General features: G+C 40.1%; 9 protein-coding genes, 4 long non-coding RNA genes, 2 other non-coding genes and 1 pseudogene across 78 annotated transcripts; 11 read left to right on the top strand and 5 right to left on the bottom strand.

Moving 5' to 3' along the window:
- The first annotated feature begins 15,218 nt into the window (after positions 1-15,218).
- LOC123849174 (small nucleolar RNA SNORA3/SNORA45 family) lies at positions 15,219-15,350 on the top strand. The gene has a single exon (XR_006792000.1). It is a non-coding gene; the product is annotated as a small nucleolar RNA SNORA3/SNORA45 family (small nucleolar RNA).
- Positions 15,351-104,166: 88,816 nt separating this feature from the next.
- Positions 104,167-231,885, top strand: CCDC158 (coiled-coil domain containing 158). 41 transcript variants are annotated; one of them, XR_010409437.1, is made up of 26 exons: positions 104,872-105,106; positions 110,083-110,125; positions 119,049-119,188; positions 123,566-123,783; positions 128,133-128,242; positions 128,356-128,683; positions 129,269-129,345; positions 130,158-130,268; positions 131,536-131,650; positions 137,678-137,797; positions 139,571-139,768; positions 140,865-141,347; positions 144,221-144,410; positions 146,387-146,539; positions 148,630-148,742; positions 150,721-150,879; positions 151,836-151,928; positions 152,752-152,877; positions 190,496-190,656; positions 193,140-193,199; positions 197,063-197,130; positions 198,781-198,939; positions 210,874-210,970; positions 211,187-211,654; positions 226,925-227,034; positions 231,813-231,885. XR_010409437.1 is itself a non-coding variant. In XM_064584611.1 (25 exons), exons 4-25 carry the CDS (start codon positions 119,122-119,124, stop codon positions 203,491-203,493), a joined length of 3,330 nt encoding a protein of 1,109 aa, XP_064440681.1. In that variant the 5' UTR covers positions 104,168-104,374; positions 109,184-109,341; positions 110,083-110,125; positions 119,049-119,121; the 3' UTR covers positions 203,494-204,361. The 41 variants fall into 41 exon arrangements, 32 of the variants coding, with proteins under 32 accessions (XP_064440700.1, XP_064440706.1, XP_064440707.1 ...); XR_010409436.1 differs by lacking the exon at positions 231,813-231,885 and adding an exon at positions 227,922-228,306; XR_010409441.1 differs by lacking the exon at positions 231,813-231,885 and having other exon boundaries at positions 211,187-211,495; positions 211,569-211,654; positions 226,925-227,442.
- LOC123849141 (U6 spliceosomal RNA) lies at positions 147,197-147,300 on the top strand. Its single transcript, XR_006791972.1, has one exon. It is a non-coding gene; the product is annotated as a U6 spliceosomal RNA (small nuclear RNA).
- On the bottom strand, positions 205,801-210,272 carry STBD1 (starch binding domain 1). Its single transcript, XM_045880968.3, has 2 exons — positions 209,629-210,272; positions 205,801-207,708 (listed from the first exon to the last, which is right to left on the bottom strand). Exons 1-2 carry the CDS (start codon positions 209,831-209,833, stop codon positions 206,849-206,851), a joined length of 1,065 nt encoding a protein of 354 aa, XP_045736924.1. The 5' UTR covers positions 209,834-210,272; the 3' UTR covers positions 205,801-206,848.
- FAM47E (family with sequence similarity 47 member E) lies at positions 221,789-253,343 on the bottom strand. 8 transcript variants are annotated; one of them, XM_045880963.3, is made up of 9 exons: positions 253,123-253,343; positions 248,455-248,824; positions 246,378-246,517; positions 240,505-240,655; positions 238,400-238,600; positions 232,306-232,461; positions 227,424-227,644; positions 224,353-224,430; positions 221,789-223,206 (listed from the first exon to the last, which is right to left on the bottom strand). In XM_045880963.3, exons 1-8 carry the CDS (start codon positions 253,194-253,196, stop codon positions 224,376-224,378), a joined length of 1,368 nt encoding a protein of 455 aa, XP_045736919.1. In that variant the 5' UTR covers positions 253,197-253,343; the 3' UTR covers positions 221,789-223,206; positions 224,353-224,375. The 8 variants fall into 8 exon arrangements, 7 of the variants coding, with proteins under 7 accessions (XP_045736919.1, XP_045736918.1, XP_045736921.1 ...); XM_045880962.3 differs by having other exon boundaries at positions 221,789-221,968; XR_010409443.1 differs by lacking the exon at positions 221,789-223,206 and adding an exon at positions 226,147-226,334 and having other exon boundaries at positions 224,355-224,430.
- Positions 252,470-269,644, top strand: LOC135363605 (uncharacterized). Of its 2 annotated transcripts, XR_010409446.1 has the most exons (4): positions 252,470-252,581; positions 256,744-256,799; positions 268,493-268,671; positions 269,549-269,624. It is a non-coding gene; the product is annotated as an uncharacterized LOC135363605 (long non-coding RNA). The 2 variants fall into 2 exon arrangements; XR_010409445.1 differs by lacking the exon at positions 268,493-268,671 and having other exon boundaries at positions 269,549-269,644.
- LOC123848485 (centrosomal protein 15-like) lies at positions 266,683-267,326 on the top strand (annotated as a pseudogene).
- LOC135363606 (uncharacterized) lies at positions 268,689-282,315 on the bottom strand. The gene is made up of 3 exons (XR_010409447.1): positions 281,884-282,315; positions 280,962-281,397; positions 268,689-270,945 (listed from the first exon to the last, which is right to left on the bottom strand). It is a non-coding gene; the product is annotated as an uncharacterized LOC135363606 (long non-coding RNA).
- Positions 282,316-282,357: 42 nt separating this feature from the next.
- SCARB2 (scavenger receptor class B member 2) lies at positions 282,358-363,000 on the top strand. 2 transcript variants are annotated; one of them, XM_045880970.3, is made up of 12 exons: positions 282,358-282,758; positions 304,177-304,334; positions 317,812-317,959; positions 319,513-319,701; positions 327,672-327,763; positions 336,937-337,056; positions 340,356-340,525; positions 351,274-351,392; positions 352,730-352,803; positions 355,361-355,412; positions 358,606-358,764; positions 360,251-363,000. In XM_045880970.3, exons 1-12 carry the CDS (start codon positions 282,642-282,644, stop codon positions 360,287-360,289), a joined length of 1,437 nt encoding a protein of 478 aa, XP_045736926.1. In that variant the 5' UTR covers positions 282,358-282,641; the 3' UTR covers positions 360,290-363,000. The 2 variants fall into 2 exon arrangements, with proteins under 2 accessions (XP_045736926.1, XP_064440712.1); XM_064584642.1 differs by having other exon boundaries at positions 360,245-363,000.
- LOC135363604 (uncharacterized) lies at positions 282,768-289,525 on the top strand. Its single transcript, XR_010409444.1, has 3 exons — positions 282,768-285,807; positions 286,337-286,421; positions 287,015-289,525. It is a non-coding gene; the product is annotated as an uncharacterized LOC135363604 (long non-coding RNA).
- A 3,441-nt stretch (positions 363,001-366,441) lies between the features above and the next one.
- On the top strand, positions 366,442-398,089 carry NUP54 (nucleoporin 54). 3 transcript variants are annotated; one of them, XM_045880971.3, is made up of 12 exons: positions 366,447-366,637; positions 370,424-370,507; positions 370,600-370,743; positions 376,704-376,930; positions 378,890-379,077; positions 380,028-380,224; positions 381,754-381,808; positions 382,274-382,367; positions 389,752-389,859; positions 394,457-394,576; positions 395,267-395,377; positions 397,424-398,089. In XM_045880971.3, exons 1-12 carry the CDS (start codon positions 366,571-366,573, stop codon positions 397,550-397,552), a joined length of 1,524 nt encoding a protein of 507 aa, XP_045736927.1. In that variant the 5' UTR covers positions 366,447-366,570; the 3' UTR covers positions 397,553-398,089. The 3 variants fall into 3 exon arrangements, with proteins under 3 accessions (XP_064440711.1, XP_045736928.1, XP_045736927.1); XM_064584641.1 differs by lacking the exon at positions 394,457-394,576 and having other exon boundaries at positions 366,442-366,637; XM_045880972.3 differs by lacking the exon at positions 389,752-389,859 and having other exon boundaries at positions 366,444-366,637.
- Positions 371,330-405,943, bottom strand: LOC129045989 (uncharacterized). The gene is made up of 2 exons (XR_008506588.2): positions 403,675-405,943; positions 371,330-372,590 (listed from the first exon to the last, which is right to left on the bottom strand). It is a non-coding gene; the product is annotated as an uncharacterized LOC129045989 (long non-coding RNA).
- Positions 405,944-415,543: 9,600 nt separating this feature from the next.
- Positions 415,544-561,430, bottom strand: ART3 (ADP-ribosyltransferase 3 (inactive)). Of its 13 annotated transcripts, none has more exons than XM_064584645.1 (12): positions 561,275-561,430; positions 446,584-446,661; positions 439,189-439,900; positions 427,396-427,428; positions 426,453-426,485; positions 425,131-425,178; positions 422,855-422,887; positions 421,846-421,878; positions 421,232-421,264; positions 419,701-419,733; positions 418,382-418,414; positions 415,544-415,946 (listed from the first exon to the last, which is right to left on the bottom strand). In XM_064584645.1, exons 2-12 carry the CDS (start codon positions 446,650-446,652, stop codon positions 415,807-415,809), a joined length of 1,200 nt encoding a protein of 399 aa, XP_064440715.1. In that variant the 5' UTR covers positions 446,653-446,661; positions 561,275-561,430; the 3' UTR covers positions 415,544-415,806. The 13 variants fall into 13 exon arrangements, with proteins under 13 accessions (XP_064440715.1, XP_064440714.1, XP_064440717.1 ...); XM_064584644.1 differs by lacking the exon at positions 561,275-561,430 and adding an exon at positions 560,120-560,146; XM_064584647.1 differs by lacking the exon at positions 561,275-561,430 and adding an exon at positions 495,012-495,161.
- CXCL11 (C-X-C motif chemokine ligand 11) lies at positions 502,744-504,433 on the top strand. Its single transcript, XM_045879425.3, has 4 exons — positions 502,744-502,949; positions 503,521-503,647; positions 503,762-503,834; positions 504,062-504,433. Exons 1-4 carry the CDS (start codon positions 502,793-502,795, stop codon positions 504,101-504,103), a joined length of 399 nt encoding a protein of 132 aa, XP_045735381.1. The 5' UTR covers positions 502,744-502,792; the 3' UTR covers positions 504,104-504,433.
- On the top strand, positions 533,788-536,114 carry CXCL10 (C-X-C motif chemokine ligand 10). The gene is made up of 4 exons (XM_045880975.2): positions 533,788-533,939; positions 534,461-534,587; positions 534,814-534,903; positions 535,324-536,114. The coding sequence occupies exons 1-4, from the start codon at positions 533,879-533,881 to the stop codon at positions 535,340-535,342; spliced, it is 297 nt and encodes a 98-aa protein (XP_045736931.1). The 5' UTR covers positions 533,788-533,878; the 3' UTR covers positions 535,343-536,114.
- Positions 561,431-566,156: 4,726 nt separating the features above from the next.
- Positions 566,157-573,799, top strand: CXCL9 (C-X-C motif chemokine ligand 9). Its single transcript, XM_045879426.3, has 4 exons — positions 566,157-566,292; positions 567,877-568,003; positions 569,973-570,057; positions 571,090-573,799. The coding sequence occupies exons 1-4, from the start codon at positions 566,157-566,159 to the stop codon at positions 571,192-571,194; spliced, it is 453 nt and encodes a 150-aa protein (XP_045735382.2). The 3' UTR covers positions 571,195-573,799.
- Positions 573,800-576,716: the final 2,917 nt, after the last annotated feature.

Genomic DNA, 576,716 nt, shown 5'->3' with positions numbered 1-576,716 from the left:
ATACATCAGACCTCAGCTTTATCACTGTATTCGTTTTCTATTACTGCTTAGTGGCTTAAAGCAACACAAATTCTTATCTGGCAGTTCCGGAGGTCAGAAGTCCAAAATGGGTCTCACTGGGATAGTACCTGGTGTTATCAGAGCTATGTTCTGTCTGGAGACTCTGCGGGAGAATCCATTTTCTTGCCTTTTCCAGCTCCTAGAGGCCACTCCCAGTCCTTGGCTCATGACCCCTCTCTTCCATCTTCGAAGCCAGCAATGGCCGGGTAAGTCTTTCTCACAGTGCATCACTCTGCCACTGACCCTCCTGCCTCCCTCTTTCATTTCTGAGATACTCTGGTGATTACATTGGGCCCACCCAGATAGTCTAGGAGAATCTCTTCAATCTCAATGTCAGCTGATTAGGAACCTTAATTCCATCTGCAACCTTAACTCACCTGCGCCACGTGGTATAATCCCAGGTTCCAAGGATCAGGCTGTAGACATCTGGGTGGGGTGCGGTGTGTTATTCTACCTAACATAACTTCCTAGTAACTTACTAGCTGTGTGACCTTATGCAACTTATTCCTTCCTCTAGGACTCAGTTTACTTTTCTGAAAAACAGGCAAGGTGACAATAATAGCCCCTACACCTGAGAATTATGGAGACAATGGGAGTAAATTATGATAATAGATGGAAAGCTTATCACAATTCCTGACACAGAGTAAGGGATCAACAAATGTTAGCTTTAATCAATATCATCATCATCATCATCATCATTTATAGGGGGAAGTAGGTAAAGAGGTTCTACACACTCAGTCCTCCACCCCTTGTTGCATGCAGTAGAATGAGCACCATCATAGAGACCCCCCTGTCTTTCTCCCACTTCTTCCTTTGCCCAACCCCTATTTCAAGACACTGAAGGAGGAACAAGTTCAGCAGACACCATGAACAGACAAGGGAGAACTACACTCCAAGTTAAGTCCTTTGAGCTTCTGGTATTTGAACTCTGTAAGTCAGCTACTGGGCTCTCCTGTCTTAGAAAGAGGCTTGTGAGGTCGCTCTAGGCCCAAACCAGTTTCTCAGAGTCCCCTAAATGTGTGAAGCTCTGGGAATCCCTTGGCTGTGACAAGGGCAAAACTCTCCAGTTCCTGGGGTTTGGGTCTGTGCGCATGGGTGTGCCCACATGTGTGAATCTTTGCCTCCTCAGAATGTGTACTGGGATTGCTTTCCCTCTCATTGAATTCCTGAGCCCCCCGCAGTCATATGCCCCATCCCAGTGAACTCCACTGAACTTCAAAGAGAAATTCTCTCAGGGAACAAGAGGCCAAGGCTACCTGGATCCCAGGGGGGGCCTCAGTTCCCTCCTTCTGCTCCATTGAGATTGAAGACTTGAGCATTTCTTTAAATGTAAAGGCATTTATTTATATTTTACTCCATTCCTCAAATAATTTCAGGCCTCTTAGTTAGCATGGTTATTCCGTGTTCCTAAGAAAGACCCTTTGCCTCATTTGTTTCTGTTCAAGTCATAATGTTTTCATTTATTCGACTGATTCTGCTGTATTTATTCATGAAAAGACAGTATATTATGTACAATATGCATATATGTATAGAACATATATTAAAATGTACATATACGGAGAATATATATGTATATATAAACCATTTTACAAATAGGAGAAAGAGAACATCTTCGAATTATTTTTTTTAAGATTTTGTTTATTTATTTTAGAGAGGGAGAGAGAGTATGAGTGGGGGGAGGATTAGAGAGACAAGCAGACTCCCCACTGAGTGAGGAGCCCAACTAGGGACTCGATTCCAAGACCCTGATATCATGAGCTGAGCTGAAGTCAGATGCTTAACCGACTGAGCCACTCAGGTGCCCCACTTCTTTGAATTATTAACCACATCAAAGGAGAGCTCAGATCTTTGGAAAATAAATAAAATTTATAAATTATATATGTATCTCATGTATTTCATAAATATACAGAGTAAGTCCACTTATTATCAAATAGAAATAGGAATCATGGGACAATAGTTAAATGTATACAAATGCACATACTTGTAAAATGTATATATACTGGATCTCATTTTAGATAACAATTTCCAACTCTTCCTTCATCAAATTTACATCAAAGTTTCTGACATACTAAAATGATCAGGCTTTAGTTTTATCTTATCTTTTTTTTCTCCATTCCTGGTTTGGGACAAATTCTAGCGCTCAAAAACTAGAATCAGTGGCAGCAAGAAGAAAAATGACAAATCTCTAGCTGTTTTGAATATTTGCTCATCCACTCCTAAGAACACCCACCTTACCTATCAGCCCTCTAGCACTTTGTCCTGTTATTCTGAGATGAGTTTCATGAATGCCTAATGGCCCGTCATAGACCAAATATTCTTCTGCTTCCCAAGGAAAAGTCTGCTGGGGCCAGAGAATCATTAGGAGGTTCATTGAACTTAATGAACTATTTGTTTCCCAACGTTTTCCAAAGTTTCCCCTAGGTTTTTAGATTTATAATATTGAGAAAACTTTTGGTTTCAATAGGCAGAACCATAATATGATAAGGGTGGCTATTCTTCTTGGTATTATCTTAGACGGACTGACTTCTTTGTCTCTACAAAAGAATTCTCAGGGGTAGCTGAGCTAGGAGGAAGCCAGGTAATAAAACTCACCCAGGGTCCCCTCCTGTATAAGATAACAATAGTATTCTATGAGTCACCCTTGTGAACTACCGACATTTTCAAGCTGCATGACATTCCAGAGGCCAGCAAGATACCTGAGCTGTAACCGGCAAGAGGATTTCTTCACTCAGGAGTTCTAAACCATGATTTGTTTACTTACCTTCTATCAAAGCCATATAGTGTTTAAGCTTTGGGACCAGACTGCCCAGGTTCAAATCCTGCCCCCATGCTTAGAAGCTATGTGACCTTCAACAAGTTATTTGACCTCTCTGTGCCTGTTTTCCTTTCTGTAAGATAAGCTTAATAATACCCCTTTTAGGATTACTGTGAGGATTAAGTAAGTCAATGCACATAAAGTGTTTAGAAAAATGTCATTTAGTAAATACCCGGTAAATGTCAGTTACTCTCAGTACCCTATATTCTCTTCCATCAGTTAGGAACACTAATACCTCTTGTACATACCTCACAGGTTATTTTAAAGGTTAAAATGAGAAAACATTTTTAAAATAAGAAGACTAGAAAAAGGCTTCTGAAGAGAAGCCGGATGTTGGAATGGCAGGAAGCTAGAAATCAAACAGTAGAAGCAACGTCAGCATTAAGGCAACGGAAGGAAAGAGGGGGAGAGAACAGGACATTTGTGCTCACGCCTACTGTCTATGAGGGGTCTGACAGGCATGATGTCCCTTAATTCTCCCCAATGCTTACAAAGTAGCTATTTTGTCAACAACAAAACTTAAGTCTCAGTGAGCTTAAGTAAATTGCTCAAGGTTATACATAGCAGAGCCCCAACCCAAACCCAGATCCCTCCAAACCCAAAGCCTGTCACTCATTCTCCCACCCAACTATGCAACAGGCAGCACACCCCCCTCCTTCAAGAAGACAAAGCCATTCATTGTGTCTGTGACTGCCAGTATGATGGCAGTGATCAAAGAATGGTTACATACTACTCAGTATAGCCTTCTACTCCGTGAGCGGGCAGTTGGGTTCTGGGGAAGCTCATTGAAAGGAGATCATCATAGAGTAGCAGGGACACCACAGCCATCCTGAGTCAGCTCTACCATGCTTGGCTACATCCACAGAGATGGCCAAATGAGTAGGTAAGGTACCAGAAAAAGAATAAATAGGTGTTGCATGAACGAATAAGTGAAGGAAGGAAAAAGTACGGTCAGTGCTTAATACTTCAGGATATTTTAAGTCCTTCAAAAATACCCAAATTCTAGAATGTTCCCTCTAACCCCATCCCAGCTTTGAACTGCCTGCTATCAGATTTCCACTAGCTCTGATCCTTCTTTGTGGTAGTCCCTTGCAAACCCTCAGGTCATCCTCTTCATTCCTTGAAGATCCTTCCCCACCCCCTTTACTGTCAGATGCCCCCCCCCAACATTATTCCTGCCACCACACTTGATGCCCATGACCTCATGGATGCTAGAAGAGTCTTCCTGCCTCCCTCCGCTAAGTCATCCCAGCTACCAGCTTCCCTGGTCAGACCCTAGCTCCTGTCATTACCAATGTGCAAAACTCCCATAAGACCAGTTTCAACCATCCCATTCTCTGACCGCCTCCTCCTTTTTTTTTTTTTTTTGGTAACAGGTTTATTGTGATATAATTCATATGCCATAAAATTCACCCCTTTAAAGTATACAGTTCAATAGTTTTACTGTATTCACAGAGTTGTACAACGATTACCACAATGGACTTTTATTTTCGTCATCTCCCCTCCCACCGCCAAAAATATCTACCATACCTATTACCCTTCACCTCTCAGTTCTCCCATTGCTCCAGTCCTAGGCAACCACCAGGCTACTTTCTGTCTCTCTATATTTGTCTATTCTGAATATTTCACATTATACAATGCGTGGCCTTTTGTGACTGGTTTCTTTCACTTAGCATGTTTTCAAGATTCATCCAAACTATAGCATGTATCAGAACTTCATTCCTTTTTATTGCCAAGTAATATTGTATCATATGGATGTATTTTATTTATCTGTTCATCAGTTGATGGACATTTGGGTGGTTTCCCCTTTGGGGTTATTATGAATAATACTGCCATAAACACTTGTATACATCTTTTTATGTGATGTATGCTTTTATTCTCTGGGGTCTCCACCTAGGAGTGGGATTGCTGGGTCATATGGTAATTCTATATTTAACATGTTGAGGAACTACCAGATTGTTTTGCAGTCACTGTACCATTTTGTAATCCCACCAGCTCTGAATGAGTATTCCAATTTCTCTACATCATCCTCAACACTTGTTATCTCTTTTATTACAGTCATCCTGGTAGGTATGAATACAATGATATCTCATCGTGGTTTTTGATTTGCATTTCCCCCTCTTTTCAGTTCATTTGTTCTAATATTCTGACTCCAACCATTTTTCGATCCCATAGAGACCTGTCATTCATTGGTCCTCTGGCTCTTTCACTGCTTCTTGCTCATTTCATGAGCTCTCTTCCTTCCTTACCCAACTTAGTGTCCACCAGCTATCATTATAATTAGTTATTTGCATAAACCCTCAGCTCTTTTGCCCTTCTTTCCCTTCCTCATAGTCAATTGGCAAAACCCCAATCTCGCTTAAATTGAGCTCTCCATCTTCTCTATACTTTTAGCTGCACAGATGAAAGTGGCCGTTCTCAGTTTAAATCCATGACCTTCAACCTCAAGTCAGCTCTTAATGCTACTTGGCAATTCTAAATGCATTCGCTTGGCAACCCCAAATCCATTCATTATTCCACTCCCCTGTTCAATCATGGCTTTGTTGCTCTCCTGAAACCTTCCACCCTTCACCACCATCCTCACACTGACTTTGCTTTCTATTTCACCAAGAAAATACATGTGGTCGGAAGACAACCCCTCAAAATCATACCACCATGTGGATCTTCCTATCTACATATACTTTCTGTTACTAGGGATGGGCCGTCTACAGCAATGTTCTCCTTTGTGCATGAGATCCCCTCCTTTGTCACCTATTTAAATACACCATTCCAGCGACTGTCCCCTCTCAGGTATTGTCACATTTTTCCATTCTATTGAATTATTCTCATCACTGGAAAACATTCTATTATTTCTCCCATCTTAAAATAAAGTAAAATAAAATAAAATAAAATAAACTCCCAATCCTACATTCCTACCCAGCTATAACCCCTTTTCTCTATGTATAGCCTATATCTAATCTGAACTCCAGACTCAGATATTCAATTGCTTGCTGATGGATGTTTATTTGGCATCTCAGATTTTACAAGGATAAAATTAACCTCCTGGTGCTCTTCCTGAACCTTTTCTTTTTATGGCAAATAGCATCACTATCTTCCAATTTCTTGGATCAAAAACCTTAAAGAAGTCTCTCTCACATTACACATTGAATCTGTCAGCAAAGCCTCAATTGCTGCCTTCTAAATATGTTCACAGTCTGACTACTTCTCACCACCCACACTGCGACTGATCTGCTCTGGCCTGCCCTCATCTCTCACCTGGATACTTAGTGGGATCCGAACTAATGTGCTGCTTCTGCCCGTATGTTCCTTCTACTCATTCCATATCCCTACCCCACAGTGTGTATTTTCTCTTTCTTTTTATTTTTTTCCAGATTTATTGAGATACGATTGACATATAACATATGTAAGTTTAAGGGGTACAACATGATGGTTTCACACATGTCCCATAATGCATTTTCAGCACTGTAACCAGAGTGATCCTTTTAAAACAAAGTCCAACACATCATTCTTCAGCTTACAATCCTCTAATGGCTTCCCAACCCGCTTTGGGTAAAAGCTCAAGTCCTCTTCTTTTTTTTTTTTAAAGATTTTATTTATTTATTTGAGAGAGAGAGAATGAGAGAGAGCACATGAGAGGGGGGAGGGTCAGAGGGAGAAGCAGACTCCCCGCTGAGCAGGGACCCCGATGCGGGGACTCGATCCCGGGACTCCAGGATCATGACCTGAGCCGAAGGCAGTCACTTAACCGACTGAGCCACCTAGGCGCCCCAGCTCAAGTCCTCTTAATGGCCTTCAAGGTCCTACAGGATCACACAATCTGCCCCTCTATATCTCCTCGACCTTTTCTCCTGTCACTGTCCCTTGTGGTTACTCTATTTCAGCCACCCTGGCTTCCCTGAGATTCCCTGAACTGTCCAAGGACACATCTACTGTGTGCTCTTTGCACTTGATGGATATTTGTATTTGGAGCAGTTTCTTCCAGGTAGCCATAGGACCCAATACCCCTCCTCCTTCGGGTCTCCTACACTCACAAGTTTAGCAAAGACTGTCCCAAATTAGAAAATTGCTGGGGTGGGGTTGGGGTTGGGAAGAGTTTGGAATAAGAGAGAGAAGAGAAAAGAAAAAGGATATTTAAACTTTGAGTTTCTCCTAAGGCCAGGGTCTAGTTGCTTTACTATTTGGTTGAATCCTCAGAAGCTATGAGATGAGGATGACAATATGTCCATTTTACAGATGATATAACAGAGGCACAGAGGGATTAGGTCATAATCTCTAATAAATGTCTAGCAAATGGTTGAGCTAGGTGTCCAGGCAAAAACCTAACCTCAAAACCTATCCTTGGTCGCTACATCATAGATTTCCAGTTTCCTATTTAGTTGAGAGCAAGCTGGGATGCCTATTACAAAATTCAAATATTTACAAAAGTAAAGAGATCAATATGGCTTATTTTTCTAAGTTCTTCACCTTGACTCTACCCTAAAACTAAACTTGCGTGTGCTCAACTGAAGGGTAGATTCCAGAGATTCCTGGCCATCTTTCAACTAATCATCTGGGATCATTTTTGCATGATAAAAATTCCATCCAGTGGCCCACTACACACGGATGCTTGTCAGCAAATTTACTCCTTCCAGTTGCTGCTAAGGGAGACATAAACAGAAGGTCCTGCCAGTGAAGGAAATGAAAGGAAAGTAATTTGTTAATGGCTCTACTCAACAGTGCCATTTCCCAAAATTCCATGCTGGGTGGCCCAACTGTTTAGAAATCCATGCTCCATAGACCTTTCTTTAAGAGGAGCTGTAACGCTGGTCCTTGCGCAGATGCCTGAGAAAGCTTGGGGGTGTCTGGATCCCCCTGTTATTATGCTGCTGTGACCCACCCCCACACCCATTATCTTTCAATCATCAGCTCAGCATTTCTTCCTCCCCCTCTGGCCTATTCTTCTCTCCTGACCTCTGACTTACGTATTTGCTTTTCCCCTTCTGGAATCCTGGCCCGAACTGGCTTCAATCACTCAAAACTCTGTGCTGCAAGGAGGGTGAAGGACATGGGGGAGCAGTGACAACCAAGTGACTCGAATGGAATTGTTTGCCGCCTGCCTCCCCGCCAACCTCTCTCCGCCTTATTTAAGGTGATGGGTTAGTGATTAAATGACCATGAACCATCAGTGAGAGGCTGGTTTCTATTGTAGATTGGTTTCCTATGAACAGTAAATTAGCCCAATAAATAGCTAAATGTAAAACGTCTTATCAAATCTGATTTCTACTTTCTCCGGTTAAAGTTTGGGAACGAAGTGGTGGTCAGGGTGTTATGGAATGGTCCCCTACATCTTACTAATTGCCATCAGGATAACTGTAACTTCCAGTTGGAAATGTTTCCCAGGTGCTAATTAATCTAAAGTTCATCAACTTAATCCAAATAACAATCCTGAGAGGTCAACTGGTATCGTACCTGTTTTACAAAGGGGGGAATGTGAAGTGACTTGCCCCAGAGCCCAATGTTAGATAGTCTTTGCTTACATGTCCATCTCCTCAATCAGACTAAGCTCCTCCAGGAGCAAGGAATTGGAATTCAAACTCAGCGTAATTCCAAAGTCCGTTAGGCAACACACCTCCTGATGGCCAGCAATATCCAATGGGAATATTAATTTTTTTCTTCATGTACTGGTTTATTTTAAAAAACCCAATATATTGAGCACCTACTGTGTGCTGGGCTTGGAAGTTATAAAAACATTTGGTTTTTACTCCCTTATAACCTAGTTGAAAATGAAAGGCATATAAAAAGGAAAGGTAGCATTTCCTAGTGTCAAACAGGAATTCGAAAGAGGAAATGCTGTGTGCACTCTGGTTCAGACCAGAGAGTAACCAGTGAGGCCCGGCAGGACCAGGATGGTCTTTTAGAGGGAACCGCTATTGACCTGGACTCAGTTAGCTCTTGGGCCATTTGCTATAGGGGCCCTTGAATTATATAAAACATGAGCTGGAGAGTAAATCCTTTCTATCGTCCCCAAGGAAGAAATTGAAACAAGGACAATGAAGCATGCCTTATTAAGGGCCAATTTCTCCTTTTAGGAAAAAAAAATGCTAATGGGTCATGGTCAGTGCGTACAAAGCACAGACTTTAAAATAACCGTCTTAAAGTTTAGATATTATTCATTATTTATCTGAAATTCAGATTTAATATCCAGTATTTTTATTCACTACATCTGGCAACCCTACTCTCACCACCATATCCCATTCAGAACTCCCTTGTTTGAATATCTTTTACTGACTTTGAAAAGAAAAACCTTTAGAAAGAGGAAGGAGACAGGTCAACCTTGCAGACTGGGAGCTTGATTTGGTCCCTGCAGCCAGAGGTGAATTCAGGGGCAAACCTCACATGAACCAAACTATTAGGAGACTGACACACGGATCCAAACCAACCAGACTTACAGTGTTCCAAACCACCATGTTTTTGGCCAGTGCCTGGAATGCTCTTCCATCCTTCATCATTTGCTTGTAAACTCATTCATTCATTTATTCATTTAGTCGATTCATTCATCGAGTCAGCTAGTCTCTGTTGAGCACCTACTGTATACCAGGTACTGTATTAGGAGCTGAACACCTAGACTTCGCTTGCTGTTCCAGCAACAATAATCATGATAATAGCTAATATTTTTTAGGGCTTGCCATGAGCTAGGCACTGTATTAAATGCTTTATATCTATTAAGTCATTTAATCTTTACATAACACTATGATATCATTACTATTTTTATTCACATTTGACCAATAAGGACATTGAGATATAAGTCTTTTTAAAAACCAACTAACAAAAAACCCCACTTGTTTTCAGTCATACAGCTAATAAATTTTGGAGGCAGGATTTGAATCCAGCCATTTCCAGAGTCTGTGTAGTGTCTAAATACTATATTAAGTGACCAGCTTTTTAAAACCCTTTCCTCCTGACTCGCCCCTCCCCCAAGTTAGTCATTTCTGTCTCCAGGCGCACATAGCATTGTAAACTTAATAAACTTCATGAATAGTTCGTTTTACTGCATCACAGATTCTTTGCTTACATGTCCATCTCCTCAATCAGACTAAGCTCCTCCAGGGCAAAGATAACACCTAATTCATTTTTGTATCTTCCGTGCCTAGCACAGTTTATGTCCTAAAATAAGTGGTCAATATATGTTGCTGTATTAATTTCTTGCTAGCCATGGTAAGCTAGAGTGGTACGCGTATCATTCAGGGTTGATCCAGGAAAACAGAAATTATTCTAAGTATTTAAAACACAGGGACTGTGACAGAGGGGATTCATTATATACATAGTGGACGAGCTCACAAGCCACTGTGAAGCCACCCGCACCCCCACCCCCAGGAGGCTGGAGATCTGCCTGGCAGAGACATGGCAGGCAGGATCTAGCGCACTAGAAAAGACAAAACCACCATCACGCGGTCTGAGATCAAGAGACAGGAGAAACAGCCTGGCTCTGCCTAACCCCCTCCCTCCCTCCAGTCATTCACCTCCCATTGGCCAAACCCTGCCAGAAGCCAGTTGACGAGGGACACTGAGAAGTACAGCCTGCGTGGGTTAGCCCCCTTGGAGAGGAGCCAGACTGGCTTTAAGGGCAGGAAGACCCAGGACAAGGGGCAGAGCACCTGTCAGAAATCGCACCTCTCTTGTGAGCCACATGAGAAGCTGCAGGATAATGAAGCTGACCACCGCCGCAGTGATGGGAGCTGGCCCTTCTGTGTTTCATCGTTTGTCCAGGACCTATGAGGATACCACCTTTCTGCTAACTTACTATGTGTTGGCCAAGTCTAAGTTCACATGGATTGGGCTACTTCTTTATGTTTCAATTGACATCGACAACAACTACTTACTGAGCTTCTGCTTTGCATCAGACATCGTGCTAGGTCCAGGGGAAATAGAGCTCAAAAAGTGAGAGGACCTGTACATCAAGGCATTCTCGGTCAAGGGGAAACAGACAACAAATATCTGCCACATGGTAAGGGATAGGACATATGTTTGAACTTGGGGGGCTCTGATGAGGGTCACGCCCCCCCCATAGGTTGGAAATGCAGGGATAAGATTGTCTTATGAGTCTTTAATCTGCAAAATCAATGCAAATGGGTCAGAGCGGAGATAAGCAAAGATAAATGAAAGATAGGTAATAAGCCCTAAGACTCCACCCAGCTCTGAAATCCTGGGACTCTGCGCTCTACACACACACCAGAATGCCACCTTATAGTGTACGTACTGTATACCACGCACGCGGCCAGGTCTTTCCATGCAAAATCTCCTTTACCGGACCCCTGACTCTCTGAAGTTCACTCCATAAATGCTTGAACTTCATAAACAAAAATTTTACAAATGGAGAATGATGCGAGATTTTCTTTGTCCTGCTCGGGGTCATAGAGCTAAGAAGTTGCAGAGCAGGCATTAGAAACCCCGCCTCCAGATCCTCATTTCTGCTCTGAGACACTAACTACCCCAGACACAGCAGTGTGTTCGACCGTTGCAAAAATAAAACTTGGCTAAAGGAAGACCCCCTTAATTTCCACTTAGTTGACTGCTTCCCACACTGAGTGCCAACTCCTATTTTTAAAAAAAATTAAGTACATGTAATATTTGGTTATTATTTTTCACATTCAAACAGCTGACTGGGTCAATAAGAGAGGGTGGTGGTTTTCTATCCTTATCATTTTGTTCTTTTTTAATACAAAACTTTTGCAAGGTATGTTGCTTTTTAAATGTTCTGCACCAGATGGGAGCTCATTCTTGGCTTTTCCACAACAGTGTTCTCTAAGATGAGACAGAGACTCTTCACCTCTGTCTTCTGTCCCCTGTCATCTAAATGTGGAGCTTGTGGAGCGGCCGGCTCCTTGAAGACAAATGGGAACAGCCTGGGAGCAGGCTTTAAAGTGATGAGGACAATGGGTTTTGACTCCATTGGGTTTCTCTGGGAAATCGCTAAACCTCCCATAGGTTTTTAAGTGCTTATTTCAATTTGAGTATGCTTCTGCCTTGTATAGTCTTACCATTTCTCTGACCCTAAAAAAATGTCCCTACAGTAAACACAGAACAGGTGAAGTCAACTATTATAAGGTGTCCATGAGTAAAATGAAACAAAACAATAGCTCATCAAGATCTGCTATTTAAGAAGAAAGAAATCCCAGCCTTGATTCTTCCTGTGTATTCCTGCAGCTGGCTCTAAAATTTGAGGAAGTTATTTTATTCCCAGTGGAACAAGAGACTGGAGTGTTTATGCCTTTCAGCTACTCATCGTAAAAGAAGGAAGACTTCAGGAGTGAGTGGACAGAGAGAGCTGGGGTTGGTTCCAATGGCCATCATCGTTGGCATTCCTGGAAAGGAGCTATTTGATGGCTCTGCTCATGGCTTTCAGGATTCTCTTTGTGCCATGGAGTGGGAGGTAATTGTCTGTTCGACATTTTCCAAACGCTAGCTGAACTGGACGGCTGGCGAGGAACCGTGTGCTTGGGGCAGGCTGTCATTCGGTAATCACTGACTAAGGGCCGTACTAAATGCTTTGCGGGGGGACCTGCATTTCATCTTTAAACCAACACCATGAGGAAAATACAGTTATGATTTTTTTTTTAAAGATTTTATTTATTCATTTGAGACACAGAGATACAGAGAGCGAGAGCATGAGCAGGGAGAGAGGCAGAGGGAGAAGGAGAAGCAGGTTCCCTGCTGAGCCAGGAGCCAGATGTGGGGCTCGATCCCAGGACCCTGGGATCACGACCCAAGCCGAAGGCAGATGCTCAACCATCTGAGCCATCCAGGCGCCCCTACAGTTATGATTGATAGATGCAGAAGTTCAGATGATGGTGATACTTCCAATCTTTTTCCCATCACAGCACCTCCAGGGCTGAGAGGACAAATCTCATGACACATGTGTATGCCATCGGCAGTGTGCTGGAGGGAAGGCTCAAATTTGGACAGGGTGAAAGTATCCTGCAGGGTTAAGAAAGTGGCTGAGCTGAAATTTAAACCCAAGGCCATGACTCTGAAACCTGTGCTCTTCATCACTGATTTATACTGCGGTGTACCATCGAATTATTCGTGTGGTGTTGTAAAATTCTCACAAACATCTCCAAGGGGTGAATTATATGTCTTTATTTGAAGGCTGAATATAGCTGAGCCCCTTATGGTGCTGGTGTTGGGACACAGGCTAAACCCTCACTTGACTATTGGACTGTACTTCCAATCATCGGTGCTTTTTAGAGTCACCGTTTGACTAATGCTTTCATGGAAATCCTGTCATCTCACCAGCTACACTGTAAAAAGATTCTATTCTACGTACACTCTGAGTGGGAGGGTGTTGGAAGTCGGAATTGCAAAGTCAAGCAAACAGTAGAGCTATTACTACAGTAGGAAGAGTGGGAGTCCCTGTTTCTGGTGAATTTAATATATCTGACTGCAATCTGGGAAAGCAAGTACAGTCCTTCGCAATTCTTCCTTTTTATACTCTTCAGTCCACTGAGAAGCTACTTAGGAGGATATTCCTTCCAAGACCAGCTAGTCAGTGTCCAGCCTCCCCGGTGTGACCCTCTCTGTCCACAGGATACAGACGCAAAAAGGGAGCAGGGCTTGCTCATCTGTGTGTGGCTTGTTCATCGGGTCCTCCCTGCTCCACGTTCACTTTATTGGAAGCCTGTTTGGGTGTGAGAATTAAAGATTGCATGTGCTGTGTTCCTCTCCCCGGAGACAAAACCTCTCCCTGGGCTTTTCTTCCTCAAAGTCATGTGTTTCACCGCGTGAGTGTTTATTGCTTATTTGCCTAGAATGTTCAATTCAACGTCCACCAAGAAAAGAGGACAAGTGCCTAAATATACTAAATATACCAGAACTATACACAAGTTTTAATCCTCAGTAAGCTCTTCCCTGTCTCAGTGGTATTTACTCTCGGTTAAGCCCTGAAGGAACCGAGAGGTGTGTCTCTATTACCAAGACCCGGGGGGAGGGAGAGTCGCGCCGTGGCTGGGAGCTGGCATGGCAGCTGAGCTAAGCCTTGTTCCGGGAACCCAGAAACTGAAGGTGGCCTTTCATGAAGCAGATCCCCCACAGAAGACGGCAAATGAACATGAACCTGCACACCACACACCCAAGTTTTCAACTTTCTGTGATGTTTATTGAACACTTTGTTAATCTGTGCCTTACAAAACCAGCTCACTACTGACGCAGCAGAGACAGTTGTCATTTACCCCTAAATGCCTTCCCATTTGCCTTGTAAGCAATGACTTTTTCAGACAAGACCTTGTTTTTTCACTGTTAAAAATGAGAGTCTCTGAGGAAAAAAGTAGATATTAGATCTTTAGTATATGTGCTGCCGAAGTGAGCACAATAGATATTAGATCTTTAGATAGCACCACTCACCTCACGAGACCTGGGCCAGGAACCTCAGCAAAGGGGGAAATTGTGCTAAATGTGTTTAGAGGAATAAAACCAAGAAATAAAGCTTGGGTACACTATACCATTCATTTTGTAAGAAAGTTCTACTGTATTGCTAAAGCTGAGAAAATACTTCCAAATCACATGACTGCAGTCAACATCCAGACCTAGAGCAAAACTACTAAGCAGTAGGATTTGTGCCATAACAAAGATTTTCAAAAGAAAGAAAATTATGTAAACCTCCCCTCCTCCCTCCCTCCAAGCTAGACGGAGAGGTAATTAAAAAAAAGAAAAGAAAAAGAAAGAAAGAAAATCTTTGCTGGGCTGGAAGAAAAGCAAGAAAGAGAGTAAGTCCTTGGTCAGAGTGGCCGACAGAAAGTAGGGGTGATAGAGACCCTCAGATGGCTTTGAGGATCTTGGAGCACGTGACTCATGACTCCACGCCCCACCAAGAATCCTGCAAGGAAATATTCTCACGGAGAGCCAATGCCAACACAAGGGGCTATAGTAGAGCAGGACAAGTTGAGCCAAGAGACAATCTAAGATAAACCCACCACCACCAAGTCCATGCTTCCTGTCATGTCAGAGCAAGACAGAAGAGCAGCCAAAACTTTCCCATGGCTTCCCTCACACCCTCCCCCCATGAGACTGGGCAAGAGCGGCTGAGAGAAAGCCAGTGGACTGGGAATGCTCTTATCACTGTGTGTGTCGAGAAGCCAAAGGGCGGGGGCAGACTATGGACGTCGGCAGTGGATGGCAGTGAAGACAGATGCCAACAGCCACAAGGAGGACTTGGCAGTTAGCTGCCCACTCTTTAAATGTCCAGATCATATGTGACAATGCCAGGAACCAAGATCGTCTTATCCTTAGGGGGAAGGTTAAGAAAATAAAAAAAGAGTGGGAGGAGGAGAAGAATCTTGAAGTAAGAATTTACTCAAGAAGGACTGGGTTTCCCAAGACTAGAGTCGCATCCTGACATAGTTCTTGTCCTGCTGTGCTGGAGTTCTCGGAGAGAATTTGCTGGTCTTTTTTTTTTTTTTTTTTAAGATTTTATTTATTTGAGAGAGAGACAGAGAGGGCATGAATGGGGGAAGAAGCAGAGGGAGAGGGAGAAGCAGACACCCTGCTGAGCAGGGAGCCCAACACAGGGCTCGATCCCAGGACCTTGAGATCATGACCTGAGCCGAAGGCAGATGCTTAACCGACTGAGCCACCCAGGTGCCCCGAGAATCTGCTGGTCTTGATTGACTGGCAAGGGCAGGCAGCACCCCCAGGAGTGGCCACGACAGAAACATGCTCCCACTGGCTCTTAGATGGAGTAGCTTGGCAGACATCATCCCTCATACCCATCAGGGAGCTGGTACCTGCCACGGTGTGTTATAAACCCTTTCCCTGTTCTTCTAGGACTACTATGAAGCTCTGGGGAAGGAAAACCTCCCAAAGCAGACAATCGTGGTAAAGGTCAAATTCTTCAGCAGAAGAGCTAAAGAGAAGATTAAGGGTAAAAGGGGGGTAGGGTGGGAACAGGGGGCTGTGTCCTGGTGTTTTGAAGTCACATGGAGGAAGGGCCATTAAATGCTAACCAGTGCTTTTCAAAAAAAGGACTGGGTTTTACATGAGAAGTAATTGAATTTCCTTTGAATTAGAAAGATTTCGTTTTCTATTATCAAGAAGAAACTGGGGCTCATGAGTTAATTTAATTCAATTATGGAGAAATAAAATTACTTCTTAGCTCACTTGAGATTGACAACAGCAAAAAATTTACTCCCTTGACACATTTTAGTGTAAATACACTGTTACTGTTTCAATTGTATCTCAAGTTTCAGAATGAGAGGCTTGAGGCCCTCTTAAAGGAGTTTTACCCCTCAGTGCAGGAATTAGAAGGAGCTTTTTTTAGGAGATGTAGTGAGGAGGGGGTGAGCATTGGGGTTGTCGCCCAGGATCCACGGCCCCCTTCCTTCAGCGAAGCAGCCTTGGTGACCTCACCCCCTCTCCTGTTGGGAAAGCCCAGCCTCGGCCAATCGGCACATGACCTTCCCCCGAGGGGGTTCGTCATGGGTGAGCAGCCACCACCGAGGACAGGCCTCCTCTCTCCCGAGATGAACACCGACACACGGCACCAGGCTTAGTTTGAAATGGACACCACAGAAGGTAAAGAAAAGATGTCTGGCAAAGCGCTAAATCAAATCCACCCTGAGACCCCTGCTTCTGAACTTTCCAGGACTGAGTCCCTCGGTCACTTACTGCTGAACCCCGTGTGAGTTGGGCTTTGTGTTATGTGCAACCGAAAGAACCTGAAATGTCATGGTTCGAGAAAGGGACTTTCTCAGCCGCTAAATCTCAATGTCTGAGTAAAGTAGGGCCTCACAGTCGTTACCTCATACTTTAATGCCTTTTTTTTTCCTACAAGGGTATTCAATGAGAAAAACCCACAAAGAAGTAAAACCGAATTCTATGGAGTGAAAAACCCAGGGTATCCTTTTTCCCCCCCATATTTCACATTTATCTTCCCTTCAACCTGTGACATCATTCTCCTGGTGACCTGTGCACGATGGATCTCTCTTTCTTTTCCTTCCTCCCTCTTCTTTCCTGCCTTAAAGACAGGAGGGGAGGGGCACCTGGGTGACTCAGTCGTTAAGCGTCTGCCTTCGGCTCAGGTCATGGTCCCAGGGTCCTGGGATCGAGCCCCACATCAGACTCCCTGCTCAGTGGGAAGCCTGCTTCTCCCTCTCCCACACCCCCTGCTTGTGCTCTCTCTCTCTCTCTCTCTCTCTCTCTCTCTCGCTGCGTCTCTGTCAAATAAATAAAATCTTTAAAAAAAAAAAAAAAGACAGGAGGGGAGGACGAGGGGCAGGAGCAAGAGAGAGAAGACAGGCAGGCTGGCAGGCAACCTGCTTCTGATTGGGTGGAAGGAACATTCCTTCTTAGCTCTTACATAAAACTACGAATGTGTGCTCCCATTGTTCAACGAGAGAACAATCCATTCCACAAATTCCACTGACAGCTCATGAGCAGGTGATGCAAGCAGTGGGACACAATGCATGGGGATTGTTTGCTCTGTCATGGCTCTCAAGCCTGGCTGCTACAGGATTCTTATATTTCACTCACTCAGTTTCTCTCTCACAAACCACTCCTAGGCTCTTAGGGTGACCTCCCAGGCCAGAGTTTAGAACAAGCCACTGGACAGGACACTTATCAAAGTGCAAACATTGACTTTACAATGTGGCAGGTAAAAATAACCTGCCCGAGCGAGACTCCAAGTGCGTCAGGGGAGGCCAGTGTCCTGGGTGGTATACAGTGTACCCAAGACTTCCTCCTGGAGGCCTTCTCTCCCACGTTCTTTTCTTTCCTTCCCGTGGCTGCAAACTGACCACGGTCAAAGGAGGCCGCTGTCTTTACGATGTTAGATTTTTAAGTTTCTGCCCTTTCTGATCTATTCTTTGCCTTTTGGGAAAACAGACAAATTCCAAATTGACTGCTGCATACAATAGCAGTGCAAAGGAGCCCGCTAGCATTGATTGGTTACTTCATTCATTCATTCATTCATTCATCTGGCATCCAGAGCATGCGAATCCAGGAAGAGAGGTACAATTCCCAAGGCTTGGTTTCAGCTCACAAAACCAATGATGAGGTTGGGAGGGAATCTGAGGCTAAAGTCCAGACTACTCCGGAGGTAACACGTGGGTATGGCTCAGGGCCTGGCCAGGGAAGAGCAGAGGATAGGGCAAAATATTTTCAGATGTGATGCAGGTGGGGAAATGCCCCTGCTAAATAATAATAATTGGATCCTTGCATCCATGCTGAAGCAAGGGTGAGTTTAGAGTCAACATCCTGCTAGTTAGAGCTAAATCACATTAGGTTCTGTGCTTGGAAGAGTGAGACTGAAAAACTCTACTGGAAGAACTCTCAAAACTCTACATTAAACAATCCAATTGGAAAATGAGCAAAAGACATGAAGAGACACTCAAACCAAGAGGATATATGGTGACACATGAAAAGGTGTTCAACAGGACTAACCATGAGAGGAATGCAAATTAAAACCACATTGAGATATCATTAAATACCTGTTAAAGTAACTAAAATAAAAAATAGTAATAATGACAAATGCTGGCAAACATATGGAGAAACTTGATCTCTCACACAATGATGGTAGGAACGTAAAATGCCACAGCCATTCTGGAAAAGTTTGGTAGCTGCTTTAAAAACTAAACATACATTTACCTATGACCCAGCAACTGCACTCCTGGGCATTTATCCCAGAGAAATGAAAACTTATGTTCCACATAAGTATACGACTGATCACAGCAGCTTTATTTGTAATAGCCCATAACTGGAAACAACAAAAATATCCCTCAGTAGGTGAGTGGTTAAACAACCTGTGGTATATCCATACCATGGAATACTACTCAACAATAAAAAGGAATAGTATTTATATAACATTACCAAAGTGACAAAATTAGAAATGGAAAACAGATTAGTGGTTGCCAGGGGTTAGGGACTGTGTAGGAATAACATGTGGGGGGATGAAATAGTCCTATATTTTGATTACACTGGTGATTACATGAATTTATATATGTGATAAAATGGCATGGAACTATACACATGCATTGTACCAATGTCAAATTCCTGGACTCGATATTGTACTACAATTATGTAAGATGTAACCATTCGGGGCAATTGGGTAAAGGATTCACCAGAACTCTTTCGTACCATTTTTTGCAACTTTCTGTGAATTTATTATTATTTTAAAAAAATTTTTCTGGGGGTGGGGCACCTGGATGGCTCAGTCAGTTAAGGGTCTCCCTTTGGCTCAGGTCATGATCCCGGAATCCCATGATCAGTCCTGCATCGCCCCCCTCCCCAACTCAGTGGTGAGTCTGCTTCTCCCTCTGACCCCCCCCCCAACTCTCATGCATTCTCTCTTTTACTCTCTCTCAAATAAATAAATAAAATCTTAAAAAAAATTTTTTTTGACCTTACCAAGAGTTTCTGGACCTAAGCCAGATGCTGTGACTTCTGTGGTTTGCGCTCTCCAGCATCCATTTAGCAGTGGTCTCCTGTTCACTGTACCCAAATTTCCTCAGTGGGACCCCCTCTTAGCCACTCTCTGCCCAGATAGTTCCAGTGAAAACACATGACCTGGGCCTAGGCGGTCAGCATATCATGTTCCCCTGAGCCAGTCTAGACTGGATTTTGCTGGAGCTGGAATGGAAATAATTGCTCTTTTGCACTGGACTCAGATCTGGAAGGATAGAGGTCTGGGAACCACATAAGGGGCCGGGAATGACACTGTTGCCAGGGAAACGTTAAGTGAGAAAAAGAGAAAGAAATTCCTTTCCGAGGAAATCGTGTGAGTTTTGCGTCCAGTCATGCCTACCTTCGGACTGTTCTGTTTGTGAGCCAACACATCTCATAAATCCCGGAACAGGCGGCCCTCTGCTGGTTACCATAACACCTGGATATTTAGCAGTTAATGTAATCCAGGGAGAGAAAACCGCCTACCCTTCCAGAAACAAAACTGCAAAGAGCTCTCAAGGTTGCCCACGAACCCATCTCCTTGGATCAGTGGTACTAATGGAAACCTGTTCTCTGGGACTCGTGGCCACAAATCCACTGCATCTACCCTCCTAAGAGTTGATGCTGAAACCTAACACCTGCCATGGGGGGCGTGACGGGTAGGGCAGGAAGGAGTCACGTTTCATTAAATAAGGAGGAATACTGATCCTCTGAGCAGATAATATTTAGGACCCTGTCTCTCCCTCCAACTCCACATGTCATTCTGATTTTTCATTTTCTCATTTTATTTTGCTTACCATTTTGCTTCCAAATGCCTTCATGTATAGCCCAGTTTTTGTCTCCTTTCTCTTGTTTGCCCCAGTCACAAGATCCATGGTTCTGACCCGGCCTAGTCTCTGTCCTCCTCTCTCTTGTCCCTCATGAGGCCCCGAGGAGGTCTGAGGCCCACACCTTCCCTCTCCTCTAGCCCCCGCCTCCCCGTCTTGGTGAAAACGGGGTTCTTTCCACCTGTGCTCTGGGTCCCAGATCCTCAGGATTCCTTCTGCTCGCCCTTATACACATGCCCAAATTTCTCTCCTCATGTGAAAACAAACACTGGCCCTCACCCTTTGCCTCCTGCTAATGATTGCCCTATCTCTCTGAGCTTCTCAGGCAAGTTTCTGGAAAGAACATTCTCCCTTGATAGGCTCTGCGCTTCCTTACCTTTTATTAAATGCCTAGTCCTTGGCCATCTGGCCTCTGCCTTATTGAAACTGCTCTCTGAGACCTCCCAGTTGCAACATGGAAAGGACTGGTGTGAGTCTCAGTGTTTGCAGCCCCTGTGCGCTGCCTGAAGTTGTTGCCCGCTCCCTCCCCACAAACGCCCTCTCTTGGACTTCCCTGATGCCATGCTCCTGGTTTTCTTCCCACCTCTCTGTCCACTTCTCCGCAGTCTCCTTGGCGGGACCTTCTTGTTTTGCCCTGCTTCTCAGAGATTCATGCTTGGCTTTCTGTGTGTCATTACATTCTTATCGTCACCACACTCTACCTGGGAAATCTCCTCACAATCTGTGACTTCACTTAACACCATTACAAGTTGCCAAGTCCATTTCCTGGGCTCCAGGTCACCTCACTTGAGGCCCTCCACCAGGGTCTTCAAGTTCCCCCTGTCCAAATGGAGCACAGCCTCTGTCTCCTTCTCTGCAGCACTCCCTCTCTTCCTCCTGCAACCCTTGCAGGGAAGGGCGGCACCAACCACCCAGGCCCCCAAGCCCCCCTTCCTCCCTCCGTGTGGTCAGCAGCTCAGCCCTCTGGGTTTTAGCTCATTCCCAGCCTCTGACGCTCCTGATTTCTTACCAGCTTATCCCACCTGGCTCATCTCCAGGTTTCCCCACACACCTAGCCCCCAAACAAAAATGTGGTTAGGTTCCACCTTGCTTCGAGCCCTGCCTTGGCTGCTCCTGGTCTTCCTGGTGAAGGCTTCTCTCGATGCCGCACCCTCAATGACAGGCTTCCTGCCTTTCCTCCTGACACTTCCCCAAGTGCACCCTCACCCCCGCAGCTGACTCCTACACTGACCTTCCAAACGGTTCAGCTGTGTGTCACTTCTCATGGAAACCCTTCTAATGTGCCCAAGCTGGCTCTGTTCCTTCCCATGTGCACAGAGACTGTCACAGTACGTGTCCCTATACCGTGTCCTCCATAACAGCAAGATAGCCTCATGGGCAAGGGAAGGGTTTCTTTTTTTTTTTCTTTTCTTTTGTATAGCACATTTTTTTCCCCAAATTTTGAATTTGAAGATTGAATAGTGCCCCCCCTTCCCCCCCCCGCCCAGGATTCTGCCTACACAGTACCTATGAATATGACCTTATTTGGAAATAGGGTCTTTGCAGATACAATCAAGATGCGGTCATATGAGATTAGGATGGGCCCTAATTGAATGACTGGTTCCTTATAAGAAGAGGGAAATCTGGACAAACACACAGTACAGAATATCACATGAAGAGAGAGGTGAAGATCGGAGTGATGTCTGAAAGAGGCAAGGAAGGATCCTCCCCTACAGGCTTCAGAGGGAGCGTGGCCCTGCCACCACCCTGATTTCAGACATCTGGCCTCCCAAGCAATGAGAATGTGAATTTCTCTTGCTTTCAGCTACCCAGTTTGTGGTACTTTCTTATGGCAGCCCTAAAAAACTAATAAAATTATCTTATACAGAGAGAAACACAACAATATGCAGTTGACCCTTGAACAATGTGGGGGTTAGGAGCACTAACCCCCTGCATCATTGAAAATCCACTTCTAACTTTTTTTAAGTTTTTTCCCAAAAATCCACTTATAACTTTTTATAAGTTTTCCCAAAAACTTTACTAATAGCTGGAAACTGTACCAGTAACATAAGCAGTCTATTAACACACATATTTATGTTTTATGTATTATATACTGTATTCTTACAATAAAATAAGCTAGAGAAAAGAAAATGTTAAGAAAATCATAAGGAAGAGAAGATACATTTAGTACTGTACTATATTTATCAAAAAAAAATTTATATAAATAGGCCCGCACAGCTCAAACCTATGTTGTTCAAGGTTTAACTATAGATTAATATACCTATTAATATAAAATATAAAATCAAGTGTAACATAAAATATAAAATAGATAATATATTTATTAATATAGATATAAATTTTTTAAAAGATTTTATTTATTCATTTATTTGAGAGAATGAGAGAGAGAGAGAGAGAGCACATGAGAAGGGGGAAGGTCAGAGGGAGAAGCAGACTCCCTGCTGAGCAGGGAGCCTGATGCGGGACTCCATCCGGGACTTCAGGATCATGACCTGAGACGAAGGCAGTCGCTTAACCAACTGAGCCACCCAGGCGCCCTAGATATAAATTTTTTTTACTGAATCATTTGAAAATTTTAGAGATCATGACATTTATCTCTCAATACTTTAGTATGTATCTAAGAGTAAAGACGTTCTTGTATAATTACAATATCATCATACTCTGAAAATGTAACCTTAATACAATAATATAGATTATATATAATACATAATATATAACATAATATTTATTTGAACTTCCCAATGGTCATAACAACTTTATAGCTTTAAAAAAAAGTTCAGAATTCAATCAAGATTCAGTTACTGTATTTAATTATTGTTTCTATAACCTCCTTATAGAGCAACCGTTCTTTGTCTTTATTTTTTTCTTCTCTTAACATTGACATTTTTAAAGAGTCTAGGCCAGTTTTGTACATTGCCCCCAAATTTGGATTTGTCTGATTGTTTCTTCATGATTAGATTCAGGTTAAACCAGTTTGGCAAAGAGCTACAAGGGTGACATTGTGTCTTTCTCAGTACATCACTTCGGGAAGCACCTTATGACATTGATTTTGTTTGCTTTGTTTTGTCTTAATTTTTTATTTGAGTATAGGTGACACGATGTTACATTCATTTCAGGTGTAGGACACAGTGATTTGACAAGGTTATATGTTATGCTATGCTCACCACAAGTGTAGCTACCATCTGCCCGTATGACACCTGATTTGATTACCAATACTCATTACTGGCAACGGTAAGTTTGATCACATGGTTAAGGTAGAGGATTGTGTCTTACTGTATTCCCAGTATTTATCAATAGGCCTGTGACCCAGGAATTGTTCATTGAATGAATCAATAAATGACCCTTCTGAAGTCCAGTAGTCTACACTGAAACTAAAAAATTTGAAACCTTAGCAACATGTGCAACTTCATACCAATCATCTACATCACCTCCTATTAATCCTGGACATCACTGGGCCACAGTGACTTTGTCATCCCCGCTTCTACCATGTTAATGCTCCACACTATGATGTGAAATCTGTTGTGCAGAGTGGTATTGGCTTATAGAGAGTTGTACTGTGAGCTTAGGAGCTGTGGAACATAGCTATCAGGATGGCTGGCTGTAACACTCAAAAATGAAACAAACTGACTCCAATGTCACTGTTTTCTTCCAAGATATTTTATTTAGGTCCCAGCAATTTAGGCCAGTCGCCAGAGTTAGCTAATATGTTTGTAACAGCCAATTATAAAATGTTAATTTTGAAAATTATCTGTTTATCTTTCAACACACAGCCTTCAGATCACCTAAAACCCCAGGGCTTACTGTCTGTAATTGGTTTCTGTCCACCATATTTAATCACTGGTCAATATTTTTACAAAGATACTCAATTTTGATTACAAAGGGAATGTTAGAGATGAGATCATGAATGATTAAAAAAAAAATAAAAGGCTTTTATTATGGAGCCAAATACTAGTGAAGCCATACGATTTAGCTCCCGAAAGCTACCTCAGATCCAAAGATGGAAATACCGGACCTTGATCACTATAACAAGAGTTGTTGTTTCTCACAAACAGTGAGAATTCTCTTCTACAATATGTGGTCCCTAGTTCTAGCTGCCCAAATATTGGCAGAAAGCTGTGGGGAGTGTTCTAATTGGCTTAGTCTGAGCTAACTTCACACACTGCAGGAAGCACTGGCATAACCACTCTGGTAAAAAAAGAAAAAGTTGATGAGCTCCCTTGGCTTCAGTGTTTATGAAGTACACCCAAGCAAACTTGGGTGGCCTTCACAGAAATTTAGTAAGGACAAAAATGCAGTCCTTGGTGCCTGTAGTACCGTATCCACTGCTGGATGTCATTCTAACAGAGAAGGGGCGATCTAGATCTCATCAGAGGAGTGTCATCAAGCAATGGTGTTAAGAGGGAAGTCCTGGGAGCCAAACCACCTGAGTTCAAAGTTAAGCCCTGTGACTTACTAGCTGTAGAACTTTGGGCACATTGCCTAACCTCTCTGTGCCTCAGTTTCCTCATCTGTAAAATGGGGATAGGACTCACCTCAGGGTTAAGGGAGTTATATGAACTAATATATATGAACTGCTGAGGATGACACCTGGCACATAATACGTAGTCAGGAAATGTTGCTTATTATTACTGTGCCGTCATCACCACCACCATTATCTCCTGGAACAACTGGTGAAAATAAAGCAGGGAAAATAAAAAGGAGACTTGGAGGGATATGACTGGTCTCTTCAAAGGCTTGAAATGCTGCCAACAGGAAGAGGGATTAGGTGATTTCCGTGGGACCTGGGAGCACATCTAATATCAAAGGGTATAAATTACAGGAATTCAGAATTGAGCTCACTATGTAGGGTACATTGTCTTAATGATCAGAGTTATCTGAAGATTAGAGGCTTGCTCTGAATGAGAGATGTCCCGGGTTACTGGGGTGTTCAATCCCACCCTGGATGATCCTGTGGGATTTAATAATTAGCTGGAAGACTGAATTAGGTGATCCAAAAGAAGATAGCCTTGTGAGTCTATAATCAAATACACCCATTAAAGCATCAAGCACAGTGTTAAAGAATGATTAAAATATAAGAAGCTCTACACAAATCAAAACCCCTATATTGCAATACTGCCACACCTCACACCTCCCAAATCTACTCATGAGTCATCCTGATTTCCACCTGATACCCACATAAACAGGAAAGAGATGCAGTAAAGAGATATCACCTGAATAACACACTCAGGGACACCTGGGTGGCTCAGTTGGTTAAGCGCAGACTCTGGATTTCAGCTCAGGTCAGGCTCTCAGGGTCCTGAGATGGAGCCTCAAGTCGGGCTCTGCACTCGTCACAGAGTCTGCTTCTCCCTCTCCCTCCGCCCCTCCCCCCTTCTTGTGCACGCTCACTCTCTCTCTCTCCAAAATAAATAAATCTTTAAAAACAAAATACACTCAGACGCATATACAAAAACATAGGAAGCACCTTATACTATAGGAGTTTAAGTTCTAACATCAGTCAGCGTATATGGTAAGAATCACCTACAGTCAAAGTTGCCCTGAAAAATCTAGAAAGGCACCACCTTAGCAACTGTTTCTTTGTAAGCTGAGCACAGTTTCCCCCGTGTTGTGAATGGTCTCTGCTTCTCTGGTTCAGCACTAAATAAAGGAGTCGGCTTGAATTTAAGTGCCAAGTTCTATGAAAAACATATATGTTTAGACAGTACACTCTGTCAGGGGGAAAAGAGATTTGTTCCCTAGCGAGATGAGACTAAATGAGACCAATGAGATTCATGTCACCCACTCGTTCTCACTTCAGGACACATACTCAGTGAGTAGAACAGCAAATTAAATTGATTTTCCTATTTTGTCTATTTCTTTTCTTTTTCCTAATTATCCAAGGGCACAGAGTTGAAGTCACTGAAGTTAAATGCACTGCTCTGAATTTCAGAGCAAACCAGGGCTTCTAGTCGGCAATCGCTATCTTTCAGTCTCTGGTTTCTATGACTACTCCCTGGCCCCTGGAGATGCACTTGATTGTTTATCCAGTGCCCTCCTTTCTTCTGGAAAAGGCACCCCCTTCACCGGGGGAACTGCCCCTTCCCGGCTGTGGTCTGTGATTCCAGGGTACCACCCACTGGAATGCCTCGGTGGCCATGCAGCAGGCATGTGACCCAAACGGGGCCAATCAGGAGCCTCCCCTGGGATTTCTGCACCCGCTGAGAGTAGTTCTCAGTCTATGGGCTGAAGGAACACAACAAGCAGAGAGCACAGCGTCCAGAGGTGGAGGAGGGGTTCCTGGCTCCACTCCTGTCCTGGTTCCAGTAATCTCGAGGGTCCAACAGGCTCTTGCCCTTCCTGTGGTGATCCAATAAATAGCTTCTTTTTGCTTAATTGGGCTTAGGTCACTTCCAATAAAAGGAATTTTAATACAGTCCTCAAGGGTTTGAGTCCCTGACCTGTACCAATCTCAATATTCTCCAGGCAAATGAGAGAGTACACAGAGATAAGCTTGGATACCTGGTGCCAAACTTGTTACAGTGCATGTTTGGAAAGGCGTTCATTTTCCAGCAGGTTCCATGGAGCCCTACGAGATGTGAAGAGCCATTTAAATCCTTGCAAATCATTCAGATTATGTAACACACACACACACACACACACACGAAAGGGAAGGAGGGAAGAAGAAGAGTCAAAATGAAAGAAAACCCTGTGCTTTAATGAGAATTCCCTCTACCTTTGCCTCTGTCTTTCAAAGTTATCCGATCAAGGCTCTCATTTAACCACAGCAAACATTTCCTGCGTGCCTGGTATGTGCCAGAGGGGGAGATAGGTTGGAGGAGACTACACAAATGAATATATGCGGTCCCTGTCCTCAGGTGGCTCAGCACCTGAAAGATTCTCAAGGTTTGAGTCTCCTCAAAATACCTCCAACAGATTCATTGATTCTTTGTTCCCCTATTTATCAGAAGTTGAGATAATTTGGTATTTGATATGACTAGTAAGAGTCTAGCTCTCACTCTTCACTAGGAACACACACAGACACACACACACAGCATCAAAATGACAATCTTAACAATTTCTGAGAATTATTTGAGTAGACATTTTCTTATAACAAATAAATCTCTCGTTTTGAAATATGTCCTTCTGGATTTTTTTTTTTTTTTTTAAGATTTTATTTATTTATTTGAGAGAGAGAGAATGAGAGAGAGCAAGCACATGAGAGGGGGGAGGGTCAGAGGGAGAAGCAGACTCCCTGCCGAGCAGGGAGCCCGATGCGGGACTCGATCTAGGGACTCCAGGATCATGACCTGAGCCGAAGGCAGTCGCTTAACCAACTGAGCCACCCAGGCGCCCGTTCTGGATTTTTTAAAAAAGATTTTATTCATTTATTTGACCACAGAGGGAGAGTGCACGCATGCACAAGCAGGGGGAGTGGGAGAGGGAGAAGCAGGCTCCCCCCTGAGCAGGGAGCCTGATGCGGGGCTCGATCCCGGGATCCCGGGATCATGACCTGAGCCGAAGGCAGTCGCTTAACCAACTGAGCCACCCAGGCGCCCCTCCTTCTGTATTTTTATAGAGAGAAGCTGAATTAAGGAAATTTACCACAAATAATTCAGCATTTCGTTGGAAGGAAAAAAGATTCATGTCCCCTTCCTAACACGAGCCATTGTTCTGTTGAAGCCACAGTGTCACAGGGAGTGGCTAGTAGATCATTCGACCCACATCCTTTTACAGGTGGTACACCTAGGAGGCCTTGGCTCAAGGAGCAGTCCAAGGCCACACAGTGGCAAGCTCTGGCCCAGGGTCCTACTCTGCAAACACCTGGCTCTTTCCTCCCTCTGCTAGCATGCTTAGGCCTCACTGACCTGGGAATTAGCAGAATAGATCTCAGGATGCTGAAGAAATTTCGAAAATGACCTCAGCCACCGACTGAAGCCTTAATGTCCAAAAAGAAAAAGAAAAAGAAAAAGCCCTAAGATTTCCCTAGGAAGTCAACACTCAACCAAGAGAAATTCTTTAAATTTCATTTCAGAGGACAAGAATCCCAAATCTTATCTATCTAGCACATCGTCTGAAAAATGACAAGTTAGTCAGATAGGAATTCTGAGAAGCCACCCAGTCAGAGCTTAGATTAGCAGAGCTGAGAATAGTCTGCTGGGCGTGCAGGGTTAGGAATATAATGTACTTGGGATGCATGCAGCTTTACTGCTGGGAATGGGAAAGGGAAGGGAGTGGGCCTCTCTGGACATTCTGTCTTTAATAGTCCAGGTAATTTGCCTACAGCCATGCAATGCCCCCTGCGAATAAACCAGGGTGACTCATCATTTCCTGGACAATGAGGGTGTGATCCAGGATGGGCAAATATGTGATCTCTTCCCCCCTTGCACCCAAGGCAAGCATTTTCCACTTATCAAAGTTCAGACTCTTTACAACAGAGCAGACCAGGCAATTGTCACTTAGAAAAAAACATTGCTACCCTTGCAGTGGTCCTTTGAGCACTAAGTATCTAATCCCTTTGCACGACTAGGGGTGAGAAAGTCACCCAATCCGTAACCCTAGGGAACGTATTTGAAGACAGTTTTAATGATAATGAAATGAACAGAAGTTTCACAGAGTGAAATTTCCTCAAGTGAGAACATAACACATCACTGAATTCTGGATATGATGAAAGTTTAGCTGGAAACAAAACTCCCCACATGGGCTCGCTCAAAGCAGGTTCCCAGGCCTCCCTTGTAATACTTTTTTTCCCCCCCATAAATTTTCCCTTGTGTTTGTGGACTGGGGTTGGAATTGGAGGTAGGAGCTGTAACTCAGGAAAGGGACCCAGGACCAGAAACTTGGAGAACCAGGACTGGAGACAGAACTCAAGTGCACTGATTGATTGGACTTTCCCCAGGGATTGGCCCTGGGACTTTGCATTTCTGTCAAGTACTTAACGGCATTATATCTATTAGCTGATGACTTTGGTTTCCTTTTTTAAAAATCATACTCCTTTTCTCATAAATTGTGACCAAAGTGCTATTACTAGAGTGTCAGCTGACTAAGGCCGTTCAGTGCAGGGATTTCTCAAGGTTTCTAGGTAGGGACTCAAGTAAGGTCAAGTCTGATGGCCTTGCAAGGGAACCCCGTCCTTCACACCATGAGCAGCTCTGCTTAGAGCTTCATCTACTCTCAACACAGGGGAACTAATGGGGCAGGGAAATAGGATGACTTGAACTTTAGAAATATTTTCATAATGTGAAGGGTGGATTTTAGGGAGGGCAAGATTAGAGACTAGAAAATTGGTAACAACACTATTGCAATTGACCAAGAGAGATGAAGAAAGATGGAGAGAAAAGATGGAGAAAAAAGAACAAGTTTGAGTAGGAGTAGTAGGTAAAATGAGCAGCCTTGGTGACTGATTGACCATAGAGAGTGAAGGAGAGGGAAGACTCTGGGTGGACCAGAGGAGGAGGACCAGACCCCCATTCCCTCTTAGTCTACTGCTAGCTTCCACAATTTTCCACTAACCTGACTTTCCCAACCTCTCTCATTGTCTTTGTTTCATTATGAACTATCATTTCTGATTATTAGAAGTGACTCACCTGTAATGGTATTCCATGTCAGCCCCTATGTCAATAAGCTGAGCTTTCTAGCCATCTGGTGTTTGGTCAAGACAAATTCATGTCCAAAACCTTGAATTAATTATTCACTCATAAAATTGTTAACAGTTGGGTGAGAATGATAAGTCATCTATCCTAGGTCAGAAGAAAGACTTCTCAATATGACTCAATACGGGGCTTCTCAGTATGACTGTAAATAATGGAATTAAATTTGGCAATGGAGAACATTTATCCAAACAAGTTTCAGCTTGAGTTTAAATGGTTTTTAAATGGGGAGCACCTGGGTGGCTCAGTCGGTTAAGCATCTGCCTTCGGGTCAAGTCATGATCTCAGGGTGCTGGGATGGAGCCCCGCATCAGGCTCCCTGCTCAGCGGGGAGCCTGCTTCTCCCTCTCCCTCTGCCTGCCACTCCCCCTGCCCAAGCGCTCTCAATCTCTCTCTCAAAGAAATAAATAAAAATCTTCAAAAAAAATAATAAATGGTTTTTAAATGTAATATTCAACTCTAGTTAATGACTGATGCTGCAAAGCAAGACAAATTTCACATCCTCAGTTCATGAATTCCATTGAAATAAAAACCAAGCCATTGAAGCATTTAAGGGCAAAGGGCAATTAGAAGACTGGAAACAGTGGTCAATTTATTCATTAGAAGCTCAAAAGGCAATAATAAATAGGTAAGAACAATTTGAAGACCACAGCCCAAATGACCCTCAGAGAACGAGAGAAATTTTCTATTTTGTCAAAAATCATGGAATCACCCTCCCTTTTTCTTCTTGTATTCTTATTTTCTTTCTTGTGCTAAACATTTTCTTTGTTTATTTATTATCTTTTTCTCCTTCCCCACACTTCATTTCTAATTATAATTGGGTTATATTTCAACTAGTATATATATATTTTAAAGATTTTATTTATTTATTTTTTAGAGAGCGAGCGAGAGAGAAACAGCACGAGAGGGAAGAGGGTCAGAGGGAGAAGCAGGCTCCCCGCTGAGCCGGGAGCCCGATGTGGGACTCCATCCCAGGACCCTGGGATCATGACCTGAGCTGAAGGCAGACGCTTAACCATCTGAGCCACCCAGGCGCCCTCAACTAGTATATTTTTTAAATAAAGTTTCACGTGTCATGTTTTATTGTGATATAATTTACATGCCATAAAATTAAGTTCACATATCATAATATTCACCCTTGCTAACCATATAATTCAGTAGTTTTTAGTATATTCACATTGTCGTGTGGCCATCACCACCATCTAATTTCAGGACATTTTCATCACCCCAAAAGAGGCCCTCGTATCCATTAGCAGTTACTCCCCACTCTCCCCCACATGCAGCCTCTGGCAACTACTAATCTACTTCCCATCTTTACGGATTTGCCTATTCTGGACATTTCATATAAATGAAGTCATACAATATTTGGCCTTTCATGATCTTCCACCCAGCATCATGTTTTCAAGGTTCTTCTATGTTGTAGCATATATCAGTGCTTTGATCCTTTTTATGGCTGAATAATATTTCACAATATGGATATATCACATTTAGTTTATCCATCATCAGTTAATGGCCATCTGGGTTTCCCTCATTTATGGAGTATTATGAATAGTGCTATTGTGAACATTCTTATGAACACTTGTGACATTTGTGTGGATATATGCTTTTACTTCTCTTGGGTATATATCTAAGAGTGGAATTCCTGATCATATGGTAACTCTATGTTTAACTTTTTAAAATTTATTTTAATTTTATTTATTTTTATTTATTTATGATAGAGAGAGAGCACAGAGGGAGAGGGAGAAGCTTCCACTGAGCAGGGAGCCCGACGCAGGGCTCAATCCCAGGACCCTGGAATCATGACCCAAGCCAAAGGCAGACACTTAACCGACTGAGTCACCCAGGCACCCCTATGTTTAACTTTTTGTGAAAATTCCAAACTGTTTTCCAAAGTGGCTACCAAATGTTACTATGCTTCATATTTTTCACTTAAATATTTAGGCTTTTAGAAATTTTTAAAAAATCAATTAAGTTGCCTCTTGCTTATTAACAGCCCAAATTGAGTTTTAGTGTGGGTCATTGGTCCTCAATACACTCAAGGATTTTAACCCTAGTCCAGAAACTGTAGCACCCAAACATTATAATGATCTGCTAATGACTACCCAGTAGTATATCACTTTTTAAAGATCAAAAATGTCTAACCCAGATAAGAAAAAGCAAAGTCCCAAGTCCTCTAAGTCTCCCCCTTATCCTCAGCATTTTCTCTATGCCTACCAAGTTGAGGACAGAGATTTGTCTCTGTGTTCGCTAATGACAATGAAACCATTTTTTTTTAAAGGCTTTACTTCAGGGGCGCCCGGGTGGCTCAGTCGGTTAAGTGTCTGCCTTCGGCTCAGGGTCCTGGGATCAAGCCCCGCATCGGGCTCCTTGCTCTTCGGGGAGCCTGCTTCTCCCTCTGTCTGCTGCTTCCCCTGCTTGTGCTCTCTCTCTCTGACAAATAAATAAAATCTTTAAAAATAAATAAATAAATAAATAAAGGCTTTACTTCAGCAATTACCTGGCTCTCCTTTCACTCTTGAAGTAACTACCTGTAAATGTGATCAAACAGATGGAAGTACTGTTTTTCCCCAAATTTTAGAAATGGAATCAGCAACCAGCTCTCCCTTTTCCCGTAGTCAATTTGAACAGTTTTTTCTAGTATTTACCTGAGGTTCTCTCCCTTTCAGAAGCTAAAGCATACATGCAAATGTCTATTAGGGAGTCACGAAAGGCCCAACAGTACAACAGCTCCGTGGAGGGTCCTCTGAAGTCAAGGGAAATCCAGGACGAGTCTTTGACACAGAATCGACCACCTACCTGCCCTAGCCCCGCAGCGGGCAGCTTAACACCAGGCTAGCCTGAGGCCAGTGGCACGCTGCAAAGCACTGAAGCGTCCTAGAGGACTTGTTTGTGCAGATGTGGGCATGCTCCACGGTTTGGGGACTTTTATGAAATTGCCAAGGAAATCAGTTATGATCCAAGGCTCAGTTATGCTTCTTTCTTCCCTATATTTTAGCAAACTATTAACCATTTTCCACCTGAGCTCCTCCATAAAGCTCTCTCTTCAGTTAGTAATACTTCAGGTCTATGATATGGTCTTTGCTGGAGTTTTTGCTAATTCTCCCTCCGTGGGAACACCTCATCCAACTGTAAGAGAAATGTGTAATTCAAGTCTGCTGCATTACTCCCCTCACCCCAAGCCCTCACCCCTTAGGGCCATGTTAGATTTTCTTTACCCACCCCAACCGCCCTCACTTTGGAGGTAATTTGGGTAACGGCTCCCAAAAAGGCCACCAAATTTGAAGATGAAGAATTTCCCCTCTTTGTGCCTTGATCCCCAAACACCCTGCAAAGGGCATAACATCTAAAGCAGGCACATGAAGGTGAGAAGCAAAGGAATTTTGAGGGAATGGTCAGCATTCCAAATCTACCAGTTTCCTGCTGCAGTTCTCCTTCATTATTCTGTTCTTACCACTTAGCAGGGGAAAAAGGAAAGAAGGAAGAGAATTTTCTCTGAAAATCAAGACTCAGTTCATAGACTAACAGTAACATGGCCTTCCTTTCTGTCTTCTGGAGATGTCCTCCCCACAGAGATCGAGAGCGTCCCAAGAATCTGTTCAAGATCACAGCCAATCATTCTTTATAATCACGGGAGCAAATCTCAGGAATGAGCTGAATGCCTTTGAGGGGAGTTATAAACACAGTTTCAGGTTGCTCAAGTCACACGGCATACATTTAAACCATTCAACAACTTCTTCCCAATATTATGTGTCAATTTCCTTCTAGTCTATACGCCAAACCTTTAACCGGACACTTGACACTATCTGTTCAGCATTTCCATTCTAATTCCACCTGCATGCTTAGGCTGACTTCTGTCTTGAAGTCCTTAGTCCTTGTAGAAAGGCGATCTATTTTGTTCTCATGCCCACTCCCTTAAGGCCTCAGGTTGAAATTCCTTTCCTAAAGATCACCTGGCCTGGACCTGAACCAGGACCCTGGCCTCTGCCCCTAGAGATCCTCAGGAGCACCTTCTCTAGCTTCTACATTCTGCAACAGCTTTGCCTATCTCACTTCTTGGTCAGCCTCCTGCCTTTTCCCTACCCCTTCCCAGCCTACCTGGCCAACGGTCAGCAACCAACCAAGGATCACAGTGTCCCAACCCACAGCTCTGCATCTCCCTCCACAGTTTGTAACTGGGACACATTTGAATGGAATGATAACACAAGGGTGTTTTATTTGAAATTTATTTCCCTGGGTAAGCACTATCAGGCACCCATGTTTTGGAAGAAAGAATCCTCCCAGATTTTAGAAGAAAGAAATTTTTATTTTGCAATGCACACAGTTGCCACCCTGCCATGGAGCCCCCAGCTTATCACAGGTAAGAATTTGGCAGGTATTTTTCTGAAAAGTGGTAGCCATGATGAAAAGGGCCTTGGGGAAGGGTGTGTGTGTGTGTGTGACAGGTGCTGAGTAGTGACTCCATACCTTCTATGGATATACTGGAAGAACAGGAAAATCCTGATTATAGTGATAGAAGCATCATTCTAGGGACTTTAAACTTTAGCCCCATAGAAGCCACTAAGAGCAGGCTGTCATCTTAAGTAATTTGCATTTTTTTCACTCGCATTTTTATCACACCCAGTAAGTTGGGGAATATTAGTTTATCCTACTGGCAAATGGTAGCCAAGAGTCTTGTCTTCTGCTGCCACCTTGTGTTTAAGAGGAGAAAGTCCAAATTCATAAAGTTGATCTGGCAATGAGAAATGTGCATTTCAGAGCTGGAGACATCTAAGAAATTCCCTAGCTCAACTTCCTTCAGTTAACAGATAAGGAAACCAAGACCCAGACTGAAACCAAGAGCCCCTTGCTCCTTCCTCTGCACCACACCACTTCTCTGGACAATTACATTCATAGCATATACACTTGGGTCAAGTCCACAACAACTCAGACCATCAATGTACCTGGCAGCAAAACCCAGTGTGTCCAAATATGTGTATGTCTCAACTATTAAAAGCATTTACAAGGGATTGCAGTCATATGTGACAGGGCCCAGGAACCAATGATGAGAGCTAACATTATAGAGCTCTCACTATGGATCAGACACTGTTAATTACTGGGTCTGTTATCTCCAATTCTTTGAGTCACCTTATGAAGCAACAACTATTATCCTCAACTTACACTTCAGGAAACTGAGGCTTAGAGAGGTTAAATAACTTGCCAAAAATCACAGAGCTCCTTCTGACAGAGAGAGAATTCAAACTTGCATCTGTGCAGTACCAAGTCTGGGCTCTTAACTCTTTATCATTACGCATCACAGTGACTTTACGCCAACCAGCTTCACTTCATAAGAAAGGTTCAAATGGAGATCCCTTAAGGGCCCATTCACTTAGTACCCTTCTTCGTCTACATCCTATGATTTCGCTTCCTTTTGCTCTCCTGTACCGTGATCCTCAGACCAGCAGCTTCCCCATCACTCACAAACTTCAGAAATGCAAATTCTTGGCCTGAACCCCAGACCTACTGAATCAGGATTTCTAGTGGTTGGGCCTGCCAATCTGAGTTTAACAAGCCCTCGGGGTATCCTGATGGCGATCAGGTTTGTGGTTCACTGCTGTAAATATATAGGTACTTCAACAATAGTTTGAAATTAAAGAATGAGTGGACACAGTATTTTAGGTATCTGTCTAAAAACAGAAAACAGAGAGAATGTATTTCATTTAGGAGAGGCCAAACTCCAATCTTATTTAGCTAGAGGGAAAAGACTCCTGGAATATTTACAGTTTCTTCCAAATCCCACTCGACCCCTTCCCTATTGGCCTTAGAGTTATTTTCTACTTAGCAAGAGAAGCCAAAAGGGAAGAACTGCACAGATGGGCGCAGGTGTTGAGGAGACACATCTCCATCCCCAGGCCGGCACTCAGCAACACCATCATAATGTTCCTATCTGGAGGGGACGCTGGTTAAATGCTTTACCAGTAAAACTCCCCGGCCTTTTGGACATTGTTCTAAAGTTCTCTAAACCACTTTTTTTAATAATATATTTTTCTGGTGATAAAAGCAATACACATTAATAATCCTAAAACTTTAGAAAAATAGGGAAACTATAAAGGCAGTTAAAATAATCTCTTCTCCAGTTCCTCAAAGAGAACATTATTAACAGTTTGTTATATTCCCTGCCAGCCTTTTTCTATGCAGAGATAAGTATTTTTTATGACACATACAAATTGATGTCAACGTTTTCATACCAGAAAATCATATAGATGAAGACTCCATATATAAATCTTTATCTGAATATTAGAATTTTTATGATAGATTTACAGGAGGAGAATTAGAGGGTTAAGAGTTACAACCTTTATCTTTTGTTATTGGCAAACTGACTTTCAAGAGCCTGAACCATTTTACAGTTCCATCAACGGTACCTGAAAGCACCCATCTAAACCCTTCCTCAATCAACATTGAAAGTGTTCAGATTTTCTCAACTTTGCTGAGAGTAACCTGAATTTTGGCATTATTCAAGGATTTGGGAGATGAGAACAACATGTATCCCATCATCCTTCTCTACCTGAGAATTCCAGACCTAGGGTAACCCAAATGATCACATAAGAACAAGTTCACTTTGGGATATATTAAACTCTACATAGAAAAAATTATTAGGTAAATGTCCAAAACTTCCTAATGGAGTAAAGAGTATAAGAAGTACCTGCTAATTACCCTTACTAATCCATATACGTACAAAGAACTTTTTAAATGCTTTAACTCAGGGGCGCCTGGGTGGCTCAGTTGGTTAAGCGACTGTCTTCAGCTCAGGTCATGATCCTGGAGTCCCAGGATCGAGTCCCGCATCGGGCTCCCTGCTCGGCAGGGAGTCTGTTTCTCCCTCTGACCCTCCCCCTCTCGTGCTCTCTCTCTCTCTCAAATAAATAAATAAAATCTTTAAAATAAATAAATAAATAAAATAAAATAAATGCTTTAACTCAGGATTCAAAAATTCAGATGTTTTCAGGAGTCAGGCAGATAAATAAATTAGCAAAACAAACCAGGGAAATAAAATAGGCAGCAGTTTGCAGCAAATGTAGACTGTACACCAGAAGAAAGGCATTCAAATTTGTGTTTAAAAAATGATCTATATATTCTTGCAATGAGCAATCTGAAAATGAAGTTTAAACATAACTCCATTTATAAAGACGAAAATAGAAATACTTAGGAATAAATTTAACAAAAGAAGAAAATACTTAGGAATAAATTTAACAAAAGAAGTGCAAAACATGCTCTGAAAACTACAAAACATGGTCAAAAAAAAATTAAAGAAGACCTAAGTAAGTAGCAGGACATCCTATGTTCATGGATCAGAAGACTTAATAATATTAAGATGGCAATATTCCCCCAAATTGATCTACAGATTCAGTGCAATCCCTATCAAAATCCCATTTGGCCTCTTTGTAGAAATTGACAAGCTGATTCTAAAATTCATATGTAAACTCAAGAAACCTAAAATACCCAATAATGATTTTGAAAAAGAAGCATAAAGTTGGAAGACTAACACTTTCTGATTTAAAATTTATCATAAAGTCACTAATACAGTATGGTACTGGAAGAAGGACAGACATAAATAGAATGGAATAGAATTAAGAGTCCAGAAATAAACCCTCATATTTATGGTCAATTGATTTGCAACAAGAGCATCAAGATAATTAAGTGGGGGAAAGAATAATCATTTCAACAAATGGTGCTGAGGCAACTGGATATCCATGGACAAAAGAAGAAGCTGGATCCTTATCTCAGAACGTAGTAAAAAATTGACTCAACATATCAAAGGCTTAAATGTAAGAGCCAAAACTATAAAGCTTTTACAAGAAAACATAGGCATAAATCTTCGTGACCCTGAATTAGACAATGGTTTCTTGAATATGATAGTAAAAGCACAAGTAACAAGAGAAAAAAATCAATAAATTAGACATTATCAAAATTTGAAACTTTTGTGTTTCAAATGACACCAGCAAGAAAGTGCAAAGACAATACTCAGAATGGGAGAATATTTTTGTAATTCATATATTTGATAAGGGTTTGCACCTAGAATACATGAAGACTCTTAGAACTCAGTAATAAAAACAAATAACTCAATTTTTTAAGTGGACAAAGGATTTACATAGACATTTCTCTAAATAAGATGTACAAATGCCTAATAAGCACATGAAAAGCTTCATAACATCATTGACCACCAGAAAATGCATATCAAAACCACAATGACACATCACTTCACACCCACTAGGGTTTCTATAATCAAAAGATGGCTAACAAGTGTTGGTGAGGATATGGAGAAACCAGAGCCCTCACACCCTTCTGTTGGGAAGGTGAAATGTTCTAGCCACTTTAGAAAACAGTTTTGGTAACCTAATATAAGGCAAATTTTTGTGTATGTTACTCATACTTGGTCACATGAGTTTATCTGGAAGGATATTTGGGTTTATCTTCAGGACATTATTCAGATTTTCCACATCTTTCTTAGTTTTCCTCTGTTGGATCAGATACAGATTAACAGAGGTGACTAAAATCTTCTAGTTTTATTCTTTCTGACCATTGTTGCATAAAGTTATATAAAAAGGCTACTGTCCTTGTAAATTGTATTTTTTATTATAAATTTTATCTCTTTGCCCCATTTACAACTCAAGTCCAGCGCTGGGTTTCTTTCATTAGTATTCACATTTTTATGCCTTTGCCCATCCTTTTGGTTATTGTGGAGAGGGCCAAATATATAATTAAATTATCTTTATATAAACGGGATCATAAATGGGGAAGATTTGTTAGTATGGGGAGAGAACTATAAGAGCACTAAATTTTCATCTTACATAATAGAAAGTCAATAGATAGTACTGACATCTGACAAGAATCAAGAAAAATCCATATAGGCATGTTATTAAAAATATGGTTGCAAATATTTTTAAAAATAGTTAAGTGTTGAGTGGTTGCCTTAGAGAATCAGGAATGAAGTAGGATGGCATTGGGGGAGGGGAGGATACTTGAACCTTTAGCCAAGTTGTTTTAGGACACATATTCTATGTACCTTTCTCTGCCCTCTGGGTTTACTGTTAAGAATATTGATAATATATAGATATGATTTATTGAGAACCTACTATATATGGGCTAAGTATTATACATATATAAAATGGAAGTAAAGCCAGACCCTGGAAAAGCCCTACAACATTGGGTCCTAGAGTCAAAACAGAGTAGATATCTTAAAAGATCCCAAAATAAAAAGCATTTGATAAAATTCAACACATATTCATGTTTCAAACAAAATCTTAGGAAAGTAGGAATGGAAGGACATTTCCTTAAACCTCCTTTAATTTTATCGAAAACTTTAGTAAGGTGAGTGCTATTATTATTGCCATTTATCAGATAAGAGATCAGATAAGGGCTTGTAAGTGGCAACCCTCTGCCTGGCTGCATGACTTGAGGTCTTTCAACCATCAGAGTCACCTTAGGTTAATGGGACACAAGTACACAAGTAGTTCTCAGGGGCACCCGGGTGGGTCAGTTGGTTAAGTGTCTGACTTCAGGTCATGATCTCAGGGTCCTGGGCCTGAGCTGCTCAGCAGAGAGACTGCTTGGCCCTCTCCCTCTGCCCTACCGCTCCCCCTGCTCATGCTCTCTCTCTCAAATAAATAACTAAAATCTTTTCTTTTCTTTTTTTTTTTTTTTAGAGAATGCAAGAGCATGAGCAGGGGGAGGAAGAGAGAGAGGGAGAAGGAGAAGCAGGCTCCCCACTGAGCAGGGAGCCCAAGGCGGGGCTCGATCCCAGACCCTGGGACCATGACCTGAGACAAAGGCAGACGCTCAACCGACTGAGCCACCCAGGCGCCCCAATAAATAAAATCTTAAAAAAAAAAAAGGACACAAAGTAGTTCGCAGAATGAAAACTCAAAGCTATACTCTATACCATTGTCTCGTGTCCACAAGAGGGCACCGGGGCTCACTTAAACCCAAGTCTAATGTTGAGAGAATGATGTAATCGTATAGTATCAAACTGTGATAGTAAATTTGGAAACCCGCAAGTGTGCATTTTTCAGGGTCCATCTGCAACTTGGGCCAGAATTGACAGCTCTTCCCTTCTCAGTAATAAAACCTACTGCAAATTAGAGTCTTCATATGCTTCTCTCTACCCCAACCATCAGGGAACACTCAGGCCATATTAAGGATCAACTGCATAACCAGCTGATCAGCACTTCCTCAATGTAGTGGTGATGTATGGAGGCTATTTCTGTGACTTCCAATTAGGCATAGTGAGGGAGAGTATTCTTTCTAGGGAGGATGTTTCAAACTTGGGGAAAGGAGGAATATTGTGTGTATGATTTGAAAAAATGTAATCAAAATTAAATTTTACATTTGGGAAATTATTTATTGTTTCTACATTACAAATATTAAACAAAAGTGCAAGGGATTTTTATGTTTATCAAAAAGGCAGGAGTTTTAAAAATTAAGACGTTTGGTTCTAGTTGATTTGTTATTTTTTATTTTTTTAAATAAACTCCACACCCAGTGTGGAGCCCAATGCAGGGCCTGAACTCATGACCCTGAGATCAAGACCTGGGCGAAGATCAAGAGTCGGACACTTAAGCAACTGAGCCCTCCAGGCACTCCTGGTTCTAGCTCATTTAAACCCATTTAGGGCTGTACAAAACATTTTCTATTACAAAGCATCAAGATCTCTCACATTCATCTCCTCCTCCCATGGTTAACAGCCACTTCCATGGTTCAAGTCCGTATTTATCCACTTTCTATTTCTAGAGTTTTATAAATAGGGGCACAGCCAAATTCGGGGAAAAGGCTATATTATCAGGTTCTAGAGCTGAGTCAAAACAGAAGAGGACATCTTGAGAGATGCAGAAAAAGCATTTTATAAAAGTTTGCATCCACTCATGGTTTTAAACAAAATCTTAGGAAATTAGGAACAGAAGGGTATTTTCTTAAATTAGTAAATTAAAACCACAATGAGATACCATTTTGTACTCACTAGAATGGCTAAAATAAAAAAGAGAGAAAATACCACGAGTTGACAAGGGGGTGAAGCAACTAGAACGCTCATACACTACCAGTAGGAGTATAAATTGGTATAACCACTTTTCACAAAGATAGGGACAGAGTTAAAACAACAACAAGGGATGGTGAAGCACGTTGGGGCCAGCGACAACTCCCTAGGGACAAGGACAAGGAGAGGGAATGGTTCTGAAACTCGAGACCTGTCACTGTAGGAAACGCCGGCCAGCAGGAGCCTCTCTTTTGAGAGAGCAATGCAGCCCCAGTAAACGTAAGGCCCACTCTCCAGTCTCCCTTCCATTATTCCAACTGGAAACTAGAGGGCAAGAGGTCAGGCTGATGGAGTCCATACAGCCCAGCTTCCTGGGGCCCAGAGCAGGGTGGAGGCAAGAACATGGATCTGGGGGCACAGAAAGAGAAAGTCAAAATTTGTTTTAAAATGACAAAACACTTGTCAGAAATGTCAAAACCAGAGCGCGGGCTCTGGAGTCAGGTGACATGGATCCAAGGGTGGCTCTGCCACAGACCAGCCATGAGGCCTTTAGGCTACACACTGAACCTCTCTAGGGCTCAGTTTCCTCATCTGTAAAAAGAGGGTAATAATAATAACCATCTACCTCATAGAGTTGTGTAATAAGCAAAAGAATGGATATAGGAGAAGAATTTAGCACGTAACAGGTGTTTCATGAGTGATGGCTACTATTTTTAAATTTAAGCATTCCCCTTTTCATATTCTATTCTCATTTATACAGTTTATTAAATCTAAATATGTCCTATATTTTGCCTATGCTTAAGAAGCTCCTCTCAATAGAAATGCTCCCGAGTCTCCTCTACAAACCCTCTAAGAAGTCAAATGTGACTTTCTCCACGAAGACTTCCCTGAGCCCCTCATCCAGAAGAAGCATTTTCCGTGCATCTAGAGGCCACGGTCCACTCCTCTCTAATGGCACTTAGCACAGTCCTCACTGAAATACAGCCCAGTGTACACACATCTACTCCCATTTCCTTAAAACCAGGGACTGTGTCTCGTTCTTATTTATCTTTGAGCTGACTGCAGCGCCTAACACAACACGTGATATACAAATGCTTGTCACCCTGACTTCAGTTGGAATTTTGGTGAATCAAACATTGCTTGAAGCAAATTTACTACTGGTTGACATTTTTAAATCCTCTAGTTCTACTCAGTATTTGTTGAGAGGGTTTCTATTCTGTATCATCGCTGGCGGCAAAAAGGAGCTAATCACTATGCTATTTACTGAGCACCTATTTACCCTGTGCCAGGGTTTTCTTTACATATTATGCCATGTAACTTTCACAACCAGCCCTTGAGGTAGGAGCAGATAAGCGAAGTAGGCCCAAGGAGAGAATATGACTTGCCCAAGGCCACAGCAACTAGTACGTGGTAGAGCTTTTATTCCCACCCAGACCTCCACAAAGCCTGTATTAAGCCATGTGGCTTCGCACAATTAGTGTAGACTGATGGCAGGTGTAAACAGGCTCTTCTGGGCCTTACTTTCTTCATTTGTACAATGAGAGAGAACCGGATGCTCTCTTAGATTGCTTCCTGTTCTCCATTTTAGAAGCTTTGTGTGTTCATATCATGTGCCCGTGTTGATTACTGTGGGGACATTTCTTTCTTCATCAAGGCGGTTAGAAAATACAGGCGTTCTTAGTTTCCATCATAAGTGCAAGAGGCAGGTTTGGTGAAACTGCTTTCTATGGGACTCAAATTCCCCTGTCTTCAGTTTCATGGGTTACGGTGAAGTCAACAAGAGTGTAATTTGTATTTGCATAAAACCAGAACACAAAAGAAAAGATTCAGGCATTACTGAGTATTCCCATACTGAAAGGGCAAAGTTCACTTCTGTTAGCTACTCTCTCTATTCAGCAAATATGCCTCTTATCTGCTGGTAATATCCCAAATCTCTCTAGCTTTCTCACTATCTTTGGGAGATAAGCAGAAACCCAGACTATTTTGTTAAACTAAAATATATTTGATGATTAAGGGGGTGGAATCCAGGTAGCATTAATTAACCATGCAACTTCTGAACTCCATGTTTGTGATTCATAAGGAAAGAAAAAGTCAACCAGTCTTCCTTATACACTGCTGAAAAGAGAAAGATCCCTCCTTCATCCTCTCCCTCCCTACAATCTACCCACCCATCTATCCTCCTTGAGCTATCTATCCATCTGAGCCCCAGTCCAGCTCAGGGAAGTTAGGCATACAGCATTCACATTGCAAGTAGGACAAAGAGGTTACCCCTCTCTGTATGAACGAACTCTTTGGGAACCAAAAGTATAAACTCTCAATCTGTAAACATGAAATAAAAAGCTGCCCAAAGCAGCATCCTATCTCTGATCATATAAAATTAGATTTTTCTATCTCACAACCAGAAAACACAAACCTGCATGACTAGAGTCAAGAGAACAAACTAGCGTTCCCATAAAGGGAAAGGACTGAAGACTTCGAATCACACACTACCTGGCTCTAAACCCTCCCGTGATTCCCCATCACACTCAGGAAAAGCCAAAGTCCTCATGCTGGCCAAGAGTCCAAACCTGACCTGGCTGCCCACTACCGTCCTCCTTGCTCGCTCTGCTCTAGCCCCACAGGGCCTCTTTCCAGATCTTCAGAAGTGTTTGGCATGTCTTGCTATAGGACCCTTGGACTAGCAGTACCCTCTGCCTTGGACTGTCTTTCCTCAAACATCCCCATGGTCCACTGCCTTACCTCCTTCTTATTCTATTTCTATTTCATTGAGTTTTCACTCTATTCTCCATTATTACCTTTCCTACTGACTTTGAGATAGTAAATTATTATTTGAGCCACTAAATGTGGGAATTATTTGTTACTTAGCAATAGATTACTGAAACACCAAGGAAAATAATTTCTCTACAAATGAGCTACTTTAAGAAGTTCTGAGAGAACAGTTTAGGAGGCCCAGACCTACTGTTGAGGTTCAGCATTGTTAAGGTGTTTGGCTGATATGCTGTGAGATCAGAACTCATACAACGTTAAAATGAGTAAAAATGTATTTTGGCTCAGAGAGCTGAAATGACTTGTCCAAGATCACACAGCCAAGTAGGAACAGATCTAGGAGTAGAACAGGGGTTCTCTTAACTCTGTTCACTATACATTCATTTACTTGTTCTACAAATATTTATTGAGCACATTCTTTACATAAGACACAATGCCAGGAGCCAGGGATATTGAGATGGTCCTTGTCCTTACAGAGATTACATTTCATCAGATGAGATAGACCTTAAGCAATGAGTTACTTAATTTTTTGTTTGTTTAATTACAACTATGATAAGAATCACAAGGGGGAATAGGGTGCTTTGAGAGTATATGATGGGGGAGGGGATCCTGAAATAACTTGGGGAGAGCAGAAAGAGACAGTTAAGCTAAATCCAAAGGATGAATAAGAATCAACTGAATGAAGAAGGGAGTGGGGAACATTCCAGGCAGAAATAAAACCACGTATCTTTTCCACAACAGCAACTACTTCTCAAATAATATGGTGTCCTTTATTCTTCAATGCTGGGGTCAGCAAGATAATTAGGAGATAATAGCAAGTGGAAATATACAAAATTAAGAGAGAGAGAGAGATCAATAAGAGTGAAGCTCTCTTGACTGAGAGACCTAACAAGGAAGTCACTAGTCCAGGAGAACCTGTAACACCATGAAAACCGAAAGACGGGAATGTTTAAGCTGTTTGGTTTATGTACCACCAAAAAAAAGATCTCACTAGAAAATCCTGTACCTCAATAATTTGTCTTTGCCCACTGCTTTCATTAGGGACACCTACCGTGCAAAGGCTCAGATACACAAAATGAGGGCATCTCTGAGGCTGGGGACAGGTTAGAGCTACATGTTCTGTGTGAATTTCTCAGGTCACAACCACTTCGCAGTGCTGACAGTGTCTGTGAAGATGGCCCATCCAACTCCCTAAAACCGTAGTGCTCTGACCTCCTCACCCCAGAAACTTCCCCTCCACCTGATTCAGACACCTGTGCCCATGACATATCCTAGACCTATTATTAGGCAGAAATGCTCTAACCCTCAAATCTGAAATTCTTACGCTCCAAACTTTGAACAAACCTTCCCAGCCTCCTCATCTTGCCACATGTTCTCTGTGTTGTGCTCACCCCACATATTCTTCCATCTTGACAAATATGTGGTCCATTGGCACCTCCATTTCCTCCCAAACTATATGTTCTTTTCTACCTCGAAGTCCTTTCGATGGGATTGCCCAGGTCCCCTTGGTTGACTGGTGTCCCACCCCTGAGCTGTTGTATTGGCTGCTAAGGCTCTCAGCTGCACTCTTTCATGAAAATTGCCCTCTTCAGAAAGGAGAAGAAAATGCCTACAGGTTACATACCATCCCCTGGGGGTGGCCTATAGCCAATGACTGATAAGAGTGTACGAAAATCTGTCCTCTTGCCTCAAAGTGGATAACTCTGTGCTGCTTTTCATGCTTTATGGATCCTTTGGAATCAGGCTGAGGACAGACTTCAGCTGGAACCATATCTTAACTTCTGCGCCATGCTGCCTTCCTCACTTCCATACATAGGTTTGGACCTATATATAGGTGCAGTGGACCCTATACCAACAGCAGCTCTTACAGCATCCAAGCCCACAACCTCACATCAACAGTCTCCCTCTCATTGCTGATTCCTCAGTATCTCCCACCCTGCAACAAGCTACTACCCCGACGGGAATGATCACTGCAACGCTCGTTGTGCTGTACTTTGGCCATCAGCTCACTTTTTCTCTAAGCTCCCACACAGTGGGGGCCATTCATTCTTCTCAGGATCCCTGGTGCCTAGCACACAGAAGAAAGTTGATCCAAATAAATATTTTGGACTCAGAATGGTTCTAGAAGCAGGAATTTCCAGTCAGTTAGGTAAGAGTTTCTCTCTCTCACTCTCTTTAAGATTTTATTTATCTGAGAGAGTGAGCGAGAGAGGGAGAGCAAGCAAAAGTGGGGAGGAGTAGAGGGAGAGGGAGAAGCGGACTCCCCACTTAGCAGGGAGCCTGATGCAGGGCTGGATCTCAGGACCCTGGGATCATGACCTGAGCAGAAGGCAGACACTTAACCAACTGAGCCACCCAGGCACGCTAGGTAAGAGTTTCTCAAAAAGAGAAGAGCCTTTCACCCTTTGAATCAGATTGCAGAGGTGACAAGCTTAAGCAGCCCCTTTAGAACTGGCTTTGACCAATGACCTCCATTTGCTAAATTCCACATATGGCCTGTTTGAGTATCAAAGGCAACACAACAACCACAGAGAGCGCCACACAGAGGGCACCACAGAGCCCTCCTGCTACTCATCTCAGGATGAACAACCAAAAAGCCAGGGTATGTGGGTGCTCTCAAGTTGCCAGTGTTGGGGAGCATCCCTTATCATTAGGCACCTACCTTAGCCATTCCTCATGCCATGCATGCGTCACCATCAGCACATTCTTTTCCCGGTTCATCCTCTCACTGCTTTCAGCAGAAGGGCCTTGTGCCCTGAAATGTTCACCAGCTGAGAGACTTCTCCCCCATTTCTCCAGCTCTACAGTCCTCTCCCTTTGTGGGAAAGTACAGTTGCCCAATCCAAAGGTGTTGGGTGATCCTGTTTGACAAACAGGAACAAACCAGCAGTGCACAATGTTGATTCAGCCTGGGAAGGGCCACAGGCAGCTAGCTACATACCAAGGTGAAAACGCAAGTACCATGTTGTCCCTCCATTTCTTGTAAAGACTCATGCTTCTTACTTCCTTAAAGACATGCCATGTGGGTAAAGAGTGTACAACTGAACATGACAACAGAATGATGAGCATAAATAAAATCTGGAAAGGCCTGGAAATTTAGGAAAGAGTTTGAGAAATTTGGCAATCATGTTTCTGTTGAGAAATAGCTGGTCCATGGGGGGTGGGGATCAATCTGGGGCACACACCAGGAGAAATCAATTTAATTAGGGAGGGGGCAGTGAGCACGGAGAATGAGAAAAATAAACAAGGGCCAACCCACTCATTTCAAAATTCAGAACAAAGACCATAAAATGGATATCATAACTACAGCATATAATAAAAAGTTAATATTTTTATTTTTGTTAACACCAGTTAAAGGTAAAAGAGGGAAAGGGGCAGAAGAGAAGTTCAAGGGTGAGTAGAGACTAAGAAAGAAGGGGGGGCTCTCTTCTCCTCCAGTTTTGGACTTGCACCTCAGTCTTCACTCCCTCACCTCCAGCTGAAGCCACTCAACCCCCTGATGAGACATGAGATCTATCAAACCTACAGAATCCTCCAGTAGCTTTTCCTTTACCCTTTCTTGAGCAACTGAGGCGAATACCATTACCAGCAATTATTCCCCCCAGAATTAGGGTTGCCTGATTTAGCAAATACAAATATAGAACTCCGAGTTAAATTCGAATTTCAAATAGATAATGAATAATTTTTTAGTATACGTATGGCCCATGCAGTATTTGAGACCTATTTATACTAAAAATAAATAAATAAATAAATAAATAAATAAATAAATAAATAAATAAATAAAATACTTGTTTACCTGAAATGTGAACTTAATTAGGTATCCTGGATTTTATCCAGCATCTCCACCCAGAATGCCACTATCAGAACCGAATTATGTTGAAATTATACCTCTAGCAAGATTTGTATTTGTTTCTGGCATGTTCTCTGAGAGGAATGTAGGGACAACCCACACCCTGCAGCAGCCACCCCAGAGAACATGGGAATCTGTGCCTAAACTCTAAGGTCATGTGGACAGGATTGTACACATGGTTTAGTCAAATATGGAAAAGTTGAAAAAAAGGAAACAATTTCCCCTGGGCGGCAGTTATTAATGCAGAGTTAGGACGAGACTCGATGTAACATGTTTCTTTTTTTTCTCTTCCCCTCTTACCAGAATTTTCTTATCAAAAACTTCATACACAACACACAAACCTTCAGGAACCACACCGAATTCTAAAATAATTTTGGAAACTTAGAAAGTATAAAATGAGTAAAGAGTATAGTAAAGTAAGTGTTGACTTTTGTGAAATCAAACTTTGTAATGTACCTCTGGAATCTCAGTTTTAAATTCTACAATCAATTACTTTTCAATCAACCGGTCATTCAGACCTTCAGAATGCATGCTTGCTCCAATGGAAAAGCTCTGCAAAGCAGGCTAATTCTCATTAGCACATCCATCACTGGGCTAAAACGTGCCTCCCTGCCAATAGACACCAGCAAAGGCAAGGAAGGTGGGAAGAAGCAAATGAAAAGGGCAGCAAGCAGAAAATGCTTCCTTCTGCCTAGTGTGTATCTAAGGGCTATGGAAATGCTTCAAATTTACTAATGAGCCCTGTTGCCATTTGAGAAGCACATTGCAACCCTAGAGCCTAACAGAGACTCTCACCTAGCAGCAAACTGGGTCTAAGATCTGGGCGAGGATGTTTGACCCTTAGAGACTTTTGTTAAAAAGCCTGCATTTTCTAGAAATGGTATCCAAAGAGGATTTTCCTTTTTAGGAACTCCTATTCTTTTGCCAGCTTCAGTGAACAATTCTGATGATCACTCTCCATGGGAAGTTTTTCCAAATTTAATGTCTGTATCAGTTTGGATATTCTGGCTACAAATAACAGAATACCCATCTAAAAATGGCTTGGACAATGGGGGGGGTTGTTTTTTCACATGACAAGTCAAGAGATGGATGGTCCCAGTGTTGCTCAGGAGCTCCCCGATGTCAGTGATCTGAGTCAACTTCCCACCTGTTTTCTTGGCCTATGCCTCAAGACTACAAGATGGCTGCAGCAGCTCCCTGGATGATACATGTGCATTTGAAACCCAAAGCGGAAAGAGATTTTACTTACTAGACTTTTTAGCATCAGAGAAAAATTTCTTCCTAGAAACCCCAGCAGGTATCCACTTGTGTCTCATGACCTGAGCTGACTCATGTGCAAGGGAATCTAGGAAAGCAAGAATCCAGAATTTCTAGCTTCTATGTTGTAAAATGAAGGCTCTGATAGCAAGGAGAGAACTGCCAGGCTGCTCACTAACTGGTACACATTGCACGATAGTGCCCTACCATCACCACATGCCCAAACCATCACCATAGGCCTAAAAGCCTTTCCAACTGGCTTTATCTCTTGATTTCCCTATTTCTACTCATGACGCCAGCAATCTTTCTGTCATTACTCTGGAGACCTCAGACTACTCTTAGACTTCTTCCCTTCCCTAATTCCCATAACCAACCAGTCTCCATGTCTCAGGATCATCCATCCCGTCTCAAAGGACCTTCTCTCTCTCCTCTCCTTTTGGTTTTAATCTAGCACATTAATTTGTACCCTTATCAATTCAAAGCCAGACTAAAGTGCAAAAGCCACCAAACCATTCTGCCCTCATCCCAGATATCACTTTCTCATGTTTCCCATCCAGAAAACTTTCAAAGATTCCCCCATTAACCACAGAAGATATTTAAAACCCTTTAGCCTAGGGGCACATGGGTGGCTCAGTCAGCTGAGCGTCTACCTTCAGCTCGGGTCACGATCCCAGGGTTCTGGGATCGAGTCCCGTGTCGTGTCGGGCTCCCTGCTCAGTGGGGAGCCTGCTTCTCCCTTTCCCTCTCTTTCCTCTGCTCACACTCTTTCTCTCTCTCTCAAATAAATAAATAAAATCTTCTAAAAAATAAAAAAATAAAACCCGTAAGCCTGATCCTGAAGATCAGCCACCATGGGCTGCCATGGCTGAGAAAGCAGACTTTGTGGTTAAATGACTTGTATGATATTTGGCAACTAACTTAACTCTCCAAGACTCAGTTCATTCATTCATGAAGTGAAGGTGATAATAAACCAGAGCACACATGGTAAGTGTCAGTAAAGGTAATTGTTGTTTCCGCTGCCGTCCTTGTTATGAGGTCGCAGGCACCCTACTATGAATTGGGGGCTGTAGGTGGCTAATGCCTACACGCCGCCTGCCCGGGGTGAGCTGATTGCAACTGCTGAAATGCAGTCCAGCTAGTCCATCGGCTGAATGCACCTCTAATCTACCACTGAGTACCCATTTTATAAACTGATTCTTTGTCTTTCTCTCCTTGATTAAGGTGAGTCCCAAGGGCAGTACCATTTTGGGCTATGCTTACTCTTCAAGAAAGCTTCCTTCAAAATCCTAAAACTTCGGGTGCCTGGGTGGCTCAGTTGGTTAAGTGACTGCCTTCGGCTCAGGTCATGATCCTGGAGTCCCTGGATCGAGTCCCTGGATCGAGTCCGCATCGGGCTCCCTGCTCGGCAGGGAGTCTGCTTCTCCCTCTGACCCTCCCCCCTCTCATGTGCTCTCTCTCTCTCAGTCTCTCTCTCTCAAATAAATAAATAAAATCTTAAAAAAAAAAAAAAGAAAAGAAAAATCCTAAAACTTCATTTTGTCTTCAAGAAGACCTTCATTCCCTCTGAGGTCCTAAACCCTGGCTCATGTCTTGACTCAGTCTTTCAAAGAATACTATGCTGCCAGAAGCTGTTAACAGCATTTATTTATCTTCATTTGACATCCTTGCCACTTCAAAACGCAGAAACGAAGACGTGGTGCTTCTTTGTTTCTTGATGCCACAGTTAGACTGTTTCTGTACATTTTCAGTACTGGAGATTAAAGGCCACACCAGGAATTAAAGAGATGCACGAATTACATTCTTCTCACTTGGCCATGGTCTTGTGAGTTTGCTTTTTCATCCTCAAATGTTTACTCCTCTTAATTTGACTCTTTTGCCAGTTTCCGCAAGCCAGCCATAATAAAAGACAATATTGTATACTAGAGCATCCGTTCTCTGTTTAAAAAACAATAATAAAAGGTATATCTTAAAGATAAGCCAGATCTGTACCCTGCTAATCCTTTCCAGCCACAGAAGAATTCCACGTAATTAATGCTTCTTTTGCCCTCTGAAATTATCCAAGCAATGAAAGGCCGGGACAATGCCTCAGTTCCCCAGTTCATTTTGGCAAAGTGCTGGCAGGGGGCTGAGCCCTGCACTCCCTCCTTCTTCCAGAGCTCTGGCCAGAGGCAGACATAAGAGTGTCCCCCATGTTTCCAGTCTGCATAGGAACACTTAGGGGTATTGACCCTGGAAATAGGTTCAAATCATGGCTGTGTGACCGTGAGCAAGATCCTTAACTTATCTATGCCCGAGCTCCCTCATCTACATTGAGGATACAGATGGACTGGCCTCATTGGATTGCTGTGAGAATCATGTGAGTTAATACATGTAACGTGCTTAGGGCACTGCCTGACATATGATTAAGAGCTATGTAAGTGTGAGCTCTTGTTGTTACTAATACTCTTTCCTTTGGCTTGGCCACCTGTCAACAGTCTTGACGGCTTACTGGAATACTTCCTAAACATTCCTCCAAAGCTCTCTATTCAAAACCTCAGGCCGGCCCATGAATCAACCAATTTCATTCTGTGGAAAAGAGTCCAAGAAGAATAAATGGGGAATGCTGTATACGGTGGAGCTAATGCTTTATCGGCTTCTTAAGAAATCTGGCCAGGCTAGTGCTTTATCAGGTTCTTAAGAAATCTGGACAATAGAAATGCAAACTGCCTTGCTTAAAGGGGAGTCCATATTTTATTCCTCGCCAATGAAACAATGTTCTCCTTAAAAGTCAAACAGCATCCCTCTCACTGCCTAGTCTTTATAAGCTCCTACTCAAATATACATGCCACAAGAAAACTGTTAATGTCTGCACACTTCAAATAGCTTTGGCTCATTAAAAATAAGACTCTTGACAAGTCCATTAATCCTAGGATCTCAACTCTAAGGTCATGTTCACTTTACAAAATCATAACCAGAGCACCTATGTATAAAGTTACTCTTACGATAAAAATGTGTCTAAGATTTTAAAAATCTTTCTAGTGGTCCTTCTTCTCACTTAGCAACTTCTTTTTTAAAAAAAATAAATGCTATAATTTATACACTTAAATGATTTGTCTCCCATACTGTGCTTTTTTTTTTTTTAACCATCTTCAATAATACCTCTAACTGCACAGTACTAGAAACTAAGATAGGTTGAAAGAAGTCGATTGCAACTTCTTCCTAGTTTCAGGATAAACACAATTTACAGGGCACATAAAAACCATGATGACACACATAGTAAAAGGTCTTTTCACCAAAAGACTATATAAATACTTTGAATTATCTGTGCTTCAGGTCTCTTAGCTCAGTAAGTGACACTAATGAAAAGCAAAAAGGCCAAAAGAAAGAAGGATGGCAAAGAACTAAGAAAGCAAAGGCCCTAGAATAATCTGAAATTGGCTCCATCCATCCTTTGAGAGTTGACTAATGGAAACAGGGAACCTCTGTTTCCACTCTATAGTTCCAAATTCTTAGTGAATACTGTCTGTGTTCCAAGTGCAGTAGCAAAATAATAAATCAGAGTGGATTCAAAGTAAGTATGACCTTGTTCGAAGAGACTAAACATTTAGTACAATTCGATTTTCTGTGGTTCACCTACTAGTTCCCAGCATGGGTTGGGGTAGAAGGTTGGTACAGGACCAAGAAGTAACAGCCAAGCCAGATACACACGATTAATAAGATGACTTTTAACATGATAGTTAATAAGAGAGATATTTCTAAATTTAAAATTACCTTTCTCGGGGGAGGGCAGGGAGATTGGTAAATAGGTGATGGGGATTAAGGAATGCACTTGTTTTTTTTCCTTTTTTAAAAAATAAATATTTTATTTATTTATTTATTTGTCAGAGAGAGAGAGAGCACTCACAAGTAGGGGGAGTGGCAGAGGGAGACGCAGTCTCCCCACTGAGCAAGGAAGCCTGAAGCGGGGCTCGATCCCAGGACCCTGGGATTGTTACAGGATTTTTTCTCCATGGGTGCCCGCAGTTCTTGGTCACACCAATTCGAAGAATGAAGAGGTAGACCATACAGAGTGGTGGGCAGCAAAGAAAAGTTTTTGAGCGATAGCAAAGTGATAGTACAAAGCTCCCGAGAAGGAGGGAACCTGAGAGGTTGTCCAAGAAGTGCACTTATGATGAGCACTGAGTGATGAAAAGAATTGTTGAATCACTATATTATACACCTGAAACTAATATAACACTGCATGTTAACTAACCGGAATTCAAATAAAAACTTTAAAAAAATTACCTTTCTCCCCAGCAATCCTACTCCTGGGTACATATCAAAGGGAACTGAAAATATATGTCCACCCAAACACTCTGTACATGAATGTTCGTAACAGCATTATTCATAATAGTCAAAGGTGGAAATAACTCAGATATCCATTAACTGATGAACAGATAACTAAAATGTGGTATATCCATATAATGGAATATAATTTGGCAACAAAAAGAAATGAACTACTGATTCATGCTAAAATATGGATAAATCAGGCACCTGGGTGGCTCAGTCGGCTAGGTGTCTGCTTTTGGCTCAGGTCATGATCCCAGGGTCCTGGGATCAAGCCCCACATCAGGCTCCCTGCTCAGTGGGGAGTCTGCTTCTCCCTCTGCCCCTCGTCCCCAATTGTACTCTCTCTCTCTCTCTCGCACGCACGTGCAAAAATAAAATCTTTAAAAAAATAAAAAATAAATAAAATATGGATAAACCTTGAAAATATTATGTTAAGAGGCCAATCACAAAAGGCCACACAATGTACAATTCCATTTACATAAAATGTCCAGAGTAGGCAAATCGACAGGGACAGAAAGTAGATTAGTGCCTGCCAGCAGCTGGGTAAGGAGAGAACAGGGAATGGGTATGGGGTTTTGGGGGGACAGTGATAAAATGTTTTAAAATTGATGTGGTGATAGTTGCACTATTCCATAAATATACTAAAAATCACTGTACAGTTTAAATGGGTGAGTTTTAAGATACATGAATTATATTTCAATAAAGCTTTTTTTTTTAAACTTTCTTTTCTCTCATTCTTCACCAAATAAATATTTATTAAGTAGTTGCTCAGTACAAGTTACAGGGCTAATAGCAAAGTATTTAAGACACACAGTAGACCTTTGTCTTTCACAAAGGATACTTCTGGAAACATTTCCAAATTGTCAAATAAATGATTACCACTAGGGCTGAGACATTGCACAACTATAGGGGTGTCATTCATTTGGGGATCTATGTGAATGATGTCCCTCGGTGCTGCACAGAGCAAAATCTCATGGCCATACGGGGTGGTCCTGGCTACCAATAAAAGCCTAGCTTGCAGCTTTCCTTCCTGGAACTCCCCCTCCCCATCACCACCAAAGAACCAGTTCTTTCTCTTTTTCCTTTTTTTTTTTTTTTGAACTTTACAAGAATTGAATATGTGCCAATGGATTGGGATATGGATAGTTGCTCAGCCAAGTGATATGCTTTATTGCCAGCACTCAATGCAGATCTACAAGGAAAAGTTCCATGCTCATCTTATTTATAGCCAAATAATCTTTTGCTGCATATTTGAAATGTCCTTTTCAAAATATACTAATTGCCATCCTCTGTCTTCTCTGGGCTTTTTGAACTGCCAGTTAAATACACAACTTTCTGAGCTTTTGAAATAAATATAGTCAGTAATGCAAATACGTATGCTTTCTTGATCAAACTCATTTGTGTTCACTTGTACCCCAACCAGCAGAGATGGAAGCTGTTGATCTTTAAGCAAATGGCAATGCACACATATTCTCTTCTGTATGTCAGAGAGGATGGAAAGCAACTAGTCACATCCATAAAATTCCTCTTGTCTTTGCTTAAGGGATAGGAAAGCAGAAAAAATAGAAATGACCAAACTGAGATCATATTAATATCTATGTAAATGAATCATATGACCATGTAGGACTGATTTCCCAAAACCATACATTTATTTGGTTTTGGTTTTTGGTTTTTTTTAAACATTTAACCAGGAGTGCCTGGGTGGTTCAGTCAGTTAAGCATCTGCCTTTGGCTCAGGTTATGATCCCGGGGTCCTGGGATCGAGCCCCGCATCGGGCGCCCTGCTCAGCGGGAAGCCTGCTTCTCCCTCTCCCTCTGCCTGCCGCTCCCCCTGCTCGTGCTCTCTCTTTCTGCCCAATAAATAAAGTCTTGCAAAAATAAAAATAAAAAACAGTTAATTATTTTGATATATTTCAGATATATAAGATATAAAAAATAGTAAATATCCCTATGTCCACTACCACCATACATAAGCAATAAATATAATTGGAGCCCTGATCATATTATTCTCTTTTCTATTTATTTTCAAATGGCTTGGGCAAGGACAAAAAAGTGATACACAATGCCTTTTCAGGAACTGCAGAACAAAACAGGGGTCACAGCCAAGCCAACATTCTGTAAAGGTGCTGCCTTGTATAGTCCAATATAAAGGGATTACCTGACCACAGCTAACTCCACTCCCCCAGACCCATTCTGCCACAATGTCTCAAACACTCATTACTAAAGCATCAAGGCCCCTCTACAGAGGTGAACGAACATACTTGATCCATTTATAGTGGGCAGGTGGGTCCATGAAAATACCATAAATGGCTGCATCTTTAAATATTTATTTCTGGAACAAAATCTCCCAAGCAAGTAAACATATAACTCTTCCCTCATAAATGTTCTATCAGTTTTTCTATTTGTATAAGGAAAGAAAAAATACTCAATTAGGAGTTTATCTGCTTTCCAATCCTTCTTACCAACTCTAGCCAGGGAAGTTTAAATCCTCCTTTTCACCTGGAAATTAAAAAAATAAAAAAGCCCAGAGCCCAGGCTATTTGCAGGCAGCTGGTACCAGTAAGAGGCAGGAAGTGGGGGACATAGGTAGGGGGACTAAGAGATGGTTGACTCCCAATTTGACATCTCAACTCCTGAATCCAGAGAACACAGGGCAATGAAACAATATGGAAAGATGACTAGAATAGGTTTCCTATGCGATGCGAGAAGGGAATGAGTTCTTCGGTTATCTAATATTTACCGTCGATGTGTTTACTGCATTGGATTCCACCCTCTAACAGAGACCCGAGTGAACAGACACAGGAAGGTTATATTCTGGCTGGTAGAGCAGAGGAAGGTCGGCGGCTTCACGTGCTCTCCCTTCGACAAGCCTGGCTGGGCAGCGTGAGGACTTGGGTCTGAGAGAGGGCAGTGGGAGAGGAGGGGAGGGAGAGAAAGGGCGGCTGGCCCTGGCCATTTTCTCAGATGGCAGGCCCACCACCCAGGCTCTGAAACTTAGATTGTAATCACAGCCCTCCTACTTTCTGCTAACAGATGTTGAGTCTCTGAGTCACTACATCTCAACCGCATTTTTGCAATCTGAGTAAAATCCCCAGTATTAGAAAGGAAAATTGAAAGACTATTCCTGCTGACCCATAATCAACCCTCTCAAGACCTATTTTTTAATTTGCTTTTTGTTTTGTGTCCTCTTTCTATATTCCCTGTTCATAATGACTTCAGTCCTCCCTTGATATAAAAGAAAATGTTAACTAAAAATTATGGATGGAAAAAGAACCATCCTGAACACCTCATGTGTTCTTTAGCAAGTATTTACATCTCACTTTTTTCTAAAAACAATCATAGATGACTTTATGGGAGAAATTGTGTATATATATGTATATGTATATATATATATACATATATATACATATACATACACTCACATATATCAATCATACAAGCTATATATACACATATATGATAAATTAGGAAGAAAAAATCAGGACAATGATTTAAAAATTTAAAAATTAATACAGTCACTGTAACTGAGCATTAAGAATGGTTTTGAGCCTCCAGACAATTCAGGCAAAAACAGAAAAAGGACATATTATGCGTAGTCTTGCTGCAAGGGGCAATTGTCTGAGATTCCCTAAGGATGTGGGGCTGTCCTTTTCTCTTTCCACACATCAAGTTAAATCAAATGTTATTTAGTTTAAGAAATGTTGCTCCCAGTCTCTCCGACTTTTTTCGGTCATATGAATTAGATACATTTCATGAACATTCTCTGATATTTTTAAACCTTACTTATTTTTCCAAATTCATAGGAACTGCAGACTCACAGAAATTGTAGCTGAACTTATGCTAGCTCACTCCAGACTCACACACATTGTAGAAACCCATAGCACATTCCCAGAAGCATTATCTTAATGCAGTAGGTTATACATGGAAGATTAAGAGATGAAAGGAGAGGTTACATCTCCTAATTCTTAATCTTCTGCTATTTCTGCTTAAGAGAAAGAAATACATTTCAGTGTGCCAGAGGAAAATAAATTAACACACGGCAAATATCCCAGACGGGGACAAAAGATTATATGTTCAGATCTTTTGAAAGTGAGTAAAGTTGATAACCAAATAGGCCCATGGACTTACTTGCAGCTCTTCTTTAACCAAGAAACAGAAAAATGGAAGGACTCAGCTAAAAAATCCAATGTCTAGAGATGAATTGGATTTTGTTGCCCCTAAGCTGGTTTACAAGAAATGCAGTAATCTGACACTTGAAGGCCAAGTCTCTTTAATAATGGACGGATCAGCATTTAGAAAACTATAGAAAACAGATCCTTCAGTGTTTAGTGGAGGTCATCCAATTGAAGCAAATGGTTTTGGGAGTCTAGGAAAAGAGTAGAGAGATCATCTCTCCTTATGTATGAAACACACATGCCTCTCTAACCTGATTAGGTAACTGATTCTTTCAAAACAAAGAGTTTTCAAATTACTCTAAAAAACGGCTGCCTCCAGATTCAGATCCCAGAGTCCCCCCTGAAGTCTCATTTCCCCCATATGCCAGTCCTCAGCATACTGCCTGATTTGTAGAAATATTCTGCAGGCATATTGCTGCTCTAAGATTGTTTGTATGCTCGTGTAGTTCATTAGCTTTAAATAAAATAAAATATATGGTAATATAGGCAAGATTGTTTCATGTGATTTCTCTAATGTGGAGATTTAAAAAAAAAACCAGTATGGTTTTGTGCTGATTAAATCATATGGAACTGGGGGGATATTGCAGAAAATACTAGGAGAATTCACTACTGAATGTTTTTTCATTCCCCGTAATTTTTTCCCCAGCTGGGAATATTGTATTAAAGAAGGCTGGTGTGGGGGCGCCTGGGTGGTTCAGTCGTTAAGCGTCTGCCTTCGGCTCAGGTCATGATCCCAGGGTCCTGGGATGGAGCCCCGCATCAGGCTCCCTGCTCAGCGGAAAGCCTGCTTCTCCCTCTCCCACTCCTCCTGCTTGTGTTCCCTCTCTCTCTGTCTCTCTATCTGTCAGATAAATAAATAAAAATCTTTTAAAAAAAACTTTCTGTTCAAAAAAAAAAAAAAGAAGGCTGGTGTGAAGAATGAATTTGCATTTAACACATTTTGGTCTATCCTTCCTTCTGAAGAACTGCATTAAGAAAGTTAAATGCTATATACAGGGGCACCTAGCTGGCCCAGTCAGAAGAGCATGTGACTCTTTATCTCAAGGTCATGAGTTCAAGCCCCACATTGGGTGTAGGGATTACTTAAATCAAACTTAAAAAAAAAAAAAAGTTAAATACTGTGTATAAATTCAAGTGATTTTCTTTGGATTCCTTAAAATTCTATTTTAGCTTATAGTTTTTAACCCAAAAAGCCAACATTGCTTTATAAGCTTTTAAAATGTCCAGTCAGCGTATACTCAAAAAGCAATGTGGGATACAGATTTTATACATCTTCTGCAATCAATATTTGATTTTACACTACATTTATTAGAGCTTCCAAATGCTAATTTGATATCTCTAAAAATTCTGTAAATAGTTAACTCTTCGAGTTAACTATCGAGATGTGGACTAATACACTCATGTTTTCCCTTTCCTATTTTCAAAATCAGGGATGTGCATTAGTGAACATGACAAAAATCTCACCCTCATCTTCTATCACTTCTTTCCTACGAAAAGAAGTCGTGCCTATATATATCGATAATGCTTTACATTTTTATCAAGGTTTATATAATTCAGTTCGCCAGGCTAATCGGGTCAAGTCTTTTGGGGGAAAATTTCTAAATCACATATATTCCTTAACACAAAACTAAACTGCCAAGTACAAAATCACTTGTAGTCTCTGAAAGAAAGCCAAAGGAAGATGCAGAGAGAATGATAAAAATGATGTGACACTAAATTTGCTGAACCATATTCTAATCACATGAATTACTTTCTCGATAACCTTTAATGGTCCTCCACAGCCAAGTGTCCAGCCACTCCTTTATAATATGATACCAATTTATATTTTCAAATTTATTTCCTATTACTTTCTTCATACACTGTAAATTGTAATTTAATCAAATACAACCATTCAAAGCATGAAACTATCCCATACTTCACATTTTATTTTATTGAGATATAATGCACCTACCATGATATTCACCTCATTAGACTAGACAAACCAGTGGTTTCAGTATATTCACGGAGTTTTTCAACCATTACCACTACCTAATTCCGTAACATTTTTGTCACTCCAAAAAGAAATTCTGTACTTCTTGGTAGTGACTCTCTAAGCACCCCTCCCCTTGTCCCCGCCACCCCCCCTCCCCCGGCCACGCTCGAGTTTCCACAGCCGCTGACAACCTTGCTGTTTCCATGGATTTGCATGTTCTGGACATTGCATACAACTGGAATCATGCAACGTGTGGTCTTTTGTGACTGGCTTCTTTCACTTCACATAATGTTTTCAAGCTTTATCGGTGATATAGCAGGAATCAGTACTTCACTGGAATAACATACCATTGTATGAATATAGCATATTTTGTTTATCCATCAGTTGATGAACATTTAGGTTTTCTCCCCCCACTCCCTAACTATGCTGAATAGTGCTGCTATAAACATTCATGTATTTCATGTACAAGATTTTATGTGGACATATGTGTTCATTCTCCTGGGTATATACCTAGGAATGGAATTTCTGGGTCGTGTAGTAACTCTATGTTTAACTTTTCGAGGAACTACCCAATTGTTTTCCAAAGTGGCTATACCATTTTACATTCCCACCAGCAATGCAGGAGGGTTTCAGTTTCTCCATATCCTTGCCAACCCTTGCTATTGTCTGTCTTTTTCATTGCAGCCATCCTAGTGGGTGTGAAGTCGCACCTCATTGTGGTTTATAATTTTGATTAGCATTTCTCTGACGACAAAGGATGTTGTGTGTTTTTGGGGGGGGGGTCATTTGCATACCATTTCTGGGGAAATGTCTATTGAAATCTCGTGCTCATTTTTAATGGGGTTGTCTCTTTTCATTGTTGAGTTTTAACAGCTGTTTGTCTTCTTTAACTTTATTATTTTAGCTTTATTGAGGTATAATTGACAAATACAATAGTTATTTATATATTCTAGATAATAGACCTTATCAAATACATGATTTGCAAATATTTCTCCCATTCTGTGGGTCATCTTTTCACTTTCTTGAAAGTGTCCTCAGAAGTAAATTTTTGGTTTTGATAAAGCCATTTATTTAATTCTTTTTCCCCTTTGGTTGCTTGTGTTTTACATGCCCTAGCTAAGAAACCATTCCCTAATCCAATGTCAGGAATATCCCATAATTTTTTAAATTGTGATATAGTTCACATACCATTCTTAAAAACTTTTTTACTATAACACATACACCAAAAAGTACACACAACCTAAATGCATAACTTAATTATTCTAGAACTATCATCTAGGTCAAGAAACAGAACGTTGCCAGATCCTAAGAAGACATCCTCCAGTGTCCCATCGCTGCTTCCCAATCATAATACCTTCTCATCTCCATGACAAGATTGTGGTTTTTGAAAGCAAATCCCAAATTAGATCCACTTTTTATTGGAACAGCGTTTATTACAGTACTTGATAGCAAATATTGTTGAATGAATTAACAAAGAATGGAAATTCAGTCAATTTTACTATTTAATAGTATCTCCTATAATTTTTGACTGGTGAAAAAGTTTAAAGTATCGCACAAAACTGTGTTTCTCCATCTGTTTTTGGTTTTTGCTTGTTTTGGCCCAATCTGTCTTAGCTACATGACACATTTTGATCAGTTAATGACTTACTCTAGATAAAGGAAAGAAAATAATAGTGTTCATGACAAAACAGCTGATAGTTATTTATTGCATGCCTACTCTATGCCTGAAGCTCTGCCAAGCATTGTGTCAATCTTCACAATGCTCTTAATGAGATGTCTATTTTTAGCTCTTCCCTTATCTGCTCTCCACTGACCCCCATTCTTTAATTTTTACCAACAGAAGTACTAAGGCTTACCAAGGCTATAAGTAATGTATCCCAGATCACACAAGTAACAAACAGCAGAGACAGGATGCAAAACCTGGCAATCTGACTCCAGAGCCTATATGATACAACCCTCAACTCTTCCCAGGTAAGTCTGATGCCCAAAGTACATTAGAGGGGCCCTTAAATCTGTTTAGGAAAAAAGATGCTCACTAGATCCCTGGTGTCTTTCTCAGATGTCCTTTCAGAGGTACAGACCCTTGAAACAGGAAGTATTCAATAAATGCTGCTTATTACAACACATTTTCTTATTGTTGGATGTTGGACGCATTCTTGATGCATTCCTGTATCACTTTCTGACCAGGAAACAGGCACTATGGGTGTTAAGACTGAATAAGACCCCTCCTTGGGTAAATTCCAACTGTTCCTGCTTTTATTTATTTATTTTAAAGGACTCAAGAACATGTTCAATCTTTTATTTAAAAACTATAAACAGGGTGCCTGGGTGGCTCAGTTGGTTAAGTGTCTATCTTCAGCTCAGGTCATGACCCCAGAGTCCTGGGATCGAGTCCCGCATTGGGCTCCCTACTCAGCGGGAAGCCTGCTTTCCCTCTGCCTCTGTTTCTCTCTCTCTCTCTCTCTGTCTCTCATGAATAAATAAATAAAATATTTTTTAAAAATATACATAAATAAATACTATAAATAGTCACCAAAGTAAATAAAGCCATTCTATAACATAAACTGTTAGCTCTATATTTTTTACTGCACATCTTAAGGACCCAGCAGAAATGGTGATTGGGAGGCCTTCCACATTTTTGGATGCTAATAGAACAGGTAATAGGCAGTTGTAAATGGATACATTTCACACTGGGGGAAAAAGACAATTTAAGGAAGTGAGCAGTTTCTGAGTAGGAATGCGGTACAGTATGTTCCTGCTTTTAGATTTGCAATATAAGGGAAAGTATGTGGTCACAAAGAAGGAACTAGTACCAATAAAAGGTAACTATCTGCAGGTAACCATAGAGCTGTGTGATTCCATAAAAAAAATACCCATAGCAGATTAAGGGTCACTCAGAGGTGCTTTCTTCGGTCAAGACCTTAACGATTCTTTTTCAGTATGAAGATAAGTGACATTTCATAATAAAAATGGAGCTGGATATTATAAAGTAGTGCATACATGCATGCGCCGACCATACACACACAGCTTTAACCTCTTCCCTTTAAAAACGCACAGACATAGCACAAGATAGGAACTTGATATTCTTGGCAATTTTTTTTTTTTTAAAGAAGGGGAAGGAGGGGCCAAGAGAGAGGATGACAGAGAATCTTAAGCAGGTTCCACGCCCAGTACAGAACCCTATGTGGGGCTCGATCTCACGACCCTGTGATCATGACCTGAGTGAAAATCAAGAGTCAGACACTTAACCGACTGAACCACCCAGGTGACCCTCCTTGGCAAATTTTGGAACCAGTTTAATGAGAATATAACCAAGACTGAACTGAAGAACTCTCCATTAACATCACTACTTTCTGTTTAGGGCATTACTGAGAGGCTATCACCTGACCATGGGGTATTTGTCTCATTTACAGCACACAGAAGTGAATATATTAGATGAATTAAATTCTGCTTGAAATGCGGCATGCTAAATTGCCCATAGCTTGGTGGCAGCACGCTAACAAAATAATGAATTCAGTCTGGGCCTAGAGAACACAACCTTGGCAAAGGCATTCTTGGCATTTTTAGCCTGTTCATTAAGTGGCAATACATTTTCCAAGAGCTTCATTAGCAGTTGAAGGTGGGAAGAATCTATTAGGCCATGCAATTATCCCTTTACGGACAGGTCAATCCTGTTCCAGCGTCCGTTCTACACAATGTAGCAATGCAATCTCCGTTTTCGGCTCTGTGAAAAACTCTCAATCCCAAGAAAGGCTATTTTTTTTATTACACCTTACCTTTGTACATCATTTTTTTCCTTTTTATCCTTATGTTTTTCTTCATACTTATTTCGCCATCCAAAAGTATTTTATCTGCAGCTAATTTTATTTTAGCTTCAACAGTAACTTATTTTCCAAGTACTGTATTAAAAGGAGTGTTCCAGGGTGCCTTGGTGCCTTCAGCTCAGGTCATGATCCCAGGGTCCTGGGATCGAGCCCCACGTCAGGCTCCCCGCTCCGCGGGAAGCTTGCTTCTCCCTCTCCCACTCCCCTTGCTTGTGTTCCCTCTCTCGCTGTGTTTCTCTCTGTCAAATAAATAAATAGAATCTTTAAAAAAAAAAAAAAAAAAAAAGGAGTGTTCCGCAGAGTAGAGTGAATAACATTTTCTATCTCTTGAGAACTGGCCTTCAAGTATATAGTGCTTTGTGGTCTCAAAGCATTTTCACACACAAAAATTCACTTGATTCTCACAGAAACGCTATGGGGTAGACAGAGAGATGCAGCGTAGTTAGTGGCTCTGAGTCTGGGGTCAAAGGACAGTCTTCACGTCTCTTTCTTTGGCTGCAAAGTGGGGTTTATGAAAGAACCTACTTCATAAGTGTGTTGTAAAGAAGAAATGAATTAATGCATACAGAGCATTAAATTTGGGCACACATTAAATACTAATTGAGAGGTAGCTATAATTTTTAAAAATGTTGTTAAACCTTGTATGTCAATGACAAATAAAGCTTTAAATGAAGAGAACTTTTCAGAATTTTACCAGACCAGATAGGACTTCACTGACCCATTCTTGATATTTTTCACCTTAAACCTCAAGCTTCCTTTCTCTAAACCTCCATATCTTCACCTGGCCATTATCTTGTCTTAGTTTCAGGTATACAGCACAGTGATTCAACAAGTTTATACGTTATGCTGTGTTCACCACCAATGTAGCTAACATCTGTCACCACATGACCCTATTACAATACTATTGACTATATTCCCTATGTTGTGCCTTTTATTCCTGTGACTTATTCATTCCATAAATGGAAGCCTGTACTTCCTATCCCCCTTCACCCATTTTGCCCATCCCTCCACCCTCCTCCCCTTTGGCAACCATCTCTTTGTTCTCTGAATTTATAGCTCTGTTTCAGTTTTTTGTTTATTTTGTTTCTTAGATTCCACACATAACTGAAATCACATAGTATCTCTCTTTCTTGTCTGATTTATTTCACTTAGCATAATACCTTCTAGGTTCATCCATGTTGTCTCAAATTGCATGATCTCATTCTTTTTTATGGTTGAGTAATATTCCATTGTGATAATGTACCACATCTTCTTTGTCCATTCATCTATAAATGGGCACCTGGGGTTGTTTCCATAACTTGGCTGTTGTAGATAATGTTGCTATAAACACTGGGGTGCATATTTTTTAATTGGTATTTTTGTTTTCTTGGTGTAAATACCCAGTACTGGAATTACTGGATCATATGGTAGCTCTATTTTTAATTTTTTGAGGAACTTCCACAATGCTTTCCTCTGTGGTTGCACCAACTTATATTCACACCAACATTTGTTATTTTTTGTCTCTTTGAGTCTAGTCATTTGGCCGGTGTAAAGTGATATCTCATTGTGGTTTTGATTTGCTTTTCCCCGATGATGAGTGATATTGAACATCTTTTCATGTGCCTGGTTAACATCTGTATATGTCCTTTTTGGAAAAATGTCTATTCAGGTCCTCTGCCTACTTTTTAAAATTGGATTACTAGAGGTTTTTTGGTGTTGAGTTGCATAACTTCTTTATATATTTTGAATATTAATCCCTTATTGGATATATCATTTGCAAATATATTCCCCACTCAGTAGGTTGACTTTCTGTTTTATTGATGGGTTTGTTTTTTTTTTAAGATTTTATTTATTTATCTGACAGAGAGAGAGAGATAGCTAGAGAGGGAATACAAGCAGGGGGAGTGTGAGAGGGAGAAGCAGGCTTCCCGCTGAGCAGGGAGCCCGATGCAGGACTCAATCTCAGGACCCTGGGATCGTGACCTGAACTGAAGGCAGAGGTTTAATGACTGAGCCACTCAGGTGCCCCTATTGATGGTTTTTTTCACTGTATAAAAGCTTTTTATTTGGTGTAGTTCCGAGAGTTTTTTACTTTTGTATCCCTTGCCTTAAGAGACATATCTAGAAAAATGTTGCTACAGTTGATGTCAAAGAAATTACTGTCTATGCTCTCTTCTTGGAGTTTTAGGATTTCAGGTCTTATATTTAGGTCTTTAATCCATCCTGAATTTATTTTTGTGTATGGTGTGAAAAAGAGGTCCAGTTTCATTCTTTTGCATGTAGCTGTCCAATTTTCCCAACACCACTTATTGAAAAGAAAAGTCTTTTCCAGCTTTGTTGTGCTTTTTCAAGATTGCTTTGCTATTCAGAGTCTTTTGTGGTTCCATACATATTTTAGTATTATTTGTTCTAGTTCTGTGAAAATTGCCATTGGTATTTTAATAGGGATTGCATTGAACCTGTAGATTGCTTTGGGCAGTATGGTCATTTTAATGATATTTGTTCTTCCAATCCATGAGCATAGAATATCATTCCATTTGTCTGCATTGTCTTCAATTTCTTTCATCAGTGTTTTATAGTTTTCAGAGTACAGGTCTTTCATCTCCTTAATTAAGTTTATTCCTACGTATTTTAATCCTCTTGGTGCAACTGTAAATGGAATTGTTTTTTAAATTCTTTTTTTCTGGTACATTGTTATTAGTGTATAGAAATGCCACCAATTTCTGTGTATTCATTTTGTATCCTGCAACTTTACTGAATTCATTTATTACTTATAATGATTTTTTTGGTGGAGACTTTAAGGTTTTCTATGTATAGTATCATGTCATCTGCAAATTGTGACCATTTAACTTCTTTCTTACCAATATGGATGCCTTTTATTTCTTTTTTTGTCTGATTGCTATGGGTAGGACTACGTACTATGTTGAATAAAAGTGAGTGGACATCTTTGTCTCATTCCAGATCTTAGAGGAAAAGTTCTCCATTTTTCACCATTGAGTATGGTGTTAGCTGTGGGTTTTTCATAATTGTCTTTATTATGTTGATGTATGCTCCCTCTAAACCCACTTTGTTGAAAGTTTTTATCAGGAATGGATGTTGAATTTTGTCAAATGCTTTTTATCTATTGCAATCATCATGTGATTTTTATTCTTCATTTTGTTGATGTGATATATCACATTGATTGATCCTTGCATCCCCATAATAAATTCAACACAATTGTGGTGAATGATCTTTTTAAATGTATTCTTAGATTTGGTATGCAATATTTTGTCAAGGATTTTTGAATCTATATTCATCAGGGATATTGGCCTGGAGTTTTCTTTTTTTATAGTGTCTTTGTCTGGTTTTGGTATCAGGGTAATGTTGGCCTTGTAGAATATATTAGGAAGCTTTCCTTTTCGATTTTTAATAATTTGGAGAGAATAGGTATTAACTCCTTGTTAAGTGTTTGGTAGAATTTAGCTGTGAATCCGTCTGGTCCTGGACTTTTGTTTGTTGGGAGTTTTTTGATTAAAGATTCAATTTTGTTACTAGTAATTGGTCTGTTCAGATTTTCTATTTCTCCTTGATTCTGTTTTGGAATATTGTATGCTTCTAGGAATTTTTCCAGTTCTTCTAGGTTGTCCAATTTGTTGGCATATAAATTTTCTTTTTCTTTTTAATTTATATAATTATTTGAGAGAGAGAAAGAGTATGTGTGGAGGGGAGGGACAGGGGAAGATGAAGGGAGAGAGTCTCAAGCAGACTCCCTGCTGAGTGCAGAGCCTGACGTGGGGCTCCATCTCACGACCCTGAGATCATGACCCAAGCCAAAATCAGAAGCTGGACACTCGGGGCACCTGGGTGGCTCAGTCAGTTAAACATCTGCCTTTGGCTCAGGTCATGATCCCAGGGTTCTGGGATGGAGCCCCAAGTTGGGCTCCCTGCTGAGCAGGGAGCCCACTTCTCCCTCTTCTCCCTGCTCATGCTCTCTTTCACTATTTCTCTCTCCAATATATAAATAAAATCTTAAAAAAAAAGAGCCGGACACTCAAATGACTAAGCTACCAAGGTGCCACATGTCATATAAATTTTAATAGTGGTCTCTTATAATCCTTTGTATTTCTGTGGTGTTGGTTGTTACTTCTCTTTCATTTCTGACTTTGTTTTCTCTTTTTTTTTTTCTTGACAAGTCTAGTTAAAAGTTTATCAATTTTGAGAAAAAGAAGGTATATCAATTTTTTTTTTATCTTTTCATAGAACCAGCTCTTGGTTTCATTGATCTTTTCTATTTATTTATTTATTTATTTATTTTTTAGTCTTCATTTCACTTATTTGTGCTTTGATCTTTATTATTTCCTTCCCTCTACTCACGTTGGGCTTTGTTCTTCTTTTTCTAGTTCCTTTAGATGTAAGTTATATTGTTTACTTGAGATTTTTCTTATTTCTTGAGGTAGGCCTGTATCACTATAAATTTCCCTCTTAGAATTGCTTTTGCTGTGTCCCCCAAATTTTGGACTGTTGTATTTTCATTTTCATTCATCTCCATGTATTTTTTTTTTATTTCTTCTTTGATTTTTTGTTGACTCATTGGTTATCTAGTAGCATGTCATTAGCTTCTATGTGTTTGTGGTTTTTTTCAGTGTTTTTCTTGTGATTGATTTCTAGTTTCATACTGTTATGGTTATAAAAGATGTGACCAAAAGGATATGATTATAAGCTTCTAAATTTATTGAGACTTGTTTGGTGGCCTAACATGTGATCTATCCCAGAGAATGTTACATGTGCACTTGAAAAGAATGTATATTCTGTTGTTTTCGGATGGAATGTTCTATATATGCTAGATACATCTGGTCTAATGTGTCATTTAAATAAAGATACTATTTTCTTATTGATTTTCTGCCTGGATGATCTATCCATTGATGTAAGTGGCTGTTAAAGTCCCCTACAATTTTTGTATTACCATCATTTCTCCCTTTAGGTCTGTTAATATTTGCTCTATGTACTTAGGTGCTCCAATATTAGGTGCATAGATATTTACAATTGTTATAGCCTCTTGTTGGATTGGTTTATTGTATCCATTTTCAAAATTAATTATTGGAAAGTAGGATGCACTCCTTGGAAGTCAACCTTATAACCAAGTCATTTCTCTAAGTTCAAGACAGTGCAAATGAAGTTTTGGCATGCAAAGGTCACCAGAATTCTTCAAATTATGACTAGGTTTATGAAAGTTGGAACTATATATCTTCATCTTGAGCTTTCTATGCTTTCCCTTTTTCCTCACTTCATTCCTTAAAGATCGCCAGTTGAAGTTTGTGCCTTCATTTGTAAGGTCTAGGAGACCCTCGTTAGGATTAGCAATGTGTATAGATCACCGAGAGCCTTGACTTTTGTTTGCTCTAGACTGGAACTCATTACTTAGCTGCTTAAGGCATTAGCTTCTCTTACCAGTATTTGCTCTATACTTTATAGTTCCATGACCATTCACCTTCATCCATATTTTAAAGTCAGACAGGCCTGGGTTTGAATCCCAGAGGGACTACAAAGAGGCCATGTGATTTGGGGTTGATTTAACTTCTCAAAGCCTCAGTTTACTCATCAATAAAATGGAGGTAGCATGCTTTCTTTTCTGTGTTCTGGGGAGGACCAAGGTTATATGTATAAAAATCATCCAGCACAAGGGTTGGCATAAAGCACAAATGCAACAAATAATTTCCTATTATTCTCTTCACAGAGAAGCAAAATACTATTTTAGCAGTATTCTGCTCTCTCTTAATCCCATATTGTCATTGTATCTTCAGCCCATACCCAAGCATAGTCCTTCCTTGTCTGTTATTGTTGCTAAAATGTAAAATTTAACAAACAAACAAAAGAGATTTTGCATTGCCCTTAGAACTTGGCTTTTGGTGTTCTTAGTTATGTTTAGTTTATTTTTTGCAAGGCTTCTGCTGACTCTAGACTTGGACTTACTGTTACTAGTACGAGGTGAAGGTTTTAGATTCTTCCATGAAAAATGAATCATCATCACTGACTGAAAGGCCAAATAAAGCATCCAGGAAACAGCAGGACCCCTCTTGTTGCACTTGGTAAAGAAAATACTACAGACGAGGCCATGCCTCAGTGGCTGAGGCTTCCTGTCACTCCTCTTAGTTACGGAGGGAGTCTGTATACAGGGCAGAAGACACAGATTCATACAACTGTTTCTGTACAAAACCTCTATCCCACCATCAACACCAAATTGTACTGTCTTGAGAATTCACAAGGCAAGTTGGACGAGAACATAAAAGAGGAAGAACATGAAGGAGCAGACGCCGTGGGAGAAGAGAAAAACAATTTTGCTTTCAGTCTATCTGATTAGGCTGTGATAATGCTTTCCACAGAACTGTCCATCACCACCTCACTCAGGTCAGACAAGAGTCTGACCCGAATGCCTAGGCAACAAAGGGCAAACAATGCCAAATTCAATTTTAACTGATCCTTGAAAGAAAGAAAAAATATTCTTCAAGGGGCCTGTTGAGAGCACCACACAAACCCCACATTTTTCATTTTTGACATCTTAGTTTATGTTAACACTTTATGATATAAAATGGAAACCAAAATAGAGTAAGATAAAGAGCAGAGACAGACAAATGTGTAAATGCTGCCCAAGATCTCCGTTTCTGCTCCCCAGACCAGAAATTTTGTCTCTTTCCTACATCCACTTTAAAATTTTATTTTCAAAAGTGACACTTTCTCACTTAAAGCAATGATGTTTTTCCAGGGAGAAAAAAAACCCAGCTCTGTTCAACCTTTTATGTATGGCAACTTTAATTTTTCAAGAAACTTCCCATTATTAGAAATACATAAAAGTGTTCCCCAAAGCCTAGCAATCTTATATTTGCCAACAGTCTAATATTCAATGGACTTCAGTTTTGTACTTAAGGTGATTTCAATGTCCACTCAGGTCCTCGGAGAAACAAATACCAAAGTGGAACTTGACATGCAAGATGTGTACTTGGGGAAACACCTGAGGAAGATACAGGGGAGATGGGTTGGGAATAAGAGGTGAGAGCCTTCTGACCCCTGTCGAGTCTGACACATGTGAAAGGAGAGCAGGAAGGAAGGAGGACTGAGTAGGGGGAGCTTCAGCCTGGCTGCAATCCTGAGAAAGTCTTGGCCAGGTTGAACCTAGCGCAGACTGCCTAGCATAGCAGGCATCGGTCAGGAATGACCCAGCCTTCATCCCTCACCTGCTCAGCCATCCACCTGCAGCAGAATGGGGAGCATGGCCTTGGCATGAACACTGCAGCAGATAAAAGGTGTTGACAGTTGGAGGCTGTCTGACCATTATCTTCCCTGCAGCAGTTTCTTCTGAAGGAAGATCTGAGCAGTGCCCCTCCTTGGCTACTGCAACTTCTTAGACTAGTGGCTACTTGAAATTATTTTTGGAATAAGATAGGTATCCATCCATACATACATACACATGCATATATATAGCTCTTTGGATAAACAAGTGATATGGATCAACTTTGCTAATAGGATTCAGGTGCCGTCTTGACCTTTTTACTGAGGGAAATTAAAGAATCTATAGATCTTTGAAAATTTCTTGATATTGGTTCTAAATGATTGCGAATTCCTGGGGACCCAAATCACCATTGCAGGCCAGTAGTCAAAGAGAAGACTTAATTGTGCTCAGAGGATCAATGAAGTTTGGGCTCAAGTTTACTTTCCAGGACTCACCCTATGGTTATTTCCTTAGTTCTTCAATGTATAATTGGTGGAAATGGGCATAATCTCTACACTGGAATGTTGCAAAAAAGCTAGTACTGTAGAAGGGCCAACTGAAAGCCACCCTGTCCTAGGCAATAAACTAAAAGCAATACTACATCCCTAGGATAATTGCCAAGATAAATGTCACCACTGAAGACTTAAAAGATGCAGGTATGGTGATTCCTAGCCTTCCAATTTAACTTGCCTATTTGGTCTGTGCAGAAGATGTATTCATCTTGGACAATGATCATGGGTTATTACAAACTTAATCAAGTCCCGCCAATTGTAGCTGCTATTCCAGATGTGGTTACTTGAGCAAATGAACGTAAGTATCTGGCATCTGGTACACAGCAGTTGATCTAATTTGCTGCCCATCAAACAATTCTCAAGTATCATTACAAGGCTTGTGCTTTCAACTAACAAGAGACAACAGTACACCCCTCCAGTCTGTTACCCCAGTCTGTTTCTGCTCTCTGTCATAGGCTAGTCCACACAGATTGTGATCATCTTGACATCCACCAAACATCACATGTATCCACTTCATTGATGATATCATGCTACATTACTCCTCATAAGCAGGTCATAGTAAATATCTTTATGCTTAGTCCTTATTTTAAATTTCCTCTGCTAAAATAACTAGTGTAGTTTCTGTTTTCCTATCTTCTACTTTCTAAACTCTTTATGGACTAAGCCAAAAACTATTGTCAAACGTCTATTATTTTTCCATGGAAGTCTGAGTTGCTCCATAAAAGTCAGCTATCCTTCTTATGATTAAAATAAGTACCACATGAGATATTCAAACAAATTTTTCTACTGGACTCATAATTGCCTTTGACTCCTTTCCATGATACTGGAGTAAATTCTGGCCCTTTAGTTAATTTCTCATTATCTGTGGGGCAAAAAGCATTTATAGCCAGTTATGGGCTGACTTATATCCCCTCATCCCCTGCCAATTCATATGTTGAAACCCTAGCCCCAGTACCTCAGAATATGATTGCATTTGAAAATAGGGTGTTTAAAGATACAGTTAAGTTAAAACATGGCTATTAGAGTCATATGACCTTAACCCAGTATGACTGGTGTCTTGTAAGAAGAGGGAATTTGGACACAGAGGAAACATCAGGGATGTGCACACACAGAGGAAAGACCATGTGGGGACGCAGTGAGAAGGTATCATCTGCAAACCAAGGAGAAAGGCCTCAGAAGAAACCAAACCTGCCTACCTCCTTGATCTTGGACCTTTAGCTTCCAGAACTGCGAGAAAAATTTCCATTGTTTATGCCTCCCAGTGTGTGTGTGTGTGGTATTTTGTTATGGCAGCCCTAGCAAATGAATACATAGCCTATGATGTAAAGATGTAATATGGCTTTTAAAACCTTCAGTGGTAAGAAACATAAAGGTCATAAAGACAAGGGTGAAAGCATCTCTGTCTTGGTGTCTGTTTCGGTGTGTTTGTGCATCTGTGTCTCCATCAGGATCTCTACTTTCCCCAATGTCTTAACCTCTCTTGACAACTCTTTCCTGTTTTGTTTTGTTTTGTTTTGTTTGGGCAGGGAGGAGAGTTTTATTTGACCCTCTCTTTCTCCTTCTTTCCCCAAAACTCTCTTTCAATTAACTAGATAATACTAATGATACTTACTGTGTATTAGCCACTGTTCTGGGAGCTTTACTTCTATTAACTCATTAAAACCTCACATGATCTTATGAAGTAATTATGACCTGTTATCCCAGTTTTAAAAATGAGAAAAACAGAGGTTGAATAATTTTCCAAAGGTACACTGGTGACTGAATTTCAATTTGAGCCCAAAAATTCTGGCTCTAGAGCTTGCGCTTAGTTACTATGCTATGCCAGCTTTTACATTAAAGGGAAGGATGCCTGTGAATATGTCCATTCACAAATATGCTATTTTTGCTAAATTGAAGGCAAACTGAAAGACCATTTTTATCTTACATATAAGTTTGGTTTTTTTTTTTTAAAGGTTTTATTTATTTGACAGAGAGAGACACAGCGATAGAGGGAACACAAGCAGGGGGAGTTGGAGAGGGAGAAGTAGGCTTCCCACTGAGCAGGGAGCCTGATGCGGGGCTCGATCCCAGGATCCTGAGATCATGACCTGAGCCGAAGGCAGACGCTTAACGACTGAGCCACCCAGGCGCCCCTATCTTACATATAAGTTTAAAAGAGCCTTTAACTTATGTCATAACTTATATAACATAAGTTATATAACTTATGTCATAACTTATATAAGTTACATAACTTATGTCATAACTTATATAACATAAGTTACGTAACTTATGTCATAACTTATATAAGTTATAGCCCTTAACACTTTTCCTTGGGTAATATTAAAAAGTTACCTCTTCTGGTAATGGCGAAAGTCCACACATGCATAATCCAGAAGAATCATATACACACAACTTCTAAATTCAAATATAAAAATTCTAGTGATGATGAATAAGAAGTATGCCCTGATACTGTAACAAACATATGAGTTGATCCTATTTGAGCCTCACAAGAACTTTGTGAATTAGAAGGAGCAGGTACATTAGGGTTGCTTTCCAGACGAGGTAGAGGCTAGGAGAGACTGACAATGAGCAGGGGTGTAAGGCCACAGCTACCTTTGGTATCAACCACAGGTCCCCCAGTTCTTCCACGCAACTCTTGCCACTTCTCAGAGAAGTCAAGTAAATTGCAATACTAATGCAATACATGTGCTCAACTGTCCTGACGTGACTTTAGCCAAAGCACCGAGAATACACGATGCAGTTAGAATGAGGATTTTACCGTTTTCTGTGCCTTAGCCTAGACTTCATGACTCAGCATCAATGAAAGGAAAAGTGGCTCCATGGCACTCTATCTGGCTGTGTGGGATTTTCCTCCATTGATTTTTTTTTTCTCCATATACTGCTCCAACTTGATCCTGTTTAGTGAATGAGGCCTGACGGCAAATCGAAGGCTGAATAAAAAGCTCCCCGCTGAAGCGCTGTCACAGCCACTCAACCTAGGCTCCCAGGAACTTTGGCAGGCGGAAGAATCCTTTGTCTTCAGTCTATGACAAGAGTGGAAAAAAATCTCAACTATTCGGCTGTGTAGCATCATTCAAGCATGCCTTAATGGGGAAGGTCTAATGAGGAATGTGGTCTTTGAAAAATCTCGCTTTAAAAACTCCCAAAGCATTCTCAACTGTACAAGTCCACACAATTATAATTAATAGGATTCAAACTATAAACCAGAGATTATGTTACTATTTTACCCAGTTTGATGGCCACGGATGCTTCTTTTCTTTACTGGTTCTGTTCAAAGAGATCTTGGCCTGTTATTATAATCAAATGTGTAGGAGAAAACATCCCTATTCTTCGTGGATTCTATGGAGGTAGCAGGAATAAGAGAATAAAAGAAAAGCCAATTTTAAACTACCAAATGAACCGCAGCTGCCCTTGGCCCTTTCCAATCCCCCTGCTTCCTCTCCTGCTGTTGACCTATTAATGGATTCCTGCTCTTGGGTTTAACTCAACTTTCGGAGGGGAGCTGGTTCCAGTTTGAACAGTTGGAACTGTCTTTGAAGGTAACCAGAGCTCCTTCCCAAAAACAGGACACAGGTTTCTAGCAGGTAAAATTCACTTAAAATTATTCTTCTATCGTCATTCCTAAAGAAATTCAAGAACATTCATCCTAACATTGTACTTCATGCACGATTACAATATTTCCAATTTAATAAAAAAAAGACAAAGAGGGCTAAAATACTTCAAAAGTGTGTGTGTGATATAGTATGTGAATTATTTCTCAATAAAATTGTTATTTTTAAAGTATGTGTGTAGTTGAGAAGGGGAAAGGATGAATAAAGATGACTAAAGATAGAATTTTTCTGATTTTAACAAGTCATCACTAGAGGAGGGGGTGATGGGAACTTACTGCTTAATCAGTACAGAGTTGTAGTTTGGAACAATGAAAAAGTTCTGAAGATGGATAGTGGTGATGGTTGCACAACAATATGAACGTACCAAAAATTGCTGAATTGTACACTTAAAAAATGGTTAAAATGGTAAATATTACATGTGTATATTTTAGAATTTAAAAAAAAGTCATCACTGTTATTTTAATTAACAAAACCATGACTACAACAAGACTACATGCTTGTTCTAGAAGCCTTAGAAAAAGAAATGAAAAAAGAGGAAAATATAAATCACTTAAAATCCCACTATCCAAACATAATCTTAATACTTTCCTATCTATAGTCTCCTAAATTTTATCAAAAACATGTAAGTAAATTAAACTGGAGTTGTACTAGCAATATTATTTACCAATGTATTTTTCACTAAAAATACATAAACACAAATATATATATCTTTCCATACCTATATAAAGATACACCTATATACATGTGTATATACATTATACATTACATCAGCATCAGCATTTTTAGTGGCCCTGTGGTTTTGGACATTCAGATTTTTTTTCCAGCTTTTTGCTCTTTTAGATAACATATCAGTGAACATCCTTGTATATACATCTTGCATGATTTTTTTTTTTTTTAGGGTAAACCCAGAGTTATAAAATTGTTGAGTATGCATATTTTTTTAGAGTTAATACATGGTGCCCTCCAGTAAGGATTCAACCAGTTTGTATTCCCATGGAAAATGTATGAAATTACTACTACCAACTGCATGTTATCACTCTTCCTGATCTTTGTCAGTCTTACAGGTTTAAAAAAAGGTTTAAAATTTTTTAAAATTAAAAATTCCATCTCACTTCAATTTTTATTTCTTCAATTACAGAGGATGATAAAACGCTTTTCCTCGACTCCTTGCTATTCTTTCCTCGTGAATTGCATGTTCATGTCCTTTGCCAATTTAGCTTTTATGTATAGCTTTTTCCTTTTAGTTTTATGTAAGAGCTCTCTTATATTAAGGACCTTATGCTATTTATCATATAATTTTATTTTATGGAGCTTTTGCCATATAGATATTTTCAATTTTTTTAACATAATCAAACCTATCACCCTTTTCTTTCCCATAGAATTTTTGCCTTTATCATGTTTTGCTTCCTCCAAATAACAAATGTTTATCTATATTTTATTTTAGCACTTTTTTAGATTTTTTAAAAGTGTGACATAATAGAGATCATATATGAAAAACTCACAACTAACATACATACTCAGTGGTGAAAGACTGAAACTTTAACTTGAAGAATACAAATAAGAGAAAGATGCTCACTCTCACCACTACTGTACAACATAATATTAGCCAGAGCGATTAAGCAAGAAAAAGAAATATAAAAGGCATCCAAACTGGAACGGAAGAAGTAAGATCACCTGTTTGTAAATGACTTAGTCTTCTATACGGAATGCCACACACACACACACAAAACCTGTTAGAACTAATAAATGGATTCATCAAGGCTGCAGGATACAATATCAACATATAACAATTACTGTTTCTGTGCACTAACAATGAAGATTCTGAAAAGGAAATTAAGAAAACAACTCTACTTACAAAAACATCAAAAGGAAAGCTATCTACAAATTCAGTGCAATCCCTATCAAAATTCCAATGACGTTTTTTGCAGAACTGGAAAACTCTATCCTAAAATTCATATAGAATCTTAAGGGACCCCAAATAGCCAAAAAAAAATATTTAAAAAGAAGGACACAATGGTAGGTCTCATACTTCTTGATTTCAAAACTTATGGTGTTGAACCCAATGCAGATAAACATATAGACCAATGGAAGAGAAGAGGGAGCCCAGAAATAAACTCTCACATATATGGCCAAAGGATTTTAATTTGACCATTTAATATTGAAAAGACAGTCTTTTTAATATATAATGTTAAGAAAACTAGATATTTACATGTAAAAGAATGAAGTTTAATCCTTGCTTTATGCTATATACAAAAATTAATTCAAAATGGATCAAAGACCTAAAGTAAAAACTGAACTATGAAACTCTTAAAAGAAGACACAAAGAAAAAGCTTCATGACATTGACTTCAGTAATGATTTCTTAGATACGACACCAGAAGCACAGGCAAAACAAAAAAACAGTGTGCTTCATCAAAATTAAAAACTTTTGTGTGTCACAGGACACTAGCAACAGAGTGAAAAGGCAAGCCATAGAAAGAGAGAAAAAGAATTGAAGCATATATCGGATAAGGGATTAATATCCAGAATATATATATTTAAAACCACAGCAACAAAAACCAAACAATCCAATTAAAAATTGGGTGGAAGGACTTGAATAGACATTGCCCCCCCATTATTTCTTCTTATTATTATTTGCTTTTTCATAGGGGAGATCCTGGCTTTTTAAAAAATTATCTTATATCCAGTCACCTCACTGAATTATTTTTCTAGTTATTCTCCTATAAACTTTTTCCTTTTTTCCTTTTTTTTTTTTTTTTTAGAATTCTTCAAAGATTTAGGATTTCTGGTTGTGAAACTGCTGCTACCTTGCAAAGCAAACATTCCCGGGCTTAGTACTATGAACTATTTTAAATATTTGCTTTGTAGAGGAATTTTTTTCCCAGAAGAAAATGGCAAAAAAACTGTATTTTTCTAAAGCCTCACTAGATTGCTTTCTAGTCTTTCTTTCATTATCACACTTCCTTATAACCAGTGATTTCCCCTACCAACAGCCCCAACCACCATCTCTTTTCTTCTGTGTCACTTATAAGCTTTAGAAAAATCAAAAGTAAACTGTCAACAGGAAAATGTGATTTATACCATTCAAGAACACCCTTCTGAATTAAGTCTAGTACATGGGAGAGCTAGAAACCATAACAGAAAAAAAATAGATAGTTATTGATTTGTTAATTGCACAAGAAATATCCATCATCTGTTTCCACAAAGACAGAGCCACTACACTTCAGCAATTATACATGTATGCATTCACTACAGATCCCTTGGATCTGAGAAAGGCTTGATCAGCAGGTACTAGAATGGAGGATGGCAGGGGATTTTGTAGACTTTTGAGAGACTCTTCCTTCCCCACCCCCACCTCTTCTCCCCCATGTCAAGCGTCCCCATTAGAAGTCAGAGTGGACAGCCAAGGCAGATACCGCAGGTCAGGGGGCACAACTGGGCATCATGGGTGATCAAGAAGCTCCTGCCCTCAGGTGGCCCATGCCCCCCCTGTGACTTCACAACGTGTAAGATGGCCCTTGTGAAATGCTTTTTCACCCCTCACCCTGAAATGCTTCTTTGCCTTCTTCATAATCTTACTAGTTTAGCAGCTTACTCACCTTTATAACCCTAATGGGGTAAGATTTCCCTAAATTTCCATAGTCTCAATGAATAAGAATTTCTCAAGCTTGAATTGCCAGCACACCTTACCCTTCTGTAACATAACATTTTTTTTGGTCACAATGTTAAATGCTTGTGTGTCCTCAAACTCCACTGAAGAATGAAATTCTATCCTCAGTAATTTAGCAAAAATTTTCATATTTTACATTATTTTGCTTTCCCAGGACACTGCAACTTCATTCCTCCAAAGACATGCAGCACACAAAACATGGGCAAAAAATTTTTTTAAAGATTTTATTTATTTATTTGCCAGAGAGAGAGAGCACAAGCAGGGGGAGCAGCAGGCAGAACAGGCAGAGGGAGAAGCAGGCTCCCCACTGAGCAAGGAGCCCGAAGTGGGACTCGATCTCAGGACCCTGGGATCATGACCTGAACCGAAGGCAGACACTTAACCGACGGAGCCCCCCAGGAGTCCCAAAACATGGGTAAAATTAAACATAGAGATTTAAGATCTTGATAATGAGAAAGGCGTTCTTAATTCTTCCTTCAGAGAAAATCCTAGAATCCACTGCCTAGGTCTTCTGAACGTGGCATATCCTCTCTCATTCCCTAAATTGACTTATGAACAACTTTTTAGATTTTCCTGTTTCTTTAAGTAATTAGGACTCTGCTATGCTTTTTAGACCTTTGTTTTGGTCATCTTCCTCTACTATAAATTTCAGTTAATTAAATCAATACATGATGAGTAATAATCTACTTTGTGATTCTTACTTACTTTCTATCTCTGTTTTTTTGTTCCTTTTCATTTTTTTTTAAGATTTTATTTATTCATTTGAGAGAGAGCGCACAAGCAGGGGGAAGGGGCAGAGGGCGGAGGTCAATGTGGGACTTGATTTCAGGACCCTGGGATCATGACCTGAGCCAAAGGCAGACCCTTAACCAACTGAGCCACCTAAGTGCCCTGTTCCTTCTCATTTCTTATTACCAGAATAAAAGTGGCTTTTTCTTTACCATTCAATGTTTTTTAATATAAAGAGTTGTGGAATCCTCACTGTGATCTACTTCAGAACATTTCCATGACCTCAGAAAGAAACTTTGTACACACAGTCACTCTCTATTCCCACCATTAGCCTCACACACAAAGAAATTTACTTTCTGTCTCTATAGATTTGCCTCTTTTGAATATCTCATATAAGTTGAATTGCATAATATATGTATTTGTGTGTGTGTGTCTGGCTTCTTTAACTGAGCATAATATTTTTGAGATTAATCAATATTGTAACATTTTTCAGTATTCAGTTCCTTTTTTTTCTCAAATAGTATTCCATTATATAGTGATACCATATTTTATTTATCCAGTTGATGGACATTTGGATTTTTTTCACTTTGTGACTATTGTAAATAGTGAGGGCACAAACAATTGAATATGTCTTTTTACAGACATGTTTTCATTTCTCCTGGTTATATACTTAGAAGTGTAATTGTTGGGTGATAGGGTAACTCTGTTTTTAACATTTTAACATTTTAAAATAAAAAAAAAACCACCATATGTTTTTCCAAAGTGGCTGCACCATTGTACATTCTCACTAGCAATGTATAGCAAGGTATATTTTTAACCTTCATGAAATGACAGCATAAATAGGACAAACCAAGGAAATTTGACTAAGAAGAATTTTCGCCCTGCCTGAGAGATGGGAAGATGGAGGATAATTTCCTTCTATACCACTTTCTGAATCTATTTTCTATTCCACAGGCTCCCTGCAGTTTGAGGAGGCATAAATGTGTTCCACAATCAACACCATGAAGTTAAAATGAACACTGACTTGCCAAGACCTCCCTCATTATAATGAAATGCCCCTCCCTGTGCTCACATACACACAAACATGATTTTTAAAATTCCTAGTTAATTCCTACTCGTACAAAGAGGCAAATACCTTCCTCACTTGCTCTTTTTTAATAGAGTATAAGTTTATTGCTTTATTATTTAGAGCTGAACTCTGAATAAATTGAAAAAAGGAATAATGCCTTTTGCATTGTTATATTCAAATATGAATTGAGAAAAGAGAGGACTGGAAGCATATTTCTTCTCTTGAGCGGCCAATTTCAGATAGCTGACAACATGAATTATATTACATAAAATCTATTCATTATTCTAGCCATTCAAGATCAAGCTGAAGTTTAAGGCGGACTAATGGCTGTCACATGAAGCTACAGTTTGTCAGTCTTCAGTGAACTCAAGCAAAAAACAAGGAAACTGGGAAAGGACAACATAGTGAATCAAAGAATATTCATATTGAGGGGAAACAGCTTCAAAAGAAGCTTCTTGTATTGAATTTGGCAGTGGTACAAGTTACTTTAAAACACTGTATTTTAGTGTTGAAAAGTTACTGTGTTATTCTGAGGTTGGGGTGGATTAGAAATTGTGTTATAATTTATTGCTTGCTTAGGTGCCAAACCTCATTCCACTGCCACGGTATAATGTCAAATATGCTGGACTGAAAAACAATATGTTGTCCACTTTCTTCTTGTGCTATGTTTATCGTATGAATTGAGAAAGAAGAGAAGCAACATAAATAAAATTCTAGAAAAGAAACTATGCTCAGAGAGCTCCAAAAGAATCAGATATTTTTTCTTTCTGGCTATTCTGCTCAGGGGAGCACATTTTCCTTAACCAGTAACCTGTAGAGCCTAGAGAAGAAAGGAATCTACAGAACAAAAGAGACACTGGATTGTCCTCTCAGAGGGGAGGAGAAATTTTCTGGTGCTTGATTCATACTGAAAAAAGAAGTGATGATTAAACCAGTGTGACTTCTCAACCCATTCAGTGGAGAAAGAGAAAGGCAGTCCTGGGAAGGGGTAGAAGATGAAAGAGATAATTTTAAAACATGCTATCCAAGAATGAATTTCTCCTTTTCTTAGCACCCAAAGAAACATAGGTCTACGATACATCTGGAGCCCTCTGACTTGAATTTTATGGCAGCATGGAAAGACCATAGACTTTGGAATCAGATCTACATTAGGCTTTCGGATCTAGCTCTTACTTAGTAGGCATTCCCCTAATGGTGGTCATCTTGGTTTGGGTTTCCCCAGAAGCAGACTCTGAGACGAGAAGTCAAACTCAAGTGAAGAAAACTGGAAACACTGGAAAATGAAGCGCACTGAGAGGGAAGTGATAAGGGAAGCAAGGGACGGAAGGCAGTCCACAGAGATGTGTTTTCAAGCAGCTACAACCATGAACCAGTGAGGCTTACTTCTGCCAGGGCAACTCTAGGAGCTCGTGGAAACCACTCAGCTCAGAGTTCCCCATCCAAGGGATGAGAGAGCTGGGCCATATATCAACTCAACTCAGTCATAGGTTGAGTGTTGCTCCCAGAGTCCTTAAGCAGGTGGCAAAGGGGAAGCAAAATAAAGTCCTTACACCAAGAAATGTGGATGCTGACAGTTGGCAGTCAAGCCAACACACCCAGAAGTGAAAGGTGAGGGAATATGGTGTGGCAGTGACTGGGTCAGCTTCAAGGAGTAGAAAAAGAAACAGAGAACACGTGCCCTTTGGGTGCAGAGACTTCGTTTGCTGTTGTTTCCCCAATGCTGTCCTATTTTAGGCATTCGATAAATAATGTGTGGACCGAATATGTCAGTGAACGCATGAAATAACTTAGCTTTAAATCTGGGCTCCAGCATTTATAAAAAATCTCTTTTTTCACATGTCAAATCAGATCTCATTCTATAAAATCACAAATAAAAGAACTTACCAGAGTATTAATTAACCCACAGCAGAAAATGAGTAAATAGTAAATATTGTTACTATGTGTCCATTTCCTTCTTTCCACTTTGTGGTCCTCCCCGCTTTATTTTGCCTTCTTTTATAAAGAGGAAAGGTAACTGCAGTACTTCAGCGCCTGGCTTCAGAAACTCGCACTGCACCCAGCACACTGGAAGGGTCCACACCACACTTTCTTCATAAAGGTCAAATGCATCTACTTACATATGTTTGGAAAGCTGTGATCGTCATTCTTTCAAGATACTGCCAGGAACTCATGTAATTGTAAATGGCGAGTCGAGAGCACCAGGATGCAACTGTAATGCAATCCTAAAGAACAAGACTAACTAACTTTCCTGCAGCTCATACTTAGGTTGGCGGCTGTGTGGTTTTTGATCTGCTGCTCAAAAGTGAAAATATGAAAAACCCCCTGCCCCCCAAAAAATCAAGGAATAAGAGGAGAGTGTCCAGTATTTTCTACAAATTCATTTCCCAAAATATACTCACTGTCCTATTCCTTTACTATCCTATCTCAACCCGCAGCGTGTGTATTTATTGGTGGAACCCAGCCAGATCCTGTGTCTGAATTCCAGCAGCTCATCTCACAGTTTCCCTGAGACGAGGCCTTAAAAAAATTGTGAACTTCTCAGAGGACTACACACAAGATGATAAAAGCTTAAATTATGCCTATACAACTTCTTCCATTAAAAGTTTCAACTTTTTTGGGTGCCTGGGTGGCTCAGTTGGTTAAGCGACTGCCTTCGGCTCAGGTCATGATCCCGGGGTCCTGGGTTTGAGTCCCACATCGGGCTCCCGGCTCAGTGGGGAGCCTGCTTCTCCCTCTGACCCTCTCCTCTCTCATGCTGTTTCTCTCTCGCTCGCTCTCTAATAAATAAATAAATAAAATCTTTAAAAAAAAAAGTTTCAACTTTTTTAAAGGAAAGGAATATGACAATTACTTCTAGAAGTTTAACCTTTCTTCCCATCTTCTAGCAAATGTGTGGTTTAGGATATAACTTAATCCCCAAAGGGCTAGGTACTTAGTCCAGCTAACCTGAAGAATGCTTATTCCATTTAAATTGTCTGTATGTTAATTCCAAATTCACGTCATAGTTACCTTTAATCTTGGAATCTTTAGAATTCTCGGATCTGTCTGAACTGTTACCAGGAGCTAAGAATGGGTGAGGGATGAGACCAGTTGAGCAAGGACACTATTAGGCAGCAATGGCTTGTGTGTGGAGGTCCCAGGATTATGCCAAGTGAATGTACTATTAGGAGAGCTAGAAAGTATGCCTTTCAGGGAAGGTGGGTACTAATGAGAGTCATGGAACACGAGCAGACAGGTTAAGCATGGAGAGAGTCAGCTAAGCAGGAGACCAAACTGGAAGAGCACTAGAGATTATGGAGTGATATGCAAATAATCAGTAGTTTATTTATATTATAAGGTAAGCAAGAGCTAGAAAGGGACGAACAAGATAAAGTTTGGTACAATGGACACTCCTCCATGGAAGACCATCTGTTGTGGTGCTGATCTCTTCACCATGTTGGAAGGCATGAACTTGAAGTACCCCAAAAAATCAGCATCAACCTCAAGCTTAATTCCCTGGACTAACTGGATCCAGCTCCTGTTAGCTTTAGATTGTTTCACGTTCATCGAGTCAGTTAGTATTTCTCCTTGGGTAACTGCCCTGATTTTAGAGTTAAGGTTTTATTTATCATGCCTATCCAGATGATGGAATATATCCAGCCCAAGAGATAAGCCCAGGGTTCAGGCTGATGGGGAGCAGGAGTTTCAGTCAACTGAGGAGACAAGAGCAGGAGAGAGAAACAAAGGCACTGTTGATGACTGTATGTTAAGATGGAATACAGCAAGATCCCAGCTGAAAAACAACAATCAGAGGGGTGAACTGAGACCAAGGTTAGAACCTTGCAGACGTAAAAGGCAGGAAGCAGGGTCTGAGAAGATGTGGGGAGTCCAATTTAATTGTCGAGGTTGACGTCTCAGATATGTTCCTCATTTCCTGGTACAAGCTGCCTTCAAGATGCCATTGGGCTACCTGACTCTTTCCCACAGCTCACACATCCCAGTCCTTCTACCTGATGATCCTGCCTTGGGATGAAGTCGATGGAGGTGCTCTTTGGAACTATAAAATGACAATGAGGCCTTTACTTTCAAAGGTAATTTTCAGGCTTACATTTTAAAAAGTCTTAGATTAGCACCTAACTAGTTTTATGACCTTCTGCTAGCTTCCTGTTTATCTATAAAATGGAAATAATAATGGCCCTCTACCTCACAGAGTTTTGTGAAGCTTATATGAGATAGCATGCCAGTTACAGAGCAGGACCTCAGTAAAGTTAGTCATATGACTATGACAAAAGCAACCCCAGTAGATCTTGTTGGCTTGAGGTGATAAACAACCCAAGAGATCAACAGTTATGGGATAGAGGAAGATAAACGTCTCCCAACTAATCAAAAAAAGAATATTTGCCATTTATTTGTATATCACTCCATAAATTATAATAAATTCTTACTGTTGACTTTTGGAAGGCCCTGTCCTGTTGTAGACTCAAGAAGGACCTTAGAAATTCATACGAAGGAGAAAAGACAAGGCGGCTTTAAGAGCCAGCACTACAAATCTCCCAGAGTTTAAATACATGCCAACAGTCCCTCTCACCATAAATAGAGGAAGAATCGTGATGTGATGTACTCTCACACCCTGTACTGAAACCCAGTCCAAGGTCCTTCCACAACCTACGAGGTCCGATATGATCTGACCCCTGACTGCCTTTCCATTTTCATTTCATACCACTCACTCTCTTGCTTACTTCTATAGACTGATTATGTGCCCTCCTTCATATGTTGAAACCCATTGCCCCAATGTGATGATATCTGGAAGTTGGGGCCTTTGGAGATGACTAAGTCATGAGGGTGGAGCCTTCATGAGTGAGACATGTGCTCTTATAACAGACCCCAGAGCGCGCCCACACCCCATCAGGCATTTGAGGACACAAGAAGACAGCCATCTGTGGACCAGGAAGCAGGCCCTCCCCAGACCCCGAATCTACAGGCACCTTGATCTTGGACTTCCCAGTCTCCAGAACTGCAAGAAATAACTTTCTGTTGTTTATAAAGCACCCTGACTATGCTACTCTGTTACAGCGTCTGAACAGACTGAAACACTTACTATGGTCCAACAACACTGACTTTATTTTTGTTTTGAACATTCCAAGACTCTCCGGCCTAGCCCAACTTACAAACCTCTTTGCATGTCTGATTTCATGTTTCTCATCCATCAGGTCTTAGCTCAGATATGATCTTATCAGAAAACTCTACTCTGGTTCCCTCTTTAAAGTGACCCCTGCTTCTCATACCTCTACCCCACAAATACTATCACTCTGGAACCCGTCATATTGTTTGTTTGGTTTTTAATAATACTTACCAATCCTGAAATTATCATAGATGAACATATTTATTGCCACTCTCTTTCCCCTGGAACGTAAGCTCCATGAGGGCAGAGAATTATCTGCTCAGCGGTTCAGTGTGAGGTAGTGAGTGCAGCCAGGATACAGAAGTCAGTCAAATATCATCTTGGTTATGTGGGTTGCTAGCTCCTGTTCGATACCTACTATTCTCCCACTGGTCCATGTCATCATAACTAAATTCTGGATTGTGTTTTGTCATTTCCAAGCACTGTTGTTTAGCTTAACTCATTGGATACTTATAATAATTGCATTAGGTAGAATGTTTCATTTTGAAAGATGAGGAGACTGAGGTCCAACAAAGCTAAGTTACTCCCCACAGTCACAAAGCCAACAGAGACTATGGTAGAAATGAAATGTTCATTTTCACTCCAAGCCCTACATTGTCTGGATTGTGTATTGTGCTACACTGGACAGGCTTGCCTAAAATGGAAAAAAAAGAAAAAGAAAAAGAAAAGATAACAGAAATACAACCCTAAATCAATACAAACATACCAAAGTGCATTGAAAAATAAACACTCTAGATAAATACCATAAATCTCTAAGATAAAATGCAGTTCAAAATGGAGAAGGATATAGTAGATGGCTGAGGAATGAAAAAATGCAATTGACGTAAGAGCAAATTCAGGCTTAGATGCCCAGGACTGAGTGTTCGGCACATCCGTCTGTCAAGTTAGAAAAGCCTCCTCTAAAGGCAGGAAAGAACTGTCCCTTCCATTCAGTGGATCGAGATACACAAGTTATCTTTTGTGGGGAAAGTCATTAGAAGATGGGGGAAAACAGTGCTTAGACTGGGCAGAGAAACTTGGCCTCACTTCCTCTCATTGAGAAGGGGCTGGGATGTCAGAGCATGAGAGATGGATGGACCAGGGATAACACCAATTCTGCGGCTCTTTGGATCAAGATATTCACTGCTTGGAAGTACATCAAAGTGAGAGATGTGGAAAAATCGGTCTACGGGTTAGTTAAGACCCAGAATGTTCTTTAGGGTTTTGTTTTTTTCAAAGATGGAGAGGAAGTCTCTCATTATGTGTCTCCAGTCACATCGTGGGTTCATTAAAATGAGACAGACCAATATTCCTTAAGTTGTGTTCCCTGCATAGGAGGCAATGCCTTGAGAATCTATTAGCTTTGAAAGAAAGCAGAATTCTTACCAATGCTAATATCCATTTGGCACACCACCTCGGCATGCTACTTGAATACGGTTATTTCCAACAACATGGATGGGATTATGAGCTTAGTTTGTGACCAAAAAAAGGACACAACACTTTAAGCAATGTCTAAATTGGGTAATTTCTTAAAGTTAAATAAAACCATAAATTTTTGTTTTTTCCAATCTAATTCAACTCAACAAACATTTACCAAACACTAAGTATGTGCAAGACCTCATTAAATGAAGAACCAAACTCAACCTACTTGCCTCATTTTTTAAAGAGGTTTTTCTAGTATCTCATTTGCACATCTTTCTAACAAAAACTTTTTTTAAAAGATCCTCTTTAGTATTCATTCATCTTCCTCTTCATTCATTAATATATTTTCATTGTCATCATTGTTGTACATAGTTTAAGCACTGTGGATAACAGAAAGAAAAGAAGGAAGGAAGGGAAGAGGGAGGGAGGAGGGGAAGGAGGGAGAAACATTATTAGCTTCTAGAAGTTAATAGCCTAACAGGAGCTAGGATTCATTTAAAAGTATAAATGGCACAACCAGAAAGCACTTATTCCCTCACTGGCCGAGCTTTACACACACACATGCATGCACTCACACACACGCACGCACACACACAATTTTTTGCTAAGGCAGTAACCATCTTGGCAAATAAACGAACTTTAGTGAGTCTCAGTTTTCTCTCTGTGTAATGAGGAAGTTGGATTGAATGATTGTTGAGATTCTTTATAACTCTAAAATCCTATAAATAATTTCACATTTATTAAGCATTCATTCTGTGTGAAATGGGAAGTACTTTCCTAGGAAAAGCAGGACACACAGCATGAAGTAGACCTCATTTGGCTTTAAAGAGATTATAATTTATTGGCAAGATGCCAAATGCAAACAACTACCTGTATCAGGTAATGGTGTAAATAAAGGTGTTGGAAAGATGAGAGCAAGGAGGAATTTGTGCAAATGTACGACAGGGGTGGATTTAAGGGAACAAACACACGGTTTCAGGGCAGCAGAGAGAGGAGACTCCCCTGGCAGGAAGGGCAAAGAATGCTAAAGGAAAAAGCAGGAACAGTAAGAAGAGAAACTCAGAAAGAATTGGTTGTGTTAAAAGGTCAATAACAAGCTGACCTAGCTTGATACTTGGGAGGAAATGGAAAAGATGACTTTGGGGTGAACTAAATCAACCAGCCCAAGGTCTTGGGGAACTGCTTAGAAATCTATTTCAAATTGAACTTGGGGACCATGGCTGAAGAACTAGTAAAAACTGTTTTAGTGCAGAAGAAATGGGCCAAGGGAGATGGTATGGCTGATGCTGGTGTGTTGAAACTGAGGGGCACTAAGGAAGCTAGAAGGTTGGGAAGTGCTGAATCCAGACAGATGGATATAGAAAATCCAGAAATAAGAAAATCTCAACATGATCATCCAGACAATTATATTCTAAATGAGTAATTTCCTAACCTAGGGACTATTGATATTTCTAAGATTTCTCGCAGTGCACTAAAGCAGTTCATATCACTTTAAAGATTTATTTATTTATTTTAGGGGGTAGGAGCAGAAGGAGAAGGAGAGAGAATCTCAAGCAGACTCCATGCTGAGCATGAAGCCCGACGTAGGACTCGATCTCAAGACCCCAAGATCACCACCTGAGCCGAAACCAAGAGTCAGACGCTTAATCAACTGCACCACCCAGGCACCCCTAGTTCATTTCACTTTAAAATGGCAGGTCAATTGGGATGTTTTGGATGATTCTCTCAAGAGAAGGAATAATAAAGAGGACTCATGGATTAGATCAAATCACTAAGGCTAGAAGAATCCATTTAAAAATCGGAATAGTGTCAGCCAACAGGAAGCCTGGAGACCTATGTTTGAGGACACCTCTGACTTCACCTACAGAGAAAGAATGCGAAGATGGGGAAGGGATAGGGTTAGTGAGCTGAGCCTCGGTAGACAAGGCTAGAGGAAGGCTATGATTTAGACTGACAGCAAGAAGATGATGGCGTCATATGCAGAAAGAGGAGTTTCAGAAAAGGCGATGGTGTGAAAGATGGAACCACAGGATTTATACACAAAGAGAGTCCAGCTAAAGCAAAGACGCCTCCCAGGGGAGCAGGAATCAGGAACATGTGCTCTGAGTGTTGATGACCTTATAAGAGCCTGGAGCAATGGCTTCTTCAGAAGGCCATGTTTGAAATGCACCAAAAGGTGCCTCTCCAAATGAAGACACCACCAATATACTTACTAAGAACTGTTAAGTGCTCCTCCTTCTATGGGTCTTGGACTACTTTAAAAGTGTTGCTTGAACAGTAGTCATACCTATTTTATGGTACCTTATAGGACTAAGTTGTGTTGTTTTTTCTAAAGATTGTTTTCCTCTAATAAATTTTGAAACATATATAATAAAAGATTAACCCCATATTTTACCCAAATAACAGCTCTAGAATCTAGACAGAGCCAAATATTTGGCAGGCAATGATGACTGAATGGCATAGTGTGTTAAGTGCATAGACCCCGGGAAACCAGAATGCCTGGATTCAAATTCCAATTCTATCACTCTCTAGCTGTGAGAGCTGCAGAAAATTACTCAAATACTGGGTCTCAGTTTCTTATGGCTAAATTTGCAAACTCCATTGCCTTCCTCATGGAGCTGTGGAAATTAAATGAGTTAACACATATGAATGCCTTGGAATAGAGCGTGGCAGGTAGTAAGAGCTCAGTAAGTGTCAGTTGTTGTTGTTGGGTATTATTATTACACTTGTTACTTGATTTCTGAACCCTGGAGCAGGTGCATCCCTACCACAGGTGGAACCGTTTTTCTCAGCCACAATGCGGAGTGAGTCATAATAAAATCATGCTGCCAACTTCCTGAACTATTGAATTACTTGAGCTTCCACATACAATCACTACTAAAAAATAATAATAATAAAGTTGCCCTTTCTTTTTGAAGTTCACAAATGACAGAGGCTTTTTCCTCAACCTCACCTTTCCTTTTCAAGGACATTAAACCTCAAAGAAAAAGACTTGAAAATGATTTCTTTTAAAGCCACCCTTTTGTAGTTCCTTTCCCCATTCATTCTCCTAAAGAAAAAAATACTTCATTCATTTTATTGTCATCCATACCTGGCAGCTTCTAACTGCTTTTGTATAAGTGTATGTGCCTTTCCTATGTATGATTCAATGTGTACTATCCTTTCCCTTCCCCGACAATGGAGGTCACCCTACCTTGAGGGAATAGTGGACATCTGGCTACCAATGTATGAGCTGGTGGGAACTTTTCTCATTGTCCTAGAAAGAAGATCTGGGATATGCATGATCAGCCATTAAATTTCACTTTAGTCTCAACTCTTGGAGAGATGATATGGTCTTACTTACATGGACTTTCATCGGTGCTCAAATGCTTGGTGGCAGGCAAAATCAAACCCTCTCCCTGCAAAGACATCCACGTTCTAATCCCTGGAAACCATGATTATGTTAGATTATACGGCAATGGGGAATGAAGTTTCCAGATGGAATTAAGGTTGTTAGTCAGCTGATCTTAAAATAGGGAGATTATCTTGGTGGGCCCAATGTGTTCCCAAGGGTCCTTAAAATTGAAGGAGGGAGGCAGAAGTAAGAGATCAGAGCAATGCAATGTGAGAGGGACTTAATCTGCCGTTGCTGGCTTTGCAGATGGAGGAAGGGGATTGTGTGCCAGGGAATGTGGGTGGCCTCTAGAAGCTGGAAAGTGCAAGGACGCAGTTTCTCCCCTCGAGCCTCCAGAAGGAACACAGGCTTGCTGACACCTTGATCTTAGCCCAGCGAGACCTATGCTAACTTCTGACCTATGGTTTAAGCCACTAAGTTTGTGGTGATTTTTTTTTTTTTTAAGATTTTATTTATTTATTTGACAGAGAGAGAGAGCACAAGCAGGGGAGCGGCAGGCAGAGGGAGAGGGAGAAGCAGAGTCCCCGCTGAGCAGGGAGCCTGACGCAGGGCTCAATCCCAGGACCCTGGGATCATGATCTGAGCCAAAGGCAGACGCTTAACTGACTGAGCTACCCAGGTGCCCCAGTTTGTGGTAATTTTTATAGCAGCAGTGGGAAACTAATACATGCTCCATCTCTGAAGACCTGCCAGGCATCTTCATCTCATGGGACTCTACCTCCCACCTCCCCCTGCCTCCTGCTCTGTTTCTTCTATGCTTATTAATGCAGTAGAAGTTACTGAGCACATACTCTGTGCCAGGCACTTCACTGGATCCTGCAAATGCAAGATGAAATAAGACATAGCCCATATCCTCTTGTTTACTCAACAAATATTTGTGTCCCAGGCTACTCGTGTTAGATGTGGCAAAAATGAAAACAGTCCCTGCCCTAAAGAAGCTCTTCCACTTCTGAGAAGAGGACCAACATAACTAAAAAATTATGATTTCACATAATAAGTGCAGGTTATAAGAGTATAGAAGAGAGACCCCCTAACGCAGCTTGATGAAATCAAGAAAACTTCGGAGAGAGGAAGAAATGGAGCTTGGATGAATCAGTTTGCCAGACAGACAAGAGCTTTGAAGAACCGTGACACTTGAAATGTGGCTAGTATGCATGAGGAAGAGAATTTTACATTTTGTTTCATTTTACTTTTCATTGAAATGGAAATAGCTAGATGGGGCTGGTGGCTACCATACTGGACAGAGCAGACTGCACCAGATTATGCCCTCAAAAGGAAAGAGATTGCCTTGTCTAACTCCTTTTTCCACTTTTTCCTCACTGGAAAGCAGATATTGTGGCAAGTCACCTTTGACCATGCAGACGGGGCATCCCCTCTAGGACAGATGTAAGAAAAGTAGAAGGAACTTGGGTCTCTGACATCACGCAGCCAGCTTTCAGTTTGGCTTATGCTCAGATTGTTATGTGAGAGTGATAGAAACCCCGGTATTGTTTAAGCACTTTGTTATTTTGGATCTTTGTACAGCAGACAAATCTGTATCCTAATACAAATGTCCCCTAGAATAATAAAAAGCAATAACCATAATCTTTGCTGAGATCTCTTTGAGCGCCTTTGTGTGCCAGGCACTAGGCTAACTGCTCTACATGCATGGTCTCCTTTAATCCCCATACATTCCAATAAGGGAGATAATGTACCCCCTCATTCTGCAGATTAAATGGAGCCTTAGAGGGGTGGCTCATTAGCAGTAGCATTCGGCCTATCCTACAGCAAACTGTAGTCCAATGTACAGACACATAATATCTTACCACATAAGGCCAGGCAATTTGGGTATACAACCAGAATTCTAAAATGCAGATATGATATTTATATTTGTGGCAAACATTCTCAGTCGTCCACCTAGCACCCATTTCCTCCTTCCTCTTGAAAAGAGAACCCCAATTTATTCAAACAGTGGGCAGAGATTCCTTGACATCAGGAAAGGTAGGTTCCAGGAAAGAAATCCTGCCTGGTCTAAACTAGTCATGATAATCTCATGCCCGTTGGCCAGTAATTGGCCTGAGGAGAGGTATGTGGCACAGTTCTGGTTAATGAGATGTAAGCAAAGGTCTGTTAGGGAGGGTGTCTCTTTCCAAACAATAAGCCAAAACCCTGCCCAGAATAAAGATGCAACACTGGAGGCCTGGCATCCATCATGTAACCATGAAGACAAAAGCCTGGATCATAGGGCTGGCAGAGTGGAGAGATCATCAAAGTCCATGTTGATATGACTGAGCTGTGGCTCCTTGCATGGACAGCCTACCTCCAGACTTGTTGCAGTATGAGAAAAACAAACCCTAATTTACTTAGGCCACTATAAGTCAGGTTTTCAGTTACTTATAGCTGAACACCTTCCTAACTGATACATACATGTATACATCGATCTTTTGTTTTCTTAGAAAAGGCAAGGAAAAGTTACAAACCTTACAGTGGTATCCTGCACACTCTGGGCTGACTGCTGGAAACCAATTATTCACAGTAAGAATCCATTTCCATCTCTCTCAAAACACACGTTTTTGGGGCTATGAAAACTAACCTAAATAGGTAAGCTTGGGCAAAATGCGTATTTATCCCTTTCCCACCCTCAAACTAAAACAATTTTCTCCTCAAATACAAATGTTTCTTAAGTAATGCATATGTGTAAAAAGCATTTATGTTCTACTGTTTTAGACAGTTAATATTCTGAAATTTTAAAAGAAATTTCTGTAATCTCTGTTAATCTCTGTAGTCGAAGAGAAAAACAGAAATACTAAGCCTAATACATAAAAAGGATTCCTTCAGTGGGTATATCTAACCATACCAAAGAAAAAGAACTGAGGCATGTTATGGATGACTAAGGTTTAAAAACTGGTTTAAATACACAGATATAGAAAAGAGGCAGAAATGGTGTCTTGCGTTTGATTAATACTGAAAGTTGATTCACTTCTCCTTTCTGAGTGTGCAAAAAGCAATAAATAATATTTATGTAATCAATTATCCCAGAATTATAAAGAAATTCTAAAATATTCTGTAGGGCTAGCTATTTTCATTGGATGGGAGAAAGAGCAGATATTTTTCTAGTCATATGCTAAATAAAGGTACACATTCATAAACATATACCATGCCACTCCCTTCACCGTGTTGTTAATCTTTAATCTGATTTATAACTGAAAAGATCATGTGGTAGCTGCTTTTACACTATTTCATTCACAAAAAGAGATTATCCATTGAGCAAGCACATTTTTCCCCAGGATTTCATAGACTAACTGAGCTAGACACATTTTTTTTTCTTTCAAATGCCAAGCCATACAAAATATTTCCAGATATAATCTGAAAGGTATGCAGCAGCAAATTAAGCAATATTCAGGTAATCCCCGGCCTTATGGTTGCATTTTTGACAGACCTGACAGAAGTTTTAAAGTTGAAAAAGCAACGTGAACAAAGACAAGGTTACAAAAAGAAACCTACCTTAGAGATGATTAATGGTTCCCCGTGCTCCAGGCCACCTTTCAAAGTAAAGCCCCAAGGAGCTCCTCCCTGCAGGAACGCTTCCAGATAAATGTACCTGCCCTTGGGGGTCCTGTTAGGGTTTAGTGTGGCAGCAGTCTCCTCGAAGTTCTCTGTGGTCCTCATCGTGCCCAACACATGATCCCTCGAGTTAAATTTTAAATGCCTGAAGCTGATTCAGAGCAGGGCTTCTATTCATAGCACCTTATCCCATCCTTCAAGATACTCGCCGGCCAAAAAAGAGAGGTTTTGAGAAGGGAATTCTTTCAGATGTAAAAAGTTCTTCTGAGCTTAACTCCAAGATGCTGAACCAGGAGGATTCTTCACTTCGACATTTCTGAATGTAAATTCTCCTCCTGGGATTCCGGGATCTCACTGAAGCCCCGCGGTGCTATATATCTCCCCACTCCGTTTGAAAAAAAAAAAACAAAAAAACTTCTTTCTATGTCACTCTCAAGACCGCTTTTATTTCGGGCGCACACACATGCCCCAAAACTTTTTTTCTGTATATTTCACAGGGAAAATTAAAATAGTCTTACAATATAGCAAGAGAACTGCAAAAAAACTCAAACGAATACCTAATTTCTAATTGATTATCAACCCTTTCTTCCTCTCCAAGTGAAATTTACCATTACAATAGCCTCCCCTCTCCCCAGAAGTAGCTTTAAAAGAAAGAAAGCACTTACTATGCCTCTGCTAGCTTCAGAATTTTCTAACTTGTCCCAAAGAGACAGAGCCTCTGTGCTAAAACTTTTTGCTTATGTTTTTCAGCAATAAGTTCACGGTGTGTTTCTTGCCCAAGGAAAAAAAAAGTTTTTGCAGGATGGAGAGAAAAATGAAAAAAAAAAAAAAAAAGCAGCATGGTAAATTAATCCTCAGTGGAACAAAAATATCCAGGAGGCAGCTGAGTTCTTTCTTTGGTATTTTCAGCGATGATCAGCGACCACTGCAGCCACTTGCCTCTTCGGAGAGAAAAAGCAAGGAAGTGAGAGGAAAATGGATTAAGGCAAATACAGGCACCGCAACCTTTCTGCACAGTAAGCACTGCTATGCAGAATTCAGTTCAGCACAAAAACTCGCCCAATCCACACAGTCTTACAGCTGGTGAAACGTAGAAAGTTAAAAATACCATACGGATGGCTAATTACCAAGGAGTAATTAGATAGAATAGCCCCCATCTTGTACCAATTAAAGCAGAATCCCTGGCGGTGAGACACAGGCATTGGTATTTTTTAAAACTCTGGGCAATCCCGCTGTGTTGCCACGCTGGAAGAGCAGTGTCTTAAGCACTTTCAGTAAACAGTTAAGGGACGCGGTGGTGGCACAAGGGCTTTACTTTTTGTTGTTAGAAGAAAATACCAAGTGTCATATAGGACCAGCTTCTCATCTTGAAATTTGACTCCCCATCAAATTTCTGCTTGTCTGACTCAAAACAAACAGGAAGCAGGCTTTCTTCTATATTTTAATTGTTACCTACTCCAAGACTGTTATCTAGTCCTTAAATGAAAAGAAATATACTTAATGCCTGGCAAGTAATAGGTCCTCACAGCTGAATGTTATTCTAAGTTTAGGTTATCAATAGAATTTTGGATTGTTATATGACCTTTAACATTACTACTTTTTATTAAAAATGTGAACAGTGCAAGATAACTATACATTTTACAAAGAGGTTCAGCCATTAAGTTATGGGAACAATTTAGAATTATTTCCAAGGGATATGTTTGCTAAAACTCTTACTGTTTAAAAGTATGTAGTAATGTGAATTATGTTGGAAATTTAGGTTAAAAATTACTGTGGGTTTTGATATCAATTTAATTTGAATGTTTGGACTTATAATTAGTGAAAATATAATAGAGAAGCAGACATAGTATGCAAATAAGTCCAGATGATATTTAATGTACAACACACTTCATCTGAAGGGCTCAACAACAAAAAAGGTACAATCTCATTTTTATGTAATGATAGTATTTTAGTGGAAAGATAAAGTGTGCCAAATGAAAGTATATGGCAAATATTGTCTGACTCTTAATAGTAATTGATGCAATTTTTATTGCTGCTTCCTTTTGCAGCTTAATTTATAAATTAAGAATAAAAGGAGAAACATTGACTTTTCTTTCACTTGATTATTCAAAGTGCGTGCGTGTGTGTGTATACAGTTAGTGTCCTAAGTAGATGAATAATTTTTTTCTGAAAATTATTTTTGTGGCACTTATGATCTTACTTCTAACTCATTTTGTAAAAAATGACATTTTACAGAATCAACATTTAATATTAAAAGTAATGAAGCCAAAAACAAAAGGTAAGGGAAAAAAAAGGCAAGCAATGAAGAATACAACTAGCTGCTTATAGACTGATAAAACCTCTATTTTATATTATCATCAAATATATTTAGGACCTAAATATTTGATGAAAATTGATATATAATCTGAAAAAAAAAGTCAAAATTCCTTTGGTAGATATGTATAGCAACTGAGAGATCAGAGTTAGAATACTTTTTTCTCCCATCTTCCATTGCTCAGAGTCAACGAATACATCCTTGTTTTTGGAGGTAAACACATAGAGGCCATGACAAGGTTAAATGATCTGATGGGAGTCATCCTGCAAACAGCATGAGTGGGCATAAAATTAAAATCTTCAGACACTTAGGAAAGGAATCGCAGCTTAAGGTAGGTCTTTTGCATAATTTATAGCAAAAAGACAACTTTCTATATGGCCAGCATTGCTAATTCATAGGAAGAACTTCTGCTAGGGCATGTGATTTGGACCCATACTCTAATTAGAGAATAAAATTAGACTCCCCACTCCTTCTCAGGGAGAGAGAAATAGCCCTAGTGTCTCAAGAGGCTGACAGTGGGAGGGACAGGATTCTAACAGAGACCAGGGTAGTTTTCTTTCTAAATCTTTGGCTTCAGATTCAGGCTTTCTGAAGAAGGATTTGTTTTTTGTCTGCTCAGTATCTCTCTGGGGAGCCACTCCTTCACCTATCCTGTGGTACTGGTGGGCTGACCCTGCTCCTGGGCTCCAGGGTTGGACATATGATCCAGGCATCAACTGCCCTTTGGCTCAAATGACTGGCATATGGAGGGGCATGTGACTCCATCTTGGCCAATGTAATAACTAGAAATTTTACTAGAGCTATTAAAAAGGGACATTCTCTCCTATGGGATTGCTAACCTGGTAGGGACAATGCTGGAGTTGCTGGAGGTCATCTCTGCCATCACAAGCCTGAGAAGGAGGAAGACAACACCTAGGAAATCAGTTCAAGGTATGGAAACAGTGTTTTGGTGATACCATTTGAGGTCTGGGCCCAACTATACCTCATTTAAGCCAGTAATTCTTGAACCTCCTGGTTTCAGGACCACTTTACACTCTTAAAAATTATTGAGGACTCCAAAGAAACTTTGTTTATGTGTGTTAAAGCTATCGGTATTTACTATATGAGAAAATTAAAACAGAAAAGAACAGTTAATATATTTATTAATCACTTAACAATAGAAAAGCCATCATATGTTAAACAGACTAACATATTTTACTGAAAATAACTATATTTTCTCAAGCAAAAAAAAAATCACCGAGAAGCATGAATTTGTTCTACATATTTGCAAATCTCCTTAATGGCCAGTTTAGTAGAAGACAGTTGGATTCGACTATCCACTTCTGCATTCTATCTGTTTGATATCACAAGTCAGGTAGCCTCTGGAAAGCTCTATTACACACTTGTGAAAGGACAAGCAGACAAAGGCCAACAGTGTCTTAGTTATTATGAAAATGATTTTGACCTTATGAGCTCCGAAGCGTCTCAGGGACTCCTTGAGGCCCCCACAGCACACTTTGAGAATTGCTGCCTTCACCAGATGCAGTCATCCCTAAAGGCACCACACTCCTAGTTATAGGAGATCATAAATACCTGTTTATTTGTCCTTTAAACAGCTGGAGTTGGGGTTCTGCCACTTGCAGCCGAAAGAGTTCTAAGCAAGGCACAACGAAATCCTTTGTGGTTCTTCCTAGTTTGGAAGAAAGTTTAGGGAAGCTTAGTGCAATCTAAAAGTCTCTCCATCTTATTTTCTCTCTTTCTACTGCTTCCCTTCTTTCTTCGTCCTCTAACTTAGATTTATTCCTTTTTTAAAAATCGAATTGGCCTTCTTCAACAACTCATGAATGGGGCAGCAACCCATCTAGCGAGTAGAACCCCCAGAACTACTCCTATTCTCTTTGCCATGAAGAAATCCTTTCATAACAGCTCACAACTTCACTTTCTGTCTCCACATGAAAAATTCCCACTGCTGGTAACTGAGTGTATGTTGCTCTCTTACTGTGAGCACGGCCCCAGGGGAAAAATAGTTCCATCATATTGATTCTCCCATTTGCCTGGCATCCCTATACTAAACAGTTTTAAATGTCATTTGCCTAAATCATTGTGTTGACTCAGAACCATGCATCACTCTATTTGTTAACATCACTTAAAGAGAAACTAATTTATTCGTTTCAAAATTCTCATATCTTGATTTTAATTTTTCACAGTAATGTTTAATGTTTTTATCTTTATCTTTGCTAGCATTTTAAATATGACATTTAACTTACTGGATTTTTTTAATGCCTCTAAATTTAATATTTCTAAGATTGAAAAAGCTACTAGATTATCTCTGAAAATAAAGTAGGAGTGACATCTAGTGGCTCTTCAGGCTCATAAGTAATCATTGAAGTAACTGTAGATAATAAATTAGAGGTTTGGAAGGTTATTTAGTCTTTCTTAGAAAGGGCATCTCAGAATTATCCCAAATAGACAAAACCCAGCCTTGTTTTAGAGTTTGCAACCTTTCAGAGGCAAAAAGAATCCTCTCTTTGTGTGGCTCCTTCTTAAAATTAAGGACGACTTTCCCAGCAGACCTCCCCTCACCTCTAAATGCCAAGAAACCTCCCCTGAAAACAGTCACTTGGAAGAGAAATAAAGCCCAAAGATGAGTATAAAATAACCTGGGATCCCTCTGCTAGAACGTCCCTTGATGAAGCATTGTAGCTTTGGAGAATGTTGTGTTGGATACCCAAACACAACTGAGATTCTCCGAGAAAGGAGCAAGGAGAGATGGATGTTATGCATGCGACTTATAGCGTCTACTTCATAGACTATCCTAACAGTTGTTGCAAAACTATCAAAACAATCAATTTAAATCTTTTGGGAATGATCAAAATGTTCTGTGCCTCAACTGAGGTAATAGTTTCACAGGTGTGTACCTCTGTCAAAACAGCGACTGGTACACTTTCAATGGATACAATTTATTAAATGGAAATTATACCTCAATAAAGTAGTTTTTAAAAAACTCAAGGACTTGGGGCGCCTGGGTGGCTCAGTTGGTTAAGCGACTGCCTTCGGCTCAGGTCATGATCCTGGAGTCCCGGGATCGAGTCCCGCATCGGGCTCCCTGCTCGGCGGGGAGTCTGCTTCTCCCTCTGACCCTCTTCCCTCTCGTGCTCTCTGTCTCTCATTCTCTCTCTCTCAAATAAATAAATAAAATCTTAAAAAAAAAAAAAAACTCAAGGACTCAGTCAACAGAAGGACAAACAAAATGTGGCGTATACATACAATGGAATATTATCCAGCCTCAAAATAGGAGGCAATTCTGACACATGCTACTAGGTGGAGGGACCTGGGGGACATTATGTTAAGGGAAATAAGACAGACACAGGACAAATACTATAAAACTCCATGTATTCGAGGTGCCTAGACTAGTCAAATTCACAGACAAAAAGTAGAATGGTGGTTGCCAGGGCCTGGAGAAAGGGGAATGGGCTGTTAGTGTTTAATGGGTATGGAGTTCCATTTGGGAAGATGAAAGAGTTCTGGAGAGGGATGTTGGTGATGGTTGTAAACAATGTGAATATACTTAACACAACCGAACTGGGTACTTAAACATGGTTAAAGTGGGGGCACCTGGGTGTCTCAGTCAGTTGAGCATCTGACTCTTGGTCTCAGTTAAGGTCTTGATCTCAGGGTCATGAGTTTGAGCCCCGTGTTGGGCTCCACATGTGAAGTCTACTTTTTTTTTTAAGGTTTTATTTATTTAGTTGACAGAGAGAGAGAGCACAAGCAGGTGGAGCAGCAGGCAAAGGGAGAAGCAGGCTCCCCGCTGAGCAGGGAGCCTGATGTGGGAATTGATCCCAGGACCCTGGGATCATGGCCTGAGATGAAGGCAGATGCTTAACCCACTGAGCCATGCGGGTGCCCCGTGTGGAGCCTACTTTTAAAAAAATGGCTAAAGTGGTAAATTTTATGTTATGTGCATTTTACCACAATAACAAATGTTTTTTTTAAAGTATTTATAAAAAGTAAAGAAACATTGTTAAATATGATACTATAGATAATCAGTTCATTATTCATCACTTACCCTTCCTGAACAAGGTTGTGGGTAGATGCCACAAAATTGCCAGATGCATAAAGAACCAGAAAAGACCTGATAGCATATACTAAATATTAGACATCTGACAGAAGTTATAACTGATACAGGAATTATTATGGTAGGTTATTATTTAAAAGCTAGTAGAGGGGTGCCTGAGTGGCTCAGTCGGTTAAGCACCCAACTCTTGATATCAGCTCAGGTCTTGATCTTGGGGTCATGGGTTTGAGCCCTGCACTTAAAAAGTAAATAATAAATAAATACATAAATAAAAGCTGGTAAAAGTATATCCATACACTTGTTTTATTTCTTAGATAAGAAGTAAAAGATCTTCATATACTCAGCAGTCACATTGGATGGTTACAAGAAAGGGTATAGTTTTTCTTTCCTTTGGAAAAAACAAAGACAACTTCAAAGACACTGGTAATGATGGTGATTGACCTCAATGGCAGAAACGTCGGCTAGAGGAGAAAAGACGATCTGCCTTTATTTTACTTCCTATTTGACCTCTATCTCCTACTTCTATCCCTCTTTTTCAATCTTCTGTAAAATAAATTGTCCTGAAAACAAACGAACTCAAGAACTTGTATTTTTTTAAAAAACTCATTTCAGCATTGAAAAAGAGAGTGACTGGGGCATCTGGGTGGCTCAGTTGGTTAAGCATCTGACTCTTGATTTCAGCTCTGTTCATGATCTCAGGGTCCTGGGATCGAGCCCCACATCAGGCTCCACACTCAGTGGGGAATCTGCTTGGGATTCTCTCTCTCCCTCTTCCTCTGCCCCTACCCCCACTCATTTTATCTCTCTGTGTCACTCAAATAAATAAAATCTTTTTTTGTTGTTTTTTAAAGAGTGACCACAAATTAACCTTCTAGGTAGGTGGAAATAGTCTACATTTGATTGGAGAGCTTGATACTAGGTGTATACATTTCTCAAAAGTCATTAATCTGTATATTTAAAATGAATGAATTTCATTGTACATGATGTATACCTCAATAAAGTTGATTTTTAAAAAAAAATTATTTGAGAGAAAGAAAGAGAGAGAAATTGGGTGTGGGGAGGAGGTGATGCAGAGGGAAAAGGAGAGAGGGAATCCCAAGCAGACTCCTCAATGAGTGCAGAGCCTGACACAGGGCTCAATCCCAGGACCCTGAGATCATGACCAGAGCTGAAATTGAGAGTCAGACGCTTAACCACCTGAGCCAGCCAGGTGCCCCTCAATAAAGTTGATTTTAACAACCTCAATCAACTCTAAAGAGTAGAAACTTCCGTGCACTAGGATAGTATATGAAAGTCTTCTTTTACAGCTAGTTTCAAAAGAAACCCCAAATTAGAAACTGTTCATCTTCTTAGTCCACCCTGCTGGGAAATGTTCCTAGAAATCTACTCACATCTATTCCTGGGAAGCAGGTGGGTCTTCCCGCCTCTATTTAAATTTCCATCCATCCCACACACCCTCTTGCTTGCTTCCACAGCACTTAACCCCTTCTAATATGTTAACTAGGTCATCATGATTATTTATGACCTGTCTCTTGCAACTAGAATGTTAAGTTCCATGCGGGCAGGGTTTGGTCTGTTTTGTTCACTGATGTTCCTGATATAGAGTTGGTGTTTAATAAATATTTGTTGAATGAATTCAGGCTTTCTTATTAAATATATTTCTTATGTTCTGAAGAATGTCAGAACATTAACTATATGGTCTTTAATATTCTATACTCTATCAACTTGCAAAAATTACTGGAGATGATTTGCCATTTATTTTCTCTCCACTGTATATTGAGTCACTTCGATGTGTCCACATCGTACCAGGCATTGGGGAAATATGGCTGTCGGATAAGAGTTAACATAGAAAATCTTAAACCATAATCAGAAAGGGAAAATATCTATACTAAAAATCCAAGCTACTCTGTCACTCCGGTCTAACACTGCATTTAGTTTTGAAGATATTTCACAAAGATCTTTTAAGTTCAAAGTCATAAAGGACCACAATGGTTTAAAAAAATTAGATAATCTACACTACATATTTTTAACTATCACCTATTTACAAAACTGATTGTGTTTTAGGAAACAAGATCTTTTTTTAAACTAAGCAAATCATGAATTAAATTTTAAGTGACCTACATATATATCATGATTATGATGTATGAAGTGCTTTTCTGGTACAATTTTAATAAATGCTTTTATACTAAGATAAAGTTCTTTGATTTTATAGAATCATAGTTCTTTTTTTTTTAGTTAGAAAAATGTCTTGCAATAATTTCTACATCTAATATTTGGCAGGTGAAAATACTAATGCTCTAAAAGGTTAAATGGCTTGCCTAAGATTATTTAGTTAGTGTCAAAGTTCAGACCAGATCTGGGTTCCTTATTCCTGAACCATCCTTGAATCAACCCACCCTTCTTAATTGTACCTCATAAAGGCCAGCAGCCATTTGGATTGACAACAATAAGAAGGGTACTGTCTCCTTGAAGGCAGAAACTGGAGCTTTGTAATAAACCAACACCCCCACCCCCCACCCCAATGCCTAGCACAGAGTCTGGTCCAGAGTAGGAACCCAGTGAAGGGAGACAAATAACAACCCTTGTCCCAGACATGGACTCTTACTAAAGAACTCTTGGTGACTTGGGCCCTATGTGACTAGAACTCCAGCCTTCTCCTGTTGGTGCCCTCTGCTCAGGCCTCACTGGCCTCTTGGTTAATTCTCACATACACCAAGCATGTGCTTGGGAAGTTCTGTCTACAGTATACATCTGGCTCCAGCCCTATACGTCTCTGCTCAGTGTCACTTTATCAATGAGGTGCTCTTAGAGCACACTATGAAATGGCGCCTGATAAAATGTTCAACTTTTCATGTTTGTGGGCCCTGCTCCTGGGCTCCCAGGGAAGCTATACTTTAACATTACCAAGGTGAAAATGACTCGGCAAAACCTCAAAGCATGGGCTTTTTTCTGCCCCACACCACACACTGTACTTCTGTTTTGTTAAAAATATAACCATAAAGGAGCATTTCAAACCTAAAGATAAGAAAAAGAAAAAAGACTTCCTGGTTCCTGTGAGATTAAAGTCATACAGCCTTGCACATACTAAAAACATAACATAAAGCCTGTAACTTTCTGGAATGTCCTTCATCATGATGATTTGCAACTCTTTATGTGAAAAAAAAAAAAATCCATATATAACTCTGTACCAAGTGTTCTTTTCCTGGAGCACTCTCTTCTTTGTGAAGATGGTGCATCCCAGGCAGATGTCTTAACTTGAGCTCGAATAAAATTCTTTTCCTTTCTCTTTCTAATTTTAAAAAAGACTTGTTCATTTTGCGTTGACATACCCCACACTCCCTAATTTCCTTACCCTGTCTCCATAACACTTATCATTGTCAGACATATTTGAACTTGTCCCTTTGTGCATTGTTCATCTTCCTCTACAAAAATGTAAACTTCATGAGGATAGGGACTTTATCTGGTTCATGGCAATATTTTCAACACCTTTGCATGGCATGTGACAAGTACTTTATGAATATATGTGAAATGTCTGAGTGAATGTTAAAGGAAATCTGGACAACTTCATCTTTAAATTCTCTATTTTAAAAACTAAGAAACTTTTTAATTCAGTATAAAAAATATTGAGAAGTAAAACTTCAAGACACTTCAAAATGCAGAGAATTGTATAAGAAAATTCAGTGCACATAATCTCATACATATATGTGGTTTTATTTTTTTTATTTTTTAAAGATTTTATTTATTTATTTGAGAGAGAGAGAGAATGAGAGACAGAGAGCATGAGAGGGAGGAGGGTCAGAGGGAGAAGCAGACTCGCTGCCGAGCAGGGAGCCCGATGCGGGACTCGATCCCGGGACTCCAGGATCATGACCTGAGCCGAAGGCAGTCGTTTAACCAACTGAGCCACCCAGGCACCCTATATGTGGTTTTAAATAGTTTTTTTTTTTAAGTTTATTTATTGTTCTTAGTAATCTCTAGACCCAACGTGAGGCTTGAACTCAGGACCTTGAGACCAAGAGTCACATCCTCCTCTGACTGAGCCAGCCAGGAGCCCCTAAACTGTTCTATACAGTTCTAATTAACACATGTTAATTAAGGACTTCAAATAGAAAAGAAAAAGGAACTTAGTTCTTAGGGTCCGACATACAAATATAAACATAAAACTCCAATGGAAATCCTATATTAGTAACTAAAATATTTCCTTGCCATAAGAACTCATGCTTCGATGGAGTAAGGATTAAAACAAAAAAAATTAAAATTGCTTTCCGTTTAGCTACAAAACTTAAAGCATTTACCTTTCCACTTAATACGGCTTCGTTCTCTATTAAACTACTTAATTCTACAGGCAATCTTAAATCTCTCTGGGTCAATAAATAATTTAAATTCCAGGTGTGATCAAAAGCAATCTTTAGCGGCACTTGATACTATTTTATTAAAATCCATAATTACATTAAGTAGTGTAGGATTTATTATTTCCAATCAGTTTAGACAGGAAAAGTTATTCGCCGTAGGTGTGTGTAATGTGACTGCTAACAGTATTACAAGCCGGGTTGTGTCCGTCACACCGGGCCCTTCCGGAGTCCTTCCGTCTGAGCACTCATTTGGGCAGCACTGAGAGGCCTGAGAGTGCGCTCCTTTGATCCGATAAATTCTATGTTAGAGATGACGACAGAGAGCAACCGAAACACAGCGGGGGAAACAACTCTCCGTGGGCCAGAGGGTCAGCTCTCCCGAGAACACACTTGAACCTCGAAAGCCGCTCCAGACAGAGGATCAGCAGACGCAGAGGCAGAGCGGCGAAATGTGAATTGCGTTAACTTGAAACGGCCGAATGCGAAACGAAGGGCGGGAGTGGAGAAAGGGTCAGAAGCTGAGGAAGGGTGAGGGTGAGGCAGGGTGAAGGCCTGACGGGCCACACGCCACGGCTGGGCTTGACCCTGAGCGATTACGCAGACGTAGGATTTGTGTGGGTCTGTAAGAATTTGAGAAGATTTGCGGGACAACTGCGCGAATGGTCTGGGGGCGTTGGGGTGCACGTGTTGCGGGGGGAACAAGAGGGGGACGGGGAGACGGGTTACGGGGCTGAAAAAAAAAGGGAGAGGCCTTGAGTGACGGAGAGTACAGGCGCAGCCCCGAATCCAGGGTCGATCGGGGCAGGGCTGGCCGGGTTCGACGTACGCAGCCCCCTCAGTCAGGGCTCCGGGTGGAGGCGGCCCGGGTGGGGGAGGGGGCGACGGCGCTCGGTTGCCCCGGCGACGGCGCCTGGGGGGCGGAGTCGGGGGCGGGAGGTGCCCAACGGTCGCCCGCGCGGCTTGCGTGGAGCCGGCGGAGGCCAGAGCCCGAGCGCCGCGAGGGGCGGGCGCGGAGGTGGGGCGGCAGAGCGCCCCGCGCCGCCGCCCTCGCCGCCGCCGCCGCCGACGAGGAGGAGCCGCCGCCGCCACCGCAGCCGCCGGGTCGACGCAGGTGCGGCCGCCGCGCCGCCGGCGCCCCCCGCGAGGATGCGGCCGGTCTCTTAAGATGAGGTGTTGGTTGCAGGTAGGGGGGCGGAGCACGGGGCGGGGACGGGCGAGGGGTGGGTCGTGCTCCAGAGGACCCGGAGCAGCGCATCTTCATTTCTGGAACCTTCCAGGCCTTGTGTTTGTTTCGCACATGGCAGATGCCCAATAAATTGTTTCTTGAACGGAAGGGACTGCTGTTGTTTTCGGGGATCGCAAGACCTCCGGGGACATTGGCTGTAACTCTGGGACCAGAGGGCCTTGTGCAAAAAGTATTCCACCCTTGGGGGTAATAACCGTGGATCCTGTCCCAACATTACCCGCTAACTCTTGTTCCTACTCCGCTTCCCATAGACAGGGGGAATGGGTTGGAGAAGACGTGGAGATAAAGAGGAATGTCTAGCCTTGGACGGGGACCAACCTGGCATCCACAGTGGGATTGTAATAAATGTTGTGTAAGGGCTCTGTCAGCTGGAGCCCTCCCTGTAAGTGACATTAAGAATTTGGCTCTGCCCCATTATCAGCATCGGTCAGAAACGCTGAGTTTGCAAATGAGTCCAGCCTTTTCCACAAAACTCTGTCCCAGATCAGCACTCAAGCTGTTCCAGGATTTGTTCCTGCATCTTGGTGTACCTTAAGGTCAAGGGAAAGTAGAAGAAAAATGAGGTCTGCCACTATTTCTCAGGGTTTTTTGACTTGGCAACCACTTCTTGCTTTCTCTATCAGCTGATGATTCAGGAAAGAAAGGGCCAGTGCCCACCATGCATCGCAGAGACTAGCTAGGCAGGACTGTTTCTGTGTGTAAAGTAATGGGGTGGGGGTCCTGGTCCCTGGTCCTCCCACCTCCTACCACACTTACTGTTTTTAATCTTACACAGTTATCTATTTGTGTTGTGGGTAAAAGGTTTTTTATGCCATAGAGATATTATTATACTCCAAATAAATTGAGGGCAGAAATGGACAATTTATTTGGTATGTGCAAAGTCTTTACTATTGTGTTTTACAAAGAAGACTCGGTGTTGTCTAGTATGTTAGAATCATGCACTTTAAAACTGCACAATTTATTAAATCGGGCCTCTGTGAACCACATATTCCCAAACCAGGTGACCCCGATCATATGGTATAGTAGGTTGGGTAAGAGCCACTCAAAAATACCAGGTCCTAATCCCAGGAACCTGTAAACGCTCTAAGGAGAAAAGGGTCTTTACATATAATGAAGTCATATAATGAAGTCAAAGATCTTGAAATGGGGAAATTATCCTGGATTATCTGGGTGCGCTTTAAATGCAAACACAAGTGTCCTCACAAGAGAAGCACAGGGGAGATTTGATACAGACAGAAGAGGAGACTAGAGTACCACCACAAAGTTAGAGATCAGAGTGGTGAGACCATAAGTCAATTTGTAATGCCAGCATCCAACAGAAGCTCAAAGAGGCAAGGAATAGATTCTTTCCTAGAGCCTCCGGGGAGAGCACAGCCCTGCCAACAACCCTTAATTTCAGTCCTGTGAGACTGCTTTTGGACTTCTGGCCTCCAGAACTGTGAGAGAACAAATGGCTATTATTATAGCCACCAAGCTTGTGGCAGTTTGTTACAGCAACTACAGGAAACTAATCTATATGTTAATTGTTATAAATCACATAAAACCAATCCTGTATTGATGGGTATTTTAAAGCTCTGCAGCTGGGGTAATGACAGGTGTAGTAGTGGAGACTACCAAATATTTTCCGGAACCCTGTAACTCTCAAGGAAAAGGCTTGAATAAGGAATTTGGCTAGAAGTGAAAATAAATTAGGTGCATAGGAAAGAACTAGTCTAACACTTAAAGCAATTTTTGGACTCTCATTTGTATTCCTATTAATATATCACTGTATTTGCTCTGGTTAAGAGAATAAAGGTAACTTAAGCTTGGTTCTTAGCTAATACATTATTGGATATCCATCTTATGTATATTAAATTACAGTTGCAGACACCTGGGGATTGAGGCCCAAGCCTAGGGAAAGTAGGCAATACAGACGTGCTTCCATAGGTGGGGATGTTAAAATCTGGCTAAAAGCAACTTCTGGTCATCTTGAAATTAACACACTTTGAAGTTTTCATGGTGTAGGAAAAAACCAGTGTTGAGGTTTAATTGATTGACTTCCAGGACCCAGGCAGCTAATATGCACCCCCACTCTTAATCCACAAAACATAACGACAGTGAACATACAACGAGTAGCCAATCTGCTTTCTTTCTGAACTGCTTTTCTGAAGTGTAATTTATATACCCTAGCATTCACTAATTGTAATTGTAATAGCATTCTCAAACCCGGCACCAACCCACTTTTGACCACTGGCGCACTCTATAGAGTTAGGTTTTAGTCCTTCTGCTGGGCTACTCCAATGGCCTCCTAACGGGCCTCTACTTCCACTCAGTGTATTTTTCACTCGACTGCTGGATGATCATATGCCCCTGATTAAAATCCTCCAGTGGCTTTCCACTGCAATTAAAATAAACCCCAGTGTCCTTTTCAAGACACCGTGAGCTCTGCCCCCCACCAAACTCACCAACACCTTCTCGGGATAATTTAGGAAAGAAACTGATAATAAGTGCTCCTTCGGGCACGATACACAATTGGCTGTCCATAAGCAGGCCTCTCACCCCCCTTGTCTACATGGTAGCCTCACTGCTTCCTTTCTGTCAGTCAGCAAACACTAAGCCCTTTTCATCTCAAGGCCTTTGCATGTGGTATTTCCTCTTAGGAGCTTCCCCAGTCCCCTGTGGGGGTGACTCCTTTTTGACATTCAGCTCAAATACCACCTCCTCAGAAAGGCCTTCCCTGACCTACCTTAACTAAAATAGCCTCAACTCTGTATACCACTCCCTGTGCTATTTTCCTCATTGCACTGAATCCCTCTCCAAAATTATATTTTTGATTTGTTTCTTTAGTGTCTCTCTTTCCCCACTCTAATATAAGATCTGTGAGGGAAGAAATTTGATTGGTCTTGATCTCAGCTTCATCTCTAGTATTTACAAAAGCACTATTCATAGCAGCAGTACATTTTTAAGCTATCAGAATGCCAGCAATGGTAAGTAATAATTATTGAGTGCTTCCTATGCGCCAGGCCCTGTGCTGAGTGCTTTGTATGCATGAATAATTTAAGTGAAGCTTATTACTTTACTATAGTAAATTATTGTTTTCAGAGGCATTAGGCAGTTTTCTTTACCTTATTATTGAACACTGATTTTAGGGACTGGATCAATGTACATTGCTACCAGCAATATAGTTTTGAACTTCCTCTCCCACAACCTTAAAAACTGAAGTGGAGGTTTTTGCTAAGAAGGAGAGAAAGAGCTAAGAGAGGATTGAACAGAGAATTGTGAACATATACAAATGATATAGGTAGACTCTAGTGGGGGCACATTATGTGTCAGGGGAAAGGCAGGAGATGAAGCTGGGTGGTTGGTTAGGCCAGATCCTAAAGGGCTTTGGGTGCTGGTTTTAGTTCAGACTTTAGTCTTTGAGTAAGATATGGTAAAAGGATCTGATTTTAAAGGAAATTCTTAAAGATTGTAAGAAAGTGACACTAGAAAGATCCCTTTGAAGTATTTTGTAGTAGGTCTGGCAAGAGCTGATTAAAGCATGAAAGAATATAAGAGTAAAATTAACTAAATTTCATATTTGAGCACTCCTTCCTTGTGACTGAAGGACCACACTTAAGTTGTCTTTGCTGAGTTAAAAGGTATTACAGAGATAGATTCAACAGAATGTGGTAACTGATTGGATGTGGAGTTTGAATAGATGAAGAATAAAGACATGAAAATGTCTTAACTTGGGAAGTTGGGTTTATGGTGTCTTGATCTGACAACACCCTTGAAAGCAGATTTGGTGGGAATATGAAGAGACAGATGTGGGATAAGATGAATTTAAGATGACCGTAAAAATATATGCAGAGGTGGTAAGGAACAGATATTCATTAAAATTTATCCAGAGCCCCCATTTTTTTTTTTTTTTTTTTACAAAGTTGCATGAAACGTGCTGACAGGATTGCCCCCATCTGGCTCTGCTGTTGACTAAAATTACTTGTGAGAAATCATTATATTTTTGGTCCTTTTTCTGCTGAATCTTTTGCATAGGAATGCATAGAATGTCCAAGTTGGAGAAGATTTTAGAGATCTTCTAATCCAACACTCTGCCCTTGAGAGGGCACCCAGTGTCAGTTGTCATCCCAACAAATACTCATCCCCTCTCAGCTTGAACACGCACAAGGAAGTTCTCCACATACACATTCAAGGTACTGTAGCTTTTAGAAAGTCCATCTCCACCCTGTACTAGAACCTATCTCCCTATGTTCATTAGTCCTAATTCTGCACAGAGGATATTGTCATTTATTTTTCTAACATAGCAACTGTTCACTTAGTTTCCCCTGAGATATGCCAAAAATCCTGGTTGGTTGTCATCTCAGCTCCACTGCTTAAAATTTATAGACCTATTACTGACTCACCAGATAGGAATTCTGCCTAGCAACTTTTCTAATCAAACGCAAGAGCTGTTGCCTGATTAAAGCATCTCCAAGCACTGAAAAGCAATTTAAATGGTCAGAAGATATTCAGGTGGTCAATTTTAGTCAGTTCGGACTATACCTAGAAAGGTCTGGTCTGGCAAGGTCTGGGCAGGGGTTTTACTTGGTGTGTTATCTTGAATGCCAGTGAGATCTGTACCATCAAAATTAGCATTGGACCAATAGGGAGCATGTACTTGCACGGGTTCTGTTGTACAAGCATAGCCTAGGTAAGTGCCATAGGCTATTAATTCAAATATACTTTCATATACAAAATAAGCCCAAAGGAAAAAGAACTTAAAGGCTTTTGTGGTGGTGGTGGTTATATATGTGTATATGTATGTGTTAGGTATTGTCAGGATCTCAGGTGATGAAAATGAACTTGTGAATTGAACTTTAAAAAAATAATACATTTTAGATAATGAAGTATGGTTATATGTTAATACACAGATTTTGAAATATTTTCTTTTGCAGGTGTTAATAGGATAAGTGAAAATAAGAATACCCATATATTAAGGTATCTCTTGTTTTACTTTGAATTATATTTAAGAATTGTGAACGTATACAAATGATATACTAATTTATTATATCTATGTCTATATCTAATTTATTTTGGAGCCTGAAGCCTTGAGCTTGATGAATGCCTTGGCTGGAATATCTAAGATAATAAAGCTACAAGGGCTTTCTCTCTGTGGTTTTCAAACTCTTTTCAGCACTTTTTCATGTGTCTGTTGGCCATTTGGATGTCTTCTTTGGAAAAATGTCTGTTCATGGCTTCTGCCCATTTCTTGATTGGATCATTTGTTCTTTGGGTGTTGAGTTTGATAAGTTCTTTATAGATTTTGGATACTAGCCCTTTATCTGATAGGTCATTTGCAAATATCTTCTCCCATTCTGTTGGTTGTCTTTTGGTTTTGTTGACTGTTTCCTTTGCTGTGCAAAAGCTTTTTATCTTGATGAAGTCCCAATAGTTTATTTTTGCCCTTGCTTCCCTTGCCTTTGGCGATGTTTCTAGGAAGAAGTTGCTGCAGCTGAGGTCGAAGAGGTTGCTGCCTGTGTTCTCCTTTAGGATTTTGATGGAATCCTGTTTCACATTGAGGTCTTTCACCCATTTGGAGTCTATTTTTGTGTGTGGTGTAAGGAAATGGTCCAGTTTCATTCTTCTTCATGTGGCTGTCCCATTTTCCCAACACCATTTGTTGAAGAGACTGTCTTTTTCCCATTGGATATTCTTTCCTGCTTTGTCGAAGATTAGTTGACCATAGAGTTGAGGGTCCACTTCTGGGCTCTCTATTCTGTTCCACTGATCTATGTGTCTGTTTTCGTGCCGGTACCATACTGTCTTGATGATGACAGCTTTGTAATAGAGCTGGAAGTCCAGAATTGTGATGCCGCCAGCTTTGCTTTTCTTTTTCAACATTCCTCTGGCTATGCGGGGTCTTTTCTGGTTCCGTACAAATTTTAGGATTATTTGTTCCATTTCTTTGAAAAAAGTGGATGGTATTTTGATGGGGATTGCATTGAATGTGTAGATTGCTCTAGGTAGCATTGACATCTTCACAATATTTGTTCTTCCAATCCATGAGCATGGAACGTTTTTCCATTTCTTTGTGTCTTCTTGAGTATTTTATAGTTTTCTGAGTACAGATCCTTTGCCTCTTTGGTTAGATTTATTCCTAGGTATCTTATGGTTTTGGGTGCAATTGTAAATGGGATCAACTCCTTAATTTCTCTTTCTTCTGTCTTGTTGTTGGTGTATAGGAATGTCACTGACTTCTGTGCATTGATTTTATATCCTGCCACTTTACTGAATTCCTGTATGAGTTCTAGCAGTTTTGGGGTGGAGTCTTTGGGGTTTTTCCACATAAAGTATCATATCATCTGCAAAGAGTGAGAAGCCATGTTCTGCATGGAGCACTGGGTGTTATGCACAAACAATGAATCATGGAACACTACATCTAAAACCAATGATGTAATGTATGGGGATTAACATAACAATAAAAAATTTTTTTAAAAAAATAAGAAGGAAAAAAAAAAAAAAACTCTTTTCAGCAGAGCATCTGCATTCCATAAAGGTGTCTCTGGGGCAGAGAGGAGGGTGTGTAGTTGGGGCTCTGATAATTTAAAGAAAGGCTTCCTCTGCTTCAAAAAAGTTTGGAAAACAACTGTATTCTCATTTAGTAATGGTGGAAATTGAGGCTTAGAGATATGAGAAGATTTGCCCCTGCTCTCACAGGTAACCAGTGACAGAATTAAGTTTCCCAATTTTAAATCCTGTCCTTCTTTCATACTGCCTCTTTACAAGACAGTATTATGTACTGGTGAGGTATATCTTAAATAGTTTACTTCTGTATTAGATGATAATAGTACCTGTGTTTACTCAAAGCAGTTTAAACCCACTTTCTTTGATGTTAGTGGACCTGTATGAAACTTAGTATCTTCTTTCTAGATGAATAGGAAGATATAGCCATTTATTATGGGAAAGTGAGTTAGTATACACTGCCTAAATTATAAAGACAGTATTGTTCACGTTTTACTATCCTGTTATGTGATACTATATGCATACGGATTGAGGCAAGTACTATATAGTAAGGCTGCACATGAGTTATCTTTTCCTGTTCTTTTCAGGTGCACACTCTTTATTTCCATCTTATATTCTTATAGGTTAAATACTGTTCTTACAGTCACAAAGCCAATAGATCACAGAGCTAGGATTTGAACCCTGATAGTCAAGGAACAACATCTAGAGAGAAAGAATGTGATTGAGAGAGCAGACATTAAGAGCCATGTGAAGTTAATTGAGCACTTCACAGTAACTAGAGCAGGGAAGGCAGTATTCAGCATCAACTGTACTCCTCATTGCATTTCTGAGATTGCACCAGCTTACGTATGTTGTATTCAGGTCAATGTGGGGGTGCCTTAGAACTTCCTAAGGAAAACATATCTTCAGACTTGTTCTTTCAGAGTATGGACCAATTTTATAAAATCCCCAGTCTCAGGCTTCTGTGGAAAGTAGGATGGTTCAGCAGCTTAGGGGCTTGAGTCATTAGTTGAGAAATCTAGGAATCCTCCACAAAAGTCTTTTTGTGGTCTGTGGTTTCTAAGGCCTTTTCTGCAACACTCCAATCAAATAACCAGAGTAGAATCTTTTTTTTTTTTAAAGATTTTATTTATTTATTCATGAGAGACAGAGAGAGAGACAGAGGCAGAGGGAGAAGCAGGCTCCCCGTGGAGCAGGGAGCCCGATGCGGGACTCGATCCCAGGACCCTGGGATCATGACCTGAGCCGAAGGCAGACGCTTAACCGACTGAGCCACCCAGGCGTCCCACCAGAGTAGAATCTTTACCTAGCTGTTACTTGTCAGAAATTCAAGGCTCTTTTCAGTGTGAATCTATTCATAATTTTAAATCCAGCAGAATTGTTGATAGTAAGTGTTGGGCATACCCAAAGAGGCCAAGATCTCAGCTTTGTACTTAGAGATTTAATCAAACACACGTTAAGTTATGTGTTATGACCCCCAAATCAACAAAATGCAGCATTTTAACAATTTTATGTCTTATTGTGGCCAAAAAAGCTTTCTTTTGCCAGAAATCCTTAATAATTTAATAAGCTTTATGCCCAAAAATAGGAAAAACGTTTCAATTCTTAGTGTCATGAAAGTAGAGAAACACTGAGTGATTTGACCAAATTGAGGATATGGTCAGTCTAAAATTGTAAAAATGTGAATTGCAAATGCCTTTTTAAAGACAGATTTCATTAACCAGCAGCACTGGCAAATTGAAATACTAAACATCTTTAAAAATAAATGTTCAGGGCGCCTGGGTGGCTCAGTTGGTTAAGCGACTGCCTTCGGCTCAGGTCATGATCCTGGAGTCCCGGGATCGAGTCCCACATCAGGCTCCCTGCTCAGCAGGGAGTCTGCTTCTCCCTCTGACCCTCCTCCCTCTCATGCTCTCTGTCTCTCATTCTCTCTCTCGCAAATAAATAAAAATCTTAAAAAAAAAAAAAAAAAAATTTTAAAATAAATGTTCATTTAAAAATCCTTGCTTAAGTAAATAAACCTATGCTGTCTTATTTAAACTATTAATTTTCTTTTCTTTTTTTAAACTGTTAATTTTCTAAGAAAAAAAATTTCCCCTGAAGGGCTGCCACTCTTCAATGGCCTAAAACCTATCAGGGGATACTGAATTAATGAGTTTATTACATTCATCATCTTATCCAAAATAAACAAATGGTTTTTTGTTTTTTTAAGGATTTATCACACAAGTTATTTAATAGGAGGTCTTTGAATTTAGGGAGCGAGAAAGCACAAGTTGGGGGAGGGACAGAGGGAGAGAATCTTCAAGCAGGCTCCCCACTGAGCGCAGAGCCCACATGGAGTTGATCCCGCGACTCATGAGATCATGACCTGAGCCAAAACTAAGAGTCAGATGCTTAACTGACTGAGCCACCCAAGTGCCCCCATACTTGATTTTTTATATCAGGTTATTCTAAAGTCAAATCTCCTCCTCTCTTCTCTTATCTATTCTCCAACTTTTAGTTTCAGTTCTGCTTACCTTACTCATAGGTTCTGTTTCCCAGAAACTTTGGTATCTAGCAGAGCGAATCAGTGTATGACTCCCAACACTTGGCTGTGATTCTCCCGGCCCTGCTCATTCCTTCATGTTTTTGATCTATCTGTATTTTATAATATTAACATTACTCAGTAATTTGAATTTTCTAAGTGTCTTTCATCATCCTGAAGAATCCCCAAATGCCATTTTAGTGTGTAAGTTATACAGCAAACATTCGTGATAAAACTTGCTTAAATGAGAGCTTCCCCCCAACACACACACCATAGCAATCTCTTCTATTTAGAACATTTGAATTGCCTAGCAATCTTGACTAACATTCTAATTCTTTATGGAATGTCTCCCTACCTATTACTTATTTCCTAAAAATGATAGTATGAAACACATTAAGGTACAATTTATCTAACTGTAGTTTTGACAGATGGCATCTCAGTAATCAAAAGGGAGAAACTGTGAGTGAAATAAAAAGGAATTCTGTTCAATAAAAATTCTCTTTAGGTCACAGAGTTTAAAAAAAATGTTTACCACTATGCATGAATTACTATAAAAATGATAAGCAATATGTCATATGTGACCTTTCTCTTTCCATCACGTTGATGGTCCTTGCCTATATCTCTTTGGTTTTTTTAAAAAGAACCAGGATTCTGATTCATTACTTTGATTTATTGTTTTTCTGTTTTCTACCTCATCAATTTGTCTGTATCTTTATTATTTCCTACCATGTGCTTTCTTTTGTTTTACTTTTTTTCTTTTTGTGTTAGAAATTTAGTTCACTTATCGTCATTCTCTCATTTTTATTGAAACAGGCGTTTAAGGCCGGGGGTTTTCCTTTTTTCACTGCTTTACTGCCTCTCAGATGCTTATGTATTGTGTTCATTGTCATTATTTTTTGGAAGTTCTTTAATTTCCCTTATATTCTCTTTATCACACAAGTTATTTAATAGGAGGTCTTTGAATTTCCAGGTGAAAAGACCTTTTTGCTTTAGGGTTTTCATTTCAAAAATGAAAAATGGGGTTTTCATTTCTAGTTTTATGACTTTGTGACCAGAAAATGTTTGTAACATTTTTACTTTATGAACCTGCTGATCTTTTTTTTTTTTTTAAGATTTATTTATTTGAGAGAAAAAGTGCATGCGTGCGGGGGCGTGGAGGCAGAGGGAGAGGGAGAGAGAGAATCTCAAGCAGACTCTGCGCTGAGCACTGAGCGCAGAGCCTGGTGCCAGGCTCTATCTCACCACCCTGAGATCATGACCTGAGCCGAAACCAAGAGTCCCATGCTCAACTGAATGAGCCACCCAAGCGTCTGTGGAACCTGCTGATCTTTTATTTGTGCCCTAGAATATCTTTGGTTTTTGGCAATGTTCCTTCCATGTGTGCTTGAGAGGAAGGTATATTCTCTATTATCAAAGTGTTGTGTTTGATGTATATTGAGAAGTCTACCTTAGTGATGATTTCATCTAAATCTTTTATATCCTTACTTACTTTTTGTCAGCATGACTTATCTCACACTGAGCAGCCTGTTAAAGTCTCCTCATCACTGTGTTTCTAGTCCTTATTGCACCTCCTGTAATGTATGTTTTATCTAAGGGGGGTGGTGTGTTAAATGGTACATAGAGTCAGTTGTACCTTTATTGTGGATTGTGGCTTTTAACTTTAAGCGCTCTTTGTCTTATTTAATACTCTGCCTTGAAGACTACCTGGTCTGGTATCAGGATTTTAACTGGTGCTTTCTTACTGTTTTCATTCTCCTGGCAACTCTTTGTCCATCACTTTATTTGCAGTCTTTTTGAATCAGTGTCTTTAAGTGCCCTCTTGTATAGAGACAGAGTTGAAATTTTTTAAGAGCCAATTTGAAAATCCTTTTTTTTGAATAGGCAAGTTAAGTCCTGTGATGTTTATTGATATGACTTTTATGTTTGGTCTAAATTTTGTCACATTATTCTTACATTATCTTCTGGTGATAAAATTACTATATATTATATTTACTGTGGTTTTGTTTTTTTTTTTTTTTGATGTTTCTCCTTTTTCTTTAAAAGAATTTTTTTGTTGGGGCACCTTGGTGGCACTTAGGGTTGTGAGATCAAGCTCCCAGTCAGGCTCCACATGGAGCCTGCCTAAGACTCTCTCTCTCTCTCTCCCCTTCCTCCCTGATCTCTCTCTCTCAAAAAAAAAAAATTTTTTTTTGTCACTTGAGAAGGTTTGTGTTTTTATTCTAGTGGTTGTCTTCACATTAATACTTTTTGTAATACACCTATAGACAGACCCCCTTTCCTTTTACTTAATTCTTTGCTTTCTGTCAGTTGTAAATGATGTTTTTTGACAACCAGTGGTCTTCTACTTTTCCCCTTTTTATCACTTATCTTCCCATTTTGAGTTACATTTGTTCTTTTTCACACATGTAATATTTATATATTATTCTTCCATGTCATCGCTCTACCCATGTTTTAGTCGCAACTTTACAACTGAATAGGTAACGTTCGCCATCAGACCTTTTGCACACTTTCCCCATTTTTTTTTTTTAAGATTTAATTTATTTATTTGTCAGAAAGAGAGCACACAAGCAGGCGGAACAGCAGGAAAGGGAGAAGCAGACTCCCTGCTGAGCAAGGAGCCCAGTACAGGACTCGATGGCAGGACCCCGGGACCATGACGTGGGCCGAAGGCAGACACTAAACCTACTAAGCCACCCAGCCGTCCCATGTTTTGTTTGTTTGTTTGTTTTTAATGCTCACGTTCATCTTTTTTTCCAAATTTTATTTTAGAAAATTTAAAGCCTACAAAAAAAACAAGATTTTCACCAGTTGATCACACTTTGCCATATTTACCAGTCATCTTCTGGTTGGATGAAGCCCACCTCCTCTTGCAGATTCCTCAGAAGGGGCACATGTATACAGTGTTCTGGCACATTCTAAACAGTTTTTCTATGGCTTTGACTCTTTCAAAAATCTTAGCAGGATATAGGTGGTTTGTACTTTCTTTCCTTGTGTTTCTTTAAAATACTGGCTACTATTGCCTTGCTTTGTATGTTATTTTTGAATAATATGATGCCATCCTGATCCTCTTGCCTTTGTAAATTATTTCATCTTTTTTGCCTGAAGGCCCTAAGGATTTTTTCATCTTTAAATTCTAAATATGGTTTTATTAGGATATGTTTCAGAGTTGATCATTCTTGGTCGCTATTCCCTATTGTGAAAAATGTGTAGTAGATTCAGGGCTTCCTTTATTTCTAGGAAAGTTTCTTGGGTTATAGTTTTAAATAATAGTTCCGTTTCAGGGTTTTGACTTTTTTTTCTTCAGGGACACCAATGATGTCGTCTCCTTTGCCTGTCTCCCATCTCATTCACTTTCTTTCTCAGCCTTTTCACTTGTTTTCCTCAGTTTTCATCTTCTGTTCTCCTGATTTTCTTCAGGGCCTTTATTAAGTTTTCATTACAGTCTGTCCTCCCCTGGCTTCCTCTGTAATTTGGGCTTCCTTTCTGATACAATATTGTTGTTTTCTTCTCTTTCTTTCCTGACCTCAGCCAACTCTCATTTCATTCCTTCCTGTTTGCTTGCTTGCTTGTTTTACGTGTTTCTTGGTTTTACATTTCTGATTCGAGGGTGATTTTTCATATGCTCAAATGCTTGTTTGAGAATATCTGGTTTGGTTTGCAGTGTTGTGTTACAGTTTTCTTCACCTCATGTTTGTCAGTGCAGTGGGAGGGGGATACTTTTTATCAGCAAAAAAGATTTTATTCACATTTTCTGATATTTTGTAATAGTTTTGTGTGGGTGTGGCCTGCTTGTATCTATTCCTGTTCATCTTGTGGACAGGATTTAGTTTGAGAGTGCCCTCTTCTGGGCAGTTTCTGTCATGCGTGGTGGTGGAGGAGTGGGAGGGGTAGAAAGAGGGTTGGCATATCTTGCTGCTTTTTGTTTCTGCTGGTGCCTGAATGGTTCCTACTCCCTCCTTTGTGGCCATGTTTGCTGGGGAGATCATCTCTTCTCCAGAAACACTGCTTCTCTGAGGCTGCTACTTCTGGTCCCCCTCACTTTCAAGCCGTTACCGGGTAGCCAGGGCTGTGGACTCTACCTAGTTGCAACCGGAGCCTAACATCTTGGCTTCTCCTGCTCACTTTCTGGGGTGCATATGTCTGTGCTGCCTCCAGCCCTCTGCTCCCCCTGCTCCTTTTCAGTTTTCCAGTGTCTCCTCTCCCATTCTGCATACCTACATGCCCACAGGGCTGGCGGGTGAACGGTGGGAGCAACTTGGGAAAACATTTTCCCTCTGCTAACAGATAATTTGAAGGTTGTAGTAATCTCTGTCATCTAGGGATGCTGAAGGCATAGAGCCCATGTGCTTTTATGCGTTTGTTCTCCTTGTTGATTTTATAGCTGTTTTCAGAGGATGAGGGGGAGATTTGGAATCAGGCCACCACCATTTTTCTCCAAACCCAGAAGTCTTCTTGGCCTAATCTAAAATTATGAGCACTGTTTGATATTAAAGAAGTTTTTTAGCTTTTATTAATGATTTCCGATTTGCTGGTTTGTGAATTTTTTTTAACTAATTTGTGACTTTTCACTAAGGAGATATTTTCTACCATTATTCGACCATGTAACCAGAGTGCTAATCATCATCGTAATTAAAGTATTAGTTTTTGATTTTCAGGTTGTCCTTAATAAGCTACTTAGATATTAAAAGCAACAATTTCTACAGTAAGAGTCTATTCACTCATTAATTTTATGTAGTGATAAAATATTTCTGTATAAATATTTTCCTGGTAAAAAGTTATTACTAAATTTGAAATATGAACAAAGTCAGTTCCTCTTCTATGAATTTTGTTCTCATAGTACCTTATTAATAAAGATCAAATCCCTGTCTTTTATAGATAAGAACTAAAAGAACCAAACAGGGAAGCACTCATATTTCAAGATCTCTAAGAAGAGGTAGCAATATTTAATATGGAACAAAAAGCTGGTGAATCAAATAATGATCTTTTATCAAGTAGTGGTGTCACATCCAATGGAGGTGCGTATTCTTTATCAAACAAAATGGGAAAATTGGAATTAAGCAGCCCTCAGAATATTCATTCAGGCTGCTGTTTTTTAGTATGTTTTGGTTTTAACTGCAGGGCACAGACCGTGGTAATGAATGTTTATTGTTGGAAATTCTACTTTTTGAGGAAGAAACTGTTTAGTCTTTTAAAAATAGTATATCAATTTTTTTTAGCAAATGTTTACATTACTTTTTTGGTTTAAAAATTGTTTCCGTGTTGAGGGACTACAACGTGTTCCATGTTTCCCTAACACCTTCTCTTCCCTGGTTCACTCGAAGCCAGATTCCTGTGTCATTTTGATTCCTTTTCCCCTGCCCACCCCATCCAGTCAGGCATGCTCCTTCTGGTGTAGGCAGTGGCTCTCGAATCCATTCTTCCCTCTCCATCTCTACTGACCTACTTCCGGCCCCCTCCCCTCTGCCCAAACCGATCTCAGTCCAAGGATAGCCAGCAGGAAAATGGTAACAGGTGGGATAAATCGGCAGAACAGTGCAGGGAATTGGCAAGGAGTTGGTGTCGAAAGATCTGAGAAGCCTCACAGGGGAAGAGGCAACCCAGGGAGGCGCAGCCTGGGGCTGGAAGGACAATGAGAAGAGGAAGTGTTCTGAGGGCAGGAAAGCGAGAGCTCACACCTCCAAGAGGGCTGCCCGGAGGGAGCGGAAACCACCACTCAGGGCCAGAAGCTCAGCTGAGGCAGGTGAGCGGAGTCAGAGTTGTGCCAGGCGCAGCTTCTCTTCTCCTCGGCCGGCCTCCGGGTCTTCCCAGCACCTCCCATGGTGACCTCCCAGGAGACAAGGTGGGAAGGGAGCCTGGGAAAAGTAGTTCTCTGCAACACACCGCAGAATAGGGGAGAGCTAGGGAATGGACTTTCTGGCCGTTAGGCAGGTAGCCTGCACGGTCCCTGACTGCTTTCCCTGCCTGTCTCTCTCATCTAAAAGAATGCACCCAAAGTTTATTCGCAATTACAGATCTGTTGTTTTACTGGTCTGCTTAAACACCTTTATTTCAGCACAAATACTTTGAGAAATCTTCTGCTTTTTAGGATGCTTATGCCATCCTGAGATGCCTCTGTCCCTCCACCTTGCTGTACCCGTCTCCCCTGCCCACTCCACTCACCCACCTCCCCACACACTCTGTCCCTCGTACTCATTGGGGCACCAGCACTTAGCTCCTGGGTTGTCTCTCCCTCCTCAGGCACATCATCATCCCAGGATATCATTGTCCTCATGCATGACCCATCTGAGATCTTAAAGCTTCTTGACCTTTTTAGTTCTTCTCATCTCGATCTTGACTCTAGCCACCCCACTTCTCTTACTTGGATCTTATTACCAAGAACTGTTAGACTTCTGAAATCCAACCTCTTGTCTTCCAACTCTCTCAATCCCTTATTCCTAGAGCACCTATTCTGCCTCATGAAAGGAGTGATTCTCAACCATAGCTCCATGTCAGAATCACTTTTTGAGATTTTAAACATTTATATGGCTTAGATCCACACCTAGAGATTCTGATTCAGTAGGTCTGGAATGGGGCTTAGGTACCACTGGATTTTTTTTTAGACTCCCCAGGTGATACTGATTTCCAGTAAGGGTTGAGAACAACTGCTCTAGTTCCGCCATTTTCTCCTAAAGTAATACTGCTTCTTATCCTCACTTTCTCTTATCATTCATTTTTTCAGCCAACCACTTGCCAATCTCTTTAACTTTTTCTCGTATTCTTCTGTTGCACTCTTACAGGAAAACCTCCATCTTTATCAGGCTGACTGCCTTCTCCATTTTTGTACTGGGCTTCTGGAAGATTCTCCTAGAGAAAATACACAAATTGTGGATTTTCCATCAGTTTGTCACCTCACAGTCGTAGTCTCCTATCTCATCTGTGTCCTTGATAATGCTAGAGGAGCATTCAGTGGATAAAGTTTCAAAATAGATTTTTTTGATCATAAATTCACATGGATAACTCAAATTCAAATCCAGAACCGTGGAGTTCTTCCTCATTTTCTCTCATTCCATATCTGCATCTCCCCTACAGTGAAATTCTAGTTTCTAAAACCTTCACCATATTTGTTCATTTTCTCTCTTGCATGGTCCATACAAAAGCGTTTCAGAATTATAACCATGCTACCACCGTGAACAACTTCCCAGCTAAGTGAGGCTCACGAAGACCACAGAGTACTGTGTTCTAAAGTTATTTTAAGGAACTATTTTCTTTGTGACATTATGTTACAAACTTTCTATACCCTTAGGTTTATTTCTGTTAGTATTCAACTTCATTTTATTTTTTGAATATGTATAACATGTACATGGCTCAAAAGTAAAAACTTAATGAAAACGTATATTCAGTAGAGTTTTGCTGCCATCCCTCTCCCTTCCACTCTATTTCTACCCATCCCTATACCCCTATAGCTAACCATTTTCATGAGTTTCTGTTTTTATTCTTCCAGGGTTTCTTTTTGCAAAAGTAAGTAATTGCTTCCCCTCTCCCCTGACATACATGTGCACATGCTTAACACATTCACTCTTATTTCTCCTTTCTTACAAAGAGGAGGGAAATTAACCTCTACCTATTAAAGGGAGGACCATCAAAGAATTTATGAACATACTTTCAGAGCACCACAGTTTGCCCACCTCTGGTCACAAATTATTTACATTTCTCTCACCTACAAAGTACATTCACTCTCTCCCGAGAAGGCCTTTAACAGTCTCATCCCATTACAGCATCCATCCATTCAAAGGCCAGAATCTCTTTTTTGAAATTAGATTCAGGTATGGATGAAGCTCCTCAGTTGTAAGTCCTTAAGTACGGCTCCCTGAGTTGAGTTCCTCTTCATCTGAAGACCTGTGACAGCCAACGTACAGTGGCAGGGCCACATGTATCAAAACTACCGTTCCAAATGGGGAAAACAGGAGGCACACGGTCCATCACGATTCTGAAATCTAGCTGAGCACAGGTTTCCCGTTCCCTGATTAGGACTCAGGCTTGGGAATAATTCCTCATGGTTCTTGGAGCCATTCTCTGGACTCTTGGGTCTAACTTTGAGACCTTTTTTTTTTTTTAAGATTTTATTTATGTAATTGAAAGAGAGAGAGAGGGAGCGTGTACCCAAGCACGAGCAGGGGGAGGATGAGGGGCAAAAGGAGAAGGAGAAGCAGGCTCCCCACTGAGCAGGGAACCAGATGTGGGGCTCCTTCCCGATCCCAGGACTCTAGGATCTTGACCTGAGCCGAAGGCAGATACTTAACCAACTGAGCCACCTGGGTGCCCCATGAGACCTCCTTCCTTTATATGAAAGATAGCGTATGTTTTCAGCTAAGGGGTTTCTGCTTATTGGAAGGTCTCTTTTCATCTCACACTGTCTCTGTCCCTCAGTCCAAACCAGTGGTGTTTCTTGAATATAATTCTCTAATATCTCTGTGGCTCTTCTGTGAATCTTCCTGGGTTTTACTTCCTTATCTTCCCTTTAAATATTGGTATTTCTTCAGAGTACTCTTCTTGGTCCTCTTTTTTCATTCTATACTACTGTCTCTGGATGATCCCATTGACTTCAGGGATTCACTAGAATTCAAATGCTGATGATTCCCAAATCCTTATCTCTGAAGCAACACATACTCCTGAACACACAAATCAAACAGCATTACTTGGATGTTGAAGCTCAAAACCCAGTAGAGATCTTTGACACCCCCCTGTCTTTTACTTACCACATATATTTCTCAAGTCCACACCCTTTCTGTCTGTCAACCACTGTCTGCTTTAGGGTAGACGCTTGCCATTTCTTGCCTGCATCGTTGAAAGCCTTCTCCGACTCCATTCTCTACTTCAGTTTTATCCCCATCCAGTGCATTCTCCACACTGAAGCCAGACAGCTTTTTCAAACCACAAACCTAGTTAACTACTCTCTTACTCTCAAATCCACTAATGACTTCCCGAAGCTTTCAAGATGAAATTCAAGCTCCTTGGCATGACCACAAGGTCCTTCAAGATCTGGCTTATATCTTCATTCTCATATCTGGCTACTTCTTTCCTGTCACCCGGAATATCTGTGCTGATTCAAGCCTCCTCACCAATAATTGTGGTGCTCCCACTGCCTGCAATGCCCTTCCTCTTCTCCTTAATATACTTCAAGGTTCATTCAGCTCAGGTATCACTTGATTACTATCAAGTAAAACTCACTCCTCTTCCCTAATCTCCTTTTTACGTAGTGTTCGTCTCTCTCAGAGCTCTTACCAATCTTTTACTCGTCTATTTTCCCCAAGACCTTGAGCATCTTCAGGGTTCATTAAGGAAATCACCTAGGATAATGTTTACCACAAAATTATTTTATTAGTAAGTTGATTGATTAATTCTTTAATATTTAGGTTCTTCAAGTCCATTTTTTATGTCATCTATTCGTGGTACAATAATTGAAAACACATCTTCAGCTGGGACATTGACACAAATTCCTTTTTTCCCCAAATATGAAGTGGAACTTGATTCTCCTAGAAAAGTCATCCCATACCCTGGAAAGGAACACATTGAACGTGTTTTGGAAGAATATTCACATCAAGTCAAAGATCTGCAGAGAAGACTAAATGAAGTGAGTTGCGTTCTTTTCTTCTAGTACTTTATGCCATTTGGGAATGACAATGAGGCACGTTGCCTTGGAACAGAACCTAAACTTACTAAAAGAAACACTTAATGATGGATTTATTGGTTAAACTTGTTAATTTGGCTTATGCCTTCTATTTCAGTATTAAAAATTGGGCACATGAAGTTTATATACCTATTTTTCTCTTAATAGTCAGAATGCCCTGGTTTCATTGTTAATTTTAATTAAACTTGAATAGCTCAAAATGTTATAATTAACGATGTTTATCTGTAATTATAATAATTGGTTCGGGCCTGCTGTCCTGCTCTCATGATACATTGTTTTTCTTTTCTTTTTTAAAAAAAATTTTTAAATTATTTATTTATTTATTTATTTGAGAGAGAGAGCAAGAGAGTGCACAAGAAGGGGGGAAAGTCAGAGGGAGAAGCAGACTCCTTGCCAAGCAGGGAGCCCAACATGGGACTCAATCCCAGGACCCCCAGACCATGACCCGAGCTGAAGGCAGATGCTTAACTGAGCCACCCAGGGGCCCTGATACCTTGTTTTTCTTTACAAAGCAGTTGTGGGGATAGGTTTTTAGATGTATGTGTATATATGATAACTAAATAGTATATAGAAGTTATTTGCTAAAATTTTATTTTTATATTTGCTAAAAATTTTTAAGTAGATCTTATGTAGAATGAAGCCAGCTTTAGCCAGCTTTACAGTTGTAAACTGTGTCCCAGTAGTCTGTAGTCTTCTAAAAGTGAAACTTACCATTGTACCCAAAGCCTCTCATGATATAACCCCTCTCTGTATATTTTAACTTCATCTACTATCTGTTCCCCAAATGTACCCTCCATTCCAGCAATATTTAGCTATTTGCTGTTCCCTAGAGATAGCATGCTCTTCTAAAGCTTCATGCTTTTGCCCAGGCCATTTCCTCTTCTTTACCTTGTCTGCCTGGCAAATTCTTATTATCCATCAAGACTCAGCTCAAGCATTTCCTTTTCTGAATCCTTTGCTCTAAACAGGACTAGGTATATTCTCCTCTGTATGGCTGTTGCCCTATGTGCACATGTCTGTTGTAGTATTTAGTTCGTGTTACCGTATTCATTAACACCTTGTTCTACCTCATTCAGACTGTGTAAGCACATTTAGGGAAAAAACTACAACTTCATTAAGTGCTAAAAATCATGTACTATTGTATTATGTACAGGGATACAGAGATGAATAAGGTAGGACTCATAAGGGGTTCATAGACTTGAAGAGGATCTGGTATATAAACAAATAGTCATAATACCTTATGATAAGTTCACTAATAAAGAGGATAGGTGGGTTGGGTGGATGATGGATGGATGGATGGATGGATGGATGGATGGATGGATGGAGCGAGCACAGAGATACCAGTGAGGGAAAGAAACAGTGTCTTAATTCATTTTCCCTGTCCATCCTCTGGCAGAGTATCTGACACTTGATTGGCTCCCAGTAAATATGTGTTAAATCTCTAAATAAATAACAGGACTATTTGGATACTTGTAATATTTAGCATGAACCTCTATGTAACACATGTGCTAGGTACTGGATATATAAAGCTGGAAAAGATGCGGCCCTTTCTATGTACACATTTACAGTCTGTGGCTGAGATTATTTATTTATTTATTTTTTAATATTTATTTTTTATTTTTTATTTTTATTTTATTATTTATTTGACAGAGACACAGCGAGAGAGGGAACAGAAGCAGGGGGAGTGGGAGAGGGAGAAGCAGGCTTCCTGCTGAGCAGGGAGCCCGATGTGGGGCTCGATCTCAGGACCCGGGGATCATGACCTGAGCCGAAGGCAGAAACTTAAAGACTGAGCCACCCAGGTGCCCCTTTATTTATTTATTTTTTAAGATTTTATATATTTGACAGAGAGAGACAGTGAGAGAAGGAATACAAGCAGGGGGAGTGGGAGAGGGAGAAGCAGTCTTCCCACCAAGCAGGGAGCCCGATGTGAAGCTCAATCCCAGGACCCTGGGATCATGACCTGAGCCAAAAATCAAGAGTCAGATGCTAAACTGAGCCACCCAGGTCCCCCAAACCTCATTTGTTCTTGATACCTCTTCCCTGGTGTCACTTTATCACCATGTCCATCCATTGTACCTCATATATATTTCTCAGATCTGTTTCCATTTCCACTGTTGCCATCCGAAGTTCAGATTATTCTGTAGTCATTCACCTGAACTATAAGAGGAAAAGATAGAGGGCCTTAACCTTATATTGGCTATATAAACATTGTCAATTGCAGAACCAGCTAGTATCCTATCACACTTCCTTTCCTGTGTAGTGTTTTTTCTGGTGGTTATTTTTTTTCTTAAGATTTTATTTATTTATTTGAGAGAGAATGAACGAGAGAGAGAGCATGAACTGGGTGGGGGAAAGTCAGAGGGAGAGGGAGAAGCAGACTCTTATGTTGGAGGGAGCCCGATGTGGGACTTGATCCCAGAACCCTGGGATCATGACCTGAGGTGAAGGCAGACGCTTAACCAACTGAGCCACCCAGGCGCCCCTTTCCTGATGGTTATTCTTGCCTTTCTTTTTCCTAATGCTGTGTGCCTTTATCATATGATCTTTTTTTTTTTTTTTTTTTTTAAAGAACCGCCATGTAGGTTTTCTCTCAAATCCTCCTTTGATCCCGGACTCTTCAGGAGTCTTCTGTCCTATTTTTCCAGTCTAGGTGAGTTTCTTAGGTCTGTCTATAACTGTTTTCTTCTTTGCATTGCTTTCCTGATTAGATCCATGATTTCCAGAATTCACTGTTTTCTGTCTTCCTTTCTCTTGATCTACTTCTTCATTTAGTCAAAGCACATCTTTAGAAACTTAAAGGGTATATGTGCATACATTTTATGGATCTTTGCATTCTGAGAATGACTTTAGCTGGGTAAAGTTGAAAGTCATTTTCTCTCAGTCCTTTGAAAATATTGTGTCCTTGCATTTCGTATTGCTACTGAGAAGTAGATGTCTGTCTGATACTTGCTTCTTTGCGGATGATATGCTTTTACTTAATTTAGCTGGATAAAGTTGAAAGTCATTTTCTTTCAGTCCTTCGAAAATATTGTGTCCTTGCGTTTCATATTGCTACTGAGAAGTAGATGTCTGTCTGAAACTTGCTCCTTTTTGGATGATATGCTTTTACTTAATTGAGGTTTGTCTTTGGAAGCTTTAGAGTCTTCTGTCTCTGAAAATCCACCATAATGTGCTTAGGTGTGGATTTTAGTTTTTTCATTCATTGTGCTGGGGATTCAGTGGATCCTTTGGTCCACAGATTTGTACTTTTCAGCTTTGATTTGTTTTTTCTTTGATAGTTTCATTCCCTCTGTTTTCTCAGTTCTCTCATTCTGTGGCTCCTATTGGTCATATGTTATCTCCTAGGTTATACCTCTAAATCTCTTACCTTTACTTTCAAAAGTTTTACCTACTTTCCTACTTTGGGGGGACATTTCTTGACTTCTAACATTTCTATTGCAGCTTTTTAGTGTGCAAGCATAGTTTTAATTTCCAAGAACTCAGTTCTCACTTGGTCACTTCCTTGGCATTGTATTTTGTTCTTACTTTACAGCTGTGATGTCTCTCAAATTTCTCTGCAAATACAAGTTTCCGGAAGTGTTCTTCTGTTGCTGCATTACTTTGTTTCTTTGGATCCTTTTTTTCTCGTGTTTGCTTCTTTGTTTAACCTTGGTCTCCGTTTTTTATTTTATAACCTTTCTTCAGGTGTACAGTGGTGTTGGTTGGTTGGTTGGTTTTTGTTCATACTCAAGGATGAACAATAAAAAAGCTGATGGCAAGTTGTCTAGCAATAGGCTTTGCTTTGGGATGATTACATTGTATCAATTTTTATGCTGGGAGGTCTTGCAGTGCCTGATTTTAGAGATCTTAGTGAATTTCTCTGTGGTAGAACACCTTGACTTTTGGGGGGTGGTTGTCTGCTGTCAAGTTTTTAAGTGGTTTGGAAGTGGGGATTGACTTTTCTGTATACAGAATTTTAACCAGTTTTCCTGTTTTCAAAAATAAAACTTATTTCTATATCTTGAGGTAGAAGTCTGATTTGTTTTAGAAATAGTGTTTTGGTTATTAAGTAAAGAATAGATTTTGAAAGGGGCCAAGCTTGAGACAGTGATACAAGTTAAGATAGTTCAGTAATCTAGGTAAGAAATGATTAATTAGGCCCTGCAATATGGTAAAAGGAGAAGGAAGTACACATAAAAATAAATTAGTAATCTGTGGATTTTTGGAAATTATTAGGAATTTCCTAATAATTTAAGGAAATATGTTCCTCTGGTAAAGGCTGATTTGCATGGCATTTTTTTTTTTTTCAGAGCAATGAATTGCATGAGAAACAAAAGTTTTACTTAAGGCAGTCAGTCATTGATTTGCAAACAAAACTTCAAGAGATGCAAATGGAGAGAGATGCCATGGCTGACATCAGGTTGGGCATCGTTACCTAAAATTATTTTAAAGTTTTACTCTTTGTAGTATAAAGCTACTTGTGTGAATATGAATTTTATCAATATTGTTTCTTCTCTTTCATTTATTTCATAGACGAAGGGAGAGTCAGTCCCAGGAGGATTTAAGAAATCAGCTTCAAAATACAGTTCATGAACTTGAAGCTGCCAAATGCCTTAAGGAGGACATGCTGAAAGATAGCAACGCACAGATAGAGCAGCTGAGAAAGATGATGCTTGGCCATGAGGGAGTACTTCAAGAAATCCGATCAGTCCTAGCTGACTTTGAAGAAGCCGCGGGCAAGAAAATATACGAACACGAGAGCGTGTCTACTCTCCACTTCCGCAACATGGGCTCGGCTATTAGTAAAGTCCTGAGAGAATTAGACACAGAGATTTCTTACCTTAAAGGGAGGATATTTCCAGTAAGTGGTGAGAACACTATTCAATTTTATATTAAAATTCATTAAGAGAATAGTATTAGGTATATAATTTTTTAAGTTCTTAAAAGTAAGCCAAGTTCTCATTTTTGTTCTCTAAAATAACAGTTATTTCTACAATGATGTCTCAGTACTTTAAGGGAACTAGCTTGATTTACCTGTATGGCTTCATGAGAGTATAACCAACCAAAGTAAACAATCTAATAAAATGCAGTGATAGAGTGTATTCGGTTTCTGTATTACTTTTATTTGCTTCTTTCTAAAGTGTTCCTCTAGGGATGCCTGGATGGCTTAGTCGGTTGAGCGTCTGCCTTTGGCTCATGTCATGATCCCAGGGTCCTGGGATCGAGTCCCCCACTGGGCTCCCTGCTCAGCAGGGAGTCTGCTTCGCCATCTGCCCCTACCCGCCACTTGTGCACACAGGGGTTCTCTCTCTCTCTCTCTCTCTCTGACAAGTAAATAAATAACATCTTTAAAAACAATAAAGTGGTCCTTTGGTTGGAAAATCTCCAACGTTTCCAAGATGTAGATTTACCAGTCCCTAAATCAGCATCTCTTTTTTGTAACTAGGTAGAGGATCAGCTTGAAGCACTGAAGTCTGAATCACAGAATAAAATAGAATTGCTTCTTCAACAACATCAAGATAGGTGGGTTTCTGACTGAAGTATAGAAAGTCATAGTGAACTAAACCATAGGTTTACAGTCCCTCATCAGCAATTCCAAAATCGAAAATGTTCTGAAACAAAAGTTTTCTTCGTTGGTTTGTGGCAAGTTCATGTGAAAGGGAAAATTTTTCTGACACTTGTTTAAAAGGTTCAGGAAGACTTTATTCAAGGCTTTTGCAATAGGGATTCTGTGTTAGGGGAAAGAGATGAGACTCAGCTCTCCCAATACAACCAAGGAAGTAGGAATTTACAGCCAAGGAGCAGGTGAGTGGGACAGTGGAGACATCAAGGGTGGGGGGATTCTCACTAAACTGATTTAGCAAGATTCTTACTAAGCCTGGACAGGCCAGGGCGGTTGGGGGAAGGGTTGATGGGTGCCAAGGTCAAGGCCTACAAGATGACTCAGAGGAGCCTGACTAAAGTTTGGTCAAAGAGAGAGTCTTTTGTCATTCATTTGTTGACAAAACCTGACTTGAGCTTAATGTAAAGCTTTATGATATAAAGTCTTTATGATTTAGTGTAAATATTTAAAAACCTGTTGTTGTATTTGTAATATGTTTGGCTTATAGGAACTTCCCTATGTGTGTCATATAGTATATAGTAGTTGTAACTTATTACCATTGTAAAATTTAAAAAAAAAAAAATCCGAATTCCAAAACTTAAAATGAGCACCATGTTCAAAGTCAAAGCAAAATACTCAATTTGTGAGTGTTGAAAACCATTAATTTTTGGAATAATTCATAATCAAGGAAAATCTTATGTATCAAATAACAAACACCACATTCTTTTTATAGGATTGAGCAGTTAATAAGTGAACATGAAATCGAAATAACAGGACTTACTGAGAAAGCTAGCAGTGCTCGAAGTCAAGCCAATAGCATCCAGAGTCAACTGGAAATCATTCAGTATGTGTGTCCTCTGGTTTGAAATTGGTATCATTTATCTTCATTTTAGAGATACTGTTTTCATTAATGTTCTGTCCTAAGATCTTTTAAAATTGGCTTTAAAATCTCACAAGAAAGTAAAACTTCTCTCACATTCAAATGAATGGAAAAGATTACTTAAAGATAATATTATATGACCATATAAGAAGTATTATTGGCGTAAGTGAGAAGGTATTTGTACCCCTCCACCTGTCCAGTTTGTTGCGGGGGCTGTTTAGGGTGACAAGGTTGGCAGCAGGACAGGGCTCCAGGCGTGACTCAGGCCCACCCTAGAGGCCAGCCAAGCCCGCGGCTGAGGGCTGAGGCCCGTTGTGATGGGGGAACAGGAGCAGGGGGTATTTCCTTCGAGAGTAGGAAATAGGAGAGCGACTAGAAGTTCTTTCTTTAGGCTTTTCTCCTCCTTTATGCAACAGTACTTTACACAGCAACTAAAGGGATGTCACTGTGGCGCCTTGTCCACATCTGTCTCCCCCATTGGTGCACTGAGTATGTTGTGACTGCCTTTCTAAAGGCCCCAGTCACTAGGAGTAGCACGTCCTGTTGGCCCATAAGCAATGAACTGTGTGAGAGGACCGGGCACGGGCATGGTGGGCTCAGTCTTCCCTGATCCTTCGCAGGCAGCGGGCGCAGTGCGCACCTTGTGCTCAAGAACAGTGTGACCAGAGGCCGGTACCGTCTGCACGCCAGGGGTTAGACACGTATTCCCTGTAAGGCTGTCCTCGCTGACCAGGGGGTGGACAGGAGTGCTGCATGTGGAGCCAAGGCCTGGGGCAGTGGCCGCCACCCCTGCACCCTGTATTCTCCCTTAGGGGGAAAAAAAAAGTATTGCAAGTATTTAGGCCTCTTGAAATTGGATGTTTTAAATATTGTTCATATTACAACTGATAGGATCAAAAACACGTGTATGTGTAAATATATATAAACAAAACGTATATGTATACATATAAATAATTTTGTAATTTGAGCTTATATGTATTGAAACCTTTTATTGGGACATTTTCAATCATATACAAAAGTAGAGAGAAAATAGTACAAATGAACTCCAATATATACTATCTAGTTTCAGCACTTAACAACATGGTTGAACTGAAGCTTTTAAGAAGAAATTTTGGAAAATAAAAGACTTTTCACCTAGTTAATGCCATATAAAAGAACTAGTGGCAGTATCTAAATCACACTTATTCTTAGTTTGCTGTTTGCTTTTATTCCCCTTTTAAACTCTTCTTAGAGAACAAGCAAGAAACCAAAATTCAATGTATATGCGCCAACTCAGTGATCTGGAATCTACTGTTTCTCAGCTACGTTCTGAGTTAAGAGAAGCCAAAAGGATGTATGAAGACAAGGTGAGGTTAGATTTGGCTGCTCTGCCTCCCCACACTATTATACACAGATTTAATTACAAATTTTTTAATTATTTGAAAATGAGGAATCAAAGTAATGTCAAATTAAAAGCAGTTTTTAAGATGGAGTAGGAGGGTGCCAAATAGTTTTATGTTAAATTATAAAAAATTTTTAAAGGGGGCACGTGATGTAATGAGCACTGGGTGTTAGATGCAACTGATGAATTATTGAACACATCTGAAAAAAATTATAAATAATTTTAATTTAAATGGTTTATCCAGATTAATTGTTAATTGTTCAAGTTTCTAAAAAAATAAGTTAAAAATAAGAGCACTTAAATTTTTTTTTACAGGCTTAGCTCTAACACAGATTTGGAACCAGGCAGTCTCCCCCTACCACTCAGTACTTGAGGGGCCTACCTCTTAGGTTTTACTTCAACTCCCAGTTATTAATCACTGTGTGGCTAGCAAACCGAATTAATAAGATTAGTCTAAATAAAAAATAATTAGGAAGATAAATCTTCATCTTTCATCACACAATTCCTCTTAAACCCAGATACTCATATTTGATATTCTGTAGTTTTTATTCTCTCACTTTCCATAGCTAAAGAGGAGCTGTTCACTATCAACCATTTATCCAGAGCTTATGTTTTCATTAATCGCAAGCATTTGTAAAACAGTAGAGACCCTAAAAAACCAGCAGAGGGCTCCCATTCAGAGGAGCTCAGTTTCTTCATTCCCTGTGAGAAGGGGGGCCCACCATCCATGCCTGTTTGCGGCAGTCCAGTTTATACCTGCTATCCCCGTGTCTGTTTTGTGAACACTACCTTTCATCTCCAAATTGACTCAGTTTGGAAGACAAACTCTAATAAGTCATCCTACCTATAAGAGAACCTCCCGTTTTAACCATCGCTTTTAGCCAACTTCTCACACTTTAGCTGATTGGGAAGAAATAGAATATAAGGAAGTTGCCAGATTTCCTCTAAAAAATAGCCCAATTCTACAGGGTGGTAACAGTACAAGGAAAAAAAAAAACTTCACATGGGAAGAAGCAGTTAAATACTGCAGCTCTAATTCTTCCAGACATTTGCCCTCCTTCAGGCAGTCCCTCATTTAGTTACCCCGTCACCCCTGTGTTGGCCACAGGAGGGGGCTGTTCCCCCTTGGTTCTCGAGTTCAAGGGCAGAATGTAAAATTACCTCGACCTTAATTCCCTGTGGCACAGCTAAAATAAGAATAGAAAATTTAGACATGGCTTTACTAAAGTCTAAACAATAAAGAGTAATGTGAAACTACATAATCTCAGTTATGAGATTTGGATCCCCTACCATAGTGGCTTTCAAACATTTTTCATCACTACCCACAGTAAGAAATAGCTTACCTTCCTATCTGCTATACACATATGACTGAAACGAGTTTCACGGAACAGTATTTACCAATATAGTAACCGATATTCATCACTATTCAACCTATTTTAAAAAAATTAAATATTCGTTGTTTATTGACAAACCCTTTGAAAAGCTATGAAGTCCTAAGCAAAACTCAACTCACTTGTGTCTTCTTACATAATTTGAAAGTGCTCTAGCTTTCCATTGTAATGTTGCTTGGAAAAATGACCCCTCCATAAGCTATCACCCATTGTTTGCTAATTCATATACAGTCTAGATACAGCACCATGCTGCTCAACTCTAAATTTGAGCATGGTGGGAAATTTTAATGAATACTGAATACAGTAAAGAATACAAAGAATACAAAAACTGCTTTTGAGTTTTTATAAATATTTATCTCTTTGGCATTGTAGAAGCATAAGCATCCAGATGAATGACTGCAGACTTTTTCGTATGAATGTTCTGAGGCCGTATGGATATATAATGATACAAATAGATATGATGTTAGAATCATTATCTTATTTTGCCCTAATGTAAATAGTGGATCACCAATAATTTTGTCAGTCTTAAAAGGTCAACATTTAATAAAAATAAGGGGGACATACTACCTTAGCTAATTTTAATCTAGATCAATGAGATTCATAACAACATATTGAAAATACGGAGTTGGCACCAAGATGGTGGTTAACTAGGCTCTCTTATTAGTAACTCCCTTTAGTCAGGGAACACTGAGAGCTGATTATCTTGTCATGTTAATATAGAGTTGAATGTACTTTGGCCTGAAATGTCATCATGGTGACATTTTCACATGGTGAAAAATCAAGCTAGTTAACAAAAGGATTTCATTTGGGGGTCATGAAATATTCTATTGTTATGAAATGTTTTTGTTGTTGAATATAAAATCTAAAAACCACAAACCCTTGCTTTATTTCTTTCATTTTCATATACCTTGACTTTACATTGCTAAAGCCTATGAAAACTTTAAAATCAATTTTATTTTCTACTGTTTTTATGAGCATATTAGTGTATACTATCCAAATAACACTAAGGGAAAAAAATCAAAGAAAATAATACATAAAAGCTATGATTAAAAGTGAGATTTTTTGTGAGAAGAAACTTTAAATGAGTGTGTAGATACTACACATCAGCATAGTTTATGAGAAACAGTATTGTATTTTCACCTGCAGTCAGACTCCTTCAGAAAAAAGTCTTTATTATTTAAAAAATTGGATGACATGATAGGTCTGAAAAAAACTTTTCCAACTAGAAAGCATAAATTGTCCTTTAGGAGGACAGTGTGTGTCTTCAGATTAACAAAATATTTTCATACTGATGGAAATAGAAACTGTGTTTCAAAGAAAATTGTAGATGTAGCTTTTGTAGCTTACAAAAGTGTTCTACTGTAATGCTTTTTTCTATTCTTCTCTTTCCATTTTAGGAGAACCTCCAGAATTCCCCTTTACGAATTTGGACCAGTAGAAGCTGTCATTATTGGCTCTGTAGATTTGGCTTTACTCTTAACTTTCGCTTTTTGACAACAAAAATATCTCATGATCTTGATTCTAAGTTTACTTTTCCTACTTTGAAAGCATTTGGGGCTGAATTTCATACTCAAAAAGTAAAGATTTAGTAGCACTGGCTGGAGCTATATCCTGTGTGGGAAGAATCTGTGCAAACCTATTTGTGCAGTTCTGCCAATGCACCCCTGTGCTGACCCACAGCACCTCTCAGTATCCAATGTCTGTGTCATCTTTCGGAGCACAGAAAACAAAAGAGAATTCGGCTTGATTGGGAACGTCTCTAAAATCATTGTAAAGATTCGAATGAGATCCAAGTACTTATTTGTCCAGTGATCCAAAACAGAAAGTAGATTCATAGATGGTGAAAGGGAAAACCAGTGCTGCTATTGGAAAAGAAAAGAAAAAGAAAAAACCTTTGATATACCTCTCGGATGTCAGTATTTATTCTGGACATTTCAGAAGGCTTTGTAGTGTTTTGTACAGCTGTTTGTTCAGCTCAGCTGCTACTTCAGTGGTTTTCCCTTTCACTCTCCATTTCTCTTCTTGATTGATTAAGTAACAGAAATATTTTTCCTCTAAAAAGTGAAAGGTAAAAGCAGAGCTATAGCAGTTGAGTCAGTACTGACAACTACAAAACCAATGTTCCTGCAGGGGTCTGGAGGAACTTCTGATGCTTGATAAACCTAGAGGGAAAGAGGAGACTTGGCTCTCTTCTTTTTCTGTGTTCTTTTCTTTCTTTTCTTTTTTAAATTTTGGTCTCCTGAAGTTTACCATCCAGTTTGATGTTATCAAAGAGTGATCCAGGATATTTTAAAAAAATGAAAACGGACAAAATAGCAGGTCTTAATTTAAGCTTTTAAAGCACATGGACAAATACTTTGCTCAAAGAGAAAATAGTTTATGCCAAGCTTGGACTAGAAAATGTTTTAGTCATATGAGTAACTCTTCACTTTGAAAGTGTTCTTACTAAATTTATAGCTCAGAATGTTGTTTCTTTGACCATATTTTGTTTCCAAAAACAAGTGGAAATTATAGAATTTCAGCTTTATTAATACTGTTCTTCTCATGTGAGAAAGTATTAGACACAGAATTGAAAGGACTTCAAAAGATTATCTAGAATATTCTTTTCAAATTTTGGGTTAAAAAAAAATTGAGAATCAGAGAGGTCATGTGACAGAACTGGACCAGAACCTAAAGTGTTTGACTCTTAGCCTGATCATGTTCCCTCTCTGATTACATTTGTCCACCCACAGTAAAAGTCTGTGGGCTTTCTCCTAAGTATTCCTGATGTCATTACTAAGTGTGTGCTGATTTGGTCTTTCCCAATAATAATAGAGCTGAAAGGATTATATCAGCTGATACCATTCCTCCACTTTCCTTAGGAAGCTACTCATGCCACGGAGGTTGAGTTGTTGTATGGCTTTTTTCTATATATGCCCCCAAAGGAGCACAAGAGTGCAAGAATTTCTTTATAGGATTATTAGAATCTTTTAACGTTTCTATTGGTAGCCTAATGTTTTATATACATTTAATTCTTATGAAATACTTGCTGATATCTAACATACAGTCAAATATAAAGTCATTTTTAAAATATGTCCAATGTAAATATTAAAATGTGTATTCCAATCCCTGTAGGCTATGATTCTACTCTGTAGGTAAATGTGAAACTGTTTGATGATCCTATATAAGTACTTTTTAAAAGTCATATATATGTATGTGTAGTTAAAGGTATATAAATTCTATGTATTCATACTTAGCATTTATCAAAGAGGTAGTTGCATATATGTGTGTTTATATAACTAATAAATATGTGCTGAATTAATAAACGAAGGTCTTAAATGAACGTGGTCCAGAAAAAAATAGAGTCATCAAGAAAAAATTAATCTTGCTCATATATTTTCTAAGAAATTTTCATCACGGTTTGTCCTCCAAACCAATCAATAGGTTTTATTCTTGACATAGTAAATCTGGAAGCCTGTTGAAGTAAGAAGGAAATGTAGCATTTATGTAGATATGAAGGATTTCTTATTACTGGTTGATGAAATAGTATTTTAGTGATTACACTAAGTATCAACATGTTCTCATTATTTTAATATGTCTGTATCTAAATTATGAATTTGTGGGGCGCCTGGGTGGCTCAGTCATTAACCGTCTGCCTTCGGCTCAGGTCATGATCCCAGAACCCTGGGGATCGAGCCCCGCATCCGGCTCCCTGCTCAGCGGGAGGCCTGCTTCTCCCTCTCCCCCTCCCCCTGCTTGTGTTCCTTCTCTCGCCGTGTTTCTCTCTGTCAAATAAATAAATAAAATCTTTTAAAAAAATAAATTACGAATTTGTGTGGCTCAGCTAAAATCCAAACCTGGGGTCTCCATCATCTGAGATCTTAACCTCTCCGCCTACCTTGCATCTACAGGTCAAGAGCTGTAGGGATGCTATGAACAGTGATGGGCCTTCTGGCGTATTGACATACGGACACGCATAGTCACACAGATCAAACAGCTGCCCTGTCTATGAGAGAAAAATGCACCTATACCAGTCCTTTGAGATTGGTATTCACCCATTTTATAGTTGAAGGAAATGAGGATTGGAACACATAATATGTATATAAGTATTTTAAATTAATATATTTAATTTAAAATAATTTTAAATTAATATATTTATGTACATATAAGTTCATTCATCCTTTCCAAATTGACTAATAATGACAATAATGAAAAACTTATTACCATTCATTCTTTTATATTCAATGCCTTTTGTTATTGAAACTCTGATAGTCTTAAAATAGCTCTTCTACATATAGTACAGGTCGTTTGTGGGGGCTGTGCAGAATGTTATTTATGCCTCATCAAGCTTCCTTAAATACTGAATGACAACACATTCATAGAAGGTAAATCTTGAATAGTGTGAAAAAGATTACAGACAATGTCCATATCTAACGGTATCAAATATTTCATTTTGGCTAATTTCCCTGGCTAAATTAAATTCTATATAGATCCTAAGTTTAGAAAACTTTGCAAAACATAATCTTTTATTTTTGCCCCCCAAATAATACCATTTGTTTCCCAGAGACTGTATTTTATACTCCCCACTAACATAGTCAGATTGATTTGTGCTTTCCTTTTAGATAGAAGAGCTTGAAAAGCAGTTAGTCCTTGCCAACTCAGAGCTAACCGAGGCACGGACAGAACGTGACCAGTTCAGTCAGGAATCTGGAAATTTGGATGATCAGCTTCAAAAGCTGTTGGTAAGACTATGCTCTAAATATGAATACGATTAATTCTGGGAAGTTCCTCACCAAAATATTTCACAAACTCGTTTTATTTATAAGATTACGAATTTTACATAATACTTGTGTATACATACACAATAGACTGTCTTGACATTATTCAAGTTTTGCGTATAAATAATATTCTAAACTTTACCTTTTTTTTTTTTTCCTTAAGCAGTGATAGCTTGTAAGTTAGGTGAAGCTAGTCTTCAAACGGCCCGTCTTTCAATTAGGTAAATGTGTTCGACTAAATTGAGGTAGTACTGTTTATTTTAAAGCCAAATAACATTTGAAACACAATTTGAAAGGAAGTTTAAGTAAAAAATTTTTTTTTAAAAAGGAAAGAAGATTCCATAATAGTGAAGCAGCCTGTGCCCTGTTAGAGGTACTAGAGGCTAAGAAATTTAGGAAAGGAAACTCTTGGCCCTCCTTTGTGTGATATTAGCGGTAGACTAGAATAAATTTCTCTTACCCCCAGCCCCTCCGCAGGGTGTAGCGTCCTCTGCTGGTGGAGCCGTCCTTCATAGGCTGTTGGGGCGTTTGAGGGGAAAGGGCTAAAGATAGAGCTGGCGACTGCGTGTGACAAGCTCCAAACCTTGGGATAATCCTTCACTTCTTTCCCTCCCACTGGGTGTTTCCTTGAGTCCTCAGATTGAATCTGAAAATCTTGCAGATTGTCTGAAAGACCCTGAAAGCCCCCCTCTCTTTTTCATCTTTACCGCCACTACTCCTCTATCCAAGCCCCTCATTAGACCTGGAGCAGGGCAGTGTCTCCTTACAAGGGTTCCTACCTCCAGTCTTTCCCCTCTTCAGTCTGGCCCATAAAGTGCTGTCATGCTCATCTTTCTAAAATATCACTCTGATTATGTCACTGTAATTCAAAAATTACATTCCCCGTAAAAGACTCCCTACCTTTCAACACTCTTCATGATCCAGCCCCAGTTTACTGTTCCAGTCCTTTCTCTCTACATATGCCCAACTAAACCACACAAACCCCTTTCCAGTCCCTTCTTACAGATCTCTGCACCTCCCAGCTGTTCGCGAAGGCCACTCAAATGCCTTCTCGAAGTATTTTGATCTCCTTAGTGATTTCTCTCTGCTGTTGCTTAGCTCTGTCTCTTTAATGAAAAATCACTTCCCGTTCTTTGTGTCTGTGTCCTACCTTTCCCTTTGGGTGATAGGTCCTTTGCAGATCTGTGTGTCTTTGTTTCTCCTACTCTATTTAGTTTTTGCTAACAGTAAACACTCACTATGTTTTTTTGTTTTGTTTTTTTTTTTTAGCTACTAAAGAGGGAGGTAATTCAATTCACAGCCAACCACTACTCCCCTCCCAATACCAAACACTATTCTGTCATTTCTGAAGCAGTTAACCACATTACTATTGCTATTCTTTCAAGCTTTTGAGCATTTCTTTATTACAGGAGCACACTTGATGCAAGGCATAATACCTTTGCTAGAAAGTCCAAAATTTAAAAACAGGATGACTTTAAAAATCTATTGTGTTTTTCTTTTCATTTTATTGTTTGGGGTCTAGTCCATTGAGATGTACTTGTAATGCAAGAAATTATAAGTAAGCAAAATGTTAACTTATTTATCTAGTAAATAATTGTTTTTAAGCCATTAAAAAGTAAGATTCCAAAGTCAGAGGCTTCTCAAATCACATAAAACCTCCAAAAATGATATAAGGAAAATAAGAGTTTTACTTTAATTATTTAATACAAGTTGGGGAACATACCTCACTTCTTCTAGGCTGATCTACATAAAAGAGAGAAGGAGCTGAGTCTGGAGAAGGAGCAGAATAAGCGTCTGTGGGACCGGGACACGGGCAACAGCATCACCATTGACCACCTGCGGCGGGAGCTGGACGACAGGAACATGGAGGTGCAGCGCCTGGAAGCCCTCCTCAAGGCCATGAAGAGCGAGTGTCAGGGCCAGATGGAACGGCAGGTCAGGCAGGACATGGACGGTTTCTCCCAATAGTGTCTTTAGAGGAAAAATGTATTTTATATGTTATTGGTAGAGTTTTTTTTTGAACATGTATGGGCCTAAAAATAACTTTGAGCAAGTTATAAAAACCTGTTATTTATTTCTATATTTTTGACCACTGATTAAATAAAATGTTCAGCTTCATCTCATTTTTGTTCATTGTTGAGTGATGAAATTGCCATCCAATTGCCTTTTGGTTTTCACCTAGAAATTGGTAACCTAATAGTCGCTTATTTCAGAAAAGCATCAAGCCATAGGAGATCTGAGGAACAGCAAGGTAGAAGGTTTCCAACAGATGTTTTTTTTGGTTTTGGTTTTCCCCCAAACTAATTGAGACTGATAGGAACACAAAATGGATGCAGTCCATTTTAGTGCACCAGTGGCAAAATGTGGAATGCTTTATTAACAGCCCTGAACCTTAAGTACGGAAAGGACACAGGTCCGATGCTAGGTATTGCCACAGAGACATAAACAGCATTCCACAAAAGAGTAAGCTTCCCAAAATGTGAAAGCAAACCAGAGGGACCAGTCTTGACTTAGAATCCAGGCAAACCACTTTGCTACTCTTCAGCCCAACCTGGGCAAGAAGAAAGGTGAGAGGAGCAACTGGGAGTTAGATTCTTACTCTTTTCTGGAAAAGGACCTGAGAATGTGAGTGTGTGTTGGATAAAAGCCATTACTCACTTTTCTCTCAGAGGTAGAATTAAGGGGCAAGTTGGACGGAAATAGGAAGAGCAGCTTCTTCAGTCTTGTCATACTTCTCCCTATCCTAATTTAAGTTGGTACAGAAAACACCCTCAGAGGAAACTTCCCAAGCTCCCACACTAGAACGCCATTCTAGAGGAGTATTATTATTTAATTAATGTCTCTCCACCTTGGTCTAATTAACTTAAGTGGGTCTGTGGTCTGTACAGATACCTGACAGCAAAACGATTTGAGTTAGTCTAAGTGATACCAGATTCATGATTTCATGTTTGTGAGCTACCTTGTTAAACTCTTGAGGTTGCCTCTACCTATCTGCCCAAATCCATGAAATTTTCTTTTCTTCAACACTCAGATGGCAGCAATTCAGGGAAAGAATGAAAGTCTAGAAAAAGTGTCCTCCTTGACTGCTCAGCTTGAATCCACCAAAGAGATGCTCCGCAAAGTGGTGGAAGAGTTGACCGCCAAGAAGATGACCCTGGAGAGCTCAGAGAGGACTGTATCGGACCTGACCGCTTCGCTCCAGGAAAAAGAGAGAGCCATTGAGGCTACCAATTCAGAGATCACAAAGCTGCGCTCCCGGGTGGACTTGAAATTGCAGGAGCTACAGCACTTGAAAACAGAGGGAGATCACCTCAGAAACGTGCAGACCGAGTGTGAGGCCCTCAGGCTACAGATGGCAGAGAAGGACAAGGTGATCGAGATTTTGCGACAGCAGATTGAAAACATGACACAGCTGGTTGGCCAGCATGGACGAACTGCTGGCGCCATGCAAGTAGAAAAGGCTCAGCTCGAGAAGGAGATCAATGATAGGAGACTGGAGCTACAGGAATTCAAGGTCTGTAGAGGGTTTTTTTGGCAGCTTAGCTTCTGCAATATCTTTCCCCTCAGGAGGAAGTTGACTTAAGTCACTGAAGATGGGCTCTGTGAAGATGGTCTGTGGACCCCAGAGATTGAAAGTATCTGTGCATCTGTGTGTTTTTGTGAGAAAGGATCCCTACTTTTGTTAGATTCTGAAAGGAGTGGGTGGCCCCAAAATGGTTCAGGACTACTGATACGAAAGAGAAAAAATCAGAAAATCCAGTTTCCCCAGAAGTCATTTCTGATCCCACAGTTTGAAGTATTTTCTCCCTCTCTGGACAGACCTCTCATTGAATCCCATCTCTCACCACTCAGTGACTGTAAAACACTGCATTGTTGGCTCAGTCTTGGCTTCCATATCTGTGGAAAAAAAGAACAGTTAACATAGTCATATTAGTTGCAGGTGTACAAGATAGCGATTCCACACTTCCATACAACACCGACTTGGACTTGGACACATAGCATAGAGAAGACGCCCATCTTCAACAGGTGTTGGCAAGGAAGTGGAGAAAAAGGAACACTCAGGGTCCCTGGGTGGCTCAATCAGTTAAACATCTGACTGTAGATTTTGGCTCAGGTCTTGGTCTCACGTCGTGAGTTCAGGCCCTGCATTGGGCTCTATGCTGGGTATGGAGCCTACTTTTTTAAAAAAAAAAAAAGGAATACTTATGCACTGTTGGTGGGAGTGCAGCCACTGCAAGAGCACTCTTACCTTCACCCCCACCACTGTTTATGCTTCACACAGGAGCCAGAGTTATATTTTAAAGTGTTACATTTTATCACTCCCATATTCAAAACTCTCCAGTGGCTTCCTATCTCACTCAGGATGAACTTTCACATCCTTACATTGCCTCTGAGGCCAGTCTTGCCCATGGCTCCCTCCCTGATTTCATCTCTGACTACTTCCTCCCCATTCTCAGTCCACTCCAATGTAGAGGAGGAGAAATCCTTCTTCCTCTGTCTTTCTAAATTCTCAGTAACCAAGACATCAACAAGAGAAGAGCAAAGAAGTTTATTAATATATCTCATAGGGGGGTGCATGGGTGGCTCAGTTGGTTAAGCGTCTGCTTTGGCTCAGGTCCTGATCCCGGAGTCCCAGGATTGAGCCCCACTTCAGGCTTTCTGCTCGGTGGGGAGTCTGCTTCTCCCTCTGATTCTCCCATCTCTATATATCTCTCTCAAATAAATCAATCTTAAAATCAATCAATCTCATATATACAAGGGAGAAACCCAGGGAAATGAGTAACTCAGGTGGCTTAGAAGTCAGGCTTAAATACCATCTTTAGCTGAAAGGAGGATGTGGAGAGGCAAGTCATGGAAGGTGACCAGGAAAACTATGGATAAAGGAATGAGGTTTGTTTTGCAGATTTAAGCCATGCTTTCCCCATTGATAAGTTTCTCTCATAATTTAGAGTCATCCTTCCTTTCCTGGTCAGAGAGGGAGACATCCTTATAAATGGAGACTTCCTTTATAAGTATAAGTACCCCTTAAAGGGTACCTTCTGTTTTCAGACCTTCTCCTCTGTCTGCTATTTCTCAAAATAATCAGCTCAAAATAATCCTAATGCCAAAGAGGCATGTTTGGGGTAGCATATTCTGATTTCCACCAGCCATTCTGATGGACTTGCTCTTCCCTGAACACATTACCTGTGCCTAGGGCTGTCCCCGAGCCTGTCACGTGGCTTGCTCCTTTACCTCCCTCTTTGAGGTTTCTGCTCAGCAGAGAGGGTCAGGGTCCCCAGGACTACCCACAGGTTCAGCCATTTGCTAGGACGACTCAGAACTCAGCATATAGTTATGCTCACGGGTACAATTTATTACAGTGAAATAATGTAAAGCAAAATCAGCAAAGGGAAAAGGTACATGGAGGAAGCTAGGCACAGGCTTCCAAAAGTCCTCTCCTGCAGAGTCGTGCAGGATATACTTCACTCGCCCAGCAACAATCTATGACAGTACATGTCACATGTTCCTGACCAGGAAGCTCATTAGAGACTCAGTCCCCACGGTTTTTATACTGGAGACTGGTCACACCGATACCCATTGCCTGACAACTATTCCAGACTTACAGAAGGAAAGCAGGTGCTCGGCATAAATCATTTTGACTGCAGAACTGGTTTAGGTACAGTGAGCTACTCTTATCAGTTGGAGTGGTGGGAACCCTCCCAAATCCAAGTTCCCAGAAACCAGCCAAGGGCCAACCTCTTTGCAGGCTTTAATAAGAATAGCAGTTGGGCTCTTTTCTACATACCAACTGACCTCTTACATGCAGAGCCCCTCCCCTGCATTCATCCTCCACCCCCCACCTTCTTTTATTCTTTGTTTTGGTCACTTATTATTACCTATTAAATATTTGTTGTTGTCTGTGTCCTCTCACTGGAATGTAAGCCCCCTGGGGACAATGACCGAGCTTCCTGCTACTCATGCCTGGGACAGGGTAAGGTTAGTGAGGCACCTAGGACTCAGAGCTCAGGGAGGCGCTCACCTGGGGCCTCACTTGCCTCACCCCAGTCCCTGCCCTGCTGCTCTATCCCAAAATGTAAAATAGTGCCGGGCACAGAGTAGGTGCTCAGTACCTTTCTCTTTGAAATGAAAAAAAAAAAGAATAGGAATAATGAGTTATTGCAAACAATACTGGAAATTGACATCTAAGGTTAAAGAAAGGTAAAGTATTCCATTTGCTTTCCCATTTACTCTTGAGGCTTTATAATAAAATAGAAATTTAATATTCTAGGAAATAGTGAAAAGATATTAAATACAAAGAGGATACTAATACAATGTCCACTATAAGTATTTGTACATATTTTTTTTTTTACTTCTTACTCTGTCCTTTGTATTTATCCCTATATCTAGATTTTAAAAGATAAAAAAGATGCAAAGATACGGGAGCTTGAGGCCCGAGTGAGTGACCTGGAGCTGGAAAAGGTGAAGCTGGTTAATGCAGGCTCTGAGAGGCTCCGTGCAGTGAAGGACATCAAACAGGAGAGAGATCAGTTATTAAATGAGGTGAAAACTAGTAGGAGTGAGTTAAACAGTCTTACAGGTATGTTACTTCAGTTCAAATTCTGCTGACAACTCAGAGCACTGCCAGTGAAGTCCAGCATGGATGCTAGGACTGTTGCAAAAAATGGCCACTCATCCCACATCATAAACAGGGAGAATTATGCTGCCCCAAAATCCTGCTTCTGCTTAGAGAGCTCCCATATCTTACACTCATTAACTGTTAATTTTAGTCAACCCTCAGAGTCCATGAAATTCTTTACTGAGTTGTTTTTTTTTTTTTTAAGATTTATTTATTTATTTTAGAGAGAGAGTGCAAGCTTGTGTGTGTGTGTGTGTGTGTGTGTTTAGGGGGAGAGGCACAGGGAGAGAAGTAGACTCCCCGCTGAGCACAGAGCCCACCAGGTGGCTCCAGTCTCACAACCCCAAGATCATGACCTGAGCTCAAACCAAGAGTCAGACGCTTAACTGACGGAGCCACCTGGGCACCCCTTTTTATTGAGTTTTCAAGAAACGGGTGAAGGAAGTGGACACCTTGGGTCCTTTGGGTCAGTTAGCTTGATTAGAGGTTTCATAATGAAGCAACATGTATAAACAGACTTGTGTAGATTTCTTGAAAAATCAGTTAAGATCAATTAAGATCTTAGATTTAAAAACAAGTTCTAGTTCACGATTGGTGTGGTGCGGGTATCATTTACTACACACACACACACACACACACGCACGCACGCACGCACGCACATACACACTGTCAAGGATTCCTGAGCATTTACTAGGCCAGATACTGCGATAGGCCCTAGAAACACAACAGTGAGGTTCCCGGCTAGCGGGGAGCCAGACCTCTATAGAACAGGTCACAGGAAGTGGGTTGAGGCACAGTGTGCTGGGTGCAATTGGAGGAGAGTGTAGACAATCAGTCTCCTATAGGATTCACACCTCCTCTGCTAACTTTGAAGAAAGAAAGGGATTTGGCAGGTAAAAAAGAGGTGGAAGGGCAACCCAGGCAGAGAGAACATTATGGGCAAAAGCACAAGGCATGAAATAACAATGTAAGCTCAGAAGTATGTGAGTAAAAGTGCAAAGGAACAAGGGCCAAGAAATGAGGCAGAGTAGATAGGCAGAGCCAGACAGTGCGGAGCCAGCAAAGACATTAAGTAGGAGATTATTGTCATCAAATTTACATTTTGAAAGGACAGTGTCGGCAGGTAAATAGAGAAAGGCAAGACTATAGGGCCAGAGGCCAGCCAGTTAAAGAGGGTGTTGCAATGGCCCCAGGGAGCCATGAAAACTTGAACAAAGGCAGTGGCAGTGAGAATGAGAGAAAAAATTAAGAGTATTTTGATGATTGAACAACAGTACTTTGTGATTGGAGGAGTTGTGTGTGGCCTTCAGGTTTTAGGTCTGTGGTATTGGGAGAACAGTGGTCACCAACGACTGAGAGAGGGAAACCATTAGGAGGGGCAGGCTTGAGGGCGGGAGGGTAAGATATAGCCAGTATGAGATGGTTGGTGTGGGTGGTTCACATGGAAATGTCTGGGTAGACAGTTACATCTCAGCAAAGAGGTCTTGGCTCTGTTTGTTCCCTTTGTATATATAAATCTATCATATATATAAATATATAAAAAGGTAAGTAGGTGTGTGTGTGTTTTTGTATAGAATGATGAATACACGCCAAGTATTTTAATAATTACTAGAAATAAAAAGAACACATGGCAACCTCAGGTTATCATGTCTTGGAGCTTCACCTACCTACAGATGGTGGTGAGATCTGTTGTGGTACATATGACCACCCAAGAAAGATGCAGTTCATGTGAGCCAATTACACTGGCTGGAAAAAATCAGTGAAGAGTAAAAGGAGAGTAAAATGTGACTGTACATCTAATTTCTATAACAGATGATGATGTAGATAAATGAAGTCTCTTCCAGCTCTGAAATTCTGTGATCATTAATTACAAATAAAATACACTTCATACAACGAGATAGACAAAAGTAACCATCTATTATTATCACATGGTACAGAGGACTATGAAGTCTTAAAAAGGAATTTTCGAAACAAAACTGAAGAAATGGAAGCTACTACAAATAAACTGAAAATGCAATTAAAATCTGCACAGTCTGAACTTGAACAAACAAGAAATACATTAAAGTCAATGGAAGGATCCGATGGTCATGGTATGCTTTGCTGGATTTTATTCTTCTGTTTTTAATTCCATTGGTCTAGACTTATTAAAACATAAACCTGGATACATCGCCTGCCACCTCTCTCAGGTGCCACCCGATGTGAGAGATACACAGTGACAGGCACCAATGATGGGTGTTAGATAGCAGTCGTTCTACTCAGGGTTTTTTAGGGAAAATGCCATGTGCTTAATATAATCCCTAAAGTATCTGAGTTTTTCCTGTGGCTGTTTCAGTAATTTCTAACAGATCTCAATGTCTGTAAGTGCCAATTAATTATTCTTAAGGAAGTGTTGATAAAAATACAAATTACCAATGATTTTCCCTTATTTTTCACATGTTCGTTATCCACACAAACTATAAATTTGTGGTTAATTGTCAGTTCCTGACTCTTTCTCTGCAATAAAAATGGGATGAAGCCCTGGGAATTCAACTGCCAGGATGAGTGGTCCCTTGTCACCACTTAGACCTGTTCCCTTTGTCCCTTGCTGCCCATATTAATTCTAACAGAGAAGGTTATCTGCTGTTTTATATTATTCATATTGTTGTTGGTATGGCTATATTAGCTGGCTATAAGAATAAATATTAATCTAAGTAAAGTCTATATTTTTTTATTTCTCAATATTTTTTAATGTCAAAAGATTTATTTCTGTGCCTGCTTCAGCAGCACATATACTAAAATTGGAACCATTCAGAGAAGATTGTGGCCCCTGTCCAAAGGCCACACACAGATTCTTGAAGCATTCTGTATTTTGTGCAGTTCTTGCAGGTTCAGCTCTTTCTTTGCTGGTTAACACCAAGAAAATGGTGGGGTTTGGAGAGGTCACTCAGGAGGCCCATTTGGGGTCTGTTCCCTCCCCCCACCACCAGAGAGAGTCCTTTCCTCAGTGCCCTCCAGGCATTCCGACCACAGCCCCAGTCACATTACAGTGATTAAATTAACTAGGTAAACCTGTGTTTGCATTCAAATGCTTATTTTTATTAATTAAAATTATCTTAAAATAAGAGAGATTTAAGAAATAAGCTTTGAAGGCCAGCCATGATGCACTTAATGAGACCAGAGTTCTTCTGAGTGCTTGAATGAGGTGACTGATGAGCGAATGATGTCAGACTGTCGCTCTGTTAATAAAGCCCTGTGCTCTGCCTAATCAGCCCTGTTTTGACAGCTAGAGGAACTGAATCTTGTTAGCAAGAAGTCAGACCTTTCATCCTCTCTGATAGTTTGTTTCTAAAGAATAGTACATTTTCTCTTTTTAACCTCTAAGCGCTATTTGGATCTGACTCAAAGCCATGGCATTTTCAAATCTCTTTCCTCAGCTACCTGTGGGAAACAACACTGGGTCTCTGGCTTTGAATTTCCAAGCAAGGGTGAGCTTCATAGATCTTTTCAATGACCTGCCATGTCTGAAGTATTCGGTGCCTCCTACCTGCTTTGAACATTCTCATTCCATCACTAGTTTTACTAAAATAATTCCATATATATGCTTATGCTGCCAAAAATGACTGTTGAAATAGTAGTGAGTGCCAAACACATGCAATAACCATGGGAATAAAAACTGAATGGTTTGTGGTATCACTGGAATCTTTAAAAAGATCACTTAATAATAGATGTCTTACACAGTCACTTATGACATGTTTATAGGATATATAAACAAATAAGAGATGTCTTTGGTATTTTAAATATGAATTTCTAGAAAATTATTTTAGTAAAAATATTACATATGTTTGTCATTATATGACTATGTTTATGTATATGTTTTCTATATGGGTAGGTATGAATTTGATCAGTATTCTATAACCATGGGAGATAGGGCAAATTATGATAGTCAATGAAATTAATACCAATAGGAAGGAAATCAAAACATCAATCTCAGCTCAACATCTCTGAGTAATTGCTGAAAATTGTTATATCCCAATACTGTGAAATCTGAAGACCTTTCTCCATGATCACTCTCTTGAAACTGTCCAAGTGCCTTGGAGAATCTTGTCGCCTTCTCATAATGTTTAACCATCAATTTATAGTAGCCTCTCAAAATTTAGAAATCTTAAAAACTAAGGCAGTTTACTTCCTTTTTTTCCCCCAGCTATGAAAGTGGCAATGGGGATGCAAAAGCAAATCACAGCTAAAAGAGGTCAAATAGATGCTCTTCAGAGCAAGATACAGTTTTTGGAAGAGGCAATGACAAATGCAAATAAGGTAAGTACCTGTCCTCAGAGTGGAGGAAGCCAATCTGTTCACTCTTTAATAGGAGAAGACAGAGGAGTTACAAAGTACAACAGAGACATGAGGTTATTTCTAACCAAGAGAATGAGGGAAAAGCTCCTGAAGGAACATTTGAGTAGGATCTTGAAAGAGCTAGTATTTTAAATGCAGAAAATGGGCAAAAGGACGTTCCTGGTAAAGACAGGAAATGATTTTATGTGACGTATGTGTTCTTAAAGTCACTGTGCTCTGCCAAACTGTGCAGTACAAGCCCCGGGGGTGCTGAGAACAGTGGGATTAGGAGCACCCCACTAACAGATTTCATCAGTGACATAAAAAAATAGGAACGGAATGAAAATGGTAGCAGTTTTACACATGTCAATGTTAAATGATGAAGAATACATAAATACTACAATAAATATGGTCCTTTAACTTGAAAAAGACCTGAAGTTTGCTTGTGGAAGTGTGCATCAGAGGGTTGCGGCTTGTGAGGTATTATAAGGGGGCAAGAGGGGGGTTTTCTGTAACACCAGATGTGCGTGGATGTGAATCCTAAAACAAGGTAAACTGAGGTAGCGGTAGATGGGTGTTTGAAGAGTGTGCATGTATGCTTTTTGTGTATTCCTACACAGCTCTGTTTAGCTGGGCGCAGTTTTGTGTTGACTTAGTATAAATGAAACTGTACATAACAAGTGTGAAATCGGTTTTGTGCTCAGACGTTCTCTGATACATCAGTCACTTTGGAACAATTTTCAAAAGAAGTTACATCAGAACTGACTGTACGGAGGTGAAGCAGTAACGAGCTTGCGTAGAAGACAGGTGCAGCTCAAGTTAACTGCTTTCCCCATGCCCCACAGGAGCTGCTGACAGCCTTTAGAGTGAGGCTAAACAGTCCCGATATGGACAAACGCATGTGTTTGGGCAGACCCCTCGTCATAGGGACTTAGTTATTTCCGTTTTAGGGTTCTTTCCTATTTTTTTCTTCCCTCCTTTTCTCTTATCCTAAATTTGTTTTTTTCTTTTTCTTCTCCCATTATTTGCCCATTTGGGACGTAAAGCAGTGCTTATCCTCATCCTCCCTGGGGAATCTTAGGGCATAAGAGGTCACTGCCTGCTGTCATCACAGGTGCCTGTCCCCACCCAGAGGAAGGGATTCATCAAAACCCATGGACATCCCCTTCAAACAGAAAGGAGACAACTTGTAAAATTAATCTTTCTTTCTGAAGCCTTTTCTGTCTAACTAATCAGAAAAAACAATTATTTCCATCCAAAAGGTTTATTACAGTGGCAATACCATCTACCTTTTTTACATTAAACATTTTCTTGAAGAAAGAAATATATAAAGAAATACAGACTCAGTAAGTTGAGGTAACTTGACTACTGTGCATTTCTTTTTGTCTCCCTATCTCATGATGCTTTTTTAAAGGAACGTGCACAAATTTTAATGAAATTTTGTTGAATACCGAAGGCTCTCCAGAAGTATATCAATAAGCTCATTCTTATCACTGGGCCTTGAGGGCAGGAACTGTGTGTCCCATCTTTTTAGGGTCTGCAGTAGGCATTTATGAAATGAATATTCAACCTTAAAATAGAAGCCCACAAAGCTTTCAAATAAAACATCTTCTTTAAATCTCTTTTGTCATTTTAAACAAATTACAATAAAATTTAGTGTATGATTACTCAATCTCAATTCACCATAATGCCGTGTCTTTTTATGCAGCATAGTTATTACATGTTTTGTAGGTTTTATCAAAGATTTAATAAGCCTAAGAAGAAGTAATAATACCAGTAGTGATAAAAATAAAAGAGTACATGGTAACAATTCTAATAGCTCCCAGCTCCAACTCAAATGCAATTAAATGGCATATGAATTAAACTATAGTTCAGGTCTTTATAAAGTTTCATATTTCCATCACATCTGAGCATCTATGTCAGCATATTATTTCTGATATTTTTTCCTCTGTAATTATAGGAAAAGCATTTTCTAAAAGAAGAAAAGAATAAATTGAGCCAGGAACTGAGTACAGTTGCAACAGAAAAAAACAAGATGGCTGGAGAGCTGGAGGTCCTGAGATCCCAGGAACGCCGTTTGAAAGAAAAGGTTGCTAATATGGAAGTAGCTCTTGATAAGGTAGTTATTAACCAAACGTGTAATTATCAGCTAAATAGCTATGAAGTAGACTTGTTCTGAATAAAAGCTCCATGTTGATAGGAACCAAATCTCTATTACATCACAATCACCTGGCACAAGGAAAAACCGCATCCTATGGAGAAGGCTCTTCTAAGCTTTAAAACATAGTTATAATGCATACATTTTACAAAATTCTCTTTTTCAGGCTAATACAGTCACAGGAGCGGTAAGATATGAGATGTAAGATGCTCCTGATGTCCTTAGTGGACTGAATAAATTAAAATGTCTCCAGTCTAACTTACTGCCACAGAATGACTTGGACACTAGGTAGAATACAGTCTGTTAATGATATCAATAAAATGATAGCATAATTCTACTGTCTGACATTTGTTGGGGTCCAGAAAATGCAGGCAGAAAACACAGCTTAAAGAATGAGAAGGATTAATGACCCTGGATTTGTAATTGCCATTTATCATAGAGGAATAAATCTTTCTTGTCACCTGAGAACTCTGGAAGGCTAAAAATGTACCCAGACTAGTCCTTGATTCTTAAGAAATCAGAGCCTTTATGGTTAGGTAGAATGACCTGTGATCCCTCCTATGTCAACTTTGATTTTAAAACATGAGATATTGATTCAATGAATTTCAGTTGTTATTTCTCTGTATATTTTTCTTATATTGCTAAAGCTGTTTGCTCATTTCATCCTTAGCTTCTTCATTCTCTTGAATGCCTTTCATGTACTAAATGCTGTGTAGATGCTGGGGACACAGAGAATAAAGATGGCCTCCAATCGTTCTAAGTTTACTGAATAAAATAAATTAATAGACAAATGCAAGTTAGTGTGCTAAGAGTGGGGGAAGTTCCCTTGAAGAGATGGCAACTTGGTATTTATAGATTATTAAAATAAAATTGTATAGAGAATGGAGGATAAACCACATGTGGTTGCTTGATCGTAGGCATCTTTGCAGTTTGCAGAATGTCAAGATATCATACAGCGTCAGGAACAAGAATCTGTGCGCCTAAAACTTCAACACACTTTGGATGTAAAAGTGAGGTCTTTTTTTTTTTTCATCATAGTTTAAGCAAAAAATAATGCCATTCTTTAATATACTTATATATTTCCTTCCTGTGCCTTAGATACATTCAAGTGTACTTTCAACATTATCTGATACTAGCAATTACAGAATCTGTATAAACATCCTTACATGCTATACCTATCCTTTTCCTACGGTAACAAATTGAAGCACCATACTCCGAATTAAGTTTATAATAAGAGAGGCAAACACCTTCTTCAGGAATGCCTTGAGGCTACCTGAAAGAAGAACTTTATATACAGAAGTGGGTCAAGCAAGTGCAAAGCCCCGACATGCAAGCGTGTGTAGCTTGTTTGGAGAATAGCAAAAATGATTTAATCTGCAAGACAGAAACATGTGTTCTTTAAAAATGGTACATTTTCCATTGAAATATATGTCTATGTTGCAAATATATTTTAAAGCTTCAGACATTCATTAAAGTCTTAGTAATAGATACTTTCACAGGCTAGAGCACTCATAGTTGTAGAGGATTTTTCTCAGTAGTTAGCCAGAACTGCCGTGGAGTCTGGCAAAAACTAGGAACCAGTTTACTGGCCCACCATCCAAGGTGTTTTCATGCCTCAAATGCTTTTTACAGTTAGCAGTGTGAAGGCATCTCCCTAAGCATATGCTTCGTCTTCAAAGAGTAACTTAGAAGCATCTCGCTTGATACCTAGGTTTCTGACCTTGTAGATGTTCAGCACCTGAGACTGAGATTATTTTTGCAAAATACACTTGATTTCACAATTCTAGGTGTAGGTCAACAATTGCTTTTGCTTCCATCTGTATTGCTTTCTAGGAACTTCAGGGCCCTGGATACACCTCAAATACTTCTGTGAAACCTCGCGTTCTACAGCCATCCTCAGCTGTGCGTTCTCATTCTAACGTACCGTCATCCCAGTCCACAGCCAGCTTCCTGTCTCATGTAAGCAACTAGTCTCATAATCCCTGAGGCAAATGACCTAATATGCAAATAATTTTAAATTGAGAAGAACTTCATTGAAAAAGACATCTGTAGTTATGACATTTTCAATTACTAGATTTTAGATTTATACAGACCAGATGAGTGAAAATGTTTACTTCACTATTTGGTGTTTCCTCTGGGGAAGACAGATGAAATAGTCAGTGGGATTAATGTTAACAATAATTGGGGGTTTTTAAGTTTTCATTTTAATTCCAGTGTGTTAACATACAGTGTTCTATTAGTTTCAGGTGACAATATAGTGATTCAGCACTTCCATACATCACCTGGTGCTCATCACAAGTGACCTCCTTAATCTCCATCACCTATTTAACCCATCTCCACCCCCCCACCCTGGTAGCCACCAGTTTGTTCTCTATAGTTAAGGGTTTGTTTCTTGATTTGTCTGTCTCTCTTTTTTTCCCTTTGCACATTTATTTTGTTTCTTAAATTGCACATAGGAAATCATATGGTATTTGTCTTTCTCTGACTGATTTTCACTTAGCATTATAGTCTAGCTCCATCCATATTGTTGCAAATGGCAAGATTTCATTCTTTTTGTGGCTGTGTCATATCCCATTGTGTGTGTGTGTGTGTGTGTGCATTGATTTTTGTATCCTGAAAATTTACTGAATTTGCTTGTCAATATATATATATAAAACTTCTTTATCCATACATCAATTGATGGCCATCTGGGCTGCTTCCATTTCTTGGCTATTGTAAATAATGCTGCTATAAACATAGGGGTGCATGTATCCCTTTGAATTAGTGCTCTTGTATTCTTTAGGTAAATACCTAATAGTGCAATTGCTGGATAATAAGGTAGTTCTATTTTTAACTTTTTGAGGAACCTCCATGCTGTTTTCCACAGTGGCTGCAGCAGTTTGCATTCCTACCAGCTGTGTATAAGTGTTCCTTTTTCTCCATATCCTCACCAACACCTGTTGTTTCTTGTGTTGATTGATTTTAGCCATTCTGACAGGTGTGAGGTGATATCTCGTCGTTTTGATTTATATTTCCCTGATGATGAGTGATGTTAGGCATTTTTTCATGTGTCTGTTGGCCATTTGGATGTCTTCTTTGGAGAAATATCTGTTCATGTCCTCTGCCTGTTTTTTCATTGGATTATTTGGTTTTGGGGTGTTGAGTTGTATAAGTTCTTTATATATTTTGGACACTAACCCTTTATTAGATATGTCATTTGCAAATATCTTCTCCCACTCAGTAGGTTGCCTTTTAGTTTTGTTGATTGTTTCCTTCGCTGTTCAGAAGCTTTTTATTTTGATGTAGTCCTGATAATTTATCTTTGCTTTTGTTTCCCTTGCCTCAGGAGACATATCTAGAAAAAAGTTGCTTTGGCTGATGTTAAAGAAGTTACTGCCTATGTTCTCTTCTAGGATTTTTATGGCTTCAGCTCTCACATTTAGGTCTTTAATCCATTTTGTGTTTATTTTTGTGTGTGGTGTAAGAAAGTGGTCCAGTTTCTTTCTTTTGTATGCTGCTGTTCAGTTTTCCCAACACCACTGGTTGAAGAGACTGTCTTTTTCCCACTGGATATTCTTTCCTGCTTTGTCGAAGATTAATTGACCATATAGTTGTGGGTTTATTTCTGGGCTTTCTGTTCTGTTCCATTGATCTATGTGCCTATTTTTGTCCCAATACCATACTGTTTTGATCACAACAGCTTTGTAATATAACATGAATGCCAGAATTACGATGCCTCCAGCTTTTCTTTTTCAAGATTGCTTTGACTATTTGGGGTTTTGTGGTTCCATACAAATTTTAGGATTGTTCGTTCTAGTTCTGTGAAAAAAATGCTGTTGGTATTTTGAAAGGGATTGCATTAAATGTGTAGACTGCTTTGGGTAGTACAGATATTTTAATAGTATTTGTTCTCCCAATCATGAGCATGGAATTTCTTTCTATTTCTTTGTGTTGTCTTCAATTTCTTTCATCAGTATTTTATAGTTTTCAGAGCAAAAGTTCCTTTCACCTCTTTGGTTAGGTTTATTCCTAGGTATCTTATTATTTTTGGTGCAACTGTATATGAGATTGTTTTCTTAATTTCATTTTCTGCAGCTTCATTATTGGTGTTTAGAAATGCAACAGATTTCTGAGCATTGATTTTTGTATCCTGAAAATTTACTGAATTCGCTTGTCAATTCTAGCAGTCTTTTGGTGGAATCTTTCAGGTTTTCTCTATATAGTATCATATCTGCAAATGGTCAAAGTTGTACTTCCTTCTTACTGATTTGGAGGCCTTTTATTTCTTTTTGCTGTCTGGTTGCTGTGGAAGTCAAAGACTTCCAATACTATGTTGAATAAAAGTGGTGAGAGTAGATATCCTTGTCTTGTTCCTAACCATAGAAGAAAAGCACTCAGTTTTTCCCCATTAAGGATGATGTTAATTCTGGGTCTTTCATCTACAGCCTTTATTATGTTGAGGTATGTTCCCTCTAAATCTACTGTATTGAGGGTTTTTATCATGAAGGCATATTGTACTTTGTCAAATGCTTTTCTTACATTTTTTAAATGATTGTATGGTTCTCATCCTTTCTCTTATTGATATGATGTATTGTGGTTATTGATTTGTGAATGTTGAACTACCCTGGCAACCCAGGAATAAATCCTACTTGATCATGGTGAATGATTTTTTTAATGTATTGTTGGATTTGGTTTGCTAGTATTTTGTTGAGGATTTTTGCATCTATGTTCCTCAGGGATATTGGCCTGTAGTTCTCTTTTTTAGTGATGTATTTATCTGGCTTTGGTATCAGGGTAATGCTGGCCTCATAGAGTGAATTTGGAAGTTTTCCTTTTCTATTTTTTGGAGTAGTTTGAGAAGAAGTAGTTAATCAAAAAAGTTTGATTAACTTTTCTTTAAATGTTTGGTAGAATTCACCTGTGAAGCATCTGGTCCTGGGCTTTTATTTGTTGGGAGTTTTTTGATTACTGATTTAATTTCTTTGCTGGTTATCAGTTTGTTCAAATTTTCTATTTCTTCCTCTTACAGTTCTGGTAGATTATATATTTCTAGGGATTTATCCATTTCTTCTATGTTGTCCAATTTTTTGGCATATAGTTTTTCATAATATTCTCATAATTGTTTGTATTTCCGTGGTGTTGGTTGTTATTTCTCCTCTCTCATTTGTGATTTAATTATTTGAGTCCTTTCTCTTTTTTTCTTGGTAAGTCTGGCTAGAGGTTTTTCAGTTTTAATCTTTTTTTTTTTTCAAAGAACCAGCTCCTGGTTTCATTGATCTGCTCTATTGTTTTTTTAGTTTCTATATCATTTGTTTCTGCTCTAATCTTTATTTTTTTCCTTCTTTCTGGCTTTAGGCTTTGTTTGTTGTTCTTTTTCTAGCTCCTCTAGGTGTAAAATGAAGTTGTTTGTTTGAATTTTTCTTGCTCCTTGTGGTAGGCCTGTATTGCTATAAACTTCCCTCTTAGAACTGCTTTTGCTGCATCCCCAAAGGGTTTTGGACCATTGTGTTTTCATTTTCATTTTGTTTCCATATACTTCTTTATTTCTTCTTTATTTTTTTAATTTTTATTTTTTTAAAGATTTTATTTATTTATTTGAGAGAGGGAATGAGATAGAGAGAGCATGAGAGGGGGGAGGGTCAGAGGGAGAAGCAGACTCCCCGCTGAGCAGGGAGCCCGATGCGGGACTCGATCCCGGGACTCCAGGATCATGACCTGAGCCAAAGGCAGTCGCTTAACCAACTGAGCCACCCAGGCACCCTCTTTATTTCTTCTTTGATTTCCTGGTTGACCCAGTCATTGTTTAGTAGCATGTTATTTAACCTCCATGTGTTTGTGGTCTTTCCAGATTTTTTCTTGTGGTTGACTTCTAGTTTCATAGTGTTGTGGTCAGAAAATGTGCATGGTATGACTTCAGTCTTCTTGAATTTGTTGAGGCTTGTTTTGAGGCCTAATATGTAATCTATTCTGAAGAATGTTCCATGTGCCCTTGAAAAGAATGTGTATTCTGCTATTTTAGGATGGAATGTTCTGAATATATCTGTTAAATCCATCTGTTCCAGTGTGTCATTCAAAACCATTGTTTCCTTGTTGATTTCTGTTTGAATGATCTGTCTATTGATGTAAATGGGGTGTTAAAGTCCTCTACTAATCGGTTAGGTCCTTTATGTTTGTTATTAACTGTTTTATGTATTTGGCTGCTTCTATGTTGGGTGCATAAATATTTACAATTGTTAAATCTTCTTGTTGAATTGTCCCCTTTATTATTATATAGTGTCCTTTGTCTCTTGTTATAGTCTTTGTTTTAAAATCCATTTTTTCCAGGGCGCCTGGGTGGCTCAGACAGTTGAGTGTCTGACTCTTGATTTCAGCTTGGGTCATGATCTCAGGGTCATGGGGTTGGGCCCCACATCATACTCCATGCTGGGCATGGAGCCTGCTTGGGATTCTCTCTCTCCTTTTCCCTCTGCCCCTCCCCCCCATTCATGCTTGCTTTCTCTCTTTCTCTCAAATGAATCAATGAATGAATGAATGAATGAATGAATGAATGAATGAAATTTGTTTTGTCTGGTAATAAGTATTGCTACTCTAGCTTTCTTTTGACATCCACTTGCATGATAGGTATTTCTCCATACCCTCATTTTTCAATCTGCGGGTGTCTTTAGGTCTAAAATGAGTCTCTTGTAGGCAGCATATAGATAGGTCTTGTTTTTTTAATCCATTCTGTCACCTTGTCTTTTGTTTGGAGCACTTAGTCCATTTACATTCAAAGTAATTATTGGTAGATATGTATTTATTATCATTTTATTATTTGTTTTGTGGTTGTTCCTGAAGATTTTCTCTGATTCTTTCTTGTCTTTCTTTCATGGTTTGCTGGTTTTGGATTTGTTTCTCTTTATTCTTTGCATATTTATTAGTATTTATTGGTACACAGTTACTATCAGGTTTGTATATAACCTCTTCTGCATATAGCAGTCTATATTAAGTTGATGGTTGTTTAAGTTTGAACCCATTCTTTATTCCCCTCCTCCCCATATTTTAGGTGTATGTTTTTATATTTTACATCCTTTTATTTTGTGAGTCCTACGAATGGTTTTCTACAGAAATACTCATTTTTACTGCTTTTGTGTTTCCTACCATTATACTGTTATTTTTGGTCTCTTCTTCCCACTCAAAGAGCCCCCTTTAATATTTCTTGCAAGACTAGTTTGCTGCTCATGAACTCCTTTCGTTTTTGTGTGGCTGGGAAACTCTTTATCTCTCCTCTATTCTGAATGATAGCCTTGCTGGATAGAGTATTCTTGGCTCCACATTTTTCCCATTCAGCACTTTGAATATATCATGCCACTCCCTTCTGGCTTGCCAAGTTTCTGTTGAGAAATGTCCAGCTAGCTTTACGGGTTTTCCCTCGTAAGTTAAGGACTACTTTTGTCTTGCTGCTTTTAAGATTTTTCTTTTTATTACTGTATTGCCAGTTTAATTACAGTATGTCTTGGTGTGGATCTGCTTTCGTTAATTTTTATGGGAGTTCTCTGTGCCTCCTGGCTCTGGATATCTCTTTCCCAAGATTAGGGAAGTTTTCAGCTATTATTTCTTCAAATAAATTTTCTGTCCCCTTTTCTCTGTCTCCTTCTTCTAGGACTCCTATAATATGAATGTTACTACATTTGATGCAGTTGCTGAGTTCCCTAAGTCTATTCTCATTTTACATAATTATTTTTTCTCTCTTTTTTGTTCAACTTGATTACTTTCCATTACTCTGTCTTCTGGGTCACTTATTCTTTCCTTTGCTTCTTCCACCCTGCTGTTCATTCCATTAAGGGTGTTTCTCATTTTGTTTATTATACCTTTTATCTCTGGTGTGATATTCCTTATCTCTGGGTTAAGAGTCTCACTCACGTCTTCCACTCTTGTCTCAAGTCCAGTGAGTATCCTTATGATCATTGCTTTAACTACTCCATCAGGCATGAGACGTATCTGTTTCACTTAGATCTTTGGATAAGTCTTGTCCTGTTCTTTCATTTGGGATAAATTTGTCTGTCTTCTTATTTTGTCTAAGTCTCTGTGCCTATTTCTGTACATTAGGAAAGTCAGCTATGTCTCATGTTCTTGAGGGTAATGGCCTTATGAAGAAGAGGTCCCTGTAGTGCCCTGCCTTGTAGTATCCCCACTCCCCCAGGTCCTGGTGCTTCCCAAAGTATCTTCAGTGTGTGCTGTGTGTGCTCTGCTGTTTGTCCCGGCCACTTTATCCTTCAGGCCAGTCATCTGCAGAGGTTCTTTTTTCCTATTGTGGATAATGTTTGGTCTAATGTGAATGTGGCGAGTTTTAACTAGGTGTGCTCTGGTCTGTTTGTGAAATGAGACCTGTTGCCAGAACCAAGGCTCCACAAAACTCCCATGTTGGGAGACACTGTGTGAGTAGTGTTTTGGGCTGGTCTTCTGGGGGAGGTTTCCCACCACACTGGAATTGACGCAAGCGTGACTAGGAGAGGTGGTTACACTGGAATGTGGAGGGGAGGGTGATAGGGCTTGGTGTAAGCAAGTTAGGTAGCAAGTGTTGGTGCTGAGCTGGTTCCCACAGGTGGAACCACAGCTGGTTCCCACAGGTTCCCACAGGTGCTTATGTTGAGGGGTAGGGAAAGGAAATGGCACCAACCAGTTCCTTTGTTCCCAGAGGGTCCTCTCTGTGAATGCTGTCTCTGGGACACACTCTAAGATGAGCAGATGACATTCCCACTGTGTGGCCCAGGTGTTCTTCAGACCACTGTTTCCATTCTGTGTGTCCACAGGTGGTTCGCCTGCCTTCTCTCCAAGAGCAGTGCAGTGCCCTCTGGTCTCTAGCCCAGCCAAGCCCACTGATCTTTAAAACTCCAGACTTTAAGCCCCACTAGTTGCTAGAAGTCACAAAATTCTGCTCCTTTTGCTTTCCAAGCCAATTGCTATGGGGATTCATTTTACCTGTGCACTCCCCTTTGTGTTAGTCTATCTCTCACCCTTTTCCCTCCCTCCTGCTGTGGCCAGGATCCATTTGTCTCTTAAACCATGTCTCTAGATTTTCTGCTTTTTTCAATGTGGCCTCTTCTCTACCTTTAGTTGTGGAATTTGTTCTGCCAGTCTTCAGGTCAATTTCTGGGGTATTTAGGATGATTTGATAGTTATCTTGTATTTGTGGGATGAGGCAAGCCTAGGATCCTCCTACTCCACCGCCATCTTCCAACCCACCAATAATAATTGTAAAGTACATTATTTAATAGTCTTATATTCAGTGCTTTCCATCACAAGCACTTCCAGATTACAAAGCGAATGTTGAGATGGCTAAAATAAGCATCACTTCAAATGCCAAAGGCAAATTAGTGGTATATTTAATATTCTACCAAGATGAAAATGATTTGCTGTATATTGTTTCTTCATGAATGTGAATTTATTTATAATCATAAAATTTTAGTAATCATAACATGTTTTTATTCCCTTTAGTTAAAACTTTAGAGCCTTTGGGAAATTTTAGTTTTAATTTTTTATACTTTAAAGCTCAGGGGAAAACATGCGCAATGAAAAATTCAGGCTTTGTCTCCTCTGAAGATATATATTTATGGAACCACTAATACCCTGCAACCAATATTCAGCCCCAACTCCAAAGAAATAAAATTTACTCCATAAATAACATAAAAATCAATTTCATTAGTTAACAGTATATCAAGAGGTTCACCAGTGATCTGTGGTTATCCCACCTGTGCTTTTAAATGAAGGCATGTACTGTGAAATGACTAAGAGGGGAAAGGACTTCTCTCACACACTTCAGATATGTGCACTGAACAAGCTGTCACACAATAAATAATAAAACATCCGATCAAACAAGAGAATGATAATATTAGACATAGTTCTTTCTGGAGACTGGTACTTGGAGGTGGGCAGAGAAAGAGCAAGAGACTGCTGCTTTTTGGTTTTAAGTGTTATACAATTATCTTTAAAATTATGCACATATTACATTGATAAAAATTAAATTAAACCACCCTCCCAAAATAATCAGAAGTCATTGGTGTGTCTCTCACTACTTTTGTGACCTTGGAAAGCCAAATATATTGTGCCTTGCTCTTTTCATTCTAATGAAGAGTCTGGACTAGATGACATCTAGGGTCATCTAGAAACATCAGCTCTAAAATTACACGACTTGTTATTACCCAAAAGCCAACCTAGGAGATCTGTCTAATTGTGCAAAAATAAACTCTACTTGATTATAAAGAATCTCATTCATCATTGAAAAAGTACCAGTCATGTCTATTGAATCAAAATTTTAAATAATTCTAACAGCAAAAATGAACTATATTTCCTAAACAGACTGTCAAGCATGCTTTGTACAATTTCTTCTCTTAAAAATGTTTACGATATCATTTTATACAATAAAAGTAACATACATTCTTCGTTTTGTTCATTGATGTCATCCCAAAGTACCTACAACAGTGTCTAGCATACAGTAGATACTCAATAAATATTTGTCTAACGAGTGAATGAATTGAATTCATTGTAGAACATTGTATTCTGGATTCTATTGTTTCTACTGGTAAGTCAGTTTTAAGTCTTCCTGTTGCTCTTTTGGAGGTAATTTTTTCTCTGACCACTTTTTTTTTTTTTAAGATTTTGCTTATTTATATGAGAGAGAGAGAGTGCAAGCAGGGGGAGGAGCAGAGGGTGAGGGACAAGCAGACTCAGCACTGAGCTTGTAGCAAGACCTGGGGCTCGATCCCACAACCCTGAGATCATGACCTGAGCCAAAATCAAGAGTCAGACACTTAACCAACTGAGCCATACAGGCATCCCTCTCTGACCACTTTTAAGACTTTCTCATTGTTTCAGTTTATAGCAATTTGACTGTGATGTGCCTAGGTGTGGTCTTTGTATTTATCTTTCTTGAGGTTCACTGATCTTAGTAGGTGTCTGGATTGATATCTTTCATTAATTTTAGAAAATTTTTATCCCTTACCTTCTCAATTATTATTTCTGTCCCATTCTCTTATTTCCTTCTGGTACAATTAAAACATTATTCTTTTTTAATTGGTATGTGTAACTCCATTATCTGAATTCCCTATGGGCCTGTGACCATTGTTTCTCTCAGTTTTCAGTCACGTTGTCCAGTCTTTTTGCTTTCTTTTTTTTCCCATACTTTTTTTTTTTAGAATAGTTCTAGGTTGACAACAAAATTGAGAGAAAGGTACAGAGAGATGTCCCCACTTGTGTACAGCCTCCGCATTATCAACATCTCTCACTGGAATGGTGTTTGCTACCAAGGATGGATCTACACTGACATGATATCATTACTCAAAGTCCATGTTTTATGTTGAGGTTCACTCATGGTGTTGTGTATTTTATGGATTTGGACAAATGTATAATGACATAATATCCATTGTTATACGAAGTATTTTTACTGCCCTCAAAACCCAACCTCTTCTTATTTATCCCTCCCACGCACCTCCACACCGGCAACCACTGATCTTTTTACTGTCTCCACAGTTTTGCCTTTTCCAGAATGTCATATAGTTGGAATCATACAGTATGAAGCTCTTTAAGATTGACTTCTTTCACTCAATAATATGCACTGAAGTTTCCTCCATGTCTTTCCATGGCTTGATAGCTCATCTTAATGCTGAGTAATATTCCATTGTCTGGATGTACCACAGTTTGTTTACTCATTCACTTACTGAAGGGCATCTTGGTTGCTTCCAAGTTTTTGTAATTATGAATAAAGCTCCTATAGACATTCATGTGCAGATTTTTGTGTGGACCTATGTTTTCAGCTCCTTTGGGTATCAAGGAGCATGATTACTGGTCATATGATAATAGTATGTTTAGTTTTGTAAGAAACTGCTGAACTGTATTCCACAGTGGCTGTGCCATTTTGCATTTCCACCAGCAATAAATGAGAGTTCCTGATGCTCCACATCCTGGCCAGTATTTGGTGTTGTCTGTGTTCTGGATTTGGGCCATTCTAATAGGAGCATAATAGTATCTTGTTTTGATTGACATTTTTCTAATGGCATATGCTCTGGAACATCTTTTTATATGCTTATTTGACATCTATATATCTTCTTTGGTTGAAGTGCCTGTTAAGGTCTTTAGCCCACTTTTTGTTTGCTTCCTTTCTAAATAATTGAGTTCTGGACATTGACTATGAAAAATTAGATAATTTTGGTTTCTAGGTGACATTATTTTTCCTTCACAGAGGATTTACATTAGCTTCTGGCTGGTAGCTAAAGTAAAAGCACTAACAATCCCACATCACCTTAATTCATTTGAGGATTGAGATGATTCAGTCTAAGGCTCTTATCGCGAAGCCTGAGGTTTAGCAGTTGCTTTATCTTCCACCTCTTGGCTAGAGTTCCAGTTTTTATCCCTCTAGCGTCTTGATTCTGCCAAAAGCTGATCTCATCTTCCCAGCCTCTCAGCTAGTTCTTTTAGAATTGATGAATACTTCTAGAGAAAATGGCTTTAAATGCCTCCCTTGTCTGGATTCTTTTGTTCCAGACTTTGGCCCATATTCTTTACTATGTTGATAGGTCTCTAATGTCAGGCAGACTTAGAAATTTTATGTGTATACTCTTCTACTGAATTTCTAAACAGAAGGGTTGTTCTACCATTACTGGAAAAAGAATTCTTCTACTGTTACTCTTTGCCCATACAGTTTTAGATATTAACTATAAATCTATACTATAGAATATAAAAATTTACCTCTGTTTTAACCACACATACATGCACACATATACACCTTTCTTTTCACTGCATATTCCCCCTTATATAATCATATCATACATTTGGTTAAGTTGCATTGTTCAGATTACTGACAATGTAAATATTGTTCTCTAACTGAACTACAGTGAACTGTGACTATATTTCCTTTTGCCCTTAAATTTAATAATTATCTTGTTTTATTTTGGTTTGTTTTCTAGATATCTAGAACTAATTATCCCTCAAACATTCTCTGAAAAATGACTGTAAAATTCCTTTAGTATGAGCAGAGTAAACAGATATTTTATCAATTCCTTGTTCATATATTCATGTGTTATGCATCATCCTTTTAGAGACCTCCGTGTTCCTGTTCTGATCTGGAATGTTCGCTCTCTAGGCTTGCCACGTAGTTGCCTTTTTGGATTTACCTTCTGTCACAATCCAGAGAATTCCCTTCACCTTTTTTCTGTTTTTTAGTTTTAATTTCCTTTCTTGGTTTCTTTCTTCTGGTGGAGCATATGATGCAGAGGCTAACTATGAAAGGGTGTATTTCATCCTTTAAGTGTTTTAAAACTTTGCATGTCTGAAAATACCATGTGCTTGATACTCAAAATTTTGTTGCTGTAGTGTCATTTTGACTCCGGGGTCTTTGCCTGTGACTTGTTTTTGTTTTTCTTAAAGTTTGTAGGGTCTTTTCTTTATCCCTCATAGATTCATTTCAAGATGATCCCTGCTGGAGGTCTTTTTCTTTTCATTGTGCTGGTACTTAGCAGGCTCTTGCATTCTTTTGTTCTCAGAAATTTTCTTGTATCATTTATTTGATCATTTTCTCCCTCCATTTTTCTCAGTTCTCTCTTTTTCGAATTCCTGTTAGTCACCTAACTAGAGAGTTGGACCTCTCTGGTTATCTTGAATTCTGACTTCCGTGTTCATCTCCTCATCTTTTATTCCCACCTTTTAGGAAATTTCCTCAACTCTGTCTTCTAAACATCAGTTGAAAATTTTTTCTGATATCATATATATATATATATATATTTTTTTAATTTCCAGGAGCCCTTTTCTCTTTATATAGTTTTATGTTCTTTTGTGATAACAATACTTTCTCATTTCTGTTTAAAGATAATAACTTCAGTTTTTCCTGTCACCTGAATCATTGATATTTTTTCAAATTCATTTTTTCTCTTTGTTTTGATATCTGTCATTCATGTTAAAGATTTTCCTTCAATGTTTAGTGGTCAGTGGCTCTTCATTCATATTTAAGATTGAGGCCCTAAAAAGCTGCTTAAAAGGTCTTTGTAAGGTTGACAGGATTTGTCAACTGGTAGATGGTTAGTTATTGTTTGAGGTACCCAAAAATTACTTGGAGGTCTTTTTTCTTGGTCCTGTGAGTTCTCCTAAAGAAGGATTCTCTTGGGCGCCTGGGTGGCTCAGTTGGTTAAGCGACTGCCTTCGGCTCAGGTCATGATCCTGGAGTCCCGGGATCGAGTCCTGCATCGGGCTCCCTGCTCGGCAGAGAGTCTGCTTCTCCCTCTGGCCCTCCCCCCTCTCATGCTCTCTCTATCTCTCTCTCTCTCTCAAATAAATAAATAAATAAAATCTTTAAAAAAAAAAAAAAAAGGATTCTCTTATTACTGACTTATAGGTGTAATTCACCTGCCAGTATTCTGAGAAGTGAGTTGGGTGGGGAGTCTGGGGTGCCTGTCTAGCTATACAATCTCACTTAATGCTCATGTTTCCAGTTCGCAGCCTTACTCTTGCTATGCCACATATCCCTTTGGAGCCTAAAGTCCTGTGGTTCAACCTCATGCAGAAATTAAGCCTTTAAATTCATCTAGGGAAAAAGAATGAGTGATTACCTGTCTATGTGGGGAGAGCATCTGGGTTTCTAACAGCTTCTCCCATAGACTTTTAGCCAATCCTCCCATTTTGCCACTCTTTCTCCTATCTTGGCCTTCATAAATACAGGAAGCCTCCAATTCCTGAGCCTTTTTGGAATGCTCTCATGCAGAGCAGCTCGCTTCTTGTTGGCTGCTTCTGTGCAGCTACTTTTCAGCTTTCTTTGTTCTGCTTAATCAGTTACAAATTATGCATTTGCTTTCCATCTCCTAAAATTTCATTATCCTTACTCATCTAATGTTATCTCTTTTTTCCTCTTTATCTTTATTAATTCCTTTAGTGTCCTTTCAGTTGGATAGAGTAGATAGAGTAGAAATAAATCGAAGTATCATGTTCAGAAGTGGAATATTACCATTTGCATTGTTCTGCATTGGCCTTTCATTTATCTTGCTAAATTCTAGTCTGCCTGTTCAGTAATTCTAATGATAGCTGTTATATACTGAACACCAGGTACTGTTCAAAGTACTTTCTGTAGATTATCTGATTTATTCCTCACAACTTCCACATAAAGTAAGTGCTGTTACCATACATATTTTACAGATGAAGAAACTGAGGCTTGGAAAAGCTAAGTGACTTACATAGAGTTCACATGCCAAAAACACAGTTATGCCAAGATTTAACCAAGGCAGCCTACGTCTAGATCCTGTGTTCTTAACCATTATTCTGTACTGCTTCTCTACAATACACTGCTGAATGCTGTTTATAAAAAAAATTTAAATAGTTGATGATGTAAATAGATTATCTGCCTGAATTAATACTGCATTTCATACATGCATATATACGTACACACATACATACAAAAACACACATGCATTTGGTATCTTTACATAAGACTTTTAATGTTTCAGATAAAGGCCATTTTGCATATAAAAATAAAATATTTTGAGGATAATATTTGTTTTATTTATATATCAGAATCCATGCACATGTACTATATGTAATGTGTATTAGCTATGCTTGATCTTTGCCAACAAAGTATCCACAATGTGGGCAAGATTTTTAGCAACACTTTATGTTTGTCTTGTTCCCTACTCACCCATTCTCAGTATACAATGTAAATAATATATTTATATTCTAAGTAGTATATTCATATTCCACTTTTATTATAGTCTTCTAACAGAAATACAAGTATAAGAGATAGACTTGGTCAGACATTCTCAAAATAGAACAGTCTAATTCAAACTGAATGAGATCAAGCTTTTATTTTTAGCTTTTCCATTTATCTTCTATCTTTGGAGAATGGAGATAGGACCAGTTGAGAAGCACATAGTCTCCTTAGACATTACTTATCTTACATCATAACTCATACATTTGCCTGTAATGGACTCAAGGCCATTAGAGAGAACCATATTTGGAGAAGATGGAGGTGCATTAGAGATATAATTTAGGAGTCATTTTGGCAACAGGTCTAACTTAAAGTGATTTCAGAGTCAAAATGTAATAGGAAACTAACCCAATCACAAAATAAACCTTAAGTTTAACTGAAGAGTATAAACTTATATTCTTCCCTTGAAACCAAAAGCTTGTGGAAGTTTCAACCTGAAAATGTATATCCTCTAGAAATAGCCTTAATGTGTATCCTAAAGGTCAAAAGATTGGAGTGGGGGGAGAGCACGATTCTTTAGTGGGGTCCGGTAACTTCAGGAGGCACTAAGTTTAGTTATTTCTTTACCAGCCAGAAAAGAGTCATACATACACAATGTTCCCAGCTATTTTCTAATTTTAAGAAGTACTTCACTCACATTGTAAATCAAAATATTTCCATATGAATTAAATAGTAGTATATTAAAAATGAATCAATATAAGTATGACAAGATGTACAAAAGATTGATAATTTTGACTAAATAAAACTAATACTGACTATGACTTACAAAAATCACAAACCACCATAAAACTAAAAGGAAATCACAAACTAAAAAATATTTTGAATAGATAAAAGGCTACTATCTATCATATAAAGAGTTTTTACATATTTGGAAGAAAACAATATATACTCTAAAAGAAAAGTATACTGAAGATACAAATTTTGTAGATACAAAATTCATAAATAAAGAAATGCCAGTATCCAATAAACATGAAAAAATGTGCAAATTCATTTATAAACAAATAATAATGACATATAAAAGCAAAAACAAACTACCAATTTTGCATATAAAATGGTAAAGTGGAGTAATGGGAAGGTTGTGGCATAATAGCCACTCTTGTATCATACCCTGCTGATAAATGTATGAATTGACACAATTTTTTGTTGTTTTTGCTTCCAAAGCCCACATCTCTTTTTTCTTTTTAAATGAATGGATTCGATATTTCTAAAGTAGTTTTAGATTTACAGAAAAATTGAGCAGAAGCTATAGAGAGCTTCCATAGACTCCCTTTGCCCCCACCCTACAGTTTCCCATACCGTTAACATCTTTCATTACTATGGTACATTTATTACAAAGGATGAGCCAATATTGATACATTATTATTAACTAAAGTCTATAGTTTACATTGTAGTTTACCCCTTGTGTTGTACATTCTATGGGTTGTGACAAATGTATAATCACATGTATCCACCATTACAGTATCATGAAGAGTAGTTTTACCACCCTAAATTGCCTTGTTTTTCACCTAATCATGACACCCTCTGCACCCCTGGCAACCAGTGATCTTTTTACTTCCTCCATAGTTTTGCCTTTTCCAGAATGTCGCATAATAAGAATCATTTAAGATTGTAGTCTTTTCAGATTGGCTTCTATCACTTAGTATTATGCTTGCAAAATTCCATGTCTTGTCATGAATTAATAGCTACTTTCTTTTTGTCACTGAGTAATATTTCATAGTACGGATGCACCACAGTTTGTTTATCCATACACCTATTAAAGGACATCTTGATTGCTTCTAAGATTTGGCAGTTATGAATAAAGCTCCCATATGCATCCAGATGTAAGGTCTGCATCTACATTCATTTTTTTTGCATGTGGATGTCCAGTTGTCGCACTATTTGTTGAAAATACCGCCACCATCTGTTGAAAATACCATCCTTTCTCCATTGAGTTGCCTTTGCTCTTTTGTTAAAGATCAGTTGACTATATTTGTATGTGACTATTTCTGGCTCTTTATCCTGTTCCATTGATTATTTGTTTATTCTTTCACCAGTGCCACTCTTATCATGGTAAGATCTGACATATCTTGACATACAGTTTTGCATGGTGTTGTCAGTTCTCCAACTTTGTTCTCCATCAATATTGTGTTTGCTATTCTGGGTTCTTTGACTTTCCATATAAACTTTAGAATCAACTTGTCAGTATCCACAAAATTTAAAAATTACTAGAATTTTGATTGGGATTGCTTTAAATTCATAAATCTGATTGGGAAGAACTGACATCTTAACATAGTGAGTCTTCTTATCCATGAATATGGAATCTCTCTCCATTTATTTAGATCCTCTTTGATTTCTTATGTCTGAATTTTATAGTGTTGCTCATATAAATCTTGTACATATTTTGTTAGGTTTATACCTAAGTATTTTATATTTTGGGTACTAATGTAAATGGTATTGTGTTTTTAATTTTTAAATTCCAGTTGTTCATTGCTGATATGTAGGAAAGCAATTGACTTTTGTATGTTAATCTTGTATACTGCCATCTTGCAATCATCTCTTATTTGTTTTAGGAGTTTTGTTGTTATTGTTGATTCTTTGAGATTTTCTACATAAAGAATCATGTCATTTGTGAAGAAAGACAGTTTTAATTCTTCCTTTGCAAATCTGTGCACCTTTTTTTTTTTTCTTTTTGAATAGCTATGACTTCTGGGATGATTATTTTTTAAAGATTTTATTTATTTGAGAGAGAGAGAGGGCACACAAGCGGGAGAGGGGGGGCAGAGGGAGAGGGAGAATCAGATTCCCTGCTGAGCAAGGAGCTGGACATGGGGCTGGATCCCAGGACTCTGGGATCATGTCCTGAGCCTAAGGCAGACGCTCAACCAACTGAGCCACCCAGGTGACCCTGGGATGATTTTGAATATAAGTGGTGAGAGGGGACATTCTTGCCTTGTTTTTGATCTCAGCAGGAAAGCATCTAGTTTCTTACCATTAAGTATGATGTGGGGCACCTAAGGGGCTCAGTCGGTTAAGCATCTGACTCTTGATATCAGCTTTCGTCTTGATCTCAGGGTCATGAGTTCAGGTCCTGCATTGGGCTCCATGCTGGTTGTGGAACCTACTTTTTTTAAAAAAAAAAGAAAAAGTATGATGTTAGCTATAGGTTTTTTGTGGATACTCTTTACCAATGAGGAAGTTCCTCCTCTATTCCTAGTTTGCTGAGAATTTTTATGATAAATTGGTGTTGGATTTCATCAAATGCTTTTTCTGCATTTATTGATAGGATCATGTGATTTTTTTTTTCTTTAGCCTGTGTTATAAGGCGCTTTAAGCATCTGTGTGCATGTTTTTATGTGGTTATAAGTTTTCAATATAATCTTATAATTAACTAATTTTTGAATGTTGAACTAGCTTTGATTACTTGGGATAAATCCTCCTTGATTTTATGTAACTTTTTAAATAAATTGTTGAATTGTATATGCTAATTTTTTGTTGAGTATTTTTCTATATATGTTCATGAGAGATATTGGTCTTTAGTTTTCTTTTCTTGTAATGTTATTGGTTTTGGTCATGGGGTACTAGCTTCACAGAATGAGCAAGTAAGTATTCCCTGTACAGCTATTTTCTAGAAGAGATTGTAGAGAATTGGTATAATTTCTTCCTTAAATGTTTGGTAGAGTTTACCAGTGAACTCATTTGGGCCTGGTTCTTTCTGTTTTGAAAGGTTATTAATTATTGATTTAGTTTCTTTAATAGATTTAAGTATATTCAGATTGTCTGTTTCTTCTTATGGAATTGGTCTGTTTCATCTATGTTATCAAATTCATGGGCATAGAATTGTTAATAATATTACTTTTTTTTCTTTCTTGAGGCAGAGTCCGATTAGAATTTTTTTATACTTACTTAAAACTCATATCTAACACAATAGGGACAGTTGTATTCTGTGTCTGCCTATTTAAAATTTAATCTAAGAACAGGCTCCTTAACAGATTTACTTGGAGATCAATCAGATTTGAAAACATGATCTAAGAGATAGATTGTTAAATCTAACCTAAGAGAGGTGTTCTTAGAACCATTTTGGGAAGGAGACAACGTTTTCTTGTGAACATTCTATCTAGGAGGAATTAAGCAAAGAGTGAGTGGTTTAACATATTTCAATTTTTACAGTCTGCTTTAAAACTTTTATGTTAAAAATAAAAGAAGATAAAAGCATGACATCAGGGGCACGTGGGTGGCTCCATGGTTAAGTGTCTGCCTTTGGCTTGGGTCATGATCCTGGGGTTCTGGGAGTGAGCCCCACATTGGGCTCCCTGCTCAGTGGGGAACCTGCTTCCCCCTCTCCCACTTCCCCTGCTTGTGCTCTCTCTCTCTCTCTGCCAAATAAATAAAATCTTAAAAAAAAAAAAAAAAAAGCATGACATCACTTCCAAGCTTCTCTCTACACACACTCAAGCACTTACTCATTTTGTGTGTCTGGCAGGATGGAGTTTGGTTGTGGTCAGTCTCTGCCTTTTCCAACACCCCTGGCACAGAGTGAGGATAAATTAGTCAGTGAAAGGCCACCCCACCCGTGCTGCACTCTTCCAGAATGAAAAAAGACTAGAGATGTGACCACTACATGCAACATATGATCCTAGATTAGCTCCTATAAAGAAATACTAGTCTTTATCTTTTTAATATTCTTGGGATTTGCAGTGATGTCCCCTCTTTCATTTTTGATATTAGTAATTTGTATATTCTCTCTTTTTTTCTAAGTTAGCCTGGTACGAGGTTTATTGATTTTACTGATCTTTTCAAAGAATTATCTTTTGGGTTATTGATTTTCTCTGTTGATTTCCTATTTTTAATTCCATTGATTTCTGCTCTAATTTTTATCACTTATTTTATTTGCTTACTTTGGATTTAATTTGCTCTTCTTTGCAAGAAGAGAATTTGCAAGACATTTGGATTATTAGTTTTAGATCTTTTTTTCTAATATGTGCATTCAATGTTATAAATTCCCTTCTAAGCACTACTTTTGCTACATACCACAAATTTTGGTAAGTTGTATTTTCATTTTCATTATGTCAAATATTTTTAAATTACTCTTGAGATTTCTTCTTTGGTCCATGTGTTATTTAGGAGTGTGCTGTTTTATCTCCAATTATTTAGGAATTTTCCAACTATCTTTTTGTTGTTTCAGGTTCAATTCTACTGTATTCCTAGAGTATATATTATATGATTTTTATTCTTTAAAAATTGTTAATATGTACTTATGGCCCAAAATGTGGTCTATCTTGAGGAATGTTCCATATAAACTTAAGAATATGTGTTCAGCTGTTTTTAGATGAAGTAGTCTATAGATGTCAATTATTCCAATTGATTGAGAGTGTTGTTAAGTTCGGCTATGTCCTTACTGATTTTCTGCCTGCTGAATTTGTCCATTGTTGATAGAGAGTTATTGAAGTGTCTTCAGCTATAATTGTGGGTTCATCTTTTTCTCCTTGCGGTTTTTTAAAATTTTCTTTTATTATGTTTTGTTAGTCACCATACATTACATCATTAGTTTTTGATGTAGAGTTCCATGATTCATTGTTTGTCTATAACACCCAGTGCTCCATTCAATACGTGCCCTTCTTAATACCCATCACCGGGCTAACCCATCCCCCACCCCCTCCCCTCTAAAACCCTCGTTTGTTTCTCAGAGTCCATAGTCTCTCATGGTTCATCTCCCTCTCTGATTTGCCCCCCTTCATTTTTCCCTTCTTTCTTCTTCTTCTTTTTTTTTTTTTTTAAACATACAATGTATTATTTGTTTCAGGGGTACAGGTCTGTGATTCATCAGTCTTACACCATTCACAGCGCTGACCATAGCACATAACCTCCCCAATGTCTATCACCCAGTCACCCCATCCCTCCCAACCCCCACCCCTCTAGCAACCCTCAGTTTGTTTCCTGAGATTAAGAATTCTTCATATCAGTGAGATCATATGATACTTGTATTTCTCTGATTGACTTATTTCGCTTAGCATAATACCCTCTAGTTCCATCCACGTCATTGCAAATGGTAAGATTTCATGGTTTTTTTTTTTTTTGATGGCTGCATAATATTCCATTGAGTGTATGTATGTATATATAGGTATATATATATACCACATCTTCTTTATCCATTCATCTGTTGAAGGACTTCTTGTCTCTTTCCATAGTCTGGCTATTGTGAACATTGCTGCTATAAACATTGGGGTGCACGTAACCCTTCGGATCACTACATTTGTACCTTTGGGGTAAATACCCACTAGTGCAATTGCTGGGTCGTACAGTAGCTCTATTTTCAACTTTTTGAGGAACCTCCATACTGTTTTCCAGAATGGCTGCACCAGCTTGCATTCCCACCAACAGTGTAGGAGAGTTCCCCTTTCTCCACATCCTCGCCAACATCTGTCGTTTCCTGACTTGTTAATTTTAGCCATTCTGACTGGTGTGAGGTGGTATCTCATTGAGGTTTTGATTTGGATTTCCCTGATGCCGAGTGATGTTGAGCACTTTTTCATGTATCTGATGGCCATTTGGATGTCTTCTTTGCAGAAATGTCTGTTCATGTCTTCTGCCTATTTCTTGATTGGATTCTTTGTTCTTTGGGTGTTGAGTTTGATAAGTTCTTTATAGATTTTGGATACTAGCCCTTTATCTGATATGTCATTTGCAAATATCTTCTCCCATTCTGTTGGTTGTCTTTTGGTTTTGTTGACTGTTTCCTTTGCTGTGCAAAAGCTTTTTATCTTGATGAAGTCCCAGTAGTTCATTTTTGTCCTTGCTTCCCTTGCCTTTGGCGATGTGCCTAAGAGGAAGTAGCTGCAGCTGAGGTCAAAGAGGTTGCTGCCTGTGTTCCCCTCTAGGATTTTGATGGATTCCTGTCTCACATTTAGGTCTTTCATCCATTTTGAGTCTATTTTTGTGTGTAGTGTAAGGAAATGGTCCAGTTTCATTCTTCTGCATGTGGCTGTCCAATTTTCCCAACACCATTTGTTGAAGAGACTGTCTTTTTTCCATTGGACATTCTTTCCTGCTTTGTCGAAGATTAGTTGACCGTAGAGTTGAGGGTCCATTTCTGGGCTCTCTATTCTGTTCCACTGATCTATGTGTCTGGTTTTGTGCCAGTACCATACTGTCTTGATGATGACAGCTTTGTAATAGAGCTTGAACTCCGGAATTGTGATGCCACTAGCTTTGCTTTTCTTTTTCAACATTCCTCTGGCTATTCGGGGTGTTTTCTGGTTCCATACAAATTTTAGAATTATTTGTTCCATTTCTTAAAAAAGTGGATGGTATTTTGATGGGGATTGTGTTGAATGTGTAGATTGCTCTAGGTAGCATTGACATCTTCACAGTATTTGTTCTTCCAATCCATGAGCATGGAACGTTTTTCCATTTCTTTGTGTCTTCCTCAATTTCTTTCATGAGTATTTTATAGTTTTCTGAGTACAGATTCTTTGCCTCTTTGGTTAGATTTATGCCTAGGTATCTTATGGTTTTGGGTGCAATTGTAAATGGGATCGACTCCTTTATTTCTCTTTCATCTGTCTTGTTGGTGTATAGAAATGCCACTGATTTCTGTGCATTGATTTTATATCCTGCCACTTTACTGAATTCCTGTATGAGTTCTAGCAGTTTTGGGGTGGAGTCTTTGGAGTTTTCCACATAAAGTATCATATCATCTGCAAAGAGTGAGAGTTTGACTTCTTCTTTGCCGATTTGGATGCCTTTGATTTCTTTTTGTTGTCTGATTGCTGTGGCTAGGACTTCTAGTACTGTGTTGAACAGCAGTGGTGATAGTGGACATCCCTGCCATGTTCCTGACCTTAGGGAAAAAGCTCTCAGTTTTTCCCCATTGAGAATGATATTTGCTGTGGGTTTTTCATAGATGGCTTTTATGATATTGAGGTGTGTACCCTCTATCCCTACACTCTGAAGAGTTTTAATCAAGAAAGGATGCTGTACTTTGTCAAATGCTTTTTCTGCATTTATTGAGAGGACCATATGGTTCTTGTTCTTTCTTTTATTAATGTATTGTATCACATTGATTGATTTGCGGATGTTGAACCGACCTTGCAGCCCAGGAATAAATCCCACTTGTTCGTGGTGAATAATCCTTTTAATGTACTGTTGGATCCTATTGGCTAGTATTTTGGTGAGAATTTTTGCATCCATGTTCATCAGGGATATTAGTCTGTAGTTCTCCTTTTTGATGGGGTCTTTGTCTGATTTTGGGATCCAGGTAATGCTGGCCTCATAAAATGAGTTTGGAAGTTTTCCTTCCATTTCTATTTTTTGGAACAGTTTCAGAAGAATAGGTATTAATTCTTCTTGAAATGTTTGGTAGAATTCCCCTGGGAAGCCATCTGGCCCTGGGCTCTTGTTTGTTGGGAGATTTTTGATGACTGCTTCAATTTCCTTAATGGTTATGGGTCTGTTCAGGTTTTCTATTTCTTCCTGGTTCAGTTTTGGTAGTTGATACATCTCTAGGAATGCATCCATTTCTTCCAGATTATCTAATTTGCTGGCATATATAGTTTTGCTCATAATATGTTCTTATAATTGTTTGTATTTCTTTGCTGTTGGTTGTGCTCTCTCTTCTTTCATTCATGATTTTATTTATTTGGGTCGTTTCTCTTTTCTTTTTGATAAGTCTGGCCAGGGGTTTATCAATCTTATTAATTCTTTCAAAAAACCAGCTCCTAGTTTTGTTGATCTGTTCTACTGTTCTTTTGGTTTCTATTTCATTGATTTCTGCTCTGATCTTTATTATTTCTCTTCTCCTGCTGGGTTTAGGCTTTATTTGCTGTTCTTTCTCCAGCTCCTTTAGGTGTAGGGTTAGGTTGTGTATTTGAGATCTTTCTTGTTTCTTGAGAAAGGCTTGTATTGCTATACACTTTCCTCTTAGGACTGCCTTTGATCCCAAAGATTTTGAACAGTTTTGTTTTCATTTTCATTGGTTTCCATGAATTTTTTAAATTCTGCTTTAATTTCCTGGTTGACCCATTCATTCTTTAGTAGGATGCTCTTTAGCCTCCATGTATTTGAGTTCTTTCCGACTTTCCTCTTGTGACTGAGTTCTAGTTTCAAAGCACTGTGGTCCGAAAATATGCAGGGAATGATCCCAATCTTTTGGTACCGGTTGAGACCTGATTTGTGACCTGGGATGTGATCTATTCTGGAATGTTCCATGGGCACTAGAGAAGAATGTGTATTCTGTTGCTTTGGGATGGAATGTTCTGAATATATCTGTGAAGTCCATTTGGTCCAGTGTGTCATTTAAAGCCTTTATTTCCTTGTTGATTTTTGCTTAGATGATCTGTCCATTTCAGTGAGGGGGGTGTTAAAGTCCCCTATTATTGTATTGTTGTCGGTGTGTTTCTTTGATTTTGTTATTAATTGGCTACTCCCATGTTAGGGGCATAGATACTTACAACTGTTAGATCATCTTGTTGGGTACACCCTTTAAGTATGATATAGTGTCCTTCTTCATCTCTTATTATAGTCTTTGGTTTAAAATCTAATTTGTCTGATAGAAGGATTGCCACCCAGCTTTCTTTTGATGTCCATTAGCATGGTAAATGGTTTTCCACCCCCTCACTTTCAATCTGGAGGTGTCTTTGGATCTAAAATGAGTCTCTTGCAGGCAGCATATCAATGGGTCTTGTTTTTTTATCCAATCTGATACCCTGTGTCTTTTGATTGGGGCCTTTAGCCCGTTTACATTCAGGGTAACTATTGAAAGATATGAATTTAGTGCCACTGTATTGCCTGTAAGGTGACTGTTACTGTATATTGTCTGTGTTCCTTTCTGGTCTATGTTACTTTTAGGCTCTCTCTTTGCTTAGAGGACCCCTTTCAATATTTCTTGTAGGGCTGGTTTGGTGTTCGCAAATTCTTTTAGTTTTTGTTTGTCCTGGAAGCTTTTTATCTCTCCTTCTATTTTCAATGACAGCCTAGCTGGATATAGCATTCTTGGCTTCATGTTTTTCTCGTTCAGTGCTCTGAATATATCATGCCAGTCCTTTCTGGCCTGCCGGGTCTCTGGTTAGGTCTGCTGCCAATCTAATGTTTCTACCATTGTAGGTTACAGACCTCTTGTCCCGAGCTGCTTTCAGGATTTTCTCTTTGTCTCTGAGACTTGTAAGTTTTACTATTAGATGTCGGGGTGTTGACCTATTTTTATTGATTTTGAGGAGGGTTCTCTGGATTTTGATGCCTGTTTCCGGAAGTTCTCTGCTATAATTTGCTCCAATATACCTTCTGCCCCTCTCTCTCTTTCTTCTTCTTCTTCTGGGATCCGAATTATTCTAATATTGCTTCGTCTTATGGTATCACTTATCTCTCGAATTCTGCTCTCATGATCCAGTACTTGTTTGTCTCTCTTTTTCTCAGCTTCTTTATTCTCCATCATTTAGTCTTCTATATCACTAATTCTCTCTTCTGCCTCATTTATTCTAGCAGTTAGAGCCTCCATTTTTGATTGTACCTCATTAACAGCCTTTTTGATTTCGACTTGATTAGATTTTAGTTCTTTTATTTCTCCAGAAAGGGTTTCTCTAGTATCTTCCATGCTTTTTTCAAGCCCAGCTAGTATCTTTATAATCGTCATTCTGAACTCTAGTTCTGAAATCTTGCTAATGTCAGTATTGATTAGGTCCCTGGCAGTCGGTACCGCCTCTTGTTCTTTTTTTGAGGTGAGTTTTTCCATCTTGTCATTTTGTCCAGAGGGGAATAGATGAAAGAGAGAACAAAATGCTAACAGGATAGCAATGACCCCCGAAAAATATACACTAAACAAATCAGAAGAGACCTGAAACCAGGGGGGAAAGAAAGGGAAAGAAAGAAAAGAAAAAAAAAGAAAAAGAATATGATCAGGCTGGTGAAGAGATCAGTGCCACACACTAGATTTTGGGCATATTTTGGTCTGTTAGAAGAAACTGCCTCCCAAAATTTTAAAGAAAGAAAAACTTACATATGTAAAAAAAAATAAGGGTAAATACGATGAAGGGATGGAATATGACTGTAAAGATGAAAATTATAAAAGATTTTATAAAAGGAATTGATAAGAAGTTGGTTGAAAAAAGAAAGAAGAGAAATTTAAAAAAGAAAAACAAAAAGGGAGAGAATGTGGTCAGGCAGGAGACTAGAACAAAGCCATACACTAGAGATCTAGGGTATATTTTGGTTTGTTACAAGAAACTGTATCCCAAAATTTTAAAGAGAGAGTAACTTATATATATACAAAAGATAAGGCTAACTACAATGAAGGGACAGAACATGACTCTAAAAATGAAAAATAAAAAAGATTTTTAAAAAAGGGATTGATAAGATGTTGGTTGAAAAAGGGAAAAAGAAAAATTTTTTAAAAAGTAGAAAAAGAAAATTTAAAAAATTAACTTTGACAGACTAAAGAATCATGGGAAAAAAGCCATGAATTCTATGTGCAGTATTCCCCTAGCTCTGGAGTTCTGCCATTCTCATTGATCGGTAAACTTGGTCTTGGCTGGCTGTTCTCGCTGATCTTCTGGGGGAGGGGCCTGTTGCCGTGGTTCCCAAATGTCTTTGCCGGAGGCGGAATTGCCCCGCCCTTGCCGGGTCTGGGCTAAGTAATCTGCTCGGGTTTGCTCTCGGGAGCTTTTGTTCCCTGCAAGCTTTCGGTACAGCTTTGGAGGAGGAGAGTGAAAATGGCGGCCTCCTAATCTCCGCCCCGGAGGAGCCGAGAACTTGGGGCCCCACTCCTCAGTGCACCCCCAGAGAAAAGCAGTCAATCACTCCCGTCTCCCCGGTCTCCTGCCGCACTCTGTGCTCACCCGGCCGGTGACCAAGGGTTTCTCTCTCTGGCACCTGACCCCATGTGGAGTCTCCAAACCCAGCAGATCCCTGTGGTGCGCTCCCGCGCCACTCCTCCCGGGGGGAGAAAGGGGATTCTCCCCGGATCTGCCACTTGTTGGGTCCCTGCTGGAAGAGCAGTGGCCCGACTGTGCCATGAATCACGGTTTATGGCAACCCCGAGCTGAGAGCCTGCTCCTCGGCTCCATCTCTGCAGCCGGCTTCCCTGCTCCGATACCTGGGAGCTCTGCCGCACTCTGGCACCCCCCGTCTTCCTGTGACCCCGAGGGTCCTGAGAACCCACTGTCCCAGCGAGGGTTCCACCCCCTACTTAGCCACTGGAGCGACATCCCTCAGCGGAGCCGACTTCTGAAAGTTCTGATTTTGTGCTTTGCGGCTCTATCACTTGCCAGAAGTGGCCGACGGAGGCCCCCTCCCCCACCATCTATCTTCCCGAATATCACCTCGGGTTCACTTCTCCGCACGTCCTACCTTCCAGAAAGTGGTCGTTTTTCTGTTCAGAGTTGTTGCTATTCTTTTCTTCAATCTCCTGTTGAGTTCGTGGGTGCTCAGAATGGTTTGATCCCTATCTAGCTGATTTCCTGGGACCAGACAAAATCCAGGTCTCCTACTCCTCTGCCATCTTGCTCATCCCCCTCTCCTTGCAGTTGTTTTTTTTTTTAAGATTTTATTTATTTATTTGAGAGAGAGAATGAGATAGAGAGCATGATAGGGGGAGGGTCAGAGGGAGAAGCAGACTCCCTGCTGAGCAAGGAGCCCGATGCAGGACTTGATCCCGGGACTCCAGGATCATGATCTGAGCCAAAGGCAGTGCTTAACCAACTGAGCCACCCAGGCACCCCTCTCCTTGCAGTTTTATCAGTTTTTGCCTCACATATTTTTGATGCCCTGCTACTAAGTGCATACACATTAAGGATGGTTATATCTTCTTAGAGAATTGATCCCTTTATCATTATGTAATGCCCCTCTTTTCCTTGCTCTGAAGTTTGCTCTGTCTGAAATTAATGTTAGCTACTCCAGCTTTCTTTTTATTAGTATTAGCATGATATTCTTTCTCCATCTCCTTACTTTAATCTATATGTGTCTTTATATTTAAAGTAGGTTTCTTGTAGGCAACATATAGTCTGTCTTGTGTTTTTGTTGCATCCTGATAATCTCTCTTTTAATTGGTATATTTGGAGCATCAATATTTAAATTCATTATTCATATAGCTAGATTAATATTATGTTTGTTACTGTTTTCTTGTCATTGCTTTTGTTTTTATTCCTATTTTTGTATTTTACTCTTTTTCTGTCTTTTGTGGTTTTAATTGAGGAATTAAAAATATATTCTCTCCTTTGTTAACATATAAATTATATTTCCTTTTTTCCTTTTTTTAGTGGTTGTCCTAGAGTTTGCAGTATGCATTTACAACTAATCCAAGTCCACTTTGAAATGACACTATACCATGTCATGGGTAGTACAAGGACCTTATAATAACAAAATAGTCATATTTCCTCCTTCTTGTCCCTTGTATCATTGTGGTCATTCATTTCACTTATCCCTAAGCATGTATATATGCACATATATTTTGTGTATTTTATTATTATACTATGTATACATAACTGGATGCATTATTCCTATTATTATTTGAATAAACTGTTAGAGCAATTAAAAGAAAGTTCTTTATTATCCTCTGCCTTGTTTCTCAAATTCCACATATCAGTGAGATCATATGATAATTGTTTTTCTCTGATTGACTTATCTCGCTTAGCATAATACCTTCTAGGGAAGGAAGGGAAAAATGAAACAAGATGAAACTAGAGAGGGAAACAAACAGTAAGAGACTCTTAATCTAAGGAAACACATTGAGGGTTGCTGGAGTGGAGGAGGGTGGGAGGGATGGGGTGGCTGATTGATGGACATTGGGGAAGTTATGTGCTATGGTGAGCGCTGTGAATTGTGTAAGACTGATGAATCACAGACCTGTACCCCTGAAACCGTTGTACCCCTGAAAAAAACAATACATTATATGTTATAAAAATAAATAAATAGAACCATTTAACATTGCACATTTAAAAAAAAAAAAGAAAGTTCTTTATTTTACCTTCCCTTATTCCTTCTCTAAGGATCTTCCTTTCTTTATGTAAATCTGAGGTTCTGACCTATATCGTTTTCTTCCCCTTGGAAGAACTTCTTTTCATATTTCTTGCAAGGCAGGTCTACTAATAACAAATTCCCTCAATTTTTGTTTGTCTAAGAGTCTTATTTTTCCTCATTTCTGAAGGATAATTTTGCAGAGTATAGTTCTAGATTGGTGGGGGGTTTTATCTCAGTATTTTAAATATTTCACTTGAGTCTCTTTTTGCTTGTGTGGTTTCTGAAGAGAAATCTGATGTAATACTCATCCTTGCTACTCTGTGTTTTTTCCCCTCTGGCTTCTTTGAAAACTTTTTTTCTTTGATTTTCTGCAGTTTGAATATGATATGCCTATGGGAAGATTTTTTTAGTGTCTGTATTGTTTGATGTTTCATAATGTTCCTGGATATGTGTCTTGGTTCTGTCATTAATCTTGGAAAATTCTAGGCCATTATTATGTCTGTCTTTCTTTTGTTTCTTTCTCTTTCTCTTTTCCTTATGGTACCCCCATTATGTGTATGTTACACCTCTTACAGTGGTCCCACCGTTCTTAGACATTCTCGTCCATCTTCTTCATTTCTTTTTCTCTTTGCATTTCAGTTTTAGAAGTTTCCATTAACATTTCTTCAAGCTGAGGCACCTGGGTGGCTCAGTCACTTGAGCGTCCAACTCTTGGTTTCTTGGTTTCAGCTCTGGTCATGATCTCATGATTGTGGGATTGAGCCCCATGTCAGGCTCTGTGCTCAGTGAAGAGTCTGTTGCAGATTCTTTCTACCTCTCCCTTACCCTCTGCCTCTCCCTGCTCACCTGCTCTCTTGTGCACTCTCTCTCACTCTCTTTCTCACCCTCTCTAAAATGAACAAATAAAACCTTAAAAAAGTAAAACACATTTCTTCAAGCTCACTGATTACTTTCTTGGTCATGTCCAGTCTATTGATAAGCCTATCGAAGGCCTTCTTCATTTCTTTATAATTTTTTTCTAGAATTTCCTTTTGATTCCGCCTTAGAATTTCAGTTTTTCTGCTTACATTATCTGTTTTTGCATGTTGTCCACTTTTTCCATTAGAACTCTTAGCATATTAATCATAATGAAATTCCTAGTCTAATATTCCAAAATCTCTGTCATATCTGAGTCTGGTTCTGATGCTGGCTCTGTCTCTTCAACTGCATTTTTTTTGTCCTTTTAGTATGAGTTTAATTTTTTGTTGAAAGCTGAACATGATGTACTGTGTAAAAAGAACTGAAATAAATAGAACTTTAGTGTGAGGGTTTTGTGTTTATTTGGCTAGGGGTTAAACTATGTGTGCTGCTTGCTGTAGCTATAGGCATCAAAGGCTAAAATGTCCTCTGATGTCCTTGTTTTCTCTCCCCTTTTGTCTTTGGGTTTCCCTAGAGACTTCTTAAATAAGGTCTTTGACATGCATTTTTTTCTGTTGTAATCTCATTATTCTACAGAAGCCTTATTGAAGTCATGCGTCATAAAGGTGTGGGGAGAGGTGAAGCATTCTATATAGTCCTGTGATTAGGTCTCAGTCTTTTAGTGAGCCTGTGCCACTGGGCTGAGGCCCTCCCAAGTTCTCAGTTTTGTTACCTCCCACCCCTACCCCCCCCCACCACCTTTAGGTGAGACAGGAAGGAACTGAGTTGGGTATTTCCCTTCCCACTTGGTCAGATTCTGGTATGACCCAAGCTGTTAGGGGCTCTGGTTTAATAGTGTCCCTTGAGGGCTGGATTTAAGAACAGAATGCTCTGGGGGCGCCTGGGTGGCTCAGACGGTTAAGCGTCTGCCTTCGGCTCTGGTCATGATCCCAGGGTCCTGGGATCGAGCCCCACATCGGGCTCCCCACTCAGCGGGGAGCTTGCTTCTTCCTCTCCCTGTGCCTGCTGCTTCCCATGCTTGTGCTCTCTCTCTCTCTGTCAAAAATAAATAAAATGTTTAAAAAAAAAAAAAACAACAGAATGCTCTGAACATATTTCAGAATACTTTTCCCCTATTCTGCCAGAAACACGGGGGATTTTTTCTCCACCCTTCACCTTAAGAACCTGTTGGGCTCCTGGAAGTAAAACTCACAGAAGTATGTGGCCTCAACCTGGAGTTTTTAACTCTTACATTTGTCCACACTGAGCCTCCAGCAGTTCATCAATTAAAATTTTTCTCCCCATTACTGGCTTAAATGAAGGGTTTCTGCTCCTGGACTTCTGCTCCAGTAAGCTATGATTCTACCATTGACCTCACTTCTCAGATGAACATAAGAAGAGTTGTTGATCGTTAGTTTGTTCAGCTCTTTTCGTGTTGTGAGGACAGAGGCAACAACTAACAAGCTCCTCACATACTGCATTGGACTGTTAGGACTTCTCTAGAAGATAGTTATCAGAAGTCCTAAAAATGCCTTTGGATTCACTAAGATCATTTCTATAAACTGGTCTTCAGAAAATAATCAGAGATAGGTACAAAGGTAAATACATGAAGATATTCACTGAACATTATTTATAATAGCAAAAATTGGAAATAATACAACTGACAATAGGGCATTGATTTAAAAATTATGAAACATCAGTGTAGCCATTAACAGTTATGGTTTTAACTAATGTTTAGTGGGGAAAACGTTCATGGTACGTCAAATGACTAAAAATCCAATGAAAAAGTAGTGTATACATATACAGATGGCCTGTCTCTCCATTTTGCCTGAGGCCCCAAAGCCAGGAATAAGACATAGACACCCTAAAGCAAGGTACTAGACCACTTATGCAGCACCAGCTAAAAGATTGTGAAACCAGTTGTAACTACTTTTAGCTAGTCAGTTCAGGGCTTTACAAGGAAGGCCAGGAGTTGACGAGGCCTACAGAGAAGTGTTTAGAAGAGACTTGCTACAGTTTGGCTATTGTGGACATTGCTGCCATGAACATTGGGGTGCATATGGCCCTTCTTTTCACTACATCTGTGTCTTTGGGGTAAATACCCAGTAGTGCAATTGCTGGGTCATAGGGTAGCTCTATTTTTAAATTTTTGAGGAACCTCCACACTGTTTTCCAAAGTGGCTGTACCAACTTGCATTCCCACCAACAGTGTAAGAGGGTTCCCCTTTCTCCACAACCTCTCCAACATTTGTTGTTTCTTTCCCTGTCCATTTTTGCCATTCTAACTGGTGTAAGGTGGTATCTCAGTGTGGTTTTGATTTGGATTTCCCTGATGGCTAATGATGATGAACATTTTTTCATGTGTCTGTTAGCCATTTGTATGTCTTCTTCCTAGAAGTGTCTTTTCGTATCTTCTGCCCACTTTTTGACTTATTTGTTTTTTGGGTGTTGAGTTTGAGAAGTTCTTTATAGATTTTGGATACCAGCCCTTTATCTGTAGATGCCCTTCAATAGATGAATGGATAAAGAAGATGTGGCCCATATATACAATGGAGTATTACTCAGCCATCAGAAAAGATGAATACCCAACTTTTACATCAACATGGATGGGACTGGAGGAGATTATGCTAAGTGAAATAAGTCAAGCAGAGAAAGTCAATTATCATATGGTTTCACTTATTTGTAGAACATAAGGAATAGCATGGAGGACATTAGGAGAAGGAAGGGAAAAATGGGGGGGGGGAATTGGAGGGAGAGATGAACCATGAGAGACTATGGACCTGAGAAACAAACAGGGTTTTAGAGGGGAGGGGGGAGGGGGGATTGGTTAGCCCAGTGATGGGTATTAAGGAGGGCATGTACTGCATAGAGCACTGGGTGTTACACGAAAACAATGGATCGTGGATCACCACATCAAAAACCAGTGATGTATTGTATGGTGACTAACATAACATAATAAAATTAAAAAAAAAAAAAAAGAAGAGACTTGCCAGTATGCTCTGGTCCCCCCACTCTCCCCCACCTCAAGTGGAGATGGAGGAGCTTCAGGGAATACTCCTCCAGGGCTGGGCAAGTGTCCCCTGGGGTTTGATTTTGAGTCTTTTTAAGAAAAATTCATAGTCAAGTGCCTCTCTATAATCGGCAAAGTAGAAAAGAGGACAGCCTTGGTGGCACATGGCACTCCACTGGTGGAGGGCAAAGGTAAGGCGTATGCTTTCTATGGCCCACTTATAGGCCCTAGAGGAAGGGCCATTTTTAAAAGGGACCTCACATGATCTTCATCAAGGTATGAACTGCTGGAAGACCAGGGCTGGGCAGGGCTCATAAACCAGCTCACCTGCTAGTGAAGTCCCCAGACAGCACCCCAGGGACCACTCAAGGGGGGCCTCACCTCCCTCCTCTGCCTTCCTCACCTTTTGTCCCCAACCCTGGAGGGGCCCAAAGCAGCAGCGTAAGGCAAAAAAAGAAAAAGACTTACTCCTCTTCACTGAAGTCTTTCAAGCCTGAAACAGTCCTCTCCACTCATTCTGTAATTTTATACATTGCAAAAAGACAAGAGAGAAACACCTCAAAATGTTAAAGTGTAAACAGGGTTTATCTTCTGGCACACAGGATTTTTTTCATCATGGTTTTTTTTTAATTTTTAAGTGAAAATTTAATACCTATATAATCAGAACAAAACATGTATATATATTCAGAAAATGTAAGTGGTTTTTTATAATGACCCTTCAAGAATTAATTTGTTGTCTATAAAATATATATATTAAGCAGTTAATTCCTCAGAAATATGTTCTTGTATGGTATAATCTCATATGAGGCCTTGTCCTCTAGAAGAAATCTTTTATAATTTGCCAAGTTGGGAATTTAAAATTGTATTATTTTTCATCAAAGTAGTTGCTCTCTTGATTAAAAAATAATTATTGATTTAATACTGACAATAGGCCATTTGCCTTACGTACATTATTTCTAATCCTCACACTAATCCAGCAGGATAGATTGTATTGTCCCCATTTTTAAAATGAGGAATAGGACACTTTAGAGAGGTAAAGTTGCCCAGGGTCCCACAGCTAGTACACAGAGGATCCAGGATTAGTACTCAAGTCTGTTTATGCCATGCTGTTCAGAGTTCCCAGATAATGTATATGTCCTTTCTCTGTCCTCTTCTATGTTTGTATTAAAGAAAACTTCTGGTTCACACACTGAACTTGTACAGAATTGGTCCATAGAATTGAATTAGTCATAATCTTTGGTTGTATGACACAGTCTTGTGGTTGATCCCTACATGGCTTTATTTATTTGACTGTTTAAAATAACAATGAACACAACTGAACACATTGCCCAGCCCAAGAATTAGCTTACCAAGGTGCTCCTCCCCATTCCACCCCCAAGAAGTAACCACTCTCTATAATTTTGATACAGTAGTAATATATAAATAAATCTTCAATGTAAAAGTAGCTAAATACATGTAGAGATTTTTAAAATAAATGAACTCATACCATACATATTGGTTTACAACTTGGTTTTTTTATACTTAATATTTCTTGGAGGTTTTTCTCTACAAGATATCCCTAAGGAACCAAATTCTCTAAAGTTTATTGATAAATGAGGAGTATCTGCTTTGGTTCCACAACCTCTAGGGGATCTTTGCCACAGCCTTCAGATTCCTTGGTTTGAGCCTAAATGTATGTAATATCTGGAGGTAGTTGTGACACCTCCGCATGTAGCAAAATCCTCTACATATTGCAGGACGTATGTATGCACACTGCCCATCCCCCCACACACCCCCCCACACACACACAGCTCAACAAATATCATTTGTTAAATGGTTAGCATTTGTTATAATTGTGTCAAGTTCACCTTTCCTTTAGTTAAAAGTAACAGTGTAACAATGTTTGCATAGAAAAGTAATTATACTTTTTAAATAATAAACTTCATGCTTTATTTGAACACATAGTTATAACAAAAAATATTTTCTTTAAGTGGTAGTTATAAAATTTACTGAGATGTAACTTTCAGACTCTGCACTTTTACCCCAATTTATTAGCTATTTATTTTGCTTATTGCATAAATATTTAATTTTCTGGGATTTAATTTGGTCTCTAGAATCCCGTTTATCCTGTTCCTAATATTTCCTTCCATGGCTCACTTATACTAACCTTACTGGGAAGACTCAAGAGAGAAAGAATTATCTTCTTCCAGGCTTACAGTAGGTTCAATTCTGGAGCCACCATATTACCTTTTTTTGAATGTCAATGTTGAAGGTATTAATGTAAAACCACGAAGGTAAATGCTTTCCTCCCTATATGGGTTCTAGAAAAAAAGGTAAGCTGTTGAACATGCCCCCCCCCCACCGCCCACTTACAAGAAGCTGTTCAAAAAACTATTTGAAAACAAAAAGGAGATAAGTTTCTGACTGTGACCATATAACTTTCCCCCTGCAACTTGAAAGAATGATAATATCTCTACTTATATCAAGGGGAGCATAGTAGCTAGAATGCACAGCTAACCCTGATAACTTCTTAGTAGTGGCTCTACCCAGCTACTTAATTGCTGCACTATAAGTTATAGTACCTTTCTGGTGATTCTAGATCAGCAAATATAGAGCATATAAAATAGGTTTCTATAAATTTCTATACTAAGGGGAGAGTGAGGGGGGAAACAGCCTTTCTTGGTACTTACTGTGCACACATTAAGTAATCTTGTTTCTTATACCCTCCTTGTAAAGTAAGAGGTATTTTCCTCCTTTTTACAGATAAGGAAATGGAGATTAAAGTAAGCGTTCCTCTTGTTATGAAATTATCTGTTCATCATGCATTTCCCTCCCATAATGATCTGTATGGTCTCCACAGGCAGGGACCAGATATATTTGTCACTTTACTTCAGTTTCTAATGGAGTGTCTGGCACATAGTAGGTGTCCTGCAAAGTTTCTTGAAGTGTGAAAGGTAACTTGCTCAGGATCCCATGGTGAAAGAGTTGGGGGTGCAGAAGCTTGTGCCCTTTTCCACTGTACCACCTGCCTCTCCCCTCCCGGAGGGTTTAGGGAATGTGCCTGGCATTGGTGTTCTTATCTCTTTAGTGGTTTTAAAGATTCCCAAGGTGCATTTGACTTATAAATCAATCCTTGTTGAAGGCTTCTGAGTTTAGGATAATTGCCCTCATGTGATTTGTGAATTACTTTCAGTAATAACCCGACTATAATTATGTTGAGGCCAGTTGCTCAACTATATTATTTAATCTTTCCCCATATTCTGTAATTTTGTGATCTTAAATTTGGATACTTCATAGCATGCCGATCACATTTCCTAATGAATTTATCCAGTGAGAATCAGTCACTGTACCACAGTGGAAAGATCATGGGCTCTCAAGTCAGACAAATGATCATCTTTATTCCAGTTTTGCCATTTACTCCTTGCATAATTTTGACCAAATTATTTAACCTCTCTGTGCCTTGGTTTTCTCTTTTCTAAAATGGAAGCCATTATTTCTACCTTATTGGCTGGTTTGAAAATTAAAGTTCAGATGAGATAATATGTAGAGTGCCTGATGCATGGCAAGCACAGATAAATGGTGCTTCTGTTTGTTCGGAATGATGAGCCAAGTCTATGAAGAGAAAGTTTGGTTAGAATAAATGTTGTCTAGAACTTGGTACTAAATACACAAAAATACAAAGTGCAGCATATGGGAGATGTGGCTTATCAATAAGGGCCTAGGGAGCCTCAGGTGACTGCCTGCTCGGTCTGAGTCAGCAGTATTATGCGGCAGCCGAAAAAGGTTTTAAAAGATAGCATCCAGATCCAAGAGGGGGACAGTTCTCCACACTGCTCTGGTCAGATTCTCCCTGAACTTTGTGTTTCAATGTCTAGGCAGGGAGAATCACTGATTAAGCAGTCTGTCAAAAGAGACACTACCAGAGTGGTGAGAAATGGTGGGCCCATGCCACATGAAAAGAGTAGATGGCTTGAGGAGATTTAGCCTGCAGTGTGTGTTACAAAATGGAGGTAGGGGAGTGGAGGGTGAAGGGATAAAATAAGTATCTGTTTCTAAAGGGTTATGTTCCACTTGTTCCCTATGACTCTAGAGGGTAAAAGATGACCAGGGATGTAAGTTGTATGGAGGAGATTCAGTTTAATAAGTCTTTCTCTCAAAAGATTAAAGGTGTATAAAAATTAAACTGCCTTCCTTGGTTTTTGGTGATCATGCAAAGGCCAGATAAGTCTATTGTGAGGGTGCCATAGAGGAGATTTATCATCACTTCCGTTTGAAGATTAGACTAGAACCAAATGATCTTCAAGACCCCTCCAACCTTGATGTTTTTGTGATTTCATACCCAAGCCAAGTGTAGCTTATTTGTAAAGGAGTATAAAAAGAGTGATAATCAAATCAAGTCCTTGCCTCTATAATGCAGCTTACATTTTAATTGGAGGAGCAACACACATTCCAACAGTTCTTAAAAGTATTAGGATGAAGTCATAATATGAGAATGTCATAGGGCTGATTATGATTATTTGCTAAGTGAATGTTGGAATTCAATGCTTTTCAACCTTTTTTTATTATTTCAAATTTTTATTTAAATTCTAGTTAGTTAACATACAGTGTAATCTCAGTTTCAGGAGTAGAATTTAGTGATTCATCACTTACCTATAACACCCAGTGCTCATCACAAGTGGCCTCTTTAATACTCATCACCCATCTAGCCCATCCCCCGCCCACCTCCTTCCAGCAAGTCCCCGTTTGTTCTCTATCATTAAGAGTCTCTTATCGTTGGGGCACCTGGGTGGCTCAGTCGTTAAGCAGCTGCCTTCGGCTCAGGTCATGATCCCAGGGTCCTGGGATCGAGCCCCGCATTGAGCCCCACATCAGGCTCCCTGCTCTGTGGGAAGCCTGCTTCTCCCTCTCCCACTCCCCCTACTTGTGTTCCCTCTCTCGCTGTCTCTCTCTGTCAAATAAATAAATAATATCTTTAAAAAAAATCAAAATAAATTTTAAAAAATGAAGTCTATTAAAAAATTGTTCATGTCTTTATTTTAAATTACTGGAGCCAAACTTAATAATTAAATGGAGTCTAACTTATGAAACTCTGAACTCTTGGCAATTTCCATCAATAAACTGTAAAGACCATACATACTTAACCACACATTCAGTCAGTCAGAACTCTTGACATCTTCAGCTGAATGTTATCTGTGGTTTGTCCACAGGGTTAGGAAGGGAAGGGGAATGTGAGGATTATATCAATAACATCAACACTTGTTTGGCATAGACCCTAGAAAAGCAAAACCAATGTTCATTCAACAACCAATGTATATGGCAGGTTTAACTCTACATTGGGACAGACACCTCCAGCTAAAATAGCTTGATGATGATTGATGACTTTCTAGCCGTGAGTGTCCTCCAACTAAGACCACCTGCTCACCAGAGCAACTGCTAACTATCAGTTGGTTTCCCCTTTTGAGGTGCCTATTGGGAACATCTATAATTTTTATTATAAATATTCTTCAGGGAATACTTATATATCTGAAAATCATTTAAAATTATTCTCAAATACCAACTAACCCAGTTTGAAAATACTGAGGGTCTCTTTCCTCATAAGTAAAATGGGGAGTAAATTAATTCATCTCTAAAGAGTTCCTTACTTCTAAAGTTCTGTAGCTTTATAAAATTCAGCCCTTAAAAAGTACTGGAATTATTTTGCCTGGACATAGTTGTAAATATTTAATGACATAGTACACTATTCATACTCCATCATTAAAATTTTTTTTTCAAATGATTTAAGAATAGATATGTTTTGTTTGATCCTATGAGTGTATCCTCTAATTTATAAATATGGATATATAAAGAAGTATACACACATTTATAAATTAGATACAGCACTGTGTTGATTATTGATTGGTTGTTATTGATTATCCCTGAGATTAGTAAGATTATAGGTGATTTTTGTTTTTTCTTCTTTCTCCTCCATAATTTCTATTTACCAGCTGAATTAATTTTACAATAGGAAATAGCATACAAATCTAAAAAAAAAAAAGACTAAGGTGTTTGTTTTGTAAATTGTTTTAATACAGCACTCTATGAAACCTAACATATTGAAGGAAGATCCAACAAGGGACTTGAAACAGCTTCTCCAAGAGTTGAGAAGTGTGATCAACGAGGAACCAGCTGTGCCTCTGGGCAAGCCCGAAGAGGAAGGGAGAACACCATCCGTGGGGGTCTCCTACGTGGCTGTGTGAGCCTGGGTGTACTGCGGGATGGGAGAGCTTCTCTCAGCGTGGTTCCCTGTGTGAGGGGGAGGTTTAACTAACTTCGGAGACGACCTGACCTTACCAGGGAAAACAGTATGAAAGTGGAGGAACTAAGCAAAAGTCAAACAACTTGATATCAAGAGCAAATAATACAGTTATTCTGTTCAGAAAGAAATCGTCAAAGCAAGGTGTTACCCAAAGTTACATTCGTAATTTATAGGTCCCGACAGATTTTACATCCATAATCTTATTTGATTATCGTAACAACTGTTTGAAACAAGACAGGGCAGGATTTATTTAGCCCATCTTAAAAATGAGAAAAACATAAGTTTCAAAAGGCTGACTTGCCTGCAGCCACACAGTTCAGTGGTGGAGCTAAACTAGAACCGTGAGAATTACATGACTCTCCAGATATAATCTAGTAGGAGAGTCCTTGGTTCTCTAGGTATTCATGCCAATGACATATACCAAATTAATAAAAGATCACACCCAAAAAAGATTCAGTCAGTTCACCAGCCCTTCCCTGTATATACCTGCAGAAATTAATGAGATTCTCATATTCTTCTCAAATACGGTTTTAAAATTTTATTGTGTGTTATTATTAAATTAACAAAGCATTTTAATACAATACACACTATATTTTTAGTATTATAATTCTAATTATATACTAGCTGTTAGTATTACAACAACCTGTTGTAATATTCATTTTCTGGTTATATGACAAATACCTAAAAGTAATACTCTCCGAAATACTTATATATAAACAATCTTCAGTTTTTAAGATGTTCAGTTAGTATATGTTAACCTGAAGTGGCTAAATATTAGCTGAATTTATTTAATGTTTATTAATAATATTAATAGTAATAGCAAAATTGTAAGTGCAGCCCAGTTACATAGCATAACATTGCATTGTCTGAATCACATGTCGGAAACATTCCATTGGCCACCCCAGTGAGGAATGCATATATGTGCAAAGAACTTTTGTTTTTATGGGAACTCTATAATAGGCCTTCTAAGCCAGGGCAGTATTGATTATTAAGGTCATTTGACAGATGAGTAAATTTAGGCATAGATTGATTTGCCTTCTCCTATAAAGCAAAGAGGCAAAGCCAAAAGTAAAAGTTAGAGCCCCTGGCTCCCAGCACTAATCATTCCACAAAGATTACTATGATTTCTCTGGTGAGATGATTTCCATCACTTTAGCCACTAATCGTGGGCTTAAATTATATTGGACTGTATTGAACATGAACATATTTGGTCCCTGCCTTTAAAGAATGTATGTTACTTTGCTATAATCCTACAAATGACCTTGTCACCAAAGCCTAAACTCGGCCTAAAGATTTTAAGGGTCTATGAAAGCATTTCTGAGTTGATGAATTCCAGGGGCAGCCTTCTACAAAATTTGCTTGGAGGCCTAAAATCTACTGTTGTGCTTTAAAGAGCAATGGATTATTCTAAAAATACGTGGAATCTAGAAATTGTTCTTTGTATAAGTAACTGAGAGTTATATTTATCTACATAGAGATGATGGAGTAAGAGGTTGCATTACTGAATCAAGCCTGAGGTTAGAGAGATGCCTTAGGTAAGAAGAATCTGAGATTCTGATCTAATTAATTGTCCAAGAATTTTTTGTGTTTCCCGGTAATTTGGGAAGTCTGGACAGTTCACATGGGAATCAATGGGCATTTGGGCATTGAAGGAAAGCTGTTGCATTAACTAAAACTAAAGCGGATTTCAGTGTAATGTATTTTCTAGAAATCAACAGGAATCTTTTTGGCTTATTTTCAGTTTTGCTGCTGTTTACCCATAGGAAGATATTTACATGGTATGCCATACAAAAATGGAAGACTTTTTCTACATTTCACACTCATTTACAATGGCTTACCTAACTTTTGAGAGGAAGGTAGTCCAGAAGGAAAGTCTAACAACCTCAATACAGGATTATAAGAACCCCACAGAGAACAATCCCATTTTCCTCAGTAATTGAAGAGCTAAGTTTTTAAATGAAGTCCTAAAAAGAGCATAAAGAAATGAAATCCATAACCCCTCAACAAAGACAACCTCTTTTATTTTTAGCCAAGAAGGGAAAGTTAATATTAACCTGTTATCCATGTAAGACCCACAGGACATTGCTCTCAGGCCTTCATCAGCTCCTCACTGTCTGCTGTGTTAGTGACCTGGTCTCTCAGTCTGAAGTTGAGGGAGCTCCCTAACTTGTCACCAGCCCGCTTTACTCCCATAGTATGCTCTAACCAAAACAGACTACTCCTGGTTCCCAAAAGGAGTCAATTCCTTTCGTCTTCAAGCTGTTCTTCACATTGTTTCTCCACCTGGAAGAGCCAGTGCCCCAGTCTCACTCTTTGAATCAGCGTTGGTGTAAAAGCAGTGTTCAGAGGAACAGGTACTTTTATCATTAAGTAAAAATAACACTGTGTACTCTTTGTTTCTCCCACCCTTCTGCCAACAGAAGCAACAACTCATTAAGGGATTCCACTGAAGGTAGCAAATCCAGTGATACTCTCAGCAGGTGAGAAATGATCTTACCAGTCCCTGACTGTATGAGTCCCCATTTCTACTCTTTACTCATTAATTCAGTAGATGGTTAGCTGCCCATTACATGCCACACTCCACGCTAGGTCTGTAGAATGTAACAGTGGGCAAGACAGACATGGGCTTATAGTTTTAACATCTGTTTATTGACTGACTGCCTGGAAAAAAAAACCTTACTTTTATCTTTTCTATTTTCACCACCTAAAAAAAAAAATAGAGATATCAGAGCCTTTCTTATATCCTAAGACTATGAAAATGAATTCTGTTTAAATCCTGTTAGGTGGAGGCTAATTCATTGCTGTATATTCAGCACCAGAGTAGTCATTCAGTAAACATTTGTTTAGTGAATGAATTAAGACAGTATTATAAATATTTTCTTACTGTCTCCACTGCTTGATCAATATATACAATGAACTTGAATCTTTATAAAATATATCTTTCTTTTAAATGAGTTTTGATTTTCTTCTCCCCTAGGTGTGTGACACTACATAGAACCTATTAATAATATCTATAGCTATCTACGGCATATTTTTATTTTTACATTTTCTGGATGCTTTAGACTTATTTAGTCTATCTAACTTAATCTTTGATTTAGGCAATGTTATGTCCATATATGAATTAGAAATGAAGACTCAGATTGCTTAAGCAACTTGCCAGAGTCATACAGCTTGTAAACAGTGGAGTCAGATTTGAACTCAGGTCTTGCTGGCCCCTGAGCTCAGGTGTGTGAGCACATCTGTGTACCTAGACCGAGCTCCCTGGGAAAGAGCCCAATCCTAGGCATGGAGCACAGAGGGGCTACTCCCCTAAAATATGTAACGCTCTGCTCTAGTTTTTCTATGACCAGAAAAACCTGTTTTTTTCAGCAATGATGTGTTTGTGAAGAGAGAGATTGGGGAGGAAAAGCTGGACCTGGCCCCTTCCTGTGTTCAAATGGGAAGAAGAGGTTTTCTTTCTTTCTTTTTTTTTTTTTTTAAGATTTTATTTATTTGAAAGAGAGCATGCACGTATGGGAGCAGGGTGGGGGATAGGGAGAGAGAATTTGAAGCAGACTCCCTGCTGATAGTGGAGCCTGAGGCGGGAGTCGATCTCATGACCCTGAGATAATGACCTGAGCCCAAACCAAGAGTCGGACGTTTCACTGACTGAGCTGTCCAGGCGCCCTGGGAAGAAGAGGTTTTCAGATATTTTATAGAAGCTCTGAAAAGTATGAATCATACTAGAAAATTAAGGAAGCACTTGAATGCTCTCTACTGTGGCCAATTGGTCATTTTTAAAACTCACACCTAAAAAAATGAGAAAGGATACCACCGTTGCTGTTTTACTACAACATTTCACTGTCATTGCGGCATCTTTGCTTCACTCAATATCTTATGGCAACATTTCTTCATTTAGAAACTTCTGCAACCTTTTAAGTTAAATCAATATAGTCCGTATACCTGGAACAGAATAAAAAATTAAAGACATGAGCACTTCTGTATGTGGATTTGTGCTTGAATTACTCTGAGAGCCACATCTCTCAGAAGTTTTGTAGAGAATTGACTTTTCTTATTTTGTTATGTTATTATAACAATGGGCAACATTATGCCCTAAGGGAGGTTTCCAATAAAGGCTTCAAAACATCTAGCTCCCTTTTACACATCTCTATATGGATATTTCAGGAGCTGAAACATACTGACCCTGAAGATCATAATGACCAAGACGAAGCAAAGGCCATCATTCCACGAAACCATCCCCCCATCTCATCTTCTGTTTCTGTAAATGGCACCCTGATTTTCAGGGCACCTCTGCTTAAACTCTTAACATTATCCTTGATTCTTCTTTCTCCTTTGTCTCGTTTCTCTAGTCACTAAATCTTATTAATTTTGACTCTAAAGCAGTTCTCAAATCCATTTTCTTCTTTGTACATCCTCTCAAACCCCTCTGTATTAATTCCCTATGGCTACTGTAACAAAATTAGTGGCTTAAAACAACACAAATTACATTTCCAAGGAGGCCCAAAGTCCTCAGTCAGTTCCATTGGGACAAGTCACAATGTTGGCAGAGCCACACTCCCTCCAGAAGCTCTTGGGGTTAATCCATCTCCTTACCTTTTTCCAGCTTCTAGAGCTTCATTCCTTGCACTCTGGCTCATGGCTTCTCCCTTCATCTGCAGAGAGCAGCATAGCATAGCATCTTCAAATCTCTCTGCTGAGATTGCCACATTGTCTTCTCGCTTCCGAATGAAATCTCCCCCTTCCTCCCCTTATAGACGCTTGGGATAACCTCCCGGATAACCCAGGATAATCTCCCCATCTCAAGACCCTTGATTTCATCACATATGCAAAATCTCTGTAACACTCGTAGGTTCTGGGTATTCAGAAGCAGATATACATGGCAGCCATGATTCAGCCTACCACACTGCTTTAGGCCTCACTCCCTTTCTCATTAGGCTCTTGTGGTGGCCTTGACAGTGTTTAGCGTGGATGTTTTGAAATCTCCAGTCTCTTGCACGTTCCAGTCACTTCTGTATATCATTTTCAAATTGATCTGCCTAAAGCACACATCAGACTATGTCTGTTTCCCAGCCCCAAAACCTTCAAAGGCACCCCACTGCCTACTGCAGCAGAAACAATCTGCCCTGAGAATTAAGGCTATGCATAATATAGCCACGGCCTTCCTTTCCACAGCTTTTCTCCTAATACAGCTATCCTCAAACTTTTTGGTCTCAGGCCGCCTTTGTAGTCACAAATATTGAAGATTCCTAAGAACTTTTGTTTGTGTAGGTCATTTCTATTGCTATTCTAAGTATTGGAAAATAAGTTTTTATATTAAGCATTTTAAAAATTTAAAACATTGTGATATACATTTAGAAATAACTAAGTTGGGCGCCTGGGTGGCTCAGACATTAAGCGTCTGCCTTCGGCTCAGGTCATGATCCCAAGGTCCTGAGATCGAGCCCCACATCGGGCTCCCTGCTCGGTGGGAAGCCTGCTTCTCCCTCTCCCACTCCCCCTGCTTGTGTTCCCTCTCTCGCTGTGTCTCTCTCTGTCAAATAAATAAATAAAATCTTTAAAAAAAAAAAAAAAAGAAATAACTAAGTTTATTACATGTTAACATAATGGCACTTTATTATAAAAAATAACTTTGTCCAAACAAAAAATTTTGGGGAAGGCATTGTTTTACAACTTAACGTGTGGCTTAATAAAAGACAGTTGGATTCTCATATCTGCATCTGCATGTAATCTGTTGTGACATCAGATACCGTGGAGCCTCTGGGAAACTCCACTGTATACTTGTGAGGGACTGAACATTAAAAAGCAGATAATATCTTAGTAGTATTATAATGAAAACAGTGTTGACATCACAAACCCCCTTCAAGGGAACCACTACCATCCTATTCTTACACCATTACCCAGACCACAGAGAACAGTGTGGTTGATTTCAACTTGTTGATTTAAATAAGTCTGATAGTTTTGTAAAGTGATGCTACTGTTGCCAAGAGAGGTTCCTTTTTTTGTCCTTTTTTTTTTTTTTAATAAGTTACTAGGATTGTGTCTCTTGGAATCCATGAGAGAAATATTTGGGTTTTATAGCTATTACAAAAAATGAATCTTCTAACCAATATTATTACATTTCTGTTCTGCAAAATGTTCATGGGTACTGAAGGCATAAAGATAATGTAACTTTGGATCTCCCTCTTAGGGTATTTTAGGATTTCTGCACTTTAGGATCATAACTGCCATCTTTAGTTTATATTTTAAGTTATCACTTTTATGTGTGTTAGTTTGCTTCTGTCCATAAATCTTAACACTGTGTTTGTGGAATGGAATGTTTGCATGACCATCCTTATGCTTCCAGAGAACCCGTCACATTACACACAGGAGACTTGGAAGATCCATCTAGTTGCTTTACATTCCCATCCACAGGTGAGTATTCACTGAAAGTACAGAAATTGGGCCTGTCTAAAATTCCAGTGGCTCCTCATTTTCATGAGAGTAGAAGGCAGGTATTACAGTAGCCTATAAGTCCCCATTAACTCTCCAGACTCGCTTCTTCCTCCTCCTCTCCACCCCCCACCCTCATCACTCTGCTTCATCCTCCCGTGAATTGTTCCTTGAACATGCCAGGCAGCTTCTATACTAAGGCTTTTACACCACTGTTCCTTGCATGTTGCTTAATCCCTCAGCTCCGTTAAAGCCATTGCTTAGGTGTCACTTACCCAGTGAGACTACTCTTACCACCTTATGTAAAAATTGTAACTCTGCCATCCTCCCAGTCACCCTGTTTCTTTTTTAAAATCACACTTAGTATATTTTTAATATGTAAATTACTAATTTATGTTGTTCATAAAGATGACTGTGTCACCTCCTGCTAGACAAAAGCTGCACGAGGGCAAATGTCTTTAATTGTTTGGTTTCCTGATATATCCCAAGCACATAGCAGGTGCTCAGTAAATATTTATTGAATGGATGAAAAGAGAAAAAAGAATGGAGACAGATGGTTCTTTTCATGATTTCCAAAGGCGTATAATCCTGTCTATAAAATAGGGAGATCAAGGAAGAAAATGGAAGATACCAGAATCTGTTGAAAAACAAAATGGCATAACAGACTAGAAATGGAAAAGAATAATAAAGTCATTACAGGGGAAAGCCCTAGGGAAAATATAAATAGGATAGGCATGACTGAAATCACATAAACTTGATGGACTTCCTAGAGAAAATTACACGAAAGATGAAAAATAATTACAGAGAGTATATTAGATTTGGAAGTTATAATTGGTCTTCCTATAGAAGAGAATAAAATGAATGGGGGAAAGAATGAAACTGAAAATGATAGTTATTCAACAGAAGTGTAGCTATAAATCTGGACAATAATAATGTAAATAGGGAAAAATGAGGTGTGAAGTAAAAGAGATAGGAGAAAGATAAGTTTCCGTGGTTTCTTGTTTTTAATGGAAGATTGTCAATCTATATCTAAAATCAAAACAATAATTTTAAATAAAATAAATGCAAATTCTTAATTTTTAAATAATCTTTAACTTGTGAGAAATCTTTACAAACTAGTATTTTGAAGAAAAAGAGCATTTATTTGAAGTTAATGCTTTTTACTTCACTTACATGTTTTTACTGTGGTTTTAATAATTACAAGAGACTACAACATATATCCTTGCCTTATTAGATTAAATGAGTGCTTTTTCTTTTTTGCCTGCGTTGGGAGTACTTTAGAGCATGTTAATTCCATTCACTATCCTTTCAAATTACATACAATTGTTGTCACATATGTATTTTAATTATAAAGGTGAATACCACAGTGGATAATTTGCATTGTTTTTATAGTTAATATCCATTTAGATATACCCACATATTTATACTTTACTTTCTGTCTGGTATCATTTTACTCTTATGCCTTGAATTTTTCCTTTAATGGAAGTCTGCTGGTGATACATTCTCTCAGTTCCTGTTTTTCTGCAGGAACTGTTTGGGAACATTTTCTCATGAAAGTTTGACTTTTTAAGAGGTGCAATATACTATTTTTAGTTAATTCTGTCCTTTACTTTTGTTCTTGCCAAATTTTAGCAAGTCCATCTGTGAAAAATTCAGCTTCTCGTTCATTCCATTCTTCTCCTAAGAAGTCTCCAGTTCACTCACTCCTAACTAGTTCAGTTGAAGATTCAGTGGGTTCCACATCACAATATAGATCCACCAAACCTGTTCATTCACCTGATCCTGTTAAAGGTAAGAATGATTTGGTATCACTGATGAGATTAATTGATTTCCTGCTCTGGTGAATTGAAAGTTCTTTTCCATAATCAGAATTAATAAGATTTTACATGATGTTCTTATGTGCAAGCTCTAACTGATGCTCTTTAACTTAAGTGAGTCTTATTTAAATAAAACAGCTATTGTGTGTGCACGCGTGCACACACACACACACACTCACACACTCCTTAATAAATATGCAGAAATATTATATGTGAATATTTTCTCTTTCTTTCTCTGACATGAGTAATTAACTCCCCCCCCATTTTACTATAATTTGGGTCTTTTTTTATAAATGCTGTGACTTACCTTATTTACGTTCTTTAAAACCATGGCTCTCTTCAGTCTCAGCCTTCGTAAGTGCAAGTATCAATCATACAAACTTGTCAAAATGTTCTCATTTTTAAATTTTTAAGTTCATTTGTTATTTGCTCAGACAGATGAGAAAAATGGTTTGAGTTAGATTTAAGTGGACGTTAGGTATGTGTACGTAGATGTTGAATTGAATGTGAAATGTTTTTCCGTCTATGACAGCAGCGCAGGCAACCCCAGTGCTCTCAGGCAGCGTCCCCTTTGACGAAGGGTAAACTGGGCAAATTGTTGCATCACTGCTCAGGCAGCTTTTAGTCTTTAGGAATTCTCTGCCTCACACATTTCTAGATTCCCTCCAAAATACGAAAATCACAACCTAATCACAGATGTTAATACATTTTCTTTTTTACCATCTTTTTTCTGCATTTTGCCTCCTTCGTCCCTTACGTTTCTAAGTTATCCTTTAGTATTTTTAAAAACTTTAGAGCAGCAAATTCTTTAACTATTAGAGCAGGGACTTGCAGGAGTAGAACAATACTTCTGGTCACCTCATTATTAATTTGTGATTACCTAATAGCATGGCATTTTTTTCTATTGTCAGATACTCATCAAACACCATATATTATTTATGTGAAAACTATCTCGGGAACTGTTTTTCATCCTCTTGAACTAGAATAATTCTTAGATGATTGCCTTTAATACTAATATCTGCACAGAAAAGGGGCTTTTTTTTGATAGGAAAATGAGCCACCAAAAAATATTTTCAAGATTATACAGCAAGTCAGGGACTAAGATCAAAATTAAAACTTCAAGATTGCCAATCAATCTTTTTAGAGATTGGCAAAACTGAGCACACTTATTAGAGTTTAGCTGACATGCTTCTAGCCCCCTTCACCTGCCACTGCCACGTTCATTCTAGGCTCACTGCGGCCATGTCAGCGTCCGCACCCTTGCCCCCACCATGTAACACTGTCCTCACTCAGGGCACAGCCACCAACACGGGCACTTGGTCTCATGCACATTCAAAACTGTTGCCAGTGGCAGTATTAAATCTTGCTCTTCCAAACCCTAAGTTAACGGAGCTACTCAGGTTTGGTATGGAAAGCTGTCATTTATAATGCAGAACATATCATTAAATTTAAAGTATTCCTCTCACTCATCCCATTTAATGCTATGTAGTTAAATAACAATAAATCAGATTGGTTTGAAACAAATAAGCTAGTATTGCAATATTTAGATAAAACACTTTTTTATTTTTAAATAGTGTTTTAAAGTTTCCATTATTTTAAAGGGAAGGTTGTTTAACCTGTAATTGGAAGATTTCTAAAATACCGAACAGACTTTTAATATCACATCTAAGCAATTTTCTAATAGCTTCACAGTCTCAGCCAATAGAAACAACAGGAAAAACATGCAGGAAGCTTCAGAACAGACTGGAAAGCTTGCAAACTCTGGTAGAAGATTTACAGATGAAGAACCAAGGTACTGTGCACATTTCAGAGAGATCTTCCTTGCTCAAAGGAGTACTCACCTTCCCTTCAGGTTAAGCCTCCTATCTATAGAACCGCTGAAGAGGATATGGAATAAGCAATTCAGAAATCTTAGTCAAAATATGAAGGTCTTAGCCATGAGTAATCCCTGAATTAATTATTAATTAAGTAAGTAAGTAAGTACAACCCCGGGCAGGTCACCTAAGCCCCACTCTACTCTGTCATCTAATAGGGACGAGAACACTGCTCATCAACCCTCGGTAGCACACGTTTCAAGCAGTTTTTCACATGAGACTTTCCCACACACTGTCTTTCTTGTCCCTGTGAGGTCTGTACCAAGCATTTGTATGACAGTAGTCAGGATAAGATTGCAGTTGATAGTTAGAAGACAAAATAACCCTATTTCACCTTTACACAGGATTTAAATTAGCATAGGCTAGAAGAGACTGTGCCACCCAGTGAATCACTAAATAAAAAAGAGAAACTACTTTTAAATGTACTAAAGCTGTTGGATTGAGAAACTATCGTACTCTGCAGATGGGAGGCAACTTTTGGGGCATAAGTTCTAAGTGGGTGTTCCCATGGATGTGGGAGGTTATGGATATGTTCCATGGATTTGGGAGGGCTATCATGTTTTATGCTTTTCTGGTATAAATTCATGAATCCAGGAGCCTTTGTCAGAGAGAAATAATTTTGGAGTATACTTGTTATTCTTAGTCCATCTTTCCGTCCCTAGGGAATATAAGTTGCTAGATGAAGGATAATAAATATTTTTCTAAGAACAATTCCTTCTCAAGTAAATTTAACCTTACTAATAATAACAGAAATAACAGCTGCTATTAGTATTTACTGAGCACTTACCAGCTATGTGCCAGGCGCTGTACTCTGTGCTTGACTTACATTTTCTTTATGTGAGCCTCACAACAACACAGGGAGGTGGGTACTAATATCAGGTCATTTGAAAAGGAGGAAACTGAAGATCACATCACAGTCAGTCAGTAAGTTCTAGGTCACACAATGAGTAGTAGAGCTGGGACTTGATCTCTGCGATTGCTGATTCCAAAGCCCACTTTTTTTTTTTTTAATATGTTAAGGCTATACCAAATTGTTATTAGGGAAAACTCCAAATCCCTTCCGATAATCCCAGATCCCTATGTATATACATCAAGAAAAACATTTGATTTTAAGTTTATTGTGATTTTTTTAAAGGATGCATTATCTTATTGGCCCCGTTTTTATTCACATTTTGACTTCATTTCTGAGTATATATCTGAGTATACACTCAATATAATAATGTAATAACCTAAGTGGGAGACGTATCTGTTTAAAAAATAAAAAGACCTTTTTATTTGATGCATTGTCTGGATGGAATGTCTCTTGGAAATTATGAAACAGATATTTTGGAGAGAATTTTGGTAGCATTGATCAAAATTTAAATTGCACATATGTTTTGACCCAGAAATTCCACTTATAGCAATTAATTCAAGAGAAAATTGTACAAACACATAAAAGCCTGTTTACAAATAGCATTGTTTATGAAAATAAGAAAGCAACTTTTTAATTTAAATCCAATTAGCCAACATATAGTACATTATTAGTTTCTGATGTAGTGTGCAACAGTCCATCAGTTGCATATAACACCCAGTGCTCTTCTATCTTAATGCCCATCACCCAGTTACCTCATCCCCCCACCCCCCTCCCCAGCTTGTTTCCTAGAGTTCAGAGTCTCTTATGGTTTGTCTCCCTCTCTGATTTCTTCCCAGTCAGCTTTCCCTCCCTTCCCCTATGATCCTCTGCACTGAGAAAGTAGCTTTTTCTACTGAAGTGTAGTTGACAATGTTACATTAGTTTTGGGTGTAGGACATAGAGATTCAACTTCTCTGTACTTTATGCTGTGCTCACCACAAGTGTGGCTACCACCTGTCACCCACCATACAACGCAATTACTATACCACTGACAATACTATTCCCTTTGCTGTACCTGTCATTCCCATGACTGTTTCATTCCATAATCAGAAGCACGAGAAAGCCACTTTTTAAAATTTTATTTACTAACATGTTGGTACATTCATATAATGGAATACTGTGCAGTCATAACAAAACATGAGCTGAACTGGAAAAATGTTGACTTCTTTTAGGTGAATAAAGCAAGCTACAGAACAGCTCATACCACATATTTCCATTTGTGTAAAGCAAAGTGTGTGTGTGTGCGCGTGCGTGTGTGCGTGCACACGAATATATTCACCAAACTGTTTTCCGTGATGGCCTCTGAGGGGGGTTCAGCAGATTGGGGGAGCAGAGACAAATACTGACCTTCACCTTCGTCTCTCTTTGTGCCCTTCTGAGGGGTTCAAATTATTTACAGTTAGTATGTCTTACCTCTATAATAATTATGTTCATTTAAAACAACTGAAAGAGTAAAGATTTACCCTTAGCTATTTAATATCAGTCTTTTCAAAAATATGCTACTTTGAAATGTTTAAGAACTTCCTGAGCTCAGAACGTATCTATTCTATAGTAGCAAGCTGACCTTTTAAGAAGCACATTATAGAATTTAAAGCCAGAGCAGATGTTGCTAATCTAACTTTGTTTTATCAACATTTTCAGCAATGTCTTCAATGATCAGAAATCAAGAAAAGAGGATACAGAAAGTGAAAGACCAGGAAAAAATGTTACTAAAATGATACATTGCTTGCCTCTTCTTTACAGAAGGATGAGGCCCAATTAATTGTGGTGGTGCTTATAGATAGTGCCCTGTGTACTTTTTTTCTTTTTATGTGAAAATTGAATAAAAGATACCCTGTCCTGTAAACTCTATTTTGAAATAAACTATTCTTGAATGCTCTCACAGTAAAACTTTAAACTGTTCTAGCTAGATGTGAAAGAAATGCATACCTTATAAGGTATTAATTGGTGCTAAGACTAGTGTGCTGGAATAATTATGTGTTTTTTATTATCTTTACTGGTGCTTAAGCAATACTCTTTTCTGCTTTAAAAACAAAAACAAAAACTTCACATGCAAGTAAAATATGTGGTATAATGCCCAGAACAAAAGGACAAACTCCAACGTATTACAGGGATTCCTTTTGTGACCCTGAACTCACTGTTCCGTCTTTATCAATGAATGTCATCAGATAACAGAACATTGGGGCCCCTAATTAAAACTTTTGGAAAGGTTTCTCTATTACAGATTAATAACTACAAAGAAAGAAAGGAAAAAAATGTGTTCTTCAGCCAGTGGGTAACTTCTAGATTGAATGGATAAAATCTGCCTTGATTAGATTTTCTTAGATTAGGGGGGTTTTGTATGTGGAGTGTTTTCTAACACCAATAACCAATTCTCTGTGGACACCAGCTAGGTGTCCTAGGAGTCAATTCAATTCTAACACTAACTACCTGGCGTTATTATCAGAATTTCCAGGTTTAAGGATTCAGTCCCAAAAGACTTTATGCCCCCACTTCAGATGCAATTGCACGTCCTGGGCCACCCATACTTCTAACTGACCGGCTATGAATTGGAGTTCCCCCCAACCCCTCCTCAGTGTCACTAATTTGCTCGAACAGATCACAGAACTCAGGAAAGTGCTTTACTTACTATTACCAACTTATTTTCAAGGAAACAGCTCAGGAACAGCCACATGTAAGAGATGCACAGGGCAAAGTAGGACATTCTGGTACATGAAGGTTTCATGCCTCTCAGGGCGCGTCACCCTCCCAGGACCTAGATGTGTTTGCCAACCTGGAAGCTCATCCAGTCTTCTTCTGTGGAGCTTAATCTGCTGCCCCCCGCCCCCTTCTGAGATCGGTGGGTGGGGCTGAAAGTTCTAACCCTCTCATCTGTCTCTCTGGTCTTCGTGCCCAAGACAGCGGGACGATGTGGCAGGACAGCTGGCCAGAAAAGCCCGTACTCCTGTTGCACAGTACGGATGCCACTGGGGCACGGCTGCCCAGCTCGAGGCTCTCTCCCAGCCCTGCCTCCCCTCACATCTCCTGACCGGCTCTCCCTAGACTTGCCGATGGAGCAATATGCGGCACTTCCTGGCCGGAAGAATAGTAAGCGTTGGTGTCCTTCCTTACGTAATTTCCTCTTCCGTGAGCTGGGCACGGTGGACAGTGAGGTCCTGGGGGTGGCAGAGCCCCAGGACAGAAGCAGCCTGGGAGACAGTCTGCGAGGAGAGCCGCCCTTGTGCCAGGAACAGCCACTGCGGGCATTTAGTGAGCACGAAATAGGCTTCTGGTGCAGCCTTCTCAACACGTATGGTGTCTGTCTGTGAGAGCAGATGGCCTTAGGCCCAGCAGCGCTGATAGTCCGCTAAGGCCTCCGGTTTCTCCTCCGAAGGGCAGCGTTACACTCTAAGCCTGTCCAGTTTTATAACACTCTTTTAAAACACGAAGTTTGATATTATATGTATCTCTTACATCAATAGGTTTTACTGAAAGATTAATTTTTATTTCATCAGGTAATGATAAAATTGCTAGTGAAAGAACTCTAAAGATACTTTTATTGTAAACTGTTTTCCCTTTAATTTTACCTAATAGAAATGTTGGGCATTCTGTGAAGTAACAGTAAATGCCCTATGAAGACCTTACTGGTAGAATGTGAAATTCATTCTGGAGAATATAAAAAGTATATGTGAGTTTAACATACAAGTGCTACATGAGCCAAAAACTGTCCTGTTCTTTTAAGCACTTCCTAATACCATTTTCCATTGGGTTTATGCTCTTTTCAGCAAAGACCACCTGTAACTAGGATTAAATGCTGTGTTTCGCCAAAAGATGTTATACTTACTACAAGTTGTGTTAACATAAAAATTCAAGTACAGGCATGCATAATGTCCTTCCAAACAAAGGTAAAGTTTTTTTTTTTTTAATCTAAAACGTTTTCTCCAAAGAGAGGAGAAAAATGGACTCCTCTTGCCTCTGATGTTTGCTTTTTTTCTGCATGTCTGTTATTAGTGGAGGAAAATATTGCTATTTTATTTTACATCTAAGCTATTATGGTACTAAGGTTTAGACAAGTAATTCAGAGACTCAATAAAGATATTAAAACTCAGATTTTATTTGTTCAGTTATAATAAAGTTTAAATATTTTATTTCTTCTCAGAACAAAGATGTACTTCTGTATCACTGTCCTGTTATAATTTTGTTACCCAAGATAGCTACTGGTCTGAAAGGAGAGGGCAGGAGAAATGACTGCTATGGACCAGTCTATCTGTCAGTCCAGACCCGTGAGAGAGGAGGGGCAAGGGGAGAGACAGTCCTACAAAGGCCCTAGAGGTAAATGACGGCTGTGTCCCCCCCTGCAGTCAGGCTGTACCTGGACCTCCCAGGCCTCTAGGAGCATCATGCAGGACACCTCACTCAGCCTACACCTTAATGGCATTCCTGTTCCCTCTCCTCGTGGGCTCCTCCCAGTGACCCACTCTGACTAGGCCCCTTGTTTCTACACCAGTTTGCCATCATTAAGACAACAACTTACTTGCTACCTTCAAACCACAGCTAGCAGGTAAAATCAAGCAAAAAAAAACAAAACAAAAACACTGGGAAGTCTTCACATCCTTGCTAGTCATATTTGCGACCAGATATCTCTGATCACAGTTGCATATGGCATTAATTATTTTTAAATATAAAGTGTGCATGTAGTAAAGAGAGAGTTTCTCCAGTTGTACCAACAGGAAAGCAGCTCTTTTCGAATGAGGCTTGCTTCACTCCTGGGCTTAAGGATCAGCCAGAGGCTCAAGCTTGAACCCTGTGCAGCTGGGTGGTGTGTGTGTGTCCTGGCCAATCCACACCTGAGGCGTGGCCAAGTCATGCCCCAAGAGGACCAAGCCCTGAAGTGTAATGATGGATCAGCAAAAATCCACCCATCAATGCCATGGGGGAAAAAAGGCCACGCTCACTGAAAGCATTACCTACATATATATATTTCTGCACATTAGACAAAAACCACTGGCAAATTTGAAACAACGCTGATGGCTAAATTTGGAGTTCTACTTCCTTTATTTAAAATTATTCAATGTGCTCCACAAACTTAGCTTTTTCCAGATTCTGCAACAGCCTCTCTGGTACTTTGAAACACTGAATCAGTGAATCCCCCACCACTTCTGAACCACTTTATCCTCGTGGCCAGTGTCGAGGAACCTGTTGCTGCATTCTTCCCAGCGGGTAATCTCCCCATTGTCTACCACTACAAACTTCCATTCCACCACCGTATCTGTGGGCAGGGGCACAGAACGAAACCAGAACCCATCCTTGCTACGCTGGAGTGTGATGTAGGCCTTCCACCTCCCAAGACTCTCGTGGTCTCCAGTTATTGCAACGAATTGCGTCCCAGTGCTTGTGATATAATGCACCTGGAACTGGACACTGACTCGCTGAGACCCTGAAGACACCACTGCTATCTTTTTTCGGCTCACATCCACTTCCTGACCTCTTGGTTCCATAATAGTGCTTCTGTCACAGTCCATTCCCTGGTTTGGGCTTAACACTGGAGCCTCAAGACTGCCACCCAAACCGACATCTCCCCAAGATGAGTGCCTGGACACCACTTCCCAGTCCTCACTGTCGGCCCGGTCCTGACTGCTCAACTGTGCAAGGCTCACTTCTTTGGCTCTGTCAATGACCAGGTTGCTAGAATACAACTTTTCTGCAAAACAGGAAGCTACTTTAGCAAGTGCCTCTTGTCCTTTCTGGAATCCCCATCCTCCTATAGGAGATTCAAGGCTTTCATTTCTTGAAACTTCAGAGTAACCCCGAGAGTTACCAGTCTCCGATGTAGCTAGAGATTCTGTGTCTGGAAACTGTCCAGAAGGAACATGCTCTCTTGAACTGTCACAATCACTGTCTTTTCCAGAAGGACTCTGCAGTCTCCATGCTGCATCCTGTAAGTTACCATGGCCTTTGGTCTCTGAAACCAAACATCCATTGCTTTCTTGAAGATGCTCTAAAAAACCAAAGGGAAAATATTAATAGTGTTAGGCAGTTCTTGTGAGAAAAAAGGCTGAGAAAATAGGTTTAGTTATTGAAGACTTCACCACTAATCTACCTGCAGCTCACAAAATCCATCTTGATTCAAAATAAGTACTTAATTACGGAGTTCAGACACTAACTGAACCAACAGTGTACTCTAAGAATATGCATGCATATCCAGCAATAAAAGGCACATCAGGGTGCCCACACAAGAGTGTAAATGAAGTGGCAAGTTGTAGAGGCAGCCTTGTAACCCTGTCCTGGTCCCTGATCTCCGCAGTCCAGGCCACGGTGGCATGCAGCCATGTTGTTCAGCTTCTATCATCAAAAACTGCTGTTCCACCTTCGGGGCAAAGATCCTCGTGGCTACCCCACAGACCCTAAGAGTACACTTGTACTCCTAGGAACTGCATGCAGACCGAGGATCAGCTCTCACAGATGTGGGCAGATCCCCAGCTGCTGTTGCTCTGGGCAGATACAAAGGACGGCAGTGAATTGCTGGGCAAGAATTGGGGGTGATGGTGGGGAGAGAGGGCTGGTTTCTCCTTGCCAACCCCATATGCAGCAGGAACCTCTTCAACAAAAGGTAGGCTTTTTACATCCCCTCCCATTTTATACTTAAAAAAGAAAAAAAATGTTCTTGACACTGCACAATCCAAGCTCCCTAAAGGGTCAGTTTCCTTCTTGGCCACCTTACCGACATTCCGAATAGCTCCCTACAAGATCGAAATCTCCAAAGTCATACAATCAGCACAAGATGGGGCTTTTCTCTTGGGGTTGGGGGTTGGCCTTGTTTAATATATTACCTCTTTTTAATGGTGGAGTTGTGAGACATAAATATTACCCTGAATTCCCAGTCTTCCAACCTAAAACATGAGGCTGGCTTTCAGAAGAAGATAAATGAGCTCTTTGCTCATCCCAAACCAATCCCAGGAAAAGCACAGAGGCAGATTTTCAAATGGTTACACGTGAACACATACTCCACTAAAAATAAAGTTCCCAGACGTCATTTTCACCGTTCGGCTGGAGTCCAGGCATGGGCAGCTGGCCAAGGGAGGGCACTGAAAGCTAAGGGTTTCTGCCAGTGCTCTTACTTTGGCTAGTACACAGTTGCTAACATGTACACACACAAACCTGGATGTCAATTCTACTCATCGGTGTTGGGTCCTCTATTACGTAGGTCCCTTCCCGGGGTATTAGACAACCCTGTGCTGTCGGGGCCCATAGCTCTGAAATGGGTGGCCAGCATGCAGCCTTAAGGCTTCAGCTGAGGCTGTCACGACCAGAGTCCAACCTGAACTTTGCCTTCCTGACAGAAGCGTCCAGATAGCGGGAGGTGCTCACAGCCTGGGTGTTCCCAAACCCGGCTCTTCCAAGGGGTGAGGGATGGGAGGACGTGAAGTTATGGGATTGGGACTGAGAAAGTGTCCCTGCTCGGTCGGAGATTGAAGAGGGTTGTAGGATCCCCCTGAACCTAAGCACTCCTTTTGTAAGGCCCAGAAGGGGCGCCGCCGCTGCAGCCGCCCGCACTGCGCCAAGCGCCGCCAAGCGCAGGAGCCCGTTCCGCACCCCCGCCCCCGCCCCGCCTGCCCCGCCCCGGCCGGAGGGGCCAGACAGGTCCTCCCGGGCGGGCGCCGGGCGCAGAGACTCTGCCGGGCGCTGCCCTCGGACGATGGGTAAGGGAACCTCCGGGGCCTCCGCGAGGCGAAAAACCTGCCCGGCGCGTGCGCACCGGGGAAAATGCGAGGCGTGGGGAGGGTCGTGCCCCGGGCAGAGGAGGCTAGTCCGCGGAGAGGGGCCGCGAGAAAAACTCCAGGTGGGTTTTTTTTCCTCCCTCGGCGAACTTCAAAAGCTCCCTGGCAGATCTGCCCTCGAGACGTGGGAGGAAGAGTACCTGGTTTGGTGACCAGCTCCCGCCTGGAAGGTCCAGGGCTCAGTCCCCCGGCGCCATCCTGATCGCCTCCCGGAGCCGCAGCGTCCCCAGGAGGGGCGTCCTTCTGCTCCGCGTCGCTCTCCTTCCCCGTGTCCCTCAGCAGCCACACGAAAATCGCCCCGGCCAGGCCCCCTCCGACCAGCAGGGCGGACCAGACGGCGCCCATGGCTGAGAGGCTGCAGCTGCGGGAGGCAACGGCAACCGGGACCGGGGCTCGGGTCACGCAGGCAGAGCCACACCTACCCCGCCCGCGCCAGCCTTCTACGGTCCCGGCGGCCGGCGCTCCTGCGCGGAGCCCAGCCCTCGGCGACTAATACTCAACTTTCGCAGCCCCGCCCCACTGCCCGCCCCGGGGCTGCAGCCCCAGGCTCCGGCCGGGCGGAGACTCGACCGCCTCCTTTTCCAGCGTGTTCATTCCCGACCCCGCCCGTGGCTGGCGGGTGCATGGGTGCCCCGTTCCCCGTGTGGCCCGCGCGCGGAGAGAGCCCAAGTGCGCCCCGCTGCCGCGCGCCAGCCGGGCCCTGCCCCGCCGCCCTTCCTTCTCGCTCCAGCTGCCGGGGAGGCCGGCTCCGGCTTCGGCCTGCGCCGGGCACCTCGGCGCCTCCTCCGCGTGGCCTGTCAGCCGCGGCGCGGGCAGCCACGGACCGGGGCTTCCGGGAACTTAGACGCTGGAGAGGCCGACGTGCGTCGGGGAGGCGCGGGCTTGGGCTCTGGCTGGAGGGGTAGCGGGCCGGGTCGGGTGGGGCAGGCGGGGAGCACAGCGGCCGGCGGGCGGGGAAAGCCCTTTCGGCCGCCGGTTAGCTGCGCCGAGCTTCCCCCCAGCCTCCGCCACCCCCTGGTAAAATGAAAGGATTGGCCTGAGACCCAGCCATCTATCCCGGCCAGTCATCTCAACCACATCCAGCCGTTGCTTCTTCCTCGACCTCTGTGGGGGGGGGGGGGGGGGTGCAAAACGCGTACCCCCTTGTCTGGACTGGATGTTGCCCAGGGACAAACTCCTACAAATGGGTTTATTAATAAAAAACAGCAACCCTCTCTGTTAAGCGCTGTGTGCCAGGTAATGTATGTGTTTCATTTGATCCTCACAAGCCACCCACCATGGGAGCTAAGTAAGAATTAGACACACTGTCTTCTCAATTCACTCTGTTGATCTGACAGCTTTACACACAGGCTTCGAGCTGCTAATTCCCACGTTTGTGTCTGCAGCCGGAGCCTTTCGCTGGAAGCGCATTTCTACACCCGGCTGCTAAGGCCACAGCTGGCTAATACCGCCTGGGAATAACCAGTAAAATGGCTCCCTCTGGTAAGGCGAATCGTTCCAGTGTGCCCCATGTTCAGGCACACAGCAGCCCCTGACCCGGTTCCTGGAGGGCTGGTGCGAGCCTCCCTCGGGTCACAACTCCTACGGTCCTAAGGGAGGGGGGAGGGCGACGGTGGGGGACGGCACTGGGCCTCTCTTCCTGGACGCTAACAGCTCAACCCCAGCTCCCTGGGGTCTGACTCCCTGTCTTCTCCCCAGGCCCGCTGCTTGCCCCGCCTCCCTCATCTCGGAAGGAGTGGCGACCACATCCTTCCCCAGGGCTGGCACACCAACAACTTGGAGTCGTCCTCCGCTCTCTTTTCTTCCCCTCTCCCAGTAGGCAGAAAGTAGCAAACTGCCACTCTTTCTTCAAACTACGGTATGAAGAATTCTACTTCTCTGCTGTGACACCCTGGTCTGCCACCAGCATCTCTCACTTGGATTACTGCCGTCACCTCCGTCTGCGCTCCCTGCTTCCACCCTGGAGACCCTACAGGCTACTCGCCAAAGCAGCAGTCGGGATCATTGGTAAAACATCCCCTGAGCCTCTGCCCAGGACCGTCCAATTGCTCTGTAGCTCATGACAAAAAGACCTTGTTAGTTTGCAGCTTCCTCAGGAGCTTCTCACGTGTGATCTGAAGCCGGCGCTAGTGTGGTTTGGAGACCCAGGCAAACCACTCCAGATTGGTAGGTGGCGATTTCAGTAAGCAGGGGAATTGGGGGGCTTGTCCTGGGCCCGGAAAGATGAGTGGATGAGTCTGCAGACATGCATCCAGACAGCTATCCTTTCTCACTCACCCTCTGCAGGTGTTTGCACAAGGCTCATCTGCCCTGTGAGCCCTTCCCTGATAATCCCAATTTAATTACAACCCCCTCCTCCTTATAACCTTATTTGCTTTATTTCTCTCCATAGCATTTAGGGCATCACTTCTTTTTTTTTTTTTTTTTAAGATTTGATCTTCTTTTTTTTTAAGATTTTATTTATTTATTTGACAGAGAGATAGAGGGCACAAGTAGGCAGAGTGGCAGGCAGAGGGAGAGGGAGAAGCAGGCTCTCTGCTGAGCAGGGAGCCGGACGTGGGGCTCAATCCCAGGACCCCAGGATCATGACCTGAGCCGAAGGCAGCCACTTAACCGACTGAGCCACCCAGGCACCCCATAAGATTTGATCTATTTATTTGAGAGGGAATGTGAGCTAGAGAGAGCACAAGTGGGGGGAGGGGCAGAGGGAGAAGCAGAATTGGATCCGATCATGACCAGAGCTGAAGGCAGATGCTTAACCGACTGAGCCACCCAGGCGCCCTAGGGCATCACTTCTAATACACTGTAATATCCATGATTTGTTCTGGTTGATTTCTTTCTTTATCCTCAGATAAACTACCTGAAAGGAGGGTTTATTGTCCTTTGTCTTCTGCTAAATTCCTGGCACCTAGAGCATTCCCAGAGTGGTCCCTCAAAAAGTACAGATTGAGTGAATGGATTAAAAGCTCCATGTATACTCAGCCATCAGAAAGGATGAATACCCAACTTTTACATCAACATGGACGGGACTGGAGGAGATTATGCTAAGTGAAATAAGTCAAGCAGAGAAAGTCAATTATCATATGGTTTCACTTATTTGTGGAACATAGGGAATAGCACGAAGGACATTAGGAGAAGGAAGGGAAAAATGGGGAGGGGGGAATTGGAGGGAGAGATGAACCATGAGAGACTATGGACCTGAGAAACAAACAGGGTTTTAGAGGGGAGGGGGGAGGGGGGATTTGTTAGCCCTGTGATGAGTATTAAGGAGGGCACGTACTGCATGGAGCACTGGGTGTTATATGAAAACAATGGATTGTGGATCACCACATCAAAAACCAGTGATGTATTGTATGGTGACTAACATAACAATAAAATAAAAATTAATTAATTAATTAATTAATTAAAAAGCTCCATGTATTCCCAGGCTAGAGCTTAATGCCATCTTCTTCATATAGGTTCTATTTGCATTTTTTAGCACAATGTAGACACTACTTTTTTTCTGTCAAGTAGGTTTCATGTCTTAAACTATTTAGAAGTCAATGATGAACTTTTTAAGACCTCTAAAATTTAAAACCACTAGCAACCACCCATTCATCTCAATCCAGGCAGCTTTAAGATAAAAAAAAAAAAATCTTGCAGTAAGTTGAAAATAATAAAAAGTGATATCAAAGGTATATTTTTAAGAAAATGAATGTCTTACTAATTCATTCGTAAGTCATAAGACTATTATAGATCTATTTTTTAATAGAATTTTGTAGAAAATTTTAGAATTATTCTATCTCCTTTTGTCAAAGTAAAACTTGATGTCATAGGACATAGGACAAGGACATAGGATGTCCTTGAATTTTACAAATTCTAAAGCCAATAGAGTGGTTTTATGAATAGTATGAAAATTCTTGAACATTTTCTTTTTATTTCCTCACTGATAACTTTATGAGCTGCTCATTGGTCAAAGTTTCTTTTTTTTTTTTTTTTTAAAGATTTATTTATTTATTTGACAGAGACAGAGACAGCGAGAGCAGGAACACAAGCAGGGGGAGTGGGAGAGGGAGAAGCAGGCTTCCTGCTGAGCCAGGAGCCCGATGTGGGACTCGATCCCAGGACCCTGGGATCATGACCTGAGCCGAAGGCAGTCGCTTAACCAACTGAGCCACCCAGGCGCCCCTCAAAGTTTCTTTATCAATGTGCTCACAAATGAAGTCCCAGAGGATCTGTAAAATCATAGAAGGCAAGCCCCACTATCCATTTCTAATAACTAGAAGGTTCTTAGTAAAGATTTACTGTTGTCATCAATTGCTGTTTATTAACATATAACCAATAAATGATACAGTTCTTTCCACCCATCAGAATTCTTTTTACTTTGTATCAGCTTTCTCATGCAACATTTTAAAAGAACATTATTTATTTGGCCTTCCTTTTGGCTTTTCTAAACTTAAATGTTGACTCATTGATTTCTGTGTTGCTCCTTTAAAAAGAAAAAAAAAAGCAATACTCCACTCACTACCATATTTCTTGGAAGTTTGTGGCTACATAATCTAAAAACATGCTTCCCACACTAACGGTACCATGTTTATCACTATATGGGTGCAAATAGTGTTGCCTTTATGTGGAAGTCTTTGAGCCTAGGGAGATGGAAACAGAAAAGGAAAGCAGATTCAGTAGAAGCGGGAGGAAGATGACGCATTCTGCTGGGATGTGTTAAACTTGAGCCAAGAGCAGGCAGCTGGAACTGGGGGCATGTTGTTTAATGAGAAATTGGAAATTCCTCACAGAGAGGGGACAGTGAAATCTGTGGTAGAGATTAACGTTACAAAGGGAAATCAACGTGCTTCAGCCATAGGCATAATTTCAAGAAAACAGATTGGAAAGCTGCCTCCCTATGGCTACTTACGTTGCTATTATGTCTTTATATTACATTTTAGGGGTCATAATAGATATAGATATGGGTGGATATTTTAAGGTTTTATATGTGTCATATATATATATATCTCATATATATGTAACTTAAAAATGCCCAATATGCATATTAGGGAGTCAATGATGGACTTCTAAAGGCCAGTTATATTTATTTTTACTTATATATGTTAATATATCTATATGTATGTGTATACTTTTATGTAACATTATTTTTTTTCTTTAACTTCATGCAAGAAAAGATTTCTCCCTCCTGTGTGTGGAAGGATGAAGACAAAACAATTAAAAGCAGCTTTGTTTGCAAGGCCAGGGGATTAAATAGGATGGGACGGAAGAGTTAGGGAAGAGAGAGAATAGGGAGACTTGTTTCCAAAGTCCGTGCAAGAAGGTGGTGGGGAGGGGAGAACAGGGGTGTCGCTCAGCAGAATTTAAGAGGATAGAGGACTAAAAAGAAATGGGTGGATTTGACCTATACGAGGTCTTCGGTGACTTCAGTATTTGTGAGGGTATGCACTCTGTTTTGGAAGGCTGAGGTATAAATGGGGGGAAGGCTATGAAGTCCAACTTTCATAGGTTAGCCTTCTCTCAGGAAATCTGGAGGCAAGGGGTAGGAGAGAAATAGAAGTGTCCCTTAAGACCAGAACAAGGTCCAAAGGAAGTTCTCTCAGACCAAGAAAGACCTACCTGGGCATGATTGTAAGGAGGAAAGAGCCAGTGAAGACTGAAAATTAATAAAAGGAAACCTCCTTTAAAATGGAGTCGGGAGGAGAGAAGCGGGAGCTCTCTCAGCCTACCACCTGTAGTCAGCTGGTGACGCAACAGGAAGAGAAGGACCCAGCGGTGATTCTATTTGAGCGCCTACGGCACTAGCCCAGCAGGAGGAAGAAATGTTTCTCCTTCCGCGGCAAGAGTCCCGCCAATGAGACTGTCACAACTCAGCCAAGGAAAAGCCATTATGCTTCCACTTCCCAGTTTCCTCCAATGGACTTTTTGTTATTAATAGACCTCCCAGCTGCCCCCCTTTCCTCTATGAAAGGGTGTTCCTCTTCTTTGTTCTTCAGACTAGCCTCTGGTTTTGCTGGCTTTGATTGTTTCACATTGCAATTCTCTACTATTCCGGAACAAACCCATTTTGCTGGTAAAGTAACTGGCAGTGTTGGTTTTAAGGCTAAGACCACACCTGAAGATGTGAGGACAAGCTTCACGGCAATCCCATAAGGGAAGAGGAAGGTGGCTCCGAAACACCAGGGGAAGGGTTGGCCTGCGATGAATGAAGGAGAGGAAACAGGCATGCAAAGAGGAAAGAATGAACAGAAGAAACAGTTGAGGTACAAAGGAGGCAGGGAGTGAGGACGTTATCAGCTGAGTGAGAGAAAGGAGGTCCAGCTGAGGTTTGAAGGAAAGCAGAGGAAATCGCCACTGAGAGAAGAGATCACCTGTTGGGAGACCTGTCCTTCCTGGATCATGTTGAGTCTTCAGTCCTGGGCCTCTGCTGTGCTCCGAGCTTCCCTGACCTTCCAGGGCCCTCACCCCCACTCAGACCCCACCTAACTGTCCAGCCGACCAGACAACCACTTCCCAGTTCCTGTCTACACCTCCCTCCCCTCTGGCTGTGATCCACTCTGCAACCACTCCAGACTTAATCCTCCTACAGAGCAGCTCCCCACAGGGCATCTCCTGGGTCTACCAGATTAACTTCAACCCCACTGTAGCCTTCAAGGTCTCTATGACACAGTCCCAAGGACCACTCCAGGCCATTCTCTTACCATTGATCTGCACTCCAGCCAAACTGGGACTCTCCCGCTGGAACCTTCACTCATTAGTCTAGAGATTTCCTAGAAGCCACTTAACTTCCATGAAACCTCACCCCAGTCCACAGTCCCATTCCCCAGCCCCCAGCCCTCAAACTGATATGTTGGCAGACTTCGAAGAAAAGAATTACATATTGTAACTGTCTTAGAAATAAAATAGGTTTTCTGTGTTGGTATAATTATTTTCGTAGTTTATCTCATCCCCATACTAGATCATACATTCCTTGAGGGCCAGAGTTCATTTATTCTTTGTGTTCCCTGGAATACAAAGTCTATTATCTAAGAGGCCTTTTAACTCTCCTTTTTTCATTGAATACCCCGTGTATACTGGCACTAGGCTAAGTGCTTTATAAGGATGATCTCATGTAATGCCCCGAGAGATGTAAGCTACTCAAGGTCAAAAAGCTGCTGGGTGACTGAGCTGGGCTTTGAACCCAGTATTTGACCTCCCAGGACCCAGGCTCTGAAACTCTAGCTATGCTGAATCCTCACGGCTGACTACTAAACCATGTCCAAATTTCAAAGCATACATTTTAGAGGTGAAGGTGCAAATGTGGATGTGTGACACCAGAGAATGCCTCTGGGTGGTATTCCAACATTTACAATGAATTTCAGCCTTGTTCCTAATTTATAATCACTCTCTCCGCAAGCCATCGCCTCCTCAGGGAGCTGTACTCACCACCACCAGCACCTGTCTGCTGCTGTCAAGCCTCCGGCTTCTGCTCCTCCCCAGAACATGAACCACAAGCCAAACCTTTCTGCAAAGCAGTCACATGGGAGCTGCCCAGTTTCAGATTTCACAGGGACATTTTCTAACTGCAAATGTTTGCAAACCTCTGACTCATCTTAGTTCCAGAATAGACTCAATGCGGAGATCTCTTCTGTGAAATGATGAAGCCTTTAGAGAAAAGGGAAATCTGTGTTGGGAAATCCAGCTCACTGTATTGAAAGAAAGTTAGATTACAACTTGGTGGACTCCTGATGGAATAAAGCACTACCTGTAAATGGTAAAACTACTACAGAACTACAAAAACCACTAATAGCTAATTGAACAAAATCCAGGAGACTATCACTGTGATATTGCATAATATAGGAGGCCAAAATATTTCTTGACCTTATCAATATAAGGCTAATCATTGAAGGATGCCATAGACAAAGTTAGCAGACAGATCCAGATGGGGAGATTTTTGTGTTATTAAAACTGACAAGGGAATAATATGTGGATCTATGGGGACGCCTGGGTGTCTCAGTGGGTTAAGCGTCTGCCTTCGGCTCAGGTCATGATCCCAGAGTCCTGGGATCGAGTCCCACATCGGGCTCCTTGCTCAGCAGGGAGCCTGCTTCTCCCTCTGCCTGCCGCTCCCCCTGCTTGTGCTCTCTCTCTCTCTCTGACAAATAAAAAAATTTTTTTAAAAAAGTGTGGATCTATAATGAACTCCGACAGATTGCCAAAAATTGAAAACAAAAACATATGGGGCGCCTGGGTGGCTCAGTCGGTTGAGCAACTGCCTTCGGCTCAGGTCATGATCCTGGAGTCCCGGGATCGAGTCCCGCATCGGGCTCCCTACTCGGCAGGGAGTCTGCTTCTCCCTCTGACCCTCCCCCCTCTCATGTGCTCTCTCTCTCATTCTCTCTCTCTCAAATAAATAAATAAAAAATCTTAAAAAAAAAACCCATAAACTCCAATGTAAAATGTATAGGGGATGCTTTTCCCTGGGGTCTAGAACAGTGCCTGGAACATAAAAGGCATGTACAGTAATTTTTAGTTAAATAAATGAATGGCTAGCAAAAAGGTGCAGGAATACTGGTAAACAGATAAATGCAAATTAAAACGATGATATTATACCATTTTACATCCAAATATTAGAAAGAAGATGTGATGTTGCCAATGAGAGTAAACAGGTAGAAACAATCTGGAGAATAATCTGGAAGAATTTTGTGAAATTTAAGTATTCATATACCCCATGACACAGTAATCCCACTCCTGAACATGTTCGGCCCAGGGAAAATTTTGCACAAGACACACAGTGTTATTTGGGGCAACAGTAAGTTTAAGGTCACCTAGCTGCCCATCATGGGGAAATAGCTAAGTAAAACATGGTGGATGCCTATGAAATACTACGCAGTAGGGCACCTGGGTGGCTCAGATGGTTGAGCGTCTGCCTTCGGCTCAGGTCATGATCCCAGGGTCCTGGGATCGAGTCCCACATCGGGCTCCCTGCTCCTTGGGAGCCTGCTCCTCCCTCTGCCTCTCTCTCTCTCTCTGTCATGAATAAATAAATAAAATCTTTAAAAAAAAAAAAAAAGAAATACTACGCAGTAGACAGACCAATGAACTAGAGCTACACATTGCAACATAATTAAGTCTTAAATACATGAGGGTGACAAAAGGTAAGAAACAATAAGATTTCTAGCACAATAACATTTATGTAAGTTGAAAATACTCAACACTACAGAGTTTCAAAAACACATGCATATTTAAGGTCAAGTATTTAAACAGATTAAAGAGAGTAACTGGTGGGCAGGAGGAGGGTTGGGGTAGCCAATTCTCTTCATTCTTCACCCCTAACATCTTTCCTAGCCTTGAATCTTGCCATCAGTAATGTGCTAGAGACAGTCTGTACCAGATCACAAAAGTCAATTGAGAAATTTTCAGGAATTTCGTGAGCTGGTTGGTAAACACAGTCATTATTAAAACTTAAATATCCTTATAAATAAATTACATTAACAACAAAGGTAATAAAAACTCAAAAACTTATCACGCTGTAGTTATTAACAACATTTTATTAGTATCTATGGTCTTGAAGTTACTTACATCTCCTATCTGGGCGTTGGAAATAATATATAATGGTACGCTACCTGCGCTTCTCTTTGGAGTTTGAAGCCAGATTTAGATGTGCTGTTTCAGCTCATTTCTTCGGTCAGCTCAGAGGTAACAGCTTTGAGGGCAGCTTGAAGCAAGAGAAGGCTTGTAGCCGGTCCAGGAAGCTCTGCCCTCTGATCCAGTGAATCCAGTGTACTTGAAACGCTTGTGGCAGATAGGGCTGCCGCATGGCGCTTTGGCACGTCCAGGAAGGCAAAGCGGAGCACAGGCCCCCAGGGGTTTGCAGCCCAGCCGTGAACTCTGTGGCATATAACTGTTCTCCTTTTGAGAGGCCAATCTTGGTTTGTTGCTTGGCACCAATAAATACAGCAGCCTGTTCATGAGCCATTAGGTAACCAAGCGACTGATGCCCATTATAAACTCGGGGTCATCTGATCCACCAAGACATCAAGTCAGCTAACATTTAGTGTGTCTGTACTGTGTGCCAGGCACTGTTCCATGCACTTTACTTGTAACATTTCCTTTCATCTTCACAATTCTGGGAGGCAGTTCTGTTATTATTGCTATTATCCCTGCTTCAGCTGAGAAAACTGATACAGAGAGAGGAGAAGTGATTTGCCACCTAGTCATATAGCTCATAAGTAGCAGAGCTTGGTTTGCACCCAGACCCTCTGGACCCAAAGTCCACATGTTTAATTACCAACTTATATGGCTTCTCACGATCAAGTGGAAGTTCTCTGTGTAGGACTGCGCTTGAGCAGAAATGGAAGACACGACAGATTGCATGCATGGCGTGCTCAGTCCTACCATACTGCTGCTCTTCCTCTGCCTACACATCTGACCCAGGGATGCTCGCGAAGCCCAGGGGACTGAACAAACAACCTGCCCAAGACGATGGCAGTGCCACAACGCTCTAGTCCAACTCAAGGCTGGCCCTGAAGAACAACTGAGGAGAATTTTCCAGTAGGCAGAATTTTTAGCATTTCATCCCGTTGACCACTTTGTCTGAAAGGAGACATGGCCTGGGGTGCATATATCGCCTGTACTGGACAGAAACTGATGGTGTAGCTGGGTAGCCGGACTGGGAAGGTCATGAATGCAAGGCTGATGGTAACAAAGATGTCTGGGGAAGAGGCGTTCAGGGGATCTCTCAGAACGGATCCTCTAGAGTATGAGGATATTTGGTTCTTCATGAACACCTGCTGAAGGTCTCCGCTGTAAAGGAAGCGCTCAGTAATCACGTAAAAAGGCTAACCTAGCCTTAGCATGTCAGCCTACGTCTTTCCCCAGGCACTCCAACGGTGCCTGGTGATCTCGTGAACAAAGTGGGCATGTGCGATGCGTTGAAAATACCAAGGAATTCTGAGAAAAGTGGCTTTACTGGAATAGCTACTTTTTCTGGATTTGGATTTGTGTTCCTGTTGAACAAACCTCTGCCCACACCAACATTCATAGATTTACTGAATGCTTATTCACCACCATGGTATTCCACCCCACATTGGCTCTCACTAAGTAACTAATTTTACAGGAATGGGCTGACACTATGGGGTTCATGCTTCTGTCATGTACTCCATCACCGTAAAGTGACCTCACAGAGGGCATGGCAAAGACTCGTTCACAGCACAATTGCTATGTAGTCAGTCCAGCAGATTACTGAGATGAAATTGTGACAGACCCAGAGGATGAAAGGTCATCACCCAGAGATTTTGTATTTGAAGACGATGCAGTCACTCACAAAACTTTGGGACTCAGTATTCTTTTAATAAATTCCCTTTTTGATTAAATTTTACAGAGTGGGTTTCATAGAGAAAGATCTCGAAGGATATATTCCAGTGAGTGAAGAGTGGTTATTTCTGACTTTGTAGGAATTAGTCATAATTTCTATATTCTGTTAGTTTATATTTTCTGATTTTCCTAACATGAGCATTAACCTTTTTAACAAGAAATCATTTTTGGAAAATTAATTTTAAAATATATATCATCTTGAATTTCCGTTAAACTTTATGACTTATGACCTTATCTTTAGGTACACATTTATTATCAAGACTAACATGCCTAAAAAGGGAAAAAACTTGAGTAAGCTTTATTCAAAATTAAAGAAAATAATATTCGAAAGAAAGAATAAAGGTGGTGTTCACTCAAGACCAGGGAAAATAATACTATGGGGAAGTGCAATAGGGTAATTCTGCCTTTTTTTTTTTTAAGATTTTATTTTTAAGTAATCTCTATACCCAACGGGGGGCTCGAACATGCAACTCTGAGGTCAAGAGTCCCATGCTCCACCGATAGAGTCAGTCAGGTGCCCCAGAGTAATTCTGCTTTTATTTATGGTTTTATTTATTTTTTACAAATAGTTAATATAACTATGTAATATTGACAATGCTACAAAAGTGTGAGAAGACTATGTGTGACTATTGATCTCACCACTGATAGGATATGTAAGATATTGATTAACAGAAGCAGACAGCCATTGTGAAATGTTTTTTTTTTTTTAAAGATTTTATTTATTTATTTGACAGAGACAGAGACAGCGGGAGCAGGAACACAAGCAGGGGGAGTGGGAGAGGGAGAAGCAGGCTTCCCGCTGAGCAGGGAGCCCGATGTGGGGCTCGATCCCAGGACCCTGGGATCATGACCTGAGCCGAAGGCAGTCGCTTAACCAACTGAGCCACCCAGGTGCCCCAGTTGTGAAATGTTTTTAAGTATTAAGTATGAACTTTATGGATGTTGCCAAGTCAAAGATGTATATCCATGGGACACTCATAAATTTTATTTAAGGTTTAAAATGAGACAGAGAAATAACCAAGTATGTAGTAAATACAATTGGTCTAATCATCTTTCCAAGATTCTTCTATGCTTGAGTTATTTTACAGAAGTCTTATTACACTCACATTTATGTTCCTTCCTGATATACATCTTCTCAAGGAACTTTAAAAAAAAAAGTAAACCTTCATTAGATTGGCAAACAAATATTGTACAGTCCTGCCCACAATCACTACCATACGCAAATTCACAATTTCACACTCTGACATATATCCTTCTAGTACTCAAAATCCCGTGTTGACAATTGGCCATGATAAATGTGAGACTTTGGAAGCTATTTGTACAGCATCAGAAATACCTAAATCTAATTCCCATTTGTTCTGTGCCCAAGTCCAGCCCAGCTCAGCTCAGCAAAGCCTCGTGCTGCTCATCCCTTCTATTAAAAACCTGGGACCCATCTGTGTAGCAGACAGAATGAAGCTGAGGGTAATGAATAGAGTAGATAATCCAGCAGCAGATACTGGAATGTGTATAAAGTACCTGTGCTCATGTAACATATATGAATGTGTATGTACAGTGCATCCAGACCTCACGTGAATAAAAAGAGAATGAATGTTTATATATATATGTGTATATATATACACACATATACGTATATATATTTAAATAATGACATTGAAAACATATAATATATATACTAAATACATTCCCTCCTCTCTTTCAGTCGAAATTTTATTGATAAAATAGAGGATATAGGATGTAAGAATAAAGGAAGAAAATATATTCCAGGGTTTTGAATGACAGGTGTTCTCAGAGGACTCAGCTGTAGTCAGGGGCATCATCTCTCTCTAGGTAATGCAGCCAAAAGAGTACAGCCGGTGTGTCAGGCGTGCTTCTTTTTGCCCAAAATTGAACTAAATGTTCATCAACAAAATGGACTAAACCAACAAGGGACAAATCAAAATTTTTTTAAAAAGTGTTCTGCCACTAAAAAAATGTTAAGACAGAACTGAATTATTATAACAGCAAACAAGGAGATATATATATATCTCCTATATATATGGTCCTTGGCAAGAGGAATATATATATATATACACACTTATATATATACACATGTATCATATAATTATATTTATGCTCAAGTATATTTACATATGTTATAAAATATATAATATGTGCAATTAGGTAATTAGACAAAATATAATAAACATAGGGGTGCCTGGGTGGCTCAGTCAGTGAGTATCCAACTCATTTTCAGCTCAGGTCATGAATTCGGGGTCGTGAGATGGAGCCCCGTGTCAGTGGGGGTCTGCTTGGGATTCTCTTCCTCTCCCTCTGCCATTCATGGAAAAGAAGAAATCCAGTATTGCATTTCCTGAACTTCATGTTGGCTGCACGGCTTCCTAAAGACACATGGGATGTGCACACAGAGGACACTGGATAAATGCATGACTTAATAGCTACAACTTTGGCAGCCTGGCTAGCTGGTTTCTTGCTGTGGTGACAGGGCTGGTCTGGGCACAGAACTTTAGGCTCTGAGGCCCTCCTGCTAAAAATGGTCTGCTCTGCCAACCTCCCACCCCACCCATGTGGCACGTGGCCTTCCAAGCATGGCCGCTCCACGTGGGAAGCAGCTGGGGCTAGCTTTACAAGTTAAGAGAGGGGAAACTACATGGGAGGTAAGAAAAAGTGGGGAAAACACAGAAGATACTGGTGGGCCCCTGGAAAGTGAAATTTTGCCCTGTTCTGTTTCCACACAAGGCTTACCCCATAGTACAACACTATTGCGAATCTCAATTCCATTTTGTCCTGACCCAAGCCATAGCTCTTTGTCCTTAGATGTGGAAGTAAAAGACACTCAAAGACTTCCTAGAGACTTCAGAGTGTTCGAGTGACAGAGTTTGCAAGGTACATGCCCTGCACATAGACCCCTTTCACTTTGGTCCCATTAAGGCCAAACTCAAGGTAGGTAAGTGAATAGGAAGACAGCACCTCTGAGAGCAGAAACCAAAGAGGCAGAATAAAAAAAGCAAAAGCCAAATCCCATCTCTGGGCCTTTGTCTGGGGAAAAGCATGCCCTTTCTTCCAGGGGCCTGAGTCCTGGTATGAGAAGTACAGTTGACCCTTGAACAATATACTACGGGGGTTAGGGGCACCAGCCCCCCCCCCCCCACTCAACTGAAAATCCATGTATAAGTTTGACTTCCCAAAAACTTTACTAATAATCTATACTGTTGATGAGAAGCCTTACTGATAACATAAACAGTTGATTAACATGTATTTTGTATGTTATATATGTTATATACCATCTTCTTACATTAATGTAAGCTAGAGAAAAATGTTATTAAGAAAGTCATAAGAGAAAATACATTTTTAGTATTGTACTGTATTTATCCAAAAAAAAATTTTTTTTTTCACATTTAAGTGGACCTGCACAGTTTAAGCCTGTGGTATCCAAGAGTCAATTGTATTTTGCTTTTGTTAGGGCCCTGTCTCATCAACACCTGTGAGCCCCTCAGCCAGTCTTTCTGAAAGGACCCTTTACTCACATTTGGCATCCTATAGCCTCTGCTTAGAATGAAATCCTTAAAGGCAATGGTTCCATGAAGGTCTGCAAGTAACTCCTCCTAAAAGAGGATCCACATTAAAACAAAAACAAAGACAAAAAAAACCCAGTCAGCTGTTAGAAGTTTGATTCCATACTTGTCCTAATAAAAGCAGTCGGTTCTTTTTAAAGTACCTCATTTTAAATCACTTCCTTCTCATCTGGGACTTTATGTGTAGATAACGTTCATGAGTTGATGAGTATAAAGGCTTTCAAAAGATGTCCAACTTTCTCTCCTTTCCCAACCCTTTTTTTTAATCCTTGTATTAAGGAGAAGCAACACTTTTTAGCAATTAGACAGTTATTAAGCCCAGATGTCTGGAATCTAACCTATTTGAGATTAACAAGTATGATACTGTGATTTTTATTAAGACATATATATTTGGTCTTCTTCCCATTCCTGACACAGAGCTCCTAAAACCATTGCAATTTCCTAAGTGATAAGAGCCACAAAGGCAAAAGGAGAATTTTTTGTTATTCATAACTAGCCCCTTTTAAGCACAACAGAGATTATGTTAACAAGGTGATTTTTGGAAAGCCCTTTTAGAGCCACAGGATGGGGTCTGGTTGCCAGAGGAAACAACCACGTGAAGAGAGGGTTTTTGGCTTTCGGCTCCATCCTGCAATCTCTGGCTGAATTAATCGCAGATGACCAATGATGTAATCAACCCGTGCCTACGTATTAAAGCTGCCATAAAAGCCCAAAAGGACAGAGTTCAGAGAGCTTCCAGGTTGGTGAATATGTGGAGGTTTGGGGAAGGTGGTGTGCTCAGCGAGGGCACAGAAGCTCTGCACCCTTTTTCACATACCTTGCTCTGTGTATCTGGCTATTCCTGAGTTCTCTCCTTTTATAATAAACCCATAATCTAGTAAGTAAGCTGTTTTCCTGAGTTCTTCATGCAGATGACAGAACCCGAGGAGGAGGTGTGGGGACCTCCTGGTCAGAAGCACAGGTGAGAACCTGATTTGTGATCGGCATCGGAAGTGGGGGCAGGGTTGTGAGACTGAGCCCTTACCCTGTCAGGTCTGATGCCAACTCCAGGTAGATAGTGGCAGACTTGAGTTAAATTGTAGTAGGACACCCAGCTGGTGTCTGGAGAATCAGACAATTGCTTGGTGTGGGGGAAAAAAATCCTCACACATTTGGTGACCAGAATTGAGACTAATAGAGCGAGAAACAGGAGTGTTTTTTTCACTTGACAATATATCCATAATTTTGAGATCTGTTAAAAAGGAACGACAGGCCCGAAATGGAGTCAATTCTGTTAAGCCCCCCGAAGATTTAATACCTAACCTAACTGTCGGTTCAGCCTGTCCCAGGAGTGGGATTTTAAACCAGTCCATGTGGAGTTTCCTGATGAGCACTAGCTGAGGTGCTCTGCTAAAAACCACAGCCTTTCCGTCTAAGGAAGGTGACCTTGCCTACAACAAGCCTTTCTTTATTTTGCTAATAACTTCCTGGTACAGGGCTAATCACCCCTTGTACCAGTTCCTGCCACACCCGACCTCGCCAGTCTGGAAACCTCATGGACAGGATGCTGATTTTTCCAGGATTTGAGAGCTATTAATAAGACAGTGATTCCCCATCCCAGTCATTCCAAACCTGAACACCCTTCTGTCACACGTTCTACCAGACTCCAAATGGTCCACTGCGGTGGATTTGTTCAGCCTTTTTCAACACCCCTGGTGACCCCAGTAGCCATATCTATTTGCCTTACTTGAACTGTCAACACTCTACCTGGCCAGTCATGCCTGAAGAATTCATGAGGTCCTTTCTTACTTCTCTTGAGCACTTCACCAAGATTTAAGCAACACTCCAGTTCCTTGGGAAATCCACCCTTTTGCAATATGTAGATGACCTCTTGCTACTTTCAGCCTCCAAAGAGGAATCCACAAAAGATTCCATCTATTTGCTAGAGCAGTTAGCTGGAAAGGAACACAAAGTCTCTAAGAGAAAATTACAATTACCTCTACACACGGTTCATCACCTGGGTCATTACCTAAGCCCTGAAGGACTTCAGCTGTGTCCCAAAAGAATTAAGCTAATCCAGGAATTTCCTACACCCAGTTAGGTGACAGATCTGTGGATGACTAGGCTTGACTGGTTATTGCAGATGATGGGCTCCTAATTTTTCGCTATTAGCTACCCCACTCTATGAACTTACTAAAATTTCAGTCCCTGAACACTTTCCTTGGGAAGACAAATGTGAGCAGGCTTTCAGGAGACTGAAAGAAGCAGTGGAAGAACCTCCTGCCTTAGGGCCGCCTAACTGTGCAAAACCTTTCACCTTATTTGTGCAGGAAAGGGATAATCAAGCCCTGGGGATGCTCACTCAAGAGGAGGGTAGTAAACAGAGGCCTATTACCTAGTACAGCACATACCTTGATTCAGTTGCTCTTGCCTATCCCAGCTGTCTTAAGGCTACAGACACAGCAGCAAAACGAGTGGCAGTCTCGTCAGATTTGACCCTGTCTGAAGTCTTCTTAACTCAGAACTGACTCAGCCTTTCTTGCAGGCAGACTAACTTCCTATGAGATCCTCCTGCGTCCACCGCCTCATCTGTGTCTTAAACATTGCAACACCCTTAATCCTGCTACCTGAGGAGGTTGAGTCCGCAACTACAAGGTACCGATGGCCCGTTTTTGTGATAGCACGTCCTGATTTATGAGATACTCCTTTAACTACTCCTGATCTATAATCTTCGTGGATGGGTCATACCGTAGAAATGAAAAAGGGGATTTTCAAGCTGGCTGTGCTACTCCTACCCAAGATGACCTACTCGAAAGAGGAAACCTTCCCCAAGCTCCATCCACACAACAGACGGAGCTCCGTGCCCTTACCCGAGCATGCCAGCTATCAGGAGGACAAGCAATATTTATACCGATAGCCAGCATGTCTTTGGGGTCGTCCATGACTTAGGCATGTTACAGAAACAAAAGGGCTCTCTTATGTCCTCTGGGACTCAGTCAAAAATGGGCAACAGGTAAATGATCTTCCTACTGCTAGGCTCTTACCTCCTGAAATTGCCGTCATCAAAACTGAGGCTCACACTGAGAGACTGAAACCTGAGTGTCCGGGAAATGCCCCAGCTGACTTTTGTGCAAAGGCAGCAGTAAATAAATCTATAAAGACTGTGGCACGTGGATGAAACCCATTCTGCTTCTGCAAAAAAATGACCCCTCCTCGCCAGATTTTGGCCATCCTGGTATCCTTGTAACATGGCAACAGTCTGCACCTGAATCAGAAAGTAAGATGAGTAAACAGGGGCTGTAAATGAAACGAACAGTTGGGGCTATGGGAAACTCAAGACAGCTGCTTGGTTCTTCCTGGCTCCCTGATAAACCCCACTCTTTGGTTTTTGCATTACCGAACCCACTGCAGGGCTTTTAAGATGAACTCAGATTATGAACTGACATTGGTGGGGAAACTTCTATAAAACTGCAAAAACAGTCTGCAGCAATGTCTGACGGGCCAGGTTCATAATCCTAGAGAAACTATTTTTGTTTCCAAAGGCCTCAAACCTCCTCCCTCTGGACCCTCGGGACACCTGCAGCTGGACTTCATTCAACTGCCCCTTAGCTCGGGTTATCAATCTGTTCTGTTACTTGTGTGTGCCTTCTGGATGCGTGCAAGCCTTCCCCTGCTACAAGGCTGATGTCCTCACGATGGCAAAGAAACTGTCAGAGAATGTGTTTCCCACTTGGGGGATACCTTCCACAATCTCCAGCCATCAAGGCACCCATTTTACTTGGAAAATCACAGGAGGCTTAATGAAAACCTTGCAAACGTTTCGGAATTATCATTGTCTTTATCACCCGGAATCAACAGGTGAGGTTTAGAGAACTAATGGGATCCTCAAACTTAACATTTCTGAACTTGCTGAAATCATGGGACTCCCCTGGCTTAAGGTATTACTTTTGCTCTCCCTGTTTGCAGCACCTCCTTTGGGAAACATAAACTCAGCCCACAGGAGATAGTCGCCGTCAGACCAATGTCTAATACAACCTTCTGCTGATCCCTTGTCTCATGCTAGTATGACCAGCTACTGTACCTCTTTACTGTCTGATGCTCAAGCATATCATCAACAGATTAAAGAAGATTTAATCTGATCCCAATTCAAGGCCACAGGCTAGAGTCTGATGATTGGGTATTCCAGAAGCATCATCAAAGAAAGACAGCCCTTGAGCCCCATTGGAAGGGCTGACCACTCCTGACAGTGGTACTTCTGACCACTGACACTGCGACAGAACTAGAGGGTATTGAGCCCTGGATACACAGCCCACAGCTAAAGAAGGCTCCACTTGGCATCTGGTCCTGTACAGATGCTGGAGAACTCTGAATCACATAGGTGAGGAAGAGAAGTTATCTGGCACCAAAGTAGACTGCTTCTACCCAAGACTCTGATTAATACCTCATACTTTGACTAAACATGAAACCCCTTCTTCTTCTCTTTTCATTAGTCGAACATTGGCCAGGAAAGATAATTCCATCATCTGTATCTCCCAGTCCATTGCTAAGGGAGGCAAACTTGCAGATTACTGGATTCATCATGATGCAAGAGACCCCCTGGTCCTCCCTGTGACCAATTTCTCTTATATTCCCACATCACCACAAACTACAGTTGAACCCCTGCTTAGAAGCAGGTACCCAAGCAGACACATTTACCCATGTGAACCTTTGTATATTTGCACCCCCACATGCCCATGATTATATCAAGATCAGATCTGCCCCCACTCACCAAGAGATCTCACCAGCAGGACCCATCTTTGTCAGGCACTTAGGATGACTTTTTATTTCAGGCTAGACGGTTCTCTTCCCATATGCACTAAAAACCTGGCTGACCTCTGGTGTAGGAGTAAATACAAATGAAGCTATGATCAGAAACTTCTTAACTCTTGGAGACATTGCAGATCCCATTGCTAAGACCCTAGCTGCCCAGCAAAGATCCTTAGACTTTCTGGCCAAAGTGGTCCTTGACAACAGGATGATCTTTTAGCTGGGCAAAGAGCTGTCTGTGGTATGGCCAGCACCACATGCTGCATGCACCTGGACTAACACTTCTGGGGAAGCTGAAACTCAGTTACATTACATCACTGAGCAAGCCACTTGGCTTAAAAGGGTGACTCTTAGGACTGGGTCATTCTTTAATTGGTTTGGTCTTGGGAACCATGGCTCCAAAGTGCACTCCAAACACTGGGAATGATCCTGCTTATGGTTATCGTCATAATCTCCCTGGTGTGTTCCGTTCTCTCAAAAGCTTGAAATGCATGTTTGTAGCTGCTTATCACCAAGCAAATGATCTCCCTAAGACTGGAACATCAAAAAAGAGACGAAGAGAATGGCTGGCTAAAAGACTATGAGCCTGAAGTCACGACCTGTGAACACCACAGCGATTCATCAAAAGAAATGGGATCAACAAGAGCTGTTAGAACAGACCGCCAGCTGAGAGTAGTACTAATGCCTTCAATTTTTTTTTTTAAGATTTTATTTATTTATTTGAGAGAGAGAATGAGATAGAGAGAGCATGAGACGGGGGAGGGTCAGAGGGAGAAGCAGACTCCCCGCCGAGCAGGGAGCCCGACGTGGGACTTGATCCCGGGACTCCAGGATCATGACCTGAGCCGAAGGCAGTCGCTCAACCGACTGAGCCACCCAGGCGCCCTAATGCCTTCAATTTTGATCACACCTCTCAGTTCAGCTGACAGGTTCATGAAGGGAACGGGGGAGGGGGGAGTGTTAAAAAGAAACAACAGGTCCAAAATGGAGTCACTTATGTTAAGCCCCACCGAGATTTAATACCTAATCTAATTGCAGTTTCAGCCTCTCCCACGAGTGGGATTTTAAACCAGTCAGTCTAGAATTTCCCAGTGAGCACTAGGGAGCTACTCTGCATAATATCCCTGCCCTTCCGCCTAAGAAAGGTGACCTTACCTGGAACAATCTTTTCTTTTGCGATAATTTCCTTGACCCACCCCATTTCTGCCTATAAAAGCCATCCATTTTATACAACTCCTTGGAACACACTTCCAGTTATTAGGATGGTGCCCAATTCGTGAGTCACTGAATAAGGCTAATTACACCTTTAAATTTACTTGGTTGAATTTTGTTCTTTAATAGATTTTAATTTCAAAGGCCATGACAATCAGAAAAGATTTGCTCCAGTCCCAACATCTTTGGGGTATTTATGTATCCTTTTGGTTTTACCTTTCATTTATTTGAATTTTAAAATTGGATAGATAAGTTTATGTCATTGTAACTCAGTTCTTTAATACCATTTCACCTTCCAAATGAACGCAACCAAGAATAGAGAAACTCATGTGTTACCAGCAAGATAGCCATGTCATCATAGTGACTGCCCTTTAACAGCATCCCATCACTCCTGTGTCTTACGAATTGGGACGCCATAGTCAAGTGCAACTAAAGTGCACAGGGTAATTCAATCTTCAGGAATTACAAGAGTGTGATTTATAAACATCATTATGGAACAACCCCATTGTTTTGAATCCTCCCTGTCTCTAAGCTGTCAGGTAAATAATCTTTTACTGTAATATATAACCATATTTCCAAAATCTAAACATTACTTCTTTTTCATGAGCTTACTGTCACCATTTTGGCAAACATCTTTACTTACTTTTGCCATCAAAATGGAATATTCTTGTAAAATTCCTTAAACCTTTAAGAATTAGTCTTTAAGAATATATTTCTTAAAAAAAAAACTTCTAAGACACTTTAAAACAATAAGTTTTGTAACCATTTTTGTTTTTCAATATTTAATTCATTGAGAATTGTTCATTCATGTGTTTTGTTATTTTTTTAAGTACAACTGGAATAGTTTTATGTTATGTGTGAAATTCACATAAACTTAGATATTTTGCTCCAGAAAACATACACCAAGAAATTCTACTGAACATTATTTACATTATTTATAGGCTTATATAAGCATCTTGTGCATATAAATTTCTGTCATGCCCCACATCTGAAAACAAGAATTTCATACCCACTACTAGAAAAGATAAAAATGACCATCCTTCCCGTCTAAGCTTTCCAATCTAAAGGAGGCAATCAGTGAGTGATTACTGAATGAATGAGTAGGCAAATTTGAACAGCATTTTACTTTTTTCCAAAGTGTTTTCACATCATTATATGGGAGAAGTTTTGGACCTGTTGTAAAAGAGAAGAGGTTCACAAATATTCTTATCAGAGTTCTTTCTGTTCAGGTGTTGCATCATTATTTCCAAATTTCTAGGACTACGATGAGTACCTTCTTTCTGTTATGCGCTTGTACACAAGAGTTGGGCAGACAGAGTTTATTTGCAGTAACATTAGAGCACATCCTTGTTACGTGTGTTTGTTGCTTTGTGATATCAATCAGTGCTTATTAACCTTTGCCCCTTTTCTTTCAGACAGATCCTACAACTCTGCTGAACTGCATAAAGATGTTTCCCAAATGTAATTCTGAATTCTTTAACATTCATCCGTTGCTGACAAAAATAAACTTCACATTTAGTTACTCAAAGAACCCATGATGTTACATCCATTCTAAGCACAGAGGTGGTCCTACCGGGTCACACCGCCTTTTGAACAGCCAATTTATCCATTGAATTAATTGTTCCAAGAATGCTAGGAATACGATGAGTGGTTGTCCCATCTTTAGAGATGGTGTGTCTACCACAAAGTCAGGAGATTCCAAGTCTTCCTTATTACACATACAATGTGTACTTATTACACATACACATACAATATAATGGCTTGGCTTTCTCATTGCTAAGGTCAACATGCAAGCTGGAAGACTTTCTGGAGCCTATGTTTCACCCAAAGACTGGCTTCAATCTGAAGTACCAGGTACGCTGTGATAATCTTTAGATCAGATGATCAAATCTCAGCATATACACATACCTGTTCCTGCAGCTCCTTTTTAAAATTGTCATCTTGAGCTTTACATGAGACCTTGGGGTCAACCAAAGGTTCATCTGCTCTTTGCTTTTTCCATAACTTGGTGTTCAGATACCATGCTCCATACCTCATCTTCACACACTTTGGTTTATGAGGATTCTACAGAAAATAACATTATTCCCAATTTCATTTGTTTTTTATGCTTGTCATTCCAATAAGTTGAAGATTTAGCTTATGAAAGCAGTAGCATTTATTTTTAGTTTATGGTTGATCCTTGCCAAAATATTTTATGAAGTTTCAGTATGCTTTGGTTTACAAAGGTACCTTGAAAAGTTCATGAACAAGAAAATAATGTGATGGTTAAGTATGGCCTTTGGACTTAGGCAAACGTGGATTCAAAACCAGCCTCCCCTACTTAGTAGCTATGAGTCCACGGGCAAATTATTTAATTCTTCATCTGTAAAATGGAGATAATAGTATCCACTCCATAGGGTTGTAGTAAAGATTAAAGGAGAAAGTTATGTAAAGCAGCTAGAAATCATATAAAAATCACATATTTCACTGAAGGATAATGACCTTAAACAATACTGAGCCAAATGGGGCACCTGCGTGGCTCAGTCGGTTAAGCATCTGACTCTTGATTTCAGCTCTGGTCATGATCTCAGGGTCCTGGGATTGAGCCCCATGTCAGGCTCATCGCTCAGTGGGGAGTCTGCTTCTCTCCCTCTTCCTCTTCCTCTGCCCCTCCCCCTGCTCGCAATGGTCCCCATCTCTCTGTCTCTCTCTAAAATAAATAAATCTCAAAAAAACACCAATACTCAGTCAACCAAAATAATGAGCTATAGACTTACTATGAGCCCAGCACTGTGTTCAGCCTTGTAAATGCTACACTACTTACGATCAAAATGCTATCCAGCAACAGCAACAACAAATATGCTATCCAACACTCATCTCTTGCCTCCAGTTGGAAGAGAGAAAGAGAAGGAAGAATAAATGTCATTCCTTTCTTTCTCCCATTCCTCAGTAGCGAATGAAGGATGTAAAGAGATCTGTCAGATCATAGCCTGATAGCGTGGATGTAATGCCCACACACTCAGCAAGGCAAAGATATGAAACCACAAAGATTCTGCCCCTCTCTCTTCTCACTCACATTTAAACCTAAGGCAGAATGTGTGGGTCATTCTAGAGTCAAGTCCGATATTCCTTATCTAAAGCAAAGAGGATGGGACAGAGCAGAGTGGGGGGGTGGGGAGTGAGCCCTTCTCAGAGCTGAATTCAGCATCTTGATCCCTCCATTTCAAGCATACTGTTTAAAAATTGTAACCACCTCACAACACTCCTTGTTTTCCTTCCCTGCCTCACTTTTCTTAACAGTACATATCACCATTTGATATGCTATATAGTCTTCCGATTGCTTGTCTCTCCTTTCATCCTCTAAAATGTAAGCTTCAGAGATTGTTCCCGGATACAACCCTCTGGCATCTAGAACAATATTTTGGACATAATAGGTGCTCAATAATATTTGTTGAATTAAAATTGATTGTTTAACTTGGCATTATTGATACTTTGAGCTGGATAATCCTTTGTTGGGGGGTCAGGGAGGGTGCTCTCCTAAGCATTGTAGGATGTTTATTTTTTTTTTTAACTTTTTTAAAAAGATTTCACTTATTGGGAGACCTGGGTGGCTCAGTCGGTTAAGCATCTGCCTTTGGCTCAGGTCATGACCCCAACTTCCTGGGATCGAGCCCCACATCAGGCTCCCTGCTCAGCAGGAAGCCTGCTTCTCCCTCTGCCTCTGCCTGCCTGCCTGTCTGTTTACTTGTATCTCTCTCTCTGTCAAATAAATAAATAAACTCTTTAAAAAAAAGATTTCACTTATTTATTTGTCAGACAGAGAAAGAATGAGCGCACAAGCAGGGAGAGTGGAAGGAAAGAGAAGGGGGAAAAAAAGGAGGGGATGAAATCTATACTACTGTTACACTATAGATCTGAGTTCTGAAATATGTTATGGTGACTAGTAATCTTTCAAGACTCAGTACAAACATAATTTCTTCTGTGAGGGTTTCACTGAACCCACCCTTACCCCGTGCTTGGTGGAATTGATTACTTCTTCCTAGGTCTCTATGAACCATGACATCATTTCATTATAGTTAATCGTTTACCTGTTGACCCAACTAGCTGTAAGCTCCTTAAGTGCAGGAAACAAGCCTTTGACTCTGCTCCTTCATTTGTTCCCAGCACTTTTTGGCACATAGCAGTAGAAAATCAGAAATGTTTGTTGAAGGATTGCATAGACAAATGGATGAATGAATATACAGGGCAAAGAGAGATATGCTGCAGTAGGGACACAGACTGCTGGGAGAGATTAGAAGAATGAATTAATGTCAACCAAGGGACCTGAAAAATCTCCATGGAAAAACTGGCATATGACCTGGGTCTAGAGGAAGATACGAAAAGGTAGACATGGGAAGAGGGGCACTTCAGGCAGAGAGAATATTATGAGCACAGGTAAGGTTGAGGGAAAGCTCAGAGTTTTAAAGAAGACCAAAGAGCAATGTAGCAGGCCCAAGAGTAGGTGGGATAAAAATAAAGATGGGGATTTCCACTTCTGGAATAGGGATCAGATTTACCATCCCACATGCAGCAGCCAAAAAGTTGAAATAAGTATAAATATAAATATAATATAAATATACACACACATATAATGGTTTATAAGACACTAGACATCAAATAACAAGTAGGATGTGCTCTCTGTCACTATCTCTGTCTCTCTCTCAAATAAATAAAATTTATTTTTATTTAAATTAAAAAAATTTTTTTAAAGATTTTATTTATTTGAGCCATAGAGAGGGAACACAGAGGGAGAGTGAGAGGGAGAAACAGACTCCCTGCTGAGCAGAGAGCCTGACACGGGGCTTGATCCCAGCACCCCAAGATCATGACCTGAGCCAAAGCCAGATGCCCAACCGACTGAGCTGCCCAGGCGCCGGCCCCAGTTCACTGTCTTTTTTTTTTTTTTTTAAAGATTTTATTTATTTATTTATTTGACAGAGAGAGAGAGACGGCGAAAGAGGGAACACAAGCAGGGGGAGTGGGAGAGGGAGAAGCAGGCTTCCCGCGGAGCAGGGAGCCCGATGTGGGGCTTGATCCCAGGATCCTGAGGCCATGACCTGAGCCGAAGGCAGACGCTTAATGACTGAGCCACCCAGGCACCCCCCAGTTCACTGTCTTGAGAGACTTTCCAGGCCACAGAGCAGGGAGACACTCAGGAGGAGACCAGCGGACTCTCCAAGTTGAGGAGACAGAATTGAGAGACCAGACCAAGGCAGTGCAAGTTGGCAGCAAGAAGTAACAGGAGAGAAGTGCATAGAGAGGGCACCCAGCAGTTTGCCTGCGTCCCCCTCAGCACGTGTATGAGAGGAAACTGCCTGAGTTTAGGGAAAGAACCACCCAAAAGCATTAGAAGCAACAGGGCCCAGCACGTACACAAGGCCAGGGACAGTGCCTTTTCCCTTCTGAGAAACCTGAAGACTCACAGGACACTGGGTACAATAAACTGAAGGGTCTTGTCCCAGTAGTAGAGAATTAGCCATAGACTGAACATTCCTTCAGTCCTTCGTAACAAATTTTAAGAGCTGACCCAAAAGGATCAAACTTTTCCAAGTAAGTTTAACTACATCCCAGAACAAAACTCAGAGGGAGAGGGAGAAGCAGACTCCCCGCAGAGCAGGGAGCCTGATGCGGGACTCGATCCCAGGACCCTGGATCATGACCTGAGCCGAAGGCAGACGCTTAACTGACTGAGCCACCCAGGCACCCCTCAAGTCAAACTTTTTGAAATGAAAATTATAATGTATATAATTGATGAAAAATACCCTAGAGGGATCGATGGCTGATTAGACGTTGCATGAAGAACAGATTAGAACCCGTAAGCATAGCAATCATAGCACAGAGAGGAAAAAACAATCCCAAACTGAACAGAGCAGCAGTGAGCTGTGAGACAACCCCATGCAGCCTAATTACATGTAATGGGTGTCCTCGGAGCAGGGAGGGGGAGAGACAACAACATTTTTGAAGAAATAATGATCAAAATTTTCTAAATCTGATGAAAACTTATAAACCCGTGGATCAAAGAGGCTCAGCAACCCACAGGCACAAGGTGTATATAATAATCACAGGACTCACAAGCAGTGACAAAGAGAACATCTTTAAAGGAGCCCAGGGAAAACACACATCCAGAAAAACACAGATGAGGAAGGCTTAAGATTTCTCATCAGAAACAATACAACCAAGAAGGCAGTGGAATACCATCTTTAAAGTACTGAAAACAAACAAAACACTGTGAGCCTAGAATTCTATACCCACAACAATAGCTTTAAGAATGAAGGCAGAATAAGGATATTTTCAGACATACAAAAGCTGAAGGAATTAATCACCGGCAGATCATTACTAGAAGCAGGGTTAAAGGAGGTCCTACAGGCAGAAGGGAAATGACACCATATGGAAATGTATTTGAACTTTCACATAGTGACCCTCTGTCTGCCAGTCAAAAGGTCAGTTTTGGCAATAACCACCAGGGCTTATAAAGAAGCGGTTGTGCAATGATTTGTACATACGGGGAATTGAGCAATTTGATTCAGCCCAGATTCAGGGCGAGCTGTGGTTCAGGCTTCGGGTGTGATGGACATAATCTGCCTGTCCAACATCACTGTGCATTTTATGCTTTAGAAAGATGAGGAGCAAATGGAAAATTTTAAGTGCTGATATTAGTGTTGGAAAGCATAGTTTTCATAAACCTTATGCAACAGAGCCAAGGATGGAAAACATCACATAAGTAAAAACAGGTCAGTCCATTGTGTTCAAATATAAAGGACAAAGTTACTATGTTTAAATGTTAGAAATATAGTATCAAAGATCACACGTAAAAGACAGAGGGTAGAGATAATATATTGTTTTTCACTTTCAGAGAAAGGAACTTCCTCACACCCACACCCACCCCAGACCACCACTTAGGTACTTAAATCTGTTGTTGGACTTGGGGCACCTGGGTGGCTCAGTTGGTTGAGCTTCTCTGACTCTCTTGGTTTTGGCTCAGGTCATGATCTCAGGGTCATGGGATCAAGCCCCATGTCAGGCTCTGTGCCCAGCACAGAGTCTGCTTCAGATTCTCTCTCCCTCCTGCTTTCTCTCTCTCTCTCAAATAAATAAGTATGTAAATAAATAAATAAATAAAATCTTTAAAAACAATCTGTTGTTGGACTGATACAATTTGATTCATGTACATATGTATTTGCAGCTGTACGTCATATAGAAAAGTAGAAAAGCACTTAAAAGTCCATTCTACTTCCCTTTGGAACACAGCTTGTTTTTTCTCCTCTGTTTCCTTGTTCTTCTATCTTCACGGGCAAGTGGTATTGAAAAACTGAGCAATTTGTTAATAATTGGCAAGCATGTGCTCAAGAATGTGGTCAACAAGACTCCCCCCAAAATTCATGAATTCTTTGGACAAAGAATAAACAACTTTAATGATCATTAACTGCAGCATTTAACTCTTGGAATAATAAACTTTCATGTATATTTCCATCACCTGTTAGAATTTCAACATATAAAACACATAGAGAGGATTTCAAAATATAAACACATAGAGAAAACAATGAATATTCAGATATTAACAATAATGCTGGGGGTGCCTGTGTGGCTCAGTCAGTTGAGCGTCTGCCTTTGGCTCAGGTCATGATCCCAGGGTCCTGGGATCGAGCCTCACATGGGCCTCCCTGCTCATCGGGGAGACTGCTTCTCCCTCTGCCCCTTCCCCCTGCTTGTGCTCTCTCTCTCATGCTCTCTCTCTCTCAAATAAAAAATAAAATCTTAAAAAAATAATGCTGAATGGCATGCCTTGTTTATATAACTAGCTTTATTATGTATATTAAATATTCATTGATTTAACAAATATTTATTAAACACCAAAAAAAAATTCAAGAACTCTACTGAAAAAGGCCAGCCCCCCCCCCTCCTGAAATACCAGAATTCAAGAACATTTAAGATTTTAATCCAACTTAATTTTCTTTGATTTTCAGTCTTCTCTTTTGGCAATTACCTGTGGTTTCTGGTGTTTCTGCTCACAGTCTAGTTTCTGGAAAAACTGTGGCTCCTGCAGTTTCTTTAACCCCACTCTCTTCTTTAGCTCTAGAGGAGGCTGGTTGAGTCTTATCGTGTGGAGCACATCATGGCTTGGTTTACTCTGATAGTCAATGTCAAACTGTTTCAGGATGAACTCTTCATCAATGTTTGAACTTCCCTGGAAGAATATCACATTGCATGAATCAAGGACAAATGGTGAAATTCTTCTTTAATCTAAAGGAGGCATTTGACTATGGCTAGAGAAGAGGTAGTTTGGAGGAGAGGTAGAAAATACTCAGACAGCATTCACTGGGGACAAGAAGTATTGGGGTTCTGGAGAACTTTGTCGGTGTATTAAGGAACAACTTAGGACCAGCCAGAAGCAGTGAGTCCCTGAGGGAATTAATGGGCTGAGAAAAATTCAGTCTGTTTAATCCTAAACAAACTTCTGAGTGCATAAAGATGTGGTACACACACACACACACACACACACACACACACACACATACACACAGGAATATTACTCAGCCATAAAAAAGAATGAGGTCTTGCCATTTGTGACAACATGGATAGACCAAAGGGTATTATGCTAAACGAAATAAGACAGAGAAAGACAAATACCACATGACTTCACCTATATGTGGAATCTAAAAAACAAAACAAATGAACAAACAAACAAGAAAATGGAAACAGATTCATAAATACAGAGAACAAACTGGTGGTTTTCAGAAGGGAGAGGGGTGGGGGAATAGGTGCAATGGGTGAAAGAGGGTGGGAGGTAAAGGTTTCTAGTTATGGAATAAATAAGTCATGGGGATAAAAGGTACACCATAGGAATACAATCAATGGTATTGTAATAGTGTTAAGTGGTGACAGATAGTAACTACACTTGCAGTGAACATAGCATAATGTATAGAATTGGAAAATCGCTACATTGCACACCTGAAACTGGAGTCAGATAAATGGATTCAGATAGAGAAGAGCAGCCAAGAGACAGAGAGAACACAAAACAACATTTTAACCCCTAGATCTAGCTATACCTGAGGTTCCTAGGACCTCTGGATGGTTCCCTTACCTCCCTTAATCCAGTCTGAATTATAGTTCGGTCACTTTCCAATGAACTAGTCCTAAATAATATATTGGACAGAACTAATGTTTTCAAAAAATGGGGGAGGAAGATTACAAATCCTAGTGGGTCTTAAATCCAGGAAAAACCTAAGGAATTAGACATCTACAGGGACTCAAGAACACAAATAGGTATTTAAATGGGTTCTCGAAAGGAGGGCAAGGAAAGATTTTAAGAACTAACAAAAGTTTACTCATGTCAGAAATACCTTTTGTGAAGGTTGTGATTAAACATAGCTGTCTGAGTACTTACAGATAAATATAACTGAGAAAAATGAATTGAAGGAGTAAAGGACAAAGAGAAAAAAGGACATTGAAATGGAAAATAAAAATGTGAAACAAGAGGGTGGGGGAAATGAGTAGTTATTGGCCAAAATATATAAACTTTCAGTTACAAGATGACTAAGTTCTGGGAATCTAATATACAGCATGGTGACTATAGTTAATAAAATTGTATTTATACTTGAAAGTTGCTAAGAGAGTAGATCCTAAGTGTTCTCACCACACTCAAAAAAGGTAATTATGTGAGGTGATGGATGTGTTAACTAATCCTATTGTGGCAATCATTTTGCAATATACATATATATATATTATATGCAATATATTATATGCAATATACATATATATATAGAATTATCACATTGTACACCTTAAGCTTACACAATGTTATGTCAGTTATATCTCAATAAAGCTGGCAAAGAAAAAGAGCCACTAAAAAGAAAGAAAGAAACAACAGCAATGTGACATATAAACAATAAACACTCAAATAGGCTGCAAGCTTGCAAACTTTCCAGAAACATCATCTACAGGAAACATTTGTGATCATAAATGGTGGAAGAATCATAAATTCCTTTATGACTTTATTTGACTTAGATCATATCCTAACATTGTTTTTTAATAATAGCAACTCTGAGCTTGACTTTAAAAAGTAGGTTGTAAGTAATACTACTAACTTACAAAAGTAGTAGCCCAGTTGCAGAAGTCCCTAACTCCTTTGCGCACATTTTCATAACAAAGAGGACCATCTTTATGGAGCAAATCTGTTTCGTTTGGCTTCTTTTCTTCATAAAGCCATTGACCTGGATGTGACACAGGAGTCTTCTTGGGACTAAGGATAATGAGATCATCAAAGACTTACAAGATGAGACACCATGAATCCAAGTAGATTTCAAACACTATCTTTTTTTTATTATTATTATGTTATGTTAGTCACCATACATCATTAGTTTTTGATGTAGTGATCCACATTCAAACACTATCTTGAGAGAAGAAGATGGTAATGCATGCATTTCTAAAGTCTCTCACAAGCTCATACAAGGTAGACGTTAATTTTCCAAAATTACATTCTCATCCATATCATAAAGGCAAGTATATCATGATTAGTTATAATAATTAAAATGTATATGGCATTTTCCAGTATAAGTTGAGTTTTTGAAATTATGAGTACCATTTATTAAGATATGTGCCAAATTACTGTCCTTGGAGTCTGCTAAAGCCATAGGCAATCTTGACAAGCAGGAGATGTCCTTGACTTCTCTCTCTCTCATCCCTAAAATCCAGCCCCTTAACAAATCTGGTAGGTTTAACTCTGTCTCCATCTCTGGACTGTTACAAATGCTCCTCACTGGTGTCTCTGATCTTCTCTTAGGGCCCCAACCCCCAACACCTAATCCATTCTCAGCACTGAAGCTAAAACAGTCAATTTCAAAATATAAATCTGGTCATAGCAAATGAGGCCACCCTTCACCCTCAATTAAACCTCTCAATAGCTTCTTTTTATTTTTATTTTTTTTAAGATTTTATTTATTTGCGAGAGAGAGAATGAGAGACAGAGAGCATGAGAGGGAGGAGGGTCAGAAGGAGAAGCAGACTCCCTGCTGAGCAGGGAGCCTGATGCGGGACTCGATCCTGGGACTCCAGGATCATGACCTGAGCCGAAGGCAGTCGCTTAACCAACTGAGCCACCCAGGCGCCCCTAATAGCTTCTTTTTAAATTGAGATATAATTCACATACTATAATATTTACCATTTCAAGGTGTACAATTCAGTGGCTTCCATACATTTACAAAGTTATGTAACCACTACTATTATCTAATTCTGGAACATCTGCATTACCCCCAAAAAGCACCTCCATAACCACTGACAGTCACTCTTCATTTCCCCCATTCTCTCTGCTCCTGAAAACCGGTAATCTACATTCTGTCTCTATGGACTTGCCTATTCTAGACATTTTATCTGAATGGAACCTTATAATATATGGCATTTTGTGTCAGGCTTCCTTCACTTAGTATCACATTTCAAGGTTCCTACATGCTATAGCATGTATCAGTGGTTTACTCCTTTTTATGACTAAGTTACATTTTCTGAATGGACCACATTTTGTTTATCAATCATCAGTTAGTGGACATCTGGGCTATTATGCATAGTGCTGCTATGAACGTTCAGGTACAGGTTTTTGTGTTCAATAGCTTATTACTCTCCCATTAAAGACCTAAGTCTTAACTCAGTTTCCAAGGCTCTTCATGGCCTGATCCTTGCCTGTATCTCCCGATGCTTCTGGCATTACCATCCTGCCTTACTCTCTGAGCTCCAGTCATCATGGCCTTCTCTCAGTTCCGTGAATTCACCATGCTCCCTTCAGCCACAGGGCCTTTGCACATGTTGTACCATCTGACTGCAATGCCTTCTGCATTCCCTCATCCCCCTTATGTTCCAACATACATATCCCTTCCTCAAGGAGGTATTCCTGGGCTGTCCCCAGAACCCATACTTCCTTTTATTTGTAGCACCCATATATTAATTCATCCATCCATTCATTCAACAAACATTTATTAAACACCAACTAAGTACGAGGCACAGCTCCAGGCATTAGGATTCAGCTGTAAATAAAGTTTAAACCCTGTTCTCATAGAACTTAAGATTGAGACATATAGGAAAGAGGTAAGCCTATGCCAGGTGATTGCAAGTGATATAAAGAAAAATAAAAGAGGGCAGGAGGGATGGATAGTGTTGACAGGGGACTTTTTATTTCTACAGAGAAGGCCTCGCTACCAAAGTGACAGAGACCCAAAAGAAGAAGTGGATCACACCATGCAGAATTAAACTGCAGACACCAGGCAGAAAAGAAGAACATGTACAAAGGCCCCAAGGCATGAGCTTGCTGAGAGTGGACAAGGAGCAGCAGAGAGGCTCGTGTGACTGGAGGACAGAGGAGAGGAGGGTGAAGCCTGACGGGTAACGGGGCCTGATCATAAGAGACTTTAGAGGCAACTGTAAGACTTTGGATTTTACTCTGAATAAGCAAGCAATTGGAGAATTTTTTAAAATAAAAACCATAGCATTTATTGTCATCATATGTATCCTGCAGCACATTTTTTAAAATTGAAGTATACTTGACACATGATCGTGTCACATTAGTTTCAGGTGTACAACTTAGTGATCCGACAGGTCTATATGTTATGCTGTACTCACCACAGATCTAGCTGCCATCTGTTACCCTATGAGGCTATTACAATACCATTGACTACATTCCCTATGTGTACCTTAACTGGAGAATTTTGAGCACAGGAATGAGGCTGATGTAACTTTTTAAAAGAATCATTTTAACTACTGTGTGACAAATAGGCAGGGAGAGGGGCTACGTTGGGTGGAGGCCATGAGACCACTTAGTAGACTATGGCAATAATTCAGGCAAGAGATGGTGTTATCTTGGAACAGACTGACAGTCATACAGTAGGTGAGAGTCCGGATATATTTCAGAGATAAAGCCATTAAGATTTGTTGGCAGTTTCAAAAGTAACTGGAAGAATGAAGTTGCTATTTACTGATCTGGAAAAGACAGAAGAGTGAGTAGGTTTGGGGAAGAAATCAAGAGTTCAGTGTGGACTTGTTGAGTTTGAGATGGCAAGTGTACATCCAAGGGCAAATGTTGAACATCCATATAAAATGGGCAGGATGAGGTCACCTCGGTAGATGTCCAAGACTGACGCACTTCAAGGTTAAAAGGAAAATGAGGAGGAACCAGCAAACAAAGACTGAGGAGAAGTCATTGAAGGAGGAGGAGAAGCAAGAATGGGGGGTGTTCCAGAGGCCAGGTGAACAAAAGTGTTTCAAGAAAGAGGACATCATCAATCGTGTCAACTGCTACTGGCCCATCAAGAATGATGATCACCGAGAACGGACTAGGTGACATAGAAGTCAATGGCAACCATGACCAAGGGCAGATCCATTGGAGTGCTGGTGAGTTAAAGAAAGAAGAGGAAGTGAGTATGGACTCCACTTTCATGGAGTTTTGCTCTAAAGGAAAGGAAAGACTCTGAGCTCAATGAAAGTTGTTTTGAAGAGATATTACCTCATGCTGTGGTAGGCTGATAATGACCCCCAAAGAGATCAGGTGCTAATCCTTGGAACCTGTGAATGTTACTTTACTTGGAAAAATCATCTCTATAGATATGATTAATTTAAGGAGCTTGAGATGGGGAGATTATCTTGGATTATCTGGGTGGGTCCTAAATGCCACCATGAGTGTCCTCGTAAGAGAGGGGCACAGGGAGATTTGACACACACACACACACACACAGAGGAGAAGGGGATGTGAAGACAGAGCAGACAGATTTGAAGATGTTGACCGTGAAGACTGGAGTGATGTGGCCACAGCCATGGCCACAGTAGCCACCAGAAGCTCGAAGAAGCAAGGAGTGCACTCTTCCCTAGAGCCTCTGGAAGGAACATGGCCCCGCTGATACTTTGATTTCAGCACAGTAATACTGATTTTGGACTCTGGCCTCCAGAACTGTGAGATAATAAATTTCTGTGGTTTTAAGCCACCAAATTCATGTTACTTTGTACAGCAGCCGCTGTATAAGAATATGCTAACAGAACGTGCTAAGGCTATGCTGAAAAACTTGCCATTATGTAATTATACATTCACTTTGTGATGATAATTTATTAAGATACTAGTTTGGTTCACTTCCTCTATACTATTATCTTCCCTCCTTTTAAGTAGATAACACATTTGTTTTGAATTCCTTGCCCTGGAGATTTTTTCAGGGTTGATTTTTTCAGGAGAACTGCCTATGGTTAAAGGCAGAACATATATTGTGTAGAAGCCCAAGCTGATTGCAGCAATTATGCTAGATATTGTGGGTGACGTGAGAAGAGACAGGTGGGTGTACAGAGTGTACCACAAACAGCAAGAATGGAGAGAAGAGTCCCAAAGACCAGAAAGAAGTTAAAGATCAGTCCTGCAATTATTGGGGACCCATCCGCTTTCTTATAGTACAAATAATGACCATGATTGGTTTGCTGCTCAGTGGGATGAGGGCTTGGAGTCAGATATAAATAGAAAGAGAGAGAGAGAGAAGTGGTATTTTATAAACATATGGCTTTGTGAACTAAGATGCATATCTTCTCTAAGTACTCACTGCTCCCTTCCACACCACGCTGCACTCACCATGAGGACAGGGTCCTAATCCGTTTACCACTATATCCTCAGAACCTAACATTGTCTATGACCCATAGCAGGTACTCAGTAAGTACTGTTGTTTTGTTTTCTTTTGCTTTGTTTTGCATAAAGAGAACTAGCTAACAGTTCACTGAGGATCAAAAAATTCAAAGATGCTCATTAGGGCCACAGTGACCCACACTGTTGGCGTCTCCAAGTGTATCCCTACTTATAACACTCCTCCCTCTTCCCCACCCAGGTTCTGAGCAAAATAATGTAAAAAGCAAAGATGAGGGGGCACACTCAGGGGCCAGGATGGTTGGGCTCCTGTCACCTTGTGTCTCACTTTAGCAAACATGTATAATTTAATAAAAGCTCTACATGGCCCCTTCCACACACCCTGACCATGGGCCTGGGTCCTCTGTAAGTGGGCTGGGGGCTGTGGATTGGCTGCTCTCTCCTTCACCCACACTCCTGAGGGCCCACCAGTGACCTCATTTAAATTCACAAGTCGAATTTGTATCCAAAAACTATTTTTTTCAAGATTTTATTTATTTATTTGAGAGAGAGAGACCAGGGTGGGGAGGGGCAGACAGAGAGGGAGGTGCGGGCTCCCCACTGAGCAGGGAGCCCTACATGGGGCTCAATCCCGGCCCTGGGGATCACAACCCAAGCTGAAGTCAGATGCTTAACCGACTGAGCCATCCAGGTGCCCCCCAAATCTATTTTTGTGTAGTATACTTATCATTACATTAACATTTCAGATTAAATTTGTGAACTGGGAATACAAGAGTGTGATACAAAAGAAGGAGGCGTCTGTGAAAATTAAGCTTAGTGCTTTGGAAAGGGTCAATGAAGGTGACGTTACTGGTGTGGTTTATGCAAAAACAATGACTGGGAACTTCAAGCAGACACGTACTCCAAAAAGGTTTGACACTAAAAGACGAGCAAGTGAATATACAGTTATGTTTTAGGATAAAATAAAATGTTTCAAGTACTTAAGTATCATCTTTTCTGATTCCCTGTGTTAATCTCGTTTTGTTTTGTTTTCCAACCAACTATTGGTCCCAATCATGTTGAGTAAAAGACTTCTGACATAGATCACTCAAAGAGTCATTATGGGCCGATTAACCAGGTTTTCTGCAGTTTCCTCTTCCCAAACAGCTGTGCTAGAGTCAAATACTTGTGTCGGCTCTATTGCTGGATAATTCACAGCCATTTATGAAATAAACACTACTCACAGTAGGACCCAAGGCTCCTTTCCTTTCTCCTTGGGCACTTAAGTTATTTTGCTTCTAGAAATTATTCAAAAGGAGCTTTGAGAAGGTAAGTCCTCAAATGTTTCATCAGGTGACAGAACCAACAAGGGGTTAAGAACAATACTTACAGTCCCAGGTCGACTTGGGTAGAATGCTTTTTTAAAGGTTTGGCTGATTCCTTTTTTCTTTTCCTGACGCCCTGACAATAAGCCCATGTGTCCTCCAGTTTCCTGTCGGGATCCAGCACTTCCAGCACCTTTAATAAGAGCTAAAAATAGAAAACAGCCTTGGAGGGAAGAAAAACATGCCGAGAAAGAAAGCCCCTTGATTCTAAAACAGAACAGACCAACATGCCCTTTGCTTTGCTTTTCCAGCGGTTATGCCATTCCTCGGTTTCTGCGCGAGTCCTGTGCTGGGCGCTGTGGGGAAGTGTCCCCCACCTAGACATTAGGGATGCGGCCGTTGTGCTGAGGTTGGATCTCCTCTAGACGGAATAGTGCCCCTGGGCCTACCCTAGTCCTTCACTGCCCCATTGAGCCAAGTGCCTCTAGAGGGTTTCTATAGTTTTTGACTGCCCAGCATCCATTCTTCCTCCCACACATAACAGTGTCTAGATTTTTCTTTGGGACCCCAACCTTGCTCCACAGGCAGCTCAGGACAATCCAGTCCAATGGAACCAGTGACTGGTTTAGGAACAGGCACATAACCCAAGTTTTACCCATGGGAACTAGGCCATGGGATTTTGCTGGAAGCATGCAAAAAGAGGTGTTCTTTTTCTTGGCAGAATTTAAATCTAGAGCAGCCTGTGGCCATCATATTACCATAAAAAGAGATCCTGCCTCAGAAAGAAGCCAACACACCTCTCTGGAGAGGTGAGACATGGAAATAAGGGCCACCATCCCAAGTGCCATCTGAGGGTATGTGGAGATAATCTGCTTGTCATGGGCTCAGAAGCTCTGGCCTGCAGGAGGCAGTGGAGGAAAGCCCCAAGTGGAAAATAAATGATCAGAAATTCTAGTTGTCCTTTCTACAGTCTTTTCTGCCACTAATCATTTATTCATTCATTCGAGCCCAGTGGTGACAAGAGCCGTTGTCCATCGTACTTAACTAACGGCTGGGTAGGCGGCATGGGGGGACCTGAAAAGTCGTGGGGACTCGTGCTCATGTTCACAGAGCAGCAAGAGGCCAGGGCGGCCGGAGCCAGATGAGAGCAGAGGAGTAGGCGGTGAGGCTGGAGGGGGAGCGGAGCAGGGATGGGGCGGAGAGCAGACGGATGCACAGGGCCTTTCCAACCAGGGCGAGGACTTTACTCTGCCTAAGAAAGGGCCCTGGAAGGGCTTTGCAGAGAAGTCAGCCGTGCTGACTGACCTAGGGGACAGACTACGTTGACGGGAGTGGGTAGCAGGTATTGTTAGGTCCCTGCCCAATATCCATGCCGCCTTTTTCCTCGAATCTAACAGAACTGTATTCTAGATTTTGTTCTCCGTTGCAATGCCCAACCAAGAAACTCAATTTTCTAGACTCCCATACAGTCAGCTGGAACGGACCCTTTAACCTTTGCTCCCACCACCCCCATCCCCCCCGCCCTCCCGCCCCCCACCCTCCGCCCTCTTGTTTGAAAGACAGACCCGATGCGGAGGCGTGGAAGCCACCCTGAGATTCAAGCGCAAGAAAGAGCCAGACGCTAAGGATTATGGCACTCAGAGTCAAAAGCAGCCCGGGACACTGGAGCTGCCCTCCAAACCCAGCCTGACGATGCGGTGACTTTTCCCCACGACTTTTCAGGTCCCCCCATGCCGCCTACCCAGCCGTTAGTTAAGTACGATGGACACCGGCTGACACAGGCTATAGTAACAGAAGCCAAGACCGGACAATTCCGCCCTTGGTTTCTGCCCTCCAAAAGTCCCAAGCAAAGGAGACTGGTAGACCTTCAGGGGAAAAGAAGTCGAATGTTTCCGGTTTACTGGACCTTTATAAGTTGTGTGGCTTCATAGCAAGCAAAGGGAGTGGCAAGTGCCTTGCTGCCAATGTCTTTCCCGGGAGCAGAGAAAGGAAGTCTGCACCAGCCCCCATGAGCACTCTCACCCTGGGAGGCGTTCCTCGTGCCCCCAACCATGCAAGCATGTCACCCCCTCAAAGGAGCTCCCACATATCCAAGGAGAATTCTTTTCAAGGCCCTCCCACAGCCCTAGGTCAGGAGGTCACCTCAACAGGCATGTCTTCCCCCAGATTAGGGTAGAGAGCCAAAGGGTGCGGGGTCAGCTGGGCTTCACCGTCCGCCAGGAATGCCTTCCGTGCTCGCGGCACTGGTGACAGCTTGGGAAAGAGGGCTGTTTCCTTGGGCCGCCTGTGTTGCCTCTTCTTTGGGGCAGGTCGGGGAGCTGTGTGATGGATCTGGGGGAGAAAGGCCTCCTGAGGACCCCGAGTGAGCAGACCCTTGCAAGGAGGGCAGCCCCTCCTGAAGTCATCCAGTCCCTTCTTCACAAACGTCCACCGCAGGCTGTTCAGGGAGGTGGGACACGTCGGCTTGTGCCTGTGCTTTGTGAAACACTTGGAAGGTAGACCCTCCTTGTACCTGGAAGACAACATGCCTGGTCGTATGGAGCACAGGACTTGGGGCGGGAGACAGAGGTTGTAAGGAGGCTGGCCTCCACCTTTCTTGAGGAAGTGAGGTAAGAGAGGAGGGGTTCTGTGGAGAGGGTTGAGCTAATCAGACTCCTAGTTCACCGCACATCATCTCTGGCCTATGCAAGGCCCTTCTCCTGTTTCCTTAGGCTATTATCCCGCATCCCATTCTAATTGCCCCCCCTGCAGGCAAAACCCCTCTCACAGATTTAAAATGTACCCTTTTGCTTGTACACTCCTTGTAATATCTGTATCATTCTTTTATGTGCATGTATTCTTAATTTACATAAATGGTACTATTCCATTTCTTACTGATTTGCCAAGTACCATATTATAAAGTCCCATCCATGTCACTAGGTGTAAATCTAATTCATTATTACCACCTGGTTCATCTATCCATTCTCCTTGTCACAAGTTGCAACCCCTCCAGGGACCTTTTCTTATCCTTTAAAAGACCATAGTGCAGTGGGAAGAACCTGCATCCCAGGGACCATTCACGCCTAACTAGCCAAATGACCTTGGCACTTCATTTAACCTCTGTGGGCCTCAGTTAACCCCTTAACCTCAGAGGGTCAAAGATTTCAAACTGGCAGTCCATGGGCTGCATGGGGCCTACAAACCTGTCATTTGGTCCCTTTTCTGTTTGAATAAGAATTAGAACAGCTAACATATATCAAGGACTTCTTATATAATAGGCATGTTCTACATGCTTTACATGTATGAACTTACCTAAATCTCATAACAATCTATGGGCGCCTGGGTGGCTCAGTTGGTTAAGCGACTGCCTTCGGCTCAGGTCATGATCCTGGAATCCCGGGATCAAGTCCCGCATCGGGCTCCCTGCTAGGAAGAGAGCCTGCTTCTCCCTCTGACCATCCCCCCTCTCATGCTCTCTCTCTATCTCATTCTCTCTCAAATAAATAAATAAAAGTCTTTAAAAAAAAAATAAATAAATCTCATAACAATCTAATGAAGTAGATACCGAGTACTGGCATTATTCCCACTTATAGATAAGGAAATTGAGGCACAAAGAAGTTTGAGAACAAAACAAACACTTGTGAAAGATCCCACAGCTAATAAGTGGTAGAGGTGGGATTTTAATCCAGGTAGTGTGACTCCAGAGAAAGGTGCTTAAGCACTACACTAGAGCTTCTGACATAGAAAAAAGTTCACATACATAATCTAGAACAAAAATCAGGCTCTCTGGGAACACTGGGTCCACCTTTTCATGGAGCCACCAATTGGTATAATGGTTGTCCCCTATAGACAAGTCCTATGCTCTCTTAGTCACAGTCTCTACCCCTCCCTACTGCTTTATTCTACCCAGCCTGCTTCACCCAGTTTCCTTACCCACCAGGCCCCTGTCTGCACTGAGTTGTTAGGGTATAAATATGAGATGGAAGCAGTTGATGGAAGGAAAATGAGACCAGTTCCTAGATAATCTAACACATCCAGCCATTGCCTAAGTCAGGATTTGGAACCTGAGCAGCTGAAGGGCAGGTCACTCGTTCTCTTAATACATCACTGCCTTAGTCAGATATTTCTATATTATTGGTGTCTTTTCCTGAAGCCTCTTCCACCTCCAGGCCCCTTTCATCTGTAATGGCTCATTACACCAAATCTACTCCTTGTTGCACTCATCTTTATAGGTACAAAGCATTTTTAAGAGGTTCTAGTTTAACCCCTATTCTTTCCTTATGAGTCCTAGAAACGTCTTGCTTGCTGTATGTGCATGTTTGGGGGGGGGGGTCTTAAACCAGCTCTACTGTGAAGATCTAGATGAAAGGATACAAAAAGTTGCTCTTTGAAATGAACAAATCACTCTTAAATAGCTAAGTGGCAGGGTGTTGAAATTACATCTAACCTTAAGATTTGATGACCCATTCAGCATGACCTACTAGCAAGTAAACTTCTATAATATTAGAAATCTTTACAAAGATTATTTTCTACACATTCACAACTAACTCAAACATCCAAGCACTTCATGAAATCAAATCTGATGACTGATATTTTTGCTTACGGACAGTTATACCACTCGAAATGGGGTAAGTATGGCAGGTAGCTCAAGCCTCAGAATGTTAGAGCTGGCAGAACCTGAAGGAAATCTAGTCCACCTCCTCCGCGCCAAATGAAGAAACCAAGTTCTGAGAGATGAACAAACAACCACTACAGCAGGAGGGTTTCCCACTACCCCGCTTTGCCTCTCGTAGCTAATAAACTTACCTCTGCATTTTGTTAGGTTTATGAAAAATTTTGCTTGACCCAGAAAATAAAACTGAAAACATTTTTTCTAAACATTTACTATTTTCACAGTCATTAGCATCTGCTATGTGGATGGATATCTCCATCTGTAAGAATTACAAAAGAGTATTGGTCATTTATCCTAAAGAAATGAAAACTTATGTTTGTACAAAAGCCTGTATACAAATGTTGATAGCAACAGCAAAAACCAGAAACACCTGCATGTCCTTCAGTAGGTAAAACGAATAAACAAACAGTGGTACATCCACACCAGCAATAAAAATGAACAAACTACTGGGGCGCCTGGGTGGCGCAGTTAAGTGTCTGCCTTCAGCTCAGGTCATGATCTCAAGGTCCTGGGACTGAGCCCCACATCAGGCTCCCTGCTCAGTGGGGAGTCTGCTTCTCCCTCTCCCCCTGCACCGCCCCCATGCTCTCTCTCTCAAATAAATAAATAAATCTTTTTAAAAAAATGAACAAACTACTAATATGGTGTCTTGGATGGATCTCAAGGGCTTTATGCTGAGTGAAAAAAAGCCCATCTCAAAAGGTTTTATACTGTATTTTTCTATTTATCTAACATCCCCAAAAGAACAGAATTATGGAAATGAAGAACAATATTGGTTGCCAAAGGTTGGGCATAGGGAAAGGGGTGCTGATAAAGGGGTTGCAAGAAGTAGTTCCCTTGTGGTGAGGAAATTGTTTTGTGTCTTGATGAATACATGTGACAAAATTTTATAGAAGTTTATACACACACAACTGCAAGCAAAATCTGGTGAAATCCAAGCAAGGTCTGCAGTCTAACTAATATATTGTGCCAATGCCCATTTCCTGCTTTGGTAAAGTACTGGTTACCTAAGATGGTACCACTGGAAGCAGCTGGGGGAAGGGTACATGGGACCTGTGCACTGTTTTTGCAACTACTTGTAAGTCTATAATTATTTCAAAACAAAAACTTTGAAAATGTAGGGAAAAAAGATTCCCAGAGGGTTCATAATTGCTAAAATGTATACAGTATATACTATGTGCCAGTAACTGCTCTCCGTGTGGTATGTCGGTTAATCATCAGGACAATCCTATAAAGCTGATTCATTTTATTGTTCCCATGTTACAGTTGAGCAAACTGAGCCCAGAAGGAGCAACTAACTTGTCTAAGGTCGCGAGGCAAGCAAGATGAGAACTGGCCTTAGACTCCCACCTTTGTGATTAGATCTAGACTTTGGAATCTACCACCATATGGGGTTGCCTCCAAGAGGGCCGAATTCCGTTCTCATAAATAGCTCAAGGAATCCTCAGAGACAAAAAAAACCTTGGGTTCCTGCCCTGTGACTGTGATACCAACCATCCAAAATGGCAACAGACCGCCCCAGTGTCTGAGGCTCTCCCCCAGACACAGGCCCAGCTTGGCCACAGTCACAGGCCGGGGGGCCAAAGGCTCCAGATCCAGTTGGCTAACCCGGAGAAGGGTGAGTGGTAGACTAAGGCAGTCTCCACGGAGGACTCTGTGGCCCTCAGTTTCCCATCTGGAATGGCTATGTTAATCTACAGCCCCTGGGAGGTTGTGAGGAGAGCAGAAAAAAAGTGTGCTTTGCGACAGGAGCGTCGGGCGCTGGTTATTTTATATTTTATATTATAATCATTTAGGTGCCAGGGCACTTGGGTGGCTCGGTCGTTAAGCGTCTGCCTTCAGCCCAGGTCATGATCCCGGGGTCCTGGAATCGAGCCCCGAACCGGCTCCCTGCTCCGCGGAAAGCCTGCTCTCCCTCTCCCACTCCCCCTGCTTGTGTTCCCTCTCTCGCTGTCTCTCGCTCTGTGTCAAATAAAGAAATAAAATCTTAAAAAAATAATCATCATCATTTAGGTGCGGAGAGGTGGGGAGAAAAGGCAGGCGGGGCCTCCAGCCGCGCCCTCCCCGGCCATCTGCCCCCCGCCGCCCAGCAAGCAGGGCGTGCAGGCGCCCGCACGCGGCACCCACCCGATGCGCCTCCCCGGGCGCGCGGAGCTTACCGGGGCCCGCAGGTCCCGCCCGCCGGCAACCGGGTGGGCGCCGCCGGTCCGCACAGCCGCCAGGCCTCGGCCATGGTCTCCCCCGCTCCGGGACGACAGCCGGGCCTCGGTGCTGTGTATTCCCGGCGGCCCGGGTCGCTAGGAGACCGCCGAGCTGTGCGCCGGCCAGATTCGCGCCGGCCGGCGCAGGCGCCCCCTTGCGCACCCCGCTTTCCCCCGGGAACGCGCCGCCCCACCCCCACCCGCGCCGCCCCACCCCCACCCCCACCGCACGCCGGCCTTCGCTGCAGCCAGGGGCGGCGGGCCGGGGCGGGCCGAGGGAGAAGGAGCAGGTCCTTGGTTTAACCGTGTGGCAGTCTGTCGGGAAGGCATCGTCCTCCCCCAGAAATTACGGTGGGCGGGACCACGCCTGTTTTGCTCACCAGCATTTCGAAAAGGGTTTGTGGGAGGAAAGGAAGAAGCGGCTGGAATGATAGCAACAGAAAAAGAGTGAAAAGGGAGGGAAAGGGATAGACTGATTTCGGGTGGTAGGAAGCCCTTTTAGCATGGACTGTTTTTTGGAGGTCTTGGAAATCCCTAGGCCTCACCGCCTCTGCGAACTGAGGGCTGAGTACTAATACCTGGTCACCGGCTGATTTCCAGAGTCCCTTCCCGCTCTCGTGTTGATTGATTCTTTTGCCGGGACCCACTTCTAGCGGTGAAGTTCCCATCCAGTTGGTCCCGATAGGCAGAAGCCCATGGAAGTATGGGTGGCATGAGGATGTGTGTTGGGTTTTGTTAAGTTCTCTTACTACTTCCGAGTGTTCCTGACTTAAATACTAAGCATTGCTTCCAGAGGAAAAGAGCAGCAAAGCATTCTCCTGTCCCCAAATGTTAAATTGTATTTAAATTGTTTCTTTACAATGGGATAATTTTCCTAGTCATTTAAAGATGAGTCTTCTCGTCTTCAAACTCTCTGGGAATAAATTAGCTTCACCTTTGGAAATCTGTTAACTGTCTGGATACTATTAAAGTTGCTCTGACTGGTACTAGTGTTATGGGACAGAACCAGTTCCTAAGGCAGGTTTGGCCGCCCAAGGCTGGAAAGTCAACAATCTAGAGACAAGTGGTGGTGGGAGGAAAGGAAAGGTTGCTTTATGCATGAAGCCAGAGACTTGGGGAGGTGGTGGACTAATATCTCAAAGACCATCTTTCCCATCCAGGTGAAGCTGGAGGATTTTTAAAGGGAAAGCTGTAGGAAAAGGGAGGGGGGGGGGGGGAGCGCCGTGTGCAGGAGAAGCAGGTGCCCAGGCAGTTAGTCATCTGCTGTCATGACCCTGAACAGACTTGCTGGCATCCATGGCTGCTGTTTTCTAATGTAGTCAGACCTTATCTTCTGGGAAAGTTTGGTCCTTCACTCCTCAAGGCCAGTGGTGTGCAAATCTCAAGGACAGTCAGTTCTGCTACAGATCAAGGGACTTTGGTCAGCAAGCAAGGAGTGCATAAGCTTGAAGCAAATTAACCCTTCAAGCTGGCTGGAGTGCTGATACACTAGTTCCAGCATCTTCATTTGCTATCTGTGTCCAGCTGCCTTTTCCATGCAGTGTAGAGCCCTGGGTCCCACCACCTGAGATGACTCCTGACTCAGCTATTTAATAATTAGGCACCCCTGGGCACAATTACTCAAACTGTTTTTTAGCTCCATTGATTTTCTAGTCTGAAATGGAGGAAATAATAGTATCTCCTTATAAGGGTTACTGGCAGATCAAAGAGATAATGATGTAAAGCACTTAACGGTGCTGGCTATTAAGAATCCCTCAGGAACTGCTGAGCAGTAGTGTTATCTCAGTTGGGGGTGGGGGAGGGTAGTAATATTTGCCCTGCCTGCTTCACAGAGCTGTTGTAAGAGTCAGTTAATGGAGAAAGCGACAATTGTAATGATTATAAGGAGTCTGATCCATTGTTTTCATTATCTTTGGTAATATCTTTCATGTTCATTTGTTGGCAGATTCAAGCTTCTATTACTTTGAGGAAGTAGGATTTTTTCATAAGACTGAGGGTAAGGGTTTTTATCTCTTGCTCCTAGTACTGGGCCTGGCGTACAGTAGGTACTCATTCAACAAATTTTGGCTGTTATGGTCATTCTCGGCACTAAGGATGCAATGAGGAATAAAACAGACTTGGTCCTTGTCAGCTTGAGTCTTGGTTTCTGGTGTTTGTTGCACGAATTAATAAGGAACCACCTGTTTCATGACTTTTGCATCCTCGCAAGTTGATTATTTGCTCCATGTAGTAACTTTGACTCCGTATCTAGTAAGAGACAAATAACTTCTTTTTATTTCATCACATTCTAAACCCAAATTATAGTCATTACTCAGAGGATCTCTCATTCATTCTCTCTCTTCTCCATCTCTTTTGCAACACAAAGGTAAAATGTGTTACATATATGAGTAGATGTTATTTAAGAGTGAGGATAATGAGGTTCTGGGGGTCTTTTCTAGCTTTACTACCAGGTAGTGTAACCGTTTTATTTCCCAATAGGATTACTCAAACACCCATAACAGGGTTGCCAAACACTATTACTGCATCTTTCCCGCTCAAGGACTAATTACTGTCTCTGTAGCATTCTACTCCATACACAGCAATACTTAGTTCATGGTACTTTCCAGAAAAAAAAAAAAAAAGCATTTGAACAACAAACACAACAGAACTTTAAGCTGAGAAATTATAAAGTGGTCCTGGACTGGTAGAAACCTTTGGTGTCTTTACAAAATATTGCCAGTCATCCCTGCAGGACTACAAGGAATCTAGACCACTGTACCCCCAGCCAGTTCTTACAGAATTCCTACAGATAAATTTACAGTGGACATGAGCTCACTAACAAAAATAAAACCCACGAGGAAAAAAGGCACAATGACTAAGAGACAGCAGAAACAACAAAGAACAGAATCTGATCACAGAGACTTTATGTATTGGGATGTTCAGATACAGAATATACATAAATAAGATTAGTTTTGTATAAATATATATGTTTACGTACATAAAATAAGCATGTTTCATGTGTTTTGGAAGTAATAGAGGGATTTGGAAATATGAGCGAAGTACAAGAAACTTTTTAAAAGATAGATTTGAAAAAGAACCAAAAAGAACTTACAGAAATGAAAACTATAATCATTTCAATTGGCCTCGAGAGGTTATGGCCCAATGGATGGGTGGGTCCCTGAGATCCAGCGAGCTGGTAGATTTGAGGAGATGCCTGAGGCATCTGTAGTAGGCTAGACACATTCAAAGGAAGTTGGAAGAGATCTCAGCTGCTACTTTTTGGAGAATGATGGGCCGTGAAGGGTGGATGAGATGTAGAGATTTGCTGCTGGTAGGAGTGGAACCAGTGCTGTTACTATGGAGACCAATTGAAAGGACTGAGTCAAACCAAGTAAACAGTGTGTTTACAACAGTCTGCGCTCTCATTTGCCCCTGCCTGTCCCTCCTCGGCCCTGGCACCTACAGGCAGCACTTGGGGGTGGGTTCAAATAGCAGAAGGCACTGAAAGGAGATCTGAGGCGGGGGGCAGGTGGAGAACAGGGTATTTTCTCTCTCCCTTTGTCTCCAAGGGTGTATATATATTTCTTCCTTCACTTTCAGCTCCCACCAGGCAGCCCCGATATGATTCCAACTCCCATCAGACTCAGGCTCCAGTTGTAAGTAATTCCTGTGGTTTGGATGTGGTAGGGGCTTTCCTGCTACTAATCTCTGGGTTATCTCATATCCTCTGTTTGGCTCTCAGCTCTTCCATCACCTCTGGAACCTGTTCTTGCATTTAAATTCCTCAGTTTTAATTCACTTAGTGTGGCTGCTGCTTTCCTGGTTGGACCCTGATGCATATGTTCCTTATGACCCAACATTTCCCCTGCAGGGATAGGAATCCAGAGGAATTCTCACCCATAGGGAACATATGTATGAGGATATTTGTCACAGCATTATTAGTAGTATCGGTGAGTTGAGGGTGATGTGTGTGTCCATTTCTGTGATGCAGATGGATAAGATGGATAACTAGGCATTGGTTAGAAGGAACAGTCTAGACATATATTCAGCAACATGGTTAGACTTTTGAAAATGTAGTGCTGGGTGAAGAAAGAAACAGTGAGATTTTTTACTACAATATGATTTATATAAATTAAAAATGCATGCACACAAAACAAAAATATAAGTTTTACAAGAACTCCTACAGAGAGAAGGATATACTTCAAACACTTAGGAATGGTTGCTTATGGAGAAGGCAGAGGAATAGAAGTGGAGAATGGAGAAGAAAAGGAATGTATGAATGAATGAATAAGAGAGGGCCTTGCACACCCAATTGAGAATGGAGCATCATGGATTAAAGAGTAAGATTAACCAAGGAGCTACACCTGAAGTTGAAAAAAAAATGTTGCCAGAGAAATAGTTACAAGGTGGCACTGAGACGTAATTTCAAAGAACACATTGTGGATTAGAAAGTTTGAAACAATACCTGCTCCAAAGCCAAGTTAGATTGCAGTTAAAGAGCAAACACACGGGACAGATGGTGAAGCAAGGAGCCAGGGCTAGTGACAAGTCCTGGATAATGCAGGGGTGTTGTTGAAATTCCATGGCAATGTTATGTGAGCCCGGCTGAAGAGGATTCTAGGTCTTCTGATTTGCATTCAGACCTGAGCAGAGATTATGATTTGGAGTCTCACAACTGAATAGAAATGTTCCAAAAAAATCCTGCTTCATAGCTTTTTAGGGTCAACTACAGCCTGAAGCCTGGGCTGTTTCTCAAGTGGGGCTCAGATTATGATCACTATATGCATTAAAAAATTGGAAACAAGGAGCATTTGGAGTGTATTAGAGGGGACTTGAATTCTCATCCAGTATAGTTTAATTAAAATATGACAATAATAGAAAAGAAATATTTAACCATGACATTAGGATTTACTTTCCTTTGCTTGTATTTTTAGAGTTGGCATGCCTTTCTTTGTTCAAAAGCATTCAAGTTCTGGAAGATTCTTTGCGTAAATGTTGTAGGAGTACTTGAAAAATGACCATATGTAGAGCCCCCAATATAATCAATATCAGTTAAAAACAGTATTATATCTGTTTTTCATTAAGCTTCAAGTGAGCATGGCTCTTCTCTTTACAAATGGAGACATTAAACTGTGTTTTGCTCATTAATTCTGGTGCTCCTCCAAACATAATTAACTCCCTCTCAGCAATTAACATATTTGATAGTGTTTATTTGGGCTGTTTCTCATTTGTCCATAATGATGTTAAAGAAATATTTGTTAGGTTGAACTGAATTTTTGTTTTCACAGTTTGTGAAGCCAAAGAAGCAATTCAAATAAAACAGTAATGCATTATTGACTCATTAGACTTACTAAGCTCATGTCTAATGACATAAGGAGATTAAGACAATCACTTGAACTCATGCAGCCAATTAGTGGGGGAATCCCATCATAACCCAGAGCTCTACACTGAGTCATCCGGAAAAAGAGTTGACTCATAAACCAAGCTAAAGAGTCAATATAATATAGTGGCTAGTTTGGGTGACCAACCTGGGTTTGAATCACAGCCCCACCACTTAATAATGCTGGGCAAGTCCCTTGCAGCCTCTATACCTCAGTTTCTTCTTCAGGAAAAGAGACCTACTAATAGTCTACATCATATGGTTGTTGTACGGGTACAGTACAGAAATAATCTAAAACTATGCTTTCCAATAGAAATATAATGCAAGCCACCAATGTGAGCCATATATGTAATTTAAAATTTTCTAATAGTCGTATTTTTAAAAAATTTTATCTGTTTATTTGAGAGAGAGAGATAAAGAGAGAGCACACGACGGTGGGGGAGGGGCAGAGGCAGAGGGAGAAGCAGACTCTCGCTGAGCAAGGAGCCTAATGTGGGGCTCCATCCCAGGACCCTGAGATCATGATCTGAGCCAAAGGCAGACACTTAACCGACTGAGCCACCCAGGCGCCCCCTAGTAGTCATATTTTAAAAAGTGAAAAGAAACAGATAAAATTAATTTTGATAATATATCTTACTGAACCTGATGAATCAAAAATATTATCTTAACATATAATCAACATAAAAATATTAGTGAGATATGTTAACATTTCTTTTTTTTCATACTAAGTCTTTGAAATGTAAGCACATCTCAGTTTGGACTAACCAGATTTCAAGTGCTCATTAGCCACGTGGGGATGGTGGCCACCATATTGGACAAAACAAAAATTAAGTATTTAGCCAAGTGCCTAGCACAAAGGAAGCACTCGAGGAATAGTGGCTCAGAAACATGCCCTGGGTTTACCCGTAGGTCGATTGCGTTTGTTGCTCAGTTATAAGGATAGAAAATACATGGTATTAACCCAAGTTTGAAATTTCATACTTTTATGAGTATGTGCCTCCATTTCAGTTATTTTTGTTCTGTTTACTCCAGAGAATAAGATGTTGCCCTTTTCCCCTTCTACTGTGAGCAGAGGTTGTTAATCCTGGAGCTGTTTGGATGAGGGACTTTCACTGAGAACTCAGGTGAAGAGTGTAGCCCCCATAAAGAATTTAACAGAATTTTTGTCCTAGTGAGCAAACTGCATTTGGCTGGGTAAATATTTAATGTGCTCTTATTACCACTGGAGCATACCTGGAGACCAAATTATAATTTTATTCTATAATTTTGTAATATTTTATATTACAATGTTATTTCTTTGAACCTGAGACGGGTAAGCACTCTCCTTTTCTCCTTCCCATCACATCCTTCCTAGACTTCCTTGGGAATCTGGCCCTAAACAGGCGCAATAAATTCATGTGCATAGCCTCTTTGGAGTTGGCCCTATGTTGGCCTCAGAGTTGCCTTTACCTGCTGAATCCTTGGTGATCAGAGCTGAGCTAGGAACCCTGCCTTCTGTATGTGGAGGTCCTGAAGCTAAGTGTGGAATGAGGAGCCAAATTCCCCAGGGCCCTGGCAGGATCCTTCAGCCGGTCCACAGAGCAGTGACCAGCTGTCTCAGAAAGACCAGACTTATATATGTAGAATGGCAGAAACAGGGTCCCTGAGCTAGATCAAAATCTGACAAGACAGTAGAGGTAAAGGAGACTCTGTCCCTAGTCCCTGAAGGCTGAGCCAGGCCAGGAAACACTAGCCTAACCCAAGGTGACTTGGAGGCATTCAGCCTCAACCCTGATGCAGAAGAATCTTTAGAGTCTTGGCAAACATAGACCTAACAATGCCATAACCTTCCTTAAAACCTTCAACAGCTCCCCCTTAGACACAGAATACGTTCCGACTCCTCAGGCCGGTATTTAAACCCTGCAGCTCTGACCTGCTCACGTATTTCCCTTCTTCCTCACTCTTTCTCCTCTCCGATTATATTATTCTGCTTTCTAGTCTTCCCTCCCATACTCTTTCTTTCTTTATGTTGTTCATGTTGTACACTTTGCCTAAAAATTCCTTAGTCGTGGGTCTCCACCACTGTCTTTAAAGTCCCCACTCCAATCCCACATCTCCCAGGGATAGAATCTTTGCTTCCCCTTTACCTCCAAGAGAACTCCCTTCAGTCCTCCTTCTATTAAGTAAGCATCAAGCGTTTAGCATTTTTAGTGGACATTACCGCTGCTTCTTCGGTGATTATCCTACCCCTTCCCCGTTGTGCAGCAGTCACTCATTTTGGGAGAATGACTGCACTCAACTCTCACGATGGACTCTGACTAGTGTAACCACTGTAATCTCATTCCACCTGTGACTGGTTCAGGTCCGGACAGTAATGCAGCCTCAGTCAGTCAGTTCTGGGCATTCCTCGGGGATCTGGCTCAGATTGGGCCAGTGTTCAATGCAAGTTCAACGGCTGGAGGAAAAGAAGACTTCTCTCATGTTCTCAATGGTATTTGTTATTATGATTTACAATTCATTTTTTATTCACCAAAAATATTTGAGGTGGTTGACTTTACCATGGAATTTGAGCCACTGGAGGGGAAAAGATCATTTACCATCCTACCTAGCTCCTAAAATGGTACCTTACAAGGAGCTCTCCAAATTTTGCTTGAATTTATGCTCCAGTCTCTATGGACTTGGAGGACACAAACCAAACTCATCCATGGGCCCAAACTCCTGAGTATGTCCTTAGGATGGCTGGACTTTACTTTCTGTGATACTGACAATATATGGAACAGGACTGGGACAGGCAGACATCTAAAATTAACTCTGAATCTGAGATACCTTTGCTATTATTCATACCAAGTCAAGCCAACTTTTACTTAAAAGTGGACCCTATCGGGCCATGGCAGTTTCTAACCTGTGTTTTTCACATCACCTTTGTTCATCTCATTACCTGAAATAAATATATGAAAAAGTTCCACACTTGGTCAAGGCCATAAGACATCCTAATTACTACAGAAACAAAGGAACCTAGTTAATTGTGCTTATACTGGTGTAAATCCTTTAATGTCTGTCTTCATTACTTTTCCTTTAAAATTCCTATGATAACTATAAAGTGACTTAAGCCTGAATAGCCAGCCTGACAGGTTTCTGTTGGTTTGGGATAATTAATTAAAATGTCCTTTAATCTCTCCAAACCACTTCATCATATATGTACAACGTTTTGTTTTGGTGTATGAGCTTAAAGAGTATTAAGAGCATGAATGTTGGTGTCAGCTGCCTAGATCTGAATCCTGGCTCTACTATTTCCTAGCTGTACAAGCTCAGGAAAGTGATCTAACCTCTCTATGCCTCAGTGTCCTCATCTGTAAAAATGAAATGGTAATAGCACTTACCTCATTGGGTTTTGTGAAGATGACATGAGTTAGCACATGAAGAGTGCTTAGAACAATGCATAGCATGTAGTTAAGCTCCCAGTAAATATTAGGGCTATGATTCATAGGATTTCTGAAATGGAGAATCTAAATAGAACTACTCAATGCATTTTAGGGACCTGTGCTTCTCGAGATTCCCAGGCCAGCTTTGTTAATGGCAGGACATGGTGATGAGGTGGTAATATGAAAAATGAAAACCAGTTTCTTTTCTCTCAGTTGGTTGACAATCTCTCTTGAGCCCTTAACTGGGAATCCATATCTGTTGTGTCCAGTTACTAGCTTCATGATCTTGGGCAAGTTATTTAATCTCTCAGAGATTCCCCCAGTTTTTTGTTTTTTTTTTTTTCAAATGTAAAATGGGGATATAATCCTACCTCACAGGATTAGTGTAAAGGAAGGAAAATATGAGCATGCCTACCACTGTCCCTAGCATATGACAGCGGTTTCCCTCCTCCTAATGCCCACCTGAAGTTCATCAAGAACAAAGAGTTTGAAATTTTATTTTAAAAACAATTGCCCTGGGGAGGGAGGAGCAAGATGGCGGAGGAGTAGGAGACCTGGATTTCATCTGGTCCCAGGAATTCAGCTAGATAGGGATCAAACCATTCTGAACACCTACGAACTCAACAGGAGATTGAAGAAAAGAACAGCAACAATTCTCTGAACAGAAAAACGACCACTTTCTGGAAGGTAGGACATGCAGAGAAGTGAATCCAAGGGGATATTCAGGAGGGTAGACGGCGGGGGAGGGGGCCTCCATCAGCCGCTACCAGCAAGTGATAGAGCCACGGAGCACAAAATCAGAACTTTTAGAAGTCTGCTCCGCTGAGGGACGTCACTCCAGTGGCTAAACAGGGGGTGGAACCCTCATTGGGACAGTGTGGTCTCAGGACCCTCGGGGTCACAGAAAGACCGGGGGTGCCTGAGTGCAGCAGAGCTCCCAGGTATCGGAACAGGGAAGCCGGCTGCAGAGACGGAGCCAAGGAGTGGACTCTCAGCTCGGGGTTGCCATAAACCATGATCTGCGGCACAGTTGGGCCACTGCTCCTCCAGCAGGGACCCAAAAAGCAGCAGATCCGAGGAGACTCACCTTCCTCCCCCGGGAGGAGTGGCACGGGAGCGCACCGCAGGGATCTGCTGGGTTTGGAGACTCCACATGGGGTCGGGTGCCAGAGATAGAAATGCTCGGTCACAGGCCGGGTGAGCACGGAGTGCGGCCGGAGACCAGGGAGACGGGAGTGATTGACTGCTTTTCTCTGGGGCGCACTGAGCAGTGGGGCCCCGAGTTCTCGGCTCCTCTGGGGCAGAGATTGGGAGGCCGCCATTTTCACTCTTGGCCTCCAAATCTGTACAGAAAGCTTGCAGGGAACAAAAGCTCCCGAGAGCAAACCCAAGCAGATTATTTAGCCCGGACCGGGCAAGGGTGGGGCAATTCCGCCTCCGGCAAAGACATCTGGGAACCACGGCAACAGGCCTCTCCCCCAGAAGATCAGCAAGAACAGCCAGCCAAGACCAAGTTTACCGATCTATTAGAATGGCAGAACTCCAGTGCTAGGGGAACACAGCACATAGAATTCATGGCTTTTTTCCCCATGATTCTTAAGTCTTTCAGAGTTAATTTTTTTATTTTATTTTTTCTTTTTCTTTTTTTTTTGAATTTTTCTTCTTTCCTTTTTCAACCAACATCTTATCAATTCCTTTTTAAAAATCTTTTTAATTTTCATCCTTACAGCCCTATTCCATCCCTTCATTGTATTTACCTTTATTTTTGTATATATATAAGCTTTTCTTTCTTTAAAATTTTGGGAGGCAATTTCTTCTAACAGACCAAAATACACCCAAAATCTAGTGTGTGGCTCTGTTCTATTCACCAGCATGATCATATATATATATTTTTTCCTTTCTTTTCGCCCCAGTTCTGGGTCTCTTCTGATTTGTTTAGTGTATATTTCTCTGGGGTTGTTGTTGCCATTTTAGTATTTTGTTCTCTCGTTCATCTATTCTTCTCTGGACAAAATGACAAAACAGAAAAACTCACCTCAAAAAAAAGAACAAATGGGGTGCCTGGGTGGCTCAGGTCATGATCCCAAGGTCCTGGGATCGAGCCCCACATCAGGCTCCCTGATCGGCAGGAAGCCTGCTTCTCCCTCTCCCACTCCCCCTGCTTGTGTTGCTGTCTCACTATCTCTCTCTCTGTCAAATAAATAAATAAATAATCTTAAAAAAAAAAAGAAAGAAAGAGGCAGTACTGACTGGCAGGGACCGAATCAATACAGACATTAGTAAGATGTCAGAGCTAGAGTTCAGAATAACAATTATAAAGATACTAGCTGGGCTTGAAAAAAGCATGGAAGATACTAGAGAATCTCTTTCTGGAGAAATAAAAGAACTAAAATCTAATCAAGTTGAAATCAAAAAGGCTATTAATGAGGTGCAATAAAAAATGGAGGCTCTAACTGCTAGGATAAATGAGGCAGAAGAGAGAATTAGTGATATAGAAGACCAAATGATGGAGAATAAAGAAGCTGAGAAAAAGAGATAAACAACTACTGGATCACGAGGGCAGAATTCGAGAGATAAGTGATACCATAAGATGAAATATTAGAATAATTGGGATCCCAGAAGAAGAAGAAAGAGAGAGAAGGGCAGAAGGTATATTGGAGCAAATTACAGTGGAGAACATCCCTAATTTGGGGAAGGAAACAGGCATCAAAGTCCAGGAGGCACAGAGAACCCCCTTCAAAATCAATAAAAATAGGTCAATACCCCGACATCTAATAGTAAAACTTACAAGTCTCAGAGACAAAGAGAAAATCTGAAAGCAGCTCAGGACAAGAGGTCTGTAACCTACAATGGCAGAAACACTAGATTGGCAGCAGACCTATCCACAGAGACCTGGCAGGCCAGAAAGGACTGGCATGATATATTCAGAGCACTGAATGAGAAAAATATGCAGCCAAGAATGCTATATCCAGCTAGGCTGTCATTGAAAATAGGAGAGATAAAAAGCTTCCAGGACAAACAAAAACTAAAAGAATTTGCGAACACCAAACCAGCCCTACAAGAAATATTGAAAGGGGTTCTCTAAGCAAAGAGAGAGCCTAAAAGTAACATAGACCAGAAAGGAAAAGAGACAATATACAGTAATAGTCACCTTACAGGCAATACAATGGCACTAAATTCATATCTTTCAATAGTTACCCTGAATGTAAATGGGCTAAATGCCCCAATCAAAAGACACAGAGTATCAGATTGGATAAAAAAATAAGAACCATTGATACACCACACACAAAAATAGACTCAAAATGGATGAAAGACCTAAATGTGAGACAGGAATTCATCAAAATCCTTGAGGAGAACACAGGCAGCAACCTCTTCGACCTCAGCCACAGCAACTTCTTCCTAGAAACATCACCAAAGGCAAGGGAAGCAAGGGCAAAAATGAACTACTGGGACTTCATCAAGATAAAAAGCTTTAGCCCAGCAAGGGAAATAGTCAGCAAAACCAAAAGACAACAAACAGAATGGGAGAAGATATTTGCAAATGACATATCAGATAAAGGGCTAGTACCCAAAATCTATAAAGAACTTATCAAACTCAACACCCAAAGAACAAATGATCCAATCAAGAAATGGGCAGAAGACATGAACAGACATTTTTCCAAAGACGACATCCAAATGGCCAACAGACACATGAAAAAGTGCTCAACATTGCTCAGCATCAGGGAAATCCAAATCAAAACCTCAATGAGATACCACCTCACACCAGTCAGAATGGCTAAAATTAACAAGTCAGGAAACGACAGATGTTGGCGGTGATGCGGAGAAAGGGGAACCCTCCTACGCTGTTGGTGGGAATGCAAGCTGGTGCAGCCACTCTGGAAAACTGTATGGACATTCCTCAGAAAGTTGAAAATAGATTTACCCTATAACCCAGCAATTGCACTACTGGGCATTTACCCCAACGGTACAAATGTAGTGATCTGAAGGGGCACCTGCAGCCCAATGTTTATAGCAGCAATGTCCACAGTAGCCAAACTATAGAAAGAGCCTAGATGTCCATCAACAGATGAATGGATAAAGAAGATGTGAGATATAGATAGATATAGATATAGATATAGATACACACAATGGAATATTATGCAGCCATCAAAAAATGAAATCTTGCCATTTGCAATGACATGGATGGAACTAGAGGGTATTATGCTAAGCGAAATAAGTCAATCAGAGAAAGACAATTATCATATGATCTCACTGATATGAGGAATTTGAGAAACAAGATAGAGGATCATAGGGGAAGGGAAGGAAAAATGAAACAAGAGGAAACCAGAGAGGAAGACAAACCATAAGAGACTTAATCTCAGGAAACAAAATGAGGGTTGCTGGAGTGGAGGGGGCTGGGAGAGATGGGGTGGCTGGGTGATGGACACTGGGGAGGATATGTACTATGGTGGGCACTGTGAATTGTATAAGACTGATGAATCACAGACCTGTACCCCTGAAACAAATAATACATTAAATGTTAATTAAATAAATAAACTAAAATAATAATAATAATAAAAACGATTGCCCTGACAGGAACAGCACCTTTACAGAAGAGGTCTGAGCACAGCGGTGACAGTGGGACAGTCACCTTTGGCTTTTTCACCCAACCAGAAGATTTGCCATCAGGCTCTGAGCCTTCGAAGCACTCACTTCACTTGATCTTTATCTGTACTGGTGCAGGCTCTTCAGTCAAGAAAGCTTACAAGGCAGCTTTGAATAAAGGTGACTTCCTTCTCTGCTCAAGAGATTCGCCTTTCTAAAAGACATGAGGAAATAGTCTCACAAAGATCAACATTACTTCAACAAATGGAGAGTCAATCTGTAGATGAAAAAGAGGAAAAGGCATGTTAGATGCAAGCAGCTAAGACTTCTTTTATAAGGAACCTTAGTCTTTTAAAGGATATAGAAACAACAGCAAAGTCTCTACAGACCCGGATTCACCCAATTCCACCACCAGAGATGGTTTCTCTTGAGACTCTTTACTGGGTATCAATAGAAGAATATATTCCCAAATGGGAACAGTTTCTTTTAGGAAGAGCACCATATCCTATCAGTGTTGAAAATGGAAATAAAACAGAAAATACCACTCAAAAGGGGGCACAGTGATAACTTCCTCATATACTCTTTCAAAAAAAAAAAAAAACCTGTTTGGTACAGCTGAATATTAAAGAATACGCAGGTCATTTCAGGAACATAAGAATCGAACATGTTCATATTGTCCCATTACCTCCTCAATGACAGTGAAGAGAGGAGAATCTGCTGACAAGTCTCTGGTTATCACTTTGAGACCTACTACTACTTCGAGGTCATGAATTTGCTTTCTGCCAAACCCATGGATGTGTTAAGAGCTAATATTGAAAGGTGGGCTGTTTATTAAATATGTTGCTAAAAATAAATAAATACATAAATAAATAAGTAAGAAAAAGAAAAACTATTTCCCTAAAGTGAAATTTATCTTAATTTTACTATTTAAATCAGCCACAAGACAATTTTAAAGAAAGACTAACATTCCCTAAAATGAAATGATGGGGCATCATTTAAAACTATTCATTTAAATAAATCCCAGTGGTCCATTGTATATAAATGAAACCTACTTACATATACATACACAAGGATTTTAACTACTGTCTCACTGAATTTATAATTTAGCATTTTAAAAGAAAGTTCTAAGTTATTTCATTTTGTGCATATTAAGCATTTCTGTGTGTCAGCTTTTTAGGGAGGCATAAAAACGACTTGTCTTATCTGAGTGAGACTTCTTGCCTTTTGTAAAGTCTGATACGAGAGCACTAGCAAGTTTTGTCCCTCCTTGGAAACCTAATTTCTGTTCTACACAGAATGCTTCAGAATGGTAATAACATTTACAGAGCACATCCAGTGGCAGGCACTTTATATACACTTCATCTCATTTCATCCTTAAAACATCTCCGTGAGGCAAGTTCTATTTATTATTTCCATTCTATATATGAAGAGACTAAGACACACAGAGGTTAAATAATTGGCCTAAGGTCACACAGCTACTGAGTAAGGGAAGCAGGATTCAAACAGGAGTGGGCTTCAGAGTCCACTGACATTGTTGAACTTTATCTGAGCCCTCTGCTCCCAGAAAGCAGCTGAGATACCTCCCGACCTTCTTGTGTTCCAGCTAGCCTCAAAGGACCCCCTGCCCAGCAGAGATAAGACCTGTCTTCACCACCTCCTTTCAGGACTCTCCTTTACCTTCCTCAACAAAACCCCAGACCCTCTTTTTTTCTTTGAGACATTCATTCCTCCTTCATGAGTGAGCATTTTTCCCTTGCACTAGCTGGAATAAAATCATCTCTTTAATCATCCTGTGCATTTTCACACCAGAAACTTAACCACATACAGACAAGTTTGCCAATACCCGAGAAAATAACATCCGATTCAGAGGTTCCTACACTGTGGTCAGGTAATGTCTCTTTTGGTGGAGTGGCCCACATACATTTTATCCATCGTCTCATAAACACTTCAGAATTTTTTTTTAAAGATTTTATTTATTTGACAGAGACACGGCGAAAGAGGGAATACAAGCAGGGGGAGTGGAGAGGGAGAAGCAGGCTTCCCACGGAGCAGGGAGCCCGATGTGGGGCTCGATCCCAGGACCCTGGGATCATGACCTGAGCCCAAGGCAGACGCTTAACGACTGAGCCACCCAGAGAAGGCAGATCCCTGAGAAGATATGCGGTACGGTCCATTCCCAGAAACTAAGACTATTTTTTTTCCAAAGATTTTATTTATTTATTTGAGAGAGCAAAACAAGAGAGATCACAGAGGCAGATAGAGAAGCAGACTCGCTGCTGAGCGGCGAGCTTGATGCAGGGCTCGATCCCAGGACCCCAAGATCATGACCTTAGTCGAAGGCAGATGCTTAACTGACTGAGCCACCCTGGCGCCCTGAAAACTAAGACTATTAAAGCTGATTTGACAGATTTGATGTTTTGAAAATAGAATTTCTTTCCCCAAATCAATCTCTCTCCAACCTCCCTCTTGCCACTCTCTGCTTCCTTCTCTCCCTCTCTCAAAATGTCATTAAATGTGAATGTTCTCAATAGAAAGGTTTAGCAAAATCCCCCATCAGCATTTATGAGCGTCTCCTATGTACCACTGTACTACTTTCTAGGGTATAGAAACAAGTAAAACCCGTGGCTTGCTCTCATAGAGTTCACACAGAATTAGAGCTCAAATCTAGCTGTACTCTACCGGAGAGCTCTCTGTACAGGATTGCTTATTGAAAGCACATTGGATGAGGACAGCTGTATAGAAAGTGCCCTCGAACACTGACATCAAGTACGAGATGATCATGACAAAAAAGCTTCCTCCTCCCTTAACTAGCACCCCTAAATTCCTCCCACTTTAGTCAAAGGTTTGACATTTAGCTTTCAACAAATATTAAGAACCTACCAAGTTCTGGGAACTCTTCCAAGCACTGCAGAAATAATCTCATGGTTGGATCTCTCTGTGCTTGGTCTCTCCGTTTTTCTACAGTGTCAGGAGTAAGGCACACATTTAACGCAATAAAAAGTTCTCTATCTTCTGCATGACACTTGCTTTTATTTTCCAGGAGGGCAAACTTCAGGACATACAGGAAGGAGTTCCATCTCATTCTCAGAAGTTCACCATGTCTGATACTGCTGGTATCCAAGACTTTCCTTCTTTTTTCTCAAGATCCAGAGAAAAACTTTCTTTTTGCTTCTAATATTACCATAGATGGCAAACAAGACATATCATTTTTACAGTGTTCTTTGGGGCAATTTTAATTAACCTTCATTAAAATAAATTTGAGAAATGTCTGGAAGAAGGGACAAATATTGGTAAGGTCATTAAATGGAGTAGTTATGTCATCAAAGATAATTATCTAGGTTTCGGTCATGGTCTCTCCTTTATTACTGAAATGATGGCCCACTTATAGGACACGTGTCCTTTCTTAGCAAGGGCTTTACTTTCACCCAGCATTTTTATGGTCATGATCGTTGTCATATTGCTTTAAAATCTTACTTGAATTAGCAATGAGTTATCTTTGTCAGAAGCTGTGTCTGCTTCTTATGAGGCAGTTACTGATAGAAGACAGCTGAGATGGAGGGCTAGTGCAAACACCTGGGGCAAGCAAGGCCCTATGGGCTCGCTCCACCCCCGGGCTGCCTGGCTCACCTGTCTGCAGCCATCTGCTTTCTCCTAAGCTCACCTGCCGTTCCTTCCCTTGGATTCTACTCCTGCCTCTAAGGCTGTTTAGTCAAATTAACCTCTGGGAGGGTAGGTGCCGCTTCACAGGTGCTGGGGGAAGGGTAAAAATAAATAGAAAAGATAAATAAATTTTCCCCAGTGCAGCAATGGAAAGAGACACCCCCCACCACCACCACCACTACTTTTCTTAGAGAGCGTTAAAGACAATTTGTAATTGCAAATTCTTCTCTGTCCCTTTGAGGTGTATGTATGTCTTTTTCAAAGTGAAATTAAGTTTTTGCCATCTTTACAATCCAGGAATGTCTTTCTTAAGGGCCTGGGCGCCATCTCTTTGATATGAATCATCAAGAAGATAGCATTCCTCTGTCCCAGTTTCTGTGGGATGGTAGGAGCAGGTGCCTGGCTCTAAGCTGTAAAACGACTACCTGTCCTAAAGACACAGGAAGTCTTCTTTTCCCTTTGGGTGAAGGCAACTGCTGACACAAATGGCCACTCGATTGTGGCTGTCCTGTGTGACGAACGGTGCTGCCACGTCCTCTTACTTGAGGAGTTGTTATTGTTCATCTTGAGGACATGTACAGAATAGGTTATATCCGCCTGGGTAAATAAAAAGGTGAGATTTTTTTTCTGCCTTTGCCATATCTTTAGCTGATAGCCTGTGATGCACATCTCATTCTGGCTTAATGATTATTCAATTCATAAAACTGTTTTCTTTCTCTTCTCCTTGGTTGGCAGAAGATTTCATTGTTAATGACATTCCCCCAACATCATCAGAACCTGGGAAGACAAGGTGTGACTGCATTATACACCGTGGGGGGCAGGGCCGGTCATCCCAAGATGGAAAGAGCTTTATTTACTGAAACCCCTTTACAGGCAAAGCACTGTACATATGTTAGCGGAACTCCTGGATAAGTCACTTGTAGTTGGGGTTGAGAACCCCAAAGACCAGGCTGGAGTTAAAATAAATTGCTTCCAAGGAGGTTTGTTTCATTAACAACTATAGGATTTTTTAAAATACTGAATACGTGTGCAAATATGGTCCCAGAGCTGGACTTGGAAAGAGGCTGACCTCTGCCACCAGTCCCCACACAGCCTTATATTTGATGTTAAACAAATCTGTAAAACCATGATTTTGAAGGGGTGCAAAATTATTGTTAGTCTGAGGCACCCACATGTCTAAGTCTGATCCTACCAGACAGCTCTCACACCTAGAGGGTCCATTTCCCTGCATTAGCCTTCACCTGGAGCCTCCCACCCGCCTTCCTCCTGAGCTTCACGTTAGAACTCCTCCTGACCAAGACCCAAACCAACCACTCAGCTGAGGCTTAGGAGTCCTCTGTGATGGGCATATCCATGAACAAACGGGGTTGCTTCCCCTGTGCAGCCCTTCAAAACATTATTAATATCTATAAATGCCCTTAAAACAGAGTCTGGTATATAGCAGGTAATGTTTAACTTTTGATAAGACAGAGTAAATGGAGATTTTTTTTTAAGATTTTATTTTTAAGTAAACACTACATCCAACATGGGGCTTGGAACTCACAACCCTGAGATAAAGAGTCACAGGCTCTTCCAACTGAGCCAGCCAGGTACCCCAAGTAAATGGAGAATTTGAGAGGCTTCCAAAATTAGCAAGAAAAGGACAGGGTTATGTTGTAAAGCCCCTAGAGAATCTGGTGATTACACAGGACCTGAGAGGCCCCAATAAGACAAAAGTGGGGTTGAGGGCAGGGGGGAAGGAAAAAAACTACGATTAGAGAGATGATCCCTGGAGGGTTGAGAGGTGGATGCCGTTCAGGACAGGAGACTCAATTTTTTTTTTAAAGATTATATTTATTTATTTGAGAGAGAGCAAGAGCACACAAGCAGGGATAGGGAAGGGCAGAGGGAGAGTGAGAAGCAGGTTCCCTGCTGAGCAGGGAGCCCAAGGTGGGGCTGGGATCATGACCTGAGCTGAAGGCAGATGCTTAACCGACTGAGCCACCCAGGTGCCCAAGGAGACAATTTAAAAAGTGATATTTTGCACCATCAAATATTAAGATTTTATTTCAGGCAAAGTATTGGGCCTGCTCAGCCTCTGGAATTTCTATGTAGAACTCTGGCATTATATTTGGCTGGAACCCTCATTTTTTAAAAAACCACTTTAGGGGCACCTGGGTGCCTCAGGCAGTTAAGCATCTGCCTTTGGCTCAGGTCATGATTTCAGGGTCCTGGGATCGAGCCCTGTGTCAGGTTCCCTGCTCAGTGGGGAGTCTGTTTCTCCTTCTCCTTCTGCCCCTCCCCTGGCTCATGCTCTCTCTCTTTCTCAAATAAACAAATAAAATCTTTAAACGAAATAAAATTAAATAAAAAATTAAATAAAACCACTTTTTGAGGCATGATTGACATTAAAAAGCTGTACATATATAATATACACAACTTGATGAGTTTGGAGAGAAGTATATAGCCACAATCACCATGATCTATGTTATGGCACCACATGCCATAAACATATCCATATTCTACAAAAGTTTCCTCAACCCTTTTTATTATTATTATCCGTGTGCGTGTGTGTATGTGATAAGAATACTTAACATAAGATCTACCCTTGTAGCAAAAATTTTTTAAGATTTTATTTCTTTATCAGAGAGGGAGAGAGCACAGTAGGGGGAGCGGCAGGCAGAGGGAGAAGCAGACTCCCCACTGAGCAGGGAGCCCGATGGGGGACTTGATCCCAGGACCCTGGGATCATGACCTGAGCCGAAGGCAGACGCTTAACCGACTGAGCCACGCAGGTGTCCCTGTAGCAAAATTGTAAGTATGCAATACAGTATTGTTACCTATAGGCACTATGCTATACACTAGATCTCTAGCACTGATTCATCTTGCATAAGTGAAACGTTATAGCCCTTGACTAATCCTCCCTGTTGCCACCTCTCCACAGCTCCTAGCAACCACTCTTCTACTCTTTGCTTCTGTGAGTTTGACAATTTTAGATTACTCATGTAAGTGGTATCATGTAGTATTTGTCCTTCTGTGACTAGTGTATTTCACTTAGCATAAAACCCTCTAGGCCCATCCATGTTGTCTCACATGTCAGGATTTTTTTCTTTTTTAAGGCTGAATAATATAATATTCATTGTGTGAATATAACACATTTCTCTATCCATTCAGGCATTGATGGATATTTAGATTGTTTCCATGTCTTGGCTATTGTGAATAATGTTGCAATGAACATGGGAGAGCATGTATCTCTTTGAGATCCTAATTCCAGTTCTTTTGAATATATACCTAGAAATGGGAATCCTGGACCATACAGTTCTATTTTTTTATTTTTTTGAGGAACCCCCATACTGTTTTCTACAGTGGCTGCACCAATTTACATTCCCACCAACAGTGCATAAGGATTCCCTTTCTTTTTTCCACATCCTTGCCAACACTTGCTTTTCTGGGTTTTTTTGTTTTGGGTTTTGGTTTTGGTAAGGACCCTCATTCCTTTTTTTTTTTTTTTTTTAAGATTTTATTTATTTATTTGTCAGAGAGAGAGAGAGTGTGCACAAGCAGGGGGAGCGGCAGGGAGAGGGAGAAGTAGGCTCCCCGCTGAGCAGGGAGCCCAATGCAAGACTCGATCCCAGGATCCTGGGATCACGACCTCAGCCGAAGGCAGACCCTTAACCAACTGAGTCACTCAGGCATTCCCAAGGACCCCCGTTCTTATTTTTTATTTATTTATTTATTTTATTAGAAAGAGAGAGGGAGGGAGGGAGGGGCAGAGGGAGAGAGACAGTTTTAAGCAGGCTCCAACCCCTGTGGAGCCTGAAGTGGGGCTCCATGTGGGGCTTGATCCCCAAACCCTGAGATTATGACCTGAGCCAAAATCAAGAGTCAGATGCTTAACCACTGAGCCACCCAGGCACCCCTGGACCCTCGTTCTTAAATGTGCAGTTTCTTTTTTAGTTCTCACACATAGATATTAGTTCCTTCAGGGTCATCACCTATTGTTAAAGAGTTTGGAACTGATTCCATAATATCACCCAGCATAAGTTAAAGAATAGGTTTTATTGGTGAAAAAGAGAACTCACAACACCAGGATCAAGGGTGGTGGACAGTGTGTAGGTTGTGTTCTGGAGGAGGAAGCTTTTCCCCACCACCCCTTCTTCCTCTACCCCTCCCCAGTCCCCTCCCCACCAGAATAAATCTCCCTTTCTGTAGAACAAGTGCGAGACAGTGGCCTTGTTTGTAAGGAGTAAACACACTGCATGGTGCCAGACATGCTGGATTTAGAGATTTCTCTCTCTCTCTCTCTTTTTAAAGATTTTATTTTTAAATAATCTCTACACCCAATGTGGGGCTTGAACTCACATCCCAAAGATCAAGAGTCACACGCTCTAACCACTGGGCCAGCCAGGCTCTACAGGGTTTTGTCTCGTTATAGGGGTTGATTAGGAATGCTAGCTGCCCTGTACCTGGGGACCTTTGGGCCTGTGGGGTACGCAGTCTCCCATGAGGAGGTAAGGAAAGCTGAGAGGAAGTTGCCAGTCCCATGGGCAACTCTGCTGAGAGAATGAGGGAGCTTCTGAGGTCCCTGCTGACCCCAGGTGAACACACATTCTTGGATAGTCCTGCTCCTTATATTAACAGAGAATGTACTTCCCTTTTATCTTCACCCTGGGGGAAAAGGTGGTAGAACTTTCTAGAGTTGTTTACCATCACTGAATTTTCAAAAGATCTTATTCTAGGAGTGATTTTCACTCAAATCAAATGGTATATGAGAAAGAAAAAGGGAAAAAAAAAAAAAAAACCCTTGGGAACATTTGATATCTATACATCTCTTTCTTATACTCTCCCATCTTCTTATAAAATTCCAATGTGATTTGTATTTTTTACTGATGTGCAATTCACATAACATAAAACTAATCATTTTAAAGTGCACAATTCAATGACAACAGTATAATTATATTGTTGTACAATGACCATCTCTATCTAGTTCCAAAACTTCATCATCCCAAAAGAAAACCCTGTGCCCACCAAGCAGTCACTCCTTATTTTCTCCTACCCCTGTCCCTGACAGCTACCAATCTTGTTTCTATCTCTATGGATTTACTTATTCTGGATATTTCACATAAATGGAATCATACAATATATCACCTTTTGTGTCTCTCTTCTTTCACTTAGCATACTATTTTCAGGATTCATCCATGTTGTAGCATGCATCAGTACTTCATTCCTTTCTGTGGCTGAATAATATTCCACTGTATTTATATAACACATTTTGTTTATCCGTTCATCAGGTAAGACATTTAGGTTGTTTTCCCCTTTGGCTATTGTAAACAGAATTGCTATGAATATTTATTTATTTATTTATTTATTTATTTATTTATTTATTTTTTTTTTTTTAAGATTTTATTTATTTATTCATGAGAGACAGAGAGAGAGAGGCAGAGGGAGAAGCAGGCTCCCAAGGAGCAGGGAGCCCGATGTGGGACTCGATCCCAGGACCCTGGGATCATGACCTGAGCCTAAGGCAGACGCTCAACCATCTGAGCCACCCAGGCGCCCGCTATGAATATTTATGTACAAATATTTATTTGAGTACCTGTTTTCAGTCCTGTTTTACCTGTTTTAGGAGTGGAATTTCTGAAACATATGATAAGGCTATGTTTAACTTTTTAAAAAAGTATGATTGGTATCCTTGTCTCCTCTGGCTTAATTAGAAATGCAGGAAAACAGTGCTGCTCAAGATAGATTGCAATGCAGTTGAAGCAATCACTGGTCATGAATATTCTAAAACATTCTTCATTGAGGCTAAAAAGAGAGAGTGTTGGCTATTTATCAAGGAACTGGAAATGTTTCTAAACCAGTAGTTTTAAAGTTAACTGAATAACAATCTTCCTTGATGTTGTATTCACACAGGAGGCTTCTGGGTAATAATTTCAAAGAGGTTCAGCAAATGTGGCTCTAGGTAAGAGGTGAGGGACAGGTCTTATTTTTACCCTTTCCAGAATCTAGCACCTTAACCCCACCCCCGAGCTCTTGCCACAGCCCTGTCTCCAGGCAGCCAGACACTTCCTTTCTACCACTCAGGGCTGCCAAGGACTGCCCTGACCCTCAGGCAGAACCCTCTTCACTCCCCATTGCCCCCCCAAACACTCCTCCTCCCCACCCCCACCCAGAGATAGATATTGAGTAAACTTGACTTTTTCATCTAAAACAACTTCTACCCATGCAATAAATCATAAAATAATAACTGTAAACTCTTATGTTGCTTATTTAGCCCTGATTTCATAATGTGCAGGACTCAGACAGCCCTGGTATTTCATCATATGCCACACTGAGTTGAACAGTATCTAAACACAACTCAAGGGGCACCTGGGTGGCTCAGTCAGTTGGGCGTCTGGTTCTTGGTTTCTGCTCGGGTCATGATCTCAGGGTCCTGGGATCAAGCTCCAAGTCCTGATCTGCACTCATTGAGGAGTCCACTTGAGGATTTCTCCCTCTCCCTCTGCCCCACTCCCTGCATGCAGGCATGCTCTCTTTCTCTCTCTCTCAAATAAATAAATAAATCTTTAAAAAAGGGGATTAAGAAAAATAAACACAACTCAAACTTCATTTGCTTCTAGAAAATACCATCAAACTACCTCAAGTGAGAACAGATTATAATACTTTTCACATCAGGGCATACATTGGAAATTCATTTCTAGCTACCTTGAGGCTGAGGGGAACCTGCAGCTCATTCCTGGCCTGCCATTCTAGTCCAACATCAAGTCCAGGCAGGCAGAAATATTCTCTCTCTCAAACAGCTAATGTCAACCCCACTGCCCCTCCTGGTTGCCCACGTCACTGAGAATGTTGGTACTGTCACAGCTTTTTTTTTTTTCCCTAAATCAATTGTCACTGCTTTCCTTTTGCTCTTAGAAAACCCAAGGCTAGAAGTCCTAACCAGGAGTTCAGTGGCTAAGAGCCTGGCATAAGCCTGGCTTAAATGTCTGATGGACTCGAGTTTCAGCACCAGCTTTGCTTCTTACTGGCCACATGATTTTGAACTACTTTGTCAACCTCTCTGTGCCTCAGTGTCCTCCTTTTTAAAATTGAGACACAGTATCTACTTTACAGGGCATTGCGAGTATTCAATTTCTTTTCTCCTCCTCACTCCTCTGCCTCCCCATGCTTCCCACCACCACCACACATTCTGTCAGAAGAGACTATGCTTGGGGCATCAGGGGACGGAAGAGAACAAAGCAAATAGATCGTGGCTTCCCAGGTGTCACGTTTCAGAAACTCCGCATCCTTAGAGAAACCAGAAAAGAAACACAGATTTGAAGAGGGGGCTTCTTATTTCTGCACAACCCCAAACAGAATAAAGCCAAAGCCAAAGCCAAACAAACTAAAAAAGATTCCCCTAGTTTGGGGTGCAAAGATGGTAGTCAGGAAGACACAGGGTTTCCTGGTTGGAAGAGGTAGCAGACTGGGCCAGATTCCTTCTGCTCTGCCATGCTCAGAGTGTGATATATAAAGGATGAAGAAGCTCTAGCCCAGGGGGCTGTCACTTGTCTCATAAAGGAATTCTGTAAATATTAGAAGTTTGGGTTGACCGGTAAGATCAGAAGGATGGAGACAGAAATTTTTTCTTACGCATCCTGAATTGCTCAGGGTTAAGGATACTCCACAAACATTCAGACATAACAAAAATCAAATCACTAGGGCATGTTGGGACATTTTATAGATTGCCTTCAAAGAGTAGTAAGAAAGCAAAGAACTTTAGAGAGCTCTTGGAGCGGGCTTATCACAAAGTAACGAAGGCCTAGGGCCACTTCCGTTCTTTTTTAGACCCCTGGGATATTAAAGTAATTAATAAATAACAAAAAATGGTGTTTTAGTTGTCTATCATGGCCTAGCCGACTACCCCCAAACTGAGTAGCTTACCACACAGCCATTCATGGGCTCACAACGTTGCAGTTTGGGTAGGGCTTTGCGGGGACAGCTCATCATCTCTATTCCATGTAGCATATGGGGGTTTGGATGGGCTATGACATGCCTGATGGTCTCTCATGCTCCAGAGTCTCTCTCCATGTGGCCTCTCATCACCCAGGGGTCTAACCCGAGGTTCTACCATGGGTGATGGACTGCAAGAAGGTAAAGGAAGGGGCTGCCGGGCCCTTTAAGGCCTAGACTGGGAATTGGCACACTATCGTCAGTCCCATCACATTCTATCAGTCGAAGCAGGTCACAAGGCCATCCTGGATTTAAGGGATGGAGAATAAACTCCACCTTGGATTCCAGGAGCATCAGGAGCCTACAAAGAAAGAGTTGTTCACAGTCGCGTTTGGAGATGGTCTACCCTACTTGTAAAAATTGTGGTGTACTTTAAGTGTTTACACTTGGGCGCCTGCATGGCTCAGTCGTTAAGCGTCTGCCTTCAGCTCGGGTCATGATCTCAGGGTCCTTGGATCGAGCCCCGCATCGGGCTCCCTGCTCAGCGAGGAGTCTGCTTCTCCCTCTTCCTCTGTGCCTACGCCCTGCTCATACTCTCTCTCTCAAGTAAATAAATAAAATCTTAAAAAAAAAATAAATGACTACATTTAACACATTAATACTTTTAACATAAAAGTACGCAATGATTATCCAATAACCTCCGTTGAAGATATCATTATTCTAGATTTCAGGTGGGGCCCTAAGAGCCCTTCTTGCTTCTCCTGTCTCAGAGTCTATTGTCCTGGAGCCTTTTTCAGAGTTTGTGAAGGAAGTTTGTTCTCTTTCTGAGTCTTGAATGACTGAGTTTTGCAGCAGGCACCAATAGTCATTCATTCACAAGGGTGCTTGTTCTTCTCAAGTTCCTGTTCTTCTGATTTTAGGTATAGAGAGGTCACTGGGAAACTTCCTGCTTGTCTCTCTGCCAGGGCATCAGCCTCCACACCTCACCAGTAGCAGCAGTAATCTCCGTCTGACCCTCAGGAGAGTGATGATCAGGGGGTTATTAGTCTGTGTACCTGCCATGTAGCCACCACTCCCTATATAGAGAGTTGAGTCTCACCTGTAGAGTGAAATGATTCTAGAGCACCAAAAAAGACGTAACGATGCCAATTAGCAGTGGCGGTGACATGTCGTATAGAAAATAAGGAGGATGTTCCAAGGGGCTTTGGGAAGCTTGTAGGAGAATGTGGGGGCTTGAGGCCCGTCCCTATGTGTAGCTGCCATGGGGTGGAGAAAAAGACAGAACTAAACCGAAAGCCAGCCAGGCCAGGTGCTAAAAGGCTGTGTCAGCTCTTTATGATATGACAGAAATTACTGTGGGATTACAGACTGCTATTTGGGGAACATGGGTTCTTTTTTTTTAAGCTGTTTATATTTTCTGTAATTAGGTCCTTTTGTTAGTGTTTAGTGCATTTTTTAAATGCTAGTCTGGTCAGCTGTGCTAAGAGGAACCAAGAAAGAGGTTTTTGTCCAGCTTGGACGAGAGTTTTAAAGGGGAAGCAGCTTACCAACCGCCTGACATAGTGGAAACAATGGAGTGGTGTTGCCTGAGTGAGAGAGCCTCAAAGGGAAGGTAAACTGAGGGCAACGGAGTTGGAAACCCTTGTTCAGGATCCCTCCCCACACCGAGATGTATTTCTCAAATCTGGGCCCATTGCTCCATCCGCACAGTTTGTTACTGCCCTAATGGACCAGACAAGAGGCAAAAAGGGATCTCAATGAACAATGAGAAGGAAGACTGCCCCGGGATTGGTGGCCTAGGACCACCTAGGGTGTTAGCTGTGGAGTTTGCGCTCAAGATTGGGCTAGCAAACAGAAAATCTAGTCTGGGGTATGGAGGAGGAAGGGTTCCACTTGAGCATGCACTGCTGGGAGCCAAACAGGAAGGAAGGTCACCAAATCTTTTTTCTAGTTAATGAGGGAGAGGACACACACAGACTGCAGAGGACCCCAACCATTGCCCAGGCAGGGGACAAGCAAGGGTTAGTGGGCTAGCATGGTCCCTTAAGCAAAGTGGGGCACAGGGAGAGCTAAGGGAGATAGCTGGAATCTAAAGCAGAGATGGGGGCAGAATAGAACATTACCATGGCAGGAGTAGGGGTAGGGAAAGGCTGCTGGCGGGGGGGACATGAAGACTGGGGCCACCCAGGCACTGTGGGCATGAGGCTTGGAAGAGCTGAATCATTCCAGACCTCCCCCCTCCAGCCTGCCTCGGGGCTACTGCTCGGTAGAGCTGGGAGTGGGCACCCCTGTCACTGTCAATGTCCCAAGTTCAGGACCACTCTGCTCCATATGTCTGGGGCCCATGACTCAAATGGCTGGGGACAGCAAGGGGCTGGCAGTGCATCTCTCTTCCTGCAGGCTCAAGCCATCTCTCTATGGTCTCTCCGGTTTCTCTCCAGCACAGAGGTCTCAGGGTAGCTAGACCTAAAGGTGGCTCAGGGCTCCAAGAGCAACAATTTCCAGATGCCCCAGGCAGAAAGAAATTGCAAGGCATTTATGATCTGACTTCAGAAGTTCCAGGATACGTGACTTCTACCATATTCTACTGGTTTAACAAATCACTAAATCCAGCCCAAATTCAAAGGTAAAAGGTATAGATCCCACTTCTCAATAGAAGGAGTGTCAAAGAATCTGCCACCATTTTAAATGCATCTCCCTGAGTCCTTAACAAAGTCTCCCCGCTGAACTAACTGCCTGTCTGCAGATTCTCATTGACGGCAGCTGGGAGGCAGCAATGCCCAGGGTAGAAAAAGCAGGCGCTTTGGAGGACACCAGCCTGCGTTCCTGTCTAGGCAAGGATCCACCATTCAGCAACTGGTTGAGCTTGTTAGGTTACATACCTTACAGAGCCACGGTTTCCTCTTGTGAGACAGGAATAATACCATTATAGCGACCAAGAAAATGTACTTCTCAGATCTTCCAGTGCAGAGCACAACCGACCAGTGGATCTGTCCCAGAGACTGAGATCGGAAATCTCTCCTCTGATATTTATCGCCAGCTTGGTGCAGAGGCCATCTTGCCGCGGCTGCTCGCAGCCCATGACTAAGTACGAGAGGTCTATTCCTGGGAGATGCTGGACTCCTGGGATAGGCCAGTGTGGCTTGAGGAACCCCCACAGCCTTGCTGAACTTTCTTAGAGCTGCACTGTAGTATAAGAAGCTTCCTTCCATACAACCGTCCTTCCTTGCTTCTCCACATAGCTCACACCTGCATCCCAGGTCCAGCTTCCTGTGTATGTTCCCTCATCAGTCTCTTGCAGAGTGTTCCTGTCTAACACTGCATTTGGGGGGGGGGGGGGCGGGGGGATGGGACAAACAGCCACCAAGTCACAAGATTGCTGTATTAAATAAATGGGTGTGTGTAAGCACCTAACCAAAGGCTGGCCTATGGTTGACATTCATTCAACGAATACTGAGTCCCTGCTGTGTGCAGGCTTTAGCCTGTTTGTCTGGGACATAATGGTGAGCAAAGCAAATAGGAACAATGTCATGGCCACCTGCTTGACGCTTCTTCCTGAGTCTCACTGCTGAGGGATAAAGTCCCAACTCTTTTATGGGACACAAAGAGCCTTTCAAAGTCTGACCCCAAGGGACCTCACCACCACCCCCACCCTATAGTCTGTACACCTGAGCCTAGAAGGAAAAGGAACTGCCTCCTTTCCTCTTTCCATCTTACTCTTTCATCCCCAATGTCTTAGCACTTTTTCCTCCCCTTGAAATGCCTCCCTCCCTTGTACACACCCCTCACATGACAAACCCTTACCCATCCTCCAAGATTCAGTTCAACTGTGGGGTCTTAGGTCACGCGCCCAGAATACGCTTGTGGGCACAAATCTCAGCATGCACCTCATAAAAGCACCTGTAACATTGTGCAGTAATGGCTGTAACAGTGTCCCTGCTAACCGGGGAGCTAGTCTAGAGCGGGGGCCAAGGTGGTATCCACCCCGAATCCCCAGTGCCTGGCACTCGGGAGGCCCGCAGTTCACCCCTGCTGAGCGGGTGAGTGAATGCGCCGGGGAGCACAGGCCATTTTCCGGGGTGACCGAGGAGCCGGGAGCGCAGCCGGGCCGGGCCGCGGTCGGGGAGCCGCAGGCGCCGGGGGACCGCCCGGGACGCGCGCGGCTGGCCAGGGCCGAATCGCGGCGCCCGCCGCGGGGCACATGACTGCGGGCTCAGCCTCCGCCCCGCCCGCTTCCCCGCGCAGCTGCCTGCTGGCCGTCGCCTCCCGGGGCTGCGGCGAGCCGGGTCGGCGAGCGTCACCGCCCTGCACGCTCCCTCTGTCCCTCCCGACTGCGCGGGGCGGGCGCCCGACTGCGCGAGCGAGGGAAAGCGAAAGCGAAGCGGGTCGTTCCCCTCGCCGGCGGCCAGCCAGGTGCACGGGAGCCGGCAGCCCAGCCGCCGAGCCGGGAGCCGCGGGCGCCGCACGGTCGCGGGTGTTCAGGCCGCTGAGCGGCGGCGGCCCCTCCCTCCTTCCTGCGCCGGCGCCGGCCGGCGGGGCCTGGCCCGGTAGCGGCGCGCAGGATGGGCAGGTGCTGCTTCTACACGGTCGGGACGCTGTCCCTGCTCCTGCTGGTGACCAGCGTCACGCTGCTGGTGGCCCGGGTCTTCCAGAAGGCCGTGGACCAGACGATCCAGAAGGTGAAGCGGGCGGGCTGTGTGTGTGTGTGTGTGTGTGTGCGCGCGGGCGGGCTGGTGTGCGCGCTCCCGTGTTGGGCGGGGGACACTTCCAGCCCACCCCCCGAGGCTGAACCTCGTACAGGGAATCTCTGCGCCCTGGCAGACCCTCCGGATACAGCCCTCCTTTCTTAGTTGTCTTGTCGGGGTAGATAGGTAAGGGTTAAAGAAGGATGGAGAGGAGTAAGATAAAACTGTGGATCTAGACTTTTTAGAAAGGTTTTCACTTACATTCTATCTTTTGCCTCCCCCTCTACGCCCTCCCTACGCCCCAGTCTCTCCGGCCCAAACATCTTTCCCTCCCACTTAATGAAAAAACAAGACTAAACGAAAACACTACAGCCCAGGCAGGTTTGTTGGCTGCTTGCTGACCTTTGAAGTGGTGTGGGGCAGGGGATGCCAAGCGGCTGTGCGATCTATTGTGTTCTTGCCTTCCTGGACTGGGCAGGGCTGTTGGTAGGGAGGCCAGGCCTCTGGGCTGGGTGACATTTCAGTCCATCAAAGTCTGTGCTGGTTTTCCTCCGACTAAACATGTGGTATCTCATACCAACAGTCTGGGTTGCTTTGTCTCACCATGGATTCGTGCTCTTCTTAAATAACCGTAAGCTTCAGGCAAGGATGCATTTAGATTCTGAAAGAATCTGAACCTGTCTCTTACCCTAGATGGGTGGGTTGGAGAGCTGGTCATTTCAGATTTCTGAGTCATTTGACTTTCCCAGTGCTCATTCCTTCTGCCTTTCACCCACATCCACCAATCTGTGTGGAAAGAGGAACAAGAGAGAGTTACTGGGATCACTTTTTCTTTAAAAAAAAAAAAAAAAATCATTGGAGCAGGCTTTCTTGTTAGCACCCAGAGCCCCATGGTTTGCACTTGCTGTTGCCTGGATTAAAAAGCCAGTTTGATCACCGAACTCCCAGTTAGTCAAGTTGTCTCATTCAGGTGGCAACAGACATATTCCTTTAATAGAGGTTGCCAAAAGCCATCAATTACTTGAAATCTGGCAGTTAAAGGCAAATTAAAAAAAAAAAAGTCATGGTAAAGCATAATTTAATTTTAAAGTTCACGTTACTGTGGGAGGATGAAGCTCGCTGTCTGAACTTCTCAAAGACCACTGTTTTCCCTGAGCACCTGTGTTCAAGGAAAACCAAATATAATCTTCTCTATTTCTGGCCACTTGCAAATCCATGGCAAGATTATTTAAGGATATAAACTCTTGGGGCGCCCAGGTGGCTCAGATGGTTGGGCATCTGCCTTCGGCTCGGGTCATGGTCTCGGGGTCCTGGGATCAAGCCCCACATCGGGCTCCCTGCTTGGCGGGGAGCCTGCTTCTCCCTCTCCCTCTACTGTTCTCCCTACTTGTGCTCTCTCGCTCTCTCTGCCAAATAAATAAATAAAATCTTTAAAAAGAAAAAAAAAAGTTTCAAAAAAAGGATATAAACTCTTGCTTGGATGACCAGAGTTAAGCAATCCAATTATAGTCAGTATGTGAATCTTCTTGTGTGGTTTTAGAAGGCTGTTTCCGGAGAGCCCCATGAGATGAGTGGTCTCCCTGGTGCCTCAGATATTACCAGCCCTCAGATGCTCTGTGGGTCTCCATTTCATGGGCAGGTAGGGAGGTGGCTATAAGGCAGCTTGCCTGGGCCTTGAGTTTGCATTGATAGTTGATGATTGGCTTTTTTATGTGGTCTTCTCTGTGAGGAATGGACTCTGATCAGACTAATAAATTATAGTACAGGGGAAGTGGATTTTCAGAATTGCCCCACCCCATTATGGAACACTGAACAGCATGGCGTATGAAATTAGATGACAGGGCTAGTTCAGCAGACAGGAATATTGTAAGTCAGCCAGAGGTCACGCATTACCATCATTACCATTCCCCTCTCCTGGGTCACCTGTAGAGTGGTAGCATGGGATAGTGGGACAGAGTGAGGACTCTGCAGTCCACACTCCTCCACATGAATCCTGGCTCCACCATGTACTAGCTGGGTGACCTTGGGCCAGGTGCTTCCCCTTCCTTGATTCTGGGCCTCCCTGTCTGTAAATGGGAATAATAACAACTCAGGAGAATAGAGAGGTTATAAGAATTATCAGGGAAAATGGGTAATTTTCATTAGTTTCATTAGGATATAGTTAGTGCTTTGTAAAGAACTTTTGTTTTTGTTAGAAGCCACGTGAGTAGACAAAATACATGAGATTTGGGGTCAGACACCCTGTGTTCAAATCCCGACCTTACCGTTTGCAAGCTTTTTGATTCTGGGCAAGTTACTTAACCTCGCTGAGCCTCAGTTTCATTACTTGGGCAAGTGAGGACGTTAGCTATCTTAGGCACAGTGGTGCATTTACTGGGAATCACACAAAACTTACGCTTCAGGTCCTCATTTGCACAGGCTCTTCCAACACTCGGTACCTAATTCTGTATGCAGAATTTTCTTTTTCTTAGGAAGGGTCTCCTCACGACGTGTAAGCTTCCCACGAACCCGGGACCTGCCTGTGTGTGTGCCGTTGGGAGACTGAGCGAGCTACCCCGTGTAAAGCAGCCAGCACAGTATCAGGCAGGGGATAGCTGAGCAGTCATGGCTGCCTCCGTCATGTCCAGAGGTGTCGTCACGAAACAATTCCTTCATAACTTGACCTTAGTATAGTTGTAATGAAATCCACCCTGATACTCCCAGTTCTTAGGGTTTTTTTCCATTTGAAGATTATCCATGCCCTGGCTTGTCTATATCAAAAAAGAGAAGAGAGGAAAGGGGTGCCATTCAAATGAGTAGGTTTGGCTGATTGTGAGAAGCGTGGTAACATAATTTCTTTTTGTTTGTTTTTTTTAAAGGTTTTATTTACTTATTTGACAGAGAGAGACACAGCGATAGAGGGAACACAGCAGGGGGAGTGGGAGAGGGAGAAGCAAGCTTACCGCGGAGCAGGGAGCCCGATGCGGGGCTCGATCCCAGGACTCCAGGATCACGACCCGAGCCGAAGGCAGACGCTTAACGACTGAGCCACTCAGGTCCCCCGGTAACATAATTTCTATTAGGATAATTTGCAGGGAAGATTTTAAGATTAAAGGGAGATTTACATTTTGGCCAGTGAATGGAGTGGAAGGAACCAAGACAGTTTGTTCCATTCTTGGCCCCACTGGTTACCGCCTTGTATTGGGCAAGCCCTACAATTTGTTCTGCTTCAATTTTCTCAATTGCAAAACAGGCATCGTAATGTCTCCCTCTTTGTTTGCTCACACCCACTTCTTGGGGGATATTCTGAGCAAGTGTTCGTTTTGGGTTTTTTTGTTTTTGTTTTTTAAGATTTTATTTATTTATTTATTTGAAAGACAGAGGGGAGGAGCAGAGGAAGAGGGAGAAGCAGACACCGTGCGGAGCACAGAGCCCGACACCAGGCTCCATCTCAGGACCCTGAGATCATGACCTGAGCCAAAATCAAGAGTGGGAAGCTCAACTAACTGAGCCACTCAGGCATCCCTGAAGCATTTTGACTGCCCTAAAGACAGAGCTCTTAAGAAACCATTCAATCTCTGTTTCCTCCCCAGAGCCTGGAAGGGCAGAATTTTATGTTCTGTCTCGCTTGGTAAGGCCACTAATTGTCCTGGCATCTAGCACAGTGCCTGGTCCAAGGTAGGTACACAGTAAATGCCTGTTGCCTCACTTTTGGTCATTTGAGTTGAAAGAACGGTGTTCTAGGAATCAGCAGACCTCGGTGAAAATTCTTTTTTTTTTCTGTCACTAGCAAATATTTGGATTAAGTTGAGCAAGCCAAGTAGCAAATATTGAACCCCTCAAAAGCTCAGGTTTCTTACTTTGAAAGTGGGAGTGATAAGAATACCTGCCTTAGGGTTGTTGCAAGAATGACATGAAAGGATTGACCTAGAACATCTAGCACAACATCTTGCAAAATGCCCAAATATTAACAGTTGTTATTGTTTGTAGCTATTATTTTGTCATCTGTGAGCTGAAGCTTAGGTAGTAGATAAGTTTCCTTCTCCTTCCAAACTTCTGAGCCTCATGATACAGGCATGTGAGCTTTGTTCAAGAGCAGCTATGCAGCTCAGAATATTAAATTTGCCCCTGGACTCACCGACAGTTTGAATATCTCCCAGAAATGGGAATGCAGAGCCAGCCAGAGTCCGGGCTGGCTAAAAAGAAAAGGGCTGGCAAGGGAACCAGTAGAAGGAAAGAAACTGTTCACATGTTTTGCTTCCTATTCACAGGCCAAAGAAGGATGATAGCATTAGGTGTCAGGAACGAGGTGAACGGGACAAATATACTTATCCTTGGCCGGGACCTGAGACTCTGGGCACACAAGAACAGCCAGCCTCTTTTGGGAGCCATAGAACTTTGGAGCTATTCTGCTGAGGCCTCAAGAAATAAAATAGAATCATTGATAATTTAACCAAATAACATTAATGGTGAATATGTGGGAGTCTTCTTTTTTAAAGTCGAATTAGCTAAACATCTTCATATATGTTTATGTAAAGATGATCAACTATATGTAATCTTTTATTTTATTTTATTTTATTATGTTATGTTAGTCACCATACAGTACATCGTTAGTTTTTGATGTAGTGTTCCATGATTCATTGTTTGCATATAACACCCAGTGTTCCATGCAGAACGTGCCCTCTTTAATACCCATCACCAGGCTAACCCATGCCCCCACCCCCTCCCCTCTAGAACCCTCAGTTTGTTTCTCAGAGTCCATAGTCTCTCATGGTTCATCTCCCCCTCCGATTCCCCCCCTTCATTTTTCCCTTCCTGCTGTCTTTTTTTTTTTTTTAAACATATAATGTATTATTTATTTCAGAGGTACAGGTCTGTGATTCAACAGTCTTAACACAATTCACAGCGCTCAACTATATGTAATCCTAAAAGACTCCTTCTTGCCTATCTACCTCATCCCCCAAATTGCCTCTTTTCAGGGTTATGAAGACTTAGAACCTTAGAATAAGAAAAAACCTGAAGCATTACTGAATCTGTTATTTTATAGTTGAGGAAACTGAGCCCGTATCAGTTTTAAGATAGGTGGCGGTGGGTACCAAATTGCCTTTATATTAATGTGCCACTGGAAATGTAGATAATGGAAGGCCAGATGGAGAGGTAGGGGTAGGGTCAGGCATGCAAGCTGGGTGTCCTAAATCACTTTTCCCATCCCAAGGATGACCATAGAGCCTGTTGCCTGCAACAGTCCTGGTTTATTTACATCTGTTGTCCTGGCATAATTATTAGCACCCTCTTTTCTTTTAAAAGATCCCTGGTTTGGACAATATGTTCTATCCCCAATACCACACTGTCCTCCACTTCTTAGCAATAAAGAGGAGCAAGGAGCTAAAGCCCATTCAAGCTGTCTTCAGAATGATTGGATTTTTTTTTTTTTTCTTTTTTGTAAAGCTGGAAGAGGAAGCTCATGGGAGTCTAAGGGTGAGAACCACAGGCCAGTAAGCCCTCCTGAGAGGACAGTAGAAACTGGAAAGTCAGCAGGACCCAGGCATACTCTGTATCTCCCACTGCTTCCTCGGTTTTTCCCTACCAAAGTGTTTCCTCTGTTGACTCACTGTGCCCAGGCTGTTTACTCATCGAGGGCTTCCTCAGCCCCAGCCCTATGTGATGCTTCAGCTGCTGAGCCTCCCAAGAGCAGGCTTTATCTCTTGGTTTCTCCTTTCCAAATGTGTAACAGAGTAATGTGATTGGCTCAGCACAAGCAGAAATCACAGATCCTTAAACAGAGGCACTATCCTTGCAAGATTCTTTAACTCCTAAGCAAAATTATCCAACTCCTCCCTGGCTTTTAGAAACATGATCTCGTGATATCAAAATCATATTACGTTTCTTTTAGTATCTCACTAATTCATGGTGACCATGAGTGCATTCATTATTAATGGTTAAGGCAATGGAGTAAATCGGTAGGTCTCAGTATAGTCCCTAGACTCTAGGAACTGCATCAAAATCACTTATAGAGTTTCAAAAATGCAGATGATGCCAGCATTGCTGAATCAGACTCCTTAGGACTGGCCCCCAAGTTAAAAAACTAACCATGCAGCCCATGACTGGTTTGGATGGTGATTATGGCAGCCCACATCTTTATTCCTTGAGATGGCAATTCCTTTTTTTTTTTAACCTTTGTATTTTATTCTTTATTTTTGTTTATTTTTCTGATAAGAAATACATGCCATTATAAAAAGTCAGATACAACAAAAAATAATAAAGCAGAGATAACTACTGTTAACCTAGTGTTAACTATTCCACATTTTTATTTATGCATGTATAGTAACAGATACACTTTACAAAAATGGGGTGCTTCTATTCCCACTCTTTATTTACTTTTAATTTCATCTGGTATAGTTGACATCTGAAAGAGATGATAATTCCAGTTGAGGACGTTACTACTAGTGGTTACTATCATTTTTCAAGTTTACATTAAAGGAAGGATTTGGTAGGGGGAGGGGAAGTGTGTTGCTTGTGAGAACCGTTCTTGCTTTCTTAATAAAGTGCAAGATTTCATTCTGTCAGGCCGCAGCAAAGGGGCCATCTGTTCTGCCAGACTTTTGCTTGTTTCCTGGGGGAGAATCAGCAGGTGGGATTGTAAGATCATTAATGCAAACATAGGATGTTGGCCAAGTGACTAGGCATTTATGGCCTGTGTCATCAGGATATATGCTCTACATACATGGTCTACTAAATGCAGGGACCATTTTTCATCAAAGCTGGTAACCAGTCAAAAGCAACTGAGGAAAATAAGGCCACTTTTTGGTGTTTGCTGTCTATATCTAAAAGTACTTTTATGTATATGCTTTGGCAGTCTTTCATTTATTTAGCAAATATTTACCGAGTGTGGACCATTTGTGCGGCAATGTGCTAAGGAGCTATGGATGCAAGAGTAAAGTAGACATAATCCTACCCTTGCAGAATTTAGACTCTAATTCAAATTTGGCGGGCTCAGGCCCCTTTACACTCTTCAGTTGAAGACCCCAAAGAACTTGTGTTTCTGTGAGTTATAGCTATCAGTATTTACAATATCAGAAATTAAAACTGATAAATTTTTAAAGCACAAGAGTACACAGCACGTATTAGCTGTCAGAGCAATGACATTGTTACATGTCTGCTGGCCTCTAGAAAACTGCACTCTACACTCAGGAGAGAATGAGTGTGAAAAGGGCAAATAATGTCTTAATATTATTATGAAAATAGTTTTCACTTTGTGGACCCCCTGAGAGGGTCTTGGGGCCCCCCAGAGGTCCTCAGACCACACTTTGAGAGCTGCTGATCTAGTTTTCATTTAATTAATTATGCTGATTTTTAGATAACTTGAAAAAATAACATAGTATCTCTGTTATATTTCTGTAAGAACAGTTTGGAAACTATGTTATTAATGTTTTCAAGCCACCAGGACTTTGTTTAGTGTGTTGTACATACCTTCCTTTAGTTTCCACACAAGTCCATGGTTAAAGGTAGTAGTTTGGGTCCTCGGTGATGCAGGGTCAGTGAATCATTGTCTTCCCTGTGTGCTAATCAAACTAGACTGGACCATCAGCATCTCTATAATAGAATTATTTGAAAAGTCCCCTCTGGCGTCAGCCCTGCCTATGACAATGTCAATCCCTAGGACATAGTTTGGTACTTAAGGCTGGCTTGAAAGCTCTCTTTGAAGGTGGGGACCCTGCCATATTTAGCTTTGTATCATCTTCCCATTCCAGCAAGTGCCATGTCATACATAGTAGATGTTCAGTAAGTATTACTTGGATGAATGCAAGGATGCGTAGATGAAAATTTACATACTCGGGGATGACCTTGTTTGCATATTATTGTTCATGTTGTTGTTTATCTTCACATTTTTATTATGCTCTAGGCCAGTGGTCATTGCCTCACTATACCTTTAAAATCTAGAAGCTTCACCCAACAATCCAGCTTTCCAGCTTCACCTGAAGCATGTGGATGCTCTGCGTGCTAGCCTCACCACAATCCTGTGTGGCAGCCGTCTGAACAGAATGAGGCTGCCCTTCAGAGGGGACCTCCCTCCCTGTGCCCATGGACCCTCCCATTCCTGCCGGCTCCCTAACTCGGAGGCCCAGCGAAGGTGCCCTTTGTGTCATTGTGTCTGCCCTGTTGTCTTTCTTAGAGCAGAGAAATATCTGTTTGTACCCAAACCTCTTTACCAAAAGAAGGGAAATGGAAGAGGCTGAGAGAAAATGAAAGAGGGCATAGTTCTATGGAGAAGTGAATATTATTGCTAGGGTTTGACATCAAACAAATGGGCAAACTTGCATCCACTTCACTCACCACACCCACCTGACCCCATCAAGCATCTGAGTTTTACACTCTTTCTAGAGAAATAGAGGCAGAATGCCATTGTTAGAAGAGCATAATCACTCGTGCAAGTCCCACTTTAAGGGGAGTTGCTTTTAATGCTGTACTTCTGATAATCAGTGGTAATGGAAGGAAGAGGAGCCCAAGTTCGAAATAGGTGATGAAAGCGTCACTTATATCAACTCAGAGATATAATCACAACCCAGCAGGTTGTAAAATAATCAGAGTAGCTCCACAAGTTACACACAGAACCGGGCATTGTTTTCATGGGCACCCTTCTTCTTGATTCACATCTTAAAAATCCTCTTTCTCATCTACTCCTTCAACCACTCCCTCTGCACACACATCTGGCCACCTGGTCCTTTTGATTCGGTTTCCATCTGGTGGCTGCTTTCTCTCCCTCTGGGCTGGCAGTTCTCAGCCTTGGTTTCACATTTATTATTATGTGGAAACATTTAGAGTGTGGTCTAGCGGGTGTTCTGTAGCAGGAGCTTTTCAGGATAACTGGTCCACCCCGTTGTCCTGTCTGTCATTTATAGACAGAGTAACAGCCTTCCACGTGAACGAATGTTGGAACATCAACTGTCAGATCTCATTAGCTGAAATTATTACAATTGCAATTAGAGCAAAATGAGCTCATCAACAGTGACATTAAAAAAAATGCCAGTGCATTTGTTCTTGAGTGAAAATAAGGTCAGAGAATTAGGGTAGAATGTTAATGGCAGCTTATTTCTTTTACCTCAACAGAGAATAAAAAAAGGTAAGCAGTGCAAAGGGCTTACATTACTACAAGAGTCTGGATTGGGTTTGCTTCATTTCAGGGAGAAATTTTATTTATTTATTTATTTTTAAGATTATTTATATGAGAGAGAGAGCGCGTGCACACACACCCCCACACACATGGTGGGGGAGGGGCAGGGAGAGAGGGAAAAGCAGGTTCCCCACTGAGCAGGGAGCCCGATGCGGGACTCAATCCCAGGACCCTGAGATCATGACCTGAGCCGAAGGCAGATGCTTAACCCACTGAGCCACCCAGGCGCCCCTCAGGGAGAAATTTTAAGAAAACAAAGCAAACAACCTGGTATTTTGATATTTGGTGAGTTTTATCAACCTGGAGTCTAGTGAGAATCATTCACATGCGATTAGGGCAGGTTGTCAGCGTTGGTCTGCATTATCTCTGGGTGAATGCAGACCGTGTAGATGGCTATATGGATGCTCAAGTTGTGTTTAATTATTAACTAGCACTCTGTTGAACTAAAAGAACAACCAGCAGCGCTCTTGAGTCCTGCAAGTTGCCTTAATGGTTTTACCTATTCCCATCCAAGCCTAATGCAGGTCCCTCGGTGCTTGTTCTTAACATTTGCAAGTGGCTTATACCAGGACAGCTGGTTCAGCAACCCTCCTAGTGCTGCCTTCCTGAAAGATCTCTATCCGGCTGACTTGGATGTGTTGTGTCTTGTGGCTGTATCACGTCATGTCAGCCCCCACACGAAGCAACTAATCCAGCTTCTACCTGGGGAGCGGCGTGGGTGGTTGAGTGTCACTGGCGCAAAAAAGTGCCTATGAGGGAGTGACAAACGGTGGCAGGTGACGGGCTGCGTCCCCTGAGTGGGGCAGGGGAAGGATCTCGGACTTGATCCTGTGAGCACTGGAAGGACCTCGGACTTGATCCTGTCTGCTCCCATAGGCCACTTTTGACAGAACTGTCTGGAGGCTGAGGTGGAGAATGGATTTGAAAGGAGCCTGGAGAAGAGATCATCTATGGTATTGCTGCCGCCCAGGCCACCTCTGGGATCAGGAGTAGAGATGGAGATGAGGAGGATAGGATTTAGGATTGATGAGGGGAGAAAAATCAAGTCGGTTTTTGGTCACGTTGACTTTCCGCAGCCTGTGGGATGTCCAGATGGGGATTTTAGGATGGATCCATACAACTGAGATGACCCAAATAATTACCCTCTTTGGGCTGAATTCCTGAGCCTCACACATCATTGTTCACTGGCTGCTTCGTCATGCCAGTTTTGTGTCCTTAGCTAAATTTCTTTGTGAGAACAGCCTATGTCTGTTGGGCACATAGAAATCTCTCAATCTATACGTATTGACTAATAAGCCGAAAATAAGTTTTTTCATTTAAATGATTAATTTGGTTGTTGACACTGCAGATTCACCACCTGACTCAGTAATCTTTCCAATCTTTCTTTTGGTAGTAGTACTACAATATTATGCCTGGAAAAATCCATCATGTTCTACTTGGCTAAAATTTATAAGCAATATCCAAAGTCACATGGTAAAACTGATTTAGGACCTTGCATTGAGGTTTCATTTAGTGTAACTGGAAAACTCGGTTGATCACAGGGTTTGTGTGGTAACTGTCACTACCGGGGCAGAATCCTCCGTGAGGACAATCAGTTGTTCCCAAGCCACACCTTCATGTCAAAATTGTGCAAGGGGCTCTTTGTGACCAAGGGAACTGGTTTGTTGCCTTGGGCAGAATTCATGACTTCTTGTGCCAGATGTTCTCCGGGCTTGAGGTTAAGGTTATTACTTGCTCCTTTCTGAATCCATCCTTTGCAGGGCAAGCCCCTGGGAGTGTACGGTTGAATGCCCTGAGGATCTGGGGGTAGAAATTAGAGGTTTCAGGTCAAAATGAAGCCCTCTTCTGGACCATCCTCTGGCAGGAGGTTGAGGGGCTTTTTTGGACTCATTAGCATGACGAGGCAGAGAAGTTACGTGGACACAGCGGAGCTCAGTTCTCCCCTCATCAGCCCCTCATGCGTCTGTTCCAGCCTGGGAGTTTACCACGACTTCACGCAGCTGCCTAGTTTCCTCTCCTCCAGAGGTGAGGCCTAACTCCCCAGGCAGCTCTGGGAGTCTACGTCAGGGTTTTTCCATAGTTTTACAGTCTCCCCAGGGTAGGGTTGCCAGATAAAATATAGGATACCTAGTCACATTTGAATTTCAGATAAACAGTGAATAATATTTTGGTGAGTACATCTCTTGCAATATTTTGATTCACTTCAGTTTATCGGTTGTTGACATCCTGCCATATTTATTTCATCCCTCTCTGATATACTTTTTCTTAAATTATTTGAATATAAATTGCAGGCATCACAGTGTGTTGGTCCTGAGTCCTGCAGCATGCATCACCTAAGAATTAAGGCACTTTGGGACATAATCCGTGCAATACTTGGGATGCACTCAAGCTAGCAGCCTCTGTTTTTATTTGCTAATTCTGGCAGCTCTCCCCTGGGGGGTGTGGTCTCCTGGCAGCTGCTAGAGGGGCCAAGCATGGGGTTTGCAAACCCACAGACCTGGACTTGGTCAGATGTGACTTGACTTAACTTGATTTTTCTGTGAACTTGGGAAGGCCAGCACCACCATTTCCTTGTCTGAGAAATAGGAATTTTTACCTTGCAGGGTCCATGTCAGGCTTGGAAATGATGGCATAAAGCCCTAGCAGAGCCCCTGCCTGACTCCTGACTCCCTTCCTGATTCAGGAAATAGTAGCTGGCCCTGGTAGGAATGGTACCTGAAGTGAATGTCTCAGGAAGGAGATAAAAATGAGGAGGCTACTGTATTTATGAACCTCCCTCTGTTCTTTCATTCCCCTTCTCCTTCTCCACTTGGTGTGTGTACACACACGACATGCGGTCCACTCTGGGACTTGAAAAACATCTAGCACCGTGGTGTGGAGGAAAAGAGACACATTAAATGTGCAGGAAAAGCCAACACTCTTGAGGGCAAGACTTGGATGGAAGAAGAAGTGGTGTGAGACTTGTGTGGGTGTTGACGCCACTAAGAGTGGCTAGGGAGAGGGGGGTGCTGGCGATGGGGGTGGAAGCAGGAGGCAGATGGTGAGGAGAACCCCAGGTTGTAACAGAATCTGCTATCAGTGTGACTCTGGCAGGCTGTCAAGGATCCCTTCCATCGTTAGGCTTTGCATTTGCTCTGTTTAGTTAAGGACTCAGGTGTGCTAGATCTTTATTTCTATCCCAAGAAACTGCCTTAGTCGACTTGACATTTGCGGGAACAAGTTCAAGTCAGACTGTTGTAAAAACATCCAGTTTTACCCTCTGTTCTGGGAAGGATTTAGCCCTCCTTTCTGGAGACGCTTCTACTTGTCTTTGGATTTTTGGTTGCCTAAGAGCTGGACGCAAACCAAAGGGGATAAACTCGGGCCGTTAACCCATCTGTCCATTCATACTTGCTGGTTCTTTCGAGGTTTATAATTCTGAGGTGATTTTCTTTACTTTAATAAATAAATGAGACTGCAAGTCCTTTCTTACTCTGAAATTCGTCACACGCTGTGACGCGTGTCAGGAAGAGTTAGCAAGGAATACAGCCTGCTCAATCAGCCATCCCGGCAATAATAGGGAAAGAAATACTGTGAAGCCAAGTGTGGGGGATGGCAGCTCCTGGAGCTTTTGTGGGAGAACTGACCACAGCTGATGCGGCATCAGTCTCGCCTTTGTTGTGCAAGGACAGAGGAAAAGCCTTGATGAAGTTGGTTCTCTGTGGATCCACTCCTCCTTTCCCTCAGGCCCTATTAATGACACTTTGTAGAATCTGAGTTTCTGTCTTAGATTTTCACTTTAAAAAAAAATAAGGGAATGATTATTTTTTCAGCTTCCAGAAGGAATTTATTTCTGTTGTAAAAAAAATCCGAACAATGCAGAAAAATATGAGAGAGAACGGAAGACCCCTCCTAACCCTGTCCCATAGAGATGTGTGTGATTAGATGGTTAGCGTAGAGGCTTAGAGATTGTGACAGCAGCTAAAACATCGAAATTTTTAAATTATCTGGATTTTACCCCCCTGATATTTTCATGTTTGCATTTTGTCTGCTAGTCTTCTGTACATATATACATATTTTACACTGTCTTTTTCCATTTAACATAGATCATGAGCATGTTGCTTATTTCCCTGTAGTCTTTATCATTTTAATGGTTGCTTTCTACTCCAGCCTGTGAATTATCATAATTCACTAAATCATTCTTTTCTGCTTGACATTTTGGTTATTTCTGATTTTATGCTAATTCTTTGTTGTCTCAGTCTAAACTGAATTATAGATAGAGCTATAAGAGAGGATCATGACTAAAGACTTTCTGTGTGGTTTCTTTTCTATCGTTTAACATTTGCTGGACTGTCAATATTTCAACAGACATGATTCCTTTTTTAATTTAAACCGAGACCTTTGATTCCCCACCCTGAAGGTGGCAATAATCAGGATCACAGTTACCATTCATTGAGCGTTTTGAGTGTGGCCTGAGATAAGCCCTCTGTTGAAACCTCATATCATCCTTACAATAATCCCAGCCAGGCCATCCTTCCCACTTGTGCCCATGAAACCTTCTAAAACACCTCTCGCCTGCCTGTGTCGACTCAAAATAGGCAGCGTGGCTCAAAAGTTAGGAGCTTCAAATAAAAACAAATCCAGCCTAGGTGAGGAGAGACTATTTGAAAGGACTAGTGCAATAGGGAGCAGGGGATGTGCATTAGGGAGGACTCTGACAGGGTGATCTGCTGGAGCCTCTTTTCTAGGCAGGGAAGGAGAGTAAACAAGGCTGGGAAGGAGAGAAGCTTAACCAAAGTTGGGCTAACAAGCATTTCTTTCCACCTTGATGAGGTATGATTGACAAATACAAATTATACATATTTGGTGTTGAGTTGTGTAAGTTCTTTGTATATTTTGGATATTAACTCCCTATCAGATACATCATTTGCAAATATCTTCTCCTCTTTGGTAGGTCGCCTTTTTTGTTTTACTGATGGTTTCCTTCGCTGTGCAGAAGCTTTTTACTTTGGGGTAGTCTCAATAGTTTATTTTTGCTTTCGTTTCCCTTGCCTGAGGAGACATAATTGAGAAAAATGTTTGCTTTGGCTGATGTCAGAGAAATTACTGCCTGTTCTGTCTTTTTATGACTTTAGGTCTCACATTTAAGGTCTTTCATCCATTTTGAGTTCACTTTTATGTATGGTACTGGAAAACAAAATAAGCGAAGGGGAGTGGGAGGTACAGGCTTCCAGTTCTGGAATGAGTAAGTCACGGGGATGAAAGGCCCAGCATAGGGACTATAGTCAGTGGTACTGTAATAATACTGGTGGGTGGCAGACGGCGGCTACACTGTGGTGAGCACAGCATTATGTATAAACTTACTGAATCACTATGTTGTGCACCTGAAACTAATGTAACACTGTGTGTCAACTATACTCAAATTTAGAAAATGTTTTTAAACTGTATACATTTAAGGTGTACAACCTGATGTTTTGAACAACATATGCATTGTGAAATGATTATTATAATCATACTAATTAACATATCCACCACCTCACATAGTTGCCTTTGTGTGTGGGCGGGGGAGAGTGTGTGTGTGGGAACACACTTGAGGTCTATTCTCTCAGCAAATTTCAAGTATACAATAAAGTATTATTAACTATAGTCACCATGCTGTACATTAATAGGCATTATGTTCCCGTCAATCAGTGGGAATGTGTGGTTCAACTAATTAGTTAGGAGGCAAAAAATGGGAATGTGGAGGGTCTGTGTCTGGCCTGGTCAGGTAAACGGGGGGTACACAATGGGGGGAACCTTATCTAAGTTACGTGGGGAAGGTGTTTCTTTGCAGTAAGCCATTTCCTGGAACACAGAAGGGGGGTTCCTGAACCATTTACTGTTTTCTAGGAATGTGAGGCTCTGGTAAAATTCAACAATGCCGGGAGCTCAGGTTTGGAGTGAGTCCTGGGGTGGGAGGCCGACTCCACCTTGCAAACCTTAGGCATTCTCCTAACCTTTGAGCTTTGGTCTCTTGAAGTGTAAAACAGGGAAAATGATTTTCACTTTGTAGGCCATTCAGGGAATTAACTGAGACAAAGGGCAATATAGTGCCTGGCTCTTGATAATGCTCTGCAGCTCAAAACCTTCCACGGCTCCCCATTGCCTATCAGATAAAATCTAGGCTCCTATGACGCTAACCTGTCTCACTAAATGAATCTCCCTACTCCTTATAAAATCCACACGTAGTCACACCTGCTACTGTCCCATCTCTGTATGTTTTATTGTCTCATTCTCCACATTCACAATCTTTCTGATCAAGCGGAGGGTTCCAAGAGAGGTGGACATGGAAGGCACAGAGGAAGGGCCCACTCTGCCAAGACAGAGAAGATAGTTGAATCAACCCTGGCTGTCCATAAGATGTCCACCCTCATGACCTCCCTCTGCTTGCTAAACTTTTATTCATTCTCCCTGGCTCACTTTAAGGACTGCCTTTCTCCATCTCAGTTCTTAGAACCCATTCTCTGAACACTATTGAGACCATTTTCTGGCATACTCATTGACCATATATCACATACTACCTTATATTGTGGATTAACCTGCATGTGTGTGTCAGGATTCCCCTAAATAGAGGGCAAGCTTCTGGAATGGGTATCTCTGACAGTGCCTAGCACATACACAGTGTTTTGATGATTTGCATTCGTGGTTCTATACTTTGCAAGAAAACCAAGGGTATAGCAACTGCTTCAAATAGTTGTTAGGCAGAGGGGTCGTGGAGGGACACAGATTTTTTTTTCCACCCACAAAAGGAACTGGCTGCACTTAGCTCTTTAGGGTGCTGGCTTACTGATAAGATGCACAAACTGATAGGTGCTAGATTTCCCAAGTTTATGTGATTCTAATGAAGCTATTGCTTTCTCGTATCTGAAAGTGACTAAAATGGCCAGTGAGCAACCATCTCCTCTGGGTACACTTTAAAGTTTCCTTGGATTTGTGGCTTGGGAGCTGCTCTTGCGAGATCTGGCACCGTGACTTTGCATGTGACCCCCACGCCTTTCACCGGTGCCTCTCCAAAGGCCTCCTATCAGGTACTACATACGGCCCCACGGTGGCGCAGGCCGTGAAGTGGCCCACTCTTGATTTCGGCTCAGGTCGTGATCTCAGGCTGGTGGGATCAGGCCCTGTGTTGGGCTCTGCACTGACGCTCTCTCTCTCTCTCTCAAAAAGGAAAAAAAAAAGAAAAGAAAAAAGTTCTTCTTGTCCAGCATCTTACAAGCAAAGTCGGTAGAAGCTAGTGTCTAAGTGTTCTCTCTCTCTTTTTTTTTTTTTTTAAGATTTTATGTATTTATTTGTCAGAGAGAGAGAAGGCACAAGCAGGGGGAGGGACAGAGGGAGATGGAGAAGCAGGCTCCACACTGAGCAGGGAGCCCGATGCAGGACTCGATCCCAGGACCCTGAGATCATGACCTGAGCTGAAGGCAGATGCTTAACGACTGAGCCACCCAGGCACCCCGTGCCCAAGTATTCTAGTACTATATTTTGTTGATTGAACAGATATTTCTCCAAGAACTGCATCATTCTAGACACTGTGGGGAAGATCAAAGGAAAAAAAAAAAAGACCCTTTCTTTGTAGGTCAGCACCTTCTGTTTGAAAAAGCCAACAGTTAACCTCATATATTACCATATTGAGTAGATGCACTGTCCTCATTTTCGGTTGCTGGTATGGCCTGCTTCATGTTGATTCCTGTTAACTTTGATCTTTAGAAGATGTTTTCTATCCTGACCACGTTTTCCCTAAGAAATTCCAATGTAATGTGTTATGGGGTTCAAAAGAAGGGATGATGCATCCAATGAAAGGGGGATACTCAAGGAATTCATAGAGGAGAGGACGTCATTGCCTTGCCCTATTCTGGAAGTTTATGGACAAGAAAAAGAGGTCCTTATTTTAATGAAATCAGACAACTTAAAAAATATCTTTGGACCTTCAAAATCCTCTAGAAGACAAATTATTATTTATACGTTAGATTTCTCATAGTTAATATATTAGCTTCAGGTAGGTTAAATTCACGTTACTAAGCTGTTTCTTGAAGCTACGTGCATACTTTATGGTGGAGAAACTCTACCATATAACTTGTACCACTAAATATGTAGTGTAATTTAAACTAGGTACCAAGTTTTTGGTCCAAGTTGTGCAGGATAAGTTAAACTTAAATTACATTCTGTTAACCAATATGAGTGTATTTCTGCAAGCATAGTTATGTTGAAATAAAGTTTTAAAAAGAAAAAAAAATGTGTAGTATATTTCTACCCATTTTTTTTTTTAAATGTTATATGCAGAAGTAGGGTCGGAGGGTAGAGAAAAGCCGCACAGGATTCCAGCCCCAGCTCTGACCCTCAACACACCCCCTTACCCTTCTGGAGCCCCTGAGTTCTATCTTGTCAACCTCAGGACCTTTCCAGTTCTGCTGTTCTCTTACTTTCTGAGCTTGACTCTCTCTCCTGCTCCTCTTCAGATAACTAAGATAGGCGATAAGATAAAAGACCACAAGCCTCTTAAAAAAACGCCTGAAATTACCTCTCTAGCTGCCATCTTGCATCCCCGCGTGTGTGCACCTAATCTCAGCTGGTCCGCCCGAGACCCCTGAGCGCCAACCCTATTCCCCCGCGTGGTCCCATTTCCGCTCCAACAAGATGAAAGAAACTATTATGAACCAGGAGAAACTCGCCAAACTGCAAGCCCAAGTGCGCATTGGTGGGAAAGGAACTGCTCGCGGAAAGGAGTGGTTCATAGAACGGCTACAGCAGATGATAAAAAACTTCAGTTCTCTTTAAAGAAGTTAGGGGTAAACAATATCTCTGGTATTGAAGAAGTGAATGTGTTCACAAACCAGTGATCCACTTTAACAACCCCAAAGTTCAGGTATCGCTAGCAGCGAACACTTTCATCAATACAGGCCATGCTGAGACAAAGCGGCTGACAGAAATGCTACCCAGTATCTTAAACCAACTTGGTGCAGACAGTCTGACTAGTTTAAGAAGACTGGCTGAAGAGGGGAAGAATGAAGGGGGGGAAATCGGAGGGGGAGATGAACCATGAGAGACTGTGGACTCTGAGAAACAAACTGAGGGTTCTAGAGGGAAGGGGTGTGGGGGGGTGGGTGAGCCTGGTGATGGGTATTAAAGAGGGCACGTTCTGCATGGAGCACTGGGTGTTATACACAAACAGTGAATCATGGAACACTACATCAAAAACAAATGATGTAATGTATGGTGATTAACATAACATCATAAAAAAGAAGAAGAAGAAGAAGAAGAAGACGGGCTGAAGCTCTGCCCAAACAATCTGTGGATGGAAAAACACCACTTGCTACCGGAGAGGATGATGATGATGAAGTTCCAGATCTTGTGCAGAATTTTTTTTTTTTAAAGATTTTATTTATTCATTTGAGACACAGAGATACAGAGAGAGAGCGAGCATGAGCAGGGGGAGAGGCAGAGGGAGAGGGAGAAGCAGGCTCCCCGCTAAGCCAGGAGCCCGACGTGGGGCTTGATCCCAGGACCCCGGAATCATGACCTGAGCCGAAGGCAGACGCCCAACCATCTGAGCCATCCAGGCGCCCCATCTTGTGGAGAATTTTGATAAAGCTTCCAAGAATGAAACAAACTGAATTGAGTCAACTTCTGAAGAAGGTGAAACTTGAAGAAGTTACTGGGAGCTGCTATTTTATATTATGACTGCTTTTTAAAATTTTTTTCATGGCTCTGATAAAATCTAGATCTCTAATATTTTTAAGCCCAAGCCCCTTGGACACTGCAGCTCTTTTCAGTTTTTGCTTATACACAATTCATTCTTTGCAGCTAATTAAGCTGAAAAAGCCTGGGAATAAAGTTTGAAACAAGGTTAATAAAGTTCTTTGCCTAGGAAAAAAAAAACGCCTGAAATTAGTGATTCAGCTGCTCAGGTGCTGGGCAGAGGAAGACCCATGCATGCAGGGCGGGTGGGGAGGGCTTCACCCGGGAGAGTCTGAGCTAAATCCGCAAAGTTGGAGGAAAGGAGTTTCATGGTTTGTCTTTAAATTTCTCTGTCTCGTCAATCTGATCTCATCTCAGAAAATCAGTACTGATAGTAAAGGCCAGAAATATTTCAATGATGTGTTGTTTGAAGAGAAATCTGACGATTAGACATTTTGAGCAGATGCCAAACCACAAATAATCCCCAGTTCTACGGCATGGCCAACGGATGGATGTAAATTTACATTCAGCCCTCCGGATCACTAGCTTGACTTCGAAGAGCTTAGGTTTTCTGCATTCATTTATCTCAGAGCCACTTTGCTTTTCCCTGCAGAGATTCTTGAGATATTTTCTATTCAATAATAGAGCCATATCAAGTTCCCTTGCAAGATTCCTTCTATTAAATCAGAGGCCTGGACTACTAACATGTGACATTCTGTTGTCTGCTGCATCACAGTACATTTTAGCGTGTGGTATTGGACATGCTTTGAAGCCGGTCCCTTTCTCTGTTGTCACTCAGAGCCTCACTGCGAGAGGTGACCTCAGAGGGTGCTGCTTTTACCATCTAGTCTTACTGTTCACCACTGGCCTTACGATGTCTATACCAGTCAATCCCATTTTCCTCTTTTGATTTTCTTTTTAAAATGTTTTCAATGTTCATTTCTTCATTGGTTATAAAAAAGTTGGAGAATACCAAAATTCATAAAGGAGGAAATAACAGTGATCCAGATTCCCAACACTCAAGAGTTAATGACTGTTCATACTTTGGGTTGTTTATTCTCAGTCTATCCCTTTATCTTTCTTGGGTACTTCAGTACCCTAAAAAATGCAGATTTTTCCCCACTAACAAGTTGAGGACGATTGAGACTACTACGAAGTAAGTTTCTGTCTCTTAACCTTGAGCACTAGATTAATCAGGCTTCCACTGCAGCGCTGCATAACAGACAATTTCCAAGTCTCAGTGTCTTATAACAGTGACATTTATTTCACACTCATGGTGTGCAGGGTGGCTGAAGTTTGAGCTTGGCTGGCTCAGCTGAACTGGGCTGGACTCCAGGCTTCATGTCTGGTCCACACATCACCATTTTAGGGCCTTGGCTGAAGGATCCACAGCTACCTGAAGCATGCTCTTCTCTTCGCAAAGGGTGATTGGTGGAAACCAGCCATGCTTTCTAAAGCCTGAGCTCAAAATTGGGGCATTGCCATCCCACCCACATTTCATTGGTCAAATCAAGTCACTTGGCCAAGCCCGAAGTCAATAGGGTGGAGAAGAATACTCCTCCCATGGGGGGACCAAGGTGTATTAGTTTGTTAGGGCTGCCATAACAGATACCACAGACTTGAACAAGGAAAGTTCATTTTCTCACAGTTTTGGATACTACAAGTCTTGAGATGAGGGTATCATCAAGGTTCATTTCTTCTGAGGCCTCTCTCCTTGGCTTGTCAGTGTTGTCTTCTTCCTGTATCTCCACATGGTCTTTCCTTTGTGTGTATTTAGTCCTAAGCTCTCTGTCTTATAAGGACATCAATCATATTGGATTATAGCCCACCTGAATGACACCATTGAACCTTAAATTTCTCTTTAAAGACTCTGCCTCCAAATGCAGTCACATTCTGAGGTACTTGGCATTAGGATTTCAATATATGAGTTTGGGAGGGGGCCCATAACACATAGTAAAGGTGGGAAATGAAGGAAGGATTATAGATAAAGAACCTCAAGCATTTAACATCAGTGAGGCTCAGCTTCCTCATCTTTAAAACAGGGATAGGCATCTCTATGTTATGGGTTTGTTAGGGACTGAATGAGAAAATTCCTGTGAAGCCCCTGCTGCAGGAGGTGGTAAGGATGGGTGTGGTTCTACTTCACATGGAAAGACCAAATCCAGCCTTCTTGGGCCTATCGCCTTGTTGTTCTACCATGGGGGCAAGCTGAGAGTGTTCAGTGCTTCTCAGAATGGCCTCCACAGCAGCTGTACCATCTTCATAACAAAGTCAATAGAGCCTTTTGGGTATTCAATCTATGACCTTGGTTTTGGTGACACCATTTCTTCCCATGAGCTATGGCTATCATCTTTCCTTTACTACAAGTAGTTACTGAAGACCTTTTATGGCTTAATAGGGCTGTGGGCTTCATATTGACCTAAGGCTTGGCCCTCCCCCCTAGGGACCACAGTTGAATGCCTATGGAAACAGTATGTGAGCCAGGAGGTCAGAGCAGGGAGTGTCCCTCTCTCTGCCTCTGTGTTCAAAGCCAACTGCCTCACACAATCTCCTTTTGGTTTTCTCCCCTAGAATACGGTGTTAAGGAATGGTTCCGAGACCTTCGACTCCTGGAAGAAGCCCCCTCTGCCTGTGTATGCCCAGTTCTATTTCTTCAATGTCACCAATCCAGAGGAGATCCTCAGAGGGGAGACCCCTCGGTTAGAAGAAGTGGGGCCATATACCTACAGGTGAGTCCTGACCACCTCCCTGCCATACCAGCCAAAAATACGGAGTGACCCCACTGTGGGCTGAGTCCACCTCTCTTCCCACGAGCATCCTCTGTGTGCTGGGTGGGGAGCACAGGTTTGGGTGACATCTGTCTGAAATGTTGCTGATGGTTGGCACACGCCTGTGACACCTCGACAGAGAAGGCTTTGTGGACTAGGGCCTGTCTCAGCCTGTTATATTTAGAAATGCAGCTGCTTCCTCCTGAGTTGGCTGTAAGTGATTATTGAGCCATGAAGAGCTGTTCCCTACCCCCAACCCTTTTAAAGTTACCCCTTGATTCTCTTAAATGACTTATAGGGCCTTCCTCTATTTCCGTCCCCCACATACTGTTTTTGACCAGGTCCTACAGTTTGTTGTTTGTCTGTAGACAGGTCTTTCTGTTTCTTATTCACTCTTTTCCCCACCCCTCCTGGCTATGAGAGATAACCAAGTGGCAGGGTAGGTTAGAGCCTTTGGCAGGGATGACCAATTCCAAACACAGGGGAGGTAGGAGAATCACTTTAATCATTTTTTAGAAGATTAGTAGAGGGGGGTGCTCAGGAATCTTATGGTCAGAGCATTTTCCCTGTTGTTGCAGGGAAACCTCTCCCACCCACCCACCCCCAATAATCTTTCCAACAAAATTTCTCCTTACCTAGTTTAAGAAAAACTAGAGGAGGGCACCTGGCTCGCTCAGTCGGAGTGTGCAGCTCTTGATCTTAGGGTTATGAGTTCAAGCCCCAGGTTGGGTGTAGAGATTACTAAAAAAAATAAACTAAAAAACAACAGTAGAAGAAGCAAACAGCAAGATCTTTTTTTGTATAGAACTGCTAAATGGTAAAAATGCCTCACAATTCTGTCATAATCTATTGCTCAATAAATGGTTGCTGACTAATTCATATTATAAATCAGTGCTATTCCCTTGCAAGAATTCAGAGATAAAAATCTTGGTCCCATGGGGCACCTGGGAAGCTCAGTCAGTTAAGTGACCAACTCTTGGTTTCAGCTCAGGTCATGAGCTCAGGGTCCTGAGATTGAGCACCTGGTCAAGCTCTGCGCTCAGTGGGGAGTTGGCTTGAGAGTCTTTCTCTCCCCCTCTGCCTCTTCCTGCCATATATGTGTGCGTGCACACGTTCTCTCTCTCTCTTAAATAAATATATAAATTAAATCTTTAAAAAAAAATCTTGATCCCTGCCTCAGGTGTTCACAGTCTAGCTCTGGAGTTGAATTACCTGTTTTGAATCTCACCTCAACCACTTACAGTTTTCTGTGTCTCTGTTTCCTTACCTGGAGATAAAAATAGGACACCCAACCCAGGATTGTGATTAGGATTAAATGAGCCAATGAGTCAGTATTTAAAAAGTGCTTAGATGAATGCCTAGCACATACTTAGTGCTAATTAAGTGTTTGATATTATTATTCATCTTAGCGGATTGTTTTAGTCTATATAAACCAATATCCAGATTTGTAAAGATGAACTTTGTTGTCATATAAAGGAATTTTAAATAAATACTTGGGTCTTTATTTTTAAAAGCAAAGTTTTGTATGTGTTTAATGCCTGCAGCAACTATGTGCAGGGTAGAGCAGATCTGTGTTTGTGGCTGAACTGCTCAGGGGTATTTAGAAGTTGACCTAAAATTAGGATCTGAATGTCCTGTTTATCTGCTTTTTCATTTTGCAATTTTAACCATTTTCTATTGAGATTAAAAGAAAGCAATATAAAATGCATAACCATTTTTAAGTGTACAGTTCAGTACTGTTAAGTATGTTTTTACATTGTTGTGCAACAAATCTCTAGAACTCTTTCATCTTACAAAACGGACACTCTGTAACCATTAAATAACTCCCCTCCCCTTGCCCCCTACCTCCTAGTAACCACCATTCTACTTTGTTTCTATGAATTGGACTGTCTTAGATAGCTTGTGTGAACAGAACCATACAGTATTTGTTTTTTTGCTGTTTTTGTTTTTTCACTAAAATTTTTTTTGGGGGGGGAGACTGCCTCCACATAAGAATGAACTCACCTGAGAACTAAGGAAAACAATTTGCCCTCGGAGTCTCCTGGACCTGTTCCTATGGTCATTATCCTCATTTGAGAAAAAGAGATGCGTTGTAATCATAACCCAGAAAAAAACCAATATTCCATTAAAATGTCTTCCAGGCCATTGTGTCCGCCGGCTTAATGTGCTATTGTAGGTGTGGTCACGGGGATAAATAAATCCTAGGAGGAAAGCAGTGTCTGACTGTTAACCAAACTCCCTCCATGTTCCCGTTTTAGAGGGACCAAGACTTACTCCTGACAAAAGCCCCAGAACATCTTGCTAGGGGTTCTTAACCCTGGGTCCACGGATCCCTAAGGCCCATGGATAGAATTCAAAGTGGTCTGTGACTTAGGTGGGGAAAAAAATTATAATTTATCTTCAGTAACCACTCACTAAAATTTAGAATGTCCTTTGAGTATAAATGTAGGCAACAAACCACAGTGATGTAAGCAGTACCCGTGGCTTCATCACCAATGGAAACACAGATATTGTGTCTCATGATAGATGTTGCTCAAGATACCGTTCATTTCCAGAAATGTTTCAGAAATGTTTCAAAATTACAGTAACTGTTAGACTTGCAGCTACATCTTATTTAAAGTGTCAGTAAAGAAGCGTGTATATTACCATATCACAGATTTTTTTAAATGATACCTGTATTTTGGTAATTGGCTTCCTTTGTAATCCTGAGTATTTTAGTCTCTGTATGTAAAAACATTTATCTGAGAAAGGGTCCATAGACTTGACCAGACTGCCATGGGGACCAATGGCCAATGGCATAGATGAAGGATCCTGAGAGCAGATCCAGGCGTTTGGAAGGCAGTTCGGTCACTCACTGATTGCTTCATATTTCCTTCCTCTGGTTTTTCTCCCTGTCCTGGTTTCTTTTCCATTCCACTGCCAAAGATGATTTCCCAAAGGGAAATCTGCCATTTCCTTCCATTCCCTGCTCAGGGCCCTAGAGACTCTTCCTGTGTGATGTTCCAGGCCTGAGCAATCTGGCTCCTTTTCTATGTCTAGCTTCTTTGTTTTATTTTAATTTAAATTTAATTTTTTGGCACTCTCAACCTCGGCTTTTATACTCTGATCAGAGCTATCCGATAGAAATTTACTCTAAGCCACATATGTTAGTTGAAAATGTTCTAGGAGTCACATTTTAAAAAGGTGAAATTAATTTTAGTATTTTATTTACCCCAGTACTATCCCAGTGTCCTTTCAACATGTAATCCATATCCAGAATTATTAATGAAATGCTTTACATCCTTTTTAATTTTTTTTTTTAATACTAAGTCTTTCAAATCCATAACACATCTAATTTTGGACTAGCCAAGGTTCGAGTGTGTAATACAGCCATGTGGGGCTGGTGGCTACCATGTTGGACAGCGCAGTTCTAACTGTATTCCAGTTGTTTGTTGGTCCCCGACAGTGCTCTGCCATTTCAAGCTGTTCCCTCAGTCAAGAATGAACTCACTGGGACGCCTGGGTGGCTCCATGGGTTGAGTGTCTGCCTTCAGTTCAGGTCATGATCCCAGGGTCCTGGGATCGAGTCCCACATAGGGCTCCCTGCTCAGTGGGGAGCCTGCTTCTCCCACTCCATCTGCCTGCCGCTCCCCCTGCTTGTGCTCTTCTCTCTCTCTGTCAAATAAATAAATAAAATCTTAAAAAATAAAAAAATAAAAGAATGAACTCACCACTACCTCTCTCAGCTCAAATGGTGCCTTTTCCTGAAACTTTCCCTGACTTTGGATGAGCTCTCCCTGGTATGTGTGTCTGTTACAAACTGACTAAATGCATTTTAACTATTGGTTACATATCTGTCTTTCTTCCCGATATACTGAAACCTCAAGGAGGGGCAGAAACCAAGTCTTTCATACCGGAATATCCAGTGGCCAGTGAATATTTGTAAAACAAGTGAATGAAATATCCTCAGCCGTGGTTTAAATCCATAGGGACACAAGAGGAGAAATTGTGGAAATCTGCAGAACACAGGTAGCTCCGCTGGAACCATAGGACTTAATCGGGGAAGCCCGGGAGTCAAGGATAGGTTCAAGAAAGAGGAATAGGGTCTTGAAAATGAATGCCTTTGTTTAGGAACAGACGCTCGCATGCACAGTGCAAACTGCAGAGCCTTCCTGGCAGGGTTGAGTGCGTTGTGAGCTGGAATTTGCAGAAAAACATGGCTTTTTAGCAACACTTGTGGCCCTTCTTGTGAGCCTTTTGTAGTCATCTAGTGGATCTGATTTCTACCACTCGTGATTTAATTATGCTATTGTTTAGACAAGACAGACAGAACATTCCAATAACTCCTGCCCCAGTGCTAGATAGTTCCATGGGTTCCCTCCCAACTGAGTCAGCTGACTTGATTGGGTCCACAGGGGCCTGGGGCAAAGGAAGGGGAAGGCATGCTGGCCTCCCACTGGTCAGTGTGGATTGGTCTTGCTGGTGGGAAATCTCTGAGAAGGGGGAAAGGACATGCCCTGATTAATTGGACATGCAATTTACAGTGGCACGTTTCCCCCAACTTTAGCATACTGGTAAGTTCAATGTATTAATGTTTTTGGAAAAAGATGATGGCAGTTCCACCCTTAGATAAAAACCAGTCAGTCTGGTTTAAGGAATGTCGTTTGTTATTTACATTTGTATAAAGCTGTGGGTTGAGCAGCCCTGGACCGGGCCTGTTAGCGCAAAGCTAATTGGCTTCATGATCCTGTCACGTACTGACATATTTGCCTAAAATGTATCCAATTTATGATGTGCACTGGCTTCTGCAAGCTTCTGGAGATCTTTTTTCATTTTGTCAGATTTCTTTTTCTTTTTTGCCTACTATTTAACATATCAAGAATTAAAAAGAAAAATCAATTTGTCCAAGGGCTCTTTCAACTAACTCTCATATTTCTAAGACATATTTGCAAAATTTACAATACCCTGTTAAAATATCTCCCATTTGAGTTTTTTAGCTTTGCGGTTTGGATAAATTTCTTTTTTAGGCTCATATTACTGTTTTGATAGTAAAGGAAAAGATGTCAGGGATAAATATCTCATAAGAGTATTTTTACTATTCATTGACCATTAAGTAGTATTGGGTTATGAAATAATCAACATATACAATGTCATATGTAGCATTTCCTTTAAAAGTATAAACTGTATCTGATATTGTTGACCTTAAAAGTAAAACAGCCAGTTATTTTCCAGCAAAATGGGTTTATTTGGGAATAGCAGAGGAATTACAATTCAGGACCTGCAAGCCATAGCAAATCGAAGGCAAGTCTGGAGATCAAAAGAGAAGAACGTTACTTTATAGAGGAAAGGAGGAAGTTGGGAGGGGCTGTTGGAAAAATGAGAATTCAGGGTGGTGATGGTTTCTTATTGGCTGAGCTTGTTCCGGGCAAGGAGAAATTGTTTTGGTTGCAGTCTGCAACGGAGGATGAGTTGGTAAGGTGTAAGAGCTCCCCCTTCTGGCCTCCTGACTATTTTAAATGAGGGTTTTATTGGGTTTCACATTTTAAAAATAACATATATAAGCAGTAAAGATAAACTTGAAAATAGAGTAAAGGAGAATACGACAAACTGCTACTGTCCATGATTACACTGTCTCAGAGATAACCAATGCTAATATTTTAGTGGGTATCTTCTCAGCCATTTTTCTGTGAGTGAGTTTGACTTTTACGTGGTTATCATACTATATATCTACATATGATTTGCATGTACATATACATTAATATGTCTGTTCTGTTCACTTAATATTACATTGTAGGTATTACCCCATGTTATGTCTTTGTCGTGTAACTGAACCCAAGTTCATATGCCCAACACACAGGAAAGCCGGTCACCCAGACCAGGAATGTGCAGCAAGGAAAGGGTTTATTGGAGAGGCGTCCAAACGAAGAGACAAGGGGAGGGGAGGCCTCAAATCTGCCTCCCCAAAGGGTTTGGGTTGCATGTATTTAAGGATAAGGGGTCAGAGTGTCATGGGGTATATACATTGAATGGAATATGCTGATTGGATATAGGGAGAAAGGAGGTGTCCTCCTTTTCTGAGCATATGTGTGCATTCAGGAATCATGTTTCTTCCTGGGCTCTGTGTTCATTAAATGGCAGTGGAAGCATGATATGCAGGGGAGAGGGAGATCTCAGGGTGTGTCATCACACAGGTTACTTTCGTTCACTGTTGGTCTTTTCTGCCCAACTACAAGAATTCTTCCCCATTTGTTGCAGACAGTCTCGGCTACTCTTATTGGTAACCAGTCAACTTCTGCAAAACAAACTCCTAAATCTATCCAGTTAACCGGAGTTTCCTTAGGGTAGAACCGTCAAGCATTTGTTAACTCAACATCTTGGGTTCAGTCTTTATACAAATACATTTTAATGTTGATAATCTTCAGGAGCTAGAGTGAATGTATTACAACACTTTGCTTAACCATTCCCTTCTTCTTGGTCAGCTCTCATTTCATTCTTTGATTACCACACAGAATGACCATTCTCCCCATTTCTGAGCTTTAAAAGTCCTATTCCCTTCAAAGGTTTGATATTCAAGTCTATTTTCTTGTAGTTCTGTTGTTTTACATTTAATTTCTCAGGGATCTAATTATCTCCTTACAATTTAGGAAAGGTAGGAACTTTGTTTAAACTTTTGAATTCTGTCCTATTAGCCCTTTGATCCTTTTCTCATCTCCAAGACCAGCTGTATACATTTTTTTAAATGTCAAAGAGATGATAGAAAATTTAGAAATGCCATGGTTATTGTTTCATTATAAGAGAATACTTATCTCTTTTTTTTTTTTAAAGATTTTATTTATTTATTTGAGAGAGAGAATGAGATAGAGCATGAAAGGGTCAGAGGGAGAAGCAGACTCCCCGCCGAGCAGGGAGCCCGATGCGGGACTCGATCCCGGGACTCCAGGATCATGACCTGAGCCGAAGGCAGTCGCTCAACCGACTGAGCCACCCAGGCGCCCCTTATCTCTTTTTCTAACCCTGACTCAAACTCTTCTCTGATACCACATTTTTTTCTCAGGATAGAAATGGAAGTGGCTTTAGATAAATTAGTTTTTTTTTTTTTAATCTTTTAACTGCTTGAAAGTAAGAAAAATAGAAAATGATCCCTCCTGCCCCCCTTTCTTATCTTGTACAAAAGGTGGTGACCAGGTACTTGTGAGTTTTAAATGTACATGACAGTCCTGGCTGACCTACCTGCAGGAGACAGTTGGGTCAGGTTAACACTTCAAGGATGGGGGACCATTTCCATCTTTAGGAAGGAAACTATTTCTTGCACACCCCCAACAAATGCAGGTGGTGTTCTTCCTGCTGACTGCCCCCCACCCGCGGCTTTTTCTCAGTATTCTGCTTTGGGCTGTAGGTTTTTCAGTCTTTCTCTTGGTTGACAGGGCAGTGGTAACAGAAAGTTAAATACAGGTGCTACTCAGCACTGTTGGAAATGGAAAATATTCTTCTGCCCTTCAAGGTTCTTCTAGCTGGTCTAAGAATTAAATTGACATGAGACAAAGATTAACAGGAGAAAGTCAAATTTAATTACCCACAAGAAACCCATGTAAGCATGAGATTCCAAAGACAGTCAGGCAAAGGGAGATATATATGTCATCCTGAACTAAGGAGAAGAGGATAGGAGTCTGGGACTTCAAAAGGAAGGAAAACAGTTTGTGGGAAGATGAAGAAGAGTAAATTTTTGGTTGAATGTTTACAAGGCCACTCAGATACAACAGGGTATAAAGGACTTTGGTCAAAGAGGCCTTGCTAGATGTCTCCCTGTCTACCATACCTAGTTCATATTCTAATGTGAATTTGTGGTGATGGCTGTCTCCCTGGAGCAGGTTCTCTATCTAAATTCTTTAAGGCAGTTAGCGTGAGGCCAAAGTTTCTTCCTTGGTTTGGGCCGTGATTCTTTTCAGCGCAAAATAATGAACATGCCCAAGTGGCACATCCGGAGGCTGTCGTTCTGAAGCCCTACAGCACCCTGCCTTTGTGCTGCTTCCCTTGCTCTGCCCTTTCCTCCTTGGCAGTCCCGTCCACTCTGTGACTTCACTTCTCTGACATGGCTGAGAAGTTCATGTTCAGCCCAGCTGGCCCGGAGCTGCAGGCTGCTCTTCCTGAAGCTCCTCTGCTGTGCGTCCTCCTCCATGGGACCACAGTTTTCTCCCAACTCCATTTAGGAAACCCATCCTACAGTTCATGCTGTGCTCTCTCTGCCTCTATTTGGAAACCCCTCACCTCTCCCACCTGAGAGAAGCCTCCTCCTTCCATAACCGGCTCCTGCACAATGTTGACCTCAGGACTCCCATTCCAGTGGCCATCCCTCCCTCCTTTGGGTATTTGACTAGCGCCTTGAGTCAGCTTCAGAGCACTTTCCACATGTGAAATGGTGTTGGGACGGCAGTCCTCCCATGCTGTACTGTGGAGTTCCTGCAAACAGGAACCAGATCTTTACATCTCTCCATCTTGAGAGCTTTGCACAAAGCCCGCTTGCACATGGTATTAGTAACTAATGCTTACTAAACACTTAGTATGTGCCAGGCAGTATTCTAACTGGATTACAAGACTATGTGGATTTAATGCTCACAACAACCCTACAAGGAAGGCATCTTATTATCTCCATTTTAGAGATGAGGAAACTGAGGCACAGAATCAGTGGGTAACTTCTGAGTCACAGAGCTAGTAACTGAGGAAGCCAGGGTCGAATGCACAGCCTGGCAGTCAGCACCCGTGCCCCACCCAGCATGCTCGTGACTTCTGACAGTAGTTCTCAGCAGAGAGCAGTGGATGGGCGGAGACCTAATGGCTGAAAGATGAGGATTATATGACAGTCCTACATGTAACTAATTTATCCAGCATCTCTGAGGAATTAGATATTGCAGAGATGTTAATTGTCCAGCTAATTAAAGTTATTTCTTTTGGTTTCCTTATCTCAGGCTATTGGTTGCCTTCTGTGATGGTAAGATTTTATTTAATCATTCAGGAGTTTAAAAACTTTTTTGTTTTAAAAAGTATTAACTCTGTTTTAACCAAAAATAATTTTAAATGAAAAAGCTCTAAAATCAGTCTTGTATTTTCCTGCCTAATTAAGTAGTTCATGGTGTATAACTCAACCTTTTATTAATGTCTAGGGCCATCACTGTGATTGAAAAACAGTAAGCAAGGGGCGCCTGGGTGGCTCAGTCAGTTAAGCGTCTGCCTTCAGCTCAGGTCATGATCCCAGGGTCCTGGGATCGAGCCCCGCATCAGGCTCTGCTTCTCTCTCTCCCTCTGCCGCTCCCCCCTGCTTGTACTTTCTCTCTCTCTGTGAAATAAATGAAATCTTTAAAAAACAAAACAGGGGCGCCTGGGTGGCTCAGTTGGTTGAGCGACTGCCTTCGGCTGGGGTCATGATCCTGGAGTCCCGGGATCGAGTCCCACATCGGGCTCCCTGCTCAGCGGGGGGTCTGCTTCTCCCTCTGGCCCTCTTCCCTCTCGTGCTCTCTGTCTCTCATTCTCTCTCTCAAATAAATAAATAAAATCTTAAAAAATAATAATAATAATAAATAAATAAATAAAAAACAAAACGGTAAACCATAATCTGAGCCTGTGATGTCCTGGGGCCTTGAACATCAGTAAGATTTATTAGCATCTACTAAGTACCAGGCACTTCAACTACAGTTCCTTAATTAATTGTCTAGGCATAAGATTTGCTTTGCCATTTTTTTTTTTTAACTCTTGTGTCTCTTTCTGGAAGTTTCTTTAGTGTTGCTGGATGTGTAGAGCAGAAATGGCTCACTTCTTGCTCTCAGTCTGCTGTTCCCCAGGAGACCACCCTGCTTCTGGTTGACTACTCTTGAGAAGCTGTGGGGGAGGTTTGGGTAACCAGACTTGTTGGTATTATTATTAAAATCCCTCTCCTTCCCCGGTGGCCTCCCTGCAGTTCCAGCTGCTACGAGGCTTGGGAGGGGAAACATTCTGGGTTTCCTCCATCAGTTGCTGTTCCAAGAGGGAGGCCCCTCACCCTCCCTCCCCTTGGCCTCTGAGGAGGGGAGGCCCCTTCTGACAGCCAGTAGCACTATCTTCCTTCAGTTAGAACACAGGCCATATGTCAGTCATGTCTTAGGGTGGCTGGTGGCTGCAGGAAGTCATGTGGTTAGCTGTGAGTGACCTGACATAGTCCCCTCATGCCTGCCAAGGGAATTAAGTATTTCTGTGGTTTGGGAATCCTTGGCTTTTAACTTCTGAAATTTATTGAGAAACCAAGTCAAGTTACCAAGGGCTTAAAGTGATTGGAAACTCCATGCTCAATTTCCCTTTAAAATGTTAGGTTCTTGCAGGGTAAACAATAAAGAAAAATTTAAAGAGCCATCTTCAGAGTCAGTAAATATAAACAAACATAAATGAAGCAGCCCCCAGGCTTGGAATTATTCCAGCCTCTAGGTTCGTGACATCTAGGTTCAGTGAAAAAAATGTTAAAAGCCTTAGCGAGGTTATCAGTTTTCATCATTAGTCTGGAAACTTGGCAGAGTTCATCCCTGGGCTTCTGCACCGGGGTGGGGGGGCGGGTGTCCCAGCTCTTGGCTCCTTGGCCCGGCTTTCTCTGAGTGCAAGTTGGTGTGTTCACCCTGGGGTCACTTTTTCTATTTCTAGTTCCTTAGTGCTCAGCCCAGGCCACTGTGGGGTCCTGGGCCACAAGTACAAGGAGCTACACCTAGAGAAGGCTGTCCCCCTCACCTTCCCTGCAGGAGGCTCTGGGACAAGCCAGTGGCGGAGGGGTGCCCCTCTCTGTAGGCAGAAGCCTTGGCTGAGGTCCTCTTCTCCAGTTCTAACAAATCACTTTGCATTCACTTATGTGCAGAGTCAAGGAAAACCTTGGATATGGAGTCAGGTGACCAGGGTTCCAAACCTGGTCCTGACACTTGGTGGTGAGTCTGGGGCTCCTACTTTATGTGAATCTCCATCTTCTCATCTATCAAAAGACCGGGTTGTGGTTTCTATATATGGGTCTTTGGTGGCAAGCAAGACAGACCATCTCTGGCTAATTTAAATAAAAAGGGGAATTATTTGAAGGCTATAAAGTGGGTTACAGACTCCAAGGGGCAGCTGGGGCAGTTGGGAAGACAGGGGCAGGATCCGGGGCAACTTTCTAGGTCCAGGTCACAGGGGTGCACGGGTCCTCGCATGCCGTATGCACCCCTGCTGGAGGAAGCCGTCTTTCTACTGGGTTTTCCATCTTGAGGCTGTGTGCTCAGGAACAGAAGCCAAGGGAGTGAACTGGTCGAGCTTGGGTCCCTCACCACTGCCCAGTGCAGGAGAGGAAGGAGAACAGGGCTCTGAGCAGAAAGGAAATGAGTGGGCATCAGACAGCAGAGTCTGCTGACCGACCGCACGAGCATTTGACGCTACGTAGAGCCTCTGTCCAGTTTTGTACTGATTCCTCGTCACTGGAAGTGTGTGTAAGTTTTCTCTCTCTCCTATTTGGCATTTGTTAGAGGCATTCAGGGGTTTCATCCTGCAGATAATTTATTTTTTTAATTTATTTTTAAATTTTTTTAATAGAGTTTTTTTTTAGATTTTTATTTATTTATTTCACAGAAAGAGACAGCGAGAGAGGGAACACAAGCAGGGGGAGTGGGAGAGGGAGAAGCAGGCTTCCCGCAGAGCAGGGAGCCCGATGAGGGGCTCGATCCCAGGACCCTGGGATCATGACCTGAGTCGAAGGCAGATGCTTAACGACTGAGCCACCCAGGCGTCCCCCTGCAGATATTTATTAAGCACCTCTTAAGGGAGGCCAGGTCTGACTCCTCTAACGCCCATCTGTGCCCTGTGTCCCCATCTGTAACACAGTGGGGCAAACACTCTCACCTCCATCTGGGCCATAGCCTTGCCGTAAGGACTAAATGAAATCAGATAAAATTGTGTGGTTAAATCCTTTGAGGAGCCATGCAGGCTCAGATATTTATTTATTGTGCATAGCTTGGTGCTTAGATAAAGAGCAAAGACACCTATTTTGATGCATCTCTGTATATACGTTTGTTATTTGCTTGTCTATTTTTATTTTAAGTTCGGGAAATTGAGGTTTCATTAGCTTGCCTGCAGTCTACCTGAGGTATTAAGATAATTCCTTCACAATCTAAATGATGTCACTATGCAGTTTAGTGCCAAAAACATGGTACCGACAGCCCCCTCCATAGGTGTTCAGGGGTGTGGCTGTGGTCAGGAAAATCCTGGGAAGGGGGGGGTAGCCCTTGTAGCTTTGTCAGAATTATAAACTCTTATTGATTAGCTCTGTCCAATAGAAATATAATGTGAACCACATACGTAATTTAAGATTTTTCCAATAGCCACATCTGAAAACAAAGCAAAAAGAAACAGGTGCAATTAATATGAATAATATTTTTTTATTTTACCTATTGTATTTAAAGTTGTATAATTTAAAAGCAGGTAATCAACATAAAAATTTAAGGAGATATTTTACACTCCTTTTTTTGTGCTGTTTTTGAAATCTGGTGTGTCTTTTACCGTCACAACACATCTCAGTTCCGATTAGTCACAGTTCAAGGGCTTAGTAGACATGTGGCTCCCGGGTCAGACAGCTCAGCCCTAGACAGAATAGGAAGAAGACAAGGCAAGGAGCAGAGGGAGAGAGAGAAGCAGTAGACGCTGGAATTTAGTGAACATCGACTATGGACCAAGCAGGGCCAGCCCTAGTGCAAACCATTGGATGAACCAACTATCAGATCCTGTGTTTGTTTAGAATTTTGATATTTTGTTCATCGTGAATGTTTTTGCATTAGTTTTGACCTTAAAAAACGCATTGCAATATGATATGCCTTCATTCCAGAGTGTTCTGGCACCTCTGATATTTTGCACTCAAGGCGAGTGCCCCCCCAACCCTAATGAGGCCCTGGCTCCAGGCACTTTCTGTGAACTTAATACTTCATGGGGGGCATGAACCTGAACCAAACTGAGCTATATTACAAAAACCAGGAGCAAACTCCTCTAATTTACTAAGCCTTGGGCATTTATTTTGTTAAATGAATTTTCAGCTGAAGTCACGCTAGAAATAAAAAGACTTTGGAAAATAAGTTGAAATTCAGACTGAATCTGTGAACTGAAGAGTTTGAAAATTTTTCAGGAGCAAACTGTAACACAAGAGAGAGTTCATTGGCTTTCATTTCTTGGTCAGGGTAACCCTGGGCCATCGTTTCCTCTGTTATAGGGGAAAAGGATGAAAAGGACAGTGTTTTGAGAAGACTATCCAAGGCCTTATTTCCTTCCCACATTCTACTTTAGTCTCAGGTGTTTAGGAGGTCGGTATCTGTAGGCTCTCTCGTTAATGCTTATAGTGGAATGTTGTATTGGAAATAACTTTGATGCTAAAAGAAAGGTGAAGTATTGCTTTTTAAAGTGGTACCAATTTCAAACAGAATCCTTTTCTTTCTTTTAGGGAACTCAGAAACAAAGCAGATATTCAATTTGGAGATAATGGAACGACAGTATCTGCTGTTAGGAAAGAGGCCTATGTTTTTGAACGAAATCAATCTGTTGGAGACCCTAAAGTTGACTTAATTAGAACATTAAATATTCCTGCGGTGGTAAGTAGGCATTTTTAGTATCATTATTGTGGATTTTAGAAGAAAGGAAAAAGCTAAGTTAAGGCTATTACGTTTTTACATTTAGGAGTTATTATGTTAAAAATATACGTATATAGGGCGCCTGGGTGGCTCAGTCGTTAAGCGTCTGCCTTCGGCTCAGGTCATGATCCCAGGGTCCTGGGATCGAGTCCCACATCGGGCTCCCTGCTTGGCGGGAAGCCTGCTTCTCCCTCTTCCACTCCCCCTGCTTGTGTTCCTGCTCTCGCTATCTCTCTCTCTGTCAGATAAATAAATAAAATCTTTAAAAATATATATATATATACGTATATAAAAACAGAAATATATGTTTACACTTCCCTTCCTTAGAGTTCATCTGAGACTTTTTTCTGAGATTTTTCAAATGGTGACATTATCTTTTTAAAGATGTTTTCAATGGTTCAAAGATAAGATCTTTTCAAATGGTGACGTAATGCAAATTTTAGGATTCTTCCCCCCCCCCCCCCACACAGTTTCTTGCTGTGTGTTCAGGATCAGCTCTTGTGCAAATAAGTATGTCCCTAGTATTTTTTTGAGGGGGTGGGGGTGGATAGCGAATAACTTTTTAAAGATTTATGTGCCCCTTGTTTTGGTTCAGAAGGTCCCAGCAAAAGAATTTGCATACCACTTCTTAGTCTAGATTTCGACCTTAGGTTTTTTAATTCTCAAAATATAGACTGACTTTCACCCCCCTTAATAAGTAGCAGAGACTGGGTGCTGATTACAGCCTAGCAGGATTTCACTGGGCTCAGTTATGACAATCCCATCTAAGAAAGATGCAGGAGACCCAGAAAACTTTCCTATTCACCTACAGCAACCCCCTCTGAGGCTCCCATTCTACGACGACACATGAGCTGGACACTCAATGGTGGACCCAGAACTTAGAAATTACTAGATCCTAGATTTGACCTTGCCCTGCTGCCTACGCCTGCAGGTTTTTTGTTTTTGTTTTTTTAAAGTCTATGACACCGTTAGATAGGTTTCTTATTTATTTATTTGACAGAGAGAGACACAGCGAGAGAAGGAAAGCAGGGGGAGTGGGAGAGGGAGAAGCAGGCTTCCCGCGGAGCAGGGAGCCCGATGTGGGGCTCGATCCCAAGACCCTGGGATCATGACCTGAGCCGAAGGCAGACGCCTAACAACTGAGCCACCCAGGTGCCCCCTCCTGCAGGGTTTAAAGTGAGGGGCCAGCCTCTGGCTTGGATCACAGGGGCAGTGGCGTCACCTTGTGGCTAAAGATGCCAGTGTATTTACAAGAGTTTTTCTCGTTCCATTGGCAGTGTGGAGAGAACTCAAGAACTAGCTGCAGATGGGAATGCTAAGCTCAAACTTACAATATATAATACTGAGAAAGGAAAACAACTGAAGAGTCTTGTTCTTGCACACGCATCCAGGGAGGATCTTTCTGGCTGATTTTGCAGCTATTCAGTCTTAACATTTACTTTTAAGCCTCTTTGCCAAAGGGGCAGGAGGAGAGAGGGGCGGGGATTCTACCTGAACTTGCCTGTCCTTCTCAGACTGCCATGGAATGGGCCCAGTTCCGCTTCCTCCGGGAGCTCATCGAGGCCCTGTTGAAGGCCTATCAGCAGACGCTCTTTGTGACCCACACCGTGGACGAACTGCTCTGGGGCTACAAAGATGAGCTCTTGTCCCTCATCAACATTTTCAAGCCAGAGATCTCTCCCTATTTTGGCCTGTACTATGGGGTAAGTTGACTTTTCTTTTCAGAACCTCTTTATTCATCTGACTGGGGCGAGGGGGAGGTGCGGAGGGGGGGGCACTCCAAGCCAGATTTCATCTTCAGTTCAGGTTTCTTCCAGAAGACCAAAATTGCCTGGAATTCTAGATGTCTTGTAGAGCTTGTGAAAAATAAGAAAGTGTTTTAGTTTTTAGGAAAAAAAAATCCTTCTCCCACAATTTCAACATGCTACTTGCACTGACTTTGAATGAGAGCAGCTATGAGAAATACAGAGTGTGACTGTGCCATTAATCAGATGCGATCTTTCAAAGTGTCATAAAGTCAGTGATCAAGGCCAAGTCTCCACTGAGCCCATGCATCAGCCTGACAGAGACAAGTAGGAAACTAAATAGGAACATGTAATCCATTAGGGGTGGTAGCTACATGTTACGCTTTCAGACATGTCATTCACCAAAGAGACTGGTTGATTTGAAACTCTGTGTCGCTCATCTGTGATTTCTTATGCTTGTAAGTGGAATTTTGTGTGGTTCCTTGCAGATTTTATTCACTTTGGCTTGACATAAATTTCAGCCTTCAGGTAATTATTATTCAAAGCAAATGTTATTGCTGCCTGAGTTTCAAATGCATTAAAGTTAAAAGGAATTTTAAAAATCCGTCTTCCCCCACCAAAAAAACCAACAAAAATAAAAACCAGAAACCTGTGTAAAATGGAGTGAGATGTGGGTAATGACAAAAACTCAAAAGAAAGTGTTAGATGAAAGGTGGAGTCTGAGATTGTGATGAATTTCTTCATCTTTAAGTTTGTAGTTATTCTCTGGTTGTCACTACTCAAGAATCTCACCCTTATCCTGTCATCTCCTAGCATGTTCCTCTGTGTCTATGGCAAATGGTATACATTTGTGCCTTCGAGGGTATACAAAACTTGGACACCATCCAAACAAAACAGTAAAAAAGTTTTTAACATGATATATGCAAGAGGTGGGGGCTCCTAGGAATAGGGCTGGGCTGACCCTGAATCCTTCATTCTGGGGGGGTAGACTTGATAGATGCTCCCGAGAAAATCCCATCTGATTGGAACCCAGGTTCCACAAGACCAGAGGAAGCACTGATTTCTTGTTAAACTGTGACTAGACCTCCCTTCTCGAAAAAATTTCAGAACTTCTAAGAGAAAGACAACAAAGCTTTTTTAAAAAAATTATATTTATTATATTATGTTATATAATGTATATTTATTAGAGGGGGGAGGGGCAGAGGGAGAGGGAGAGAGAATCTCAAGCAGGCTCCACGCCCAGCACAGAGCGCGACTTGGCTCAGATCTCACGACTCCGAGATCACGACCTGAGCCAAAATCAAGAATCAGACACTTAGCTGACTGAGCCACCCAGGTCGCCCAACAAAGTTTTCCTTAAGGCCCTTTGGGTCCCGGTGGCTTCCATCCACCTGCCAAGTAGATCCTGTTCCTAAGACCTCAGTATTTTTCAGGTAACTTCCTTGTATAGTCTGCTTTTTTTGTTTTTACATCATTGACTTCATCAGACTTATAACTAAGATCCTTTTATATCTTTTTAAAATGTAACCCACATTTATGGACTGGTTAAGAAATTGGCATTTTTGCTTTCCCCAGGCAAGGATGTGTTGTTTTATGTATTTATTTACTTCTTTCTTCCTTTCTCTGTCCTTGCCCTTTACCACTCCTTGCAGACACCGCTGTATCTCCACAGGGCCCCACTAGTAAAAAGCCCTGTGCCATTGCTTAGTTAGATTAGTATGTTGAGTGGATTTCCCACAGCCAGGAATAGAGCATAAGACCTGGAAACAGAGAGCCTGGATTTACGTTCTGACTTTTTCACTTGATAACTGTGGGGCTATTTCTGAACCTCGGTTTCATCATGTGTGACTTGAGGCTTCCAAAGCTGTTTTGCAAGGCTAAGTGAGAAGTCCATAAAATGCTTTGCAAACTATAAATCGCAGTACACATTTCAGGAGCCGCCATTCTTTCTCCCCATGACTGGTTCCAGAGAGTACCCTGAATTCGTATGAATGACTGGTATATCTTTCCATTTGGGACCCAAATAAACTCCCTGTGGTGTTGTTGGTTAAAAGGAGTGTTTCCGGTCAGTTTGTCATCTGCTCTGGTCAAATACTGATTCTTTAGCCAATAGCACAAAAGTTCACACTTGAGCCGCCATTCATTCGAAGACCGGGACAGGCTGTGCAGGGGGCACACCTCCCTCGGCACCCACTCCTCTGCCCCTGCCCGAGCCTGGCCGAAAATCTTTCCTGAATCCTGGTGGTCTTGTGCGAGCATTCCCCTCGGATGCACCAGGTTTGCATGCCTGCCCCGCCTGCTCCGCGACACATGATGAAGAGAGAAATCTTGGCGAATGCCACTGAGCACTTTTCCTTCAAAGACTCTAGTGATGAAACAGCCAAACAATTAATGGGGAGGGACAGGGTGTGAGAACGAACAGGAGGAGTGAATGTAGAATATTGGCATAGAACTTCTGAGAAGAAGGGATCTGGTTAAATATCAGATGCTCACATTTGCATTTTGCAGGGCCAATCAGCATATTTTTACCCACGGATTTTAGGGCGCCTCTGTTCTCCTTGGTGTTAGAGTGCCAGCGTCTTTGAGAGATCAGCCAGTCCAGCCCGTCCTTCGGGGGCGGGGGTGGGGATCATGCTTAGGTTACAGTAGCGACAGGACTGTGGTGGTCCTAGCTCAGGGCCCCTCTCCATCTCCTGCAGTAATATGTTCCTTGTATCCCACACACATCCCTGCCATCCTGACATAAAACCTCTTGATTCCTGCCTGTCCTCAAGGAGGTTCTAGCAAGAGACAGGGAAGCATGCACATGCAATGTCTGACTCTTGGGCAGAAAACGGCTGGGGAGAACCCTTTGTGAATCACTGTGAAACATTTAAATGCTTCTCTACTTTGCTGAGCCCATGTCTGAGTTAAGTGGAGGACTTTAGGAAATAGCATCCATTCATTTTTTAAATTGGTGGTTCAGCATTTTTTACGAAGAGTATTTGAATTTTCTCTAAGTTGGTGTAGTGTTCACATTGCTGCTCCTAAAGAGTTCTTTCTCATATCTTAAAGTCACGTGAAGCTTCATGTGGGGAACACGACATGACCATTATGTATGTGGATCAAGTTGATATATTGACACAGTTGGCGAAATAATGTTAAGTGACGGAACGAAGAACCAAAGTAGGCAGAACACATGAGAATTCACAAAGGGTATGAATGTTTTTTAAGGCAAAGAGCTGAATGATATGAGAAAAGGGTTCGAACTCGGGAATATAGAAATGCAAAAATAGATAAGAAACCTTTTTCTTTTTTGGTTCATCTAACTAGCAGAGCTTAACAAAAGTAACTTGGGGAATGTAAACTGATTTACCCTGCAATTTCCTCCACTTTCCTGCTGGGCAACCTTGAGCAACTTGATAATATGTATCAAAAGGCTTAAACATGTTGATGTCCTTTTCTCTAGTGATTTTACTTTTGTGCGTCTGTGTAGAAAACAAAAGTACTGACAACACTTTTAGGCATTAAGATATTCATACAACATTATTTGTAGTAGCAAAAAAAATGCAAAATTAAATATCTAATAATAAGAGAATAATTAATTATTTCTACATAATGTTGTAGAGTCATTAAATTACACCTATGAAGAACTTTTGGTAACATGGGAAATATGTTAAGTAAAAAATTGTGTGTGTGTATAAATATATATATGCACAATTACATATATGTATAAAATTATGTGTATATATATTACACATATATAATTTATCTTAGTTCAATAAGCAAATCTTGTATAGAAAAGAAACTGAAAAGAAACAGACCAAAGTTCCCATGGTTAAGAGAATGATGAATAATGGGCACTTTATAAAAAAAAAGATTTTAGATTTTATTTAATTATAAAGAGAGAGAGCACGAGTGGAGGGTGGGAGGTTGCCGGCAGAGGGAGAAGCAGACTCCCATCGAGCAGGGAGCCTAATGCGGGGCTCGATCCCTCATGACCGGAGCTGAAGGCAGACGCATAACTGACTGAGCCACCCAGGTGCCCCTGGGCACTTTTTTTTATACATCATTCTGGATTTTCTAATGAGATTTTGTTACTTTTATAATCAGAAAAAATGTATTACTTCTATAATCAAAAGAAAAACCTATTTTATTTATTTATTTTTTCAAAATAAAGCAGAACACAAGTCCTGTGCATCACCAAAATGCATCTGTGTTAATACGCAAGAAGGTATCTGTGACAGACCTCTAAAGATCGCTTAAAGCAATGGAAATAGAACAGTCTTTGGTTATTGTCTTCTTCTTAGCTTATCTACAAAGTGCCTGTCACATGATAAGCATTGAAAAGAATGAAAACAATTATAATAATAGTATTAGAATGGACGCACCATGAAGGCCGTAGTTTTGTTCACTGATTTCCAGTGCTAGACACATGGTAGGCATTCAGTAAGTGCTCGCTAGTAGATGAATGAGTACTGCAGCCTGGTCAGCACATCAGCCCGTGGAGTGTGGGGTTACATAGCTGGGCTTCAGTCCTAGCTCCACCACTGGCTGGTTGAGTGATCTGGGCAAGTTATTTGACTTCACTTTGTTTCAGATTTGTCATCTATAGAATGAGGGTGAAAGAGTGCTTGTCTGTATTTGTTTCCCATTGCTGCTATAACAAATGGCCATAAACGTAGGGGCTTAAAACAACACGGATTTATTATCTTACAGTTCCAGATGTCCATAGTCCTAAAAGCAGGGTGTGGTCAGGGCTGTGTTCCTTTGGAGGCTCTAAGGGGAAATCCACCTCCTTGACTTCTACAGCTTCTGGAAGCAGGCTTCATTTCCCAACAGGGAATCATCTTCACTCTCAGTCTCTCCAGCTGACCTCTGCTTGTCATCACCATTACTACTCTGACCTGGCCCTCCTGCCTCTCTTTGTAAGAACCTCTGTGATTGCATTGGATCCACCCAGGTAATCCAGGATAATTTCCCCATCTCAAGATCCTTAACTTAATCACATCCACAAAGTCCCTCTTACTATATTAGACAACAGATTCGCAGGTTCTGGGGATTAGAATGTGGACATATTTGGAGGGCCTTTATTCTGTCTACCACGCTGTCTTATGTGATAGTGAAGGGGATTTCATGAGATAATCCATACTACAATTTTAGAGCAGTACCAGGAATATTATAAATACTCAATAATTGTTAGCTCATATTACTTTATTATTATAGAGGAACTAGTACCCATGCTATTTCCCAGAAATCAAAAAGCTCTATCTTCAGATAAAGAATTTGTAAGGATAGAGGTTGTCTGCATGTGCCCTTAAGAAGTGTAACTTGGTGGGGCACCTGGGTGGCTCAGTCGGTTAAGCATCTGCCTTCAGCTCAGGTGATGATCCCAGGGTCCTGGGATCAAGCCCCACATCGGGCTCCCTGCTCATTGGGGGGTCTGCTTCTCCCTCTCCCTCTGCTGCTCTCCCTGCTTGTGCTCTCTCTCTCTGTCTAATGAGTAAATAAAATAAAATAAAATAAAAAAAGAAGAAGTGTAACTTGGAGAGAATGTACAGGTGAAGAAAGCTTACTTGAAAATGGGACTATATTAATACCACTTTCTTCTGTTGCAGCTAATGTATAATAGTGTCCTGGCCTTGGACTTACGCTTTCTTATTTTTTGTTATTAAGCTATAATTCACTTATCATAAAATTCACCATTTTAAAATGTACAAGTCAGCGGTTTTTAGTATATTCACAAGGTTGTGCAACCACCACCACTGTGTAATTTTAGAACATTTTCATCATCCTCCCCAAAAAAGCCACATACTCAGTAGTCACTTCCATTTCTCCCCTTCCACTAACCTACTTTCTGTCTCTATGAATTTGCCTGTGAATCTATAGAAATTTTTTAATGGTTAAAAGGTTTGTGTCTTTTGGTTTTCTTTTTGCTTTTGTAAAGAAAAGTAAGATTATGCTTTTTGTTTGAAACAGAACGTAAGTAATCCCCCCACATACCTGCCCAACTCTCTCCAGCCCCTTTGCGGTGCTGGGACCTCTGGTGCCGGGGAGGAGAGGCCAGGCTGGCCCAGGCTGAGAGAGGAGAAGAGTCAGCACTCTGTGTGGGAGCTTCCTCAGAGCCAGAGAGGAAGGGCGTTTGGGAATGGAGCTTGGCTTCTTTAGGCAAAAAATATATTAAAGAACTCAGCATACAGGGGCACCTGGGTGGCTCAGTCATTAAACATCTGCCTTTGGCTCAGGTCATGGTCTCAGGGTCCTGGAATTGAGCCCTGCATAGGGCTCTCTGCTTGGCAGGAAGCCTGCTTCTCTCTCCCACTCCCCCTGCTTGTGTTCTCTCTCTCACTCTCTCTCTCTCTCTGTCAAATAAATAAATAAAATCTTTATTAAAAAAAAAACCTCAGCATACGTGCCCACTCTACAAATGGGGGCCAAGAGGTACCACCTCTGAGTTGGACCCATCTCTGGCAGTTGAACATTCATATGCAAGATGGACATTTCTGTAAATGGAATCATACAATATATGACCTTTGTGTCTGACTTCTTTTATTTAGCATAATGTCTACCAGGTTCATCCAGGTTGTAGCATGTATCAGCACTTTATTCATTTTAGGGCTGACATAGTCTATTGTATGGAGAGACCATACTTTATCTGTTCATCAGTTGGTAGATGTGTGGGTTGTTTCTACTTTTTGGCTATTATGAATAATGCTGCTCTGAACATTTGTGTACAGGTTTTTATACGGACATTGGCTATATACCTTGGAATGGAATTCTCCTGGGTATAAAGAGAGGAGTGGAATTTGGGGTCATATGGCAATTCTGTTTGACTTTTTGAGGAACCACCATAGTTTTCCACAGCAGCTGCACCATTTTCCATTCTCACCAACAGTGTATGAAGGCTCCAATTTCTCCAGATCCTCACCAATGCTTGTTATTTCCCCCCCTTTTAAAAATATTTATTTGTTTTAGAGAGCGAGCACGAATGGGAGGGGCAGAGGGAGAGGGAGAGAATCTCAAGCAGACTCCCCATTGAGTGCGGAGCCTGACTCAGGGCTCGATCTCACGGCCCTGAGATGACGACCTGAGCCGAAACCAAGAGTTGGACAATTAACCGACTGCACCACCCAGGCACCCATTTTCCTTTTTTTTTCTTTTATCACCATCCTGGTGGGTATGAAATAGTACTGTGGCTTTAATTTGCATTTCTCTGAAGACTGATGATGTTGAGCACCTTTTCCCGTACCTGTTGGCCATTTGCATATTTTCTTTGGAGAGATGTCAAATCCTTTGTCCATTGTTTAATTGGGCTCCTACTTTTTAAGTAATAATATGGTTAATAGGGTATTTAGTCAAATAGTCACTGTATTCTTTAGTTCTGGTTCAGTCTTACGTAGCACTTATGCCCAACTAGGATAGTTTCGCGAAGCTTAAGTTTCTCAGTTACTGTATCAGTTAGGGTTCTCCGGAAAAACAGAATCAGTGGGAGATCCATATCTATATCTATATCTATATCTATATCTATATCTATATCTATATCTATATCTATATCTATATCTGTAGTATCTATCTGAGAGATTTATACATATTAAGGAATTGGCTTATGCAGTGGTGGAGGCAGCACGTGGCCAGCCTGAAATCCGTAAGACAGGCTGGTGGGCTAGAAACTCAGGCAGGATTTCTGTATTGCAGAATTGAGAATTCCTTTTTGTTCAGCAAACCTCAGATTTTGTTTTTAAAACCTTCAACTGATTGGATGAGTCCACCCACATTATCAGTGGTAATTTACTTAAAGTCAATTGATTGTAAGTGTTAATCATATCTACAAAATACAGCAACATTAAGACTAGTGTTTGACCAAATGACTGGGCACCATAGTCTACCAAGTTGACACATAAAATTAACAATCACGGTTTCTTAAAATGATCATATTCACTTATTTTCAGAAAAATGGGACGAGTGATGGAGACTATGTTTTTCTAACTGGAGAAGACAGTTACCTTAACTTTTCAAAGATTGTGGAATGGAATGGAAAAACGTAAGTGTAACAATTTACCAGTATAATTATTTTTTAAAATTTTGTTTAAATTGAACGTCCACTTATGTGTTATTTCAAAAAAAAATATTATCAGTCATTTTTTGCACGAAAAGTCTATAAATATGTAAAATATCTTTATAATTACTATTGTATAAATCAAGATTGGGGTAACACACTTTATAAAATTAAACATCAGAGCTTTGTAGACTATTAATGGCTAGGAATGAGTTATAAGCAGTGAAGAGTTTCACTTTGAATGATGTGTAGCTACAACACAAATACTTTAAAACCACTTGTTTTGGGGGGAGAGGGAAGAGTTTCTCTTTTTAATCTAATTTAGTGATTGTGGCTTGTTCACGTGTTTTTCTTTAAAGATAAAATACATTTGACTTCACTATCATGGTATTTCAGAAATATTTTTTAACATTTGTAACTTAAAAACAAACTACTTCCAAAAGAAGCTGAGGGAATTTGCAATAAAGCAACATATAATCCAAGATACTTTCTTTAAGACAGAGGAATTAGAAACCTTGGAGAAAAAAGGAGGGTAGTTCTTCAGGGACTGAGGTAAGAGGAGTTCTGTTCTTGAACATTAAATTTACATCTAAGCTTCCCAGAAATATGGGCAAAAAAACTGGTGTGGAATATAGGGGAAACCCTCTGTACTACCTTTGCAACTTTTCTGTAAATCTCAAACTATTTTTAACCAACTGAGCCACCCAGGCGCCCTCAAACTATTTTTAAATAAAAAGTTTATTTAAATTTTAAAAAGCACGCATATCCATGTACATAAATATATATTGGTGCATGTACATAAACATACATTTGTGCACACACCCCCCAAAATAGGTAAGATCCCCGAAAGAATATATGAGAAGCTGGTAACAGGGTTGCCCCTGGAGGGGGGGATGTGGGTGGCCTGGGGGGTTGGCCACAGGGAGATTTACTTGTGCACAGGATAAAGCTGGATTTTGTTTTAGATTCAATCTGTTATTTTCTTTCTAATCTTTCAATAGCACAGTGTAATCCTTTTAAATACATAATTATTGATACAGTTACAATATAATGATATAGTATTTAATATATTGGACTTTTTTCTGGTTTATGTCTATTCTACCCTCAGATTTTTTTTTCAAAGATTTATTTATTTATTTGTCAGAGAGACAGAGAGAGCACAAGCGGGGGAGCGGCAGGCAGAGGGAGAAGCAGGGTCCCTGCTGAGCAAAGAGCCTGACGCGGGGCTTGATCCCAGGACCCTGGGATCACGACCTGAGCCGAAGGCAGATGCTTAATGGACTGAGCCACCCAGGCATCCCTATCCTCAGATTTTTATGGTTCATATTTAACAATAGTTTCCTGACAAAATTGAAAGCTGTCTTTTGTCTCTTCTCCTCCCAAACAGGACACTAACTTTACCAATTTCGTAACACTTTATGCCCATCTTCCAAGTTATTCTTGCCTTCAACTTGTTTCACATTCTTTGGAAGCCAAATATAGTAAAATGCTTATTATTTTTATAGTATACTTAATTAAATGTACCAACATATTTTATTAAATTTTCTGTGCGTCTTATTGAAATTCTAGTTAGTGAACCTACAATGTAATATGAGTTTCAGGTGTACAATATAGTGATTCAACACTTCCGTACATCACCCAGTGCTCATGACAAGTGCACTCCTTAATCCCCATCACCCATTTAGCCCATCCCTCCCTACTTCCCCTCCAGCAACCCTGTTTGTTCTCTATAGTTAAGGGTCTCTTCTGGTTTGCCTCCCTCTCTTTTTTTTTCCCTTCACCTATGTTCATCTGTTTTGTTTTCTTAAATTTCACAGATGAGTGAAATCATATGGTATCTGTCTTTCTCTGGCTTATTTTGCTTAGCATAATATACTCTAGCTCCATCCACATCATTGCAAATGGCAAGATTTCATTCCTTTTATGGCTGAATAATATTCCATTGTATATATGTATGTCACCTCTTTATCCATTCAACAGTCAATGGACATTTGGACTCTTCCTTAATTTGGTTATTGTTGGTAATGCTGCTATAAACATTGGGGAGCATGTGCCCCTTTGAATCTGTATTTTTGTATCCTTTGGGTAAATACCTCGTAGTGCAATTTCTGGGTGGCAGAGTAGTTCTATTTTTAACTTTTAGAGGAATCTCCATATTGTTTTCCAGAGTGGCTGCACCAGTTTGCATTCCCACCAACAGTGCATGAGGGTTCCCCTTTCTCCACATCCTCGCCAACATCTTGGGTTGTTAATTTTAGCCATTCTGACGGATGTGAGGTGGTAGCTCATCGTGGTTTTGATTTGTATTTCCCCGATGATGAGTGATGTTGAGCATCCTTCATGTGTCTGTTGGCCATCTGGATGTCTTTGGAAAAATGTCTGTTCATGTCTTCTGTCCATTTCTTAATTGGATTATTTGTCTTTTGGCTATTAGTTTGATAAGTTCTTTATAGACTTTGGATACTGACTCTGTATCAGATATGTCATTTGCAAATATCTTCTCCTGTTCCGTGGGATGCCTTTTAGTTTTGTTGATTGTTTCCTTCGCTGTGCAGATGCATTTCATCTTGATGAAGTCCCAACAGTTCATTTTTGCTTTTGTTTCCCTTGCCTCAGGAGATGTGTTGCTGTGGCTGAGGTCAAAGAGGTTTCTGCCTGTGTTCTCCTCTAGGATTTTGATGATTTCCTGTCTCACATTTAGGGTTTTCATCCATTTTGAATTTATTTTTGTCTATAGTGTAAGAAAGTAGTCCAGTTTCATTCTTCTGCATGTTGCTGTCCAGTTTCCCGGCACCATTTGTTGAAGAGACTTTTTTCCGTTGAATGTTCTTTCCTGCTTTGTGGAAGATTAGTTGACCATACAGTTGTGGGTCCCTTTCTGGGGTCTCTATTCTGTTCCATTGATCTATGTGTCTGTTTTTGTGCCAGTACCATACTGTCTTGATGATGACAGCTTTGTAATAGAGCTGGAAGTCCGGAATTGTGATGCCGCCAGCTTTGCTTTTCTTTTTCAAGATTGTTATTCGGGATCTTTTGTGGTTCCACACACATTTTAGAAATATTTGTTCTAGCTCTGTGAAAAATGCTGGTAGTATTTTGATAGGGAGTGCATTAAATTTGTATATTGCTTTGGGTAGTACAGACATTTTAACAGTATTTGTCCTTCCAATACATGAGCATGGAATGTTTTTTGATTTATTTGTGTCATCAGTTTCTTTCATAAGTGTTCTATAGTTTTTAGAGTACAGGTCTTTTACCTCTTTGGTTAGGTTTATTCCTGGGTATCTTATGATTTTTGGTACAATTGTAAATGGAATCCATCCCTTAATTTCTCTTTCTGCTGCTTCATTATAGGTTTATGAAAATGCAACAGATTTCTTTACGTTGATTGTGTACCCTGCAACTTTGCTGAATTCATTTATGAGTTCTAGCGATTTTTTGGTGGAGTCTTTTGGGTTTTCTACATAGACTATCTTGTCCTCTGCGAATAGTTAAAGTTTGACTTCTTCCTTGCTGCTTTGGATGCCTCTTATTTCTTTTTGTTGTCTGATTGCTGAGGCTAGGACTTCTAGTACTGTATTAAATAACAATGGTTAGAGTGGACATCCTTGTTCTTGTTCCTGACCTTAGAGGAAAAGCTCTCAGTTTTCTCCCCATTGAGAATGTTATTAGCTGTAGGTCTTTATGATGTTGAGGTATGTTCCCTCTATCCCTACTTTGTTGAGGGTTTTTATCAAGAATGGATACTGTATTTTGTCAAATGCTTTTTCTGCATCTATTGAGAGGATCATGTGGTTCTTATCCTTTCTTTTATTAATGTGGTGTATCACGTTGATTGATTTGAAAATCTTGAACCACCCTTGCAGCCCAGGAATAAATACCACTTGATTATGGCAATAATTCTTTTACTGTACTGTTGGATTCAATTTGCTAGTATCTTATTGAGAATTTTTGCATCCGTGTTCATCAGGGATATTGGCCTGTAATTCTTCTTTTTAGTGGGGTCTTTGTCTGGTTTGGAATCAAGGTAATGCTGGCCTTGGGGAATGAGTTTGGAAGTTTCCCTTCCATTTCTATTTTTTGGAACACTTTAAGAAAATAGGTATTAATTCTTGTTTAAATGTTTGGTAGAATTTCCCTGGGAAGCCATCTGGCCCTAGACTTTTGTTTGTTGGAAGATTTTTTGTTCAATTTCTTTGCTGGTTATGGTTTTTGTTCAAATTTTCTATTTCTTTCTGTTTCAGTTTTAGTAGCTTATATGTTTCTAGGAATTTATCCATTTCTTCCAGATTGCCTAATTTGTTGGCATATAATTTTTCATAATATTCTCTTATAATTGTTTGTATTTCTGTGGTGTTAGTTGTGATCTCTCCTCTTTCATTCATGATTTTATTTATTTGGATCCTTTCTCTTTTCTTTGTTATAAGTCTGGCCAGGGGTTTATCAATTTTATGAATTCTTTCAAAGAATGAGCTCCTAGTTTCATTGATCTGTTTTACTTCTTTTTTTTGTTTCTATATCATTTATTTCTGCTCTAATCTTTATTATTTCCCTCCTTCTGCTGACTTTAGGCTCTATTTGCTGTTCCTTTTCTAGCTCCTTTAGGTGTAAGGTGGTTGTGTATTTGAGACTTTTCTTGCTTTTTTTTTTTTTAAAGATTTTATTTATTTATTTGAGAGAGAGAGAACACAGGAACAGGGCAGAGGGGAGGGAGGGGCAGGAGGAGAGGGAGAAGCAGACTCCCCACTGAGCAGGGAGCCGGATGCGGGGCTCAGTCCCAGGATCCTGAGATCATGACCTGAGCCGAAGGCAGACACTTAACTGACTGAGCCACCCAGGCGTCCCGAGACTTTTCTTGCTTCTTGAGATAGGCCTGTATCTCTACATACTTCCCTCTTAGGACCACTTTTGCTGCATCCCAAAGGTACTGGGCTATCATGTATTCATTTTCATTTGCTTCCATGTATTTTTTAATTTCCTGGTTAACCCATTCATTCTTTAGTAGGATGTTCTTTAACTTCTATGTATTTGAGGTCTTTCCAAATTTTTTCTTGTGGTTGACTTCAAGTTTCATAGTGTTGTGGTCTGAAAATATGCATGGTACGATCTCAGTCTTTTTGTACTTGTTGAGGCCTGATTTATGACCCAGGATGTGATCTGTTCTGGAGAATGTTCCATGTGCACTCAAAAGAATGTATATTCTGCTGCTTTAGGATGAATATGTAATATATATATATTTATATAATATATATTAAGTCCATCTGGTCCAGTGTGTCATTCAAAGCCATTGTTTCCTTGTTGATTTTCTGCTTAGATGATCTGTCTGTTGCTGTAAGTGGGGTGTTAAAGTCCCCTATTATTACTATATTGTTATCACTGAGTTTCTTTATGTTGGTTATTAATTGATTTGTATAATTGGGTGCTCCCAAGTTGGGGGCATAAATATTTATAATTGTTGTATCTTCTTGTTGGATAGACCCCTTTATTATGATATAGTACCCTTATTCATCTCTTGTTACAGTCTTTGGTTTAAAATCTAGTTTGTCTCGGGGCACCTGGGTGGCTCAGTCGTTATGTGTCTGCCTTCGGCTCAGGTCATGATCCCAGGGTCCTGGGATCGAGCCCCGCATTGGGCTCCCTGCTCTGCGGGAAGCCTGCTTCTCCCTCTCCCACTCTCCCTGCTTGTGTTCCCTATTTAGCTGTCTCTCTCTGTCAAATAAATAAATAAAATCTTTAAAAATAAATAAATAAAATCTAGTTTGTCTCATATAACTATGGCTAGTCCAGTTTTCTTTTGATGTCCATTAGCATGATAAATGGTTCTCCATCCCCTCACTTTCAGTCTGCAGGTATCTTTAGGTCTAAAATGAGTCTCTTACTCTTAATCTTAGGAAACAAACTGAGGGCTGCTGGAGGGAAGGAGGGTGGAGGGATGGGGTAACTGGGTGATAGACATTAAGGAGAGCATGTGATGTAATGAGCACTGGGTATTATATAAGACTGATGAATCACTGACCTCTACCTCTGAAACCAATAATACATTATATGTTAATTAAAAATAATAATAATAAATAAATAAATATAAATATACAACTACAGAGGAAATAAATATCACATGCATAGAAAAAATAAAGTAAAACAAAATAAAATGAGTCTCTGGTAGGCAGTATATTGATGGATCTTGTTTTTTTCATCCATTCTAATACCCTGTGTCTTTTGATTGGCACATTTAGTCCATTTACATTCAGAGTGATTGTTGATGATATGAATTTAGTGCAGCTGTATTACCTGTAAAGTTGGTGTTTCTGGAGATCTTGTCTGTTCCTTTCTAGTCTTTGTTGCTTTTGGTCTTTCTTTCCCACTCAAAGAGTCCCCTTTAGTATTTCTTGCAGGGCTGGTTTAGTGGTCATGAACTCCTTTAGTTTTTGTTTATCTGGGAAACTCTTTGTCTCTCCTTCTATTCTGAATGACAGCCTTGCTGGATAAGGTATTCGTGGCTGCAGATTTTTCCCATTCAGCACATTGAATATATCATGTCATCTCTCTGGCCTGCCAAATTTCTGTGGACAGGTCTGCTGGGAACCTTATGTGTCTACCCTTGTAGGTTAGGGTTGTTTTTTTTTTTTTTTCCCCTCACTGCTTTCAGGATTTTTTTTTTCCTTATCTCTGTATTTTGCAAATTTTACTATGATATGTCTTAGTGTTGACCTGCTTTTGTTGATTTTGGAGGGAGTGCTCTCTGCCTCCTAGATTTGAATGTCTGTTTCCTCCCCCAGATCAGGGCAGTTTTCAGCTATAATTTGCTCAAATAAACCTTCTGCCCCTTTTTCCCTCTCTTGTTCTGGGCCTCCTATGATACGCATGTTATTATACTTTATGGAGTCAGTGAGTTCCCTAAGTCTACATTTATGATCCAACACTTTTCTTTCCATCTTTTCAGCTTCATTATTTTCCATAATTTTATCTTCTTTATCACTTGTTTGTCCCTCTGCTTCTTCAGTTCTTGTGGTCATTACATGCAGTCAGTTTTGCATTTTGGTTATGGCATTTTTAATTTTGGCCTGACTAGTTTTTAGGTCTTTTATCTCTGTGGTAAGGGACTCCCTGATGTCTTCTATGCTTTACTCAAGCCCAGCTAGTATCCTTATGGGTTGTTGTTTTAAATTCTGATTCAGGCATATTACTTATATCTGTGTTGATTAGATCCCTGGCCATGACTGCTTCTTGTTCTTTTATTGGGGATGAACTCCTCCATCTTGGCCTTTTGTCTGGGTCTCTGTCTTCTGTGGGTTAGGAAAGCCTCTTATGTTTCCTGCTCCTGAGAGTAATGTCTATATTAAGAAGAGCTCCTTTACTGTCCAGGGCCTGGCGCTTCGGGAAGTGTTTCTGGTGCCTGCTGCATGCACTCTGCTGTTGTGCTTTGGCTGCTCTATCCCTCAGGTCAGGCCTCTGCAGAGTTTCTCCTTGCCTGCAGTGGGGAGTGTTTGGACCTTGTCCAGTGTGTGGTGAGCTTTAACTAGGTGTGTTTTGTTCTGCTTGTTAAGAGAGGCTAGATCCTGTTTCCCCTAGAGCTGAAGCTTTGCACTGCTCTGTGGTCAGTGGACTTGGTGGGTGAGGGGATTTATGCTGGTCTTCTGGGGGAAGGGCCCCTTGCTTCTCTGGCTTTCAGGCACCCTTGCGCTGGTTCAGAAGCACCTGCAGAGCGCAGGGGAGTGGGGCTTGGGGTAAGCAGCTCAAGCCTCCACTGCGGTGCTGCTCGCTGAAGTCCGTCCGTGCTGCTGAGCAGGGGTAAAAAGAGCATCAGCCTGCTGTCTCATCCCCAAAGGGGAATTTGCACCGCCGTTGCTCAGGAAGCCCTCCCAGAAGAGCAAACACTCTCCCCTCATTTGTCCCAGGCTTCCCTCAGACCCTTGCTTTCACCCTGTGTCTGAGCCATCTGCCCATCTGACGGCGCAGAACTCCTGTGTCTTAGCTCAGGCCCGCCAGCTGGTTTTCAAAACTGCAAGTTTTAGGGACCCAGCATGGCATCGACCTGCGCTGATCCTCTGGGGGAGGGTCTTGCCACACTGTGGCTGGTGCCGGTTTGTCCCAGAAGGGCAGTCACATGAATACACAGGGGCTTGGAGTTTATGGTAAAGCGCAGCAAAAAGCCCACAGCCAGGTTAGCGGCCCGCAGCAGACGTCTCTGCTCCTATGCTAATGAATTGGACAGATCAATGGCACCCGCTGGCTCTTCTGTCCCTGGAGAGGCAGTGCCACCTCTCCCACGTGCACTGCAAGAAGGGGGACTGTCTCTCCCAGTGGGACCCAGGGGATCTTCCGACCACACTGTCTGCTCCCGGGCCTCTGCCCTTCTTCTCCACAGGAGCACCTCTGTACCCACCAGGCTTCCCCCAATGATCGCATGGACTTCTAGAACTTTAGTCTCTGAGCTCAGCCACTTGTAAAAACTTGCAGTAATCAACCGCTCTCGTTTTCCACGTCAGTGGTTTTAGGGAAGTGTTTTTCTTGTGTGATAACCTGTACCCTGTGCCCTCTCTCTCTCTCTGTGATCGGGGGCTCCCTCCCCTCCATAGCACTGGAGATTCTTTTCTCCCCCAAATCACGTCTCCGCATCTTGTACCTTCCACGACGTGGCCTCTTTTCTCCCTCTAGTTGTGCAGTTTGTTCTCTCAGTCCTCAGATGGATTTCCCGGGGGCTCAGAATGATTTGATATTTATCTAGCTGTGTTTGAGAGACAAGGCAATCATAGGTCCTCCTACTACTCTGCCATCTCAGCTCCTTCCTCAAGAGCTGAACATATCTATCCTGAGCTCTCCTGTCAGTGGGCTAGCTCCAGACAAGGCTATTGTCCATGCTACATTGAATCACTATTTTAATAAAATGGGTATTTCTAAACCTCTACATAGGATACTCTTTTTTGCAGGAAGGAAAGAGGGATTTTTGGACGTTGCCTCTATCAGAATTGATTTGGGGATCAGGTGCCTACTCTGACCCCTGTTGATCTAATTCCTAACCAGCATCCCCCCTGTGTCTGAGTATGAATAAGATTCTGTGGGTAGCTGGCTCCCAATTAAGGCCTGAAAAGTCCTGACCACCTGAAAAGATCTAAAATCTAATGTGATAGTCTATTCTTTCTTGTGCTTATCAATTACAGGTCCCTTGACTGGTGGACAACAGAAAAGTGCAATATGATTAATGGAACAGATGGAGATTCTTTTCACCCGTTAATAAACAGAGAGGAAATTCTTTATGTCTTCTCATCTGAATTTTGCAGGTAAGAACTTTCCACATAAGTTATTTGACTGCAAGATGACCAAAAGGGTGAGGAATGTAAGGAGCTACCCTTCATAGGCCTGGACATCTCTGCTTAATCAGTGACAAATGCTGGGGCGCCTGGGTGGCTCAGTCATTAAGCGTCTGCCTTCGGCTCAGGTCATGATCCCAGGGGCCTGGGATCGAGCCCCGCATCGGGCTCCCTTGCTCAGCAGGGAGCCTGCTTCTCCCTCTGCTGCTCCCCTTCCTTGTGCTCTCTCTCTCTGTGTGTGTCAAATAAATAAATAAAATCTTTTAAAAAATATCAGTGACGAATGCTGATGTCATATTGAGAGACAGTGTGGCATACTGGTTCAAGGCACGGGATCCAGAGCGTGACTGCATTGGTTGATTTGAACACCAGCCCCAACACTTAAAGCTGTGTGACCTTGGGAAAGTTATTCAGCACTTCGTGCCTCACTTTCTTCATGTGTCAAATAAAGATTGAAATTGTTGCCTACCTTGGGAGTTGTTATGAGGACAAATGCGTTACTGTTAGTAAAATACTTCGCCCAGGACTTGTCAAACAAACAAAATTAAATGATGGCTCTGAGTTATTATGATATGCTCTGTCAAGCATGATACTTCACCTGGTCTTCCAGTCAACAGGTAACCTCTACACAGAGGATAAAGCAAACTGTTGTCCCTAGTTCAGAGTTTGTAGGCATTTGCTGAGCTGTCACCTTCCCTTAGATCATACCTGCTGCCACTTGCCTTGTGAGCTCTCCCTCTCTCCCGCCTGCTCCTTCATGATTATGGCTCCTGTCTGGGAAGAAGGCATCCTGATCTCCATCCTGATTCCCGTCCCCTCATCAGCTACTGCCTGTCTCCGCCCTTCACCCTCAAACTGCCTGAATGAATGGCTGACTCATACCATCTCTACATCCTCCCTACTTACCCCGACAAGCCTTTTCATGAAACTCCTTAAAGTCCCAAGTGACTTAGTCGCATTTGACACTGTTAATTCAATACGCTGAAGAATGGCTGTTCTTCTGGTGTTTCATAGCTCACATAATCGCACCGCCTACCCAGTCAGCCCTGCCAGGAACAGTGGTGGCATTATAAATCTCCCCGCTGTCCTGCATTGACTCTGCTACCAGATGCTGGGATGCCTCCTCAGGAAGAGCTCTTGCATCGGCCCCCACCTCTCTGTCCCTGCTGCTTTGCCATGCTTCCCAGCCGTCCCAGCGCCCCCACAGACTACCACAGTCCCTCTCTGGCTGGCTGCCCTCGCCCATACATATTTGTGGGAGGACAGAAGGGTCAGAAAATGCATTTGAATGCAGCGAGTGAAACAAGGCCACCTAGAAGCACCATAGGAGGCTTTTTGAAAGATTTGGTGCGGAGGAAACATGTTTTTATCCGACATGAGCACTCTTTTAAAAAAAATATTTATTTATTTAATTGACAGAGAGAGAGAGACAGCAAGAGAGGGAACACAAGCAGGGGGAGTGGGAGAGGGAGAAGCAGGCTTCCCGCCGAGCAGGGAGCCCGATGTGGGGCTCGATCCCAGGACCCTGGGATCATGACCTGAGCCGAGGGCAGTCGCTTAACCAACTGAGCCACCAGGTGCCCCCGACACGAGCACTTTTGAAGGGCCATTTGGCAATGTTTAGTAAAGCCGAGGATGTGCAAACGCCATGGTGCCTCACTGTTCTGCATCAGTTCCCTGGCCCAGAGAACCCTTGTGTAGACCTGTAAGGAGACTTACACGGAAAAGTTCATTGCAACGTGGTTTTAGTAGTGGAAAATTGGAAGCAACCTACGTCTCTGTAAAAAGGAGAATATAAATAAATCGTGGTGTATTCATATGATAGAATACTGCATAGGATTTAAAATACAAGAACCAGACAATGTAATGTTATAAATCTTAATAATGTAATATTGAATGAAGAAGCAAATTACAGGAAGAGAATATGGCATACTGTTTTATATAACATTTAAAAATAGCAAACCATGCCACACATTGTTTATGAATGTGCACATTTGTGAAAGGATTAAGACCTGCAAGGGAAGGATAAACCCCAAGTTCAGGACAGTGGTTACCTCTGGGGACTCAGAGAAGGACTGGAATCAGGAGTGTTATACAGGGGTGCCTGGGTGGCTCAATCGTTAAGCGTCTGCCTTCGGCTCAGGTCATGATCCTGGAGTCCTGGGATCGAGTCCCACATCGGGCTCCCTGCTCAGCAGGGAGTCTGCTTCTCCCTCTCCCTCTGCCACTCTCCCTGCTTGTGCTCTCTTGCTCATTCTCTCCTTCTCTCTCTCAAATAAATAAATAAAATCTTTAAAAAAGAAAGAAGTGTTATACAGAGAGCTGCAGTTGTATCCATACTATCCTTTTTATTTATCTGAGTAGTATTTGTTTTAAAAGGTATTTATTATGGTATTTTCTCTACTTTTCTGTTTGCCTAAAATATTTTATTTAGAAAATGCTATAGGGGTGGGACGTGAGTAGAAGGCAGCTCCCATGTGATTCACAACCCTGCAAGAGACGTGTCCCGCCCCTGGTTCAAAGATGAAAATAGCCAGACCCAGAAAGCAGTTCGCTTTGGCCTTCAACTGAAGGGCTGAGGGATCACTTGAGACAGTGTATGTGAAAGTGCTTTCGTCTGTCGCTCAGGATGTGCAAATACAAGGGTGGTTAGTAGTACATGGGACCACTGTTTGAAACTCCGTAGGGACTGACGCCAAAATTACGTCAAACTCCATTGAGATAAATGACTGAAATAATAAACATTGTAATAAATTCCAAAATGGAAACTATTTTTACTTGAGGGAAATGGGTATCAAAGTATACATTCAGATCAAATGTCTGGCTAACGGGGCATGTTTCAAGCACTTACGTATCTACCTGGCCGAGCCCTTTGCCACCTTTTCTGCTTCTGCTTTGCCTCTGCCCTACCCTTGCTTCTGCTTCGGCCACACCGGCACGTGTCCGTGCTGGTCTGGACGACTCTTTTGCTTCTTTCCAGGTGAGTCTCTGTCCTAAATGTCCTCTTTATTTTCTACCACACATTTTTTTCCCTTGGCCTGGTTTGGCTGTTACTACAGTTGCTGCATCTTAAATGTCTTTCATGATAATTCCTCTTCTGCACCGAGTGGTGTGAGTTCCTTTCAAGCTTTCTTTTGCATCTTCATCTCCCACCTATACCCCATCAACTTTAGCCACGTTGTGCCTGAGAACGGTTGTTAACTAACTGGTTCGGGGCAGATTACACTGACCAGAGCCCACACTGACTTTTCCTCCTTACTTCCTACCAGATCAGTGTACATAACTTTCAGTGACTTCGAGAGTGTGCAGGGACTGCCTGCCTTCCGGTATAAGGTGCCTGGAGAAGTACTAGCCAATACCTCAGACAATGCCGGCTTCTGTGTGCCTAAAGGAAACTGCCTGGGCTCAGGAGTTTTGAATATCAGCATCTGCAAGAATGGTAAGAGCTCAGGGAAGGGACAGGATTCTGTGTGTCTAGAATGCAGGATTAGTGTTCTTCAACAAAGAATGCTGTCAGCCCAAATGAAAGAGTGATTCTGACTTTTTTTTTTTTAAAGATTTTATTTATTTATTCATGAGAGAGAGAGAGAGAGAGAGGCAGAGGGAGAAGCAGACTTCCCGCAGAGCAGGGAGCCCGATGCGGGACTCGATCCCGGGACTCCGGGATCATGACCTGAGCCGAAGGCAGACGCTTAACCATCTGAGCCACCCAGGCGCCCCTGATTCTGACTTTTCAAGAATAATATTTCACAATATGGTTATAGGATGATAAAAAATTAGTGGCTTTTCTGTATTGCTTGTTTTTTTAAACAATTTAAGGTATAATTAACATATAACATTGTATTAGTTTCTGGTGTACAATATATTTGTATATATTGTAAAATGATCACTGCAATAAGTATGGTTAACATCCGTCAGTCACCATACATAGTTACAAAACCAAGTCTTGTGAGGAAGACTTTTACTTACAAAGTCTGGTGATGAAGACTTTTAAGACCTGTTCTCTTAGCAACTTGTAAATATGCAATGCAATACCATTAACCATAGTCACTATGTTGTAAATTACATCCCCGTGACATTTATTTTATAACTGGAAATTTGCACCTGTTGACCCCTTTCATCCATTTCTCCCACCCCAACCCCACCGCCTCCAACAACCACTGATCTGTTCTCTGTATCTGTGAGCTTAGCTTGTTGTTGCTGTTGTTTTTAAATTCCACATGTAACTGAGATCACAGATATTTGTCTATGTCTGACTCATTTCACTTAGCATAATGCCCTCAAGATCCATCCATGTTGTTCCACATGGCAAGATTTTCATTCTTTTTATGGCTGAATAGTATTCCACTGTGTGTGTGTGTGTGTGTGTGTATACACACATACCACATTATTTTTTCGTTCATCCATTGATGGACAGTTAGGTTATCTTCATATCTTGGCCATTGAAAATAATTCTGCAATGAACATAAGGATGCATATCTTTTCAAAAATTAGTTTTTGTTTTCTTTGGATAAATACCCAGAAGTAGAATTGCTGGATTGTATGGTAGTTATATGTTTAATTCTTTGAAGATTTTATTTTTATTTATTTATTTATTTATTAGAGAGAGAGAGGGAGGTATGCGTGTGAATGGGAGGAGGGCAGAGGGAGAGGGAGAGGGAGAGAATCTCAAGCAGACTCTGCCCTGAGCGTTGAACCTGATGTGGGGCTTCATCTCACAACCCTGAGATCATGACCTGAGCCGAAATCAAGAGTGCGACACTTAACCAACTAGGCCACCCAGGCACCCCTATTTTTAATTTTTTCAGGAATCCTTAAATTTTTTTTTACAGTGGCTGCACCAATTTACATTCCCACCAACAGTGCAAAAGTGTTCCCTTTTCTCTGCTTCCTCACCAACAACTGTTGTTTCTTGTGTTGTTGATTTTAGCCATTCTGACAGGTATGAGGTAATATCTCATTGTGGTTTTGATTTGCATTTCTCTGATGATTAATGATGTCGAGCATCTTTGCATGTACCCATTTGCCATTTGTATATCTTTAGAAAAATGTCCATTCAGATCCTCTGCCCATTTTTTAATTGGATTGTTTGGATTTCTTGCTATTGAGTTGCATGAGTTCTTTATAATAATATTTTGGATGTTAACCCCTTACAGTTACATGATTTGCAGATATTTTCTCCCATTCAGTAGGTTGCCTTTTGGTTCTATTGATGGTTTCTTTTGCCATGCAAAAGTTTTTTAGTTTGATGTAGTCCCACTTGGTTGTGTTTGTTTGTTTGTTTGTTTGTTTGCTTTTGTTGCCTTTGCTTTTGGAGTCAGATCCAAAAAGCCATCACTCAAGACCGATGTCATGGAGCTTACCACCTATGTTTTCTTCTAGGACTTTTATGGTTTCAGGTCTCATATTCAAGTCTTTAATCCATTTTGAGTGAAGTTCTGTGTATGGAATAAGATAGTGGTCCAGTTTCATTCTTTTGCATGTGGTTGTCCAGTTTTCCTGACACCATTTATTGAAGACTCTGTTCTTTCCCCATTGTATATTCTTGGCTCCTTTGTGATAAATTAATTGACCAATGGTGCATGGGATTTATTTCTGGGTTTTCTATTCTGTTCCACTGACGTATGTGTCTATTTTATGCCAATACCCTACTATGTCTTTATAATATAGTTTGAAATCAGGGAGTGTGATGCCTCCAGCTTTGTTCTTCTTTCTTAAGATTGCTTTGGCTGCTCGGGGGTCTTTTATGCATCCACACAATTTTTAGGGTTGTATATTCTATTTCTGTGAAAAATGCCATTGGAATTTTGAGAACGATTGCATTGAATCTGTAAATTGCTTTGGATAGTATGGGCATTTTAACAATATTAATTTTTCCAATCCATGTCCATTTATTTGTGTCTTCTTAAATTTCTTTCCTCTTATAATTTTCAGTGTACAGGTCTTTTACCTCCTTGCTTAGATTTATTCCAAGGTCTTTTATTCTTTTTGATGTTACTATGATTGGGATTATTTTCTCTTTCTTTTTTTTTTTAAGATTTTATTTACTTATTGTCAGAGAGAGAGAGAGAGCATAAGCAGCGGGAGGGGCAGAGGGAGAAGCAGACTCCTGGCTGAGCAGGGAGCCCGATGCGAGACTCAATCCCAGCACCCTGGGATCATGACCTGAGCCAAAGGCAGGTGCTTAACCAACTGAGCCACCCAGGTGTCCCTGGGATTATTTTCTTAATTTCTCTTTCTGAGAATTCATTATTAGTGTATAGTAACACAACTGACTTTTATATATTGATTTTTTTTTATCTTGCAACTTTACTGAATTTGTTTATTAGTTCTGGCAGTTTTTTGAAGGAGTCTGGGGTTTTCTACATATGATACAATGTCATCTGCTAATAGTGACAGTTTTACTTCTTCACCAATTTGGATGCCTTTTATTTCTTTATCTTGCCTAATTACTCTGGTCAGGATTTCCAATACTATGTTGAATAAAAGTGGCGAAGGTACGTATCCTTCCCTTATTCCTGATTCTAGAGGAAAAGCTTTAACCTTTTCACTGTTGAGTATGATGTTAGCTGTGGGCTTGTTATATATGACCTTTATTGTGTTGATATATGTTCCCTCTATACCTACTTTATCATGAGTTTTTATCATAATGGATATTGAATTTTGTCACATGCTTTTTTCTGCATCTGTTGAAATGATCATATGATTTTTTATCCTTCACTTTGTTAATGTGGTATATCATGTTGATTGATTTGCCAGTGTTGAATCATCCTTGCATCCCTGATGTAAATCCCACTTCATTATGGTGTATAATCCTTGTAATGTATTGTTGAATTCAGTTTGCTAATATTTTGTTGAGGATTTTTGCATTTATGTTCATAAGAGATATTGGCCTAGGGGCGCCTGGGTGGCTCAGTTGGTTGGGCGGCTGCCTTCGGCTCAGGTCATGATCCCGGAGTCCTGGGATCAAGTCCCGCATCGGGCTCCTGGCCTGGCAGGGAGCCTGCTTCTCCCTCTGACCCTCTCCCCTCTCATGCTGTTTCTCTCTCTCTTGCTCTCTAATAAATAAATAAATAAAATCTTTAAAAAAAGAGAGAGAGAGAGAGATTGGCCTATAATTTTCTTTTCTTGTGGTTTCCTTGTCTGGTTTTGTTATCAGGGTCATGCGGGCCTCGTAAAAATGAGTTTGGAAACGTTCCCTGCCCTTCTATGTTTTGGAATACTTTGAAGGATTGGTGTTAATTCTTTGAGTGTTTGGTAGAATTCACCAGTGAAGCCATCTGATCCTGGACTTTTGTTTGGTAGGAAGTTTTTGATTACTAACTCAATCTCTTTACTAATAATTGATCAATTCAGATTTTCTATTTCTTCATGATTCAGTCTTAGAAGGTTATGTTTCTAGGAATTTATCCATTTCTTTTAGGTTGTTTGTTGGCATATAATTGTTCATAGTAGTCTCTTATGACCCTTTGTATTTCTGTGGTCTTAGTTGTAACATCACTTCTTTCATTTCTGATTTATTGATTTGAGCTCTCTTTTTTTCTTGATGAGTCTTAGCAAGGGTTTGTCAATTTTATCTTTTCAAAGAACCAGCTCTTAGCTTCATTGATCGTTCCTATTATCTTTTTAGTCTCTCTTTCATTTCTTTCCACTCTGATCTTTGTTATTCCCTTCTTCTTCTAACTTTGGGCTTCATTTTTTTCTTCTGTTTCTAGTTCCTTGAAGTATAAACTTAGGTTATTTGAGAATTTCATGTTTCTTGAGATGGGTATTTATCACCATGAACTTCTGCCTTAGAATTCCTTTTGCTACATTCCATAAATTTTGGTATGGTGTATTTTCATTTTCATTCATCTCAAAGTATTTTTTGATTTCTCCTTTGATTTCTTTTTTGACTCATTAGTTGCTCAGGAGCATGTTGTATAGTTTCCACATATGTGTGAATTTTCCAGTTTTCTTCCTATAATTGATTTCTAGTTTTATACCATTGTGTGTAGGAAAAAAATGCCTGACATGATGTCAATCTTTTTAAATTTTTAAGACTTGTGGCCTAACATATAACCTGTCCTGGAAAATGTTTCATGTGCACTTGAGAAGAAGGTGTATTCTGCTGCTTTTATATAGAATGTTCTTTATATATCTAAGTTCATCTGGTCTCATGTGTCATTTAAGGACAACGTTTCCTTTTTGATTTTCTGTCTGGATGATTTATCTGTTGATGTAGGTGGAGTATTGAAATCTCCTGTTATTATTGTTTTGCTATCTATTTCTCCTTTTAGGTCTGTTAATATTTTCTTTATATATTTAGGTGTCCCTATTTTGGGTGCATAAATATTTACAAATGTTATATCCTCTTGTTGGATTGATTCTTTTGTCATTATATAATGCCCTTCTTTGTCTCTTATTACAATCTTTGGGTTTTGTTTTTTTTTTTTAAAGATTTTATTTATTTATTTGAGAGAGAGATAGTGACAGAGATAGCAAGAGAGAACACAAGCGGGGAGGAGAGGGAGAAGCAGGCTTCTGCTGAGCAGGGAGCCCAAGGTGGGGCTCCATCCCAGGACCCTGGGATCATGACCTGAGCCAAAGGCAGATGCTTAACTGACTGAGCCACCCAGGTGCCCCTACAGTCTTGGTTTTAAAGTCTATTTTGTCTGATGTAACTATAGCTACCCCAGCTTTCTTTTGATTTCCAGTTATATGGAGCGTTTTTCCCTCCATTTACTTTCAGTCTGTTTGTGTCTTTACATCTGAAGTGAATCTCTTTAGGCAGCATATGGGTGGGTCTTATATTTTTATCCATTTGGCCACTCTGTCTTTTAATTGGAGAATTTAGTCCATTCATTTAAAGTCATTATTGAGGGCCACCTGGGTGGTGCAGTTGGTTGAGCATCCGATTCTTGGTTTCAGCTTGGGTTGTGGTCTCAGGGTCATCAGATTGGGCCCCTCTGTGCTGAGCACAGAACCTGTTTGGGGTTTCTCTCTCCTTCTGCCCTGCCCCCCCCCAACACACACACTCTGTCTCTCTCTCAAATAAATAAATCTTTAAAATATAAATAAATAAAGTAATTATTGGTAAGTGTAGACTTATTGCCATTTTGTTCATTGTCTTCTGGCAGTTTTGTAGTTCCTCTGTTCCTTTCTTCTTCTCTTGTGTAATGCTTCTTATTCCTAGAATGTCACTTTGTGTTCTTTCTGGGTGGTAGTTTAGAAGTCTTAATAGTAAAAATAGTTCATGTTTACCAAGCAATTATGTAGTCATTGTTCAGCTAGTCATTATTCTAAGTGGTTTACATATATACATTAGTTAATACGTGTAAATCATTAACTGATTTAATGTTCATAACAATGCTAAAAGAGAAAGTGGAGAACTTGGTAATGAGAAAGTACATATCTTGTTAAAAATTTATGATGAGGGGCACCTGGGTGGCTCAGTCGTTAAGCGTCTGGGTCCTGGGATCAAGCCCCGCGTCGGGCTCCCTGCTCCCTGGGAAGCCTTCTTCTCCCTCTCCCACTCCCCCCTGCTTGTGTTCCCTCTCTTGCTGTCTCTCTCTCTGTCAAATAAGTAAATAAATAAAATCTTTAAAAACAAAAAAAATTTATGATGATTTCAGGGGTGCCTGGGTGGCTCAGTCAGTTAAGCATCTGCCTTTGACTCAGGTCATGATCCCAGGGTCCTGGGATTGAGGCCCATGTCGGGCTCCCAGCTCAGCGGGAAGTCTGCTTCTCCCTCTGCCTCTGCCCCTTCCCCGACTCGTGCTCGCTCTCTCGCTTATTCTCTCTCAAATGAATAAATGAAATCTTAAAAAAGAAATTTATGATGATTTCAAAACAGTTAGTTTTATACCCTGACTGCAAATTTCCCAGTGTCTCTAAATGTCTGAGCTACGCTGCTCCTTTCCATGAATGAGGCAGAATTATTGGGACGCCTGGGTGGCTCAGTTGGTTAAGCGTCTGCCTTCGGCTCAGGTCATTGGGATCGAGCCCCGCATCGGGCTCCCTCCTCTCCCTCTGCCTGCCGCTCCCCCTGCTGTGCTCTCTTGCAAATAAATAAATAAAATCTTTAAAAAAAAAATGAGGCAGAATTATTGGTGGTACAACTGACAAAAGCATTTTCTTCTTCTTGAGAACTAACTTTAACAATCCTCTGTTGCATAATTATTCAGAGTGCTCTTACTAGATAGGCATCCAGAGGCCTCTTTTTATAATTGTGGAAAGCAGGGCTCAGAGAGGGAAAATGATTTTTATAAAATTCTTATCTCTGAGCAAATCCCTGCTAGAACATAGGTCTGCTGTGATACTTCTTAGGCTATAATTCCCCTTTAAAGTTTCCTTTGAGAAATTTTGTAACCCCTCTTTCCTGAATAAAGTTGTCTTTACTTCCTGAATAAAGTAATGTGCTAGCTTTTGCCCTCTTATCTAATTTGCTTGAAAAAAAAAAAATCTCCTTTTGAGGTAATCTGAAGTCAGCAGTATACCTCCCTATTCCTTCTCTCCCAGGGCAGTGGCTCCTAAACCTGGCCCTGCGTAGGAATTATCTGGAGAGTCATTAAAAATCTATGTCCCAGGGCCCACATACCAGGACCCCAGAACCTGTATTTTTAACATGAGCTCCAGGTGATTCTCATGAAGATGGTACCTACTATTTGGGAACCACTGTGCCAGGGGACATGGCACCCCTCCCTGGAGATAAGACCAACGGTAAATGGGAACAAGTCCCTGTTTCTGACCTCTCCGGCTTTCTTAGTAGATGAATGGTCCTGAAATAGTGCCTAGTCCACTCAGTCCAGCTGCCTCTGGCTCAAGGCACCAATGTGGACATATTTTTTCTCATTGTTTTGTTAACGTTCTGCTTCCTCAAGAAGTTGATGTCAGAATCAACAAAGATTCTATTTGGCAACTCAACCTCTTGCTACAGTCCTTTTCCTCTTGCCTGTTTTGTACTCCCAGATGTGGACTGAAAAGTTCAGCTCTCTGGAATTATCCTCAAGTGTTTTGAATTTCCCCAGAGAACATTTTGGGTAGTGGGATGAGTGAGTGTTCTGGAGTCAGGTAGATCTGGGTTTGATTCATATTCTGTTTGGCAACACATTAGCCAAGTTGATTAAGGAGGTAGACCTCAGTTTTCTCATCTGTAATATGGGGGTTGATGATAACTTCCTTGGAAGGTTGTGTGAAGGTGAGAGATTATGTATATAAAACACTCGAGACAGTGTCTGGCCCTTATTACGTTCCCAATAAATCTTTAAAAATAACACTTTAAAGATCATTGTAGATCACAAAGAAGGAAATTATGGCTTTGTGAAACTGTTTAGTGAACAGAAATTATGGCTTTGTGAAACTGTTTAGTGAAACAGAATACATGGATGTGACAGATGATATGTATCTTGAGCATGGCTGGTAGATATGTAAGCAAATCTAAATTACTTGGCAACAAGCTCATTTCTCCAAATGTATGTTTCCCTTGTAGCAATTATTGGATCCCTCTCTCTTCAATAGCACGATCTAGAATAGGTTTCTTTTAATAACTTGTTTCCCTATGTGTTCCTTTTTTAAAAACAATCTTATTAAAGTATATTTGACATACAGTGTTCTGTTAGTCTCAGGTGCACAGCATAGTGATCTGACAATTCTGTATGTTAATACATTCACCACAATAAGTGTAGTCACCATCTGTCACCGTACAACATTATTACAATTATTGACTATATTCCCTATGCTGTGCTATTCATGTCTGTGTGACTCATTTATTTTATAACTGGAAGTTTGTACCTCTTAATCCCCTCCATCTACTTCACCCAACTCCCCCAGTCACCTACCCTCTGGCAACCACCACATTGTTCTCTGTCTTTATAAGTCTGTTTCTGTTTTGTTTGTTCATTTGTTTTGATTTTTAGATACCACAAATAAGTGAAATTATATGGTGTTTGTCTTTGTCTGACTTATTTCACTTAGCATAAGACCCTCTAGGTCCATCCATGTTGTCACAGATGGCAAGATCTCATTCTTTTTTTATGCCTCAGTAATATTCTATTGTATATAGATACCACATCTTCTTTATCCATTCACCTATTGATGACACTATCGTAAGTAATGCTTCACTGAACATAGGGGTGCATATTTCTTTTCAAATTAGTATTTTCATTCTCTTTGGGTAAATAGTAATAGGATGACCAGATCATATGGTATTTCTATTTTTATTTTTTGGAAGAAACTCTACACTATTTTCTACTGTGGTGATACCAATTTACATTCCCACCAACAGTACACAAGGGTTACTTTTTCTCCACATTCTCATCAACATTTGCTATTATAATTGGTCTTTTTTTTTTTTAAAGATTTTTATTTATTTATTTGACAGAGAGAAACACAGCGAGAGAGGGAACACAAGCAGGGGGAGCGGGAGAGGGGGAAGCAGGCTTGCAGCTGAGCAGGGAGCCCGATGTGGGGCTCGATCCCAGGCCCCTGGGATCATGACCTGAGCCGAAGGCAGCCGCTTAACCGACTGAGCCACCCAGGTGCCCCATAATTGGTCTTTTTGATACTAGTCATAACAGCAGGCGCGAAGTGATATCTCCTTGTTGTTTTGGTTTGCATTTCTCTGATGATGAATGATATTGAGTATTTTTTCATGTGTCTGTTAGCCAACTGGATGTCTTCTTTGGAGAAATGTCTGTTCAGGTCCTCTGCCCACTTTTTCAACAGATTATTTGTTTTTTCAGTGTTGAGTTGTATAAGTTCTTTATATATTTTGGATATTAATCCCTTATCAGATATACTATTTGCAAATATCTCTTCCCACTCAGTAGGTTGCCTTTTTCTTGTGTTGATGGTTTTCTTTGCTGTGCGAAAGGATTTTGTTTTGGTGTGGTCCCAATAGTTTTTGCTTTTGTTTCCCTTGCCTGAGGAGACATATATGGAAATATGTTGTTAAGGGCAATGTCCAAGAGATTATGTTTTGTTTTTTTTTTTCTAGGAGTCTTGGGGTTTCAGGTCTCATAGTTAGATCTTTAATCTGTTTTGAGTTTATTTGTATATGGTATAAGAAACTGGTCCAGTTTCATTTTTTTTACATGTAGCTGGCCAGTTTCTCCAACATGATTTATTGAAGAGATTGCCTTTCCCCCCATTGTATGTTCTTGCCTCTTTTGTCATAGATTAATTGACCATGTAAATGTGGGTTTATTTCTGGGCTCTCTATTCTGTTCTGTTGATCTGTGTGTCTGTTTTTATGCCAGTACCATACTGTTTTGATTAATAAAGCTTTGTAGTATATCTTGAAATCTGGATTTTGATGCCTACAGCTTTGTTCTTCTTTCTCAAGATTGCTTTGGCTATTCAGGGTCTTTTGTAGATTCTTACACATTTTAGGATTATTTGTTCTAGTGCTGTGAAAAATGCTATTGGTCTTTTGATAGGGGTTGCATTGATTCTGTAGGTTGCCTTGGCTATTATGAACATTCTCTATTTGGTTCTTAAAATGAATAGGGAAGAAAATAAAAGAAAAAAAGAGACCATGTGGGCAGACCTTGATCTAGTCAAATGCTGGGCAGATAGCATGACCAGTCAAAGTCTTAAAAAATTCTGTATCAACATAGTCAGGAGAAGAAAGCCTGTCTTATGTAAACAAAGAAAAATAGAAAAACAGAAAAGCAGGCAAAAAAAAAAAAAGTCCTTTTTACTGGTAGAGATTTGCAGTTGAAACAAGTGCTTTCAGATGAGACATCTGTCATTCAGTTAGAATTCTGCCTTTGTCACCTTACAGCTGGATGTACCTGGGTCTGTTTTTTTTTTTTTAACTCCTTTGAACTTCACTTTCCTCAAATGCAAAATGAAGTTAATAGTTCTAACTTAATAGGGCTACTGGGAATGTTAATTAAAATAATGTGTGTAAACCTTTATATTTCATGGGTGAGTAAATACTGAAGAATATATAATTTAGCCATGACTTCAGTTTATATGGTGGAATAAAATAATGTTAGGGTAAATGAGATGTCAGAAAATGAAGTATAAATCCCAAACTCGGAGGTGTCGAATGGAATTTTAGCCTGCCCCGCTCCCCAACCCAAGTTTACTTACGTATAGAATTTCCCCCTCCATAGGAACCAGGTTTGTGGGCAGGAACTTTAATTTCATCTTGGACTTTCAAGAACCACATCGTTCATTTCTGTTTTCCTTAAAATGCAGGTGCACCTATTATTATATCTTTCCCACACTTCTACCAAGCAGACGAGAAGTTCGTTTCTGCTATCGATGGTATGCACCCGAATAAGGACTATCATGAGACATTTGTGGACATTAATCCTGTGAGTACACACATCTTCCTGGTAAAAGCGTGGATTTTATTCTGTCTACACAGTGTTTATCGGTTTAGTCCTTAGCACTGTTAAAATACTGTCTTCCTTTCATATACACATTCAAGGGGAGAAGACTCAGCTCAGTGCATGTGATACCTAGTTGCACGGCCTTACAGGCTGAACTCTGTGGCTCTAATAGGCAGAAATAGCAGCAAACCTGCTTTAACAGAAAAGCACCTGTAAACATTGCATCACTGGAACAACTGAGATTGAACCCGTGTAACCTGGTCAGTGTTCCGTTGGCAGCCTTGGACTTGAGCGTATATGCGTTCTCCCACAGGCAGACAGATCAGCAAGGCTGAAGACATACATTCTTTTTTTGCTTACTGCCAGGAATGTTTTGGTTGAAATTTAAATATATGTATTAGCTTCAGTTACTTTTGGCAAGCCTCGTTCTACAGGCACTTTTGAGAGTTTATTGTATGATATTAATTTAAAAGGCCTTAGATATACATATACTTTAATCCTGTTTTCAAAGAGGAGATAAACTAAAACCACGTGAAAAGGAAGGGAATAGCATTTCATAATGTGAGAGAGCCTCTCACTGTAGGAACCGAGGTAAAGGTCAGATATCTTCATTCTGGGGATTTTGAACACATGGAGCAGTAAAGAAAAAGCGAGAACAGTCTTTTACAGCACAGCAATTTATGGGCACTTCACTCTTGTATCTGAGAAATCAATGGTCTTATCTTTTTGTGAAAAAGATCAGGTGTTTCTTATCCCCCTTTTCTCTCTTAACCTTCAGTCAGTTCCTCTTCCTCAGCAGAACTGAGGGCAGGTGCTTGTCCCCGAGGGCTGGGTGCAGTCCCTTAACCTCGGTGCAGAGGCGAAGCGGCCATGGGGAGCCAGCAGCCACAGCTGCTTTCCCGGCTTTGGGCGGGGGGAGGTCCTCACCATCCTGGGGACCACTCCCTGGCTCAGAGCTCCCTCCTGCCAGGGTCGCCTAGGGCTTCGCTCTCCGAAGTTGCAGCATCCTGGGTGCCTGCTAGAAATACCGATGTCAGGCTTCACTCCAGACCTGCTGAATCAGAATGTGGATATTCACAAAGTCCCCAAGAGCTCACACGCATATTAAAGTTCGAGAAACACTGGTCCACCAGGCACCCGACCACATCCGCAGTTCTCATTCTGTCGGAGGTCAGGCTTCCCTTGTCCTCCCTTCCTCTCAGACATGGTAGCCGCCACCCTGGCTGTGAGCACCACACAGAAACGCTGCCCTATTGAGAAAAACTGTTTGTGGTTTTAATAAGCCCTAATGTTTCCTTTTTTGCTTCTCTGATTGGCAGTTGACTGGAATTATTCTCAGAGCCGCGAAGAGGTTCCAGATCAACGTTTATGTCCAGAAGTTAGACGACTTTGCGTAAGTTTTACCTCTTTCATCAGAGGCAGCGGGTCGTTTTGCTGCATTGACTTTCTGGTGGGGTCGATGTCAGGAGACAGCCCATTAAGTCTGCTCACTCCTGCCCTTCAGGGATGAGGCGTAACCGGCATTCGCATAGGCTGCCTTGGTCTTGGAATTTACTTATTCTTTGTCACCAAACATGTATAGCGTGCTTTCCATGGATCACACATTGTTCTAAGTATTTTACACACAGGAACTCATTTATTCCTCACAGTTAGGCTGTGTTAGCCCCATTTTACAGATGAGGAAACCAAGGCACAGAGAGGTGAGGTAAGGCTACAGAGTCTGAGCCTCTCCACGCTGTGCAGCGTTGCCCTTGCCACGACTCCGGTCTTCCCACTGCGCCCACCCAGCGCCAGCCATGGGCTCCCAGGCGGGCAGCTAAAATAGGCTCCTGAGTCCAGCCCTTCCTCCCCACACTTAATTAACCACCACTTAATTAGGATTACTAATTAAGGATTACTTAATTAGGATTACTAATAGTCCTGCTCAGACTTTTCAATAGGAATTTTTTGGGTATGAGAAAACGCTTATGACTTAATGTTAATGAAAAAACAAGTTGCAAAACTATACATAATATCATATATCTATTCTTTCTATCTATCTATCTATCCATCTATCTGTAACACTTGGCTCCCTCATCAGATTTGCAGATTTAATCCCACATGTCACGGATCTTTCTAGAAAGTAAATGTGGTTTGCAAGAATGCATTTTGCCACCCCTGTGCACATTCCTGAGGCAGTATAAATTAGTAGTTAAGACCTAGAGCCTTAGAATCAAAATGAAATTACAATCCTGGCTCCACCTTTTACTCATGTTGGTCCTGGGCAAATGACTCTGAGTCATAATTTCCATGTCTTAAACCTGGAACAGTGATACCTACTGCATGAGACTAGTGTGAGAATTAAATGAGATAGTGTCCCCCAAACACCGGGCACAGAGCTGGTTCTTGGTAACGTGCTCTGAGCTCTAGTGAAGACAATACTTAGTGGCCTGGTCATAAAATATTCTGAGGAGGGGCGCCTGGTGGCTCAGTTGATTAAGCATCTGACTCTTGATCTCTGCTCAGGTCTTGACCTCAGGGTCATGAGTTCAAGATCCGCGTTGGGCTCCGCTTAGAGCCAAAAAAACCATTCTGAGGAGTGGCAGCATTGTTCAGCTGGCTGTGGCCATCCTTCTGATAACTCTTAAGAGAATAGTAATCATTTTGATGAATTTGCTCTCAGCATCTTGTGTTTTCATAAAGCTTGGAATTGTTGACCTGACAGATTAGAATCTAACTTCTGACTGATAAGTGTTTGCAAAGATAACTAAGAAGTCTTTATAAGTTCTGGGTAATTTAATGGAGTAAGTGTGCTGGAATTTTCATATAAACTTATCTCTCCAGGGGGGCACCTGGGTGGCTCAGACGGTTAAGCATCCATCCGGCTCTTGATTTCGCCTCAGGTCTTGATCTCAGGGTTGTGAGATCCAGCCCTGTATCGGGCTCCACGCTCAGTGGGGAGTCTGCTTGTCCCTCTTCCTTCCCCTCTGCCCCTCCCCCCGCTCATGCAACTTATCTCTCCAGGCCAGTGTGCTATCATAATGAGGATGCCTATAAAATAATCTCAGATAATTTTCTTTTATCCAGGTATGATTGACATACAACATTATATTAGTTTCAGGTCTACAATATAATGATTCAATATTTATATGTATTGCAAAAGGATCAGCCCAATAAGCCTAGTTATCCATCACACTAGGTTCAGATGTTTTTTTCTTGTGATGAGAACTTTTCAGATGTACTCTCTTAGCAACTTTCAACTGTGCGTTACAGTATTATTTACTATAGTTGCCATGCTGTACATTACATCCCTATGACTTACTTGTTTTATAACTGGAAATTTGTACCCTTTGACTCCCTCCACCCATTTTGCCCAACCCCCAAGCCCCAACTCTGGCAACCACCAATCTGTTCTCTGTGTCTGTGGGCTTGTTTTTTTTGTTTTAGATTCCACATATAAGGGAAAATATACAGTATTTGTGTTTCTCCATCTGATTCACTTAGTGTAGCGCCCTCAGGGGCCATTCATATTTTCACAAATGGCAAGATTGCATTCTTTTTTATGGCTAAATAGTATTCTAGTGTGAATATATACCATGTTTTCTTTATTTATTCATCCATTGATGGACACTTTGGTTGTTTCCATATCTTGGTTACTGGAAAAAATACTGCAATGAACATAGGGGTGCATGTATCTTTTCGAGTTAGTGTTTTTGTTTTCTTTGGCTAAATATACAGAAGTGGAAATGCTGCATCATATGGTATTCTGCTTTTAATTTTTTGAAGAACTTCCATGCTGTTTTCCACAGTGGCTGTACCAATTTACCTTCCCTCCAACAGAGCACAAGGATTCTCTTTCATCCACATCCTTACCAACACTCACTACATTTTGCCTTTTGATACTAGCCATTCTAACAGGCATGAAGTGATATCTCATTGTGGTTTTGATTTGTCACCTTTTGTCTTTATAGTGAAACGGGGAACATTAGAACCCTGGTTTTCCCAGTGATGTATATTAATGAGGTAAGTTCTGGGAGGGAGCCATGGGTATATTTTACTTGTGAAAGCTTGGGAAACTTCCATTTTGATGTCTACTATTGTAGCTATGTAATTTAAGATGTGAGAAGGGGGAAGGGTGATTTTTAAAAACCTGTTTGTCCTCAGAAAATGTCTAAACGTTTATATGTTTATGTGAGGCTGCCTGAGATTTGTTTGAGATTTGAAAATGACAAAAAATTTTCTTTCTCAAGAACATGTTTTGGGTGAAACTCTTTCTGGACAGCTGGTTATGTAAGAAACAAAATGCAGAGGTAAATGGAGCAATGGCAGACACTGTTGAAGCAGAATAGCCAACACTCAGATGACCAGTTAAAACCTCCTCCATCTTTGAAACTCTGCCAGTTTGCAAAATGTAATTGGTTTACCATTCACGTCATTGAGCAGGAGGAAAAGAGGGTCAAATTAAAATGATTGGCAACATTACATGAAAGTTTTGTGTAAGGTGGTTAAAGAAATGACTGAATAAAATGTGATACATTCTTATTAATTTTAGTGATATATGGTTGCCTTATCTTTTATCATAGCATAGAGGGTTTTTTTTGTTTTGTTTTTTTACTTTCTGATAAACCAACATATATCACAAATTATAGGACACAGATCCTGTCATAGTTTAAACAAAAAGAATTTCCCTAACGAAATACTTCTTTCTTTCACACTGTACCCCAGAAATTTTATCCCTAAATGTTAGGTATAAATTAAAGTTTTGCAAATAAAAACATTTTCAGAAAGCTCGGAAAACACCTGCTAACACCTGTGATAAATTCTTTTCTGAATCACATGCATTTACTGTATAAATCTCCTCAGTTTCCCTCTGTCTTCTACCCAGTTTTGAGGGGGAACATGCAGGGGTTTTCCGTCTCCGATAAATTCTTGATCGGCTCGCTTCTATTGTTAGCAGCATTTTTTTAAGTTTTTATTATTTTTCTCTGTTCCCTAAAAACAAACAAACAAAACAAACAACAACAACAACAAAACTTGTTCTGCATAGAAAATTCAGTAACAGGGATCGGCAAGAAAAAGGAGAATTAAAATAACTTTCACAAAACCTGGGCCAGACTGACATTGTTCTTATTTTACTCAACAGCATGTTGTTAAATTGTTTCCAATAATAACTTTGTAAAAAATAATTTACACTTTGTAGAACTAACACATGCTCTTTATAGAGCTCTTGGAAAACTAAAAATATGTTATGTTTTAAAAGTGAATCACCATACAAATATTGAATCATTATATTGTACACCCAAAACTAATCTGTTTATGTCAATTATACCTCAATTAAAATTTTAAAAAAATATTTAAAAAAGCAAATCACTGATAACCTGTCCCTCAGAAACAAGGACAGCTGACATCTGCTTATGTTGCCTCTTAGTATTTTTCTGGTTTTGATATTAGGTAGTTGAGACCATTCCATAGATACGGTTTTATAACCTTTTTTTCATTTGGCATTACATTGGTAGCCACATTTATAAACTTTCGAAGGGTTTGTGATTACCATTCTAAGACAAGGCTTTTATTGTTTCAGAGGGAAAATGTAGGCACTATTTACCAGTTTATAGGATCTATTTGCAATTGCTCCTGAGTCATCATTGTTATTGTTTGTGGAGAAGGACACAAAGCAGGGCTTTTTGGAAATGAGGAAGGATCCTGTTCTGCCAACTTATGTTCATAGCTGTGTTCATATTTGAAGTCCCCTCCAACTCAACCTTTGCTTTGCTCTTTTGTAGAAGACTATATTGAGTCCAGGGAATTATGGAGTAAAACCTTGTGCTTTTGGTGCCTCCTAGAAAGAACTTGACTTTACTCTAGAAAGAGGAAATATTAGACCTTGAAGTGACCTTGGAGACTGTTCTCCCACCTCCTTTTTCCAGAGAAGGAGACTCTAACACTGATGGATCTTGGCCAGTTATTGGAAGCACCAGGCCTAGAAACCCATCCTCTGCCTCAGTCTAGTGCAGATTCAGCGTAAATTAAGCCCAAAGTTCCATTTGTTGCTCATAATTTTTATGAAATTAAACTCTCCAGACACCTCACCCATTACAATTTAAAGAGATAAGATCTTTGTTCTGCATCCAGAAAGTGTTATTCTAGAACATTTTCTTGGTTATCAATACCCTCTGGAATTCTAGTGAGCCTCAAGACTACTTTAGACACTCTATTGAGATGTCTGGTCTTTTTTTTTTTTTTTTTAAGATTTTATTTATTTATTTGAGAGAGAGAATGAGAGAGAGAGAGCACATGAGAGGGGGGAGGGTCAGAGGGAGAAGCAGGCACCCTGCCGAGCAGGGAGCCCGATGCGGGACTCGATCCAGGGACTCCAGGATCATGACCTGAGCCGAAGGCAGTCGCTTAACCAACTGAGCCACCCAGGTGCCCCAAGACCTCTGGTCTTTTTAAGAAACATTTTATTTTTAAGATTTTATTTTTAAGTAATCTCTACACCTAATGTGGGGCTCGAACTCACAACCCAGACACCAAGAGTCACACACTCTACTGACTGAGCCAGCCAGGGCCCCGAGATCTCTGGTCTTGATTACTAGAGATTTAACCAAGACAGTAATTATACTTTCCAGATACCATTGTTGGAATATTTCATTCATTCAATCACTGGCATTTATTCAGCAGCTACTATGTGCAGAGTGCTATTCCTAATGTTGAGGTGACTGAGATATATAAGTCTTGCCTTTGGAAACCTCACAGTCACAAGGAGTCCTACAGATCAACAGACAGTTACAACACAGAGTGCACAGTGGTGGGGGGTTTTAGGGAGTGATACGGAAGCCTAGTAAAGGAACCTTTAACAGGCCTGAGTTGGCCAGAGAAAACTTCTGGATGGAAGTTATGCTGAGTTGGATATTAAAGGATGAGTTGGAGTTGTCTGATACAAAAGATGGTATTATTATTTTTTAATACTTTTTCCTTCCTACTTCCAACCTAATTTGAAAGGAAGACATGTTTTCAGGAAAAAAAAAAAAAGATGTTAATGAATAAATGCCCCCCTCTGCTTACTCTAATTTATAAATGAATTTTTGGTCTCTTTGGTTTGCTAACAGGAAGACTCACCCAAATTGTGTTTAATGATTTTGAGGAAAGATATAGCAAAAAACTCTATACCCTGAATATTTAGTAATCAGGGGAATACTATTTTCTTGCCTTCCAGAGTGTTCTCATTGATAAAGAGACTGCAGGTCGACTGAAGTCTGTGATTAACACTACTTTGATCATCACCAACATACCGTACATTGTCATGGCCCTGGGTGTGTTCTTTGGTTTGATCTTCACCTGGCTTGCATGCAGAGGACAGGGATCCATGGATGAGGTGAGTGGTGGCTGGAGGAACTTCTCTCTTACTGGGTAACTTTACCTGTGGGAGGTCAACTGTGCTTCGTTGAAGGGCTGTCAACTGGCTCCATCACCCAGTTGATGGAATCCTCAGGGTGGATTCTGAAGGTTTTATGCTGGGCACAGTGATTTCATGGTTATATTACTACTAAACCAAATGAGAAGCAAGGGGAGTGTGTCAAAGAGGGAGGAGTAATACAACGGTATTGTCCAGGATTTGGGGCTGGCTTGGTGGGCATGGAATCCCTGGGAGTAAGCTTAATGTTTCTGAAAATAACCGGAAAGGAGAGGAAGAATATTTAACAGCTAAACATCTGGCCTTTGGTGTCAGACTGCCTGCATTCAAATCCCAGTTCTGCCACTTAATGGCTGTGCGGCACTAGAAAATGTGCCTCAGTTCTTCATCTCTCATTATCCCACTTTAGGAGTTTTTTTGAGGATTAGAGGATATAGTAAACAGAAAGCACTTGGCCCGGTGTTAGCATTTCGTAGGAGCTCAGTAAGCATTAGTTATGTGATGAAGCAGTTCGAAGATTATAGAGCAAGACAACCAGAGACCTGCTTGGAAGGAATCATAATATATCAGAAGATAGCTGTCACTGAGTCATCACTGCACACGAAATGACTGGCACAGGAGAGCAGTAACTTCCGTGGAGAGAAGGGAACCCGCCCAAATGGATGGGATAAACAGGGTTAGGCTGGCCTCTCTAAGTGACCAGCCGGCCAACGCAGCTCAACCGTCAATGAGCCTTTCCTGTGGGAGCGCTTCCTAAATTCTCAGCAACGGCCCTTTTTGCAGCGAAGCCTTTCTCCCCACTTCTAGCTGCTTCAGCTAAGTGTCTGAGGCAAATGTGAAGTAGGAAATAGGTTGAAACCATCCGAAGAGTATTAGCTCCGATTTCCCTGTGCTCTGCGTTCTTCCGTGATTTCTCTTAACCTGTGCCCATCAGGTTAGCGTGAATTAGGCGTGAGGTAATTATTTTGCCATTTCTGTGTACGGCTCTCACTTCCAGTCTGACGTAGCGCGGTCACTGAGATTTTCGTAAGCACAGGCGAGAGCCCAGAAATGTCACTCCTCCTGCTACGGTGAACCATCTTTGTGCAGTCACCAAGCAAGCAGCGGCTGAGCACCCCCCGCCTCTGAGCACCCCCTGCTCTCAGGCGGGAGCAAATGCCGTGGAGCGTGACGAGGGTTGCGGCGCGGGTGGGCGCAGGCGAGGGCGCTGCTCTGGAACCGGGGTGCGGCTGGGAGGGCTGAGGGCGGGCCTCGCGAGAAGGTGAGGCGTGAAGGGCAAAGCGGCGGCAGGCCAAGCCGGAAGAGAGGCCAGCGGGACAGCCGCCCTCCTGTCAGTCTCCGCTGCTTCCGTCTTCCGCCACCACCCTGCCGCCCAGCGTTTCCCATCCTGAGAGAGCTTTCTGAAGTGACTACCTGACTCTGCTGTCCCCTCTCTTCTGAGTCTCAGGGAACCGCAGACGAAAGAGCACCCCTCATACGCGCCTAACTGAGGCCCGAGCTCGTGGAGGAGCCGTGTGAGCCGTCCTGAGCTGGACCCGCCCTGAGGAAACTAGCCGCGTCCTCACAGGCACGTCGCCTGTTGCAGAGAGGAGGGCGGAGACCCCGCGCTGGCCAGTGAGGAGAGCGTTGCGGCGGGAGGTTAAGCCACAGACTGACCTGGCTGGCCATTAGGCTTTATAAAATTGTTTTGTTTTCCATGGGTCTAGCAAGTATTTAATAAACTCTTGTATAGTAATTTTTTTGTTGTTGTTATTAGGTGCTGGTAGCTCCGGAATTTTGTGACCACTGTTGTGGTTAAAATGTGTCCGCATCGCTTGTTAACGTTCCTTGGTCTAACCTTATTCAGTATGCTTCAGTCACCAAGCTTGGAGCGCAAAATATATAAATCCCATTTTATGTTGTATTCCTCCATTCATTTCACCCCCAAAACAGAATAAGAGTTCGGAACCCAAGGTAAAATGGGAGCCTCATTCAATACATCATTAAAATGCATCTAATTTCCTCTTTTAAAAAGGTGATATATTGTATTTCATGCTAATCTTCAGTTCATAATTCCTCCAGGAAAATAATCAGCCTTTTGACTACTTTCAAGCCGGCTGGGAACCCAGCGGGTAAGGGGTGGGCGGGCTGAGGTATGCAGTGGGGCGATACCTGGGAGTTGATTGTGATTAAGCCCCTGAGGGTATTTGACTTGTACTTTTGTGAATTGAGAGGATGCACAAATAATGTTGGTGAGGACAAACACAGATATTTCACATGGAGTAGAAGTAAATGCTAGTTATGACATTTGTGGGTAGTTTGGTTTGTGTTTTTTGTAGTCAAAGTGATCTTGATGTGGAAAGGTGCTTCTGGGAGGTGTCATCAGTAACTGATTTTTTCCCCCAGTCACCCTTGCCAAATATGATATTCTATCAGTTACAATATTATTGAGTTGTTCTTTGTAAAATTATTTATGAATATGGGAAATCCATCCCTCCACAGCCTAAATTACACATACATTTCGGGAAGTCTGACTGCACTAACAAGACATTTCTTCAGGCAATCTTCTTGGGAACTTTGAAATTGTTTTTGTCAGTTGGCTTTCTTTCCTCAGATTTGGTTCCTTCCAGTGTTCTGTGGTTCACTGTCACTCACTGAAGAGAGAAAAATGTGCCCTACGCTTCCTGCGACAATCACCTTGCTGACGGAATGAATGATGGTGTCTTAAAATATTGCACAGAAAATGCTTTAAAGGAAGGTCCCTGGGGACCCAGGAGCAGGGCCGCCTCTCCTCAGAAGACCTCTTTCTTGGCTTTTAGTGCAACCTAAATCAGAGGATTAGGAACCATCACATGTCACAAATTCAAGCATATTTAAGGGCATTTTCTTTGTTCTCAAAATTCACTATTCATTTTTGATCAAGAAACCTATATAGTTACCCAGCAAAGTGTACATAGAATTTCTTAACAACTGAATCATCTTACAGGATTTTGTGTTTAAAACTGGAGAGTTCAGTGTAAGCAAATGAAGAAAAAAAGCCATGGATTTCACAAATACAGCTTTTGATCCCTGTGTGGAGGTAATAAATCCCATTATTTGCCCCAATTTCTTCCTCTCTACACTAAAGCAATATGTGACATGTTCCCTTCTTGAGGGGGCAATTCATTCAACTCTCAACTTCTCTGTGAATGAAGACAGAACTTGTAGATATCCCAAATCACCAAAATGGGAAAAACTAAACTGAAAATATTTTGTCTTCAAGAATGCCAAATATCTAGATTTTTAAATTTATCAATATTTAACTATATAATTGGCACACCTTATTCTTTTGTTTATCCACTTATCCACATGAATAAAACTGATAAACCAGTGCATATTCATTGGCTCATCCTATTATCAGGGTATAGTCATCTGTGAGGAGGACATTTTTAAATACTACAAATGATTTAACAGCTGATGTACACTTCAGACTGACTCTCACACAGGCAGGGAAACCAAAAACATATTACTGCCATGTGATTCTTAATAGTTATTTGGCTTAACATCCCGTTTGGTATTATCTCTCTGAAAAATCTGTGGCAAGCCCATACACTGCAGTCAAGATTATAGACTGGTTAAGAAGAACGAATGTGCCTATTTGGCTTTAGGGTGAAAATAACAAACTATTCCTCATGCTGATTCTCTTGGTGCCATTATCCTGGAAAGGCCTCCAAAGTCTTTGTGATTGTCATTATCACAGAATATGTGTGTCCTGTACTATGACACTCAATTTAGGGAGAAACCAAAGAGAGAGGTGACCTCGCTTCTCTCAGGGAAAATTGAGAGTTGAACACAGGACACGAAATGGGCTTTGCCACTTTTAGCTCAAGGCTTTTCCTACTGGACTTTATTTCCTCATGTTCTAGAAAGATCACTAATGGTCAAGTGGAGCAAGTACTGTACAACTAACCCCTATTGGGGTTTTTACTGAAGGGAGGCTGGTTTTTTTTCTATTTAAATTGCTTGAGATATACATTGTGCAAAAGGTAACCTTCACACTTGGCCCTCTGGGCATTATTTCTGGAATTAATTGCTCGTGGCTATCAAACAGAATACTGACCAGAATGCTCTTCCTGTAGCTTAAATAACTGGTTCATTTCATGTGATTCTTGACCTGTTTATTTCTACCCTTAACGCAATGAAGTATTTCACTAATAAAACTGTTTCTAGGAAATTGCACTGGAAATTGTATGTTATGTCATCAGATGACCAGTCGTCTCTAGTCATCTGAAAGTCGTCGACTTTCATTTGAAAGATGCTCTTTGCCCTCTTGACAGATGCAGGCCTGAGTCGCACCCGTTGGGCCACTTGTGATTTCTGCTCGGCTGTGGTGGCCAGTTCTAGGCAGCCTGACCAGTTGAGCTTGAAGCGGGCGCCACACTGTGTTCCTCTGCCCAGGGCTTTCTGCAGAGCCCTGGGAGCCCCTCAGGAGCACTGGGGGCCAGTAGGCTCAGGTATCGACCCTTAACCAAAGGGGGGCAAGAGCAGGAAGGAACATGTTTACAAGTGACAGAAGGTATTTGCTTGGAGTTCAGAGAGGGAAGAATAGTGGAGATAAGGTTAGAGAGAAATGCAGGGTCCAGATCAACTTGGGTCTTATTAAGCCATGTTAAAGATTTTGGTCTATCTTAAGACCAACAGGAAGTGTTGCAAACTGGATTGAGGGGTCGGGGGAGAAATAGGAGACATGTCAGGCTTGTTCAGAAAGGCCTACTGTAGCTGCAAGGTGAATACATTGAAAGAGTCTACATGGACCCAGGGAGGTCAGTTAGGAGGCTGCCATGTTAGGTGGGTCCCTTTGGGGTCTCCGTTGGCATGCAAGATGGATCTTGTGTGGGTGTCATGCACCAGCCTCCAGGGTGAATTCCACAAAGCTGCATAGCAGGGGTTAAGTCATGGGCTTTATTGAGGGAAAATAAAAATGTTCAGAGGTATAGGGCCAGGAAAGCAAGAAAAAAGGCACAGACCCTCCATCCTCCTGTCATCCTATGGAGGCCAGCCAAGGGCCAGAGTACTGTTTGGTCTCACTAAGGAGCACATACCTGCCTTCTAGTCCCCCTTTTTAAGGGGCAAGAGTGAAGAAGCAGTCTTATCCATGAAGGAATGTACAAGCCACTGAGCAACAGGCAGTTTGGATTTCGGGTGAATGCTTTATAGAAACTGGGACTGCCAGCTGCCTATTTCCGGAACGTTACAATCTCCATCACTGGGGTAAAGAGGACCCCGGTTCCATGGGACCTGAGCTTGGGTGCAGCTCCTTCTCCCAGCAGCAGGGCAACCCAGAATGAGGTCACAGTCCGACAGTCCAGCTCACCGCACTGCAAGGGCTCCTGCAATGTCTAGGTACAGGTTGGCAGACCTTTTCTGTAAAGGGCCCAATGAAACAGTTTTGGCTCTGCAAGCCTCTCTTGTCACAACTACTCAGTTTTGCTCTTGTATCATAAAAGCAGTCATGGGCAACATGTAAACAAATGGATGTTTCTGTGTTCCAATAAAACTGTATTTACACAAATACATGACAGTCCATGTTTGGCCATCATTTGCTAATCCCTGGTCTAGGCAAAAGATTATGGTAACTGGAATCAGGGAGATGGCAGTGGAGATGAAGGGTTTTAGAAATGCTTAAGACTTGGAGATGAGGGGCGCCTGGGTGGCTCAGATGGTTGGGCGTCTGCCTTCGGCTCAGGTCATGATCCCAGGGTCCTGGATCGAGTCCCGCATCGGGCTCCCTGCTGGGTGGGGAGGCTGCTTCTCCCTCTGCCTCTCTCTCTCTCTCTCTGACTCTCATGAATAAATAAATAAAACATAAAAAAAAAATAAAAGACTTGGAGATGAATATGGGAGAGGGACATGTCATGGAACTCATTCACCCCATTCCACAGTATTGAATAAGGTCTGTCACGGGGGCAGACACTCTGCCAGCAGTAGGGATACAACCAGTTAAGAAAAACAAAACAACAAAACAGAGTTCCCTGTCCTCGTGGAGCTTATATTAAATGTGGGAAGCAATAAACAGGTGGTGGTAAGTACTAAGGATATTTAAGAAGCCACAGTGACAGGACTGGAATGTGCTATTTTAGAAAGGGTGGTCAGGGAAGGCTTCCTATGGAAGAAATATTCACCCATTCTTTTTCATCCCTGATCCTTCTCCCCTTCCATCCATTATTTCTGTGATTTCACTCTGCGGGTTCTCCTAGCTCTCTGGCCATGCTCTCTCAGGCTGTTGAGGGCTGTTTGTTCACTTCTTAATACCCGTGCTCAGCTGCAACCTCTTCTCACTTGATAACTCTTCCTGACAATTCCATTGACTCCCTGACTTCAATTACAACCTAAACACTTACAGCTGAAACAGGGGTCTGACTTCAACCTCAGCTGCTGGCGGATATCCTCCGCCAGATTGTCCTCAAATCCAGAAAGCAAAAAAAGGAATTCATTTTTTCTTGTCTTCGTTCCAAATTCCCATTACTGGGGAATGGCATCGCAATCCACCCAGTTGTACAAGCCCAAAACCAGGGACTCTTGCTAGACTATTTTCCCTTCCCTCCGCATCCCCTCAGTCATCAAGTCCATCTGCTCCTGTCTCCCTTCCCGCTGTCCTCTTCCCTGGGTCAGCACTCTCACTGGGGCTCCTGCAATTACCACTATTGGCATGATTTAATTTTTTGAATAGGTAAACCGTTTACATTTTCAAAAAGCATAAAAGGGGTTTATAGCGAAAAGTCTTCCTCCACCCATCTCCCAGATACCCAGTTCATCTTCCCAGAGGCAACTGATGTTACTCACTTTTTTATATATATCTTTCCAGGAATATTTTATACAAGAATGTGTATTATATATTCTAACCCTTTCTTCCATCTCCAAAGTTGTAGCATATCATAGACAGTATTCTAATTGTTTTTTATGTGATACATCTTTGAGATCTTTCTTTTCAGTACATAAAGAGCTTTACTGTTCCCATTTCATGTCTGAATAGTATTCCTTTGTATAAATGCAACTATTTAAGCAAACCCGTTTGTTTCCAGTCACTTGTTATTATACACAATGCTGTAACCAAAAACCTTGTAGTCCATAATTTTGTCCAATCATTTATAAGATAAATTCCTAGAAGTAGCTGGGTCCAAGGATTTGTCATTTTGATAGACACAATGGCTTATTTTAATTTTTATTAAAGTATACAAGCACATAGGTTTAAGAATCAAATAATTCTAGATGATTTATTTTTTTTTAAAAAAAGGAACTTAAACAGATACCATTCTCAAAGGCACCTCTGTTAACCCTTTTTTTTTTTTTTTTTTTAATTTATCCCCATGACTAGGTAACAGGCTGCTTCGTCTATTTTCATGAGTTTTAGCATTATCCATCGCTCTACAATACGGAGATGAGGATTTGGCCTTCCTACCTGGGCCTCATTACACACTCGTATTCAACCGCACGCACACCTTTCCCAAGGGTCCTCCCTAAGGCAGATTTTAAGGGCCTTCCGACGGCACGCCCCCGCGAACTCGCAGCATTTCCCCACGCTTGAGACGCCCCACACCACGTGAAGCCACTAAGCCCCGGAAGCTGGCGGGACCGGGGGCGTTCCCGCTCCAACCCCCGCCCCCTGAGCCTTTCCGGCATTCCGGCCTCTTAGGCTAGGCCAGAAAAGAGGCGGAACTCCCCACTCCGAAGGCAGTTTCCCGGCGGGACTGAAAAGCCGAGTGCACCGAGTGTCGCGGGAGCGGCGCTTTGGTCCCCTGCTCCCGCGACATGGCCTTCAACTTTGGGGCTCCTTCGGGCACCTCTGGCACCGCTGCAGCCACCGCGGCCCCCGCGGGTGAGTGATCCTTCCGGACCTTCTCCCGGGGAGGAGGGGAGGCCTCCGGTCCACCCCCTCGTCCGAGATTCTCCAGTTCGGGGATCCGGGGGGGGGGGCGGGGATCTCCTGGCTGCTTGGGGATTTTAGGTGCTTCGGAAAAGGGCGGGCGGCGGCAAAGCGGGCCCAGGCGGCTCCTGAGGAGGCCGCGGGGGAATTCGAGGCCCAGCCTGTGGCTCTCATGCTGTGCGTGGGTCCCCGCAGGGCCCTGTCCTCCTGGGGGTCGCTTCCCGCCGCCGGGGAGCCCTTCTCGGAGAGACTGGAGAGCGGCTCCTCTTTCCCATTGCGGGAGACCCGCCCTGCCCTCCTCACCTCAGCCTCCGGCATCCGCGGGAACGCTTGCTCGGCTCCCTCTGCTGGGCTCGGCGAGGTTAGGGCTGGGGAGCCGCGGGCCCTGCCTTGCGGCTCCTTCGGTGCTGGCCCTTTGGTTCTTGCCGCGGGGACTTGACGCTCCTGCTCCTCTCTCCTGTCCCCACCTCCGCTTTCTTAACTCGTTTGGAGCTAAGTCAAGGTTTGTCTTTGTTCCCTTCTGTAAAACCTGCTGACTCTTCTAATCCTTATCTTGCTTTCTTTTTCTTTTCTTTCCCCTCTCCCGTTTTAAAATTTTCTTTGCCTACACGCCTATCAGGATTTGGTGGGCTTGAGACTGCCAACTCCACCGCCAGTGGGTTTAATTTTGGGGGTTTCGGATTAACTGCTAATCCTGCAGTGAACTTTAATATTGGGAATTTCGGTGTTTCTACTACCTCGGCGACTCCGTTCAATTTTGGTAACAGTCTGGCAAGTGCAGGTAGATACTGCGGGTCGTATGTGTAACGAATGTTGGGAGCTGGAGTCCAAGAATATTTTGTGGTTCCTAGTTTTGGAAAGAACAGCGACTTGTCTAATGAAGGGAAATTCATTTTCTAGTGTCGAATCAAAAACATTTGTATCCAGTTTTGACTGTCTTAAAAGATTTGGTATTAAGAAATCTTGCAAGTTATAACGTTCCTTTGTTAATCTTGTATTTGATTGAACAGACTATACCTTCCAAGTGATAAGAATTTGGAATGGATTATTATTTTGAGTAGAATATGTTTTCCAAATTGTTACGTATCTCTTCCAAAATAGAAGCTCAGCAGTCAGGCCCATTTCTCTGGGATTCTTGGACTCCTGCAGTCATTTTTTTTTTTTTTCATTTTTCCTGCATCTTTCATTGGAATTTCATTTGATTGTCCTTGTGTTTCCCAAAAGAAACAAGTCTTATACGAACAGCAGTATCCTGTCTTGTTTTTTTAAGGTGTATAACAACAATAATGTATTTCTTTGATCCACTCAGCAGATTAGGATACATTTCTATAAGGTATGTAATTATAGAAAGAGCCGCCGATTTTTTGCTGGATTTTTTGAGATATGAGCAGAGCAATTTAATTTATTGTCAGATAGTATTGAGTTCTAGTAGGTAGGCTAGACATCTTTGCATTAAAAAAAATAATGAAGATTTTAGTATCTATATAGGTTGAAGCTTATTGGAAATTTGCAAAACAAACTATGATGTGTATATATGTGTATATAAATTTAAAATAGGTCTGTATGTACCTCTTATAGTTATCCTATAGAAAAGTCTTGTTCCTCTGCTGCTCGTATATGAATTTATTGTCCATATTCTCTTACATTATGCCACTTCTGCCCATGCCAATTATATGCATTTGGTAAACATTATTTATTCCCTAAAATTTATTTGGGTATTTGTGCAGTATTTGTTACTGCAGTGCGAATATCACCTTGACATCTGATTTGAAACGTTTTGAAGAATACTTGAAACCTTGGATTCCAAAGATAAAGCTGTCCGTTATCGTTAAGGTATATTTTAAGTGATCATGTATCACTGTCATTGGTATGTTTATTATTCCCTGTTTGCTTAAAATTGGCAGTGGGTAAAACAACATTATTTTGAAATTTGTGTTTCCGAACAAAGCCACCCAGCTTGTAATTCAACAGCAATAAATAAACCTGTTGGTATTTGCTTGATTTCATGTTCATTTGGAGTTATCAAAAGTATTGAGTTGTGATAATATAATATAATAATATAATATATAATAATAATAAATATATTATAAAATATAAATATAAATAAATTATAAATATATAAATATAAATATAAATAAATTATAATATAATATATAATAATAATATAATATAACTATATATATAATATAACTATTTTAACCACGTTTATATATGTTCATTAACTGAGACTTCAGCAAAGGGATGATAGAAATTCTTGTTTATTTTGTATCTTTGCAGAGCCACTATTACTAATAAACATTTTTGGTATTAGGAAGCATGATAAGATACTAATATTGTGTAGCCAATTCAGAATATATCAATAGTTTTTCTGTAGGAGTGAAGAATAATGAAAAAGACTGAGAACAATGTTCTATACTTTCAGGTGATTTTTTTAATCAAAATGTTTACGGTTTCCAATACTGCAAATAGAACCTACAAGAAAAGAGGATTTGGTTATGGCTACAACATGCAGTCTATTCTTAAGTAATTTTCCAAATCAAAATTATATGATGAATATCTGAGGGTTGGGGTTTTTTCCTTCTTATATCTTTTATGTAACATGAATCTGTCTCTTATACTAGAAATATATGAGATTAAAAGTTAGAATTGCAAAAAACTGTGGCATAACTCAGCACTAATGGTTCAAATATTTTTCTTAAAAGTCTTCTTGGCACCACATTGGTAATCAGGTAAAAACTGACAATAAGAAAAAAAAAATATATTAGATTGGCTATATTCCATCCCATTCATATGTCAAGTTACATATGTTTAAGATGAGTTTCATTTCTAAACTTAACCTAAAAATGAAATTTGTAAATCTGTCAGTTGCCAGACTAGTGCAGAAAGCTGTGCTAGTTCTGCTCTCCTTCCTTGCTACTGCCTTCCATTTGTGGGTTTTTTTTTTTTCCCCTTACCTCTTCCTTCAAGAAACACATTCTTGTTGTAGGGATTTCATTATGTTTCCTTTGAAAAGTTCCTAAGTTTTCATGAAGGCTAAGTAGAAACATAAGCTAAAAGAGAATGTAAGTTAATTCACAGAAGCCAAAGTTGCAAACTGACACCACAGTCCGCCAGTATGATCTGTTTGACACACTGTTTTAAAAACATTTGAATTTTTTGCCAAAAAAAAAAAAAAAAAGTGAATTAGGGTTTAAAATTCTGTAAATTTCACGTAGAAAATCTAGATCTAATGTTTCTCTTGGGAAAAATAGGAATATACAACACTACTAAACTACCATTCTCCCGTAGCAGTAACCTGCTGGAATTTAGAAACTGCTGCCACTTTTAAAAACTATTCATGTTGTTTGTTTCACTTATTAATGTTCTCAGCCTAAATCTTGTAGGCATTTGAATTTGCAACTCCTACTCCAGAAAGTAAATGCATAATCATTTTAGAGTTTGTTAAGCATGGTAATAGGCTTAACATGTTTTATCACCTGTAACTGTTAATCAGCCCTTTAGTTGAAGGGTATATATTGCATTGTGGTATTTCTATTTTAAATACTTAGTCACTTATTTCTTGCAACATTGACTTTTTGATTAGTAATATAGTTTAAAAAATTGAAGTTGAAAGTAGAGAAAGGAAAAATTAGATCAAAATATTTTGTCTTTTTACGTGGCAATGATAAAATAATTTGAAAAAGAAATTACTTATGTATACAAAAGATTCTTCCTTTCTATTTATCCTTTTTAAATTAGGTGGGTTTGGAGGATTTGGGACAACATCTACAACAGCAGGTTCTGCATTCAGCTTTTCTGCTCCAGCTAACACAGGCACTACTGGTAAGAGGATATCTTAAGTCATTTGTAGAAGTGAATGAGCTAGAGATCAGATTTTTTTTTTAACTTAGGCAATTTACATTTTTCCTTCAAAGGACTCTTCGGTGGTACTCAGAACAAAGGTTTTGGCTTTGGTACTGGTTTTGGCACAACTGGAAGTAGTACTGGTTTAGGTACTGGTTTGGGAACTGGACTGGGATTTGGAGGATTTAATACACAGCAGCAGCAACAGCAAACTAGTAAGTATAAGAGGCCTTCGTCTTACTTCAAATATAAAACTGTAACATATAGCTAACATTGAGTGCACTGTTCAAAACACTTTAATGGATCTCTTTTTTTGAAGATTTATCAATATTATGTTCCACAAGACTCCAAAAGCTAATTCTCATGTTTATATATGATGATAGCAACTGGGGAGAAGAGTGATTGGCAGGATCAGGATTATAAAGTCTCTGTGTGTAATAGCATTCCATTTAAATTTTCCTTGTTGCTAAAAGTAACACAAAAAAGAAAACTGCACAAAAGTACACCCTAATGAATTATATCAAGGTGAACACCCTTGTAACCACTGCCTATGTCAGGAGGTGGTCTCTGGCCAGCCACTTGAGAAGCCCTCCACACTGTGCTCACAGTCACTTCCCTATCAGAGGAACTATAGTCCTCTTTCATGGTGATCTGTTCTTTACTTTATAGTTCTGTCATGTAAGTGTGTAAGCATTATTGTTTAGTTTTATTTGTCTTAAAACTTTGTAAGTTCCCCTGTTAGCCCTCTTTTTTTTTTGTTTTTCCAGTTTGTTAAAGAAATGAGATACTTGTCATACAGAATTTTTCAAGTCAGGACTTTACTGGATTGTATTCCTGTGGTATAGTTTAACGTATTTCGTTGTCTTCTCTGTTTCTTGTAAATTGGGTTGGATGTAGGTACCTATTTATGTTGATAGTTCAGTTTTTTGTTGGGTTGCAAGACTATAGGTCGTATTGCATTCTTTATCAAGAGGTATATAATGTCAGTCATGTCTATTCTTTGTCGTGTTAGCAGCAGCCATTGGTGATCATTACTTCGATCCATTAATTTATCAGGAGTTGCAAAATGGTATTACTCTGACTGTGACTTTTTTCCCATGTATTTGTTGGAATACTTTTATAAAGAGAAACTTTATCTACTATTTGGTGATTCTTTCCATATTTATAATTAGTTTTCAAAATAAAGAGTTGGTTCTCTATGATTCTCCAAAGGAGACCAATTAATTTTTATTTAATGTTAGGAACTTAAGTATTTCGGCTATTTGGTATTTTTTTAATCTGTTGCAGTTATTATCCTTATTGATACTTAAATTGTTCCATTTTTAGCCAAAGATACAAGCCTCTTCAGGTTGGCTTCCAAGTCCTTTGACACAAGCTTAGAATTAGTCTTTGATAGCTTCCTTACTAGCTGATATGGCAGTATGCTCCAGGGTTATCTTGTATGGGTTAATTTATTTAATTCTCACAAGAACTCTATGAAATAGTACTCTTCTTGTCTCCATTTTATAGGTGAAGAGAGGAAACTGAGAGATTGTGACTCTTCCATAGACCTCCCAAGATGTAGGATAGAAACATACATTCAAGTTCTTTGACTTCCTATGTAATGCTCTTTTCACTTTTCCAGTCTGCTACCTCTTAAAATCACTTTCATTTCATTGTTCTGAGGTAACTTGATTGATTGGCTAAAATTCATCCTACTCAGTTATTGAAGATTATTAAACATGAATTTCAAGAATTGTCTGGCCAATAGGACAAAGAAAATAGAATAGTAGTCTCAATTCTTCTTTCTAGTATTTCAGTCATTTCTCTTTGTTGGAAATCCAAGTACTTTAGGAGAAGAAGGGGAAAGTGAACTTTTTTTTTTGTTTCTTGAAATAAAGTCTCTCCAATTCTCAGGTATCATAGTTACACTTTCATTAGGAAAAATGGGAAATTGAATTTGGTTTTATTCATTTGCAGAACAAAGGGGCTTATTCAGTTATTAGCATCCACTTACTGACTGTATGTTGTATGTCAGGCATTGGTGATATAAGGTTGAAAGCCACAATTTCCTGCTAATAGCCTACAAGGAGACAGAATAACAAATATTTAATTAGAATAATAAACACCCAGTTATACAGAATACATATGTAATGTGAAAGCACTAAAATGAACCCCTACAAGGTGTTGTGGAATACAAAAGAAGAGCTGAATCTTGAAAGAATTAGTTGGATAAATTCAGAAGAGGGTATTCCAAGTAGAGGGGATAACTGATAAAAGCATCATTGCATGGCATATCATAATGAATTTGGGACCTGCTGCCGTAAGGAGTTTTGAGTTTAATCTGCAAAGATTATGGAACTGTTGCCTTATTTTTAAAACCCCTGCTTGTATGAGATGCTTGCTGTCTGGTAATACTGTTGGTGATACGTCTAATCTCAGCTGCTGACTTCCTGGACAGTACCTCTTATTCATTGAAAACTTTGGCAACTGGCTGTTAGTCTTCCTTTTCTTTTCAACTTCTGTCTATCTGGGTTATTTAAACATCACATGGCTATATATTCAAACAGCCATGCCATCTACCTTTTATTCCAAAAACCTCTTCCATTTCTCTTCAACAATTCTTACCCTGGACCTTGGCAACATCTGAAAATGTTCTAATTTCAAAATCACTGGTGTGAACATCCCACAACCTATTGTTCTTTTAGCCTGCCTTTTTAAATACTTCGAATATAGCTGTTCCTAGACCTCATTAGGTCTTTAGATCAGTGATATTTTCATTTAGACCATTAGACCATTTAGACCATTTTCCATTCTTCCATCAGCTCCTTCTTGTCTTCACTAACCTCTCTAATTAGCTTAGATTCCATGTCCTTCCATTTCAGTCACTGGTTGCCAAATGCTAAACTTTGTCATTTTATCATGTGCCTGAGGAGGTAAAAAATCCCACGCGGGTGAAAGCCCAACTGTCCCTCCGGATACTGCTTGAGAAAAATCACACAGTACAAAAGATTGAATAGTACCTCTAAATTCTTAATCACTGACTTAAGTTGGGGCCTCAACATTGCCTGGTAATCCTTAGAAGTTTATTTAATTTATTCTCCCACCTTCTGTAACACTTAAACCTTTGTTCTCTTCAAATCTCAGATTTCTCTATTCTTATTTTTAGCAGATGGCCTTGATCTCCACTTCAGAAAGAAAATAAAATCCCTCATTCCAGTTCCTTCATTTTCCCACTACCAGATCTGTTTATCTTCCTCCCTCTATACTCATCCTTTTCCCTTTTCACCTGTGCTCTGGATCTCATTCTTCCAAGCGACCCTTCTACTGTTGATTATTCTTTCCAGCAACACCCCTCTCCCCAAAATAGTCTTCAAGTTCTCTCCCCAAAGATCCTTCTTATCCACATTTAAACAATCTGAAGTTTCTTTTTTCTTAAAACAGTAACCAACTTTAATCTCACATCACATCTTCATAAACTACATGAAATAGTTATGGAAAAGGGGATCCCCTTCTGTTGTCTTCTGTTACCTCTTAGCCCACAGTGATCTGGATTCTGTTTTCTTTACTCAAACAGATAAGATCATTAATCCTCTCAAATCCAATGAATACTTACTTTCTACTTAAATGAAAAATTTAACACACAAAAATAAGAGTAAAACGACCCCATAGTCTACTGAATAGATTCAGCAAGTCAGAATTTGCCATACTTGTTTTATCTCTCTCCTTGGCTCCCCCGCTTTTTTTTTTTTGATTGCTGAAGTATTTTAAAGCAAATCCCAAACATGTCCTTTCACCCTCACTTTACTGTGCTTCTCTCTTTAAAAACATGGACTTCATTCCAATTCACCATTAATAATTCCTTGGTATCATCTAATACCTAGTCCTTAATCACATTTCCCCATATGTTTCATTAAGGCTGGTTTATTCAAATCATGATCCACACAAGATCCCCACATTCATTTTCTTGTTATCATATCTCAAGTTCTTCTTTTTTTTTTTTTCTTAGAATGAGAAAGCGTGTAGGGGGTGAGGGAGGGAGAGGGTGAGAGAGAATCTTAAGCAGGCTCCATACCCAGTATGGATCCCGATGCGGAGCTGGATCTCACAATCCTGAGATCATGACCTGAGACGAAATCAAGGGTCGGACACAACCAACTGAGCCACCCAGGCGCCCCTCAAGTTTCTTTTTAGTATAGAGAGTTCCCCACTCCTTTTTTCCCCCCTCAAGAATTGTTGGAGAGACTGGGCCAGTTGTCCTGTGAAATGTCCCCAATTGGAGATTTGTTTGCTTATAGTATCATTTAACTTTATCCCCCATTTTTCTGGTAAATGAAGTTAGCTTTAGGTACTTTAGATTCAAGTTTGACTTTTTGCCATGGATACTTTGCCAGTTGTGCAGTGTACTTCATACTGCATCACATTAGAATGTGTATCCCTCTTTTGGTGATGCTGAGATTGATCAGTGGGCTCGGGGGGGGGGGGTGACAGCCAGTCTGTCTTATAAAGTTCCCCATCAGTCTTTAACTTAATGATTTCATTCATTGATGATCATTGCCTCAGTCAGTTATTTTATTAGGAGTTGCAAAATGGTGATTTCCTAACTCTGCCCTCCCTTCCACACTAAAACTATTCTGTAAAAGAAGTTTTTTTTTTATTAAAGATTTTATTTATTTATTTGACAGAGAGAGACACAGGAGAGAGGGAACACAAGCAGGGGGAGTGGGAGAGGGAGAAGCAGGCCCCCCGCGGAGCAGGGAGCCTGATGCGGTGCCTGATCCCAGGACCCCAGGATCACGACCCGAGCTGAAGGCAGACGCCCAACGACTGAGCCACCCAGGCGCCCCTAAACATTACATATTTATTTTAAAAGGAAGATTTGTATTACTGCTATAAATTTTGGAAAGCCAGTATCATCTGTAAAGATAGGATAACTGAAATTAAGCACACAGAAAATGTAATAGTGTTAATAGATTCTAGCTAATACTTTTGCCTTAAGCTCTGAGCCTTAGACTTCTGCTTTCCTTTGGTAAAATGTGAGATAAGCAGGTGTTGTGAGTCATTAAAGGCAGACTAGTACCAAACTGAGACTTTTAAAATATATTATCAGATAATTAAAAGATAACTTCTTGTTATGTGAATTAGTCTATTTAGTGGCTCAACTGTTCCCTGACAGCTATAATTTCATGTACTGGGGATACTTACTTAATCTCCCACTTTGGAGATACTGATCTAACAACTTTACCTTTTCTGTTGGAGAAATTGTAGCACAGAGAAGTTAAGTGACTTACCCAAAGCTACACGGCCTGCTAAAGCTTTTAGCTTAGAATCCTAATGATTAGTTCATTTGTTGTTCTTTTTACTATTTCTTTGTAGTAAGAGAAGGAAAAGTGATCAAGTTGATATTGATAAAACAATGATATAATGATGCTTTTTGCTGATTTTGTGTCCTCCAGTTTGTATTTATTACACACATGTAATAGTAATAAAGGTTTAAAAACCAATTCTGCAACTTCACAAACTTTACTTTTCCGTATCATATCCATATGCATTTTTTTTATGTGGGTCTAATATGAATCCAACTAGTGTACTGGTAATGGAATTACTTGTATTAAGATAATCATTAGAAAAGTTTAACATTATAAGGATTGTCCTAGTATATTAGTTTCCTAATGTTGCCCTAACAAAGTATCACAGACTTAGTATATTAAAACAATACAAATTTATTATCCTATAGTTCTGGAGATCAGAAATTCAGAAATGGGTTTCACTGGGCTAACATCAGGGTGTTGGCAGGGCCATGTTACTTCTTGAGGCTCTAAGGGAGAATCCATTCCCTGGCCTTATCCAGCTTTTAGTCTCTCTCCCCGCATTTTCTGGCTTGTAGCCAGCCCCTTCCTTCGTCTTCACATCTCACTTTGACTCTGACTTCCCGTTTCCCTCCTCAGGACCTTTATGATTGTGTTGAGCTCACTTAGTGATAATCCAGGATAGTCTGAACTCAATCTCTTAATTTCATCACATCTACAAAGTTTCTTCTGCTGTGTAAAGTAACATATTTACAGGTTCTGGGGATAGGATGTGGACATGATGGGGGGAAGGGGCATTATTCGGCCTACCATACCTAGGATCTGAATTGACGGATTTTTTTTTTTTTTTTTTTTTTTTAAATACTAACTACGGGGTACATTTCTAGCATTAGGTGGTCTCTTCAGTCAGCCCACACAAGCTCCTACACAGTCCAGCCAGCTGATAAATACTGCAAGTGCTCTTTCTGCTCCAACGCTGTTGGGAGATGAGAGGGATGCTATTTTAGCAAAATGGAATCAGCTGCAGGCCTTTTGGGGCACAGGAAAAGGATATTTCAACAATAACATTCCACCAGTGGAATTCACACAAGAAAATCCCTTTTGCCGATTTAAGGTATTAGTATTTCTTTTGATCCTCACTTGAAGAGTGTGTGTAAGAGAGAATGTGATATTTGGATTAAAATACGAAGGAAACAATTGCTTGGTCTTTAGTACTCCTTGAATATGGTACAATTATACTTTTGTTTTAAAGATACAGAAGTTATTAAATTGAAGTGATTTCTTACATATATGTGATTGAAGGTGACCAGAGTATGAATGAAGGAAGGTATGATCAGAATGTAATTTAAAACTGAGGAAAAAATGTTAACGAAAGGGGAGTGGTCTGCTTGGCATCTATAAAATGGAGACCCAAAACTAAATTTGGTGATACTCATGTAACATTGTCCAGGAATGTATACCCCAGCCAGCAGACAGACTGTATGTGCTGTTTGGCATGTATAATTCTGTTGTCAACTATTATAACTGGATGCTAAAGCCATTAAAACAGTATAATCTTTTTCTTTCTAATTCCATGCCTACCAAACAACCTTCTCATTTGAATTTGGCTTCTCAGAGATTGTCTCATCAGCCAGTGAGAGTATTTAGGTCAATTCGATGGCATATTTTTAATAACTAATGTATTGCAATCCAGTTTATACTTCAGCTACTTTTTTTTTTTAAGACGTATTTAATAATTTTCTAGAGAGAGTGCATGTGTGCGGGGGGCAGAGGGAACAAGAGAATCCCAAGCAGATTCTCTGAGTACGGTGGAGCCTGACTTGGGGCTGGATCCCACGACCCTAAGATCCTGACCTGAGCCAAAACCAGGAGTCAGACACTCAACCAACTGAGCCACCTAGGCACCCCAGCCACATTTCAGTGGCAAAAAAAACAACAACACTTTTTGTTGCCTGTGTCAGTCTCTAATCAATATGTATGTAAGCTTGTGTTTGGAGCTGCAAGGCTGAGGATCAGACCCTTCTCAACATGGTTAAACAACAAAAAGTGACTAGCTTATCTTACTAAAGAACATCTATCTCCTCACTCTAATAAAAAGAATTTTTAAGTGTTTATAGTTGAAATTTTATACTTTTGTTTAGTGACTAAGAGCTATACAGTGGACATAGGTTGAATAGAACTTCTTTTTTAAGTTGATATATAACATACATATGATAAAATGAGAACTAGAATTCTTTTTTAAAAGGTGGATTATTGGGCTCCTGGGTAGCTCAGTTAGTTAAGCATCTGACTCTTGATTTTGGCTCAGGTCATGATCTTAGAGTCGTGGGATCCAACCTTGTATAGGGCTCTTTGCTCAGTGGGGAGTCTGCTGGAGATTCCCTCTGTCCTTCTCCCCTTACCCCTCCCCCCCCAAATAAATCTTTTTTAAAAAGTTGCATTATAAGTGATGACAAAAGAAAAGGCTTCTGTCTAAAAGAGTAATTCCTTAGAAATTTGTCATATTTAATATTATGTTAAAAACTAACATGCTTTGTAAAGTTTTATATTACATGGAACCATAAAATGATGTAGACATTCTTTATAGTATTTTAAGTTTGACAGTGTTATTCTACTTTAAAAGTATTTATATTTAGAAAAAAGTATAGTAATCATATCTTCGTATATCTAAAACTTAGTTTAACATTCTGTAAGTCAGTATAGTAAAATAAATTAGGTCCTGGTCCATGACTTTTGCAGTCATTTTTATAATGACATGCAGAATTGTTTCATCAGAATTCAGAAACACCCAGCAATAATGAATATCAAAGTTTTTTAGAGGAGAAGGCTATTTGGTTACTCTGTTGAAGAGAAAATTTTAATTTCACTGTAAGTTTATATTATTCTTGGGTAAAGTAGTTTCTCTTTATACTTGTGATGACCTAGGGCACAGAGTGGTGGGAAGAATAATTATTTCCTTCATTAGCAGACATTAAGCTGTTTTCCTTGTTTTAGCAGATATTTAACGTATTAATATTAAACATCTGATGTAAAATCTGTACATAGTTTTGATATTGTTTTTGTCATTCTACAGGCAGTAGGATATAGTTGTATGCCCAATAATAAAGATGAAGATGGGCTAGTGGTTTTAGTTTTCAACAAAAAAGAAACAGATATTCGAAGCCAACAACAGCAGTTGGTAGAATCATTACACAAAGTTTTGGGAGGAAACCAGACCCTTACTGTAAATGTAGAGGGTATTAAAACATTGCCAGATGATCAGTAAGTATACATTAAATACACCATTTATTTCTGTGCACCTTGGTCCAAAGAGAGTGATCCAATAGCGTTTTTGTTGATAAAGCACAAATTAAATCTTAGAATGTTATTACTCAGCTAGTGATTATTCAGTATTTATAACATTTGTTTAAAAGCATTTTTCTTAATCTTGGAGTTATTTTATTTTATATTTATTTATTTTTCAGAGGCGGGAGGGACAGAGTGAGGTAGGGAGAGAGAATTTTGCAGGCTCCACGCCCAGTGCGGAGGCCAGATGCGGGGCTTGATCTCGCAACCCTGAGATCATGACCTGAACCGAAATCAAAGAGTCGGACATTTAACTGAGCCACCCAGGCGCCCCTTAATCTTAGAGTTCTTAACTTACCAGATGCTAATAATTCCTTAGATTTTTCATTCAGAAACAGGAAGAAATGTTAATCATGGCTGTGTGTGCAAATCAAAGGCCACAAAGACGTTATTGGAAAGTTTTAACTGGTTACTGTTCATGCTCATTCATGGATAATAACTATGACTCATTTACTTCTTATGTCTTCGTATAATTTTCATACTTAGTGGCAAAAGCATTTACTTTGGGATATGCTGGGTTAGAAGAATTATTATTAGTGAGGTATAATAACTGAGATCAGGTAAGCTTCAACAGAATCTCCAAAGTACTTCTCAATTCTGGAAAAGATAGTAACATTTACATAGGACTTTGCAGCGAAGCAAACCTTTTACAAATATTATATGTCTGTCTCATTTTATCATTCAAGTTGATTTACAAGTGAACATAAAGTAAGGGTTCCTTATTTTCCAAGATTTAAGAGAATACTATTTTCTAAAACAACAATTTCTGTATTCAGCTAGCATCTTTCTAAAATCACATGCTGCACTGATATGAGTTGTAGCTATGAGTTGTGTGCTCTTTTATAACTTGGTTATTTTTCCCCCAGGACAGAAGTTGTCATTTATGTTGTTGAGCGTTCTCCAAATGGTACTTCAAGAAGAGTTCCAGCTACAACACTGTATGCCCATTTTGAACAAACTAATATAAAAACACAGTTGCAGCAACTTGGTGTAACCCTTTCTATGACTAGAACTGAACTTTCTCCTGCACAAATCAAACAACTTTTACAGAATCCTCCTGCTGGTATGTTTTTAGTCACAGAGTTGAGGAAATGAAAGATTTAGAAATATATATGCTTCCTCTATTTTGGGAGGTATTAGTTGGTTATTAATAAAACTAGTGTCTATCATGTCGGCTAATTTGGGACAAAGTTTTGAATGTTTTCATTGCATTTAGCTTTTTTATTCTATAGCTAATATGCTTGTTAGAAATGTTGGGAAATGACAAACTAAAGAAAAATAATCCATAATCCATCTACCCAAAGGTAATTCACTTTTAATATTTTTATTTTTTTCTAACTTGTGCTGAGCATTCAAGTAAAACCTAAATAAATGTGTTCTCACCAAAAAAGATTGTAAATGGCATAACTAGATTGACTGTATTACAGATCCTCTTTATCTCCTTTCCACAGAAATAGCTACTACTAATAATTTATTATACTCTATTAGTCCCTTATCTGTGATTTTAATATGGCATATGTACATGGAAATCCTTAAAAGGATTTTGCATTGTACGTTTACTGCAACTTGCCTTTTCTTTTCTTTTTTTTTTTTTTTTTTTAAAGATTTTATTTGACAGAGAGAGATAGTGAGAGCAGGAACACAAGCAGGGGGAGTGGGAGAGGGAGAAGCAGGCCTCCCGCTGAGCAGGGAGCCCAATGCGGGGCTCGATCCCAGGACCCTGGAATCATGACCTGAGCCAAAGGCAGACGCTTAACGACTGAGCCACCCAGGCGCCCCTACAACTTGCCTTTTCAATTGTAGTATTTCATAGCACTTTCCATCCCACGACAGTACATGAAAGTAAATATTCTTTTTAAAAATCTACATGGAATACCATGGATGTACCTTACTTCACTTAACTTCTATGTTATTTCCACCTTTTCATTATTATAAACTATGCAACAATTAACATCCCTATAAATATGCCTTAGAACACGTGGATATGTATTTTAGAATAGATCTCTGGTAATGAAATTTTTGAGTTAAGATTATGTATATTTTATGTTTTGTTAGAGACTGCCAAATTGCTCTCCAAAGAAAGTTGTACACATTGTAACAGGAATGTCTTCTTTTTCTCATATTTCTTTTTTAATATTTTCTCATTTTGATCTTTTTTTGCCAGCAATGAGATTGTCAGTCTCTTTTAATTTTGCCATTCTGAATGCAAAAATCACTTACTTTCATTAGCATTTCCCTGATTTCTAGTCAGTTGAGCATCTTTTTATATGTTTATTAGCCATGTTTGTATCTTTTGTGAATTAACATCTCATGTTCTTTACCCATTTTCTATTAGATGTTTTTGTCTTCCTTTCTGATTTATAGGAGCTCTTTCTATATTCTGGAGGTTAATGTATTATCCTATAGATTGTAGGTATTTCCCTTCAGTCTATAACTCTTTTTTTAAGCTTATCCTGCAAAAATTTTCATTTTTGTAGTGGTCATATTGAATAGTCATTTTTCATTACAGCTTCTTTAGGAAGGCCTCTCCCATACAAATATTATAAAAACAGAATAGTTTTTTTCAGAAAACATATTTCTTCTTTTTGGTAGGTGTTGATCCTATTATCTGGGAACAAGCCAAGGTGGATAACCCTGATTCTGAAAAGTAAGTATACCTTCATCTTATTTTCATGTAAGGACTAAAATTTGCTAAAGAATGTTGACCCCTGGCTGGTTCAGTTGGTAGAGCATGGAACTCTTGATCTCAGGGCCATAAGTTCAAGTCCCATGTTGGGCCTGGGAGCCTACTTAAAAAAAAAAAAAAAAAAAAATGTTGACTGATAAGGCCATATAATATGGTGAAAACCTTGACATCTGAGTATCACTCCCCTAATTATACTTGCCTTTAAAAGTACAATTTTTGACTGAACTTTATTTCCTCATTTGTAAAATAAAGTTGAATAAAATCTGATTTAACACTGTTGATTTCATAGTCATTGATCTGCCTTTGAACCCTAGAAATTTATTGTGAAATTACATGAATGTTATTATGAAAAACCCTAATTTCTTATACTTTGTAATAATAGTAAAAGGCTTAAGGTCTGATAATTGACCACTTGGATTTCTTCAGGTTAATTCCTGTACCCATGGTGGGTTTCAAAGAACTTCTTCGAAGACTGAAGGTTCAAGATCAGATGACTAAGCAGCATCAGACCAGATTAGATGTAAGCATTTAGCTTCATTCTCTGCCTCTGGGAATAGTAAAAAGAGATTACAGACACTTCTTTTTACCATGTGGATTACTGTTATGTCTTAGAGGGAAACAGTATAGCGTTATGAGCAAATTAATAATTACAGTTTTGTGCAACTACTTAATATAGAGCCTCCAAAATCATGTAAATCTGATTTGGTATATTTTAACAAAGAATTTAGAATTGTTGGCTTAGCATTGCTATTAGGCTGTTATTTCCATTTCCAGCCAGGGAATGCATATTATTATTATTTGGCGGGGGGGGGGGTGTTCTCCTTTTTTATTTAAATTCAATTAATTAACATATAGTGTATTATTAATTTCTGAGGTAGAGTTCAGTGATTCATCAGTTGCATATAACACCCAGTGCTCATTCCATCAAGTGCCCTCCTTAGTGCTCCTCACCCAGTTACCCCATCCCCCCTCACCGGCCCTCCAGCAACACTGTTTCCTATAGTTAAAGAGTCTCTTATGGTTTGTGTCCCTCTCTGTTTTCATCTTACTTTATTTTTCCTGGGTTTGTTTCTTTTACTGAGCAGAATCATGCTGTATGTATTGTCCTTTGATGTGCTTGTTGGAGATGTTATCAGCCTAGCACACTCCTTTTATCCATTATATATTCCACAGAATTAGTGTCACTATTTGGGTTGCTTCATTCTGCTGTTATAATTATGCCCACTTTTGTGCACAACCCAGCACAGGGGCTGGAATTTGAGGGGAAGGTGTGTTGACTTGGCATTGAGCAGGTGGCAGGCTGTGCATGCTGACTCTTGCAGGAGGGCGGCTAGACTGTGAATTTGGGACCCACAGGCCGATGGCATCCATGTGTGATGGGGACATGGCTGGTTTTGCTTTTAACTTTTATTTTTCTGGGAAACTATCTCTCTTTCTATTCTGAATGAAAGCCTTGCTGGATAGAGTATTCTTGGCTATAGATTTTTTCCTTTTAGCACTTGGAATTTATCATGCCACTCCCTTCTGGCCTGCAAAGTTTCTGTTGAAAAAACACACTGATAGCCGTATAGGGTTTCCCTTGTATGTCACTGCTTTCCTTTCTCTGCTGCTTTTAAAATTCTCTTTATCACTACTTTTGGCCATCTTATTTACTTTGTGTCTGGGTGCAGACCTCTTTGGGTTGGTTTTGTTGGGGGCTGTCTGTGCCTCCTGGATCTGGATTTCTCTTTCCTTCCCCAGATTCAGGAAGTTTTCAGCTATTATTTCTTCAGACAAATCTGCCACCTTTTCTCGCTCTTCTCCTTCTGGGGTCCCTATCATGCGACTGTTATGCTTGGCAGTGTCACTGAGTTCCCTGGGTCTGTTCTCATTTTGCATATTTTTCCCCTCTCATCCTCTCAGCTTACTTTCCATTACTCTGTCCTCCAGGTAGCTGATCCGTTCTTCTACTTCTCTTGTTTTCTGTTTATTCCAGGTGGTCTATTTTTATTTCCATCTAGTGAGTCCAATAGCTCTAATTGGTTCTTTTTTGTATCTCCTATCTCTTGGTGGAGGGTCTCATGGAGGTCCTGCACTCCTTTCTCAATTCTAGTGCGTATCTTTATGAGCATTACTTTAAATTCTCTATCAGACATATTACTTATCTCCATTTTATTTAGGTCTCTTGCTGTGATTTTGTTCCACTCTTTCATTTGGGACATACTCCTCTGTTTCCTCATTCTGTCTATTGCTGTGTCTGTTTCTGTGTGTTAGGAAAGACACCTACATCTCCCGCACTTGAAAGTAGTGGCTTTAGGAAGAAGAGGTCCTGCAGCGCAATGTTTCCTTTTCACCAGAAAATGGTGCTTCAGGGGTGTCTCCTATGTGTGTTGCTACAGGGGTGTCCTAGCGTTGTGGCGGAGCTGTGTTTGCCTTTAGTCCGGTCTAAAGTGGCTCTCTGCCTGTTGTGGGCAGAATCCGGTGCCCGTGTTGTTAGTGGGCCGGTCCAGGGCTGCCTTGGGCTTGAGTTGAGTCAGACCAGGCGTTTGCCAGAGATGCAGGAGCACCTAACTGCAGGCACTGTCCTTGTGTAGTCCCCTGAGAAGCTTTTGTTGGTGGGTGGGGCCTGCAGTCAGACCCACTGCCTGCCCCCAGCACACTGCTGGGGTCACAGTCAGACTGGTGTGTGGTTATCTTCCCCTCTCCCTGGAGCAGGACTCACTGTGGAGTGGTGCTGGCCCTTGTCTGGGCCGTGCGCACACTGCCAGGCTTGTGGCACCACTTTGATGGGATTTTACTAAGAGCGATTGGAGGGGGTGGATTCGTTCTAGCCTCTTGTCTATGCCGGGCTGCAGAGAGTCTGTTCTGTCAGTTTTCGGGCTGCTTTCTGGGTTATTTATGCCGACGTGGGTGCTCTCTCGGTGGCCACGTGGCAAGAGGTGAGCCCAGGGTCCTCCTACTCTGCCATCTTCCTGCAGCCTCTCGCATATTATTTTCTTAAACACTTATTTATGAGGCCTTACCAAAATGAAGGTTATAGTTGTGATTCTTTTTGTTGGCATAGTTTAATTGTAGATTAATGAAGCACACTTAAATTATTGAATGCTTAAATCTACGTAATATCCTTAAAGGTTCTTAAAGGTAACCTCCAAATTCTTATGTGGAATTCCTGATAACATACTCATTCAGACTGAATAGTGAAAAGCTTACTGCTTTATTTATTTATTTTTAACAGAACAAAACCCCTGTTCTTTTTTTTTTTTTTTTTTAAGATTTTATTTATTTATTTGACAGAGACACAGCGAGAGAGGGAACACAAGCAGGGGGAGTGGGAGAGGGAGAAGCAGGGTTCCTGCCGAGCGGAGAGCCCAACGCGGGGCTCGATCCCAGGACCCCGGGATCATGACCTGAGCCGAAGGCAGACGCTTAACGACTGAGCCACCCAGGCGCCCCAGCTTACTGCTTTATAAGCAACCCATTTCATTGTCAGCTAACTAATTGATACAAATTCTCTTATTTACATTGATCCAGTATCTGCCTTGGTATAACTTACACCCATTTTCTCTGGCATTGATTTGTAGGTGATCACTGTGCTTCCTATGACAGCATTACAGATATTTGAACATCGTAATCATTTCTTCCTTTTTATTATTCTCTTTTTTGGCTATAAACTTAAGCATGGTTTTTCATGTGACATGATTTCCAGAGCCTTCATTATCTTGGGCTGGACACATTGGATTTATCAGCATCATTTTTAAAATGAGTTGCCACAGTACTATAAATTGGGTATGACCAAAGTTCTTCAAAATAAGACCAAAGAAGCTATTACCTCTCTTTATTTTTGTTAGTCTTAGTAGAGGTTTGTCAATTTTGTTGATCTTATCAAAGAACCAAGTTTTTGGTCTCATTACTTTTGTCTCTAGTATTCTGTTTATAATTTCATTTGTTTTTAACCATTTTCTTTGTTCTGCTTGCTTTGGGTTTATTTTTTTCTTTTTCTGGTTCCTTTAGGTAGCAGCTTTAGGTTATTGAGACTTTTTTTTTCCTTCTAAGCACTGCTTTAAATCCCACAGATTTTGATAATGTCTTATTTTCATTTTTGATACATTCAAAATACTTTCTAATTTCTTTTTTTTTTTAAGATTTTATTTATTTTTTAGAGAGCGAGCGAGAGAGAAACAGCATGAGAGGGGTGAGGGTCAGAGGGAGAAGCAGGCTCCCCACTGAGCTGGGAGCCCGATATGAGACTCGATCCCAGGACCCTGGGATCATGACCTGAGCCAAAAGCAGACGCTTAACCATCTGAGCCACCCAGGCGCCCAATATTTTCTAATTTCACTTGAGAGTTCTGTTGAATTTTTTTGACTAACAGATTATTTAGAAGTATGCTTCATTTCCACATGTTCGGAGATTTTCCTTTTACTCTCTTGTTGATATCTAGTCTAGTTCTATTATGGTCAGAGAACTTTGTATAATTTCAATTATTTTAAGGTTTTTAACCCACATGCCTTTGAAAAGAATGTGGAGAATGCTGTTCTTGGGTGGAGTTTTCTTTTAGTGTCAGTGAGATCTGGTTGGTAGATTGTTCAAGTTCTTTATTCTTGTTGATTTTTGTGTTTACTAGTTCTGAGAGGAGAATTGGGAGTCTCCAGCTACAGTTGTGGATTTGTCTTTTTCTTTCAGTTCTGTCAGTTTTTGTTTCCTGTATTTTGAAGATCTGTTTCCTCTTTTCTGCCGCCTTTTGGGTTTTTTTGGACACTTTTTAGCATTCTGTTTTTAATTTACTGTCCTTTCAACAATTTTTTTTTGATTGCCATAGGGCATCTCTCAGTGGGGGTGGGCGTTGTGTTTTGTCCCCAGGGCACATTTGGCAACGTCTAGGGACTTGTCTGGTTGTTAGAACTGGGGGAGTGCTACAGGCATCTATTGAGTAGAGGCAAGGATGCTGATAAACATCCTAGTGTGTGCAGAACAGTGCCTCTGCAACAATTATCACGCCCAAATTAATAACAGTAGTCCCCTCTTATCCACGGTTTCACTTTCCGTGGTTTCAGTTACCGCGGTCAACCACTATCTGGAACCCCTATCAGAAGGACAGTAGTAGCCTAGTGCTATGTCACAATGTCTAGGTCATTCACTTCGATTCATCTTATCGGGTAGGCATTTTATCATCTCACATCATAACAGTGGTGAGTACAGTACAGTAAGATTTTGAGAGACCACATTCATATAACTTTTATTACAGTATAATTCTATTGTGTTAATTTCTTAATGTGCCTCATTTATAAATGAGGCTTTATCATATGTATGTCTGTATAGGAAAAAACATAATATAAGGCTTGGTACTATCCATGGTTTCAGGCATCCATTGGGGGTAGTAAAACATATCCCTCATGGATGAGGAAGGACTGCTATAGTACTGGAGTTGAGGAAACCTTTTCTAGATATTACAATGTATCTCCTAACATCAGTGTTAATACAGACTTTTCTTGGAGCTGTAAGCATGATGCTCACTTCAGTTTTGGGCTTTGTTGAACCCAGAGTGGGGTATGCCAGAGGTTGGGGACAGTGGTAACTCACCACCAGTTCAGTGGTACTTCAAATTCATGTCTTCTTCCCCAATCCTCTTGCCACTATTTTTCAGAGTCCTCAAATAGTTGCCCATGCATTCAAGTTTTATAGCTATATTCAGTAGGAGAGAGAAAGTAGCATATACTTAAGTCCATCTTGTCCAAAATCAAAATTGTTCCTATCTTTTGCTAGTTTTTCTGTTGCACTTAACTTTTCTTTACTGAATTTCAGGAGTTCACCATTACTCTGGATTTTAATCTCTAGTCTGATTATATTGTTCAGATATCTCCTCCTTTCTCATCTCTCTGCCAACTCTGCAGTGTCCTTAGTTGAACAGAAAACTTTAATGTAATAATATCCACTAGTATCTTGCCCTGGTTTCTTCTTGGGAATTTGCTCAAGAAATCATTCCTTACCCCAAGTTCTGAGAGTCTCCTACATTTTTTTTCCCTAATATTTTAGAGCTTAACCTTCCACATTGGGGTCTTCTATCCTCATGGAGTTCCAAGTTTGCACAATAAGTGGTATGAACCCAACCTTGTTTTTCTCTAGTGGGTCAGATTTTCCAATGTCGTCCATAAATAACATCCAGTGTTATTTTCCCCCAATGATTTATCAAAGCATTTATGCTATCAGGTCACCATATGTGCATATATATATATGATGTATTCTGTTCTTTAATCAGTGGCTTTGTAGTGTATTTCAGCATGTGATACAGTGAATCTGATTCGTCTTTCACAGTTGTGGCATCTTTATAGATCTTTACTGTTCTATTAACAGTATTATAATCAGTTTGTCAAAATGCTAGAATTTAGGGGCGCCTGGGTGGCTCAGTCGTTGGGCGTCTGCCTTCGGCTCAGGTCATGATCCCAGGTCCTGGGATCAAGCCCCGCCCGCATCGGGCTCCCTGCTCAGCGGGAAGCCTGCTTCTCCCTCTGCCTCTGCCCCTGCTTGTGTTCCCTCTCTCGCTGTGTCTGTCAAATAAATAAAATTAAAAAAAAAACAAAAAACAAAAAAAACCTAGAATTTTAGTTGGAATTGCATTAAACATTATTTGTAGAGAATTGAATCTTCATAAATTATTCCATCATGAACATGTTACATTTCTTTACTCATTGAGGTCTTTACTCATTGAGGTACTGTCCTTTGAAACAATTTTAAATACTTTATTTTTATTATGTTAGTCACCATACAGTACATCATTAGTTTTTGATGTAGTGTTCCATGATTCATTGTTTGCATATAACACCCAGTGCTCCATGCAATACGTGCCCTCCTTAATACCCATCACTGGGTAACCCATCCCCCCACCCCCTCCCCTCTAAAACCCTCAGTTTGATTCCCACAGTCTATAGTCTATCATGGTTCGTCTCCCCCCCTGATTTCCTTAAAAACCTTGTGCATTCTTCCTTGGGTTAATTCCTAGATTTATAGTGTTTGTGAGTAAATACTGAATGGTAACATTTCCATTTTTTCTTAGTTACTGCTGGTTTAGAAGACCACTCTATAGTCTTTCGTGTCTGGAAGCCTGCCAACTCCTCAAAACTGGGGGGGGGGGCGGGGGGGAGTACCTAGGTTACATAGTATAAAACATGGCTACCTACTTTTGTTCCTTCAGCATGACCTGTCACTGGAAAGTTTCCTTAAAAGGTGACATGTCCAGGTGGACACAACTAAAATATGTCTTGCACAGTCTTCTTACCCTCTTTCTTGTAACCTCTTAATATAGCCAATGCCAAAGAATGATTAATTATGATAGGAACAATTATGGGATTAATTCAGGTTGGGTAGCTTTAGTGAAATTAGATTTAACTCCCACCTGTAAGGTTAAGACTTCATAAGGCAGAACAGTATGCTTTCAGGCCAGGCAAAGAGCAAATACAAGATGCAGAGGCATAAAAACGTATTTGGTTGTATGATTAATATCCTTCCTTTCCCCCTACACTCTGATCAGTCCCTCTCAAGTATTCTGCAGCAGTTCATATTGGACTATACTATCCAGAAGTAGTTAGATTTAATTGTCTATTAATGCCACTCCTGGATGTCACTATAGCTATTGACTTTTTCCATTCATGGGCTGGTTGTTAATATTACTAAAAATTTCTTATTTCTGAAGTATATGTTTTATCTGTGCACTTTGCCTCATCACTAAATTTCCTAGAGCTCTTAAACCTTTGAGTGGTACTTTTTAATTTTTAGATGCACAAAGGGGAAGAAATATAAGGCAGATTTAAAGAGTTTATATTTTGAGAGATGAATCTATCTCATTTTAGAATTAGACTTTGCATATAGATAAACCTGATAAATATTTGTGATGTCTATACTTACCTTCAAAACTTTCTTTTAAAAAACAGATCATATCTGAAGATATTAGTGAATTACAGAAGAATCAAACTACAACTATGGCCAAAATTGCACAATATAAGAGGAAACTCATGGACCTTTCCCATAGAACCTTACAGGTAGTAATTTGGAAAAATTTTTTGAATAGTTTTAAGACGGTATGTGGGACAGTGCTTAATAGAGATTTTTTTGGAATAGAGAAAAACATACTGAAAGGAAGTAATAGTAACTTGAAACTGAAAGTACCGAACTTCCTCAGTAAAACTTGGAAGATGGAGGAGAGGTCTCACAGGAGTGGGTGAAGAAAGTAAATATATTCTAAAATTCACAACTTATTGAGAGGGTAGAAGCAGTGAAGAAATAAATCATCTTGGTGCAAAGAAAGCCTGTATCAGATCACTAACATCCAGTTTTCATAAAAGTAGTAGAAAAAAAATACTTGATTTTTCAGTGCTAGAAAAGGGAGTATAACCATTAATGAAAACAATAGGATGAAAAACAAGAGAACTTCAAAATTAACAGAGGGAATAAAAGCATGAACAGCAACAAAAATTGAAATTATAAACAATCATGAAGACAGAACCATTACCTGTCAGAATCCGTGGAATACAGCAAGAGCTGTAGGCAGAGTAAAATTTATAGCCTTTAAGCCTTCTTTTTAAAATACAAATGCAAAAAATAAGGAACCTAGTACTCATGAAGTTAGAAAGACTATCAAGAGAAGCCAGTAAGAGAGAAATAAAGATATGAAATGAGTGAAACAAGAAAATTAATCATAGTACAGAAAATAAATTGAAAGCTATTTCTTTGAAAAGGTCTTTTAAAATAGCTAAATATAAGTCTGAAGGAAGAAAAGAAAAATTAGTAGTGAGAAAGGAAACATTACTATAGATAACAGAACAGAATGGGAAAATACTTCATGAAATTCAGGGCAACAAATTTGGGAGCTAGAGAAAATAGCTTAATTTTGCTGATTTTATTTTTGCTAAAAAATCATCTACAAGAGACGCAAAAATCTTAAATAGACAAATACTACAGAAACAATTGAGAAACTTAATAAATATCAACCATGGAAAAATACCAAGGCCAGATAGTTTAATTGCTGAACTTCGTCTAACCACTAAAGAGCTATTTCCAAAGTTGTTATTCTAAATAAAAGGAAAAATATATAGACCATCTCCCTGTTTTTTAAAATCACTTTGAGATAAAATTCACCAGCCATACAATACACCCATTTAAAGTATACAGTTCAGTGGTTTTTAGTATATTTAGTCTGTGCAACATGGCCACAATCAATTTTTGAACCTTTTCATCACCCCAAAAAGAAACTCCATCCCTATTAGCAGTCACTCCCCATTTCATCCCAAACCCCCCAGCCCTAGGCAACCACTTTCTGTCTCTATGGATTTGCCTCTTCTGGACACTTCATATAAATGGAATCATGAGATGTGGTCTTTTGTGACTGGCTTCTTTCATGTAGCATAGTGTTTTCAAGGTTCATCTGTGTTGTAGCATGTAATAATACTTTTTATTGCTGAATAATATTCTGTTATATGAACATACCACATTTTTAATCTATTCATCAATTGATAAACATTTTGGTTGTTTCCACTGTTTGGTTATTATGAATGTTGCTTTTAACATTTGTGTACAAATGTATGGATGTGTGCTTTCATTTTCTTGGGTACATAAACCTAGGATTGGAATTGCTTGATCATATGGTAACTCTATGTTTAACGTTTTGAAGAACTGCTAAAAACTGTTTTCCAGAGCAGCCACACTATTTTACATCTGTTTTTAGTACCCCAAAATAAAAATCTATTAACAGAAACTTCTAATAAATAAGAGATACAAATTATGCTACGTGAAAGCAGCCAGATTTAAAGGCTACATATGACATAATTCTGTTTTTATGATGTTATGCAAAAAACAAAACTAGAGACAGATAACAGATCCATAGTTGCAAGGGGCAGGTAGTCAGGGGAGAGGAGTGACTACAAGGAGTAAATGGAAATGATCTGTACCTTGATTGTGGTGATGGTAACATGATTTTATCAAGATTCATGGTAACTGTACACCTAAAATGGGTGGATTTTGTTATATGTGGATCATACCTCAATAAATATGACCAAAACAACAGAAGTGCAGTAGTTTTAAATGAAATATAAGCAAAAAGATTAGAACTATTTATCAAATCCTATAAGAATATACTGTGACTAAGTAAGGTTTATTTCAGGAATGCAGGGTTTTATAACAGGAAATCTATCAGCATATAATTTATCATGATCAACACATTAAAGAAAAAAATACAATAAAGACTTTAGCAAAAATTCAAAGAAGCAAAGCACTAAAATCACATTTCAGAAATACTCAATATTATTAAGTGTTATCTTGGAGGTTTTCATAAATATAATGAATAGGTAAGTAAGTAACTTAACATAAACATTGGAAGAGATTTTCTTTTTGCTAATGACTTGATAGTGTATCTAGAAAACTCAAGGGGAAGAAAACATAGAATATAGTTGAGATGGCTAGATAGAAGATACATGTACAAAAACTAGCATTTCTTTATACTAGTAGTGGAATTAGGAAAATACTCCATTTACTGTGATGAAAAATTGTAAAATACTTAGGAATAAATTTATGAGGGAAGTAAAAAAATGTGAGATAAAGTCTTTACAAATAGACATATAAACCATATTCTTAGATGAGATTTACTATTCATTTAATAAGTTTAGAAAATACAACTTTTAAAGACTTGATTAAAATCTTTCAGTTCATAAAGAAGGGTAAGTGAGAATAGCTTTTGAGGGAACAAAATAGTGAAGGGGATTTGTCAGATTTTAGAATCTATTTTAAAGGTTCTGTAACAAATCAGTGTGGGATTGGCATAGAATTGGACAATAAAGATAATAGAACAGAATAGAGAATCCAGAAATAGATAAATAGATGCCAGTATATCTTAAAATTTAGTGTGACAGGGCGCCTGGGTGGCTCAGTTGGTTAAGCGACTGCCTTCGGCTCAGGTCATGATCCTGGAGTCCCGGGATCGAGTCCCGCATCGGGCTCCCTGCTCTGCAGGGAGTCTGCTCCTCTCTCTGACCCTCTCCCCTCTCATGTGCTCTCTGTCTCTCATTCTCTCTGTCTCAAATAAATAAATTAAAAAAAAAAAAAAAATTTAGTGTGACAAAGTGGTAGTATCTCAATTCAGTTGGTTTATTTAATAAATAATGCTAGAGTAACTGGCTATCTAGGGGAAAAAATGGACTGCTGTATTTTACCATAGACAAAAATAGGTGGATTAAAGAGATTTAACTCTAACAAATTTATGAAGCTACATGCACAGCCCTAGGGATTGGAGAGATTTTTGGCCAGAAAGCCAGGAACTGTAAAACAAAACTGGCTAAATAATTAGAAAATTTTCTGTAGCAAAAGGTACCAGAAGCCGTTTGTCAGTAGTCATGTGACAGATACCAGAAAAAGAAAATTGAATTTGCAAATGGCACTGATTATTCATATTATACAAAGAGATCCTTTAATTCTGACCAAAAAACCCAAGTGAAATATGGGTAAAGAATGTGTAAAGGCAGTTCACCAAAGAGCAAATGCAAAGTAGTTCTTCACTATTAAAAGATGCTCCTCGAAATAAGTCAAACAGAGAAAGACATGTATCATATGACCTCACTGATATGAGGAATTCTTAATCTCAGGAAACAAACTGAGGGTTGCTGGAGTGGGGGGTGGGGTGGGAGGGAGGGGGTGACTCGGTGATGGACACTGGGGAGGGTATGTGCTCTGGTAAGCGCTTTGAATTGTGCAAGACTGTTGAATCTCAGATCTGTACCTCTGAAACAAATAATGCAGTATATGTTAAGAAAAAAAAAAGGTAGCAGGAGGGGAAGAATGAAGGGGGGGAAATCGGAGGGGTAGACGAACCATGAGAGACGATGGACTCTGAAAAACAAACTGAGGGTTCTAGAGGGGAGGGGGGGTTGGGAGGATGGGTTAGCCTGGTGATGGGTATTGAGGAGGGCACATTCTGCATGGAGCACTGGGTGTTGTGCACAAACAGTGAATCATGGAACACTTCATCTAAAACTAATGATGTATGGGGATTAACATAAGAATAAAAAAAAAAGATGCTCCTTTAACTTTCAGGGAAGTGCAGATTAAAGAAAAAAATGTGGGTTCCATTTATACTCATTAGTTTGGGGAAAATTTAAACAACTTACTGATGATTGGTATGTGGGGAAAAGGATACTCTCATGTGGCTTATGAATCTAAATTGTTTGTGAAACAATTTAGGAGCTTCTGTTAGACTGAAAACATGCTTTTAAATCCAGCAGTTTCATTCTTGGCCGGGGGGGGGGGGGGGCGGGTTCTGTATCAGCGAATCTATCTATCTATAAATGTTTATTACAGTATTTATAATATCAAAACTAGAAACAAAATATATACCCCTCAATAAGAGGAATAACTGAATAAATTATTGGTTATTAATGCATGAAAAATTACGCAGGCATTAAAAACAAATTAGAGGCATGTATCAATATACTAATGTAGACTGCCAAATAAAAATGGGCAAACCTAATTCAAATCTTGAACTCTTTTAAGATTCTCATCTGGTCTCTTTCAACAACTGACTGTAATAAAATTACATAACTAAAAAGAGAATCATGATTCTATTGGTATTGTTGATGGGTTTTCTTTATATAGGTCCTAATCAAACAGGAAATTCAGAGGAAGAGTGGGTATGCCATCCAAGCTGATGAAGAGCAACTGCGAGTTCAGCTAGATACAATTCAGTGTGAACTGAATGCACCTACCCAGTTTAAGGTAGGCATTTGTAAGACCATAAAGCTAGAATTTGCTAGTCTTCAAAAAGAGGAATTTTGTATACTGGTTTTTATTAAATATTTTGCTCTTTAATCAAAACTTCCCTTCTAAAGTAGACTTTTTTTTTTTTTTTTAAAGATTTTATTTATTTATCTGACAGAGAGAGAGAACAAGTAGGCAGAGAGACAGGCAGAGGGAGAGGGAGAAGCAGGCTGCCTGCTGAGCAGGGAGCCCGATGCGGGGCTCGATCCCAGGACCCTGGGATCATGACCCGAGCCGAAGGCAGACGCTTAACCGGCTGAGCCACCCAGGCGCCCCTAAAGTAGACTCTTAATGTTGTTTTTGGCTTGTGTTACTGTTTCACATAATGGACAGAGGGAGAATTAGGTAACTTTATTAGAGTAGTACCCATCCTTTTAAAAAAAAGAAAGATTCTCTTGGGCGCCTGGCTGGCTCAGTCAGTAAAGTGTCCGACTCTTCATTTTCAGCTCATGATCTCAGGGTCATGAGATCGAGCCCTGTGGCAGGCTCCCTGCTCAATGGGGAGTCTACTTGAGATTCTCTCCCTCTCCTTTTGCCCCCCCCAACACACACGTGCACACACACACTGTCTCAAATAAAGAAATCTTAAAAAAAAAAAACCAAAAACCTGTTGTTAGCAGTTGTAATTGGACTCGGTCTTATTTTTAGGGCCGACTAAATGAACTGATGTCCCAAATCAGGATGCAGAATCATTTCGGAGCAGTCAAATCTGAGGAAAGATACTACATCGATGCAGATCTGTTACGAGAAATCAAGCAGGTAAGTGCACTAGCACCTTTTAAAAAGGTGAATTCACTTCACATCCGTTAGGCTTGCTAATGCCCAAAAAAGAAACCTAAGAAGTTTGACAAGGATGTGAATAAAATAGGATCCTTATGCATTGCTGGTGACAATGTAAAATGGTGTGGCTGTGGAAAACAGTTAAAACAAAAAAATTAATCCTCTGTCTACCTGTATGATCAAAAAATTAAACCTCTGTCTACCTGTATGATCCAGCAGTTCTACTTCTGGATATATACCTAAAGAATTGAAAGCTGGGACTTAGATATTTGTACTTCTGTGTTCTTAGCATTATTCACAGTAGCCAAAATGTGGAAGCAACTCAAGTGTCCACAGATAGATGAATAAACTACATGCAGTATATATACATTGTGGAATATTATGCAGCCTTATTAAAAACAAAGGAAATTCTGACACTCACTACAACATGGATGAATCCTGAAAATGTTATGCCAAGTGAAATAAGCCAATTTTTATAAAAGGACACATATTGTATATAATTCCACTTAGCGGAGTACAGTTCACAGAACGGTGGTTGCCAGGGGAGGGGGAGCGGGGGATGAATATTAGATGAATACAGAATTGATTTGGGAAGATGAAAGTTCTAAAGTTATAGTGATTTTTGTGTAATGTGAATATACTTAATGCTACTGAACTGTACACTTTCAAGAACGGTTAAAATGAGTATTTCGATGTTTTGTATATTTTATAATATAAGACGAATTCAGTTAGTAGAGGCATAGAGGTCCCGAGACCCTGCTCTTCAATGGGCAGGTGGTAGTGGCGGCGGCAGCAGCACTTGAGAGGTCATTAGAAAGGCGTGTCAGTCCTTACTCTGTCCCTACTTAATCTGCATTTTATTTAAGGTCAGTGACTTGTATGTACATTGAAGTCTGAGAAGTAACTGCTGTACATCATATTCCCAGCCTGTATGCTACATATAAATTGTGAATATGTCCAGTTATGCGTCCCCTCAGGGGACCTGGCTAGAGGTTGGGGTGGCCAAAACCACTCCAACCACTTTTAGACTCATTTGGTTTGAAAAATTTGGAAAGTACTGCTCTAGCTTATTTCCTTTAGTATAGATACAGTTAGGTTTAATGAAAAATAACCGTTGACTGTATCTAAAGAGATCAGAATGGTAAATTTTATAGAACATCTTTGGTGGGACTGTCGGCATGGCCCTGAGGATTTTAGATGGTTATAATTATCATCCACAAATTCAATTTTATTATGTGCTTTAGAATGGATATTGTCATTTTATACAGTTAAAAGACCAGTTTGGCCCCTAGATTCTTGGGAACTTAGGTATACAGACACTTGATTATATCCCATTGTAAATATCTACAATAAAATGAGCTGAGAAAGATTTCAGCATATTGAGGTAAAGAGTTGTTAACTATATTAAAGAGTTTATGCAGTAAAATCTGGAATAACATAAACACCTACCTAAAACAATGAAAAGCAGTGTATTGTTTTGGGATTGAATCACATCTCATCACCTAGTTTAGGACCTCGAGCAAGTTTCTTACCTGCATCTCAATTTTTTTTATCTGTGGCACCAAAGGTTGCTTAAAAGAATATTAAATAACTTACTTAGTACCCACGAGGCTCTAAAAACTGCCTTAACACCTGGATACTTTAAAATGTCAGCAGTTGTAGTTACCACATTATCATTATTACATACTTTATACTTCAAAACCTGAAAATTCAGTTTACAGAATGATTATTTTGCTAGTCCTCTATATTCGGGTACCTTCTTGCATTCCACTTTAATATAAAATCTGTATCTTCTGTAAAATTTCTGTTGAAGATATTCATTTGATTGTTTTTTACAGTATGTTATTATAGGTCATAGAAATGTGTTAGCAAAAGATGTAGTATGAATGTTTACGCATGTGCACTATATTTAGAGCAGCTGTTAAGTGCTGTATTGCTGGTGAAATAGTGAAAAGTCCTTATTCCTGTGGGTAACTTGCACTTTAATAGATTAACATATTAATCTATTTTTTTAATCCCTTCTAGCATTTGAAACAACAACAGGAAGGCCTTAGCCACTTGATTAGCATCATAAAAGATGACCTAGAAGATATAAAGTTGGTAGAACATGGATTGAATGAAACCATCCACATCAGAGGTGGTGTTTTCAGTTGACAGTTCGCAAACCTATGTTAAGGGTTTGTGAAATGTATCTTCTTGCTACATCAGACCTTCCTTAAGAAACTGATCACATGGAGGGAAAAAAAGGGAAAACAATCCTCTCCTGGCTTTTGAGGAGTTACTGACAAATTACTTTTCATCAAATCTGAAATGACGTCCACTTCACAGCTCTTCAGAGATAGCCTTTGAAAGATTTATACCTGAAAGCTGTTCTTTACTGTACAAGAGAAGTACATAATTACCAAAAATATGTACCATTGTACATTTTGACCACAGCATTCTTAAAACTAATCAGTGTTTAGTGATTATTCTCCATTGAGCCTGTGCTCTGCTTTCCATAGCAAGTAAATATGAAATACCTACTTTGCACATAACAAAATAAACTATAACTACTTGGCTGTTGGAGCTTTGTACTTCAGGATGTAAATGTACATCAGTTTTTATATATTTGTGAATTCATCTGTGGGAGGAGTAAAGGAAATCGAAGAGTATTTAAGGATTAATGTGGTTTTCTTTTCATTCTATAAAGATTTGAAAATATATTTTTATATTATTTTACTTATTTGGAATTCACAGAACACAAGTGATTAGGATATAACAAAATTACATTTTATCATTTTTGCAACTTTTTTTGTTTTTTAGGCCTTTTTATTTCTAAAAAAATAAATTGATTGTAATTACTTTTATATAATTCTGTCTGATGCTTTATTTGGCTATGGGAGAGTAACCATGTCCTCACAAGTATTAAATCATAATCACAATTCAAGAATTTCAGTCTTAAGTCTGATTTTTCCCTAAGTAAAATGTATCAATGCTGACATATTTTGACTAGCTTATGGCAGATAAAACTTACTTCAAGTACCATCTACAGTAAAGAATTCCCTAATATATCATTAGTATTTGAAAACAACTAGAAAATCTGAACTAGATCATGTGAAAGTGATTTTTGAACAATCAGAAATTTGACTACAGACTTCAAGCTAGCCTGCATGTTGGCCCCTCTAGTAATGCTTTAACTTGGCATTTCTGTATGATGCTTTGGCTTATAATGAGAGGTGTTTTGAGAAACAGGCCCATGAGTTTTGCCAGTGTGTTTATGGGGATGGTGATGAGTGTGATACATATCCAGAGGTCATCCTTTCAGATCCCACTGAAGGAATTTCTGTCCATTTGCAAACTAGGTAAAGTTGTATAAGAGACTGGGAATTTTAGAAATGATTCTAAGTTAGCTGCTAAAAGTTGGCAGCCACTTTTGCCAAGCTGGTGGCATGCAAACTTGTTAATACTCTCTTCCATCATACTTTCCTACTCAATTCGTTGCAATTCCAACCGTGCTGGAAGAGGAATTTCTTTCCTTGTGTTTTCTCCTTGGCCCAGAAAACAGGCAATCTCATTCTTCTCTTCCATGTAGCAGAGTATAGGAGGTGTTTCTGTCCTTCTATACACCCTCATACTAGGAAGAGAGTTGTTGACCTAACCGATGAGAAGTTTTACTCATTGAGCCATAAATGCTAGTGCACAGATTGCTAATCGTGCATGCCATGTTCACTTCTCTAGCCTTTCATTTTTTTGTGCTCTGATATTCTCAGGCTGCTAATTTCACAAGATAAATACTCCTAGGCAGGGTCCAGGGCCTGCCTTTTAAAGACTGACCCAGCCAGCCTCCTAAGTTTCAAACAATCCCACAGACTGCAGGTGTTAAGGCAGGCCCATCACCTCTGTTCATGTGGCCTTTTAGATAACGGGACTTGGTCAAAGTATAGCTGTGGTCAGAGTAAGTACGTGACAGTCAAGTTCTTGTGTAGGTGGGTAGGAAGGGGGAGGACCCACTTTGGCCTGAGGACTAAGTTGTACAGCACAATTTATAGTTCTGTGTTTAATCTTCAACTGGCTAACAGTTCTTGTGGCCATGAAGAAGAGAGGTAAACAGAACTGAAGCACACTGCGACTACAGGGAAGATGGTGGCATAGGAGGATCCTGGGCTCTCGTCCCCCGACAGACACTGAGGATGCAACTAACATGACGCAACGAACTCTGAAAATGACCTCAACAGTAACAGCACGGCTCTTCCACAGCTAGAGATATAAACACACACACACACTCAGAAGGGCAGGGGAGGCAAAGATGCAGTTAAGAATCAAATAGCATGGTGGTGACCCACAAGCGGGAGGGATACACAGGCATGGAGGTCTTCCCTGAGGAGGGGATCAGATCCCAAATAGGGTACTGCCAACCCTGGAGGTGTTCCTGGGAAGATGAGCCATAATAACATCTGGCTTTGAAAAATCAGCAGGACTTCTCACCAGGAGACACCGGGAGGGCAACAGGAAACGGAGACTCCACCCCCAAAGGGCCAGAGCCCTAAAAAACCGGGTTCGAGAACCAGCACCGAGGCAGCAGTTCAAAGAGTCTGGCTTATGCATGAAGATTTACTGACTAATTTTAGGGTATGTGCTGGAGGGGTATGGATCTGTCAGCGCTCTCCATGACAAGACCTGCTAGGGCGCACAATTGTTCTTGCCCCCCACCACCGTCCTGGAGCTTCGCTGGCCAGCTGCCAGCAGGAGCCAGGTGACACTCCACCTACCCTGCTATCCCTGCTCACCCAGCCCTGGAGTTCCCCTGTGGACCTGTCTCAGCAGGCTCCCTCCAGAGTAGCTCCTACCACGCTAAACCAAGCAGGCAGCCTCCTCGCCCCAGGCCCTTCCAAACCAAATCCTGCCCCGGGAAGGCGGGGAGAGCGGCCAAGCCCTGCCCTCCAGCACACACACACACCAGTGGCAGCCAGGCCTCCCAGCCACCTGCACCAGGAACTAAACCCACCCCATCAGCACGGCCGGAGCAGCTACAGCTGTGCCTGGCAGCCAGCCATGCGCGCAATGAGCCCTGCCCACCAGGGTAGCTGCAGCCGCGGCAGCCAGGTCTCGCGCTCACCTGTGCTGCAGGCCCGCTCTACCCACCAGCGCATCCTCAGCACTCACGGCCCTCCAGTCACAAAAGGAGGGCGCATGCAGCCCACACGTGACACCCCTGGAGTGCCAGCTTCTAGAGACCAAAGGGACTATGCTACTGGGCCCCACAGGATGCCTTCTATATAAGGCCACTACTTTCAAGTGTGGACTAGGAGATGTAGCTGACCTACCTAATGCACAGAAACAGAGAGCCAGACAAAATGAGGAGACAACAAAAGAAGACAAACCTCAGAAAAAGAACTAAATGAAACAGACAAGCAATCTACTCGATAAAAGAGTTCAAAGTAATGGTCATAGAGATGCTCAGACTTGAGACCAGAGTGGATACACTCAGAACTCTAACAAAGAAGTAGAAAATATAACAAAGAACCAGTGAGAGCTGAAAAATACAGTAACTGAAATGAAAACCACACTAGAGGGAACCAAAAGTATGTTAAACGATGCAGAAGAATAGATCAACCAGTCTAGAAGACAGGGAGGGTGGTGGAAACCACTGAAGTTGAGCAAAAAGAAGAATAATTTAAAAAATTAGGCCAGATTACGGGAACTCTGCAACAACATCAAGTGTACTAACATTTGTATTATAGGGATCCCAAGAGAATAGAGAAAGAGGCAGAAAACTTATTTGAAGAAATAAAAGCAGGTAACTTCCCTAATCTGGGGAAGGAAATGGACATCCAGGCCCAGGAAGCCCCAAACAAATGAACCCAAGAAGGTCTACACCAAGACACATAATAATTAAAATATCAAAAATTAAAGATAAAATCTTAAAAGCAGCAAGAGAAAAGCAACTAGTTACATAAAGGGAAACCCCATAAGGCTATGAGCTGACCGTTCACCCGAAACTACAGGCCAGATGGGAGTGGCATGATAAAGTGCTGAAAGGAAAAAACCTAAAACCAAGAATATTCTACCCAGCAAAGTTATCATTCAGAACTGAAGGAGAGATACAGAGTTTCCCAGCAAAATTTTAAAAAGTTCATCACTACTAAACCAGCCTTACAAGAAATGTTAAAGGGACTTCTTTAAGCAAAAAAAAAATCATACCTAGAAGAAAACTATGGAAGAACAATTTCACTGGTGAAAGCAAAATATATAGTAAAGGTATGAGATCACTTATAAAGCTAGTATGTAGGTTAAGACACAAAAGTAGTATAATCAATTGTATCTACAATAAAGGATACACAAAAAGATGTAAAACATGACATCATATACATAAAACATGGAGAGGGCAAGTAAAAATGTAGTGGTTTTAGAATGTGTTTGAACTTAAATGACCATCAACTTACTATAGACTAACATATAATCTAGTATTACACACACACACACAGGATGTTATAACCACAAACCAAAAACTTGTGATACACAAAAAATAAAGAAGAATCCAGGCATAATACTATAGAATGTCATCAAATCACAAGGGAAGAAAGCAAGATAAGAAAAAAGGATGGGTGGCTTAATCACTTGAGCATCCAACTCTTAATTTTGGTTCAGGTCACAATCTCAGGATTGTGAGATTGAGCCCCACATCAGGCTCCACACCTAGTGGAGTTTGGAAAACAAAACGAAAAAGCCAGGAAACTACATTAAATGACCAGAAAACAATTAATAAAATGGCAATAAGTACATGCTTATTAACAATTACTTTAAATGTAAAGAGACTAAATGTTCCAATCAAAAGACAAAAGGTGACTGAATGTATAAAAAAACAAGACCCATCTATATGTTGCCTACCAGATACTCACTTCAGACCTAAAGACAATACAGACTGAAAGTGAAAGGAAAAAGATATTCCATGCAAAAGGAGGCCAAAAAAAAAAAAAAAGAAAAAAGCCAGGGTAGCAATACATATATTAGATGAAGTAGACTTTTAAATGAAGACTGTGGTTGGCTGGGAAGATGGAGGAGGAGGACCCTAAGCTCACCTAAGTCCCATGGATACAACCAGATAACACCCATATCAGTGTAAATAACCTAGAAAACCCGAAGACTGGCAGAACAAACTTTACAACTAAAGGCTAGGAAGAGGCCACATCAAAGAAGGTAGGAAGAGCGAAGATGCGGCCAAGGAGCAAATCAGACCATGGCCATCCACAGTGGGGAGGGAGCTGGTGTGCAGAGAACGGCAGAAAATAGACTTTCACACCAGGGAGTCAGTCCAAGAATGGGGAAGACAAATCTCCATAATATTTGCCTTTGAAGGTGAGAGGCGCTAAATATTTTGAGTTCTTAAAACCAGCAGGACTTAACAGCCTAGAATTTAAAAAATTAGTGGTTTCAGCTCAGCCTAGACAGCATTCAAAGTGGAGTTTCCACCATAAAGAGAAAGCACAACAACCCACCCATGCAAATATAGCTTAGAACTAGCAGTTTGAAAAACACAAGGGGCAGACGGGAGGGATAATGATTTCCTCAGCTCAGAATGCAGCTCAGAGACAGGCATCACAGGGAGACCCCTCCAGGAACAAAGGAACTGGTAGGCACCATTTCTCTCCTCCAAGCCCCAGCATAAACAATGGCCACCTGTGAAAAGTAGTGTGGTGCTGAAACTCCTTACCTAACTTGCTGGCACTAAACCCTGTCCCCCCTTGCTTCAGCAGATCCGCCTTCCCAGTCATACTTGCCTGAGTCCTGGCTCCATGGGGCCCTCCCCAAGAAGACCTATGCAAACCCTGGCAACACCACATCTCCTGACCCACCCGTTTTACAGGACCTCAGTTCCTCTGGCAGGGGGCAGGTCTCATTTTGCAGGCAAACCACCACACACCTTGCTGCCCACAATAGGCAAAGAGAGGCTCTGCAGACAACTGGACTGAAGGTAAAAAAGAGACAAAGACTCAACAGCAGAGCACACACAACACACATAGGAGACACTCCCTGAAGCACTAGGCACTGGGGACCAAGGGACACTGCACTGCAGGGCACTATAAGACCTCTCCTTCACAAGGCTATTATTGTTAAGAGCAAAAGAAGTAGCTGACTTTCTTAACCTATAGAAACAGATACAGAAAGTCAGACAAAATGAGACAAAAACATCTCCCAAATGAAAGAACAGGACCAAACCACAGCAACAAACCAAAGTGAAAAGGATATAAATAATATGCCTGATAGAGAATTTAAAGTAATGATCATAAGATACTCACTGGACTGGAGAAAAGAGTGGAGGACATCAGTGAGACCCTTTAGAAAGAGATAAAAAAGAACCAATCAGAGATGAACACAATCGATGACATTAAAATACACCTGACGGAATAAACAGCAGGCTATATGAAGCAGAAGAACAAATTAACGACCTGGAATGGGGTGCCTGGGTGGCTCAGTTGTTAAGCGTCTGCCTTCGGCTCAGGTCATGATCCCACGGGCCTGGGATCGAGCCCTGCATCGGGCTCCCTGCTCAGCGGGAAGCCTGTTTCTCGCTCTCCCACTCCCCCTGCTTGTGTTCCTGCTCTTGCTATCTCTCTCTCTCTGTCAAATAAATAAATAAAATCTTAAAAAAAAAAAAAAAATTAATGACCTGGAAGGCACAGTAATGGAAAGTAACTAAGCTGAGAAAAAGACGAAATTATGCAAGCTGAGAATAGTGTTAGGGAACTCAGTAACTCCATCAAGTGTAATAACATCCACATTACAGGGACCTCACAAGAAGAGAGAGATAAGGGGGAAGAAAATTTATTTGGAAGAAATAATAGCTGAAAACTTTCCTAATCTGGGGAAGGAAACAGATATCCAGATCCAGGAGGCAGAGACATTCTCCCCCATCCCACATAACCAAAGGAGGTCCAAACCAAGACACAGTAACTAAAATGTCAAAAAGTCGCAATAAAGAAAAAATTTTAAAAGCAGTAAGAGAAAACAAGACAGTTACATGCAAGGGAAAACGCCCCCCTAAGGCTATCAGAGGTTTTCAGCAGAAATTTTGCAGGCCAGAAGAGAGTGGCATATATTAAAAGTGCTGCAAGAGAAAAATCTGCAGCCAAGAATACTCTATCCAGCAAGGTTATCATTCAAACCTGAAGGAGAGATAAAGAGTTTCTCAAAAAAAACTAAGGAGTTCACAGTCACTAAACCAGCCCTACAAGAAAAACTAAAAGGGACTTTTTGAATAGAAAGACCATAAGGGAGAGTATGAAAAATAAAAAAACAAAAGCAGTAAAAATAAATATTTCTATAAAAATTAGTCAAGGGATTCATAAAGTAAAAGGAGGTAAAATATGATACCATACACTTAAAATGTGGGGAGGAGAAGAGTAAAGAAGGGGTTTAAACTTAAGCAACCATCAACTTAATATAGACTGCTCTATGCAAAAGACATTATATGCAAACCTAATAGAAACCACAAATTAAAAACCAAGTAATAGAGGGTGCCCAGGTGGCTCAGTTGGTTGGGCGGCTGCCCTCGGCTCAGGTCATGATCCTGGAGTCCCGGGATCGAGTCCCGAATTGGGCTCCCGGCTCGGCAAGGAGTCTGCTTCTCCCTCTGACCCTCCCCCATCTCATGTGCGCGATCTCTCTCTCATTCTCACTTTCTCAAATAACTAAATCTTAAAAAAAAAAAAAAAAGTAATAGATATGCAAAGAATAAAGAGAAAGGAATCCAAGTATATCACTAAAGAAAACCAAAAATCATGAGAGCAAGAAAATAGAGAAAATCTATAGAAACAACAACAAAGCAAGTAACAAAATGGCAATAAATACATATTATCAGTAATTACTTTGAATGTAAATGGACTAAACATTTCAATCAAAAGACATAGGGTGCAGGGCACCTGGGTGGCTCAGTTGGTTGGGTGTCCATTTCGGTTTCGCCTTGGGTCATGATCTCAGGGTTGTGGGAGTAAGCCCCTCATTGGGCTCCATGCTCAGTGGGGAGTTTTCTCTCTCTCTCCCTCTGCCCCTCCCAGTGCATGCATGCACTCTCTAAAATGGGTAAATAAGGGGCACCTGGGTGGCTCAGTCAGTTAAGCCGCTGCCTCTGGCCTAGGTCATGATCCCAGGGTCCTGGGATCAAGTCCTGCATTGGGCTCCTTGCTCAGCAGGGAGCCGGCTTGCTTCTCCCTCTCCTCCCCACTTGTGCTCTCTCTCGCTATCTCTGTCTCTCTCTCTCAATAAATAAAATCTAAATGAATAAATAAAATGGGTAAATAAATCTTAAAAAAAAAAACACAGGATGACAGAGTGGGTAAGAAAATAAGACCCATGTATATGCTGCCTACAAGAGACTCAATTTCAGACTGAAAAACATCAGCAGACTGAAAGTGAGGGGATGGTGGGGTATGTGGGTGGCTCAGTCAGTTAAGGTTGGCCTTCAGCTCAGGTCATGATCCCAGGGTCCTGGAACTGAGCCCCGAGTCAGGCTCCCTGCTCAGCGGGGAGTGCTTCTCTCTCTCCCTTCAACCCCTCCCCCCCCCCCCCCGCTCATGTTTTCTCTCTCTCCTTCTCTCCCAAAAATAAATTAAAATTAAATTAAAAAAAAAAAAAGTGAGGGGGCACCTGGGTGGCTCAGTCGGTTAAGTGTCTCCCTTCGGCTCAGGTCATGATCCCAGAGTCCTGGGACTGAGCCCTGCATAGGGCTCCCTGCTCAGCAGGGACTCTGCTTCTCCCTCTGTCCCTCACCCCACTCATGCTCTCTCTCTATTAAATAAATAACATCTTATAAAAAAAAAAAGTGAGGGGATAGAGAAACATCATGCAAATGGATGCCACAAGAAAGCCAGCGTAACAATATTTATATTGGACAAAATAGATTTTAAAACAAAGACTGTAACAAGAGACAAAGACACTATGTAATAATCCAGGGGACACCCCAGTAAAAGGATATAGCAATGTAAATATTTATGCACCCAACATGGGAGGACCCTAATATATAAAACAGTTAATAAAAACATAAAAGAATCAATAGTAATACAGTAATAGTAGGGGACCACTAACACCCCACTTACCTGGATGGACAGATCATCCAAACAGAAAATCAACAAGGAATGACACACTGGACCAGATGGACTTAACAGTATATTCAGAACATTCCATCCTAAAACAGGAGAATTTTGCAAGCGCACATGGAACATTCTCCCGAAAAGATCACATTTTAGGCCACAAGACAAGTTTCAACAACTTCAAAAAAAAAAAAAAAAATTCAAAGCTATACCATACTTTTCTGATTATAACACTATGAAACTAGAAATCAACCACAAGAAAAAATCTGTGCTCACAAGTACATGGAGGTTAAATAACATGCTATTAAACAATGAATGGGTCAACCAAGAATTCAAAGAAGAAATTAAAAATTACAAGAAAACAAATGAATATGAAAACACAACAGTCCAAAAATCTTTGGGATGCAGAATAAGTGGTTCTAAGAGGGAAGTTTACAGCAATATAAACCTACATCGAGAAACCAGAAAAATCCAAAGTAAACAACCTCACTTTACACCTAAAGGAGCTAGAAAAAGAACAACAAACAAAACCCCAACTCAGCAAAAGGAAGAAAATGATAAAGAGCAGAAATAAATTATATAGAAACTAAAAAAACAAAACAAAAACAAATCAATGAAAACAGGAAGCTTGTTCTTTGAAAGGATCAACAAAATGGATAAACCTCTAGCAAGACTCTTAAAAAAAAAGAGAGAACCCAAAGAAACAAAATCATTAATGAAAAAGGAGAAATAACAACCAAGACTACAGAAATACAAACATTTATAAGAGAATATTATGAAAACCTACATGCTAACAGACTGGATAATTCAGAAGAAACGGATAAATTCCTAGAAACATATGACCTATCAAAACTAAAGCAGGGAAAAATAAAACAACTAAAGCAGGAAGAAATAGAGAATTTGAACAGACCAATTACCAGCAGTGAAACTGAATCAGTAATCAAAAAACTCCCCAAAATAAAATTCCAGGACCATTTGGCTTCACAGGTGAATTCTATCAAACATTTAAAGAAGAGTTAATACCCATTCTTCTCAAACTATTCCAAAAAAATACAAGAAGAAAGAAAATTTCCAAATTCATTCTATGAGGCTAGTATCACCCTGATACCAAAACCAGATAAAGACACTACAAAAAAAAAAAAGGAGAACTATAGGACAATATCTTTCATAAATATAGATGCAAAAGTCCTCAACAAAGTATTAGCAAACTGAATCCAACAATACATTAAAAAGTAATACACCACGATCAAGTCAGATTTATCCCTGAGATGTAAGGGTGGTTCAATATTCACAAAACAATCAACATGATACATCACATCAATAAGAGAAAGGATAAAAAATATACGATCATTTCAATAGCTGCACAAAAAGCATTTGACAAAGTACAACATCCATTCATGATAAAAACCCTCAACAAAGTAGGTCTAGAGGTAACATGCCTCAACATAATAAAGGCCTGATAGGAAAAACCCACAGCCAACATCATACTCAATAGTGAAAAAAGGAGAGCTTTTCCCCTAAGGTTAGGAACAAAACAAGGACAGCCACTCTCCCCAATTTTATTCAACATAGTACTGGAAGTCCTAGCCATAACAATGACACAACAAAAAGAAATAAAAGGCATCCAAATTGGCAAGGAAGAAGCCAAACTCTATTTGCAGGTGACATGATACTATAGATGGAAAACTCTGAAGATCCACCAAAAAACTACTAGAACTGATAAATGAATTAAGTAAAGTTGCAGGATACAAAATCAATGTAGAGAAATCTGTTGTTGCCTTCTTATACACTAATAATGAAGCACCAGAAAGTGAAATTAAGAACATCCCAACTGAGCCTGGGTGGCTCAGTTGGTTAAGCATCTGCCTTCCACTCAGGTCATGATCCCAGGGTCCTGGGATTGAGCCCCGAATTGGGCTCCACACCTGGTGGGGAGTCTGCTTGTCCCTCTCCTTCTGCCCCTCCCCTCCTGCTTGTGCTGTCTCTCTCAAATAAATAAATCTTTTAAAAAAAAAGTCCCATTTACATTTGCACCAAAAACAAAGTATCTAGGAATAAACTAAAGATGTAAGAGATCTGTACTCAGAAAACTATAAAACACTAATGAAAGAAATTCAAGATGACGCAAAGAAATGGAAAGACATTCCATGCTCATGGGTTGGAAAAACAAATACTGTTAAAATGCCTATAACTACCCAAAGCAATCTACAGATTTAATGTAATTCCTATCAAAACACCAACAGCATTTTTCACAGAGCTAGAACAATCCTAAAATTTGCATGGAACTACAAAAGACCCTGAATAGCCAAAGCAATCTTGAAAAAGAAAATCCCGGAGGTATCACATTTCCCGATTTCAAGTTAAATTACAAGTGGTAGTAATCAAAATGGTATGGCATAAAAACAGATACATAGATCAATGGGAAAGAACAGAAAATCCAGAAATCCACAATTATATGGTCAATTAATCTTCAACAAAGGAGGAATGGAAATGGGAAAGAGACAGGCTCTTCAACAAATAGTGCTGGGAAAACTGGAGAGCAACATGCAAAAGAATGAAACTAGACCACTTTCTTTCACCATACACAAAAATAAACTCAAAATGGATTAAAGACCTAAATGTGAGACCTGAAACCATAAAACTCCTTGAAGAGAGTACAGGCAGTAATTTCTCTGATATCGGCCCTAGCAACATTTCTCTAGGTATGTCTCCTGAGGTAAGGGAAATAAAAGCAAACATAAATTATTGGAAATTCATCAAAATAAAAAACTTCTACACATCAAAGGAAACAACCAAAACTAAAAGCCAACTTACTGAATGGGAGAAGATATTTGCAAATGACATATCCGATAAATAGTATCCAAAATATATAAACAACTAATCCAACTCAATACCCAAAAACAAATAATTTGATTAAAAAATGGGCAGAAGATATGAACGCACATTTCTCCAAAGAAGACATCCAGATCACCAACAGACACATGAAAGGATGTTCAACATTACTCAACATCAGGGAAATGAAAACCAAAACCACAATGAGGTATCATCTCACACCTCAGAAGGGCTAAAATAAAAAATACAAAAAACAACAAGTGTTGGTGAAGATGTGGAGAAAAAGGAACCCTCTTGTACTGTTGGTGGAAATGCAAATTGGTGCAGCCATTGTAACAGTATGGAGATTCCTCAAAAAATTAAAAATAGAACTACCCTATGATCCAGGAATTGCACTACTGGGTATTTACTTAAAGAATACAAAAACACTAATTCAAAGGGATATGTGCACCCCTATGTTTATTGCAGCATTATTTACAATGGCCAAATTATGGAAGCAGCCTAAATGTCCATTGGTACCTGACTGGATAAAGATGAAGTGGTATATATACGTATATACAATGGAATATTATTCAGCCATAAGAATGAAATCTTGTCATTTGCAACAACATAGATGGATCTAGAGAGTATAATGCTAAGCAAAATAAATCACTCAGAGAAAGACAAATGCCATATGATCTCACTCATATATAGAATTTAAGAAACAAAACAAATGAGCAAAGGAAAATAAAAAAGGAGACAGAGGGCACTTGGGTGGCTCAGTCGGTTAAGCATGTGCCTTTGGCTCAGGTCATGATCCTAGCGTCCTGAGATCTAGTCCCATATCGGGCTCCCTGCTCAGCGAGGAGTCTGCTTCTCCCTCTGCCCCTCCCCTCTGGTTCATGCTCTCTCTCTTGCTCTCTTGCTCAAATAAATAAAATCTTAACAAAAAAAAAAAAAAAAGAGAGAGAGACAAGCCAAGAAACAGACTCAACTATAGAGAACAAACTGATAGTTACCAGAGGGGTTGGTGGGTGAGGGATGGGGGAAGAACACACTTATCATAATGAAAAAAAAATGATTAAAAATAAGTAAATAAAATGAAGACTGTAACAAAGGACAAGGGTATTAAATAATGATACAGGGATCAATCCAACAAGAGGATATAACAATTATAAATGTACACCCAACATATGAGCACCTAATATATAAAGCAAATATTAATAGACCTAAGGGGAGAAACTGTCCCTGATACAATTAATAGGAGACTTTAACACCCCACTTACATCAACAGATAGATCTAGACAGAAAATCGGTAAAGAAATTGTGGCTTTGAATAACATATGAGACTAGATGGATTTAACAGATATATACAGAATGTTCCATCCAACAACAGAATACACATTCTTCTCAAGTGCATAGGGAATATTTTCCATGAAACATCACGTTAGGTCACAAAAGAAACCTCAATAAATTTAAGGTGACTGAAATCATATTAAGTATCTTTTCCAACCATAACATTATGAAACCAGAGCTCTGTTACAAGAAAAAACTTGAAAAAAAACAACCTCAGGAAGACTAAGCAACACACTATCAATAAACAATGGATCAAGAAAGAAATCAAAAAGAGGAAATGAAAAAATACCTTGAGACAAATGAAAATGGCAACACAATGGTTCAAAATCTTTGGGATACAGCAAAAGCAGTTCTAAGAGGAAAGTCTATTAGCACTAAACCTAATAATCAAGAAACAAGAAAAATGTCTCACAATCTAATCTTACACCTAAAGGAACCAGAAAAACAACAAAGCCCAAAGTTAGTTGAAGGAAGGAAATAATAATGATCAGAGCAGAAATTAACATAGACTAAAAAAACAATATAAAAATGATTAATGAAACTACGCTGTTTCTTGAAAAGATAAACAAAACTGATAAACCTTAAACCAAACTCATCAAGAAAAAAAGAGGACCCAAACAAATCAGAAATGAAAGAGAAGTTACAACCGACACCACAGAAGTACAAAGGATAAGAGACTACTATGAAAAATATATGTCAACAAATTAGACAACATAGAAGAAATACATATATTTCCAGAAACATAGAATCTTCCAAGACTGCATCAGGAAGAAACAGAAAATGTGAACAGACCAATTACTGGTAACAAAATCAAAGTGGTAATCAAAAAACTCCTCTAACATCAAAAGTCTAGGACCAGACAGCTTCACAGGTGATTTCTATCCAACATTTATTTATCTATCTATTTATTTTAAAGATTTTATCCATTCATTAGTCAGAGAGAGTGAGAGAGAGCAAGTACACAGCAGGGGGAGCAGTAGGCAGAGGAGAAGCAGGCTCCCCACTTAACAAGGAGCCCAATGTGGGACTCGATCCCAGGACCCTGAGATCATGACCTGAGCCGAAGGCAGACGCTTAACCCACCGAGCCACAGGCATCCCTATTTTTTTTTAAGTTTTATTTATTTATTTGACAGAGAGCACAAGCAGGGGGAAAGGCAGAGGGAGAGGGAGAGGAAGAGGGAGAAGCAAGCAGTCTCCCCACTGCGCAGGGAGACTGATGCAGGGCTCAATCCCAGGACCCTGGGATCATGACCTGAGCTGAAGGCAGACACATAACCAACTGAGCCACACAGGTGTCCTCTACCCAACATTTAAAGAAGAGTTAATACCTATCCTTCTCAAGCTATTCCAAAAAATAGAATAGGAAAGAATGCTTCCAAATTCATTCTACCGAGACCAGTATTATTCTGATACCAAACCCAGAAAGAGACACTACAAAAAAAAAAAAAAATTACAGATCAATATCCCTGATGAACATAGATGCAAAAATTCTCAACAAAATATTCACAAACCACATTCAACAATACATTAAAAAAAGGATCATTCACCACAATCAAGTGGAATTTATTTCAAGGATGCAAGCAAGCACAGTTCAATATCTACAAATAAATCAACATGATGTATCACATTAACAAAATTAAGCATAAATCATTTCAACAGATGCAGAAAAGGGACGCCTGGGTGGCTCAGTCAGTTAAGCGTCTGCCCTCGGCTCAGGTCATGATCTCAGGGTCCTGGGATCGAGTCCCGCATTGGGCTCCCTGCTCAGTGGGGAGCCTGCTTCTCCCTCTGCCTTCTGCTCCCCCTGCTTGGATTCTCTGACAAATAAATAAAATCTTAAAAAAAAAAGATGCAGAAAAAACATGTGACAGAATTCAACATCCATTTATGATAAAAATTCTCAGCAGAGTTGGTAGAGAGGGAACGTACCTCAACAAAATAATAGGCCATATATGACAAGCCTACAGCTAACATACTCAATGGTGAAAAGCTGAAAGCTTTTCTTCTAAGATCAGGAACATGACAACGATTTCCACCCTCACCACGTTTATTCAACATAGTACTGGAAGTCCTAGCTGTGGCAATCAGACAAGAAAAGGAAATAAAAGGCATCCAAATTGGTAAAGAAGAAATGAAACTGTCACTATATGCAGGTGATATGACATTATATATAGAAAACCCTAAAGACGCCACCAAAAGACTACCAGAACTAATAAATGATTTGGTAAAGTTGCAGGATAAAAAATTAATATACAGAATCTGCTGTGTTCCTATATACCAGCAACTATCAGAAAGAGAAATTAACAATCCCACGTACAATTACCTCAAAAAGAACAAAATACCTAGAACAAATTTAACCAAGGAGGTAGAAGAACTGTATGTACTCTGAAAACTATTAAGATTACTGATGAAAGAAATTGAAGATGACACAGATAAATGGAAAGATACTCTGTGCTAATGAACTGGAAGAATAATATCAAAATGTCCATACCAACCAACCAAAGCAATCTACAGATTCAGAACAATCCCTATAAAAATGCCAACAGTATTTTTCATAGAACTAGAACAAATAATGCTAAAATTTGTATGGAACCACAAAAGACCCCAAATAGTGACAGCAATCTTGAGAAAGAACAAACCTGGAGGTATCCTTTATTTCAAACTACACTATAAAATCTATCGTGTTCAAAACAGTATGGTACCAGCATAGAAAAGACACACGGATCAACTGAACAGACTGGAGAGGCCAGAAATAAACCCATATTTATATTGTGAATTAATCTATGATAAAGAAGGACTAATATACAACATGGAAAAGACCGTCTCTTCAATAAATGGTGCTGGGAAAACTGGACAGCTACACGAAAAGAATCAAGTTGGATCACTTTCTTATACCACATACAAAAATAAACTCAAAATAAGTTAAAGACCTAAATGTGAGACCTGAAACCATAAAACTCCTAAAAGAAAACATAAAAGTAATAAACTTCTGGACATTGGCCCCAGAAATATTTTCCTGGATCTGGCCCCTCAGACAAGGGAAATAACTGGAACTACATCAAATGAAAAGGCTTTTTGCACAGCAAAGGACCATCAACAAAACAAAAAGGCAACCCTATGGAATGGGAGAACATATTTGCAAATTACATACTAATAAAGGGATGATACCCAAAAAAATATAAAGAATTCATACAACTAACCAAAAAAATAAACAATCTGATTAAAAATGGGCAGAGGATCTGAATATGAATTTTTACAAAGAAGACATACAGATGACCAACAGATACATGAAGAGATGCTCAACATCACTAATCATTAGGGAAATGCAAACCAAAACCATAATGAGATATCACCTCACACCAGTCAGAATGCCTAGTACCAAAGAGAGAAGAAATAACAAGTGTTGGTGAGGATGTAGAGGAAAGGGAACACATGTGCATTGCTGATGGGAGTGTAAATTGGTGCAGCCAACATGGAAAACGTATGGCGGTTCCTCAAAAAATTAAAAATAGAAATACTACATAATCCAGTAATTCCACTACTGGGTATTTAGCCAAAGACAACCAAAACACTAACTCAAAAGATACATGCACCTCAAGCTCACTGAAGCATAATTTGTAAGAGCCAAGATATGGAAGCAACCCAGTGTCCACTGATAAATGAATGGATAAAGAAGTTGTGGTGTATATACAGTGGAATATTACTCAGCCATAAAGGGAATGAAACCTTGCCATCTGTGACAACATGGATGAACTAGAGGGTATTCTGCTAATTAAGTCAGACAGGGAAAGACAAATATCATATGATTTCATTGATAGGTGCTATCTAAAAAATAAAAAAAAAAAAGAACAAACCAAACACAGAAACGGACCCCTAAATACAGAGAACTGGTGGTTGCCAGAGAGGTAGAGGGATGGGCAAAATGGATGAAGAGGATTAAGAGGTACAAACAGTTATAAAATAGTAAGTCACAGGAATGAGAAATAAAGCATAGGGAATATAATCAATAATATTGCAATAACTTTGTATAATGATGGCTGGTAACCACACTTATTGTGGTAAGCATTTCATAATGTATATAATTCTGAAATCACTGTTGTACACCTGAAACTAATGTAATATTGTGTGTCAACTATACCTCAATTAAAACTTTTAAAAATAAATATAAATAGGGATGCCTGGGTGGCTCAGTTGGTTAAGCGTCTGCCTTCAGCTCAGGTCATGATCCTGGGGTCCTGGGATTGAGCCCCACATCGAGCTCCTTGCTCAGCGGGGAGCCTGCTTCTCCCTCTGCATGCCACTCCCCCTGCTTGTGCTCACTCTCTCTCTGACAAATAAATAAAACCTTCCAAATAAATAAATAAATATAAACAAACCAGACTGGGGGAAAAAAAAGTGTGCAGACAACTTTTTTAAAAAAGCACATTGAACCCGTAACACCTAGTCTAGATTTTAAGTAGTTTTTCTCTTATCTTTCAAGGCGGACTTAAATCCTTTTTGAAACACTGCAAAATGTAAACAAGTGCCAGTTACCAAAGCCCATGCCTAAATCAGTCACTATTCAACTACCACAATACCTTGGGAAAAAGAATACCATACTGTATAATCTCATTTTTTCCTTACTTACTTAGCATATATACATTCCTTCACTACTGTCTATTTTCCTGGATTAATATGAGATTTAAGTTAGGGACTATATGTGAAACACTTGGTAAACAGTCATGTTTACAGAAATATATAGTGTTTATATATTAAAGGAAGATGAAGAGATTGTGGGGTGATACTATTTGAAGTCAAAGTTTGATCCTTCAAAGATGAGTAAAACTTCTTTAAAATTCTAATTCAGGAAATAAACTCATGTTAATCACTAACAGTACTGTATATTTTAATACCTGGCAATTCTACGGAAATTATATCCAACAATCTTAAAGTCTTTTATTGAATTCAATCAGAAATATACAGGGTTTTTTTGCAATCATAAATATAGAAATAAATGAAAAATGAATTCTATGACATACCTGGACCAACTCTGAATTTACAAAGTAAATAAAAAATACTCGGTTCTCATTTTATCAAGTGACTCTGACCAACAAGTGAAAAATACATCATTCCTGTTGATGGTTTCTTGTGGGATTCCTTGAGTATATTTTAAGTAAATAAAGACTATATTAGACTACAAAGCAACAAAGAGATTTACAGCAGAAGCACTGATTAAAATGATGAACGTCCCCAACGGTGGAAGGAGCATTTTGCCAGAGGATGCAGAGGGATGGGTTTTGGGACCTGGAACTGGAACTGGAACTGGACCTGGAGCTGTTAATGAGAACACACAATCATTGACACATGTCATTTCTGATACCCAGTTTCATGCACCTAAGCCATGTATCCTTAATATGTAGACATTCAAGTTGAGCTACAAACTTTCCTAAAACACTAACCAGGAACAATGTTGAAATAAATATAGTTCATTACAGATTTCAGGCTGTATTTTCATATATTATCATCAGGGTGTGTGTGCTGACACAGTTTTTATCTAGGATTCCACAGCCTTTTCAATATCTATATAGACAAGATACTTTTTGTTGTTGTTCAAGTTCTCTAGAATTTCTTAGCAATTTTTTGTTTTCATTTTCTGTATATACATGCAAGGTAAAGTTTGATTCTATTTCAAGACGATATTTCATATGTATATGCTAATAGTTACCAATACGTGATTAAATTCAGCTGCATTTTTAAACACGAAGCCCTGCCAGCTGAAAAAAAAAAATTAACTTTTTCCCTCGGTACACGAAACACTGGTCTGGAGGAAACGGTTTCCCTTTCATCTGAACTAGTGAAGAGAAACAGTGGAGCCCACTCATAGGATGATGATCTGTTTCACACTCCCCGTAACTGAATTATGGCTGTGTTTTGGTTCAGACTGTACAAGGGAAGACTGGGAAGTATCCAAATGGGATCACCACTCAGATTTCATACATGAAGCCAAGAGAAACAGCCAGTAAATTTTATGTCTTTAACTCACATTATCAATTTACTCGCCATAATTATAAAAATGTAGTTGTATGTATACAGATGGGGAAAGGGACAGGCAGGTACAATCATACATTAGTTTGTTACTACAGAGCAGTGGTTCTCAAGGGAGCAGTACTGCCCCCTAACAGGCAGTTTGGAATTTGTCAGGGTATATATATACATATTTTTTTAAGAGTTAAATTTGTCAGGGCGCCTGAGTCGCTCAGTCAGTTAAGCGTCTGCCTTCGGCTCAGGTCATGATCCCAAGGTCCTGGGATCGAGTCCCAGATCGGGCTCCCTGCTCAGCGGGGAGTCTGCTTCTCCCTCTGCCTCTGCTGCTCCCCCATGCTCATGCTCTCTCTCGTTCTCTCAAATAAATAAATAAAATCTTAATAAAAAGAGAGTTAAATTTCTTTAATGGGACCATCCCTACTAAAACTGTCAGCATGTGCTGAGTGTAAGGAAATCATGAGTTAGAATCTTGATCCTGAGCATTTCCTTCTTTTGTTTTTAACCTTTTCCAAAATTTTGTACCTTTCATAAATCATTTCCATCTGTAGGTGATCTTTAGGATCTCTAAAAATAGCATACTACTTTAGTTGTCTTGGTTTTTTTTTAATTTTTATTTAAATTCAATGAACACATAATGTATTATTGGTTTCAGAGGTAGAGGTCCGTGATTCATCAGTCTTATATAATACCCAGTGCTCATTACATCACGTGCTCTCCTTAATGTCCACACTCAGTTATCCTATCTGCGCCCCCCCACCCGTCTCCCCTCCAGCAACCCTCAGTTTGTTTCCTATGCTTAAGAGTCCTCTTATGGTTTGCTGTCAGGTATTTCTTGATAGTCACAACAGTGGGGTAGTAGAGGGCTCTTTGGCTCGGGTCATGATCCCAGGGTTCTCGGATCGAGCCCAGCACCGGGCTCCCTTCTCTGCAGGGAGCCTGCTTCTCCCTCTCCCTCTGCCTGCTGCTTCCCCTGCTTGTGCTGTCAAATAAATAAAATCTTAAAAAAAAAAAAAGTAGAGGGGCTAGATATCTTGCAATGCTCTGGACTGTGTTTGCACCAACCCACTTCCACACCAATTTCAAATGCACTGGCAGACATACATATAAGTTAATAACCTATTTATAATGCTTAAGTCCAGAACCTGAATCAGTTTTACATAGAAACAAAATATTTTTGGATAGTTCCAATAAACCTCAGTTTCTATCTAGCTTCTATTTCTTGCCTTTCATTTTCTTAAACTTGCACAGAATTGCTTCCAGTCTTTTCTTAAATCCAATTTGTATAATTAATACAATCACCTGTCCATTATTTCTTTTAGTATAATGTAGGCACTTACATATTGAAATCTATATAATTTTGTTATAAATTATAATTAGGACATTATATTGATATTCTTATGGGTACAAGTAGGTCTTCTTATCTACGCATGTTATTCCAGACACTACAAAGGCTTTATAAATATTTGTTATAAAAAGGGAGAACTGGGTTGATAGGGTTGAGAACCACTGCTCTAAACAAAACACACAGTTGAAAATGACTGAAGAAATTAAGTTACTCCCACCATATACACACTAATAAGCATTTGGATATGACATTATATCCCATATTATGATGCCTTAAACTCTTGAAGCTTTGTTCCTGTTACTGAGGAAAAATAAATTTGTCACTTTTTCTATACTGCAGATCAGACATTTATCAACTAAGGAAATGAAATATTTCATACCAGGATTGCCGGTATCTTCTTGACTTTTGTCTTCTAAAATATAAACAGATTTTGAGTTAATTATATTGTACATCTATTTATCCAGAAGAGAATAATCTGATTAAGCAAACTTGGTTATCTCTGAAAATGGGCCTGAAGGGCAGAGTATTAGGTTTAGATTTATGTGTGGGGTTGAGGAAGCGTTTAATTTTTACTCACTTGTGCTCTTTGAATTTTTTTTTTACTATTATGTGTATGTGTTTCCATTAAAAGAAAGATTAAAATTTTATTTACAAAATAGTATTTTCTGGACATTGAACTAAGATTCCCAAGTACAACATTAATACCTATCATTTACTAAGTGCTTCCTATGCATCATACTTTGTGCAAATGATTGATGTACATTGTCATGTTTCTTACAGTCTCAGTAGGTAGGTATAGTTATCAGTATTATACAGATGTTCCTCAAAACTTGCATAAAACCACAGAGGTAATGAATGGAAGCAATGTCTAATTTCAAAACCTCTGCTCTCAATTACTATGATACACGACCTCAATTATAATGCTATACTAGCACTGAAATATTACGATATTGCCGTATTTTGACAGCTTTGAAGCCAAATACCAATTCTTGGAGCCCAGGATAGAGGTGTATTTTCTATAACTACATCTGGTTGGAAGACAAGTGTCATATGACAGAAAGTGAACAAAATTTGAAAAGTGTGAGTCCTAGTTTTCTCTTTCTAGTCTTTTACAGGTTCCTTAAATTTCCTATATTCCATATCTTCATCTCTAAAATGGCAATAACAATATTTAAGTGGATTAAACAAGATCCTGTGGTAAATGTTTTTTGCCACTTTTAAAAAGCCTGCACTACACAAAGCTTTCTAGGTGAGTGCACAATACAAAATATTCCCAGCAAAACCTGGTGGCCTGTTTTTTGGAGGACATGGTAAGGGCAGTGAGGAACACAGAATGACTCGTCTCAAACACACCTCTTTGATGATGCTGTTCCAGTTACTACAGATTCCCTCACAATAGCCACGTTACCTTGGGAAACCTCGTGTCCCATTCTGGAATAGACCCCTGCAGCAGGAAGCCAACTGTTCCAGCTGCAAGTCAACTGTCTTTTTCTTTGCTTAGCCCAGAGAGCCATAATAGCGGCCTGCTGCTCACACTGGTTCCTCAACATTTTCTCCCTCTGGCTCGCAGACTGGGATATCAGAAGCTGAACAGCCCAGGTGTTTTCCTTTGCCCTCGCAAGACTGAGCTAACTGAATGATGATGGTAAAGGGCCCAGAAAACCATGATACCTCCACCCCCAATAAAGAATTTATTACCAGGTTTTTCATCCAGTTGTACCACTTTTATTCCTAAATGAGAAAGAATTTCAGATAATAAGAAAGACAACTACCATTTACTACTATTTTAAACTACCATTCATTTTGCCAGACTTTATCTCATTAGGACTTTAATCAGTCCTGCAAGACGTTTTCTTCATTTTACAGATTTGGAAGCAGAAGCAAAGAAAAGTGAAATAACTTATATATAAGTTACCCAGAGGAAAATGGCAGAGGAGAGACTTAATGAAACTAGGGGTCTACACAGCCTGTGTTCATTCCCTGCCCGGCTCAGCAGCTGCCTTTCAGATAACCACTGGCTTGAAGGAGCCAATGAGAACACTACACAAACTCAGGTCACTGAGTTGAAGGGTTGTAGACACACAAGATGTGTCATCAGTGTTGTTAGAGGTTCACTTCAAAGTTGTGAGCAAACAAACATGTGGCCCAACGTGGCAAATCCAGGTGAATATAAAAGAGCTGCTGGACCTTCTCTCTGGGCCTAAATCTGTGAGTGAGGCGATTAACTGTGAATATGCTGTCTTTGTATACAGCACTGTGCTATTTCCATAGACAGCGATGTTAGGCAAAGCTCAGCACTGTGCTATTCATTCCATAATAATAAGACATACCAAAAATTATTTTCAAAATACTGCAAGAACTCAGGAGAAAAGATTTAAGCATTAAATGGCGGCTTGAACCCTGAGATTCTGTGTTTTTCTAGTCCTTACAGATATTCCCATAAGGTAAACATGACAATTATTAGCCGTATTTGAAAGATAACAATTCTGAAGCAGAGAACTGTTAATACTGTCCACAGCTCTCTTGGAAATTATGTCCACTTTTTTAAAAATTTACTTCTCTTTGTCCCAGGAAAAAAATTAAGTTTAGAGACTTTTTCCTCCTCTGTAAGCATTAAGTTCTAAGCCCCTTCTGAGGAACTTGACAGAAATTACTGTTCAGGGCGCCTGGCTGGCTCAGTCGGTTAAGCGACTGCCTTCGGCTCAGGTCATGATCCCAGGGTCCTGGGATCGAGTCCCACATCGGGCTCCCTGCTCTGCAGGGAGCCTGCTTCTCCCTCTCCCACTCCCCCTGCTTGTGTTCCCTCTCTCGCTGTGTCTCTGTCAAATAAATAAATACAATCTTTTAAAAAAATAAAAAATTTAAAAATTAAAAAAAAAAAAAGAAATTACTGTTCAGTTTCTCTGGCCACAGAAGCTCAAGGCCCCTCAATGGCCTTGTTCTCACCAACAGCCTCACACTGTTTAAATACCTATTTGACATTTTCATGATTATATCTTATAGGTAAGTTAAATCTGCCATGGTAAAATAAAACTGGAAAAACACTTGAAGAACCACGTCTTAAGGAATGGGTGGGTACTAGGTCGTAAGTTAAGAGACGTGGGTCCTTTATTCACTTACATGATCTTGTACAAAGTACTCAGGCTCCCCTGCATTATCTAATGGTGACAATTATAACTATACCCCCCAAATTGGCAGCTTCCTCTCTCATATGCCAACCACTGCTTACCTGGTAGTGAAAACATTTCTGGAATTTTCATTCCTAAATGAGAAAGAAGCTTTCAGTAACTTACAGTTTGCTCCAGTGAGTGTATTTTCCCACCTCTTATCTAAGTGATACAAGTGCCAAAGCTCCCACTGCACTGTAGTTTCTGGCTTTTTATTTGAAACTTCTGGCTATGAGAACCCTCGCTGTGCAAATCCACTTCAAGCTTAGAGGAGTCTTCTGCCATGGCACCGCACACTGAGTTTGTCTATATGCCAGAAGACTATATTTTGTTACCTTTCAGCTTTCGTGTGAAGCTGAAGTTTCTGCCGAGTAACGTTAGCTGTAGAACCTAGAAGGTGCTGGCTTGCATACCTCCAGGTCCCAGCAGCCTTGCCTTCAGCCATGCCCCTAAGAAGCTAACTTTTCTGCTCCAGGAACACATGTATACTAGAGATGAAAGACTCTTTTTTCCTCTCTACTCTCTTCTCCAGCTAAATCTTTGTAGAATGGCTAGTAGGCAGCTGTAAGGGAACGGTTAATGAATAACAGTCTCATGATAATACATTCTTTAATGCCTGGGGGAATTCTTCTCACCTCATACTTGGGCCCAAAGGGTAAAAAGAAAGCTGTCTTACCAGGTATTTGGGTGGGTTCATGGCTTGTCATACCTCAAGACAGAAATGAGTATTAGTGTTAATCAATTATCTTGCACTGTGAATACTCTCTTTTGTCTACACCCTCCCCCCCAACCCTAAAAAAAGTAACAACAAAAACACCTTTCAGTGGCTCTTCATTCTCTGACAAAGCCCACTCCTTAGCCTGGACTTTAAGAACTTCCATGATCTGGCCCCTATCTCTCCAATCTTATCTTTATAAGTCAGTCCTAGTACAGCAGCTTTTAAATGAAACAGTACTGAGTTTAAGACTCTGTGTGAGGGCGCCTGGGTGGCTCAGTTGGTTAAAGCGACTGCCTTCGGCTCGGGTCATGATCCTGGAGTCCCGAGATCGAGTCCCGCATCGGGCTCCCTGCTCGGCAGGGAATCTGCTTCTCCCTCTCCCACTCCCCCCATTTGTGTTCCCTCTCTCGCTGTGTCTTTCTCTGTCAAATAAATAAATAAAATCTTTAAAAAAAAAAAAAAAGACTCTGTGTGATTTAGTTTTATTGTCATTATAATTATTAGCTCTAGGGCGCCTGGGTGGCTCAGTCGTTAAGCGTCTGCCTTTGGCTCAGGTCATGATCCCAGGGTCCTGGGATCGAGTCCCACATCGGGCTCCCTGCTCGGCAGGAAGCCTGCTTCACGCTCTCCCACTCCCCCTGCTTGTGTTCCTGCTCTCGCTATCTCTCTCTCTGTCAAATAAATAAATAAAATCTTAAAAAAAAAAAAATTATTAGCTCTATGATTGGGCAGGCTTCTTAATCCTTCTGAGCTTCAATTTCTTATTTATGCAAAAGAAATACATCATAGGTTTGTAAGTAAGTGATGATTAAAGGAAATAAGTCATAAAAGTGCTTAGTACACTGCATGGAATCCCTCTGTTCTGGCTTAACTCATTCCTCAAACTCTCCATGTCCAGTTAGTCAGCCCTTATGTTTCCCGCTAACCTTGTAGCTAGTCGCAGAGGGTAAGGAAAAAGATCACTTACCAAATAAGACAGTGGACTCCTGGCTTTTCATTTCTAAAGATGAGAACAGAAACTCTTTAGTGAAAAATGCAATCAACTTGAAAATTAATTTAATCTTGTATTTATATGGCTATTTACAGTGAAAAACTAAAAGCTTTGAGAGATGGCAGGGACCAGGGTAAAAGGGGAGAAAATTTAATCCACTGGAACTTGACTGACTTATGGTGAGAACAACTATGGCTAGAGACCCAGGCTCTCTCCTAGATTAAGCAAAACAACAGCTCTTTGTGATTTTTTTTTTTTAAGATCAGTCCAAAAACTCCAAACTACATTTGTCATATTAAGAATAAAATTTGATTACATAATACATTATAATTACAGATAATTTGGAAAAACACAGGAAATCATTAAAAATTACTCAGAATCCCAGATCTCAGAGCTACTCATCCTCAATATTTTTGGTATATCTCCTTTCAATTTCTTTGCTATGTATATGTACATATACATTTTTAAGCATTTTTTTCCAGCCTTGAGAGATGTAACTGATAGACAGCACTGTGTAAGTTTAAGGTGTACAGCATAATGTGACTTACATATATTGTGAAATGATCACAATTAACATCCAGCATCTCATATATTTTAAAAAAGAAAAAAAATGGCTTTTTTCTTGTGATAAGAACTCTCAAGATCTACTCTCTTAAAAACTTTCAAATGTACCATACTGCTGTACTACTATACTCATCCTACTATACATTATATCTCCAGTACTTATTTCTCTTATAACTGGAAGTTCGTATCTTTTGACATTTAAGATTTATTTATTTTAGAGCAAGAGAGAGAGACAGAGAGATAAGCAGATTCCCTGCTAATAAGCACAGAGCCCAACATGGGGCTTGATCTCATAACCCTTAGATCATGACCTGAGCTGAAATCAAGAGTCGGATAGCCAACCGAGCCACCAGGCGCCCCTCTTTTGAAATTTTTAAATAAACTGCTATTACAGTTCATATGTTTTTATATATTTTACTTGCCACTATATTATAAGCACTTTCTCATACTTTTCAAAAATATGATTTTTAGGGGCACCTGGGTGGCTCAGCATAGAGTCACCTTCTCTCCCTCTTCCTCTGCCCCTCCACTGGCTCACATGCGTGCATGTGCTCTCTCTACAATGGATAAATAAATCTTTAAAAAAGATATGATTTGTTTAGTATTTCATTATATGGATAGTATTTAACAATACCCAACTGTTGGACACTAAGGTTATTTATAAATTTTGGCCACCACACACTGTAAACATTTTGTACACAAATCTTTATTTCCTTAGTACAAGGATATAGGATATAACACAAATGTGTTATAACTAGGTTAAAAGGTATGGACTTTTTAAGGCTAGTAATACATACCATCAAACTGTCCTTCAGAAAAGTTCCAAATTTTAATCTTACCATTAATTTGTGAGTGTCCCTGCCCCAGCACCCTTGAGGACATTTGAGTAATACCATTATAAAAAAAGACAAGAACAAAAACTTCGGAATGAGCTGTACTTCGAAATATACCAAATAATCAGATGGATATAGCTAAAAGCATCTATTACTCAGATTGCTGGAAGCAGAAATAAATACAGAAAACATTTTAATTTAGAAAAAAATAACGCCATTTTTTAATGCCCCTGCCCAACACCCTAGGTTACAAGAGTTTGTAATTAGTCACACCTTCCTCTATCCATATAACAGCTAACATAAAAACAGAAAATATGCTCTTTAGTATATGTGCTGCCAAAGTGAGCACAGAAAATATACTCTTTAGAACTAGTTCCTCAGGGCGCCTGGGTGGCTCAGTTGGTTAAGCGACTGCCTTCGGCTCAGGTCATGATCCTGGAGTCCCTGGATCGAGTCCCGCATCGGGCGGGCTCCCTGCTCGGCAGGGAGTCTGCTTTGCCCTCTGACCCTATCCCCTCTCATGTGTTCTCTCTCATTCTCTCTCTCTCAAAATAAATAAATAAAATCTTAAAAAAAAAAAAAAAAAAAGAACTAGTTCCTCATATCATGTCTCTAAATGCTCTGTCGGTCATCTCGGAGTTAAACAGAAGAGTTAAGTAAGAGACAAGGCTACTGCATCATCTTTATAAAGGTCTATCTATATAACTCAGGAGGGCTCTGATATACCAAACTAGTAAGCTAAAGTGGGTTCTGTCTTCTTCCCACTTTTCCTTACTGTGTTATGCTTACCTGTTTCCATCCCTAAGAGAGCTATATTGCCAATGAAAACCCCCAGAGTTTACAAAAATGTCTTACCAGGGTCTTCAAGGTTCTGGTCTTTCTCACCTAAGTTATAAGAAGAAACTTATCCATTTTAATGATAAAAAAAAATTGAGAATAACTATAGTTACAGCAAACTATTTTCAGATATTAGAGCCACAAAGAACCACTTGGTATGTCCAGTAAACTAAAGCTACTAAATTTAAGTGTCAGCCAGAATCTAAATGCACCGAATTGGGCTGGAACCTTCCTCTGGCCCCTTTTATTAAGAAAAATCAGGGAGACGAACCATGAGAAACTATGGGCTCTGAGAAACAAACTGAGGATTCTAGAGGGGAGGGGGTGGGGGGATGAGTTAGCCTGGTGATGGGTATATTAAAGAGGGCACATATTGAATGGAGCATTGGGTGTTATACACAAACAATGAATCATGGAACACTACATCAAAAATTAAGGATGTATGGTGATTAACATAATAAAATAAAATTAAAAAAAAAGAAACCACTATCCTGTGGACATTATGGAGAAATAAAAAAAAAAAAAAAGAAAGAAACAAGAGAAAGAAAAATCATCACATAGAGCAAGTCTCCTGGGGATCTCAATGAGGTAGAAAAATGTCCGTCTTGAAGAGTTAGCTGAAGTCCATGTGAAATGACCAGTAAAACTTGTGGCTGCAATGGGCCAATAAGAAGTGCTGTTAAGCAAGTCCTCAGGGGCTTCACGTGAAGCTTCACAAAATGCTTCACGTCCGGGCAGGAAGTATCTTCCAAACATCAAATAAATTGCATACTTAAGGAAAAGCCAGATGCTTTCCTCTCTTCAGTAAAGAAAAACTTACTGTAGCTAAATGGGCCAAACACACAAGGAACTTATGCAAAAAAGTGATCTGAGTCATATCAATGGAAGTGGAAGCTTAATGGGGAAAGCATCCAATCACCCAGATATTTTAGTCAAATAATCGCAAACATCAGCATATTTGACAGATGAAAATGAGTAGCTTTTCTGCTTTCATCTGGATGTGTGGTGCCACACAGGCTAATCTCAATGACGGAATACAGAGCTATATAACAGGCCCTCAGGCCTGTCAAGAGCAACTAGCCCTTCGGGACCTACCAACCTTACTCCCCAGAATGTTTCCGTATTATTCAGATCTCCAGAGACACAACCTTCCCATTAACAAAAAGTTAAGTTTCCCCCAGAATAAATTCTTTTTTCCCCATCTCTTTTCTCTCAAGTTACACCTTCATACCTGCAAAGTACTCTTTCTTCACTAAGAAGTGAATTTGCTAAACAGGAAAGAGCTACTAAATACTAAACATCCATGTAAGGATTATTTTTAAAAATTAGAGCACACTTACCAGGGCTGTAGATATAGATGGGTAGATGATGTTCTGAAATACAAACATGTTTTCATTACCTAGTACTATGCTCAGATGTAAGTAATGTCAGGTTCAGTCTATTTTTAAATGTTTATTAATAAAAAAGATTTAACTTGGCTTCCAAAAATACAGTAATATGAGAAATATAAAATTTCAATTTCAAAAACAAATGGGTATGGATTTTAACTACATGAAGAATTCACAGAAAAACTAGCCAGGAACACAGCTAGAAACAGAACTTTATAGTCAAACTTTTTAACAAGGAAATCTTCAAAGGGATCCACCCAAAGCATGCATTAGCCTAAAGCACTTTCTGGAAACTTTGGTTCAAGTCTGTTGGGCTTATCTGATAAAGCTCCTCCTCCTAGAATTCCTGTTTATCTTCCCAAATCTTTCCCATGGTCCTCTAAGGAAGATTATTTTTGTTACCTCCTCCTATTTTTCCCTGAGGAAGGTCAGACAGACCACATTACGATTCTGTCCCCTCAGTCCCCTTCAGCCATATGCACTATATTCCTTTCCTTTTTGGTCTCCCAAATGTTATTTCCTAAGATATCAAAATATGGGAATATGAATCTAGCACTGTGCATAGGAATCATGTAGGGACATTCAAAAGTCCTTAAGCTCCTCCAAGGACAGGCTAGGGTGAGAGTGGCATGGTCCTTGCACGCCCAAGGCAAACGCAGTGTTTGAGAGAACAGCCACAGGCAGGGCTGGGGGTGGAGCGCAAGCCACAGAGGCTCCTGGGCCCTCCAACTGACGGGACGGTGGTGGTGGTGGTGGCTGTAGCAGCACAAGCAGCAGCACAAGTCAGCCTTGAGAAGATGATGGCTGCAGAATGACAACGGGGTGGGTGGCTCTGACCCGTATCGGGAGACAGCATATTCCCATTCAGAAATAATACTTTAAATGCATATCTTACCCATGTTCTCAACACAATTTTCAGTTTTTAGTCCTGAAACATGAAGATAGAGCTTTATTAGTTAGATACTCTATGCCCTAGAAAAGATTTCAAAGATTTTATTTATTTATTTGACAGAGAGAGACACAGTGAGAGAGGGAACACAAGCAGGGGGAGTGGGAGAGGGAGAAGCAGGCTTCCCGCTGAGCAGGGAGCCTGATGCGCGGCTCGATCCCAGGACCCTGGGATCAAGACCTGAGCCAAAGGCAGACGCTTAACGCTGAGCCACCCAGGCGCCCCTGCCCCAGTAAAGATCTCAAATTGGTCTTATAGCTACTGGTAATCTAATCTGTCAATTTTAGTCTATCAGATCCATAATTTGGTGGGAGTTGAAATGCGGAACAATTACATTTTTGTACTCACATTACAGCCATTTAACAGCAGTATGATCTTTGACAAAACATCTAATGTTTCGGGAATTCACTATCCTTATCTGTATCTTTCACTGGGAGTTTGCTTCAAATAACCTCCAAATGCCCATCCAAGGCTAACACTTTATGATTCTATTCTATGATTAGTTGGCAAACGTTAGGAGAAAAATTATGTGTCTAATTAATCTTCTCTTCAGATACTAAATGTCCTCAACAGAAAACCTATCCTTTTACTATGACAATTTCTTTTTTAAGAGAGAGAGAGAGTGAGAGGGCATGTGCATGCACAAGAGCAGGGGGAGGGGTGGAGAGAGAGAATCTTAAGCAGACTCCACGTTCAGCATGGAGCACGACTGTGGCTCAATCTCATACCCTGAGATCATGACCTGAGTCTAAATCAAGAGTCAGACGCTTATCTTACTGAGCCACCCAGATGCCCCTATGACAATTCCTATTCACTGGACAAAAGAATCTCAATCAGATCTTAAAGATCCTTGGATATATAAAGAAAGATCCTTCACATTCACATAAACAAATGGTCTATCCCAGAACACTGATCTATATATGTAAGGAAATCCATAGTTTTTGGAAAGCAAGAATATGGCATCTATCACTGTATCTTTATAAGGCCCTAGACCCTCTTGCTGGGTCTAGGGCCTTATAAAACTAAATCATCAGTGCTGCAGTGACTCCTCTGAGACATGACATCCAGGGATATCTGCTAGCCTGCCCAACAGAGGTTAAGGCAAGAACTTCAGTGGGAGGACGTTTAGATTTGGTGCCAGCATGAGCCACGGAGGGCCTCCAAGAATGCCAGGATGGCCTAGAGTCCTATGGTCTCTTCTCCATGCCTGGCTAATTCACTGATCTAATCTGGATATTCAGCTACCTGAGGATGAATCTCTCCATATAAAATGGGGGAATCCCTAAGAGATCTGGCTTCACTATGAGAGATGTGCTTTTCTGTAATCTGCTCTCAAATCCTGTTCCATTTGGGGAGTTTGAACCAAGAATCTAGATGACTTGGTCCAGTTTCTACTGGTCCAGGAAATGGTACAGATCTATTAGAATCTGGATGGTGCCCTGAGGCTAACCTTAGGTCTCTAGCTAAACTAGAAATTAAAAAACAAAAAACAAACAAAAAAACAGTCTAGAGACTAATAAAAAATATCGCATTAGCAGGAGATGAATGAGTGCAAGTCTCACTCAGAGGGCTTAGCTGAGGGTGAGGTAAAGATGAGGGAAGATGTAGCTAAGAAAGCTATAGGTATAATAGATTCAGCCAGGGGACTAGACACTGGGGAATTTTTTTTTTTTTTAAGATTTTATATATTTATTTGACAGAGAGAGAGACAGGGAGAGAGGGAACACAAGCAAGGTGAGTGGGAGAGGGAGAAGCAGGTTTCCCACTGAGCAGGGAGCCTGATGCAGGGCTTGATTCCAGGACCCTGGGATCAACACCTGAGCCGAAGGCAGACAGTTAACGACTGAGCCACTCAGGTGCCCCAACGCTGGGGAATTTTAAAGCCTTTATCTTTCATCTGTACCACAAATTAGAGTATGTTTCTTAAAGTGTAATCTGCTAATCACATACTTCAGAATCATCTGGGTGTTTACTGAAATCGCAAATTCCAGGACCCTCGCCAGGACTACTGACAAAGAATTTCTGGGGGTGATGTCTTGTAATCTACATTTTAAACAAGGACTCCAAGTGATTTTTTATGCACCAAATTTTTGAGAGCCTTCTCAGTAGTAGAGATGGATCTCCTTTAATGTTTAATACAGATCCATTTATTCAAGACTGCGTTTCTCCTCCCTATTTGACTTTGGATTTAATTTTCCATTAGTGTTTCAACAGCAGAAAGTAAACTATTTTGGGTTTCTAAAGCAGTAACAGGATTAAAATGAATGAGACTGATCAAAAATAAACAGGAGAAGGCAGAAATACATAGGGAATGAAAGAAGAGAATATAACCACAGATTTGGTAGGTGTAAAAAAAAAACCATGAGATTACTATGACTAGCTTTAGGCCAATAAATTTGAAATATAAGACAAATACCCAGAAAAACAGACTTTACCAAAATAACTCAAGAATAAATAGAGGGGCACCTGGGTGGCTCAGTCGGTTAAGCATCTGCCTTCAGCTCAGGTCATGATCCCAGGGTCCTGGGATCGAGCCCCGCGTCGGGCTCCCCGCTCTGCAGGAAGCCTGCTTCTCCCTCTCTCACTTGCCCTCCTTGTGTTCCCTCTCTGGCTGTCTCTCTCTGTCAAATAAATAAAATCTTAAAAAAATAAATAAATAAATAGAGAACTTGAATGACATTACAACCGTTGAATAGCTTAAATTTTTTCCACAAAGAAATTACCAAGATAATTTGGTTTTTACAGAGTACTAAAGAGAAGGTAGCTGCACAGAGAGCTCCAGAGATCTTCAAAGGGTTTCCCTCAAGTATTGAGCAAAATACTGTCCAACTTACACATGTGAGGAAACTACGTGAGGCCCGGAAAAGAACCCACAGGAACAAGAGTAGTGCCTATTCCCACCAGTCACACTGGAAAACCTTGTAAGTTGTCATTTTAGCAGTGAACTCTACAGTAAGAAGACTTAGAAACAGTCCAGACAAGAGTAAATAAAGCCTCTCAGGAATTCCCAATCTCCTTCAGATCCTAAGAAATTACAGATGTCTGTGACCAAACTCACAGCTGGTTGGAATTTCCAGCAACAAGACTAAGGCGGTATTTGTTGATCACTGGGTTTCTGCACACAAGCCCTTTGCAGGGCTGCTACAGCTAGCCTGTCACTGGGACTGAGACAGACTGTCTCACTGAAAGAAAAGTCATGACTCTCCAAACCCCTATCTTATCATGCAATGGATTCTCTCTGAACTTAAGTCCCATAGGTAGGATAAAACCCCAAAAGTTCCATCACATGGAAATTTTACTTCCAATTAAGAGCCAAACCTGGCTGCTAAGGCCTTAACCACTTTCACAAACAGGTGCCTGTCCATCTATCAGAACTGCAGTTTCCGAACAGTGGCAGAAATTCACAGGGCTCCCAAGGGATATTTTAAAATTTTAGGACAAACACAGATGTACTTGGTATCTGTCAGATATAGCATGAACTACTAGCTTGAAGTAGAATGCAGTTTCAAAGGTATGCCATGTTACATTCTGTTTGATGACCTCAAATATTTACAAGGCTGCGTTCTCAGCAATTGTGATAAAAAGCAAATATATGTGAAAATCAATGTGGATCAGCAAATAAGGTGGTATCCAATCTGATTCCAAGCTTTGAGAAGCTGTGCAGTGTCCAATAGGCACACACATCCCATTAGCAAGTTATTGTGGCTAAGAATGAAGTATTTTTTTAAAAATTTGTGTATTATTTTTTAAAATAGTTATTACTAAGATGTTTCTAATTCTTAGATGAACATAATACTTATTGAGTTGTTTGACTTCACTTAATAAATGGAACTTTCAGGTATTTCTTTTAGCCTGTGGACACTGTGAAAACAATTACGACAACACTAGGGACACCATGAACCAAGAAAATTTGAGAACCTCTGCATTAGACACAACAAAAGCTTACTTACTACTTTACCCAAACTACTGGCTCAATAGGGGCCTTACCTACAAGAATTCGCACCTGAGAAGACAGTACAGTTCTCTAATAAAACAGCCTGCCCCCAGGTTGGACAAATCCAATGGAATGCTGTATTCATCCATTTTAATAATAATTTGTTCATTGCCTTGGATGTTCTTGTGAGGAGAAGAACTTCAAATGGTGATCCTGGCAGGGACCCAGGCACCACCTTGGGACTGACTGAAATCTACCAGTGCCAACGCTAATGCTCTAAAGCTGTATGATCAGGCCACTGAGACACTCAGAACTGATTACTAAAGATAAAACCATATGCAGTCCCTCTCTATGGAAACAAACACAGCAAACACAACTCATGAAGTCAATCTTTATGTTATACATATACATGTTTATGCGGCGAATGCATCTAAAGAAAGGCATCTGGAGACTGGCAAAACAAATCAAGCATGTGTGGCCATTGTCCCTACTACAGCTTCTGGCTCTATAAGCAAAGGATTAGGGCTTTCAATAAAAAATTCTATCAGCCTCCCCACTGAAGATCTCTACAGGGTGAACTGGTCTGACTATCTTCAGCTATTTATAAGTTGCATACAACCATGCTAACCTGTCTTGGCTGAGTTCCCAAGCTCCAAGGAATTAGGTATTAAAGAATGAGGTGAATTGGAGGAATAGTATACTCTCCTCCTTTTTGTGTAGGTGTGCTTGTCCTGACCTCAGTGGATGGACATTTATATAAAACCTGCTTTTACTTCAGTAAATGAATATATATTTATATTTCATATGACCTCAGCAAATAAACCGTTCATATTGATTAGATCAAAAACACCAGTATATGAGACTGTAGGCTTACTCTGCTTCCAGTGGTTCTGTAGCTAGTCTCCTTTGCCAGAGAGGTCACTGTGGAACTGATCATTATGGAAAAAAGGACAGCCAATCTGGATCATCCCCAAGAGGAAGTGACAGCATGTAATGGGTTGGGATTATGGTAGGCAGCTTCTCATACGGTTCCCAACAACCCTGCCTCCTGGTAGTTACACCCTTATATAATCCTCTCCTCTTGAGTGTGGAATGAACTAGTGACTTGCTTCTAGCAAACAGAATACAGCACACATGATGAGATGTTACTTCCGTGATTAGGTTTCAAAAGACTATGACTTACTGGCACTCTTTCTTGCTCTCTCTCTTGCTTACTCTGAAGAAGCAAGCTGCCATGTTGTGAGATACTCTATGGAGAGGCCTATGTGGCTAGGAATAAGGGAGGCCTCTGGTCAACAGCTCATGAAGAACCGAGGTCTTAGTCAACGACCTACAAGGAACCGAATCCTATCAACAATCCTGTGAGTGAGCTGGGAAGCAAATCATTCCCAGTCAAGTCTTATGATGACTGTAGCCTCGTGAGACAGCAAGATCCAAAAAGACCCAACTACATTACACCCAGACTCCTGACCCAAAGTAACTGTGAAATAATAAGTGTTGTTTTAAGCCACTAAATTCTGGACTAATTTGTTATGCAGAGATGGATAACTAATATAGGTGTGAGGGTCAGTTTTATTTATGTCAGATGTCTAGGATACAGTCCTCTGTTATCCAAACACTAATCTAGTTGCTGCCTTGAAAGTATTTTGTAGATGTGATTAGAGTCTATAATCAGTTAACTTTAAGTAAGGGAGATAGCCAAGGTAATCAGGTGGGCCTGATTCAATCAGCTGAAAGGCCTTAAGAGACTGAGGCTTCCCAGAAGAAGAAATTCTGCCTGTAGACACAGCTTCAGCTAATGCCCAAAAGTTCCAGCCTGCCCTTCCTGACAGCCTGACCTACAGATTTGGACTTGCCTTGCTAGCCCCCACTTAATATATATGACTTAATATATATTAAATCCTTGCAGTTAGTGACTTAATATATATTTCCCATATATTTTCTACTGATTCTGATTCTCTGGTTGAACACTGACTGATTATTGGGATGAACAAGTTTGGTGGATGAAAGTCTGGAGGAAGTTGGTGGTGAAGAGCTCTCTCTTTTGCTATAAATATAGATAAACTGTCTGAACAGCCTTCCAAATTGCTCTAGGTGTTGACTCATACTGTGAATTTCTCCTAGTGATGAATATGTCATGTCCTCTCTACATGAGATCTTATTGATGTCCCAGTCCCAGCCAATCTCAGACAACTGCACTGAAACTTCACTCCTCCCAGGGAAGGCTAAAAAAGAGTGTCAATTAGAACCAATGAAGATACTTATATTTAATGAGCCCTCAAGGAATAGGCATGGATTTATACAAACTAAGTCGCCGATAGCTCTGTAGGTTTACCTTCTTTTCCCCTTTTGATGGCTTAGCAGAGAGCTGGCTCAACAGGTCTGGGTAAGATTAACAAAATAGACTAATATCAGCCACTGGAGTCCAGGGCTAGAGTTCAGAGTATGATGTACACTCTACTATTTCTCTAAGTATTCTTCCAATAAAACCTTGTATCTGCACTATAAAGTACAGGGAATCCCAAAGCTATGGTTTTCTACCAGGTATTATAATTCATCTATAGTCTTCCCAATCCAGGTACAGTTTTCCAAATGGGGTCTTGGGTCTTTTTTTTTTTTTTTTTAAAGATTTTATTTATTTTTTAGAGAGTGAGAGAGAAACAGCATGAGAGGGAGAAGCAGGCTCCCCGCTGAGCCGGGAGCCCGATGTGGGACTCGATCCCAGGACCCTGGGATAATGACCTGAGCCGAAGGCAGACGCTTAACCATCTGAGCCACCCAGGCGCCCTTGCGTCTTTTTTAAAAGTAAGGAATGTAGCCTGATTACACCACTGACATTCCACCTTTAATCAGGTTTTCTAGGAAAGCAGTACAGCAGAAGGTTAACCTGCAGTAACTTCCCCAGTGCGGAAGGAGAAAGGGTTTTGTTGCCATTTACTCACAGTTCACTCACATATCCTTGGATTAGTATTTCTGACCACCAGGAAATTGTATTACCTAATGGGACACTGGTGTTTTCTCCAATTCCTAACCAAATGACCTATTTTTTTTTTAGATAAAAACTTATTGTGGGTCTTATAAAAATTAGTTATCTTGGAAATCATAAACAAGTTTAAAACAACACAGGACTGTGTTAGCACTAAATTTGGTATCTTTTTTTTTTAAAGATTTTATTTATTTATTTGTTAGAAAGAAAGAGCGTGGGCGAGAGAGAGTGAGCGAGAGTACAAGCAGGGGTAGCTGCAGGCAGAGGGAGAAGCAGGCTCCCTGCTGAGCAAGGAGCCCGATGCGGGACTCGATCCCAGAGCACTGGGATCATGACCTGAGCTGAAGGCAGCCGCTTAACTGACTGAGCCACCCAGACGTCCCGATTTGGTATCATTTTTTATCCCTTTTAGAAACAACTGTTTTTTTTTTTTTCATCCAGAGTTTTATTCAGTCACAATGGAACAAGGTTCTGATTATATCCTTCCAGCTTGAGTTTTTAAAAGCCCCGGCTATTTTCCTTCATAGTGTTGAAAACAGCCTAGCTTTACTTTTTGGGGGGGGTTTCGTCCCTGAGATCCCAATGGTTGTCTCCAGATGGCAGCAGAGGACATTGGTTAGAATTCAGTTTGGCATTAAATCAACAGGATCAATTGCAGTGGCCTTTGTCAGAGCTCCCAAACAAATAGAGCATGTGAGCGTCCACAAAGTCCTCTCCTTGTGGCTGCTTTGAACATTAACTTGCTGTGACAGCCTCTGCCTGACTTTGTGGGCATACCCAAAGGGGTGTGCATATTCCTCTCCTCCCTTCCTCGCATGAGCTCATATTGCACTTCCTCATGAAAACCTGAGCCCTGGCTCATTCTCAATCAACCCAATGGCTCCACCCCTTTTGTTCATAATAATCCCACTCACAAACAACTCTGTGGGTTCCACTGCCCACCTTTTGTCCATCAACCAGTGACTGATTTGGCCTCCATCTACTGCAGCCAGGGTTTCTTCCTCCACAAATGGCATTTGGCCAAATGCATCAGGAGCACCAAAGTGGAATCATTTTGTCATCCCAGCTTCAACTGGGTTTCTGGCTGTGATGTATTGGTTAGGTGAATAGGTTCTGGGGTGGGTGGTGGGGTCCTGATTTGTACTGTTCACTGATTTCCATGGTAAAGCTCTCAACCATGGCCAATTTCAAGCTACTGTGATGTATGAGGAACTGGGAAGAGATGTATGCCCACAATCAGCTTCCGTGAGCTGGTATGAGCCAGATCTAAATGGCTTGGTTTTTGGTCAGGTCCACTATATGGTTGATGAGAGGAATGGGCACTTTTCCTCTCAATACAAATTTACTCGCTTCAGTCTTCATCTTCCCTCTCAAGGTAGATAGTTTCATTCACTTGCAACGCAGGACCAGGACTGGGGTGAGGCAAATGAGGTGCCTATGAATGCGAAATTTAAAAAGGCACTCACTCTTAGAATCATGCAAGTTTACATATGGTACAAGTATATGACCCTAAGAGTAAGGACCTTCCTTAAATTCTGTGCTCCAGGCGTCTCAATGGCCACAACACTTCTGTCATTAAATCATAAGTGGATCAGCCCCCACCCCGGCATGGTGTCTCATCAGTACTTTCCTACCTACTTACCTGTACTTTTTAATCTCATAGTGCCTTGGCCACAATGAGTCAAGGTCTAAAAGTCTATCCCACTTCTGAGGCCCTACTGCAATACTCACCCTGCTTGATCAGCAGCCCTGGTTTTTGGGCTCAGCCAGACAGGCACACTCATAAGACCCAAAAAGGCTCTCTTCTCACTAGTTTACTCAGTTTTACAGAAGAATGCAAGGCAAGAAACGTAACACACTACTTAGCAGCAGGGCAGCATCAGATACATCCCTTCAATGCAAGTCCTCACAGCAATCCAGGCCTGTTCTTTTGTTCCCAAAATGATGGCTCGGGTACAAGGAAACAAGCTTACACAGGCGGGTGCAGGAACCATCCTAGCTTAGTAGCCTCATTCCACAAAAAGACAGTATCTCTTATGCCAGTCCATGAGTATAGTTTCAGGACTCAGCAAGAAAAACACCTGCATATGTCACACCGCATTTGGGAATGCCCAAAGCTATGGCTTCCCCCAAATATTTACAGTTTATTCACAACCCTCCCAGCTCAGATGCATTTTACCAATCAAGGGCTATGTTTACCATTAGGTAGCGTTACACGGTTACACAGTGGTCATTTCACCTTCAGTAGATTACAGAGAAACAGTGTTAGAAGATCAACAGGAGGCCATTTTCACAGGAGGAAGGAGAAAGGGTTTTATTAATCTTTCACTCAGACACCAAGCCACAACATCATAAAATTTCAGAATGCTGGGGATGAGGAAAAATTCTAAAACCATCCAAAGATAAAAATAAGGTCTAATTCAAAGTTTTAGTAATTAGAATGGCTTCCTGCTCTTCAACAGCAGCACCAGAAACCAGAAGACAATGAAGGAATATCTCCAAAATTCCAAGGAAAATGGTTTCCAAAACAGAAATACGAATCTATGCAAACTATTATTCAAACTTACAGATAGATTTTTTAGACATGCAAAGTCTTAAAAATTTCCCTCAATGTCCCTTTTCTCAGAAAACTTTTAGAAAACACACACCCTTGCCAAACAAAGAAGTAATTCAAGAAAGAGGAGAAAATCCAAGGTATAGGGGATTCCTCACAGGGGAGAAACAAAAGGAAGTCTCTACAGTTGTGAGGAGAGATTTTAGGATATTCAGCAGGCCTAAAGAGTACATCACAGAGTAGTTTGATGGGGGGAATCCAGGAGTATATTCCAAAAAAAAAGAGAGAAAGTATCTGATATGTCTGAATGTACTAAGTGGAGATTTATATTTCTAAGGATTTGGAGGTGAATCATTGATGGGATATAAAAAACTAAGGAAACAAAAAAAAAATCATACAACTAATAACCCTGGGGTAAAAAAGGTATTTAAAAAGGTATGAGTCTTGGGGTGCCTGGGTGGCTCAGTTGGTTAAGTGCCTGCCTTTAACTCAGGTCATGATCTCAGGGTCCTGCAGTGGAGCCCCACATCAGGTTCCCTGCTCAGTAGGGAGTCTGCTTCTCCCTCTGCCTCTGCCTCTTCCCCCTGCTCGTGCTCTAATAAAAAAATAAAATCTTAAAAAAATAAATAAAAAGGTACCAGTCTTTATTACAATGGGGGATTGGGAAGGGGGAAAGGCACAAACACTGAGGAGGAGCGTAGGGTGGTGGTTATGAGATATATTTGGTTTACTGACATGACAACTATTTCTAACTCCCTTCTCCTTGCCTCCCTGTGCTAGAGAGGCTGAAAAAAGCTAATTACCTCATTTCCAAGCTTTTCTTCAAGTTATGGATTATCAAGTAGCTGTTCTGGTCCATGATATGTTATCAGAAAACTACTAGCAGTTTCTGGGAAAGTTTTTACTTTCCTGATTAAATAGGAAGATCTAGCTGCCATCCCACTTCCCTTTCCTTTTGTCTTGAACATGGATTGATGCCTACAGCTACAAGAGTCACATTGCAAACATGAATCAATAAACCCAACAGGGTAAGATTGGTGGAACAGAAAGACAAAAGCTGAGACTGAGTTACTGATAATGTAACTGATGAGGTTTAAAAATTTAAAAATCAAGAAATAACATGCTGAAATATATTATTAAAAACTTTAGCTGAGGGGCGCCTGGGTGGCTCAGATGGTTAAGCGTCTGCCTTCGGCTCAGGTCATGATCCCAGGGTCCTGGGATCGAGCCCCGCATCGGGCTCGCTGCTCAGCTGGGAGTCTGCTTCTGCTTCTCCCTCTCCCTCTCCCCCTGCTTGTGTTCCCTCTTTCGCTGTATCTCTCTCTGTCAAATAAATAAATAAAAATTAAAAAAAAAAAAAACTTTAGCTGAGGGGCACCTGGGAGGCTCAGTCATTAAGCGCCTTTGGCTCAGGTCATGATCCCAGGGTCCTGGGATCGAGCCCCACATCATGCTCCCTGCTCTGTGGGAAGCCTGTTTCTCCCTCTCCTGCTCCCCCTGCTTGTGTTCCCTCTCCCGCTGTCTCTCTGTCAAATAAATAAAAATAAAATCTAAAAAACAAAACAAAACAAAACTTTAGCTGAGAGGCAACTGGGTGGCTCAGGTGGTTAGGTGTCTGCCTTCGGCTCAGGTCATGACCCCAGGGTACCGGGATCGAGCCGCACGTTGGGCTCCCTGCTTGGTGGGGAGTCTGCTTCTCAGTCTCCTCTACCTCTCACCTTGCTTGTGCTCTCACTCGCAAATAAATAAAATCTTTTAAAAAAAACTGTAGCTGAAAAATTAAAAATGAATGCCACTGAGGAGTGAAAATTGGGGATAGGGAACAGTGGGGCAGGGAGTTGCTATTTTTCATAAGCCTTACAAGTACGGTTATGGGCCAGGTACTTCTTTGTTGTGGGGGGCTATTCTGTGCATTTTGTTTAGCAGTGTCCTTGGCCTCTACCCATTAGATGCTACTAGTAGCAACTAGGGATGACTGTGAGAGTTAAAAATTCCAGTTATTACCAAATGACCCTGCAGGGCAAAACTGCCCCAGTTGAGAACCATTGCCTTACAGTATTTTATTTAACTTTCAGAATGCTATAAATGTATTATTTTGATAAAATTAAATTATGGGGAAAAAAACTAATGATATGAACGGAGCTAGAGACCATCCATGTCATTTCTCTTTTCAAACACCTGTCAGTTTCTTTCCTGACCTTTCCCTGGGCCTAAGATCCAACTCCTTTCTTCCCAGACAAGCGCAGACAAAACAGAGACACTTACCACCTAGAAATGCACACTCATAATGGCTGCAGGTCTTGTTTGTGCTTTGAAGGATAAGGTTATTGCTGGCTCCATCCTGTGACACATTAAAAATCTCATTCAGAGGTATTAAAATAATTCTTTCACTTTCTTTATCAAAAAAATTTTCTATAGCAACTCCAAAGCATGTGTGGATGGTTAACAGAATGTGTTGGTCATTAGCAGCTTGAGGTTTGGCTGAATACGCCAAGGTGAAATGGCCAAATCTGGCTTGGTTTAGCCCTCCAAATGTAAATGAGACATCCTGGCTTATACTATACACCACAGTTTTGTAACTGTCCTCACAAGGTCTTCTCAGCAACTGCAGGGCTTTTGTCAGGTAAAAATGAAAAGCTTTGAACTGGAAGTCATAGATATAATCTTTTCGAGATAGGCCGGCCGTCTTCACAGCTTCATTGAACATATGGTAAAAGGGACTCTGCTCTTGAGCTTCAGAAACATATGCCATCAGTGCTATTCCATGGTTATCTTTAAAACTCATAGGGAGAAAGATGCGAGTCTTCCGGGCTTCCCATCTGGCTTCTGCATTTTCCCACACATCCTTCAAGAGCTGATGGCTTGCTTTTTCCTCCTTGAGCAATTGGGGAACATATTTGACTTCCATTTTGTCAGTGCATTTTAGGTATTCATCATCAAATGCATTATCTGCCATGTCTAACATTTCAGCCTTCACCTTCAAAAGAAAAGGAAAAGGAAATTAATACTCTTGAAATGAGATGTTTGGTGTATATCATTTTCTCTCCCTTACTGTCCCCACCCTCTCATGCCCTGCCTAGAATCTCTCCCTTGCTTAGACCCAACTTTGGACATGATTTTTATGTAGGAAGTATATCCCACTGTTACTGATAACTTTTGTCAGCTGTGATCTCTTTGTATGAAACAGTAAAGGTTAGCAATGAGAAGTATGGGAACGATTATGCCTGTAATTCACTCATCTGAACCTTATGGTGCAGAAGAAAGAGTAAGTGTGAAATTAAAGGAATGGGTAGCAGTCTTGGCTTTAAACAATATTCTTAGCTAGATTTTTTCAACCCCTTAAGACTGCTGAATGACTCTGAAATATCATGTGTGAAATACGGTACATGATACATAATGATCAATATTATTCATTTTCCTTTGAGGATTCCCCCTCCCTTGCACACGTGGTTTGGGTAGAACTGATTCTGCACCTTCTCTCCAATGATAAGTAATGATACAGGGGTGTTTTCTTTTCTTTTTTCTTTTTTTTTGAGAGAAAGAGCGTGCACGCACGAGAAAGAGCATGTGAGCAGGTGGGGTGGGGAGGGGCACAGGGAGAGGGAGAGAGAGAATCTTAAGCAGGCTCCACACTCAGCAGTGCAGAGCCCCATGTGGGGCTCAATCTCACAACCCTGACATCATGACCTAAGCCGAAATCAAGAATCAGATGCTTACTACTGGGTATTTACCCCAAAGATACAAATGTAGTAATCTAAAGGGGCACGTGTATCCCAAAATTTATAGCAGCAATGTCCAAACTATGGAAAGAGCCCAGATGTCCATCAACAGATGAATGGTAAAGATGTGGTATATATATATACAATGGAATATTATGCAGCCATCAAAAAATGAAACCTTGCCATTTGCAATGACGTGGTTGGAACTAAAGGGTATTATGTTAGGCGAAATAAGTCAATCAGAGAAAGACAATTATCGTATGATCTCACTGATATGTGGAATTTGAGAAACAAGGCAGAGGATCAGAGGGGAAGATAGGAAAAAAAAAAGAAACAAGACAAAACCAGAGAGAGAGATAAACCATAAGAGACTCATCATCTCAGGAAACAAACTGAGGGTTGCTAGAGGGAAGGGGATTGGAAGGATGGGGTGGCTGGGCGATGGACACTGGGGAGGGTATGTGTTGTGGGGAGCACTGTGTATTGTGTAAGACTGATGAATCACAGACCTGTACCCCTGAAACAAATAATATATTATATATTAATAATAATAAAAAAGAATCAGATGCTTAACTGACTGAACCACCCAGGTGCCCTAGTGATGCAGGTTTAAAAACCAGAGTGCTCCTAGGGGGGAGAAAAAAAGCTTCTTCCGTCTACAACCATAAGCTCCACCCGTCATATTAGCTTGGGGCAGCCAGTGCTTATCCTTTTAGTTCCATGGAGAATCCTGACTGTAAATAAAGCCAACAAAGAAAGGCCTGCAGAGCTAAAAGGGAGAGAGAAGAGGCCCCGATGACATTAGTTAAGACCCTGGGTCTAGCTGTACCTGAAAGTTTTACCATAAGAATCAATAAATTCCATATCTGCTTGAGCTAGTTTGAATTGTGTTTCTGTCACACACAACCGAAAAAGGCCTAATGTATCTTTAAATAATACATACAACATAATAAGTGGGGTTGTATCATATAATTAGCACTAGCTTGGAGCCAGACAAATCTGGGTTCAAATTCCATAACTAGATACTAATTAGATATGGGAAAGTTATTTCACATTTCTGAGCTTCAATTTTCTCATCTAAAAATGAGGATAAGGGAAATAATATCTTAACTGCAGGACTGTTGTAAAGAACTAATGATAAAATGAATATATGCAAACCCCTTACCCACACTGCCCACCCACCTATTAAGCCTTCAACACACTGTGGTTATTTTCATTATTTAATGATAGGAATACATGTATTATACTGTAAGCTCCTCAAGGGCAGGAAATGTGTCACATTTACCTTCTGAATTCCAAGCTGCTAGCAGAGCAACTAGCAAAATATTCAAGTGAACTAAATTAATGAAGGACAGTTGGAAGAAAAGGCAGGCAAGGAAGCCCCACCCCCCACCTTAAAAGATTTTACACCACCCCCGGAAAGAGCCCTCCACCCTTTCCCACGTGATAGATAGATGACAAAAATGTGATTGGGTGACCCGTGCAGGGAGGGTTAATCAGATTAAAACAGCCTGCCAACAAGCCCATAAAAATCCCTAGACTTAGAAACTCTGGGGGCCACCCTCCTGGGTCCCCTCCCTCTTCAAGAGCTTTGTACTATCATTTTGCTATGGCTCAATAAACTTTGCTTTGCTGCCCACCACTCTTCATCTGGTCTGCCTCTTCATTCTTTGAAGCGGTGTGACCAAGAACCGCGGGCACTAAATAAAAAGAAATCCTGTACTCTGGCCTATGGATCAAAACAAAGGACAAGCAAATCTGCCCGGGGACACCACTTAAGGGTTTCTACAAATAAAAGGGTAATTCCCTCATCATTTTCTCTTTCCACTATTCTATACTTGTAATAGTACATTGGCTGCATAAGCCACAACCTAAGCAGGAGACCTCAGCTGAAAACTTTATAAGGACCCTTAGGAGCTGTTAAAGTTGCAGCCTCCGAGTGAATGATTTTTTTTTTTTTACCTCATGAATGATTCTTTTTTTTTTTTTTTTTAAAGATTTTATTTATTTATTCATGACAGAGAGAGAGAAAGGCAGAGGGAGGAGCAGGCTCCCAAGGAGCAGGGAGCCCGATGCGGGACTCGATCCCAGGACCCTGAGACCATGACCTGAGCCGAAGGCAGACGCCCAACCATCTGAGCCACCCAGGCGCCCCTCATGAATGATTCTTAAAAAGCGTGTAAGTGTGTGAGTGAAAGTGGGTGTGGCAGGAGTGAGGGGAGGGAGAAGGGGGAAAGAGAGAGAGAGAGAATCAACCTAAAAAAGCAAAATAAATATCCCAGGCTATCTGCTTCCTACTATCTCTCTTCTCCCCCTCACAGACAAACTTCTTGAAAGAAACGTCTACCCTTGATATCGCCATTTCATTTCCACTCACATCTCAATCCTCTTTACTCAATCCCACTCCCATTCCTCCACTGAAACAACTCTCACTAAGGGAACACCTCTTAGATTCTTTTGAAGATCCAACATATTCTATTGGCCATTAAATGTTGGGAGTTTCTCAAAGCTATTTATTTTTTAACTCTCAACTTAGGCAATTATATACATGCTCATAGTGTCAATTATCATCAAATCTCTCTGACCTGTCCCTGTAAGTGCCAGACCCGTATTATCAATTGCCTACTTAGTAACTCCACTTGAATTGCACAAAGACCCTTCAACTGTTAATAGTCTAAGAGCAAACTTACCATCTTAGTGCCTACAGCACCCATCAACAACCTGGTCCTTACAAAGACCCATCTATTCATTTTAGAGTTTTTCTAGGTATCTTCTTCTCAGTCACCCTCTGTGGTCACTCTATCACTAAGACCTAACAAACTTCTCCAGGGTGTCTTCTGTAAGCCAAGCACTAAGTGTTCCTATATATTAATGAAATCATTTAATCTTCATAGCAACCCTGTGCGGTAGATACTATTAGTCCCTTTTTTAAGGATGAGCAAACTAAGACAGAGTAACTTGTCTGAAATTGAGATTTGAAGCCAGGCAATCTGGCCCCAGCATCTGTCTTCTTAAACAAAATGCCCTGTTTCCAATGATAAAGACCACAGACATTTATGTAGCACTTTCAGAAGACTGTAATTTTCTCCTCCTAACAACTATTATGAAAGGTTGGGCAGACAATTCATAACATCATTTTATAAATGAAGAAACTAGGCCAGCATCAGAAACGGTCTTTATTATCAGCCACGGAATATTCTGCTGGGGAAGTCATTGAGACCACTGAACTCCTGGGTCTGTAGGTCAGTTTCCTGAAGTGGGAATCTGAGCTTCAGGAGATTAAATCACTGCCATCTCCTAGCCAAGAAATGCTTTTCCTTTGCAGCACAGAACGTACCACGGTGTATCTTGGGCACTAATACCTGACTCATTTTCAAGACTTAAGACATCACACCCTGAAACCACCTCCCACATTCCTCACATCATATCTGAGTCACATCATATCAGAGTGATATCATATCCTATCCAGCATGTTCCTTTCTTTTCCTATGCCTCTAACCAGTCTCCACAGGTCTAATTTTAGACATTAAGTCTTTCTGGCCCAAAGCCACAGTTGATTGTGTGTTCTGTACAGTGAGTACCTTGAGCAGTGAAAAAGTTCACAAATGCCATCACCATTCAGGGACAACTGAATGGATATTAAGGGACATGTCCAAAAGGCTAGGTGAACACACTGATAATATTTTCTTCCTCTGTTTTATCACTGAAACAAAAGCCCTTACTAATGAAATTTAATTAGCAAAAATTCATTACAAAAATATTACCAAAAATGTGGAAATGACCTAAATGTTAATGAAAAGAAACTGGTTAAACAAATTACAGAACAGTCACAGAACACACATGAAATTATGTTACAAAAGAATGTTAAAAATGCATATCAAAACCACAGTGAGATACCACTTCACATCCATTAGAATGGCTATAATCATAAGGAAAATAAGTGTTGGCAAAGATGTAGAGAAATTGAACCCTCATACATTGCTGGTGGGAATATAAAATGGTACAGCCAATATGGAAAACATAAAATTACCATATGACCCAGCAATTCTACTCATAGTTACATACCCAAAAGAACTGAAAACATGTTCACATAAAAATCTATACATGAAAGTTCAAAGCAGAATTATTCATTCCTAAGAGCCTTTAAAAAGTGAGAACAGAACCCAAATGTCCATCAGTTAATAAATGGGTAGGGGTGCCTGGCTGGCTCAGTCGGTTAAGCATCTGTCTTCAGCTCAGGTCCTGATCTCAGGCTCCCTGCTCGCGGGGAGTCTGCTTCCCCCCCCCCGCCCCTCCCCCCACTCCTGCTCATGCTCTAATAAATAAAATCTTAAAAAAATTAATAAATGGATAAACAAAATGTGGCATAACCATACAATGGAATATTATTCAGCTCTAAAAAGTAATGAAGTACTAGTATATGCTACAACACAGATGAACCTTGAAAACAATATACTAAGTGAAAGAAGCCACATAAAGGGCCAGATACTGTACGATTACATTCTGGTGAAACAACCAGAATATGCAAATCCACAGAAACAGAAAGTAGTAATGGCTGTTAAGGGATGCAGGGAAGAGGGAATTGGGACTGATTGTGATAGCTACAGGACTTCTTTTTGGGGGTGATGGGAATGTTCTGTAATGAGATAGTGGTGATGGCTGTACAACACAGTGAATTTATGAAAACCACTGAATTATGTACTTTAAAATGGTGATTTTTTTATGATATGTAAATTATACCTCAATTTAAAAAATCATACGGCAGTACAGGCAACAGAATACACAATGATTCCCTTGACAAGGGATCAGTATATTAAATGCAAAATAAAATTTTAAGAACAACATAGTTTATTTTATTTTTATTTTTTTTAAAGATTTTATTTGACAGAGAGAGAGACACAGCGAGAGAGGGAACACAAGCAGGGGGAGAGGGAGAAGCAGGCTTCCTGCTGAGCAGGGAGCCCGATGCGGGGCTCGATCCCAGGGCCCTGGGATCATGACCCGAGCCGAAGGCAGACGCCCAACGACTGAGCCACCCAGGCGCCCCTATTTTATTTTTTTAAGATTTTATTTATTTATTTGACAGAGACACAGTGAGAGAGGGAACACATGCAGGGGGAGTGGGAGAGGGAGAAGTAAGCTTCCCACGGAGCAGGGAACCTGATGCGGGTTCGATCCCAGGACCCTGGGATCATGACCTGAGCCGAAGGCAGACGCTTAACGGCTGAGCTACCCAGGTGCCCCAGAACTTAACATATTTTAAAGAAGGCACTTCAAAACAGTGGAAAAATATTCAGTAGTGATGTGACAGTTAACACTGTCGAGAAAGAAATCAAATGAGATGCCTCGCTCATATTTTACATAAAAATGTTACAGAATGTTTAAAGATTCAACTGCAAAAAATAAAATCATACAAGTTTTATCAGAAAAAAAGAACACCAGATGTGAGAAAATGGTCATTATATAGTTCAACAAAACACACACAACCAAACACTGCAGTGTCATCTTATTTGGACAAAATAAATATTTTAAGAATACTTAATGACATAAACATTTATATACAGTAGTAACTTAAAAAGCAAAGTAAAATAATACTTTGTACAGTGTGAACCCATTTTTCTAAATTATAAACACACACACAGAAAAAAGCCAAGACTATACACCAACAGATTAAGAGTCTTTTTCCTCTGAGTGGAGGGATTGTGAATGATTTTTACTTTCCTCTGTTTGCTTAATTTTAATTTTTTCAACTTTCTACAGTTGGCCTGTATCTAATGTGTAAAATGAAAAGATAAAATCTACTTGTAAAAATCTAATTTACCTATTCTATTTATTCTATCCACTCTCATTTCCAACATCAACCCACCCAATGTTGCCTCAGGCAACATTATATCAAGAGTTCCCATTCCAATGACCACATACTTCCCATTCCCAACATTACCTGGAAAATGTCCATTAGAATCATAGCTGCCAGCAGCATGGTGACCATATCAAAATGTCCGGTCTTCATTTTTCTCTTCTAAATTAAAATGAAGAAATTCCAATTTAGCAGACTTAAAAAAGAGTAAGTGTAGGGAAGTAGAGCAGGATGACACAGTGTATGTATTTCATTCAGGGTGAGAGTAGATATCATGATGGTCAGGAAGTGATCATCAGTAAATTTCCAATGGCTGGAAGGGCCATTAGATTCTGTCTGGTGGCTAACATCCTCATTCTACAGATAGGGAAACAAAAGCTCAGAGAACTTCAGAAATTTGTTCAAGATTAAATCTGTCCATTTCCATTCTCCTCCAGCCATGCTGTCTCTCCCATCATGGACAGTCATTGGTAGTCATATTTTCTTCCTATCTCTGAATTTCCCCTTAGCCTACACAGGAAATAACACAAACTATAAAAAACAATCACTTCAGACTGGTGGTCTCCTAGCTCCTAGTTTCCAAAACTTCCCCAGTAGTTATGGTCCATGCACATCATCCATTCTTTTATCCTCTTTGCAAACTAAGTCACACCCATCTGTGTAGGATGGAGGGAATGATGAGATCAGTAGTGTTACTAACTGAAGGGTTACCCAAGGGGGCCTCCTTCCCCCAAATATTCAGATTCAAGAGAAGCCCAAGGATAAAACAAGTGTCTTGCATAAATTTCTGATGGCAGGAATGAAAATAAGAAAAAATTAGGTGGGCAGGAATTCTAATAAGATTATACAACTCTTTGGCCAAATGCCCAATACTTGTCCCAATATTTAGGAGACTGAAAGGGGTAAAGAGGAGGGTGAGAGGTCCTCAAGAGCTGAAGCTGTCCCCACAGCCATTAACTGACTCAATTAAAGGTTGGTTCTTTCCACATACCTGTAACAAAGCTGACTTTACTGGAACTGAACAGAGATCTCTACTTTATCCTACCAATCAACATATTCTGGCATCTGCAAATGGGAATAAACAGCATAGGGGAAAGGAGAGTTCTCTCTTTGGCCCCACATTCCCATCTTTACTCAGGAGCAGTTTCTTTCACTAGAGACTCTGAAATATACAACCAAAATGCCACTTTTGTGTTAAACTTCACTTTCTAAAAAAGATTTGAAATATAATACTTGACAGATAACTGTCATGAGGCAGTATGTGCCAAGCAAGCTCTGAATCAGGATTTTCTGAAAATTCTTTACTTCTGTAGCTGAGTGTAAATAAGTCAAAATGTTTACCTGGCTTTTCTGCCTGTGGAGGAGGTTTAACTGATGCTAGGTCTCAAACTGTTTCCCCACTCCCTCAGTTGTGGTAAGCGTGTCTTCAGGATGGGAGGTTGTTGACAGTGAGAGCTGAGAGGGAATGCTTTTCTTTTTATAAACACCCCCAGCAGTAGCTTGGCAGTGGCACCTCACCCCATTTGTGTTCTGCTATTTATATCTGGCCCCCACACTACCCTTTGGAATCACTGCTGTTAACACATGCAATCTCCAAGAGGCTTGTAAAGCCACAGCAATTCCCCCTAACCACACAGCATGTTCAGTTCCGAGCCCTGCTGTAGGCTTCTCAGAGAGTGATCACCTCCCATTCCTAACCCTTTGACTCTGAGATGTCAAACTAAAGCAAGGATTTTACCTGAACTAGATGGTTCACATAACCTAGGGAACTTGCTGTGTTAATCTCTGGCAATGATGATGGCCATCACCATTCACTCAAGCAGCTTACTATTTTTCAGGTAACTGTGCCAGCTGCTGGGATACACAAGCAAGTAAAACAAAGACTAAAAAGCACCCACAATCTGATAAAACACATTAATATTGACACTTAACCAAAATATATGTTGAAAATCCAAGTGAGTTTTAGAAAAAGTCTAGTGAGAACACTAAGGGAAGGATTTGGTAATACCTGCGACTACAGTTCCATCTGAGTAAGGTACACAGAGCAAATATATAGACTGCAATGCTGACGAACACTTAGTAGTTCGCTGACTATGGATAAAAAACTGTGAAATATCCTAGGAAATTTATGCATATATATCAAAATACATTAATATAATATATTAGATAATGCACAATATAGAATAGCCCCAAACTGGAAACCATTCAAATGCCTAACAGTAGAATGGGTACGTTGTTATATTCATACAATAGAATTTTGTATAGTACTGAAAATGAATAAACTCTAACCATATAGAAGAAAATGTGAATAAATCTTAAAATATTTTCAAGCAAAAGAAGAGACACGAACATGTATATACTGTATGATTTAATTTAGATAGGGAACAAAATCAAACAAAGCACATCTATAGCATTAAAGTCAGAATACTGGTTACTCTGAGTAGGAAATAACTGGAAGAGGAACAATGAGAGTATCTGGGATGCTGTTTAGGTTCTGGTTTGGTCTGGGTGTTGATTATATGGATATATTCAGTTGTGAAAATTCACCAAGCTATATACTTATGTGTATTTTCCTCTGAATGTGTGCGTATGTACATATATTACTCAACCAAACATTTTAAATATTAAAGTGCACCCATTTTTATAAAACCCACCTCTAATCTTCAGCCTTCAAAACCTCTAACTTCTTCCCACTGCACTAGTTAAGCTGTTTAAGATACAATTTAATACACTAAATAGACTCCCAGCAATAGCATCATTAAAAAAAAAAAAGGTTTGATCAGAAAGAAAAAAGAGGATTTGCACATCTTTTCAGGCTTTATGTTCACATGGACCTTCTTTTAAGTCTTATGCATGTGAGCCTATGGGAGTGGGATTTTCCTGTCTTTGGTACTAAAGCCTACCAGATTTGTCTATATATCACACAAAAGACGAAGTCCACCAAAAGCACTTAACAAACACTGCCTGAAGTTCAAGGCAAGTCTGGCCTTGTTTATGCTCAGTATGCTTTTGCTCCATTCCTGTTCTAAACTTTCTTTTAGTTGAGGTATAATTAACATACAAAACCTACTAGATTCAGGTGCATAACATGTTTGATATTGTGTATATTGCAAAATGATCACCATAAGTCTAGTTAACATGTCACCATATTTAGAAATTTGTCTCTGCAATAATTTTTAAGACATACTCTCTTAACAACTTTCAAATATGCAATATGGTATTATTACTTACAATTACCATGTTGTACCTTTTATCACCATGACAGTTATTTTATAACTGAAAATTTGTACCTTTCCACTCCCTTCACCCATTTCATCCATCCCTCCCAACCCCCAACTATGGTAACCACCAATCTGTTCTGTCTTGGTTTTTTTAGTTTTTGTTTTTTAGATTCCACATATAAATGAGATCATATGATGCTTTTGTCTTTGACTTATTTCATTTTAGCATGCTGCTCTCAAGGTCCATCCATGTTCTCACAAATGGATGTGGTATATTTTATTCTTTTTTATGGCTGATAATATTCCATTTTATTTATATATGTGTATATATGTGTGTGCATGCACACACACATCACATTTTCTTTATCCATTCATCCACTGATGGACACTTAAGGTTGTTTCCATATCTTGGCTATTGTAAATAATACTGTAATGACATGGGGGTGATACATACCTTTTCAAGTTAGTGTTTTGTTTTCTTCATATAAATAAATACCCAAAAGTGAAATTGCTGGATCATATGGCAGATCTATTTTTTCCATAGTGGCTGCTCCGATATATACTACCACAAACAGTGCACAAAGATCCCCTTTTCCACATCCTTGCCAACGCTTGGTATTTTTCCCCTCGCAGTCCTACCCCTTTGTTCTTTTTGATAATAGCCGTTCTTCTAACAGATGTGATAGCCCACTGTGGTTTTCATTTGCATTTCCCTGATTAGTGACTTTGGAGATGTTTTAATGTACCCACTGGCCTTCTGTATGTCTTCTTTGGAAAAATGCCTATTCAGAGCATCTGTTCATTTTTTAAATTGGATTAATTTTTTTTGCTATTGTCTGAGTTCTTCATATATTTTAGATACTAACCCCTTATCAGATACATGATTTGCAAATATTTTCTTCCATTCAGTAGGTTGCGTTTTCATTTTGTTACTGGTTTCCTTTGCTATGCAGAAACTTTTTAGTTTGATGTAGTCCCAATTGTTTATTTTTGCTTTTGTTGCCTTTGCTTTTGGTGTCAAATCCAAAAATTACTGCCAAGATCGATGTCAAGGAACTTATTACTCTCTATATTTTCTTCCAGAGTTTTTATGGTTTCATGTCTTACATTCTAGTCTTTAATCCATTTTGAGTGAATTTTTGTATATGGCCTAAGAAAGTGGTCCAGTTTTCCCAACACCATTTATTAAAGAGACTGTCCTTTCCCCATTGTATATTCTTGGTGCCTTTTTTTTTTTAAAGATTTTATTTATTTGACAGAGAGAGAGTGAGCACAAGTAGGGGGAGCATCAGGCAGAGGGAGAGGGAGAAGCGCAGAGTTCGATCCCAGGACCCTGGGATCGTGACTGGAGCTGAAGGCAGACGCTCAACGACTGAGCCACCCATGTGCCCCCTTGGTGCCTTTTTCTAAATTAATTTACCATATATGTATGGGTTTATTTCTGGGATCTTTATTCTGTTCCACTGATCTGTGTATCTGGTTTTTTGTTGTTTCTAATTTTTTTCATAAAGATTTATCTATTCGTTTGAGAGAGAGAGAGAGAGAGAGACAGCAAGTGAGAAAAAGAGCAGGGGGGAAGGTTGAGGAAGAGGGAGAAGCAGACTCCCTGCTGAGCAGGGTGCCAAAAGCGGGGCTCAATTTCAGGACCCCAGGATCATGACCTGAGCCAAAGGTGGTCACTTAAATGATGGAGCCAGTCAGGTGCCCCAGTTGTTTTTAGGTAGGCTCCATGCCCAGCATGGAGCCCAATGTGGGACTTGAACTCATGACCCTGAGATCAAGATTTGAGCTGAGATCAAGAGTTGGATGCTCAACTGACTGAGCCACCTAGGTGCCCCTGTGTGTCTGTTTTATGTCAATACTGTAGTAGTTTGATTACTATAGTTTTATAATACAGTCTGAAATCAGGGAGCCTGATGCTTTGTTCTTCTTTCTCAAGATTGCTTAGGTTATGCAGGGTCTTTTGTAGTTCTACACAAATTTTAAAATTGCTTGTTCTATTTCTGTGAAAAAATGCCACTGGAATTTTGACAAAGGTTGCATTCAATCTATACATTGCTACGGGCAGTATGAACATTTTAACAATTTGAATTCTTCCAATCCATGAGCATGGAATATCGTTCCATTTATTTGTGTCTCCTTATACTTCTTTCAATGTCATACTTCTCAGTACATAAGTCTTTCTCCTCCTTGGTTATAATTCGAGTACTTTGCTCATTTTAATGCAACTGAAAATGGGGTTATTTTCTTCTTGCTCTCTTTTTTTTTTTTTTAATTTTATTTATTTATTTGACACAGAGAGAGAGACAGCGAGAGAGGGAACACAAGCAGGGGGAGTGGCAGAGGGAGAAGCAGGCTTCCCGCGGAGTAGAGAGCCCAATGTAGGGCTCGATCCCAGGACCCTGGGATCATGACCTGAGCCGAAGGCAGACGCTTAATGACTGAGCCACCCAGGTGCCCCTTCTTTTTTTAAGATTTATTTATTTCAGAGAGAGAGAGCATGCATGCAAGTGGGGGGGAGGGGTGGAGGGAGAGGAGAGAGAGAATCACAAGCAGACTCCCCACTGAGTTCAGAGCCCAATGTGGGGCTTGGTCTCACAATGCTGAGATCATGACCAGAGCCAAAATCAAGAGCTGGACGTTTAACCAACTGAGCCACCCAGGTGCCCCCTTAATTTTCTGATAGTTTGTTATTGGTGTATAGAAATGCAACATATGTAATGTATGGTGATTAACATAAGAATAAAAAATTTTTTTAAAAAGTAACATATTTCTCTGTATATTGACTTTGACTTTTTTTTTTTTAAGAGAGAGAGAGACAGCCCAAAACAGGGAGGGGCACAGGGAGAGGGAAAGAAATCCTTGAGCAGACTCCCCTCTGAGCACAGAGGCCAACTTGGGGCTCAATCCCAGGACCCTGAGATCATGACCTGAGCCAAAATCAAGAGCTGCACACTTAACCAACCAAGGCACCCAGGCCACCCTCTGTATATTGACTCTGTATCCTGCAATTTTACTGAATTTACTAGTTCTAATGGTTTTTTGGTGGAATCTTTAAGATTTTCTATATATAAAATGCCATGTCATCTGCAGAGTGATAATTTTCCTTCTTCATCTCCAATTTGGATGACTTTTATCTTTTTCTTGCCCAATTGCTGTGACTACGACTTCAACACTATGTTGAATAAAAGTGGCAATAGTGGGCATCGTTGGGGCTCCTGGGTGGCTCAGTTGGTTAAGAGTCTGACTCTTGGGGGGCGCCTGGGTGGCTCAGTTGGTTAAGCGACTGCCTTTGGCTCAGGTCATGATCCTGGAGTCCCGGGATCGAGTCCCGCATCGGGCTCCCTGCTCGGCAGGGAGTCTGCTTCTCCCTCTGACCCTCCTCCCTCTCATGCTCTCTGTCTCTCATTCTCTCTGTCTCAAATAAATAAATAAAATCTTTAAAAAAAAAAAAAAAAAAAGAGTCTGACTCTTTGTTTCAGCTCAGGTCATGATCTCAGGGTCCTGGAATCAAGCCTTTCATTGGGCTCTGCACTCAGTGGGGAGTCTGCTTTTTCCCTCTCTTTCTGCCCCTCCCCCACTCACACATACTCTCTCAAATAAATGAATAAATCTTAAAAAAAAAAAAAAAAAGAAAGAGCGGGCATCTTTGTCTTGTTCCTAATCTTAGAGAAAAAGCTTTCACTTAACCCCACTGGGTTTTTTTTGTTTGTTTTTTAATTTTTTTTTTTTAAGATTGTATTTATTTGTGAGAGAGAGAATGAGAGACAGAGAGCATGAGAGGGAGGAGCAGACTCCTTGCTGATCAGGGAGCCCGATGTGGGACTCGATCCCGGGACTCCAGGATCATGACCTGAGCCGAAGGCAGTCACTTAACCAACTGAGCCACCCAGGCGCCCCCCCACTGGGTTTTAATATTAGTTGTGGGCTTGTCATAAATGGCCTTTATTATGTTGAGGGACATTCCCTCTATACCCACTTTATTCCAAGTTTTTATTATAAATGGATATTGAATTTTGTCACATGCTTTTTCTGCTTCTATTTAAATGATATGATTTTCTCGCTTCATTTTGTTAATGTGGTGTATCACACTGACTGATTTGTAAATGTTCAATCATCCTTGCATCCTTGGAATAAATTCCACTTGATCACAGGGTACGATCCTTTTAATGTATTGTTGAATTTGGCTTGCTAATATTTTCTTGAGCAATTTTGCATCTATCTTCATTAGGGCTACTGGTCTGTAATTTTCTTCTCAGTAATTGTCTTTTCTTGTCTGGTTTTGATTATCATGGTGATGCTGGTCTCATACAAGGAGTTTAGAATGTTCCCTTCTCTTTTATTTTTTGAAGAGTTTGAGAATGATTGGTGTTAATTCTTCTTTGGTAGAAATCATCAGTGAAGTTATTTGGTCCTGGAATTTTGTTTGTTGGGAGGTTTTAGAGATTTTATTTTTTATTTATTGGACAGAGAGAGAGACACAGCAAGAGGGGGAACGAACACAAGGAGGGGGAGAGGGAGAAGCAGGCTTCCCACTAAGCAGGGAGCCCGATGTGGGGCTCAATCCCAAGACCCTGGGATCATGACCTGAGCTGAAGGCAGACGCTTAATGACTGAACCACCCAGGCACCCCTGTTGGTAGGTTTTAAATTAGTTTCAATCTCCTTAATAGTAATTGATCTGTTCAGATATTTTTTCTCTTCCTGATTCAGTTTGGAAAGGTTTTATGTTTCTAAGAATTTATCCCTTTTTTTCTAAGTGGTCCAATGTGTTAGCGTGTAATTGTTCAAAGTCTCTAGTGATCCTGTATATTTCTGTAGTATCAGTTGTAATGATTCTCCTGTCATTCTTGATTTTACTTAAATCCTCTTTTTTTTTCTTGGTGAGTTTAGCTAAAGGTTTGGCAATTTTGTTTATATTTTCTAAGAACCAGCTCTTGGTTTCATTGATCTTTTCTATTGTCTTTTTGTCTCTATTTCATTTATTTCTCCTCAGACTTTTATTTCCTTCCTTCTACTAACTTTGGGCTTCATATGTTCTTCTTTTTCTAGTTTCCTGAGGTGTAAGTTAGGTTGAGATTTTTCTTGTTTCTGAGGTATGCATTTATTGCTATGAACTTCTCCCTAGAACTCTTTTTGCTGTATCCCATAATTTTTGGTATACTGGTTTGGTATTTTCGTTTTCATTTGTCTCAGATATTTTTTTGGATTTCACTTTTGAATTCTTTACTGACCCACTGACTATTCAGTAGCATGTTGTTTAATATCCACATATTAATTTTTCAGTTTTCTTTTTGCAATTGATTTCTAGTTTCATACCATTGGGTTTGGAAAAGATGATTGATATGATTTCAATGTTAAGTTTGTGAAGACTTATCTAACCTAGAGTATGTTTTATGTGCACTTGAGAAGAATGTGTATTCTGTTGCTTTTGGATGGTATGTTCTATATATACCTGTTAGGTCCATCTGCTCAAATGTGTCATTTAAGGTCAATGTTTCCATAGTTTTTGCTGTCTGATCTACTGATGTAAGAAGGGTGGTGTTCAAGTCCCCTGCTGTCATTGGGTTGCTGTCTAATTCTCCCTTTAGGTGTGTTAATATTTGCTTTATGTATTTAGGTGCTCCTATTTGGGTGCATAAATACTTATTAATGTTATATCCTGTTTTTAAATTGACCCCTTTATCATTATGTAATGCCCTTCTTTGTCTCTTATCACAGTCTTTGTTTTAAAGTCCATTTTGTCTGATACAAGTATAGCTACTCCAGCTCTCTTCTGGTTTCCATTTGCATGGCATATCTTTTTCCAACTCTTAATTTTCAGTCTGTGTGTGTCTTTATGTTTGAAGTCTCCTGGGGGCAACATATAGATGGGTCTTATTTTGTTCTATCCATTTAGCTACTCTACATCTTCTGACTGGAGAATTTATTTACATTCAAAGAATTACTGATGGCTAAAGACTTACTATTACCATTTTGTTACTTGCTTTCTGGCTGTTTTGTACTTCCTCTGTTCCTTTTTTCTTCTCTTGCTCTCTTCCATCTTGGTTTGACGACTTTCCTTAGTGGTATGCTTAAGATGCCTTTCTCGTTACCTTTTGTTCATCCACTACTGGTTTTTGCTTTGTGGTAATCATGAGGCCTACATATAAAAATTTGTAAGTCTATTTTAAGTTGATGACAACTCAAGTTTGAATGCATTTTAAAGTCTACATTATTATTCTCCCTCTAATGTTTTGTTTCTGATGTCACATTAAACATCTTTTCATCATATCATGTGTATCCCTTAACTAATTATTGTGGTGACATTTATTTTTTGTATTATTTTGTATATATATTTCTTTTAAAAAAGATTTTATTTGAGAGACAGAGAGAAGGCGGGAGAGAGAGAGCACAAGTGGGTTGAGGGGCAGAGGGAGAAGCAGACTCCCCACTGAGCAGGGAGCCTGATGTGGGGCTCGATCCTGGGATCATGACCTGAGCCGAAGGCAGACGCTTAAAGACACCCCTATATTTGTCTTTTAACCCTCATACTAAGCTTTAAGAGATTAATCTATTCCCTTCAGTAAATATTTACCTTTACCAGAGATACAGTTTTTCATATGTTTTCTTGTTACTGTTTATATTTCTTCTCAACTTAACAAGTCCCTTTAGTATTTCTTTAAGGTCAGTTTGGTGATGATGAACTCCTTTAGCTTTTGCTTCTCTGGAAAACTACCTCTCCTTCAATTCTGATTGTTAATTTTGCTGGGTAGTATATTCTTGGTTGGAAATTTTTTTCTTCCAGCACTTTGAATATATTGTCACTCCCTTCTGGCTTGCAAGGTTTCTGCTGAAAAATATGCTCATAGCCTATTTGGGTTCCCTCGCATGGTAACAACTTGTTTTCCTCTTGTTGTTTTTAAGAGTCTCTCCTTTCCCTTAACTTTTAACATTTTAATTATAATGTGTCTTGGTATAGGTCTCTGGTTTCATCTTATTTGGAATCCTCTGGAATCCTTATTTGGAATCCTCTGCCTGGATCTGGAATTCTATTTCTTTCCCCAGGTTAGGGAAGTTTTCAGTCATTATTTCTTCAAATAAATTTTCTGCCTCTCTCTCTTCTCTTTCTGGGACCCCTATAAAGTGAGCATTAGTCTGCTTCAGGTTGTCCTATAAATCCTTTAAACTATCTTCATCTTTTAAAATTCTCTTTGAAGTCCTGTGTTCATCCATTCTTCTTCCAAGTTCAGTAAGCATCTTTATGACCACTACTTTGAACTCTTTATCAGGTAAATTACTTACCTCCATTTCATTAAGGGATTTCATTTTCTGCTTTCATTTGGAACATATTCCTCTGTTTCTTCATTTTGCTTGATTGCCTACATTGGTTTCTATCAATCAGATGGAACAACTGCCTTTCTGTCTTGGAAGGGTTGGCCTTGTGAAGATAAAACTTATTGTTCAACACCGCTCTTGCTCTTAGTTGTCTCTTAAAACTTTGTAATTACACATATATCATATTTTATTTTTAATAGGTCCCAGTAATTGACCAGACTGGCCCCCAGAGCCAGGTGATCTGGAGGTGTCTCTTGGGAAGTAGTCACAAAATTGGGGCTCCAGACAAATGTATGAGCTCCTTTCTGGGAGATATGGGTGAGCTAGAGTGCAAACATGGCATTCCCTAGCCTACGTTCACTGAGAGCACCTGTATAGCCTCTAAAGGTATGCCAAACCTAAAGTTTGCCCTTTAGGCTGAAGCTCCAGGACTAGCAAGTAGGTGTCTTTCACAAAAAGACCAGGGGTGTTTTTCAGTCTGGTCTGTGCAGTGTCCTGGGATTGGTACCTACCAAGAACTCTGACTGTTACAGTCCCATTAGACACAGGAGTGCCAGTGCACTTGGCCATCAGAGCCAGGAGTGATCAAAGGATATTCCCTGGGTGACAGCCACTAAAAACCAGGCACCAGATATAAAAACTAGGATACCAGACACATATAAGAACTCCCCTCTGAGGGATGATGGCACTCTAGAGTGTAGCACAGGGAGAGCATAAAGATAATGCCCACTCTCTGAGGTGTCAGGGAAGGTTTTAGCCCTTAGATGTGTGTGTTAACAGAAGCCTGCCCCTTAGGTTGCAACTTTGACGATAAACTAATAAGCCTTTTTCACAGAAGGATTGGGTTTCTAGGTCTTTTGCCTCTTGCTGTGGTAGTTCTTGGGGCAGCCACTGGGAGTGGTACTACTGTTTAAAAATTCTCTGTTGGTGATAGTCCCGTGGGACTATCCCGTGGGATAGTCCCGTGGGATCTATGAACTGCTACCACCAAACCTAGGCGATATAGAGGTGTCTCCTGGCAGCAACTGCCCTGTAAAAATCAGGGCAGCAGAGAATGGTGTAAGCTCCTCTCTGTACGATACTGGCAAGCTGGAGCAAGGCAGAGGGAGAGCACAAAGACTGCATCAATTGGCCTCTGTTCCCTAATAGCAGTTTTGTAGTTTGTAGGCCCCCTTATGTGCGCCAAACCAGAAGCCTGCCCCCCAGGCCAAAGCTCCTGGACAAACAGGTCTCTTTCTCAGAAAGACTGGGGGTGTGTTTCAGTCTGCTATCTGTGCACTGTCCCAGGAGTCCTCACAATGTTCCAGGCACCATTTTAGGTACTGGGTATAGATCAATGAACAAAATAAACAAACATCTTGCCCTTGTTAAATTTATATTCTTGTGGCAGGAGGCAAATAACAAAATAAATAATCAAATGATATGAGTATGTCAGAATATAGTAAGTACTACAGTTTTTTTGTTTGGTTGGGTTTGTTTTTGTTTTGTTTTTTTTAGTACTACGGTTTTTTAAAAAGTATTACAAGGGAAATTGGGAATGCATGTAGAGTTTGCAATTTAAACTGAATGATTAGGGAGTTAAGAGGGCGGAGTAGTAGGAGGACCCTATGCTTGCCTCATACCTGAAACACAGCTAGATAAATATCAAATCATTCAAAACACCAGGAAATCAATCTGAGGACTAGGAGAACAAACTGTACAACTAGAGGGAGAAAAGAGGCCACGTCATGGAAGGTAGGAGATGAGCTGTGATTTGGGGGAGAAAAGAATAGCGAGTGCGGGCGCCTGGGTGGCTCAGTTGGTTAAGCGACTGCCTTCAGCTCAGGTCATGATCCTGGAGTCCTGGGATCGAGTCCCACATTGGGCTCCCTGCCCAGCAGGGAGTCTGCTTCTCCCTCTGAGCCCCCCCCTCATGCTCTATCTCATTCTCTCTCTCAAATAAATAAATAAAATCGTTAAAAAAAAAAAAAAAGAATAGCGAGTGCTAGGGAAGGGAGGGAGTCTGGATCAGGAAGAGAGGGGAGGGAGAGAGAGAGAGAGAGAGAGAATAGAGCACAGGGCTCTAGAAAAGAAAAACACTTCTCTAAAACCACTGACGTGGAAAATGAGAGCGGTTGATTACTGCAAGTTTTTACAAGTGGCTGAGCTCAGAGACTAAAGTTCTAGAAGTCCATGCGATCATTGGGGGAAGCCTGGTGGGTACAGAGGTGCTCCTGTGGAGAAGAAGGGCAGAGGCCCGGGAGCAGACAGTGTGGTCGGAAGATCCCCTGGGTCCCACTGGGAGAGACAGTCCCCCTTCTTGCAGTGCACGTGGGAGAGGTGGCACTGCCTCTCCAGGGACAAAAGAGCCAGCGGGTGCCATTGAGCTGTCCAATTCATTAGCATAGGAGCAGAGATGTCTGCTGTGGGCCGCTAACCAAGACACCAGCTTTTTGCTACTCTTTGCCATGAACTCCAAGCCCGTGCTCAGTGTGACTGCCCTTCTGGAACAAACTGGCACCATCCATACCACCGCGAGACCCTCCCCCAGAGGATCAGTGTGACACGCAAGGTCCCTATGATTTGGAGTTTTGAAACTCAGATGGCAGGCCTGAGATAAAATACAGTGCCACCGGGTGGGCAGATGGCTCTGACAGAGACATGGTAAAGGCAGGGTGAAGCCTGGGACAAACAAGGGGAGATTGTTCACTCTTCTGTAAGGGCTTCTGGAACAGCAGTGGGTGCGAACTCCCCTCTCTGAGGAGAGAGCAGGCTTACAACATTTTCCCCCCCCTTGGACATCAGCACTGACGGACTTCAGTGAGCAGCACAGCTTCCCACAGTGGAGGCTTGCACCACTTACACCAAGCCCCACCTCCCTGGACTCTGCAGGTGCTTCTGAACCAGGGCAAGGGTGCCTGAAAATCAGGGAGCAGAAAGTGGGCCCCTCCCGCAGAAGACCAGCACAAGACACCTGCACACCAAGTCTACTGACCATTGAGTGCACAAAGCTTAAGTTCGAGGGGAAATAGGATCTAGCCTCTCTTAACAAGCAGAACAAAACACACCTAGTTAAAGCTCACCACACACTGGACAAGGTCCAAACACTCCCCACTGCAGGCAAGGAGAAACTCTGCAGAGGCCTGACCTGAGGGATAGAGCAGCCAAAACACAACAGCAGAGTGCATGCAGCATGCACCAGAAACACTTCCCGAAGCGCCAGGCCCTGGACAGTAAAGGAGCTCTTCTTAATATAGACATTACTCTCAGGAGCAGGAAACATAAGAGGCTTTTCCTAACCCACAGAAGACAGAGGTCTAGAAAAAAAATGCCAAGATGGAGGAATTCACCCCAAAAGAAAAAACAAGAAGAGATCTCGGCTAGGGATCTAACTGAAACAGATATAAGTAATACGCCTGAACCAGAATTTACAACAACAATCATAAGGATACTAGCTGGGCTTGAGGAAAGCACAAAAGACATCAGGGACTCCCTTAGTACAGAGATTAAAAAAACCTAAAAATTAGGTTGAAATTAAAAATACTATAACCGAGATGCAAAACTGACTGGATGGAAGGAATGAAGGATGGAAGAAGCAGAACAAATAAATGATATAGAAGATAAAATTATGAAAAACAGGGGCGCCTGAGTGGCTGTCGGTTAAGCATCTGCCTTCAGCTCAGATCATGATCTCGGGGTGGGATCAAGCCCTGTGTTGGGCTCCACGCTCAGCAGGGAGTCTGCTTATTCCTTTCCCTCTGCCTCTCTCCCACTCATGCTCTCTCTCTCTCTCTCAGATAAATAAATCTTTAAAAAATTATGGAAAATAATGAAGCTGAAAAGAAGAGGGAAAGAAAAATATTAGATCATGAGTGTAAACTTAGGGAACTCAGTAACTCCATAAAGTGTAATAACACTCATATCATAAGAGTCCCAGAATAAGGAGCAGAAAGGTTTACTTGAGCAAATTATAGCTGAAAACTTTCCTGATCTGGGGGAGGAAACAGACATCCAAATCCAGGAAGCACAGAGCACTCCCATCAAAATCAACAAAAGCAGGCCAACACCAAGACATATCATAGTAAAATTTGGAAAATACAGAGATAAGGAAAGTTCTGAAAGCAGTAAGGGAAAAGAAAACCCTAACCTACAAAGGAAGGCAAATAAGGTTAGCAGCAGATCTCTCCACAGAAACTTGGCAGGCCAGAAGAGAGTGACATGATATATTCAATGTGCTGAATGGGAAAAATATGCAGCCAAGAATACCTTATCCAGCAAGGCTGTCATTCAAAATAGAAGGAGAGATAAAGAGTTTTCCAGACAAACAAAAATTAAAGGAGTTCATGACCACTAAACCAGCCATGCAAGAAATATTAAAAGGGACTCTTTGAGTGGGAAAGAAAGACCAAAAGCAACAAAGACTAGAAAGAAACAGACCAAATCTCCAGAAACACCAACTTTACATGTAATACAATGGCACTAAATTCATATCATCAATAATCACTCTGAATGTAAATGGACTAACTGTGCCAATCAAAACACATAGGTATCAGAATGGATGAAATAACAAGACTCATCGATATGCTGCCTACAAGAGACTCATTCAGACCTAAAGACACCTGCAGGTTGAAAGTGAGGGGATGGAGAACTATTTATCATGCTAATGGACATCAAAAGAAAGTCGGAGTAGCCATACGTATATGAGACAAACTAGATTTTAAACCAAGGGCTGTAACAAGAAATGAATAAGGGCACTATATTATAATAAACAGGTCTATCCAACAAGAAGATATAACAATTATAAATATTTATGCCCTCAACTTGGGAGCATCCAAATATACAAATCAATTAATAACCAACATAAAGAAACTCATTGATAACAATACAATAGTCGTAGGTGACTTTAACACCCCACTTACAGCAGTGGACAGAAAATCAAAAAGGAAACAATGGCTTTAAATGACACACTGGACCAGATGGACTTAACAGATATATTCAGAAAATTTCCTCCTAAAGAAAAAGAATACACATTCTTTTCGAGTGTACATGGAACATTCTCCGGGACAGATCACATACTAGGTCACAAATCAGGCCTCAACAAGTACAAAAAGATTGAGATAACGCCATGCATATTTTTAGACCGCAAGGCCATTAAACTTGAAGTCACCACAAGAAAAATTTGGGAAGACCACAAATATATGGAGGTTAAAGAACATCCTACTAAAGAATGAATGGCTTAACCAGGAAATTAAAGGAGAAATTTAAAAATGCACGGAAACAAATGAAAATGAAAACATGACAGTCCAAAACCTTTGGGACACAGCAAAGACAGTCCTAAGAGGGAAATATATTGCAATACAGGCCTACCTCAAAAAGCAAGAAAAGTATCAAACATACAACCTAACCTTAATCTAAAGGAACTAAGAAGGGCGCCTGGGTGGCTCAGACGGTTAAGCGTCTGCCTTCAGCTCGGGTCGTGAACCCAGAGTCCTGGGATCGAGTCCCGCATCGGGCTCCCTGCTCCGTGGGAGCCTGCTTCTCCCACTTCTTCTCTCTTTCTCTCTCGGTCTCTCATGAATAAATAAAATCTTTAAAAAAAAAAGGAGGGGTGCCTGGGTGGCTCAGTTGGTTAAGCGACTGCCTTCGGCTCAGGTCATGATCCTGGAGTCCCAGGATCGAGTCCCGCATCGGGCTCCCTGCTTGGCAGGGAGTCTGCTTCTCCCTCTGACCCTCCTCCCTCTCATGCTCTCTGTCTCTCATTCTCTCTGTCTCAAAATAAATAAATAAAAATCTTTAAAAAAAAAAAAAAAAGGAACTAAGAAAGGAAAAGCAAATAAAGCCTGAAGCCAGCAGAAGAAGGAAAATAATAAAGATTAGAGCAGAAGTAAATGATATAGAAAGGGGAAAAAAAGCCAATAGAACAGCTCAATGAAATTAGGAGCTTTTTCTTGGGAAGAATCAATAAAATTGATAACCCTTAGCCAGACTTATAAAAAAGAAAAGAGAAAGGACCCAAATAAATAAAATCATGAATAAAAGAGGAGAAATCACAACCAACACCACAGAAATACAATTTTAAGAGAATATTATGAAATATTATATGCCAACAAATTAGGCAATCTGGAAGAATTGGATAAATTCCTAGAAACATATAAACTACCAAAACTGAAGCAGAAAGAAATAGAAAATTTGAACAGACCCATAATCTGCAAAGAAACTGAATCAGTAATCAAAAGTCTCCCAACAAACAAAAGTCCAGGCCAGATGGCTTCCCAAGGGAATTCTACCAAACATTTAAAGAAGAGTTAATACCTACTCTTCTCAAACTGTTACAAAAAGTAGAAATGGAAGGAAAACTTCCAAATTCATTCCACGAGGCCAGCATTACCTTGATTCCAAAACCAGACAAAGACCCCACTAAAGTGAAGAATTATATGCCAATATCCCTGATGAAAATGGATGCAAAAATTCTCAACAAGACACTAGCAAATCGAATCCAACAGTACATTAAAAGAGTTATTCACCATAATCAAGTGAGATTACTCTTGGGCTGCAAGGGTGTTTTAATACTCAAAAATCAATCAATGTGATATACCACTTTAATAAAAGAAAAGATAAGGGGCGCCCGAGTGACTCAGTCAGTTAAGCATCTAACTCTTGGTTTTAGCTCAGGTCATGATCTCAGGGTCATGAGATTGAGCCCCCCATCAGGCTCCTCTCTCAATGCAGAATCTGCTTGGATTCTCTCTCCATCTTCCTTTACCCCTCCCCCCACTCATGTGCACTCTCTCTAAATAAATAAAATATTAAAAAAATAAAAGGATAAAAACAATACGATCCTCTCAATAGGTACAGAAAAAGCATTTAACTAAGTGCAGCATCTGTTCTCAATAAAAACCCCTCACACAAAGTAGTAATAGAGGGAACATAACCTCAACATCATGAAGGCCATATATGAAAGACCCACAGCTAATATCATCCTCAATGGGCAAAAACTGAGAACTTGTCCTCTAAAGTCAGGAACAAGACAGAGATGTCTTCTATGACCATTGTTTTTAACACAGTACTGGAAGTCCTAGCCTCAGCAATCAGACAACAAAAAGAAATAAAAGGCATCCAAATCAGCAAGGAAAAAAAATCAAACTTTCACTATTCATAGATGACATAATACTCTATGTAGAAAACCTAGAAGACTCCACCAAAAAATTGCTAGAACTGATACACAAATTCAGCAAAGTTGTAGGATATAAAATCAACATAGAGAAATCTGTTGCATTCCTATACATCAATAATGAAACAGCAGACAAAGAAATCAAGGACTCAACCCATTTACTATTGCACCAAAAACCATAAGATACCTAGGAATAAACCTAACCAAAGAGGTAAAAGCTCTGTACTCTGAAAACTATAGAACACTTATGAAACAAACTGAACAGGACACAAAGAAATGGAAAAATATTCCATGCTCATGGATTGGAAGGAGACATGCTGTTAAAATGTCTATACTACCCAAAGCAATCTACACATTTAATGCACACACTCCCTACCAAAAGAGCACCAGCATTTTTCACATAGCTAGAACAAACAATCCTAAAATCTGTATGGAACACAAAAGACCCTGAATAGTCAAAGCAATCTTGAAAAAGAAAAGCAAAGCCGGAGGCATCACAATTCTGGACTTCAAGCTTTATTACGAAGCTGTAGTCATCAAGACGGTATAGTACTGGCACAAAAACAGACACACAGATCTGTTTTCCACACAGTGGAACAGAATAGAAAACCCAGAAATAGACCCATAACTATATGGCTATATGGTTAAATAAGCTATATGGCTAAATAATCTTCAACAAAGCAGGAAAGAATATCCAATGGGAAAAAAGTCTCTTAAATGAATGATGTTGGGAAAACTGGAGAGCTGCATGAAAAGAATGAAATCAGACCACTTTCTCACATCATACCCAAGAATAAACTCAAAATGGAAAGACATAAATGTGAGACAAGGATCCATCAAAACCCTAGAAGAGAACACAGGCAGCAACCTCTTTGACCTAGGCTGCAGCAACTTCTGGCTGGACACGTCTCCAAAGGCAAGGGAAACAAAGGCAAAAATGAGGTATTGGGACTTCATCAAGATAAAAAGCTTTTGCGGGGCGCCTGGGTGGCTCAGTTGGTTAGGTGACTGCCTTCGGCTCAGGTCATGATCCTGGAGTCCCACGATCGAGTCCCGCATCGGGCTCCCTGCTCAGCAGGGGGCCTGCTTCTCTCTCTGACCCTGCTCTCTCTCTGTCTCTCTCAATAAAATAAAATAAAAAATCTTTAAAAAAAAAAAAAAAGAAAGAAAGAAAACGAAGACTCTCATTTAAAAAAAAAAAAAAAAAAAAAAAAAAGATAAAAAGCTTTTGCACAGCAAAGGAAACAGTAAACAAAACCAAGACAACTGACAGAAGGAAAGAAGATATTTGCAAATGTTTTATCAGATAAAGGGTTAATATCCAAAATCTATGAAAAACTCAAACTCAACACCAAAAGAACAAATAATCCAGTCAAGAAATGGGCAAGAGACATGAACAGATATTTCTCCAAAGAAGACATCCAAATGGCCAACAGACACATGAAAAAATGTTCAACGTCACTCGACGTCAGCGAAATACAAGTCAAAATCACAATGAGATACCACCTCACACCAATCAGAATGGTTAAAATTAACAAGTCAGGAAACAACAAATGTTGGCAAGGATGCAGAGAAAGGGGAAGCCTCTTACACTGTTGGGAATGCAAACTGGTACAGCCACTCTTGAAAACAGTATGGAGGTTCCTCAAAAAGTTAAAAACACCCAGCACTTGCACTACTGGGTATATACCCCAAAATTATAAATGTAATGATCTGAAGGGGCACCTGCATCCCAATGTTTATAGCAGCAACGTCCACAATAGCCAAACTATGGAAAGTGCCCAGATGTCCATCAAAAGATGAATGGATAAAGAAGATGTGGTACATATATGTACATATACAATGGAATATTACTCAGCCATCAAAAAAATGAAATCTTGCCATTTGCAATGACGTGGATGGAACTAAAGGGTATTATGCTAAGTGACATAAGTCAATCAGAGAAAGATAATTATCATATGATTTCACTCATATGGAATTTAAGAAAAACACATGAACAAAGGGGAAGGAAGGGAAAAATAAAACAAGGCAATCAGAGAGGGGGACAAACCATAAGAGACTCTTAATCTCAGGAAACAAACTGAGGGTTACTGGAGGGGAGGAGGGTGAGGGGATGGGGTAACAGAGTGATGGGCATTAAGGAGGGCACATGATGTAATGAACACTGGGTGTTATATACAACTGATGAATCACTGAACTCTACCTTTGAAACTAATAATACACTGTATGTTAATTAATTGAATTTAAATAAAAAAAGAATTGACAAACTCAACACCCAAAAAACAAATAGTCCAGTTTAGAAGTGGGCAGAAAACATGAATAGACATTTTTCCAAAGAAGACATACGATGGCTAATAGACATATGAAAAGAGGTGCTCATTATCACTCATCATCAGGGAAATACAAATCAAAACCAGGATGAGATACCACCTCACACCTGTCAGAATGGCTAAAATTAACAAATCAGGAAACGACAGGTGTTGGCGAGGATGTGGAGAAAGGGGAACCCCCTTACACTATTGGTGGGAATGCAAACTGGTGCAGTCACTCTGGAAAACAGTATGGAGTTTCCTCTAGAAGTTAAAAATAGAACTACTCTACCACCCAGCAACTGCACTACTAAGTATTTATCTAAAGTATACAAAAATACTAAGTTGAAGAGGCACATCCACCCCAATCTTTATAGCAGCATTATCAACAAAAACCAAATTATGGAAAGAGCCCAAATGCCCATCAACTGATGAATGGATAAAGTATGTAGTGCGTGTGTGTAGAAGATACACACACACACACACACACACAGGAACATTTCTCAGCCATCAAGAAGAATGAAATCTTTCATTTTTCCATGACTTGGATGGAGCTAGAGTGTATTATGCTAAGTAAAATAAATCACTCAGAGAAACACAAATACCTTATGATTTCACTCATATGTGGAATTTAAGAAACAAAACAGATGAACATAGGGGAAGGGAAAGAAAAGAGGGGGAGGCAAACCATAAGAGACTAATAACTATAGAGCACAAACTGAGGGTTGCTGGAGGGGAGGTTGGTAGAGGGGTGGGTTAAATGGGTGAAGAGTATTAAGGGGTGGGTTGAATGGGTGAGCCCTGGATTTCATATGTAAGTGATGAATCACTAAATCCTACTCCTGAAACCAATATTACACTGTATGTTAACTAATCAGAATTTAAATAGAAACTTTAAAAAAAACCTGGATGGTTATGGAGGATTCACTGAAAAGGTGGTATTTGAAAAAAGATTTGTAGGAGGATAGGGAGGTCACCCATGAAGAATGTGGTGGAAGAGTCATCACACAGAAGGAATACAAGAGAGGGGTGGTGGAAATACCATGCAAGCATTTGTAGGCCATCGTAAAAACGTTGGCTTTTACTCTTAAGAAGGAGAGAGAAAATGACAAGGTTTGAGCAAAGGCATGACATGATCTCACTTATTTTTTAAGATCACCTGGCTATTATGCTGAGCATAGGGTGTAAGTAGGGTGAGAGTAGGAAGACCAGTTTGCAGGTTATTATAATAATGCAAGCAGAGATTAGGGTGGCTTGAACCAGGATGGCGGCAGTAAAGGTGGTAAAGGTGTGACTGACTTAGCATAATACTTTGAAATCCATCCATATTGTTGCATTAATCAGTAGTCCTAAAACTGACTGCAGTAATGGCTGAACAATTCTGTGAATATACTAAAAACCATTAAATTGTACCCTCTAAATGGATGAGTTATATGGTATCCGAATAACGTATCAATAAAGCTCTTTTTTTTTTTTAAAGATTTTATTTATTTATTTGACAGAGAGAGACACAGTGAGAGAGGGAACACAAGCAGGGGGAGTGGGAGAGGGAGAAGCAGGCTCCCCGCGGAGCAGGGAGCCCGATGCGGGACTCGATCCCAGGACCCCAGGATCATGACCTGAGCCGAAGGCAGTCGCTTAACCAACTGAGCCACCCAGGCGCCCAATAAAGCTCTTTTTTAAAGAAGGAATGAACTACTGATATATGCAACACAGATGAATCTCAAAAGCATTACGCTAAGAAGTCAGTTGCAAAAGGCTACACAGAGCATAATATTTAAATGACATTCTAGAAAAGGCAAAAAACAGATTTGTCATTGCCAGGGGCTTGGGTGGAGGGAGGAGACGGACTACAAGGGGCATGAAAGAACTTCTTTGGGGTGATGAAATGTTTTACATCATGACTGTTTTAGTGGTTACATGATGGTATACATTTGTCAAAAGTCATAGAGTTGTACTCTTAAAATTGATAAATTTATATAAATCATAAACACAGCTGATTTTTAAAAATAAACTAGGGGCGCCTGGGTGGCTCAGTTAACCATCTGCCTTCGGCTCAGGTCATGATCCCAAGGTTCTGGGATCAAGCCCCACATCAGGCTCCTTGCTCAGCGGGGAGCCTGCTTCTCTCTCTGCTTGCTTGTCCCTCTCTCTGTCAAATAAATAAAATCTTTAAGAAAGAAAAAAAATTTTGTTCATATTCCTTGGAATGTCTTTGTGTATGCCAAGAGTTATATGTATCCCAATTTGAGAACTACTACTATAAAGCAACTGTAATATGGCAATGGCCCATAGAAGAGGCTGAAAAAGAGCTGAGAGGTCCAAAGGAACTTAGGGTTGTGATCAGATAATGCAAAGTACATGTATCTTAGAGACTGGAGGTCAAGCCAGAACATTACAGCAGTACATGTAAATTACCATCATCCAAAGAAAACCAAGCAGGATCAGACACCTCAGTGCAGGTCAGTGACCACTAGAGGTCAGCACCAGAACAAGATACCTTTCTTCTAATGGCAGGAGTTTAAATTGCTTTTAGAAAGGACAGAAGAGAAGGGGAGAAAAGAATTCTGAATTGAACTATTTACTCAAAGAAGGCTGTTTCAACTTACAAATGACTAAATTTTAATTGGCAAGATTAACATTTCTACCATTAATGGACACGAGGGTTTGTGAACTGAGTTGAGTTCCAATATAAAGAAATATAGTTTTGTTTTGCACATTGTCCCCTCTCTACATTGTGGCACTCTGCCAGTAGGGAAAATTGCAGTCTGTGTTCTGCTAGCTCTAGTGGTTAGGCTGGTCTCCAGCACTGGTGACATTTAACTGCTGGTTCAGTAACTACTGCTTTGGGGCCCCAGTTGGCATTGGGTATTCTAAAACAATTTCTATGTCCTCTGACCCCATTACCACAGATGAGCTTCTTTGGCCTTGCTGGTCATCCTCTTAGACAAAATAATAGCTAGTTTGTGCTCCCTGATACCTTAACTAGGCCCAAAGGCAAACCTAGGAATTCCTTCACAATAACCTTGATTGTGTAGAAAACTGGAGAGGAACCTTTGTTCTCAACATATTCTGCTACTTTACTATTTCCAATTTACTGCTTGGGTGGCCCCATGTTAGACTTAGTGCTTTTCTAAGAGACCTCAAAAATGATCCAGTTTGTTCAAGGAGAGTCAAGAAAACAATCCCAACTGTTCGAGGATACCCTGAAACTGAGGACATTGTTTCTGAACTCCTCATCAATCCTTTCCAGGGTTTCAGTCCAGAGAAACCAGGACACGGGAGTCTAATCTTGTCCCCTTCTCCTTTTCTTTTTGTTCAGGAACCAACTCTTCCACTACCAATACTTTTAGGGGTACTTCCTATATGCTATTTCTGCCTCCTCTATTCTATGAACCCCCTTGTTCTGGTGTATCTACCTTTCCTTCCCTTGGACTACTTATGACTTAATACTAAAGGTGATTGTGGAGCACAGACATAACAAACTTTATAAGAGGAAATAAAAAGTTTATCTACTTAGTATTTTCAAAATAATTCAGAATATTACTCCTGTAACATTCCATATATAATGATACAGTGTCATATTTGTAGACACAGCTCTGTTGGTAGATTTTAAATCTCTAGGCTTTAACTCTCAACTTTTTTTTCTCCTGCAGTGAGAAACACATTCTTATCAAGGACAATGGGTCTCTATCGCAATGATTTCTAAGTGTGTATGTATGAATATGTGTGGAGTAAGCTATATTAGAGCAAGGTATGGTATTTCAAAAAAACACTCCTTCAGAGATTTCTCATATGTCCCTCATTATATGTAATCAGCCTACCTTTGCATCTCCTATAATGCTTAGTGTGTCTTTCATAGGTCTTTCACACTACGAGTACTTCATAAATGTTTATGAAATAAAGAGAGGGATGGGAGAGGGAGTAAAGAAGGTCAACCTTGGGCGCCTGGGTGGCTCAGTTGTTGGGCATCTGCCTTCGGCTCAGGTCATGATCCCAGGGTCCTGGGATTGAGCCCCGCATCGGGCTCCCTGCTCCGCGGGAAGCCTGCTTCTCCCTCTCCCACTCCCCCTGCTTGTTCCTGCTCTCACTATGTCTCTGTCAAATAAATAAATAAAATCTTCAAAAAAAAAAAAAAAGGTCAACCTTACTAGGCTTAAGATTTCCAGAATAAATATTAGCAGGAACAGCATTAGAATCCTTAGTCACCACAGGCAACAATTTAGCTTTTGCAACTACATCTAATCTATCTACTTCCTTGAAAAGAAATTATACTAATAGTAACTTTCAGTGAAAGTGGTAAAGTGTCCTGTTTCTGGTCACCTGGACTTACAATTTTGGCCTCACTGAACAGTTAGATGAACTATGACTTGAAACCATATACCTCAGTGACTCAGCAATCTTATACTATTGGACCATGTTACACACACAAACTCAGACACAAGTTCACATAAAATACTAATATGCCAAACCATGGAGTTCAATGTCAATGCTTTAATATTTGTAAACTAACTTTATTTTCTTCAGCATTGTGATAGAAACACTTGTAAGTGTGAAGCACTAAGTTATTCCTGCGTATTTTCCTATATGGTGATGCTGGATGGAGGCTAAAGCCAAGTGAACGGTGACTGTCCTTAGCTAACCTGTTATGGTCTTACAAATCTCTTTTTCAGCTATTATTTAAATCAGATAATTTGGCTGTTTGTCAAGAAATCTAGACAAGAACCATGAAGGTAGCAATTCACTTTTCTGTGGAGTAAAGCTGCAGAGTCCAATCTACAAATAAATATTCACCACAGAAACAGAGTAACTAAGACTACCGTGGCAAAATTTTAAAAACAAACTATTTAGAGAATCATTTTATTGAATACCCAAAATGTTCTAGGCAGACCTCACTCAACAAATACGAATGATCTATAGTAATTGTTGAGGATTTGGTTTCTCATATACCAATCATTGATTTGGATAATAAACCACCTCTGAGGAAAAGAAATAAGGGCATATGACTATTCCCACTTGAAGTCCATCCTTTCAAGTTACTCCCAAACTTGCAAACCAAGATTCTAGGACAATGGATTGTAAATCAAACTTCTTATTGAGAACAATGTTAACACTAAATAACAAAAAAAAACAAAAACTGAAACATGACATTAATAAAATTAGGGGATCCCTTGCACTCACGAAGTACTTTAAAAGAGAAAAGAAAGTATCAATAATTTAGGAACACAGACTTAAAAGGAAAAGGAGATGCAAGAACACAGCATATAGGAGTCAACATCAGGATTTTTCTCCAGGCAAGGGCCCAATCTTGAGTGAGTGACTGGCTAAAAAGGCAAGCCCAGAAATAGATTTTTGTCAAATTCTCCATATCCATATGATTCTACAAAGGCAGTCACTCATTTATTCTTCACTCTAATACTTACTTAAAAAGTAAAACAAAACCTTGAGTTGTCTACTATGTGCCAGACCAAAGAGTTCAATGTCAATGCTCTAGTATTTGTAAATTAACTTTATTTTCTTCATTCTTGTGATAACAATACTTGCAAGTGGGAAGCACTGAGTTATCTGGTTACCATTTTCCTAGATGCTGGACTGAAACTAATGCCATGTAAATGTGACATCTCTATACCTCATTCTGTCTCAGTAGGGTGACCAGGATCTTAGGTGCACAGACAGTTACACAGACAATTGAGTTATTTACTGAGTGCTATGTGTTAAGTCAGGTGAGAAATACTAACATTTTTAAGACAGTCTTTGGCCTCAAGATGTTGTCTAGTGATGGTAACAGATTTAAGATGAGGAAGTGTGGGTATCACATTGCTAGGAATGAACAGAGAAGTCTTGGTGAGAAGCATATTTTCTTGGGGCGCCTGGGTGGCTCAGTTGTTAAGCGTCTGCCTTCGGCTCAGGTCATGGTCCCAGGGTCCTGGGATCAAGCCCCGCATCGAGCCCCGCATCGAGCCCCACATCAAGCCCTGCATCGGGCTCCCTGCTCCGCGGGAAGCCTGCTTCTCCCTCTCCCACTCCCCCTGCTTGTATTTCCTCTCTCGTTGTGTCTCTCTGTCAAATAAATAAATAAAATCTTAAAAAAAAAAAAAAAGCATATTTTCTTTCTTACAAATATATAATTTGGTTTTCTTCCAAAGAATATTGGCTTATAATTATCCTTTCTTCTGAATATATCTATCCCAAGTGTGTCTATTTTCTTAAAAAATCTTATACACTTAATACTTTCAGCTTAAACATCAACTATTTCGGAGTGTTTATAATGATAAACAACAGCCCCTGCTCCATTTGTTGCCAGCAATAATCACTTGCAACTATTTTAACTTTTTTTTTTTTTTTTAGTATAGTTGACATACATTACATTAGTTTCAGGTGTCCAACATGGTGATTTGAATTTATACATTAGTTTGTGGTATGTTTATCACAAGTGTAGCTACCATCTGTCACCATACAACACTATTACAATATCACTGACTATAATGCCTTATGCTGTGCCTTTTATTCTCATGATTTATTCATTCCAGAACTGGAAGCCTGTATTTCCCACTCCCCTTCACCTATTTTGCCCATTCCCACCTCCCTCACCTCTGACAACTGTCAATTTGTTCTCTGTATTTATAGGTCTGATTCTGCTTTTTGTTTATTCATTTTTTAGATTCCATTTACGAGTGAAATCATAGGATATTGTCCCTCTCAGTCTGACTTCATTTAGCATAATGCCCTCTAGGTCCAACCATATTGTCACAAATGGCAGTCTCATCCTTTTTTATGGCTGTGAAATATTCCTGTGTGTATGTGCATGCACACATATGGTGTATATAGTGTGTATATATACACATAGTGTATATGTATATATAGTGTGTATACACACATCTTCCTTATCCATTTGTCTATTGATGGATACCTGTGTTTCTGTATCTTGGCTATTGTAAATAATGCTACAATAAACATAGGGTGCATGTATTTTTTCAAATTAGTGTTTTCATTTTCTCTGGGTAAATACCCAATAGAGGAATTACTGGGATCATATGATATTTCTGTTTTTAATTTTTTGAGGAGCCTCCATACTGTTTTCCACACTGGCTACACCAATTTACATTCCCACCAACAGTGCACAAGGTTTCCTCTTTCTCCACATCCTTGGCAACACTTGTTATTTCTTGTCTTTCTGACTTAAGCCATTCTGACAGGTATAAGGTGATATCTCATTGTGTTTTGATTTGTATTTCCCCAATGAGTGATGCTGAGCATCTTTTCATGTGTGTGTTGGCCAGCTGAATGTCTTCTTTGGAAAAATGTCTATTCAGGCCTTCTACCCATTTTTTTAATTGGATTATTTGTTTTTTTGGTGTTGAGTTGTAGAAGTTCCCTATATATTTTGGATATTAACCCCTTATCAGATATATCATTTGCAAATATCTTCTCCCATCAGTAGGTTGCCTTTTTGTTTTGTTGATGGGTTTCCTTTGCTGTGCAAAAGCTTTTTAGTTTGATGTAGTCCCAATAGTTTATTTTTGCTTTTGTTTCCCTTGCCTGCGGAGACATATCTAGAAAAATATTGCTATGGCCTATGTCAGAAATTATTGCCTGTGTTCTCTTCTAGGGCTTTTATGGTTTCAGGTCTCACATTTAGGTCTTTAATCCATTTTGAGTTTATTTTTGTGTATGGTGTTAAAAGATGGCCCAGTTTCATTCTTTTACATGTAGCTGTCCAGTTTTCCCAGCACCATTTACTGAAGAAACTGTCTTTTCCCCATTGTAATTTCTTGCCTCCTTTGTCATAGATTGACCATATAATCATAGGTTTATTTCCGGGATCTCTACTGTTTCATTTATCTATGTGTCTATTTTTGTGCCAGTATCATATTTTGACTACCACAGCTCTGCAGTACATCTTTAAACCTGCAACTGTGGTATCTGCAGCTTTGTTGTTTTTTTTCCCCCCCCTCAAGATTGCTCTGGCTATTCTTTGTTATACTATTAGTTATTTGCTTATACTACTACTATATCACTAGTATATCAATGTATATTCCAATGTCATGATCATTATCACATTCAAAACAAAACATTTCTAATGTGAAGATCAAATTAATAATCCTTTCTGGCAGAATATACTCCACTAATCATTTGAAATCATGCCCCATTTTTGGTCTATTTCATATTTGGTCATTACAATTTTTTATTTTTCTTTTGATTTTCTGGAGTGCTGTTGTTGGGAGACAAAAATGTTTGTCTCCATCATATCCCTAATGTATTTCTATTTCCAATTCTATTGTTTGGAACCCATTTTGTGTTTGTTCTTAGAGTCTACTTTTAATCTGAACCAAATGCTTTCTAGGCCAACAACCACACTAGAAAATCTTTAAAGTATCCCTGGGTACTTTTTCCATTTCTTGTATTATATAGCTTTTTTCTTCAAATTTATCTTGTGGGAATACATTCTGAAATAATTTTCTCCTAAAGGATGCATGGAAAATAAATATTTTAGTACTTTCATTTTTGAAATGTGAATATGATTTAACAGTTTGGTTAGTATATAATTCTAGGTTCAAAATAATCTTCCCTCACAATTTTGTATAATAGATGATTCTCAAATATTTGTATAAATTCAACTTCTTAAAAAAGCAGTTTTAGGGGCGCCTGGATGGGTCAGTTGGTTAAGCATCTGCATTTGGCTCTCAGGTCGTGATCTCAGGGTCCTGGGATCCTGCGACTGAGCCCTGCATCAGGCTCCCTGCTCAGCAGGGAGTCTGCTTCTTCTCCTTCTGCCCCTTCCTCCACTTGTGTGTGCTGTCTCAAATAAATAAAATCTTTAAAATAAATAAATTTAAAAAAGCAGTCTTAGTGGGGTGCCTGGATGGCTCAGTCGGTTAAGCATCTTAATCTCAGGGTCCTGAGGTCAAGCTCTGCATTGGACTCCACGCTGGGCATGAAGCCTTAAAAAAAAAAAAAAAAAAAAGGCAGTTTTTCATTCACAGCAAAATGAGAGGAAGGTATAGAGATTTTCCATATACTTCCTGCCTCCACACATGCATAGCCTCCTCCATTATCAACATTCCCCCACCAGACACTTGTTACAAGTGATGAACCTATATTAACATATCACAATTATCCAAAGTCCATAGTTTATATTAGGGCTCAGTCTTGGTGTTGTACATTCCAAAGGTTTGGAAAAATGTATGATGGCATGTGTCCATCATTATAACATCATATAGAGTAGATTCACTGCCCTAAAAGTCCTGTGTTCCACCTATTCATTCCTCTTCCCTGCCTCAACCCACTTACCTTTTTACTATGCCCATAGTTTTGCCTTTTCCAGAATGTCATAGAGTTGGAATCATACAATAGTGCTCTTCAGTTTGGGGCCTTTTCAGATTTTTTTTTTTTTTTTTTTGCTTAGTAATGTGCATTTAAGTTTCCCCGTATCTTCTCATGGCTTGACAGCTCATTTCTTTTTAGTGCTAAATAATCCCATTCCATTCCATAATTTCCATTTAGTGCTAAATACTCCACTGTCTGGATGAACCACAGGTTTATTTATACATCCACCTACTGAAGGACATATTGATTGCTTCCATGTTTTGGCAGTCATCAATAAAACTACTATAAACAAGCATCTATATGCAGGTTTTTATATGGACATACATTTTCAACTCCTTTGAGTAAACTGGGAATGCAACTGATGGACTGTATATTAAGAATATATTTCATTTTCTAAGAAACCCCCAAACTGTTTCCCAAATGGTTGTAGCATTTTGCATTCCACCAGCAATAAATGATATTTCCTCTTGCTCCACGTTTTCTTGCCAAAATTTGGTGTCATCAGTGGTCTGGGTTTGGCCGTTCTAACAGATGGATAGTGGTATTTCATTGTTGTTTTAATTGACATTCCATGATGACATATGATGTGGAGCACCTTTTCATATGTCTTATTTGCCATCTATGTATCATCTTTGGTGAGGTATCTGTTAAGATCTTTGGTCCATTTTTTAATCACAGATACTCTAGTAGTATCAAGTCAGATCTAGTTCATCATTCCTTCATTCTCCGTATCATTACTCCTTCCATCCAAGGCTGCTTCTCCTCAAGTAGTAAGAAAACAGCTCTCTGTACTTCCTTTCTCATACCATAATTTAATTATAACTATCATCTATGCAATTGCCATATGTATTTTTTATTATTTTTTAAAAAGCAGGTGAAGTAATAGCTATATTCTCATCTTCATTTTTTTCTCCATATAATACAAAATTGATTAATTACCATAGATTTAGGAAGGAAAAAAAGGCTTTTCAAAGGGACAAAAAATAAGCTTTTTTCATTCATTCATCAGCTATAAAATGTCCAAAATTGCATGGGACCTTGTGGATTAAGGAAACAACACAAGGGTACACAGGATCTGATTTACTAACTGGAAAGGCCCTGTGGAAGTTATGCCTTCCTATGAGACCAAAAAAAAGGGAAGAATAATTTCATTTTTTGCCCTGTACATTTCCTTTTGAAATGCATAAAGAAAAATAGTAAAACGGTGAACATTTTACATAACTTGAAGGATAGAGCAACATTCTGTCTCTGGGCATGACTAATGTTTCTCAAGAGTTTAGTTATTAACTCTTTTCCCAAAATTGGAAACGCCCACATGAAGTAACTACTGTTAGAATACCATTCAAACTCAAAAGAAAACTGAAGATAACTTAATGCTTGTTAATTTAAGCTTACTCCTTTCTAGAATAAGAAATCTTGCCTTTTAAAAAAGGGGAAGCAAAACCAAACGGGGTAGTCTGTTCTGTAGATGAGAAAAGTTGATGGCTACATAAATGGGTCTGGTAGCTTTCTCACATGTGTCTCATCATCCATAACTGCTTTCTCTTCTGAAAGAATTGAGTTCCTGCTTACTCCTAACCCAAATACCAAATTCAAATGCTCTCTTGTTAGCTTTTACATAATACTGACAAAAGACCACCACTGAACAATCTCATAAACTTTGCTGGCTAATACTGTCCTTAGACTATCCAGGGAAAGATTCTAAAAATTTACGTGGAAACCCACTTTCTCACAATCCTATACTTTGGAATTCTTCTCATTCGCTCTTTAAACCAATATTTACTAAGCCCCTAAGTATCAGACACTATAACAGGTGCTTAAGACACAAAAATAAAGTCCCCTGTCCTCAAAGAACTTACAGTTTATAGAGAGGTGATACCATACAAACAAAAATTATAGTATGTGAGGTAAGAGCTAGGTCAGAAATATATATGGGGCACTATGAGTCCATAAAGGAGGGCAACTCCTTCCGCTTGAGATGGGGAAGAGGTGCTGAAAGGAAGTGGCAATTCAGTTGAAGACTGGATACCAAACAGTAGTCAGGAGAAAAAACCAGAGAGCATTCCAGGCAGATTTAAAAGTATATACAAGGCACTAATGGCATAAAACAGTAGCACACAATGAAGAAAATGCAAGTTATACAGTATAGCTGGACAGCATGATATGTGTTAAGGAAGTTGAAGGCTAGGGAGATAAGCAGGGACCCAGATCATAAGGCTTAGAAGTTGGGACTTTTCTGAAATGGCAATGGAAAATCATGAAGCAAGGGAGAAATACCCAATTTCAGAAAGGTCCTGTTTCTTCACAGAACATGAATATGGATTAAGCTATAAGCTTTAACTAGAGGCAAGGCAATGTGTTGACAGACTTGAGAAATCCAAGTGAGAAGTGGCAGGAGCCTGACCCATATCAGTGTAACAAACCTAGAATCAAAAAGATTTGGTAACAAGTGACATGGGGTGGGGATGTATAGAGGGATAGTGTAATATGAAGGAGATTAAGCTGATTCCCAGATTTGTGACCCAGGTAACTGAATGGGTAAGACCAGTAACAATCAAGGTAAGAAAGAGGAACAGGTTTTAGGGAGAAGTTTCATTTCAATGTAATGAATATGAGGTCCCTACAGGATATCACAGAGAAGATAATCCAGTAAACAGATGAATTTATGGTTCAGAGAGAAATATGAGATAGTGTTTCAAATTTGAGAGTCAACAGTTACATTAGTTTTCTATTGTTGCTACAGCAAATTATCACATACTGAATGGCTTAAAACAACACAAATGTATTAGAGTTCCTAGATCAGAAGCCCAACATAGCTCTCCAGGGCTAACATCAAAGTGTTGGCAGGGCTAATTCCTTTTTAGAGGCTCTAGGGGAGAATCCATTTCTTTACTCATTCAGATAGTTGGCAGAATTCAGCTCCTTGAAGATGTAGAGCTGAGATCCTAGTTTCCCTGTTGGCTCTCAGCTTAGAGGGATTCCCAGATTGTAGAGGTGGTCACCATCCTCCATCTTCAAAACCAACAACAGCAGGTGGAATCCCTCTCATACTCGAATTCACCACCTTTCTTTTGTTGTGTCTGACAGTTCTCTTTCACTCTTAAGTGCCCATGTGATTACACTGGTTCCATTTTATGTATATATGCATATTAAGATCCACAACCTTAACTCAAGTTGCAAGGTTCCCTTTGCCATATAATACATCCACAAGTTCCAGGGATTAAGGCATGGACATACTTAGGGAGCTATTATTCTGCCTCCCATATTAGTTCATAAGTGTAGTGGGCTTGAATGCGGAGGATAATGCCCTGGAGAACACTGGCATTTGGGTGTAGATGGAGAGCAGTTATAGAAGGAAATTAGGAAGCAGACTAAGCGTTGTTATAAGAGAGGTTTTCATGAGGGAAAAAAAGTTAATAAGACCACAAAGAAGTCAAGCTAGATAAGAAACAAATAGAGTCCTTTGAACTTTGTTATATAAGAATAACCAGTAGCTTCAACATCCTTGGCATCACAGAAATACAACTCAAAACTACAATGAGATACCACCTCACACCAGTCAGAATGGCTAAAATTAACAAGTCAGGAAACGACAGATGTTGGTGAGGATGCGGAGAAAAGGGAACCCTCCTACACTGTTGGTGGGAATGCAAGCTGGTGCAGCCACTCTGGAAAACAGTATGGAGGTTCCTCAAAAATCTGAAAACAGAGCTTACCTACGACCTAGCAATTGCACTACTGGGTATTTACCTCAAAGATACAAATGTAGGGATCCGAAGGGGTACCTGTACTCCAATGTATCAGCAATGTCCACAATAGCTAAACTATGGAAAGAGCCCAGATGTCCATCAACATATGAATGGATAAAGATGTGGTGTTCCACATAATGGAATATTATGCAGCTATCAAAAAACCGAAATCTTGCCATTTGCAACAATGTGGATGGAACTAGAGGGTATTATGCTAAGTGAAATAAGTCAGAGAAAGACAATTATCATATGATCTCACTGATAATGTGGAATTTGAGAAACAAGGCAGAGGATCATAGGGGAAGAGAGGAAAAAATGAAACAAGATGAAATCAGAGAGTAAGACAAACTGTAAGAGACTCTTAATCTCAGGAAACAAACCTAGGGTTCCTGGAGTAGAGGGGGGTGGGAGGGATGGGGTGGCTGGGTGATGGACACTGGGGAGGGCATATGCTATGGTGAGTGCTGTGAATTGTGTAAGACTGATGAATCACAGACCTGTACCCCTGAAACAAGTAATACATTATATGTTAATAAAAAAATAAATACATAAAAGAATAACCAGTAGCTTTTGGTAGTTCAACAGAAAAAAAAATCTGGTATCAGTAGGTCAAGGAGAAAGGAAAAAGTATAGAGACTATGCAGAGAGATTACTGAAAGGATGTGATGATGATTGTATTAGTCTGCTGCTTCTGCCATAACAAATACTACAAATTAGGTGGCTTAACCAATAGAAATTTATTTTCTCACAGTTCTGGAGGCTAGAAGTCCAAGATCAAAGTGCCAAGATCAAGGTTCCTCCTGAGGCCTCTCTCCTTGGCCTTCAGATGGCCACATTTTTTCTGTGTCCTCACAGGATCTTTTTTCTCTGTGCACGTGCCCTGGTGTCTCTTCCTCTTCTTGTAAGGACGCCAGTCCTATTGGATTAGGGCATCACTCTTATGACCTCATTTAACCTTAATTATCTCTTTTAAAAGCCCTAACTCCAAATAAAGTCACACTCGGGTCAGGGCTACAACCTATAAATTGTTAGGTAAGGGGACACAGTTCTATTAATAACAATGATGATGATGATGACAATGATGATCACTGCTAATATTTACTGATCATTAAATGTGCCAAACACATTGGTAAGCATTTCATATATACTGTCATTTGACCCTCAAAGCAACATTATAAACAACTGTTATTTCTCTCGCTTTATCACTTGAAGAGCTGAAGCAAGGTCATACATCTAGAAGCGGCAGAGCTGAAACTTGAATCCTGGTCTTTTAGCTTGAGCTCATGTTCTCAAACGCTTTGCTCTCTACTTTTCCAGTAGTTTTAATAGAAAAGAAACAAATAGATAGCAGCCAGGTTGATAATATAAAAATGAGAGAGGGTTGGGTTTTTTTTTTTGGTTGTTTTGTTTTTTGCTTCACTTTTATCTTTTTTCTCTAAATCCAAAGCTAAGAAAGGCTTAATGAATTAGTATCTTAATTGGGGGGGAAAGCTCACAGAAAGGGAGAGGCTGAAGATTGATTCTACTGTTCCACATTTACTTCTGCCCTGACCTTCATGAAAGCTGACTAAAAAAGTTGCATTGCACAGCTACTTAAAATTATTCCCTCTGCAAATAATTCTTATCTATCATGTGATAAGATGTATGATATCATGTGCACTATGTAAGAATCTTATAACACTATAGTGAGCAAAAACAGGAAACTGTCTTTCCCTTATAACACTAGTTACATAGTCTAGTGAGGGAGGAAGATACCAAATACTAATAAAGAAGTATATAATGATAAACTGAGATAAGTGGTATGGGAAAAAAAAACATACTTTTATGAGACTCTTTTTTTAAATTTTTTTTTTTTTTAGATTTTATTTGTCAGAGTGAGCGAGAGAGCACAAGCAGGGGGAGCGTCAGGCAGAGGGAGAAGCAGGATCCCCGCTGAGCAGGGAGCCCAATGCTGAACTCAATCCCAAGACCCTGGGATCATGATCTGAGCCTAAGGCAGATGACTGATTGACTGAGCCACCCAGGTGTCCCTTTATGAGACTATTTAATAAAGGAAACTGGGAGCACCTGGGTGGCTCAGTCAGTTAAGTATCTGACTCTTGATCTCAGCTCAGATTGATCTCAGCTCAACTCATATCAGGGACATGAGTTCAAGCCCCACGCATTGGGCTCCACACTGGGTGTGCAGCCTACTTTAAACTTAATTAATTAATTAATTAATTAATTAATTAAAGGAATCTGACCTAGACTAAAGGGGGTCAGGGAAGGCTACTCTAAAAGAAAGTTACTACTGAGCTCAAAGCAGAAGAATGAGCAATATGTGTAATTGGGAGGGGGATGGGCAAGACGGAGGCCCTGTGCGATGTGTGGGAAGGACTATGGAGCATTTGAGGAACTGAAAGAAAGTTAGTATGGCTGGTGCTAGATAACAAGGGACAGAGTGGTGGAAGATGAAGCTGGGGAGGCAGGTAGGGCCATTATAATTAATTGGTTCTTAATCCTAAAGGCTTTTGGAATGTTTTAAGAGTACCACAGAGACACAAGATTGGATCTGCCTTTTAAAAAAGATCCCTGGTATGGTGACTCACATAATAAAATAAAATTTTTTTAAAAAATAATAAAAATGGGATGCCTGGGTGGCTCAGTCGGTTAAGTGTCTGCCTTCGGCTCAGGTCATGATCCCAGGATCCTGGGATCGAGTCCTACATCGGGCTCCCTGCTCTGTGGGGAGCCTGCTTCTCCCTCTGCCTCTGCTTCTCTCTCTCTCTCATGAATAAATAAAACCTTAAAAAAAATAATAATAATAATAAAAAAGATCCCTCTGGCTCTACTATGGAGATTAGAGTCAAGAAAAAACAGAATGAATGCAGGATGATCAGGTAAGAAACTACTGAAAACTCCCATGTTTCTGGCTTGCACAACTGGTTGCAACTGGTGGGTGATGGTCCCATATACTCAGACTAGGTACACTGTAGGAGGAAAGAATTTATGTCTTTGGATTTGGATATATTGAGTTTGAGGTGCCTCTTAAATACCCAAAGGGGGATCCTGACTATGCAGTTGTATATCTGAGTCTAGAACTCATAAAAGAGGTCTGGATTAGAAATATAATTTGGGAACCAGTGATGTATATGTAATTACTGAAACATGATCAATGACTACAATGCCTAAAATATAGCTAATGACACAGGACAGAGGTTATAGGCCAGAACGTGGTAAGACTAGGTCTGAATCAGAAAGAGAGAGAGAGAGAGAAAAGAGAGAGGAAGACAGATGGATGACAATTAACATGGAGGGACAGATGGGCCTGCAAAGAAGAGGCAGACAGATGTAAAAAACCATGAGTACAATACCATAGGAACCAAAGTAAGAGAATTTCAAAAAGGAGTTCAACAGCATGAAATGCTCTGATAAACACCAGTACTCTGTTAGAATTTAAAGGAACCTTAGAAACTGTCTGATTCAGTAGCCCTTTATTTCTTAAATTATGGAATTAAGATTCAGGGAATACTCTAGTTAGTTTATAGAATCTAGATTAAACCTTAAATTCTTAACAAAGAGGACAATACTCTTTTCATATACTCAGTTGCCTGATGACTAGTGATGATGACTAGTACTTGATTCAGCTTTTCCTTGTCACCTTTACTCCTTTAGTCTTTCACAGTATTTCACCAAACCTCCGCCTATGTAAAAGTCATATTTCTAAAACTTCTCCAAGTCCCCCCCCCACCTTTTTTAAGATTTTATCTGTTCATTTGAGAGTGGGGGGAGAGAGAGAGAGCACACGAGCAGGGGGAGGGAGAAGCAAACTCCCCGCCAAGCAGGGAGCCCAAGTCGGGGCTCGATCCCAGGACCCCGGGGATCATGACCCAAGCCAAAGGCAGATGCCCAACTGACTGAGCCACCCAGGTGCCCCACTTCTCCAAGTCCTTAAGTCATAATCCATTCTAAGAGTAGCCTTCACCAACTCTAAATTAAGCTGCAGACTGATCTGGAGCTACAATAAGAAAGTAATTTTCCACCCACTCCCTACCCCTACCCATTCTCACCACCCCTAACCAAAGCTGTTACACATCAGAGTTTCAGAATAGCATCCTACACTCTGTATTCAAAGGACTGTTTAACGGGAAACAACTGGAAGAAAGGTCTGGAACATAATTCTTTGACTGTCAAGCTGGCATATTCAGTCATCCTCTCTTGCTGGGGTAATATTAAAAGTTCAGTCCCAAAGAGAGATGACAGAAAGAAGAAATTTAAAAAGGAAGGGGAAAAAAAAAGGACAGGTGATAGAAAGGTAGGAACATGGGACACAGTCTCTTTTATTAATGTGATTTTTACATGGCAGAGGAAATTAAGGTAATTATTATTAAGCACCCTATAGTCCATTCTAAGTTATCTTTTATACAGAGGTAAACCTATTCCATAGATAAGCAATCCAATGTGGACAATTCAAAATTCATTTGTTTTTGGAGTATTATCGCAGTTGTTGGGGTAGTGGTGACATTTTTTTTTTGTCTTTTCAATTTTTTTAATTTAAATTAATTAACATATATTATTTGTTTCAGGGGTACAGGTCTGTGATTCATCAGTCTTACATAACACCCAGCACTCACCACAACACATAACCTCCCCAACAACCATCACCCAGCCAGTGGTATCTTGAAAATAATCTTACATGTGAATTAGCCTTATGACTAATCATCTAGGAACCCGTAACACTTTAAAATAAAGAACTACACTGTCAAGACACAATCTCCATAGTTTCTGTACCAAACCCTGCTTCTCACTCCATGCTCCCAATGAATAACATCACCTTTCAAACTGATGCACTATCTCAGCGCAGTTTCTGGGGATTTTTGGTTTTGTTTTATATCTGTAGACATCCTAGTTGTTTCATACTGTCTACACCAGACGCTGGGGTAAATGGTTAATCAAAATTTTCGATTTAAGCGACCTCCTTCCTTAACTTCTATAGTATTCGAGTGAATGAAGAATTTTCCTGTATTGGCATACCTCAAGAGATACTGAAGGTTCAGTCCCAGACAACCGTGATAAAACAAATTATTGCAAAGAAGTGAGTCAAATGAAATTTTTTGGTTTCCCATGCATATGAGAAAGTTATGTGTACACTCTACTATAGTCTACTAAGTGTACAATAGCATTATATTTTTTAAAAATGTGCATGCCTTTTTTAAAGTAGTCTCCATGCTGGGCTTGAATGTGGGACTTGAATCACGACCCTGACTGAGGTCAAGAACTGAGCTGAGATTAAGAGTCGGACACTTAACCAACTGAGTCACCCAGGAGCCCCCAAATGCATATACCTTAGTTACAAGATATTTTACTGCTAAAAAATGCTAACCATCATCTGAACTTTTAACAAGTCATTATCTTTTTGCTGGGAGAGGCTCTTCTTGCCTCAATGTTGATGGCTGCTGACTCATCAGGGTGGTAGGTGCTGAAGGTTGGGGTGGCTGTAGCAATTTCTTTTTTTTTTTTTAGATTTTATTTATTTATTTGAGAGAGAGAGAATGAGAGATAGAGAGCACGAGAGGGAAGAGGGTCAGAGGAAGAAGCAGACTTCCTGCTGAGCAGGGAGCCCGATGTGGGACTCGATCCCGGACTCCAGGATCATGACCTGAGCCAAAGGCAGTCGCTTAACCAACTGAGCCACCCAGGCGCCCACTGTAGCAATTTCTTAAAATAAGACAATGAAGTCTGCTGCATCAATCAACTCTTCCTTTCAAGAACAATTTATCTATAACATGTGATGCTGTTTTACTACATTTTATGCACAGTAAAACTTCTTTCAAAATTGGAGTTAATCCTCTCAAATCCTGCTGTTGCTTTAGTAACTCAGTTTATGTAATATTCTAAGTTCTTTGTTGTCATTTCAACAATCTTCACAGCATCTTCATCAGTAATAGATCCCATCTCAAGAAACCACTTTTTATTTTTTTGATATAGAGAGAGATATCGTGAGAGAGAGAGCACAAGCAAAGGGGAGGGGTAAAGGGAGAAGCAGACTCCCCACTGAGCAGGGAGCCCGATGCGGGACTCTAACCCAGGACCCTGACATTATGACCTGAGCTGAAGGCAGATGCTTAACCAACTGAGTTACCCAGGCTCCCTAAGAAACCACTTTCTTTACTCATCAACAAAAACGAGTCCTCATCAGTTAGTTTTGTCATGGGAATGCAGCAAATTCAATCACATCTTCAGGCTCCACTTCTAGTTCTCTTGCTATTTCCACCACATCTGCAGTTACTGCCTCCAATAAAGTCTTAAACCCCTCAAAATCATCCATGAAGACTGGAATCAATGTCTTCCGAACTCCTGTTAATGTTAACATTTTTTACCTCTTCCTATGAATCACTAATGTTCTTAATGGCATCTAGAATGGTGAATCCTTTTCAGAAGGTGGTTTTGTTTTTTTTTTAATTTTATTTATTTGGGAGAGAGCAAGCGAGAGAGCATGAGCAGGGTGAGGGGCAGAGGGAGAAGCAAGCTCTCTGCTGAGCAGGGAGCCTGATGTGGGACTCGATACTGGAACTCCAGTATCATGACCTGAGTCGAAGGCAGCTGCTTAACTGACTGAGCCACTCAGGCATCCCAGAAGGTGTTTGATTTATTTTGCCAGATTCATCAGAGGAATCACTATCAATGGCAGCAGTAGCCCTACAAAATGTATTTCCTAAATAAGAAAAGTTGAAATTACTCCTTGATCCATGAGCTGCAAAATGGAAGTTGTGGTAGCAAGCATGAAACAATATTAATCTTACTACATATCTCCCAACAGAGCTCTTGTGTGACCAGGTGTATTGCCAATGAGCAGTAGTATTTTGTAAGGAACCTTTTTTTTCTGAGCATTAGTTCTCAACAGTGGGCTTAAAATATTCTATGGAAATGTTAAATCACTGTTATTGTATACTTGAAACTAATATTATACTGTATATTAACTAATTAGAATTTAAATTAAAACTTCAAAAAAATTCAGTAAACCATTTTGTAAATAGATGTGCTGCTGCCAAGGCTTTGTTGTTCTATTTACTGTATAGAGCACAGGCTAAGTAGATTTAGCATAATTCTTAAAAGCCCTAGGATTTTTGGAATGGTAAATAAGCACTGGCTTCAATTAAATCACCAGCTACATCAGTCCCTAACAAGAGAGTATGCCTGTCCTTTGAGCTCTGAAGCCTGGTATTATCTTCTCCTCTCTAGCTATGATAGTCCTAGATGGTATCTTCTTCCAGTAGAAGGCTGTTCTGTCTATACTGAAACTCTGTATAGTGTAGCCACTTCATTAATTACCGTAGCCAGATCTTCTGAATAACTTGCTGCAGCTTCTATACCAGCACTTGCTGCTTCACTTTGTACTTTGATGTCATGAAGATGGGCTTCTTTCCTTAAACCTCATGAAACAACATAGGCTAGCTTCAAACATGTCCGACAACTCATCTCTCTCAATCTTCATAGAATTGAAGAGAATTAGACCTTGCTCTGGATTAGGCTTTGGCTTACGAGACTGTTGTGGCTTGTTTGATCTTCTATCCAGACCACTAGAACTTTCTCCATATCAACAAGAAGGCTATTTCACTTTCTTATAATTCATGTGTTCTCTGTAATAGCACTTTTAATTTCCTTGAAGAACTTTTTCTTTGCATTTACAACTTGACTGTTTGATGAAATAGGTCCAGCTTTCAGACTATCTCGGCTTTCAACATGCCTTCCTCACTAACCTTAATCATTTCTAGCTTTTGATTTAAAGTGAGAGACATGTGACTCTTCTTTTCACCTGAACACTTAGAGGCCATTGTAGGATTAGCAACTGGCTTATTTTCAGTATGTTGTGTCTTGGGGCACCTGGGTGGCTCAGTCGTTAAGCGTCTGCCTTCGGCTCAGGTCATGATCCCAGGGTCCTGGGATCGAATCCTGCGTCGGGCTCCCTGCTCCACAGGAAGCCTGCTTCTCTCTCTCCCGCTCCCCCTGCTTGTGTTCCCTCTCTCGCTGTGTCTCTCCCTGTCAAATAAATAAATAAAATCTTAAAAAAAAAAAAATATGTTGTGTCTCAGGGAATAGAGACGGAGAAGGAGAGAAATGGGGAAACAACAGAGCAGTCAGAACACACGAAAACATTAAGTTCACTGTCTTATATAGGCACAATTCATGACTCCCAAAAACAATTACAATAGTAATATCAAAGATCACTGATCACAAATCACCATAACAAATAATAATGAAAAAGGTTGAAATATTACACGAAGTACCAAAATGTTACACAAAGTTAACAAATGCTGTTGGGAAAATGGTGCTCAATACAAGGTTGCCACAAATCTTCAATCCGTAAAAAAAACCACATTATCTGCAAAGTGCAATGAAGTGGAGCTCAATAAAATGTGGTATGCCTGTATCAATCAAAGACTTAAGTAGAATATATGAAAATGCTAATAAAATTTGGAAATAGATATTTGAGTCTAACTCAGGATTCCTCCATGTTTTAATCTTAATGTACCATTTAGCATAACTGATTATTATATATCCTTCAGATCTCAGCATCAGCAGACTGGTTCACTAACCAGAGAGACACTCTTTTCCAAACCAGAAGCACTGCATGAGATTCTGAGGTTTCCTGTTTCTTCATGCCTTCCCTTCTTTGTCTATTGCAAATATCAGGTTTTCCTGAGATCACAGCTGTCCCCAACCTACTCTTCCTTGTAGGATAGATTCAGGTACAGGTCTACATTGGCTAGTGGCCAGAAAGAGAAAGAAGGAGAGAAAGAAGTTTCGGCAACACCTTACAACAACTCTGAAAGATGCTATTATTATTTAATGGCTAAGTTCTATCTTACTCTTGGGCTTGAATTTCAGGTACCTGAAAAATTAACTAGATTTTGTAAGCCAAGAATTACATAAATATATTTATTAAAACTTTACTTGACCTCATTTGACATGTGGAAATCTAAAAAAGCCAACCAAGCTCACAGAAAAATCAGATGGCCAGAGATGGGGGGTTGGGAGGCTGGTGAAATGGTGGAAGGGTGTCAAAAAGTAAAAACTTCCAGTACAAAATGAGTCATGGGGATGTAATATATAGCATGGCAACTATAGTTAATATTGTATTGCATGCATGAAAGTTGCTGAGAGTAGATCTTAAAAGTTCTTATCATAAGAAAAAAATTCTGTATGTATTGTGATGGACATTAACTAGATTTGTGGTGATCATTTTGCAATATTTACAGATATCAGATCATGTTGTATACACTTAAAACTAAAATAATGTGTATCAATTATAACTCAACTTAAATATTCATATACACACACACATATACACACACGTGCACACGCACACACACATTTGGAGGGAAAAAGTTTTATGTAAAGCAATTAGGAGGAAATAGCAGACAAATCAGACAAAGTTACTGTCCTGGAGGGACCTCTCAAGTTTAAAAATTACACCATCATTTTAACATCTTTAAGAATGTAGGTTCTGACTCCCTAACCCATAACTCACAGATTTCTTGACCATACCCCATCAACAAGCGTTTTGCTTACTTTACTGGTGTTAGTGCTACATACCCACCCCTACTTAGCTAATGGTTTCTTCTGCAACCCTCATCTCTCTTCATGAGTCATGGAAAAATGCGGCAGTTCTCCAACTCCTATTTACATGGTTTGCTTGGGTTTTTTTTCTTAAGTAAATTCCTCTACCCTTAATGCTAGTGAACTTCACTAATCCATTTTTTTTTAATGTCAAAATCATTTGGTCATTTTACTGAGCTGTCCACACAACTAGGGATTGCCTGAATATGTGAAGGGAGTACTGGATGGCAAGTCAAAAACATTTATTTTTCTTCTGAGGTTATCTACAAGTAGAAAAATCAATTGAGGGGGCACCTGGATGGCTCAGTCAGTTAAGCATCTGCCTTCGGCTCAGGTCATGATCCCGGATGGGGTCCTGGGATTGAGCCCTGCAAAGGCCCTGCTCAGCGGGGAGTCTCCTTCTCCCTCTCCTGCTGCCCCTCCCCCCGTTCATCTGCACCCCCTTCAAATAAATAAAATCTTAAAAAAAAAATCAACTGAGAACAATTGAGAATGTAAGCTAAAAGCCACTTAATTCAAGGTTTTAGATAAACAAAAATTCAAAGGTTCAACTAACAATCTTTTAAACTTAAAACCAAGAAATAACCTTTCCTGCTCTTTTTCTCACCTTTTAAATAACTAGTTGCTTTTTCCCTATTTGCTCCTGATGACAGAAAGAAATGAATTTCTCTAAACAAATGCAACGGCAGTGATTAATTCCTAGAATTATAAAGCTCAGTTAACTGTTAATATATGCATTTTAGCAACTTTCTCTTTCATTAAAAGAATCTTTCTTCAAGGTTCCCGGGTGGCTCAGTTGGTTGGGAGACTGCCTTCGGCTCAGGTCATGATCCTGGAGTCCCAGGATCGAGTCCTGCATTGGGCTCCCTGCTCAGCGGGGAGTCTGCTTCTCCCTCTGACCCTCCCCCCTCTCATGCTCTATCTCATTCTCTCTCTCAAATAAATAAATAAAATCTTTAAAAAAAAAAAAAAGAATCTTTCTTCAGAGTAATATGCACCCTGTACAAACCTCTACCTCTGGCAGTTATAGGAGGCTCAGGTTCAGTCTCTACATTATCTGCTAACCAGACTCAAGTAATTCCTTCAAATTCCCAAAGGTCCTATCTACAAGTATTCCACACATCATAATCTTCCTTCATTTTAAAGAATATAAACAAAGCCACTATGACAATGGCTACCAAGTTGGGTTTAAAATAAGTAGGTAATCTCAATATTATGATGAAAAGGGCATTCATGGGGCACCTGGGTAGCTCAGTTGGTTAAACATCTGACTCCTGTTTTCAGCTCAGGTCATGATCTCAGGGTCACGAGATCAAGCCCTGAGTCAGGCTCCATGCTCGGCACAGTCTGCTTCTCTCTCTCTGCCCCTTCCCCAGCTCTAAAATAAATGAATCTTAAAAAAAAAAAAAAAGAAAGAAAGAAAAGGGCATTCATATTAATTAAATGATTCATGACAGTAACAGCAGAACTTCTTGGCTAAATTCTAAATGAAATTTGATTCTACTTAATTTTATTGTACAGACTGTAACTGTTACTTATGAGTAATTAACACTTTACAGCTGACCCTTGAACAATGCAGGGATTAGGGGAGCCAAATCCCCACACAGTCAAAAATTTATAATTTTTGATTCCCCAAAAACTTAATAGCTTGCTGTTGACCAGAAGCCTTACCAATAATATAAACAGTTGATGAACACATATTTTGTATGTTATATTATATACTATGTTCTTACAATAAAGCTAGAGAAAAGAAAATTAAGAAAATCATAAGGAAGAGAAAATATATTTACAGTACTATATCTATCAAAATATATCCACATATAAGTGGACCCATACAGTTCAAACCCATGTTGTTCAAGGGTCAAGTGCACTCATAAAGGCTTCTTGTCAGACTACCTCAGATGGGATTCCCTAGTTTCCAACATAGTTGCTATCTACAACAGTCAGCATGCCATGAGAAATTTCTGAAAAGAGAACAGAAGATTGCCAAAGCACAGCTCTGAATATCATGGGTGAAAACTAAAGGGGGCTGCTATCAATGTTCAAGAGTAATTATTCTCTGAAGGATTAAAAAAATAAGTAGTTAACAGAGATTGCCTCAAGAAAGGATAGACCTATTTTTGGTAACTATGATTTATTGTTTATTGAGATAAAATTGGTATATAACATTATATAAGTTTCAGGTGTGTAACATCGTAATTCGGTATCTGTATGCACTACACCAAAAGTCTAGGTATGATCCATGAGCATATAATCAACCCCCTTCTCCCATTTCACCTACCCTTCAATCCCCTCCCACTCTGATAAACAATCTATTCTCTGTATCTATGAGTTTGTTTTTGTACTGTTTTTAAGATTCCATATGAATGAAATAATGTGGTATTTGTCCTTCTCCATCTGACTTATTTCACTTAGCATACTACCCTCAAGGTCCATTCATGTCTTCGCAAATAACAAGATTTCACTCTTCTTTATGGCTCAGACATAATGCCATTGTCCATATATATACACCACAACTTCTTTATCCATTCACCTATCAATGACATTTGGATTGTTTCCATATCTTGGCTATTGTAAATAATGCTGAAATCAACAGAGGGGTGCATATGTCTTTTTAATTTAGTGTTTTCACTTTCACTGGATAAATATCTAGAAGTGGAATAGCTGGATCATACTATAAATCTATTCCTAATTTTCTGAGGAATCTCCACTGTTTTCAATAGTGGCTGTACCAATTTACATTCCCACCAACAGTGTATGAGTGTTCTCTTTTCTCCACATCCTTTCCAACACTTGTTATTTCTTGTCTTTCTGAAAATAGCCATTCTAACAGGTGTGAGGTGATAGTTCATTGTGGTTTTGATTTTCACTTCCTGAAACTAGTGATGCTGAACATCTTTTCATGTGACTGTTGGACATCTGTCTATCTTCCTTGGAAAAAACGTCTATTCAGATCTTCTGCCCATTCTGCTGACTGCTTATTTTTTTCATTGTTGAGTTGTAGGAGTTCTTTATATATTTTGGCTATTAACCCCTTATTGGGATCTTCTCTATTCAGCAGGTTGCCTTTTGGAGGATGATTTCCCTCACTGAGCAGAAGCTTTTTAGTTTGATGTAGTCTCATTTGTTTTTGTTTCTCTTGCTTTTGGAGTCAGATCCACAACACATCATTAAGACCAATGTCAAGGAGCTTACCACCTATGTTTTCTTCTAGGAATTTCTTCTAGGAACAAGCAATAATGCTTGTTCTTGGCAATTCCCAAGGCCATTTACTCTAAAACTTCTTTTCTCTTTCCCTAATTCTTGGATTCTATCAATGTGAGACCTATTTCTGAGACCTCAATTTTGGCAATATGTTCACAGTCTCTCTCTAGTTTTCTAGACTCAGCTCTGGACTCTGCACATTCTTCAGATTTGGTGAAGACTCCAGAACTACAAGGAAAAGTCTTCCTCCACTAGTTTAACTTACAGAACTCCATCTACTAGCTGGGCTGATTCCTGGCATCCTTCCAAATATGTAAATTCAAACTTCAAAGGTACAAGAAGGGAAGGGGCCTGGGATGAGGAGACAGGTGGAAATTAAGGCTACTGGAACTCTAAGAAAGGATTTAGAATATAGGCTAAAGAAGAAAGGTGGTGGGATGAACTGATGACAATAAGGAGCAGCACTGTGACAGTTAACATTGATGTCCTAAAACAGTTTCGTTACCTCCTCCTCTATCCTTCCCTGTTTTTCCTGGAAGGATCTAAGACCTTCATCCAGTATAAATTCCTAAGGAGAGGGACTGACCTGCTGGTTGCCTCTTGCACTGACTTCAACTACTGCCGAAGACCAGTAGCTAGCTGTCCATCTCAGCTAACTGAATAAAGAACACAGGCTTCTTGCTTTTTTCTCTATACCTGGCGTAACCATCCATTCTAAAGTTTTCTATGAGTCACTACTGCTAGTCATGATGGGTAAATAGAGATAAATATTACTAACAAAGGGAAATTTTTAAGAAGTCTCACAATATATATTAAATGGGTTCTAGACCTTCTCAAGCTTTCCTAACTGCTCTTTCACCAGGACCCTAAGAGTCTATTTATCCAAAATTATTCCATACTTAGTCTTCTACTCCAATCTTCTTTTGAGTTTTCTATTTTCCGGGAAGCTTATATCTGGGAATCACAAATTCAGACCTCTGAGACCTTTCACTTCGGACCTTTCACTCCCGTTTCATCACAGAATGGAACTCCAGTGTGCTTTATCACTGCTACTGTCCCAATTCCGCTACTCACTAAAGTGTTACTAAATGTGTTAAATGTTTTGAAGAAGAGTTACATAATCTTTTGAAGCCTCATTTTAAACAGTGGATGGTGGTGCCCTTCCTTACAGAATTATTCTGAGGACTAGTGAGACAGTATGTACAGTAGCATATGCCAGGCATCCAACAAATGGTGGCAGTTGTGGTCTTTATCACCCATCCTATTACCACCGTATATTCAGCCTACGACTGATACAGATGCAAGGTGCACAGTAGGAACTAGAGCTGAGGAGTGAGCCATGTTTCCCTGACTATTCCTCCTAGTACTTACCTACCCCCACGTTAAAAGAAAGAATACTGAAAGCAAGCTAGGTTGTATATCTAAGGTGGAACCAGGAAGTTAGGAAAATCTCAGAAATAAGAAAATGAGAATAGAGTTTTGTTGGCTTTTTATTAAAAAGGAAAATAGCATTCAGCATAATGTACAAAGTAAAAATAATACACAGCCAATCTAAATATTTAAAAGTTGTTTTTGTTTTGAATCCGAAAGTCATTTATTCTAAGTATCAAGATAATATTGTAACAAAAAATATCCTTCTAGTCCTTTTGTTTTTATAGTTTTGACTATATCTCCTATTTAAAACATTACACTGATAAACCTTTAGTTGCAACTCTTAAGTCACATGTACCAAAATGCTCCTTATAAACAGCTATTTTCTTATCCTACTAAAAAATATATACAAATAAATCCAATGCAGCTTCATACCCTACATACACAGCTGCTCCTTTAACATTCACATGCAGGACTCTTCTCTCCAGGCATGATCCTTTTGTGCATTACTCTTTTTCCAACTAGCCCCAAAATAGTATCAGCCAGATCAATTTTCCTCTCTTCCAACTTCTCTGAATAGCATGGAAGTAAACTAATGGTAAGTGAAGCTACTGCATAACTTTCACTCGTATTGAATGAAACTTCCTTCAATTAGTTGTTTGTAAAGTTGCTCACTGCTAATGTCTCACATGCTTCTAACCCCTAACAATAGACATGTTGTTTCCCAACTCAGAAAATTAACATGAACATCCACATTGACCTGGCAGTTGTGGATTAGAGTCATTTTTCAGGCAGCGAGTTTAAGGCCATCCATAAAACTGCCTTTGTTGTGAGAAAAATGACTTCTCTGAGGTTTATGATGATATTGAAGCTACTTTGTACAACCCACTGCTCCTGGCTCAATACATGCTAATGGCAGCATTCTGTGAGGAGTACAGAAGACATGGAAAAGAGGGTTAATCTATTTACTGATGTAACAGAACTTGTTTCTTATTCTGTGTTCTAAATTTTACTATACGAGGTTTTTAAATTTTACCTAAATTTTTAAATGGAAGTAGTTCATTTTAAACCCATGTTCTTTTTTTCCCTTCTGAATTACTGTGAAAACAAATCAAGTAGCTTCTCTTCTACACTTGTTAATTATAACCTAATAAAATCAACTTGGCAGTAAACCTGGCAAAAAGTAACAGGTCAAGACAAGTAAATTTGGTCCTAGATAAACAATATTTATATGCTACACTTTAAAAAGCAAATAATGGGGGTACCTGGGTGGTCAGTCAATTAAGCATCTGCCTTTAGCTCAGGTCATGATCCCAGGGTTCTAGGATGGAGCCCAGCATCAGGCTCCTTGCTCAGTGGGCAGTTTCCGTCTCACTCTGCCTCTCCCCCTCCTCCAGCTTGTGCTCACTCTCTCTCTAAATGAATAAATACAATCTTTAGGAAAAAAAAGAGCAAATAATGATTATTTGATAACTCTCATTCCAAAAGGGTAAATATTAAGTTTTCAGACAAGGAATGGTAGATCAAAATCTTGAGTAACTTCTAAGAAAATGAAAAAGCTGTAGTTCAGTAAATCACCTGTAGCTTACTATTCTAGGAAACCCTCTCCTTTGCAATAAATTTAATCAAGACAATGGAAAAACATTATTCAACTCCAGGAACAAGAAAAGCCTGTCTCTGACCAGCATGAATAGACATAGTTAAAAAGCTAAAAGTAAACTGAACTATAACTATTTTTCAAATCTTCAATCACTGAAAGCTAAAAGCTTATTTCTTCTCTTTGTGCTCATCTTTCAGATATCTCTTCTTTAATATCAGAAATTAGGTAGAGTTCAGGAACTCCTGGGTGGCTTGGTTAAGCGTCTGCCTTCGTCTCAGGTTGTGATCCTGGGGTCCTGGGGATCAGCCCTGTATCCGACTCCCTGCTCAGCAGGGAGTCTGCTTCCCCTTCTGCCCCTCCCTGCTCATGCTTTCCCTTTAGTTCTTTCTCATCTCTCTCAAATAAATAAATAAAATTTTAAAAGAAGTTTCCCAAACAATGGTTAAAGGAATTCATGACCATTAAGCCACCCTACAAGAAATGTTAAAGGGGACTTTTTGAGTTGAAAGGGCAGACCGTAAGAGTAAGAAAAATATGAAGCACAAAAGTAGTAAAAAAAAAAAAAAAATACGTGTATCTGATAAAATTATTAAAATGACTCACAAGGGGCACCTCGGTGGCTCAGCCATTAAGCGTCTGCCTTCAGCTCAGGTCATGATCCCAGGGTCCTGGGATTGAGCCCCACATCAGGCTGCTCTCTCTGCGGGAAGCCTGCTTCTCCCTCTCCCACTCCCCCTGCTTGTGTTCCCTTTCTCACTGTATCTATCCCTGTCAAATGAATAAAATCTTAAAAAAAAATAAAAATTAAAAAAAAGACCCATCAATATGCAACCCACCGGAGACTCATTTTAGACCTAAAGACACCATATCTTGAAAGTGAGAGAATGGAAAAACATTTATCATGCAAATAGATGTCAAAAGAAAGCTGGAGTAGCAATACTTATAACAGAGAAAATAGATTTTATTTATTTTTTATTGTTTTATTTTATCTATTTATTTTTATTTATTTATATATAAACTATATATATATAACATTCCATCTTAAAACATCAGAATACACATATTTTTTACATGCACACAGAGCATTCTCTAGAATATTAGGCCACAAACCAAGTCTAAACAAATTCAAAAAGATCCAAGTCATACCATGCATCTTTTCTGACCACAATGCTATGAAACCAGAAATGAACCACAAGAAAAAATTTGGAAAGACCATAAATACAGAGGTTAAATAACATGCTACTAAATAATGAATAGGTTAACCAGGAAATCAAGAAAGAAATCCAAGGATAGAAATAAATGAAAATGAAAACACAATGGTCCAAAAACTTTGGGATGCACCAAAACTGTTCTAAGAGGAAAGTTTATAGCAATACAGGCATACCTCAAGAAACAAGAAAAACCTCCAATAAATAACTTAACCATACACCTAAAAGTGCTAGAAAAAGAACAAAAACCCAAAACCAGTAGAGGGAAGGAAATATTAATAATCAGAGCAGAAATAAATCAAATTAAAAAAGAAAAAACCCAAGAGAACAGATCAACAAAATTGATAAGCCTTTTGCCAGACTCAGCCAAAAAGAGAGAGGACTCAAACAAAATCACAAGTGAAAAAGAGAAAATAACAACTGACACCACTAGAAATACAAAAGCTTGTAAGAGAATGTTATGAAAAATTCTATGCCAACCTCCCCACTGAATCAGGAAGGAATAGAAAATTTGGACAGATTACCAGCAATGAGATTGAATCAGTAATCAAAGAATTTCCAACAAACAGAAGTCCAGGACCAGATGGCTTCACAGGTGAATTCTACCAAATATTTAAAGAGTTAATACACATTTTTCTCAAACTATTCCACAAAATACAAAAGGACAGAAAACGTCCAAGTTCATTCCCTGATACCCAAACCAGATAAAGACAGTACAAAAAAGAGAGCTGCAGGCCAATATCTCTAATGAGTATAGATGCAAAAATCTTCAACAAAATACTAGCAAACCCAAATCAAACAACATATTAAAAACAATCATTCACCATGATCAAATTGGATTTATTCCTGGGTTGCAAGGGTAGTTCAATATTTGCATATCAACCAATGTGGTACATTACATCCATAAGAGAAAAGATATAAACCATATGATCATTTCAATAGACGCAGAAAAAGCATTTGACAAAGTAAAACATCCATCCTTGACAATAACCCTCAACAAAGTAGGTCTAGAGGGAACATACCTCAACACAATGAAGGCCTTATATGAAAAGCCCCCAGCCAACATCATACTTAATAAAGAAAAACTGAGAATTTTCCCCTACAGTCAGGAACAAGAGAAGGATACCCACTCTCACCAATTTTATTCAACATAGTGCAGGAAGTCCTGGCCACAGCAATCACAACAAAAAGAAATAAAAGACATCCAAACTGGTAAGGAAGAAGTAAAACTCTATTTGTAGATGACATGATACTATGGATAGAAATCCTTAAGACTGAACCAAAAAACTACTTGAACTGATAAATGAATTCAGTAAGTCACAGGATACAAAATCAATGTACAGAAAACTGTTGCATTTCTGTACACTACTAATAAAGCAGACAAATTATGAAAACAATCACATTTATAATTCCACCAAAAATAATAAAATACCTAGAAACTAAACTTAACCAAGGAGGTGAAAGACGTGTACTATGAAAAGCATAAAACACTGAAAGAAACTAAAGGCAAGAAAAACAAATGGAAAGACACTCCATGTACATGGACTGGATGAACAAATATTGTTAAAATGTCCATCCTACCCAAAGCAATCTACAGATTTAATGCAATCCCTATCAGTACACCAACAGCATTTTTCACAGAATTAGAACAATCCTAAAATTTGTGTAGAACCACAAAGACCCCGAACAACAAAAGCAATCTTGAGAAAGAAAATCAAAGCTGGAAGTATCACAATTCCAGATTTCAAGTTATATTACAAAGCTGCAGTATTCAAAACAGTATGGTAATGGCACAAAATAAACATACAGGGGTGCCTGGGTGGCTAAGTTGGTTAAGCGTCTGACTCTTGATTTCAGCTCAGGTCATGATCTCAGGGTTGTGAGACTGAGCTTGTGTTGGGCTCCACACTGGGCATGGAGCCTGCCTAAGATTCTTCCTTTCCCTCTCCCTCCTCCCCTCCCCACATCTCTTAAAAAATAATAGACACATAGATCAATGGAACAAAACAGAAAACCCAGAAATAAACCCACAATTATATGGTCAATTAATCTTCAACAAAGGAGGAAAGAATATGCAATGAGAAAAAAACAGTCTCTTCAACAAACGGTGTTGGCAAAACTAGAATAGCTACATGCAAAAGAATGAAATTGGCCCACTTTCTTACACCATACACAAAAATAAACTCAAAATGGATTAAAGTCCTGAATGCAATACCAGAAACCATAAAAATCCTAGAAGAGAGCACAGTCAGTAATCTCTCTGACATCAGCTGTGGCAACATTTTTCTAGATACATCTCCTGAGGCAAGGGAAACAAAAGCAAACATAAACCACTGGGACTACATCAAAATAAAAAGCTTCCACACAAAAAAGGAAACAACCAACAAGACTAAAACACAACCTATGCAATGGGAAAGATATTTGCAAATAACGTATCTGATAGTATTCAAAATACATAAAGAACTTACACAACTCAACACCAATAAAACAAATAATCCAATGAAAAAATGGGAAGACATGAACAGATATTTCTACAAAGAAAAATATATAGATGGCCAACAACCACATGAAAAGATATTCAACATCACTCATCATCAGGGAGATGCAAAACAAAACCACAATGAGATATCACCTAACAACTGTCAGAATGGCTAAAATCAAAATCACAAGAAACAAGTGTTAGTGAGTATATAGAGGAAAAGGAACCCTTGTGTTGGTAGGAAAGCAATCTGGTCCAGCCTCTGTGGATAAAAGCATAGAGGTTCCTCAAAATATTAAAAATATAACTACCATATGATCCAGTATTTACACAAAGAATATGAAAACACTAATTCAAAAGGATATGTGCACCCCTATGTTTATTGCAGCATTATTTACAATAGCCATATTATGAACCCAGCCCAAGTGTTCATCCATACATGAATGGATAAAGAAAATGTGGTAAAACCATAAAAAAGCCATAAAAAAGAATGAAATCTTGCCATTTGCAACAACATGGATGGACCTAGAGTATGTATAATGCTAAGCAAAAGAAGTCAGAGAAAAGATAAATACCATATGATTTCACTCATACATGGAATTTGAGATACAAATGAATGAAGGAATAAAAAGCGACAATACAAAAAAACAGACTCTTAACTATAGAGAACAGATGGTTACCAGAAGGGAGGTAGGTGGGTAGATGGGTGAAATAGGTAAAGGGGTGGGCACCTGGGTGGCTCAGTCATTAAGCGTCTGCCTTCGGCTCAGGTCATGATCCCAGCATCCTGGGATCAAACCCAGGATCGAGCCCCGCATCGGGCTCCCTGCTCCACGGGAAGCCTGCTTCTCCCTCTCCCGCTCACCCTGCTTATGTTCCCTCTCTCTCTATGTCTCTGTCAAATAAATAAAATCTTTAAAAAAAAAAAAATAGGTAAAGGGGATTAAGAGTACACTTATCTTGATGAGCACTGAGTAATATATGGAATTATTGAATCATTATATTGTACACTTGGGAATACAACACTGTATGTTAACCATACTGGAATCAAAATAAGGTTTTGGGGATCAGATATTGTACAATTTTACTAAAAAACCACTGAACTGGGGCCCCTGGGTAGCTCAATCAGTTAAGCATCCAACTCTTGATTTCAGCTCAGGGTAGTGAGATCTAGCCCTACAGCAGGCTCCACACTGGGCATGGAGCCTGCTTAAGATTCTCCCTCTCCCTCTGCCCGCCACCCCCCTCCCCGAGCTCATGCGTGCATTCTCTCTTTCTAAAACAAACAAACAAAAAACACATTTAACTGTATATTTACAGTGGTAAATTTTTTGGTATCTAAATTATATCTCAATAAAAAAATAAGATTGTGAAAAACTAACGTTTTAAAAATTTTTGGTTGTTAAACGAATTTAAATGTGGAATATGTGTAAATAAATATATGATTTCAGGATAAAATGTAAATTATAATTCTCAAAAGAGAAGTTAAATAATATAAAATAATCATCTGAGAACAGTAGACTACCTAAATCCCAGATTATGCAACAGAAGTAGGAAATAGGAGGAAATGTGTGATAGAGTGATTTTCTCATCTTACAAAAGAAAGAACCAGAAGACACTATTCATGGTTGATATAATGCGAAAATGTAAGGTAAAAAAAAAAAACTTTATGGATTACTAGCAAAATTTAAAACAATGTATTCAAGTAAGAAAAATGTTCAAGAAAAGACATTTAATTTAAAGTGAGAAAGTAATCTAGATATGCCAACTGCTAGTGTCTCTGTGGGAAAAAGTATGTAGGTTCCTCCAAAAGTTAAAATATAACTACCATATGATCCAGTAACCACATTACTGGGTATTTAAGCAAAGAATATGAAAATGCTAATTCAAAAGGATATATGCACCCTTATGTTTACTGCTGCATTATTCACAATAGCCAAATCGTGGAAACAGCCCAAGTGTCCATCAACAGATGAATGTATAAAGATGAGGTATGTGTATAAATCTGTATAAATAGATATAGAAATATACACACACACACACACAGAAATATTAGCCATAAAAAAAGAAATCTTGCCATTTGCAACAACATGGATGGATCTAGAGTATAATACTATGCAAAAGAAGTCACTCAGAGAAGATAAATACCATATGATCTCACTCTATGTGGAATTTAAGAAACAAACAAAAAAACGAACAAAGGAAAAAAAAGAGACAAACCAAAAAAGTGACCCTTAACTATAGGGAACAAACTGATGGTTACCAGAGAGGAGGTGAGTGGGGGGATGGGTGAAATAGGTGAAGAAAGAACAAGAATACAATTATCATGATGAGCACTGATTAATGTACATAATTTTTTTTTAAGATTTTATTTATTTATTTATTTATTTGAGAGAGAGAGAGAATGAGAGACAGAGAGCACGAGAGGGAAGAGGGTCAGAGGGAGAAGCAGACTCCCTGCCGAGCAGGGAGCCCAATGCGGGACTCGATCCCAGGACTCCAGGATCATGACCTGAGCCGAAGGCAGTCGCTTAACCAACTGAGCCACCCAGGCGCCCCCCCCCCTTTTTTTTTTTAAGATTTTATTTATTTATTTGAGAGAGAGAATGAGATAGAGCACGAGAGGGGGGAGGGTCAGAGGGAGAAGCAGGCTCCTCGTTGAGCAGGGAGCCCAATGCGGGACTCGATCCCGGGACTCCAGGATCATGACCTGAGCTGAAGGCAGTCACTCAACCGACTGAGCTACCCAGGCGCCCTAATGTACATAATTTTTTAATCACTAGCTCATACACCTGAAACTAATAGAACTATACTGTTAACTATATATTAGCTATATATAACTATAGAACAATATAGTTAACTATACTGAAATTAAAAAAAAATAAAACAGGAAACAGCAAGAAAGCATTTTTAAAAGTTTACAAATTACCAATTACTCAGTAAATAAATTCACCCATTAAACAGCCTTTAGATACATTTTAAAATATCTGCATATGACCCATTTAAAACAAATGGAGCTAGAAAGCTTGGGTGGAAAAGATAAATATACATAGTAAGAAAATAAGGGTTATATCAAAGTAGAACCCAAGATGTAAAAAAATCACATGAGAAAAGAGGATCATTTTTTTATAAATCCACAAGTCAGACAACTTTATACACTAAATACTACTACTAAAATATACATAAAGTAAAAACTATTAAACATGCAAAAACAAATGGATATAAATTCAGAAGTACAGGGAGACTTCTTTAGATGTGCAATTATAGTCAGTATAAATATAAATAAGGTTAAATAAAAGTCATTTGATGTCAAATAATGTAGGTCTTACATACTAAGAGTTTGGACTTAAAAGCAAAAGGTGATAAAAACTGTTTAAGAATGTTCTTTTGTATAGTGATGTGAAGAATGGAGGGTGAACAGACTGAGAGTAGGAAGACAACCTTCCTGACTGAAAGAATGAATGGCAATCAGAATTCACTGCCCATGGTCAATCCCATAATGAAATACATTTCTAGGAAATGCTACTTTGAGAATGCTGGTTCCCATTTGGGTGTACCCGATTCTATGTTTATATAGCTCTTTACTCTTTACAAAGTGCTTTCACATTCCTATTACTTGCAGCACTGTAACAAACAGGAAAGGACAGTGACATGTAGATGGGAACAAAACAGAAAGTCCTGGAAGCAAAAGAGCATGACTCAAGGAGGGGAATTCCTGTTGCCCTAAGAGGATTGTAGGTATATAAAAGTGCCCTACATATGCCAGTCAAGAACTTCCTTTCACGTTCGGCATTTCTCCTCCCTCTAAGAAGAGTATCGACACTGAAGCAGCGGCAACAGCTGCAAAAGACAAACATGAGTGTGAAGGGCATGGTTATAGCCTTGGCTGTGATAGTCTGTGCTACAATTGTTCAAGGTATATGGTACCTTTTACTTCTTAGCTTATAAATTTATTTTCTAATGCTTCAAATGTCTTTTTTTTTCCATCTTTTCTTAAAAGATTTAGTAAATTTTTATTTAACCTCACACATTAGAATTTACTACTGCTTTGACAGAAAATGTTTGAAGTGTTTAAGGTACTAGAGATGATTGGTGAAACTAGAACTGATAAACTTGATGGAGTTTTTGATTTGCCTACAGTATCTGGCAAGAGCCTTTAGCAGTAGTTTTAAATGTTAAGATTTTATGTAAGATAATGTTATTAGCTTCCTGGAAATATTCTTGAGCACAAGAACAAGAAGCAAATAATCTTAATCTCCAATAAATTTTCATACTTCCCTTTATTCTTTAATGGTTTGTTTACAAATTTAAGGAGAAAATCAACATCTTATGTTCCTTTCCCAGTAACAGCAGTGTCAAGTGCTATTTGACAAATTGCTATCTTTATCCTTAATGAAAACCCTGCTCATATTCTTCACCAGGATTATAAACTACAATCATCTGTTGCAATCAGATGTATTAGTAACTGATGCTGTGATCTGTTCTAGGCTTCCCCATGTTCAAAGGGGGACGCTGTCTTTGCATAGGACCTGGAGTAAAAGCAGTGAAAGTGGCAGATATTGAGAAAGCGACCATAATTTATCCGAGTAACAACTGTGACAAAATAGAAGTGATGTAAGTAACGAACTTGCTAAAGATGACAGTGGTGGGAAGCTTTTTTATGTTTTTTTGTTTTGCTTATGTTTTTCCATCCAAAATTTAAAACTGTTTTGGATTTTCCCTTAACAGTATCACCCTGAAAGCACATAAAGGACGAAGATGCCTAAATCCCAAATCGAAGCAAGCAAGCATTATAATCAAGGTAGGGTACCAGATACTGATATTTTATAATTGATTTTATCCAAGACAGATCTTTTGAGAAAACAGACTTGCAGAAAAGATTCTGCTAGGATTTTGTGTGAAGCATTTTGATAAGAAGTCTTTGGTTTAACTAGCTTTCCTTTCCTGCCATATGTTTTTACATGTCAACTCAATCACTGGGCAACAAGAGCAGCACAACGCTTAAAATCTCTCATTTTCACATTTCAGAAAACTGGAAGAATGAATTTTTTAAAATACCAAAATGTATGAAAGTCCTGGGAAAAGAGGATTTGAAAACTTACAACAAGTTTAACTGTGACAACTAAAGTGATAAGAATTCCACAATAGGAAATGGATTTTCTCCTGCCTCTTGCAAAGTATGTTCTTTCATTTCTACGTCAGCAAACCTCAGAAATCTGATGGTTAGAACTATTCTTTTGTGACTATGAAAACATTTCTGTATCTAGAAGTTATGTGTTTGGACTTGATCTATCTGCCATATTACAACCTTCACTTACAATGAAGATATTAACATTATTACTGGAGTCAAGACCTATGAGTCAAATGCATCCATGTGTGTAATAAACATTCCCCAAATAATTTTTAATGCAAATCCACATTTTTTTACCCAAAAGCCATAGCACATATATGTTCTTATATATATTACTGTTTTATAAAAAGGCTATAATTCATGAAATGTACTATGAAAAAAATTATAAGCTAAGGAAACAGGTAAGAGTGCAAATATTTCATAACTGAATTAGTAGTTCTGGTCTTAATTTGATTTTTTAAGCAACTTTTTCTTTTCATTGAGATTTTGGGGTGGTGGTTTGGTTTTATTTATTTATTTTTTAAGTTGGCTTCACACTGGGAGCCAAATGCAGGGCCTGAACTCACAACCCTGAGATTAAGACCTGAGCTGAGACCAAGAGTTGGACACTTAACCAACTCAGCCACCCATGCACCCCTTTCACTGAGATGTGCAATAAAGATATGTGTTTACTGTGCATTTTGGTTTTATCTATACTTACAAATTGTAGCAATATTTTGGATACATTTTAAATATAAAACACTTTTGCCTACAAAAAATGTTAAAAAATGAATATATGCATGTATCTGGCAATCACCTTTACTTTCTGGGGTTCTTTTTTTAATTTAAATTCCAGTTATAGTTAATATACAGTGTAAAGTAGTTTCAGGTGTAGAATTCAAGTGTGATTCAACACTTACATACAACACCTGGGTGCTCATCATACATGCCCCTCCTTAATCCCCATCACTTACTTAACCCATCCCCCCACCCACCTCCCCTCGGTAACCATTAGTTTGCTCTCTAAAGAGCATGTTTCTTGGTTTGCCTTTTTTTCCCTATGTTCATTTATTTTGTTTCTTAAATTCCACATATTAGTGAAATCTATGGTATTTGTCTTTCTCTGACTTATTTTGCTTAGCATAATACTCTCTATCTCGATCCGTATCATTGCAAATGGCAAGATTTCATTTTCTTTATGGCTGAGTAATATTTCACTCTCTCTCTATATATATATCACAATATTTCACTGTGTGTGTGTATATATATATACACATACATACACGCACACCATAATATTTCACTCTGTGTGTGTGTGTATCACATCTTCTTTATCCTTCGATTAATCAGTGGATATTTGGGCTCTTTCCATAATTTGGCATTTGACAAAGTACAACATCCATTCATGATAAAAATCCTCAACAAAGTAGGATTAGAGGAAACACACCTCAACATAATGAAGGCCATTTACCAAAAACCTATGGCTAATATCATCCTTAATGGGGAAAAACTAAGAGCTTGTCCTCTGTGGTCAGGAACAAGGCAGGGATATATACTCTCACCACTCTTATTTAACATCATACTGGAAATGCTAGCCACAGCAATCAGACAACAAAAAGAAATAAAAGGCATCCAAATCAGCAAGGAGGAAGACAAACTTCCACTATTTGCAGATGACATGATACTCTATACAGAAAATCTGAGACCCCACCAAAAATTGCTAAAATTGATACACATATTCAGTGAAGTCACAGAGAGCAAAATCAACATACAGAAATCTGTTGCATTTCTGTACACCAATAATGAAGCAGCAGAAAGAGAAATCAGGGAATCAATCCCATTTACAACTGCACCAAAATCCATAAAATCTCTAGGAATAAACCTAACCAAAGAGGTAAAAGATCTGTACTCTAGGATTCTTTTTCTTAGAAAAACACATAATCTACTTTTTAATCATGCCTACACCATAAAATTTTGGGATATCTAGACAAATTTAATTTGAAAAGAATCAAAATCATTTTCTTGTAGTAAAATATCACAACCCTTCTTGTTTTCTAAAAATTGAGATGCCTTTAACAATTTTAACTTGTATTTCAAGAAATATACAGCTACCTGTCATCACATAGAATTGTTTAAAAATATATATATATATATATATATATTTTTTTTTAAGATTTTATTTATTTATTCATGAGAGACAGAGAGAGAGAGGCAGAGGGAGAAGCAGGCTCCCAAGGAGCAGAGAGCCCGATGCGGGACTCGATCCCAGGACCCTGGGATCATGACCTGAGCTGAAGGCAGTCGCTTAACCAACTGAGCCACCCAGGCGCCCTAAAAATATATTTTAATGGGTAATTGTGAAAGACAGTGGTCTCCTTTTTTAAAGGGGTCTTCCTAGGTCCAAACCCCTTTTTTACTTAGGGCAAATCCCTTATTATGGGAGTCTGGGTTGGAGGTCAAAAGAGAAAACCATAGGAAGGAGATCCTCCCAGGCAGCCAGAGCAAGGTCTTAGCCTGACCACGCCTACCCTAGACTTTGAACTCCAGCTGGCACCACAAAGATGCTATCAGTAAAAAGAAGTATTTAAAGTGGCAGTAGTAGTAGTAGTATAAATCTTATTAGATTTGTGGCTTCCTAACGCATATTCCTAGAACATGACTATGGCTAGTCCCTCCTGCAAGCTAGCTCCCTTGGGTTTTTGTCCATTTTCCAAGCCTGACTTTTCAGTCTTCCTACAGATTCTTCAACTAACAATTAAATTCCTCTTCTGTTGAAGCTAACGAGTGTTGGTTTCTCTGCACATAACCAAAAATTCTAGCTGATTTAGCACTTTTTATAGACACCTATACATTTGAAACATGAAAATATTTGTTATAAAATTACCATAAAATAATGTGATATTTCTGTGTATTTAAAAACAAAAAAGGGGGGGATCTCCTGCATGGCTCAAATGGTTGGGCATCTGCCTTTGGCTCAAGTCATAATCTCCAGGTCTTGGGATCAAGCCCCATATTGGACTCCTGGCTCAGCGGGAACTCTTCTTCTCCTTCTGCCTCTCTCCACTGCTTGTGCTCTCAATCTCTCTCTCAAATGAATAAATAAAATCTTTTTTAAAAAAGCGATGTTAACATATCATTTGTGCATCTTTCCCACTGATATCAGAGCCAACCATAAAGTGGATCATAGAATGGACAGAAAAGTAGCAGAGCAGGGTATCTGGCTCCAAATAGGCCCTCTTACTGAATGGTTTTCTGACTGGTGCCTACAAGCAATAATAAGATGCCAACTGTTATCCAAGGTATTTGTATATAAATCTATATAATTTATTCACATATCTATAGTATAATACAGATACGTATAGTATAAAGACATAATATAGATATATAGCATAAATATTTTATATATCATAAACTTATATATAAACTTCCATATTGAAATGAAACTTCTATATAAATTCCCAGGATAGTTTTAAGACCTGGATCTAATATTTTACTATCGGCAGTCATTTCTTTTTTTAGAGTATCTTTAAAAAATCATTGAGTTAGGACTACATGATAAATTTCTTTTAGGAAAGCAGTATAAACCAGTACATTATTATTGAGTAGATAACATATACTTAAATTTCTTCATGGCAAAATAAGCATATTAAAGAATGAACATATTGAGCCAAGATTCTTCCCACCTTAGTACCTTTGCACATATTATTCCCTCTGCCCGTTTCCTCACTAAACTAACACCTACCAATGACTTAAATCTCAGCTTACATGACATTTTCACCAAGAGGTCATCACCACCCCTTCAATCTCAGACTAAATATACTATTTGTATTTGTAACACTGTCTTCTTTTCTATCACACTATTTATTGTAACTGTATTTACTGCAACTGTTAACTGTAAAGATTTATTCCTGCCTAATATCTACTCTCCCTCCCACAAGTACAAGCTCAAAAGGAAAGCCATTTAGGATAAAAAAGATGTGGTGTGTACACACACATACATATATACACAATGGAATATTATGCAGCCATCAAAAAAAAACAACGAAATCTTGCCATTTGCAATGACATGGATGAACTAGAGGGTATTATGCTAAGCAAAATAAGTCAATCACAGAAAGACATGTATCATATGATCTCACTGATATGAGGAATTCTTAATCTCAGGAAACAAACTGAGGGTTGCTGGAGTGGTGGGGGCTGGGAGGGATGGGGTGGCTGGGTGATAGACACTGGGGAGGGTATGGGCTATGGTGAGCGCTGTGAATTGTGTAAGACTGTTGAATCACAGACCTGTACCCCTGAAACAAATAATACATTGTATGTCAAAAAAAGAAGATAGTAGGAAGGGAAAAATGGGGGGGGGGATCAGAGGGGGAGACGAACCATGAGAGACGATGGACTCTGAGAAACAAACTGAGAGTTCTAGAGGGGAGGGGGGTGGGGGATGGGTTAGCCTGGTGATGGGTATTAAAGAGGGCATGTATTGAATGGAGCACTGGGTGTTATATGCAAACAGTGAATCATAGAACACTACATCAAAAACTAATGATGTAATGTATGGTGATTAACATAACATAATAAAATAAAATTAAAGGGGCGCCTGGGTGGCTCAGCCATTAAGCGTCTGCCTTCAGCTCGCGTCATGATCCCAGAGTCCTAGGATCGAGCCCCGCATCGGGCTCCCTGCTCTGTGGGAAGCCTGCTTCTCCCTCTCCCACTCCCCCTGCTTGTGTTCCCTCTCTCTCTCTGTCAACTAAATAAATAAAATCTTAAAAAAAAATAAAAATAAATTAAAAATAAATTTAAAAAAATTAAATTAAATTAAAAAAAAAAGCCATTTTAGTCCTAATCCACAGTAAAGTACCTAGCACATGAGACTCTCAAAATATTTGAGAACAGAATGACTGGCAATCAAAACTAAAGAGAAAGGAACTTACATCAGAGAAAGAGCATGCAGGAATGTACAATGGTAAGAAAGTAGAAGGTGAGTTTTGAAAATAATAATTAGATTGGTTTGGAGTGAAGATATAAAGGACTTCAAAAGTCCAACTAACCAACCTTGAGTTTTACTCTTTATAAAGTGGAGATTCATTAAACATTCATAAATAGGAGAATGAACCTATCCAAATATTCTAAATTATTCTGGGAATAGGACAGGAGGTCGATTGGAATTGGGAAAGACTGGGAAAAGAAATACGTTGTCATAGCTCAGGTCTGTATTTCCCAAACTTCAAGTCATTCTCATACCATCTTCACAATTTTTTACCATATTTTCTGATCAATCTTCATTATATTTTGCAAATTCTGTGTTATCACTTTTATTTTACTTACATTTACATAAAAAGGCAAATTTTCACTACTATGTGTGAAATCAGTATCACTTGCTATAGAAATAAAATGTAACAATAAGGGATGCCTGGGTGGCTCAGACGGCTAAGCATCTGCCTTCGGCTCAGGTCATGATCCCAGGGTCCTGGGATCGAGCCCCACATTGGGCTCCCTGCTGAGCGGGGAGCCTGCTTCTCCCTCTCCCTCTGCCCGCTGCTTCCGCTGCTTGTGCTCTGTCAAAAAATAAATAAAATCTTTTTTAAAAAATATTTTATTTATTTATTCACAGGAGACAGAGAGAGAGAGGCAGAAGGAGAAGCAGGCTCCCCGCGGAGCAGGAAGCCCGATGTGGGACTCGATCCCGGGACTCCAGGATCATGACCTGAGCCGAAGGCAGACGCTTAACCGTCTGAGCCACCCAGGCGCCCAAAAAAATAAATCTTAAAAAAAAAAAGTAACAATAAAAGGAAACACAATGAACAAATACTAAATTCCAGCTAGATGTTATTGTGCCAAATTTCAAAGCCTCAGGCCTTCTCTGTTTGTCAAAGAGAGATTAACATAGTTGATGAGGTGTTTGAAAGCTATACTAACACCAAATTGACACTTTCCATGATTTAATCAGGGAGGCTAAAATTAAAATGAGATTAATGAATATTAAATGTTATTATCAGTGAGCCCCCTGGCATTGTCCCACATTTCAGGAAACACTGGTTTGAAAAGTAAGGGCAGTTAAGTTAAACAGCATTACGATATAACCCAGCAATCCCACTCCTAGGTATATAACTAAAAGAAATAAAAACAGTTATTCAAACAAAAACTTGCACACAAATGTTCAGACAGCACTATTCACAATAGCTGAAAGGTAGAAATACTCAAATATCCATCAAAAGATAAATGGATAAAGAAAATGTGGTATAGGGACGCCTGGGTGGCTCAGTCGTTAAGCATATGCCTTCGGCTCAGGTCATGGTCCCAGGGTCCTGGGATCGAGCCCCACGTTGGGGTCCCTACTCCACGGGAAGCCTGCTTTGCTTCTCCCTCTCCCACTCCCCCTGCTTGTATTCCCTCTCTCTGTGTGTCTCTGTCAAATAAATAAAATCTTAAAAAAAAAAAAGAAAATGTGGTATATATACAAAATGGAGTATTATTTAGCCATAAAAAGAAATGAAATACTGACAGAGACTACAATCTAGATTAACCCTAAAAATAAGATGCTAAGGGGCTCCTGGGTGGCTCAGTCAGTTAAGTGTCCAACTCTTAATTTCAGCTTGGGCTCCCCAGGCTCAGCGTGGAGTCTGCTTCTCTCTCTCCCTCCCTCCCGCCACTTGTGCTCTCTCTCTCTCTCTCTCATTTTTAAAATAAATAAATAAATAAAATCTTTGGTGGGGGGTGGGAGAAGATGCTAAGTGAAAGAAACCGAACACAAAAGGTAACAAATTAATGATTCCATTTATATGAATTATCTAGAATAGGCAAATCCATAGAAACAGAAACAGATTAATGATTGTCAGGGGCTGAGAGATGATAATGAGGAATGACTGCTTAATGGGTACAGAGTTTCTGTCTGGGGTAATAAAAAAAAGGTTTAGGGCGCCTGGGTGGCTCAGTTGGTTGAGCGACTGCCTTCGGCTCAGGTCATGATCCTGGAGTCCCGGGATCGAGTCCCACATCGGGCTCCCTGCTCGGCGGGGAGTCTGCTTCTCCCTCTGACCCTCCCCCCTCTCATGTGCTCTCTCCCATTCTCTCTGTCTCAAATAAATAAATAAAATCTTTAAAAAATAAATAAATAAATAAAAAATAAAAAAGGTTTAGAACTAGATAACAGTGATGATTCTATAACACTGAATGCACTTAAAGCCACTGAACTGTATAGTTTTAAATGGTTAAGGAATCAAGGAAAATGCTAAGGATCTGAATCTGAAATGAAAGCAAAGAAGGGAATCAGGAAAAGCTGAGATTTTGATGTTTAAAAGATTAATACTGCCACTAACACAAATAGGGAGATCAGAGGAAGATATGGTTTAGCTGTAGGCTGGGTTTGGGTTTTTTTTACATAATTTTTTTAAAGATTTTATTTATTTGAGAGAGAGCGAGAGAGAAGGAACAGGGGAGGGGCAGAGGGAGCAAGAGAAGCAGAATCCCCAATGAGTAGGGAGCCCGACATGGGGCTCGATTAATTAATTTTTAAAAGGAATTTTTTTTTTTTAATTTATTCATGAAAGTCAGAGAGAGAGAGAGAGAGGCAGAGGGAGAGAAGCAGGCTCCCTGCCTAGCAGGGAGCCCGATGCGGGACTCGATCCCAGGACCCCGGGATCATGACCTGAGCCGAAGGCAGACGCTTAACCATCTGAGCCACCCAGGCGCCCCTAAAAGGAATTTTTAAAAGTAATTTTACATGCTTGATCCTAGGACTCTGGGCTCTATCCTGGGACTCGGGGATCATGACCTGAGCCAAAGGCAGACACTTAACTGACTGAGCCACCCAGGCGCCCCTGCAGGTTGAGTTTTAAATACATACAACCTAAGATGCAAATATTTACAGTGATTTAGAAATTCCGAACTGTTTCCTCTAATTAACCAAAAGGAGTTTATAAATAGATGGGATAATTTTGCATAGTAGTACTAGAAAAAATTGTATTTAATTACGTTTGGCTATTGATATGTACTAAATATACCCACAAAGAATTAATATACCTCTTTAGTATATGTTTCTTAAAGACTTCCAGAACCAACAAAATTTGTAAATCCTTATGATACAGTCAATGCATCCTGTGGGTTATAAACCGTACACTCTCATACCCACAGCTGTTTGGTAGGGGAAGGAAAGATAGTATTACTTAGTTGCTTCTTCTTGCCTTGTCTGTAAATTTTATTTGAAACTGACATCTTTCTGTACATTGCAACTATAGTTTCATTTAGGTACCAAATTAGGATAACTACACTTCCTGGAAATCCCAGCCCCATAAATGCAGATGACGTTGCTTGGTGCTGCTCAATAGACTGCTACTATATTAGAAATGCCCTGAGGTGAATTAAGAGACCTTCCATAATTTCTCACAAATCATCATTTAGCATTCTTCTTTAAATTGTTTACAAAGAAAAGACAAATTGTCAGTAAGAGCTTGAAGAAAATGAAATGATCTAAAATATGGAAGAGCGGGGCACCTGGGTGACTCAGTTGGTTAAGCATCTGACTCTTGATTTTGGCTCAGGTCATGATCTCAGGGTGATGGACATTAAGGAGAGCACATGATGTAATGAGCACTGGGTATTATATAAGACTGATGAATCACTGACCTCTCTACCTTTGAAACTAATAATATACTGTATGTTAATTGACTTTAAATATAAAAAAAATAGACTTCTAAGAAAATTTGACTAAGTTTAGGCATGAATTCTTTTCTATATTACAGGAAAACTTGAAGTATTATTAAGGAAATTAATTTTCAATATTACAGTATTCAAGACATTGCTTTCTTTGCCATTTTTGTATACAATTAATTTTTAATTTTTATTGTTATGTTAATCACTATACATTACACCATTAGTTTTTGATGTAGTGTGTATACAATTAATTTTTAAAAGGAAGAAAATATTTCAAAAATACCTTGGATGTAAAACTCTCAAAATTAAGGGTCACATTGTCCCAAAAAGACATTTTGATAGAAAGAGGTGAATTGGTCAATACCATAATTTAATACTAATATGTATTAGAAGAATCATTTTCTAAAAAATAAAAATGATTCTCTGAATCCACAAGAAAAAAAAGTTACTTGCCATAATCCTTTCCTGAGCCATCCCACACATATACATTTTAAAATACATCACTCTCTCCTTACTACCTCTACTATAACACATCATTCTTACCTGCTTACAATGCCTTCCTCTCCTAGGAGATTCTAAGACTCCTTTCAGTAATCATGGGATCTCTTTGATGATCTCTGAGTGTCCATGGCTGGTTGTCAATCATTCTACAATACTTACTTTTTCAGGACTAAGATCATGTCATACTTACTCAAACTCTTATAGCACCCATGCTAGTAAAATAAAACTGTTGGTGCCCGGAGCAGCAGAAATCAAAGGGTTTTCACCAGATTCTGCACAAAGTGGTCTTCTAGTTGTATAGTTAAGTAATCCTCACATTTGTATAGCTGGCAAATGTTGTACTGAACAATGTTCTTAGAAAATTCATAGATACTTCAAATACTTGTTTTTCTAACTTATAGTAGTCATAATTTTGTGAATCATTTGTATTTTCATTAATTTGTCATTATTGTTGCTTATTTTGCATTAAAATATAAATTTATAAACAATATATAATACATCTATTATAAAATAATACTATATATATATTATAAGACCGTAGTTCTCAACATGTGACACCCCCACCCTCACCCCCTAGGGGGTCCTTCATTTTTTTTTTTTAAAGATTTATTTATTTGAGAGAGAGAGAGAACAAAAGCAGGGAAGAGGAGCAGAGGGAAAGAGAAAAGCAGACCCCCTGCTGAGCAGGGAGCCTGATGTGGGGCTCGATCCCAGGGCTCGATCCCAGGACCCTGGGATCGTGACCTCTGCCTGGGCTGAAGGCTTAACAGACTGAGCCATCGAGGCATCCCCCCCGCCAGGGGTCCTTGAGACACTCTCAGGAAGTCTATAAAGTCAAAAATAAATAAATCTTTAAAATATAGTTATTTTAGAGAGATTACGCAAGCATGAGTGGGGAGAGGGGGAGAGGGAGAGAATCAGACTCCCCACTAAGCATGGAGCCCAAAATGGGGCTTGATCTCACAACCCTGAAATCATGACCTGAGTCAAAACCAAGGGTCGGACACTTAATCTACAGAGCCACACAGGCACCCCAAAAGTCAAAACTCTTTTCATAGTAATATTAAGGCATTATTTGTCTTCTTTAATTTCATTCTCTCATGAGTTTCCGAGGGGCTAGCTGGCACATAATACTGCAACAGATTAAATGCATAAATAGATGAGACTCTAGCTATCTTCTATTAAGCAAGACATTGCAGACTCGAAAGAGATTTGCAAAAATGTAAAACAATGTTACTCTTTTCACAAATTTTTTTGGAAAATACAATTATTTTTAATAAAAATACAGTATTTCTGTTAATATGGAATGGGCTTATCATTACGTTCCAATAACATCCTTGCCTTGCCTTGCCACTTTTTGAGATGTTATGAATTTCCCACAGGTGCCCTCAGCATCCCATGTTAGTTCTTTTAATCTTGCACACACCTTCATTAAATCCTTTTCAGAATTCCAGCTGAGTGTCCTTCAGTTTTCTTCCAGGTCCCTGTCTGATACTCCTCTTGATCCTGGGTCAGACAGATTCATCAAGAAAACCTGTTTCTTCCTGAGGAACAACTGATGCTACTAATGTCAGGTGATCAGGTACCCTGATTTGTTGGTTGACGTCATAGATTTTGTCACTAGAGGTTGATAAAAGCAATTCTCAGTACAGTAGACTGGTTATAAGACTCTGGACTTAGATTGCCTAAAAGGTAATCCTGCTATAGAATCCTATTTTGGCGGGATGCCTGAGTGGTTCAGTCGGTTAAGCAGCTGCCTTCTGCTCTGGTCATGATCCCAGGGTACCAGGATCGAGTCCCACATCAGGCTCCTTGTTACGCAGGGAGCCTGCTGCTCCCCTGCTTGTGCTTGCTCTCTGTCTCTCCCTCTCTCTCTGACAAATAAATAAAATCTTCAAAAATAAATAAATAAAAGAAAAAATAAAGAAGCCTATTACGGCTTATTATAAAACAGGTACAGGTCTCCTCCGATATCTGAAAGTACAGCATTCCTATGAAAACTTTCTTTTTTTTTATTAAAGATTTTATTTATTTATTTGACAGAGAGAGAGAGAGAATACAAGCAGAAGGAGCGGCAGGCAGAGGGAGAAGCAGCAGGGAGCCCGATGTGGGGCTCGATCCCAGGACCCTGGATCATGACCTGAGCCAAAGGCAGACGCTTAACCGACTGAGCCACCCAGGTGCCCTCCTATGAAAACTTTCTTAAGTCAAATGTCATAAAGCAAAGAAATAATTACCATTAATTTATATGGAAAAATTTTTGAGTTTTCCCAGACCCAAAAAATAACCTCTCTTAGGTTTTTCTGGTAACTTAGGACACATCTTGCTAACAGATGCACAAAATAAATAAAGCTGAAGCACAGATGCTCACAGACACAGTTCAAGCTATGGCAGCCTGATGCTGAGATGCTCAGTGTAGTTCCAGGGGAAGGAGTTTGGTGGGCCACGCTTGCTGTTCCGGGTGTGCACTATCTCTATAATGGCTCTGCAAAACAAACACTGAACACCCTTTTCATTTTCCACCTTTTTCCATAAAAGCTAAAATCCTCTTTGGATTTCTTTCAGTTGTCAAAAACAGATACTAACATATGTCTTTGTAAAAGTGACGTGGCATGGAGCACCTGGGTGGCTCAGTTGGCTAAGTGTCTGACTTCGATTCAGGTCATGATCTCAGACTCCTAGGATGGAGCCATGCGTGTCGGGCTCTATTTGTCCCTCTGCCCCTCCTCCCACTCATACATGCACACTCTCTCTCTCTCGCTCAAGTAAATAAAATCTTTAAAAAAAAAAAGCACAGCTTAGCACAAAACATATGGTATTAATTTTGACATATTATTAATAAAATAAATTCTAACACTAAGCAGTTTATTCAGGCAGTTAATACATAAATCAGCCATCCTTTAGATTCCTTATATTAGGAACCATGCCTACCTTGAGAGCCCCTGTATTGGGATTCACCAATATACCTTTTATTTAATTAAAAGATTTTATTTATTTATTTGACAAAGAGAGACACAGCGAGAGAGGGAACACAAACAGGGAGAGTGGGAGAGGGAGAAGCAGGCCTCCCGCTGAGCAGGGAACCCGATGTGGGACTTGGTCCCAGGGCCCCGGGATCACAACCTGAGCCGAAGGCAGATGCCCGACTGAGCCCCCCAGGAGCCCCATCACCAATACATCTTAATTCACAGTCTTCCAGCCCTTCTAGAGCTAGGAAGAAAAAAAGACAGAGAAAAAAGAGAAAAATGAAAGAAGTTAAAGAGAAAAATAAAGAAAAAACTTAAAAAATAAAGAGACACAGAGAAAGAGAGAAGGGGAAAGGAAACCAAAAGGAAACCAATTCCCACTTCCTTGTCTTCTTCGCCTATCCTCTAATTTTATCTCCTACTGTCACATTTATTCAGTCTAATTTACTAACCATAGTCTTTCCATCTCTCCATCTTCAGTTCTTTGATGTCTGGATTAACAATTCAATGACCCTCTCCGGACAGGATGCTGACTTAAACACATCAATCACTCTACTAAACCAAAATATTGTCATAATTTAACAGAGATTCTTGGAAACTCCCCAATGCTTAAGATATAAAATGACTCAAAAAGGTAGTGGCATAATTATGCCACATTTCTTTGGCTCCTCTTCAAAGGAGAAATAAAGGATCTAAAAATATTTCCCTGAAGTGAGGACTTTATGGTAAATTAATTTTTTAAAGAATCTCAGGTGTACAGATTTGGATTAATCATCATTTTAGTTGATGATAGTCATCTCTGATCCATGCACACATTGTGTATACATATGTTTGTAATACAATGAAGACCCATGAATTCATTAGAACATTATCACTTAAAATATAGCTATAACTATGTTCCTTCCCTATCACGTTCCCTTGCCTCCTCCAACTCCAAGATAATTAATATCCTGAGTTCTGTGTTTATTATTCCCTTGTTTTTTTAAATTGCGGTAAAAGAAACATAACATTTTGCTATCTTAATCATTTTGAAGTGTACAGTTCAGTGGCATTAAGTACATTCATATTGTTGTGCAACCACTGCTCTCGTTTTTTAAAAAGATTTATATAAACATACCTAAATAAAATATTAAACTTTAGTTACACTGAACTTTATAAAAAGAGTAATCATTCTGGGGGCACCTGGGTGGCTCAGGATGGTTAAGCATCTGCCTTCAGCTCAGGTCATGATCCCAGGTTCCTGGGATCGAGTCCATGTCTGGCTCCTGGCTCGGTGGGAGGCCTGTTTCTCCCTCTCCCTCTGCCTCTCTCCCTGCTCATGCTCTCTCTATCTCTCTGTCTCAAATAAATTAAAAAAAAAAAAAACTTAAAAAAGAGTAATCATTCTGTATTTAATCTCAACACTATTTTACTTGATGCTACTTTAGAAAAACTCATCTACATTTCCTGCAAACAAGTCTTGCTTGTCTTTGTCAGTTTTATTCCTAAGTATTTCATGTTTTTAAATATTTATTGTTGCTACTGTAAATTTTTCTTTTAAAATGACATTTTAATTATTTGTTACTGATGTAGAAAACATGATATACTGATCTAGCTATCCACTTTGATAAGTTCTGATATTACTTTAACACTTAGTAAATTCTTCTGGGTTTTCTCTGCAGATAATTTCTACAAAGTTTTATTTCTTCCTTTCCAATTCTTGTGGATTACTCTCTTCTTTTTTTGTTTTATTTTTCAGGCTAGGGGTTACAGCAAAATGAAAATGAAGTGAAAAATGGGCATCTTTGTCTTGTTTTGTAAATCCCCAGTATACTTTATTATAGGTAAGCCAAGTTATCCAAATAAGCCCTTTCCTAAGAGTAAATGCTGCATGATCCAACCCCCTCAGTTCTACCCAGAGACTCACACCTATGGCAATAGAGTAACAGAAACATCTGATGACACAAATAACTTCATCATCCAGAGAGAAAATACTATTTGTTGCATGTAGGAGAAAAGCTAAAATTTGGCCAGAGAGCTGGCTATATTTGTGAAATGTTAGCTGGTAAAAAACTCATTTAGATTTGTTAAAAATACCCTTCTAATCCCGTCATCTTTAGAACAACCTGAAAGGTGGATGGGTTGGGTGTTAAAATGAGCACCTAATTTTAAGAAGACTGAAGCACAGACACACCTAACATCTAGGATCACAGAGCAGGTGAGAGACAACACTGTATACTGTATCTCTAGATGCCCAGCCCATCCCATCATCCCATCAAGTGAGGAAAGCAAAACACTGTATGGTCTAAAATGCACCCAAACAGAAGCTATTCTCAGTTCTTCCAATCATGATGATTTTAAGGGTCTACCGTCCACTTTGCATTTTGCTTGGACTGGCTGTGAATGATGAAACATATCAAAAATTTAAAAGTATGTAACCAGTATTACCAAACAATGTCAGCTAAGGGAATCTTGTGGGAGTTCAATCAAAACTATCAAAGGGAGGGGCATCTGGGTGGCTTAGTAGGTTAAGCATCCAACACTTGATCTCAGCTCAGGTCTTGATCTCAGGGTTGTGAATTCAAGCCCTGTCTTGGGTTCTACACTGGGCATGGAGCCTACTTGGGAAAAAAAAAAAAAACACAAACAAAAAAAACAAAACAAAACAAACCAAACAAACCTATGAAAGGGAAAGCTATGCCCTCCTCTCCTACACTCTCCAAAGTGTATTGTACATCAGGGGAAGGACTTCCCAGTCCACAGAAATCACTGAACTCCTCCAGCTCACTTTTTAGGAAACTTCTTTTAAGCACACTGGTTTCTCGGAAAGCACTTTTTTTCTTGGCCCATAATGAATCAGTCAGGGCAGACTGTTTCTTTCAGCCTGAAGCCATAATTAAAGGCTTAAAGATAAACCAGCAGCATCTGAATGAAACTAAAGACGGAATATTTCCTTAACTCTTCTTTTCTTTCAAAACTGAACTCACATCAGTGAATACAAAGAAAGGAAGTATGTCAGAGCTTTGAAAAAATTAGAATATAAATTTAAGAAGAGCTGTAATTTAGATTTTTATTCAAATGATCCATCTAGGATTGCCTGTGGATAACAAGTAATAGCTGGCCTTCTATTATCCCTGAAAGGTTGATTTTTTTTTTCCCAAGTTCTTCTCCATATTGGTAACACAAAGTTTCTCCCCTTAAGCAAATCCCCACTCAAAACAAGAAGAGAGGAATCCTTTGTTTTTATTTTATGCTCACCAGACAACTTCAGGTTACTAACTCAACTTCCCACATACCGTGATACTGGAAAAGGGTGATTTGGATACCAGACTCAGTATTCCCAGTCATTGGACGGTCCTCATTATAAATGAATAAACTATCTTTTTTATTTGCATCTTAGTCTCTTGTAGATTAGGCCAGCAGAATTAATTCTTTAAGAACACTAATTTTTTTACTCTGGATGATTAGAAAAAAATAGAGGAGTTTCTGGACTGTAAAACTGAGAACCAGACACTACAGAATCCTAAAAAAGTATTACCATCCTTGTGAAACTCTACCAACCTGCCTGCCTAAGGTTGGCTGGCTTCCTTCTATACCATTTGTTATGACACTTCTCTAATTGTATATGCTTTCCCTTCCTGGCCATTTGTCTAAATAAGCACAATAATGTTCATCTGAATGCTCCTGGTCTTTATGAGTACATTCTTCTATGAACATCCATATTATTTATTGTCTGAACCACTCATTTGGCACTGATCATACAGTTTCTTTTATTGATATTGTTTCATAATTTTTGCTGTTTCCAATTAGAATGCAAGCCATCAAAGACCAACATCAGATCATTTCCTCTGAGAGTAGCTTGGTTCCCAACACAAAGTACACAAACAATTATGAGAAGAAGCACAACTCTCCTCATTCTTCCAGTACCATCTATGGCCATATATGTAATGTACACTGAAAACATTTGCATTACTTCATTCATTCAATGCATAATTAAAGAGAACTTCCAATGAATAATTAAGAAGCTTTTTAGGAGCATCATCCTTTGCATATTTACCCCATAGTCCTTGAAATGATTCTGGACTATAGCTCACTAAGAATATCTGTATTAATTCTATCTACTTGAATCTATACTAACTTCTGAGGAAATTACAGTCTTAAGTTAAACTTGGTTCCTCAATCTAGAAAAATCAAGAACAACCATGTCCTAATGTAGAAATATGAGTCAACAGAATTTCTTTTTGAAGATGTATAATTCTTATTTATGCTGTTTCTTCAAATCTGTATAGATTTATCTATCTATCTATCCCTCCCATCCAGTATTTACTGAATACTTCCATATGCCAGGTGATATTCTAGCGGCCATGGACGCAGCTGTGAATAAGACTGATAAGGTCCCTGCTTTTTGACGGCTTATATTTTAGTGTGGAGAAATAGATATTAAACCAGTAAAAAATAACCAAATATCAGATAGAAATACCAAACAGAGAATTAAAAGATCATGGGTGCTTTAGATTGTATGCTAAAAGAAAGTACTATTTAGCTAAAATCCAAATGTCCAGAAGGAATCACCTATGCATAAAACAGGTAAAGCATTCCAGATAAAGAAAACAGCTAATGTAAAGGCCATGGTGACTGGAGTGTAGTGGTTGAGAGAAAAAAAAAGTGAGATGAGGTTAGACAGATAGATAGCAGTTAGACGACAGAGAATTTAATAAAACAAGTTAGTTACAAAATTGGATTTAATTCTAAGTACAACTGGAAGTTGTTGGAGGATCATAAGCAGGGGAGTGACATGGTCACTTACATTTTAAAAATATCACTCTGCTCTGCTACAGCAATTAAAAAGAAAAAAGCATATGTCTAGAAAAAGATTTATGCAGAAATGTTTTTAACAGCTTTATACTAACTACTAAAATGTGGAAACAGTTGAGGTGTCCACCAACAAGAGAATGGATAAACCAACTGGTGTTATTTGTGCAATGGAATACTATGCAGCAATAAAGACAAAATACTGATTCATGCAACTACACCGATGAATCTAAAACATATGCTGAGAAAAAGAAGGCTTGCACTAAAGAGCATATACTGAAATGGTCCTATTTATACGAAGTTCTAGAAAGGAAAAAACAAATCTATAGTTAAAAAAATTCAGAAGAGTAATAGTGTCAGGAGTAGAGGCAATGGGGTGAAGACAGACTGGCAAGTGGCATGAAGGGACTTTCTGGTGTGGCAGTGATATTCTAGAACCTGACAGGGATTTCGATTATACAAGTGTATGCATATGTGAGACTCATTTAATGGTACAATGAAGACCCGAACATTTCAATATATGTAAATTTTACCTCAAAAAAAAAAAAAAAAGAACATAAGGGGCACCTGGGTGGCTTAGTCAGTTAAGCATCTGCCCTCAGCTCAGGTCATGATCACAGGGTCCTGGGATCAAGCCCTGCATCGGGCTCCCTGCTGAGCAGAAGTCTGTTTCTCCTTCTCCTTCTCCCTCAGCCCTGCTCGTGTATGCACACTCTCTCTCTCAAATAAATAAAATCTAATGATAATAATAATAATAACCACAAAAACTAACTCAATAGAAAGCACGCTGGGATGATGGAGTAATATGACCTCTGAAAATCTCCTCTGTAAAAGCAAAAAGAACACTGGAAAAAAAATCTGTCAAAATCAACTTTTTCAGAACTCTTCAAATTAGCCAAAAGTTTGCAGCAGTATGGAAAACATCTAAGACACAGCTTATCTCATTAAGAACAGAACTCTGTGGCACTTTTCACTGCCCTGTTCTCATTCCCCTTTCGCATGATCTACACAGTAGTCTTGAAAAATAACAGCGCCACAACTATGTAGCTCTGAAAAGTTGCCTAAAAGCCAATGGAGGGGCAGAATGGGTTTGGAACTGCCCAAAAGCCCATCCTATTTGATTATCACTACTGACTTGGTTAAAGGCTTCCTTAAAAGTTCACAGGGCTTGTCTTTATTTGATTCTGAGCTCACTTGGTTAAACAGCCCTACCCCTAGCTCTAATGCTAAACTAATCAGCAGCAACTGTTTAACAATTATTAACTACCTGAAGTAGTTGGGTCTAATAAAAGATTAAAATTTTAAAAGAAAAACTGGGGAATGGGATGTCTATGGAGGGCTTTGAAAAGCTCCAACATAGTCCTAGGTATCTAGAAGGCCACCCACATGTGCAGGGCTGTGTGCACACACAGAAAAGAACTAAAATGGCCCTCATCTCTCCCTTCAAGCTGACCTTGAGGTTCTGCACAAACAGGAAATGAAAGCAAAGGCAGAACTGTAAATAGCCTCTCAGAGCACGGAAGGCATACCCCAACACATACCCAGAGCCTCTAGCTAAGGGCTGGGAGATTTACTGGTTGGTTCAAGGCATTTAAGGAAGCCTTAGTCCAACTGTTAGCTCACGCTTAAGCTAACTGAACAAAGACTTCAGTAGCTCTACACAATAAACAATAAAGATATTACAGAATTAGTTCAGGAAAATCACCAAAGAGCAACAACAATAGCAAATCCCAAGGAGGGGAAAAACTGGACTTCCTGCGTTACGATGTTATTCAAAAATATCCAGTTTCAACCAAAAAAAATATTATATGACATGCAAAGAGGAAAGTATGGTTCATGCACGTTTAGAAAGCATTCAACAGAAACTATTCCTGAGGAAGTCCAGGGGCTTCTTCATTGGACTTACAAGACAAAGACTTTAAGTCAGTTATTATAAATAAGTTAAAAGAAATAAAACCCATGTCTAAAGAATTAACAGAAAGAATGAGAACACGACCTTACCATAAATATCAATGAAAAAATTCTAAAAAAGAATCTCTGGCTTTAAAAAGTATAAAAAAGTGTAATAAGCAAAATAAGATATTCATTAGAGAGATGCAATAGATGATTTAAGCTGGCAAAAGAAAAAAATCAGCAAACCTGAAGACAAGTTCATTGAAATTCTCCATCTGAGAACAGAAAAAAAAAAAGTAAAAAAAAAACTTAACAGAGCCTCAGAAATGTATGGATGGAATACTATCAGGTGTACCAATACATGTATAATGGAAGGAGAGAGGAGTGGAGAAAAGGGAGCAGAAAGAATATCTGAAGAAATTATAGCCAAAACGTTCCCAAACTTGATGAAAAACATTAACCTGCATAACTAAAAAGCTCAACAAAGACCAGAGATCTACAGCTGACATATCATAATCAAACTGTCAAAAGCCAAAGATAGAATCTTCAAAGCAACGAGAGAAGTGATTCATCATGCACAAGGGAGCCTCAGTAAAATTCCTAAGTTCTCATCAGAAACCACAGAAGCCAGAGGCAGGAGCATGACATATTCAAAGTACAAAAAGAAAAATACTATCATCAAGAATTCTATACCCTGCTGCAAAATAATCCTTCCAAATGAAGGAGACAACTATTGTACAACTCTGTGAATATACTTTAAAACCACTGAACTATTGTATACTTTTAATGGGTAAATCACATGGTATGTAAATTACATCTCAATAAAGCTGTTATATTAAAAAAATGAAAGAGAAATCAAAATATTCCAGATAAACAAAACTCCCTGAGAAAATGTCACTCACAGACCTGCCCTAAAAGAAATACTAAAGAAAGTCCTTCAGCTTAAATGAAAGGCTAGACAGTAACTTAAATCCACAAGCAGCAGCCAAGAGCATCAGTAAAGAGAACACATAGGTAAATATAAAAGTTAGTATAATGCTGTCTTTTCCATCTGATTTTAAAAAACAACTTAATAAAGCAGTAATTATAAAGCTGCACTAATGAGCTTATGATATATACAAATTTACCTGATATGATAATAGCAGGGGATGAGGAAACAGTTATAATGGAACAAAATTTGTGTATACTATTAAAACTAGATTACTATTAGACAAAAGTATATTGTTTTAAGATGTTAATTATAATCCCCAGGGAATCACTTAAAAAAAACAAAACTAAACAAAACAGGGTGCCCGGTGGCTCAGTCAGCTAAGCGTCCAGCTCTGGTCACAATCCCAGGGTCCTGGGATCAAGCCCCACATCAGGCTCCCTGCTCCGCGGGAAGCCTGCTTCTCCCTCTCCCACTCCCCCCTACTTGTGTTCCCTCTCTCTCTGTGTCTCTCTCTGTCAAATAAATAAAATCTTTAAAAAAAAAAAAAAAAACCAAAACCATGAAAGAGAACAAAGAAGAAAGGATCAGAAAAACACAACAAAAACAACCATAAAACAAGTATCAAAATTTCAATAAATATGTGTCTATCAATAATTATTTTGAATGTAAATGAACATTCAAATCAAAAGACAGAGAATGACAAAGTAGATAAAAAAAAACAAGACCTATTTATATGCTGCCTACAAGAGAGCCATTTCAGATCTAAAGACACCTGCAGATTTAAAGTGAGAAGGTGGAGGGGTGCCTGGGTGGCTCAGTCGTTAGGCGTCTGCCTTCGGCTCAGGTCATGATCCCAGTGTCCTGGGATCGAGCCCCGCATCAGGCTCCCTGCTCCGCGGGAAGCCTGCTTCTCCCTCTCCCCTCCCCCTGCTTGTGTTCCCTCTCTCACTCTGTCTCTCTCTGTCAAATAAATAAATAAAATCTTTAAAAATAAATAAATAAAAAATAAATAAAAAAAATAAAGTGAGAAGGTGGAGAAATATTGATCATGGAAATAGATGTCAAAAGAAACCCAGAGTATAGGGCGCCTGGGTGGCTCAGTTGGTTAAGCATCTGTCTTCAGCTCAGGTCATGGATCCTGGAGTCCTGGGATCCAGCCCCTGCATCGGGCTCCCCCCTCAGTAGCAAGTCAGCTTCTCCCTCCGACCCTCCCCCATCTCATGCTCTCTCTCTAATAAATAAGTAAATAAATCTTAAAAAAAAAAAAAAAAAAGCCAGACTAGCAATCCTTATAATAGAACAGACTTTAAAACAAAAACTGTAATGAGAGAAAAAAAAAGTACACTATACAATCATAAAGAGGACAATCCAACAAGATATAATTGAAAATATTTATGCACCCAACATGGGAGGACCCAAATACATAAAGTAGGTAATAACAAACATAAAGGAAATAATCAACAGTAATAGTAGGGGACTTGAACACCCCACTTACATCGATGGACAGATCATCCAAACAGGAAATCAACAAGAGAATATTTGCTCTGAATGACACACTGGACCAGATGAATTTAACAGATATATTCCGAACATTCCATCTTAAAACAGAATACATGTCCTTCTCAAGTGCACATGAACAGTCTTGAAAAAAGCTCACATATTAGGCAACAAAACAAATCTTAACAAATTCAAAAAGATGAAAGTCATAACATGCATCTTTTCTGACTACAATGCTATGAAACTAGAAATCAACCACAGGAAAAAATCTGTAAAGGGCCCAAAAATACATGGAAGTTAAATAACATGCTACTAAAATAATGAATGGGTCTACCAAAAAAATCAAAGAAGAAATCAAAAATTACATGGAAACAAATGAAAATGAAAACACAATGATTCAAAATCCTTGGGATGCAGCAAAAGCAGTTCAAGGAAGGAAGTTAATAGCAATATAAACCTACATCAAGAAAAAAGAAAAAACTCAACCTAACCTTATACCTAAAGAATTTCGAAAAATAACAAAATCCAAAACCAGAAAAAATAAAAATTAGAGCAGAAATAAATGATATAGAAACCAAAAGAAAAAAAGTAATAGAACAGATCAATGAAACCAGCAGCTGGTTCTTTGAAAACATCAATAAAATCGATAAACGTGTAGCCACACTCATCAAAAAGAGAGCAGACCCAACAAAACAAAATCACTAATGAAAAAGGAGAAATAACAACCAACACCAAAGAAATATGAACCATTTTAAGAGAATGTTATAAAAATTTACATGTGAAAAAACGGTACAACCTAGAAGAAATAGCTAACTTCCTGGAAACATATAACCTACCAAAACTGAATCAGGAAGAAATAGAAATTTGAACAGACAGATTACCAGCAATGAAACTGAATCAGTAATTAAAAAAAAAAAAAAACTCCATTACTAGGGCGCCTGGGTGGCTCAGTCGGTTAAGCGGCTACCTTCGGCTCAGGTCATGATCCCAGAGTCCTGGGATCGAGCCCTGCATTGGGCTCCCTGCTCGGCGGGAAGCCTGCTTCTCCCTCTCCCACTCACCATGCTTGTGTTCCCTCTCTCGCTGTGTATCTCTCTGTCAAATAAATAAATAAATCTTTAAAAATAAATAAATAAAAAATTTTTTAAAACTCCATTACTGAGCCATCAAAAAAGATGAAATCTTACCATTTACATCGACATGTATGGAACTGGGGGGTATTATGCTGAGCGAAATAAATCAATCAGAGAAAGACAATTATCATTATGGTTTCACTCATATGAAGAATATAAGAACCAGCACAGAGGATCATAGGGGAATGGAGGGAAAACGAATGGGAAGAAATCAGAGAGGTAGACAAACAATGAGAGACTCTTACCTATGGGAAAGAAACTGAGGGTTGCTGGAGGGGAGGTGGGTAGGGGAGTGGGGTAACTGCATGATGCACATGAAGGAGGGCACATGATGTGCTGAGCACTGGGTGTTAATATGTAACTGATGAATTACTGAACTCTACATCTGAAACTAATGATGTACTATATGTTGGCTAACTGAATTTAAATTAAAAAAAAAACCTCCCAAAAAACAAAAGTCCAGGACCAAAGGGCTTCACAGGCAAATTCTATCACTTAAAGAAGAGTTAATACCCATTCTTCTCAAACTATTCCAAAAAAAACAGAGAAAGGAAAACTTCCAAATTCATTCTATGAAATCAGTATCATCCTGATACCAAAACCAGATAAACACACCACAAAAAAAGAGAACTATGGGCCAATATCTCTGATGAACATAGATGCAAAAAATCCTCAACAAAACACTAGCAAGCTAAATCTAACAATACATTAAAACAATCATTAACCATGATCAAGTTGGATCTATTCATGAGATGTAAGTGTGGATCAATATTCCCAAATCAATGGGATACATTACACATCAATAAGATGAAGGAAAAGAACCATATGACATAGTACAACATCCATTCATAAAAGAACCCTCAACAAAATAGGTCTAGAGAGAACATACCTCGATATAATATAAACCTAACATGAAAAATCTACAGCCAACATCATACTTATGGTGAAAAATGGAGAGCGTTTCCCTATAATGTCAGAAACAAGAGAAAAATGAAAGAAAGAAACAAGACCAGGATGTGTACTCTCACCAATTTTAATCAACATAGTACTGGAAGTCCTAGCCACAGTAATCAGACAACAAAAAGAAATAAAAGGCACCCAAATTGGCAAGGAAGAAGTAAAGCTTTCACTGTTTGCAGATGACATGCTACTATAGATAGAAAATCCTAAAGACTCCACCAAAATATGACTACAGCTGATAAATGAATTCGGGATGCAAAATCAATATACAGAAATCTGTTGCATTCCTGTACACTAATAATGAAGCAGCAGAAAATGAAATTAAGAAAACAATCCCAATTACAACTGCACCAAAAATAAAATGTCTAGGAAGAAACTTAAGAGATTAAAGACCTGTACTCTGAAAACTCTAAAACACTGATGAAAGAAATTCAAGACGACAAAAAGAAAGACATTCCATGCTCATGAACTGTAAGAAAAAATATCATTAAAATGTCTATACTACCCAAAACAATCTACACCTTTAATACACTCCCTATCAATATACTAGTATTTTCACAGAACTGGAAAAAATAATCCTAAAATTTGTATGGAACCACAAAAGACCCCAAAGAGCCAAACCAATTTTGAAAAAGCAGAACAAAACTGGCAGCATCACAATTCCAGACTTCAAGTTATATTACAAAGCTGTGGTAATTGAAACAGAATAGTACAGCACAAAAACAGACACACACATCAACAGAACAGAACAGAATACCCAGAAATAAACCAACAATTATATGGTTAATTAATCTTCAGCAAAGGAGGAAAGAATATGCAATGGGAAAAGCAGTCTCTTCAACAAATGGTGATGGGAAAATTGGACAGCTACATGCAAAAGAGTGAAAGTAGGCCACTTTCTTACACCATATACAAAAATAAACTCAAAACAACAGATTGAGAACCTAAATGTGAGACCTGAAACCATAAAAATCCTAGAAGAGAACACAGGCAGTAATTTCTCTGACACTGGCTGTAGCAACATTTTTCTAGATGTATCTCCTGAGGCAAGGGAAATTGAGACCAGTGCTAAAGTTGAACGAGCTGATGGATATGAGCCACCAGTCCAAGAATCTGTTTAAAGTCAGACATTTAATGGTGACAAATAAAAAATCATATTTGTGATGTTTAAAAATAAATAAATAAACAAACCATTGGGACTACATCAAAATAAAAAGCTTCTTCATGACAAAGGATGCAATCAACGAAACTAAAAGGCAACCTACTAAATGGAAAAAGGTATGTGCAAATGACATTTGTGATAAAAGGGTTAGTATCCAAAATATACAACGAATTAATACAACTCAATACCCAAAAAACAAATTCTCCAATTAAAATGGGCAGAAGAGGGGCACCTGGGTGGCTCAGTGGGTTAAATGTCTGCCCTCAATTCAAATCATGATCTGGCTCCGGGCTTCCTGCTCAGTGGGGAGTCTCCTTCTCCCACTGCCCCTTCCCCCCTCCTTGTGCATGCTCTCCTCCCCCAAATAAATAAAATCTTTTTAAAAAATAATAAATAAATAAAATGGGCAGAAGACATCAACAGACATTTCTCCAAAGACATACAAATGGTGAGCAAACACACAGAAAGATGCTCAGGGCACTTGGGTGGCTCAGACAGTTAAGCGTTTGCCTTCAGTTCAGGTCATGATCCCAGGGTCCTTGGATGGAGCCCTGCATCAGGCTCTCTGCTCAGCAGGGGTCTGCTTCTCCCCTCCCTCTGTGCGCTCCCTCTCTCTCTCTCTCTCTAGTAAATAAAATCTTTAAAAAAAAAACAAACGCTCAACATCACTCATCAGGTAAATGCAAATCAACACTACAATGAGGTATCACCTCACAACTATCAGAATGGCTAAAACTAAAACAGAAGAAACAACAGGTGTTGGCAAGGATGTGGGAAAAAAGGAACTCTAGTGCACCACTGGTGGAAATGCAAACTGGTACAGCCACTGTGGAAAACAGTATGGAGATTCTTCAAAAAGACTAGAACTATCCTAAGACTCAGTAATTGCACTACTGGATATTTACCCAAAAAATATAAAAACACTAATTCGAAGGGACACATGCACCCCTATGTTTACTTCAGCATTATTTACAATAGCCAAATTATGAAAGCAGGCCAAGTATCCAACAATAGACAAATGGATAAAGAAGATGTGGTATATATATATACACAATTCAATTCAATATTATTCAGCCAGAAGAATGAAATCTTGACATTTGCAACAACATGGTTGGAGCTAGAAAATATTATGCTAAGCAAAATAAGTCAGTCAGAGAAAGTCAAATACTATATGATTTCACTCATATGTGGAATTTAAGAAACAAAACAAACTAGCGTAGGAAAAAAGACAAACCAAGAAAGACTACAGAGAACAAACTGATGGTTACTAGAGGGGAGGTGTGTAAGGAAATGAGTGAAATAGGTGTTGGGAATTAAAGAGTACATTTATCATGATAAGCACATAGTAACGTATAGAATTGTTGAATCTCCATACTGTACTCCTGAAACTAACATAACACTGTATGTTAACTGTACTGAAATTAAAATTAAAAACTTTAAAAAGTAAGTGAATAAAAATACTTTGAAGTATATACATATGTATCTATGTGATTGTTTACCAGCTAACATTCATGTATATTTGTATACATTTATGAATAACTTATATATACCACAGCATTTTCCATTTTAGTATGAATTCCAGTGTGAGATCCATCTTAAACCTTTTCTGTTTAATTACTGAGGCACCCAAAGTAACTTCAAAGATGGTCTCAGCCATTTAGACAGAATGGAAATCAGAAATTCAAATCAAGAACAATATCCTCTCTAAAGAGGCAGCTTAACAGAGCTGTTAAGAACATGGACTTTAGAGTTATAATTTCTGGGTTAAATGAGTCATTATTTAAGGAATAACAGAGTCAATAATCATAAAACACTTCGAACATAGCGAGGCACACAGTTTTTGCTTTGTAATGTTTAATTTAAAAAATCAAATAAGAAATATTTTCTCATTAATAACATATCTAACCCACTTGATAGGTAATCTGCCTCAAACTCTATTTTGTTATATACAGAGCATCTTAGCTGAGAATTTAGATACAAACAAAAGTAAAATTATCATTTTTTTTTCTAATGTTAGAACAGTTCAGAACCTCTTCCATCCTTGATGTCAGACATTTCTCTGAAAATTCTGGCATTTTTATTCACAGTCTAATTTTTTATTCTGTACAAACAGTTATGAGAGGTCCCCTCCATATCACGACCTCTCATAAGCCTTACCCTCATCAGAAGAAAGTCTCTTTGCTGGGTGAAAGTCGTCTGGGTTCTATCCATTCTGGCCTCATTTCCCTTCCTTTTGTCTTTCCAGTTTCCCACAGCTAAGTCCCCTGACTTACTGACTTGAAAGCTCAGCCCTGGAACAGACTGAGCTGGTATTTAGCACTCCAGCAATTTTGGCCTGCCTCAAGCAACAACTTAGTCACTGTTTTTTTGTTTTTTGTTTTGTTTTGTTTTGTTTTTTTAAAGATTTTATTTATTTATTTGAGAGACAGAGAATGAGAGAGAACACATGAGAGGGGATAGGGTCAGAGGGCAAAGCAGACTCCCGCTGAGCAGGGAGCCCGATGTGGGACTCGATCCAGGGACTCCAGGATCATGACCTGAGCCGAAGGCAGTCGCTTAACCAACTGAGCCACCCAGGCGCCCTTAGTCACTGTTTTGATGACAAAATTCCTACATTTGAGGTTCCAAGTTTTATGTGTGCCCAGTTTGCAGGTATGGGCTCTTCTCATGGTATCTGTGCCAAGTTCTAAACCAGTGTCTACCAGCTAAACCAGTTTAATCCCAGGATGGAAACAGCCTTAACCGGGCCTATCTGTAAATTGTTGCAGCTTAGCTGACTATGAAAAGACTTCCCAGATACTTCCCTAGGTTCCAAGTATTCACCTGCATGAAATTTCCCATTGCAGCATGATGCCTGCATTTCAAACAGCATTTCGCCTTGAATCCCATATTGCCAATCAGTTGCAAAAAAACTATTATATCCCTTGGATACTGAATTTCCACTGTTAGGCCCAACACATGTTACACTATATGGGTATCATCTGCTTCCTACTGATGTTACCTGCTGTGAATTAATCAGCCAAGTGCTACTGAATACTAAGAAACCAATTTTTGCCCCTATTTGCCCTGTTAAAATTATGCTAATTTCTGCTACCTCGGCTACCAGTTTAACAACTGACACTTTTTATCCTCTGCTTCACATTTGAGAATGTCTTTGAGCTGTATCAATCTTAAATCAACCTCTGTTTTCATCCTGTTCTCCCAAGGTCTCTCTATCCATGCCCCTTTTTAAAATTTTTCTTCAGGGGCACCTGGGTGGCTCAGTCGGTTAAGTGTCTGCCTTCAGCTCAGGTCATGATACCAGGGTCCTGGGATTGAGCCCCAGGCTGTTGGTAGGCTCTTTTCAGCAGGGAGCCTGCTTCTCCCTCTCCCTCTGCTGGCCGCTCCCCCTGCTTGTGCACGAGCACTCTCCCCTCTCCCTCCCTCTCTCTAACAAATAAAAATCTTTAAAAAAATTTTTTTAAAAACAAAAATAAATTTTCTTCAAAAAGGAAATACCTTGTTTTTGCAATAATCTTATCATAGCTATTAATCCTTTTTTTATGCCATTCTAGATCTTACCTTATGATGTTTCATTCAGGGACTTTTCTGAAAAACACAAAAATTGCTTACCAACACTAACAGAAATCAGATATCCAAATTAGTGTTTTCCCTCAAAACAGTTATATGTAGAAGACTATTCAGTTATTCTAATGATGTCATGATTGTTCAAAACATTTCTGGAATTCTTTGAAACTTGCCAGTTCCAGATCTTTGACCTTGTCCAAGAAGACCAAACCTATTATTTATAGTATTTGATCAAAAGACAATGCTTGGCTCAATTATTTCCAAAAATTAGATTTACAAAGGATGAAAAATTGTTATTACTAAAGAACTTTTAAAATTTTTCTTAGCCTCTTGGGTGCCTGGGTGGCTCAGTCGGTTAGGCGTCTGCCTTCAGCTCGGGTCATGATCTCGGAGCCCCGGGGTCGAGCCCCACATGGGCTCCCTGCTCAGCTGAGAGTCTCCCTCTGCACCTCCCTACCGCTCGTGCGCACTCTCTCTCTCACTCTCTCTCTCAAATAAATAAATGAAATCTTTAAAAAAAAAATTTCTTAGCCTCTGAAAGTAATTACAAAGTTTAAGACAAATGTTGAGAAAAAGCATAGTAAGTAGACTAAATAGATTGCAACCTTTGTATGATCTAACACAATTATCTTATCTCTAAGGTTCTTCTTCCATATATAAAATGAAGATAACAACGTTCCCATTTTCTTACAGGTTACTGTAGAGATAAAAAGAAAAAATACATGACATCCCTGGAACCCATAAAGTGAATAAATATATTTATATTCATGACTTAATGCTGCAAATTAAAATAGATTTAAAACACAGCATAGATATACTCATTTTAAAACTGTGTTCCTCAGCCATAAAAAAGAATGAAATCTTGCCATTTGCAATGGTGTGGACAGCGTTAGACGGTATTATGCTAAGCAAAATAAGTCAGTCAGAGAAAGACAAATACCATATGATTTCACTTATATGTGGAATTTAAGAAACAAAACAAATGGACATGGGGGAAAAAGGCAAAACAAGGAACAGACTCTTAACTATAGAGACTAACAAACCGAGGGTTGCTAGAGGAGAGATGAGCAGGGGGATGGGTTAAAAAGGTGATGGGGATTAAGGAGGGCACTTGTGATGAGCACTGGGTGTTGTATGTAAAGTAATGAATCACTAAATTCTACACCTGAAACTAATATTACACTGTATGTTAACTAACTGGTATTTAAACAAAATCTTGAAAAGAAAAAAAAACTGTATTTAAGACTGACTTGAGGATTAAGTTGACATCTTTATTTTGCAGGAAGCAAAAGATGAGAATCAAAGTTTCATTTAAAAAGATTCATTAAAATGTTTTTCATTAAAAAAAAAACTTACATGCAATTAACTTCTGTTTTTCAAGAAACCATTCATATTTTGGAAAGTGAAACCTAACTCACTCTTAGTGAAAAAAGAAGGAGGGAAATTCCACAACTCAGAGTCACAATAAATACTAACAATATCTTTGATTCTGCAACATGGGACTTCCCCAAGTAACAGACAGCAGGTTTTGCTGAGTCAACTATAATGTTACCCAATCAGAGTTAGAGAGGGAAAGTGCCTTTGCAAATAAATACTGCATCCTAACCCCACATTTTCTGAGACACTCAACTGCTTAGACTTTCTGAGCCTACTGCAGAGGAACCTCCAGTCACGACATCATGAACCAAAGTGCTGTTCTTATTTTCTGCCTTATCTTTCTGACTCTGACTGGAACTCAAGGTAAGGAACATGAAGGGATATTTAATTTGTAAGGTCAGAAATAGAACTGAGTATAAATTCTATAATAATAGGAATAGTGTATTCACAAAAGTTTTACAACCTGCCTATAAATGAAGGGTAAATAAGCAGAGATTCCATCTGGCCACAGAGCGTACAGTCAGAAAAGCAAATGGAATAAAATAGAGGAGGAGCAGAAGAGGCAGTGTAAGAGAATAGACAAAAAATGTAAAGGAATGAGGGAAGAGAGGATGACACAGATACTTCCTTAGTCAACTCAGCTTAATTAACCATTTGAACCATTCAAGGGTATGAATTTACACTTCTCAAGTTGCAATTCCATTCTTTCATATAACCAACTAATTAATCATTCAGAGCTGTGTTAAAATGCTATTATTCTTTCTCCAACAGACTTAAATGACATGGGGATATTGGTTCTGCTAAGCAGTAACCAATTCACATTAAATGCCTAAAATGAAAACGGCACTAACCTCCCCTGCTCTCTGTACCTCTTCTTCCCACAGGAATACCTCTCTCTAGAACTACACGCTGTACCTGTATCAAGATTAGTAATGGATCTGTAAATCCAAAATCCTTAGAAAAACTTGAAGTGATTCCTGCAAGTCAATCTTGTCCACGTGTTGAGATCATGTGAGTAAAATGCCATCCGAATATCACTTCCCTAGTTGTAATCATATATTAAATATGTAAGTATGATCACAAAATCAGTAAAGGGCTTGTAATGATTCTAAGACCTCTGTATAACCAAGGGAAACATCTAGAATGAAACATAAACATCTGATCTAAAAACTATATTCCATCTGTTTTATTGGCCCAAGACTGTTTTAAATATTTTCACCCTTTCTTACTTCTACAGTGCCACACTGAAAAAGAACGGGGAGAAAAGATGTCTGAATCCAGAGTCTAAGAAAATCAAGATTTTACTGAGAGCAATTAGCAAGGAAAGGTAGGTTTGCTGCTCTTTGCAGAAGAACTGTTCTTTAAGAAATGTCAATTTTGGGAAGTCAGAAATATTTGCACTGAGCTTTCCTGTGGGATCCTTGACTTGAAAGTATTTACCATCATGCCTGCCTCTACCTCTATTTATTTTATACTGAGATCTCATCTTGTGCGGTATCAAAGGTTACCCTATCTATCTAGAAATGTCAACCCTGAGGAAGAGCTTTAAGTATTCAAGCAAAGCTACCGAATTTCCCCCAAGCCTTTCCTGGCCTTAAAAAAGCAGCCCCTGTAATCCACAATGATGATATAGCAGCAAGAAAGCTCACCAGATACTTTGCCTGGGGACTCAGAATGTTCCAAGCAGAATCCAGGTTGAAGCCAAAGTTGAGTATCACACTTTTACACCTTCTTTCTTTTCTTACAGGTCTAAAACATCTCCTTGAACAGAGAAGCATAATCACTGTAATACTGATAAAGATGGACCAGAAAAAGACTACCTCTGCCATCATTTCCCTGCACACAATATATGCAAGCCCTAATTGTCCCTGGATTGCAGTTCTCTTAAAAGGTGACCAACCATTGTCACCAAATTAGCTGCTACTACTCCTTGAGGGAGGTGGACGGTTCATCACCCTATCCTGGCACTATAAGCTATGCTGAAGTACTACATTTTCAGTGAATGTACCAGGTCCTACCCTACTACTGACACTTTCCTCACCTGTCCTACCTTCTAACCGTTATTAAGGGATATTTCCACCTCTAGACTTATCAGAGTTCTCTGAACTTCACAAAGTACCCATAATACAATCTCCTTTTTTAAGAAAGACCTTTACTCCACGAGCTTCTACTGCTATCCTCCCAAGGGGCCCATATTCTTCCAGCAGTTATATATATATGCAACTCCAAATACATAGAAGAACCTAGAAATACCTGAAAATGTATGTGAAAATACTACTTTTAATGAAAAGCTACGTAAAGTAGGATTCTTAGATATACATATTTCTTGTTTTCAGTGTTTATGGAGTAACTTGTGTAACTAAATACCACACGATTGTGCAATGAAAAATTTTAAAATCTAGATGTATACTCTGCATGTTATGTAAGACAGATATGCTGGATGTGTTTTAAAATAAAAATGCTGTGCTCTCTTGAAGATGTTAAGAAAGATTATATGACTGTTAGCAGATCAAAAAAGTAATAAAATAATAACTAAAATGAAGTGTCTGGTGGGTCATTTGACTGGAACATGTATTTCACAGAAGAATCCAATGGTAGAAGACAAATGAGTTTGAGAACTATCATATTCCTTCCAACTGCAGTATTCTGAAAGGCCCATCATACAAGACTCTTTTGGACTGATGTGGCCTAACAGACTTCACCTGAGCTTCAGACCCTTATATAGAGATGTCTCATAGACATCTGAATATCCCACAGAAACATCAAACTCCAAAATATCTCAAATTCCCCTCCCCCAGATCTAGTTCTCCTCCTATATTCTATGTCCTAGTTTAACAATACTAGCAACCACTCAGTTCCCCAAACCAGAAACCTGGGAGTAATTCTATATGCCTTCTCCTTCACCTCCCATATCCAATTAGTCACTAAGGAAATATCTGCAATGCATTTATAGTTGGCAAATTAGTAGCATCTAGAATATATAAAGAATTCCTATGAATGAAACAGGAAAGGATAAATAACTAAATGAAAAACGGGAAATAGAAATGAAGAAAGAAGAAAATATACAATGCACAAGTTGAATATAAAAAATACTTAACATCACTAGTAATCAGGGACATCTACATTCAAATCATTTTGGGATACCATTTGACACCACCAGACTGGCAAAACTCTTTAAGGTGGATAAATACCAAGTGACAGGAAGGCTTTACAGCAATGAGGAATACCACTCTACTGCTGGTGAAAGAAGAGTAAGCTTTGGGCGCCTGGGTGGCTCAGTTGGTTAAGCGACTACCTTCGGCTCGGGTCATGATCCTGGAGTCCCGGGATCGAGTCCCGCATCGGGCTCCCTGCTCAGTGGGGAGTCTGCTTCTCCCTCTGACCCTCCCCCCTCTCATGCTCTATCTCATTCTCTCTCTCAAATAAATAAATAAAATCTTTAAAAAAAAAAAAAGAAAGAAAAAGCTTTAACTACTTTTGAAACCATGTTGGTATTATCTTATAAAATTTAACATGTGCACACTCTATGTCCTAGCAGTTCTACTACTATGAATACACCATAGATATATTCTTACATATGACATATGTCAGAGAAAGTTATGGGAACATTGTTTATAACAGCAAAACTCTGGACATAATCCAAATGTCCATAAATAGAATGGATAAATAAATTAGGGTATATTAATTCCATGGAATACCATACAACAGTGGAAATAAAATATAACTCCACACATCAACATGGATGAATCTCAAAAATAATCTTGCACAAAAGAAACATGTCACAGAAAAATATATGCAGCATAATTCCATTTATTATGAAATTTTAAAACAGGCATTAAACATTGGATTTAGGAGTGAAGACATATATGATGAAAACAATCAAAAACAAAGGAATGATGTCCATTAAATTCAGGATGGTTAACTACTTCAGAAGGTGAGAAAAGGAATGTAGTGAGGGAGGGGCACATAGGAGCTTCTGAATTATGGTAAAGTTCTACTTTTTAATAGATGGCAAGCTTAGGTGGTGAGTACGTAAGAACTTGTTCTTTAATCTGTATCTACAAATTTTAATTTTTTTTGAATACATGAAAGACCACAAATACATGGAGATTAAACAACATGCTACCAATGAATGGGTCAACCAAGAAATCAAAAAAGAAATAAAAAAATAAATGAAAACACAAAGTGCAAACCCTTTGGGATGCAGCAAAAGTGGTCCTAAGAGATAAGTATATAGCAATAGAGCCTTACCTCAAGAAGCAAGAAAAACCTCAAATAAAAAGTCTAACCTTACACCTAAAGGAGCTAGAAAAAGAACAACAAATGAAGCCTAACATCAGTAAAAAGAAAGAAATAACAGACTAGAGCAGAAATAAATGATATAGGAACTAAAAAAACAATAGAACAGATTAATGAAACAAGGAGCTGCTCCTTTAGAAAATTTAATAAAATTGATAAACCTCTAACGAAACTTATCAAAAAGAAAAGAGAAAGGACCCAAATAAATAAAATCACAAATGAGAGAGGAGAAATAACAACCAACAGAAATACAATTATTAAGAAAATATTATGCAAAACAAATTGGACAACCTAGACAAAATGTATAAATAACTAGACATGCATAAGCTACCAAAACTGAAACAGGAAGAAACAAATCCATAACCTGCAAAGAAACTGAATCAGTAATCAAAAATCCCCCAACTAACAAAAGTCCAGATAGCTTCATAGGTGAATTCTACAAAACATGTAAAGAAGAATTAATACCTATTTTTCTCAAACTACCCCCAAAAAATAGAAAACAAAGGAAAACTTCCAAATTCATTCTGTAAGGCCAACAATATCCTGATACCAAAACCAAATAAAGACATCACTAAAGAGGGCACCTGGATGGCTCAGTTGGTTAAGCGTCTGTCTTCGGCTCAGGTCATGATCCCAGAGTTCTGGGATGGAGCCCCACATCAGGCTCCCTGCTCAGCAGGGAGTCTGCTTCTCCCTCTGCCCCTCACCCCACTCTTTTGTGCACATGAGCTCGCTCTCCCTCTCTAATAAATAAAATCTTAAAAAAAAAAAAAAGACATCACTAAAAAAGAATTACGGCCAATATCCCTGATGAACGCAGATGCAAAAATTCTCAATAAAATACTAGCAAACCAAATCCAACAATACATTAAAAAAATCATTCAACACGATCAAGTGGGACTTTTTCCTGGATTGTGAGGGTGTTTCAATATTTGCAAATCAATCAGGGTGCCTGGGTGGCTCAGTCAGTTAAGCATCCAACTCTTGATCTCAGCTCAGGTCTTGATCTGAGAGTCATGGGTTCAAGCCCCATACTGGGCTCCATGCTGGGGGGGCGGGGGAGCCTACTTAAAAAACAAAAAATCTGCAAATCAATCCATGTGATACACCACATAAATAAAAAGAACAACTATATGAACATTTTGATAGATGCAGAAAAAGCATTTGACAAAATACATCTACTCAAGATAAAAACCCTCAACAAAGTAGAGTCAGAATGAACATACCTCAACATAATAAAGGCCTTATGTGAAAAACCCACAGCTAATATCATCTTCCATGGGGAAAAACTGAAAGCTTTTCCTCTATGGTCAGGAACAAGACAGGGATGTCCACTCTCACCACTTTTACTCAACATAGTACTAGAAGTCCTAGCCACAGCAATCAGACAACAAAAAGAAATAAAAGGCATCCAAATTGGCAAGGAAGAAGTCAAACTTTCACTATTTGTAGATGACATAATACTCTATACCGAAAACTGGAAAGACTCCATGAAAAAACTGCTAAAACTGATACATGGATTCAGTAAAGTCACAGGATACAAAATCAACGTACAGAAATCTGTTGCATTTTTTAAAGATTTTATTTGAGAAGAGACAGAGCTCGTGCGTGCACACACGAGTAGGGGGAGGGGTAGAGGGAGAGAGAGAGAGAGAAGCAGATCCCCCACACACCCCTGGCTGAGCAGGGAGCCCTATGTGAGGCTCAATCCCAGGACCCTGAGATCATTGACCTGAGCCGAAATCAAGAGTTGGTCTTCCAACCGACTGAGCCACCCAGGTGCTCCTGTATAGTCATGTTATAAATCTGAGAGGGAGAATCTCTTTTTTCTAGGGAAATACATGGTCCACAATGATCTTATATATTGCAACATCATCTAAGAACACTGACCTAAAGGATAAGGGAAAAAATTATTGTAATTGTGTCTCTTAATTTTCTTTGTCACAGTATACTTAGTTAATTCACTGTTCATATCTAGAACTTGATAACTAACACCATTTTCACGCCATTCAGGGACTGGCTGAGAACCTCAATAAAGCACTAAGAATACGACAATAATTACTCTGGTAATTCTGAACAAGTAATTAAAGTCTGCCTAAACCTCTGTTTTCTCACCTATATAAGCAGAAATAGATATCCTCCAGAAATGTGAGCAAAATAACTGTTAAGAGTCAGCTAAAATACTATATCTAGATGAAAGAATTAGAGATGGTTTTCACTTTTTACTTTATTCTCCATATTTTCTACAAAGAATATTTTCACTTTCTAATAAGAAAAAAATTTAAGCGAATGAAAACCAACTGTCAAAGACACTAAGTGTTAATCTTAAAGGGCTAGGATTTATGTTCTCAGTGATCCTGAAGTCATCCATCTCTGAGAAAAATCTGAACTGAAGAGAGCCATATATATACGTATACATATATATGTGTGTGTGTGTGTGTATATATATATACACGTGTGTGTATATATATATATATATATACACGTGTGTGTGTATATATATATATATATATACACACACCAGAACTTTTGTCCAATGCTAGACTATAATTTAATTGCTTATATTAAAAAATCATTAAACCACCACTGGATATATTTCAGGTCACCAAATAATAATATGTCATTATTAGTCTCCCTGCTTACCCTCTTGCCTGCTTTCATTTATTCTCTACATAACAGCCAGGTTAATACTTTTAAAATATAAATGAGATTACGGATCCCCTGGTCTCAGCCTTCCAATAGCATACAGTCTGTAAAGTTCTATATAATTCTCCCACCTCATTCGTATCATTCTCCCTTCCATGTTTCCATTCCAGCTAAACAGCCTCCTATTGCTTCTCAAGCACAGTAAACATATTCCCATAGCTTATTCCTTCACTTTATCCAGGTGTCTACTCAAATACGCCTTCTCAGAGAAAGCTTTCCTCACCAGCCTATTTAAAATAGCACTACTTCGGGGCGCCTGGGTGGCTCAGTTGGTTAAGCGACTGCCTTCGGCTCAGGTCATGATCCTGGAGTCCCGGGATCGAGTCCCGCATCGGGCTCCCTGCTCGGCAGGGGTCTGCTTCTCCCTCTGCCCTCTTCCCTCTCGTGCTCTCTGTCTCTCATTCTCTCTCTCTCAAATAAATAAATAAAATCTTTAAAAAAATAAAAAAATAAAATAAAATAGCACTACTTCTATCATTCTTGATCTATCACCATCTATAAATATATTACATATTTTTTTCATGCCTTTGTTCTCCATCCCCATAAAGGTCTATGAAAGCAGAACTGTACCTGTCTTATTTGCCACTTACTGTTGGTACCTACAAGAGTACTAGACACATAATAATGCTCAAGACTCACTGAATGAATAAATAAGTTACTGGCATTTGCCATAGCTAGACTCCTTTGGAAACTGGTACTCGCTCTAAGGACAGGACAACTTTCCAAAAACCTTAAATACTTCTTGAGTCTTAGAAGAAAGTGAACTTGGAAATAAAGAGACGCTTACTAGTTTTGTTGATTCACCATACAAGCACAGAGGGAATGATGACCTTCTCCCATTACAATATCAAACATGTGCATTGGCAAACTGTTTACTGAACTATGAAAACTCCGTGGGAAGAGAATTAAGGTTTTAAGCAGGGGTGTAAGTGACTTTCAAAAACAAAAATGTTTCAAAGCTAAGTTTAATGTTCTAATAGCAGCAACAGCTGTTCAGAGGAAGGGAAAGTCTCTCCCACCCCGAGTTTCATACTGAAAGATCTTTCAAAAAAAAAATTTGTGTGTGTGTTATTTTCACTTGACACAGAGAAGAGCATGTTGTTTACATGTTATGCAACATTTTCCCAGGACACTCAAATCTAATTAAAGCCAGAATAGCATGGCTATCTCATTTCCTAGACTCAGATGCAGGAAACTCCCTTAGTTAACTTGAGAATGGGAAAGGGGGAGAAAACAAAAAGGGGAGTTGAAAAAAGCTTAACATCAATCTGAATTTAAGAAGAATTATAGAATCTGGAAGGCTGTTATTCCAAGAGCAGATCATCTTGGGATGTGTCATTTTTAGGGATCAACAACTTCCCTAAAATTATAAGCAAAATGAATATACATGTATTCATAGTCTCTACCGGATTCTCAGAGGTCTATAACCTCGACAATTAACAGTTTGCAGAGCATTCACCTCAGCCATAGGGATACCAATTTTATTACTTCATATCTGGGAAATCCCTGCATGTAAATTATACTGAAAATACTTGGTCAGTGTGGGGATTTATTTAAGAAACCTAAACTGACCTCAAAGATCTGGGTCCTAAAGGAGACATCAATGGTTATTTCCAAGGTATTCCTAAAATTTCCAAGACCACCTGGCCTATTTTATTAATCAAAATGACATCCCCCCCTTTTTACCTCTAGGACCACTGAGGCAAAAACTTCTCTGTGGTTAGAAATTAAAGACCTCCTTTAAATCATTATATGAGGTGAAAGGGAAATATGCCTAGAATATTCTCAATTGCAATCAAGTTCAACTTAATAATTACTACGCACCTACTAACTTCAAGATCCAATGGCGCAAAGACAATCAAGGAATGGTGCCTGACCTCAAAATTATAATAATCCAGCTGAGAAAACAAAACATATATATAAAACAAACATCACCACCAACAAAAGATAGTAAATACCAATATTCACATAAGTGGAAGTGGTATGTGTAAATAAAACTGATCAAAGAATTCTAATATGTTGGAAATAATAGTATTATGCATTGAATATAGTAGAAATAGGTGTTAAATCAGATGACCACGTAAATATCACTAAAACCCTGTAAGGTTATAAAACAAGGTAAAGTTTTAAAGATAAAATTAAACAATGCTTATATTATTGCAATCATGAGAGTGAAACGAACAGAAATCAAAGTTATAACTTGCCTAAATGGAATAATGGGTAAAATTGAGACTAAACCATGAATATGCCACTCTACACTGTGTAGGTAATAGAACTTCTCATCTTGTCAATGATATTATAAGAAAGTTTCAGGGACACCTGGGTGGCTCAGTCAGTTAAGCCTTTGACCTCACAGCTCAGGTTGTGATCTCAGTGTCCTGGGATCAAGCCCTGCAACAGGCTTCCCAATCAGCAGGCAGTCTGCTTCCCCTCTCCCTCTCCCCCTCCCCGTTTGTCCCCCGCTTCAAATAAATAAAATTTTTTAGAAAAAGAAAAAAGAAAATTCCACGCAGCAATGAAGTCAACCATAAGTAGGGACGGAATAATATGTGATCTACTTAGCTCCACCTTAGTAGTTCTAGGGAGGAGCTTGGAAGACTCCTGGGCAATCAACAAGAATAATCCTGCTAAAAGGCAAATTGAGGCACAATGAAATTGTTAAAAGAGTTTATTTGGGCATACATCAATTCAAATTGGGCAGCACCAAACCAAAATGGTTAGGAACACTCCACAGGAGCTCAGGGAGAGGTTTTTATAGAGAAGACATAGAGGCAAATCAAGGAAATTATCTGATTGGGTTTTGCAATTGCCTTATTTGGGAAAGCCTAGTTGTCTGTCTGTGATTAGTTGTTCTTAAGGTTCATTTTCTCAGATTCAAGTGCATTGACTCTGGCTCAGATTTTGGTTTGGGTGCATAGGCTTCCAAGCAACATCAATGTAACAACCTCCTTGTTTATTCACTTCAACAATCCATAACGAAATTTTCAATTATAAGTTATAAGAAATTACCTAAACATATTGCTTATGAATTTAGGTCTTGAAGAGCAATTATATCTCCTGATGATGGGTAATCAGTACAAATAAATGAAATCTATATGGATACATGTTGTCTCCTCTAATCTTGTCAATGCTCAGTCATTACCCAGAAGGAACACTAATGGGAATAGAGTAAGAGAGTCAAAATTGTAAATGCTGAAATAAGTGTAAAATTATTCAGGAAAAGGATGGATGACCTACAACTGTAGTGCATTCAGGGAAGATTTGACAAAGGAAGCAGAATGTGTAGCTGTCTGCTCAAAGTAATCTAACTCTAAGTGTAACTCTTTTTGAGGAGCATGCAGAACTTCAGTTTAGCCAGGGAGCAAGCATCACAGAATCGGCATTATAGACATACACCATCCCTGTACACATACAGACTTCTATACATAGTTTAACATACCGATGACACTAAGATAATTATTTAGCTTGGAGAGAAAGAAGGACTGAGAAAAAAATACTAGAAACATTAAAATCTCAAGTCACAAACCTCAGACATTAAAAGTATATACTATATATATTTTTGGAATAAGTAAACAAAAATTAAATTGGAATTATACATTTTTAGTAAACAGCAATATGAGTATTAGTATCATGTCCACCTCTAACTAAATCACTCAAAATAAAAACAAAGTAAGAACAAATTACTTTCAACAAATGACATGCAAGAAAACAGAAAGTCTAACTAACAAATACCACAAAACCAAAGAAAAAAGTAAAATAGAATATATCCACAATGGCAGACATCATAACATGAGTTGAAAATGTTAGAGCACAATTTTCAACTGGGAGCACTACCACAATTCCTACCAGAAGTACATTGAATCTTGCACTGAGTGGCAAATGTAGTTTGAAAATGCACATTCAATTCTGTAATTTGAAAAACAAAACAGTAACAACTATTATTTTTGTAACTAAGAACTACAAAAAAATAAAGCTTATACAATCCTCATGACTGACAGTGTCAGAAAATAAAATGAAAAGGGTTAAGAATAAATTTTGTTATTAATGCTGTACATTAGCATTTGCTACAAACATAATAGGCACATCTGAACTCAAAAGAAGTACATTTTATTTTTTTAAATGCTTTATTTTCTTTATTAAAAAAACTTTTTAATGATTATATTAATTTATTTAAAGAGAGCACACACACATGTGTGTGCTCAAGGTGGGGAGGGGCAGAGGAAAAGGGAGAGAGAATCTCCAGCAGACTCTGCACTGAGCACAGAGCCTGATGTGAGGCTTAATCCCATGACCCTGATCACCACCTGAGCCAAAACCAAGAGTTAGACACTTAACAGACTGAGCCACCAGGCACCCGTTCCTTATTAAAATTTTAAGAAAATAACATGTGAAACAATGAAAAGATTTATAAAGAAAAAATTCACCTCTCCTTCTTTTATTGTAACCAATGTTGAGATCCTTCCACATCCCTCCCCCATTCACAATAACGTTCTATACATACACATGTGTAGAAGTTAGGATGCTCAATGCCTAAAAAGGAGAAAGTACAAGAGAAAGTGTCCTAAACCACCCCCGCCTTTTTTTTAATTGTACAGGAAAAAAATGTATGAAGAACATGGTTTTATTAGGGTTCTTTCAGTTGCAAGATACAGAAACCCTACTTAAGCCAGTTTAAGCAAAAACAGGGAATTATCTTGCATGTAACTAAACTGCAGAAAGCAGGGAGGGTGGCGGTGGAGAGCCTGTGTCAGGGACAGCAGGATTGAAAAGTTCAAACATCCTCAGGTCTTTGCCTTTTTCTCCTCTCCTCTTAACTCTGCAGTCTTTCTGTCTCAAGGAAGTTGATTTAATTTCCTTGGAAAAACTGGAACCATAGCTACTTGCAACCCTAGGCATTTTTTCATAAAAGCACTTAAAAAAAATTTCCCTCCAGCTCCAGGGGGAAGAAACCCTGTGGCCACAAAGTCTGTAACCAGAAAGATTTTGGGGATGAATGCTAGAGAGCCAAAATAACTGCAGGTCAGGAATGGCTTGAGTGAAATTAAGAGGATACCTATTTAGTGATCTGGGAAGCCTGAATTGAGAAAATGGTTTAAGGAAGAACTATGGTTGATTGTTAACTCTGCTTTTACTAGATATATGTCCCTGAAAAAAAAAAAGTGACTGAATTTTTGGATCTCACTTTCTTCATCACTAAGTTTATTATCTGTTTTTTTTTTTTAAGATTTATTTGAGAGAGAGCAAAACTGAGAGAGCGCTGACGTGCACGCATGAGTAGAGGGGGGAGGGGCAGAGGGAAAGGGACAAGCAGACTCTGCCCAGCAGGGAGCTTGACATGGGGCTCCATCCCAGGACCCTAGGATCATGAACTGAGCCGAAGCAGACACTTAACTGGCTGAGCCACCCAGGCACCACTATTATCTGCTTTCTGAGCACCAAGCTTGTGGGGGGTCAAATCAAGTGAGGTGACAATGTAAATACAGGACACAGGTGTGAGATAATGTTTTATTTTAAAATCAAGTTTGATTTTTGTGGTCCTAGAGTACAATACAAAAGGGGCTTTTAATTCCCAAAAGCTAACTTTTTTCCATTGCTATTTCATGACTTGCAGATCTCCTGGACTCTAAAAGGCAGAAAATAAGCGATTTTCAAAATAACAACACTGAACAACTTGAAGTACCACTGAGTGGTGAGATTAGAAGGGGATGATTAAGTAGGTTGTAAACATGGATATGTAGAAAAAGGAACAAAATCTTTACTTATTTCAGGTAAGAAAAAGTATATATTGCAAAACCTGAGATGTAATGTCCTCATTTTAAGAGAAGATATACAAAAGTAACTTTTGGAATTCAACTCTGATTCAGGTCTCAAATATAACTATCTGAAACTTACTTCAAATAAATTTTATCCTAACACACAGAAGCAGGCTTTGTGTGTCATTCCACTTCTCTTGACCTACATTTATAGAGATATGTCAAGTCACTGGCTGACCACAGAAGCAATGAAATGAAAACTTCATTAGCCACACACAACAAGGAATACCTACTTTGCAAAAATACTTGGGAAAGTCACCAATGGATGGTTCTAGCAGTCAACAAGCAAAATCAACAATCCCTGAAGACTGAATCAGATTTCTAGAGTTACCACCATATTCAACCAGTTTTCAGCAACAAAAACTCACAGAGCATACAATGAAACAGGAAAATACGGCCCAATCAAAGGGAAAGAACTGATAGAAAATCATTCCTGAGGAAGCCCATTCACTGGACTTACTAGACAAAGACATTAAATCAACTGCATTATATATGCTCAAAGAGCTAAAGGAAACCATGTACAAAGAATAGAAGGAAACTGGGAAAATGGTATGTGAACAAAATGAGAACATTAATAAAGAGACACAAATTATAAAACGGAACCAAAAAGAAATTCTGGAGCTGCTAAGTAAAAAAATGAAATGAAAAATTCACTAGAGGGATTCATCAGCAGTTGTGAGCCAACCAAACAATCAGCAATTTGAAAATAGGACAACTGAAATTATTGAGTCTGCAGAGCAGAAAGAAAAAAAATGAAGAAAAATGAACAGAGCCTAAAGGACTTATAATACCATCAAATGAACCAATATACTCATAATGCAAGTCCCAGAAAGAGAAGAAATAAAAAGGAGCTGAGAGAATACCTGCATAAATAATGACAGAAAACATCCCAAATATGATGGACTACATGAATCCACACATCCAAGAAGTTAAATGAACTATAAGGAGGATAAACCCAAAGAGAGCCACACAATAGTTATGTAATCAAAACTCAGAAACATTTTCCCTAGCAAGATGGCAGAGGAATAGGAGACCTAAATTTCGTCTGGTCCCAGGAATTCAGCTAGATAGGGATCAAACCATTCTGAACAACTATGAACTCAACACGAGATCGAAGAAAAGATTAGCAGCAACTCTCTGAACAGAAAAGCGACCACTTTCTGGAAGGTAGGACTGCAGAGAAGTGAATCCAAGGTGATATTCAGGAAGACAGACGGCAGGAACCTCCGTCAGCCACTACTGGCAAGTGATAGTGCCACAGAGCACAAAATCGGAACTTTTAGAAGTCGGCTCTGCTGAGGGACGTCGCTCCAGGGGCTAAGCGGGGTGCGGAACCCTCACGGGACAGTGTGGTCTCAGGACCCTTGGAGTCACAGAAAGACCAGGAGTGCCCGAGTGCGGCAGAGCTCCCAGATATCGGAGTGGGGAAGCCAGCTGCAGAGACGGAGCCGAGGAATGGGCTCTCAGCTCGGGGTTGTCATAAACCGTGATCCGTGGCACAGTCAGGCCACTGCTCCTCCAGCAGGGACCCAACAAGCGGCAGATCCGGGGAGACTCACCTTCCTCCCCCAGGAGGAGCGGCCCGGGAGCGCACCGCAGGGATCTGCTGGGTTTGGAGACTCCACATGGGGTCCGGTGCCAGAGATAGAAACGCTCGGTCACAGGCCGGGTGAGCACGGAGTGCAGCCGGAGACGGGGGAGATGGGAGTTGAGTGACTGCTTTTCTCTCGGGGTTCACTGAGGAGTGGGGCCCTGAGTTCTCTGCTCCTCCAGGGCAGAGATTGGGAGGCCGCCATTTTCACTCTCATTCCCTCCAAAGCCAAACGGAAAGCTTGCAGGGAACAAAAGCTCCCGAGAGCAAACCCTAGCAGATTACTTAGCCCGGACCGGCAAGGGTGGGGCAATTCCACCTCTGGCAAAGACATTTGGAAACCATGGCAACAGGCCCCTCCCCCAGAAGATCAGCAAGACCAAGTTTACCGATCAATGAGAATGGCAGAACTCCAGGGCTAGGGGAATACTACACATAGAATTCATGGCTTTATTTCCTCGATTCTTTAGTCTTTCAAAGTTAATTTTTTTTTAACTTTTTTTTTTTTTGAATTTTTCTTTTTCCCTTTTTCAGCCAACATCTTATCAATCCCTTTTTAAAAAAATCTTTTTTGGGGGGCGCCTGGGTGGCTCAGTCGTTAAGCATCTGCCTTTGGCTCAGGTCATGATCCCAGGGTCCTGGGATCGAGCCCCGCATCAGGCTCCCTGCTCAGCAGGAAGCCTGCTTCTCCCACTCCCCCGCTTGTGTTCCCTCTCTCGCTGTGTCCCTCTCTGCCAAATAAATAAATAATCTTTTTAAAAAAAATCTTTTTCTGTCTTTTTTAGAGTCATATTCTATCCCTTCATAGTAGTTAACCTTATTTTTGGTGTATATATATATATATATATAAGTTGTTCTCTCTTTAAAATTTTGGGATACAGTTTCTTCAAACAGACCAAAATATATCCTAAATCTCTAGTGTATGGCTTTGTTCTAGTCTCTTGCCTGATCATATTCTCTCCCCCCCTTTTTTTTAAATCCTCTTCTTTCTTTTTTCAACCAACTTCTTATCAAATCAATTCCTTCTATAAAATCTTTTATAATTTTCATCTCTACAGTAATATTCCATCCCTTCATCGTATTTACCCTCATTTTTGTACATACGTAAATTTTTCTTTCTTTAAAATTTTGGGAGGCACTTTCTTCTAACAGACCAAAATACGCCCAAAATCTAGTGTGTGGCACTGATCTATGCACCAGCCTGATCATATTTGATCATATTCTGTTTGGTTTTTTGTTTTTATCTTTTTTTTCTTTTTTCTTTCTTTTCCTTTCTTTTCCCCCGGTTTCAGGTCTCTTCTGATTTGTTTAGTGTGTATTTTTCTGGGGTCGTTGTTACCCTATTAACATTTTGTTCTCTCATTCATCTATTCTCCTCTGGACAAAATGACAAGATGGAAAAAAACACCTCAAAAAAAAGAACAAGAGGCAGTACCAACTGCCAGGGACCTAATCAATACGGACATTAGTAAGATGTCGGAACTAGAGTTCAGAATGATGATTTTAAAGATACTAGCTGGGCTTGGAAAAAAGCATGGAAGATACTAGAGAAACCCTTTCTGGAGAAATAAAAGAACTAAAATCTAACCAAGTTGAAATCAAAAACGCTATTAATGAGATGCAATCAAAAATGGAGACTCTAACTGCTAGGATAAATGAGGCAGAAGAGAGAATTAGTGATACAGAAGACCAAGTGATGGAAAATAAAGAAGCTGAGCAAAAGAGAGCTAAACAACTACTGGATCACGAGGGCAGGATTCGAGAGATAAGTGATACAGTAAGATGAAACAATTAGAATAATTGGGATCCCAGAAGAAAAAAGAGAGAGAGAAGCAGAAGGTATATTAGAGCAAATTATAGCAGAGAACTTCCCTAATTTGGGGAAGGAAAGAGGCATATAATCCAAGAGGCACAGAGAACCCCCCTCAAAATCAGTAACAATAGGTTAACACCCTGACATCTAATAGTAAAACTTACGAGTCTCAGAGACAAAGAGAAAATCCTGAAAGCAGCTCGGGACAAGAGATCTGTAACCTACAATGGTAGAAACATTAGATTGGCAACAGACCTATCCACAGAGACCTGGCAGGCCAGAAAGGACTGACATGATACATTCAGAGCACTAAATGAGAAAAATATGCAGCCAAGAATAAAATATCCAGCTAGGCTGTCACTGAAAATAGAAAGAGAGAAAAAAGCTTCCAGACAAAAAACTAAAGGAATTTGCAAACACCAAACCAGCCCTATAAGAAATATTAAAAGGGGTCCCATAAGCAAAGAGAGAGCCTAAAATAACATAGACCAGAAAAGAACACAGACAATACACAGTAACACTCACCTTACAGGCAATACAATGGCACTAAATTCATATCTTTCAATAGTTACCCTGAATGTAAATGGGCTAAATGCCCCAGTCAAAAGACAAAGGGATCAAATTGGACAAAAAAACCAAGATTCATCAATACGCTGTCTGCAAGAGATTCACTTTAGACCCAAAGACACCCCCAGATTGAAAGTGAAGGGGTGGAAAACCATTTACCACGCTAATGGACACCAAAAGAAAGCTGGGGTGGCAATCCTTGTATCAGACAAATTAGATTTTAAACGAAACACTGTAATAAGAGATGAGGAAAGACACTATATCATACTGAAGGGGTCTGTCCAACAAGAAGATCTAACAGTTATAAATATCTATGCCCCTAACACAAAGCAGCCAACTATATAAGCCAATTAATAACAAAAGCAAAGAAACACATTGACAACAATACAATAATAGTGGGGGAATTTAACACCCCCCTCACTGAAATGGACAGAGCATCTAAGCAAAAGATCAACAAGGAAATAAAGACTTTAAATGACACACTGGACCAAATGGACTTCACAGATATATTCAGAACATTCCATCCCAAAGCAACAGAATACACATTCTTCTCAGGCGCCTGGGTGGCTCAGATGGTTAAGCGTCTGCCTTCGGCTCAGGTCATGATCCCAGGGTCCTGGGATCGAGTCCCACATCGGGCTCCCTGCTCCTTGGGAGTGTGCTTCTCCCTCTGCCTCTCTCTCTCTCTGTATCTCATGAATAAATAAATAAAATCTTAAAAAAAAAAAAAAAAAAGAATACACATTCTTCTCTAGTGCACATGGAACAGTCTCCAGAATTGATCACATCCTGGGTCACAAATCAGGTCTCAGCCAGTACCAAAAGACTGGGATCATTCCCTGCATATTTTCAGACCACAATGCTTTGAAACTAGAACTCAATCACAAGAGGAAAGTTGGAAAGAACTCAAATACATAGAGCTTAAAGAGCATCCTACTAAAGAATGAATGGGTCAACCAGGAAATTAAAGAATTCAAAAAATTCATGGAAACCAATGAAAATGAAAACACAACTGTTCAAAATCTTTGGGATTCAGTAAAGGCAGTCCTAAGAGGAAAGTATATAGCAATACAAGCCTTTCTCAAGAAACAAGAAAGTTCTCAACTACACAACCTAACCCTACACCTAAAGGAGCTGGAAAAAGAAGAGCAAATAAAGCCTAAACACAGCAAGAGAAGAGAAATAATAAAGATCAAAGCAGAAATCAATGAAATAGAAACCAAAAGAACAGTAGAACAGATCAATGAAACTAGGAGCTGGTTTTTGAAAGAATTAACAAGATTGATAAACCCTGGCCAGACTTATCAAAAAGAAAAGAGAAATGACCCAAATCAACAAAATCATGAAAGAGGAGAGATCACAACCAACACCAAAGAAATACAATTATAAGAACATAATTTGAGCAACTATATGGCAGCAAATTAGATAATCTGGAAAAAATAGATGCACTCCTAGAGATGTATAAACTACCAAAACTGAACCAGGAAGAAATAGAAAACCTGAACAGACCTATAACCCGTAAGGAAATTGAAGCAGTCATCAAAAATCTCCCAACAAACAAAAGCCCAGGGCCAGATGGCTTCCCAGGAGAATTCTACCAAACATTTAAAGAAGAATTAATACCTATTCTTCTGAAACTGTACCAAAAAATAGAAACGGAAAGAAAACTTCCAAACTCGTTTTATGAGGCCAGCATTACCTTGATCCCAAAACCAGACAAAGACCCCATCAAAAAGGAGAGTTACAGACCAATATCCTTGATGAACATGGATGCAAAAATTCTCACCAAAATACTAGCCAATAGGATCCAACAGTACATTAAAAGGATTATTCACCAAGACCAAGTGGGATTTATTCCTGGGCTGCAAGGTTGGTTCAACATCTGTAAATCAATGTGATACATTAATAAAAGAACAAGAACCATATGATCCTCTCAATAGATGCAGAAAAAGCATTTGACAAAGTACAGCATCCTTTCTTGATTAAAACTCTTCACAGTGTAGAGATAGAGGGTACATACCTCAATATCCTCAGTATCATAAAGCCATCTATGAAAAACCCACAGCAAATATCATTCTCAATGGGCAAAAACTGATAGCTTTCCCCCTAAGGTCAGGAACATGGCAGGGATGTCCACTATCACCACTGCTATTCAACGTAGTATTAGAAGTCCTAGCCACAGCAATCAGACAACAAAAAGAAATCAAAGGCATCCAAATCGGCAAAGAAGTCTAACTCTCACTCTTTGCAGATGATATGATACTTTATGTGGAACACCTAAAAGACTCCACCCCAAAACTGCTAGAACTCATACATGAATTCAGTAAAGTGGCAGGATATAAAATCAATGCACAGAAATCAGTGGCATTCCTGTACACCAACAAGACAGAAGAAAGAGAAATTAAGGCGTCGATCCCATTTACAATTGCACCCAAAACCATAAGATACCTAGGAATAAATCTAACCAAAGAGGCAAAGTATCTGTACTTAGAAAACTATAAAATACTCATGAAAGAAACTGAGGAAGACACAAAGAAATGGAAAAACGTTCCATGCTCATGGATTGGAAGAACAAATATTGTGAAGATATCAACGCTACCTAGAACAAGCTACACATTCAATGCAATCCCTATCAAAATACCATCAACTTTTTTCAAGGAAATGGAACAAATAATCCTAAAATTTGTATGGAACCAGAAAAGACCCCGCATAGCCAGAGGAATGTTGAAAAAGAAAAGCAAAGCTGGCGGCATCACAATTCCAGACTTCAAGCTCTATTACAAAGCTGTCATCATCAAGACAGTATGGTACTGGCACAAAAACAGACACATAGATCAATGGAACACAATAGAGAGCCCAGAAATGGACCCTCAACTCTATGGTCAACTCATCTTTGACAAAGCAGGAAAGAATGTCCAATAGAAAAAAGGCAGTCTCTTCAACAAATGGTGTTGGGAAAATTGGACAGCCACATGCAAAAGAATGAAACTGGACCATTTCCTTACACCACACACAAAAATAGACTCCAAATGGTTGAAAGACCTCAATGTGAGACAGAAGTCCATCAACATTCTGAAGGAGAACACAGGCAGCAACCTCTTCGACCTCAGCCGCAGCAACTTCTTCCTAGAAACATCGCCAAGGGCAGGGGAAGCAAGGGCAAAAATGAACCATTGGGACTTGATCAAGATAAAAAGCTTTTGCACAGCAAAAGAAACAGTCAACAAAACCAAAAGACAACCAACAGAATGGGAGAAGATATTTGCAAATGACATATCAGATAAAGGGCTAGTACCCAAAACCTATAAAGAACTTCTTAAACTCAACACCCAAAGAACAAATGACCCAATCAAGAAATGGGCAGAAGACATGAACAGACATTTTTCCAAAGAAGACATCCAAATGGCCAACAGACACATGAAAAAGTGCTCAGCATCACTCGGCATCAGGGAAATCCAAATCAAAACCTCAATGAGATACCACCTCACACCAGTCAGAATGGCTAAAATTAACAAGTCAGGAAACGACAGATGTTGGCAGGGACGTGGAGAAAAGGGAACCCTCCTACACTGTTGGTGGGAATGCAAGCTGGTGCACTCTGGAAAACAGTATGGAGGTTCCTCAAAAAGTTGAAAATAGAGCTACCATATGATCCAGCAATTGCACTACTGGGTATTTACCCCAAAGATACAAGTGTAGGGATTCGAGGGGGTATGTGCATCCCGATGTTAATAGCAGCAATGTCCACAATAGCCAAACTATGAAAGAGCCAAGATGTCCATCGACAGATGAATGGATAAAGAAGATGTGGTATATATATACATTGGAATGTTATGCAGCCATCAAAAGGAATGAGATCTTGCCATTTGCAACGACATGGATGGAACTGGAGGGTATTATGCTGAGCGAAGTAAGTCCATCAGAGAAAGCCATGTATCATATGACCTCACTGATACGAGGAATTCTTAATCTCAGGAAACAAACTGAGGGTTGCTGGAGTGGTGGGGGCTGGGAGGGATGGGGTGGCTGGGTGATAGACATTGAGGAGGGTATGTGCTATGGTGAGTGCCGTGTTGTGTAAGACTGATGAATCACAGACCTGTAACTCTGAAACAAATAATATATGTTAAAAAAAAAAGGAAGAAGATATCAGGAAGGGAAAAATGAAGGGGGGGAAATTGGAGGGGGAGACAAACCATGAGACACTATGGACTCTGAGAAACAAACTGAGGGTTCTAGAGGGGAGGGGGGTGGGGGGGATGGGTTAGCCTGGTGATGGGTATTAAAGAGAGCACATATTGAATGGAGCACTGGGTGTTATATGCAAACAGTGAATCATGGAACACTACATCAAAAACTAATGATGATGATGTAATGTATGGTGATTAACATAACATAATAAAAAAACCTCAGAGACAAAGTGAGAATTCTGAAGAGGATTCAAGAGAGAAGGGACTCCTCACATACAAAAGATCTTCAGTAAGATTAACAGCCAATTTCTCAACAGAAATGATGGAGGCCAGAAAGAATAGGATTACATATTTAAGATGCAGAAAGGAAAAAAAAAAATCCTGTTAACCAAATATTCTGTATCTGGCAAAATTACCTTTTAAGAATGAAGAAGAAATGAAGACATTTCCAGATAAATAGAAGTTAAAGGAGTTTGATACCACTAGACTTGCCCTACAAGAAATGTTAAACGGAGTCCTTTAGGCTAAAATGAAAGGACACTAGACAGTACACTGAAGCAGTATGAAGAAATACAGAAAAATGGTAAAAGTACACAGTGAAGAAGAAGAGAGAGGAGGAAGAGGAAAAGGAGAAGAAAGGATGGAGAGTGAAGGTGGAGGAGGTGGAGGAACTGTCACTGCCTCAGCTTTATTGCTGGTTAGAGAGCCCACATGGAGAAGTCTTCAGGGACCAATTAATACCTGGGCTATACAGCTGGGGAAAGAGGCCACATGGAGGTGGCCTGTGATGCTATTTCACTCGTCCAGCACAGCCAAGCCTTCAGATGACTCCAGACCCAGCCACTATCTGATGGCAACTGGAGAAAAATCACTATTTAGCAAACTTTAGTGGGAGAGTTAGATATTAATTTGGAGGTCAAGAAACTTAAATCCATAATTTAGCTATTGTTGATAATGCTGCTATAAACATTGGGGTTCACGTATCCCTTCGAATCCACGTATTTGTATCCTTGGTAAATACCTAGTAGTGCAATTGCTGGACCAAAGGATGATTCTATTTTTAACTTCTTAAGGAACCTCCAGGCTGTCTTCCACAGTGTCTGCACAAGTTTGCAATCCCATCAAGAGTATAAGAGGGCTCCCCTTTCTCCACATCCTCATCATCTGTTGTTTCCTGCGTTAATTTTAGCCATTCTGCCAGATGTGAGGTGATATCTCATTGAAGTTTTGACTTGTATTTCTCTGATGATGAGTGATGTTTACCATCTTTTCATGTGTCTGCTAGCCATCTGTATGTCTTCTTTGGAAAAATGTCTATTTATGTCTTCTCCCCATTTCTTAATGATTATTTGTTTTTGGGGTGTTGAGTTCAATACGTTTATAGATTTGGGATACTAATCTTTTATCAAATATGTCATCTGCAAATATCTTCTCCCATTCTGAAGGTTGCCTTTTAGTTTTGTTGACAATAGCCAAATAATAGAAAGAGTCCAAATGTTCACTGACTAATGAATGGATAAAGGAATTATGGTATACATACATATATAAATAGTGGGATATTACTCAACCATAAAAAAGAATGACATCTTGTTATTTGTAACAACGTGGATGGAGCTGGAGTGTATTATGCTAAGCAAAATAAGTCAAAGAAAAATACCGTATGATTTCACTCACATTTGGAATTTAAGAAACACAACAGATGAACATGGGGGGAAAAAGACAGGCAAACCACAGAACAAACTGAGGGTTGCTGGAAGGGAGGTGGGCAGGGGGATGGGTTAAATGGATGATGGGTATTAAGGAGGGCACTTGTAATGAGCACTGGGTATTATATATAAGTGATGAATCACTAAAATCTACTCCTGAAACTAATATTACACTACATGTTAACTGAATTTAGATAAAAACTTGAAAATTAAAAAAAGAAACTTAAATCCACTCTTTATACGGTATCAGACAATAATTTATAGTTTGAAATACTCAATTATAGAATACCTATAAACTACAGGGCACCTAGCTGGCTCAGTCAGCAGAACATGCAGCTCTTGATCTCAGGGTTGTGAGTTCAAGCCCCATGCTGGGTGTGGAGCCTACAGAAAAGAGAAGAGAAGAGAAGAGCGCCTGGGTGGCTCAGCCAATCGTCTGCCTTCAGCTCAGGTCATGATCTCAGGGTCCTGGAATCAGGTTCTGCATCAGGCTCCCTGCTTGGCGGGAAACCTGCTTCTCCCTCTCCCTGCCTCTCTCCCTGCCTGTGTTCTCTCACTCAAATAAATAAGTAAAATCTTTAAAAAAGAAAAGAAAGAAAAGGAAAAAAAAGAAAATCTATACATTACAGAAATAAATAGAAATCAATATTATGTAAAAATGAAAAACTTCTAAACATTCAAGAGCAAAAAATTAAAATAAAAAGGCAATGAGCCTAATGGTATTAAATATAGATGGGGAGGGGCGCCTGGGTGGCTCAGTTGGTTAAGCGACTGCCTTCGGCTCAGGTCATGATCCTGGAGTCCCGGGATCGAGTCCCGCATCGGGCTCCCTGCTCAGTGGGGAGTCTGCTTCTCCCTCTGACCCTCCCCCATCTCATGCTCTCTCTCTCTCTCTCATTCTATCAAATAAATAAATAAATAAAATCTTTAAATATAGATGGGAATGTAGGGCCAATGAAACTATCATTCACTGCTGGTGGAAGCATAAACAGCATAAATTAAGTTGAATATACACACACTCTATGAACCAGCAATTCCACTCCTAATAATACACTAAGCAGAAATGCATATATGTGTGTGTGTATATATATATATATATATATATATATATATATGCACCAAAAGATATGCACAACATGCATAACAGCAACTTTCAGTTTAGCCCAAAAGGGGAAAAAAATCAAAATATCCATTAGCTGAATATATACTTTGTGGTAGGTCATACAACAGAATTCAACAGAGCAAATAAAATGAAACTCCTCCATCATGACATGGATGAATCTCAGAAACATTTAGTCATAAGGACGAGACACTAAATAGGACATACATAATGCCATTTATATAGTTCAAAAATAGGCAAACTCATTTGTGATATATCTCTGGGGAAGAAGGGAATGATACCGTCATGCCACTGAGAGTGAAAATCCAGAGTCACCCATGATGCTGGTGCAGGTTTCTATATATATACGTATTTTTCCCCTGTATATAGGTTGTATTAGTTACTAAGGCTGTCACACAAAATACCACAGACTTAGCAACTTTAGCAACAAATTTATTTTCTCACAATTCTGGAGACTAAAACTCCAAGATCAAGGAGTCAACAGAGTTGGTTTCTTTGTGAGACCTCTCTCCTTGGCTTGTTGGTGGCCCTCTTCTCCCTGTGTCTTTACATGGTCTTCTCTGTACATTTCTGTGTCCTAACCGTTCTCATAAGGACATCAGTCATAATGGATTAGGGTCCACCCTAATGACCGCATTTTAACTCAGTTACCTCTTTAAAGACCCTGTCCCCAAATACAGTCACATTCTGAGGTACTGGTGGTTAGAACTTGAACATATCCTTGAGAGGACACAATTCAGCTTAGAACATGCAATATACTTCATTCAGAGGGGAGGGAGGTGGAGGGATGGGTGAACCCGGTGATGGGTATTAAGGAGGGCACAAATTGCATGGAGCACTGGGTGTTATATGCAAACTATGAATCATGGAACACTACATCAAAAACTAATGATGTACTGTATGGTGATTAACATAACATAAAAAAAAACATGCAATATACTTCAATAAAAATTAAGAAAAGACAATGAAATTAAAGCAGATATTTCAACTGAAAATGGATTAGAGCTTCCTATTCAAAATATGGAAAGAACTGACATACATTTATAAAGTTAATACTCTGACTCCACTTGACAAGTGATCTTGAAAAGACAGAAGATGCAAATATTAAGACAAGACAAACTAAAAGGTCAATAAGAAACTGAAATAAACACTGATCTCAGGTGCCAAGTTTCACACATTAAATAAAAGTAAATACAAACGACAAAGGAATTGGGAAACTGGTACATCAGATGGGGGCATTACAAAATTAATCTAATCTTTCTGGCAAGTAATCAGTCAAAATGTTATAGGAGATATAAAAATGTTTTTAACCCTTGTCTCTATACTTCCAAAAAAGGAAAATATCCCAAGAATGTAAAATCTTTGAAAAAATAAGAGGTTTTTTTGAATAAAATAGAAACAACTCCAATAGAAACAACTCCAGTGCTCTGAGAATAGACTACAAATATAAAAAACCATTTTTAAAATATATAAACTATGTAAACATAATGAAATGTTTATGTAAAATAAGATTATTTAAAAATATTATTTAGTGACAAGGGTCAGATGTGGATATAGATGTACCTATGTGTTTGTGAATCTCCTCACCTCACTCCTTTGGTCAAAATTCTTGAAGGTTTGCTCACCGCATAGGGATTTACAAGGCCCTTCACCCTCTGGTTGCTGCTATATTCCTAGCCTCATTTCTCCCCACTCCAATTTTATCACTGTACCCTTCACCCTTACCACAGTTCTTACAGTTTCCAAATTTTGGCATCGTTTTTCTCATGCTTCCTGCGCAAAATGCCTCCCCATCCACCTTCTTCTAGTAATAAATTCCAACCAACTCTCCCTTCCAGACCTAATTCAACCAGAGCTGTGACTTTTTATGTACCTCTAATAACTGACTGCAATCCTTTATTATACCACTTCCTCTAGAGTAATCACTAATTTAAATGCCACTTCCCCCCACTAAACTGTGAGCTCTTTGAGGGCAGAGATTATTGTTCATATTTGTGTCCTTAGAGTCTAGAATTGTAATAAAAGCTTGCTAAATGAAATAAATGAATGATAAACAGTAAATTAAGAGTCTCAAGAACATGGACTTTTTTCTTGTAAAGTTCCCTAGATAAGGAATTTTAATGTAAATCACTTTAAATAAATATGGGTTTTTAAACAAAAATATTTTCTCCCTCTTCAGGATAATTTTTCTTCAAATTAGGCAGCAGCTTCTTAATAACTATGGTAACATGTCATCAGACAATCACGGAGCAAAAATGTGTTACTGCCAGCATTCAGTCACAGCTGTCCTTTATTTTTTTTTTAATTTTTTGTTATGTTAATCACCATACATTACATTAGTTTTTGATGTAGTGTTCCACGATTCATTGTTTGTGCGTAACACCCAGTGCTCCATGCAGAACGTGCCCTCTTTAGTACCCATCACCAGGCTAACCCAACCCCCCACTCTCCTCCCCTCTAGAACCCTCAGTTTGTTTTTCAGAGTCCATCGTCTCTCATGGGTCATCTCCCCCTCCGATTTCCCCCCCTTCATTCTTCCCCTCCTGCTATCTTCTTCAATGATATTCTAACATCTCCTCTCAGGATAGTTTATTAACAGATTTAACCTAGTCCTTCAGCTTTAGATAAAAAATATAAGCCAGGAGGCCTGATATAAGATCAGTAAAGGAAGAATTTGTTCCTTTCTCTTTGTTATCTGAGATGTGGACACAACTATGATTTACCTGCAGACACCTTACCATATTTTGGAAGGAAGAAAGGACTCCCTGCATGGGGGGAAAAAAAAGAGGAAAAAATAAAAATCAGAAGGCTAAGTAGGGGCTTCTGAGACTTTCAAGAAATAAACCCTTTTCAAGTCAGCATCCTTTAATACTAGCAATAGCTGCTGAGCGAAGGGGAAGTCCACCCTGTAAGAAATTCAAACAGGCCTGGGGATTTCATTTTGAAAGAAACTTCCCCTTTCACAAGTAAAAGGAAGACTTATCTTTACTGTGACAGAGTCTGTAAAACTGTACATAATTAAACAGACCACACTAATTCCACAACCAAAAAGGACGAAATGGGGAAGTCCGGGAGCACACATGAAAACATAATCCTGTCTCTGCAAGGCTCTTGAGGGTTACATCAACATTTGGTTTCTTGGGGAATAGGAACTGTTGGAAGCAAAACAGGTTAAAACCATGTCCAAAGGGAAAATGAGAATTTATTGTGGATTCCAAAGTGCTGATAATCCTTGGCGCCTTTCCCAGGACTGTGAGAAATGCCTGCAATATCCTCTCGCTGGGTTTCTCTTTCTCCTAAAAGCCCTATCTGGCCATAAATGACACTTCGATGGGATTTTCTCCATCCTGCCCAGACAGGAAAATGTTTTTTCTCGGAGCTTTCAAGACAACTTCCAAAAGGCGGCCTGAGAAACAAGTGACTGCACCGCTGGGGGGCGGGGAGCGGCCCCAGCCTTCGTCTATTTCTACAGGTCACGCCAGCCCGCGCACGCTTCGTATAGAATAGTCCCGGCCACTCAGCCGCGCCCCCAGACGAGCCCTCCCATTCAGCTTGTTAGCAGAGGAAAGTAGCCCCTTCTGTGTAATAAACAAGATGGGCCTTCCGTGGCTCCTAACTGACCCCAGCACCTCTTTTCTCTTGCCCAAAAGGCCTTCTCCCAGTCACCACAAACTGCGGTGGAAGGACCCTCCGAAGCCTCGCCCGGCAGCCCCAGACCCGGTAACCAAGCGCTTCCGGCGTCAACCCAAGCCTCGTGTGGAAACTGCAAAACAGGCCCCGCTCCCGGCGTCGTTCCCCCTCCCTCCCACCCCCAAGAAACGCAGCCTCTGGGGGCAGCAGGCTGTGGGCCAGACGGGGCAGAGAGGCGAGATCCCGAGGGGCACAGCCACTACCTTTCTCCCAATGTGTTCCTCTGGCCGAATCAGCACGAACAGCAGGAGAACCCAGAAGCGGCACCAGCGGCGCGAGCGGTGCCTATAGCCTCCCCACTGAAAGTTCTAGAAGCGGGCTAGCTGGGCATGCGCAGTGCGCGCATCTCAGCCCCCAGGGAGGTCAGCTGGTCCACCCCCCAGGTAGCGCTACGCACGCGCAGTGTCGAGCCGAGAGCCTCGGTTCCCTCGCGCTTTCCCTCAGTCCTGTGCGCTTGCGTGGATCCTCGAAAGCCTTCCCTGTTCTTGTGGTGGAAGGAGATTGCACCATAGGATTGCAGGCAAAGGTAACGTTGCCTTCGATGTCAGCTCGTGGTGCTGCGAGAGCAGATGTGGGATCCTGACCGAGTCTGGGAGTCAGGAAAGTCTTCCCAGGGGAAATGCCAACCTGGATAGTAAGGTGGTTAGGATTACTAGTAGGGTAAGAAGGCAGAGCAGGCACAGCATTCCAGGCAGGGAAGCGCGTGAGCAAAAACTGCGGTGGGAAGGAGGCATGTGTCCCTTTGAGGAACAGAGGGAAGAAAGGGTGTTGGACCAGAGTTATGCAGGAAGAGCTTGGAAAGGTGGGCAAAGGCAGGCCGTGCTGGACCTTAGTATTTATACTAAGAAAATTCCATCTCCCTTTCTTTGCCAGAAAGAATGATCTCAAGCTTTGTGGTACTTTGCAGTTGACTATGAATTGCTGCCTTTAATTTTAACAACCTGTGGGGACAGTAATAGTTTTATCAGCAGAGGGAACTGAGGCTTGCAGAAGTATTTTGCACAGTCGTTAAGTAGCAAAGCTGGGACCTAAACCCAGCTCCACCCTATGCATGGCTGCAGTCATTACCAGAATTAAGCATAACCAAGCGAACAAGCTGTATCAAAGGTCACAACAGTTTTCTTTGAAGAGTATTCTGCATCGGCCCAAAAATGTGCACCATGTTACAGAAAATGCTATTATGTTCCCCATTATCCTATAGCATTATCCTATATGCATTCTCAGTGGGGTGAGGAAGGAGATTTCTCTCAGGGGACAAAAACTGGTCCTTGGAGAGACTAAAAAATCTTAGATAATACACTGATTAGTGGCCTACTGAAGTTTAATCCTACAAAATCTTATTTGTTAATATTTAATCGTTCTCTTTAGGGAGAAATTTAATTTAATTTAGAATTCAATTTAATCTCATGGGAGTCAGTAACCAAAAAAAAAAACGTTAAGAAATGTTGTCCTGACTGGGAAGGGAATGTGCTATGGCAAGTGCTGTGAATTGTGTGAGACTGATGAATCACAGACCTGTACTCCTGAAACAAGTAATACATTATATGTTAATTTAAAAAAATACATTTGCTGAAGGAAAAAAAGAAATGTTGTCTTGAGCTCAAGTGTCCATCAATTGATGAATAAAGAAAATGAGCTATATGTATACTATGGAATATTATTTGGCCATAAAAAAGAATGAAATGGGGGCTCCTGGGTGGCTCAGTCGGTTGAGCGACTGCCTTCGGCTCAGGTCATGATCCCGGAGTCCCGGGATCGAGTCCCGCATCGGGCTCCCTGCTCAGCGGGGAGTCCGCTTCTCCCTCTGACCCTCCCCCCTCTCATGTGCTCTCTCTCTCATTCTCTCTGTCAAATAATAAATGAAATCTTAAAAAAAAAAAAAATGAAATGTTGCCATTTGCAACAACATGGATGGAACTAGAGAATATAATGCTAAACTAAATAAGTCAGAGAAAGATAAATACCATATGATTTCACTCATATATGGAATTTAAACAACAAATGAGCAAAGGGAGAAAACGGAGAGAGAGGCAAACTGAGAAACAGACTCAACTATAGAGAACAAACTAATGGTTACCAGAGGAAGGTAGGTGAGGGATGGGTTGAATAGGTGATGGGGATTAAGGAGTGCACTTATGACGAGCCCCAGGTGATGTATGGAATAGTGGAATCACTATACTGTACACCGGAAACTAATATCACACTGTATGTTAACTGGAATTTAAATTAAAACAAAACAAAAAAGAAATGTTGTTTTGCAATACTGAAACCTCCAAATCTTAGTGGATCAACCAGAATAAACATCACATTTCCTGACTTCCGATGCAGTTTGGTGTGGCCATGCGAATAAGTTCTGGACCACAGAAGGTGCTGCAAAGTGGTAAGTGCAACTTCCAAGATAGGTCTAAAAATGAGGAACATGCCCTTTTTCTGCTTTCCCACCATCCTGTCCTTGGAAAGTGGCCATGGTGGCAAGCCCCCTTCAGCCATGTGCATGGAGACACCAACCTAGAGGTGGCAATAAAGCAAATGATAGAAGGAGCCTGTGAGATTTCCATGAAGCAGACCTACCGTATAGGCCTTAGTCTACCTGATTTTGTCAGGGAGAAATACACTTCTGTTTTAGTCACTTTTAATTTGGGTCTCCAGTACATGTAACAGATCCCTTACTCCTTTTATATTTTATTATTGTGGTTTAAAAAAATACATAACTTCAAATTTACCATCTTAACCATTTTGAAGTGTACAGTTCAGTAGTGTTTAGTATATTCACACTGTTGTACAACAAGTCTCAAAAACTTTTAAATCTTGGGCGCCTGGGTGGCTCAGTTGGTTAAGCGACTGCCTTCGGCTCAGGTCATGATCCCAGGGTCCTGGGATCGAGTCCCACATCGGGCTCCCGGCTCGGCGGGAAGCCTGCTTCTCCCTCTCCCACTCCCCCTGCTTGTGTTCCTGCTCTCGCTGTCTCTGTCTCTGTCAAATAAATAAATAAATAAAAATCTTTAAAAAAAAAACAAAAAACTTTTAAATCTTTTAACACTGAAACCCTATACCCACTAAAAATTAATTTCACCTCACTCTTTCCCCCCAGCCCTTTGCAACCACCTTTCCACTTTCAGTTTCTGAGATTTGACTTCAGATATTTCATATGAGTATTTGTCCCTTTGTGACTGACTTATTTCACTTAGCATAATATCCTCAAGGTTCTTCCATTTTGTAGCATGTGACAAGATATCCTTTTTTAGGAGAACATAATCTGTGGCACCAGTGTGGCTCAGTCAGTTAAGCAGCTGCCTTCAGCTCAGGTCATGATCTCAGGGTCCTAGGATTGAGCCCTGTGTCAGGGTCTCTGCTCAGCAGGGAGTCTGCTTCTCCCTCTCCCTCTGTGCTCATGCTCTCTCACTCTCACTCTCTCTCAAATAAATAAATAAAATCTTTAAAAAATGTTTTAAAAAATGGAACATAATCTACTGCATGTATATATTACATTTTATTTATCCATTCAAATGTCAATGGACATTAGGGTTGCTCTGCCTCTTAACTATTCTGAATAATGTCAAATGAACATGTGTGTGCAAATATCTCTTCAAGATCCTGCTATGGAGGGGTGCCTGGGTGGCTCAGATGGTTAAGCGTCTGCCTTCGGCTCAGGTCATGATCCCAGGGTCCTAGGATCGAGTCCCGCATCAGGCTCCCTGCTAGGCCTCCCTCCTCTGCCTCTGCCTCTCTCTTTCTCTGACTCTCACAAATAAATAAATAAAACATTTAAAAAAAAAAAAAAGATCCTGCTATGGATTCCTTTGGACATATTCCTGGAAGTGGGATTGCTAGATCGAATGGTAATTCCATTTTTAATTTTTTAAGGAACCTCCATATTGTTTTCCATAATGGCTGCACCATTTTACATTCCCACAAACAGTGTACAAGAGTTCCAACTTCTCTACATCCTTTACAACACTTGTGGTTTTCTGGGTTTTTTGATAGTGGCATTCTGATGGGTATGAGGTGATATCTGCTGTGGTTTTGATTTGCATTTCCCTAATGATTAATGATGTTGAGCATTTTTTCATGTGTTTATGGGCCATTTGTAAATTTTATTTAGAGCAATGTCTATTCAAGTCTTTGCCCACTTTTTAATCCAGTTATTTAGGGTTTTTGTTGTGTCGTAGAAGTTCCTTTTATGTTTGGGATATTAACTCCTCATCAGATAGGCGATTTGAAATTACTTTCTTCCATTCTGTAAGTTCCTTTTTTACTGTCTATCATTTTCTTTGATCTATAAAAATTTCTAAGTTTGATATAGTCCCATTTGTCTTTTTTCAACTGATCCCTATACTAACTAGTCTAACCACTTAAAAAATAATAATAAACTGTAGCAGCAGTGATATAAAAAACAAAATGGGGGCTCCTGGGTGGCTCAGTCAGTTGAGCGTCTGCCTTTGGCTCGGGTCATGATCCCAGGGTTGTGGGATCAAGGCCCATGTCAGGCTCCCTGCTCAGTGGGGAGTCTGCTTCTCCTTCTCCCTCTGTCCCCAAACCTGTGTGTGCATGCACTCTTTCTCTCTCTCTCAAATAAATAAATAAAATCTTTTTTAAAAATGAGCTTACAGTAGAAAATGACCTGGTCTCTGAGGAAATTAAGATGCTGATTGTTTAAGATTGTTGGGTAGACAATAGAGAAAAAATAATTGTAACTATATATTATACAGAAGGATATTTTGTAAATAGTAAGAAAATTGGAAAAAAATGTATTATTTATCTGACTTTAGTATTTTCCATCCAGAAACAACATCTCCAACCCTTATTGTATAATATTATATTCATTATATAACCTATTCTTCACCCAGGTGAGTAGCTGTGAGTGTGCTAAAGGCTGCCAATGATGCTGGTTTCACATCCTTACTATAAACTACCCATTTATATGAAATGGAAATAAAACATGCAGAAATTCCCTTGGATCTGAGAGTAGGGTTTCCCCCAGCACAGTTAGGTTTGTGGTCAGTTTAGCAAAGTCAGCTAACAACACCAGCCAGTCAGAGTTTAGGAGGGAAATGGATTTCCCAAATAAATATGATTCCCAAGAGCATGTTCTCTAAAGAAATCTTCAGGCGTGAAATCCAATACAGGAGTGATTCAGTAGAACTCCATTCTACCACTATGAAGAAAGGTGGTGTTCCTCTTTTGTTGAGTATCATCTTCCTGACTCTGACTGGAGGTCAAGGTAAGGGGTTCTGAGTTATATTAGGTTAGTAAAGTCAGAAATGTGAATTGCTATAAAAGTCTCTTGATTTGCCCAACAAAGTTGATTGCATGCATCAGAAAGTGATAGGAGCCATTCATAAAAGCTTCTCAGTGATGTAGTTCATTATCCAAAGTTCATATCTAAGACCTGCTAAGTCAAACATAAATCTTCTAAGTCTAAGTATGTGAATTCCTGGCATGTAGTAAGTGTTCAGTAAATGTTTGCTGAACTGAGTCGTAATGAGATCAAAGAGTTTGTCTCTTATTTTTGTAACCCTGATACTGTTTCTTGATAAGTATGTCCGTGGTTAACCAATTAAGGGTCCAATAATCAGAGAGATCCCAAATCTGTATTGCAACCACCTTTGGGCAAATTAATGAACTTTTCTAGATTTCAGTTTCCTCAGCTGTAAAATGGAGACTTTATAGTTACGTTTTTTCTACCAATCACACAATGTGTGGCATATAGTAAGCACTGAATAAATATATGTTGAACGAATTGAAGAATTAAGGAATGAAGATAGTGTATTTCAAAGAGGTTTTAAGAGTTTGAAGTACTATCAAAAAACAAGGCAGTGGGGAGGATGAGGTTGGTGGTTGTAATTGGTTATTATAAGTAGAGCTTTCTGTCCAAACCAACACCAACTCCATTCCACTAAGGCCAGATAATAAATGGCTTTGGGAGTTGCTTAAGAAATTGTGGCCCACATTGCACACATAAATCGATGTCTGTGTGTCTGACCTGTGATAGGCATTTATTAAATACTGTGAAAATCTCCTTTCCTACGATTGTAAGATACGATAGTTAAGAGCAGTGCATTTGGACTCAAAAAAACCTGAGCTGAAACCGTGCACCTGCCCCCTAAATGCTGAATGACTTTGTTCTTTATATAACTTCTTTGAACCTTAGCTTCTTTATCTGTGAAATGGAGACAGTACCTCTTTCAAAAGTTTGTGGTAATGATTAACAGTGTAGGTTCACAACTTTTTTCAGGAGCTTTTCTGGTGTAATCTAAAACTGGCCCTTTTACTCACAGGGCAGGGAGAGACCAAAAAAAGAGACAGGCGACTCCAGGTTGGTAGGTGGCAGTTTTAATAATAGCAAAGGAAACTTACATACGGACTTGTCTTGAGCAGCAGCAAAACAAATGGATCCCCATTTGGGGGGCATCTCCTGCCCACCAAATCTTAAAAACTTATAAAGAGGCCCTAACTGGCCTTAGTCATGTATTCAGGGTGGGTATTTTCAACATCATGTCACCATCTCAAGGCTATGTCCTAGCAGCAGCGTCTGGGAGCCAGAAAGGCAAGTGGAACCCACACTGTAAGGACAGGGGAGAGGAAGAGAAGTCTTCAAGGGCCCAGGTCCAGCTCACAGGTCAATTGGTGGTAACTTTATTTTTTTTTATCACCTTCCCCAACAAACATACTCAGTAAATGACAGTAATAATCATGACTAAGTCAAATGTATCATTTCGACGGATCACCTAAATTGAGACATTGCCTTAAATCAATGTTTTTTCTTTTTCTTTCCCTTTTTCTCTACCCTTTTTCTTTCCCTTAGGAGCCCCAACAATGAGGAATAGACGCTGTTCCTGCATCACCACCAGCCAAAGAACAATCCAGTCAAAATTCTTAAAGGACCTTAAACAATTTGCCCCAAGCTCTTATTGTGAGAAAACTGAAATCATGTAAGTAAAAACTCATCCAACATGCATGCACCATATTGGCAGGAACATTAAATTTATATGTGATATTACCCTTAGGACCCTTGCCCGTATAGACACTTAAAATTCAGATGGTTGCCCCTCCATAAATGTGGTCTACTTTTTTTCTTCTAAACAACAAGGAATTTCTGGTAGACATTAAAACCAAGGATAATATATCACCAAGCATGTAGAAAATGTTTAATGCAGATAACTCAAAAGAAGAAAATAAAAATCATTTATACTTCTACCACCAGTGACAAATACTGGTCACCCCTTGGCCTATAGTCTTCCAAATCTCTCTCGTTTGCTTTTGTGTACATATATATATACACACACATATGTAATGTATATAAACATAAAAAGAAAATTATATGTTACATACTCTTTTATAGTCTGCTTTTTCATTAACACTATATCGTGAACATTTCCCCATGTCAGTAAATCTTCTGTAATATCATTTTTTCTAATAATGTCATTCCTAGTGGCCAAATTATATTCCATCATATGGGTGTACCATAATCTATATGAGCAATGCCTAAATGTAGATTATTTCCAATTTTTTGCTATTGAAATCAAACTGTAACTATGACAGTATTGTGTCTTTAATAATAACTTTCATGGGGTGTTATATGGAAGTGTTGAATCACTACATGGTATACCTGAAACTAATATTACACTGTATGTTAACTGGAATTTAAATAAAAGCTTAAAAATAATAACCTTTTTAAAGATTAGAATTGCTAGTTTCAATCTTTTGAAATCTAAATTAAGGCTATCTATAGAATGGCTATTCTTCCTCTCAGATTATACAGAAAAATTAAAGAAAAAAATTTTTAATTATTCCTGGACAGTCTGCTATAAGTAATTTAAAATAGTCAACCAGTCTGTTAATCATGTCTTAAAAAAATTTTTATGTTTTAAGGAATTTCATTAGAAAGTTAAGCAGAGGGGCGCCTGGGTGGCTCAGTCGTTAAACATCTGCCTTCAGCTCAGGTCATGATCCCAGGGTCCTGGGATCGAGTCCCACATCGGGCTCCCTGCTCTGCAGGAAGCCTGCTTCTCCCTCTCCCACTCCCTCTGCTTGTGTTCCCTCCCTCGCTGTGTCTCTCTGTCAAATAAATAAATCTTAAAAAAAAAAAGTTTAGCAGACCTCATGCTGATTTTCATATTTTCTGGAAAAAAAATAGCTATATTGACAACTTCTCTATTTTGATTCTTCACTTAAACATAAATGGCTATTTTCACCACAGCAGAACTAATATTATCTTTAGCTATAAGCTTCTCTCATTGCATGTACCTATTGGATTTTTAATTTTTTTATAATAATAAATATTACTTTAATTATTTTAGTCTTAGAAATGTCTTAGAAATGTAATAGTCAGGGACTAACGAGATAAAAATCTCATGTAGCCTTCCAGTGGAATATTATGTAGCCATTAAATGTGTATTTTCAGGGCGCCTGGGTGGCTAGTTGGTTAAGTGACTGACTTCGGCTCAGGTCATGATCCCAGGGTCCTGGGATCGAGCCCCACATCGGGCTCCCTGCTCCTCAGGGAGCCTGCTTCTCCCAGAGCCTGCTCTCCCTCTCCCTCTGCCTGCCACTCGCCTGCTTGTGCTCTCTCTCTCTCTGTCTCTCTCTCTCTCTGTCAAATAAATAAAATCTTTAAAAAAAAATTTTTTAAATGTGTATTTTCAAAGAATATTTAATGACATTGGAAATGCTCATGTGATAATGTTTTTTTTAAATTTAAATAATTTAGGGTTGTGTGTTCTAGAAATGTATCTAAGTCCCCTCACTCACTAATAAGACAAAAAGGCAGGAAGGAAGACTGGAAGTCTCAGATGCTTATTGTGATGACACAAATACATTCTAATTGGGGGATTAAATTCTGGGGGTAAGATGAGGCATTGAAAGTAAAAAAAAAAAAATCTCGTGCTATTTCCTTGGCAGTGCAACAATGAAGAATGGGGATCAAACATGTCTAAACCCAGATTCAACAGATGTGAAAGAATTGATTCAAGAGTGGGCAAAACAGGTCAGTGACCAGGACAAACAAAATTTTCTTTCTTCTAGAAATTAACTTTCAAAGACAAAGAATCTATGTAGTTTCTTTAAGGATACATTTTTTTTTAAATATTATTGTGCTCCTACTTTGTTCCTAGAATAATGTCATCACCGTGAAGTATAATTGTATTTCTGCATGTAGTATCACTTGTCTATATCCCCCACTAGAAGTGTTTTCCATGGGGAGAGGGAGCTTACCTTTCTTATTCAATAAAATATATATGTATTGAATTGAAAGGAAGACACTGAAGATGGAAAGGTAATAAGCTATGGTCCCTTCCTACTGTAGCAGATGTGCTAACAATCATAGTACAATGTGAGAAATATGAAGATATGTACTAGAATCTTGAAGATCATAGAAGGAGTAATCCTTTTCCTCGCCAGAAGGAGGGGCAGGGAGAAAGTGTTAAGGAAGACCTATCATATGATTAGGGTCTTGAAGGATAAGTATTTCACCAAGAGAGTAAGGACAGCACGAAAAAGAAGCATGGCATCATGAGAGCTTGCTCTGTTCAGGGAGCCTCAAGTAATGTGGCTGGAGTTTGTGTGAAGGGAGTGAAGAGACTGAGGTAGAAAAGTAGCCCAGGACAAAGCCAGGAGCTTGGCTTCTGGAGTCTGATGATCTAGTGGTTCTGCCACATATAGCAGCCATTGGGCAAGCCACCTTCTCCAAGCCCCAGTCTCCTCCTCTGTAAAAAGTGGGATGATAATAGTACTAGCCTCAGAAGGTTGTAGTTTGGACAAGCAGAGTTGAAGTAAGGGCAGTAATAAGCCAGGAGAATAGACAAAAGAAGACCATTAGGAGGCTAATGGCCTCCTCCTCAAAGTCAGTAAAGTAGAGAGAATCAAAAGGAGCCCCTTTGAGAGGGAGGCAACTTTAAACCATTTTTGAAGATTAAAAAAACCACACACACACACACAGTTTGGAGAATCCAAATATAATATAAGGAAGGAAAAATGGTGAGATAAAGGAACATTACTCTTGTTTTCCTTCTCCTCACAGGTCAGCCAAAAGAAAAAGCAGAAGAAAGGGAAAAGATATCAAAAAAGCAAGAAAGTTTTAAAAGTTAAAAAATATCAACATCCTCATCAAAAGAAGACCACATAAGCAACCACTTTACCAAAAAGTGCTTTGTGTTAAAAAGGTTCTTTTTAATTATACTGAAATAATTCCAAAAGGGGATGGCATCTTAATACATAAGCTTTTTTTTTTTTTGACTAGAGAAGTTTAAGCATTGTTGTGAAATTGTAATTAAAGCTAGAAAGTTGCTTTTAAAATCCAAATGCTAAGAATTGTTAAAGGCTATAGTTTGACTTTCTTCTTCCACCTCTAACCAACTGAATTTCATCACCCTGGAGACCACAATCCTAACACCCACATCTGACAAATGCTCACACGATCACATCCTGTACACAGTCACATTCCACACACAACAGCTGGCTGGAAGAGCAGTCCTGTACTTCCCAGGCCACAAATTCAAGCCTCCAGAGAATATTTTGAGGCATGTGTCAGCAAGCCCCAGCCTGTCCACATGCTAGGAAGCCAAGCAGTTTGGAATCGAGCTGGACCTCACCAAGCTGCCATGGCCATCCAGCATCTGTATTCGAATCTGCCTACAGACCTCACAGTGTATCTGAGAGACCCATGCTGGTTGTTTCTGGGGACCACCATTGAAGAACACTAGCACTTGGCTTTCAGAACCTTATATCCAGTTTTTGAGGACATGGGACTCCCATCTTGCCTCTCCAGGCTCACCATTGTATTTCTTATTGTTCACCTTTGCTTCCATCAAGCCTGTTCTTCACTGTCTCTGCTACACAGGTCATGTCCTCATTCACCTGGGTCCTTCCACTCTTCTTCACTCTTTCCCCAGTACTCCACAGGAATGCCTTCTTCTCCCAATTCATCCTAGTTTGACCCAGTCTTTGGCTCAGTTTAATCCTGTCTCTTAAATAAAACCTTCTGGACATTTGAATTATCTTAAAACTCCAGTTTCACTTGTGGTCTGTATCACACAGGTGAGCACTTAACTGTTTTCTAATACTTTTTTTGCATGCTTATTCTATTTCTCCAATCAGATTGTCAGCTTCTTGAGGGCAGGGGGCCACAGTTTATTTCCTTGAATCTGTCACCAGGCCTAGTAGACTGTGAACTAGGTTTTGAATAATTCCTCAGTTGCAGTTTTTACAGGTAGGAGGGCAACCAGACCCTCTCCTCAGAACAGGAGTTGGCTATATTGACTACGCCATATTGTCTAACCCCTGGTAACCTCTTTTACTCGTTATCTTCAGGCCATTGTCAGTACAGGAATAAGAGGTGATGCAACATTCTTGCCTTATGACAGGATGTTAACTCAGCCTCTCCAACAAATAGGAAGAAAATGTTTAAAACACAGGATATTCTCAACTGTTTTCATAAAATAGTGCAGGATACCTAGAATCATAGAATCTTACAGTAGGAAGGAGCTTTATTGTCCAACCTTTCCCCACCCAGTACAAAAATTCCTTCCGTACCATTTCTGTCAAGCCTCAGTTTTCTATGTCTGGCAAGAAAGCCACCAAGTGCCTTTTGAAAACTCATTGTAGGTAAATATAAATTTCATTGTCTATTTAACCTGTTTCAGTTTGTAAAGTATTGTGATTATCAATTACCACACCACGTCTCACGAGGAAGTGTGGGTATTGAGATACCAAGACCTGGAGGGAGCAGCAAATCCTGTTAGTGGAGACATGGCTGGTGCCCAGTTAGCTTCAACAAGGCTTGGAAACCCTCTTGAAGAGGAGGCTCGTGAATTGTGTAGGAGAGAACATCTTTGGCCAGAATTTAAACTTACACCTACTTTGTTAGATTTTGTCACTTCTTACACTGCAGGTGATTTTTAATGCTGCCTAGAGGTGATCCCATCCAAACAGCATCTTGTCTAATCATGAAACTCTTTAGCTCCTTCAATATGTAACCCCTGAAAACTCCAAACATTCCATAGTTTGAGAGTCTTGACCCAGTTACCGTGTGTCTCACAAGTGAATAGTGCATAACAAATAACCAGAGACCACATCTTTGACTAAGTACCTATGACACATATGACATGATAATCATTCATTACTTATATATACATGTATACTCTCTAAGCAATAATTAAGTTCAAAGCAGTTTTTGCATATATAACTTGTATTTTCAAATATTTTCTTTACTAAAAGACAATAGTATCAGTAAATAGACCATTGATCAGAAAACAAATACTGATGTTTTAGTGTCTCGAATATGTACCTCAACTATTACATGTTTAACAGTAATTCTTACATGTCCTTATTCACTTTCTTCCATGTGAGATAGGGTATAATTAAGAGAAAGACATATTTTTATTTATTTATTTTTTTTTTTTTAAGATTTTATTCATTTATTTGAGACAGAGAGAGCACAAGCAGGGAGGAGGGTCAGAGGCAGAGGGAGAAGCTGACTCCCACTGAATGGGGAGCCTGATGTGGGGCTCGATCCCAGGACCCTGGGATAATGACCTGAGCTAAAGGCAGCTGCTTAACCAACTGACACCCAGGTGCCCATGGAAGCCCTATAAAGAGCTCTTTGGGAACAGAAGAAAAACTTCAATTGAAAATATGACAACAATGAAGAGTTATATAGAATGCAATTTATTTCCTAATCCTGAAAGATAATGCTATTCCAATGAGATATATACCCAGGAAACAAAAGATGCCCTCTTTTCCATATTCTGAAAGTATATATATTTATTTTTTTTAAAGATTGTTTATTTATTTATTTGACAGAGAGACAGAGAGAGAGCACAAGCAGGTAGAGTGGGAGAGGGAGAAGCAGGCTCTCTGCTGAGCAGGGAGCCCAACGTGGGGCTCAATCCCAGGACCCTGGGATCATGACCTGAGCCAAAGGCAGACACTCAACCACTGAGCCATTCAGGTGCCCCGAAAGTACATATATATTTAAATATTATAAAGCCTCAAGTAGTTTTAGTGGAGATCTAAACATAGGATAAGTTCTTTAAGGGTCCAGGAAACTAAGTTGGAGATATTATGCAGTGTGGACTAAGAAGGTTGAAAATGTACAAAGAATATCAGCCTTGTCCATTTGAGGTACACTTGAGAGGCAGCCAGGAAGGTGTGAAGTTTGGGCAGGTAGCAGCTGCTGACAATGGACATGACTCCCTGCAAGGGCCTTAACCTGAGAGACTACATGATGCTGTGGAAAGAGCTAAGATTCTGGATTCTGAGATACCTGGGTTAAGATCAGAAGCCCACCACTTATTATCTATATGACCTTGGTTCAAGTATACTGTTTAACCTCCCCATGCACCAGTTTCCTCATTCAGGATTGTTGTGAGGAATGGGCCCAGCATAGATCTGATGCACAGAAAGTACTCAGTGTCAGTCCCAACCTTCTGTGACCACTCACTTCTGCTGTACCTTCCTTGCAACAGAGAGTTCCACATCTCATACACAGAGAGACGTTCCCAGGACTGAAAAAAGTATGTTGGAAAAATGAGGCAAAAAGCTCACCTGACAAGTTCTCTGTATCTACCTTTTTATACTCATAGTCCAGACCATTATTGTCCCTTTCCTGGACTATAATAGCTTCCTATTTTCCCTCCTGTCTCTTTTAATCAACTTTTCTCTTGCTTCCTTACCATTCTGAAGGCCAGAATGATCCTTTCAAAGCACAACGCCTAGGATACCACCCCTTTGCTTAAAATAGTGTAATTTATAATTAAATCAAATATACCAGGGCCTACAAAGCCCTATATGACTTTAGGCTCTGCCTGCTTTTCTGACCATCTCCCTCCATCCTCCCCTTTGCTTACTGAGCCTCAGCCTCACCTTTCTGTCTCTCAAGCACACTGAGTTCATTTCCTTCTCATGGCCCTTGCACATGCTGTTCCCTGTCGTGCTGGGTTGTGCTGTATCAACTTGGTTAACCTGGGAACTCTGTTTCCCAGAATCTTCTTCCCCGTGTGGTTCTAAGTCAGAATTAACCAAAGAGGCACTTGTGTGAGATTTGGAAGACGGAAGTGAGAGGATGGCCATTACTCTTGATTAGATATAATGACGGACACAGTGGTATCCAGGGGATTCCAGCTTGCCCTTGCTCTCCTCTTTGTTCCCTTCATCTTCGATGACTACTGGCCTTATGACTAACAATGGTCCCAAACCCTCCAGCGGATACTTGGAAGTGCACCCACAGAAGCAGGGGTTACACAAAAGTGACAGCTTCCCATAGGCCCCTAGCAGTCTCACTGGACGGGTTGGGCTTCTTGGATTTTCTTACAAGCTCTGATTTGTCCAGCTGTACCAGTGCTCCTGAAGGATTGATCAGTGACTTTTTCTCCAATTCCCTGAATATGCTCCCAGACTTTTACTTCCAAAGATCCTTCCTCATCTGTGTGAGATCTGATTCTATAGTAAACCCTTTATCCCCGTAATACTCAGATAGCTTCTGCCTCCCTGATTGCCTGTGCCGCCTTCTTTGCATGACTGTTCCTGCCTCCTTGTTTGAGCTTCAGCTCAAATGTCATGTCCCAGAGTCTCTGTCCCTTCTCAACCTTAATGAAATAGCCATCCTGGGACCCTCTCTATTGTAATGCTTTCCAAAGTCAGGCGTGTGCACCCTCTGGAATGGATGAAATGACAATATTTGTAACATTTTTCCTTAAAAAAAAAAAAAAAAAACAAGAAAGAGCTAAAGATTTTCTCTAAATCTGAACCCAGCAGTTGATATTGGTAGCTTCACTCAAGAGCATTTGTCAGGTGGTCATATGTCACGTGGAGATTTCCTGCGGAAAAAGTGAGACATCCACAATTGGAAGGCATTGACACATACCCTCACTCAGTCACTTCCAGCATAGCAATAATGGATCGCCACTTATGTGGGCATGGTCTTGTCTCGCTAACTCTGAACAAAAACCGGGATTATGAGGATTATAAAATAGAGTGCTAACTGAGCCAACGTTCACAAAATGGGCAAGTGGCTTTAAAAGATTCCTACTAAGAGGGGCGCCTGGGTGGCTCAGTCGTTAAGCGTCTGCCTTCGGCTCGGGTCATGATCCCAGGGTCCTGGGATCAAGCCCTGCATCGGGCTCCCTGCTCGTGGGAAGCCTGCTTCTCTCTCTCCCACTTACCCTGCTTGTGTTCTCTCTCTGGCTGTCTCTCCCTGTCAAATGCATGGGTAAAATCTTTAAAAAAAAAAAGATTCCTACTAAGAAATTCATATGCAAGTTAATACTAAGAATGCAAACATAACCTAACAAAAGAATAAAACACACATGCAGAGGATGCCTGTTATAATTTTATCTAGAAGGACACACAATTTTAAAGATCTGGGAACTATAATCTCTTTCTTTCTCTTTTATCACAATCTGATAAGTCAGTCAAACTTCATCATAATCTGAAATTATCTTTTAAAAATATTTATGTAGTTATTGCCTGGCCCCACCCTACCACAAACACTAATTTAAGTTTCTTGACTGCAGAAAACTTTGTTCACCACTGCATCCACAGTGTCTGGCACTTTGGAAGTACTTAATACGTATTTTTTTTTACTTAAGTGACATATGCTTCACCCTAAATTATCTTCCAAGCCTTTCCCAAATCAATCTCAACTACTCT

Source organism: Mirounga angustirostris, unplaced genomic scaffold (assembly GCF_029215605.1).
Source record: "Mirounga angustirostris isolate CCGP_5_RB_7025 unplaced genomic scaffold, mMirAng1.0.hap1 SCAF_2, whole genome shotgun sequence".
Taxonomy (NCBI): domain Eukaryota; kingdom Metazoa; phylum Chordata; class Mammalia; order Carnivora; family Phocidae; genus Mirounga; species Mirounga angustirostris.
Note: the sequence above shows the minus strand (reverse complement) of the source record. Positions and strands in the feature narration are given on the sequence as shown.

Coding starts and splice junctions, on each gene's coding strand:
- NUP54 (XM_045880971.3), top strand. CDS start 366,571: ATGGCCTTCAACTTTGGGGCTCCTTCGGGCACCTCTGGCACCGCTGCA. Junction 376,931..378,889: donor ATCCCTTTTGCCGATTTAAG/GTATTAGTATTT, acceptor GTCATTCTACAG/GCAGTAGGATATAGTTGTAT. Junction 382,368..389,751: donor AGCATCAGACCAGATTAGAT/GTAAGCATTTAG, acceptor TTTAAAAAACAG/ATCATATCTGAAGATATTAG.
- CCDC158 (XM_064584609.1), top strand. CDS start 119,122: ATGGAACAAAAAGCTGGTGAATCAAATAATGATCTTTTATCAAGTAGT. Junction 123,784..128,132: donor TGCAGAGAAGACTAAATGAA/GTGAGTTGCGTT, acceptor TTTTTTTTTCAG/AGCAATGAATTGCATGAGAA. Junction 131,651..137,677: donor AAAGGATGTATGAAGACAAG/GTGAGGTTAGAT, acceptor CTTTCCTTTTAG/ATAGAAGAGCTTGAAAAGCA.
- ART3 (XM_064584644.1), bottom strand. Junction 427,429..439,188: donor TGAGTGTGCATTTCTAGGTG/GTAAGTGTCTCT, acceptor TTCATGTTTCAG/GACTAAAAACTGAAAATTGT. Junction 425,179..426,452: donor CATCTATATCTACAGCCCTG/GTAAGTGTGCTC, acceptor AAAATGGATAAG/TTTCTTCTTATAACTTAGGT.
- CXCL11 (XM_045879425.3), top strand. CDS start 502,793: ATGCCAGTCAAGAACTTCCTTTCACGTTCGGCATTTCTCCTCCCTCTA. Junction 502,950..503,520: donor CTGTGCTACAATTGTTCAAG/GTATATGGTACC, acceptor GATCTGTTCTAG/GCTTCCCCATGTTCAAAGGG. Junction 503,648..503,761: donor TGTGACAAAATAGAAGTGAT/GTAAGTAACGAA, acceptor TTCCCTTAACAG/TATCACCCTGAAAGCACATA.
- CXCL9 (XM_045879426.3), top strand. CDS start 566,157: ATGTTCTCTAAAGAAATCTTCAGGCGTGAAATCCAATACAGGAGTGAT. Junction 566,293..567,876: donor GACTCTGACTGGAGGTCAAG/GTAAGGGGTTCT, acceptor TCTTTCCCTTAG/GAGCCCCAACAATGAGGAAT. Junction 570,058..571,089: donor TTCAAGAGTGGGCAAAACAG/GTCAGTGACCAG, acceptor TTCTCCTCACAG/GTCAGCCAAAAGAAAAAGCA.
- FAM47E (XM_045880963.3), bottom strand. CDS start 253,196: ATGGCCGAGGCCTGGCGGCTGTGCGGACCGGCGGCGCCCACCCGGTTG. Junction 248,825..253,122: donor GGCGGGACCTGCGGGCCCCG/GTAAGCTCCGCG, acceptor GTTGTCTTCCAG/GTACAAGGAGGGTCTACCTT. Junction 238,601..240,504: donor GCAACTGGGCTACTACTTTT/GTAAGTTAGTAG, acceptor ATATTCTTCCAG/GGAAGTTCAAACATTGATGA.
- SCARB2 (XM_064584642.1), top strand. CDS start 282,642: ATGGGCAGGTGCTGCTTCTACACGGTCGGGACGCTGTCCCTGCTCCTG. Junction 340,526..351,273: donor TATCAGCATCTGCAAGAATG/GTAAGAGCTCAG, acceptor CTTAAAATGCAG/GTGCACCTATTATTATATCT. Junction 355,413..358,605: donor CAGTGATGTATATTAATGAG/GTAAGTTCTGGG, acceptor CTTGCCTTCCAG/AGTGTTCTCATTGATAAAGA.
- STBD1 (XM_045880968.3), bottom strand. CDS start 209,833: ATGGGCGCCGTCTGGTCCGCCCTGCTGGTCGGAGGGGGCCTGGCCGGG. Junction 207,709..209,628: donor GGAGCTGGTCACCAAACCAG/GTACTCTTCCTC, acceptor TTGGTTTTTTAG/AGCATCTTCAAGAAAGCAAT.
- CXCL10 (XM_045880975.2), top strand. CDS start 533,879: ATGAACCAAAGTGCTGTTCTTATTTTCTGCCTTATCTTTCTGACTCTG. Junction 533,940..534,460: donor GACTCTGACTGGAACTCAAG/GTAAGGAACATG, acceptor TTCTTCCCACAG/GAATACCTCTCTCTAGAACT. Junction 534,588..534,813: donor TGTCCACGTGTTGAGATCAT/GTGAGTAAAATG, acceptor TTACTTCTACAG/TGCCACACTGAAAAAGAACG.